Genomic DNA, 517,820 nt, shown 5'->3' with positions numbered 1-517,820 from the left:
ATGAGCAGCACGTGAACCTGAGGAGCCCTGTGCTACAGACACATCTGGCAGACTTGTTGGAAGCCGGCTCTAAGCTGCCATCGAGACTGCAAATGTATACACAGGTGGAAGCGAGACCATCAGCCCCATGGAACCTAGAAGGAGAACACTCACCCCAAGGCAGGGGTAACGCTCCTCTCAGTGAGCGCACGAGAGAGCAGGGCTCCCTGAAGTCCTTCAGCAGACAGCCAGGTTAGAAGCTTTCTTCCTGTTGGCCAGGGATCTCACCGTGTCAGCCTACATCAGAATCACCTGAGGGCTCGCTAAACACAGCTGGCTGGGCCCACCCCCAGAGCTTCTGGTCTAGATCTGGGTGGGATCTGAGAGTTTGCATTTCTGACAAGTTTTCAGGTAATGGTGATGGTGCTGGTCTGGGGACCACACTTTGAGAACCACAGAGCTCCGGCTTGCAGTGCCTAGAATGTTTCCCTCCTTCCGCTCCAGGCCCTGGATTTTTTTACAGAGCGGTATAGGTTATGGCCCTGGGACAGAGTTGGGGAAGGGGCTAGAGGATGGCCCCTCCGCTCTCCCCACCCTGTGGGCTGCCCGTCACCCTGAGGTCAGCAGGCTCCATTCACACGTGCTCTTTCGTGTGGGTGAGTGTGTGTGCTTCAGGGTAGAAGCTGGGAAAGCAGAGATGTGACACTCTCTACCTTCCTGCACCTGTGGTGACACTCCTGATGCCTCACAGTGTTCTTTCCTGTGAGCTTTGGGATCATCACAGCCACATTCTGGGCAGCCCACCAGGTGGCTGGAGCTAGCCTGTGGGACTTAGCCTGTTTGCCATCGGTGAGGGTTGGATCTGTCCTCCGTGATCCAGATCTCTGTGGAGAAGAGGTAGGGCAGGGCCTGTGCTGATCAGGGAAAACTGAAGTCAGAAATCATTGCCTCTCCTTCCCTCTAGACAATCGGCAGTTGTCTTTCTTGACAGCCAACATGCCAGAGATTCAAGGTGCCGTTCCCTTAGATAAGCACCCAGAGCCCTGTCAAGGCTGTGGAGCCCTGCAACCCTCCCATCCCCACCTCTACTGCCACCCCAGACCTTCCCTAGGAGCCCAGCGCCCAAAGACTGAGCACCAGCACAGCTCGAGGGCCCAGGGCCTTAGCTAGCTCAGAATACTTGTAACGTGCCTGAGGCCGGAAGGTGGAAAGGAAGAGCTTTTTGCTACCCTGCTTTCCCTCAGACTCCTCAGTTACAGGCAGGAGGCCCGGGGCGAGTGACGGAAGCCATGAGCCCCAGGGGCCAGGGGTCCCATCTGGCCCCGGTCAGTGCCTCACTGACCCGCTCCTCCAGGTGCCACGGAGCCAACAGCTGCTGGAGTCCTTGGAAATGAATCCCTTCTTCTGGGGGGAAGAGGGTGATTTAACCTCTCTCAACAGAATCCTGAACATGTTGGCCACCCGGGAGAAGTTAGCGAGCTGGGGAGAGGATGGGAGAGAGATGATGCTTCAGAGATGTAGCCAGTTGGGGGGTGGGGAGGCACTTGGTGGGTTGCTGTGTCCCAGAATAGATAGAAACTGAGCAAATGAAAGCGAGCAGCCTCTCCCCCGGGGCCGGGGGCTGGGCTTGGGGCTCAGGTGTGCTCCCACCGGGCGGGAGGACAGTGGGACCAGCCCTGGACGTCTATTAACACCGCCTAAGTGGCATTTGAGTCTTAGCTTTCACACTGGACTGAGCGTGTGGGAAACTAAACATGCTGGGTTTAAAGCAAACAAAACAGCTATTAAGCCTGGTCTCTTCTGTACATATAAGATTGCTTTTTTTAACCCTAAATAGAAAGCAATATTTATTTTTGTTTAAATTTTAAGTTGTTAGATGGGGCCTATCATTTCCATCTATTGAGATGATTTCAAAACCCAGCCCAATGCTGAGCGTATTAGCTTTCCCTCCCTAGTGTGTGCCTCTGCAGGATTCTATGCTGCCTTCTCTGTCCTCATCCACGGCTCAGACCAACTGTGGAGCAGACCGGGGCCAGGACACACGCTGTGGCTCACCACGCAGCCTTCCCACCAGCCGGACACAGGTCTAGCGTCAACATGTCTGGTGTGGCCACTCAGCCAACCACAAACCACTTCAGTGTACAATCTTGCAGCCCACATTTCTGCATTCTCCCGGACTCTGGGAGGCTGTGCCGAAACAAGGAGTGAATGCGTCTATGGCAGTCCTGGGAGCCATCAGTCTAGTCCTCGTGCCACAGAAGTGCATGGGGCTGTCTGATCCAGTGCAGGGTGACCAACTGGCACTGTCCTGGTCTTGCGCTGAAGGCACTTTCTCAGTCCTAGGCAAACTAGGATGGTCAGGGCATGCTAGCGCAGAGACCTCTCAATGAGTATCCCAAACCATCTTCCTTCTTCCCTTTCTCCTCCTTCCCTCCCAATCAACAAATATTTAATGAACATGACTATGTGGTTGGCACAGTTCTAGGAACTGGGGATGCAGATAAACATCTCTGAGCCCATGGACCTTGCATTTTAGTGAGGGGAGAAAGTTGCTGAACAAGACCAATAAGTAGAGAATATGTGGTTTGTGGATAGGAGTGAGTACTCTGGAGAGAAAAACCAGTCAGGGAAGAGAGTGAGTGGGAGTGTGGGGCTCATGTAGGGAGCTCTGGAAAGGCCCCGTTGAGAAGCCAACATTTCAGCGAAGACTTGGAGGAGGAAACCAAGCAGTTGTCTGGGGAAGAGTGGTCTAGGCAGAGAGAAGAGCAAGGGCGAAGGCCGAGAGCAAGGAGGCAGTGTGGCAGAGCAGGAGGGGCCGGGGAGAGGGCCATGAGACCTGAGGGCAGAGAAGTAACCCAGGTCCTGTTGGGCCTTGTAGGCCATGGGAAGGGCTGGGGCTTTTCCATCCAGTAAGAGGGGAGCCACTGGAGGGTCCTGAGCAGACATGGCATGATTTGACTTAAGGGCTCCCTCTCGTTACTGGACTGAGAACCAAGCAGGGGCTGTGGGCGACTGGGGGCAGAGGCGGAGAGGCGGGTTAGGAGGCCACTACAGTGATCATCTGAGTTGAATCACTGCTTCTAGAGCTTTGCTGGGGATGGACACTGGGTGCATCTCTGTATTTTATGTCTGTCTTTCCCCCATTTGTGAAAAACAGTGCCACATCTACTCTTTGGTAGGCTCCTGACCACTCTGCCTTTCCCGGTGATTCCTGGAAGTAGCTCCCGGAGATCAAGGCTCCACCATCACGTCAGCAAGGCCAGTCAGTGCCCTGACTCCTGACAGAGACTGCAACTCACTCGGTGGTGAGAGATGACTGGACTGGCCTTCAAGTCCAGCTGAGCTGTGCTTGTCGTCCATGCACGGCATTCCGAGGGAGCGCGGCAGTGACGGCGGAGTGCCTGTCCTGCCCGTCCTCTGTCGGCCGTTGACAACGTTTCTACCTTCCTTCTCGATGATTTTACCAAGAGATCCCTGGTGTGTTCCTCACAGGTTTCACAAGTGTCGGATGAGCCTGTCTTGAACCTTCCCATTGGCGCTGTCCTCGAGCAATTGCCCTTTGGTTAGGAGCAGCTTCCTGTGTTTGTATGGAATGGTAATGAGGTTAGTTAACACAGGGCATTGAGCGCCTGCTAGCCGCTCTGGAGGGGTTTCACAGGCACCACTTCCTTTCATTCACAGCTACTATTATCCCCATTTTACAGATTTAGATATCAGAGCTCAGAAAGGCTAAATGACTTCTTCAAGGTCACACAGCTAGTAGGTGGCAGAGTTAGGATTCACACACCGTCTGATTCCAAGGGCTCTGTCTTAACCAGCCTGCTCTACTATATTCAAATTCATATACTTTAAAAGTATGTCAGTAGTTTTTCGAGAACACGAGAACTAGAATCTGTGTGCATTAGAGAGCTCCCTGCACAGCCACTTTTATTTTTAGATGCTGACCTCTTTTTTTTTTTTAACACTCATTTAATAATTTGTGACTTTATTGTCAGGACTTCAGTTTTAAAACCTCTTGAACTATACTGTCTTGAGAATCACAGCTTATGATTCTTTTCTCTGAATTTTTGAAACATGCTCTTTGGAAGTCTGGGTGTGTCTGGTTTTCCACCTCATCCTTTCCTTCCCAGATACTATGAACTCTAAAATTCCACAGAGGCTTCTTCTGGAGATTCTGGTCTCTGCCCTCACCAATCAGTTCTTCTCTCTTGGTCAGAATTTTGTCCAGAGCAGCCTTTGCCTATGGGCTTCCTTTGCTTCTGAGCTCAGATGTCAGCTGGGCAAGTCAGGGGCTCATGAGAGGCTCCCCAGTGAGCTGAGTGATGCACCAAGCAAGTGTCTAGGGAGGCGTCCCTGTCACTGCTTCATCTGGCCTCTGTGTCCATTTTATAGCATCGATGAGAAAACACAGTCCCCATGGTCTCCTTCTGGCCAAGTGGCCTGTATTATTCTCATACCACACAATGCCCTCCTTAGCCATTCTCCTTTCATTTTCATCCCAAAGCTGGTTCTGCATCTTGTGACCTTCCGTTGCCCTGCTGCAGTCATGAATCAGTACCCGCCCTCCGCCTCCACCACACACCCGGAATCTTTGTGCCCCTCCAGGTTCCCTTTTCTACAGTCCCCAGCCAAGGAACCCAGAGGTCCTCTCTGCCTTGTTTGTAGAAATTTCCAATCGCCATAGTCCCCACCCCCACCTGCAGCGCCACTGCGCAGAAAGGACCTGGCTGTCTTGCTTGTGGATGTCTTAGAGCCCTGAGAGCCGCTGTGGGAAGTGGCGGCTCCCGTGGCAACAAGAGGACACGAGTAGGTCGAGGGAGTGCTGAGGAGCTGTTCCTCCTCCCTTGCTGCGGCCCTCAGGGATCAGAGAGGGCCGCCTGTCAGCCTGTGAGGAGGGGAGGAGCCCGGCTCCACTGCGCGGTGAGAATCATGTGCTGTGTGTTGTGGCTCGTTATTAAGCTCATCCACATCTTCTTTCTCATTTGCTCTGAGTAATGACTCCATGAGTTAGGCAGCACAACCATGATCATTATTGTCATTTCACAGGTAAGGAGATTGAGGCTGGGAAGAACCAATAAGTGTAGAGCTGGGATGTGAACCCAGGTCTTCTAATTCCCTTGCTCTGTCCACCCCCCACACTCCCTTCTACACAGAAAACGGAAGTCAGCAGAGCACTCCTCTCATGGCTGTGTGATGCTGGCCGGAAGTAACTGGGCACTAACCACCGAGGATGAGGAGGAGATGGTGTCATCCTACCGACGAGGGTTGTAGGAGCTAGGCGTGTGGTGCGCAGGAGCAGGTGGCCACACATGGATCCCAGGACCGGGCAGTGGAGCTGGCCAAGGCAGAGAAGCCACGGCTGAGCAGTGTGAGCTGTGGTGGGTGCGTGGCCCCAGAGGCCCCTGCTTGGTGAAGCCCCAGCTCCCGCAGCTGAACCAGCCTCAAAGGTCGTCTGGTGCAGGCCCGTGCCTCCTAACGGCCTCAATGTCACTATCTCCATCATTTTACCGTGAGGGGTAGAGGGGAACTAGCACCACAGTCTCTTGGCTCCGGGCAGGGCTGGACAGAGACTCACTGGAAGATGGACGGCCATTCTCCTCAGGGCCCTCCACGAGAACCATTGGTTCAGAGATGGACTCGGGGAGTCCATGGATCTCCGTGAATTGCTGGCAAATTTTTCTGCTGATATGCATATGTGAAATTTTCTGAAGAGAGGGCACTTTGAATTTAATAAGATTCTGAAATGGGTCCAAAACCCAGGAAGATCAAGAATTACCACATTAGAGGGTCCAAGAATCACACTTGCAGCTGCAGAACTCGAGACTACAGTTGGGAGTTGCCAAGGGAACAGAGCCACCCACAAGAACCTGAGGGTCTGTCGGGGAGGATGAGAGTGATGAGCATCCATCATCTCTGCACCTAAATGGGATTCAGATTTACATACATAGACATTTCCTTTACAATGAGGAAAATGAAGCGAATTCCCGGTGTTTTCATTTGCAAAGCAAGGGCTCCTCCGTCTGCCCCTAACCTTCAATCAAAGCTTCACGCTTCCAGCTCATCAAAACCTACAAGCTTCCTAGAAGTCCACTGCACACCCCCATGTCAGCTCCATGGGTCCCCCAACCCTGAGGCCCACATTCAAGCTCACTCAGCCAGTCAACAACATCTGTCTGACCACCATGGGCTGGGGGGCCAGAAGTCCCCCAAGTGCCCTGGGAAACCCAGTCTCAAGCCCTTCTCCTCTTGAATCTGGGGTAGATTAGAATCATCCATCCTGTTCTATTTCTTCTTTATGCCCCTTCCCAATTCCTCAGCTTCTCTGACGCCACCCCCACGCACACCCATGAGCTGTGTGCGCACGTGCACCGACAGGTGCTTGCACAAACACACGCTTCATAAATGTTTGCAGCTCTGCTCCAGTCCCCGTCCTACAGGCCATCTGCCAGAAGCTGTTTTAAGCACCTAATAAAACTGTTTTAGAGCAGATCCTGGGGGGTTCTGCCCTTTGCCTCCCCAGGGCAAGAGCAGCTGGGCTCCGGATGGAACTACATATCGGCACCAAGTGAAGAGGAGGAGAAAGAATCCACCCAGGCCCAGCGAGAGCCCCCAGTCACCTCCCCGCCAGCAGTGTGGTGCGTCTCAGCCTTGACCACAGCGACCGTAAGTAAAAAGAGAGGGCGTTCAGGGCTGCAAGAAGCACACACCTGATTCAAATCCCTGCTGTGGTCCTCACTGTCCCTGAGACAGACACCTGTCCGTCTGTGAACGAGGGTTGCTAGTACCCAACTCTGTGGTTCTCAGCCCACAGCACGCACCATCACCTGGAGGGTGGTCAAAACACAGATTGCTGGGCTCTATCCAGAGGTCCCATCCGTGAGTCTGAGTTGAGGCTTGAAAGTCTGCGTTTCTAACACAAGTCCCCAGGTGGTGCTGCTGCTTGGCGACACGCTCCGAGAAAGAGTGCCCTAACTCAGGAGTTGTTGTGAGGATTCCATGAGAACATGTAAAGCATGTGGCACTTAGTGAGGTCGTGGTTTTCAGCTGTGGCTGTGCACTAGAATCACCTGGGGAGATTTACGAACTCCAGATGCCCAGCACCGCAGACCAATTAAACCCGAGTCTCGAGGGCTGAGACGCAGACATTACTACTTTTTTAAAAGTTCCCTGGGTGACTTAAATGTACAGTCAAGGCTGAGAGCCACTGTAGTAAGAGTTTAGTACCTTTGAAACACCCTTTATAAGCTCCCCAGTTGCCCTTCAGAGCTCACTCTCCTCGTCTTTCCCCAGGGCCCCATCTCCCACTCTGGTTCCCCCGGGGGAAGGCCTGTGGGGCAGCTTAACTTTGGCTTTGGCCTCTGGAGTGGCCAGGTGCTGAGGACATGTGGAAGACGAGAGCAGGTTCATTCACTCTGCGGCTCGTCCTCCCCATCAGACCCTCGTGCACTTACGCGTCACCAACCAGGCTGCTATCACTGTACGTGTGAGGTGCTGGGGGCACGCAGGGTTGAGTAAAACCTCGTCCTGTCCTCAGGAGTTTGTCACTCAGCACAACAGACATAGAGTAACAGACTCGGATTTGGAAGTCCTCCAGCCCCATCTCCCACCCACCGTAGAAGTTCTCTCTACAACCACCCCATCCTCTCGCCCCAGCTTTAAGAAGGTGACAGAGAGCTCATTACCTCACAAGGCAGCCCATCCAGTTGAACAGTTCTGCTCGTTAAAGACCTCTTCCTCAGACTGAACTGAAACCACGGCCCCATGACTCCCACTCACTAGCTCCTCCGGGCTTCCCTCCCGCACGACAGGACGGCAACTGTGTAGAGACTCCTTCCCTGGAGGAGGAGGGACAACCTGCAAAGTCGTGATGGCCGCCCACGCGTCGGGAGGGTAGCACAGAGTCCTTGTTATCTGGCTGTTAACTCCCCAGCTCTCCCAGGCTGTGCCGGGACACACGAGTTAACATAGCACAAACACACTCACTAATGAACCCACCACGCTCACCTTCACCCCCACTCAGCGTTCTTTCCTGTTAACCGCAGCCTCAGCCTGACCCAACCCACAGGTCCAAAGTCTTCGTCAGTCTCTGCTGATGGTGGGGGGCACCACCACACAAAACAAACGTAATCCGTACCCACTACAAAATGAAATTGCATGTTTTGCCCCCCAAAATGCAGATTTGCATGAGGCTGAGGATATCAATGTTAGAGAGGTGTTTAAATCACTTTAAATCACCACAAAGCCACTGGAAAAATAAGGCTCCAGGGGAGACCAATGAACAACTGGAGAAGAGAAAATGCACAAGGGTCGTGACACGCAATCACTGAAAAAGTACACGACTGGACATCAAGAATTAAGAGAGGCCCAAGGGACATGGAGGAAGCACTACAATATTTTTGCAAAGCAAAGACCCTCTTTAAAAGACCCTGCTGCAGGGCCAGCCCAGTGGAGTAGTGGTTAAGTTCGCGCACTCCGCTTCTGCAGCCCGGGGTTCACAGGTTTGGGTCCCAGGCACAGACCTACACACCGTTCATCAAGCCATGCTGTCATGGCATCCCATATACAAAATGGAGGAAGACTGGCACAGATGTTAGCTCAGGGACAATCTTCCTCAAGCAAAAAGAGGAAGATTGGCAACGTCTTAGCTCAGGGCCAATCTTCCTCACCAAAAAAAAAGATCTGCTGCAGAAGTCTAACAAGAAATGAAGAGTGTTTCCCTCTAGGAGTCTACCATTTGGTTAAGGAGTCAAGTTCTACCCAATAAGAGAATTTCTATATTATGCCCATAATACAGGAGAGTGATGATCAAGAATTAGAACAAGGGGGATGCAGATTAAGAGTTCAGAAGAGGAAGACTAGAAAGGTTAGTGGAGGCTTTGCCCAGAAGGAGCTTGTTTTTAAGAAGGACATACACACACCATCATTACCACCTGTCTTCTTTCCTGAGTCCTCTCTGACCCACCACATCCTAGTCAAGAGAGGCCCCAAAGCTTAGGAACTGTGGACACCTAACCTACTCAGCACACTGAGGAATTCAACTGCAGCGTTTATGGTCAACATCCCAGGAACATGGACATGAATGGACCCTGCCAAACAGCAGAGGAAGGCCCAGGGTGGGAGGAACCCCTGAGGTGGTGGAGCAGGGCACGTCTGAGAAACCATTCGAGCCCCTGGGAGACTCAGTCCAGCCCATCTGGGTGTGCTGCTAGCTGGCCCATGCCTAGGCCCCCAGTGGGTCTGGCTGCTTTACCAGAGGGGGCATGAGGAAGGGCGACTTCACAGTTGAGCAAAAGGGAAATCAGGGGCAGGCTTCCCCTCCATGCTGACTTTTCCCCATGTGGGCAGAAGAGGCTTCCCACCCACCATCCCAACCATCCCTGCCTCCAGCTGGCCCTCAGCCTCAGTTTCCTGGAGAGACAGAGCACGTAGGAGAAATAGGAAGGCAGAGACACCCCTGGATGAGTGTCAGACCAAAAGCAATATCCTATTTCACACCTCTCAGCCTCCCCGCTATGTGTACAGGGAAGAAACAGGCTGAGATGAATATCAAGGGGAAAGTAAGTTGTAAGTACGTGCTCAGAGGGGAGAGAGGTGTGTGTGGAGGAGGTGCGGTGAGGGGACATGGCAGCTGTGATCTTTGGCCATTTGGGTACCAGCTAAATGCTCAGCTCTCCTCCTCCTTCTGCCCGCCAGCTGTCTCTTGTCCTCACCAGTCCCTGGTGAGGGCAAGGGGTGGCCGGGGGAGCAAATGTCCTCACCTGGGGCAGCTCAGGGGCAGGGAGTGGAGTCTGTGTTGACCTTCTCTCACTTCCTACGGCCTCAGACAGGGGATGCTACCAATACCCACCCCCACCCTGGCCCCAGCTTTGCTTTGTTTTAATCTAAATCATCTGACTTTTTAATTTTTATTTTTAATTATGGTTAAAAACACATAACAGAAAATGTACCATCTTAACCATTTTTAAGCGTGCAGTTCAGTAGTGTTAAGATTCACATTGTTGTGCAACCAATCTCCAGAATTTTTTCATCTTGCAGAACTGAAACTCGATACCCATTAAACAACTCCCCATTTCCCTCTCCCCCAACCCCTGGCAACCACCATTCTACTTTCTGTTTCTATGAATGTGACTGTCTAGATGCCTCAAAAAAGTAGAATCATCCAGTCTTTTTGTGACTGGCTCATTTCACTTAGCATAATGTCCTCAAGGTTCATCCATGTGTAGGAAGTGTCAGAATTTCCTTCCTTTTTAAGGCTGAATAATAAGACTACATTTTGCTTATCCACTCATCTGTCGATGGATGCTTGCGTTGCTTCCACCTCTTGGCTACTGTCAGTAATGCTGCTATGAAAATGGGTGTGTGAACATGGGTCTCTTCAAGACTCTGCTGTCAGTTCTTTTCTATAAATACCCAGAAGTGGACTTACTGGATCATATTGTAATTCTATTTTTAATTTTTCTGAGGAACTTCCATACTGTTTTCCACGGTGGCTGCACCATATTACATACCAGTGTCTCCACCCTGCTTTGCTTTTAAGGAGTCATTGAGAACGAGGGGCTCCCCAGCACCTCTAGACTTGAAATGAGAACCCAGGACTCAGTGCAGCTCAGATGACTGCGGGCTGCCCTTCCCGGCCTTCTCCTCAGCGCCTCTCCCTCTGTCCCTTTCTGGTGGCATCTCATGGCCAGTACTCAGCCCCTGAGAAGCCCTGCCCTCTAGCAGGCCTGGGAGGAACAAAGAAAACAAGGACTTCCAAAGCCATGAGTAAAAGAAACACCCAAGAGCAAGGGTCCTCAGATAACAGCTCCCACTGCAGAACACTCAGCAATGAGACAGACTTGGGGCAAGGAGAACAGTGGCCATCACCCCCTGCGCTGGCTCGTGGGCCAAGCAGGCATAGCACGGGGCGGGGACGACGGGGGAGAGGCTGGCTGGGGAGAACAGGCCATGCCAACTCTCCCCGAACCACCATGACAGCTTCCAGCCTGGCCTTCCTGCTGCTCCCTTTGTGGTGGGGAATGGGCAGCCGAAGGGCTCTTTCTAAAATTCAGAGCAGGTCCCATCACGTCCCTGCATAAAATGCTTCAGGGCCCCACACTGCCCTAGACTAAACTCCACGACACAGAATCACAGCCCTCGCAGCCTGGCCCTGCTGCCTCGCACCTCAGGGTACATCAGCTGTGTTGCTCCCTCCTACTCTGAGATCCAGCCACATAAGTGTGTTTCAATTGCCAGAACATACCACCCTCACTGTCTGTTGGGCCTTTGTACACAATGTTCTCTCAGCTTGGAACATTCTCCCTCACAACACCCTCCTTCCTCTCTTCATCTAACCTGCTGTAGTCTTCCTGTGGGTCTCAGCCTAGATGTGGCTTCCTCTAGGAAGCCTTCTGTGGCCTCCCCAATTCTGAGTTAGGGCCTCTTCCTCAGGATTACCACGGGGATCATCACGAGACTCTCCCACCAGGTGTGTTCCCTGGTGACTCGCCTGTGTTCCTCAGACACTAGGTCTGTGAGCTGAGAGGAGTTTTGTTCACTTTGTATCACCAGCACCTAAACACAGCCCGGCTCAGTGTAAGTGTCCATTACGAGTTTTCTGATGTGTGAATGAGTGTGTAAGTGAATGCATGAAGGCCCGAATCATGACACTGATGAGACATGGGGGGTGTGGGGGCTGGTCCACTTCCACCTTCCTCCCACCCACTTAACCATGAAGTGCTCTAACAGGCAACCACTAACGTCAAGTTAAAAATTAGCCAGACCTTTTGGCTTCTTTCTTGTCTTCTGGCATTCAGTGCCTCCCCAAAGTGATGAGGAATTGAGGGTAGGAAAAAAGGTGGTGAGGACCATGCAAATGAAACACAAACCCTGGAATTCTTTCAGAAGCTGTTCCAAAGCTCTGAATTATTGGCATCTTTGAATTTTCCTGGCTGTCCCCTGCCCTGAGTAATGAAGTTTATGGTTTCTTCCAGCTATCTCTGGCTTCCCAGCTTCCGCCCGTGATCACGTCCTGCCCCTTTGGCCCTCCCCTTCATTACTGGAGACGGCTGTGATCTATGGCCCCTAGCCTGGGGAGCCAGCCTGGACTATGGGCCCAAGGAGCCAGGTGTGACAGTGATGCATCTCTGGGAGCTGGGCTCTAATTGGCCATTTTTTGCGGAGTGTAGAGACTTAGCAAGACAAGAATCTCCCCTACAGCATCCTGAATCATTTTCCCCGCAGCTAACAAACAGCAAGCGCCTGAGCGGGGCCGTGCAGAAGGGAAGAGCCACGATTCGGGGAGAGGGGTGCGGAAAGGGATCCATCCCAAAGAGCCAGGGCTCTCCCAGGGCCCCCAAGCTGCGCATCTGGGAGCGCAAAGTGTAGGGGATTCTGCTCAACACTACCTCATTATCCCTCTAACTAACAACAGCATGCAGAGCCCCAAAGGACCTCCGCATCTGCCAGCGCTTCCCCTCCCAGGCCGTCCCCGAGATGCTGCGTGCGAGGGGAGGGCAGGCTCCCCTCACAGTGATGGCTCCTGTTCTTTATCAAATGACCCTGTGAGGCAAGTGCTTTGTACACGTTCTCTTCAGTTCTCCTGACAGTCGCAGGAGGCGGAGAGTTTTACCTCATTTTATAGACAAAGGTCTGGAAAGTTTAGGTGACTTACCCAGTGTCAGGTCCTGGATTCAAACCAGAGTGTGTCTGAGGCCACAGCACGCCCTCTCTGCTGTCTGGTGCCGTCCCCTCACATGGCAGGTGGTGAAATGGTGTCCTTCCTCACACAGCTTGCCAGGGCAATGCGGGGTGGAAGCCTTAGACACCTGTTCTCCCTCCGCAGCCACGCGGCGGCCGCTGGGGAGCAGAGCCCCACATGGCCCTTCCCAATCCCCTGGGCACATTTGGCTCCCCAGCGCTTACCCACTTCGGAACTTGGGAGGGTCAGATAGAGCGTCCAAGACCTCCTACCCTCCTCCTCTCCTGCCATCAGGAACCACAGTACGTCTGAACCAGGAGGAAGTCCGAGGCTATCAGCATGGGGCCACATGAAGGAGCACATTCATGGAGAGCAACCACCTGACTCGCAGAGGCCCGGGGACCCTGCCAGCTCCGGGGGGCTGCACTTGCAAGTCCTCGCAGCCCTGGCACACACTGGTTGCCAGAACTGGGCCTTCGGACTCCCGGGTTTCCACACAAGTGCAGCCCCCTTAGTTATCTCTTTGCACTGGGGGCTGGAGGGGTGAGAGGTCTGGAGGCCATCTCATGTGCAGCGCTCAGCTCAGCCTAGAAGACGGCTGTTCCAGTGAAATGAGGTTCAGTCACATCCAAAGTGAGAACGGAAAGGCCCAGATAGATGAGGCTGAGACAGTGCTCAAGAGCTGTTCTAGCAGATCACTCTGCCACACCACACACACATACACATTCACGTGCACACGTGTGCACACCCCCCCCCCGCAACATCACCCCACAAGCCAGGAGTGGCACTCCAGCTTATGTGCAACCCCTCCCCCATCTGCCCAGTTCTTAGTCACAGAGACCAGAATCACAGGTGACTCAGGCCAGACCCAGGGGAGCTGGCTGTTCTTGCCCTCTCATATTATTTCCTGCTTTGAGTGAAGTTCCACAGTAATTCAGCCAAGAAGGCCAGAGCAGTGGAAGAATTTCTCTTGCCAAAAAAGCTAATGTGAGGTGAAATGGCATTAATAACAGTATAGTGTCTAGACAGGAGGCAATGGTCCGGAAACTCTCTGCACTGATCAGACCTTGACTCGTTTACCCAGAGCCCCCCCGTGCTAAGAGCAGTGATTAACTGGGCCCTTCAGCAAGGGCACCAGGAGGGAGTCTGGGGAGACCTTCCCACACTTGCAGCCTGTGAGAGCCATCCTCAGACAGCTGGAGGGTGGGCGTGTAGAATCAGGAGGAGGGGGCTCTCAGGAGCTACAGTGGACACCAGAACAGTGCACGCGACTTACAGGGAGGTAAGGTTTCCACGCGACATCAGAAAAGGTTCTAACAGCCAAAGCTGGCTAAGGATAGCATATGAGTTGTCTTGTGAGGTGGCGAGAGCTCCGTCACAGTACAGGTTCAAACAGGGCAGCATGGTGTTTACCAAACTGAACTGTGGGGCAGCTCTGTCAGCTCTGGCTTCAGTGCCTGATTGTCGTTTGCTAACTATGTGACTTTGAGGAAGTTACTTGAAACTGTTTCTTCATTAGTACATAAGTGCAATAACTACCTCTGTGAGGTTAATGCCTATAAAGTCGAGCACCTCACAATGGTGAGCACTTGACAAATTCTAGCTGGAACTCTGATTACAAATAATAACAAGCAGAAGCTGGGCAGCCACCGGTCGGGGGACGCCCACAAAGACAGTCTCCGAATGGCCGGGGGTGGGACTAGATAATCTCAGAAATTCCTTCCAACTCAAAGGATATGCAGATTAATTAATTCATTTTTTTCTTTTCTTTTTTCTCATTCAACACATGAAACTCCTCTGTGACAGGAACTATGCTAGACCCTGAATAAATAGAGATCAGAGCCTACCTCACACTCTTCCCTTCCCTCTGAGACCTCTTTAATCATTACTTGTCTTGAAGCCCACTCCTGCTGATCAGAAAGACACATGCAGCACACACGCGTGCACACACACACTGCCACACGGCCCTGCCCTCATCAACATGACAATCACCGAGCCCTGAGCAAAGCATAGACGTTTCGAGACTTGGCTACTCACTTGTTCCTGGAGCCACTGTACCACCTCACAGGCTGTCTCTGGACCCCCCTGATGATCCATCTATGGCAGCAAGATGTGTCTGCCACAGTGTAGTTCTATTCCAGAAATCTGTCCCTTGGGCAAACCAACAAATAAATGAAGGTCTGCAGACCCCCATCATTACAAAAGTGATCCTAGTCGGAAGGGACCCTCATTCCACTAGGAATAAGTGTCTGTTCCACGAGAACAAATCATAACCTCTCCATGGACGGCATCTGAAACAACCATCCTGGCCTAAAGCAGCTGACTGGTCCCCCAGATTGTGGTATCAAGTCAGGAGCTCAGGGTCGGTTTCTGTTTTTGGAATGTTGGGCAATTAATAATGTCAGTAACCAGGTTAGTCTTGGTGAGACTATGTGGTTGAGCCTATGCCAAGCCCTCAACTTGGCACCATGGCCGCTCTGTTCATAAGCCCACTGAGCAAACCCTGGGGTTGCTGAGCGAAAATTCTAATATCGACAAAGTGGACCATCTTGTCTACCTGATTACCAATTGGAGCTTGGTAAATATCCACATGGAACACAAATATTCTCATATTCTGTGCCCATTCCAAGAGGCCTGACCACATATCTTTTTCCTAAACTTCCTTGTCACCAATTCTTGACTCTTACCCCTTCCAAGTTCTTGACCATCTTGCTTAACAATTAGTGAAGACATGAATTAGTGAGAGCCTTACCTCAGCCATCTCTCCTTCCAAGCAAATAGTCAACATGTTGTAGGACTCAAAGTGCTCCCACTGGAGGATGTCTGTCCTCTGCTCCAGGGGCACTCCTGCACGAGCTGTAATGCTAGAGTAGTTTACCGTGGGTGGGTTCAACATATCATGAAGAGTTTTGCAAAGCAGTCTTGGTTGTTCTCCCCCTCAGTCAGCTCTCCATGAAGCCATAGGTGTAGACAGAGGAAGAGGGGGCAGAGCAGCAGGAGTGGGTACACTCGGAGCTTGAGTGACTTGCTCCTACAACTTACATGAGCCATTGGTATCTGCTAGGCCCAGTCCCACTGGTATCACTTGCACTTGATTATGGAGTGCTGCTGGGCATGCCTGAATTCATGACTTGATCAATCATGATGAGCAGCTTTGGTCGCAAACTCATGTAGTATCTAGTGGTCAGGGGTCTATGAGCACCAGCAACAAGCCAAAACTATTTCTCAAAAGAATAGTGACCTGACAAAGAGAGTGTGTGTTTGCTTCCAAAGCCTCAGGACCTCCACTGGGATCTCCTGTTGGATTGGCCTCATGTTCCACGCAGCATCTCAAAACTGCTCTCCAAAATCCAAAGGGACCAGCTTCCAGCCAAGATAAAGTAACAGAGACAGGATTTATCCTCCCACCTAAAACAACCAAAAACCAGACAAAATATATGAAACAACTATTTATAAGACATGGTATGCCAGGCAATGAAGGGCAGAGATCCCCTTGAAATGGGCAATAAATAAGGTCATCCCTATGATTGCCCCAGCTCACTACCTTAAGAGACTTTCCAGGGCATAGGTAGAGAGGGGGAACCCAGGTGGAGCTAGGTAACCCGGGTGACTCCCTGAGTTAAGGAGACCATGCTGAGAGTGCAGGCAGGCAGAATTCACAGGAAAGAAAACTGGAGAGGAAAGACTTGCACAGAGGAGAACTCTGGAGATCTAAAGCGAATCCCCCTCAAGTAATCAGCTGAGTACTGATCAGCACACACACATGATGAATCTATGTGATGCTGCAGGGAGAATAATCTGGAAGGATTAACAGGATTAGTGCCCAAAAGTCACACAGGCTGGGAATAGGACCTGTTCCTACAGGCCAGACTGCAAACCCCTGGTTCATGGGGCATTGAAGAAAGCACAGAAGAGTCTCGCCTCAGTAGTGGGTAATAATTAGCTCTAGACGATGGTTTCTCAACTTTCTCAATGACATTTGGGGCCGGATAGTTCTTTACTGCATAACAATTCTAAACATTTATATGCCTTATAATGAGCTTCAAAATACATGAAGCAAAAACTGATAGAACTGTAAGGAGAAATTGACAAATCCACAGCTATAGTCAGAGATTTTCATACCCCCCTCAATAACTGATAGAACAAGTAGTCCCAATTAGCAAAGATATAGAAGGTTTGAACAACACTGTCAACCGACTTGACCTAATCAATGTTTACAGAACACTCTACCCAACAACAGCAGAGTGCACATTCTTTTCACATAAACATGAAGCTTTTATCAAGAGAGATCATCTTCTGGGCCATAAATAAAACTCAATACATTTAAAATGATTTAAGTCGTACCAAGTATGTTCTCTGACCACAATGGAAAAAAATTAGAAATCAATGCAGAAAGATAACTTGAAAATCCCTAAATATTTGGAAACTAAACACACTGCTAAACAATCCATGGGCCAAAGAAATAGGAAATTAGGAAGTATTTTGAATTCAATGAAGATAAAAACATGACATATCAAATCATAGATGTGCTGCTAATACAGTACTTAGGGGAGAATGCATAGCACTAAAATGCAGAGCTTAGAAAAGAAGAGAGGGCTCATATCAGCTCTCCACGCTTACCTCTGTGACTGCCCCACTGTGACGATCTGTGTGCATCTCCCCCATAAGAGTGAGGTACGCTGAGGACTGTGTGCATACCTGATCCGTCCTTAGTCCACCGAACCTGGTACAATGCCTGGTCTACCACAGGCCTCCGGAAACACCACTTGGCCAAAATCCCAGTCTCGCTGGTTTCCCCGTTACAGGAGCCAGGAGAATGCCTCTGGACCTGGCCTTCCATTTTGTTCTATCTGGAGTAAACAAAATTCTGGCCCCATAACATGGCCCAGGGAGACTCAGGACTGGAGGTGGGCCCATTCCCAAGCCTAATCTGTGAGGGAAGACAGAGCCAGCTACCCTCACCCTTGACAAGCCCCACCACAGAGCTGTTGCTCTTGCTATCCCTCTTGCCGCAGCTCTTGTCTGGCTCCTTCTCATCGTTTTGGTTTCAGCTCATATCCCCAGAAAGGCCTTCTGTGATACAACGTAGGCCTGCTGTTTCACACCTGCACCTATAACCCCTTCTGCTGGTATCATCACTCAGAGTTGGCTTTGTATAGCTACCCCTCCCCCAATGGATCCCATCCCGGTGAAGCTGTCAGTCAAGGTGTCCTGGTCTCTCCTGGCCAAAGAGTGAGGACCTTCTGTCCCTGGATTATGACTCCTGAGTAGAGTGTCCCCAAAACAGAACACTGTCAGGAGACATTTGTCTGAAAGGCCACCTCCTGAGGAGACTGTCTGCTGGTGCCTGCCATAAAATATCCCTGGTTCCTGTGCCTTCCCTATTTTCTCTTTTATTCTTTCCTTTGATCCTATGAACTCCCTTTATCCTTCCAGAAATTTCCTTTTGCTGAGTCAGTTTCTATTGCTTGCAATAAAGAACGCTGACACTAGTGTCCCATCCTCAGTCATTATCTATTTATTCCTTTTATAGCATTTTTCAAAATTCAAAATGTTTTTTTAAAATGTGTTGATACGTTTATTGTCTGTCTCCACACTAGAATGTCAGCTCCATGTCAGAAGGGACCTGTTCTGTCTTGCTCCTGCTGTCCCCCAGCACCTAGCCCAAGGCCGGCCTGTAGCAGGGGCTCCACAGGGAGGCAGGACCACACTGGCCTGTGTCTCCGTGCGAGGTCTGCATACCGGGAACTCGGCAGTGCAAAGCCGGAAGGAGGGGCTGCGGGAACCGGTGAGGGAGCGGCCTCCTCTCCTGCGGGAGGGTCGACTCCAGCTTTGGATTCCAAGCACAGGCTCCAGGCCCAGAGCTCTCCTCCCCCCTCCATCCCTACCAGCCCTCCGTAAATCTTGAGCAGGGTCTTGTAAATCTTTAATTACAAGACAATTGCAACCCAGCCAGTGAATACGTGAACAGTGTTGATAAATATTTAAAGTTGCTACAGCAGCAGATCTGAAAGGATTAAGAAAAGATATATTGGAGTGACAATTATTAAACGCTAAATCCCCGTAAATGTTACAGGGCAGGCAAACTCCTGACAGTCGCTCTGTTGCTGACAAGACAGGAGAGACATCTGCTCACGGACAGGGCGTCAGGGGACGGAGCGGCCCTCACTGCCTGTGGAGGGTGTCAGGGGAGAGGCCAGCCCTGGACTCAGCTCCCTGCCTCTGGGAGACACACCCTGCCTCACACTCCCTCAGCACCACTGTGTCCACGGAGGGGTGGTGGGTGGTGGCTGAGGGAAGGCAAGAGAAGTCTCTGGAATGGTTGTATTTGGAGGACTCCAGCAGCCGAGCTCTTCCTCAGGGCTGCCCTTAGCCTGCCCAGCCCTGACTCTTCCCAAGGCTTGGGACTCAGCCCTTTGGGCTGCCACCACCACGGCACACTTAGGAAGGAAGGAATCCAGCATTCCTCCACCCGTTCAGTCCTCTATGCATTCATTGATTCACCATTCACCTGTTCCTCCACCTGTGCCCTAATGGACGCATCCATTTACTCACACATTCACTAACATTAGCATTCCTTCACGCCTTTATTCAAGTGCTTATGCTCGTACTAATTTACTGATTAGTTACTCACTCACTGGTGGAACGTTTACTGAGCACTTACTGGGGAGAGCCAAAGCTCAGCCAGACCCAGCCCCCGCCTTCAAGATCTGAGCACCTAGCCGGGGTGGGGACCAGAAAGATAAAAACATTACCATCTGGTAGACTCGTGGCATCTGCAGATTCCATATTTGCAGTTTGACTATTCAATAACCAGCCACAAAGGTCTGTGCCTGTCAGAGATGTGCACTGTTGCTGAGACATAGATTTGAACCACATGTGCACCGAGGCTGATGTGTAGGGATGAAGAAAGCACCTGACTCTCTGGAGAAGGCAAGGAAGGCTTCCTGTAGGAGGTGATGCTTGGACACCATCTATACGCCAGGAAATTTGCTGTGTTGCTCGTTTACTTATCATAACAATCCCCCAGTCCATTTTAAAGATTAGGAAATCAGAGATCAGCTTGTCCAAGGTCACAATAGTAGCAGCAGAATAGAATTAGAACCACAGACTGAATCCAAAGCCAGTGTGCTTCCCACTACACCCTCTGCTCCCCGGGGCCGCCAGCCCCCATCTACAGTGAAGCAGAGTGGGAAAATAAATGCCTACCCCCTCAGAACAGCCAGACAAGGTTATTGTGTTTCTTTATTTGAGATATAATTTACATTCAGTAGATGAACAGATCTTAAGTGTACAGTTCAATAAGCTTAGACAAACATATGTATCGGTGTAACCAACATCTAAATCAAGATGGAGAATATTCCCATCACCCCAGAGGCCACCACTGTTCTAATTTCTATCACCAAGATTGGTTTCTTCAGTTCTTGTACTTCATATAAATGGACTTAAATGTATAAATGGCTTCTTTCCCTTAACATAACAAGAGCAAGTTTTAAAAATGGACTTTTGTAAGAAGTGAAGAGCAGTCCCTCAGAAATATCCAACACAATGAGGTGACATATCACCAAGTCCTGACTGAACCACGGAAAAGGCTAGAATGGTTGGCCCTGCCCGGGCCACCCAAATCCCTAGTTCCATCGGCTTGCCCCAGCCCTCCAGGGGGTGAGTGTAACCACAGAAGCTCAGGGGTCAGGCCTCCAACATGCTGGGTCTGGGGAACCTCACCCTCCGGGGCCTGTCCCCTTACCTCTTCTCAAGGGGTCAGCCCCAGGGCATACTAGGGCTGTGCCAGCCATCTGCTCCCCTCCTGCCCGGGGCCTCAGGAGTTACCCCAGCCTCCTGTGTAAGGAAGCCTCATTCCTATCTGGCTTCCAAATTCCTCCCCTGCAATTCTGCACGTCTTGTACTCGCCTGGCACACCTTCCTCATATCTCCAGGAAGCAGGAATCTAAACTGGCTCAGGGAGGCCCACCCTCTCCCTCAAGGTCCTGGCCGCCTCCTTGGTTCTGGCTTTCCAGGAGCTTGGCAGCCTCTGCAGTGGACGCCATCTTTTCAGGGGAGCCTGGCTTCACGGCAGCTTCTCTGTGGGTCAGCCCTGTCCTGTCCTCTTGTCTCTGTCAAAGCCATGTCCTCTTTCTAGAGGCCCACCAAGTTCTTGCTTCCCACACAAAAAGTGCTTCTTTTCTCCTTTAAGGAGCAGGAGCAACTAAAATGGCTTGACTCATAGAATGAACAGGTTAGCCCAGGGAACCAGCCCTGCCAATTGAGGATGTGACACCCAGGTGTTCCCCAGGGAGGGCACAACATTCCCCAAGGCTGTGCAATTCTATTTTCACCTCCTGGGAAAATTACTTTATGTGACAACTAGATGGCAAAATTTCCTGACACAGGGTGACTGGGGAGGTGGGGGGATTCCCCAAGTGTCCGCAACAACAGAGACCTCCAATGTGGCCAGGGTCTGGGTCACATGCAGCAACGGGGGCAATGACCTTGGAGCCCCCTGGATGCTCCAGTGTCTTCCCCTAGAAAGGGCTGTGGCTGGGCCAGAAATGCTGGGGATGACTGATTGAATCTTTCTGATTGATGTCCTAGACCTCTCAGCAGTAATTATGTGTGGCTCAGGCTGTCTCTACCCCAGGCGGCTCAGTACTAATGTGCCCCGTGGCATCCTTCTAACATGCCCCTCACAGTGGATGCAGGCTTTGTCCTGCCAATTATCTGCCTCCTGCTGCTCATCTCAGAAGGAGGGAGGCGCTGGGGCAGGATATCTCTGTCCTAGAGTCCTTCTGTCCATCATTCAGTCAACAACCATTAAGGAGCCTTCTGAGGCAAATGCCTATTTCATTCACTCTGATCTTTAACCACCTGCTCTCTCATACTGTTTCCCAATTGTCTCCATCTCTTTCTCTCTGACATAGTCACTCATTCAACAAAGATGTTGTAGGGGAGGAAGACAATTCCTCTACCCTCTAGGTCCTTCTGGCTGGTCTGTGAATTAAATTGACATGAGACAGAATAACAGGAGAAAATCAAACAAAGCTTTATAACATGTATACATGGGAGAAACCCAGGAAAACTGAGCAACTCGAAGAATGGCCGAGATTGTCACCTTAAATACCATCTTCAGCTAAAGACAAAGGATGATGTTGGGGGTAGTGGTTTGGGGCTTCAAAGGACAGGAAGACAATTTACCTGGAGATGGAAAAAGAGGTTTGTTAAACAAGGGTTTGCTGGGCCGTCTATAGACAACGTTATCTTCTGGTAGTAACTCCTTCCTGGAACAGGCCTTCTATCTTAAATTCTTTTAGGCAGTTCAGGGGAACACCAAAGTTTCTTTCAGAGTCTTTTGTTCTTAAAAATAATCAAGACAGAAAGACACACTTTGGGGTGGCCAATTCTGATCCCTAACAGTCCTGCCTTTGAAATTTTAAGTTTCATAGTCCAAAAGCTGAGTTGCTAGATTGTTCTATCTCACTGAACATGTTTCTTAGTCTTAATAGGTCAGTCCAGTTAAATTCACTTCAGGAGACAGTGATGCAGGTGGGCTCCCAAAGCTAGGCCTATATTGTGGAAGCAAGCAATCAGGTATTTAATAAAAATTATTTCTATGGAAACAAAAAGAAAAACAAGGTTAATGGTTGGAATAAATTATAAACCAGTTTTTGAGTCCAGGGGACAGCCAGTCAAGAAGATTTCTAGATATCAGGGTCGAAGCATCATTTGCAGTTTGAAATGTCTCTGATGATGTCATTGGGTGTTCAGGTGTCTTTTGAGTGGCTTACAGAGCAACAGGCATGCTATTGTGGTGATCTTTACAAAATTTATATCAAGTTGTCCAGCTTCAGTTTGCAGGGCTTCAGGAAAAAGAGTAGTTTCAGTTCTCAATGATTTCAAATGAAAACAATGGAAAAAATTGAAAATGTTAGTTTGGAGATTTGTAGCCAGATATTTCAGGAGAGTAGAAGAATTCAGGATCCAGGGGCCAGCCTGGTGATGTAGCGGTTAAGTGTGTGCCCTCCACTGTGGCAGCCCAGGGTTCACAGGTTCAGATCCCGGGCACGCACTGACGCACTGCTTGTCAAGCCATGCTGTGGTGGCCTCCCATATAAAGTGGAGGAAGATGGGCACGGATGTTAGCCCAGGGCCAGTCTTCCTCAGCAAAAAAGAGGAGGATTGGCATCGGATATTAGCTCAGGGATGACCTTCCTCACACACACACACACAAAAATAGAATTCAGGATCCAGTCCAGTTTACAGGTAGAAAACAAAAACCTCAAAGATAATTAGCAGAACTAGAATCTAATATCCACAAATGTAAACTATAGTTTCTACTGAAATATAATTTTTCTTTCTAAAATCACCCTCATTTTTACCAAAGATAGCCAAATTAAGGCTAACTGGTTTGTAAAATAAGTCTAGTTTCAATAAATGTGGCCCAATTATTTACATAAGTACAGCAAGAATAGCAATTGATGATATAGGCCCCTTTAAATCTGCTTTGTGGAATTTTTTATAAGGAGTCTCAGATTGAAGTTTAAAGGCTTCTCGAGGCCAGGAAAGCCAAGGACTAGTCAGACTCTACCTGCAATATCTATAGATTTGGGTGAATGCCTCTCTTTTCGAGGTCCCCAAAATATTTTGAGGTTCCAGGCATCTGCCAGAGAAGTGACTTTCTTTACTCACCTGGTAAGGTTACTGGGAACCCTATAAACAAGGAACCAGGCCAATATTTCCAAGTCGCTTTATTACATAAAGTCCAATTTTTGTTCCTCAAAAGCTGTCTGAGTCTATGCATGTTTCTCTCAAATATAGCATTCCAGTCAAAGCTTTAGTAATTATAACCAGTGTTTCCAATTTTGTCCTGTTATAAGGAGAACAGATTTTTATTGAACTTATTCAAATAACTATATTGCCATGAAAATAAGAATACTTAGTCACTAAGAGTTTTCAAATTCTGGAGAGATCAAGTAGAGAGAAAAAGATAAATGTTTCAATTCTCCTTACAAAAGTATAATTTACCAAATTGCTATAAGTCATAGTTAGCTTACGAGAAAAAGTTTTCCCTAAATCTGAAAAAACAAAACATTTTTTAAAAATCAGCAATATTTTAAACAAAAAGTTATAAAAATTAAAATCATCCTCATCAGTTCATTCAGCCCCGTGTAATCAACTTGTTATCTTGATCTTTTGTTAGCAGTTTCATGAAGTCATCAGTTTCTCCATTAGACTTCTGTAATTTCTTACCCAGTTCAATTTTATGATCTGAAAGTTTATCAGAAACCTTTATTTTAGAGTAAGTGTCAGAGTTCTTTCAATGAATCTCTCTGAAGTTGAAACATATTTGCAAAAGCATCAGAGTAAGACAATAACTGCCTGTAAATGACAAAAGACTTAAAAATGATAATTGACAAAGAAACTCGTATTTCTGTAATGTAGAACACTTTAAGATAATAACTAGAATTATGACTGATAACCAGGACAGATCAGAATTTTAGGAATGTTATATAATTTTTAAAACACTTATTACATCAATAATATTTACCCACATAATATCATAAGTCCCTATGTAAAAATGCTTAGTTATCCATTTAACTATAGTGACAGTTAAAGATTTTTAGGTGAATGCAGAAGATTAACAGCTGTAAGAAAAACCTTAGCACCTGTGATTCAAGACCTGATAAAAACAATACAGGAAATTTATTTTGATAAAACATAAAATCCCTACCCTTCAGGTAGACTACTCAAAAAAAAAAAAAAAAAACTTTCATAATGGCTTTACCAAAAGCAGACTAAAAGTTTAAGAAAATTATCCTTCTAAGAGAGGAAAAAACCCAAATTCTAACCTTGCACCAACTTAGTTTTGATATTAAAACTCATTTACTGGGCCGGCCCCGTGGCTTAGTGGTTAAGTGAGCATGCTCCACTGCTGGCAACCCGGGTTCGGATCCCGGGCCCGCACTGATGCACTGCTTCTCCGGCCATGCTGAGGCCGCGTCCCACATACAGCAACTAGAAGGATGTGCAGCTATGACATACAACTATCTACTAGGGCTTTGGGGGGAAAAAATAAATAAATAAAATCTTTAAAAAAAAAATTAAAAAATAAAAAAATAAATAAAACTCATTTACTTAATTAGATTTACTTTAATCTTAGCCAACTTGACCATGCATAAAACTTTTTCCCTAGGGTTCCTCTTCCACAAACCTTCTATAGCTTTCTTTTTACATTCAGAATTTGTCCCATGTCTTCTTTTTTTCCCCTTAGTTCTTTAGGACAAATTTATCTTTCTTAACAAAACAAAAATATTTTCATTGTTTATACCTTCTTTACTGAAAACATACATTTTACTTTCCTTGAATACAAAGATGTTTCCCTTATTAATTTTTAGTAGCTTTAATCACATATTAGAATTTTTAACCCTCAGAAACCTTAATTTTTAAGTAAAAACTAAGTAAGCAATTATAAACTGTCTTACATTAGCATTCTGTGGCTTGGAAAATTTATAAATACTTTTTATAATTTCTAGAAACATGCTACTTCATAGTATAATCTTTTAATAAAATACAAGACATGTTTTCTAATAGATCCAAACACTTTTTAGTTTCTCTGTAATAAGAAGCCAAAAGTAGAGAAACTTATATTTAATAATTAATGTGTAATATTTTATCTTATTTAGAAATGATCTAGATATTCAATGAATTTTTTTATCATTTAATTTAACCTAGCAAACCTTCAAAGTTTCCAGTTATCAAAGAGATTTTGGAAGTTATTTTAAATATTCATGCCATAAACTATAATTAGAGAGCTAAAGGTTTATCTATAAACACTTATCTCACTTACATCTAAATTATTTGCTCCCAACAATTATGTTTAGATTACCCACAAAAAACTTCATGAGACATTAGACAAAATTGGATGTCATTCTAAGTTATTATTTTGCTGACAAATTTGTAACAGGGATAATATGAACTTATTTGACTAGTAAGCCCAGACTGCTTGTCTGCATCATATCTAATGCTGATAATTCTGAGGACACGCCTAATTTTTTTTTTTTTGCTGAGGAAGATGGGCCCTGGGCTAACATCCGTGCCCATCTTCTTCTACTTTTTTATATGTGGGACGCCTGCCACAGCATCACTTGATAAGCAGTGCATAGGTCCGCACCCCAAAGTCCAAAACTGCAAACCCCAGGCTGCCGAAGCAGAGTGTGTGAACTTAACCACTATGCCCCAGGGCCGGCCCCAAGGACACAACTATTCTAATCAAACCAACAAACTTAAACAAGCTTGCATTCACCAAAGATTATTTTATATCACATTAACTTGAAAGACATTTGGGTTAGTTTCTTTTACATTTAGAAATAATTTATGTGGGCCGGCCCCATGGCTTAGTGGTTAAGTGCGTGCGCTCTGCTGCTGGCGGCCCGTGTTCGGATCCCGGGCGTGCACCGATGCACCGCTTCTCTGGCCACGCTGAGGCCGTGTCCCACATGCAGCAACTGGAGGGATGTGCAGCTATGACATACAACTATCTACTGGGGCTTTGGGGGAAAAAAATAAATAAAAATTATAAAAAATAATAATAATAATAATAATTTATGTGAGCGCTTACTTTAAGCCAATTAAATAGAGCTCTAATTTTGGCCATACCATCCAGAGGTAAAAAATATCTCACATTTACAATATATACATATAGATATACACGAACACACACGTAGACACAGACAGAGACCTTATAGCTTCTGTTAAATTTTTGTTATGAATTAGGTGCCAAACTCATAGTTCGCACCTAATTCAAACTAGTGACTCAAAACTCACTAGTTTATGAGAAATATTTGCATTTCAGGGAAATATTTGCATTTCTTTTCAGGTCCTAGAGAAGATGGGAGCAGAAAATTTACATAGCATTTTGAGAGGAGCAGGGGAGGCTTTAGAATAGGCAAAAGGCCACGTGAACTTTGAATTGCTTTCTAGAGCCACATCTCCGGCCCTGCAGAGATTTGCAAGACAAAGATGATTGCTTCCAGGTCCCCCGAAGAACTGGATTACAGGATAAATGACAAAAGAGGTTGATCCACCCTTCTAGCTACATTTTTCCAATTGTTTCTTTATATCAGGGAAATTTTTAACTTAAGAGGTGGATCAAAATATTTTTATGTTTTAAAACTTCAGGGGCCCGGCCCCGTGGCTTAGCGGTTAAGTGCGCGCGCTCTGCTGCTGGTGGCCTGGGTTCGGCCCGGGTGCGCACCGACGCACCGCTTCTCCGGCCATGCTGAGGCCAAGTCCCATATACAGCAACTAGAAGGATGTGCAACTATGACATACAACTATCTACTGGGGCTTTGGGGGGAAAATAAATAAATAAATAAAATTATAAAAAATAAATAAATAAATAAAACTTCAGGACAATGTACCACATCTTTAAAAAGTCTGCACAAACTATTTAATAACACAGGCCCTTTTTTTTCCTAAGTGTACAATTTAACCCTAGACCAGTTTACCTTGGTGAAGGAGGAGTTTTTATCATCTTTTTTATTAGCACCTGATATTAGCCTCTAGCTTTAATCTCATACTGTGTGGGCTAAGGCAACCCTATTGACTTCCCTTTAGTATGTTTAATTACCATTGTCTGAAGGGCAGATTTATATGCTGTCTTACAATCAGGCAGGGGAAATGTTCCCCCCTGCCTGATAGATAATGTCTATCCCCACAATACAATCTGTAACACAATCAGGCAAAAAGAGATGCAATCACTTCACATAAAGCCCATAAATATATCAGTTTTTCTACAAAATTTCGTCTGAATTCCATCAACTCTTATACCTCTAATCATAGTTTTCATTAGGATGTTATCAGTGGGTCTTGGTTTTATAATTTTGGATAGGGGAAGCATTCCCAGCCAGACATAATGTCCATTTTTAAAACACATTCAGGCAAAGTGGATATAACCTCTTTATATAAAATTACCTTGAACATTCCAACTTTTATAATCTTATCAACACTTATACTTTTATATCTTCTCAATTTAATTGTAATTTGAGTCAGGGTCTTAAGCTAGTCATTATTATTTTTTTTTGTATTTCTTTAATTTAATTTTTCATAGGTACCAATAAAACAATTATGATAAGAGCTCTCAAAAAAAAAATTTTCCCCAATTTAGAAGTTTTTCCAATTTAAATGATCCATCTTATGGCCACATTGATGAGTAGGATCTTAATAGCAACTCAAACCAATAAGTTTAACCATGGATGCAAGAGGCGTCTCCATGAGAGATCCAGAAATTTCACTCCCAAAAGTAGTCTAAGAAAGCAACAACAAGCAATGAAGGTTGAGACAACAAAGGCCCCTTATGAAAGTAACTGGAACCTCTTATGACAAACTCCCCTGATTGCTGACACAGCCAGACAAAGAGAGTGCATCCCGGAACCCCAGTCTATTCCACTGATCGCCAAGATGTATGCCAGTACGTGCATCCTCCAGATGGTGGAGACAAGAAAGGTCACAAAGCCAAGCTCTCAAGACATAGAATAAGACAAAAGAAAAACCTCATCTGATGTGCACAAAACAGCTTTAGCTAAGCCTTGAGTCTCTTGGAGCCAGATTAATACCTAGGAGGGTGGTGCCACGGGGTTTGGGGAATGTGCATGGTTTTACCTCATCATTGTACAGACATTTTATGGAAGTTGGCGGGGGACCTGTGTCATCTACCCCATTCTGTGACCCAACTTATCCTTCCATGGGAGACTTCTTGAGGTGGCGAGTGCCCTAATGGCTCTTACCTGCTCAACCCATACCCACCAAATCTGCCATATTTTTGGCTTCCGAGATGCCGTTAGCAACAGCTTTAACCTCGTGTGCATATTCCCAGACAACAGGCTTATTTGCCCTATGGTTTTTCCTTTTTATGACAAGCAACAAAGAGAAATAGTGACTATCTCTGGGAGGAAAAGGATCTTAACCAATGAGTACTCAAACCAAATTCCTAGAGTCGCTGAGTCCAAGAAGCTGACTTCACCAATATTTTCTCCTGCTAATCTAAATTTAGACAAGGAAACAAAACTCACCACTCTTGCTTCCACTGGACTCTGCAGGCAGAGATCCAGGAGACTGATGTGGTGAGAACTCTTACCTCCTGCTGGCTCTTGTCAGGGGTCCAGGATCTCTCAGCCGCCGTGGTCCAGGAGCGAGCAGCATCCAGCCAGTGAAGTTTTATCCCATCCAAGTCTCCAAATTGTAGGCGAGGAAGACAAATCCTCTACCTTCTGGGCCCTTCTGGCTAGGCTACGAATTAAATCGACATGAGACAAAGACATGGCAGAGACAGGAGAAAATCAAAGCTTTATAACATGTATACATGGGAGAAACCCAGGAAAACTGAGCAACTCGCAGAATAGCAGATGCTGCCCCCTTAAATACCATCTTCAGCCAAAGACAAAGGGTAGGAAGGCAATTTACATGGAGATGAAAATGCAAATGTTTGTTAAACAAGTGTTTGCTGGGCCACTTGTAGACAGTGTTATCTTATGGTATTAGCTCCTTCCTGGAACAGGCCTTCTTTCTTAAATTCTTTTAGGCAGTTAAGGGGAAGGTCAAAGTTTCTTTCAGAGTCTTTTATCCTTAAAAATAATCAAGGCAAAGAGACACATTTTGGGGTGGCATTCTTATCCCCACAATGTAATGAACTTGAGAAGCCATCCAGTATAATAAGGAATACCAACTCTGGAGCCGAGTTTTCTGGGTTTGAACCCCGGTTCCTCCACTTACTAGCTCTGTGATCCTGGGCAAACTGCACCCAGATACCTTGTCTGTGAACTGGAAATAATCAAATACTCACTCAGGGCCAGCCCCATGGCTCAGCGGTTAAGTGCACGTGCTCCGCTACTGGCGGCCCAGGTTCGGATCCCAGACACGCACTGACGCACCGCTTCTCCGGCCATGCTGAGGCCACGTCCCACATATGGCAACTAGAAGGATGTGCAACTATGACATACAACTATCTACTGGGGCTTTGGGGAAAAAAAGGAGGAGGATTGGCAATAGGTGTTAGCTCAGAGCCAGTCTTCCTCAGCAAAAAGAGAAGGATTAGCATGGATGTTAGCTCAGGGCTGATCTTCCTCACAAAAAAAAAAAAAAGATTGATATAATTAAAAAAAAAATACTCATATTTGTAACAGCAGAGAGCAGATGAGTTAAATATATACCTACTGTTGACACAAATAATCCATAACCAATCTATAAATCAAAATTGGGGTGAGTTTATTATGAGCCATACCTGAACACCATATAGTCCAGGAGAGTCCTTTCACAAAGGAAGGGAGCACTTCAAAGAAGTCGGGGTTTCCAGAGTGGTCATATACCATCAAAGAGCGTGTATCACATATGATTGGAATGTCCCTTTTACAATCGTCATGAGATTGCTTTGCTGGCACAGCAATACGATGAACACAGCAGGTTGGTGGTCTCCAGGTGGGTGGTCACAGGGTGAGCGCAGCAGATCAGCAATCAATCCTTAGTTTAGGGAGAGATGCTTATCCTGAAGGAAATGCTGATGGGGGGGAAGTTACATCCTTATCTTCAAGGGCATTGTTCTTGTCTTTGGGACATAGTAAATACTTAAAGCAGATGTATAATGCATGCTCAGTGGCCACATCAGGCCCCTTTGGAAAAAACAAGTTCAGGCCAAATTAGTTTTACACCAAATGGCTTCTTTATATACTCCAATATCCTATTGCTGGTCATTTATTAATCACTACTTTGGAGAGTTTCTGGCACATAGCACTGTCAATGTATTTGCTATTAAAATAAAAATTATTACTATGTGCAAAGCACAGTGCTAGACTCTGGAGGTAAATAGTGACCAACAAAGAAATTCCACCACTGTCCTGGACTTTACATCTTAGCAGGGAGCAGCATCTCACTGTTGTGACAATTGTGACGAGTGGAAGGAATTAGAAGTACAGGGCTGGGAGAGATATGATGGGGGGAGAGGGACACCTGAGCTGCACTGAGATGCCAGGGAAGGTGCCCCTGAGGAAGCAGTGTTGACTTGAGCTCCAGAGGACAGGTGGGAGTTGGCTGGGCAAACATTTAGGGGGGATGGGAACAGCAGAGGAGGCCGGAGGTGAGGAGGAGCACAGCATCTTAGGCAGTGAAAGGCCTGTGTTAACGGAGTTCACAGGGATCCTCAAAGTGAGGGCAGGAAGGGCAGGAGATAAAGGACCTGAGGGAGTCAGGAGTTGGGAGACCACCGGTGTAGATGCAACACCAAAGGCACGATCCACGAAAAAAACAATTGAGAAGCTGGACTTAATTAAAATCAAAAACTTCTGCTCTGTGAAAGACACTGTCAAGAGGATGAGAAGACAACACACAGACTGGAAGGAACTATTTGCCAAAGACATATCTGATAAAGGACTGTTATCCAAAATATACAAAGAACTCTTAAAACTCAACAATAAGAAAACAAACAACTTGATTTAAAAATGGGCAAAGGACCTTAACAGACAGCTCACTAAAAAAGATATACAGATGGTGAATAAGCATATGGAAAGATGCTCCACATCATATGTCATCAGGGAAATGAAAATTAAAACAAGAGATACCACACCTATCAGAATGGCCAAAATCCAGAAAGCTGACAACACCAAATGCTGGTGAGGCTGTGGGGCAACAGGAACTCTCATACATTGCTGCTGGGAATGCAAAATGGTACAGCCACTTTGGAAGATAGTTTGGCAGTTTCTTACAAAACTAAACGTACTCTGACCATACCATCCAGCAATCGCACTCCTTGGTCTTTGCCCAAAGGAGCTGGAAACTTACAGTCCACACAAAAACCTGCACACGGATGTTTGCAGCATCTTATTCATAATTGCCAAAACTTGGAAGCAACCAAGATGTCCTTCAGTAGGTGAATGGATAAATAAACTGTGGTACATCCAGACAATGGAATATTATTCAGTGCTATAGAGAAATGAGCTATCAAGCCATGAAAAGACATGGAGGAACCTTAAATGCATATTACTGAGTGAAAGAAGCCAATCTGAGAAGGCTACATACTGTATGATTCCAACTATATGACATTCTGTAAAAGGCAAAACTGTGAAGACAATAAAAAGATCGGTAGTTGCTAGAGGTAGGGGGTGAATAGACAGAGCACAGAGGATGTTTAGGGCAGTGAAACTACTCTGTATGATACTACAGTGATGGGTACATGTCATTATACATTTATCTAAACCCATAGAATGTACACCACCAAGAATGAACTCTAATGTAAATGAAGGATTTGGGGTGATTATGAAGTGTGAACGTAGTTTCATCAGTTGTAGCAAATGTACCTTCTGGTGGGGATGCTGATAATGGGAGAGGCTGTGCATGTGTGGAGGTAGGGGGATATGGGAACTCTGTACCCTCTGCTCAATATTGCCATGAACCTAAGCTGCTCTAAAAAATAAAGTCTACTAAAACGAAAAACAAGATCGACCAGGGCAGCAACCGTGGGGAAGGGGAGGGAGATAAGTTACATATGTGACAAACGATGAGCTGGGGGTAAGGGAGAGAGGGGGGTTGAGGGTGACTCCCTTGTTTGGCCCCAGGCCCTGAGGTCTGGTGAGGTGACTCACTGAGGGTCAGCAGGAGGAGGAACTGGCCTGGGAGTGTGATGAGATCATTTCTCCCTTAGACACACCGGGTTTGGGGAGCGTGTGCAGACGGGGTGTCCAGCAGGCATTCACATCTAAAGTTCAGAGATGAAGTGTAGGTCTGGGAGGCACACATGCAGAAGATGGTTTAAGCCAGGAGAGTGGAGACACTGCCTGGGACAACACGAAAAGACAGAAACACAGTCGGCTGGGTCTCTGTGAGGGTTACGAATGCCCTCCTGTGGGCCCCAGCCACCCCCTCCACCCACCATCTGAAACCTGAAGTTGTGCCCTCTACCCAATTCCCATCAAAACGCAGGCAGTAGGGCTGGCCCCGTGGCTTAGCGGTTAAGTGTGCGTGCTCCGCTGCTGGCGGCCCGGGTTTGGATCCCGGGCGCGCACTGACCCACAGCTTGCTGGGCCATGCTGAGGCCACGTCCCACATACAGCAACTAGCAGGATGTGCAACTATAACATACAACTACCTACTGGGGCGTTGGGGAGAAAAAGGGAAAAAAAAAAAAGGAGGAGGATTGGCAATAGATGTTAGCTCAGGGCCAGTCTTCCTCAGCAAAAAGAGGAGGATTAGCACGGATGTTAGCTCAGGGCTGATCTGCCTCACACACACACACACACAAAAAAAAGGCAGGCAGTGAGGGCTCCGCCTCTCAGGGAAAGAAATCTTGGTCAGACTTCAGGGCCCAAAGTTTAGGTGGCAGTGGGTTTGGCAGACGGAGAGTGGGACAGAGAGAGGGGAGTAGCTTGAGGGACAAGGGATACAGAGGAGCTGTGAGGTGAGGGGAGGACAGAAGGGAGGGAAAGAGAAGGTGAGGGAAGGGAGAAGAGAGGGGAGGGCAGGAGGGAGGAGAGACGAGGCCCAGCATGAATACTGCTGACTTCATTAACTCCTGGAAGCTAGCATTTACCTGGGGCAGGAAGGGAGCTTGTCAACCAGTCCATAAATACAGGTGTGAGTGTAAGTGGAGGGATGAAATGGACAGCGACAGGGGCATGGAAGTGGGTGTGGATGTGGTGGAGATGGAGATGGAGACGTGCAAATGGAGTACACATCTTGATACGGAAAGAGAAATGGGGAAAAGATCTGAAAATAAGCAGACGCCCTTCCACCGCCCCAGCAAGCCCGTGTCCACTTCCTGTGCGCCCTCCCTGTCCGCATCCACGTGCATGTGGTTTTACTCACTGTAATCTTGGTGAAGACGGAATTCTATATTCTGCTCCCACGAACACTTGAGAGGCAAGGCCCCGTACTCAGCTGCCTCAGCAAGAAGAGGGAGAACGAATATTTCAGACTCTAACTCATTAGGGTCCATTACCAGCTGAGGGAGGCGAAGCTGTGCCTCACCCGGAATAGTCCTGGACCAAAGACAGCCAATTCCTCCCCATATTCCCCTCCCCCTTCTCCCCCTCCCCGCCCCCAGCCTGGGCCCAGCGCTGCCTCTGTCCTCTCCTCTGCTTCGAGTTGCCACCCCTTCGTGCCTCGCCGTGCCTCCTGCTCCAGTCCCCCACTCCCCCTGGCACTGCAGCGTCTCTGCCTTCCCTAAGAAGAGGCCCCCACCCCAGGGTCCTCGGTCCCAGGTGGTGGCAGGTTTTCACACAGCTAAGAGTTCCTGAGCAATCCCTGCCAGTCCCTCTTGATCCAAGGGGCTGGCGGAGCAGGGGCCACAGCTCTACAACGCCCCACATAAGTGCTTTCCCACGTCACGTGCGCTCTGTGTGGTGTCAGTTTTACTGACTGCATTATCCCATCTACAAGATGTCCTCTACATGGCCATTGCCTGGGGTCAAAACGTGGGGCAATTACTTTTCTTAAAAAAAGGGAGGACTTTTTCCCCCTGAAAGTGTTCCCTGTGAGTCTGAGAGATGAGGAGGAGTGCATTCCTGTCCGTCCTGGGGACAGTTAAGTCCTAGAACCGTCTGCTCTGTGGAGAGCCTGAGATAACGGCGTTTGCCTGCCTTACCAGACCCATCTCCCTGAAGCCCCAGGGGAAGCATCAGAGGGGTCCCAATCCCAGGGGCAGACAGATGACTGTCCTTGGACTTCTAACAAAGTCCCCATTTTTGCTTAGTGTTGGTTTCTGTTACTTGCAACCAACAGAGTTAATACAGCGTAACTCAGTGGTTCTCCACCAGGGGTGATTTTGTTCCCCAGGGGACATTCTGCAATATCTGGAGACACTAGGGGGCTGGGAGTGCTACTGGCATTTAGTGGGTAGAGCCCATGAGTGCTGCTATACATCCTACAATTCCCGGGACAGCCACCTCAACAGAGAATTTTCCAGTCCGCATGTCGACAGTGCCTCAGTGGAGACACGCTGGCATGGGCTGCCTGTACCACCCGTGTCTCAGGCAGGAGCGTCAGCACATAAAGCAGGTTCCATGTCTCACTTCTCCATCAGCAAAGACTTTTATATTGGATGCGAATATTCTGGTGGAGAATCCTCATCCCCAGAGAGTGGGAGGACCAGGAATTTGTGCAGCCTCTCTGAGAGTCATTTAACAACATGTATATCAGGGCCCTTAAAACAATCACTCCTAGACCTGGTAACTGACTTTGCAGAATTTATTCTTGGTAGAAAATCTTAATTCAGAGATATACACAAAGATTTATGCAGAAGGATGTTCATTTCAGCTTTATTTATAACAGTGAAAAGTTGAAATAACTTAAATATCCAACCATGGCATATTGGTTACATAAATTATGATATGTTCATATCACAGAATAATATATGTAGCACTTTAAATTATGTTTGTGAAGATTATTTAATAACACAGGGAAATGCTCATTATTTTAACTGAAAAACAAGAATATAAAAATTTTGAAATATATATAAGCACAGAAAAAAGGCTGCAGGGAAATATATCAAAACATTAACCATGGCTGTCTCTAGGGGGTAGGATTACAGCTAGTTTTTATTTCCCTAGTTTTTAAAAATATTTCCCAATTTTTCTACATGAAATATGTATTACTTTTATAATTAAGAAAAATTAGTAGTAAAAATGAATCCTAAAATCAGAATTGAGGACAGGATAGATTTATTCATTCATCCAAAAATAAGTCTTTACATCAAGGGCCTTCCATGTACCAGACGTTGTGAACAATAGACAAGGCCCCGTCCCCATGCGGTTTCCAACCAATTCCAAATTCACTATCATAGAAACCCTTTGAAAAGGCTTCGTTATGAATAGCTAAATAGCTACCGTTTGTTGAAAGCTTGCTGTGTGAGTACTAGATGCCTTACAATTTGGACCTCATGATCTCTGCACAACACCCCAAAGAAATAAAGTCAGGGTCACATGGCTGTCAGCAGTGGCCGGGATTCAAACCAGATCCATGACCCTGAGAACCAGTTACCTGTCTACTCTGCTCCCTGTCTCAGTGGCTGAGGATTGGTGAGTGTGAGGAGCAGGCAGACAGGGGTCATTCCAGAACCACGTAAGGTGGCAAACGGGATCACCAAGGAAGATTTTAGGGTTGAGAGAGCCAGAGAGTAGAAAGGGACGTGCAGGGGCAAGGTAGGCCACAGACCGGGCATCCTGTTGGAGGGCCAGCGTTAGTTCTTTGTAGTGTCAGGGAAGATGGCGGGGCCAGGGGCACTGTCACCGTGGTGCTCCCCATGGGAAGGAAGGAAGGGAGGGAAAAGCAAAAACCAGCTAAGAAACTGGGGATTAGAGAGCAGAGTACTTTGATGCAGGCTGGAACAGCTGCAGCTACGGCCAGGAAGGAGCACATTGCTCCCCAGAGGGAAGTCCATTAGAGAAGGTTCGAAACAGTGAGAGGCAAGTACAGAGGGGACTGTTTGAGCTGCAGACCACAGCCAGGGGACGTGGAGGAGAGCAGGAAGTCAGGGGGGTGCAGGGCTGAGTCGCATCCTGTTCACATCCTGGCCCAAGGAAACCAGCACAAAGTCTCCTGCTTCCTTGGTGACCGAGAAGCCGGGGACAAGAGGGTGTGGAGGGAATGGAAGTCCCAGAAGTGGAACTCTAGTCTCTCAGGATTTGGGATAGCTGGATCAACTTTGCAAACAGAATGAAGGAACAAGACCGGACGCCCAGAGTGGGGCAGTGTGTACCGAGGAGCAAGGGAACGGCTTCTGCACCCCAAACAGCTGGCTGACTGGGTAAAGTGCCGGCTCAGGCCCAGGCCCCCGCTCCTGGTGGGCCGTCCGGCCCCTTCAGTGTGGAGGCAGAAGCTCACTAGTGGAAAAACACCAGGGCAGCTGATTTCCACTCACAGCCTGGTGTTTGCTCTGGTTCAGACATCTTGTCCTGAGGGGCGGAGAAACCTCAGGCGAAGCACCAGGCCGGGAGCCCAGAGGCCTGAGTGCAAGTCCCCAGTCTACCAAATGTCACAGGACCAGACGCACGCCACGTGATGCCCCCAGCCTCCATGTCCTCAGTTGTAGAGTGGAGAGCTACAGAGCCCACTCCTCCCTCCTGGAGAGGTCATTTCTCTCAGTGCCTCAGTATCACTTTCCTTACAGGGGTGGTAACCGTGCCCACTACTCGGGCTGGGGACAGAGGCCAACAAGGTAACACACACAGATGCCCTGAGAAGAAGCCTGGAGCAGAGCAAATGCGCAACATTGCTGCTGCCGCCGCTGCTGCTGTTTGTGGGCTAATCTGAGAGAACAGACGGGGACGTTCAAACCAAAGGTGTTATTGCCCTTCTTCCTGCTTTCCGCCTCGTCCTTCCTCAAAACTCCCCTCCCCACACCAGGCAGCTGCTGTCTGAACTACTGAGCATCCTGCAGTCACCCCAAACGGGCTCCTGGCACCCCCTCCCCACCCCACACTCTCCCAGATGTGAACCCCCTTCCCCTGGCACACTCGCTCCTGCCTGGCCCACAAAGCCGCACCTGCTTCCTCTGCCCTGGAAGCCTTCCCTGACACACACACACACACACACACACACATATGCGCACACACAGACTGGGCTGGGGGCTTCTCCTCTGGGCTCCGCTAGCACCTGTGCTGACCCCTATTAGCTGCAAATACTGCAATTTTCTGCGTTTTCAGTTTTTGTTTCATTCTGTGCTTTTTTTAGTCTCTGACCCTCGTCAACCCCCACCCCACCATGAGCTCCCTGTGCACAGACACGGTGTCTAACGTGTCTTTGTGTCCCTGGAACCTAGTGCCGGCTAGGCACATTATCGTAGACCCAGTAAATGTGGACGGATTTGACAGAATGGGTGAATAAGATAATGTCCCTGAAATCACTTTTGCCAGTCTTAGGAATGATCATTATTAATAGTTCATTCCACAAATATTCACTGATCACCTGCTATTCTTTGCAAGGCCTCTACTAGGTGACTTACGCAATCCATACTGGAGTCCCCGCCCTCAAGGAGTTTGCAGGGGAAGGAGTGAGAAGCCCTAGCATAACTTTACTTCCTACAAACTACAATAACATAAACATATTAACATAAAGATGTGCCATAAGAGGGGCCTGGGCGACACGCTGTGGAAGTGCAACCAGGAAGGCTTCCTGAAGGAGGGGGTGGTTTGAGCGCTGCCTCATTAAGGAGCCTTGGCAAAGCCTGTGGCAGGCCCCAGTCCTCCCCCCAGCCCTGGCCCATTCAGTCTATTCCTTCAGGGAAGAGAGTTCCCAGCCTGCCCTGGCTCCCTGAGGGCAGCAGCCATTCCAGGTCCACAGGGAGCCCTGAGGCCTCTGCAGCGCTTCCCTCTAGCCCCAGCCTCAGGGCCAGGAGAGGCACAGGGTGGTGAAGCTGTGTGCAGCAAGGCTCTCTGGAGCCCACCAAACCCTGTCTGAGTCCTGCTCTGCCACTTACCAGCTGTGTGACTTGCTGTATTTACTTTATCCAAGCCTCAGTTTCCTCTTGCATAAAAGGGGGACAACAGTAGTAACTGGTGAGAGGGTGACACCTAAATAACACATTGGAGAACCTAGAACAAACAAAGAAAAAACCTCTCCATAAATGTGAATTCTTTTTGTAACCACAGGCCCTCCAGGACCAGTTCAACTGACCCCATATCTTATCAACAGAGAAGTAAGAATTGCCTTTTAGGGGCCGGCCCGGTGGTGTAGCAGTTAGGTTCGTGCGTTCCTGCTTCGGGGCCCTGGGTCTGCCGGTTCAGGTCCTGGGCACGGACCTATTCACCACTCATCAAGCCATGTTGAGGCAGCGTCCCACATAGAAGAGCTACAACTCTATAACTATGATACACAACAATGTACTAGGGCTTTGAGTAGAAAAAAGAAAAAGAGAAAGATAGGCAACAGATGTTAGCACAGGGTCAAACTTCCTCAAAAAAAAAAAAAAAAAGAAGTGGCTTTCAGAAAATCTGCAAAATTTGCACATAGCCAGGGCATGTGCAAAAGAAGAAATCATGATCCGAAATGAACAAAGATCCTCCCTCCCACAGAACCCAAGGACTGGGACACGATCGGAATCTGAAAGTCAGAATCTTATCAGAAGCGAGGGGTCCCTCATTCAGGAAGAGCCAGTGTTAAAATTCCTTCCCCACCCCATCATAAATGTTTAGAACCCTGTCATAAATGTTTAAAACCTTACTATAAATGCTTGAAGCCCACCAATCAAAACCTGTCCCGCCAGCATTTCCACATCCCAACCTGTTCTCCCTAACCTCCTAAATTTCACCCCAAATCCTGAATCGGGGAGACAGATCTGAGGGCACATGCCCCCTGTTCTCCCTGCAGATCGATCTCGCAAAATAAAGCTGATCTCTTTTCCCAAGAGCTGATGCCGTCATTAACTAGCTTGTTTATGCACCTGGGGCAGAGAACCCAATTTTGTGTGCTAATATTTTTCCCTCTAGGAGCCATAAAACTGTAGTGCTTCTCTGCCAGGTGGGTGCGCTCAGGGTGCATCACTCAGACCTCTCACAGGCCCCGCGCCTCCGGCTGGTCTTCAGGCCCTTCCCGGGATCCTAGAAAAAGGCTGTGGGTTAGTGAAGCCCAGACCACCTAGATTTTATGGGTATGTTTAGGAATCTCTCCCATCGGGCTGGGTCATGAATTTGTCTGTAATTAAATTGTAGATGTCTGAAAAGAAAGAATGGTCCCATTTTAGCCTCTGACCCTGTAAAGCACAAGAAGGCAGGTGTAATGACACCAGACAAGGAAACCAGGCCCAGAGAAGGGAGATGATTTGGCCAAGGTCACACAGCAAGCGAGCAGCAGAGCCCAGAGCAGGTCCACTCTGGCCTCTACCATGTACAGTTACCTCTAATAGACAAGGGTTGCAGGCGCCAGTGATCAGAAGTCATACCTAGAGCCACCCTCCCTAATTCCGGTATTGGTTAGGTTTGAGGGCGATGCTTCTGGGAGATGATCAGAAACGTCTAAAACCCTTGGGGAGTAGACCTGGTTCTTAGCTCCACAACTGACAAGCTCTGAGACTTTGACCCCCGTCCCTTTCCTGGTCTCCACTGCTCACTTGTGGAATGAAGCAGTTGTCCCTGAGGTCCCCAAAATCCCTTCTCCCCTGACTCTCAGGGGTCCCCAGGCACTCAGCAGGGGTGGGGTAAGGCCAAATCTCCAGCCAGGACCCCGTTTTCTTACACAAAGGCCCCAGGGATACCTGCTGGTAGTAGTGCTCTCTGCCCTGCCCCCCACCACTCTGCCTCCTGCCTTCTAGGCGGATCTGTCTCCTGTCCCTCCACTCCTGGTCGCCAGCACTGCAGCTAGCTGGAGGGGAGGGAAGGAAGAGGCTGTATGCATAGCAGCCTTGCCCATATCTAGCAAGTGTGTTGACCCACAGTCTTCACCGCCACCCACCCCCACTTGCTCTGCCACTGTGTCATCTCCAGTCTCCCCTCTCCTCCCTGCACCCCCTGCTCAGCCGCAGGAGTCTAACAGATTCGAGGTAAACATCTGGAAGCCTCTTGCAGCTGGACCCTTTGCTGGGGGCATGGGAGCGCTCTGACTTGGGCGTCTCAGGGGCAGACGACGTGGGCCTCTGCTTGCTGGGTCTCCTCTCTGTTCCATTTGTCCTTTAGCTGCCCCCTGTGCACAAGGCTGGGAGGAGCAGTCAGCAGTCACCTTGCCCGGCACATTAAGGCTATTGCAGAAGCCCAGGAAGGTTCAATGGCTTACTCAAGTTCACACCAGGAGCAGGAGGCGAAGCCACTCACTCAAGTTCCGATAGGCTCTTGGCCAGGTCACCAGGCCGCCCTGTCCCCCTCCATATCCACATCCAGCAAGGTGGTGGGTAGATGTGGGGGAGGGGCTCCATCTTCTAAGTCAGTTCACTGTGTGCATTCAGAACTCAGACTTCCAGGCTGGCAGGTGGGACGGGGAATGCAAAGGGGACAAAGACACATCAAGGGCCACACCCCTGAGGAAAGGAGGCTGCCACCTCTGCTGCCTCCTGCCTCACCCCTCCCAATGCCTGGCTTAGCAACCCCGCCTACTGAACCTTTAATTGAAGGAACCGAACCGGCCTGGCCTTGCGTGGGGACGGGTGTCAAGTTGCACACTTATCTACAGCACAGACAGCCCCTCTTGGAAAGGGGGACAGATCAGACAGTTCAACGCTCTCTTCAGTTCTCCAGGGGAGCCAGAAGCAAAAGAAGATTTGGAAAACCACAGAAAATAAATGAGGAATGAGAGGAGAGCAGTGACTAGAAGGGCATATGAGGAATGCAGGCCAAGGAGAGCCCTGGGTTCCAGGCCACGCTTGGCTTCCTCATGTCTGTCCTCACCCCCAGTATCAGTGACAAGACAATTGGTGTCCTTAGCTCAGGGTCATTGCAGTGAGCCCCCTGCCTCCGTGCACCTGACCCAACTGAAGATCCGTCCTGTGACTTCCCTCCGCCTCTGTTTCCAGTAACCTACAACCCTCACTGACCACACGCCTTCTCTTCTGCGCCTCCAGCCTTTGCAGATGCTGTGTCCTCGGCCCAGAGTATCCTTGGGCTGGGTTTCTGTCACTTGCAATCCAAAGAGTCTAACAGAAGAGACTGCTCATCTAGCAGGGCAGAATAGATAGTTATTAAGTGTGTGGACTTTGGAGGCAAATTGCCCAGATTCAAGACCCTGTGCCACCATTTGCTAGCTGTGTGACCCTGGGCAAGTCATTACTTATCTGTGCCTCAGTTTACTCATCTGTCAAATTGGGTGGTAACAGTACCTGACCCACAGGGCTGTTGTGATGAGCCAATATCTGTAAACATCTGACGAGAAGAGCTCATGATGTCACTGTCATGACCACAGCCCACTGGGCCGGCCGGCAAGGGCTCCAAAGCAGTGGTGTGAGTCCCTTATCCTGCCAGATGGGCCATGCCTGGTGCTGCTCCCCAGGATCATGCCCTGTGCGTTGTCCTACAAGGCCACATCTGAGAGTGGGGAGGACTGGGCCATCAGTGAGGGAGGGGTTAAGTCAGGGAGGAGCGTGGAGGGAAAGAATGGGGAGACCTGGGCAATGAGGGAGTACGCACCTGGGCATCCTGGGAAGCCTCTGTCCTCCATGTGGAACCAGGAGAGAGATGCCTGCAGGCTCTGCAGAGGGCAGGGCTGAGCTCTGGCCTCAGCGCTCCTTGCAGGAGGGGATCTCTAGCCCTCTGAATGCAGGCTTCCTATCCTCACAGCAGCTGGCTACCTCCTAAAAAGTCTTAAGTCAGATACACCTTGCCACCAGAAGACTAATTTCTTCTCAAAGCTCCCATTTGGTCTACTGGAGGAATTCACATTCCTCCAACCATCACAACTTGACTCTCTCAAGAACTCAGAATCCCGGCCTTATTTTGCAAATAGAACATTTGTTCTACCCTTTACCTTACAAAGCTACAACCCTCACTGACCACACGCCTTCTCTTCTGCACCTCCAGCCTTTGCAGCTGCTGTGTACTCTATTTGTTCCACCCTTTACCTTACAAAGCTTCCTCAGATTGAGCAAAAACTTCTTCATCTGCCCTACACAGCACGGTAGGGAGGCAAGTCGGGGGTTGGGTGGGAGATAATTAAATAAATTCTGCTACAGCATGAAAGAATGAAAGGCATAAAGCATTATTGATGTCATGCTCTTCCCAATGAATTAACACAAACAATTCCTCTCTCCTGTCTGGTACTCAATGAGTGTTTGTTGAATGAATGACTGTTAACAGCACGTGATTTTGTCTTTCCTGCTCTTATAAGTCATAAAGTCCATGCAGCCAAATCAGCATTCAACCTTTTTTATACGCAGCCTTTGTTTTGGGACCCCAGGCCCAGGTAAAGAAAGTATTTATTGAAAATAAGTGAGAATGTTCATTTGGGACCGTCCGCTTCCTATATTTGGTAGGGTGTTGGTGGTGGGGCCTGGAGAGTGGCCTCCCCCTCCTGCAAGTGCGGTTCTCTAGTTCCTGGACGAAGCAGGGTTAGGCTGCCTGTCCCACATGGAATGCATTGGGCCACAGGCAGCCCCAGTCAGGGACCACCATGTGGGAACTCACTGTTCTGCTGAGCCCATAAGTGTGCAGGAAGGAAGGGGCGAGTCCTGCAGGCTGGGCCTGGGCTCAGTCAGGCCCTGCTTCACTCCCTGCAGAGACTTCAGTCTCTCCCTCGTCCTGTGACTCGTCAGTCTGTCCTTGGTCAGAGTTCCACAGAGGAATCACACACAGACCCTGGTCACTACCTCTACACCGAGCATACTGAGAGATTCTAGGGATAATAATTCCCAGGTAAATTACCTAAGTGCAGAGGGGTCCACCACGGGAGCTGGGGGGGCATGGAGCAGGGACAGGAGGTGGGAAGAAGTGACTTGTGCATTAATCACACAGCAATCAGTGGTTGACAAGGGGCACTGGAGCCACTGGGTCCGTGGAGGGAAAGGTCACACTTGCCAGGGAACTCCCATCCATCACCGAGACACCCATTACCTGACTTCCATGTGCCTGGGCCTCCTGCATTCCGGCTCATTGTCCCTGATCCCCAGGCCATCCCAGCATCCATCTGCCCTGCCACACCTGGCCAGGGCCACGAGTCTCCTCGGCCTGGCACAGTGCAGAGGAGGGCGTGGCTATGGCTGGTTAACCTTTAGGAAGCCGTCTGCCTGGTTTGGCCTTCCTCAGTTCCTGAGGCCTGCATGCTCCTCTTCCTATGCCCTGTAGCTTCCCCCTCACCATCCAAGGAAAGAGGCCAAAGTGCTCACTGCTCTCCCACCGACTGACTCCTCTGACCCTCCCCAGCTTCTTCCCTCTCTTGTCAGATCCATTCAAGCCTTCAGTCCCACTGAGAGGAGAGGACCCTGCCGGAGGGAGCACAGGGGGGTGCTGCTGGAGGGAGCTTCCTTCTTACCTTCCACTGCTCCCCTCTGCCTGTGCCCTAATCCTTGGATCAAAACATGTTCCCAGGTTCAGATCAATTTGTTCCTGACATTATTTTCTTGGCAAGTGTATTGTGCCTTCCAGGTCATTTCCACTTTAACGGGGAGAAATGTCTGTGCCCAGGTGTACCACTTGGCAGTGGATTTTAGCAGTGGTGATAGGTTTAGGGGCAGAAGAGTGTTGACTAGAAGGAGTAGTTCATGGCTCAGATCCATAGCTCTGGATTCAGACCCTGGATTTAAGTCCTGGCACAACAACTTCCTAGCTGTATGACTGATAAATAAATGAGAAGCAATGGATATATTGGAGCATATGAGGAAGACATTTAGTGTAAACTAATTCTGCCTGACCTTGTTTTTCCAAAAGGGCCTGATGTGGCCACCCAGCATGCATTGTATATCTGCTTTAAACATTTACGATGTCCCAAAGACAAGAATGATGCCCTTAAAGATAGGGATGTAGGTTCCCCCCACATTGGCATTTCTTTAAGGATAAGCATCTCTTCCTGGGAACTAAGGATTAATTACTGACGTGCTGTGCTCACCTTGTGACCACTGACCTGCTGACCACTGACCTGCCATACCAGCCAAGCATCTCATGACAGTAGTAAAAGAGATATTCCTGTCATATGTGATGTGTGCTCTTTGTTCCAAGACAGTATATAACCACTCTGTACACCCCACTTCTTTGGTGCCCTTCCTTCCTTGGGGAAGGAAGGCCCCGGGCTATAGTCCTCAGACCTGGCTCATAATAAACTCACCCCAATTTTGATTTATAGATTGATTAGGGATTATTTGCATTGACATAACTTTGGGCAGGTCATTTAACCTCTTAGTTCCTTGTCAATAACAGGAATAGACATATCCACCCTTCAGATCTGAGGAGAGGATTTAATAAGTATATATTTTAAGACCCTGGTGCAGGGTTGAAGCTATTCTTGGAAGGGTAAGGCTGGTGCTTCAGCTTTGGGGAGAGGGTGAGGGGAGGGGAATCCAACCGTCCTCTGCAGCTGAATACCAGCAGAACAGATTATTTTACAGGCACATGGCCCCAAACATCTACAGCCCCTGTGTACCGCACCGCTCTGGATCTCCACCATTACAGTCCATCCTCCTTTGAAATGTGAAAATCCTTGGGAAGTCAAAGTCACTACTACTGTAACGTGAAAAGTTTAATCAAAAGACTGTTTATGGGGCCGGCCCGGTGGCGTAGCAGTTAAGTGCGCGCACTCCGCTTCGGTGGCCCGGGGAGCCCTGGGGCTCAGAAACCAAGAGGAAACAAGGATTGTCCCAGCTATGGATGCCAGATCCCAAGCCAGGTGCTCACTGATCCATGACCTCATTCTACCTTCACCACAACCCGCAGAGGTAGTTATTGTAAAAGGATAATTTTTTAAAGGTAAAATAAAGACCCTTGTACAAATATAAAATTAACACGTCACTGATTTAACTTAACTCCTCGATTGCTGAGGGAACCAGTAAGATGTTGTAACTGCTCAGAGGAGAATCCAGAGAGCAGACGTACATAAGCCGTCAGGAATGCAGCAATTAACTTAATAGATGCGAAACTGGCCAATATCCACAGGGCAATAATCAGCTGCATCTCCACTGGACACAATTTGCATTTCTATGGGCAAAATCATTTGCATTATTATCAGCTTTCTACAATTTACAGAGTTGTAAAACAGCTCAAAGACAAGAAAGGCAAAGAAAATTCAAAGAGAAACAAGACAGGGCACCCAATAATAATCTTTTTTGAACTTTCAAAGTCTTTTACAACTTTTCCTAACATTCTGATCATTCTCCTTTCGTGACAAAGCAGGAAAGACAGAGAGGAGCACAGAAAATGGAAAGGGCAAGTCCTCCAGCGCCAACCCCGAGGGCGTCTGCAACAGCGGTGTCACGTCTGGGATGAGACTAGTAAATAAGAATGAGGGAAGCTTCTCTAATGGAGCTACATAATTTCAAAGGGCTGTCTTTCATTGGAGATTATATCCTTCACACATTTGTGGCATTAAAATGTCCTCTCTTTTATGAAAGGATGGTAGTAATACATGGTAGTAGTTTTCTTTTTTTTAATGTATTTATTTGACGAAATAAAGGCTGGCAACCCTATGTAAGTCCCCATCTTAAAAATATATATATACATATATGGTTTTTGCTGTTGTGTTTTGTTATTTTTCATTTTATTCATCTGTGATAGCCAAAAGTCTGGAAACACTGATCCTGTCCACAACTCTGGAATCTTGTGCTGTAAGTCAGCTAAAAGACGAGTCCTGAGCAATACTTCTAGGTAACCAGGACTGTCAGAGTTCCCCTTGTCCTCGTGGAGGATGGGAAGCCGACTGGGACAGGGAGGGCATCCAGATACTAGGGCTGAATAGAGAAGGGAGAAGAAGATGAGGACTTATGGACTGACTCCTGGGGACTCCAGAAGGAGGTGGAGCTGGAGTAGAGATGGCAAACCACCTTCTCTGGTGCTGGCCTCAGATTCCCTGTGCGAATCGTGCTGTATGGCTTGGCGACAGCCTTCACCTACACCATCCTCCTTGTCTGTAGCAGTGAAGTTTCTGAGGCTCAGTAAAACCTGGCCTATGCTAGCACACAGGCCAGAAGACAGGCAGCAGGGCTCGGGACCACCACCCTTCTTGAGATCCTGCCCCAGGGCCTGGGTGTAGGGATGTACGCAGAGCCAGGAAGGAGGGGGTTACAGACTTCAGAAGCCAAAGACTGACTAGATCTGGAGAATTGGAATGGAGATTTCCTAGCATGTTAGATACTCACATTTGCAGCCTGGTTTTCCAAGCCCTCCACACTAGGAGCTTGGTTGGCAAAGCCCTGCTGCCTCCCCCACATCCTACTGTCCCACAGCTACAAGTGGGAACCTCAGCAAACCCTCTGCTTTTAAAGGCACAGTGCTGCCTGACCAGAGAGCAAGAGGCCCCACAGGCCCCTCCCCAGAGAACAGGGAGAGCATGCACACGGGGGCTGGGGTTTCATTCTAAGCAAGTTGCACATCCCGTCACAGCCCCAAAGCGGAAGGCGGGTTGAGGCCAATGAAGGATCTATGGGCTCCAGCGTTCCACATGTTAAGTACTGCCATCCTGACTACCTACTTTCTGCTGGATTGACCAGAGAGAAAGAGCACAGGGGAAGGAGATAGCTCCCAATGGTTTTTAAAGAAAAGTGCATTTAAACTCATAGTGTAGCTGAACAGCTGGGGTGGAAAATTGGTTGTTTAGCTCTGCAGTTGGTGTCCAGGACCCTCTGGCTGAGAGAGAATAAAAGCAGCTTGAGTTTGTAAACTGTAAACTGCTTGTGAACCAAGGCAAAGGGCCTCCAGGGAGCAGGGACTCAAGTGAGTTCTTTTCCCCAGTTCTGCACATCAGTGGGAATGACAGGACTGAGCTAAGAAACCACTGCCAATGGCCTGAGCTGGTAGCACTATAGGCATGGGCCGGGCTCTAGAGTTTTCGTGTTCCTAGCTCTGCCTTTAAGGAATCATAGCCCCAGAATTCCAGAATCTCAGATCCAGAAGGGACAGGAGGTTACACGGGAATCCTGGCTTCAGCTCCCCTGCCAGATGGTCCCCAGGCCTCTGTGGAGCCCAGCGCCCAGGGAATGCTCACTGCTTCTCTGCCCAGCCTGCCCGGCTTTGCTAGCTCAGACAGGGATTGAATTCCTTCCTGTGTGTGCCGAAACCTGCATCCCTCCCATCAACCAGCACGGTGGGCATATGCTGTGGCACCTTAGATGGGAATGGCCCCCCAGAGACACCCTGCCTCACAGGTCACAGACTACCCTAATGCTCCTGCAGGCATTTTTTTCTCGGCCTACCTAACATTTAAAACTATTTTTTTTTATTCAACATTTACAATAGAGAGATTTCCTATAACAATCTGGCCTTGTAGATTCTCTTGAAATATTAGAAAGGCTGGCACCAATGACGCACGTTGCCACCTGAACACATCTGGTTGGAGTGGGCCTGGATCTCCGGCTGACTCTCGCCCCAGCACCCCCCGTTGTCCTCCTGAGCCAGCTGTTCTCCTTGTCTATGAAACCCGACTGGTCTCCAAAGGCGTGAGTTTGTGAGGCCAGACCTTGCCCACGCTCCAGGTTTCAGCAGTGACCATACACGAAGACTCTCCTTGGTCAGTGCTCATTCCCTTCCTTGACCACGTGGCCTCCTTCGTCCCAGAGCAGGGTTCACCCCGGGCACTTCCTTCCTCTTGCCCTACCTACTCCTTTCTCCACCTTGTGACCTTCATTAATATCAAAATAACCAAACCAGCAAAGCAATTTTGTTTAATACTCCTTTTCCTGGGCCCATACATTTAAGTCATTGGTTCCAACCAGCAGCAGGACCAACTCTACCCTAACTTCTGGAGTTTTTGGTGTAATCAAATTTTGGTGTAATCATAACAACTGGGGCAATTAGTGCTTGGGGACCAGAGATGCTAAATACCCTGGTATGCAAGGGACAGTCCCATTTAAAACAAATAAACAAAAAACTTGTCCCATTCAAAATCCCGCTTAACACCTATGGAGAAACACTGATTGAAATGGAACACTGGCTAATTTTGTCTGTGCTTTTATTTAACTTCTCTATGCCTCTGTAAAATGGGCATACCATATTTCATTCATGTAACACTACATTTCTTCCACAGGGTTGTTGTGACGATTACAGGAGATCAAACAAAACAGATAGCTGACACATACTATGCACACAATAAAAGTTAGTGATGATGGCTATTTAGAAAATGGAATGGTGTGACAAGAACTAGTATGTCTGGCCAAAGATCTGAATTCTAGTCCTGCTAAAACAGCTAGTCTGCCGTCAACCAACCATGTGACCTTGACCGTGTCATTTCTCCTCCCCGAACAATGACAGCTTGACAGGCTTCTGGAGTCCTGTCCATCCCAAATATTCTGTGGTTCTGTGTTCCTAACAAGATGTATGACTTACCCTTTTGATTTTCTTTCAGGGTTTTCTTGTCTGGGCTGGCATTCCCAGGTACAGTATTGAAAGCTGAACTAAGGCTGTATTTCCTCCCCCATCAGATTAAAGAACAAAGAAGACAGTAAAGAATAAACAGTATGTACAGGACAGACAGACACTGGACATCATTGCTCCCCTGAAGTCTGTCATGTTTGGAGGGAGCTGTGGTGGCTGGTGCCCTCAACGTTTCCTCAGGTGGGGAATGCTCTTTTTGAGGCCACAGGATATGGCCCCTTGGGATTGGTACCTGTCGATCACCAGACTCTAACTAGAAAGGGATTCAGGGAACAGCTTTGGAGGCTCAGCAATAAGGCAGAGGAGCAGAAATAGATCCCCTCCTCACATCCCCTGCCTGCCGGAAGGAAGGCGAGAGTGGGGAGGCTGTATATCAAAGGGAAAAACAGCAGTTCAGTTCATTTGAATAAACCAGGAAGAAAGGAACTGGAATAGGTTATTGTTGAGAGAATAATTTGTAACTAGGTTACAGATAGTCTGAAGAGATGGAGAATGGATGGTAGAAATGGACAAAATCAGCAACGGAAATCTAATTCTCCCAGTGGCTGTGTGGAGTTAGAGTACCATTTACTCTAATCATCTTCCCCAGATTTCCCTCCTGGATTTCAGAGGATCTTACAAATGATTCCTCCAAGCAGCAGGAGTAAGAACATTTAAACAAAGACTTGAAGCTAGGGGTGTATCCTCCGGCAGACTCAACAATGTTGTTTTAAGGGCAAAGGGACCTTCCTCTGAGATGTTCCAGGTTACTGGTGCCCTCTGGTGGAAGACACAGGCTACTGGTGGTTAGAGGCCAGCAATCGGACTGGTCTCTCCTGTGTGAGGAGGCTGCAGCCCCAGCTCGGAAGCAAGCAGCAGCGGGAGGAAATACCAGGAGCTACGCCCCTCGTGTGCATTACCTCCTTTGTCCCTCACACTCTGTTTTTTGTTTTTCGAATTTGACTTTTTTTTTTTTAATTGCAGTAACATTGGTTTATAGCACTGTATAAATTTCAGGTGTACATCATTATACTTCTATTTCTGCATAGACTACATCATGTTCACCACCCAAATACTAATTACAACCCATCACCACACACATGTGCCCAATTATCCCTTTCCCCCTCCTCCCTCCCCCCTTCCCCTCTGGTGACCACCAATCTACTCTCTGTCCCTATGTGTTTGTGTGTTGCTGTTATCTGTCTGAAAGCTCTACTCTTCAACTCCCCTCCTCCCTCATTTTATGTTTTTGATATCATATCTGACCTCTTTTTTGTGCATTTGTATCCATTACCCTCTTGTCATGGAAATAGATAATTTTTCCTATTTGTGGTCTTCTCTTTTCTCTCTCAGGGGTAATTTTTCCACGAGTAGTTGTAAATTGGCTGTGTCCGCAGGAGGAGGTGAGTTCAGAGTCTGCTTACGCCGCCATCTTGACTCCTCTCCGTCTCACACTCTGTTTTACAGATCAAGGAGCCGAAGCTTAGAGACACTAAGTGAACTGCCTGAAGTCACCCAGAGAGTAGTTAGCTGGCAATCCAAACTCATTGCCAAGGATTCCAGAAATGCTAATGGTCACAGGGTTTTAAACACACACACACACACACACCCAGAAAGGAAAAAAGAAGAAAGCAGATGCAATTATCCCCAAAATGTGCCCCGTATTCAGGTAGCAGCTTTACCCAGTTTTGAGCAGTGTACTTTGCTGGAGTTCGAGTTAAGATTTCCCAATTTAGGGTACCAGAAGTTTCAAGTCTCTTTAACGTGACTCAAATGCATGGCTTATTTCCCACCAGTCATTCTTTTAAAGATTAATGACAAGGGGCTGGCCCAGTGGTACAGCGGTTAAGTGCGCGCACTCCGCTTCGGCGGCCCGGGGTTCGCAGGTTCGGATCCCAGGCACGCACTGATGCACAGCTTGTCAAGCCATGCTGTGGTGGCGTCCCATATAAAGTAGAGGAAGATGAGCACGGATGTTAGCCCAGGGCCAATCTTCCTCGGCAAAAAGAGGAGGATTGGCATCGGATGTTAGCTCAGGGCTGATCTTCCTCACCAAAAAAAAAAAAAAAAAAAAAAAGATCAGTGATGAAGGGGCAAGAGCCCCAGAGTGAGAGGAGGTGAGACCGGGTTACCCAGACCACATGTGTTAATCAGCCAAGCAATGCTTGATACCCCTTCTCCTCTTTGTAAAAGAAAGATGTTGAAAAAAAGGGTCTTTAAGGACATATTAACCTAAAAGATATTTTTTTTGCACTCCTTGCCCTAAACCTGAAATGAGTGCTCACTCCTCAATCCCTTCTTTTCTCCATCCCTGACAGGTTTTCTGCACACGTGTGTAGCAGAAACATTTGAGTATCTGCCTAACAAAGATCTGTGAGTCCAGTAGAACAAACAAAATCCATGCTCAGCTCCATGCTACGTTCCTGATCTTGTCCCTAACCATTCCCCACTGCTCCTCTCCCTCCAGAAACTGTCCCTCGTAGTCTCAGACTACCGACAGCAGTGATTCTGAGTGTGGCTCCTAGACCAGCAACACCAGCATCACCTGGGAATCTGATGGAAATGCAGATGTGTGGGCCCCACCCAGACCTGCTGGATGGACCCCAGAAGCAGGCCCAGCAATCCACCCCCAAAGTCCCCCAGGTGAATGCTAAGGCTTGAGAGCTACTGCTCCAGGACAGGGTTCTTAACCTGCGTCCACACATGGGTTTAGGGGTCTAAAAGTTGCTTGCGTTTGCTTATAAAATTTTACACTTGTCTATACCCTTTCTCTGTAGAGAGGGTCCAGAGCAGCCACCTCTTGACCCCAAACAAGTTATGAACTACTTACTACTCTATAATTCTGTTTCATGATAAACATCCCCCTGCCTGCATCCACAAACACTTCTCTTTCCTCCACTTCTGTGCCTTAATAGATACCTGGCTTTCCCTCAAAGAATCTTGGTGGCCATTTTCCCACAACTCATGTACCCTCACTCAGTACAGAAGATAGGGCTGCCCCTGTACTGCACCCAGGCCATTATCCCTCCACACGTACGTCTCTGCTCTTTTCAGACTTAGACCTAGACTTCTCTTTACTCCTATATCGTGTCATCTGCTGACCTCCCACTTTCACTCACTCACTACAGAGCTTGAGTCCTACAGTCACCCTGGGGGATATTAACATCACATGAATGACCCATCTTACACTGCGGCCTCACTGGACCTTGACCACCTCAACATCAATTTTACCTCCATGACACTTCAACCATTCACTCTATGCCATCCCTGGGTCTTGCCCTCACCTGGGACTGCTCCACCTCTGTACCAGTCAGCTGAGACTAAGCTGCGGTGTAGTACCAAAGCTCCAAATCTCAGTGGCTTCCAATACAATGTCTGTTCTCTGTCCAGTGCTGGACAACTGCAGCTCTGCTCCCTGCTCTCGTCAATCTTGGAGCCAGACTGAAGGAGCAGCCCCATTTTGGGGTGCACTAGCCTCATGCAGAGGGAAAGGAGCACTGAATGATCCCAGCAAAGGTCCTTAAACCTCTGCTTAGAAATAGCACACTTCATTTCCATTCACATTTCACTGACAAGCCTGCTGCCAGTGGGGCAGGAAGCACAACCCTCTCCAGGCCTGGAAGAGAGAAGTGGCAGATGTTTTGACAATACAATCTACCACAATCTTCGAAGACTTTTATAAGCACATCAGTCTCTCTCAGAACATAGAGACCTGTCCTTTCTGCTCTTAGTCCACTCCTATTATACGATTCTTTTCATTTCCTGGAGGCTCTCCGCTCCCTACCAGCTCCTCCCCGAAACAACAATAGATAACATTTACTGACCACTTTAGTAGGTGCTGACTTAACATTCCATTACCCTGTGAGGTATTTGAGGGTTAAAGAAGTTAAACGACCTGTCTTCACTTTCTTCTTCTTCTTGTCCTCTAGGTTAGAACCATCACTTCAACTATTAGGGAAAGAGCAGAACCAGGTAGGTCTGAGAGCCCAGGCTGGGGACATGACTGTAGTAACAACAACCAGCCAAGTTGGGTAATTCTTCTTCTCCTGGAGCACTCAGTGCTGGGCATAGCGCCTCTCAATCAGAGCGATTCTCTCCTTAAGTGACATTTGCCAATGTCTGGAGACATTTTGTCATAATTGGACAGGTTTGGGGAGGGGGTCCTACTGATATCTAGTGAGTAGAGGCCAGGGATGCTGTTAAGTGTCCTACGATGCACAGGATGCCCCTCCCCCCAACAAAGAATTTCCCAACCCAAAATGTCAATAGTGCTGAGGTTGAGAAACCCTGGTCTAGAGATGGGGTAGTCTCAGGCAATCGTCTTGCCAAAGTTGCCCTAGTCTGCTCTCTCTTCAGTTCTGCAGAGAACCCGTTTCAGACTTTCTCCCCTCTCTTCCAACTCATCCCAACCTCCTCTATTGTACTCAACTCTTCTTCCATGCTTTCAGCTACACGGACCCTCTCAGTCTTCCCAGATGCCTCTGTCTCCTCACCTAAAGCCTCTGCATGTCTCCTCTTCTCTGTGGCACCTGCCCCTCCTCTTCTAACTCCTATCCTTCGAGTTCGGGCTCTCTTCTCGACAGTTTAGGCTGTCCCTAAACTCTTGACTGAATTAAGCCCTCTCTGTAATTCTCATAGCAGCATGTATTCTCCCAACATCACATTTACTACACTAATATCATATGTTTAACTAGTTAGTTTCACTAAGCCATGAGAGTGGGGGCCATGTTCATCATCTTCACACTGTATCTCCAGCACCTAGAAAGTACAAGATACATAACGGGTACTTAATATTCACAGCCCAGTTCTCTCCTGAGCTCCATTTCCATTTGGATCTTCTCATACGCATAAATTCAACATATCCAAAACTAAACTCACCATTTTTCCCTCCCTCACCACCACCAAAATCTATACTTTCACCTACATTCTTTTTTTTTTTTTTTGTGAGGAAGATCAGCCCTGCGCTAACATCCATGCTAATCCTCCTCTTTTTGCTGAGGAAGACCAACTCTGAGCTAACATCTATTGCCAATCCTCCTCCTTTTTTTTTTTTTCCCCAAAGCCCCAGTAGATAGTTGTATGTCACAGTTGCACATCCTTCTAGTTGCTGTATGTGGGACGCGGCCTCAGCATGGCCAGAGAAGCGGTGTGTCGGTGCGCGCCCGGGATCCGAACCCGGGCCGCCAGTAGCGGAGTGCGCGCACTTTACCGCTAAGCCACGGGGCCGGCCCTCACCTACATTCTTTATCTCAATGAATGGCACCACCATCCATCAAGGAATGGTGCCCAAGCCATCCTTGACTCCTCCTTTTCCCTCACCCACATTCATTCATTCATGAAGTCTGTCACTTCACCTTGGTTTCTCTAAAATCCATGCACGTCTTTTGGACTTTTGTCTTAGACACGATCATTTTAACCACTGACTGACTCTGCAATTCTTAGTTACCTTGGACAGGCTGTTTAATTTCTCTAAGCCTTAAATACCTCATGGGATAATAGATGCCAGTCAGCATCTACTAGTGTTAGTAAATGTTATCTATTATTCTTCTTTCCAGGCCCACTGCCATTACCTTAGGAGTACCATCATTTCCAGCCCAGACTGCTGCCACAGCCTAATTGTTCTCCATGCTTCTGATCTACCCAGCACTCCACTCTATTGTCAACAATGCAGCCAAAATGTCTTTCAAAAATGCAAATGAGATCATGTCACACTCCTGCCTAAAAGCCTTCAATGGCTCTCCACTGCCTTCAGGATGAGGTCGTTATTAGCTTAGCCCATCACACCTCCCTCATCAGCCCCCTTCAGCGCTCAGCCCCATCTCTTGTCACTTCTCCAGTCACATCCCTGGCTCCAGTTACTCCCCAGACAAGCCATTCTCTCCCCTTCAGATCTTTCATTTGCTGATTCCTCATGTAGAGACTGTCTTATGTCCCTAACTCCATTGCTAGACCATAGGCAACTTGAGGGAGCTTCCTTGTTCACTATGGAATGCCCAGCACTAAGCAGGCTCTGGCTCATATTAACAATTGGTAAGTATTTATTGAACGAATTTAACTTCTATCCTTTATTTTGAAGAGGAAAGAAAGCAAAAGGAAAACATTAATCAAATGAGTTCATGTACATAGCAAGAGTATCGCTGTATTCCCCAACCTGTATTGACCTGAAATCTTTCTAATGGCACTAATTCTTTTTATACCTTTAGCGACAGGATTTGTGCAAATTCAAGCAACAAGCACTGGCGAGGCTTCTGCTACCGACAGTTCAGCTCAGCTAATAGTTGCAGCTTGCCTTCCTCTAGCCTCAAGAACACGTTCAACACAGATGATCAATCTCCAGCACCAGGATTCAAGATGAGTAGGATGCAAAAACCCAGAAAACAAAACACGTTATGCAGTTGGCATCATTGAAAAGTACCTTCAAGAGCTCACAAAATGTGGAAAAGGTTGTGTGGACACAGAAGCTGGCCTCATTCTTGTCTCTAACGCTCCTCTTGCTTTTTTTGGTTTTCATTTTTAAAATGCTATCCCCGGGCCGGCCCTGTGGCTTGGTGGTTAAGTGCGTGCGCTGCGATGCTGGTGGCCCGGGTTCGGATCCCGGGCGCGCATCGAGGCACCACTTCTCCGATCATCCTGAGGCCGAGTCCCGCATACAGCAACTAGAAGGATGTGCAGCTACGACATACAACTATCCACTGGGGCTTGGGGGGAAAAAATAAAATAAATAAAATCTTTAAAAAAATAAAAATAAAATAAAATGCTATCCCTGGGATTTCCAGTATCATCCCCACCCCACCCCCAGGCCTCTACACAGAGGTGGACACTACATGTGTCTAGGGGATATCATTTATATGGCAGCCTATGAAGGGTGCCCCCAAAAGCTGTGCAGTATGCACCAATCTGCGCCAACTATGTGGTGGCCCTAAGCTCAGGACAACTGACCGGACATTTCCCTCACCTCAATGGACTTAGCTACGAGGGAAGGACCTCTTGAAAAGCATGTGGGCTAGCAGCTTTTTGTGAGCAGGTTCACTTTTCTTTGATATCCCTCCAAGGAACAGAACCTGAGGGCCATGGGCCAGTGGCTTCAACGAAGCTCCTGAAAGTGAACGTAAAATGTTGTGCTTTTTCATAAGAAGAGGTTTCGTAAGTTTCACTAGCTTTTCAGGGAGAGCGATAATCCCCAAAAGTTTAAGCATCACTGCTAGAGACCATAGCAGATGCTTGGCATATAGGTGAAGAACATGTACTTTGTGACAAACCCTTAGTACCTCTGGCGCTAGAACCCTGCACCGGGCACGGCTATATAAACTCAGTGAAGAGGCACATCTGTCATCTTGCCATATGAAATCTCTTTCATAGCAATGAGGGTGGGCAAGCTGATACAGTCATGGGCTCAGAAGAGTTAAGCACAGACTTGTGCCTAGAGAGAGGGCTTGCCTTAACTCACTCTAGACATGCAGGTCATATACGTTCTCTCACTCTCAAGGGCTCTAGTAGGGGAAACTCCACAACTCACTGCCTAACTAGCTCATGTTGAAAAATACTCTGTAAAATTTTGAGCATTCTTTCAGGATTGGGAACCTAAAAGTTAAATACAACAATTACTCTAATAGGTAATGGGGAAAACATCAAGTGTTGCTGTTGATTTTAAGTCCAATAACTTCTATTGCAAAAGCTATTCTCTTTGTCCCTAAATCAGACCAAAGATAGTATCTAAAAATAGAAAATGAGATTTTGCTGTATACAAAGAAAATTACTTATTTCCCCAATAATGACACCACAAAATGGCAAAATGAAAATATTTAATACACAAAAAAGCACAACAGAATCAACAGGTATTAAAAGCATTACATAGTGCAAATACCAAAAAGATACAGAGCTGTTAACTTAGCGGTGCTTATCAAGACTAGGCAAGAACACACGAAAATGTCTCCTTTCCTTATTAAGTGAGCTGGCCACTATTCAAAAAGTTATTTTAAATTGCCTTTTTCTTCCCACCTTATGAAACCATATTTGCTGCTCCCGATCAGATACGTTACGTTTTCTGTATACTGACAGTACATTTTACGCCATCTACTCAAGTGCACGTAGAAAGAGAATTTTTGTATGTCAAGACCATAGCAAGGCAGTTATATCTGCTGTCCAAATTGACACATACTTCTCTCAGAACCTAGAGACAGAACTCTTCTCTCGTCGAGGGCCTCATACCAAGGAAAGGCTATCTGAACTAGAGGCATGGGTAAAAGGAAGCAACGCAGGCTCTGCTAGGCAGGCATCAAGAGAGCTTGTGCCCAGCTTCCAGGACTTGAGGTATTCTGAACATATACCCCAGAGCTTGGTCTACCAAAAGTATAATAACTTCTAATATCTTGTTCAGGGAATTATAGGTTTTTAACTTGCTCCCCCATACTTAATCCCCACAACAAACTATGAGGTAGAAAGGGTAAAATGTGTACTCATTTTACAGGTGAGAAAAATTGAGGCTTAACCCAGTCAAGACTGGGTTCAAGGTGGTGGAATAATCTTCCTCCTCCTCTCTATCCAAGAGGAACTTAACAGTGCCTAGCTATAAACTAAAGAGAGAGTCCTATTCAGAGGCTGCTTAAGACTTCTACCTTGCCAAGTGCTGAGGAGGCCAGAAACATTTCATTCCCCTTTTAAATTTTTTTATTCCCCTTTTACATTTTCTATTACCTTTAAAAGGAGGAAAGAAAAAACCAAAGGAAAATTTTGATTCTTATTAAAAAGCAAGTGAAAAAACGAGGCAAACGATAGGAAAAAAGAATAATCCTCCTGTAGGAAGAGGGATGGCTGCTTTCAATTTCTTAGTGCTGAGACAACAGGGGAGCTAATCTCCCTGTTCCTCCATCATACACACAAAGGAAGCCTCAACTACAAGTTGTTTGATTAGACAGTAGCTCTGATGTCACAGCTTCCCTTCCTTATGCTAGAATCCACCACCTAACTCTGCAACAGAAACATTCCCCGGGACTGACTGGAAAAGAGAAATCTTCTCTGAAGATACTGTAGTTACAACCATCCAAGAGTGATACAGAATACCTCTGGTATGAAAGCAATATCCAGAAGTAGATAAAACTTTGAACTCCTAGGCAAAAAGAACAACAGTAAGACAGGGAGGAAGGGGAAATGTTTGCCACTAAAGTACTTACTGTTAAAAAATCAACACCTTGGGATGAGAAATTAGACACTCTGATAAACTCTCAGTGTTATAATGATAATGTCAATTTTCAATAAAGCATTTGCCAAATTACAGCAACTGTTCTGAGGAAAGGAATTGCTCTGATAGCACTATTTGGCCCTTCTTAGGATCCTTGACCCATTCTACCCCAAGAAATGAGGGATTCAACTAGCTGTGCTCCCAGAAGACATTAAACAAGGATCCTGGATGAAGGAAAACAATCTGCAGGAGAAGCAGTATCCTGGATCTTAGAGAAACTACCAAGAAATAGTAACTACCTCTTTCTGCAGATACACTTCTTTCTCTGTAACATTTCAGTCATTCAAAAGGCTCTTGACAGAGGTACAGTAAGCCTAAGTGTAGGTTTATTATAATATTGCTTTAACAATGCCACATTCACCAATAACGGCATTACTTGGGATTGCACGTTCATTGCATCGAAAGATCTCAAATGCTTATGGGACATCCTCCCACAGGAGAAAAGAGATCTGGTGGCTCCATAAAGGAAGAATGTAGCAATGACAAACAAGGAAATCTCTGTCAACAGAAAGGACGTCTCAAAGCAATCTGGAAAAACTGTCCCCAAATTATGTCTGGGGACACTTGAACCTCGGATACTCCTCATTTCCAGTTTAGCTTTAGAGTCCTCAGTATTTCTCCTCATACGCTAAACCGCAACTCTGCTAATCACAAATCTGGGAAATTCCAGCAAAGTAACCTCGGCATACCCTATGGCAGTGCAAAATTCCAGACATTTGTAAACATTGTACATTTTACTTTTGGCAAACGGGAAAGTTTGCAGGTTCCTTTATGTTTGAAGTGCAGATTCCAAACAGAGCTAGTTCCTAATCTGTAGCCATTTTCAGCAAAGGCATTAACAGTCTATCAAGTGTGCGTGCACACGTGTACACCCATGAATGCGTGAACCATCAAAATGAATTCTTCTTTAGGACATGAGTTTGAACAATTTAAGCAGATACCTGGCTAAACGGAAAACAACAGATTCACAGTATCTAAAACCATATACTTTCAGAATTTCACATAACTCTCTGTGGATAAAACCCAAATATCTGGTTAACAAGTTTCCTCCTTTCTAAAGAGAACCAAGAGGTAACACTACAATAGCTTTCTAGAACCCAAGAACTAATATTCGCCAATTTCTCCATAATGACTTCTCAAAGGAGCTAATATTGCATTGAATTGACGTTAAAAAAAAAGTTACAAATGAGCCTGACCTTTAAAATAAATTCTTACAAACAAAATAACGTCCCACAAAGCATTATATACATCTAAATATACACAAATTATTATTAAACACAACTGCATATCTCAAATACTTGACAGTGATTCAATCTTATATTAGAAGAGCTCACAGCAGTTTGGAGGCTGGCCTGGCTTGATACCGATCCATTGTTCAAGCTTAGGATTGGGAAACTATGACATTCCATAGATGGACTGTGGAGAAATGGTAATATCAGTTTAAAAGCTTGGTCTAAATGTATATGGCTGATGGACAAACAAAAATGTACAACCAAAAATTTCACAATGTTATAAACTATTAAAACATCAATAAAAAAAAAAAGCTTGGTCTAAGATTTTTGTAGTCTAAGTATTAAAATATGTATTTACGTACTGCGCAAGTAGAGTGAGTTAATAAGAGACAGGAGACATTTTTAGCTGTAATCTAGAAATTCACTGTTTTTCTAAGGATTTGTCATTTCTGCTCTGAACTTTCTGTCCAGGATAACATGATCATAAATATTAATTTAAACAACTAAAATAAGAAATTTGATGCTAAAGTGGGATTATTTCATTAGTCACAAGTCTATGGCATGATACAACAGAAACAATAAACTCCACTGACAGCTACTTTAACAGATCCTTTCCTCACAATCAATGTTTCATACAATAGCCAAGATATGCAAACCACCGAAGTTTTATCAAAGGATGAATGGATAAAGAAAATATGGTATATATATACAATGATACTGTATTGTATACAATCTTGCCATTTGTGACAACATGAATAGACCTTGAGGGCATTATGCTGAGTATGTCAGACAGAGAAAGACAAATACCGTGTGATCTAACTTGTATGTGTAATCTAAAAACAAAAAACAAACAACACCAAGCTCACAGATACAGAGAGCAGATAGGTGGCTGCCAGAGGCAGAGGGTTGGAGGAGGTGAAATGGGTGAAGGGGATCAAAAGATACAAACTTCCAGTTATAAAATAAATAAGTCCTGGGGATGTAACCTACAGAGTGACGACTATAGTTAATAACACTGTATTGTATATTTGCAAGTTGCTAAGAGAGTAAATCTTAAAAGTTCTCATCACAAGAAAAAAAAATTCTGGAGCTATGTATGGAGACAGATGTTAACCTGACTTACTGAGATCATTTCTCAAGGTACACAAATACTGACTCATTATGTTGTACACCTGGAACTAATACAATGTTGTGTGTCAGTTATACCTCAAAAACAAAAAAGATTTCAAGTGAAGCACGGCTTACCTATGACTAGGAAGACCACATAATTTAACATACAGATGAAGACATTTGAGGGTGAAAGGGGAGAGACAAGGCAAACAGGACAGGATGCTGAAAAATAAGAGTAAACCAGCACTGTCCCCAGAAAAACAGAGCATATGGTCACCCTAAGTACAACTAAAGAGCAATGGTAGTGTTTGGAAGTCCAGAGTTTCTTTATCTTAGAGCAGTACACCATGAAGACTTCACATACAAATCATGTCTTGTTTTAGTGGCAGTGAGTAAAATATATCCGTACCACAGTAGCATTGAAAAAAGAGTAAAACTGAAAACAGATTTGAGAAGATGGTTTAAAGTTTCCTGAAGGTAAAGATAAGATTCAGCTCAAACGCACAGCTTTTTTCTAAGCAATGTGCTTAGTGCTAATGGGGACAGCGAAAAACCCAGGTGAGCAAATGGGAAAAAGAGGAAAGCTGAGTAGCATAAGAGAATTCTGTGCTAGGCAAGGATGTGCCAAAACTAGCATTAAATATCTATAAACACAAATAAAATTTAAAAACTTTTTCTTACTTAATTTTCTAAAAAACTGCACCTTTACATAAGGGGAATCACAGGGTACAAGTGCAGATCTCCAAGTTTCCCTGCCCTCCCCGTCTTAAGTTATCACCTGCAAAAGCACTGGACTGGCAAAAATAAAACAAAATTGAGGGCTATCGAGCTATTATGAAGAGAGTAGTAACTGAGGGGAAATAGGGAAGAAAGTAATTTAACTTTCTGAAGTTTTAGAGCATTTATCATGGTCTAACAAAACACTGAACTCAAAAAACTGGTTCTACTTACTGAGTGAAAAGAACCCTTGCCCCTGATGCCTGGAGAGAGCCAGAGATGTGAGCCTCATTCTCCAAGAAGGAACAATGCTGGAGAAAATGGTTCTGGTTCCTCTGCCCTGTTACCTGCCCTCCCAGTGGTAGAAGTAAGTTACCTGGTTATACAGGAAAGCCTGATATTTACTGGGCCTTTTCTCTTTGGGGTGAAAGAAAGTGTCAAAGTCACTGTTCTCTCTAAAGTCCTGTTTTGGCTGCAAGTCATACACTGCAATATTTTAAGGTTATTAGTTGTCCCAGATTCAACAAGCACCACCATTTAAGTATTTACAAATAATGAGAAGGAAGCAAGTATGGTTTAAAGATTGACTTACAAGAGACTGGGATTCTAGTACTAGCTCTATCACTAACTGTGACTCAGTGGTCATTTAACCTCACGTGCAAAATAAAAGAGGTTGAGTACATGAGTCCATTCTAATTTTAAAGTACCTGGAAAAACTCTTCCTTCTAGGGCAGGGCTTCTGAAGGTGTGGTCAGCCCTGGCCAAACCTTGGGGATGAGAGTGAGGGAGTGAGGGAGGGAAGGAGGGAAGGAGACAAGGAGAGAAGGAGAGAAGGAGAGAAGGAGAGAAGGGAGAGGGGGAGGGGGAGGGGGCAGGGGGGAGGGGAAGGAGGGAGGGGGAGGGAGAGAGGGAGAGACAGAGAGAGAGAGAGGAAGGGAGGGAGGAAGGGAGTCGTGGGGGGTGAATTGAGCTTTTTAACAAGCAATCCAAGTAATTCTTATGATCCTTAAATTTGATAATTCTAGGGCCTTGGTCTTCAAAATGACATATTCATACCCCTGGATATACATCAAGATTTTTTCCATGGGGAAAGCAGACAGGGATATCTATAAGGAAATCGATTTAAAGATCCTCAATTTCTATACATAATGTCCTAAGATTTATGTGCTCAGATAAGCTCTCTTCAGATCTACCATTTCTCTTTAATTTCTTTCCTTTTCATAACTGCCATACTCCCTATTTTCAAAAGAAAGGCTGCCTCTCACCCATCTAGAATCTTTCTATGGGGCATTGCCTCAGAATGTAAGAAACCTCTAGAGGCATCAAACGAAAAGACAAAAACCCTGCGGACTCTCAAGAGTGAGGACAAAGTAAAGAGAGCTTTGGTTAAAAATTCTGTGCCGTATCTATCTTAGAACCGTAACTGAGAAGGCTGTGCCAGAGACGTATGTTAATGCATTTATTTGAACCAAAAATAAAGTCAAACATTTTCTGACTGAAAGTGAAGTCTGATTTGGCTGATTAATTTTATAATGAGAATAGGCTTTGCCAATTTATATGACAGGACTTTTTTCTAGAAATTTAATCAGTTAAATCCATAGCTCCCAAACTTTGTTAAAAATATCTTTAAAGCACATAGAGAATACACTGGACAGTATATCCTTTGTAAGTACTTAAAATTGTTTTAAAAATTTAGGCATTAAATTAAACATGTGCAAAAAGAAAACTAATCTAGGTGACAGCCATGAGGTAGTGGGGGGGGGGGGCGGCGCACAAGGGAATATTCTGCAGTAACAGAGACATTCTATAGCTTATTTTGGGTGGTTACTCAGATGTCTACAATTCAGCAGAAGGGAAGATTTCATTGTTTGCTAATTATACCTCAATTTTTTACATGTGCAAAAAGTTATTACACTCTTTCAAAATTCTTTTAGGGGTATGTTAGGAAAAATGTTAGATATAATTGTTCTAGCCATACATGAAAGAAATCTTGCTTTTCAAGACTTTTCTTTTGGCTTCTCTGAAGCATGCAGCCTGATGGCAACATAAAGTGATCTACAGCACTACATAGCTTGACTAATCAAATTAAGTTTTTTCATTGGTACCTTTAATATTTTTCTAACAGCAACCTTGGATTTTGACACGTAACAACATTCCCTAATAGAAAAGAAGCAAAGAGTAGGGAATAAAATTAACTAAAGAAATGATTAAGTAACTTGCTAAGTGGAAGAATGAATTTTTGTTTGTACTGGTAGTTCTCAATCCTAGATCCTCATCTTTGAAGGAGAATGAAGTGATTAACCTATCTTTTCATGTTAATGCAGTCCCAAATTGATAATCTAGTTCTAAAGAACTCATTTTCAAATTCTATGTAAGTCAGAAGCAAAAATTCCTGGCACACAGATGTTTACATGAATAAATCAACAGATGCAACAGGTGACACTAAGTAGAGATGCTCGAGACTGGAGTTTTGAAATACGGCCTGGCCCTGTTAATATTTCTCTGCAATTCACTGATTCAGCTATGCTATAAAAACCTTAATAACCAACTGAATCTCTTTCTTGCAAATAGGGCATGAAGCCCCAGCCTTCTTTAATCTTCTGGCGCAATGAAAACAAGTGACAAGATGACCAGTCCTCCCGTGAATGATGTTCCCGTCTCGTGGCCTTTTCTCACATAGGCTACATGGCTTCAAGAGATTCTGGCAATCCTCCATGTTTTCTGTATCTGTTCTCTGTTCAAAAAGGTTATCTGATTGTTCTCCCACGCTTGATATAGTCTCTTGGCTTTCAGAACTGTGAGCCAAATCCAAGAACTCCACCGAGTTGCAGGGATCAAAAAGTTTAGGGTTTTCTTCCTTTATACACACATCTTTAGGTCTAACAACTGGAGCTGAAATGGTTCTTCGGCAATCAGGGACATCAATTCCTTCATTTTCCTTCTTTTCAGGTATGGCAGTGATATCAGATGTGGAGAGAGAATGGGTTAACTTAGAACAATCTGAATACCAATCCTTCCTCAAGGCCCAGCAACGAAAACAGTACCTCTTGCTTGGAGAGTTAAATTTCTTGCACTCAGTACACTGCCACTCATCCTAAAAAGACAAGTGCAGCCAATTAACACTCACTCAGTGGTTCACACGATGCTGAGAAAAAGGGAGGGTAGGCCTAATTCTCACCATCTCACTAAGCTAGTGAGAATCCAGACATTCCACACCAGTGTTCTAACCTAGAATTTGAACAAATTCTACAGGTACATGTAAGAAACTCTTGAGAAGTTTTACACTGATAGTGACACAACTGCCATTTCAAGCCAAAATTTGATATAGCTTTCTTTGAGAAAGTTGAATTAATTATTTTGGCTTTATCTACTCTGGGGGAAATTTACATTGTTTGTTTTTCCCCACTGCCCTCTTTTTAGGTCATTTCTCTTTGTACACCTTACTCTTTTATTGAGCAAGAGGCTAAAGAATGAAGAAGAGATAACACTCTGTCATTCTTTCCTACTAATTAACAAATGTTATAAAATTTAGCAAAAAGGAAGCTAAAATTAAAATGAGATTTGAAAACTACTAAATTGACTTATGCTCTCTCACTGCTCCCAGGATCACAGGTAGCTAACTGTATGCCTAAATCATAGCCTCTGAGAAGTGAATGCTCTTGTCCTTTGAATGCCAAGTACTTTTTTTCCTACTTCTCCATATTTAAATTAGGAGATACTAGAGCTCACTGAATTTTAAATGCCTTGCTTAATTCAAAGGTAGCTACCTGGAACAAGTCAAGAGTATTTAACGTGGATAACTGCCTGGCTTTGACAGGATCAATGATTTGACACAGGCTGACTTGATTAATTTCAGAACGAAGGCCAAGTACTTCAAGTTTAGAAGTCATAACTCAACTGCCTAGACCAAGAGGCAGGGACACAACCATCTGTTAAACTGGAATGTTCTCCAGAGAGCCTCAAAACATTCTTGCCAGTTTAAGATCCTCAGATCTCATCTGAAATGCTATACATATACTCAAAGGAACTTCATAAAGATTTAGAATTCATAATTGATGATGTGTCATAGTCTAATTGGCATCACTTTTTCTTTTTTAGTAGTACATAAAATAACTGGGCTTATAAATTCAATGGCATCTTTGATTTGATGAAATATAGTCTATTTGCCTAACAGATTTTCTGGGCCAAAGTAGCCACAGAAGTCTGATTAAGATGGAAACACTTATCTCTGCTATTTGTATTGTGGTCAAGAACAGTTAATGGACCAATATATTCCACTTGATAACTTAGCTATGCACAGACCGATCATTTGCAATGAATTACTGTAACGGCCAACAGTGTTGGGGGGGGGGGTCAACACCAGAGATAACCTAAAATTTTTCTATCCCCAAGCAGCAAAATGTAAAATTCCCGCTTTATCCTTCCCCCATCACCCTTCTTCCCATAGTGAGTTAGCTGAGGGAAGCAGTAAAAGGAAAATTGGAAACTAACATGAAAAGAGAAAAGCAAAGTATACAGTTGAGTCTAGACTTGAGTCGTCAACCGGTGACAAATCCATACCTATTACCTAATAGCTTAAGATGAAATCTTCATTTATTAGCCCTACAGTAAAATAAACCTGTCTGGAAATTAAGGCATTTTCCATTTGTTTCTTTTTAAGAAATCAGTGAAAATATTACTTTTGTACCTGACAAAGAATAGATAGTTTGTAGGTCCGTCTTTGGAATTCTAAAGGTGTTTCGTGGGAAACGTAGTGCAAGACTATTCTGAATAACTCTGTGTATCCACTGCATCATGTCCAAAGAGTTTTGATAGCAGGGAGAAAGGAACACAGAAAGGCATTTACATCATCCCTTTTCAAAACAGGGAGAGGATGAGATCAACTCACCCCCTTCTCTTCTCAAATTCCAATAAAAATCTCTAACAAGAAGTAAAGAAACCAACATCTCTTTACATCTAGGAAAGGTAGGTAGAAATGAGGAGAAAATGGCATTCTTCAACACAAGTGAACTGCTGGAATATTAACATCTGAAGATATGGGTAGTAGAAAACAGCTCTTCTACTCGAGAGTCATACCTCAGAGGTAACTTCTACATCAGTGTCATCACTTAAGGACTTAGAGTCCTCAAGGTCATCATTTTTTCCCACTTCAATCACCTGTGAAGGCAAAAACATCTCATTAATAAGGTTCACTTATTTTAGATGAGGTTATTACCCGAAAGCAAAAGACAGAAGAGCTTCAATTTAAAACTCACACTCTGCCTCCATCATTAGCACTTAAAAAGGAGATAGCTTAAATGTGAGAGCAAAACATGATTCCGTACACACCTAGCCAGCATTTCAGCAGAATGACTGAAAAGCACCCAGAAGAATTACCAAATATCTTCAGCATTCAGAAGAGAGAGGGTGCCCAAATTTATGACTTTAAAGAAAATAATATCAAAGCAGAAAAGCTAAAAATTACTCAATGTGGAAATTTTTTTCTTGGGAATCTAGGTAGGTATTCAAAAGAATAAATAAGGGTTACATGAGAAAGTGAAAAGTACTGTATGCAATAAGGAACTGAGATGTGAAAAATAAAAACAAAGTATTTCAAAATTTTACTTTTCATATTCAAGAGTAAAACTAGTTATGTGATATTCTGGCTGTCATATAAAAATATGCTCATGGACTAGGAAACAAAAAGTGGGAACTATCGCCTAAATTTTAAAATTCAGAACTTAAAATTCTAAAACTTAAAACACCCTAGTTTTGTAATCTAGTAAATGGAATAAAATTATGATACAATTATGAACCTCTGTATAGAAACTTTCTCACATAAGCTCAAGTATTTTATGTCCCATCTCTCTCTACAGAAGTTTCCAAATGTCACCTCTGACTTCATTCTGGCCACTTGCATTCCCTTCTAATGCTACCCACATAATTAGTCCAACAGAACCCAAGCATCTATCTGCCTACCAGAAACACATCACGATAACCTTCAGGAACCCAAATTACTAAGAAAATCCCTAAAATTAAAGGGATGAACCAATTTTGGTCTGTTTTTTGCTATATTCATTCAATGGCTGTTTACTGAGAATCTTCTTTGTTTTGGGCACTGGATCTGCTGCCCAATTTCTTCTGAGACTTGAGCATGTGCATGTATGACTCTTCATCTTGCTGTGCTCACACCATATTTACTCTGAGTTCTAACTCCCTTCTTTCCCCCTATTTAAACTCTAAAATACATAGGAAGAACTCATCTATCTATTTCCATTTAAATAAAAAATGGTTATGGAAGCTATTGAGATGTCTAAGAAATAAGGATTTTTTTCCTACAGGCTGTTGTGGCCATTTAGAACTTCGTCTTGTTAGCAAAGCACGGTCTCCAGAAGAAAAAACTCCATAACGGGAGACTATACAAGCAGAAAAAGGGTAGCTTCTTGCTTCTAACGAAGTAGGAGCTTTACTCATGAAGTCTTATCCTACTTTTAAGGCAGCTTTGGTTAACTTACTGCACATCTTAAAATTGAATATAGGAAAATATTAAAAAGTAAAAAGGGGGGATTATATGAGTCATTTGTTGTACAAAGAGGTATAGGTCAGGTCATCAGATCTGAATAGACTATACTATGTGCACATAAATACAGTCAATGTGAAATTTTTCCATAACATACCTTTTTGTCTCTCACTTTCCCTACTTCTTCATTTGCTTGTTCAGTATCAGCAGCTTCAACTTTTATTCCAACACCAAACTGCTCTGATACTGACTCATTCAAAAACCACAAGTCATCTGTGGTGTCTGAAACAATGGCAGTACCTATATCCTAAAAGAAAAAAACAAACATGAGTTTCTGTAGTCAGAGGCTTATCACAGATGTTGAACCAACATAAATGAACCCAAAACTCAAACGTCCTCACCCATCTCCAAAGAACACCTAGCCTTTCTTCAACGGACATCTATTCATTCAGCTTGGCACCTATGTATAAGCTAATGGATGGATATAAGGGCGCCTGGCAAGGAATTTTCTATTTTAACAGCAAATCAGGTATGACACCTGAGAAACAATACTGAAGAGCTTAAAAGCTAAAGAGGCATAGTTGCTCAACTAAATAGAATCCATTCCCTACATTCCTTTCCACAGGTGGCATTTTAAGGAGCCAGAAAACATTCTATTAATTGTGACATATTCTTTCCATTAATGATCAATGATGTTAATTAAAGAAATATAGTCATGTGCCACATAACAATGTTTTGGTCAACAATGGACTGCATATGCGACAGAGGTCCCGTAAGATGAATACCATATAGCCTAGATGTGTAGTACGCTACATCATTTAAATTTGTGTAAGTACACTCTATGATATTTGCATGATGAAACTGCCTAAAGACACATTTCTCAGGATGTATTCCCATCGTTAAGCAATGCACAACTGTACTGATGGTAACTCAAATCTCTTGTCCAGATCCTTTCTGAATTTTTAAACAACTTTAAACGTTCCTTCTGCATTCATCTATGGAGAATTTATGACATGCTTTTCTACAATATTCATAAGAGACAACTTATTATTTTGTGACTACTATATGTCCATTCACTTACTGAACAAATACTCACGGTATGCCTAATAGGTGTCACATACTGTCCTACGTTTTAGGCGATAGAGTAGAGTGGTGAATAATACAAAAGCCTGGACTTATATTTCAGTGGGGGTAAACAGACAACAGACACATAAAAAAAATATAATAATAGTTTTACAAAGTGAGAAGTAGAATGGAGAATATAAAAATAAGATAAAGGAACAGACTGATAATGGTTTGAATTAGGTCATGACAGTGCAAGTAGTAAAAAGTGGTTGGTTAGATTTCAGATACGTTTGGATAGAGATGATAACCTGAATGTGGCATATGACAGAGAAAATCAATGATATCTCGTGATATTTGGCTGGAATAACTGGGTAGAAAGTAGACTGATGAGAAAGGAAAAGTTGGAAAGAAGTGTTTGGTAAAAAAAAACATATATATATATATATATATATATATATATATATATATTAAGAGTTCTGTTTTGAACACGCTAAGCATCAAATCACCTAAACGGAGGTGTTGAATAGGCAGCCGGATACAGAAGCTGGGCATTTAGGGGAGAGGTCAGGGCCACAGATATAGATTTGGGCATCACATGCATACATATTGTACTTCAAGTCATAGCACTGAATGAGAATTCTTAGAGAAGGCAATGTTTGGTCAAGAGTAACCAAGAATGTTATTCTCTCAAAAGAAAAAAAAAAAGTTCCCCTTCAAATGTGAAATTTACCTGATTTGTCTGTAAATCAGTTGAGCCATTACTTCTGGGTGTATAGTTGTTTCTCAAGTTTCCTAAAAACCACCAAGGCAGGCCAGCTACATCCCACTCCTCAAACCCAAGGTCCAGCCTAGATGTCTCATCTTGAGTTAAATTTTCTATCAAGTCTTCATCTACAGAAGTCAAATGAAAAAGATGATAACTATGTACACAACACTTAAGAATCAAGACTCTACAATACTTACAATCTCTTTATAAGACAGGTAAAAAGAAATTCCTAATCCCAGTAAGAAAGAATCAGAAATCAAATATCTGCATCAGTTGCAGAGCCCAAATCTCCTCCCATGTTTAGGCTTCATTAGCAAATAATGACACTAGAGATAGACGATCATTTATCAAGAAATTTAAACTCTGAAAGCATCCAAACAATGACATTGTTCTAAAGGGATTTCTAAATGGTCATTTTATTGGCATTTATTGGCATTTTAAACATTCCTACCACTGTAGTAACTAAAGAATGACTTGGTCCTTGATAATGGCTTGATCCATTGGATGGCAAATAGTGATGGCACAATGGCCCAACCCTTGATAGCAAGGCAGTATGTAATGGCCATAACTGGCAATCACTAGGTTGTCAAGGCAGTCTCACTAGTACCACATATTTTGGGACGTTTCTCAATAATTCATAGGTTTTGATAGGTAACAACCATTATAAAACACTGAACTCTAGGTTGTCAAAATAATATGTCCTTTCTCAATCAATGGGCTGTTTTGAAGTTAAGATACCTAAAATCTAGAAATGCCACCAATCCAAAACATATTAAGGGCCCACATACTCCAAGTAAAAGATCTTGTGTTGTACATCTAAATGACATTCAAAGCAGTTAAAACATAAGTCTGTTGCTACCGCATGAAATTCTTTTCTTCTTTCCCATCGTCCAATCTTTTTTATTGTGCTTTACTCTTTCCCTACTCTCTCACTCTCCACTCACTTTTCCCAATGCACTAAGGCATGCCAGTGGCAACCATGGGTGTTTAAATATGCTGAGGTACATATGGTTGAAAAAATTTCCGCAGTAAATGGATCCCTGCCAGAACAAAAGGTCACCCTATTTACTTACAAATTAAGTTGATCCTGCCTATTAAAAGGACTACCTGTGCCCAGGGAAACTTCAACTACCTTTTTACTGACTCATTGCTGAAATTATCAGAAACCAAATTCCTGAGATGGTGCCATATTAAAGTTATCTTCATCTATTCAAGCTCTATAACTTCCCGTGAAAGGGATGGAAATAGGCCATTCTTGTCATATACAAAAATTCTGTCCTTTCTACCTATATACCTACTAAGCTATTTATTCTCAAAATTTACATCACAAACTGCATACAGTCTCTTGAATTGGCTGTTCTTATATTTTATAACAGTCTTCTCAGTAGAAAATAAGAAACAAAATTACACATTTAAAAATACCATACAGACTAGAATAAGATCCAAGGTAACTAGGTAGACCAAAATTCAGTTTATATTCAAATGCAATTTGAAGAAACAATCCATCATGATAAACTGATTCAACTTTAATTCAAACATTTAAAGCAATTTCAGCAGAATAGCTTTCTGGGATGTTGCTAGAGGTCTAATCTGCCATTGCTGCAAGTGTGAGCCAGGTACCTAGACTAGAAACTATCATGCCATAAAACACCTTTGAGGAATTCATGTTTTTATACATCTTTGCAGAAAAAAATTTAGGAGTTATTTTATAAAGTAAGGTTTGAGGGAAACTTCCAAAATAGCAATTAAGTCATTTAACCTGCCCATACCATATCTAGTATGGATGACAAAGATCTGATGACTACCATCCAAGGGCAAAAGAACTACTAGACTTCTTATATCTCATTCTTGGCTCTGAGATACCACGTATATTTTATCATCTTTGCAAACTTCAAAAATCTATGAAAATTAGGCTTTGCCTCAAGCAGACAAATAAAATAAAAATTCTAACCAAATTGAATATATACAGAGATGCCAAGATTTAAAAGGCTAAGGCAGCTGAGTTACCAGGCGGCAAACTGATAAATGTGTAGCTATCTTCTATTAGCAAGCTAGCTAAAGGGAGGGTCTTGCTCCATCCCAGTAGTCATGGGTTGCTAAAAGAGCACTACCATCATCTTCAAAGTTAACAATGATGACTAGGGTGAAAAAAAAGTTTTCAGAAAAGAATAAAAAATAAGGATGATGGGGCCAGTCCAGTGGCGTAGCCATTAAGTTCACACACTCCACTTTGGCAGCCCAGGGTTCACTGGTTCAGATGCTGGGTGTGGACCTACTCACAGCTCGTCAAGCCATGCTGAGGCGGAGTCCCACATAGAAGAACTAGAAGGACCTATAACTAGGACATACAACTATGTACTGGGGCTTTGGGGAGGGAAAAAAAGAAAGAAAAAGAGGAAGACTGGCAACAGATGTTAGCTCAGGGCCAATCTTCTTCAAAAAAAAAAAAAAAACGGGGCCGGCCCTGTGGCTTGGTGGTTAAGTGCGCGCGCTGCGATGCTGGTGGCCCGGGTTCGGATCCCGGGTGCGCATCGAGGCACCACTTCTCCGTTCATCCTGAGGCCGAGTCCCACATACAGCAACTAGAAGGATGTGCAGCTACGACACACAACTATCCACTGGGGCTTTGGGGGGAAAAAATAAAATAAATAAAATCTTAAAAAAAAAAAATAAAAAAAAAAAATTTAAAAAAAAAAAAAAAAAAAAAAAAAAAAAACGAAAAAGAAAGAAGGATGACATATGCCCCTCCTACTTCACATGTGAAATGATAGCATTATTATTTTTTGAGTTCTCTACATAATGGTCTTAATTACAGCTAGTGCTTAATACGGACAGACATCATTTCTAGACGTCATCAACAAAAAAAAAAAAGAGAGAAAGAAAGAAGGAAAAGTCTACATAGCCTAATCCAAAACTTACCTTCTCTAGAATTTCTGCATTTATGCTGTGAGGTAGGCAGCATAGGAACATTCCCTTCTTCAGTTCTTTTCCTGGAATTGGAACTTTCCTCGGCACTTTGCTGAAAAAAAGGGAAAGGAGTCTATCAGCGCAGTAGAAATGACTGAGACCAGGGGATGTAGCAGTTCCACTCTGGCTCACCAGTTAGTGTGCAACACAATGGGTTACGCACAAGAAAGAGACCTCTAGAGTTCACAACAGTCATCAAATAAAGGAACATCTCTCCTCAACCCACCGTGAGCAGAGCTAGGAAAATCGCAAACCTGGGGGAAAAAAATCTCTGCACAAAAGGCCAAAATCTACTGTTAGAAACAGGCCATCAATGTAAAGCCTCTAGCCTACTACAAAATTAGGCATAACTCAGAAAACATGTGACACCCTCACCATACACCAAGATGATCATCAAGTTTTCCCAGGTTTGGGGAAGCTTTAAGAAATGGCCCAACATGAACTTAACTGCAACAAGCCTGTTAAAATCTAATAAAGCAGTTTCCTCAAACACCTATGTACACACACCATCACACACATGGGCACACACAAACCCCAAAGAAAATGTAACTGGAAGAACTGAAGATCAGAAGTGCTACATCCCAAAGAAAGATTCAGAGACTGGAACTCTGTTATGGGCAGAACAGAGAAGGTTCACTCTGTCCCTGGTCTGTGAACTCCCAAGAACCTTTCTTATTAAATTCTTACCACATTCAGGGAAAGGTCTTGGGAGTCCAAGATCCATAGGTACAGAGAAGGGGCCACTCTGTACAACAAAAGAAGTCACCAGGTGGTGATTTTACCTTCAGTTGGTCTTGACTTGGAATATCCATACTGTGATCCTGTGCGAGAGCGAGAGTCTGAGCGGCATCTGGATAGCAAGTAAAACAAAAGGAAAACCTTCCCTGGTAATAACCATTCTTTCCACACAAAAAGGACCTCAGCAAACAACTCTGCAGACAGGTTTGGTCCCTAGAGATGTACTTCTCCATGTTGGCTGGATAAGGCTCTCATCCAAAAGGAAAGGATATAATCAAAACTGATAAAAATGGCAAAGACCAAGACCGGCTATATTCAAATTATTTTTACCAAAATATAATCTAGGGGAAACAAAAAATGACTAAAAAGATGTTCTTCCATAGCAAGTTTTCAAATTTTAATATAAACAGTGATTCCAGGGGCCGGCCCCATGGCGTAGCAGTTAAGTATGTGCGTTCTGCTGCTGGCGGTCCGGGTTCAGATCCCGGGCGTGCACCGATGCATCGCTTGTTAGGCCATGCTGTGGCAGCGCCCCATATAAAGTAGAGGAAGATGGGCACAGATGTTAGCCCAGGGCCAGTCTTCCTCAGCAAAAAGAGGAGGATTGGCGTGGATGTTAGCTCAGGGCTGATCTTCCTCACAAAGGAAAAAAAGTGATTCCAAGCAGGGAATAATGGAGAGTATTTTTATCATCTCTTCCAATAGGTGGTTATTACCAAATTTGCCTAACTTGTAAACGACAACAAAAAAATGTTCGGCTTTTTAATTTAATTTTTATTTTCAAGTTATACAGGGTTATGAGATCTGAAAATCTGAAATTTTCCCCACTTGCTTCATAACACAATAGCATCTTCATGTGAACTTACATTCTAAGTGTCAATGATGATTTCACGGTTTAAATTCCCATCACCTGAACATAGATTAGTTTTTTTAATCAACAAGTCTTATTTTTCCCAGTTAGTATAAACATTTCCTAAGAAGGAAGAGGAAGCGAATAAAGTTTTTCTCAACGGCCAATAAAAAGAAGCAAAGAAAACAACAACCTAAGAGAAATTCTTAGATAGTCTGAGAGAAATGTATTTCAAGGACATGGAAATTTTTAAAGCAGAACAGAAGATGAAAATCCAGCTAAGGGAAAAGAACAAGTTGCAGAGAATTTAATAACCTGGACCAGTCATTACATGAGGCTATAAGTAACTGAGATGTCCCCAAAAAAGTCTATCATGGATTGGGTTCATCAGTTACTATCGAGTCCAGAGATAAGACACAGAAAACGTCATCCTCATCTAAGAAAGACTGCCAGGGAAAGAATACAGATCTTACAACTGATCTGACAATCAGTTGTTTTGCACAAAGGGAACATTTTCAAAACTGTAATTGTAAAGAGCGTTATTTCCAGAAGCATTTTTATAGATAAATGGAGGTACTGAAAAGTTTAAGAGAAAGCACTGTTTGACCACAGCGGTCTTGAAAGATCGATTAACATACACTGCAGATGAAGCATTTCTTTAATAAAGCAATTTGATTACTGTCATTTATAGTTCTAAAGCCTTACTGCCTTACTTAGGTTAAAACAATTAGAAGCAAAAAGAAATTATCTGGGAAAACTACAATGTACAAAGGAATTTTAAAATCAATACAAAGTTTGTCATATATATTTCATTTTATTAGTATACATGTGGAAATGTGGAGAAATGATTTATCAAGAACCACCTTCACTTTAACTAATGGCATTTTCTTCAATCATCAAAATAAAAGGTTTAACTCATTTGCAAAGGTATAAATAGGTGATATGGGAAACACTTTTCTCATCTGTCCATTCAAATAAAACACCTGCCACCAAATTTGCGAAGATCAACAGAGATGGCAACCACAACCACAGTGCAAGTCAGAGCAGACCATCAATCAAAATTACTTTAGGGCAATTTCCTGGTTTTGATCATTGTACTATGGTTCTATAAGATGTTACTATTTGGGGAATCTGGGTAAAGAGTATATGCAACTCTTTTTTTTTTTTTTAGTGAGGAAGAGTGGCCCTGAGCTAACATCTGTTGCCAATCTTCCTCTTTTTGGCTTGAAGAAGATTGTCCCTGAGCTGACATCTGTGCCAATCTTCCTCTATTTTTTATGCGGGACACCACCACAGCATGGCTTGATCAGCGGTGTGTAGGTCTGCGCCCAGATCTGAACCTGCAAACCCCAGGCCGCCAAAGTGGAGCACAGGAACTTAACCACTACACCACCAGGCCAGCCCCATATATGGCACTCTTTTTAATATTTGTGCAACTTTTTCCTAAGTGAAATTACTTCAAAGTGACAAGTTAAAGAACAAACAAAATGCTTTAAAGATTTAATGTTCAGAAAAAAAAATATGTTAAAGAAATTAATTTGTGGGCCGGCCCCGTGGCTTAGCGGTTAAGTGCGCACGCTCCACTGCTGGCAGCCCGGGTTCGGATCCCAGGCGCGCACCGACGCACTGCTTCTCCGGCCTTGCTGAGGCCGCGTCCCACATACAGCAACTAGAAGGATGTGCAGCTATGACATACAACTATCTACTGGGGCTTTGGGGGAAAATAAATAAATAAATAAAAATTATTAAAAAAAAAATTAATTTGTAAATTCTGTTACAAACAAGGGTCAAGGAGATAGCAAGTGTGGCACAATGAAAAGAGCAAGGACTGGCTGGTCAGAAATATCTGCTCTGCCACTTATCAGTGGCATGTAATCTTGGACAAATCACTCATTCTATTAAAAACACCTCAGTTTCTTCACCTCCAGACCTTCCTCACAAGGTTGTTGTGAGGATCAATTGAAATGTTTGTCACGGAAATGTTTATTTTAATATATGACATGTTAAATTCTACAGAGGAAGTGCAAGGATGAAAATGAGAGCAAGAAAAAATGAGAATTATACCTACTCTAGATATTCAGAGAACAGACCAATCAGAAAACAAATTTTACTGGAAGAGTAGATCAGCAAATATAAAATCCTCCATATATCTCAAGCCTTTAGTGACCATCCCAGGAAAGCCATACTATTTCACAAGTGACTGAATTTCAATAAAGCACTGTATCATTTGCAAGGCCTTCTCTCTCAAACAGAAATGTACAACTGAGTGAAGTGGGCAAATGGCTCAATGAAACCAACAGACTTCAAAATTCAATCTAAATACAAAATCACATTTCAGTATGAAAGCAAAGTCTTTGCTGTTACTGTAAAGCATAAATTTTTATTAGGAATGGATTTTTTCCAAGCTATTTGTTTCAGTAAACTAATGAAAGTTACCCAATCTAAAGATATTACAAACTTGGGTTTTCTTTAAGGGACAGTGTTACCAAAAATCTAATTTGAAGCTCACAAAAGGGCTTCATGTAGGAATGGACAAAGAACAAAGTTTCATTATTTGGAAACGAGTGAGAGATAGGGTTACATTTCACTTGTATCCAGTTTATTCACTTATCTCTAACACACCACACTTCACGCCGCAAATCAGCCAGTTTCCTGTACAGATCTAATAAACTCAAAAGGCAGTATTTAAAAGGTATGGAATCAAGCAAAGGCTTAGACAAATTGGCATTCAAATAACAGAAAGCTAAAACCATTAGGTGAAAGGTTCTTGGGGGACCTTTCTAACAGATGGATCAAGGTGACACCACCTGAACCCACAGAATCTTAACATCATTAAATAGGCACGGGCAGATCTTACATGACTCTGATGTGATGCAACAGATGTACAAAGCACCACCTAAGAAACCTTCTTGGCAAAAAATTTAAACTTGAATTTATTTAAGCACTATTAGTTTCCCCAAAATAGAAGAGGTAGAGAAACACATTAAACAACATCACAAGGATACAATGTACAAACTCTAGAATGTGGGAAATTCTACAGGACAAATGATCCATTTCTTCAACAAATAAATGACATAAAAACAAAAGGAGGGTTAAGTTTTATGGATTAAAGATACTTAAGAGACATATCAAGTAAATGCAATGTGTGGACTTTGGATCTTGATTTGAACAAGCCAAATGTAAAAGATATTTCTGAGATAACTGGGGATAACTATACATAAACTGGCTATTGGACAGTATTATGGAGTTATTATTTATTTTATTATTATTAACTTTGTTGAGTGTAAATTATTGTAGTTATGTTTAAAGGAAAAAAGTCCTTATCTGTTACATTTTAAAAGTATGTCTAGATGAAGCAAATATGGCAAAATGTTAACAATTACTACGCCTAAGAAGTGGGCATTAATTACACCAACCTCTCTATTTTCAGTATATTTGAAATTTTCACAATGAAAAGTTAAATAACATAGTAATAAAATTCTGTGTGACAGGTATCCCTCTAAGTCATGCCAAGATAGCATTCCATTTCCATCTTGATCCTCCTTGTTTTCCCATCATTTGCCCCCTTGAACTCAAAGCTGTGATACAGACTGAAGAAATATGACGTTACATACCTGTAGAAGCAGTGGCTAAAGTGACAAGATTCTTTCTTAGCATATCATAGAGAGGGCTGTCAAAGATATAAAATAAAAAGTTAACCCCACAATTCTCCATTAAAATGTTAAGTGTATTTCTGATATGCTATCTCCCAACTTTATAACATATGGAGAGGCAGAATTCTTTCCCCAAAATAGATTTTTTTTAAATTATTTAAATATCAAGACGTTAATACCCAAGCCCTTGTGTTACTCTGCCCCCATCAAAAAACTAAGTTCATTAGTTAACAGTAACCTAAGAGGGGAGATTTCCTTTGGAGACTATTCCTCCCTTTTAGGAGTGAAGTTTTACACTTTAATTGGGGAGTGGGGGGGTGGAAATAAGACAAAATGAGCTCAGAAGAAATAGTCATCATAAAGCTATAGAGAGAAAAAGAACACTGGCTTCTCAATTACTAACTGGCCTTTGACTATATAATAACCATACAACCCATGCACCTGGAGAAAGTCACACAACAGGTCAGAGTAGCTCTACTGTGATTCTTATGAAGCTCTTCATCCACCTCAAACTGCCCAGCAATTCTACATTTCTCTCATCAGCTCACTTTGTCTGTCTCTATAACAACTGTTTCACAAAATTCTAACCTAGCCACATCAAGCTCCCTCCTACCAGGCCTTTACACATGAGGTTCAATCTGCCAGAAGCTCTCCTTTAAACAGCCCCCTCTAATTGACTCTTTCATTATCCTTCAGCTCTCAGCTCAAATATCACTTCCTCAAGGAACCTTTCCTTGACTCCTAAGACCCTAAATCCCAGCCCCCAACACAGCTTCTTGTACCTCTTTTCTGTCATGTTTACTGTAGTATAATTTTACCATGTAGTGGTTTGATAATCTGAATGAGATGGGGAAGAGCATCTACTACTCTTTAAGCTCCATACAATCAGAGACTGTGTTGCTCACTACTATGTTCTCAGTGCCTCACAGGCCACTTGACACATCAAGGCCCTTAAATATCTGTTGCTAACGGAATAAATAACCATTAATAACCTACGGAGATCAAGTGGTGAGGTGTAAGCACCCTAAAAGATAAACAAACCCTCACTCTTTTTACCTTGGATCTTTCACAGAGAAGCTCTGACGTCCTAGTAGTTCTCCTAAAAGATCTCCACCACAATATACCATATGCTGCTCCTGCTGATCATAAAGCTGCTTCACCATTATATACTGGCCTAGATAGTGCATGACCTGCATGGGAATAAAATACCATGAAGAGATCTGTCCAGCTGCTGCCAAAAACACAGAAATTAATTAGGAGATAAAGTAAGTTAGTTTGTTGGAATAAGAGATAACATATTCATGAACACAACTGTCCATGTCTGTGTAAGGGGTTCTACAACACAACAGTTGCCCCCAACTAGGGTCATCCACTCAGTGTCATTCTGGACATTAACAGACTCTTACTTTTCAGAACAGAAGTGTACCAGTCTGACAGTGAGAAAAAGTGGTGAATCTACCTAGTATCCCCTTAAAAGTTTTCTCACCAATCTAAATAAAGGGGTCTATTCTATTACTAGAAGTAACAAACTTTAAATTTGCCTGGGTCATGGGGCCGGCCCTGTGGCGTAGCAGTTAAGTGCTCACACTCCGCTGCTGGTGGCCTGGGTTTGGATCCTGGGCGCGCACCGAGGCACCGCGTGTTAAGCCATGCTGTGGTGGCGTCCCACATAAAGCGGAGGAAGATGGGCACAGATGTTAGCTCAGGGCCAGTCTTCCTCAGCAAAAAAGGAGGTGGATTGGTTGATGTTAGCTCAGGGCTGATCTTCCTCACAAAAAAAAAAAAAAAAATTTGCCTGGGTCATAAAGGTATTTTCCAAGTCCAGGGTGCATAACTACTATAAGCTTTTGATGTGTGTTCACTTAATTCGACAAATGAAGTACAATGTCTAATAAGCCATCATCATTATCAGTGCATGCAACTCAGAATCTAAGTATTTATCAAATAAAAATTTAGTCTATCTGGCTTCTTTCACAGAGTTCACAAAATGGAGGGGAACATGAACAAGTTCATGATTCACAAACTTAAGCAGATCAAAGCAGCTATCTTTATCTTCAGGCCCCAACTTCTCAGGAATTATTAGATATTTGCACAGAAGATTTTTCTAACACTGTTCCCATTATATTGGAGTAATGATGCTCCTAGGCTTCCCTCCATCTCAGGCAACATGCGCCAGTATTAACAAAGCTCTCATATCTAATCAAATATCTAGCGGAAAATAAGATGAGGAAGAGCATCTACTGGAAGAAAAAAAAGGAAGTTTTATATTTATGTCTGTCCAACTTTTTCAGAAACAATAAATCCACTCTAAGTATACAAAATAAGATCTTCTAAAACACTACTCTTAACTTGTATATAATACTTCTATTCTCATTATACCATACTGCCTCAATACATATACTAGAACCAATATTTAAAAATAAAAAATTAGAAAATTCCTCTTTATGCACCAGGTAGGGTCACAATTCATAATAGAGAGCTTATCATGTAAACTCTGTCCAACTTCTTCCCCAGTAAAACATTCTCCCTGAACAATATGTACTTAAATTCCTCTTAACCCAAGCAAACTCTGCCATGCTACTGAAGGAGATAGGATAATTCATTATAACAACTTTACAGATATAAAAATCCACACTTTAATGACAGTTTGGAAAAAAGTCTTATTTAGAGATATAGTCCAAAATTACACACTGGATTTAAAATGATAAAGGAAATATGAGTATTCTAGAAAATCCAAAATGCCTCCAGATTTGTTTCCTTGAGAGGGATAACGGCTCAGGAGTACAGTGCTGCTGATAGGTGTTAAGCTTTTAAGAAAAGTCAAAAAAAGTTTAATAATTTTGTTTCCTCTGTTTAGAAAGGGTTAGATCTTTACCATACTAAATGCAAGCAGTTCGAAGAGATTAACATTTTAATATTGAGTCTTTTCCACTTAAAGAATTCAATTTGTTTTTGTTAAAAAAAAAAAGAAAAAAAAAAAACTTAAGAAGCTAAATAAGTTATTTAAATGCATAAGTGTTTAAAATGACTCACAGGGCTCAGAAGACTATCTGACACATTATAATGAAAAACTACTGCATTTAATTCCTGCCTGGCAGCATATCCTGTAAATCACAGAGAGTGTCATTTTTTTAATCTTGTACATGTTTTGCATTTTAACTCTGAGGTCAATGAATTCATGGTTAATCTTATGTTTAGCTGACAACACACTTCAAAAGGAAATTTAAAGGAAATATGAAGTTCAACCTGGCTCTTTAAAATAGAGCAAAAGTTGCCTCTGCAGTACCTCAGGAGTAGAACTTCCTTTCTTAGGTCTGATTTCAGGATTACACATTCACCAGCTTCTACTTCTCAGCTGTTCTTAACACTGAGAATTTTCTTTGATGGCTTACCTCTTTAACAGTGAACATTTCACCTTGTGCACCTGCTGCCTGCAAAATCTTCAGAAGTGGCAGTTTTGGTCGTACCTGACATAAACATAAAGTAAACCTGCTATTTATATTTCAATTAGATTGGTTTTCTGAAACCCTAGGGAACGAGAACCTCTTTAAACATTTTTTTTAACAAACCCTGGCAAATACTTATCATCTAATAACATACAGTCTTCCAATGCATAAAATAACTACAGATGATCAGACTACTACTTGTTACCTTCCTGAAAAACTGCATTTTCACAAGATAGCACATTGACACCAACTAAGATGGCTATAATAAAAGGAAAAAAGAAAATAACAAGTGTTGGTGAGGATATGGAGAAATCGGAACCCTTGCGCACTGCTGATAGGAATACAAAATGGTGCAGCTGCTGTGGAAAACAGTTTGGCAGTTCCTCAAAAAGTTAAACATAGAATTACTATGTGACCCAGCAGTTCCACTCCTAGGTATAAATCCAAAAGAACTGAAAGCAGGGACTCAAACAAGTATTTGCACACCAGTGTTCATACCAGCATTATTCACTATAGCCAAAGACGGAAACAACCCAAATTCCACTGACAGATAAAAGGATAAACAAGATGTGGTATATACATATAAGGGACAGAGATTTTGTTTGCCATCTCTTGACTATGGTTGTAGAGTCTTTCTTTAGCCACACTATTTTATTTTTAAAATTTTATATGGTCAAATTTGTTTCTCTCTTCCTCCTACAGCCTTCTCGGTTTTGTCTTCTTTAAGGCCCCCCTCATTCTAAAGTTTCACAAATATTCCCTAAATTTTCTTCAAATATTTATCATTTCACCTTTTACATTTAAATCTTTACCCAGAATTTGTTTTTGTACAACGTTTGAAGTCTTCATTTGTTTCTGTTCAGAGATGGTCAATTATGTCAAAACCATTTATTATATAAGCCACATTTCCCCCTATCAAATCCAAATTCAACCCTTTATCAGATATTAAGGCACATAATACTATATATTGTGCAATGTTTATGAAAACACAAAATTATGTACTTTTATATGTTAGAGGAAAAAGGTCTGAAACAAGACACACCAAATTGCTAATAGTGGTACCTTAGGGGGAAGGGACTTTGGGGGAAGAAGGGAGCAGATGATCAAAGGAGTCTATCTATAGATAAAGTTTGAATTTTTTATAAGAATACATTTGCTATATTTACAATTTAAAATTAATTTTTAAAGAAAAACTAGTTACAATGAAGTGAGAGACAGAAAACAAATATATAACATGGCCCCAAATTCTCCACTAGCCCTAAAACATACTTATTTTCAAAATGTACTACTTTGAGCAATCTGTAACCTCCATATACTTATTAATCAACGATCAATTCAATTTATGAGTATTGCTACTATTGACTAGTTTCCTTAATACGACTTTTTTAAAAATAATCCTTTCTGCTGTGTATAAAATCCTATAGTCAGTGAAGTCAGCTACATGCCCCAATTCAATTGTTTAGAAACCCAAAAGAAAAATAGGAATGGCCAAAGATAATTTACCTGATTGATTTGCTCTGAAGAGATCCTACAAGCACTGTTAGATGTTGAACACTGGGCAGAGGTGGAAAATGATGTCATTTTGGCAGTGAAGAAGCTGCAGTCTGTTGATAAATCTAAAAGGAAAAAAATTATAAAATCTCCTCTAAAATAGAGAATTCTCTCTTGAGGATTTACAAAAAAGCAGCCAGCAGAAGTAAAAAGGACACATATATCAGACCACCCTACATAAATGCAATATACCCATGCTGAGGTTCTTGAAACCCTCCTAATCACTTTCTAGTTCAGATCCGGCAAAAAACTGAAGAGAATTTAGAGTAAGAACCATCTATGCTTCCTTCAGGTAAAGACTGAAACAGAAACAGGTTCAGGCATGCTCCAACCTCTACACTGATGATAACAAGTAAATTGTTTTAGCTGAAAGTCAAATTTACAATCATTATCTCCCCAATGGAGAGCAGATAGTTCTTCAGTATCTCCTCCTCTCTTGGATAGTGCTCAAGAACACCACTCTGGAAGACAAATGCAGGGCTGGGGGAATTACCAAGATTAAGTAATAGATTTAAGATTCCAAGAGCACGTCAAGGAAAACCTCTGCAACATGTTGGAACATGTCTTGGCAAGGGACCAGAGGAAAGGGAGAGTCCAAATATTCAGTATCAGTTAAAGCAGCTTTTAAAATGTGCCAAACCCGGGCAGTGACTGTCACCGGCAACGTGATGCAGTTCCGCTGCTCTGGGGAACCCAAAGATTAGAACCTGGGGAGTCATGGCAGTGGGTGGCGCTGCGCCAGTGCCTATGATTATACAGTACCACCTATGGAGAAAGCCCTTGTGAACACTGACACTCAGATAGCTCTTCCCTCTGGGCGTTATGGAAGAATAGCCCCACGTTCTGGCTTGGCTGCAAAACACTTCATAGATGTAGGAGCTGGTGTCACAGATGAAGATTACAGAGGAAATGTTGGTGTTGTACTGTTTAATTTCGGCAAAGAAAAGTTTGAAGTCAAAAAGGGTGATCGAATTGCACAGCTCATTTGTGAATGGATTTTTTATCCAGAAATAGAGGAAGATCAAGTTTTGGATATCACTGAAAGGGGTTCAGGAGGATTTGGTTCTACTGGAAAAAATTAAAATTCCAAGAACAGAAAATGAGAAAACCTATTTTTTTCCTAGAGTTTTTGCTTAAAGCATTTTTGGTGTTTTGTAGTTCTGTAAACTTAATAGCTTTAACTTCTAAAAATATTTGGTTCTCTTATGATCAGGAAAAGGGCACCTCTGTTGGGATCACAGAGAAACATACTTTTTTGTTTTTCTCTACATTTGGTCGTTGTAGAAATCTTTATGGTGACCTAATGCAAACAGTTTTTTTAATCAAATGTACACCATTTACAGATCCAAAAACGACTGTATTATTTAATTCACTAAATGCTACCCCTTCAGTGAGTTATTTTAATTGCTTTGTAAATCATAAGCAATGCCTCTCATTCAATAAATCTGAATTCTTTCAAAAATAAAATAAAATAAAATGTGCCAAACCCAAAAAGTTGCATATAAAAGCTTCATTTATATGCAACTAAATACCTACAAAATAGGTTAAACCAAGGTGGACATATATCATCAAGGAAAGACAGAGCATGAATTAAAATAAAGACTAAAGTTGACTGAAAATTTTTCACCTTCTCCTTTTTCTCCTTTAAAAAAAAACTATAGAGAAGAAAAATAAAATTTTAAATGAACTTGCTTGAGTTTACCTTCAGGCTTTTTTCTAGTAAAAAGGTGATGAACAATCAGTGAAATTTATGAATAACCAGCCACATCAGGGGAAGGATAAAAGGAGCCTAGAAAAACCAACAAATAATCCGGCTAAAGCTAACAAGATTCCTCACTCTTCTGAGAAGACTTATTATAACTATAACAAAGTATAAATTTCTCCCTCCCCCTATCAGCTTCCCTTGCTACAAAACGGGGAAGTCAAACAGGATACAAGCATAACTTAGAATTTTAAAGCAGCTAGCTTTTAATTGGCATTTCAAACCTCATAAATAAAAAACCAATCCTGATCTTCCCAAACCTGCTTGTCCTGTAGTCTTCCCCATCTCAGTAAAGAGCAACTCTATCCTTCCAGTTGCTCAGATCAATGACCTTGAAGCCATCCTTGATTCCTTTTTCTCTCACCCTTCACACCCACTCCATAAATAAATTCTGAAGCTACATCATCAAAATATATCCAAAATCTAACCACCTCTCACTACTTCTGTTGTTCCTACACTAATCCAGGCTGCCCATCTCATCACTGTTTAGCCTCCTAAAGGTTTCCTTGCTTCCACCTTTGCCCCTCCAGCTCCTAACCTCCTTTTGTCTTTGCTCAAATGTCTGTTTATCGATGAGGCCTTCCATGACCACCCTTTTTTTTTTTTCTTGGTGAGGAATATTGGCCCTGAGCTAACATCTGTGCCCATTTTCCTCTATTTTGTATGTGGGACGCCACCACAGGATGGCCTGATGAGCAGTGTGTAGGTCTGGCCCAGGATCTGAACTGCAAACCCCAGGCTGCTGAAGTGGAGCTCGGGAACTTAACCGCTATGCCACTGGGCCGGACCCATGACCACTCATTTTTAAAACTGCAACTCCCAGCCCCCAGTATTCCCTATCTCCTTCCCTGCTTCATTTTTCTTCACTTACCTTGTTACCAATCAACACACTATACAGTTTATTTAGTTATCATGTAAAACGTAAGCTGCAAGCAGGCAGGGATTTGTATTTATTTGTTCATTAATATATCCCGAGAGCCTAAGCTGATGAAGTATATGGTAGAACAACATGACGGGTACAAATATTAATAATAGTGTGGATGGTTTCCAAAAACAGTCCTCAATGAACCACATCTCCCAACTGGCTCTGTGACATAAGTTTATCAGTAGAATACAGTGGAACTGATAATGTGCCAATTCCAGGCCCAGAAGCTTCATATTTTGTGCTATTGGAGGCCCCTGAAATCTGGCTACTCTACTGGAGACTACACAGAAAGGCCATGTGGAAAGGCTCAGTTGTCCAGCTGAGCCCAGCCTTCTAGTCATACCCTCCAAAGCACCACACATCTTGCTTGGGACATTCCATCCCCAGCTGACACTTCACTACAAATGCATGACAGACAAGTGAGACCACCAGAAGAACCACCCAACTCAGCCCATAGAATCATAAAAAATAAATAAAATGGCTGTTGTTTTAACTAAGTTGTTGGGTGGTTTATTACATAGCATTAGATAAGCAAAACAGATGGCAAAAACTTACACAGAGCTTACTGCATACCAGGCATATATATTAACCCATTTAATACTTAATCCTATGATGTAGGTAATATTTTTATCTTTATTTTACAGATGAGGCAAGAGAAACATAGGGATGTTATTTGCCCAAGATCACACATTTAGTAAATTGCTAGAATCGAGATTTCAAACTCCAAAGAGCTCTGAAGTCCCCACTTTGCAATATTTTTTTCCCATCAGACCTCAAGTGCACAGAACTAGATTAATCATAATCCTTTCCTTCAAGACATACTCTCATTGTTCATTCATACGTGGCCCGCTTTCAATTCTTTTTCATAAAGCAATATTCACCCACGAACTACAACTCTGACAACCTGTATTTAACCATAATATCCCCCATCCCACTGCCCTGCCTCCTCCCAACAATCATGCTGAAATCCTATGTTTTGATTTTCTTCCCCTCCTTTTTATGTATTTTATTGCATTAAAATGGAATCCTAAAAAGTACGTATTTTTAGTTTAGCTGCTTTTAACTTTTTAAAAAAGCAGGTATGTTATATGTAATTTTAGGGATTTTTGTTTCATTAAAACAAATTAATTCCTACTGTCGTGTCATTTTAGTTCTTTTTTAAAAAAATTGTATTGTGGTAAACTATATATAACATACAATTTACCATTTTTAAGTGTACAATTCAGTGACATTAAGTACATACACAATGTTGTACACCATCACCACTATCCATCTCCAGGACTTTTTCATCATCCCTAACTGAAACTCTGTACCCATTAAACAATAACTCGCCATTGTCCCCTCCCCAGGCCCTAGTAACCACTATTATACTCTCTGTCTCTATGAATATGCCTATTCTAGGTACCTCACGTAAGTGAAATCATACAATATTTGTCATTTCGTGTCCAGTTTATTCCACTTAGCAATATTTTCAAGGTTCACCCATGTCATAGCATACTTTATTGTTCATTTATTTTGACTGCTATATATTTCAGTGTGTGATGGACATTTGAGTTGTTTCTAGGTTTTCACTATTATGAATAGTGCTACTATTAACATTTTTGCACATGTGTAAAAAAAGTATCTCCTGGGCATATCTACAAGAGAAATTGCTGGGTCACAGCATATATGAATGTTCAACTTTAGGATCTGACACCAAACTGTTTTCCAAGGGTTTGCAGCCATTTAAAAATCCTATCAGCAATGCATAAGATATCTTGTATATCTACCTCCTCTCCAACATTTGATGTCATAAGACTTTTTAATTTTTGCCAATCAAATAGATATGGGCTTGATTTGTATTTCCTTGATCACTAATGACGCTGAGTATCTCTTTCTATGCTTACTGGCCATGTTTCCTCTTCTGTGAAATATGTTTGTAGCCTTTGCACATTTTTCTAATTGATTTTGTTATACTTATTGATTTATAATAGTTCTTTATATATTTTTAATATTAACGCTGTCAATTGAGAGTCTTGCAGATATCTTCTCCCAATTTGTAATGTCTTTTCCATTTTATAGAAGGTGCTTTTATGAGCAAAAACTTAATTTTAATAAAGTCACATTTACATTTATCAATCTTCTCTTTTTTTAGTCAATGACCTCTGTCTGGCTTAAGCAATCTTTTACTCCCCAGGTCTCATATCCTCCTATACTTTCTACTAAGATTTGTGTGTGTTGTGTCGGGGGGGTGTCTACTAAAATTTTTAAATTTGTGTTTATGACATTTAAATCCTTAATCCATCTGATATTTTTCTTCTTAGAGATCAATTTTATTCTTTCTCCACACAGATGGCCACGTCTTCCAGCTCAATTTAGGCCTTTCTTTCTTGACCGACATACACCTCTGTTGTGTATCAAATTTTCCTTACCTGTATGGGTGTTTACAAGTTCTCTATTCTATTCCACTGGTCAATCTTTCTGTTTATACAATTCAACACTGTCTCAATTTCTCTACCTTATAATGAGTCTTGCTATCCACTAGGGCAAGTCTTCCCCTCCCCGTTCCTTTTAAAGATTTTATTTATTTTTATTTTTTCCCCCCAAAGCCCCAGTGGATAGTTGTATGTCGTAGCTGCACATCCTTCTAGTTGCTGTATGTGGGACTCGGCCTCAGGATGAACGGAGAAGTGGTGCCTCGATGCGCACCCGGGATCCGAACCCGGGCCACCAGCATCGCAGCGTGCGCACTTAACCACCAAGCCACAGGGCCGGCCCTCCCCGTTCCTTTTAGAAGTGACTAGCTATTCTTGGCCCCTTAACTCTTCCATACAAACTTTAGTATCATCTTACCCAAGTTCCAGGAAAATCCCTGTTGGGATTTTGAATAAAATTACATTTAATATATGTCAAATTGTTTTCTAATTATTAACACGATACATTCCTCTATTTATTAAGGACTTATTTAATATCTCCTAGTAAAGTCTTATAATTTTCCCTTTAGAGGTCTAGCACATTTGTGTTAAACCAATTTCTAAAGCTGATATTCTGATCCTATTGTGATGCCTTCTGTTTCATTATGTTTTTTAGTGGTTTTTGCATATGTACAGAAATACAAATGACTTTCATTAATCTCATATCCAGTCACCTTGCTAAACTTACATAATTATTTCTTTTTTTTTTTTTTTAAAGATTTTATTTATTTATTTTTCCCCCAAAGCCCCAGTAGATAGTTGTCTGTCATAGCTGCACATCTTTCTAGTTGCTGTATGTGGGACGTGGCCTCAGCATGGCTGGAGAAACGGTGCGTCTGTGCGCACCGGGGATCCGAACCCCGGCCGCCAGCAGCGGAGCGCGAGCACTTAACCGCTAAGCCACAGGGCTGGCCCTACATAATTATTTCTAATAATTCGTCTGTGAATCCGTTTTCTATGTAAATGAGCATATCATCTGCAGATAATAAAATTTTATTCCCTCCTTTCTAATTCTCGTGCCTCTAATTTCTTCTACTTGTTTTGCTTTACTGCTTAGGACTGTCAATACAATGTTGAATACACATAATGATATCAGGCATCTTTGTCTGATTTTAAAGATAGCGCTTATAATGTTTCCCTTTACATAATGTTTGCTCTTTTTTTAAAATAGGTACTCTATCAGCTTAGAAGGATTCCTTTTCTTCCTCATTAACTAAGAATATATCATGGAAGAATGATTTATAAAATGCTTTTTCTGTAACTACTGAGAGATGATTTTTTTTCTTTTAACTAATGTGGTGATTTTTAATTTCATTTATGGATTTTCTAATATTAAATCCTTGCACACCTGAGATAAACCCAACCTGACAATGGGGGTATTATCCTTTCTTTGTACACTGTTGGTTTTGATTTGCTAACATTTTGTTTAGATTCTAAAGGCTATACTAGTGAGTGAAATGGGTCTGTAATTTTCCACTGTCAAATTTTTGTCTCAGTTGGATGTCAGGGTGAGCACGCCTAACAGAATAAACAAACGGTCCTTTTTTTCCATCATCTGGAAAAACATTCTACAAAATTGAGATGTTCTGGTCCTTGACAGATTGATAGAACTTACCTGTGAAACCTATAAAACCCAGTGTTTTCTTTGTATGAAGACTTTTAATCACTGTTTTAATTTAATAAACATTATAAATTATTTCTTCTTCCATTTTTTCTACATTTACAGACTTGCTGGCACATAGTTGATAGAATTCTCTTTTAATCTCTACTTTCTGTACAGATGCATCCTCCTTTCCATTCATGATATTGTTTGTTATATCTTCTCTTTTACTATCTCTTCTACTTTTAAAAAATTTATTGTTGATCCTTTTCTGATGTCTTAAGCTAGGCATTTAGCTTACTCCTTCTTTTATAATTTGAATATTTAAGGCTACAAATTCCTCCTTGCTTCCACCCCAGGACTATTTTTTTACTCAGCCCACAGGTTTTGATATATAGTTTTCATTATCATTCAGCTATAGGTATTTTTAAATTTCCATAATTTTTTAAATCCATGAGTTATATAACTCTGCTTATGTATACTGTATTTTTCAAATTATGTTTTTGTGATTAACTTCTAATTTAGTGGCACTATAGGGAGAGAGCTTCATCTGCATAACACTTGATCTTTGAAATTGTTAAGGCTTTCACCATGGTCTAGTTCATGATCAATTCTGTAATGTATACTTGCAAAACTCTATGTTCATTAGGTTAAGCTTGTTGGTTTTTTACAATTTTATATATCTGCTAATTTGTCAGCTTGATCTACAAATAATTAAGAGAGATGTAATGAAATCTCTCACTATGATGGTGGAATTTGTCCATTTATCCCAGTGTAGTTTACCAATTTTGCTTCATCTACCTTAAGGATTTTTAATCAGAGGCATACATACTTTAAATTGCTATAGCTTCTCGGTGAATTGTCATTATATAGTGATTATCATTATGTAGTGATTCTTGCCATCCCAATTAAGACATTCTGTCTTAAAGTATATTTTAATTTATATTAGTAATGGTTATACCAGCTTTTAGTATTTCTAGATATGTACTTTCCAAATCTTTCACTTTCAATTGTGGCATGTCCTTAAACTTTTGGAGTGACCCTTGTAAAAATCATATGTCTTGACTTCAGGTTTTTAAATACAATTTGTCAATTTTTATCTTTGGTGAATTTAGTCCATTTATTGTAACTGATATATATGGATCTGTTTCTACCATCTTCATTTAGCATTCCAGTTTGTCCTATTCTTCTTATGCTTTTTAATGTGGTATTATCTTTCTTAAAAATTGTATCTCTGTCTCCCTGCTAATAAGAACTTTAGTACAAGAGCATCTAGACTTTAAATTCTGGGGCAGATATTCTCTCTTGTTCTTTCCTTTTCTCTCTCTTTTTTTTTCTTTTGCCTTAGCCTTTACAACAATAAACGATACCAAGGAATCTGATCATCTTTACTTCCCGTATCTCTTGTAACATTTCCCAGATTTGAATCTCTCAGTACTTCATCCAGAACTGTCTTCAATGCAGATTGCAAGACTTCCAAGACCTCATATGCCTGAGAATATTTTTATCATCCTCTCCCATTTAAATGAATGGAGGTGGGTATAAAATTCTAAGTTTCTCTTCAAAACTCTGAAAACATTCTTTTGTCTCCTTGCATTTAGTGACACCATTCAAAACTCTGATGTCAATTCAATTTTTGCTCCTTTGTATGAGATCTGTTCTTTCTCTCTGAGGCTCCTATAATTTTCTTTTGCTTTGATATTCTTAAATTTCACTATAATGTGCTAGAAGTAAGTTTTTCCTGATCGCTCATCTTCAGCACTCTAAGGAACCTTTCACTCTGAGGACTTTCATCTTTTTTTTTTTAATTCTGAAAGAGGACTATATTTCCATTATTTCTTCAAGCACTTCTTCATTTTCATTTTTATTTCTCTAAGTCTCCTATTATTCAGACGTGAGTACCTCTACATCTGTTCTCCTTATCTCTTAACTTTTCCTTTATATTTTCTTTTTCTCATCCTTTTCTTCTTTGTTCTGAGAGACTTGCTCGATCTAGAGTTCTAACTCATTCTTCAGTCGTACTCATTCTGTCATTTCTCCCAGCTGGGATGTTCTTTATTTCAATCATTGTATTTTTTTTTTTTTAATTTTTTTTTTTTTTATTTATTTCTTTTCCCTCCAAAGCCCCAGAGGATAGTTGTGTGTCATAGTTGCACATCCTTCCAGTTGCTGCATGTGGGACTCGGCCTCAGCATGGCCAGAGAAGCGGTGCGTCAGTGTGCGCCAGGGATCCGAACCCGGGCCGCCAGCAGCTGAGCGCTCGCCCTTAACCACTAAGCCACAGGGCCGGCCCCTCAACCATTGTATTTTTCAAGCCTACTATTTCTGCTTGGTTCTCTCAGCTCTGCTTATTCTTGTTTCAAGTTGCTAGTGTTTTCCCTTTTTCCTTCAGGATGATTATCAGTCTACTTATAAACTCTTGGTCCATTTGTTCTATTATTTCTGTTCCAATGAAGCCTATATATTGTTCTTCTCTTGAAATACCTGTGCTCTTCAAATGTCTTTGTTATTTTTCCCTGGAGGATAGCAGCTACTGTGACAGGCAAAGCACATGGGGAAAGAGCAGATTCCAGTCCATAAGAGCTGCAGTAAGCTAGAGTATGGTAAGAAATGAGCACTAAAATAGAAAGCGCCAAGCACCAGAAACCATAATCACTCCCCCACCCCATACAATGCCTCAAGTCAAGCATTCACCCTCTGTTCTCCAGGGAGAAGCAACATTATGATAGGGATTTGGGGAGATAAGGATTAAGAAGGTAAGCGACAGAGAAGTGACTGCCTGAAGTCAGTCATCACCTGTTTTTCCTCAACTCCTCACAAGTATGGGGTTCTGTAATACCCTGATTTCCTCTTGAAGAGAGCTGGATTAGGGCTCTGAGTTACAGCAAGTACAGAAAAAAGTTAATTCCAAGATAATGAGGCAGGGTAGAAACTAGAGCAGTATTCTAACCCTTTCCCCAGGTTTTATTCTCCTACAGTCAGGCCTAGCTGACTCCTATCCCAGGCCAACATTCCCCTCTCCCCCGCCCCCCGGCCCCCCACACACACCAGTTCAAAACAGTCCACATCACCCACTTGTTTCTCACAGTATTTTCCTTTTATAGGTCCTCTAGGGATAATTTTGGGGAAGGGAGCCAGCAGTCATGTTAGTTCAGCATATTAGTAGGAACAGGAATAGACCACTTGGCAGCTCTGAAGAATTTAAACCTCAAAAAAGGTTTCTTACTTTGCTTTAACTCCTGGTAGAAAATGTCACACCGTTATAAAGATACTGATTTAAGGGCCATGGAAGTTCAGAGCAGGACAAATTACTTTTGATTAAAAGGCAGAGGAGGAATGAGAGAGAAGAGAGATAGGAGTGGGAGGGTTTTAAAATGGGAGAATAGTGGAAAGAATGGGAAGGAAAACACCAGGAGCAAAGGCATTATTCAAGAATGTACGTGACAAATGAAATCAGTGGACAGGCTTTGAATCCAAAGCAAGATCTTGTCCCTTTTCCACTTGGAATCTCTTCTGAGCAGCAAGGTTAGGTATTGTTACTGCTCCTTAAAGGAGAAAACTGAGGCTTAAAGAAGTCAAATTAACTTGCCCAAGTCTAAAGCTTATCCTTTTCCACTACACCATGCTGCCAGTTAGTAGTTACATTCAGTTGCTCAAACCAGAAAGTTAGGAGTCATCTTGATCTCTCCTTCTTCCCCCATTATCACATCATCAAACCTTGTAGATTTTAACTCCTAAATCTTTCAGAACCACCCTTTCTCTTCATCTTCATGACCACTTCCCCAAACCAAAAAGCGTTACTTCTTGCCTGCATCACTGCAATAGTCTTAACTGTCTCTCTAACCCCACTTCAATCCAAACTCCACACTACAGTCAGAAGGATTAAAAAAAACAAAATAAAACAAAAAAACAATCCTACAGTGCCAGGCCCTGCTCCATAGCTTGCTACTGCTCTAAAGATAAACAGAGTCTAGTCCCTCAGCAATTTGCCATCGTTTCCACTTGCACTACTCTTCCCCATGTTCCCTGCACCTCACCACACTCATCTTTTAGTTTCTCAAAGAAGGCCTTTGCTTCCTGCTTCCGAGTCTTTGCACATATTGATCCTTCATTTGGGTCAATGAGTTCTGTACAAGACTGAGTCATCCTAAACCTTCCAGTTTCAAGTTAAATGTCACCTCCTCAATAATCATTAATAGATGCTAAACCATTAAGTGAAAGGTTGGGGGAGGTGGGGCTTTAAAACAAATGGAGCAGGCTCACAGCACTAGACCTAGTGACCAAACTTATCTCTAAAACAGGGTCATTCGCACATCATGTACTTCCTGATGTGAAGCAACAGGAAGCACCAGTACCTCCTATGAAGTATTCCTGACCAAAAAAAAAAAAAAAAAATCCAAATCTAATCAAGCTTCTAGACCTAACTACCAACTACCTATTTTTAGGGAAAATGGAGGTTAGAAGAATAAGTAAACAATACTAAAAGCAGGCAATTAGCCAAATCCAGAATATAGGAAATTCTATAGGACCTCGGGTGGGGGATAGGATTGAAGTGGGTAGACCGTCATAGAGACTCAAAAAACATAAACCTGATACAATGTGTGGACCTTGTTCAAGTCCTGATTCAAACAAGCCATAAATGTCATTTTTTTCCTAAACAATAAGGGGATTTTAAATTATGTACTAGGTATTAGATACTATTAAGAAACTATTCATTGTAGTAGAAAGGCACTGTGGTAAAAATTTTTTAAAAAATCTTGACAAGAGATACCTCCTGACATATTTAAAGGTAAAATGACACATCTGTGATACACTTCAAAATATTTCATTAAAAAAGTGGGAAAAATAAAAAAAAATTGAATTAAAACAATAGGTTTTAACTACCTTACTGAATGGTACACACCAAATGTGGAAGCAATCACAAAAATTCTGTGTGTTTAGTGACTGTATCTTGAAAAAACCTGCACTCTTGAAAATACTTACATTAAAAGAATCAGTATCACTAACCTGTGCTGCTTTGGCTCTCTGGAGGTGTGTTTATTTCTAGCTAATAATAAACCCTAGGGATGAGTATAGAGAGCTGAAAAGAATTTGCCTGCTTTTAAATGAATGAGGGAAGAAAGTCTTTTGTGCAGTTTTCTTTGCTTGCTTTCAAAAGGACCCTCCCTCAAGGGAGATGTGTTTATTGAAAGAGAAGCCAATTCCACCACTTCATTCCAAAATACAGCAGAACCAGGAATATCCCAGGGCAGGCCAAAATACCCTGGGTATTTCAGGGCATTTGAAGAATGAAGGACTATCCTAGATAGGCCTGTAAAGCTGATTCACTAGCACTTCCATTTCCAGAAACTCACCCCCTTCACTGGGTATGTGTACTTAAGCTTTTATCATCTGTCTCCAGCCTACTCTCCCTTCCATCTTGGCACTCTTCTCCACATCTCCACTTCCACCACTCAACACCCCCCAGGAGGAATGATGAACTCAGTTTCTTGAATTTGTCCAGCACTTTACCACTCACCTCTCAAGTGTTCTTAGTACTAAGATTTTCAAACTACAAGTTGTACTCCAGTTGTCTCAACTCCTCCCCTCCATTAACGAAACAGAACAGAATAGAAAATAAAAGTGAATAACAAAAGTAAATTTTATTCTGTGGAACCCGTTTCTGTTATTGAAAATAGCCAACACTTAACAGTTAAGCACCTTTGTCTCAGGTACTCTTTAAAGCACTTTAAGGCCACCCTGTGGCTTAGCTGTTAAGTGTGTGCGGGTTCGGATCCCAGGCCAGCACCGACTCACCGCTTCTCCGGCCATGCTGAGGCCGCGTCCCACATACAGCAACTAGAAGGATGTGCAACTGTGACATACAACTATCTACTGGGGCTTCGGGGGCAAAAAAGAGGAGGAGGATTGGCAATAGATGTTAGCTCAGAGCCAGTCTTCCTCAGCAAAAAGAGGAGGATTAGCACGGATGTTAGCTCAGGGCTGATTTTCCTCACAAAAAAATAAATAAAAAAAAAAAAAATAAAGCACTTTATATACCATAACTCTTTTAATCCTTACAGAGATCCTATGAGGTAGATATATTACTGAACTCATTTTCCCAAGAGGGAACTAAGGTAGAGAGGAAGATAACTTGCCCAAAATCACAGTCTTAGAGTCCAAGCCCTCTATTAAAACACTTACCCAATTATATTTATGTTTTTATGTGTCCCCTACTGGTCTGAAATCACAGAGAGCAGGGACAGTCTTATTCATCTCTCAGTGAGGATGAGAGAGCGCTCTTATCCTACACTCAGTCCAAGAGACTCCTACACCTCATCTTCAAATCTTTACCTTTGAAGACAACTGTGATTTTAAGACTAATTAAAATAAAAACTTCCTGTCAGAAGCTAGAACTAATTATTCTTATCAAATCTTTAAAGCCCTAAGGACCTCCATCAAACACTATTGTCTGATTCTCTTTCAACTAGACACATGAGAGTAATATAAACAACTTTTTCCTTTTAGAAAAGAAACTACTATTCAGATGTGTTTTAGTTCTTGCCAGGTCTGCTACCCACTTAGAAAGGTTAAGTGTGTAGCAACAAGATACTCCAGCACAGTCTGCAAAACAAACGACATGCCAGGAAACAACCTAAAAATCCATCAATGGGGAACTGGTTGAAGAAGTTGTTGTACCACCCAAAAATGCCATACTGTGCAAATCTTAAAAGTATTCTATGTTTACTTCATGGAAAGCTGCCCCTGATACTGTTTGCAAAACTTAAGGTGCAGAACAATACATACAAAATGACCCCCATGTTCTTTGAAAATGTGACTAGGTGCAGAAAAAGTCAGGAAGGATACAACATCCAGCAGTTGACAGTAGCGAGCCTGAGGCGGGATCGGTGAGGGATGATGCACAGTTAACTTCACACACTTTTGTACTGTGTGCACTTTTATTAACAACAGGCACACATTATTTTGGTTTTTTTAAAGACTATAAAAAGTTGTGATCCTGACCAGTACCGTGAAACAAAATAATGTAAAATAAATACTTTTAAACTAAATTTCCTTTTCACATCAGGACTGCATGAGGAGGGAGGGGACTAAACCTAAACCGAGATGTAGTCACACTTCACACGAAAAGGTCCAGAGCCTCTCTGACAGACGCCCCCTCCCCCCGCCGACACCCCCGGCAGGGGGAGCTCCTAACGGACACGGAGCTTTCTCGACCAAGGGAAAGGGGGCAGCGCTTTCTCCGGGCGTCTGGGGTGTACCAGAACCAGCCGCGAGCCGTGCTGATTAAAACAGCCATTCCCAGCCCCATCTCCTGACTTCCGCGTGGGTCCGCGTGCGCCCGAGCCCAGCGTCTGCAGACGAGCCCGCAGCGCCTGCGGACAGAAGGCCCGCCCCTGGGAATCACCACCTGCAAACCGTGAGACAGGGTCCTTCTCCCGCCCCCGCCCTTCAGTCCGGGTCAGGCTGCACCTCCTCAGCCCGAGAGGCCGGCGGCAGGTCCGCGAGCGCAGGCCGACACCGCCCTCTGTCTCCCGAGCCCCAGCTGACAACCCTTCCGCCCGCGGCCGCCCCGACGCCGCCGGCCTCGCCTGGCCCCGCCCGCCGCTGCCCCGCTCCGGCCCACCGCCCCGCGCCGCCGCCGCTCGCCCACTCCTCCCCGCCCCGGCCTCCCGCCCCGCCGACGAAACCCAAGAGCCACACCTCACGACAGTCCGTCAGGCGCTCCCCCGCCGGGCGCGGGGGGAGGGGGCGTCAGGCAGAGGCCCTACAGCCTCGGCAGCATTTTGAAACGGCGAGTAATGAGGGCGCAACTTCCGGCCTCCCAACCCACCTCACACGGAGCTTCCGGCGAGGCCTCCGGAAACCATAGACGGCCCGCTGGAGGGCTAGAGGGCCAGGAAGGCGAGCGCTCCCTACCATAGAGTGGAGCCTAGTGCGGGGAGAGAGAGTCGCAGGGCCTGGGCGGCTCAGAGTCTTGAGGTCTCGAGAGAAAACTTGGGGAGCTCGCGGGGTCTTGTGATATTTACAGACGTGTCCTGGGAGATCAGAAAAGAGGGTGGGGAGAACCTAAGAGCGTAATCAGAGGCAGCCCTCAGCTTCTCAGAAAAACGCCACTCCCTCTGTTGCTCAGTGTTGACTGGCTCATTCTTACCCCGAAGAGGTGGCTGGAGAGGGGAGACAGCATCCTAGTGTTGTCGCTGATTAGGGGAGATAAGACTAGTGTATACGCGAGTCACTGCAAGATGCGTGGTAAAGGGTAAAAGAGAGGTGCAAAGAACCATGAGATGAGCTTGTTAGAATCACACCACTAGGTCGTCTAGTCTAATCTTTCCCCATGTAAAAGTGACTTTAAGAAACCTCTCGGGCAAGTTGTCTTCAACCTCTGCCGGTGCCAAATGGCATTATCTCCCCCAAATAACCTATTTCATTTATTTCAGGATGATTCTAAATTTTAGAGGATTTTCTGAGCTGGAATATGTTACTTTGCAATTTCTATTGGTTTCCCTTCTGCACTTTGGAGAAGAGTAAGGCTTACATTCTTTCCAATGTGAATACTATTCAGTTATTTGAAGACAGCTATCATGTCCCATCCCTAACCCTCTCCTTTGTTTTTCTGCGGGCTAAAAATCTCCTCACAGCCTTCAACCATTGCTTGTTTGACGTGGCTTCAAGCTCACCCTGGTTGCCATCATCTGAACAAATACGTGTTTGTCCTGTTTAAAATGTGGCTCCCAGAACTAGATATAGACTCATGCAAAATAAAACGAGGCTGTGACTTCCCTTAATTTGCACACTGCACCTTGTTCTATTTCTGGCATAACCTCCCGCATAGCTGGGAGATCCAGAGTTCCCTAAATGAACTGAAGAAGTAAATCCTTTTTCACAGTTGCTCTCAGAGAGCTTGAAGTCAGCAACCACTCCTCTCAAAAAAAAATAGGGACAAGAGGCTTTTTTAGGTGAAGTACTGTCAACTATTTCTCCTCTCTTTTTGTGCAATTAATTTTTTTTTATTTCCCAAACAAATTTTGTTTGTATCTTTTAAGTAGTATCTAGTTAGTTTAGATTCCTTCCTGCTGTCTCCTGGACTCTGGACTACTGTCATGCAATTCAGTTTGTTTGAGATCAACATATATTTGTTGAATACCTACTGTGTGCCAAGCACCAACCTAGAGAATTCCAAAACAAAACCTGTCATCTGTCTAGAGGAGGAGTCACATTGTCCAGGTAAAGAGAATGTGAGAAGTGCAATGACTGGTGAGCTGCAGTTAGCCTTGCCTGGAGGGTCAAGAGGGATTAGCTCTTTCCCTTTCGTATTTTGCAAAATTTTGATCAACATATTTAATTTGTCTTCATTTAATGCCTTGATAAATATGTTGAATAGGACATGGTTAAGAATAGAGCTTTCTTCTCTTGGTTGACACTGATTCATGATTAATCATTCATCTTCTAGTGTTGTTCTTAAATCACCATGATCCCACCTAATAGTGGTCAACATCCGGCAGTATTTCTCTATCCTTCCCCGAGTTCATAAAACTTCATCAAATGGCTTGCTATAGTGAAAATAAACCATAATTATAGTATTTCTTCTACCAGTCAAGTAGTCTTACCAAAAAAGAAAACGAAATTGGCTTAACAAGCTCATAACTGACTCAGTAATCACCACTTCCTTCTCTAAGATCTATACTCACAATTTATTTAATAAAGAGACAGGAAATCTGGGTGTAGTCTAGCTATTTCTAGAAACCAGAAAGCTACACAGTTCTTTAGTTTCCCAATCTGTAAAATAAAATGGCTGAATCAGATTATTTTTTTCTAAGGTCCCTTGTAGCTCTAAAGGAATTAGAAGTCAACGTTAGTGGTCTATAGCCTTTATTAAAAATTACAATGAACTACTTCAGACATACAAAAAGGTATAAAGAAGAATATAGTCTCCTTTTCCCCACCACTCTTCCTATAGAACAATACTTATACAGAACACTTCCTTGTAGTCCCTTCTCCTGTGGCATCTCCTGCCTTCAACTCCAGAGGGAACCACTCTCCTGAGTTTGGTATTTACCCCTGCCGTGCATTTCTTCACACATTTGGGATTTATATGTATATATACTCCTTAAAAATATTTTATGCTTTTAAAATTTTTATAAGTGGCATCAAACTGTATTCTACTGCAGTTTGCAATTTTGTTCATCATTGTGAAATTCAGCGACATTAAATCATGTAGTTATAGGTAATTTTCATTGTTGTATAATAATGTAATATATTGAATTGTATACTTATATGATAAATTGTTCCATGGTAAATGTATTAGCTTCTAAGGCTGCCATAACAAAATACCACAGACAGGGTGACTTAAACACAGAAATTTATTTCTCACAGTCCTGGAGGCTTGAAGTCCAAGATCATGGTGTCGGCAGGTTTGGTTTCTTCTGACACCTCTCTCCTTGGCTTGCAGATGGCTGCCTTCTTGCTGTTACCTCACATGTTTGCCCCGGGTCTGTGTGATTGTCTGTGTCTTAATCTCCTCTTCTTATAAGGACACCAGTCACACTGGATGAGGGCCCACCACTCTGACCTCATCTTACCTTAATTGCCTCTGTAAAGGGCCTATCTCCAAATAGAGTCACATTCTGAGGTACTGGAGGTTAGAACTTCAACATATAAATTTGGGGGGGACACGATTCAGCCTATAACAGTAATGAATGCACCACAATTTTTTATTCATCCTTTGATAAATATTTAGATGTTTCCAATTGTTTGCTGTTACAAAACATTCTTGGGGCTGGCCCTGTGGCTTAGCCGTTAAGTGCGCGTGCTCTACTACTGGTGGCCCGGGTTCGGATCCCGGGCGTGCACCGACGCACCGCTTCTCCGGCCATGCTGAGGCCGCGTCCCACATACAGCAACTAGAAGGATGTGCAGCTGTGACATACAACTATCTACTGGGGCTTTGGGGAGAAAAAGGAGGAAGATTGGCAATAAATGTTAGCTCAGAGCCGGTCTTCCTCAGCAAAAAGAGGAGGATTGGCATGGATGTTAGCTCAGGGCTGATCTTCCTCACACACACACACAAAAAAACATTCTTGTACTTGTCTTGGTGTGCACTTTATGGGGTAGAATTATTGGGTCACATACACGTTGTCAACTCTATTAGACCATGACAAAGTACTCTCCTAAGTGATTGTAGAAGCATACACTCCTGATAGGTGTGTGTAAGAATTCTATTGCTCACCATCTTTGCCAATCCTTGCTATTGTCATATTATTAAAAAAAGAATCTGATAGATGTGAAATGGTTTGTCATGGTGATTTGCTTTATATGTCCATGATTATTAGTAAGATTGAGCATTTTTTCGTATTTATTGACTATGGTTACTCATCTATGAATTGCTTGCTCATATCTTTTGCCCATTTTTCTATCTGTTTGTCTTTCTCTTATTGATTTGTAGGCGTTCTCTATGTAATCTGGATATTAATCCTTCTTGATTATATGTATTACAAATAACATCGTCAAATCGATACCTTGTTTTTACTCTTTGAATGTTGTCTTCTGATGAACAGAAGTTTTTTTAATGAAGTCACATTTATTAATTATTTTCTTTTATGATTCACTTCTTTGTTAATATATATTATTTAAGAGATTCTTTCCTGTCTTTGGGTCATAAAGATACTTTCATATATTTTCTCCTAAAAGTTCTAAAGATTTGCTTTTCACATTTAGGCCTTTAGCTCATTTGGAATTGATTTTTGTGCATGTTGTAACATAGAGATCCAATTTCATTTTTTCAATTTGAATAATAAATATATGGCTCTATTACTGAATCTGTAAACTGAGTCTATAGTCTCTTGAATTAATCTTTCCTTCCCCTTTAACATAATCATTGAAGATTTTGTAGAAGAGGTATCATTTGAGTTGGGCCTTAAAAAAAGGATAGGGAGTGGGCCAGCCCAGCACAAGCGGTTAAGGGTGTACGCTCCGCTGTGGCGGCCCGGGGTTCGCTGGTTCGGATCCCGGCGCCCACCGACGCACCACTTGGAAAGCCATGCTGTGGCGGCGTCCCATATAAAGTGGAGGAGGATGGGCATGGATGTTAGCCCAGAGCCAATCTTCCTCAGCAAAAAGGAGGAGGATGGGCAGATGTTAGCTCAGGGCCGATCTTCCTCACCAAAAAAAAAAAAAAAAAAAGAACAGGGAGGTCAGCCCTGTGGCCTAGTGGTTAAAGTTTGGTGCACTCTGCTTCGGTGGCCAGGGTTCTTGGGCCCGGATCCTGGGTGCAGATGTACACCACTCATCGGGCATGATGTGGCAGCGACCCACATACAAAATAGAGGAAGATTGCCACAGATGTTAGCTCAGGGCTAATTTTCCTCAAGCAAAAAAAGAGGAAGATTGGCAACAGATGTTAGCTCAGGGCGAATATTCCTCAGCAAAAAAAAAAAATGAATAGGATTTCAAGAGGCAGAGTTGGGAGAAGTCATTTGAGGAAACATGGCATCAATAATGAAGAGAAGAGAGGGATGAAGAATTAGAAGACAGTCTGAAAATTAAGAAGAATCCACTTTGATTGAAGTGTTGGTTACTGTGTAAAAGATTGGCATTGTGTTGAATCATACTGTCCAATATAACAGCCACAAGCCACATGTGATTTGAAATGTGGCTAGTCCAAATTGAGATGTGCTGTAAATGTAAAATACACATCAGATTTCAAAGACTTGGTAGGAAAATAATAATGTAAAATATCTTATTAATAATGTTTTATATTGACTATATATCAAAATGATAATATTTTGAATATATTGGGTTGAAAACAGTATATTATTAAAATTAATTTCACCTGTTTGTTTTTACTTTTTTTAATGTGGCTACTAGAAAAATTTAAATTACATTTGTGGTTTGCATTATATTTCTATTAAATGTCCCTGATATGGAATGCTAACAAAGTAGGTTGGGGCCAGATTGTGGAGGATTTTGAATGCTGCTATAAAAAGTTCCATGTGTTATTCAATAAGTAGTATGGAAGAATCAAAGGGTTTTGAGCAAAGAAAAGGCAGTCTAATATTCCTAATTTGATGACAGCATCCCATCTGCACACAGCCCATTTTAGAAGCCATTCCACCATTAGCTATGGGAAGATGATTAGCTCTGGTGATGTAATTCTTACAAAGAATACTTAACACAGTAATCCTTGTTGTTGTTTTTAATGTAACATGAATGGAACAAATCTGATGTGTGCTCTTTTGAGTGGGCAATTGGAACATTAATGAGCCTAAGTTTTAATAGTTCTCCATTGTTTAAGGGATAAAACTACTCTTTTTGCCTGGAATTAACCCAATGTTGTCAGCTTTCAAAATTCTCTACATCTCCATCCACTCCAGTCAAATACGTTAAGCCTTATAGACAGCTTGGCGACTATGGTTAATAATACTGTGTTGCATCTTTGAAAGCTGCTGAGAGAGTAAATCTTGAAAGTTCTCATGGCAAGAAAAAAAATTTTTTTTAACTATATGTGATGATGGATGTTAACTAGACTTATTGTAGTGATCATTTTGCAATATATACAAATATTGAATCGCCATGTTGTGTACCTGAAACTAATATAATGTTATATGTCAATTATATCTCAAATTTTAAAAATTAATTTAAAAAATATGTTAAGCATTTGCTGAAGGGTGGATAGGCAGAGAATGATAGAAAGAGCAGAATCCACAGTCTGTTCTTGTGACATATTTGCCAGTAAGTCTTTATGTGACTTCATGAATGCTCATTAGTGTCAGACACTGTTCTAAACAATTTATACAAACTATCTTATTTGATTCTCACAATCGTCCTGTTGTCCTGAGACAGAGAGAAGTAGCTTGCTCAAGATCACACTGTGGTAGAAAGGATTCAGACAAGGGCCCCTAACTTCAGAACCCAGGCTTTATGTAGAAGCATTTATCCCTTCAGGATTTCAATGTACATATATGCATTCTTTAAAAAAATTGATTTGAAATATTTCCTAACTTAATATTTTATGATTTTTCCCAAGTTGTATTCTTCTATAACAGGGTTATTAATGGCTGCATAACATTCCATAATAAGGCTGGACCATAGCCTTTTATACCCATTTATGTCATTTCTAATTTTTTCCAATTAAAATGCCACGACAATCTCTCCTGTAATCAGGTCCTTTTGTACAAACCTGATTATTTCTTTAGGACAAGTTCCTAAAAGTGGAATTGCTGGACCAGAGCAATCACTCCTAAAGCAGTTGGAATTAAGCAGATGGAATTAAGGAAGGCAACATCAGCTAACAAAAATGTCGCACTCAAAGCCCCGCTGTGGGTAATTCTCAACGCCAGTCCTATGGCAGAGGGCAGTGCTCAGATTATTGACGGCTGTGGAAGAGAAGAGCCTCTAGTTACCACGATCAATGACATCTCTCGGCGGGCATGTTCCGCTTCCCGGTCTCTGCCTTAGAGGGCCTCTGTCCCCGAGGTCACAGCTGGTGACCTCCTCCAGGGTTTGCATCACTTAAAATTATTTGGACGCCTTCAAGGGACCTGTAGGACAATCTCACTATGTCTCCGCAGGGTCCTTTCTCCTACACAATTCAACCCAACAGCTTCAGAACGGCGTATTTGTATTCTTTCTTAGAAAGACTCCTGTTTTTTTCTGTTGTCAGGTAGGTTTTAGAAGTGATATCCACCCTCTTATCCATAGTATAATAGACCTGATGTCACTACAGAGCTTCAAAAGTGATATACCCTCCCGTTCTCTTAATCTTGGAACAGTTAGATTACGAATCAAAGAAGCCTACCTCATAATGGTTATTGAGCACGTAAACATCTCGCAATTCCGAATTAGCTAGTGATGCTGTTGAAAGGTGCAGGATTTAGGTCTTCTGTGTTTCTTTGGCGCATGAATCCCAGACTTTCTTGGGTTTAAGACAATTTCACAAAATGCAAACGAAAGGAAACGATCGTACAAGGTTCCTCATTCTTATGTAAGGGATTGTAGCAGAAGCTCTCTCTTGTGAGAGCCCGGATAGCTCAGTCGGCAGAGCATCAGACTTTTAATCTGAGGGTCCAGGGTTCAAGTCCCTGTTCGGGCGGTCTGTTTTTTCAGGCTTTCGCCTTCTTTTTCTTCCTGCATTATGAGCAATTTGAAAAATCAAATTCCTTCCCTCTGGGAAACCACCATGCAAAACCTCCATACCTGCCAAGAAATTCAGTGAGTTTGCATAGTCACTTTTTTTCCTTCTCTGAGAACATGGTTAAACATGGTTATCTAGCATATTCTGAAATCGATGAAAAATGAAATGGACTCAATCTCTTACCAAAGTACACTCACGCGCTGGGATTGTCATCTGACAACATTTGGTAACCTAAGTAAGGGGCAAAAGCCACACTCGCCCGAACAGGGACTTGAACCCTGGACCCTCAGATTAAAAGTCTGATGCTCTACCGACTGAGCTATCCGGGCGCTCTTGCAAAATAGTTCTCTTCTCATTACTTGATATGATTCTAATAAATTGCTTCTCTAGCAACTCTAATCTCAATTTTAATTATATTTTTTTCTGTAAGATAAAGAAAATCCAACATTCATTTTCCTATTTTTTCCTCCATTTACTTGACATGTGTTCAAGTTTTCATGTTTGATAAATTGCCAATGGATATTGGCTAAACTCTCTAAAACTAGTTGGTAGTAAATTAAAGAAAAACGGGCAACCAAGATGAATATTAAAAATTCATGCATAGAGTTGCAGCCTCTTTTTATTACAATTCTTCTGTCTTCCATCTATTGCTTCCCTGATAGAACCTCTAAACTTTAATTATTCTACTGAACCAGATTACATTATCTTTCTCTTTAATGAAAAATACATTTCCATTCACTAGATGATGTAGCTGTTGGATAAGCATTCCTTAGCACAAAAGAAGACACATTTGATTCATGAATAGAGGAGCTAATAGAGAAAAATAGAAGTGACTGTGGAAAAATGGGTCCAAATTTACATCGAAAGGGAGCTTAGAACTTTACCTAAGATGAAAAATGGGTCCAAATTTACATTGAAAGGGAGCTTAGAACTTTACCTAAGATTTTGATTGAATTTTTGCTTTTCCCCCTCTTCCAGGCAAGTTGCGGTTTTCAAGTCAGACACAAGATGAATCCTTCTAAAGCAGTATTAGTGTGCACCAGTGGGGGCAACATGGAGGACTAAGGATAAAAATCTCCAGATCAGCCTAGTTTTTCCTAAAATCAGTTTCATCAACCCTGAGGCATAGGGTGTGGAACACAGAATTACGAAATTTCAAAGACTGATAAGGGAATTCATTTCTGTTTCTGGGAACTTGAGGCTTCTGAACACAATGAACAACAAAATAGCTCAGCCTCAGTTGGAGGCATTTCTTTCCTACAATTGTCTGATTCTTTTAGAACAAAGACGAACAAATTGTGTGATCCTGAACAGGCCTGGGTTTCCACATCTACAAAATGAGGGAAATTGATCAGATGACCTGTAAGATGCCTTCAAAGTCTCAAATTTTACTACTCTGTTACTTTTCCCACTGTGAATAAGATTAGAAGGAACAGACTCAAAATGCAACGGGAAGGACTGATTTAGTTGAACAAACATTTATTGGTCATCTCTTATGGCTTAGGTTCTGTGCTAGCTCTAGTCAGAGATATGGAAGATATGGATCCTGCTCACAGTCCAGGAAAGAAGGTAGACAGGTAAGCAAACAACTTTAACAAAGTAATACATGCAGGAATAAGAATTCAAGTACACGAGTGGCAGGAGATGAGAATGGACAGAAAGGCAGGGGTTATAACATGAGGGTGATGGCCCTTGAATTTTCATCAAAGAAAACACAAGATCAGAGTTGAGTTTAAACAAGTAACAGTCCGAAGTGTATAGAGGAAATTGTGATGAGCCAGCCGACAATTCTCTTATTTATTCAGACATTTCTTGAGCACTCACTGTGTTAGATAAGAAAAACTTCTTGCTCTGATTTTATGAATGAGATGTGAAAATGTATTCTACTTAACTTTTTTCTTTTTTAAGGACGATGTCTGCCCAGGCTCTCTAAAGGGGCAAGAATAAAGGGGTCTTCCAGTTTTTTCCCTGCCCAATGGCTTTGTTACGTTGTACATTTGTATTCCCTTTCCCTCAGGATAATAAACCAGCTGCTTAACATTAAATGGACTGAATGGGATTAACCCATCCAATTGCTTACAGAGTACCTACTATTTCCATGGCGGTGAGCTAGGCACAGTGGGAAGGAAGCTGGTAAGTCTGGACGGAAAGGGGGTGCGGTGGGTGCGTTGTGTTTGGGGGATGATGAATAAATTAATCTGACTGGAATGGAGGGAGGGAGAGAGAGGAGGTGCCAGATTAGAGACAGCCGACCGGGTTTATTCCCAACTGGGGAGAATAATTGTATCGTATAGGCAATGGCAAAGTTTGAAAGTTGAATTGCAAGTTTGCCTTGTTAACATTGCACAGTTCCACCTGAGGCAGCATGAACTGGATCTGCTTTTTCTATGCTGCATTACAAACACCATCAGATGTGCTATCTTGTGCCTTGTTGAGCGTGAAAATTTTCCTAGAGCTTCTTGAGGCCTATCACTTCACATAGACTGTTGAACTTAATTCTCCCACTAGAGGGCAGTCTAAATTCACAGATTCTATATTTGGGGCCCACGCCTCCTAGTTCTTAATTTCCCCCACTAATTTTTAACGGGATGCTTTGTACCCTGCTACTCGTCAGACTCACCTGTCTTTGAAAATCACAATCAACCCGGTATCAGAGCTGGGAAAAGTTGTGGAACAACAAAGTTCTCTTTGCAGTTCTCTCACCTTCTTGCCCTCTCAGTGGCCCCGTTTGTTGCCGGGACCCTGACACAGTATTCTTTTTCCAGCTGGCAAGCGTTAATCTTAAGTGTTTGCACCTTGGAGCGGTAACTGTGTTTTAACAGGGACTGGGGGGAACCTTCTTAGATGGTGAGGTCTTGTCTTCCTCATCCTGAGTGTCCTTATGGTGCATGGCTGGGTATCTAGCACAGGGATAGTTGTGAGTTGAATATAATTGCATTGAAGAGCCAGAAAACACATCTCCAATGGTGGAATTTTAGGCCACTGGAAAAGGTTTAATTTCGAGAGGCTTTTCCCAGGCCTCCCCAAACCAACACCAAGCGTAGCTGTCTACTCAGAGACCCAGGAGTCCATCATCACTGTATAGTCTTTGTGGAGTTGAGACTTTACAAGGTACTGGGAAGATGGTACAGAGAAATTGTTTTGAGAAGTCTCCTTTGGTATTTTGGGCCTAATAACTCCAAACTGAGAGCAGTCTGGGCTTCTGGTGAGCCCTCCAACCTCTTTCCCACCGCCCTCCTCTCTGAGAACACAGGGAGCCCAAGAATCTTGCATAGCATCAAGAGCTCCGACACTGGGGTAAATGCTCCCTGAACAAGGCAGCCCTCAGATGCCCTGGGTTATTGCAAAGGTATAGAGAAGCAGGACTGAGTTCACAGCCTGTAAGAGGCAATGGGGTGAAGAAGTCAATCAACTACCAAATACTGACAGAGCATCCCCACCCCATCTCTAATTGCCTTCATCTTTCAAAGATATTTGAATCTTTCTAAAGGAAGTCTACAAACGGATCTTTATTTATTTATTTATTTATTTATTTATTTATTTATTTATTTATTTATTTTCCCCCAAAGCCCCAGTAGATAGCTGTATGTCATAGCTGCACATCCTTCTAGTTGCTGTATGTGGGACGCGGCTTCAGCGTGGCCAGAGAAGCGGCGCATCGGTGCACACCCGGGATCTGAAACCAGGCTGCCAGCAGCGGAGCGCACGCACCTAACCGCTAAGCCACGGGGCCGGGCCCTGAAAGGATCTTTAAATGAAAATGGTACAAACATTGCCTTTTTCAATTTTAGTTTGGATTTTTCTTACAGATTAGCCCGAGCCCCGAGCGAGCCCTGAGAGAACGCAGCACAGGTAAACAGATTTCAATCCCCTTCTCCTCGCGTCCATTTCAACCACTTGCTCCCTGACTAGTAACTAGTTCTTGCTATTACCATCGAAATCTGAAATTCTCAAGCCCCGCATTGTCTAGCCTGGTCACTGTCTCTCTTCCTGTAAAATAAACCCAGGTCTTCATTCACGCACTCATTCACTAAATATTTCATTGGAGTTTCATCGGAATGCAGAGGGAGTTATTCATTTGACCCACATTTATTGAATGCCTACCCATGGCAGGTGCTCTTCTGAGGACACAAGGAGGGCAAGACAAAGTCCCTGTCCTCTGAGGCTAGAGTGGAAAGCAAGGGCCAGACTGAGAGAGGCCTTGTAGACTTTCTTAAGGAGTTTGAACTTGAAGAGCTGTGTGGAGCCATCCATTCATTCATTTGACACATTTTATTGAGCGCATGCCATGTGCCAGGCACTGTTCTAGGCTCTGGGAATACAGAAGTTTAAAAGCCAAAGCAAAAAATCCCTGCCCTCATGGAGCTTACATGCTAGCTGATTCTAAGCAAGGGAAGCAGATGTTTGCTTTGGAAAGATCACTCTGGCTGGGGGGTGGGGTAAAGACTGAGGGCAGCAAGGGGAGAGGTAGCCTGGTGCCTTGACTGCCGTCTTCCAGAGTCACAGCCTTGCCTTGGCTCCACGGCCCTCCTTGGGCACCTTCTCTTGTCAGGAGCCCTCTTCCCCCTTTATCCTTCAACTGTACCGATCCTGCACCCCCAACCCTGATGTAACATTCTACCCCTGGGCTTCCCAGGGCTGCAGGAGACAATGATGAAAATATTCAGATTGTAGCCACTATATGTGAGAATCTCCGATCCCAGTTGTATCCTGGACTCTGCTGGTAATTCCATTTCTCTAAGAAGCCACCACTCTCATTCCTTCCAGCAGCTACTTTAACCTTAACCACTTTTCTTAAGTCCTCAACCCCATCTTGACCCCTTCTCTCTCAGGAGATTGCTTAGAGACTGTCAGGTAGCAACCAGTTCTCTCCACTTCTAACTCTGGGTCTGCCAATCTACAAACGCATCTGCTGTGTGCCCTTCTTCTCAAAGATACCCAAGGAACTCCACCCTGGATGTCTGGATCGCTGTCCTCGAGGACATTTTCATTAACCATCTCTGTCCCTCCTTGGTCTTTCCCCTCCGCATATGAGTATGTTTGAGCCTTGCCATCTGAAAAAGAAAAAACATAACAGAAATCTTCCCCTTGATCCTGCCTTCCCGCATTCACTTCTTATATTTCTCTTTCCCATTCATTGCCAAGCTTCTAGAAAGAGTGGTCTACAGTCGTGTGTCTCTTTTACTCTTTAGTCCACCGGAGCCTGGTTTAACCATGAATGTTCTCACACCATGGGTACCAGTGACTTTCTTGTCAATCCAAAGGGCATTTTCAGCCCTGCCCTCCTGGACGTCCTTGTTGCACTTGTGTGTTATCCCAACACCCTTTCCTGACACTCTCTCCCAGCCTCCTTTTGGACACTCTGTGGTTTCAGTTTTTCTCCTATCAATTTGGTTGTTTCTTCTGGATTTCTTTGGCAGTTCTCTTCCTTCCTCTATATGCCCACCTGGGGGATCTCAGATGCCCATAATTTCATTGACCACCTCTAACCCGAAGGATTCAAAATTGATATCATTCGTCCACACCTCTACTTTGAGTTAGTTTCATGAATCCACTGTCCACTAGACATCCCCACCTAGACATTCCACAGACACCTCAAACCCAGCATGTCCAAAATGAAACTCATGCTTTCTCCCCCAACACCTGAGGCCTGTCTTACTGTTGTCCCTCATTTAGTGAATGGCACCACCTGCCACCAATTCCTAAGGCATCAAGTGGGGAGTAATTCTAGATTCCTCCCCCTTCCCAATTCTTTACATTCAATATCTTAAAAAATGGTATCCATCTGACTTCCTAACAGTCTCTTGTATCTGTCCTTTCCTTTTCATGCCCACTACCCAGCCCTGGTACAGTGAGGAAATTCCCTACCTTGCACTCCGGATGTATCCTTGGTGCTTGTTGAGTTCCCAGCCTGTACTCCCAAGCTGTATCAGGTCCTGGCAGGAAGCAAATGGCACAGTCCAATTTGAGGAGTCATTTGAGGAAAGTTTAAAAGAAAAAAGAGTCAATTTACAAAGGGTCGTCAGGTATAGGAAAACCAGAAGGAATAGTGTGCAGTATACTGGGGCCAGCAGGAAAGCAAGTTGCCACCCCTAGGCCTGAAAAGTCAAAGGAAGAGAGTGATTATCTGAATTAGAAGGAGGGAAAGTGAGAGAGAGGGAGAAGGAACCACCTGGAGGGAGCTGTCATCTCTGGTTGAGGGTGGCAGCCAGCCCACAGTGACCCCAAAGAGAGGGATCCTGGGGAATAATATCCTAACCTCCCTGACCTCCCTCCTCTGAATCTCCTGCCCTGGCTCCCCGTTGGCCAACCCCTGCTAGGAAGCCAGAGGGCCACAAGTGGATCTGGAGGGGCAAGTGGAGGACATGCAGTGCACCTTCCATACCCTCCGGGGTAATCTGCCAGACTGCGTTTTCTGATGATGCCACTCTCGGCTCCTCTCATCTACACCCAGGGTGCTCTCTCACCTATAGGACAAAATCTAAACGTTTTTGGCATGCCCTGGCTTCTCTTATAACACAAATTTTTCTCCCTACCAAGATGCATTATAAAGCCTTTGATATGATCCTCAATCCAGGGACCCGGGCCTGTTCCTGTTAGCTCTCCTCTTCAGACTTGTCACTCCAGCAACACTGAACCACTGGTGGCCCTCTGCTCATCTGTTCTCTGGCTCCTGAGCTTAGTCTGAGGACAGGCACAGAGTGAGCTGTCATAGATGTTTGTATTGTGAACAAGTGGGGAATGAGTGAGTGAATGAATGCATGTTTTCATCCCCGTGGCTCTTGAGGATCAGGAATAGGATCATCCTCACATTATGGTATGTGATATATATTGTGATATATGAGCAAGCTGTCTATAGTTATCACAATGGTTCACGCACATTCTCTCATTTGATCCTCACAGCTCTGAGTGGTAAGTGAAGCTGCTGTTATTACCAATGCCCAGAGGGTGAGGTGGATTACCCAAGGTCACATCTCCGGCAGAGAGAAGAAACACAAATCTGTCTCCCCACTCACCAGCTTGTCCTCCCACTGTCTCTCCACCGTTGCCTGCAATGAAGGGTCCTTTGCATTTGCCCAGATTTCATCTTATATGAGAACAAAACAATATGCCAAGAAATCCTACTGAACAGTGAACTCACTTTTTATATTTCTTTCTCCCTTATGTAGGATTTCCTCTGGTTATTCAAGTTGCCTTCCCCATAATAAATAGTTATCATCTCATTGAGCTCTGGAGTCTCTTCCAATTCTATAATTCTGTGAAACTAAGAACTCTGTTCGGGGTTGTTGCAGAGTTTCATAGTAATGAGGAAATTTTAAAAGGCCCCATATCATTTAAAAAGTCCTTTCTGACACTTCTGTCTTTTTAAAAAAACGCTAGTGAACAGAGTGGAATAGTCGCATTTTTACAAATATTTCCTTGAGACCAGGAAAGGAGACGGTTGGCAGATGTTTCCACAGGAACCCTGACTGGGGGTCCTGGGCACCTGAGGGCCCCTGGGAGTCTTGAGACCCTGGATACCTGAAGGGGACTGTGGAGAAGGGAGGCTGAGAACCAGGTGCTGATCTCCACAGTCTGGCAAGAAAAACAGACGGAGGGCCCTGGGGGAGGACAAGGTTCACGGATCAGAGATCATAGTTATTATGTAAACCAAATGCAAATGAGGGGCTGGCCAACTATTGGTTTCTTTTGGGTGGAGCCTAGGAAAATTCTCCTGGAGACCACTGCTCAAAGAAAGATACTTAGAGTCAAAATTTTAAATACACTGTTTGAAAGAGGGTTTTTTTTTTTCTTGCAGTAGTTGGGTTGGAGGATCCTCTACCTCCCCTCCCCCCTCGGGTTGTTGATTGCTATTCTCTGGGGCTCAGGTCGGACGAAAAACGAATGAGGCTGAGCGTGCAAAGGGCCACGACAGCTTCGCCACCTCCGCCCTCGAGGTAGGGGCTCTTTCCAGCACCGTTATCGTAATGATGGGGGAAATTCCTCAAACCGATACTGGACCTCAAAACTGTCATTTCCAGCAGGATGATTTAGCATTCATCTGACAGAGCAGGGGTTCCAGCAGGGAAAAGTAACGACCATCTGCAAACCCCCTCACCCAACTGGGAAGTGGAAACCTTGGCTCTTGGGTTGCCAAAGCACAACTCGCCGCCAGCGCGTTTCTCTTCCCCCGCGCGCTGGCAGGAGGGTGGGGAGGGAGGGAAGGGAGGAGGGGCGGGGAGGGCAGGGCGGCCCGGGTTCCAGCGCCCGCCCCGCCCTCCGCTCGCGGCCGAGTCGGCGTGCGGCTGGAGCGGCCGGCGCTGCCTGTCCGGGCGGGTCTGCGGGCGTCGGCTCCGTGCAGTGCGCGGGGTGTCCGGGAGATGGCTTCTCCGCGCTCGCCCGCGGCTCCCGCTATTGTCTCGCCCGGGGTTGCCTGATTGCGGGCTCGCGCACGCTCCTGGCCGAGAGGACTTTCCCCTCCGAGCTGGTCCTTGCGCCCTTCCTGCAACCGGCTGCCCTGGGACCCCAGGCCGGCGCTCGCCGCGTGCAGCCAGAGAGGGAGCGGCGCGGAAGAAGGCGTGCGCGGCGACTCACGCGGGTGCCGGTGCCGCCTGGAGCCGCGGAGCGAGCAGCCCACGTCGCCGAGCACACGACACGTCGGGTCCTGCAGGGAAGCCTGCCGGGAGCACAGGTAGGACGCGCGCCCAGCCGAGAGCGCACGCCCGGGGTCTGCCGATTGCCCTCCGAGTGGAGGGGCGCAGGGCCGGAGCTGTCCCTCCAACATGGCAACAGCGGAGGTGCAACAATGGAAGGAGGCGAGGGTCCTCAGCGGGCCGAGCCACGGACGCCGTGGATGGGGAGCTCCGGCCCGCGGCGCCGAGCAGGTTGCCCACCCACACCGCCACCCTGCTCGAGCCGTCTCGGGCCGCCGGCACCCCTTGCCCACCCCTTTCCCTCCAAACGCACTTCCTGGCTCCCAACTGCAAGGCGATCTGAACCAACCAATGGTTTGAGGGTTTGTTTGTTTAAGATGAGAAATAAAAAGCAAAATCTGCCCTGGAGTGGGGGGTGGGGGGTGGGGGTGCTGCTTTCTCTTGCAGTGGGTGAAAAGTCAGCCTTGGGAATATATAGGTTTTTTAGCCGGACGGGTGGTAGACTTGGCTTCTCCCTTATAAGGATACTGCAGCAGAAGGAGAAAGCTTGGGAGAGGGACCCTCAGGCCCGGGCCCTCGGTGGAGGCGCTGCTCTCCTGGCCTGTACTTGTCTCTCATTTTCAGCTCCCGACAGCGGTAGCTTTGATGTTGGGGAGCAATCGTGGCAGCAGGAAGCCCCAGGGAGGCTGCCAAGCTGGGGTGGGGTGGGGTGGGGAGCCCAGGGGCTTGGCAGGCTCCTGGATTGTGCAAAAAGGTTACCAAATGTATGAGGTTAGTTAGTGCACACACCCTAGTTGGCTGGTATTGTGTGTGTGTGTGAAAAATATGCTCTTGCTGCTTCAGGCCAACCTTCTCTCCTTCCGTCTCCACCCCCTTTTGGGGTCTTTGTGACTTCCCTGCTCCAGTCCCACCAGCCATGCCTCGGATGGAATCTATTGTCTCTGGCTGCCGGTATGTTTTTCTCAATTCTGTTGGAGAATTTTGTGCCATGGGCTGGCTGGTCCCAGTGTGACACCAGATTCTTCAGCACACAGCTACCCAGGCTTCCAGAAGTGGGCCAACACTGCCCCTCCTTCTCTCTCTAAACTAAACTACCTGACTGTCTGGGACGTGGCCAAGCAGATGTAAGCAATTTGCACTGAATTCCAACCCAGTATCAGCGGCACAGTGAACACTTACTCTGTTGCTGCACTAGGCCTTGGAAAGGTATTGGAAGAGAGGTGGCCCAGGGGTGGCAAACCTGACCCCCAAATACTCCTCCTTCCCAGCTCCAGCTGTGGATCCAGAGCAGAGAGGTGATGAGGCCTCGGAACTGCAGCTCCTCCAGAGCCTGGCAGTCCCATCTGGGATTGTGTCCATGGAAAAATTAAGTCGAGGCACATTTTATAGCTCTGCCTGGCAGCTAGTGTCTGAGGAGATGGTGGCTCTGAGCCGGAGCCCTGGACTGAGGCTGTGCCTGCCTCTCCTTTGGCCTGTGGGTGAGCCGAGGTTTGATTTTCGTGGTCTGAATTGACTGTTGAGTGTGCATGGGCGTGCGTGTCCGAATCTGATGAGCTCTCAGCCCTGGCCAGAGGGGAGCCTGTCCACTTCCCTCTCCCTGGAAGCATGTGAAGGAGGCCCAGGAGTGTGCAGGGGTGAGGAAGGCTCCAGCTTTTCCCTGGGGTGCTCCTTTGGGCCTCCCCCATGGCCTGGAATGCCTGCGGTCTTTGCCGTGACCTAGTGGCGCTCTGGCAGATACTCCACACCCTTGTGGGCCTGTGGTTCCCTCACCCCACCCGGGCCTGGCTCTTTGCAGGTGTCTCATGTCTGTGGCCCTTCAGCCTGGACAGCCCTGCTGGGGCTGGCAGGGAGAAAAATGAGGGGTCTCTGTTCCCTTTGGGGGTTTGTAACTGGCCATAAACTTCAGGCTCCTCGTGCTCCCAAGATGTGAACTTGGACGTGGTAAGGTGGTGTAGTAGAGAAAACGATGGGTGGATTCAGTGTCAGGAGGCCTGGCTTTAGTCCTGGTGTGACTTTCTTCCTAGCTGCATGAACCTGTCTAAGACTTAGTTTGCGTATCTGTAAAATGGAGGAAAAAATAATATCCTTGGCTCACAGGATTGTTTTAAGGAAGACATATACTGCTTACCCTGAACTGAATAAAATCATTTATGCAAAAGCACTCTGAAAACTGCAGAGTACTATACAAGTGTTGGTTATTCATCCTGAGTTTAGCCTCTAGTGACAAGAGAGGGAGAGCTGGCAGGGATGGGGGTGGGTGGGAGGAAAGGGATATGGAATAGAGAATGTTCCAGAACTTTTCCTTTGTGGCAAAGGGAAGAGTGACGTGAAAATACCAAGGTAACTATTCCTTGAGTATTTCTCTTTAAAAAGGGTTGAAAGGATGGGAAATGGGAGAGAAGGAAAGGCTGCTTAATGGTATTTGTAGGGAATCGAGGAGGGACATACTCCCCCCAAAGTCTGACTACTGTCTGTAGACAGGATAGTGCTGAGCTGGCAAATAATATAATAGCCAACACTTACTGATGTCACCCAGCTGGTAAATGACAGAGGAGGGGTCTCACTCCAGACCCTGTGCTTATAACCTTGATGCCACTGTCAGGGACGTACTGGGTCTTGGGAGAAGAGAAAGGGACAGCAGAGTCGCACAATTCATTCATACTGGATTCCTTGACTTGAATGCCCATGAGATGTCACCAGACTAGGGTATACCTTAGATAATACACTTATTAAGGACAGGGGCCCAGGAGGACAGATTTCCTCCAGCCAGCCCCAGTCCAGCATAGCACCTCCTTAACTCCCAGTTGTTTGAGGGTCCAGGCACATGTGTGTGATTTCCTTGGGCTCCTGCCTCACTGGCCTTTCTCTGCTTCCTCATTCATATCCCTACCTTCAGGGTAAGGAGAAGACTAGGAATAATCAAATCAAGTAATTTTGCCACCTTCTCAGCAACTCTAATAAGAGGTTTGGGACTTGGGGGGTCCAGGGAAAATTGAGGCAAATCTTTTGCTTTGCTTTATTTTGTGTCTGTTTTATAAAATGAAAGGAGACTATTCTTGCATTTCCTGTGATCACATAAAGTGTTAGAACTGGAAAGGACCTTGGAGATCATTTCCCTGAGAAGAAGTGACTCTCCCTAGGTCACCCGGTGACTAGCAATGCTGGAACTTTACACTGTGGGGTATGACCAGTGAAAGGACCTATCCTTCGAGTGTCGACCCTATCAGGGGCTTCATTGTTGGGAAATTCTCTTCTCTCAGAACATTGATGATGTAATTCACTCACCCCAAATCTCCTCCCGGTTAAAAAGATTTAGGATACAGAAGACACCATTTGTGCTTTGGGGCAGAGGCCCTCAAGGTGTAGAGAAGGAAGAGGAGAGAGGTTCTCAGTGGTCCTGAGGCAGAATGCAGAGCCTGTGGCTGAAGGGATCTTTAGCAATTCACTCCTTACCCTCTGTGAAACTTCCCGTAGAAAGTCTCACCCTGCAGAGGCTCCCGGATATTTCGAAGAGAAGCCACAGATCATTTGCCTCTTTGGAAACTGTTGTCCTTCCACCTTAACTTGATCATTCCTGCCACTTTCCTTCTTGAAAACATTGTTCAACTCCCTACTTCCTGGACCTTTCTCTCTTAACCCTAGCCAAACCTAGTCATCGTGAGACTAATCTCCTGGCAGTAGTTTCTTTTCTTCTCAGCAGTTCTTCCTACTATGCTTTGTGCCTCCTTCTAAGTCTCTGTCCCCGTGGGTCCTGTCCTGGAGGTTAGGTTCTGCTTCGTCTCCTCTCCCTATATCCTCCCCACAGTGGAGGTGGGTAGCAGGCGTGAGAGCTGCTCCACACACGGGGCTGGTTCCCCGTGCCTGGGGCCTGGCTAAGCCAGGCTCACCAGGAATAAGCTTGTGTGGGGGCATCCTCTCCAGCCAAGTCTTTCTCTCTTTCTATCTTAGTCTAGTTGGTACCCTTGGCAGCAAACCAGAAGGCATAAGGGTGAGGGAAAAATAGAGAACCAAGGAAATTCCATTTTGAGGAAGTACTGCAGTTTGCCTTGCTAGATAGAAGAAATAGATATGAGCTCTTCTTGTCTCAAGTCTCAGACTAATCTAGAACCCAGAGAAGAGTAATGATGAAGACCTTCCTCTATTGAGACATTTCTCAGAGCCCTGCTTTCTGAAGCAGAGTGTCTGTCACATCCTGACTTGCCATGCTGTTATGTCTTCTAAGGGTTAAAGGAAGTTAAAGTGACCAGTAGCATCAGTAGAGGGCATTTAATTCTGACCAAGAAAGGAGAGATCGTTTGGAAATTGGATGTTATGGGAAGCTAGGAGAATGCAACTATATTTTCCCAAAAACTTTATAGCCATGGATGTCAGATTTCTACTCTAGACTCAGGAAGACAGATTTCCTTTTTTTTTTTTTTTTTTTTTTTTTGAGGAACACTGGCCCTGAGCTAACATCTGCCAATCCTCCTCTTTTTGCTGAGGAAGACTGGCCCTGGGCTAACATCCGTGCCCATCTTCCTCTACTTTATATGGGACACCGCCACAGCATGGCTTGACAAGCAGTGCGTCGGTGCGCGCCCGGGATCTGAACCGGTGAACCCCGGGCGGCCGCAGCGGAGCGCGCGCACTTAACCGCTTGTGTCATTAGGTCGGCCCCTCCTTTTTTTTACTTAAAAGAAAAGATGGATACAGTTCCCTGACAGGAGACTTGGTTAAAGATAGAGTGGTTCCAAAGAGTTGGCAAATTCTCTGAAGTGCAATTTTGACCCTGCTGTTGCAGGTGGTCCCAACAATGAAGGCACAAAGGAGCCATGAGCAACAGTTCAGGTACTGAGAAAGGCAAGAACACGTGATGAGTAAGGATAGCCACGGGCGTGGAGTGTCTGTCTACTTGTAGTTTTTCAGACGTCATGATTTCCCCTCTCCCCAACTCTGGAGGACATGGGTGATGATGAAATCGTCTCTTTCCCCTTTACATTTGGGAGAGCTGAGGTTTATTTTTTTATTTTTATTTTTTTGTGAGGAAGATCGGCCCTGAGCCAACATCTGCCAATCCTCCTCTTTTTGCTGAGCAAGAGTGGCCCTGGGCTAACATCTGTGCCCATCTTCCTCCACTTTATATGGGATGCCGCCACAGCATGGCTTGCCAAGCAGTGTGTTGGTGTGCGCCCGGGATCCGAACCGGCGAACCCCGGGCCACTGCAGCAGAGCGTGCGCACTTAACCACTTGCACCACCAGGCCGGCCCCGGGAGAGCTGAGGTTTAGATTCAAACTGAGATTAAGAAACGTGCCTAAGGTTGTGCAGCTCATTAGAGAAGAGCCAAAGCTTGCACCCAAGAAGGGTGCCTCCAGAACTGGTGCTCCTGCGCTGTGCTGAGAAAACAGTATCAGCCAGGCCCAAGTTCTGAATGAGGGGGGGCCTCCCCAAGAGCCAGGCGACAGCAGAAAGGGTTCTTAAAGCCATCTGTGGAAAGATATGATCTCAAAGGAATACGAGTCTGTCAGATGATGTTTGAAAATAAGTTATTCAGGGCCGGTCTGGTGGTGTAGTGGTTAAGTTCGTGTGCTCTGCTTTGGCAGCCTGGGGTTCGCAGGTTTGGATCCCAGGCGTGGACCTACACACTGCTCATCAGGCCATGCTGTGGCAGCAACCCACATACAAAATAGAGGAGGATTGGCACAAATGGTAGCTCAGGGCCAATCTTCCTCACCAAAAAGAAGAAGAAGAAGAAGAAGAAGAAGAAGAAGAAAATAACTCATTCATTCATTTATTCATTCATTCAGCAAATGTGTTTTCAGTGTTTCCTAATGACTTTAGGTACTTTCATTGACTAGGACAGAGAGCCTCCCAAAACTCATTGTTGAGTAGAGGATACAGACCAGTAAGTAGGCTGTGGTGGGGGACGTTATGGCATACTTTGAGAACTCCTAAGTGGGGCATTGGGGGTGGTCCGACTTCTTGAAGAAATTAAATGTTAGCTGAGATTTGAACAATGAGCAGGAACTGAGGGGGGATGGGGGATAGGGTGGGTGGTGAAAGACGTGAACTGAAAGTGATCTGATCTGGCCAGAGCCATTGAAGGAGTTTGTGTTTTCTCTTTATTTTTTTTTTTTTAATTTATTATTTATTTATTTATTTTTATTTTATTATTTTTTCCCCCAAAGCCCCAGTAGATAGTTGTATGTCAGAGTTGCACAGCCTTCTAGTTGCTGTATGTGGGACGCGGCCTCATCGTGGCCGGAGAAGCAGTGCGTTGGTGCGTGCCCGGGATCCGAACCCGGGCCGCCAGCAGCGGAGCGCGTGCACTTAACTGCTAAGCCATGGGGCCGGCCCTGTGTTTTCTCTTTTATTCATCCGTTTATTCACTCGTTCTGCACCCAGTGTTCACCAGGTGCCTGACGCCCTCCTCAGAGTACGGCGGTGAAGAAGACACAAAATCCTGTCCTTCTGGAGTTTGTGTTCTGGGAGAACTTAGTTCACTAAGTATACATTAAACCAAGCTTCTTGGTTTAGAGTAGGGGGTGTACCTGAATAATCACCAGTATCAGCTTGAACATTTGGTAAAATGCTGTGTGCCTCGGTCTCCAGGGCAGGATGGGGAAAAGGCTGAATTTTGGCCTCAAATGAGTTTCAGTTTAACTCTTGATTCTATCGCTTACTAGTTGTGTGACCTTGGGCAAATTACTGATTCCCTTTCCTATTTTCTAGTTTCCTCATTCATAAAATAAGGATAATAACATCCACACTTAAGGACTGTTGTGAGGATTAAACAAGACAGTACTTGGCACAAAATACTGGGCGGGGTGGGGGGCGAGAAAGGCCTGTTTCCTTCCTTCTATTTCTGTGATGCTCATGTTCACTTAGCCTCCCTCTCTGCTCCCCCTCCGTCTCCCTTCTCCTCTTTCCCTTCCACCAAAACAAAGTGTGATACCCTGACTCCAGTCGCGACAGTGGACATATCCCTGGAGGTACTGCCTCAACAGACCCTACAGTGGTGTTTGCATGCGTTGCTATGGAATTGCAGCAAGGTGCCTATGGAACGTTAGCTCTGAGATGCCTGCACGGATGGTCACACCCTGGCTGCACTCATCCAGCTGCAAGCATGTTGGCTGATCCCCGCTGATCAGAATGGCCTGACTCTGCTACCCTGGTGGACGTGAGTGAGGGTCACATGGGCAAGGGCCCCAGGAGGATGGGGCTGGTGGGATGAGAGCGTGCCACACTGCGCCTGTGGGCAGCTCCTCCGTCCCTCTGCTGAGTGTCCCCCTTGCCGGGCACGGACTTGGGCTATGTCTTAGAGAGACCACTGTCTCCCTTGGGACCTTCCTGTGCAAAGTAGGGCATAAGTGATGGGAGAATGGCATCAGGGCGTGTACGGGGCAACGCCAAAGCCAGCTAACACGATTCCTTGCTCTACTGCCCCACCCCAGGTCACTTCCTACTTAGAAAGTAAGTCTGCTTACCCACTCCATACACAGAGATGCAAAATGGTTGTTTTAACGCCATCTAAGGCAGATGTGTTGTTCTTGTGCCCCAGATACCAGGGCCACCACTTTAATCCCTTGTGTCACACACACAGCATCAGAGTGTTAGGAGACACTGAAGAGAAAAGAAGTAAGGAAGTTTGAAGGTGTTGACCAGGGAAGGCTTCTGAGGCTCTTGAGTTGGGGTGGAAAGAGAAGAGAGAGAAAGCAGGAGGAAGAGAAGGGTGCCTCCAGCTGCACCCATGGCTTTGAGGCCCTAAGAGCCAGGTGGGGCAGGGAAATAGGGCATGGGGAGTCTACACCAGGCTGTGTGTGCAGAGGAGCGGGGACAAGTCTAGGGGTGACCAGGCTGAGGCGGGGGTCCTGGCTGGGATCCCCTGTGCTCTGGCACCATCAGGACCACTGCCCGCTGCCTGCTTCCCAGTCTAGGTATCCCCTTCCCTGTGGTTTGGGGATTCTGGACACTGAGAGGCCATCTCAGGGGGATCTCATTTCTCAGTTCCCCCTTAAGGCCCTGCATCCCAAATGGGGTTTCTCCTTTGACCTGGGCAAAATGGAATCCTTGGTCTCCTCCTGGGTCAATGTCCTTGGCTGACCCTGGAGCAGGATGTCCTTCCAGTCTGCTACCAGGAAGAGTGTAGAGGAACTGCATGGCTACTGGGGAAGGCCTGGTGGCCACCTGCGTCAGGCTGGGCAAACGATAGCCAAGACCAGGGTTTGGAGGGGTCAGTGACCTAAAGGGACAAGCTGCCTGATGGACAGCACTGGGGGACTTGTGTTCTGGAGAGGGGCAGGAGATTCTCCGGCTCAGGAGCTGAGACCAGGGGAGGCCATGGAGAGGCAAGGCCTGCACCAGAGCGCCACCTGCCCCCTCTTCGTGGACCGTTCCTTCCTCACCACTTCCAGAATAGGTTGGGTTGTGCTCTCCTCTCCTCAGACTCTGCTTTTTAAATGCAAATGTCCCTAGGATGGACTGACACCTGGGCCTCTGACGCCCCTGTATAAATGAGTAGCCCCTCTGTAAATGAGTAGCCCCTGTGTAAATGAGTATCGGTTGTTTGGTGGTGGTTTGAGTGTTTTTTTCTGGGCTGAAAGATGAGAGCGGGTGCCCATTTCTTTTCCCACCCTGGTCTGTGGGGACCCCAGGGCTTCTCCACTCTGCCCTGACTTGGGAAATGACCAGCCGCCCCTGAGGCCTGCCAGATGGGCTCTTCTGTCCGGAGTCTCCTTCCCTGAATTCTCACCCCCTGGGTCTCTGGCCCGCCCCCAGCATGCTGGAATGTAGACAGAATGAGGGCCTGCTGGGGAACGCTCAGAGCTGGTCCCTGGAGCTGAGAGGTCTCATTTTCCTGTTTCTTCGAGGGTCAACCTTCTGTCTACTTTTCACAGACTTCTTTGCCAGAGACACTAAGGTCGTGACCTCATGGCATCTAGGCCGGCGTCCTCTCCTGTCCTCTCCTCAGGGAGCTGATGAGGAGTGAGTGAGCTGGAGGGTGTGCGTGGGGGGTGCAGGTGTGTGGGGAAGAGGATATGGGTGCTTGTGTCGGGTGTGGGAGTTGTGGGACGTATGTGGGGTATGGAGGTGTGTGCATGGGGGGAGGGTATGGGGTATGCGTGGAGTATGTGGGTTACGTGTGGGGGTGTGTGGGGAGAGGGAAGGTGAAGGGGTCTAGCGGGTGAGGGGGTATGTGCACAAGGAAGGGAGTAAGGGGGGTGAGGTAAACATGGACTGTGTGTGGGGTGCCTGGGGGAAGGTGTGGGGGTGTATGTAGTTTGTGTGATTACCATGGCTTTGAGTCCCTGAGAATGACTACAGTCTCTCAGGGATTTTCTTGATTTGAGGAGTTGGCACTAATTGAAGATATTCTCTATTACCAGACCACGTCTGGCTTGCTGGCTTAGGAACTGTGGTGGCAGAGGGACAGTGGGCAGGACGGTGGACAGTGGTGCAGATCCTCCCTACCTGGAGGGAGGGAAGGAGCCTGCCCTGGGCATGGTGTGGGGGCTGGTTTTCAGCTCCTCGGCATTCCCATGGATGGCTGGCTCGGCCTTTTTCTGCTTGACTTCCTTTTGCCCACCTCTGGGCCAAGCAGGTGGCTGTCAGCTGCCGGCAGCCCACTGCCCACACAGCCTGTCTCCGCCCACTGGCTCCTACGCCCAGGCTTACAGGCAGTTGCCCCACCCTTCCCACAGACAGCACCACCACATGGGGGCTGCTGGCCCCACTTTCTCTACTCTGTGTGTGTAGGATCATTCTGGGGACCAGTTCCCCAGTCCTTCTCCAGGGGCTCAGGCATCTCTGTGCCGAGTGTGTACCTGTTGGGAGAGAGCACAGGGCTGGGGCCAAGACTGCTTCTGCGTATCAGCACAATGCAGCCTCACTGTGTTGGGTCTGTGGACCCTTCCCAACTCTGCCACGGCTCCAGGGTGAGACCCAGGGCAAAGTCGCTGACCCTTAATGGGACTCACGCTACTCATCCCTAACGGACAGAGACGTGGAGAAGAGAGAAAGAACCTTTCAGGTGACTGAAAGAGGTGCTATCGGAGAACAACCAAAGAATTGTTAGAATTGAATGAACTGGAGACGCTCCCCAAACATCAAAGCATTGATCCCCGGCAAAGATGTCCTTCTTCTGGAGGATGGTCCCACTGGCATCATTCGGTGTACTCTGGAGAGTCTGATCCCTCTGCAATTGCCCTGAGATCCATTCCTGTCCCCTTGCCATGGAGTTGGGCCATAATTTGAGGGTTCCTCCTTGCTCCTTGCAGACTCTGATGGGTTAGCCCCCCACAGCGTGTGAGGACTTGGGGAGTCAGGATCAGAGCAGTGGGGTGGCTTGATGCTGCCTCTCTTCTCTTCCCTTCAGCGAGTCCTCCAGGCAGAGCAGAGCCTTGCTGGTGCGTTCTCTCCTCACTTTGGTGCCATGGCTGGCTGGGAACAGCTGTGAACTCCTTTCTGTATTCTGCCTAATGGGCTGGCCTCCTCCAGGGCGTTTTCCTAGCCCACACAGGAATCCTGGAGAACTGGATTCCAAAGGGCATGAACTGGGGAAGCTGGACTGGAGGTGACAGTCTGGGCCTTGCAGGAGCCCTGGGTTTGAAGGAAGCAAATGGCGCAGTGAAGCTAAGCTGAGGAGGGGCGGGCGGGTGTGGGAGGAGGGACTGAAGAGGGCTGCTGTGTCCTCATCTCCCACGGCACCCATTTTCTTACGGCCTCCTCCCACAGGGGCTCCTTTAGACTTCATGGGTCTGAGGCACCTTCAGAGACTCGGTTTCCAAGAGGTTGCTGTTTGGAAACGTTGGAGTTGTTCTCCTGATGTTTCTAGGCTGGTGTCAGAGTTGTGTGTAGAGACGTTTCTTCCGGAGCCCCCTTGGCTGGAGGCCAAGGTTGGTGAGGGAAGGCCCTCCCGGGAGCTCCTCTCCCCCCCACCCTCCTGTCCCACCAGAGGAAGCTGGAAGAGTAATTCTTAACACCATGCTGCTCAGAACTGGCTTGTCTGGACTGGAAGGGGTGGTTCTTGGGGCTGCAGTGGCTGAGGGCGGAGGGGGAGGAAGCAGGAAGTGTGGACCAGACAGAGGAGATGTGGCTGCTCTGGCTCCTGCGATGGTTTCTGGGTTAGAGATCCCCACACTGCCAAGGCCTATCTTCCTTCTTTGCCAGAGGTTCCATTCAGCTGACTGCCAGCTCCTGGTCCCTGGTCCTGCCATATAACTTGCTGGCTCTAGGAAGGAAAGTTTTGAGAGGAGCTACGAGCTGCATCACGTCTTGTCTTCCATCCCTGACTTTCCTCCTACTCAGATTCCCGATCTGCAGGGGCTGTGATAGGAGCTGATCTCCAGGGATGCTGTGTGTGCATGTGTGAACAGAACCAACCAACTGCACAAGTGCTTTCTGAGTGGGATCAGGGACTCCAGGGCTCTGAATGCAGCTCAACCTAACCGTGTCACCCAGCCTCCTAGCACCTGTCCCTCTGCTCTCCTGGGCCCCGGAGAACCCTCTACTAACTCTCGTGTGACCACTTTGGCCTCACATTAGTGGAAAGTCCAGGGTAGGCCCGGCGAAGACAGAGAGGGAAGGTAAGTTCCAGCAGGAGAGACAGAAGCACGTGGGCCACTTTGGTTTGGCTAAGAGGACACTAGAGAGTGGCCGTGTGAGTGGGGAGAAGACACAAGCAGGTATTTCTGTCTCCCCACGTTTGGAACTCACTGAGAGCCACCCTGAGAGAGGCAACGTACGACAGATAAGGAAAAGACGTGCATGTGATTCAGTGATGGGCCTGACATCAAAGAAGCCTGTAGATCTGTATAGAACCTGTAGGCTTTAAATAAGGAAGCAGGGGTCAGGTGCACGTCTATTTGAGGCAGGGAGCTGGCCCGTTTGACCTTCTTCTTTTGTTTTTGTGAGGAACATCAGCCCTGAGCTAACATCTGCCAATCCTCCTCTTTTTGCTGAGGAAGACCGGCCCTGAGCTACCATCCATGCCCATCTTCCTCTACATTTATATGGGACTCTGCCACAGCATGGCTTGACAAGCAGTGTGTTGGTGTGCGCCCGGGATCCAAACCGGCGAACCCCAGGCCACCGCAGCGGAGCGCGCGCACTTAACCGCTTGCGCCACCGGGCCGGCCCCCCGCTTGACCTTCTTGATGCACTTTCCTGCTGGAGGAGTGGGATTCTGGCACAGGGCCTGCTGATCTTCCTTGTCAGAGCGGGGGCTGTGGAGGGGGAAGTGGAGCAGGGCAGCAGGTGTGGAGGTGAGGTGTGGGGATGGGTCCCTGACTGCAAAGCCAGTGGGGTTTTGGGTATGGATGGCTGTGGGTGTTGGGAGTGGATAGGGCAGGGCTCGTCTCTGAAGAGAAAACTCTGGAAGCCAAAGGGATTAAGTCGTCCCTATGGCCTCTAACCCCTTGACCCTGTCTGTCCTGAGGGAAGGTGCTAAAGGTTCCTTCCTAGAGCAGTCCTAGAACTGAGTTTTCTTACCTTGGAAAAAACTGCTGGAAGGTGGGATGCCCAAGGGTGGGGGCTTGAGACTCTCCCTATTTTTCACCACCTTGCTTGATAGCTCTCCATTTTCCCTGCCCAGTGAAGATGGGCCAAGACATGCAGCACTTCCCTGCTTTGTGCCCCAAGGCGGGAATTGAATTATTTATGAGTGTGTCTATCGCCTTTGCTCCCTGGAATTGTGCCACAGTCATCTGAATTCTTCTAGGTCTAGCGTGGCGCCTGGCACGGAGCTGGTAGTCACCGCCCACTGGGACCCAATTCTGTGGCTCAGAATGTGGGGAGAAGATGACCCAGGCTCATTAGGCTGTCCCAAGCAGAGCAGCCCCGAAACAGTGCCCTTCAGTAAGAGAGCAGGGAGCCCTCTCCACCCGCAGCTAGTATCAGGGATGGCCCCTGGGGCTCTTCCCTCTCTGGCACGGGGACTAACCTCCAGCTCCCTTGGGGGAGTGCCCTCTCCTTTCTCTCCACCCTTTGACTCTGAACCACTGTGTGGCTCTGCCCTGACCCATGTCTTCCCCCGCCAGCCTCCAGCCATCTGTTGGCATCTGCGTGGACTGAGTTTGGTGCCTGGTGCTGCCTAGACCCTGGCACTGACCTGATTGGCCATAAGTGTGTCCTCTTTCTTCACCAGCTGACCGACTGGTGCTTTTTGGGGTCCCTTTCCCCAGTTCCCTGTTGTCCTCCTGGGACTTCTGAAACCCTAGTCTGTGGGGTCAAACCTGGCTGCACATCTGAATTGCCTAAGGGGCTTTGAAACAGTCCAGGGACTCACCCTACTGAATCAGACCTTCCAGGAGAGGGGCCAGGAATTTGTATACTTGAAAAACTTCGCAGATGCCAGTTGCTAACATTCGAATGTGGACTCATCTGATACATATTATGTATTAGGTAATATTATTATATTATATTAATTACTATTATCTACAAATGTACTATATAATACATATTAGATAATAGTATTGTCCCAACATTAAATTTCGTGGGTGTGCTAATGGCATTGTGTTTATGTAGGAGAATGTCCTAGTTCTTGAGAGATTCAGGCTGAAGTATTTAGAGGTGAAGTGTTTGTATCTTACTTTCAGATGGTTAAGTAGAGAAAGAGAGAGTGCAAATGTGGGAAAATGTTAACACTTAGTGCATGCAAGTGGTGTAAGGAAACTGGCTGAAACGACCTTTCAGACGACTTCCATCTGCTCTCTGAGAGATGGATGCTAGAAGAGAACACAGCCAGGGCCACCGAGGGGCACTATTCCAGGGGGCACTATTCACATGGTTTTCTTTGTTGTGGTCAGGGGTTGTCATTCACATAGGGAACAATGTGTGGGTCCTCCCTGGCACCCTGGAGTTGTATGAGACAGTGATACTGGGCTCAGCCATCTCTTCCTGGATGGGCTGCACAGACCCAGGCCCTCATCCACCCCACCTCTTTCCTGGGACCTGGATGGCTATTTGCTTTTTTACAGAATCCCTAGTAGCTCTTGAGGACTCAGGGAATAAAGCAATTTCTAATTTGTCAACCCAGCAGAGGCTGGCAGAAAAGGAACTGAATTGGGGAAGGGGGGAGGCAGGAAACATGAGACTCTGATTCCTGAAATACTTTGTGTACCACCCCCCACTGCTCCCAGAAAATGAAATATGGGGCTTGAGTTCTTAGAAGGAAGCCAGCTCGCTCTGGCTGCAGGTTATTGAGCCTGGTTGCTCCTGCCTACCCTTCTTTCCCTCTCTGGATTTCCTCTGTGCCTGGCTGCTGCTCTGAACCTTCGCTTCACCTTAGGAAGTGGCTCTCCTGGTCCTGTGGGGCATGTTGCTTGTCCTGCCTCCTCACCACGGATCCCTCAGCATCAAGATGAGTGAGTGCTGAGTCTTTTGGAAGGAGCAGCTGCGATGTGGCCCCAGGCGCGAGATCTGTCACAAGATCTGTCAGCAGGCTGGGCCTCCTTCCTTGCTTGGCTGACAGACAGTCTGGTGGCCTCCTGGCCAGGAGCCCTGGGGATGGTGGTTAGAGAAGGGTAGCTCGATTTTGCTAGTCTGAGTTCCAGTCTGGGAAGAGCCTGAGGAGCCAGGCCTGCTGGATCACCCACGGGCCTGTCTTCCCTTTCCTCTCAGAGCTGGGAAGCAGCCTTGGCCCTGGGATTTGACTTTGGAATCCTCTGAGAAATTTGACTGAAGGGAATCAATAAGTCGGAATCAAAGAATCCGAGAGCCGAAGGCACTTTGTGTGGTAGTCTTGTCCATCCGCCCCCTCCCTCACAGATGCCAAACCTGGCCCCATTAGTTGAAACCCGGTCCTGTGTTTGAAGAACCCAAGGAAGGACACCACCTGCATCCTGATCACCCATCTCCATGTCTAAAACTTCTAACCACCGGAAAGCTCTGCCCTTGAGTCCCAGTTCAAGTACATTTTTCTCAGTGGAAATGAGGTGAATTTGGACCTTGAAGAACTTAGTAGGGGTGACTGATCCATACACATTTAATTTTGAATAAAATATTCTGAGACTATGTTTTGTTTTTTGGTGAGGAAGATCCGTCCTGAGCTAACATCTGTTGCCAGTCTTCCTCCTTTTGCTGAGGAAGGTTGTCCCTGAGCTAACATCTGTGCCCATCTTCCTCTATTTTGTATATGGGACGGTGCCACAGCATAGCTTGATAAGCGCTGCGTAGGTCTGCACCCGGGATCCAAACCTGTGTACCCAAGGCCACTGAAGCAGAGCATGTGAACTTAACCACTACATCAGCGGGCTGGCCCCTGAGACTATGTTTGAGATATGTACAGGTTGCTATTGGGAGCATAAGGAAGGGGCCCTTAGTTCAATCTGGGGGTTCAGAGAGGCTTCCTGAAGAACACAGAGTCTGAGCAAAGTCTGAGAAGGGTAAGTTGGAGTCACACAGGCAAGAGCGTTGGGAAGGGCATGCCCAGCAGAAGGAAGCCGTTGAACGAAGTCACAGAGGTATCAAATACATGGTAATTAATGGTTGGAGATGAGCCTTGATAAAGAAGGCCTTGTAAAGGAATCAAATAGGGAGACTTTGAAGGGGTTTAAGCAGCAAGTGAGAAGATCAGATTTACACTTCAGCAAGAGCCCTCTAGCTGCTCTGTGGAGAAAGCCTTAAAGAGGGAGAGGTTTGTAGGAGGAGGACCTGTCAGAAGGCTATTGTAATCACCCAAGTGAGCAAAGATAAGGGTTTAATTAGGGCAGCAGCAGTTAGGATAGAAGGAAGGACTAGATTTGAGGAGCATTAAAGAGGAAAAGTTGTCAGGCCTTGGTGGTTGGCTATAGGGGTGAATGGAAGGAGGAATCCAGGATGACTGTAGGGTTTCTAGCTTGGGGGACTGGGTGGTGTCATTCACTGCAGTGGGGAGCTGTGGGGGCAGTGCGAGGAGAAGGTTGTGGGAAGGAAAGAAGGTGATAGTTCAGTTTTGGACGTTTGGGGTTTGACGTATGGGTGGGCCTAGAAACTTGAGAGGAGAGAGACACATTTGACCTCATCAACACATGAGTGTTATGGAAAGGAAACAGGAACAGATGAGATTGCCCAACAGAGGGTGTCGTGTTCACAGTGGGCTGAGAGTGGGATCCTGAGTCAACCCCAACGTTTCAGGGGTGGACAAAGGAAGAGGAGGACAGAGGAGGTAGAGAACAAGAAAAAATAGTGTCACGGAAGCCAGGGGGTAGAGAGTTTTATGGAAGGAGGGAATGGTCTGTAGAGCCCAATGCAGCAGCAATGTCCAGGCAGGTAGAAACGCCTGGAATTAGGTGGCCTTGTACTGGGGCAGTTTGAGGGGGATGTAGGGGCCAGAAGCCACATTACAGTGAGTTGAAGAGTAAATGGAAGGGAATTGGGAAGCATGTCCACTACTCTTGTGAAGTTCGGCTGGGAAGAGAGGAAGAACAGAGGGGTGTTACCTGGAGGACAAAAGTCAGGGAGAGGTGCTTAGGGCGTAGGTCTTTCTTTTGAAGGCTGGAAGAAGCTTGAACATGGGTATGTGCTGAAGAGAGAGACTCAGTTAAGGAGAAGAGGTGGAGATACAGGCAGGGGAGGGGAAATTTGTGGAGCATTGTCGTGGAGGAGATCCAGTGGAAGGGGCCAGAGCACAGAGGCGTGTGCCTCAGCCTTCCCTTGAGACCACAACAGGAAAGGAGGCTGCATACAAGTGTGGATAAGGCAGTGGGGAAGAGAGGCAGGAAGTTGAGACAGATTATTTCCAATGGCCTCAGTTTCCTCTTCACAATGGTGCCTGGCTAAGGTAAATCTTACTGCTCTGCTTATCGCCGCTCAGGGCTGGAAATACACAGTCATTCTCTGTATTAAAAGGCTCAAGCTCAGTCCAACTTTGAGCATCTGTCTAGTGTCTTCTATCTAAAGGACCTCCTTTTCCTAGGACCAATTTCTCAGCTCCAGGCATCTAAATTCTGAGTATCTCCATCTGCTCACCCAATTCCTTTGAATTTCAAATAGCAAGACTCTCTGTTACCGTCTGTGATAAAAACTAATCTATAAGAAGCTGTTGAAGGGTGGGGAAACTCAACCGGCAGAGAAATCAGCAGACAGCAGCTTCGTATGCCCTGAGGCTGGGCTTGGGCTATTCCATCTTTGGGAAGTACTTCCTAAGATTCACTTAGCCTTCAGGCCAGGGTTCTGCACCTGTGTCTGAGAGATGCCCCAGGTTCCTGGGAGGGCATGTCAGGTTAAGGGATACCCTTGTCTTAACTCCTTTTGGATATGATCAAATTTGCCACCCAAGAATCTATCTGAACCTTTTTCTTATTGATGTTTTCATCCTTCTAATCAGGAGGATTTAGATGCTTCATATGTTTGTTGAGTAGAGCAGTACAAGTGAATGAACAATTTTTTTTTTTTTTTTGGTGAGGAGATTAGCCCTGAGCTAACATCCGTTGCCAATCCTCCTCTTTTTGCTGAGGAAGATTGGCTCTGGGCTAACATCTGTGCCAATCTTCCTCTATTTTGTGTATGGGATGCCGCCTCAGCATGGCTTGATGAGCGGTGTGTACGTTGGCGCCTGGGATCCAAACCCATGAACACCAAGCTGCCGAAGCAGAGTGCATGAACTTAACCACTACACCACCAGGCTGGCCCTGTGAATGAACAATTTTTGATAATTTTATGAAATTGTGACATTCTCAGCTGCTGGTGCTAAGGGTCAGACTATTTCACACTCACCTCCTCCATCCTAACCTGAAACACACACACAGACACAGACGCAGACACACACACGTCATGGTTCTCAGCTTTGGCTACACACTAGAATCTCCTGGGGAGTTTTAAAAATACCACTACCCTACCGCAGACCAATTAAATCAGAATCTCTTGAGAGTACTTCGGCGTCAGTCCTTTTAAAAAGTTCCCCGGTGTTTCTTTTTTTTTTTGAAAGATTTTATTTATTTATTTATTTTCCCCCCAAAGCCCCAGTAGACATACATCTACTGGATGTATGTCATAGCTGCACATCCTTCTAGTTGCTGTATGTGGGACGCAGCCTCAGCATGGCCGGAGAAGCAGTGTGTTGGTGCGCGCCCAGGATCCGAACCCCGGGCCACCAGCAGCGGAGCATGCGCACTTAACTGCTAAGCCATGGGGCCAGCCCACCCCGGTGTTTCTGATGTCAGCCAGGGTGAGAACCGCTGGGCCAGGCTAACCTTGTCATCACAGCCGTTTGTTCAGTGGCTTTTTCATGTCATGGCTTCTAAAGAAAAGGACACCGACGCTGGCATGAATGAAGGGGGCTGCCTGCAGCCACAGGCAGCTGGCCTGGGGGTCCTCCTTGCCTGCCTGGCTTCCTGAGGGCCAAGGGGAAAAAAAATTCAGTATTTTGGCACACCTGTCATCCGTCAGGCACCCAGGTCTCACCTGGTGACAGGCTTTGTTTTATTGCTCATATTGCTGTCTTTTGGGAGGATCTTAGTGCAATCTGAGTAATTATAAGATCTGTTTCATAAGGCTCTGTTGTAGTTTTCATTTATAGCTTTATTGAGCTATAATTGACATACAATAAACTGTACATATTTAAAGTGTACAGTTTGATAAGTTTTGACATATGTACCCTTGAAACCATTACCAGAATCAGGATAATGAACATATGCATCATCCCCAAAAGTTCCCTTATGCTCCTTTGTGATCCATCCCTCTTTCCACTCCTTCCCAGATAACCACTGATCTGCTTTCTGTCACTCTAGATTAGTTTTCATTTTCCAGAATTTTATGTAAATGGAGTCCTACATACTCATACTCTTTTGTCTGGCTTCTTTTAGTCAGCATAGGTATTTTGAGATTCATCCATGTTATTGCATGTGTCAGTAATTCATTCATTTTTGTTGCTGAGTAGTGTTCAATTGTGTGAACATAACACATTTTTTAAATCTATTCACCTGTTGATGGACATTAGGGTTCTTTCCAGTTTTGGGGTATTACAAATAAGGCTGCTATGAATATTCCTGTACAAGTCTTTGTGTGGACATATCTTTCATTTTTCTTAGGTGAGTAACCAGGAGTGAGATAGTTGAGTCACATGGTAGGTGGATGTTTACCTTTACAATAAGCTGCCTAACTGTTTTCCAAAGCAGCTGTACCGTTTTACCCTCCCCACCAGCAGTGTATGAGAGCTGTCCTCTTTAAACTGGCTGAGGAGCCCTTGTTTCTGTCTTTTTCTCTTGGCTGGTGCAAGGTGCCTCCTTCTGTCCTCGGGGTGTGTGTGGGAGAGGTGATGATGGGAATTAGGGACCAGAGACATGTATAGATGAATGGATGGGTTGATGGATGTAATAGATAGATAGATAAAGTTGTCTTGGTATCTCTTTTTTCCTCCACTTTTCTGTTTTTTGCCATCTGTTTTAGGCACTGAAGAAACAGGCAGTGGCCCAGATTATGTCGCCTAAGTCAGATTATTAATACGTCTCTTTTTGTGACTGATTGATATTTTTACCCCTTACCTGCAGGTGCCCAGCCACCATGCCCCAAACCCTGCAGACCTGACATTGGCAGGAAGTAAAAGACTTCCTCATCTCCTCCATCCCCCATCCTCACCATGTCTTCGACTCAGGGCAATGGAGAACACTGGAAGTCCCTGGAGTCGGTGGGCATCAGCCGCAAAGAGCTGGCGATGGCCGAAGCCCTGCAGATGGAGTATGATGCTCTGTCCCGGCTCCGGCAAGACAAGGAGGAAAGCAGAGCCAAGCAGCACACAGACCCCTCTCTCATCAGCTGGGATGAGCCTGTCCTAGACTTCTACAGGAAACCGGCAGGAAGGCGGAAGGACCTCAAGCTCTTACGTGGTCTTTCTGGCTCCGATCCTACCCTCAACTACAACTCGATCTCCCCACAAGAAGGCCCGCCCAACCACTCTACCTCCCAGGGTTCCCAGCCTGGCCCAGATCCCTGGCCTAAAGGCTCCCTGGCTGGAGACTATCTCTACATTTTTGATGGTTCGAATGGGGAGCTCTCTTTGTCCTCAGGACCCGGAGACATAGAGGGCTCTTCCAAGAAACTGTCCCCACCTCCTCTGCCTCCCCGAGTCTCTATCCGGGACACCCCTCCTCTGCCTCCCAGAAAGGGGTCCCCCTCATCCTCCAAGATCTCCCAGCCCAATGACATTAACACTTTTTCTTTGGTTGAACAACCTCCAGGCAAGTTGCTAGGGCATCGGATCCTAGAAGAGGAAGAAGAGCAGAGGGGTGGGAGTCCGGGGCACCTTCTCGGGTGTGTGGACTATGATGGTATCAACGATGCGATTACACGGCTTAACTTGAAGTCAACCTATGATGCAGAGATGTTGCGGGACACCAGCAGGGGCTGGAAGGAGGGCCGGGGGCCCCTGGACTTTGGCAAGGACACTCCTGGAAAACCCGTGGCCCGGAGCAAGACCATGCCCCCTCAGGTGCCCCCCCGCACCTATGCCTCTCGCTACGCCAACCGAAAAAATGCGACACCGGGCAAGAACCGCCGGATTTCTGCTGCTCCGGTGAGGACCTGGTGTTTCTCCTGTCCCCCTTGCCTTGTGTCCTTCAGAAACAGAATAGTCCTTCTTTCTTCTTTGCTGTTCCAGACCCAGATCTCCTCCCCTCTGCTTCTGTCATCAGGCCCCCGGGCCCTGGTCAGGGAGAGGAAGAAGGGTAGCAGTGGAGTCGGGGCTTCTTTTCAGGGCTGGGTTTTGTGTATCTTGGCCACTACAGCCCTTCTGGGGGCAGTGTTTGGAACCCCAGTTGCTAGTGTATGCCTACTTCGTGATGTAAGGACTGAACTGGGGTTGGGGGCTTGTTGTTGACTCTGTGGCCACACGGCCTTGTGGGCTGGAGCAAGTGGCTTCTGCTTTCTGACACTCTGCTCTGCCCAAAATGCTGCGTGGTGATGAGGCTCAGTCATAATATTAGCCTTTGTTTAGTCGCCGCTGAATACCAGACCTTGGTCCAGACCCCTCAACAACCCTGCGCAATGGTCTAAGGCATACCACTCTGTGTCTCTTATCCTGAAGCTTGCTTGTTCTCTCTCTGTCTCTCCCTCTGTGTTTCTCTCTCACTGTCTCCTTCTCTCTTTCTGTCTCTCTCCCTCTGTCTCTCTTTCTCTATCTCTTTCCCCCTGTCTCTGTCTTTCTCCCCCTCTGTCTCTCTCTCTCCCCCCTTGTGTGTGTGTGTCTTTCTCTCTGTTTCGCTCTCTCTCACTGTCTCTCTCTGCCTGTCTCTTTCTCTCCCCCTCTGTCTCTCTTACTCTCTCTCTTTCTGTCTCTCTCTCTCTCCCTGTCTCCCTCTCTGTCTCTCTCTCTTTTGTTGTGGTAAAATATATATAACATAAAATTTACCATCTTAACCAATTTTAAGTGTACAGTTCAGTGGCATTCAGTACATTCACATTCTTGTGCAACCATCACCACCAGCCATCTCTTTTCACAGTGAAAATATTTAGAAAATGTATGCAGTATGATGATAATAATTTTTCTTTTATCAGTTCATAGTATAAAATAGCAAAGTATCTACACAGAAGCACAGGGTGTGTTCCAGGGCAGCTTTGATCTTTTTTCTGGTTTAAAAAAGCATCAGCAGCACCTCCATGGGTGGGACCTGAAGGCCACTTTGTGTTACCCTTGGGCCCTGGGAACCTGGGCCCCAGAAGGAGTCAAGAGGCACCCCCATGGCTGATGACTGCTGTAGTCACAGCGTTCCACCTCCGTCCATTCCTGCTTCCTTCTTACTCATTGTCGAAGGGACACTGGGGCTTTCCCACCTTATGTCCCAGCGATTGGGATCCTTCACAACTCTGGAAAAGCCACGTGGTCCTTCCTTCCTGTGCTTCTGCTAAGAGAGTCCCCCAGAGCAGAATCAGCTCCTGGGATAAGTTACAACACTAGAGCTCAGGGCTTTTTAAAGGCCCTGCTCTGAGAGGTGGGGCTGCTCCCGCTATTTATAGGGACAGGGAGATTCCTGTTCCCAGCCCCGAGTTCCCTGCAGAGAGCTGGGCCTGCTCACGCCGAGTCAGGCCACCGTGGTAGGTGGTCACCTCTGTGGCTCCCTCTCTCTCCTGCTTCCCCCTACTCCCTCACCCTTCCCCCATCCCCTGTGTGTCATCAGAGTTCTGAGAGGGAGCTCGCTCTAGAGTCTGCTTGAAGAAGCTGGGGCGAAGCAGAAAGCTGTTGCCAGTTCTTAGCGGGGAAATGAGGCCTTGGTCTTCTCCACCTCAGCTCGGTGCAGGGACTCATCCCCCCGGGAGGGGGGACCCCTCAGGCCCGCGGCCTATACCGCCGCCCCGGCTTCGCCGGGCTTCCAGCCGGAGGGACCCTCCTTATCCTAGGCCTGTGGAGCCAGCTCTGGAAATGGTTGGCTCCAAGTGTCAGCCTGGTACCCCCGCTGCCAGCCTCTGCCCAGCAGACTCCCCCAGCCAGCATCGGGTGATGCCACCAGGGCCTGCCAGCAGGTCACACGTAAGTGGCTTTTGTTTTCTTTCGGAGCCAGTGAGTGGTACTGAAAGGGCACGAAAATGGCCTCAGTAGCCACCCTGTTCTCTGCCCCCCTTGCCTTCCCTCCTCTCTCTCTCTCTCTCTCTCTCTGTCTCTCCCCCTCCCTTCCCCCCCTCCCTCCCCCCCCATCATGCTCTCACCCTCACTTTTGTGGGTTAATTGCTGACAGTGGTACTATTGTTTTGACTGAGACACAAGCACGAGCTTGGCAGAGCTAGGGCCTCACATGCCAGCTGCCCCCACTGCGGCCCTCCCCTCTCTGCACCTCATCCATGCTCACCCAGGGGAGCAAGGCTCACGAGGGAGGATCACTCAGAGAAAACAATCTGGATATTTCAACGAGGAGCTCAGTTGCTGCCGTCCGCCCTGAGAGACCGGGAGGACGTGAGAACAGCCAGTGGGAGGATGAGAGATGAGGTGTTGTTGTGTGCACAGACCCGAGCTTGGCTCCCCGGAAGCAGCTGCTGGTACAGGCTGTTTTTACCGGATGCAGGCCAGTGCTCCAGTCGAGCTGCAGCTTCATTCCCTTGGGGTGGCCTCCCTGTGGCTCTGGGCAGGCCTGTCAGGCAGAAACCTGTCATGCACTAGCTCCCCGCTACTTCCTCCTTCCTAGGTTGGGCTGCAGGCCTTGTGTGAGGGCTTCTTTAGAACTCCTCATGGGTGACGGAAAGCAGCTCTGTGATGGGAGACGGTTTGAGGTCTTGTCTGAGAGAATGCCCACCACCACACACATGTTCCCAGATAGGAGGTGGGGCCCAGGCAGGCTCCCTGGTGTTCCAGCTGTTCAAAACCAGAAGACTCGTGATCCGGGAGGAGCTAAGCCTTCCACCAGGTTCTCTCCTGCCAGAAAGCTACTTCGACACTTTCTTCCTCATCTAGCTTTGACTGAGGAGGCACGCGTGTCTGAGCCATTGCCTCCATCTAAGGGCCCTCAGGCTCTCTGCTTTGGGTCCCTGGGGCTTGCTGTGGGTGTTAAAGCATTTGCTCAGGGCCCAGCTTCCCTGGGGACTGTTTGGGCAGCCCACTTGCCCTGGCCTCAGTGCGGGGTGGGATGGGGGTGAGGAAGAGCTGCCTGCCCAGCTCCATGCCAGGCCTCTGGGAGCACCCACCAGAAAGCCGGCCCGGCGGCCCAGCACCGCTGTGCACTGCCCAGCCTGCCGCACTAGCTTGTTAGGTGACACTCCCCCTCGGAGGGAGATGTGGCCACACTCCTGTCCGTCCCACCCGGGCTTCCAGGCTCAGCCAAGGCTCCAAGCCCTCCTTTTCCACTTGGGTCTCCGTCTCCTAGGACAGCAGATAAATATATTCCTGTATTTTCCATAGTTTCTTATGGCCCTTTCACTGAATGTTGAATGCCTAGAAAGTCTTTCCTCGCAGAACTTGAGAGTTTAGGTCTGGGAGCAGCCTGTGGGAAGGGGATGCCACGAGAGAAGAGGCACTGAGTCAGCTGCTCTTCTCTTAAAGGTGGGCTCCCGGCCCCACGCCGTCGCCAATGGCCATGAGTTGTTTGAGGTCTCAGAGGAGAGAGATGAGGAAGTTGCTGCATTTTGCCACATGCTGGATATGTAAGAGTTAAAGAATGATAGGGGGTGGGAGCATTGTGGGGGCTGGGGAGGAGGGTCACCCCTTCCAGAACTTTCTCTGGAAAGGAAGAAGAGCCATATTTAATAAATCTGAATTCATAGCTATGGGATGCTTCCTACAACAGGTGTTTGCTGGCTTTTTGAAATCTTAGAAGTTTCACATTTTTGACAAAATTTATGAAACCTCCATCTAACAAATTATCCCAATCACTTCAGGCTCAGTTGCCCTCAGGAACAAATGCACCCTAGATGGAGATAAGAGTGTTATCTGGAGCTAAAAGAGAAAGGAAATGGATTCAGAAACATTTCCTGTTGAACTTAGCCTGAAAAGCTTCATCCTTTTAGAACGATCTCTGCTGTCCAGCTCAACTGGGAAACATTTTGCAGCTGTAGCAAGTGTGTCAAGACACGGTTTTCCCAAGCTGCTTCCCCATGCCCCATCCTGGCCTGCAGACTTGGAGGGCTGGGCTGAGTGGGGACAGAGGGGCCCTGGGGCTTCAGGGCGGGGGAGGGTCCTAGCAGGCCTCTTCTCACTGCTCTCTTCTGAAGGCACAGCGAGGGCCCTTCTCCCTCTCTTCCTGCACAGCCTCCGATCTGGCTCTGACGTCCGAGACTACTCCCTCACTGGATATGTCTGGAGTGCTGTCACTCCAAGCCCAGAGCATCTTGGGGATGAGGTCAACCTGAAGGTGACCGTGTTGTGTGACAGCCTGCGGGAGCCACTCACTTTTACCTGCAACTGTAAGTCAGTGGGGGGTGAGCATCCCTCGAGGTCCGGGCCGGGATGCTGTATCTTGGATTGTAGGATCTTTTGGTCTTGATTCCCACCCCACCTCGCGGGCCAGATGAGGAGCAGTGGTGAAGCCCCTTTGGGGGACTGGCTCTGGGGCCAGCTTTTTAGGTCCACAGTCACTTTCCCTAACCCCACAACTGTGTGTGTGCCTGCTTTATCTGGTTGGTGATGGGGCTAGAGGATGCTTAGCTGGGAATGGGGGATCAAGGTGGGCATGCTGAGCCTCGCCTGCCCCAGCACCCCCCATCATTGCTTCCCCTGCCCACCCCTTACAGGTTCCTCCACTGTTGACTTGCTCATCTACCAGACCCTGTGCTACACCCATGACGAGCTGAAGGATGTGGACGTGGGTGACTTTGTGCTAAAGCCCTGTGGGCTGGAGGAGTTCCTGCAGAAGTGAGTGAACCGGTGGTGGAGACAGCGGGGTAGGAGGTAGCACCTGCCTTCTGGGTAGTAGGAATTTGAGGGGGCTTCCTAGGGGTGCTGCTGCGGCCCAGGCTGAAGCTAGCAGTTCCACCCCAATCCCACAGTCCTGCTTTCTGGGCACACTCGCAGCCACGTCGCACTTTCCCCAGGAGCTCCATCTTCCAGCGGGGTTGGCCCGCTTTCTGAGCCAAACCTGCTGTGGAAAGAGCTTGGAGATGGGATTAGGCAAAGAATAGGTCCTGTCTGCTTGCAGACTTCTGCATGTGGAGAGATGTGTGTAAGGGGGTGAGGGGACTGTGTGGGGTGGTTTCTCCTGCGCTAGATTATGTGTGGTATCGTTATGGCCAGGGGCAGGAGGACTGGGCAGAAGTGCCCTTGTGAACCTGGGGGAGAAATCACGGTTGCTCTCTCCTCCCCCTTCCCCTGCCAACAAGCCTTTCCCTGCTGGCATGAGCAGCTGGTTAACTTCCTCTCCATCCAGCGCCCTCTGCAGTACGCAGCCTCAGCAGAAAGTCTGATGTGGACCAGCTGCTGCAATCTCCTTCCACTGCCCTGAGGCTCTGGGGTGCTGAGGGGAGGGAGGATCGCACCCCTCGGGTGGTACAGCTGGGTGCAGGCTGTGGAATCAGCCAGAGGGCAGCAGATAGGGAAATAAAGAGATCTGCTTCTTCCCCCAAGCTTCCTGTTGCCTATGCCCACTACCCTGGCTACTTGGAGAAAGCAGGCTGCCAAGAGGGGACGGCGAGGCCTACATCTCGGTTCGTAGGAGTGCCTGACAAGTGCAGCCACGTGCTTTTTCTCTTACATCCAGGTCCAGATGCAAGGACGGTTGATCTATGGCTAGAGCAGTTCTTGGCTGGTTTCTTTAACCTTCAGGACATTGTGGGCCCTTCCTAGCCTCTGTGCCCTCAACTCTAGGAGCGCTACTCAGATGTGTTCCGTGCATCTCGCTTTCCCCTGGAGGAATGAGAAGGGGTCTTAGACTCAGGGTCTCGCGGCAGAGAGCGCCCTGGGCAGCCTGCCACTGTCGTGAGGGAGCAAGGGCATAGTGGGTCACAGCAATATGGCTGGTTTGGGTTGTGTCTTGCCACCTACTACTTGTGAAACCCTGACCCTCAGTTTCTTCTGTAAAATGTAGTGAGGATTAAATGTGAGAATGACCCAATGAGCAATCAATCCATATTAGTAGGGTAGGACCGGTCCAAAGAGAGGAACGCATGGGGATCCAGCTCAGATGGATACTGCCGTTTCCCTCGCAGCTACCCTAAGTCACTGGGCCCCGAATCCAGAGGTGATAGACAAGCTGTCAGGTCCCCACTTCCTGCCCAGACCAGGTGGAGTGTTCAGGGTGCAGGGGACAGGATCAATGGTCCTGGGGCATGCCTCTCCCACTCTTCCTTGCACACACATAGGCAGGCCTTCCACAGAGGAGGTCAGGCAAGTCCCCAAGGAGCTGTGTCCCTGACTCAGTCTAGGAGCCCCCATCTCGTGCCCCCCCTGAGGCTCTTCTCTTCCCACCCACCCAACAGAAAAGCCTAGATCCCTGAGCACAAGGCTGCTGCCTTGGAGTGAGGGTGGAAAGGACCCTCTGGGGGTTCCAGAAAGCTGCTCGCTCCCAAGGAAGCCCTGTGGTTTCCTCCCCTAGCCCAGCAGGAGGGGCCGATGCTGAGGGGGCGTGGTGGGTCCAGGATGCAGGCTGCTCTCGATAAGGACCTTGAGACAGTCCCAGGGGAGGGCTGGGTTTCCTGCCACCTCCCCCAACCCTCCACACTCTTCCTTCCTCCCAGGCACTCCCACCAGGCCCACCCCATATTCTAGCCTCTCCACCCCCCAGGTTTTGGCTGCAGCTCAGTCTTAGCAGATGGGGGCCTAGATCAGAGGCTTGGCATCTCAGGATGTGGAGAACCCCCTTAAAGCCTACCGGGACCTGGACTGGCCTGGGACCTGGGTACCTCTGTTGGCTTCTGCACATACCCCTTCCCTTCCCTTCACTCCTCTCCTCTCCCCTCCATTTCTAGCCTAGATTCCCAGCTCTGCTGAGGAAGGAAGTCCCTTTCCGGCTTCTGTTACCCAGCTGCTGGGACCCAGCCCAGGCCTGCAAGGCTGGCCTGGAGGAGGGGCTCACTCTGCCCTTCTCCTGTGTTTCCTCTCTGACTAAGGTGCTATTTGGGAGGGAGGAAGAGGCTGGATCACAGAGGGACTCCCTAGGTCTCCTTCTCCAAAACTGGGGTGGGGGGACCTCATGTGTTGGCGCTGAACAGCGGGAATAGCATGCAGGTGGGTGTTGTCAGGAGTCTGTGGAGGGTTTATATGGTCATCCACAGTCAGGGAGAGGAGAAGAGAACTGGGATGGGCTTGGGGATAACAGAGCTGGAATCTTGTGGGTTTAGGGCTTTGACGCTTTGCTTGACCTCAGCACCCAGTTGGTAACGGTGAAGGTGGAAGACGTAGGACCCCAGTGGGAGAGTGTCACTCCTGAGCCCCACGCCCGAGCTTGAGTGAAGGCTGACTTCCAACGTGTCCCATACACCACAGCCAAGAATGGACTTTAAACACTGCCCCGGAGAAGTCCCTCTGTTCCCCACACCCTCCAGAAATTCCCTCCCCTGGGGTGAACCAGTGATAATGACACAGGTAATAGATACCTAGGAAAGTCGATGTTTGGACAGACCAACAGTGAAATGTACTAGGTGGCTTTTGTTTTTTTTTTGTGAGGAAGATAAGCCCTGAGCTAACATCCATGCCAATTCTCCTCTTTTTGCTGAGGAAGAATGGCCCTGGGCTAACATCTGTGCCTATCTTCCTCTACTTTATGTGGGACACCGCCACAGCATGGCCTGACAAGCGGTGCATCGGTGCGCGCCCGGGATCCGAACCTGGGCCGCCAGCAGTGGAGCGGGCACACTTAACTGCTACGCCACGGGGCCGGCCCCTAGGTGGCTTTTCTTTAGACAGATCTCTGTTCTTCCCTTATGCTCTACCATGACATTTTCCAGAAGCCAAGGTGGGGGAGCTCAGTGCAGGTACCCTGTGTCACCCCCTCGCCCCGTCCTCCTGTCTCTCTCCGCCCAAGCTCAGGTATGCAGCCCCTTCCCACATTAGTCCCAAGGATGCTAATGCTGTTGTCCTTCCACCCCACCAGCAAGCATGCCCTCGGCAGCCATGAGTACATTCAGTACTGCCGCAAGTTTGACATCGACATTCGGCTACAGCTGATGGAGCAGAAAGCTGTCCGCAGTGACCTGGCCCGGACGGTTCGTGTCGGGGGAGGTTAATGGCTGCACGGGGATGGGAGTGTGGAGTGGGCAGAGGGTGATGTAGAATACTTATTCAATGGGATAGGGTAGGAGTGCTGGGCTGAGACAAAGGCACACCTCTCTCTAAATAGGGTACTTCTTACACAGGTGAATGATGACCAGAGCCCCTCTACCTTGAACTACCTCATCCATCTGCAAGAGAGGCCAGTCAAACAGACCATCAGCAGGTGAGAGTGGGTGCCATCTTGGATATAGGCCAAGCAGGAACTGTATGCAGACCCCACAGATACCCTGGCTGGCCTTTGTGCCAGGGCCCCAGGAGTCTTACAGGTGTTGGGGGTGGGGGTCCACGAGTCTTACGGGGAAGATCCCCACTCCCGGGCATGTTCTCTCTCTTCCCTCTAGTACTTTGCCATCCTTCTCCAAGTGAGAGGTGGTGAAGTAGAAAGGACTCACCCCCTTCATGGGACATATGGAAAGAGTGGGACCCCCTTTAAACCAGAGCCTGATTCCTGAGCTGTGGAGAGGGAGTGAGAGAATGGGTCTCCCAGTACACTGGGTCTGTCCTGACTTCTCCTATGACTTTTCCCTGTCCCCACCTCCCCAGGCAGGCCCTAAGTCTCCTGTTCGACACTTACCACAATGAGGTGGATGCCTTCCTGCTGGCAGATGTGAGTACAAATCCCTGGGCTGGCCCAGCTGCCCTGAGCTCTGCCCGCCCTCTCCCCCAGTCCTCCTGGGATCAGCCAGCCCTAAAGGGATTGGAGTAAAGACACTGAAAATCTATCAGCAGAGCACTTATTTTCATTCCCCTAGCTCATGGGTGAACCAAGACTGCTGACTGTTGGGCAGCTGGCAAGTGTGTAGAGAGGGGTTCTGCTCCTCTGTAGAAGTAGGGTAGGAACTGTGCCCTGATCTTTGTCTCTGGAGTAGAGTGTCTCCAAAGCTAGGGGATGTAGCGTTGTCGCCCCAGCTGCTGTACTTGAGAGTGCATTGGGGTGTGCACCCTGTGAGAGATGCCCAGGAACTGCTGGTTTGAGAGGTTCTGATGTGCTCGGGTCACAGGTGGAAAACCGTCAGAAAGTGGCGAGTCTCGAATGTGGAAAGGGGCCAGGATTCATGTGGACTTTAAAGGCTTAAAATCATGAGAATAAACATTTGCCCCAAATGTCATCAAGCTAAGGAAAATCAGACAGTGATCTTTAGGAGGAATCCCTGTCTCATTGATCCAGTTCATAGTGGTCATGGACTCTTCCCTTTGGGGAGTTCTGCATTAAATTTCAAGTTCAACCCTCTACCACTGCCAGAATCCCCTCGAGTGGCCTCCGCTCAAACATTTACAGTGACAAGGGGCACTTCTGAACACCTCTTCTGCACTAGTCTGGCCCTATGTCAGTGGCTGCTGTGGGTAGAGCGGCATGAGGATTGTCTTAGCCTCAGGGAGCTTGTGTTCCTGCTAGAAAAATGGCTTCATAAAGCTATTAGTAGGCAGAACAGGGTGGTAATGAGTTAATCGAGCGCTCTGGGAGAGGGAGAGGGACAGATGGCCGGGAAGGCTGTGGGAAGGATGTTGGATTTTAGCTGGTCCATGATTTGAATTTATAGAGGTAATCAGGGCAGGGCAGGTGAGGGAATTCCAAATGGGAAGACTCCAGGGACCAGTGTGCGGAGGAGAGCGGATGGTGCGGCCGTGCCTGGAACTGAGATAAGCTTCGTCTGGAAACTGGGTGGAAGCAGGAGAAGTAAGCCTGCGAGGGCAAGTGGAGTCCCAGGGTGGTCTCTGGCCTCCTTGTTGTTCCCTGTGGATTGATTTTCCTAACACCGCCTGTCTCTAGGGAGACCTGTGTCTGTGTAGTAGGAGCAGACTGGCTGGGAAGGGAGGCTGAGGATAAGGGGCAGGTCAGGGAGGATGGCTGGAGCTGGAAGAATTGGGGAATGTGGGCAGGGCCCGCTTAATTCAATAGGAGCGATTGTTTGCTGGGGCTGGATGTTGAAAATCAAGCATGGATTCCACTAGTTACTCCTGAGGGTCACGAGCCCCTACTCCTCCCAACCAGTTCTTTCAACACTGTGGGCACTGGGAGCCGAGAGCGCTAGCCTGCCGGCCTCACTGTGCTGCCTCCCGCAGGGGGACTTCCCGCTGAAGGCTGACAGGGTGGTCCAGTCTGTCAAGGCCATCTGCAACGCCCTAGCCGCCGTGGAAACTCCCGAGATCACCAGTGCTCTCAACCAGCTGCCCCCCTGCCCTTCCCGCATGCAGCCTAAGATTCAGAAGGTAACGGGCAGGGCCGAGGACTAGCCTGGGGAAGGAGGAGACGAATATTCACAGGTGACCGAATGAGTTACCTCTGACTAGATGTCCACTCACTAAAAGGCTCTTCTCTCGGCCTCCATCTTTTATGTGTGAAGAGTTTAACCACAAGAGTTCTTGGGAAATGGGTGCCAAGTGTGGCCCCTCTTCCTGAGAATGAGGATGGGCTGGGGTCTGCCCCTTGGGACTAATTGCTGGGAGCTCAGGCCAGCAAGGCTTTATTGACAGTCGCTGAGGCAATGCCTGGCAGTTTGCATGTCCAGCAGAGGGCAAAACCAAAATCTCCCCCGAGCCAGGGGCTCCGGGACTCCACAGTGGGGGCTGTGTGCTGTGCAGACAGGGCCAGCACGATGGGCGCTGTGGTCTGTAGTGGAGAGGCCTGAGGCTTGGCGTGTCTCATTTGGGTGGACACGATGATTTTATCCTCGGTCTGCCTCACTCTGTCCGCCACACGGATCTGGTAAAAACCATTCCTCTATCCTCCCTGGGGGATCTCTGCTCCTCAAATTTCAGCCCTTTCTGGACCAGATGAGCACAGCTGTGAAAAGCCCTTCTTCCAGCTCTGACAGAAAAGGCCGTGGCCCTGATGCTCCCCTCCCTCTCCTTTTTCCCCACAGGATCCCACTGTCTTGGCTGTGAGGGAAAACCGAGGTAAGGGAACTGCTCTCCATCTTTATCTAGTAGGGGCAGCTGAGGACTGTGGGCTCTGCCCCCATTCCTTTTTCTCCCTGGCCTCCTTGATTTATGGGTGCATGTCTGCCTGTGTGTGTGTGTGTGTGTTTTCCTATAGGAGGCGTGGACACAGCTGGAGAGCACATTTCTTTCCACAAAATGTTTTCTCGTTATTTTTACTGGTTATTCCTGTGGTGCCCCTGGGAGATGGTGATGTGGTGGTAGAAGGGGGCGGGGGCGTGGGTAGTGAGGCAAAGTGAGCCCTGGGTTCCAGATGGGAAAACTCTCACTTGGGGAGGCTATGATTATTCTCCAGATGGCTCATAACCCCTGTGTTTCCAATTTAGGATGGGTCTGGGGAGAAGCTGATAAAGAATTTTTCACTAGGATTCCCCCTTGAGGCTTTCAAGCAGAACTTGGCCCTACAAAGCCCATATTTCTGGGATTCTTGGTCATTGAGTCCCAGTCTTTTGGATTTCATGGACCAAGAAAATGTCCCCAAAAGTATTATTTTGGGGACCAACATAGAAATTGTCAGCTTTTATTTTGCCAAGCAATGATTTTTTTAAAGTGACAATTATTATTCCCACTATTTCCAAAAAGAAAAGACATTTAAATGTCTTTATTTAGTGTTAACACTAAATAAGAAGCAATACATAAAAATAAGGACAACGTTTAAAATTGACAATCTACCATTTTATGAGAAGCTCATGACACGCTCCTGCTTTTTTCTCATTTTACCACTTTACATTTACATTTAATGGTGAACTCTGCTCCAGCTATGAGAAACCGACTGGCATTTGGGGACTGCTGTCCTAGGTGTCCCATCCTGGTCAGTGCCATGGCAACAAGACGGCGCTTGTTGAGGCCTCACAACTTTTCCTCCTGACCACTTCCTTTCACAGAGAAGGTCGTGGAAGCCCTGACGGCTGCCATCTTGGACTTGGTGGAGCTGTACTGCAACACGTTCAACGCAGACTTCCAGACAGCGGTGCATGGGAGCCGCAAGCATGATCTCATCCAGGAGGCCTGCCATTTCTCCAGGCCCCTGGCCTTCACTGTCTGTGCCGCCCACCGCATCCCCATCACCTGGGCTACCAGGTGAGCCCAGGGCTGAATGGCCTCTAGGGAGTGAGCTGCGTTTGACTTCCAGATGGCTTTGCCTGTGCGCATGTGACCTCACTGTCCTAAGTTTAGGATCTGTGGCATTGTGGTGCACAGAGGCTGAGGGGGTGAGCCAAGTGCTTGAGGGGAACGTGGGCTGAGACATCCCAGAGAGAGAGGGTCCTCTAGGAGGTGAGAAGAGGCAGCAGCGGTCAGTCCTGCCTTCCCTCTCAGTGCTGGCTCCATCGGCATCCCTGCCCCCTCCCATCCAAGGCCAGCTGATGGAGACATGGCGACAGATGGTGGCTTCCCAGATCGAGTGCCTGCCCCACGGCCAGTGACTGCACTCCCCTGCAGACGCACAACAGGAGGGGGCGGGGAGGTGGGAGATGACCCTTTGTCTGGAGTCCTGAAGCATGCAGGGGTGGGCGGAGGGGGACGTTCATTTGGTAATCCCCGGCTCCTCTGCAGGGTTCTGCAGGGTCCCGGCATGCGGCATCTAAGGCCTGCGGGAGCAGGCATGCGGCTCCACCCCCTCGCCTTCCGGACCCCCTCCCCCTCCCTTCCTCTCCCTCTTTGTTCCTCACTTAATGTATTCCTCTGGGCAATTGGCAGAGAACAAAGGAGGCAGCCTGGGAAACCAGGGCCTTCTCTGACCTCTCTGTCAGGCACCTGTCACGAGCCACAGGGACCCCAATGTGTTGGCATTCGTGTCGGCATATGTCGTTTTCCTCCCCCACCCGTCTCACCTGCGCATGCGCTTGCGCGTCCGGCGCCCGATGGGCTGGAGCTGACTGCGAGGAGGCGGCTGCGTGGCTGGTTTCCGATAAGGAAGGAGGAAGAGCTGTGGGCCCAGCATGGAGCCTGAAACTGGGCAGAGGGATCCAGATTGAATTGCTTCCCCCGGAGCACACTTATGCAAATCCAATTTGGCTGTCCTGTCCGGTGACCCCATATTACGGTGCCCGGAGACCAGAGGAGTTTTTCCAGGGGAAATGGAGTTTGGCATAGGTTGGGTGACTGGGATGAGGTTTGGGAGCTGAGTGTCCTGACCTGCCCCCTTTCTCTTGTAGCTATGAAGATTTCTACCTCTCCTGCTCCCTCAGCCATGGCGGCAAGGAGCTCTGCAGCCCGCAGCAGACCGGAAGGGCTCACTTCTCCAAGTACCTCTTCCACCTCATCATCTGGGACCAGCAGTAAGCCCTCCCCCAGGCTCCAGTGCCTGGCCGCTGCAGATCCCCCCACACTCCGACTAGGGGCACAGCCGGGCTTAAACCAGCCTCCCTCACTAACCCTAACCAGATAAGTCATTCAGCCTCTCCAGTCTCCACTTCCCTAACTCGTAAATGGGGACAAGTATGATTTCTACCTCTCAAGTTGTTCTGAGGCTCCAATGAGATGTATTCGTAAAGGCTCATTGTAAACCGTAAGGGCCACATAAATGTTAGTTGTTAGTTTTAATAATAATTCGTTGTTTTGATCTTGTCTCCCTTAAAAGGTTTAACTAGTGTGAGGGATTCTCATCCTCTCCCTTCTTACCAGAGTTTCTATAGAATAGGGAGAGAGGGCTGTGTTTTCTTCTGTGCAGATGGAGGAGGGAAGGGTGTCCAGAGGAAAGGCAATGGGCTTGGAGCCACAGGAGAGGGGTTTCTCAGGCAGGGAGGAGGTTCAGGGCTGCAGCCAATGTTCTGGTTATCCTGACAGACCCTGGCTGAAGGTCCATGGGGGAGGTTTTGGAATGCCAGATATACTCGAGGACTGGGGAGAAGCGGGCCTTGGCTGGTTCTAAGGGTTATGGTTGCAGTTAGAAAGTACTCGCCTTTTCCTCCAGATGTGAAGCTAGAAGCCCCTTCTTGGGTGAAAAGAAAGAGGTCAGGACCAGCTCCATCTCCTGTCTGCTCCAGGGTCAGCTGATTCTCGCTCACTGCAGCAGTGCAGGGATCAGCTAACTCTCAAAATAGGCCCAGCAGCCGCACTCTGCCACCTCTAGCCAAGCCTCGGCCAGCCGGCATGTCTGCTGGCTGCTGGCGGGGCCCTAATTATAGCTGCAGGCCCCCCAGGGTAGCGGCAGCTGGGATAGAGGCAGGCTCTGCCAGTCTGTGGCAGGAGGGAGGAAGTGCCTCACTTAGGTGGCGATTTCCCTGGAGGAGTGAGGGGCAGCTGCTTTATCATGAAACTGCTAACCTTGGGGGTGGCCGCCCTCCCTCTGTGCCCTCTGGCATAGAAGCTGCTGGCCCTGGGCTGGGCAGGAGGGTGTGACAGTGTGGACTTTGGCCCAGGGACAGCTTCCCTGAAAGGTAATGTGGGTCCTCCCTCTCTTTCCACAGCTCCCCTCCCCTCTCTACCTCACCGCACCCCAGCTCCTTATCCTGAACTTGGAGGGAGTGGCTTGGTGTGGTTCACACAGAGGAGAGAACATCTGGGCTTGGGTAGCGGCAAGACTTACGGGTCTCAGTGCTTTTGGCCCTGCTGGTCTGCTTTCTCTCCCCCCTCCCCTGGGGACTTTAGAAAGCCCCTTCTTTTTATCCCTTTGGCTTTGAGAATATTTCAGGGTGAGAACCAACCATCTTGTGCCCCAGGGGTTAGGACAAGGGGCCGGGAGAGGACAGACAGGTGGGAGGACCGTGGGGCGGTGTCCACCGACCATGCCGGGGGTTCCTGGCAGAGAACGTGCCACTGCTGCTTCCTGGTTGCTTTCAGCGGCAGGAAGTTGGGGAGGGGTGGGGATTGTTCCATGGAAAAGGATTGTCAAAAAGAGCAGCTTCAGGGCCGGCCCCGTGGCTTGGTGGTTAAGTGAGCGCGCTCCACTGCTGGCGACCCGGGTTCGGATCCCGGGCTCGCACCGACGCGCTGCTTCTCCGGCCATGCTGAGGCCGCGTCCCACATACAGCAACTAGAAGGATGTGCAGCTATGACACACAACTATCTACTGGGGCTTTGGGGGGGAAAAATAAATAAATAAAATCTTAAAAAAAAAAAAAAAAAAAAGAGCAGCTTCTTGGTAACCTTCTGCAGAAATCCTAAAACAAGGGAAGGCACATGGCTTACAGTATGGGGCACGTAGTCACCCAAACGCCAGGACGGCTCTGGCAGCGAGTTCTGCCAGGTCACCACGGGTAGCCTCAGAATCGGAGTGTTTGCCTCACTCGACTGAGAGGCTGCAAAAACACCATCCTGTGCTTCTGGGAGCACCCAGTGGAGTTTGCCTACAGTTTGGGACCTGTCTTGGTTCTGCAGGAAGGCTTCCACAGGGAGCACGTCTGATATCCTGAGGGGGAGGTCAAGTTCTCAGCCTCCAGTTGACTTCTTGGGCTACCTGTCCCTTGAAGCCACAAGGGCCACACCTCCTGATTTGATTTCCTGTCCTCCCTAGGATCTGCTTCCCTGTGCAGGTGAACTGGCTGCCTCGGGAGACCCTGCTGTGTGCCACTCTCTGTGCAGTGCCTGTCCCCCCACCTGGCAGCTCCTCGGAGACCAATAAGCAGCGGCGGGTGCCTGAAGCCCTGGGCTGGGTCACTACCCCACTCTTCAACTTCAGGCAGTACGTGGGCCCCAGGGCGGCAGCTTCTTGGCCCTGGAAGGGAAGGAGGGGGCTAGAGGGGCTTGGCTGCTGTACTGGTTAGTGTCCCTCCGGAGGGTTGGCCATGTGGGGCTCATCAACAGAGTCCAGAGGGTGCCAGCCCTGGTAGAGGGGACCAAGGCACGGGACGAGAGACCAGGATGATTGATGTAACCAGCAACTACTGGGCAGGACTGGTGGCACAGGCTTGTTGGCGAGGAGCATGGGAATGCAATGCGTGGGTAACATGCCCTCTGCTCTTGTCATTGGGAGGACCTTGAGGTCACCTGGTCCAGCTCTCTACCTCATGAAGGCATCCCTGCTACCAGGTCATCCAGACCAGAGTGTGGTTAGCTCAGAAAGTCTTCCTGGAGGGGGCGGGCTTTTACAGGACTTGGAAGAAGGAACAGGCCATGGTCTAAGGGGAGAATGAGAGAGAGAGGAGCTAGGGGCTGGCTTCGAACAGAAAAGGCAGATTTTTGGACGGGGGAGCAGGAGGAAAGCCATCTCCTTAGCCATTGGGTTTGTTGGCTCATTCCACCTTCCATGCTTCTTAGAGTCCTGACCTGTGGCCGGAAGCTTCTGGGCTTATGGCCAGCAACACAGGAAAACCCCAGTGCCCGTTGGAGTGCGCCTAACTTCCACCAGCCGGATAGCGTCATCCTGCAGGTAAGACCCCAACCCACCCATCAAGACCACTCTGGAGTCAGCTCCAAGTCTCCCCTGAGGTTTGGGCTGGGACTTTGGGCATGGAATGATGATGTGACTGAAGCAACAGGTTGAATATGGTTACACCTGGAGTGGGAGGGCGAATTCTGTGGAATCTACGTCCCATCTGCTGGAGGCGAACTTGGATTTCAGGGAGCCTGAAGCAATGTCTGAGACCTTCCGCATCCAGGGCCCAGCTCCTCGGAGTCCCTTGTATTGAACTCTCATTACTAAGGCTGATAAAATCTGAGCCGTGCCCTCTAGGGGCCAAGGGGAAGCCTTCCTGTAGCCAGTCACTCCGTGCTGTAGCGGGCTGGACCCATTCTCTGGGGAGAGGAGGAGGAGCTGCTCAGTCCAAGGTCTAGTTACAGGTTTCTGGCTCCTGTTTCTTGTGGCTATGAAATGCTTTGGTGTGGAATATGGAATGTCAAAGTGGATACAGAATGAAATGGAATGATATAGAATGAAAGCTCCGAGAGGCAGACATTTTTATGGGTCTTATTTACTCCACTATGCCCAGGCCTAGAACAGTGCTTCGTACACATTAGGGTTCAGTAAACATTTGCCGAATGAGGGAACATGGAACTCCTTTTGAGGACTGGCTTACTCAGCTCTGATACCCATTTTAGGAGGGTGCCCACCTGGCAGCCTAGAGCTAGGGGACCGAGTATCGCAGGCTTCAGAGTTGGTAGGCCCTCCCTGGCGTGTGGCCCCACCTCCCTTCAGGCAGCAGTGCCCCCCAGGACCGCACTGGAGGCTCCCAGTGGCTCCGCCTGGTGACACTTCTGTTGAGTCCTGGCCTGCGGCCATCTGCTCACCCGGGCACGTCTTCACCCAACTCCTCCTCTCTTGCCCACTTTTTTCTCTCTCTCTTTTTTCCCTTCTCATCTTTTGCTCGAAGTTACAGCTGGAAGGGACTTTAGCGATCACTGAGTCCAACTGGGTTATTTTACAGACAAAGAACCCAGTGAGGGGGAGGGAGGGGAGCAGGGAAAAAGGCAGGAACGCTGGCATGTGACAGAGAAGCTGGAGGCCCAGTTGGTGGCAGCCATCACTCACCTGCCTGTTCTCTCTCCTGGCTTCTCTGACACCGTCCCCCAGATTGACTTCCCCACCTCGGCCTTCGACATCAAGTTCACCAGCCCCGCTGGAGACAAATTCAGCCCCCGCTATGAGTTTGGCAGCCTCCGGGAGGAAGACCAGCGCGTGCTTAAAAACATCATGCGGAAGGAGTCCCTGTACTGGTGAGGCCCGGGGCATCCCCTAGGTGTGGCTTAGACCCCCACTAAGTCTGTCGCATTCTATCTGACCTTCTCTTACCTGCCAGGTCCAGGTCCCTGGCCTCCTGCTTTGGGAGTAGAGGTGGGATGGGGTGGGCATTGCCACCTAGGCAGGACGTGGTGGAGAGAGGGCTCTGCTGAGGATAGCCCCCAGGCCTTTTTTCTTGAGCTGACACTAGGCCAAGTGGAGAGGTCAGGCTCGGGATTAGATCTGGGAATGCCTCTCCCCTCACTGGGGACTTGGCCCAGACTTGGCTTGCCAGGAGGACCAGAGCTTTGCCCCACACCCCAGACAAGCTGTCTACTACTTACTGTCCACTGGGGCAGCTGGCTGCCATCCTCACCACCCTGCCCCCACCTCTTGCCCCTTCCACACCCACAGCTTTTGCATTTCTTTGGCCCTGTCACTTTCCAAAAGGGGTCAGGCAAGCTGGCAGCTCTCAGGGGTAAGCAAGTCCAAGCTGATCTCACCCTTGGCTGCTTCCTCACCAGGACTGGAGAAGGGTGGGTGAGGAACTGGGAGCTGGCGGAGCTGGTGGGCTCTGGGCTCCTCCCTGCCTGCTCTCTTTGTGTACCTCTCTGGCTCCTGCAGGGCCCTGCGCATGTGGTAGGTGGGGGAAACGAGAGACAGGGCTCATGTCTCCATCATGTCCCACCCAGGGCAGCCAGAGTAGCTGAGTGACTGCAGACCTCCCCTGCCCCGGCTCCTCTGCTGACCGCTTGCTTCATTAGCCTCTCAGCTCCCTTCTCCTATTAGACGCCTGATCTCAGGCAAGACCCAATTAGCTGCAGGTCTTTTAAAACCTCCAGCTGGCCCCAGGAAGCCCCAGGAGGTCTCAGCTGCCCAGACCCTGACCTGTGAGGACCACTGCCCTCTGGTGGCTCTACTTGGGAGTGGTGCCCTAAGGGCATCCTCAGGAAGGGTAGTGAATTTGTGCCCTTGGCCCCAGCATTCTGCCTTGGTCTGCGATGTCCCTGAGTCAGGACTGAAGATGAGGTTTGGGCCCTGGTTTCGAAACTTTGCTTCACACATCGCAGTCGTCTAGGGATCTTTTAAAAATGCCGATGACTGGCTTCCCCAGACACTCTGACTTAATTGGTACTGGATGTGGCCTGGGCAAGGGGATTTTACACAGCTCCTCAGGGGACTGTACTGTGCAGCCGAGTTTGGGAACTATTGGTTTGGAGAGAGAGTAGCCTTCTCTTGGACAGCAGGTACCCTGTTCTCTGGCTGACTACTCTCTCTCACCTCCCCCCACACCGGCAGGCTCACTGATGCTGACAAGAAGCGCCTGTGGGAGAAGCGCTATTATTGCCACTCGGAGGTGAGCTCGCTCCCCCTGGTGCTCGCCAGCGCCCCCAGCTGGGAGTGGGCGTGCCTGCCCGACACCTATGCCCTCCTGAAGCAGTGGACGCACATGAACCACCAGGATGCCCTGGGGCTCCTGCATGCCACGTGAGTTGTGACACCACCGGTCCGGTCCCCCCGGAAGCCGGGCTGGCACTGCCTTCACTGACCTGAGCCCGCCATGGGGAGCCTGGTCAAGGGGGCTTGGAAAGGCAGAGCTTTTCTACTTCTCCTTGTTTGCTCTTGCTTTTTCTCCTTTTCCCCCAACATTATATAGTGAACATCCATGTACCCACCACCTAGATTCTGCCTATTACATTTGCTGTCTTGCTCTGTCACGTGTCCACCTACCACCCAGCTTCCTTGTATGCATTTTGAAGTAAATTGCAGACAGCATAACTCCCTCCTAAACGCTTTCGCATGCACATCTTTAACTAGAGCTCAATGTTTGTTTACGTTTTTTTCTTTTGGGGCAAAACTTGCATAGCAGGGAATGCCAAGCCTTCTCGTACTGTGTTGACTGTTGACAGGTGCACACACCCGTGTGACCCAGACCTCATCACCGAGTTCTGCGTGAACAGTCCTCTCCTCCCTCTTTCCTCTGAAGGGCTCTGTGGGGACATAGGCTCCCAGTCTAGAGCCCTGGGCTGCCTTTACTAGATGGTACCCACGATTCCTGGCTTCTTTCTCACCACTCTCAGTATTAAAATGGACCCAATCCATGTGTCTTGCCTTCAGGACTTTTTGAGGCAACGGTTTTGCTAATCTCTGCTAAACTAATGCTGCCAAGGTATACCGGCTGATATAAAATCCCGTGACTCTCTGTTACTTGCCTGGCAAGCTTTGCATTAAAGGATAGTACCAAGACACAATAATGCTTTAACCCTCACGAGGGCTCTTTGGTGATGGGAATTTCTGGCACAACACCCACTCTGACCATGGGCCAGGGCCATTCTCAAGGGTTGCTGTCTGGTTGCTTAGGATTATTCTAGTGGCTTTGGCAGATTCTGGGAGTCGTTGCCTTTCCTCCATCTGTGCCTCTGAAGCCCGGTGTGGGGTGCGTGCTCACTCCTGTGCTCAGAGCCTGTGGCTGGGCCGTTAGTCCTGGGCCCTGTCTTGCAGCTTCCCGGACCAGGAGGTGCGCCGCATGGCTGTGCAGTGGATCGGCTCGCTCTCAGATGCCGAGCTGCTTGACTACTTGCCCCAGCTCGTACAGGTGGGTGGACTGGCCTTCCCTCCAGTTTTCAGGGTCCCACCCCAAGCCCACAAGTCAGTCTGCATTCCGCCCTTAGAACCCAGGGTCCCCAGGGGCTAGTAGTCGGTGTAGGTTACAGGCAGGCAGTAGAGCCTCACATCTGCTCTCTCCTAAACAGGCCCTGAAGTATGAGTGCTACCTGGACAGCCCCTTGGTGCGCTTCCTCCTGAAACGAGCTGTCTCTGACTTGAGGGTGACTCACTACTTTTTCTGGTAACACTCTGTGCCACAAGATGGGAGGTTCCCCGGGAGTGTTTGACTCTGCGGCTTGTGAGGGTGGGGAGCTGAGCCGCCTGGGCTCCAGCATGTTGCTGACTTGCCACGAGGCCTTGGACTAGCACCTTTTCCTTGGGGGGCTCTCCACGGTGAGCATCATCCCTTGTCCTCCTCCACCTGCGCACAGCAGAAATATGAAGGAAAAACTAGATGCAGAGGAGCTTTGAGCTCTCCTTAAAGACAGAATGGGACAGACTGGAATACGGACGAGTACCTCTGTATAAGCTAAGCACACAGAGTCTATTTTCCCTCCCAAGTTTGGGCTGGATTTTCCAGGGAGCTGGAGCTGGGTCTGATCCCTTCCCCCCCAACACACACCCTTGCCTGGGATCCTCTGAGGTCCTGGCTCCCTGCTCCCTCTGCCTTGCAGGTTGCTGAAGGACGGCCTCAAGGACTCTCAGTTCAGCATCCGCTACCAGTATCTGCTGGCAGCCTTGTTGTGCTGCTGTGGCAAGGGGCTGAGAGAGGAGTTTAACCGCCAGTGCTGGCTTGTCAACGTCCTGGCCAAGCTGGCCCAGCAGGTCCGGGAGGCTGCCCCGTCTGCACGGCAGGTGAGCGGGGCGAGGCTGCTTCGATCCATTTCTGCTCCTGGCTTCTGCAGCTAGTCTTTTATTTATTTATTTTTTTTGTGAGGAAGATCAGCCCTGAGCTAACATCCGTGCTAATCCTTCTCTTTTTGCTGAGGAAGACCGGCTCTGAGCTAACATCTATTGCCAATCCTCCTCTTTTTTTTTTTTCCCCCCAAAGCCCCAGTAGATAGTTGTATGTCATACTTGCACATCCTGCTAGTTGCTGTATGTGGGACATGGCCTCAGCATGGCCAGAGAAGCGGTGCGTCGGTGCGCGCCCGGGATCCGAACCCGGGCCGCCAGTAGCGGAGCACGCGCACTTAACCGCTAAGCCACGGGGCCGGCCCTGCAGCTAGTCTTTAACTCCTGGGCATCCTGACCAGCAGGAGGGCGCTTGACCATCTCTGGTTTAAGGGCTGGAAGGAGGTGACTCTGTCACTAACCTGGAATTGACAGTCTCCTGGCTGGATACAGACCATGGGTGTGTTTTGTTTGACCGGCAAAATGTTAAAATTTTCACTGAACTATTTGCCTTAAAGGCTAGGCACAGTCATGTAAGTTGTTCACTGCACTAGAGCAACAGCCAGAAGGGGCAAGTATGGACTGAAATCCTGTTGCACTTTGTTCACTTGCTGTGAGCCGTGGTCAGCGCTGCGGCCCACTGGAGGGCACCTTCATCTGTTTGCACAAAGGGGCTGCATCAGGCCAGCAGTGCTCCTTGTTGCTATATTTAAAAATTGGGAGATCTTAAAGTCCAGATTGTTGACTTTTCTTGACAGCAGCCTGAGCAGCATCTCCCCCTGGAGACACAGCCTGCCCTCTCAGTTCACTAGGGCCTGCTTCACGCTGTTCTGTCATCCACCTAGCCTCTCTGGGTCTGGGCTTGCTGCCCAGGTGCTGTCCCAGGCTAGTGTCTGGGGGGAGTGGTTGTCCTTCGTTGCGGGCTCCTTCTCAAGTGGTTGTCTTCATACTGGGCGGCCACCTCTGGGAGAGGCTGGTTCTGAGTGGAGCTTATGGGTGTCCCACCTTACCCCACTCCCCTTCTCCGCTCCCTCTCAGGGGATCCTCCGCACGGGCCTGGAGGAGGTGAGGCAGTTCTTTGCCCTCAATGGCTCCTGCCGCCTGCCGCTCAGCCCCAGCTTGCTGGTGAAGGGCATCGTGCCCAGGGTGAGTGACTGGGGGGTTTGGGGCTCTGGGAGTGGGAGGTCTCAGTGGAGGCAAGGTCCTCACTGCCCTGGTTATTGAGAGAAATGAGGAAGAAAGGCGTATCTGGGGCCTCTTCCCAACCCTGACGCATAGGGACTTTGGCCTGACAGCTGTGCAGGCTGGAGCAGTTGGGCTGGGGGCTGGGTAGGTTGGGGCTGAAGTCCGGGCTGGTGATGATGATCGCAGCTCTCGCCTGTCACCTGCCGAGCAGCCTCTCTGCGTCCCGGCACTGGCTAAGTGCTTTACGCTGTTATCACGTGTCATCCTCACAACTCTTATGAAGTCGGTATTGTTGTTAGACCCATTTACAGCAGCGTCAGCTGAGGTAGCGATAACTTATCAGAAGTCACACAACTAGTGAGCTGTGTGCAGAATGAACTGAAGGGCTGAGGGATCAGGTACCGGAGCTGAGGTCGTGACCAGCTGGACAGGATGACGGCAGTGGGGAGGGGAGGAAAGAATATGGGCTCTTGAGAAGCCCGGGAGAGACAGTGAGCAGCTGGGCCGGCAGCAGCTTGACGCAGGTGGAGAGGCCATGCCTTCCAGGCCGTGGGCCGGCCTGACCCTGGTACCACCCTCTCCACCGTGGCAGGACTGTTCCTACTTCAGCTCCAACGCTGTCCCCCTCAAGCTCTCCTTCCAAAATGTGGACCCGCTGGGTGAGAACATCCGTGTCATCTTCAAGGTGAGGACACTTCACTCAAGCCTGGTGGGATGAAGGTGGTAGAGAGAAGGGGAGGAGGGAGCCTGAGGGTGGCAGACGCAGCCCCGGGCAGTTCTCTTCCCGCTATTCCACAACGCCATTTTACTGTGTGAAAGACAACAGGTCGAAAAGGAAATAGACTAACTCTGCATGGCCCCAGAGGGCTAGGAACAGAGTGTGGTAGGTGTAGGGAGGCAAAGGACAGCTCAGTACATGGAAGCACTTTCTAGGAAGCAGACCTACCCCAACAATGGCATGGATAAGGTGGTGATCTGCTTGTCCCTGGGGGTATTCAAGCAGAGGCTAAATGACTACATGACAGCCACGTTGAAGAGGAAATTAAGATATCAGGTGTGGGTTGGGCTAGATGAACCCTGAGGTCCTTTCTAACTGATACATCCATGATTCCGAGAAGTAAATGATAGTCTCAGAGCATATAATCTAGTGGGGGGAGTGAAATGCTTGTACGTGACTTAGTAACTTAGACGTTTGCTGTGCGTACGCTCCAAATCCAAGGTATAAGTGCTCATGTTTGAAACAGGCTTGATGGTCATGAGGGCTGCATGAAGAAGGGAAAGCTGAATTCAATTCAGATGGGGCTGTGGTGTGGGCTCTTCTCTTGAGAGAAGAGCCAGAACACCACATGTGCACAATGTGGTTACTGGCCCACCTCTGCCTGTTTGATGTGGTGTGAGCTGAGTAAGCAGTCAGAGGTGCCAGGTGGGAGAACTGGGCCATCCCCTGTCACTGGAGTTTGGGCCCAGGTTGCCCTCCTAGGAGATGTGGGAGCTGGGGGAGGCGGTGGAGGTGGGTTCTGGTCACTGTCTTCCTCCATGCAGTGCGGGGACGACCTTCGCCAGGACATGCTAACCCTGCAGATGATTCGCATCATGAGCAAGATCTGGGTCCAGGAGGGGCTGGACATGCGCATGGTCATTTTCCGCTGCTTCTCCACTGGCCGGGGGAGAGGTAAGTCGGCAGTGGGCGGGGGCTGCGAATAGGCAGCTGGTATGGAGGGCACCCTTGCTTACTGCCCTCTGCCCATTCCCTGACATGAGCTGTATACTTCTCCAAAAAAGTGAAAACCGCAAGAGTATTTCATTAGAAGCTGTAGCATGGCATTAAAAGAAGGCAGGCAAGGGAGACTGTTATAAAATAAAACAGACTTGGAGACATAACAACAAACATACTGTGTAGACTTGGGATCCTGATTCAGACAAACCAACTGTAAAAAGATATTTTTTGAGACAATGGGGGAAATTTAAGTATAGACTGGGTTAGATTAGATCAGATCAAAGAATGACTGTTAATTTTTCAGATGTGATAATGGCATGATGGGTATGTCCTTGTTAGTTGTCCTTGAAATAATCAGAGTGAAATGACATGTCTGGGATTTGCTTTAAAATATCCTAGCCAGGGGGGAAAGCAAGGTTGACTGAATGAAATAGAGGAAACAAGATTAGCAAAATGTTGATAATTTTTGAAATTAGGTGATGGTTATGTGTGAATTCATGATACCGTTCTCTTTATTCTTACGTGTATTTGAAAATTCCCATAGTAAAAGTTAAAAACTAAAAAGGAGCAGCAGTTGTGAATGCGGGAGACCAAGCACCCCCATTGTGGGATAGGAGGCCTGGGCAGTGGCCTTCCTTTCTCCCCTTGTCCTTTTCCCTTATTATTGGGCTATGTCCACATGTCCTAGAGCTGGATTTGGACGGAGGCATCCATCAAAGCTCTTGTAGTCGTCTCCCGACAGTCCCCTCTCTCTGCTCTGGAGTGACCCCATTGCCTCCTCTCCCAGGGATGGTGGAGATGATCCCCAACGCCGAGACCCTGCGCAAGATCCAGGTGGAGCATGGGGTGACCGGCTCCTTCAAGGACCGGCCCCTCGCCGACTGGCTGCAGAAACACAACCCTGGGGAGGAGGAGTACGAGAAGGTAGGATGGGGGCGAGGCTGGGCTGGGCCAGGCCTGATGCTGCACATTGCTGCGTTTCCACAGGCCTGCATGTACGCGGAGAAGACAACTCAGCCGTGTTGGGAGGAAAGAAACACTCCTCCTTGGTTGACTAGTGCCTCCAAATGCATAGGGGTGGGTCAAATGTGTTGTCAGCAGACTGAGAAAATCCCTTGGTATCTGACAACAGGAGACCTTCATTGAGTTCCCCTGGCAGGTTGAGTTTTGGAGGAGGGGGACCAATGTTTGAGAACCTGCCTGGTATCCCTTCTAATTGTGGATCCTGTTCAGTTTCTTCTGTGCCCTCAGAGGGGTTCAGGGGTCTTTTGAAGAACAAGAGTTGGTTGGAACAGACTTTAGAGATCATTTTAATTTAACTCCTCTTTTCATAGTGAATGAAGAATCACTCATTTGTGCCTAGTTATGGAGCTGGTTTGTGGCAAGGCTGTAACTGGAAGCCAGGATTGGAGCTAGATAAGAGCTGGAGATGACAGAGAAGGGGGCTGACCTGGTCCTCGGGTGGAGCTGTACTGAGTGGTAGGACCTTGGTGGCCTGCTGTGGTCCATGGCTGGCCTAGTCTCTGGGTTAATTAAGTTTAGGGGAGAGAACAATTCACAATATCCAAACTCATAAGAGACTGAGTATAAGCCAGAATGCTAATTTATATAATTTAACTTCCAAGGAGATCCAAATACTAATTTATATTGATCAATGCATTTTATCCCTGAGGGAAAACCTACGTGGACAGCTAAATCATAATCAGAATGTGGTTTAGTGAACATCTAATTAGATGATCTTAAATGGCCTCAAATGTTTGCGTTCCCCAGGGTTTAGTACCCAGCCTGCTGTGCTCTCTTTGCATTCTTCTTGTGCCAGCTCCTCATCTCTTATTACTTTAACTACCACCCATTTGCTGATGCCTTCCACAGCCATTCTTCTAGCCCCCTCCACTCCCTCGAGCTGTGTACTCTACAGCCACCTGCTTGCCGGCTGTCTCTTGTGCTTCACCTGTACTCACACTCAGTACAGTCGTGTGCCACTGAACGATGGGGAGATGTTCAGAAAAATGCGTCGGTAGGTGATTTCGTTGTTGTGTGAACATCGTAGAGTGCACTTACACAAACCTAGATGGTGTAGCCTTCTACACACCTAGGCTACACGGCACTAATCTTACGGGACCTCCATCATCTGTGCAGTCCGTCGTTGACAGAAACGTCGTTACGCAGCGCATGACTGTATAGGCAAAACTAAGCTTTCTGTCTCTCCTTCTCTTTTTTTAAAGATTTTATTTATTTTATTTTTTGCCCCCAAAGCCCCAGTAGATAGTTGTATGTCATAGCTGCACACCCTTCTAGTTGCTGTATGTGGGACTCGGCCCCAGGATGGACAGAGAAGTGGTGCCTCAACGCGCACCCGGGATCCGAACCCGGGCCGCCAGCATCGCAGCGCACGCACTTAACCACCAAGCTACGGGGCCGGCCTTCTCCTTCTCTTCAAACGTGCTTTTTGTGTGTTTCCTATCAGTAAATGGTAAGACTCTGTGCAGTCACTCAAGACAGAGCCGTGCTTCCTTCGGCCTTACCTCTGCTGTACCCAGCCCTGTTGATTCTTCTTCCCAAATCTCTCAAATCTGTCCTCTTCTTCCCATTTCTTTCAGCTATTTCCTGTCTGTCCCCTGAACCACTGTAATGCTTCTTCTCCTTCCACTGCCATCCTCTGCTTGATTTCAAAGTTTTTTAATAAAGTACAGACCACTCATGTCACTGCTTTTCTCTGAGTTCTTCAAAGGCTCCCTATGTCCTAAAAGATAAGTCCACCATCCGTAGCACTGCATGCAAGGGCTTTTGTAACCCAGCCCTGCCTCCCCTGTAGTCTCATCACTGCACCTTCCATCTCATGATAACTTAACGCTTCAGCCTAGCGGGCTACTTGCATTTCCTTGATAACTTTAGATGATAGTATTCCTTTTGCCTGGAAAGCCATTTCTTCCATTTCCCATCCCTCAAAACCCACCCCCTCCACGTTGCAAACTTCAAGTCCTCTACCCCTGGAGAGGAGTAGTATGGATTCTTTCCTCCCTCCCGCCCACCCCGAATGCTATTTATACTAACATGTATTTTTCAGGTGTTAAACAGCCACCATGCAGAGGCACCGTGCTTGGTGCTGGAATTATGGTTACTTCCTGCCAGTGTAATAAAGGGTCAAAATATATCTGATAGAAGTATGTACAGGGCCGGCTCTGTGGCTTAGCGGTTAAGTGCGCGCGCTCTGATGCTGGCGACCCGGGTTCGGATCCCGGGAGCGCCCCGAGGCACCACTTCTCCGTCCAACGCGAGGCCGAGTCCCACGTACAGCAACTAGAAGGATGTGAACCTATGACATACAACTATCTACTGGGGCTTTGGGGGGAAAAAACTGAATAAATAAAATCTTTAAAAAAAAAAAAAAAAGTAAAGGAAGATAGGCACGGATGTTAGCTCAGGGCCAGTCTTCCTCAGCAAAGAGAGGATGATTGGCATCGGATGTTAGCTCAGGGCTGATCTTCCTCACAAAAGACAATAAACAAAACTTTGAAAGTCTTTTAAAAAAAAAAAAAGAAGTATGTACAGCAAGAGTACACACATACACAGAAACTAGCTCTGCTCCTTTGTGTTTAATATCAACCATTCAAAGATAGCTTCTCAGTTCTAGCCTTTCTGCTGGAATAACGCTGGTAGTTTCTTATGATAATTTCCAGTAGGAAAGAACTAGAGATATTTATCTCTTGGTAAAGAGAGAATCCCACATCCTACCAGTGAAACCCCTTAAATCAGGGGGCTCCTTTGTACGGTGAGACCTCCTGTCGGAGAGCAGCTAACGTTCTGCGTAACTTAGGTGACGAGGCTTCAGTCAGTTACATGGGCACACAGCTGTTCTGTGAGTCAAAATAGGATGCATTTCAGGTGGAAAGAATATCTGTAACAGGAAGACAGGTTGATGGAAATGAAGGTGAAGACTGGAGTTGATGGGTTATACTCCTTAGTGTGTGGCTTCTTTTCATTCATTTATTTGCCTTCCAGAGAAATCGTCTTTCTCTTCCAGGAGGTGCATTCTCTGATTTCTTCACAAACTTTCTATTCTTGGTTTCCTATGGATTAGTCATCTGGTTTAATTTGACAAGTAACTGGGGGCATTCTGTGTGTAGCTAGTTTTGAAATAGGCCTTGTGGACAGCCAAGAAGCTTCTGGGAGAGAAGATCCTAGACCCGGGGGGAGTGAAAAGACTAAGCAGTGAGTGAATGGTGGTGGCGCTGGGGCTGTAGGGCTCAATGAGGGAGGAGTCACTGTGAACTGGGAAGGTCTAGGACTCAGGAAGGTCCATGGAGGATGGGTGGAAATGTGCAGAGGGGGCGGTGAGGGCATTCACTCTGCATCTGGGAAGCTTTCTGTCATTCCCAGCTTTGTACATTCCTAGTTGGCTGTGACAGTTGTTGCCCTCTGCTGACGAGTCTTTCTTGAGTTCTTGGGAAGTCCATAAAGCTCACAAAGAGGATTTAGAGGGTGAAAGGTGTCCACTTACTAATTCCATTTGTTTTTACTTCCTGGAAAGACAGATAAGGGGACAGATGTTGACCAGATAAAACAAGGTAGATGTATCCCCTCACCTGTCCCCTCCTGCTGTAAACTCAGAAATATCTCTAACACATCTTACCAACTAGACATGTCTGATTTTCAAGTGTACAACACTCCCTAGAAGAGGTAAGCTGCCTCAGCTCTTCTTTGGAGTGAAGTGACTTTAGTTAGATTAGCATTTCGCTGTTACCAAGAACACTGGGCGTGGGAGTTGTCTTTGGGGCAGGGAGCAGAAAGGAAGAATTCTGAGCTGGGTCAGGAAGGGACCCTAACTCGGCTGCCTGAGTGCTGTGCTTGCGTTAAGACAGTCACAACCAGTTGGGAAGGTTGAAGACGTGAGTCTTCCCATCTGTTAAGGTCTCTTCAGTTTGGGCTGGTCAAGTCTCGGCTCCGAGATGAGTTCACTGTCTTTTCCAACCAATCTTCCAGGGAGAAAGAAAGGCACAGAGGAAGGCGAGTTGCAGATAAAGTGGTGGAGGTGCACATAGAAGCCTTCCATCTCCTTATACCCCATAAGATACAAGAGGCGTTTCTGTGCATCAGTGTGTATGTTAGTACGTGATGGAGGCTCAACAGGCAGACGTGAGGTGCTGCTGGGGCTCACGAGAGAGAGGCCAGAGCTGGCTGCATTCTATCTGGCTGTGGCCCCTGGAGTCCCTCCAAGCCAGCTTTATGTCCTCTCCTCCCATCTGCCTTCCTCCTCCCAGGCTGTGGAGAACTTCATCTATTCCTGTGCTGGCTGCTGCGTGGCCACATACGTCTTGGGCATCTGTGACCGACACAATGACAATATCATGCTGAAGACCACCGGCCATATGTTCCACATAGATTTTGGCCGCTTCCTGGGTCATGCCCAGATGTTTGGCAACATCAAGCGGTAAGTGGTCTCCTGAAGCCAGGATGTCTGTCGGGCAGGGAGGCCAGCAGAAACGGTCCAGAGCTGGAACACAAGCCTGAGATGGAAGGGGCTGCACTTCAGCATGTGGTCCCTGGGCTGAGCTCTTTGGAGAAGAGAAGACTGATGAAGAGGTCAAGTCCTTGCAGAGCCATGCAGAAGAAGGTGGGGACCAGCTGTCCCCCTCCCTGCTGAGGACTGAGCTAAGGAAATGAGCCCAAACCACAGTAAAGGGAATACAGTTAGGTACCCGGGAAAAATATTGCTAGCTCATAGGCATAGGCAAGGAACCAATGAAGGATGTGGATTATCTTGTCTCTGCGGATCTTTTAAGACTATGGTAGGAAAAGAAGGAAAAAGTTAGAGGAGCCCCATTTCTTCAGGTTCGCACAGGTGATGAGGGATGAGGGGAACCATCCCCTGATGCAGCCCAAAGGATGGGCTTCCTCCTCCATGTTGACCTTCTTCCTGTTTGTTCTCCTTGGCCCAGGGACCGTGCCCCCTTTGTCTTCACCTCGGACATGGCATATGTCATCAACGGGGGTGACAAGCCTTCCAGCCGCTTCCATGATTTTGTTGACCTTTGCTGCCAAGCCTACAACCTCATTCGCAAGCACACCCACCTCTTCCTCAACCTTCTGGGTCTGGTGAGGAGCTCCATCCCTTTCTGAACCCCTCTTTTTCATCTGGCCCCATTTTTAAGACTCCCCTGTCTTGCTTCAAAGGATTTCTGGGGATCTACTTCTCTGAGCCCTTGGTAAAGGCAGGGCCCAGACCACCTGGAAATAGTGGTGTCTATACAGGCGTCTGACTTCCTGCTCCAGCCCCTCCACTCCCATGGCCCTCCAGCCGCTGTCTACAGCATCTGTCTGCCACCCTCTAGGGAGCCTAGCTAGAGAAAATCTTGCCTATGGCAGGGAAGAAGCAAGAATTCTTGGCTGGTACAAGCGTCGTCTCTCCTTTGCTCTCCTTCTAGATGTTGTCCTGTGGGATCCCTGAGCTCTCAGACCTGGAGGACCTCAAGTATGTGTATGACGCCTTGAGGCCTCAGGACACAGAGGCCAATGCCACTACTTACTTCACTAGGTAACACCCTGTGCACAGAACAGTGCTGCCCGCCCTGAGTACTTAATTTCCAGGCTGCCTGATTGGGAGGAGCAGGGCTAGGGAAACGAGAAAGGCTTAGCTCAGATGGCAGAGCCTAGAACTGACAACATGGATCTGTTGTCCCAGCTTTGCCTCTGACTTAAAGTAAATCACTTTACTTCTCTGAGACTCAGTTTCTCGTCTGCACTCTGGTGCTAACCTTTGTAATGGAGGTATTACAGTCCGACTCTTACTTGCATTCTCCCCAGGTCTCGGTCAAAGACTTTGTTTACAGGGCAATGTATAATATGGATTTTTAATAGGTTCTAGCTGTCTGGATCAGAACCTTCCCCCTTGTCAAAACATGGAAGTCCATGGCTCCATTTTCCCATATTTGGCAACGTTTTTAGGCACGTTGTGTATGAAAGCAGGGAGGTGTCTGTGCACTAATGGCTGCAGTTTTGATCGTGTAGATGATGTCTCCTTTTTATTACACTCTTTTTGGAACTTAGCCAACTAAATTTTCTCTGTTGGGTCTAACACTGAACTTTCCTTTTGAACCCAAATCTCTAGATTGAGCAGGGCTTGGTGAGGTTCCATTGTACTGAACCTTGAAATTCACTTTGACAACAATATTTAGACATTTACATGGTGACCCTACAGTGGAATCCCTAATTCTTTCCTCCCCTGGTTTGACTGTCTTTGGCTCAGGTGGGCAGTGAGGGAGGTAAGACCCCAGGATGCATAGGAATAAACGCATATAGGTAATCGTGTGCCATCATGCTCTCTGTGAGGATATTGCACAGGGAAGATGATTTGATCTGAGCTGAGTGTTCGTCTCAGGTGTCAGAGGCTATTCCTTGAGATAGCTCTGTCCCAGCAGTGGGGACTTGGGTCTCTGGTTACATCCTTTTCTTCCCATCCTCCTGCACCAACAGGTTGATTGAGTCTAGCCTGGGCAGTGTAGCCACAAAGCTCAATTTTTTCATCCATAACCTGGCTCAGATGAAATTCACGGGCTCAGACGACCGGCTGACCCTTTCCTTTGCCCCCCGAACACACACTCTCAAGAGCTCTGGCCGCATCAGTGATGTTTTTCTCTGCCGCCATGAGAAGATCTTCTACCCCAACAAGGGCTACGTAAGTGTTTTCTCCAATCTGACCCTCTCTTGCTCCCCACTGCCCCCAGCTTATTGGGGTTCTGACTGTTTCTTCACATCGACACTGTGGGTACTGGAATTGACTGAGCATCCTGTGCTGGGACCAGTCACAGACCACTTCCCTCTCCCTTGCCCAAGTGGCCTGCCTAGAACCAGGGCTGAATTGGATGTTATGCCCTCTGAGTCAAGGGACCTGTGACACATGTGCAGGAGATCTTTGCTTTCAGATTCCTGCATATGTTCTATCTGTGCTGTGCATTTCCTTTGGAGACACTTTGTCCTCTTCCTTCTGGAAATTGCACCCCCCAGCACACACACACACATACACTTCTGTTCCCTTGCCTGTCCCCTTCATTGGGTGCAGAGGGTTTGGCAGGTATTCTCTGAGACCTGGACCTTTGCAGATTTACGTGGTAAAGGTGATGCGAGAGAATGCTCACGAGGCCACTTACATCCAGCGGACGTTCGAGGAGTTCCAGGAATTACACAACAAGCTGCGGCTGCTCTTCCCTTCTTCCTTCTTGCCCAGGTAGCTGCCCCTTTCCTCTCGGCACAGAGGGATACTGGGCGGGGGGACGGCATGGGGGTAGGAGCGAGAAACTACCCTTTTAGAGTCAACATCTACCTACTTTTCTTGAGCTGGTAATGTGTGATAACAAGTGCTCCCCCTGCTGGCCAAGCTCTCCTGCACTCTGGCGAGGGAGAGGTCTTCCTCCAGCCTTGAAAATAAGCTTGGGCCCACCTGCCAGGAGAGCAGACTGGGTCTCAGGCAGGGGATTGACTGAATCAAGCTGTTTCAAAGTTTCTAATTTTTTAAAGAGTAAAAGTGTTGTTCAAATAGATAAACAAAATGTGGCCTATACATACATTGGAATATTATTAAGCCCTAAAAAGAAGGAAGTTCTGTCACATGCTACAACATGGATGAACCTTGAGGATATTATGCTGAGTGAAATAAACCAGGCATGAAAAAGACAAATACTGTATGATCCCACTTATATGAGGTCCCTAGAGTAGTCAGAATCATAGAAACAGAAGGTAGAATGGTGGGTGCCAGGGGCTGAGAGGGAGCAGGGAATGGGGAGTTAAGTGTTTAATGGGGACAGTGTTTAATGGGGACAGAGTTTCAGTTTTGCAAGATGAAGAGAGCTCTGGAGATAGATGGTGGTGGTGCTTGCACAACAATGTGAATGTACTTAATGCCACTGAACTGTACACCTAAAAATGGTTAAGACTGGGCTGGCCCCGTGGCTTAGCGGTTAAGTGCGTGCGCTCCGCTACTGGCGGCCAGGGTTCGGAAGCGGGGCGCGCACTGACTGACGCACCGCTTCTCTGGCCATGCTGAGGCCGCGTCCCACATGCAGCAACTAGAAGGATGTGCAGCTATGATATACAACTATCTACTGGGGCTTTGGGATACAAAAAGGAGGAGGATTGGCAATAGATGTTAGCTCAGAGCTGGTCTTCCTCAGCAAAAAGAGGAGGATTGGCATGGATGTTAGCTCAGGGCTGATCTTCCTCACACACACACACACAAAAAATGGTTAAGATGGTAAATTTTATGTTATACGTATTTCACCACAATTTTTTTAAAAAGCCATTTTTCTAATGAGTTTTTACCTTGATGGGGAAAACTGGGGGCACCAAAGCCCCCCAGGTACTTCTGGGATCCACAGGACTCTGCCCAACAGTTTGGTTTTCTTGTCTGGGGTCCTTGGAACTGTGGGGTGTGAGATGCGCGTGCGTGTGTCCTTGGCACAGGCCTGGGGGCTGCGGGGGAACGGAGCGGGATGAGGATCCCTGGGAAGGCTGGTGGTGAGAAGTGGGGGGGGTCAGGTGACTGAAAATGCAAAGGAAATATGACCAGAGCCTGTTGCCGCTCAAGTTGCTTTCCCGTCTTCCCCTCCTCCCCAGCTTCCCCAGCCGCTTCGTGATTGGGCGCGCGCGCGGAGAGGCGGTGGCCGAGCGGCGGAAGGAGGAGTTAAACGGCTATATCTGGCACCTGATCCACGCCGCCCCCGAGGTGGCCGAGGTGGGTGGGCCCTCTCTGCTCCTGGCTGCTGCGGGTGGTCGCTGCTTCGGGTGGGGATGCGGGCGGCGGGTCCGGAGCCGCTGGAATCGCGGAGGCACCTGGCTCTTCTGGGCCTGATTCTGCGGAGGAGGTGGGTGGTCGTGGCCCCAGCCCCCCGGGGCTAGGCGCGTGAACGGGCACGTGAACGCCGTGAAACAAAGGCGTGCGGCGGGCACTCAGTGAGACGCGAGCTCTCGCGTGCCATCCCAGGCGGCTTGCGGTGGTCAGATCCTGAGGGAGGAAGGGGTGCTGGAGGAAGAGGAGTTTTTTGAGCAGGTTGAGTGTGTGTATCCACTCAGATATCTTTTTTTTAAACAAATAGTATTATAATTTGGTATTATAATGGGCGTGAAAACAAATATAGCCGCCAGGAGTCTTATCACCCTGAGAGATCATCTAAGCCCGTTTCCATATTTCCTTCCTATTTGTCCATATGCAAATATGTTACCTTTTACAGTTTCGTAGTGGTCATAGCTTAAATGTAATTCTGTATTCTGTTTTTTTAACTTAGAGTATATAGTAAGCATATCTTTAAATATCTGTACCAGATTAATACGTTGGCTTGCAATACCATAGTCGCTGTAACCCTTTGCTTCTTGAAAGACGTATGTCCATTTTTTTCACTATTAATGCTAGAGTGGGTATTTTTACACATTTTAGTTTTTGTTTTCCCTAATTACTTAGGAAATATTCTGAAGAGGAGGACTTGTGGCCTTTGTTCAAGGCTGGCTCAAGCATTTCTGTGTGCTTGCGGGGATGGTGTGTCTGTACAGGAGGGAGTAGTAGAACAGAACAGACTGATTTGACCTAGTTTGGTTTTTTCTTTTTTTAAAACTTTTTATTATGAGAACTTTCAAACATACGTAAAAGTAGAGAAACAGTATAATGAGTGCCTATATATTCATCACCTGAAGAGTTAATATTTTGCCATATTTGCATCATCTATTTTTGTATGAAATATTTTAAAATCAATCACAGACATCATGATATTCTACTCCTGATACTCACTTCGCATCTCTAAAAAATAAGGATGTGTTCTTACATAACTACAGTGTCATTATATCATCCAGTACATTAGAGTTGGCTCGTTTGAGCCATGATCCAAACAAGAACTGCACATTACATTTGGTTGTTGCATTTTGTAAGTCTCTTTTAATCTGAACAGTCACTTTCCCAATAAAAAAAAGTTGAGCCATTGTCTTATTGAAGAACGACCCTGTTTTCTGATTCCATTCCAGTGTGATTTGGTGTACACCTTCTTCCACCCCCTGGCCCGGGATGAGAAGGCTATGGGCACCAGCCCAGCTCCCAAGTGCTCAGGTACAGTGCCTTCTCTGTGACACTTCTGCCAACCCCTCTGAACCATTCCCAAGGGCAATTTCTCTTGCCCTCACCTCTGCCCAATTCTCTTTCCTTGACTCGTCTCTGTTGTTTTAATTACTTACTATAGAATCTGGTTTCCCACTCAGGCTGCAGAGCCCATCGCTCCTTGAGCAAGTTCCCAGGGCCTAGATATTCAGTTGGTGATTACACACTCAAATTGGATAGACCCATCCCAACCCAGCTCTAAATCATGTTCACAGACCCCACTTGGCAGATCCCCATGGGGTATCAGGAACCTGACATGGAGATACTGAGGGAGGTCAGAGAAAAACACACACACCTACCTGGCACCAGATGGGGACAGGGAGCTTCATGACCTTTCTCAGTTTCCTTCATCCCTACAGATGGCTCATGGGCCCGGCCTGTCGGGAAGGTAGGAGGGGAGGTGAAGCTGTCAATCTCCTACAAAAACAACAAACTTTTCATCATGGTGATGCATATTCGGGGCTTGGTAAGTGCATGCACGGTCCTCGTTTTTTGTTCTTTATCTTCTGGTACTTTACTGACTAGTCAGACCTTCTCTTTCCCCCTCTCATGAGAGTAACCACTGTTGGAGAGGGGGAAAACCCCCCCCACACTTATGTTCTTCTGAATGGACTAATAAAGCTGGTATGAGACCAGATTAACAGGAGAAAAAACAATTTAATAGGTGCACACGGGAGATCATAGAAAAACGATGCTCAGAGAATGAACAAAGCAGGCAGTTTATGGATCTTTTTATGCAAAAAGACAATAAATTTGTGAGGATTTGACAGGACAAAGAAACTTAGGAATGGGGTATGTGATTAGTGAGGAATTTAAGCAGAGCTTAGGCTTGAGATAGTAAATTAGTGAAAGTAACAAAGTTTGTTTATACAGGCTTCTCAGCTGTGAATTTCCTAGCTGTGGTGATAAGGATGTGTCTGTCTTTCCCCTTTCACCTGGGAGATTTATTTCCTGCCTTCAGGAGGAACAGAGAGAGGAGGGTGAAAACTTTAAGTCAGGGCCAGCCCAGTGGCATAGTGGTTAAGTTCAGTGCACTCCACTTCAGCAGCCTGGGTTCACGGGTTCTGATCCCCAGCATGGACCTATACCACTCATCAAGCCATGCTATGGTGGCAACCCACGTATAAAATAGAGGAAGATTGGCACAGATGGTCAGGTCAGGGCCAGTCTTCCAACGGATGTTAGCTTAGGGCCAATCTCCTTCACCAAAAAACAAACAAACAAACCCCCCCCCCCCCCCAAAAAAAAGCAGCTTTCAGTCAAAACAAGTAACTTTAATTCGAAATAGTCAGTATGCCATTGTAGGATATTTTGGTGTGGCCTGCTGTGGGCCCCAACACGACAAAAGTTACTGAGTACCCACCAATGGGCCTGCTACCACACCAGGCCTGTGGTATGACCAAGCAATACTAGACACAGCTTCTTACTAACTGTGGTCTTTAGCAAGTAGCCTAATTACTCTGAGCCTCATTGAAATGAGGATAACCTTAATACCTACCTCTCAGGGTTGTTCTGGGCTTTAAATGTTGTTAAGGAGAAAACCACAAGCCCAAAATGGCATCACTCGTGCTGAAGCCCCATGATACCAAACCTAGGTTAACACCTAGCCTAGTTGCAGTTTCAGCCTCTTGCAGGAATGTAATCTTCATCAACCAGTCTGGAACTTCCCAGTCAGCACCAGTGAGGTAATCTGACACATAGGCCATCTACAGCCCCCAGAGGAAGAAGAGGCAATCTACCTGATAAAACCCTTGCTGTTCCCTTCCCCCTAAAAAGGAAAATGTCCTGGCCTAAAAATCCTTTATTTTCTTTTCCTAATAGCTCCCTTGCCCCACCTTCCTTGCTGTAAAAACCTTCCATTTTGTATAACTCCTCAGAGTATCTCTGTGCTTGCTAGATGAGATGCTGCCCGATTCATGTATTGCCTAATAAAGCCAATTAGATCTTCAAATTTACTCTTGAATTTTGTTTTATAACACTGTGTTAAAAAGAAACAGCAGGCCCAAAATGGAGTCGCTTATGCTCGGCCCCACCAAGATTTAATACCTCACCTAATTGCAGTTTCAGCCTCTCTCAGGAGGGGAATTTTAAATCAATCAGTCTGGAATTTCCTGATCAACACTAGTGAGGTCATCTGCCTGATAAGACTCCCTCCCTTCCCCTAAGGGAAGGTGACCTTGTCTGAAATAATTTTCTCTTTTACCTTCTTTGTCCCACCCTCTTTCTGCCTATAAAAACCTTACATTTTGTACAACTCCTTGGAGCTTCTGTCTGTTTGCTGGATGGGATTATACCTATTTCATGAATTGCTGAATAAGGCCATAGATCTTTGAATTTACTCAGTTGAGCTTTTGTTCTTTAACAAATGAGATAATGCATGTAGAGCACTTAATATAGTGCCTGGTATTATTATTATGGTAATTATGGTGATTATTATGAGGGAGAGGCCCAAGAGACTTACTACCTGGTTATAGAGATAAGGCAGTCCCATGACCTCCGTGGAGCATAATCAAGACAGGGTCTAGTTACTAAACTTTTGGTATGATTCTAAGAACATTGTGAGTAGAAGGGGAAGGGAACTTTTACTGAATACCTGCAGTGTGCTGGACTTTTGTCGTTGGGGGCATTGGTGGGAGCATGTGGCAGAAGGAGCGTGAGCTTTGGAATCAGAGAAACCTGGATTTCACTCTGACAACAGTATTCATTTATTCATTCAACACGTTTGTCAAGTGTCTGCTGCATGTCAGGCGCTGATACATTAGCTCTGGATACAAGGGTAAACAATCCCTGCCCTCAGGGGGCTTCCATTCTAGAGGAAGAGGCAGACAGACAGACAGATAAGTAAACTGTATGGCAAGTCAGATAGTGATAAGTGCTCTGGTAAGAAATAAAGCAGAGAAGGAGTACTGGAGTGGAATGAGGGTAGTGGCAGTTTTGCATAGAGTGGTCAGGGAAGCCCTCATTGATGAGGAGGTATTTGAGCAGAGATGGAAGGAGGTGAGAGAGGGAGCCATGCATATACACCCAAGGGAGGTTGTTCCAGGCAGAGGGAGCACTTAAATCCAAAAGCCCTGAGTCAGAGCGTGCCCCTGGTGCGCTGGGAACTGCGAGGAGTCGTTGTGGCTGAAGCCCTTGGAGCAAACAGGAGAACAGAGGGTGCTGAGGTTGGAGAGGGCACAGCGGACCAGAGCCTGGGTCCCCCAGTTGGGACCATGGCTTTACCCTGAGGGAGATGGGAGCCATTGGAGGGTTTTGAGCAGAGGCATGGCAAGATCTAATTTAAGATTTAAAAGGACCAGGCTGAGTGAATCACTAATTGGCTGACCTTGAGCAAGCAACAATGTCTCTGATTCATTTCTTTACCTCTTCAGGGTTACTTGGATCAAATGAGAAAACAGACAGACATTGGGCATGGCAGGAAGATGCCTGGGAACACAATGGTTCATTCACAACATACCCCATTACGGCATGCCCTGGGCAGTTGTATAGAGTACAGACTGGATGTAACAGGCAGTCTGGCTGATGTTTTAGTAGGACATCTAGCATGATTATAGTAGACATTTCCATCAGAATGGAGTGAGCTGGGAAGCAGACAAATAAATTACTGTGCATTGCAGGAAGACAGGTATGGGTGAGGAGGGTGTAATCACAGAAATGGTGATAAAGAAGCAGATAGAAGAATCTTCAGCTTTTTTTATTGCTGTTTTTATTCACCTTGTAGCAACTGCTCCAGGATGGGAATGACCCTGACCCCTATGTAAAGATTTACCTCCTTCCTGATCCTCAGAAAACCACTAAGAAGAAAACCAAAGTGGCCCGGAAAACCTGCAACCCCACCTACAATGAGATGGTGTGTGGGGGCGGGCTGGGGGTGGCAGACCAGGCCTGCTTTTGTAAACAGAGTTGTATTTGAACGAGGCCACACCTGTTCATTTAAGTATTGTCTGGGGCTGCTTGCTTGTGGCAGCAGCAGTGTTGAGTAGTTGGGACATAGACCAGGCTGTATGGCCTTTAAAGCCTAAAATATTTCCTATCTGGCCCTTTACATAAAAAAGTTTGCCAATCTTTGGGTGGGGATTCCACAGCTGGGGTGTGGCCTGGGCCCTGTCCTGCGGGGAGGAGGAGCCTGTTGGTCGTTTACTGATGTGAGCAGTGGCCCCACTAAAAAGCCCTCACCTGTTTGAACTCTGAGCAAAGAACAAAGTTCTTTAAAGCTTCCCTTGGGTTCTGTGTGCCTTCTCTATTCCCCTGGACTCTGTCTGGTTGGGGAGATGAAGTGGTCCTAGCCTCAACCAGATCAAACCACCACAGACTCAAGCATCTCCCTCTTCCCTGTTCTCTCTCTCACCGCTCGCCTCCCATCCCCACCTCTGTGTTTGCAGCTGGTGTATGATGGGGTCCCCAGGGGAGACCTGCAGCAGCGGGAGCTCCAGCTGAGTGTGCTGAGCGAGCAGGGGTTCTGGGAGAACATCCTCCTCGGGGAGGTGCACATCCGCCTGCGAGAGCTGGACCTGGCCCAGGAGAAGACTGGCTGGTTCGCACTGGGCTCTCGAAGTCAGGAGACCTTGTGAGCCCAGCAGATCCCTAGCCGGGGACCCTGGTGGTGGAGCACTAGGGAGAAGACTCTCCTCTGATTGACTCTTCCTTTCCTTGCCAGGGGGCGGGGCCCTGGGGAGGCCTCCCTGTGGTCCAGGTGGATTGAGCCTTCCTGCTAGGAGTCAGGGAGAGTAACTGCTCTCTGCTGTCCCCTCCTCTGCAGACTGAATTGGGGTTGGTGGTGATGAGCAGCCCTTGGAGGCTGCGAGGTTGCAGCAAAGTTTTAAGTTTACCTTGTGTCAAGGGAGCAATGCCTGGTTTGGGGTGTGTGGGGTGGGCTGTATGAAGTAGCATTTTAGTGGGGAGGGTGGGTGGATATCTTTATTTTTATTTTTAAAAAATGCAATAGTAATGTTGTCCTAACTGGACAGGAAGCCTTGTGAGAAGGGACTTACATATGCCTCAGAAAGCAAAAGAGGAAGACTATTTGGAATTTTTGTATGATTAAGGTTCTTATTGGACTTTTCACTAGATTGTTTTTGTTTTTCTGTCTATAAGAATTATTTGAGGAGGGCCCAGTGGGTCCTCGGTTAGAGCCCTCCCTCTCAGGGCAGGTCGGGGAGGGACGGGGAGGGCTGTGTGTGCTGGTCGAGGCCTGCGCTGCCGGGCCTTTCTGATTTTGCCTCCAAAGGAGAGCGATGTGATACCTGGTGTGTAAGGAAGGGCCTTCTGTTGGGGGTTCTGCAGAGAACCAGGATTCAGGGACTCAAGCTCTCTCAGGGGAGTTGACTCGCATCTTCCCCTACTTTGCTAGGACTCGCCCTGAATACTCTCTTCTACCCTCCATTCTCTCCGCCCTTCTGGGGACCATCTAGTCCCTGTGAATACGCTGGGGGCGCTTCCCCCATAGGCCTCTCCCTTCATTTTTCTCTGGTGGGATAAAATGCTGCCTCAGCCCTTAGATTTCGATTCGCCCAAGGGCGTCTTGGTCCTGGGAGGGGCCTGGAGGCTTCAGATGCCAGTGTGGCCCCATCACCCCTATACCACTCCCCTCTTTTGTGCTGCTTCTCTCCCAAACGCCATTTCTGTCACATTTTTTATAAGAATTTCCCTCATTCTGTGGGGCCATAAACCTATTTAGTTTGGACCCAAAGGGATGCCCTAACTGAAGGAAGGGTGCATGTGATGGAGGGGGTCCGTCAAAACAATTGTTTTGTCCTGGGATTCTCTTTGGTCTCAAGGGACCTGGATTAGAGGGTGCGGATCCCCTGGAGCTGGGCTGGAGGAGAGGCTGGGTCTCTTATCTCTTGTGCTCTTCATTCCCTCTCGTGCTTTACTTCAAAGGGTTGTCTTCCTTGAAAAAAGAGGGTGAGACTTTGAATTTGATGTTAACTTTTTAAACCAGAATTGGCTGATGTGCCCCATGATTGGAGAACAGAGTGAAACGGGGATGCCCTATCAGTTGTCCCTCACTAGCTTCCTCCTCAGCTCCGGGGATCAGAAATTCCCGCTTTTGCTGACTCATTCCATAACTGGAGAAGGAAGCTCCGGGTTCATTGAAGCCACAGGGCAGCAAGGAAGTGTAAACGTTTCAGTGAAAAGTGCCAAGGAGATAGCTGGCTGCTGTGGGGCGGGGCTCGGGGGATGGGGAAAGGGGTGGAACTTCTCCAGATGAATGGACCATACCTGTGTTACTGGCTTGTTGCGTGTAGCTCATTTTGTTGTGACCCTCGGTGCCCTGAGTAAAGAGATCTGTGTACTGTACCCACTTGCCAGACGTCCTTGTATCTCCCACTTTCTATGGAATTGTATTTTCTAATAAATGACATTTGAGAAAAAAGTATCATTCTCAGGATTGGTTGGTGTTTAAATGTTTTGATTAAAACATCTGGTGTCCAAGAGGAAAATAGTAATAGTAGTGGTTTTACAAAAATGATACCTGTGGCATGCACTGGTGTGCTGAACTGGGTGTTTAGGTTGGTCAGCTAGCTCTACCCCCAAGGACCTGCTCAGGTGATAGTGTTATCTGCATTTTACAGATGACTGAACGGGAGCTCAGAGAGATTGAGGGATTTGCTTAAGGACATAGCCAGTCAGCCTTTGATCTAGAATTTGAGCCCACGTTTGTTTGACTCCAAACCTTGTGCTACTCCCCCCAGGCAAGGCTGAATACAGTCTCTTAAATTGGTATAATATTTGTTAGTTTTCAGAGTGTTTTAATATAAATGATGTCATTTTTCATTACAACTACTCTGGAAAGTAGATTTGGTTCATTCATTCATCCTGTCAACAAACATTTACTGTCCTCACCAGTGCTCCCTGATGGCATGCCTCCACTCACAGAGAACATGGCCCTTGGAGGTGTGCCTGGGCCCTGTACCATCCTGGCTGGGGATTATGAAAATAGATTAAGGCAATCCTCTGCACTTAAGAAGCTGACTGCCTAGTGATACTTTACCCCATTTTACGAGAGGAAACTGAACCCCTGAGATGCCCCACAACTCCTAAGTTGCTAAAGCAGAGCCTAGGCTGAGAAACTGAAACCCCAAATGGAAGATGGAGGTCATGTGACCCTGTTCAAGCATTTTATGTAGAAGTTTTCAAAACTCTCCAGTGGTGAGTCATATTTCATGCTGGGAAATTTTATGGGGCCTCCAAGGGACTTTCATTTGTAAACAGTAGGAAGTGTTACCTACCTGCTGTGTTTCTAAGTGGTTTTGAGGTGTCACTGCAGTTCTGGACAAGTCCTAATGGACCTTTTAAAAGTTAGAACTTGAATCTGGCAAGAGTGTTTGTTAAGGAAATTTCTTGGCCAAATGGGGTAGAAATCGGAACCACCCTGAGGGAGTAGGAATGAGAGAGCTGGGGAGTCGGGGAAGAGAGGTTGCCCAGGGAGAAAAGAAACAAAAGAAGCCCAGGAGGCTGGGTTTTCTGAGTTCAAAGACAGGTGGCAAAAATGAAGTAACCTGACTTGCTGAGATTTGGGGACAAAGATTAGGTTGGACTTGAAAGGTCAAAAGTGAGGCAGCATTTTAAGTTGGGAGGTAATTCTGGTGGCTGGGACTTGCCTAAGAGAGATTTTTTTTTTTTTTTTGCTGGGAAGATTGTCCCTGAGCTAACGTTTGTGCCAGTCTTCCTCGATTTTGTATGTGGGACACCACCATAGCATGGCTACCAGTGAGTGGTGTATGTCTGTGCCCGGGAACTGAACCCAGGCCGCTGACGCGGAGTGTGCCAAACTTACCCACTGGGCCACAAGGCCAGTCCCTGGGACTTGTCTGAGATGTCTGATCAACAAACAACACTAGTGGCCTTCGCTGGGTCAGGCGAGGCACCAAGGCGCTGTGGCTACTGAGATGACAAAGGTGTGGATTGTGTCCTCAAGGACTTTACAGTCCAGCTAGGGAGGCAGACACGGAAACAAGTAATGACTGTGCACATGCAGTGTCTCAGGGACAGATGGAAAAGGGGAGGGGCAGGGCAGGCAGGGTGGGCTTCTCAAGGGGATATTTGAACTGAGTTTTCTTTTCTTTCTTTTTTCTTTTTTTTTTTTTGCTGAGGAAGATTTGCCCTGAGCTAACATCTGTTGCCAGTCCTCTTTTTTTTTTTTTTGCTTGAGGACACTTAGCCCTGAGCTAACATCTGTGCCAGTCTTCCTCTATTTTGTATGTGGGTTGCTGCCACAGCATGGCTGACAAGTGGTGTAGGTCCCCGTTGGGGATCTGAACCCGTGAACCCGAGCCACCAAAGCAGAGTGCACCGAACTTAACTACTAGGCCACGGGGCTGGCCCCTGAACTGAGTTTTAAGGTCAACCAGGACTCTGAGTTTTATTCTTAGTGCGATGGAGACGGGAAGGTTTTGAGAAATGGATTGCAGTGCTCCAGTTTGTGTTTTCAAAATCCTACTGGCTGCTGTCTGAAGCAAGAATGGAAGCAGAAGAGAAGGCTGTTGCTGTAGTCTAGAAGGGAAATGATAGTGCCTGGGGATGGTGAAAAGTGGTCCAATTCTGGATATCTTTTGAAGGTAGCTGACAGGATTTGCTGATGGAGTGGATGTGTTGTTGAGGGAAAAAGGAGTCAAGGCTGACTCCTAAGTTTGGGGCCTTGGCAACTGGGTGAAGAGGACTGTGGGGTGCTGCAGGGATGGGAAGACGGGCTTGGTGAGGCTGAATTAAGAGTTTTGTTGTGATCATGATAACTTTGAGATGTCTGGTAAACATCCAAGTGGAGAAATAGAATGGAATCTGAAGCCCAAGAGAGGGTCAGTGTGGAGTTCAGACGTGGAAGTCATCAGCATTTAGGGGCCGTTTAATGCCATGGAACGGGATGAGAAAACCTAGATTGGAGAGACTAGTAAAAAAGACATGGGCCCTGGCCGGCCAGTGGCATAGTGGTTAGGTTCGTGTGCTCTGCTTCGGTAGCCCAGGGTTCGCGGGTTCAGATCCCAGGTGCAGACCTACACACCACTCATCAAGCCATGCTGTGGCAGCATCCCACATACAAAATAGAGGAAGATTGGCAGAGATGTTAGCTCAGGTCTAATCTTCCTCACCAAAAAAAAGGATAAAAAAAAAGACATGGTGGACTGAGCTCTGATGCAGGCCAACATTTAGAGGAGGAAGAGCCACTGAGATTGTAGGTAAACCAAGAGAATGGTGCCTAGTGCCATGGGAGCCTAAAGAAAAGAAATATTGTTAATATCCTAGATCCACTCTAACAAAGCACCACAGACGGGGTGGCTTAAACAACAGAAATTTATTTTCTCACAGTTCTGGAGGCTAGAAGTCCAAGACCAAGGTGTCGGAAGGGTTGGTTCCTTCTGAGAGTTGAGAAGGAGGATCTGTCCCATGCCTCTCTCCTAGCTTCTGGTGGTCTGCTGGCAGTCTTTGGCGGTCCTTGGCTAGAAGACACATCACCCGGATCTCTGCCTTCGTGTTCACATATGTTCTCTCTGTGTACATGCATGTATGTCTGTGTCCAAATTTCCTCTTTGTATAAGGACACAGTCATACTGGATTAGGGCCCATCCTTAATGACCTCATCTTAACTTGCAAAGTATATCCAAATAAGGTCACATTATAACATGTACTGGGAGGCTAGGACTTTAACATCTTTTAGGGGAGCACAATTCAACCCACAACAACCAGAGAACTGGATTTGGTGACCTTGGTAAGAGCTGTTTGAATGAGTGGTGGGGATAAAAGCTACATGGAAGTAACTTAAAGAGAGAACAGGTGATGAGAAAGTGGAGACCACAGGCATAGACAACTCATGAGAAATTTTGTTGCAGTGGTGTAGAAACTTGGAGGGGCACCTATCTAGGGAGTTTTTTAACGTAGGTGGTATTAACCTATGTTAATGTGAGTGCTCTAGGAGCTTGAGAGAGAACATTGTATGTTACAGGAAAGAGGAGACGAGGGAGGCCAGAATTCCTTGAGTAGACATGAAGGGATAGGAGCCAGGAGGCTTCTTTGCTGGTAGTGGGATTGAAAGCAGAGTGTGTGGGTCCAGATGCAGGTAGTTTGGTGGGTTTGCTGGTGGAAAGATGAAGTTGTTTATGTTCAACTGTATCTATTTTCTCAGGGAAGTATGAGGTGTGATCATAAGCTGAGAATGTGTGCTTATGGGAGTGCTGGAAATTTGAATAAAGAAACATTGTGAAACAGTCTCAGACTGTAGAAGAAGCAGAGCTACTGGGGAACCAGGAGCGGGGCCTGGCATTGATGAGATTCGTGATCAGAAATATGAAGTCAGTCAGTCAGCATGGTTTTTCTCCTGCAGTGATTAGCTGCAAGGGTGTAGGCTCAGAATAAGTGGGTAGTTGGGCTTAACTAGGGCTGGAATTTGCCAGAGAACAATGCTGGTGTAGGAGAAGGGCAAGAGAATGAAGGGTCTTTGCAAGGGGGGTAGTTTTCTTTCTTTTTTTGCTGAGGAAGAGTTGCCCTGAGCTAACATCTGTTGCCAATCTTCCTATTTTTGTATGTGAGCTGATGCCACAGCATGGCCACTGACAGATGAGTGGTGTAGGCCTGCACCCAGGAACTGAACCCGGCCCCCAAAGCAGAGTGTGCCAAGCTTAACCACTAGGCCACCAGGGCTGGCCCACAAGGGGGGTAGTTTTAATACTAGATCATGGGATTCGTGCTAGGTAAGGAGGGTGAAGAATCACCAAAAAAGTGGAAATAGCAATGGTTTGAGGTGTCTGCGGGTTAAGTTGCTGACTGGGGATACCAGGGCAGGGCGTTGGAAGGATAGGAGGTGGTAGCCAGAGGGTGGGACACATAGAAATAAGATTTTGGAGGTGGTACTGACTCTGAAAAATGAAGTCAAAAGCTATGCACCCTTTACCTCAGGCCTGGCAAAGTCTTTTACAGTAAATGTAATTTACTGAGGTTTAAATTTTCTTCTGCCAAAATGCCAGTCAGCTTGCCGGTCCAAGGACTTATCTCCACCAGCATGTGTAGCCATGGCAACACGTGGTTATCTCTGTAAACAGAGCTGCTCTTCCTCTGCCCTCCAGTTGATAGCAGGCTGGAGGAGGGTGGTGTGCACCTTGTTTTCCTGTTGAGACTGACAAGGCAGTCACATATTCTTACAGCTTTCCCATACTTTATGACTGCATTTTTCCCCTTTAGAAGGTAAGAAAAATAAAAATTATGTATCCAATGACTAGAAAGGGAAGGGGAGGCTCATTCAGGAAAAGTTCTAAGAAATTTTTTAGGGGCATATGGTGTTAGTGACAAAGTTGGGAGTGGCATTCAAGACGCTTGGCCATAAAGAAGATGCTATTGTTTTATTTTATTTATTTATTTTTTTGTGAGGAAGATCAGCCCTGAGCTAACATCCATGCTAATCCTCCTCTTTTTGCTGAGGAAGACCGGCTCTCAGCTAACATCCATTGCCAATCCTCCTCCTTTTTTTCCCCCAAAGCCCCAGTAGATAGTTGTATGTCATAGTTGCACATCCTTCTAGTTGCTGTATGTGGGACACGGCCTCAGCATGGCTAGAGAAGCGGTGCGTTGGTGCACACCCGGGATCCGAACCCAGGCTGCCAGTAGCGGAGCGCACACACTTAACTGCTAAGCGACGGGTCCGGCCCCGAGATGCTATTGTTTTAAAGTATTATTATTCTTCTATTCATTCACCATGTACTGGTCACCTATTATGTGCCAGTCAACATGCTAGGTACATGGTCCCTAAACTTTTTGGTCTCAGGACCCCTTTACACACTTAAAAAGTATGGAGGACCCCAAAGAATTTATGTGGATTATATCTATTGATAGTTACTGTTTAGGAACTCAAAACAGGAATTTAAAAATATTTATTCATTTAAAAATAATAATCCCATTACATGTTAACATAAAAACATTTTTAATTAAAACTTATTTTTTAAAACAAAAATGTTTAGCAAGATAAGTGGCATTGTTTTACATTTTTCCCAAATGTCTTTTTTTTTTTTTTTTTTAAAGATCTTATTTATTCATTTTTTTCCCCCCAAAGCCCCAGCAGATAGTTGTATGTCATAGGTTCACATCCTTCTAGTTGCTGTACGTGGGACTCGGCCTCGCGCTGGACGGAGAAGTGGTGCCTCGGGGCGCGCCCAGGATCCGAACCCGGGCCGCCAGCATCAGAGCGCGCGTACTTGACCGCTAAGCCACAGAGCCGGCCCTCCAAATGTCTTTACTATCTGGCTTAACAGAAGTCAGCTGGCATCTCATGTCTGCTTCTGCATTCACTCTGTAGCCAGACCACATGTCATGTATCCTCTAGCAGACACATGTCTGTTGTACCCTCATGAGAGAAGAGGAGAGTGAAAAAGGAAAAGAACAGCTTAGTAGTAGTATAAAAATATTTTTGACCTTGAGGACTTTCTGAAAGGGCCTTAAAATGGGAGCCCTGGTGGTGCCCAGACCACACTTTGAGAAGCACTGTGCTAGGTATTGGGATACAGCCCTCAAGGAGCTGAGACCTGCAGGAGAGAAGATTTACAGGAATATAAAGTGTCATGTGTCAAGTGCTCTAATAGAGTATAATGGGAAGGTCAGCAAGGACTTCAAGAAGGAGTGGACATTTGAGTTGGACCTTGAAGCACGAGTAGATATGTAAGGGGAGGTGAGGGTTTCTTGGCTGAGGAACAGCATGAGTAAAGGCATGAAACAAGTCCAGTGTTCCTGGAACATAACACGCATGAATGGAAATTACTAAAGAGAAGGCTGGAAAAGGATGGTGGGAGGACAGGCTGTATGGAGCCTTTATTCTGCAGGCAATGGGAAAGAACTGTTAGCTGATAAATAAATACTAGCTGCCGTTTGTGCCCCTACTCTGTCTAGGTGAGGCACTATATTAGCAATTTCATTCTCTCACCAACCCATTGAAAGAGGAATTATTAGCCTCACTTTACAACCAAAGAAACTGAGGATTCAAGTAGGTAACTTGCATACTTGGATCTCTCTTCTATTATCAAACTGACTCCTATTATTAATCCTTTTGTTGGGGAGGAGGAGGAAGACCAGCTCTGAGCTAACATCCAATGCCAATCCTCCTCTTTTTGCTGAGGAAGACTGGCCCTGGGCTAATATCCATGCATATCTTCCTCTACTTTATATGGGACGCCACCACAGCATGGCTTGACAAGCGGTGGTGGCAAGCGGTGCCTTGGTGCGCACCCGGGATCCGAACCTGCGAACCCTGGACTGCTGCAGCAGATCATGTACACTTAACCGCTGCACCACCAGGCCGGCCCCTGTTATTAATCCATTTTTCTGAAGTTCTTAGGATTGAAAATGAGATATTTCCAGAAATATGGATAATAATATAAGAGATAAGCCTTACAAATTGAGGCCCCCTTAGTTTCCTAGAAGGAAGTTGGTTGTTCCTTGAACAGTCACGTGAAGCAGGAGGAGCTGCTGGCCTCCTCCTGGCTCCCAGAAGACCTTGCTGCTGTCCCCAGTGCTCCTGACGGCTACCCTCCCTCTATAACAGATGTCTGACTTCAGGGATGTCATTAGAAAGTTTAGCAGACATAAGGACATGCACTAAGACCAAACTCATAAGAGAATCAAATATAGCAGCTACAATTATCAGGCAAAATTTTTTCAAAGGATAATGGTCCGTGCTTCCTTCTTTAGGCGTTGTACCCTGTGGTTCTGGGGGCTGGGGATATAAATATGATTTGAATGTACTGCCTGCTGGGAGGCATTGAAGAGTGACCAGTTCTGGGGACTACGTTTCTTTCCTCCTCTGTAACTTCAGCGTGCCCCTCTGAAAGCGGATAGTCTGATGGGGACACCACCTGAGAAACACGAGCGCACGTTTTCGTGGGGGATGTGTGTGGGTTGGACGCTGCAAGACCTCAAAGCTAGATCCCAGGCACAGCTAAATAGCAATTTAGAAACCCTAAAACCGAGGGGGCAAGAACGCCTAAGTATGGGTCATTTTTCACTCCCATTATTACGCACTCCACACTTTTCGTGTCTCAATGCCAGACATGTATTTCTACAGCATTGTCCAACTCTTATTATACCAAGATCTCAGGTTGACGACCTTCTTAGCACTCAGCAATACTGGAACCCCGACGCATGCAAGTCTACGATAAGTGTAGACGCCTGGGTGCGTGTAAGGCCATTAAAATGGCTCGGGGGAATTCTCCGGTCACCTGGGAACGCCCCCGCCTCCTCCGGCCACTCCGGCGGGGGTGGGGGGGCGTCTCCTAGGAGCCCGCGGGGCGTGAGTGCGCACGCGCGGAGCCTGGGCCTGGCTGATGCAACGGCCCGCGCCGCCGACCGCAGAGAAAGGAAGCGGCCGGGCGCTGGGCGGGGCGGGAGGCGGCCACGCGGAAGAAGGACGCGCCCGCCCTGCGAGTGACGTTCGGCGCGGGCTGGTGGCGTCGGCGGCCGCCGTCTTCGCCTCGTCCCTGCGGCCATCTTGGGCTTCGCCTCTCCCCGCGCCCGCCCGCCCGCCCGCCGGCCGTCCGGGCGCTCAGGGGCGGTTCGCGCTCGGTGTCGTGGAAAGGTGCCGCCGCGGAGGCCGTCCATGGTGGCGAGGCCGGGCGCCGACTAGGACACCTTCCCGCAGCATGGACGTCGCCTCCGCCGCCGCGCCCCGCGCCCGCCGTGCCGGACCGGGACCCGCCCGCCGCCGCCGCCGCGGCCCTCTGCGGCTCCGCTGCTGGCCCGGGGAGCGGCCCGGGGCGCCCACGCCGCCGCTGGGCACGGCCCGCGCCGTCTAGGCCCTCGGAGCCGCGCCGCCGCTGAGCCCGCGTCCCCGGCAGACCGCGCGACGGCGATGGAGCCGGGCCGCCGCCTCCCGCCGCCCCTCGCCCTCCCTCGGCGCTCCCCGCGCGCGTCCGGGGACCCCGGCCCCGCGCACTCGCCGCCGCCCGAGGCTCGGGCCGGCTCCTGGAGGAAGGGGCTCGCCCAGCTTCTCGCGCCGCTGCCCGGCCTGCTGCACAAGCTGCTGGAGTGGAGCCGGCTCCTCGGCGGGATGCTTCCGGCCCGGTGGCTGGACTTGGCCGGGGGCCTCCGCGCCCTGAGAGCCCTGCGGGCGCGGGAGGAACCGGCTGCCCCCCCGACGCAGAAGTCCCTGAGCCCGCTGCGGCTCGGCACCCCCGACGGCGCGGCCGCCGGCCCCCTCGGCTGGCTGGAGGAGGGGCTGCCCTGGCCGAGCGCGGCCGCGGCCCTGGAACTGGAACTTCAAGCGCAGGGAAGAGCGTTGGACCCCGCCGCGCACGCCTTTCTCCTGCAGCCGCCGCTGTGGGGAGTGGAGCTGCTGCCAGGCAGCCTTCCGGCCCGTCTGCTCGCTGACCGCGATCTTGGCCCTCCGCCCTCCGGGCCTCCGAACCTCCAGCGCTTAAGCAATTTGGACGTCGTCTCCTGTTTGCTGAAGCTCTCCTATCTGGACGGCCTTCCCCGGGCAGAGCTCGGCTGTCAGAACATCGTCGGAGGTGGCGAGCCGGTGGGTTTCCAGACAGCGACCCCTGAGAGCGGCTACCTGTCTGAGAACCTTTCTCGTCCCCGGCCCCTGAATGCAGACGTCACTCAGGCCTCGTGGCAGCGGTGTCCCCCACTTTCTAGAGAAGGCCTGCCGGAAATCCACCATCTTCGTATGAAACGGCTGGAATTCCTTCAGCAGGCTAACAGGGGGCAAGAGTTACCCACCCCCGAACAAGATCATGGCTACCACAGCCTGGAGGAGGAACACGGCCTGCTCCGGATGGACCTGAAACCCTGCGAAGATGGGCCCACGCGCTGTGTCCACCCTGCTGGAGCCGTTCCCGGAGCCGCCCCGGAGCCCACTGAGGAAGAAGTAGAATTGTTGACTAAAGGGGTTCCACTTGCCTTGGAAAGACAGTGCCCTTCGGAAAGCTGTCCATCTGGTGAGGAACCTATGGAACAAGAGCCTTCAGAGGACCAAAGAAGTGTGGTTGACTCCTCAGACATAGAAGATGACCTTCCCGCTTCCGCCAGACCAGCGTGTAGTAACAGATTGATAGATTACATTTTGGGAGGTGGATCCAGTGAGGTGGAAACAGGTTCTGATTCCGAAGGTGAGGATTGGGAGGAGGAGGCTGAGGATGATGGTTTCGATAGTGATAGCTCGCTCTCAGAATCAGACCTTGAACTAGACTCCGAAGGGCTTCACCTTTGGAACTCCTTCTACAGTGTAGATCCTTATAATCCCCAGAACTTCACAGCAGCAATTCAGACTGCTGCCAGAATTGTTCCTGGAGACCCTCCTGACTCAGAGAAGGATTTGTCTGACAAGTCCTCTGTAGAGACTTCTCCCCAGACTGGAAGCCTTCCTGAGTCTCCTGGCGATAATTCTGGGGAGGAAGATGACTGGGAATCTAGTGCAGATGAAGCAGAAAGTCTCAAACTCTGGAACTCTTTCTGTAATTCCGATGACCCCTACAACCTTTTAAATTTTAAGGCTCCTTTTCAGACATCAGGGAAAAATTGGAAAGGCTGTCATGACTCAGAGAGGCCATCTGAGTCCACTGTGGCCATTTCTGAGTGTCACGCCTTACTTTCCTGTAAGGTGCAGCTGTTAGGGAGCAGAGAATGTGACTGTCCAGACTTGTTACAGGGTGGGGTTCTTTCTGGAGCAAGACACACGCATATCAAGAGAAAAAAGGTTTGTTTGTTTCTTTTAACCTGCCTAATAATTTGTACTGACTGTTTTGATATGGTTGAATATAGCAACATGACTTATATATAGCAAATATGCAGCAATGCATATTTTTGAAGAAGGCCTCCAAGCTTTTTAAAGCCATATACTTGGATTGAGTAATGACCCTCTTGTTTTCCCTCATGTAAGGTGTTCCTTTCTAAATCGAAGATGCCAGTGTGTAGATGTTAGCAGGAAAGTGCCATTTTCATTTGGGTTGTCAGCTTTGAGCTATTTGCCTAGAAGCTTCAACTTTTCACTTTTTTAAGGAACAGAAAAATTAAACCTTGTGTATACACGACTTAATTTTTCTAGAGATTGGGAATGGCTTATTATAGCCATAGAGTTTTACAGTGGTGTTAAATGTGTTATGTCGTTTGCAGACACTTAGTATTTTATTTACATGGTAAGTGTCTTTGTTCCTGTCCATTAGAGCCCAAAAGGATGATGGTACCAAATAGCAAGTCAGATTTATCTGGTTTTTGCCATGAAAGGAAATATTAATTTCAGTATTGAAAACTTTTGGACATGTACATGATTGTGCTTCATAGTCAAAAACAATACAGGAAACAGTGTTGCCTTTTCTTATGAATGCAGTACTAGTTATCGTTGGCCAACTGCAGGTTAATAATGGTATGTAAACAGTGATGGTCGCTTACTTGGTTTATCTTGAGTAGTTGCTTCCTGTTCCCAGGCTAGTCTTAAAACTTCATGGAGTGTTTTACTCTTAACACATTGTCAGTCTTACTTTGGGAGTCTTTTGAATTGCTTTATTTTTTTCCTCTATTGTTTATTCAGCTAAAGTTATTAATTGGAGAGAAGTCCTTCCAAACTCATAGGGTATCTTTTGTTGCGGAGGGGCCTTTCTTTACTTACTTGTACTGTTTTTTGGAAAGAGAAAGGAGTGAGTGAATTATTATTGATCTCAAATTCTGCACCATCAGGGAGTTTCAAGTAGTCGGTACTGTAATCCATTGGTCCCTAAGGGCCAGCTTAATACTTTGAAACTATTCCTGGGGTATTAAATGTCTCTAAGTGGTGGTAATCTTACGTCTTACCGGTAGAAGCAGAATAAGTCATGTTAAAAATTAAATTTTAGTTCATACTTCTGTAAGTGCCATCATAAAAGAGCTTTTCTCTATCTTTTTAAGGGCCCCCTGACAAAATGACCTGTTTAGTGACTAGGTAAGGAACCAAGTGGGGCGATGGAATGAGCACTTGGCATCTGGAGACCTGTGTTCCCTACTCCTGACTGGTTAGGGCCAAGAGACTTGGGAAGACAGCCAGGCGTGGGAAGTACTTGACCTCTCATGGCCTTGATTCACTCCCTTATCTGATGGGAATAGTAATAATATCTGTTGTATGAGTTAGTTGCATGATTTAAATGAGATGAATAAATAAAACTTAATAATTCGTTGTTTTGCCTTTAAATGGTAGCTCTTATTGCTCAGGGACCTCAGGCCAGTCTCTTGTCTCATTTGAGCTTGCTCATTGAGTAAAAATGAGATGAGTCAAGTAGATGTGAGTACTACTATGAACTAGAAGCAACATTTATAAAAGATTATGTCTAAAATATGGTAAAGTTATTTGGCAGCCTCTAACTACGTGCCATTCTTTTAGGTCTATGGGAATAGTGGGTAGTGCCTAATTCTTAGAATGAGGTCTTCAGATATGGGAGTCTAAAATGCCTTGTGTCCTGGCATAACAGCGCAGCTTGTGGAGCCAGACTCGGTTTGGATCCTGGTTACACCACGCAGGAGCTGTGTGATTTGAACAAGTCAGTTCACCTCTCTACCTTTGTTTTTGCTTATCTGTACAATGGAGATGGTAATAGTACATACCCAATAGGGTTGATACGAGGATTAAATGAGATAAAAATTGTAAAGTACTTTGAAAAGAGCCTGGCGTATGGTAAACACTGTATATATGTTTGTTATTATTATTTATCTTAGTGACACGATGAATGAGGAACACTAGAATGCAATATCTAGTAAGGTGTTACTACCTACTAATTGTTCTCAGGGGATTTCTTTGCCTGATGTAAAGGGAATAAAAGTAGTAGGCCACGGTGGGATTAGCTGATGTAACTACTGAACATACTTTAAAGCAAGTATTTACTTTTGGAGTTGGATATCTTAGAAAGAAACTTATATATTAGAAATTAATTAGGGATTAAAAGGGACTGTCACTCATTACATGTGATCATGTATATTATAATATTCACAATTTCATGTATATGTAGTGATAGCATATTGAGGAGGAATACAAAGAGGGTTTTTATCTTAACTACAGAGTCGCTTATAGTAACATAGCCTTGAAGATATGGTAATTTTGCTGCACCTTAGTGTTTACTAAGTAACTTTCTCTTCTATATTCTGATTACAAAAGTAATAATATAAGAATAATACTGGGGCCAGCCCGGTTGTGTAGTGGTTAAGTCCGGTACACTCTGCTTTGGTGGCCCAGGTTTGCGGGTTCAGATCCCGGGCGCTGACCTACACTACTTGTCAAGCCATGCTGTGGCGGCGACCCACATACAAAATAGAGGAAAGATTGGCACAGATGTTAGCTCAGGGCCAGTCTCCCTCACACACACACACACACACACACACACACACACACACACACACAAAAGAATACTACGTGTTCATGGTTCAAAAGTTGGAAAGCACTGAAAAGTGAAAATTTTTTAAAAGGAAGAATAGAAATAAGTGGAGATCTTATTAAAGGTCTTAAAGGTTTTGTGTTGAAATGAAAGCATTATGTTCCAGGGATATATTTTTGTAATACTTTGTTTGGAAACATTTGTCATTTTGGAAGAAGAGTATCACAAAACTGTATTTCCCTATGGATTAAAAAAAAGTAAGGATTAATATCAGGAAAATTTCAGTTGACCATGTGGATTTATTTTATTAACACCAAAAGCCAACGGGAGGGGGCTAGGATGACAGATTTGGGACAGGACTGTGTGTGTGTGTGTGTGTGTGTGTGTGTGTAAGCAAGAAATTAAGAAGGCATTTGCCCATTTTATTCAGATGCCATCTAGTCAGTCAGAACTTATTCTTTCTTTTTTTACTTCTGTTATACTTGAGACCAGATATTCCTGTAAGATATGTGATATTCTTAAAGAATTAGTAGCATAAAGGGTTAATTACTCAATGATGATTGTAAGATCCTAGAGCTTGATTAAAATTAGTCTTTGTTTTTATAGGTAACCTTCTTTGAAGAAGTTACTGAGTATTATATAAGTGGTGATGAGGATCGCAAAGGCCCATGGGAAGAATTTGCGCGGGATGGATGCAGGTTCCAGAAACGAATTCAAGAAACAGAAGATGCTATTGGATATTGCTTGACATTTGAGCACAGAGAAAGAATGTTTAATAGACTCCAGGAAACATGCTTCAAAGGACTTAATATTTTTGAGCAATGTTAAGATGGTTTGACAGCCTCTAGCCCTAGCATACACTACCTCTTACTTGAGAGGTTTCTTTTAAAAACAAAAATTGGCAGCTGTCCTTTGACTTGTTTTTAGAGGGTATGCACCTTGGATCCAATAACCTAGTTTAATATTTTTTGGCAACATGTCCTGCTCAGAAATATCCAGGTTTAAAGCAAGCCCTGATAATGAAGGGTGAGATGGTGTCATTTCTAATCCTCCTGTTTTTGATTTAGATGGATGTGTTTTTGAATGCCATTTGCTTGCTTGGGTGAAAAGGGGACCTTTTGAAGTGTAATTTTGCACTTTCAAAACTTATTTTCTTGGGCAACAATATTTATAGGGTTCAGAGCCCATTTTCGATTCTAATTTAAATTGTGTACCCATCTAAAAATTTTGGGCTCTTCCCCCACCCCAACATTCTGAAATTAGTGGGCTTTTTTGTTTTCTCTATATATTTTTTTCAGTGATGTGGCCCTTCTACCTTAAGGCTAAGAAAATAATCTTGTATATGCTACCAACTTAAAGTATATTATCTTGTGCCACTTTTTTTTTTCCTTCTAAATGACTTTGGTTGAAAATATGTGGTGGGTTTTTATTTCTAGTTTAATTTCTACCTATTTCCAAGGACTGCCACAAAACCTGCATGTGCAGTACTCTGCTACTTTGGGAAAGCTGCATCTTTCTGCCAAATTTTGACGTCTAATATATTTAACTTCTGTGCAGACTTTTTTGGAGAGGGTTCTGTATATGTTATTGTAGTTCCTAGTTGAATGGTTCTTTGTATCTTGCAACAGGTAGAAATTGTTGTAAAAGACTCCAGAAAGTAATAATTGCATCATAGGCATTTGTTTTTTAAACTTAAAAGCCTAGAATTTTCCTAGAAAGAAGATAGGAGACATCTCAGAGCAATTTGGTTTTGTTGTATATGCTCTCAGCAGAAAACCAGTGTTATTAATACCATGCCTCAGCACTGTCACTTTTAAAACCTGTCAGGGTGACACTAAACTTGGAGATGGGCAGTTCTGAATTTTCCAGTTTGAAATGTAAGATACAGACTTCAGTCAGTATCCAAGTTTATTGTGTTCTACTATTGTAATAATGAGAGAAGTAATGGCAAGTCTGTACTTTGAGGAAGGGATAGAACTATAGATTTAACAACTAGAAAGTCTTAATATCTTTAGCCCAAAGTTTACTTTTGAATCGAAGTTTCTGCAGTGACTGGTTGTGCTTGGTTTATTTGGTTAGTTCTCCATGTGTGCATCTGTGAGGTTGAGGGAATGTTAACCAGCATCTAGTGGTCTGTTTCTGTTCCACGCACCTCCTGTCACAGGTAATGGACAGCCTGAGTAGAAAGATGACTGATTTTGACCTTGTCTCTGTGGGAACCAAGTTTTCATGAGAGGTGCTTGAAGGGCTACTACCTCAGTTTATAATCTACCTGGTCGTTGTTTTCTTTCTTTCTGGTTTGCTCTAAGAACTGCCTCCAGTGTTAATGTGTATATTCCATATGTAAACACACTGAGAGTGCTCAACATGAAGGCTGGTCAGATTTTCACAGAGCCCATATTCAGCATGTTCTGGGCACCTCCACGTTAGGTAGTCACAGGGGATGAGCCTGTGGAGGGTGGTGTAACACTGTGGAAACGGGCTAGTTTCAAGCACTAGCTGTGTCAGTGAGAAGGCAGGCGTCTTTCGCCTTGAAAAAAGCTTTCTGAAAATGTGTAGGCATTCTTTTAAAACCAGGCTAAAGTATACTTTTATTTCAGAGACTTAGGTTGTGTTTTGTGTTTCTGAAATCTGGGACCTCTGCATATTTGAAAATAGTGGGATATCTTTACATTTATAGGAATTTGGGAAATTGTTCCCTGGGATTCCAGCCTCACTACCAAATGAGTAAAAGCTTGATTAAAAGTTCTCCTATTTACTACCCTCTTTTTTTTTTTTTTTTCTTGTGAGGAAGATCAGCCCTGAGCTAACATCCATGCCAATCCTCCTCTTTTTTAGCTGAGGAAGACTGGCCCTGGGCTAACATCCGTGCCCATCTTCCTCCACTTTATATGGGAGGCCGCCACAGCATGGCCTGACAAGCAGTGCATTGGTGCACGCCCGGGATCCGAACTCGGGCTGCCAGCAGCGGAGCATGCGCACTTAACCGCTACACCACGGGGCTTGCCCCTACTACCCTCCTTTAAAGGAAGTGATCAGACGATGAGAAGGACAGAAAGGACCATTTTACATTGGACTGAGGAGAAAAACAAAATTCTTGTCATTTTCATCAAATCTTAGTTGTTAGAACAAAGTTAAACCCCCACAATCTTAGAAAATCCTTGGAAGTTTTAATTGAACATTTTACACACTTAAAGTCTTGCAATGGTGCTTTAAGTATCAATGTAGCATGTGAAAGGCTTTGTACAGACAGGTAAAATTACCTTTTCTGATTGTTGAAATGTGATAACAGCACCTCTTCATCTTTAACTTGAAATCAAAACTATCAGATTTTATTTTTTTATAATTTAAGGAAGGTGGTTAGCAGAAGAGAAGACTTCTAAATTGGCTTCTACAGATCCAATGATTTAAAAGTAACCAGTTTGTTGGGATTTTATAGCTAAAATTATATTTGTGTATATAACTTAACTAATCTGTAAATTGTAATAAATATATTTGCAATTATTAAATGTTACATGATATCTTGGTTCAACTTTATATTGTATGTTTCATAGTATTTTACATGGATTTTGGAATTACTGAGCAGGATTTTCAGGATTAAATCAGGTATTTTTATAGAAGCACTATAAATTTAGAGATACTGGACAAATTTCTGTGGTTTAAAGGGTTATGTGACATGTGAATTGCACCTCAGCTAATTGGAGGGGAATGGTAAAGGGGTAAATATTGTAATTACCAACCACAGTTTAGTAATAGAAAGGAGAATTTGGTTCTTAGAAAATGAAATGCCCTTTTTAGAGACGGGATTTGATTCTACGATTGGCCCCAGCCACCCACTTCTGCTGCAAAAAAGACAGTAAAGTAAACAGAGTCTTCACAGAAGCAGTCAAATTCAGATGCTGGGGTTAGTGTAGTGTTGCCCCTAAGGAGCAGGGAAATCCTCTGCTTCTCTGTTTTGTGCATTATTATTAATGATGGCCATGATATTGTAAGTCATGATGTTCTCCCATTTATAATATTGAATGAATATGATGGTGATATCAGAAAAAACAAACTTTTTACCCTGAAAAAAAAGACAAACATTTGGGTTATGGCAAGCCTATTAATGGGTTAAGGCATAGCAGCATTTTTCATTTAGGCATTTGGATCTTCCTAGCTAATGAAGAAAAATTGCCAAAGGTACATTGTTGCACTGGAAGGAAAGAAACTAACGTTTAGTTGTAGATAATCAATGTTTAGTACAAATTGAGTTGACAGCCCCAAGGTTATACTTTTCTTACCATCTTGGGTTTAATTGAAGCATTTTTGGCTGTTTATCCCCAGAAAGGTATATGAAAATAGCCATATTCACATCAAGCCAGATTTGTTGCTATCACTATCCTGATATCCTATAGAAATTGTGCTTTTTCCCCTACTTTAGTTCAAAGTTTAAAGCAAATATTTGCTGATCTCAGGAATTTTGATAGTTACCTGTGGAATTTGGTGGTCTCATTTGGAGACTTCCTTTGGACTCTGTACTTTTAAAAAAACAAAAGTGGAAATGTCTTCATTTTTTCTCTTAAAAATACATATTTATAAAATGAGCTAATATAGAGATATACGAAGGCATTCTTGGTACATTCTAAAAGATAAGTATGCTGCCCAGGGTGGCTTTTTGAGGTGAGAGACAATTTCTTTTTATGTATATAAAGAGGTTTTGGTATTTCTTCATTTAACTGCTTATGGCACAAATGTTAGCTATTTGGAATCTTTCTACATGGGTAATTAGGATTCTTTCCTTATAGGCTTAGTTGAATGCTTTGTGATCAATAGAAAACACTTGTCTTTTTCTTCCTGGGTTTGCTCCAGCAAGACTGTTCATGTCGGTGAGTTATGGCTTCAGAAGACAAAGGCAGCATGATATCAAGATCTATAATAATAGGTGTAATAAATAGGATAAATCTCTTCTTTTTTTTTTTTTTTGTGAGGAGATCAGCCCTGTGCTAACATCTGCCTATCCTCCTCTCTTTTTGCCGAGGAAGACTGGCCCTGGGCTAAGGTCTGTGCCCATCTTCCTCCACCTTATATGGGACGCCGCCACAGCATGGCTTAGCCAAGCAGTGTGTCGGGGCGTGCCCGGGATCGGAACCCGCGAACCCCGGGCTGCCACAGCAGAGCATGCACACTTAACCGCTTGCGCCACCAGGCCAGCCTGGGAGAAGTCTCTTCTAATCCTGTTCACTTTGAGGATTCATCCAGCAAGATCCATAATGCTTTCAATTAATACACTTTAGTGACAGGTTTGACCTCAGGGAATTGAAAGAGAAATCATTATACATGTGGCGTGTAGAACATGTATGGCTGTAGCAATTTGAGTCACATCACTGTTTTACCATTGGCAGACTCCTTAATCTCATCAGGGAAAGATAGAGGAAAGTAGGTTCATGGAAAGTGGGTTGCTTGACCCATGGGGAGGGTACCCTAGAGATCTACTGAGACGTAAAGTCTAGAAAGCTGAACTGCAAAGGAAGCAGCTTTGGAGCCATTTCTCATGTTTTGTTCTTTTAATCTTTTACCCTTCCCTTTGTCTCAGTACTATCATTTTCTTCCAGTGTCCTCCTGCCTCTGCTGAATGTTTTATTTTCACTACTGTTTTATAGATCCTGCCCTAGAGGAAGAAGGATGAGGACCTTCATAGCGAAAGAACAGCACAGTTGCCAGAGGTGTGTGCTCATTAGAGATACCATCTGTCAAGAAGAAGGGACCTCACAGAGCTCTTAACTCTCCAGAGCTCAGTGCACGTTTCTCCACCAAAACGTCTGGTTAACATATACACTTTGAGACTGGATTAACTTGCAGAAGCATCCCAGAGATGTTCAGGTCAAAGGAGGAGGTGATAGTAAGGCTGGATTATACTGCTTTGAGTTGAGCCTGTTTTTCTTAAAGGAGTTCGTACTTAGGCTCTGAAGGGAAAAACCAGAGGGGAGTCCCAAAAGAATTGTGAAAAAGGCTTATCTGGATATATGATGTGGAAAGGTTGTTTTTAAAAACAGGTTTCACCATGAGTAGACTAGCTCCTCTTTGGATCTCAAACACTCCCTCCAAGAGATCCCTCAGCACCCTATCCCCACCCCTCCTTGCCCTTTCATGTCACCTTTTAAAATTACGTTCACTCTAACTTCATCTTAACATTTTTACTTGTTTCTTGTCTGCTGCCACCCTCACTAGTCTGTAAACTCTGACAGCAGAGATCTTGTGTGTCTTGTTTATCCTATATGGAGCCTAGAACTGTGCCTGACAACATTATGAAGAGTCAACAGATATTTGTTGAATAAGTTAATAACTTAAAATCACCTCTCATATACCTTTACTGAGATTTCATCAGTACAGCCAAGATGAGAACCAAATGTGCCACAGTCATAGATGATGTAGAATCACAGAACTGGAAGGTCCTTAGAGAGAAGTTGCAGTAAGCTTGTAGAGTTTGTAGGATGTAAGTACAAATTTCAATTTGGTTAGGGATACCACATCAATTAATTTGAGTGTCATTAATAAAGTGCATGTTAATTTGTGAATTTCATATGTGAGCAAATCAGCTGGGACCTTTCTTTTCCAGAATTAATATTCCGTATTGGAGTACCCACCACACCAGAGGTTTCAGTTCTTTTTGGCAAAAGAGTGGCTTTGGGTTTCTAGAGATGCTCTGTTGATTCCACCAGATGGCGTTACTTACCATCTCGGAGTGCCTGATGGATCCCTGTTATTACTAATCTGATGGCTGTTGCTGGCTTGGAGGTCGTTTTGTAACATGCTGGAAAATGGCCCTGCCCTGCCCACTCCAGGGCTACCTGGCCCATTGTGACTCCACCTTTTTGTGGTAACTACCCAGAAGTGGGGGCAGTGCCTCATGGGAGAGCCAAGATTTGTATTTGAACCAAACAGTTCTTCCTGATCTAGACGGAGGGAGAATAAAGTGAATATGGTGATTTAGGAGATTGGAGGTGAGATCTAAGAAGCTGCTGTATGGACATGTGCTGGCTTTTCTGTATTAGGGTTTTTCCAGTTAGGGTTTTAGCTCACTTAACTATTTGCTTAGCATTCAGCTTTCTATTGCATTCCTGTGCATCAGGGCAGTCACTCAGTAACAGGAGAGAGAGGGTGCTACATTGCTCGGGACGTGGGGCATCACTGTCTGATTACCGAGTTGTACATTTGGCTGGCCTGGAAGGAAGAAAAGAGCCTCAAGAACTATTGGGCTGGGCTGGGTTTTCGTGCTGGTGTTGCCTGCTTCCCTCTTAGGGCCAAGGCCAGGTGGCTATCCAGGACTGCTCTTTGGTAGGTTGGGACTGGCTCCAAGGGGCTGCCCCCAATCCCCTTCCAGGTGTGCAGAATGGATGGCCATTGTGTGTTTGCATACAATTTTCCTGTGCCTGCAGTGACTGTGCACCTTTCTTTCTTTTGTTTCTGCTTGATTTGACTGAGTAGGGAGGGTAGGAGGTTTTTTTTTTTTTGGTACCTTCAGGAATTTATAGAGGATTTTTTTTTTCTTTCTTTTTTTTTTTTTTTACTGCCAATTGCCACTTTTCTAGACATTCACCTCTGAACACATTCCCTTCCCCAGGACAACCTGCTGAAAGTCACAGCTTGATTGGCCCAGGGGGAGTAACCCTGTACTGCCTGAGAGAAGGCAAGTTTTTTAGAGGAATATTGAATTACAGAAGAAAAGTCTGTTGGGAAGTCAAAGGGTTGAAGCAGGTGCATTTTCTTGCAGTAATTTCCCTGGTTGTTTCATAGTTACTTTAAGCCAATGTCCCTTCTTATCCCTCCCATTCGGCATAGACCCCTCAGGGTCCTTTGGGAATATTTACCTTCCTTGATCAAGTTCCATCTCCCCTCTAAAGGCTTCCCTGATGATGACTCCATCTCTATATCCTCAGAATTCATATCTTGTTTTCAGTGTTACAGCACCCAGTACACCTTTTTATCATTGTTTGTATCACATGGAATTGTAATTGTGGTTTGCACTTCCATTTCACTTCCTGTAGACTATCACCTCTTGGGGGAAGCATCCTCAGCACAGGAACCGGAATGTCTTAGGTGCACAATGTACTTTTCTTTAACTGAAGTGACAATTTCCATAGCCTTCTCCCAATGGATAGGCCCCCTTGCCACACCAGTAAGGTAATTTATTAATTCATGTGTTTCAAAGAAGCAATTAAATGTGTGAAGTCTGTCTTCAATGTATACATTATGTTTATTTATAGTACTTGAGGTATTTTTGAGAAGCTAGTACAGTTGTCCCTCCTTATTCGTGGAGGGCTTGGTTCTAGGACCCCTCCCCCCCAGGATACCAAAATCTGCGGATGCTCAATCCCTTATATAAAATGGTGTAGTATTTGCATATAACCTATCTGCATCCTTCCATGTACTTTAAATCATCTCTAGATTACTTATAATACCTAATACAATGTAAATGCTATGTAAATAGTTGTTATACTGTATTGTTTAGGGAATAATGACAAGAAAAAACAGTATGTACATGTTCAGTATAGACATAACCATCATAGGCCTTTCTATGTGCAGTTGGCTGAATCAGCAGATGGGGAACACTTATATAGAGGGCTGGCTGTGTTCCTGATGATGACTTTAAACCTAAGGTTCTAAATCAGTTGTTATGTCTTCATTACTGATCTGATCTTTCAAGTGATAGCATGAGGTTCATTGGAACCTTATCAGTGTTATGAAAGGCCCTTCTTCATTAGGCAGGGTATCATTCATATCCAATTTTTCTAGTTAGTTAAGGACTTTTTTTTTTTGCTTGAGGAAGATTAGCCGTGAGCTAACATCTTTGCCAGTCTTCCTCTACTTTGTATGTGGGACGCCGCCTCAGCATGGCTGATGAGTGGTAGGTCTGTGCCCGGGATCCAAATCTGCAAACCTGGGCCACAGAAGCAGAACATAAGGAACTTAACCACTACGCCATGGGGCTGGCCCAAGGACATTTTTAAAATCAGCTGTTGAGGTATAATTTACATACAATAAAATTCATCACTTTTAAGTGTAAAATTCAATGAGTTTTGATAAACATGTAGAATCATGTAAACACTACCACCATCAGAATATAGAGCATTCCCATCACCCCAAAAAGTTCTCTCATGCTCTTTTGTATTCAACAAACCTCCAGCTTTTGGCGGCCATCAATCTGCTTTTTACCTTTTCTATTGTAGTACTTTTGAAATTCATCCGTGCTCTTGAGTATATCAGTAGTCCATTCCTTTTTATTGCTGAGTAGTATTCCATTGTATAGATATACCACAATTTGTTTATTCATTCACTAGTTGATGGATAGCTGGTTTGTTTACAATTTGTAGCTATTATGAATAAAGCTGCTGTGAACATTTGCATACAAGTGTTCCTGTGGACATCCATTTTCATTCCTTTTGGATAAATTTAGGAGTGAGATTGCTGGATCATATGGTAAGCATATGTTTAACTTTACAAGGAAACTCCCAGTTTTCCAAAGTGGCTGTACTACTTGGCAGCAATGTATGAGAGATCCAGTTCCACATCCTTACCAACACTTGATATTGTAAGTCTTTTTAAGTTTAGCTATTCTAGTGGATTTGTAGTCTCATCTTATTTTGGTGTAAATTTACGTTTCCTTAATGTTTAATGATGTGGAGCATCTTTTCATACGTTTATTTGCAATGGCAGATATCTTCTTTGGTAAAAGTATGTGTTCAGATGTTTTGTCTATTTTTTTAACCAAGTTGTTTGTATGTTTTTATATATATAATATATGTATATCTATCCGTGTATCAATCTATATATATCTGTATGTGCATGGTTTTATAATATATTCTAGATAGAAGTCCCTTATCATATTTATGTTTTGCAAATATTCTTTCCCAGTCCATGGCTTGCCTTTTCATTTTGTTAATAATGTCATTTGAAGAGCAAAATTTTAAAATTTTGCAGAAGTCCAATTTATCAATTTTTCCCCCCCACAGTTTATGCTTTTTGTGCTCTATCTCAGAAATCTTTCCCCAATGCAAGGTTACAAATATTTTTGCTTATGTTTTCTTCTGGAAGTTTTACAGTTTTAACCGTGACATTTAAGTCTATGATCCATTTTGAGTTAAATTTTGTATGTGGTATGAAGTAAGAGTTGAGATTCATGTTTTTGCACATAGATATTCAGTTGTTGAGAAGACTATCGTTTCTCCATTGAATAACCTTGGCATCTTTGTTAAAAATCAATTGATGATATATTTGGGTCTATTTCTGGACCCTCCAGTTTATTTCATTGATCTGTATCTCTGTCCTTACATAAATTCCACACTGTCTTAATTACTCTAAGTTTACAGTAAGTCTTGAAATCACTTTGTTCTTTTTCAGAATTGTTTGGGCTATTCTAGGTCCTTTGCCTCTATATTAGAATTTTATTTATTTATTTATTTATTTTTTATAATTTTATTTATTTATTTTTTCCCCCAAAGCCCCAGTAGATAGTTGTATGTCATAGCTGCACATCCTTCTAGTTGCTGTATGTGGGACGCGGCCTCAGCATGGCTGGAGAAGCCGTGCGTCGGTGTGCGCCCGGGATCCGAACCCAGGCCGCCAACAGCGGAGCACGCGCACTTAACCGCTAAGCCACGGGGCCGGCCCTAGAATTTTATTTTTTTAATATTTATTTATTTATTTGTTTGTGAGGACGATTAGCCCTGAGCTAACATCTGTTGCCAATCCTCCTCTTTTGCTGAGAAAGATTGACCATGGGCTAACATCCATGCCCATCTTCCTCTACTTTATATGTGGGACACCTCCCACAGCGTGGCTTGATAAACGGTGCATAAGTCCATGCCCAGGATCCGACCCTGTGAACCCCGGGCCGCCGAAATGAAGCTTGCGAACTTAACCACTATACCATGGGGCTGGCCTGTATTTATTTATTTCTTTTCTTTTCTTTTCTTTCTTTCTTTCTTTCTTTCTTTCTTTCTTTCTTTCTTTCTTTCTTTCTCTCTCTCTCTCTCTCTCTCGCTCGCTCTCGCTCTCTCGCTCTCTCGCTCGCTCTCGCTCTCTCTCTCTCTCTCGCTCTCTCTCGCTCTCTCGCTCTCTCTCTCTCTTTCTTTTCTTTCTTTCTTTCTTTCTTTTCTTTTCTTTCTTTTCTTTCTTTTCTTTCTTTTCTTTCTTTTCTTTCTTTTCTTCCTTCCTTCCTTCCTTCCTTCCTTCCTTCCTTCCTTCCTTCCTTCCTTCCATCAGCCCTGTGCTAACATCTGCCAGTCCTCCTTTTTTTTTTTGCTGAGGAAGACTGGCCCTGGGCTAACATCTGTGCCCATCTTCCTCCACTTTATATGGGACACTGCCACAGCATGGCTTGCCAAGCAGTGCGTTGGTGTGCACCCGGGCTCTGAACCGGTGGTGGAGCGCGCGCACTTAACCGCTTGCGCCACCAGGCCGTTCCCTTTATTTATTTTTTAAAGCTTCAGTGCATGGTTGTATATCCTAGTTGTTAGTTTTTAGTTCTCTATGTGAACCACCACCACAGTATGACAACTGAAAGACGGGTGGTGTGGTTCCACGACTGGGAAACAAACTTGGGTCATGGCGGTGAGAGCACCAAATCTTAACCACTAGACCACCAGGGCTGGCTCTGTATTAGAATTTTAGAGCCAGCTCATTCTACCAAAAAAAAAAAAACAAAAAAACAAACCTGCTGAGGTATTGAATAAGATTATATTGACTTTATAGATTGATTTAGGAGGCGTTGACATCTTAACAATACTGAGTCTTCTGATCCATAAACATAGTATATCCCTCCATTTATTTGAGTCTTAAAATTTTTCTCAGCAGTGTTTTATAGTTTTCAATATACTGATCTTGCACATATTTTGTTACCTTTATCCCTAAATATTTCCTATTTTTTATGCTATTGTAAATTGTGCTTTTTTTCAATTCAATTTCCTATTCTTTGCTGCTAATATATGGAGATACAATTTATTTTTGTATATTGATCTTGTATCCTGTGATCTTAGGATTTTTTACATTGATGGTCACATCCTAGAATAAAAACAGTTTTGCTTCTTTCTTTCCAATCTGTATGCCTTTTTTTTTCTTTTTTCTTGCCTTATTTTACTGGCTAGGATATTTAGTACGTTGTTGAATAGAAGTGGTGAAAGCAAACATCCTTGTCTTGTCAATAGGAATCAGTGATGTCTTCTCTTTTATTCCTGATGTTGGCAATTCATGTCTTCTCTCTTTTTTTTCTTATTAGTCTGGCTACAGGTTTACCTATTTTGTTGATCTTTTCAAAGAATCAGCTTTTGGTTTCATTGCTTTTTCTCTGTTGTTTTTGTTCTGTTTTGCTGTATATTGTGTTCTAGTCCATGGGTTTCTGATTTTAGTCCATTCCCTTCTTTCTACATTCTTTGGGTTTAATTTGATTTTCTAATTTCTTAGGGTGGAACTTAGACCACTGGTTCAAAACCCTTCTTTTCTTCTAATAAAAGTACCTAATGCTATAACTTTCTGTATTTGCACTGCTTTAGCTGCTTCTCAAATGTGTTTATATGTTGTGTTTTAATTTTCATTCATTTCAAGTTATTTTCTAATTTCCCTTGTGCTTTCTTTTTTGATCCATGAGATTTTAGAAGTATGTTGTTTAATTTCCAAATATTTGGGGATTTCCCAAATTTCTTGTTGATTTCTAGTTTAATTGTGAATAGCGAGCATATTTTGTTTGGTTTTTATTCCTTTTAAATTTACTGAGACTTGTTTTATGCCCTCACATATGTCTATCCTGTAGAATGTTCCATATACGTTTGACCAAAAAAAGTATATTCTGCTGTTACTGGGTGACATGTTTTCTGTGTCAGTTAGGTCAAGTTGGTTGATAGTGCTGTTCAAGTCCTTTATATACTTACTGATGTTCTGTCTAGGTTTTTTTTTTTTGTTTTGTTTTTGTTTTTTTTTTACCAATTATTGAGAGATGAGTGTCAGAATTGCCAACTATAATCATTGAACTGAATTGTTTATTTCTGCCTTCACTACTGTCAGTTTTTGCTTCAGGTGTTTTGGAACTCTTTGCTAGGTGCATGTAAATTTATAATTGTTTATCTTCCTGATTTTGCCCCCTAGGGGACATTTGGAAATATCTGGAGACATTATTGGTTGTTGCAGCTGGGAGGATGCTGCTGGCATCTAGTGGGGAGAAGCCAGGGATGCTGCTCAACATCCTACAATGCCTGGGACAGCCCCCACAATAAAGCATTATTCAGCCCCAAATGTCATATGCTGAGGTTGAGAAATCCAATGTCTTTAATATTTCATACCAAAAGCTCTAGCAGTTTTTCAAGAATAAACAGTTCTCATTATTTTGTCTGTCTTTGGTTCATTTCCAGAGCCCTGAAATGTTTCTTTTTGGCAATTTTGTCCAAAAAGATAAAAATATTTTTTATATTTGCTTTTGGTGAAGGGGGTTTGCTGATCTCTTCACGCCACCATATCTGGAAGTCTGACTATCCTTTTATTTTTAACCTGTTTTTATATTTAGAGTAGGTTTTTTGTAGACAGCATACAAGAATTTTTTTAATCCAATATGACAATGTCTGCCTTTTAATTGGGAGTATTTAGACCGTTTACATTAATGTAATTATTGATAGGTTGAGCTTAAATCTACTATCTTGGTTTTTATTTTCTGTATGTCCCATCTGATTTCATTCCTTTTTCTCCTCTTTTCCTGCCTTCTTTTGCATTGAGTATTCTTTTTTTGTGATTCTATTTTGTCTTCACTATTGGCTTATTAGCTATACCTCTCTATTTGATTTGACTTTAGTGGCTGTTGTAATGTTTAAATATATAGCTTTAACCCATCACAGTGTATGTTTAAATAATATTATACCACTTCATTTACAGCACTATATATACACATACACACACACACACACACCTTACAACAATATGCTTCTATCTCTCCCCTCCTGTCCCTTGTGCTACTGTTGATACCTTTTTCTTATACAAAAATTATAAACCTACTTTCTGTTGTTAGTGCCATTGAGTCAATTCCAACTCCTAGTGACCCTGTGCCCAGCGGAGTGGAACCCTGCCTGGTCTTTTTGCGCCATCCTCTCCCCTTCTGGCGCTGTATCAGGCAATGCTCTGCTGCTATTCATAGGGTTTTCATGGCCAGTTTTTTTGGAATTGAGTGGCCAGGTCCTTCTTCCTAGTCTGTCTTATTCTAGAAGCTCTGCTGAAACCTGTCCACCATGGGTGACCCTGCTGGTATTTGAAATACTGGTGACATAGCTTTCAGCATCACAGCAATACACAGCTGCCATAGTATGACATCTGACAGATGGGTGGTTTGGTTCCCTGACTGGAAATGAACCCAAACTGCAGCAGTGAGAGCGCTGAATCTTAACCACTGGACCACCAGGGCTTGCTAAATCTACATTACATTGGTATTATTTTTGCTTTAAGGGGTCAGTCATATTTTAAAGAGATTGAAAATTAGAAAAAAATGTCTTTTTATTTACCACATATTTACCATTTTCTGTCCTTTGTGTAGATAAAAATTTCTATCAAATATTTTCCTTCTGCATGAAGAACATCTTTAACATTTCTTGTCACGCAAGTTTACTGATGATGATTTCTCTCAGATCTTGTTTGTCTGAAATGAAGTCTTTACTTCCCTTCATTTTTGAAAGATATTTTCACTAGCTATAGAATTCTAAGTTAATTGTTTTTTTTTTTTCTTTTAGTACTTTAAAGATGTCACTCCATTGTCTTATCCAGCTCTTAAACTCTTTGAGTTTCTAATTTTGTGCTAGGTTCCTTGGTGTTAAGATGTTAGATGTAATACTTGTCTCTTCAAGTTAACAGTTTCAGAAACACATTTACCTTTTCCCAGTAACAAATTCTGATATTGCTATTGGGATCATACCCGTGTGTAATGTTTCCAGTCATTTCTTTTTCCATGATGGGTTACACACTGGCCTATTGTCTGCCTTTGACTCTGACCCTAATATTATTGCCTCATGATTCTGTTTCCCTGTATTCTTGCCTGGAGTACATATTCTCCTTTGCCTACTCCATCTCAGAAACGTTTGAGAGATCAGGCCTCTCCGGTTTCCTTCCCAGGGCTCTTTCCAGTGCTATGAAGAGAACCTATGCAATGGTCCAGACAGATTTGGGCTTGAATTCCAGCTTTCCATTTCCACTAGCTGTGTGCTCTTCAGTAAATTACTTGAATCCTAGGAGGTCACATGTAAAAATTGAATAATAATATCTCTCAGAGCAGTTAGGAAGACTAAATTAGATATTGTATGGAAAGTTCTTAATACCATATTTGGCATGTAATAATAATATCAAACACATAGTGTGTATTATGTAAAATAGGTATATATCTCCCAATTTACAGTAAAGGGACTTGAAGTGCAGTAAACTACTCAAGCTTACCCAAGTAAGGAATGGCAGAGAAGTGGGAGTTAAACCCAGTCTGGCTCCAGAGTCCATGCCTTTAACTACAATGCTTCATTCATTATGAATACTTCCTTCTCTCAGTAAACATTAATGGATAAGATGAAAATAGTGTGGGACTTTTTTAAAGATGAGTACTCTTAATCGGGTGGATGATGGGGAAAGGGGGCAGATAAAGGGGAGGGAGGCAAAGGACATTTCAAATAGGAAAAATAGTTTCAGGAAAAGGTAGAAATGGGAGAATATAAGAAGCATCTTGGGGAAAAGTCTAATAGGCTGGTCAAACTGGGTATAGGTTCTGTGGGGTGGAGAAGTGTACTGGAGGATAAGGTTTGTCATGTAGAGTCTAAATGAGAGTACTTTGAGGGTCATGCTAAGAAATTTGTTCTGTTTCATTCTGCATAAAGTGACAAGCCATCAAGTGAGTGACATGGTCAGACTGGTTCTTTTGGGATAGCTCTTAGGTCATTTGGTGGATGGACTGAACTGAGGAGAAACTAGAATAGAGAGATCAAGTAGAATGTTCTTGCACAAGTATAGGCATAAAGAATGAGCTCAACCAGAGGGATGGTTAGACTGGAAAGGGGGAGTCACGGAGGGATAAGAGTTGGCTGATTAGGTGAAGGAGAAGGACAGGTTACAAATGAGTCAGCTTTGCTATCATTGATGACAAGGAGGAAGGTGAGCTCAATTATTAATTGAGCTAGGGAATTCTGAAAGAGGAGCAGTTTGGTGGAGGGAGGTGTAAGAAGTCTGCTTTACATTGACAACTGACCATTTCTAGTGTCTTCTCCATCTGCAGGAAGCAGCAAGGTGGGCCACCTAAGGGAGATTTTGTAGGATAGTTCCAAGTGGGGAGGGAAAGTAGGGGTTGGATGAAGAGAGGTGGAATTCACGGACCAGAAGCAGGTTTGGAACAATTTCCCTGAGCTGAAAATGGCAGGGGGTTTGAAGAGGTCCTATGAGTAGCTTGGGGCAGCACTTTGCTCCCTCAAAACCCCCACCTCAACCTCTCTTACCTGTCCTTTCCCCTCAAGTCCAAGCTTGACCAAGCAGCAGCTGACCCTTCAAGGAACTATGAAGACTTGAGCCAGCACCATATGGGAGGTGGCCAGGGTAGCCTGAAGATTAAAGGGCTCTTTCTGAATCTTTTGGACCCCTGGGTGCTCTGTATGATTCTAGAGGTTGGGGGAGGGGCTCAATGATGATTGAGATTGAATCTCCTGCCACCGCAGTGGGATGGGGACCCAGAGCAGATCACATTTTACTTAAGAAAATAAAAGACTATGATATTTCTTACTCTCTAGCATATTTATAACTGTAATGATTATTTAGTTTATGCCTCTGTTTCTTAGTAGACCATAAGCTCCTAAGGAACCATATCTTAGTTATTAAGGTGGGCCCAGTGCCTAGCACAGAGCTTGGCTGACTCTCATTAATGTGCTCATTCAGTGTCATTCATGAGTGCAGTGAGAGGCCTTGTACTGGGTGCTGAATGCTCATTTACTCAGCAAATGTTTACTGAGCACGCACTGTGTGCCAGGCTAAGGGCCAGGAATACCTATGTGAACAGGACCCGCAGGGCCTCTGCTCTCAGGGAGCTTACATCTTAGATGGGGGAGTCAATAAACAAAAACAAAAAAATTAACAAGATAGCTTCAGGTGGTGACACATGCCGTGAAGACATCAGAGAGTGATATGATGGGGGAACCTGGGGAGGACTCCAGATGCAGTGACTGCGGAAGGCGTCTCTGAGGAGGGGCCTCCGGCCTCATCCCTGAGTGGTAGGAGGAGTGGGTCATGAGGTGATCCGGGAAGCAGGGACAGGAAGGGGGAGCAAACCATGAGATGACAGTGGGTAGGAAAGCAGGGGCCAGATCATGTGGAGGCTGCAGGAAGGAAACTTGGATTTATTCTAAGTATCATTGGAGGGCTTTAACTGGTCGGGGTGTGGGGTGCTACACGGAGATTTTCTCTTTGAAAAGATCCTCTGGCTATTGTGTGAAAAATGTAGTGGGCCCAGCAAAGAAGGAAGAGACCAGATGAAGAGGCTCCTGGGATGGCGTAGGTGGGACGTGATGGGGGCTTGGACCAGGAGACAGTGGAAGTGGAAAGAGTGCAAATGTGTGGTATATCTGGAGGGAGAGCCAGTTGATTGGCTGAGGAGGCCATAGGCACAAAGGTACGGTCAGGTGTAGGGCTCTTGATGGCTGGGGCACAGAGTGGTGAAACAAATAGGGGCACCCAGTGCAGGGAGGTCGGGGGGGCCAGAGCTGGCAAATGCGTCAGAAAGGTCACCTGAGAACTGAAAAGTTTCTGTTGGATTTAGCAACCTGGAAGTAAGTGCTTATCTTTGCCAGAATCCTCTTAGCCATTTTCAAAGAGCTGTGGGGACAGAAACCAGCTTGTGAGTAACTGGGAGACAAGGAATTAGACACACCAAGCGCACAGCTCACTCCTTTCAGAAACTTGAAGTGAGAGGAAATAGAGAATGGTGATAAGGTAGTTGGGGTCGGGGTGGGCAGGGGGGTGGGATTTGCTGTGTGTTTGGCTTCTTTTTATGGTTGAAATCCTGAGCTTAGTTATAGGCTCGAGAGAAAGAACTAGAAGAGAAGGGAAAGCTTGAAAATATAGGAGAGAGGAGATAATTGGTGGAGTAAGATTTCCGAGGAGCTGGTAAGAATGGGCATTTGTAAGGATGGGAACATGTAGAAAGGTTAGCTTTGGGTAGGAGGAAAGAGAAACAGATGGGCAGAAACGTAGATAAGATTGTAACGGGGCAGAGGGAGCCTGAGCGAAGCTGTTCTAGGGTAAGGCTGTGCCTTTCCAATTGCCTTTATTTTTTCTTCGAATAATGATGGGCCTGCTGCTGAGAGTGACTGTAGACCCAGCAAGAAATATGTGGGGGGCTGGAGAGTGAGAATGATAGGGGCATTGATTGGTTTAATTTTTCCAATAGCTTGGTATGATATTTTTCTGGGCATAGGCTCAGAAAATGTGGACAGATTAGTCCAGAGTGGGGTTTTGCAGTGTGGATACCGCTGAGGACAAGTGGACAAGAATATTGGCTGGGGAGGGGATAATGTGACAGGCCGTGAGTTTGGGGTGAATAGTGCAGGAAATGAAACAAGGCTTTCATTTATAGATTAGGAGCAAATTTGAGAGGCTAAAGGTACTGTAGGAAGACAAGGAACTGGTGTAAAGAGAAGAAAGGAATGAGGGTATTAGAAGGACCAAAACTGTGGCCAGAAAGTGAGATATTAGAGTTTATGGTTCCAAGTCAGAGTAAATCTGTGCAGTAAGAAAGTCTAAGTTATGGCCTTGGGTGTGAGTAACTTATTGCAGTGGAGGAGTTGAGGATATTAAGGTACTGTGAGGTTAGGAAATTGGATAGTTAATTCACATTAGCACTGAAATCACCCAGAATGAGAGGGAGAAAAGGGATGGAGAGGAAGATGCTGAGGCAGGAGCCAAGGTCTTTGATGAGTGTAGAGGACGGACCAGCAGGTTGGTGGGTGGCAGAGACAAGAAGGGAAGAAACTGGTTGGCTGAAGGCTGGAACAGTTTTAGAGACAGAGGCATAATGGTGCCTTTTAAGTTTATTGAACCAAACTGAACCCAAGTGCTGTGTTAGTTCCAGGAAATGCCCAAGTCAGCACTAGCTGCTATTTTCTAGAAAAAGCTCAGATCAGACATTAAAGTCAGCACAGAAAGAGCGTTGCCTAAGCTGAAGATTCAAGAAGAGACCCAGAGAAGAAACATCAGCAGGTTGACTACCAGGCCATTCCTCCAGGCTCCACCCGGCCCACATCTCTTGCTCTGAGCTGATGACTGACAATTTCATTCCATACCCCTTGCTCCCCCCGTACCGCCCACAGTCCCCGGGAGCTGCCAGTGCCAGTTCTTTGCTCCATGACACAGTCTTGGCAGGAAAAATCAGCTAGCCATCTTGGGCTGGCGTCATTCTCAGGAGAAGCCAGAGCAGAGGCTGAGAGATGGAGCTGGAGGAAGCACGTTACAGGCGCAGTTCGCCACAGTGAGCAAGGGCTTATTAGCCAAACCATCATCTTCCCAGGCCATTCTCAGCCCAACTTAAAGATAACCTGAGCTGTCTCTCCACCCTTTCACACAGGAAGACAAGTTGTTTCCTGCTCAGACAGAACCCACCCTAACCTCAGCCCTTCCAGAACGCAAGCACCATTCGCACATTCCTTCTCCTAGTAAGTGATGGGAATACAACCCCAGGCTCACTTCCAGGAGACTACTCTCTCTTGTTCTCCTCCTACTTCACTTGCCACTTGTTATTCAGTCTCCTGTGCAGGCTCCTTCTCATTAACTTGACTTCTAAAAGTTGGAGTGTGCCGGTTCTCAGCCCTTGATGTCCGCCTCCTCCGAACCTACACTCATTTCCTTTGTGATCTCAACCAGCCTCATGGTGTTAATACCATCTAATCACTGAAAAATACCAACTGTATGTCTCTACTCTTGAGACAGACTCTAGCCTATGTATCCAGTCACCTCCTTGCCATCTCTACTTGGGTATTTCATAGGCATCTCCTATTTAACACGCTCAAAATTGAACTTCCGTTCCCCACTCGCTGTCAGTGGCAACTCTATCCTTCCAATTGCTCAGGCCAAATACCATGAAGTCAACCTGCCTCCTCTCTTCTTCTCACAGCCCAATTACAATCTATCAGCAAATCCTGTCGTTCTATCGTCAGAAATTACCCAGAATCTGACCGTTTCTGACTGCCTCTATCCCCCAACACCAGGAACCAAGCCATCAACATGTCTTGCTTGGATTATTGCAGTAGCCTCCTAGCTAGAATCTGCTTCTACCCTATTCCAAACAGCAGCCAGAATGATCCTCTAAAAGAGTCATGAAGTTATGACGATCACGTCACTCCCACACTCAACCCTTCAACAGTTTCCCATCTCATTCCGAATAACAGCAAATCTCTTTATGGCCTGGAATGATCTGCCCTCCCCCAACCCCTCTGTCCTCAGCTCCCACTATTCTCTCCCTCATTCACTGTGCTTCAGCCACAGTGGCCTCCTGGTTGTTTCTCAAACACTCCAGGGATGTTCCTGCCTCAGAGCCTTTGCACTAGTTATTTCCTCCGCCTGGAATGTCTCCCCAGTGTCCACAGGGTTGGCTCTCTTGTTTCCTTTGAGTCTTTGTTCAAATGTCGTTCTTCTCAGTGAGGCCTTTCCTGCCCACCCTGTAGGAAACGTGGAATATAAGATAGGGCATCTGCTGCTCTCCGGTCCCCTTCACTCTTCCAGTTTTGCTCCACAGACTCCTCAGCCTCTGAGACTGTGTATTTATCAACTGTAAACTCTGTCAGAGCAGGGGCTCTCTGTTTTATTTCCCCCGTATCTCCTGTACCTAGAACAGTACTGGTCTCATCTGTGGAACCGATGTAATTCAGGTCAACTGGCTGTAGGGAAACTTCAGGATTCCACACTCTTCTGGTTTCCAGCACTAGTACAGCAGTCTTTATAACAAAAACTTGCCCTCTGAAGCCCTGTTAGAAACACGGCTAGTTTGTCTAGGCTCTTGCATATTTACACAGTCATCTATCTAATCCAGCAGAGAGGCCTTGCCTTCTTTTCCTTTGCTTCCTAGTTCCTGTAAGAAGATCAGCAGTGGCTGGTGACCTACCTTGCAGGTGAACATAACTATTAAACACCAACACTCAGTAAAAATTTCTGTTGTGGTTACAGTCAGCCTCCATATCTGCAATTCCACATCTGTGGATTCAACCAACAGTGGATCAAAACGCCTACGAAGGCTGCTTCTGTACTGAACATGTACAGACTTTTTTCTTGTCATTACTCCCTAAACACTACAGTATAACAACTATTTACATAGCACTTACATTGTAGTAGGTAGTATAACTAATCTAGAGATGATTGAAAGTACACAGGAGGATGTGTGTAGGTTATATGCAAACACTACGCCATTTTATACTAGGGACTTGAGCATCCGCAGGATGTCCTGGAACCAATCCCCGGCAGATACCGACAGATGACTGTATTCTTTCACAGAGTAGAGGAATCTGTTATAATCTTCTTGTAACTATGTGAGTCTCTGCACCAACTGTTTAAATGATAAAGCAAACGTCTTGAAATACAGCTTTCTACCGATCAGGTTTCTAGGAGACCTGGGTCATGGTCCCAACTCTGCCATGGAATTGCCACAACTCTGGGTGCTTTTCCTGAGTTCTCCAGTACCCTCTGGGGGAAAATGTGGGCTTTGACTAGATGATCACTAAGACCCGTTCTTGATCTAAAATTGTAGGTTTCTTGAAAGAGAACAGTTCCCATTCTTGAGTCACTAGAAATGCAGGTGGTTATCTCTTTGGCTTTCCCAAAGAAACATTGGTTACTCCAAAGAAACAGGGACATGAGACCTGGTGACTTCTGTACTGGTCAGGAGTTTTTCAGTTGTTAGGGGCAGAAGGCCAACTCAAACTGGCTGAAGCAAATAAGGGTGGTTATTGACACTGACAAGTTGAAATTCCAAGGGTAGAGCCTTTTCTGGGTCTCAGGGCTCAAGGGATGTAAGGAGGACCAGTCTCTCTTCATCTTCTAGCTCCACTTTCTCCTGTATTGGGCTTCACTTTCCGCAGACTCGCCCCACATGAAGACCCCAGCAGCACCAAAATGACACCTGCCAGCTCCAAATCCAAGAGAAAAAGGGCTTCTTCCAAGAATTCTGGGATCTTTTTAAAACTGAATCTCATTGGTCTGGTCTGAGTCTTGTGTTCTTTCCTGAACCAATCACTAGGGCCAGGGGAATAGAGTCAGATTAGCCACATCTGTATCACAGCTGGGGTGGGGATGGGGCCAGCCCAACCAACCCACGTGGTCTGACAGTGGCAGAAGGGTGGATGTCAAGTGGAAACTCAGGGGGCTATCAACAGAAGAAGGGAGATTGGATATTGGACAAGTAAAAATAATAGACATTTATTTCAGTCCTCATTAAGTTATGATTTTCTTATAGGTACTGTATTAATTTTCCAGCCAGCCCTGGTGGCCTAGTGGTTAAGATTCAGTGCTCTCCCCACTGTGGCCCGGGTTCATTTCCTGGTCAGGGAACCAAACCACCCATCTGTTGGTTGTCATACTGTGGCGGCTGAGTGTTACTGTGATGCTGAAAGCCATGCCACCGGGATTTCAAATACCAGCAGGGTCACCCATGGTGGACAGGTTTCAGCAGAGCTTCCAGACTAAGACAGACTAGGAAGAAGGACTTGGCCACCCACTGCTGAAAAAATTGGCCATGAAATCCCTATGAATAGCAGCAAAGCATTGTCTGATATGGCACTGGAAGGTGAGAGGGTGGTGCATAAAGACCAGGCAGGTTGCTAGGAGTAGGAATTGACTCAACAGCACTAACAACAACAACAAAATTAATTTCCCATGGCTGCTGTAACGAATTACCAAGAAACTGGGTGGCTTAAAACAACAAAAATTTCTCTCACTCCAGAAGTCTGAAATCAAGGTGTTGACAGGGTCACACTCCCTCTAGAGACTCTAGGGGAGAAGTCCTTCTTTGCCTCTCCCAGCCTCTGGGTGGCCATAGACATTCCTTCACTTGTGGCCACATCTCCGCTCTCTGCCTCTGCCGGCGCACTGCCTCTCCTCTTCTGACCATCTCAAATTCCGCCCCCCGCTTCTCTTACAAGGACTTGTCGCTGAATTTAGGGCCCAGCTGAATAATCCAGAATAATCTTCTCATCTCAAGATCCTTAACTTAATTACATCTGCAAAGACCTTTTTCCAAATAAGTCACATTCCTAGGTTCCAGGGATTTGACATGGACACCTTTGGGGGGCTGTTTTCCAGCCTACCACAGGTACCCAGCCAGAAGCATACTATTCTTGACTAATCTATGGTCTCAAAAGGTATGAGAGAATCAGAATAACTTCTAAATATCACTGGTATATTTTATCCACATGCTTTTTTGCCTTTTAAAGAGGTAAAATAAAATGTGCTGGAGGGGTAAAGCAAACAACTAAATTTCTGTCTTTATTGCAGAGCATGTGAGGTTTTCATTTCAACATATCAACCCTCCTGCCCGCTCCCAGGTCACTGTTGAGCAAGTAGCTGTTTTACTTGAATTTTCTACTCCTTTTCTGCATTGTCTTTAGATCCTTTGTTAAAATGACTTTATTAGCAGTATTAATACCGATCGTATTTGATAAACAAGAAGTGGAATGTAAAAAGTCACTAGTGAGAATTTACCACAGAAAAATATTTTCAAACCTGATTTTTCTGATTTCGAATGAGTAAAAAACATTCAAAATCTCAACCACTGGCCTTTCCTTGTCTAGGTAAATGTCCCAAGGAACCCCACGCCAGATTAGAGATAAGACAAAAATTTTGTGAAGAAATCCACAGGAGTCCCTATTCCTCAAAGAAGGCAGTGGCGGAATACATGTTTTCAAATACATGTCATCTTGTCCCCTATTTCCACCCACATTCAGCCCAAGCAGCCGCCCTTACTGGTTGCTCAGGTTGGACTGGAAGCGCGCTGGGTGCTGGTATTTTCCTTGGAGGCATCTTGGCAGCAATTCTGGCAGTTCAGATCCTCGGCTAGCGCAGGGGCTGGGCAGGTGGCTTCGTGCTCTATCAGCGGGATGAGTCTTAACAGTCTCACAGGGCTGGAGCCTGGGGCCTAGAGATGAGTTGGCTCCCTTGACCCTCCCACCTCCCCAATTCAGGAACTAAGGAGCGTAGAGCCTCATCGCTTCTCAGCTGAGGCTCTGCTTTACTGTCGAACGCAGCTTTCTCTACTAGAAACCTGTAGGATCTGAGAAGGGAGAAAAGGGTTGGTATTTTGGGTTTCTGCTCCTCTTCTACATGGGGAGAATGGACTCAGCTTAGACCTGGCATCCAGGAATCAACCTGCATATGTTGGCAAAGTGAATTTCCAGTGTTGGAGGCAGAATGATGTAATGGAAGGAGCCCTAGCCTGGGACATTGGTGGGCAGATCCTTCTCTGCCACCACCTTGCTCAGTGACCTTAACTGATGTCTTCCCTTCTTTGCTCCTCACTTTTCCATCCTAAAAACAAGAGGATTGGACCAAGATGTTCTCTGAGATATCTTCTAGCTTACTATCTGTCAGATGTATATACTTGCACCCTCCAGTTTGAGCATTTGGGATACCTGGGAAGGCTCACTGGTGGTTTATTTTTCCAGAAAGCTCTCCCCACACACACCCTAATGTTGCTGATGGTTATATTCAGCAGGCCCCTAAATAAGGTCCTAAAGTACAGGATTGTGGTTAGAGTTGAGAGCCGTTCCTAGTTATGACAGTATCAGTCATTCATCAGACATTAATTGGGTGCCCCGGGTAGGTGCTGGGGCTACAAGGTGAATAAGATGGACCCCTGCCCCGAGGAGCACAGTGAAGCCCAGTGAAGGAGACAGATGAATAAATCGAGGATTGCATTACAGTGTGATAAGTTTCACTATAGGGTTATTAATAAGGTACCATGACACATAGAGGATGGACATATAAATCTGTCTGGGGTGGAGTCAAGAATGGCTTCCTGGAGGAGATGACACACGGGCGGGCACTGAAGGGGTGAGTAGGAATTATCTAGGCGAAATAGGGATCAAATCCCTTAAGACTGCTTACAAGTAGTATGCTCACTCAGCAGATGCTTGCCAACTGCCACGTGACACGTTGCTTCCTCTAAAGACAGGTGTCTCTCCCGTTGTCTAACCATTCCCTCAGTCTGACACACGGTTTGGAGCAGTGTGCACCTAGTCCCAGCCCCAGGGGCAGGCCCTGAGTAAACCAGGAAAGCTGCCTGGAGCCCAGCTTTGATACACAGTCAGAGACAGCAGAAACTGTGCGCTCCAACAATACTATTTTTGGTGTGCCAGTATTGAATGTTTACAACCCTATTCTGTGCACAGAACACATCCCCTCCTCTGCTTGTTTTTCCCCCCCCCTTTTTCTTTTTTGGTGCAAGTTAGGGGAAAGGGACATAAAAGCTGTTGGTTTCTGAGTGTGTTTCTAGGTCTCCCTCTGATTCTACTTTGTCATGGCAGGCTTCTTGGAGGAGGTGCTGGGAAAGAAAGGTAAGACCAGCTTGACTAATTCAGCTGACATGTTGGGAAGAAGAGACACCGAGGGCCCCTTGCTGCTCACAGCCTGCCACCCTTCCCTGCTCTGACCTTTGTTCCTCTACTGACCTCCCGCCGAGTAGAGCCAGCTTTGACCACTTCCCCTTTCCGTTCGGTGGCTGGACTTGTCCCTCCGTTGGTGACTCAAGGCTCTGTCAGCCCTGCGCCTGCACTGGCCGGGCGGCGGTGGATCACCTGGGGCGGCCCCGCCTCCCCCGCCGCCTTCGCTCCAGTGCGGGCCGGGCCGGAGCCGAGCCGGAGCCGAGCCGGCACACGCCGCTCCGCCCGCGCCCCGCAGCCTGGTCCCGGGGGGCTCCGCTCGCTGGGGTGGGCGTCCGGCCGAGGGGCGTCCGCGCGCTCCCCGCGCCCCTCCCGGCGCGCTGAGCTCGGAGGCGGCCGCGAGCGCTCGGACCGGGAGGCGTGTCCGCGCCCCGAGCCGGCCCCGCGGGCTAAGTCCCGCCCGCCGCTTCGGGAGAGGCCGTCCGCGGCCGGGAGGTGCGCCGTGCCGGCCCGGCCTCCGAGGAGCGGGCAGCGGGCCGCCGGGTGGGCGAAGGGCTGCGGGCCCGCGATGGCCGAGGAGATCGACTGGCTGGACCTGCCCGGCCGCTGGACCTACGGAGTGGACCGCGGCGGGAGAGTCTTCTTCGTCAAGTACGTGGGTCCCTCCTGTGTTTTCATGTTTTCTCTGAAGTTGGCCAACTGGAAGGGTGGTGGGGCCGGGGGCGGCTGGAGGGTGGGGAGCGGTGGCTGGAGGGGCAGCGTGACTAATAAGTTTATCGGCGTGCCGGTTTGAATGTGTCTCCCGCCTTTCCCTCGATGGGTCAAAGTCCTGCGAAGGCTCAGCGCTGACCTGGGTCTGGGAAGGCAGGGCAGGGCCCGGCAGGTGCTGGGCTTTCTCCTCTCCCCCAGCCACGGGGGTGGGGCCCTGAGGACAGCGGCTAGACCCCGCGCCAGCCTGCAGTTCTTCCCTTTCAGCTGGGTCCACCGAAAGGGCGGGGGGCGAGTACTTTCTTTTTTGGCCCGCCCCACCCCCCGACCCCCACTTCCTACGGGAAGACTTGGACTCAGCGACAAGATGCCGAGGGACCCTGCCTCTGCCACCCAGTTCCGGGCAATCCCACACCCTAGGACTCAGGGGTCCCCAGAGGGCAGTCCCTCTCCCTTCCTGCTTCTTTTTGAGGCTGTGGTCCAGGGGAAGGAGAAGATGCCCACAATGCGTTTGGCGCTCTTTAGAGGGAGGGAGCCTTTGCTGCTCCTAGTCATATATTAGCACTGTTATATTAATTTCATAAACCAAAATGGCTCTGGCATAATCTCATTATACCGGCGTGGCCCCGCTGGCGCTGTTTTGGCCCACTCCTACTGTAGTCATCTTTTGCCAGGAGAAAAATCTCCCGATAATCTAGCAAGTCTAGAACCACAGCATTCTGAACTGTTACCCACACATGATGAGGCTTCCCCTCCTCAAGACAGTCACTTACAGAGCATTAGAGCTGAGAGGAGCCTTGGATGCAACCCCTTCATTTTTCAGGTCAGGAGCGAGGTCCCCAGAGACTGAGAGTACTTGTCCAGAGATAAAACCACTGGTTAGTTAGAGCTCGGACGAAGCCCAGTGCCGGTGGATCTGGGTGCACTGCTTCTCCCCTGGTACCAGGCGGCCTTTGCAGGAGCTCAAGCAGCCAGCAGTTTCTCTCTGGAGTTTCTGAGTTTCCACATTTGCTGTAGGCCTTTCTTCTGTAATTATCGCACCGTGATCATAATTGATGTTGTAATTATATTATCTTAGAAATTAACTCTACTAAAGTTCTTGACCCTAGGTCAGATTCTTAAATAACAGAACTTCCCCGGTATTAAAACTGGAGTCCCTTCAGTCAGTAGTTTGAGACTTTACAGTCCATAAAAATCACCCAAGGAACTTATTAAAAAGGCTGATTCCGGAGCGCTACATCCCAAGATTCCAATTCAGAAGATCTGGTGTGGTGCCCGAGAATCTGAATTTCCACAAACTCCTCAGATATTCTGAGGCAGTGGTTAATGTGGCTCTTCTCTTCTTTCCTCTCAATCTCTTGTTTGCCTTCTGACTTCTTTTCATCTTTCATTCCAGAAATATTTATTGAGTATCCACTATTTGTCTGCCACAGTGCTAGGCATTGGAGGTAAAAAAAAAAAAAAAAAGCAATAAGATACAGATACCTTCCTTGAAGGTAGTAGGGAGAAAAAGGCAAAAAAAATCCTTAAGAAATAATAGCATACATTCTAGAGGTATTTGCATGATGTTATAGGAACACACGGAAGAAAGAGCTAATGCTCTCTGGGGAGTTGAGGGAGGGCCTCCTGGAGGAGGAAATATTTGAGCTGATTCTGGAGGACAGAGACTACAGTGAAAGGGGCCTTGAAGCAGAGGCCTGTGGGAAGGAGGGTACTGATAGGTGCCAGGGCACGAGTTATGTAGAACACTCTGAGGGGTTCAGTAGAGATGGAGTGGAGGCTGCCGGCACGCTGCAGAAGATGAGGCAGAACAAGTAGGAAGGGGACTGCTTTGGAGAAAGGCCTTGTGTGTTCGGCTAAGGGGTTTGAACTTGATCCTGGAGGTGATGGGGCACCAAAGGAGATTGTAAACAGAGCACTGGCATAGTTAGATTTGCGTTTTAGCAGGATCTCTCTTGGGCAGCTGCATGGATGATGATTTGAGGGCTGAATGGGGGGCAGGGCGAGAAATTTGAGGTATGGAGAGCAGTTAGGAGGCGATTGTAAAAAGTTTGGGAGACAGCTGACGGGGACCTGAATTAAAGCGGTGAGACTAGAACGAAGGGGAGGGAGAGATGGGAGCAATCTTTAGTAGGAGAATCGCGAGTGTTCATTTAGTACCTGGGTAGTGGGGAATGGGGGGTGGAAAGGAAGAACTGAAGGTAAATCTCAGAATTTTGAATTTGAGTTTGACAGAGATCAGGAGTATGAGAAGAGGAACAGATTTTAGGGAGAGTACAGGTTCAATAGGGAGATACTGAATTCGAGGTCCCCGTAGGACATTCAGGCAGCTGGATGTACAGGATGGAGGTTGAAGAGAGAGGCCAGGGCTGGAGAGAGAATCCTGGGAGTCATCGCTGGAGGTGGAACCACCCAGAAGTGTGTGAGGGAGAAGACAGGAGGGTACCCAGGCAGGAGGGCACCAGCATTGAAGGAAAGGATAGAGGAAGAGAGGCCAGGTGGAGAAGAAGACCCAGGGGTTGCAGAGGTGGGTAGCACAAGGGCAGGGTAGGGTGCTGCCCTAGAAGGCGAGGAAGAGGGGTGTTGAGAAGGAAGGAACGGTCCACAGAGGAAAAGCCAAACGAGCTCAAGGCTGAAAGATATCTGCTGGGTTTCAGAGCCAGGGAGGTTTTCAGTGCCCTTGAGGAAAGTGGTCTCAGGGGAGGGCGGGGACAGAAACCAGACTGCAGACGACTGGTGAGTGGGAGACCAGGAAGTGGGGACAGCTAGAAGGGACTAGTTTCCCAGAGGGATGTCTGGTCAGTAAGAAGAAGAGAAGGAGAAGGGAAGCTGGGAGAGGAGGAGGCATTGAGAGGGAGGCCGAGAGCTCAGACTGGAAGATGTGAAGGAGTGGAGTCTAAAGGGATGGACCCAAGAGGGAGAGAGAAGTTGAAAGTACAAGTCTGTGATGCTCAATAGAATAAGGTTCTAGAAAAGATGGGAGAGGTTGGGGACTACAACCCAGGCAGAGGGTTTAGCCTTAAATGGAGGAAGCCACCTCTTCTCCAGTGTAGAGACAAGTGTTAAAGGATGATGGGAACATGGGTCAGTTTGGAGGTGGGGCGGTTGGGTGTGTTGGGGAAGCACCTGCATAATGGTTTCTATTTTTTCTTTTTTTTAAATGAGGTTTTTTTTTTTTTTTGAGGAAGATTGGCCCTGAGCTAACATCTGTTGCCAGTCTTCCTCTTTTTTTCTTTTTCTCCCCAAAGCCCCCGGTACATAGTTGTATATCAGTTGTTATTTTTTCTTGAGTTAAGAGATAAGATTATCCACTGAGAATGGGGAAGAGGGGGGGAGGCAGGCCTGGGCCTTGAGGTTGGTGGGGAAGCCTTAGAACACTCTGCAAGTGGCAACTGACTAGGGACCCTGGAGAAGATTCTAGGTGGCGCTTAGGGCCCAGCCAAGCCTGGGGACTGTGGATTTGCAGTGACACCAGTCCTCCCAGTTCCAGTTTCCCCATCAGCCCAAAGCGGGAGTGGAGACAGCCTGTGAATGCATTGCTCTGGGCTAGGGCTGACGAGGGGAGGCTAGCAGGACAAGGGGAAGAGGGAGTCAAGGGTGTGGGGGTGTTGTGCCCACCCCTGTGATATCCGTGAGATCCAGGCGAGGTGGAGATAGAGTGAGGTCTGTGGGAGCCGACAGTGTGAGAGGAGGGGAGGGATGGGGGCTGAAGAGAAGGTGTAAGAATCAGTTTCACCTCCCACTTAAAGTTCAGTGCTGGCTGATCTCTCCTTCCCGGCTTCCTCTCCCACTGCCTCCCAGGACCGAAGCCCAGACCACAGGTCATCTCTGAAGGCGCACAATGGCTCCCGGGCCCCAGGGGCACCAGGACAGTGACTTTGTTCCTTCTCTCCTCATCAGAGGGGTGGGTCAGCTGGGAAATCTCTTCCTACAGCAGGTGTCCAGACTTAGAGAAACATTAGTAGAGTTAAGAGAAAAGAAAACATATGTCCACACAAAGACTTGGAGACGAATGTTCATAGCAGCTTTATTTGTGGTGGCCAGAACTGAAAACAACCCAAATGTCCATCAACGGGTGAGTGGATGAACACACGTGGTATATCCTACAATGGAATACTACTCAGTAATGAAACGGAATGAACTGTTAACACATGCTACCATTTGGAAGAAAGAAACAAGGAACGAAAGAAGGAAAAGTCTAGTTTGTATGATTCCATTTATCTAAAATTCTAGAAACTGTAGAAAATGCAGACTTATCTATAGTAACAGAAAGCAGATCAGTTGCTCTGGGGGGAGGGTGAGGATAGCAGGAGTTGGAGAGAGGGAGAGGAATTACAAAGGGGCACAAAGAAAGTTTGGGAGTTCACATCTTGATTTGGTGGTAGTTTCGCAGGTGTATACATATGTGAAAACTTATTAAATTGTACCCTTTAAATATGTGCAGTTTAGGGCCGGCTCCGTGGCTTAGCGGTTAAGTGCGTGCGCTCTGATGCTGGCGGCCCGGGTTCGGATCCCGGGCACGCCCCAAGGCACCACTTCTCCGTCCAACGTGAGGCCGAGACCCACGTACAGCAACTAGAAGGATGTGAACCTATGACATACAACTATCTACTGGGGCTTTGGGGGGAAAAAAAAAATGAATAAATAAATATGTGCAGTTTATTCTGTATCTTACTTTAGTAAAAATTTAGTGGAGCCCTTCCTAGTGGAGTTTATTATATTAAGGTATTAATTATGCTTTAAAAGCATTGAGTGAAGTCCTGTCCTGGCACTGAGGCCCCACCCTACAGCCTGGATGACCCAGGTGATCTGAGAGGTCTCTCCTCCACACGCCTGGATCCGTCCTGCTAGGTTACATCGGGCTCGGGGAAAATTGGTGTCGCTTGGTTGGTGGGGGATTGAGAAATGTTGATGGGCTCATCTGCCATCAGACCTAGAGCCCAGAGGGTCTGCATTGTTGGGGAGCCCACCTTGCTGGGAGTGAGACATTAGCAAGAGCTTAGGTTTTAGAGGGGACAGATCTATGTCTGAATCCTGGCTTCATCACTTATTGATTGTGTGACTTGGGGACAAATTACTTAACTTCTCTGAAGCCCAGATTCATAATTCTATAAACTTCCTAATGGGAGGGAGTGTTGGGAATGAAACTACATAGCATTGTAGACATTCAGGGACCGTGGGTTCACTCAGCCTCCTCCTTTCTTCTTTTCTTTTCTTTTCTTTTTTTTTTTTGTGAGGAGATCAGCCCTGAGCTAACATCTGCCAATCCTCCTCTTTTTTTGCTGAGGAAGACCGACCCTGGGCCAACATCCATGCCCATCTTCTTCCACTTTATATGGGACACTGCCACAGCATGGCTTAACAAGCAGTGCATCGGTGCGCGCCTGGGATCCGAACCTGCGAACCCCGGGCGCCGCAGCAGAGCGCACGCACTTAACCGCCTGCGCCACTGGGCCGGCCCTCCCTCCTTTCTTATCCATCGACAAGCTGTCAGTTAAAGACCTTCCCTGTTCTTCCCATGCGACGTCGCCAGTCCCCTCAAATGTCCCCTCTTCAGTGAAGCCTTCGTGCTGTTCCCCTTCCTCAACTTCATCCCGGTCAGCACTCCCTCCTCGGCCATGGTGTAACACTCTCTATGCAGAGCTCTCATACGGATTATAGTTCCCATTGCTTCATATTGCAACTCTCTTTTTATATACCTGTTTGCCCAGTGGGTTATAAGTCCTTTGAGGTCAGGGATCAGAGATGAGTATTTGTCTCTGAGTCCTCAGAGTCTGCTCAGTAAGTGCTCTGTGAATGTGAGTGAACGAATGGCAGTGCGGATGCCCCATCTCAGGTGTTTGGGATGGGACAGTCAGTGTTGATGTGAATTTAGAGATGAGTGTCCTGCTCAGGGAAGCCTCTCTTGTATGTGACACTTTCTTATTGGTTTTCACAGTGATGAGGAAAAGTCAACCAGCTGGGTGCACCCTGGGACAGAGTCACCCATCCAGAGTGGACACTCCTCCAGCCCAGGTAAGGAGTGCATCTGTCTTTGCCTTTGCAGTCGAGGAGGAAGCAGTGGCTCCCAATGGCAGTAGGAACACCCTGCTCTGACTTTGCTTCTGACTTTCCTTTCTTTGTGGATGGACCAAGCTTAGCATTTGGACCGCCATCTGGGAGATGTTGCAGGAGGGTTAATGCTCACCTCAAGGTCTTTCCAAGCTTCCAGCTCTATGATTAGTATCTGGGACAGACCTTTGAGGACAAGTATTATACTCCTCTCTCATCCCTCGGCCCAGTCAGAAAATCCCGTCTGTCCTGAGATCTCTTGAGCTGGGCAGAGCCGCAGCCCCAGTGCTGTATCATAGCACTTCATGCCACGATGGAAATATTCTCTCTCTGCGCTGCCCAGTACAGTCGCCACTAGTCACGTGTACCTGCTGTGCAATTGAAATGAAAGTGTGACTGAGGAACTGAATTTTAGATTTTAATTAATTTTAAATTTAAATATCCCCACATGGGGGCCAGCCTGGTGGTGCAAGTGGTTAAGTGCGCGTGCTCTGCTCTGGCGGCCCAGGGCTCGCTGGTTCGGATCCCGGGCTCGCACCGGTGCATCACTTGTCAAGCCATGCTGTCCCATATAAAGTGGAGGAAAATGGGCATGGATGTCAGCCCAGGGCCAGTCTTCCTCAGCAAAAAAAAGAGGAGGATTGGCAGATGTAGGCTCAGGGCCGATCTTCCTTACACACACACACACACAATATATCCCCACATGGCTAGTAGGAACTCCTTCTCATCAAGGGGAACATGAAAGAAAAGTGGACAGGGCCAACACTGACTGCTCACTCTGGAGAAGACCCTGTTGCTAGCTCTCAGGGACCTCGCAGGCTGGTGCAGAGGAGGGACACGGAGGGCCAAGGAAGATTCCCATCTAATTGAAGAGGTGGAGACCCCGAGAGTCAGAAGGCCGGGGTCACTTCAAGTGAACAGCACCGTCCTTGTCAGGAGGCTGCCACAGGCCACTAAAGGGCAGGGATGCGAGCTGCTACGTGGGAAACCCCCGCCCCCACTGGCCTTCCAGCCCTTCACCTGACCGCACTGCAGTCATGTGGTTCCAGGAGCCAGTTGCTCATGGAACATGCCGGCACTGCGGACCCGTTGGGTTAAGGTGTTGACTTGCCCAGGCCTACTTTCTTTTAGATTCTGGGCTGGAATCATTGTGTTTTCAGAGCTGGAAGGGACTTCAGGGATCCTGGAGTCCAACTCCTTCATGTTGAAGGAAGGGAAATTGAAGAGCCCAGAGGAAGTGCCTGGCTCAAGGCCACTCAGCGAGTAAGCAAAGCAGTATCGGGCTCAAACGTAGACGTTCTAGAGGCAGACACACCTGAGCTCAGACCTGGGCGCTACTTTCTGTTGCCATGGTCTTGAGCGAGTGGTCTGATCCTTCCCGGACTTGGCTTCTTCGTCTGTGAAATGGGGTAGGATTATAAACCTCAAAAGGCTGGAGTGAAGATTACAGGAGAGAGTCACTATTGATGGAGGTGACTGCTGTCGTTATTGTCACTGTTGTATTTCCGACCTGAAGCGAGGCCTCCTGACCCCATGGCCAAGCTGTTTCCCTCTTGCTGTTGGTGTGATTGCCGCCTCCAGTGCCCCAGCTGTTCACAATTTAGTCCATCCCTCCCATCTTGACCCTCAGTAGGACTGGAGGGTGAATAAAAGCCTGTGAGCCAGTTCTTTCATTTTTGGCTGCAGCCAGCTGGTTGTGCAAGGCTGGGAAGGGGTTAAAGTGCCGCCGAAGCTTGCTGAGAGGGCAGCTGCCTCGGCGGGCACTCCGCCTGGACAGGAGTATAAGCGGTCGTGGTGTTGCCCGGGCAGAGAGGGCAGTGTGGAGGGGAGTTGCTGGAAAAGGCAGGGGACATAATCCATGCTGGCCTCTTTCCCAGGCACATCACAGTGGCAGGATTATTTATGATTCTGACCCAATGGGGATCCCTTCACTTGGGGAGGCTGCCAACCTGGCCCTGCTGAATGGGGACGTCCTCCCACAGGGACAGAGGGGAACAAGTAGCATTTATGGAGCAGCTCAGAGGAAAGAATGTGAGCTTTGGAGGCCGTAAACCAGACTCACATCCCGGCCCAGACACTCTCTGTGTGACCTTAAGCAAGTTGATTAACCTCTCTGGGTCTCAGTTTCCTCATTTGTAAAAGTGTTTGGGCTGGTGCCTGTTAACATGTTGCTGTGCAGATTAAATGTGCTGGCAGTGGCACCATGTGTAGCTTAGAGGAAGGAAGCACTCGCTAAGTGGTAGCTGGTGTTATTATTTCTATGGACCAAGCCCTGCCAGGGGAGTGGGTCCGCTGGCTGCCCTGCTGCGTTGAAGCAGCAGCATCACCATCAGCAGCAACTGTGGAAATCTAAACCCTTGATAAATAGGGGTGAGTAAATGGATGAATGAAAACGGGGCTGACCCCTCTACAGAACCCAGCTCTGCAGAGAACCATAGGCAGCAGAGAATATCGCTGGAGAGGTTCAGACCCCCGGCAAATAGCTATGCTTTATAAACCTCACACACAAGGCGGGTGTCTGGACCGATAAGAGAGGTGGCAGTGGTTGTCAGGAGAAGCTGGACCTGTTTTCCAGGAGGTCAATGCCGGGGCTCTCGCGCTCCCAAAACGAATGCTCCCCACCTGGGCCCTGCCTGTCCCCACCTCTGACAGCGGATTCTCTTGGGTTTCTCAAAAGACTCCTCCTCCTCTGCCTTGTGGTGGAGGAATCTCATTTGCTGGGAGGCAGTACACTGCCAGGGTGGCTGTTTGGGAGAGTGGACAGGATGAGGGCGCTCCAGGAGGCACCATGCTCCCCGGAGCCTCCAGTCAGGGCAGCGCCCACCTGCAGGGGCTGCCCAGGCACTTTTGGGAGGGTCAGCTGCCTCAGCTATGCTGTCCTGGCTCACTGATTCTCCACTCTGAGCATTTCCATGGTTAGTTTTTTTGAGAGGTGCTATCAAAAAAATTTTAAAGTCTCTCCATTTTTCTGGGACTGATTTCCAAAGTCCTCAGCAGCTCATCCAAAAGCAGCAGAATCTGGAGGTAATAACACTGGTCTGGGATTGAGAGACTTGAGTCCTGGTCTGATCTTGCGTGCTAATTATCTGTGACGCCTGGGGCATGTGACCACCCTTGGCTCTAGCTTCTGCTTCTGTGACACCAGGGTGCTTGTGGGATGATCCTGAGGACCCTTCCAGGGCCACCATCTGTGCATTCACTGCTGTATCCCCCGGGGGCTGGTGCAGGGCCTGGCACGGAGCAGATGCTCAGGAAAAGTTTGTTGAATGAATGAGTGGATCTTTGAGGCAACAATTCATTTGGTCACTTCACCGCTCATTGACAGGGGACGTCCCTTCCACTGCCATCTCTCTTATTTGCTGGAAACATAGATTGATAGGAATAATGGACAGAAAAGGGTGAAATGGTTGGTTTGAACACTGTTGGCTCATCTAGGAATCTTCCTGGTTCTCCCAGCCCCAGCCCTCCTGACGCAGATCGGGCTTGTGGGGCTGAGAAGGAAGAGAGGGTGATCTTGTGACTTTGCTTCCTCACAGGTTTGCCCAGGGGATGGGAGGTGGATTCCACCCGGGAAGGAGCCGTGTACTTCATCAAGTGAGTAAGGTGGAGTTTCTGGTCTCACTGTTGGTGCCGCTTTTGTGCTTGTCACTGACGCCACCTCCTCGGGAGAAGAGGTGGTTAAAGGGTCTGGTTTTTCGCTGAAGGCCTTGCCGGGGTCTGAATGGCCAGGAGGCGTCAAGGCTTCTGGGAGAGCGCTGCAGATAAAGGCAGGAGTGTGTGTGTCTGTGTGCATGTTTACGTTGGCCCCGGGAGCGCCAGTGTCAATCACGGGAAGTTTTCTGGGTTGGGGTGGGTGGGTGGAGCGTTGGGCTGGGCTGTATGGGTGGGAGGGAGACGGCTCAACAAAGTAGAGGAAAGAGCTCTTCTGGAAACACACGGGACAAAGGTTCAGAGGCAGGAGATGGAGCTCTGGATGCCATGAGCGGGAGGAAGTGGGGCCAGTGTGGGGAGGGTGTGAATAGGGTGCACAGACAGGCAGGTTGGGTGGTGGCACAGCCGACTGTGACCCTTGTTCTCCTGGGTGGGGGCGTTTGCAATCCTGGAGGTGGCAGGTGTGTGGGGTGCTGTGCTTTCCTCTAGGGGGTTGGTCAGGCCCTGGTAGCTCACGCTCTCAGCAACTGAAGGTGCACTGGCGAACGGCCTGGACGTAGCCTCGGGAGCAGAAGACAGCTCTTTGGGCTGGAGTGGTCCGCACCTACCTGAGTGGACTCACTGCCCTCTGCCGTGGTCTGGTCTCTCCATCTCCCGGCCGGGTGGGGTCCTGGCCTCTTTCCCATGGGTGAGGCTCAGCGTGCTCAGGCCTGTGGGTCGCCCCGCCTGGGCTGGCCTCAGACTCTGCAGGGCTGGTGGAGAGCGGCTGCCCCAGGGAGCCCCCGCCCAGGCGGTGGAGGGAGTGCCCTCTTCCTGTCTCCTTCCTCTCCCTCTCTTCTTCGAAGTCTTCATCGTCTACACCATGAGCTGTCATCTTTCCATCCCCTGCCTTAGATCAGTCAGCACTTATATCATCTTGGCTGTGAACTGTATTCTTAAAACAACAACAAAAAGGACAAAGTATCTGTTTTGGAAATTGTTCTGATATGACAGGGCTCTTACAGCCTGAGCTTTCCCTGAAATTGAACCAAAATCCTTCTTGGTTCAGTTAAGACTTATTTCTTCTTTTCCCCTTGAAGATACCCTCATAGAATTCCTTTATGTGCATTGGGTTCTTGAGACCATTTACTAAGCACTTTCACATGTATTACCTCATCTCTTCAGTCTCTAAAAACTCGCCACCTACTGTGGTCTGGCCCTGTCTACTTCTCTGACCTCAACTGCCACGCTGGCCAGCTATGCTGATTTTCATCTTTCTTGTCCTCTATCAGGCCAAGTTCATTCTGACCTCAGGGCCTTTGCATCTGCTGCTTCCTCTGCCTGGGAGCACTTTCCTCCTATTTTTGCACATCTAGCTCCTACTTCTCGTTTAGCTCAAATGTCGTCTTCTCAGAGGGACCTTTCTTGACTGTCCCAGCTGAAGTCCCCCCCTCCTCCTAGTCCCTCTTACTTTCTTCATAGCACCTACCATGACTGGAATGTTTTTGGTTTATGTATTTGTTCACTTATTTATTGTTGGTATTCCTCCACTGGCTTGTCAGCCCTGAGAACAAATTCTGGCTATTTTGTTTTCCACTCTATCCTAGAACCTTTCTGGCACACGATAGGAACCCAGTATTTGCTGAAATAAATAAATGAGTGAAAAATGTTGGGAGATAAACAACAGAGGCATAATTAATTCCTGCTTCAGCCACAGCCCAGCGTGCTCTCCTGAGGTCTCCCAATTCAGCGTGTCCGGTCCTGACTCATCACCTTCCCTCATGGACGGACGCTGGTTCCATCTTCCTCAGCAGCAGCTCCAAGGCAGGACCCTCAGTCCTCCTCAGGCCCCTCCCATAGGTCCTGCCAATTCTCCTCCTAAATATCTGTCAACCCACCCACTTCTCATCATCCCCATGGCCACCGCCTGAGTTCATGCCTACGTGACCTCTCTGCTGGAACATTCTAGCAGCTTTTCGACTGATCTTCCTGCCTCTAGGCCATCTTGCTGCAACAGTGCTTTTTTCTACAATGCAAATTTGCTCATATCTTTTTCCATTAAAAACCTTTCATGCTTCCCATCAGGTGTAGGATAGAATCTAAATTCCGAACACCGACACTGAGAGGGCCTCCTAATCTGGCCCCTGCCTTCCTCCCCCAGGCTGGCCTCCCACACTCCCCAGGTGGCCAGACCAAATCACCTGTGGTTCCCTCCGCACACGCCTCCCTTCCAGGCCTCCCAGCCTTTGCAAGTGCTAATCCCTCCTCAAACACATCTTGTGTCCACCTGTGAACACTTGCTGTTTCTTCAGGACTCTGCCTGTTGCATCGCTTCTTCAGGGAAGCCCGCTTGTATTGTAATTGTTTGTTTACACGTGTCATTTTCCCTAGATTGGTGGTCACAAATGTGAGTGTGCATCACAGTCCCCTGGAGGGCTTGTGAAAACAAACCGCTAGCCCCCCACCCCGAGATTTTGGTCAGAGGGGCTGAGGATTTCTATTTCATAGCAGGTCCCGGGTGATGCTGATGCTGCTGGTCCAGGGACCACACTTTGAGAACCACCCGTCTAGACTGAAAACTCATCAAGGGCAGGGGCGAACACAGAGTGGCCGTAAAGTCTGGAAACAGAGACAATATTATTTCATTATGTATTGTAATGAAATGTCAACCAGCCATCTGTTATGCATTTGTGCCTGTTCCTGGACGTGCTGGCCGCTCCATACAGCAGGAGTAGCCGTGGCTACTCTGAGAGCTGAGCGCTTTCCTCCATGATCTCATTCAATCCTGACAACAACGTTATGCGGGAGATGCTGTCCTCCCCAGCTGTTTGAACAAGTAAGGAGAAAACCGAGACTTAGTAAATGACTTGTTCAATGTCATGATGCTTGTGGAAAGCAGAGCTGGATGCAGCCCCATGTCTGCCTGATTTCACAGGCGGTGCTCTGAGTATCACGCCATGGCTACCTCCATCCTCGGACAAGGAAGGTGCTCGATAAACCCTGACTGAATGAGTGAGTGAGTGAATGAGTGAATGACTCCGGCCCACTCTCCTTGTTTTCACAGCTCCCTGCACAATCAATTCCCTGCAAAGGTTTATGACATTTGGTTGGTGGGTGAGTTAGAAACTCTGGGACCCCAGACATGGATCCCAAGAGGTCATAATAAGAGGCAGATATACAGACAACTTGGGAAGCTATTTTTTCCTTCTAGTGTGGATGAGTCAAATTTCACTGAGCAAATATTGACATTTGCCCAGGATCAGATGAATATAATTGTGTCAGTAAAGCCCTGGCTTTCATGTTGCCTGGAAGGTGCTTCTCACAGTGCCACCCTGATGCCATTGCTCCATGTGCCTGCAGTTTGAAGGTGTCGTGTACCAGAAAGGCTGTGCGAGGAGAGGAGAAAAAGCAAAGGGTTAAAACATGGGTTGAAACCCCTTGCATGCCTGTATGCATGTGCCACATCAGTCCACAAGAGGGCACCAAAGCACACATGATCGGCCCCACTGAGACCAGGAAGGGGTTTGCTAAGTGGTGACCCACAGCTTCACTCCAGGACCTGATAGAACCATCTTGACCATCCTCTGCCATGTCTCAACCACCACGGCTATGGGAGACTTCTTTCCAATGCTTAAAGATCTGTCTGTGTGACACCCATTCCTGATTTTCCCTGGCCCCGACTCCTTCCCCTGAAGCAGCCAGCCGTGGAGCTTGCCAATTCTGTCTCCGAGGGTGCCTATCTCTTTCTCCACAGTTGGCAGGGAGGGAAACGTGGCAGGGGCACTTTCTGCAGAACTACACCCCTGATAACCCTTGTTCCCAACCTGGGCCCTGCTGCTCCCCCCACGCCAACTTGGCCTAGCACCTCTTCACTCCTGGGGAGCCCCACCCAGCGTTATCACTTCTTCCAGTTTCTGGTTTGAATGCTTCCGCCAAGAAGGTGCCAGAACGGGCAGTCACTCCCTCTGGTGCCTCCAGCTCGTCCGTGAGCTGCTCGGTGCTGTGCAGGGGCTGCGGGAGGCAGGGACGCAGAAGCCCAGGGCTCTGCCCCTGATGTTCGTGGGATGGGTCCCTGAGAGTCATCAATGTAGACCCCAACCTGTGGGATCCCAGAGAGGTGGTGCGCCGGAGTGCAGCGGAGCCACTAAGAGTTGTTCTGTTGTCTCCAGAGGGAGAGAGTCACAGGGTGGCAGATCTGGTAATTAGTGACCCGACTAGCTCTGCCCATAGAAAGGCACATAACACCCCAGAGCAGCAAAGAGTGAGACAGACGAGAAGAAAAGTAGTGAATGGTGTGGGGCTTGGGGGAGAGAAACCCCATTTGCAGATGAGGAAAACTGAGGTCTAGCAGTCAAGTAGCATGTTCAAGTCCCTCAGCTGGTCAGGGGTGGAGCTGGGTTCAAACTCATGTAGGTCCTGAGAGAGAAATCCTCAGGTGGGCTCCTTGCTCTGCTCCCCAGTTGGTGCATTCTGGGAGGGAGAGAGCCACGTGGACACGGCCTGGGTGAGGAATGGGTAAGGCACCTTTGAGGGGCAAGTCAGTCAATTTCGTGGCCACCAAGACTGTGGCGGGATTGGTGATGTCACTCGAAAGGCAGGGAGGACCTGAGTGTTTAGAGACTGTGACTGTGTGACCAGGAGTTTTGGTGAGCACAGGGGCCGTGGATTCTAGAGCACAGAATGGGCAGAATCACAGAGGCGCTTTCCACAGAATCCTCTCTCCCTCAGGCCGCAGCTTACCCCCCTCCCATCCTGTCTCAGATGAGTCTCGCTTCTCCTCTGCTGGGCTAACAGAAAGAGAAGTTAGATTTGGTGAAGGGAGTTTGTTTCTCTGCTCCACCTCACCCATCCTTGTCGGAACTCTAAGGCCCTCCTGCTGCGATGTTTCCGCACCTTGCTCCCCAAAACGAAGGCACTGCCCCCACAGCAATCCTCCTTTTGGCCTCTCCTGCCTCCAGGGCCACCCAAGTCTCCAGAAGCATCACCATGTCTGGCTCAGGCTTCTCAGAGGATCTGTGTGAGACTCGTCTGCAGCCCTTGCCCTGTGTCTGCCAGAGAGGAAGCCCTCCCAGCAGGCCCATCTGTCTGTCTCCTGCCTTTTCCAGCTGCCTGAGGATTGTGTGGGATGGGGGCTGGGCTCCTTGTCCTCTTCTCCCCTCTCCCTGTCCCCTCGTGGATGCTGTAACCTCTGGCCCCAATGCTGCTTTGCTCCTTCAGCTCCTCAAGGCCAGAGACCCCCCAAGATCCCCTCAACTTGGTCTGGCTGGAAGCCGGCCCTCCTCTGCCTGTACTTGGCCTTGCCAAGTCCTGGAGAGCCAGGGCAGGTGGGTTGGGCTTCATCGGTGCTGCCTGGCACTGGGCCTGCACCCAGGACTTCTCTGCCCTTCAGCTGAATGGCTTTCCCATAGCCGATGACCTCAGCATCTCAGCCAGGCCGAGGGATAAGAGAGGGCTGACCCAGGGAGCCCTCTCCCCACCACTGCTTCAGGTGAGTGCCTGCTGCTCTAACCTGAGATTCCCGGCTCTGGCCTGGCCTGCTCAGGGTTGGGAAGGACGGTCCTTCCAGTAGCTCTCTCTGGGGTGTGTAGGAGTGGGGTGTGGATTAGATCCCCTTAACAACACCCCCTCCACCAACTGGGCTCCTCCTGGACCCTGGGAGGGAAGTCGGTCCTCCTTCTTCTTCCATGGTAGATTCTTTTTAAAGATAAAGACTTCAGTTGATAAAAACGATGCTTAGGGCCGGCCCCATGGCTTAGCGGTTAAGTGCACGCGCTCCGCTACTGGCGGCCTGGGTTCGGATCCCAGGCGTGCACTGACGCACCGCTTGTCCGGCCGTGCTGAGGCTGTGTCCCACAGACAGCAGCTAGAAGGATGTGCAACTATGACATACAACTATCTACTGGGGCTTTGGGGAGAAAAAGGGAAAAAAAGGAGGAGGATGGGCAATAGATGTCAGGTCAGAGCTGGTCTTCCTCAACAAAAAGAGGAGGATTAGCATGGATGTTAGCTCAGGGCTAATCTTCCTCACCAAAAAAAAAAAAAATGATGCTTATACTCAGATCACATTAAAAGAGACCTTTAGAGAAGGGTAAATAATTGTATTTGAGTGAAGAGAGGCTTAATTTTTAAAATCAAGTTGTTCTAATGATAAACATTCAAGCGAGATGTGATAATCGTGTGGGTGGGTCCTTGCAGATGCCCCTCCTCCAGCCCCTGCTTCTTGAAATAGTTCTGTATTCAGAAGTGACCCCACGAGCTCATCTAGTTCAGTCTCCAGCTTCTGGGTCTCAGGGGCAGGTGGGGTTGAGACCCCGTGAACCTGCCTGGAAGTTCAAGAATACTCCATTTTCTTTCTTTCTGATCCCGGTTATGAAACTCAGTGTTTCTATTGCATTTACCCATTGTCACAGAGAATCTATTATTTTTCCAGCATCCACAGAAATGTGAAGAGAAGGAGACTGAGGCAGAGAGAGAGAGAGAGACAGATTGAGATTGAGAAAGAGATCTCTTAATGGCATGGGCTTGTCTGCAGCAGAAACAGGGCTGCAATTCTATTGTCTGAAGCCCTCCCTTCTGCCTCTGACCCTCAATAATGCAAAACGCAGGTGCTCCCAGGCTCAGCTAGCATCCTTGCCTAAGGTCATTGGAGACCAATTTGGGCTGAGGACCTAGGAGGTCCTGGCATTTTGTAATGGGCTCCAACCAGCTCCAAATGTTATTTCTTTAAATTCATTGTGCTGGATTTGGGGGATGTGAAGGCACTAGGGCCCCGGCCAAGCCTACCTGATACCTAGACATGTGCCCATCTCTTGGGTGGGCAGCCACAGAGACAAAAGGCAACAGGCCTGGTGAGGCCTCAGGATGCCAGACCCCTGGGCAGCTTCTGGCTCCTTGCACTCTGATGGGAAAACTGCAAAATGCAGCTCACACAGCCGCTGGCCCAGATCTCCTTTGGGGGCAGCTTCGTCCCCGTGGTAGAAGGCCAGGAAGGCTGTGCTGAAGTCCTCTGTCCTCTCCCAGGCAGTCAGCTTGTCACTGGTGTGGATGGAGTTAAACCTTTCCGGGGACTATTTACTCCTGATCCTAAGTGACAGCTTGGGGAGAGAGAGTCACGTGGCCCTGAAATCCCCACGGGAGCCGATGGAGCATGCCCAGCTGCTTCTGCCTGGGAAAGATGCTGGATCCTGCAGTCACCACAACAGCATCCTCTCCCTGCGCCAGGGACCTGCCAGCCGGAGAGATGACTGATTAGACCAGATCAGATCCAGAGCCCCGCTCTTCAGAAGGGGCCCTGAGGGGCAGGGGAGGAAGACCCCAGCTGGCCTGAGCTGGGGGAGGGGTGCCGTGGGGCTTGGAGAGTTGTCGCTTTGCAGCACGGGGCTCACACCTCAGCAGCCGGTGAGTGTTTTGATGCATCATATAGATGAGGTGGGGGAAGGTTGGGCTCTGGTCAGGGCTGGCAGCCGCCTGCCGTGTGATGCTGGGCTGCTGGCACTGCGCTGCCACTGCTTTCCCCATCCCTCATTCTTGGCAGCATTACTAGAGGATCATGGATGCTGAGAATGCTAATTATAGCCTTTTCTGTGCCCCCACCCCCACCTCCAGAATCCCAGTGAGGGCTGATGTTGTTTGAATTGATTATGTTTGAATGGCATCTCCTGGGTGAGGCCAGCTTTGGGGCTGCCAGCTTCCTAGGGTCCAGCTGGGCCCACCAGCCTTGATGGAGCCAAGAGGCCAGCCCCACCCTGCCTCTAATCTTGCGAGAAGGACTGAGTCGAAGGCCAGCAGGAAGGAGAGATGGAGAGGGCCCACGGCCCAGGCTCAGGTCAGCCCCAGAGCCTCACCTCCCTCACTGTGGGGAGGGGTCAGGGTGTGTGTCTTTTATGGGCCGGAGATTGGGGCCCATGGCTGCCGAGGCTCTTGGATTCCTAGGGGGCCTCTCATCGCTGGGGTCTCAGATTTAGTGGGGAGCACCTGAAGGAGCCTGATGCATGGGCGTGGGGGCCATGCAGGGATGGGTTTATAATGGTGGGACCAGGAGGCAGCTAGCAGAGCCTCGGGCTTATTGTGTGAGTTTCTGGGCAAAGGAGCAAGGTTGGGGAGCTGGCAGAGAGAGGTGATGAGAGGTAGGGTGGGGGGCACGGAAGGGGCATTAGGCAGGAAAGGTAGAGGGAAAAGAAGGGAGAAAGGGCTACAGGAGATGCTCTTTGCTACCACAGGCCAGCCAGGGAAGGGAAGAAAGAGAGGGCTGGAGCCTGGGCCGTGGGCCTTGGCAGAGCCAGGATGCAGGGAGCCAGCCCTCGGGCGCAGGGGTGGGGAGGCTGAGCTGCAGGGGGGAAGGTGGTGGGAGGAAGATGGGCTCAGAGTCAGAGTCAGAGGGGGTCTGGGCCTTCAGGGCTTCGTGGTCCTTCCCCAATCCCTGTAGACCCCTCACCCTCAATCTGGTGGTTTGGGCCGTGTGGGCCACCAAGGGTTTCCTGCACGTGGGGTGGGAGCCCTGGCCGGCCTGTCTCTGCCTAAGCCTGCTGTCCAGATGGCTGCAGGGCATGGCAAGCCCTACCCTACACAGCCCCTGAGTCCTGGCTTCCAGCCACTTGGAGGAGCATGGAGCTGGGGAGGGTTCTGAGGGCTCCCACCTCAGAGCATTTCCACTTGGGCTTGTGCAGGAGATGAGCAGGACCTCCTGGTGGAGAGGGGGTAGGGGCCCACAGAGACAACCAGCCCCTCTCTTCTGCAGCCCGGCTGGCTCCTTGAGGGACCCAGACTGTGGCCGGGGGCTTGGAGCTGTCTCCAGGTGGGGTGGCAGGGGGATGCTGAGGGCGGCTGCCTGGCACTGCCACTGTGCTTTCCTTGGAGAAAACAAGTGGCTCTCTGTGTCTCCTCACAAGGGCGCAGAGTGCTGGGCCGCAGATAGGAATTATTACAAGTCCTTGGTTTTCCAATCAGCAGCGAGGTGATAAATGTGTTAGCGCAGGTGTGTAATTAATCCTGGCGGCGGCTGCACAGGCTCGAGACAATGGGGGCTTTTTTTTCTTTCTTTGCCGGGTTCGGCTTTTTTTCCTCCTTCACAGGAAGGTGACGGTGCAGGACACATTACACAGATAATTACTTTTTTTTTTTTTTTTTTTGATATTTGAAGATTTTATTTTTTCCCCCCAAAGCCCCAGTGGATAGTTGTGTGTCGTAGCTGCACATCCTTCTAGTTGCTGTATGTGGGACTCGGCCTCAGGATGAACGGAGAAGTGGTGCCTCGATGCGCACCCGGGATCCGAACCCGGGCCGCCAGCATCGCAGCGTGCGCACTTAACCACCAAGCCACAGGGCCGGCCCTGATAATTACTTTTAAAGTGTCTGCCTGGATTATTGAGTTGGATTCTTCCTGCTAGTTGTAAATGAAGTAATTACAGAGAAAGTCAGTGAGCGAGGTGGCCAGCCCCGGCTCCCGCTGCCATCACTGCCTGCCAGCCTGAGACGCCCCTACCCAGCCCGGGCCTGCCTGCGGCCTGGCGTGGGGCTCAGAAGAGGGAGCCCGCGGGCCCAGGGCGCTGGACGAGGAGAAGCTGAGCTGAGAGTGGGCCTAGCCCGGAGTGGAGAAGCCTGGTGTCGGCCAGTCCTGGTCAGCCTCGGTCTCTCTGAGCCCGCGTACTCTGTCTTCCTCACTGGCCTGAGGCCACGGGCACCGAGTGTGTGGACGCCCCAGAGGAAGGTCAGGAGGAAGAAGATTGAAGCTGGGCGTTGGGAGAGCTTGCTGACCGGCAGGGGCTGCAGGTGCAGGAGTGGGCCCTGGTTTTTGGAGGTTTTGCCAGGTCTGAGCTCTGGGCTGAGGCGGTCTGGAAGCCAGTGTATTAGTGAGAGGACTTTGGCAAGCCAGTCTCCACCCAGTTAAAAAAATGTGTAGAGAGGAAAGAACACACTTTGTTTGGGAGACATTTGGAATAGATGGTGAGCAGACAGGAAGAGGAGTTGAGGGTCAGCTGAGCAGGACCCTTTCCTTGGCTGTCACTCAGTCCAAGTGGGCTCTTGCCCAGCACCCACACCTCCAGATTCCCCAGAGACTGTCCAGTCCAGCCTCCCTCCAAGCCCAGAGAGCACTCCACAGCCTCCCTGCGGGGAGCACTAGCCTTGCCTGGATAACTCCAGTGATGGAGCGCTCATGACCTCACCAGGCAGCCTGCTCCGTGGGTAGAACATTCTTCTATATTGAATCAAGATCTGCCCACTTCTAAGTTCCGCCTTTTGGTTCTGATTCTTTGAAGCAGCACAGAGCAAGTCAGCTCTCTCTTTTCCATGGTGATAAAGATGGTTTCTTCACATTGAAATAGTATATAATAGTCACTGTGTGGACATAATATATTTTATGTAGCCATATTTGTGTTGGACATTTAGGTTGTTACTCTTATGTTCCTTTTACAAATAATACAACATAGACATTTTTGTGCATAACACTTTTCCTGTATTTTGGATTATTTCCTTAGGATAAATCCCAAGACATAGAATTAATGTGATGAAGGGTATACATGTAAAAAATTACTATTCTGTGAGTATGAAAGTAATACATAGTCATTCAAAAATGTAGAAAAACATATAAATAAAAGATTAAAATTACCCATAATTCTCTCAGAAATTTGGTATATAATTTTAACATTTTGGTATATATATATGTTTTTATGAATTCATGCACAGACATATGACTAAATTTATTATCGAAATATACATGTATACTGTTAAAATTTTGGACCAAATATATATTTTTGCCACTTTAATAGAAAGCACTTTTCTATGTCATTAAATATTCTTTTACAACATCATTTTTAAGTGACTGCCTAGTGTTTCACTATATATCTATTTTACTTGTTTAATTGATCCCTATGTTAAACTAGGTATTTCCAGTTTTTCACTTTTATAAACAATACTACAATGAATATATAAATATCTGAATCTTTACACATATCAATGATTTTTTTCCTTAGGTTACATTTCTTTTTTTCTTTTTTTTTTTTTTGTGAGGAAGATCAGCCCTGAGCTAACATCCATGCTAATCCTCCTCTTTTTGCTGCGGAAGACTGGCTCTGAGCTAACATCTATTGCCAATCCTCCTCCTTTTTTTTCCCCCAAAGCCCCAGTAGATAGTTGTATGTCATAGTTGCACATCCTTCTAGTTGCTCTATGTGGGACGCGGCCTCAGCATGGCCGGAGAAGCGGTGCGTTGGTGCACACCCGGGATCCAAACCCAGGCTGCCAGTAGTGGAGCGCGCACTTAACTGCTAAGCCATGGGGCCGGCCCAGGTTACATTTCTAGAAGTGGAATTGCTACGTTTTTAAATATTTTGACATATTTTGGCAAATTCCTTGTTAGAAAGTACTAATTTACATTCCCAGCAGCTGTGTATGAGGATGCATTTTGTTGCATGAAGATCAGCATTGAATATTATAACTTTTTCTTTGCTTTTTTTAAAAAATTTTTTTTTTTGTTAAAGATTTTATTTATTTATTTATTTTCCCCCTAAAGCCCCAGTAGATAGTTGTATGTCATAGCTGCACATCCTTCTACTTGCTGTACGTGGGACGCGGCCTCAGCATGGCAGGAGAAGCGGTGCGTCGGTGCGGGCCCGGGATCGGAACCTGGGCCGCCAGCAGTGGAGCACGCGCACTTAACCGCTAAGCCACGGGGCCGGCCCTCTTTGCTTTAATTCACTATTTCTTCATTGTTTTACTCCATTTATTTGATTAGTAGTGAGATTTAATTTTTTTTGTGTGTGAGGAAGATCAGCCCTGTGCTAACATCTGCCAGTCCTCCTCTTTTTGCTGAGGAAGACTGGCCCTGGGCTAACATCCGTGCCCATCGTCCTCCACTTTATACGGGACACCACCACAGCATGGCTTGCCAAGCGGTGCGTCGGTGTGCGCCCAGGATCCGAACTGGTGAACCCGGGTTAACTGCTTGCGCCACTGGGCTGGCCCGAGATTTAAATTTTTAAAGAGGTTCATTAAGTGTGAATAGTTCTCTGTTGTCATTTGTTGGAGTCTTTGGCTTTGCTTAACAGGCTGTTGAGTGCAGCGTCAAGATCACCTTATGGGGTCAAACACTGGGTGAATCTGGGTTTGGCCACTTACCAGCAATATGACCTTGACAAGTGACTTAATCCCTTTGTACCTTAATTTCTCCATCTGTAAAATGAAAATAATAATGTGACCTATCTCATAGACTTCTTGTGAAGATAAATGAAGTCATATATGTAAGGCATGTAGAATCGTGCTGAGCAGAGTAAGTGACAATGTGTTATTATGTTACTGTTGTTGATTTGCATGAGAAATGTAGATATCTGAAGACTGTATCATGATCTCCCTCCCTCCAGACCCCCCAGGTCTCCTTGTTTGGGGCTAAATGCCTCTGTTCCTCCAGTGACCCCCTGCTCTCTTTCTCAGGCTTTCCTGGTACCTCACACCAGGCGTGGTCCCACCAGCATAGAGCATGGTGAGGTGGACACACCCATTCCCAGGATGATCCCCTGGAACGTCACACTTCTGGGGGCTTCTCCTGGCAGCTGCCTGGATCAAGAGAGTTCAGCTCCTCTGGTGTCTTCTGGCTAACAGGACACCCCACTGGAGCCCCCTCCTGCAGTCGCCCAGCCCCCCTGCCCGCCCCCCCTCACACACTACCACGTGCATATCCTTTCTCGATCCCTCCTTGTCAGATCTATCCACAGTGTTCCCCATTCCCTTGAGCCCTGTTTGCACTTTCCGAAGTAGCACTAGTGATTTGATAGACTAATTCTGGTTCATGGGTTAATAAGAGAGAGTTGGTCTACTGCCTGCCAGGGTTATGGACAGAATGCCCATCTGAAATTTGAGGACGTAGATTGAAATCCCGGTCCAAGTTAGCCACTGTATGATTTGTAGCACGTCACTTAATCTCTCTGAGCTTTTGTTTCCTAGTCTGAAAAATGGGGTTAGTATCACTACCCACTTACCTAGTTGATAGCTAGATGAGTACTATAGATAGAAGTGCTTTGTAAACTGCAAATAATGTCGGTTATTATTAGACATGGGTGTTTGAGCAGTGTATCTCAGAAAGCAATGCTTTAACTCAGAGGTCAGACAGGTGCTGAGGGGGTTAGTAGGAGGTGTGTGAAGGGCAGGTGGTGTACAGGGTGCCCATCAAGTCCTCCCAGGCGGCTTACAGAGCTCCCTAGCACTCTGTCAAGGGTCCATCCTTACTGTTTGAGTCAGGAGACAGGGCTGGGCACATGGGTGCTGATCTGTAAACATGTGTGGGTGCTGAGGCTTTACTCCTTCCTGCAGGGCCTTGGATCCCCCTCCGTGGGGAGGTGAGGTCCCTCCTTAGCTCTGATGTCACCACGTCCACCCAGTCTGGCTCAGCATTGCCTGAGAACCTGAGTCTATAATTGCAGGTGCCAATTTGCTTTTAATTAACCTAATGCTTGCGATTAGCCTGTTAAATTCAACCTGGCCTTTGGTTGAATTGAGGTGGTTTTTCTGTTTTTGCTTTGCTCCTGGGTCCTTCTTAGCATCAATGGCTATCCAGAAACTGCAGGCAAGCCTGTTTGCCTCGCCTGAAACTGTGGCTGCCTCGCTGGGGAATTGTAGGTCATAGTGGGGAAGGAAAAATGGCTTTTGGTGAGGTAGGATGGTGGGGTGGGGCTGTGCTGATGGAGGCATAGTGCTAAGAGACTTGTTAGAACCACAAGTGAGGTCAAGAACCCAGGTTCCCTCCTTCTAATCCAATGCCTTCCCCCTTCTGAGCCTTAGTTTCCTCTTTTGAGCCTCAGTTTCCTCATCTCTACAATGGGACTAACAATTCCTGCCCTGCCTGAGGGTCAAGTGAGTTAGTGTAGGAAGTGGGTGTGAATGTAAAGCAATGCAACGTGAAATCGCTTTATCATGTCAGATGTGAAGCCCTTCAGAGTTACACAGATGGTCCCAGTGTCCCTGGCCGCTAGCTCCCGGACCCCTGTCTGTTATCAGTCACTCCTGGTGCTGTCTGGAAATTCTTGATTCCGTTGTCTTCTCCTCCTGCCCTCTGTCTCCCAAACCTTGGGTGATTTGAGAGCATCCGCACACAGTAGGTGCTCAGTAAATGTTGGTTGGATCGATGAAGCTTTGGATAGGAGGGAGTTTGGCCCAAGAAAAAGGCCTGAGGAAACATACATGAGAAGCCTTTGATAGCGGAGGGGGGCATTTACTTCCTGTCCTCCTCAGCCTCGCCCCTCACTCCATTAGAGTGAGCTGCTCCAAGGCAAGAGGTGGTCTTGTCTGTCTTTGTCTTTGTGATGTTTTGCACAGAGCCAGGCACATAGCAGTTGTTCGATAACTGCTTTTTGAATGAATGAATGAATGAGTCAGAGTAATGTGGTAGAGAGAACATGGAATTAAGAGTCAGATGAATAGGCCTTGGGATCCTGGCCCCACCACTTTCTTTTGGCAAATATCGACTGTATGCTCATTATGTACCAGGCAGGTACTGGGTTGCAAAAATGAATTTTTAAACTCATGGTCTAGTGAGGGAGCAGACATGTGGGCAAATGATTGTCCTGTGTAGGATAGGGGCTTATGCTATATCTATTGGTGGCCAAGAAAGAGAGTGGTAGACTCTCCCGGGAGAGTCAGGAAAGGATTCCCCAAGGAATGGGCCTTAAGCCATCTCATCAGCTCTGGAAAGTCGCTTAATTTCTTTGGGTCTCGGTTTCCTAAGCTAGCATGTTTGCTAAGCCTCCTTCAGGGAAGTGAGGACAAAATGAAATAAAGTAATATGAATAAAACATCTGGCACTGAATAACCCTTTAATAAATGTTAAAATGTTTTCTTGAAGCCAGGCTGGGTGATTGCTTGGTGGGGGAGGGACAGAAGCCAGGAGCTGAAGGAATTCCAGAAGCTGATCCATACAACTTCCTCTTAGCTCTGCTAGTTCGTACCTGTGCGACCTTGAACGAGTTCCTTAACTTCTCCAAGTCTCAGTTGCTATATCTGCAGAGTGGGAATGATAAGTTTGCTGTATGGATCCATGGAGAGACTACACACAAGGTACCTAGAACATACCTGGCACATAGTAAGTACTAGAAAATAGTAGCTCTTCTTTGTTGTTACCAACATATTTCATGGAGAGAATGCATCTGCATGCACACACGCACATGTTGCATGCATGTTGACTCCCAGATATGCTCAGAAAGGGAGGAGAGAGAGGGAGGCCCAGAATTAGGCTGAGTAACAGGCAGTTGCTGCTTAGTCTGAGAAACCTTCCATGAATCCAGGTGACTGGAACTCTGTTGAAAAGATTGGAGGGACCTGGCTTGGGTGATGGAGCTGCGGAGGTCGGCTTGTGAGCCTCCCTCATGGGAAACTAAGAAGTGGCCCCCTGACAGCTGGAACTTAATTCCTTCAGGCATGTACGCCCCCAGCCCGGGCCAGTCTTGCCAGCAACATCCTAGCAGCTCTGTCGCCTGGCTGGTCCCCTGACCTTCCAAAGCAAGGCAGCCTGGCGGCCATGCTGGGTTGCCGTGGTAACTGGCAGCCTCCCAGCTGGGTTGCCCGGGTAACCAGTTAGCTGGTATTGGAGGAGGGGGTGGTGAGCTGGGGGGAATCAGCCTCAAAAGAGGCAGAGAGGGACAAGGGCGGGACCAAGAGGAAGACAAATCCTAGATGCCCCCAGCACCCACTCCTCTCTCCCTCACGGGATTGGGAAAGCCAGAGAAAGGCAGGTAGGAATGGATATTGTGTTGTTTCGTGCCCTGTGTGTGTGTGTGTTTTGTGGTGTGAGTCGTCTTGGCCAATGCAGGACGTCTGGAAGATTTGATAGGGCGGTGCAGGATCTCCCGGGCAGTGCTAAAGGCAGTGAGGTCCAAGGGGGAAGCTGTGGACCATCCAAACCCAGATCTCAGAATTGGTCCCCCTGCCTCCAGACAACTTAACCTCTTTGGGTTCTAGTTTCCTTGTCCTTAAGATGGAGGTGCTAACATGGACCTCTAGGGGCATTGTTTGGGACAGCCTGGCACTATCAGTGGCGGTTCCCTCCTCTCCTTCCATGCTGATTTTCTATTCGGTGGATACTTTCCAGCCTGTGAGCCGCTTGTACTGGAAGCCCCGCTGGTCTGAGCCCAGCCCTGTGGCAGGAGTCGGAATTCTTGAGAACCAAGAGATGGGGCTCTCACTCGAGAGGAGGTTACTGTCCCAATCTGCAGGGGCAGGAAGCAAGTTTATACAGGTGGAAACGTCTGCAAGAAAGTTTTCTAAGACCTAACGGAAATTTTTTACTGCAACCAGTAGAAATACATTTTTTATCACAACCCAGTGAACACAAGTGTGTTACTCTTACTGTGTATGGTGCATGCTAGCTTCCTGTTATATTCTAGTCTAGTCTGGCCTATTTTGTTTTAAAAAAAAAAGGATATCGGGGGCCGGTCCCATGGCTTAGTGGTTAAGTGCGAGCGCTCCGCTGCTGACGGCCCGGGTTCGGATCCCGGGCGCACACCGACACACTGCTTGTCCGGCCGTGCTGAGGCGGCGTCCCACATACAGCAACTAGAAGGATGTGCAACTAAGACATACAACTATCTACTGGGGCTTTGGGGAAAAAAAGGAGGATTGACAATAGATGTTAGCTCAGGGCTGATCTTTCTCACACACAGACACACAAAACGATATCTTGACCTTTCAGCTTGATTTCACACCCACCAGTGGGTCAGAGCCTTTAGTTTGAGCAAGACTGAGAGAGAACACAAACTAAAGCTCCTCAGGTGTGTAGAGGGCTCAGGCTTCTCTCCCCTTCCACGTGTGGTGTTATCTGGTTTGATCCTCACAGCTGCAGTCTGTGAGGTGACTGAGGCTCAGAGGTCACACGACTTGCCCAGGGTCACAGATCAGAGGTCACACGGTTTGCCCAGGGTCTTAGAACCCAGGCTTAAATGGGGGCTCTCCGTTGCTCAGGTTCATGGTGCACCCCATGTGTGCTGAATCTCTTGCCCAGTTTTATTCTTGCTGAGAGAGGAACTGAGAGGATTCTCCTTACAGAGAGAGAGGCTGGAATCTAAAGATCCAAATGGATCTGTCCCAGCCACCTTGAAATCGAGGGCCTGGAGCTGAGCCTAGAACTCAGTGCCTCTTGTCTGTTGTCGCAGGGCTTGGAGAGGCTGGGTGCTGAGGAGGGCTGTTGAGAGATGGTGTGAGCCCGGAGCAGTCTGGCTGTCCCCTCAGAGTTTGTGAGGGAGTAAGTGGGGAAGGGAAGGGTGGGCCTGGCCACGCTTCAACACCCCTCCCAGTGAGCATTTCTGGTGGCTGAGCAGGGCTGGGTCTAACTGTGAGGAAGATTCCGTGTCAGAGTCCTGGGGCCGGGCCTAAAGACCTCAGGCTTCTGGGAGATTTTCTGACAGAAAGCCTTAAGGCAGTCCCCAGAGAAGCCAGTTTTAATTGTCTATCTCCTGTAAGACAACGGAAACAACAGTCAGCAGGAGGCCTGCCACGTGTGGACTTGACCACAGGGTAGGTTCGGCCGGGGGAGAGCTTGGTACCAGGTGGCTGAGGTGAAGTGGCGCTGAGGGGGAGGGCACGAGCGGCTCTGGAATGCCCAGGCACAGTGCGGACCCTATACATATTTATTGTGATAAATTAAGATAAGGCCTGGAAAAGCATCAGGAGCACAAGGAGGAATTCATACTGCTTGGTTCCATTTTCAGCTGTGCTGGGAGAATTTAGGCTGTTTCTCAATCTCTCAGGAGCTGGTTTCCTGTTCGTGGGGTGCTCGGGAGATGGTGCCGTTCCCTCCCTCCCCTCTGTGGACTTTGCCCTTGGCAAACAGAAGAACAGCAAGGCAAGGCATTTACAGCTGAGAGGCATTTCCTTTCCGTTTGGGTATGTTCCCTTTTCAGCTTCTGCACGGCCCCTACTGCACAGAAAGCTGCCCCAGCTGCCCAGTGTTGAGGGGGGCGCTGGGGGTAGCGTGGTGGGCTTGTGGCATAGGCCTGTGCTCTGGAAACAGATGGGGGTGCTCCACACCCTGCTGTGTTCTTGTCTCTCAGGCTTCTTGTTAAATTAGCACCCACTGATCTGAGCATCAACAGTTCCAGCCATAAAAGTGAGAGCAGTCAGAGGTATCTTGTCCAGGCTCCTGATTTCAGGCTTTTGGTGCCTTTTTAACATGTCAGGCCAGGGCGGTGGGTATGTAACTAGCAATTCTGCTGGGACTCCAGTAGGGTGTATGTTTCGGTCTGAGGCTGAGGCGATGGTGGGTTTTCAGTAAAGAGAATCGGTACCTTAGGATCATACCAGGAGGTTGTGCTTGTGATTGAGGATGAACAGATTCACACTGAGGGAAGCTGAGTATCTTTCTTGTAGAGACCTGCTATCTCTGCGTTCGTATGTTCTGCATGTACCCAGGATACTATATTCTACATTCCCTCCAGCTTGTCCAGGGTGACTTTGGTTATCCCTGTTTACCTATGAAGAATCTATATTTCTGAGATGATGGTCCTCTTACTCAAGACCACATTGAGAGGGAGGAATCAGAATTAGAATTTAGGGATGTTTCCATGTTTCCTGCTCAAGCATTTCCTTGCCCCTCGTGTGACCCAGGTTTGAATGCAGGCGTGTTAGCCAGTGAGATGATGGAGATGGGGGCACAGAGGCGGGAGGATGTGATTATTTATTTGGCTCCACTTTGTCATGACACCCCAACAGTCACAGCTCATTTGTGGCTGCTCAGTGCTGCCCGGCTGGCCTCTTCTCTCCAGATGCCCAGCCCCTGTGTCCTGGAAGAGGCAGGTGGTGGATGCTGGCCCCTCTGGAGGAGTGGGAGTGTGTGCATGTGTTACTTGCATGTTCATATGCATATAGGAGATGGCCCGCCAGCTGCTCTGGGTCTGATGAAGGAGGCCCTTCAGACCGAGCCCAAAGAAAGACACAGAGATGCCGAGGCAAAGGCTTGGAGGCAGAGCTGGGCTGGAGGGAGAATCAGAGACCATAGCCCGTGCTGGCCCTACAGCTCCCTCCTGCCCACAGACTAGTGGAGGAAGGAATGATCTAAAGGGCAGCATCTCCTCTAGGAGCCCTAGCCTCCTCTTGCAGCACAGGTCTTCTCTGAATCCAGAAACCAGTGTCCTCGTTTAAACCCAACGTAACCTTCTGGTGGCAGGCAGCGGGGCAGGCTTAACTCATTCTCTTCTTCGCCCTGCACTCCACTCCTGTGTGTCTCTGCTCTTCCCTGTCGCCCTATCATTGTGGTCACTGTGTGTGTAGATGTGAGGGTGGAGAGCCAGTGGGGATGTGGGTGAGCTGATGGTCCCCCGTGCCTCTGGTTCCTCACTATTAAGGTCAAGTGACTAGGCAGAGAAAGGAGGGTTTGTTCCAGTGGCTTTTGTGGGGGGACCTGCTGCAGGGGGAGGGAGCAGAGCATGGTGTGGGAGAAGAGGGAACAGGAGGACTCATGGTTGATCCAGCTGGGGTCCTTGTCCTATTTGGGCCGATGCTAGAGTGCCCGAACCATCTAGCTCCACAGTTCTCTAGGACCTGTGCTATGGGTGAGGTTGTACCCAATGCACAGCACACCTGGGTTCTGAGGGGGAATAAAGATGGAGATCCTGCACACTGCCTCGTGGTGGCAGATCTCAGATGAGAAGAAAGCAGGGTTCTTAGTGGAGGGAAACCTTGAAGGGAGTAGGGCCTAGGGTCTGAGAAAGGAAGCCTGTGTTGGCAGGGACAGGGCCAAGCTCCGATACCTTTTGATGCACTGCCTCTGGTCTAGACCCCAGAAAGGACTTTCTTGAATCTAAATGGAAAGCGTCCCAGTCTGGCCCAGCATCTTCCAAATCTGGTGTTGTCAGAACCAAGGCCAAGTCATCAACACTTATACTTATTAAGCTATATTTTTAAAAGTGTCCTTTTATTGGCTGAAACAGCCAGTTGGAAATAGAAGTTGTTCTAAAATATTTTTATTCACATATGTCCTTCTCTCTGATAAATTTGTATCTCTCCACAGTCATTAGCATAATGCCTTGAAATAGTTGGTGCTTATAGATGCCTCCCCACCTTCCCTGGGCATCATGCTCGGGGATGGGGCAACATGCAGGAGAGCTAGATATGAAGCTGCTCTCAGCCGAGATCCTTGCGTGGGCTGAGATTTCGGATTAGTTCTCCACCTTGTGGCTCAGAGCCAGGATGACTGTCTTCCGCTTCACTGGCTGAAGGATTGGCAGGGTGGAGTTTGATCATATAGTGTCCATCCTTCTCTGCCTTCCTCCTCCTCGGAGACATGGCTTTGTCACTCACTTCTAGGGTACTCGGATAAGGTGCTGGTCCGCAGTCTAATTTGGGTAAGGAAACACTGAACATCTTTCATACTTTGTATGATGACTCTCCAAATTTTTAATTTTGAGAAAGAGGGAGCTATTTTTAGCCAGCTTAGAGGACTTGATCGCTCCCGCAAGAACCTCGTGAGATAACAGGTCAGGAGAAGGTGGAGGCGGAGGCGGCGGCAGAAGCTCATTTGCATATTTCCCACAATCCTTCCTTCCGCTCAATTCACAGCCGTCCTGGCGGCTTGTAGTCAGGGCATTGCTGTCACTTTCTCTCCATCACACCATCAAAATTGGTGGGCCAGTCCGGGCTCAGTGTAGCTCCTTATAAACACTGTGTTTCGGTGTCCAGATGGAGAGACCAGTTCAGGGGAGGGACCTAGAGCCTCAATCTTGGAAGCGACCTTTCGTTTGGTCCACCCCTCCTCCCAGACAGCTGTCGCGTTTCCAGTGTCCCCCACACGCGACCAGCCAGCACCACTTACGTATCGCCAGTAACAGGGACACTGCTCTGTGAAGCAGTTTTTCCATTTTTGGACAGCTTCCACGCCTCTCCTTGCTTAATGTTGAACTTAACTTTTCTTCTTCTGCCATCCCCACTTTGGTTCCAGTTTGACGTCCTGGCCATCGTTTCCTGGGCTCATTTGTTTGTTTGTCCTTCCAAGAGTCAGACACGTGTCGTGAGAGAATACGACACAGCAGGAAAAATATAGGCTCTGGGGTCTGTCTGCTGGGGTTTGCACCTGGCTTCACACTTGCCAGCTGTGTGACCCTGGTTATAATCCTTAACCTCTCTGAGCCTCAATGTACCTATCTGTAAAATGTGGGTAATGATGGCACTTACCTCCTAGAGTTGTTGAGAGAGTTAAACAAAGTAACACATGTAAAAAGCTTAGAACAGTGTCTGGCAACTATAAGCCACTCAGCACATGGCACCTTTCCATCTTCTCTTAAAATAAGCTGTCTAGGGCCGGCCCCATGGCTTAGCGGTTAAGTGCGCGCGCTCCACTGATGGCGGCCCGGGTTTGGATCCCGATCCTGGGCGCGCACCGACGCACCGCTTCTCCGGCCATGCTGAGGCTGCGTCCCACATACAGCAACTAGAAGGATGTGCAGCTATGACATACAACTATCTACTGGGACTTTGGGAGAAAAAATAAATAAATAAAATTATATATATAAAAAAATAAGCTGTCTAGAATTGGACACAATATTCCAGATGTGGTCTGTTCAGCGGGATTCCGATACCCTCCACTTGACAATCTATTTCTATTACGTCAGACTAAGTTTGCAAATCACTGGTGTTTAAATGGAGCTCATTGTACTGAAATCCTCAGGTTATCCTCCCATGGACAGCTGTTAGTTGTAGATCTCCTGTCTCCTACATAAAAGATGTGATCTGCTTTGGAGGGAAGGTCAGTGTCAAGGGGAGCCTGGAGCGTCCCTTCACATTGGTCCACACGCACACTCCTTAGTGATGCAGTCCGGTCCTTTTACCGTGCCATTCAGCATCTGGTGTTCTATTTGGAAAATCACTTGACTCACACCTAGAATAAAATTCCCCTCCTCGTGGGTCTCTTTCTGTGGGTCTCTCTCACTCTTCTCTGCTCATTTGCTACACCTGCTTATCAGGTGAGCTGAGCAGTACTGTTGGGACCTTCCAGCCTCCAAACCCGCTCCTCCACTTCTCTCGGTTCCCAGGATCTAGGGAAAGGGACACAGGTGCCTCGAGCATGTTCAGAGTGCCCGCTCTCACAGGTGAACCCTCGAGAATGTTTAAATCCGTGCTCTTCATGGGCCAGCAGCATCTAAATCACCTGAGAGCTGTTAGAAATGCAGAAATGCAGAATCACAAATGCAAAAATCACTTGTTAGAAATGCAGAATCTCAGGCCTCACTCCCAGACTACCAAATCAGAATCTGGGTTTTAACAAGATCCCCAGGTGACTCATATGTGCATTAACATTTAAGAAGTATTGCTCTACATATATTCAGCTTGAGGTAGGAATGAAGTTGAGGGGAGAGGATCCTATCTTCCAAGATCTTGACATCAGTCCTACTGACCAGGCCCCTGGGGACAAACATAAAACTGTTTCCAGGATATTTGATCACTAGTTCTCCACATGCCCCCATTTGCTTCTTGGAATGCCAATAATAAGGTTTTTATAAAACATACATTAGGGGCCAGCCCGGTGGCATAGTGGTTAAGTTCGTGGGCTCCGCTTCGGCGGCCAGTGTTCGCAGGTTCGGATCCTGGGCACGGAGCTACACACAGCTCATCAAGCCATACTGAGGCGGCGTCCCACATAGAGTATCTAGAAGGATATACAACTATGACACAACTATCTACTGGGGCTTTGGGGAGACAAAAGGAAAAAAGGAGGAAGATTGGCTACAGATGTTAGCCCAGGGTCAATCTTTCTCAAAAAAAGTACATTAAAAAAATATAGATTGTCCTTGTGTTTTCCCCATTTTATTAGTAACATGCTCTTGAATGTATCTCAAAGCTTTGGATTATATGTACAATTGGAATCGTTTTTTAAATGTTCAATGTAGGGTTTACATTTATGATATATTTCATTTTGTTACTGTCAGGCCAGTGTTTCAGTATATGGAATCCCAATTCTGCCGTACGTTAGCCATCCCTCCTGGCTTTGTCAGTAGCAAACACAGGAGGCTTGCCTTCTGAGTCTTGATGCAGTTCATGGAGGATGAAAACATAGAACACAGCAGGGTCACGAATAGAGCCCTGTGGTGCACCATTGGAGGCTCCTTCATTCATTCAGCCAGTGTTCCTGAGTGCGGGAGCCGCATGCCTGCAATCAGATGAGCTGGTTGGAGCTCCGGCTCTGCTCCTTGCTGCCTTTGTCACTTTTGGACAAGGTACTACTGCCCCAGATGCCTGTTTCTTCATCTGTAATTGAGGAAATTGGAGTAGTCATCAGCATCCCCTAGGGTGCATTAAAGAAATGCATGTGCCTGGGCCTCCCCAGCCCTGCCCAGAGATTCTGATTCAGTTGGTCTGTGGTGGTACCTGAGCATTAGTGTGTGGTTTTTTTTTTTTTTTTTGTGAGGAAGATTAGCCCCGAGCTAACATTCGTTGCCAATCCTCCTCTTTTTGCTGAGGAAGATTGGCCCTGGGCTAACATCTGTGCCCATCTTCCTCTACTTTATATGTGGGTCGCTGCCACAGCATGGCTTGATAAGTGGTGCGTTGGTCCGCGCCCAGGATCCAAACCTGCTAACCCCAGGCCACTGAAGTGGAGTGCATGAACTTAACCACTACACCACTGGGCCAGCCCCACATTAGTGTTTTTAAAAAGCTTTCTGTTAATCTAGTGTAAAGCCAGGATTGAGAACCATTGGACCAGATCATCTCTAACATGCATGGTCGGGCTCCCTGGCAGTCTAGTCCCAAAGCCTGAGCTCTGCTGGCTGCAGTCTGTGGTAGGAGAGAGGGCCTGGCTGGCTGGTGTAGCATGGTGGCAGGCTCTGGGCATGCCATGCAGGACTGCAGGGCACCCCTGTCTTCCCCAAATCCCTGGGAGAGGACTGGGGATGCCTCCTATCAGCCGCTTGCTCTCCTGCCTTTCTCCTCTGGACAAAAGAATCATCTTTGACTTCTCTGACACTAGCTCCTTTTCTGTGTTTCTAAGCTTGCTGCTTAAGAAAAATAGCCAAAGGCCGGTTTAAGTCAGTTTCAGCGTAAGTCAGTCAAGATGACTTCCTGTCTGATTCCTCTCTTTGCCCTCTGTTTCTGTCCTCCTGTAACTCAGGAGGTGACAGCACCTCGGAGGCCTCCTCTTGCATCTGTTTGCCTTCACAGACTCCCACAGGCCAAGGGCTGCCCCACACCAGAGCTGCAGCGGCTCCCTGGAACCTTGCTGACCGATACAAGAATGCATACAGACCCCTCTGACTTGGCATTGGGCGTCAGAGCACCTGCGTGCCCAGCTTGGCTCATTTGGGGCAAGACTAGCTTCTACCCTGGGGCTCAGGATGTCGCTCTGAGCATCCCTTCCCTGCTTCTGGGGTAGGAGTGTGCCCCAGGTCTGTGTTATCTCGTCTTGTCCCCTCCCTCCCCCAGTTGCTGCTGGGTGCCGGGAGAGACTCTGCAGTGGGCTTGTTAATTGGCGCTTCAGCTGGCTGATTGACTCTAATGCGGGTGAACGTTTATTTACCCGGCAGCCGCCTCTCAGACAGCCGTTAATTGCAGGCACGAGAGACAATAATTATGGGATAATGGGTGGCTTTTGTGTGAGTCCTCCTTGCACTGTGTCAGCAAACACGGAGGGTTTGTTTCCTAACATTCAGTCCCCCTGCTGAGGGTGCCACAGCCCCTCCCGCTTGCTCCATCCCTGTCGTCCAGCCCCCCACCCCCCACCCAGGGGCTTTCACCCACATTCCCTGGATGACAGAAACCATGTTTCCATCTTCTAAAATATCATCTCCTAATTCCCATGCAGCCATGACCCCATTTTGAGGATTTGTGTGGTTGAATTGCTGCTTTTTAGAAAGTAGTTCTTAACTTTGCCTAAAAAAAGGGGAACTAAATCCTAAACTCTGTGCCTTATTCCATGGCCTTCTGATCTTTAATATTTTTACATGGTTGTAATTAGTGTGTAGCTATTGTCCTGTGCCATGCATTTTTTTGTTTAACATTATTTTATACAAACACCTCCAGGTGTGACAATGGTCCATAAATTTGTCATGTTAAATAGCGATAAATAATTCTGTCATGTTCCTCCATTAGTGTATTGCTCTTCTCTTAGTCCTGGGGATTTGGGATGTTTCCAGTTTGTTGCTATTATTAATGGCTCCACTATAAACATCTTTATATATTACTGATTTTTCCCCCAGTTATTTCCCCGGGGGTAAACTGAATTATGAGTTATATTGATCTGGCATGATGTTGGGAGGAGTTGAGGGGAGAGGGGAGCTGGAGGCTATGGGCGAGTTTAACTGATTCCCTCCCCACCCTCTCCCAATACACAATTCCTTCTTTTCTCACCTCTTTTCCCATCCATTTCTAGAATGATCCTTGCTCCAACTTTCCAAGTAACAACCCACGTTAGTGAAGGAGAGATTTGGTGCTCTGGTTATCTATTGCTGCATAATAGATCACCCCACAATGTGGTGGCTGAGGACTGCAGTTTATTGTTGCCTCTTGGGGTTCTCCAGGGTACCTGGGCTCCGCTGGGGGCTTGCTTGGTTTGTCTTCTGCCCTTGCGGTCATCTGGATGCTGGACGGGGCCCGACAGCCAAGGTGGCTCCTCGCATGGCTGTCATCTGGGAGCTCAGCTGGGCTGTCAACCCGAGCACCTACATGTGGCCTCTCCATGTGGCCGGGGCTTCCCTCAGCGTGGCAGTTGGTCCTGAGAGGGAGTGTCTCAAGAGAGAGCATTCCAAGAGACCCAAGTGGAAACCTGAGGGCTTCTAATGCTCTAGCCTCAGGAGTCACACAGCGTCACTTCTGTTCCATTCTGTGGGTCCAGATGAAGGCGAGAGGGACTAGACTCCACCTCTCATGGTGGAGGTAGCAGAATTTGCAGCCATCTTTGATCCTCCACACTTGAAGACGGAAAGCACATATTGATTAGTATCCTGTGAATCCTGTCAGCTGCCTCACGAGAGCCCAGATGAGACCCACCCCTTCATTTCCACTCCAAATCCTGCCCATTCCCTACACCAGTCATCTCTCTCTTCCTGTGTGCGTCCCTCCTCCCTCCCCTTTCTTAACTCCAAGGCTCTGTATCTTTGTCTGCCCTGTCTTAAATGGCTCTTATCACATAGCAGGGGCCTTCAGTTATTTGTGGGCTGGCTCCCTAGGCTGTAAACTCCTGCTTGAAGGCAGGGACTCTGCCCTGTTCTTCTTGTTAATCTCCACACCCTACCCTAAAGACCAGTAAAGTGCCAGGCATGTAAAAGGGCTTCCATAAATTCCATTCCCTTCCCCTTTTTTCATACACTGGACACTCCAATGTCTGTTGAATGAATGAATAAATTATCCTAATGAAATTGGGGACGGGGAGAGGACAAACTTTTACTGAACACTTAATATGAGCACTTCCCAGCACAAGCCAGGAGCATCATATAAATTATCTTATTATATTTTTACAACAACCTGGGAAGTACTAGTAGTATCCCTATTTTACAGATGATGAACCCGAGGTTCAGAGATGTTAAATAGCGTGTCCAAAGTGACTCTGTTGGGTCACATAGAAAGTCATGGAGCTATGATTCAAACCTAGGACTTTGGGAACTTAAGGCAAATGTTCTCTCCTGTACACTTAACCTTGGAACCTCAGTTTCTTCATCTGTAAAATGGGGAGGATAGTACTTCCCTCCTAGGGTTATTTGGATGAAAAGAAATAAGACATGCAAAACATCTAGTGCTCGGCGTAGAGTGGGCATTCACTCCGTCTTGCCTATCATGATATTCCTTCTTGTTCTCAAGGGTTTGACAAGCTCTCTACACATTTGGGATGGCTTTATGGCTAGCGATGTGGTTGCTGGAACTGCCCTGTTGACATCTTTGGGTGTGTGCATTGTTCACCGACACACACGTAATTACTCTGGTACGTGCTTCCCGGTTACTCCTCTCCTCCCCCTGGAGCACACGGCAGTCCTTGCCCCCGGATTCCCCTCCAGTGAGCAGCCTCCCACCTTCTTTGTAATCACAGAGCAGACAGCCAGGTCTCCAGTCACCCAGGCGGCTTTCCTAGAGCAGCTGAGCCTGGGGATTCCACCCTCCCACATTAATTGCTTTTGTTTGCTCTTTGAAAATTAATTCCAACAAGAGCTCATTAGTTCTTTCCTTTTTCTCATCCTCGTGCTCACTTGCTCTCCTCACCTCTCAGCTCTGATTCCGTTTTTTGGTCTCTCTGTCTCGTCACATACAAGGATCCCATTCAGGACGATTGTGCCGTGGGGATGTTCTGCTGGGTGAGTTATGATATGGACTTGACAGGAGAGTGCAGCACTGTGGAGGGGGTTCCGATAATTTATAGGGCAGCAATAATTTATGTCTTTCCTTCCGTGACGCCCTTCGCTCTTGTTGCTTTGGCTCTGGCCTCATCATTCTCTGGCTCAAGATGCTGCTTGGGAAGGGAGGAGCTGGCTAGGTTAGGCGTCCACTAGTCTGGTCTGGTCTTCTGTCCCTTCATTCCAAGCTTGGTTCCATCTCCCACTCCCCTGCCTGGCCACTGATACGTGCACTGAGTTGCCAGAAGCACAGAAGGCAGAGGAGGTTGGATTTTTTTCTTAACTCTTCTCACACCCTTCCCTCCAAAGGTCCAAACTGAAAAGTCTGGGAGTCCAGAAAGAGGTGAGTTTCTTAAAATTCTTCCCTCTCGGCCTCCAGGCTCTTCTTTCCTTCAGGTGCTAGTCTTTTGGTGGAGCAGCAGGGCTCAGGGGAGGTGAAATGGAAGCAGTCCCAGCAAACTGCCCTGTCAGGAGCCGTGGAGGAGGCCTCTCCAGACCCCTCTCTCTAGCACTCTGGCCAGCACTAGCAGGGGGCTTGTCACAGGCAGTTGCTAGCTTTTGTGATTCTGTTCCAGTCTGATTCTGTTCCTGAATGCCTGGAATTTGACAAATCTTCAAGTGCAGAAAAGCATTTCCTGCATCCACATGGATTTGCAAATATATGTCCTTTATGCTTACAAGCCGGTGGTGGGGTGAGGTGGAGAGGAGGACGGCAGAACTGTAGCAAGCTGGTCCAGCGCATGATTCTGAATGATCCCTCCCACCACACGCACATACACACACACACACACACACACACACACACACACACACACACACCTTCCATGGATTCTGGCCTGATGGCCTCAGCCAGAAGTGACCTCTCCTTCCGCTGAATTCTTCTGGCACCAATGACTTGTAAAATTTACAGGAGATCTATACTTTTAGTTTTAGGGTGGTAGTAGAAGATCGTATTGGATAAATAAATTGGGGCTGGCTTATAAAAGGCCTTGCATTTGGAGCTAAGAAGTTTCACCTCTATCCTGTAGGCAGTAGAGATACAGGGAAGGTTGTGAGACAGGGTGTGACCGAATTGTCATGTGGAGAGAGCAGGGAGACCAGAGTCAGAGGCAGACTTTCATCTGCTGGGCAGTGGGACTGGGGATGACATCGTTCAGGGGTTGCTGGGTCATCTTTACTCTATAGTCTGAAGGCTACATCACAGACAGGGAGGATTGGTTGGTAATGGGGGTGTGACATGCTGAGAGCTATTTCAGGGGCTTAGGGGGCCAGGTCGGGAATCCAAGTCTCAGGGTAAAGTTGAGTTGGTGGCTGGAGGCAGCAGGGTTGGGGTTAGGGCATAGGGGACCAGGTGGGAGGGTTAGGTCCACGACCCATTAGAAAGCCCCTTTTGACACTAGAGAGATTTACACTGGCCCACCCCCATATGAAGAGGCTTTTGTCCTGGAACCCTTTAGAGGCACCGGTTAAAGTGACCTGACAGAATTGTTTGCTGGCCGTCAAAGTAGTTGAGGGGAGGTGACAGGGGACCGTGGCACAGCAGTGGCTATGGGAGGGGGGATTGAAAAGGTACAGATATGCCCGTGTCACATATGCACCATCATGCGCGTTGCCTGGCTCAGAGCAGCTGGCCCTTCCATTCCCCCTGGGAGCTCGGCCCTTCCTGCCCAGAGAAGGGAAGTGGGGAATGACATGACTTCTTGTCTGTCCGCTTTCTCCCAAGGTCACTTTTGTCTCTGCTCATCAAAACTGGCACCGTCTTCCTGGTCTTGCTATCCCTGGAGCTGGGGGCTGCCAGTGTTTCCGGAATTTCTTCTTGCCTTAATCCAGTTGCTCCGGGCAGAGAACAGAGAAGGGTGTAGCTGCCTATTGCAGCTTCAAAGATGCATTGAGAGATGGGATCCTCCTTCAGACTGTTCTCTAGCTCTCCTCCCCCCAGAGAGGCCTTCTCTAGAGCCTTTCTCTGGTGGAGAAGCAAGGGAGGGACTTGGTCCAAGGGGCCCAGTCTGGGTGTCTATACGTTGAGTGGAGTTATCTGCAGTGCTGGGCTGAGGCCAAGCTAAACACCCCCACCAGCTGCCCCAGCCATCCTGCTTTCCTGGCCTGGCTGGGAATGGAAGGGAGGGGTCATCTGTAGGTTAACCCTTGGGAGGCCAAGGGGAAGGAAAAAGTCCAGTGGAAAAGTGTCTCTGTCCGTTTCCTAGACAGGTGGTCTCATCAAGACCAAGTCCAGAGTGGCAGGCCCAGGGCCCTCCTCCGATGGCGACCTTACTGGGAGCGCAAATGTATTTCATGGATAATTAGAGAGGTTGGATGGTCAGGATCTTTGAGTCACTCCCTCTCTTAGCACAAAGATTTCAAATTTCACTGAACGGGATGAGAGCCACCCCACACCACACCCCTTGGGGGTGGAATTAGCTGTGTAGTGGTCTTGTTCCCTTCCCAGAAGCAGGTTTGCCTCGGAGCAGTTTTCCAAGGCCCCTGGACTGCAGCACGTCTAGTCCACACTGCCTGCTCTACCCCCGTCCTAGGCTGCTCCAGGGGAGGTCTGTAGACAGGGGATTCCCTTCCTCCCCCATCCCTGCCATGGTCAGCATCATACTACTCTTGGCCATTTGTATTCAAGACCTGGGGAGAAATGGCCGAAGGCGGGATCTGTCAGAACTCACAAGCTCAGAGGGACCTTACAGTTTTGAATAGGCTGATTAAGAAGTCGTTGTTGATCAGGAGCAAGATGAGTGGGCATTTCTTAAGTTTTTAAGGGAATTTATTGCCAGTGAAACCCTGGATTTGCCATAGAACACTCTGCCTTTAGCCCCTGAGGCCCTGAACTTGCCCAGGCCAGAAGGAGGTCACTAACTCTTGCTTGCCATAACCCTGAGAGGAGCTCTCCCAGAGTGGCTGCAGAGCCGAGGAGGTTCCTCCGAGAGCGGGCTCAGGCCTGGTGTAGTGTTTACCCCTTGAGGGCCAAGCCCTGGGCTGCTCAGGGTCTGAGGCGGCTCTGAGCATCCCCCACCACGGTTCTGGTCCTGGCTTTGGCACTTCCCTAAGATTCCCTAAGATGTCTTCAGCTCGTTCCTTATCTCCTCCCAGCCCCAACTGTTTAATCAGTTGAGGACTGGGAATGAGCATAAGGCGTCCCTCAGTAAGGTTATGTGAAGCTGCAATGAAAAATAGTCAATGTGTGTAAAAAGCTATGCAAATGTGAGAAAATATTATTAATATTATGACACTTAGGAGAGGGAGAACTCTTGGAGTCCTGGGTTTGAGCCCTAATTCCTGGTGGAAGTTCCTGCAGCCCACAGCTTCCTCCCTGGGGATGTGCAGGAGAAGCATCCATGGGGGCAGTGCCTGCTCCTCCAGGCTGGCCCACTGTGGGCCAGGTGGCCAGGCCGACAGTGAGAGAAACCCAGTCAGCCCACAGATACCAGTCCTCCGGCCAGACCACACCTCCCTGGCCGCCCCTTCCTTCCCCTCTTCCTTCCTCTTCCTTGCCAGCAGTTTTCACTTCCCTCTGATGGAGCTGGGGGGCCCTCTGGCTCTCCTGGGCAGGGTGCCTGGGGCCTGGGGGCCTCGGTGTTCTCTGGCTTGGTTTGTCATTTTTCTTGTCCTTATTCAGGATGGCCTTGCAGAGCCTGACAGAAACGTGCACCCCCCTCCCTAGGTGTGGCAGGAACTTTCATTTGTGGTAATGATGCCTCAGTTTATAGAGCGCCATCTCTTGGGCGCCCAGAGCACTTCTCCCGCGGCTCCGGAGGCACTGGAGGCGCGGGCCAAGGGGAGGCCCCTGCGCTCCGGGGGCGCAGGAGGCGCGGGCTGGGGGAAGGACCTCCGTGACTTGGTAACTGAGGCTCGGAGGCAGTCCTGGCTTGCCTTTGGTTGTGCACACAGCAAGCGATGGAGCCAGGATTTGAGTTTCAGAGTTGGTGTCGAGGTCCCTCCGCTGTCAGCGAGGGACCTGTTGGCCCACTTCCTCGGTGCCTGCTGCCTGCCTGCCCTGGCTTTGGTGTGGGTTGACTCTGAGGTAACCTTGGGCCCTGTGGTCCCTGAAGGTCAGTGAGTGTGCTGAGGTGGAAGGCGGTCATCTTGTGACGGCCCAGCATGGGCATGAATATGGAACAGGCACGGTGGATGAAAACCAAGTTAACCCTGTGTCCCCTTCAGCAGTGTGCCCCAAAAGGGTGGGCTCAGGGCAGGCTCCTTTTGGCTACCTTGATTGGCCACTTGTTCTGAGGAGGAGCCTCCCTCCTGGCACTCCGCCTCTCGGGAGGCAGGTGGATCAGTCCACTCGTCTCTCGTCCAGGAGCAGCTGCCAGGAGGTAGGAAGGGGACGGCTGGGCTGTGAGGTGTGTCTGTGAGCTGGCCCACACACCCCTCCTGGGCCCGGAGTGGCTGCCCGGCCCTGGCGGCCGGGGCTGCGGGAGCAGCGAGGGCCGTGCGCTGACCGGGGCTCTGGCTGTGTGTTCCTGGGGCTCTTGAACCCTCCTTGCTCCCTCTTTCTCCCCTCGCTCCTTACTGTTGTTTTCTTTCTCCCTTGCTCTCTCCTTTTCTCTTCTCTTTCTTTTACTTATTTCCTCAGCAAATTGGAGGTCTGGAATGTGCCAGGTCTGGTACTCTCCCTCTCTGATCCCTCCCTTCCCCAAGACTTCTCCAGACACCCATACCTCCTCTCCCTTTCCCTTCTGAATTTTCCGTCCCTTTCTCCTCCAGTCTTCTCTCCTCTCCCGTGAGCTCTGTGACCAGCAGCACCAGGAAGTGCCAAGAGAAGGACCAGCCTGGGAGGGGCCTGCTGTTTGCCCAAGGTGGGTCCCTGCGCTGCGCTGGAGCTGGGCTGCAGCGTGGGCTTGCTTGGGTGCTTTGCTCTTCTGTGGCCTGCCCTTTCCAAACCTTCCTCCTTCTCCCCTCCTCCTCTTCCCCACTCTGATGCCTAATGGAGGCGGACAGGCAGCAGGCATTTGATCTAGCCACTGCAGATGCTGCTTTGTGGAGATACTAGTTCTTTTCCAGACCCCAGGCTAGGAAGAGGCTGAATTCAACATGGGGCTGGAAAAGCTCTTAGTTTTCAGCCCTGAGCTGGGGGTCAGGGGCGGAGGGGGAGTGTGAGATTTCGCCTCAGAAGACTGAATGTGGCTCCGCTGCTGTCTGGTGGTGGGACCTTGGGAGGGTTGCTTTCTGTATGGACCCCTAGCCCCACCTCTGTCAAAGGCCTCCAGGGATCCGGCTGTAGAAAGTGAGGTGAGGCTTGCTGCAGTGGAACTGCTGGAAGGGAAGAGCAGCCTGAGGGGCCTCTCCCATCACGTTCTCCAAGGGGGCCCCCAGAGACCAGAGCCAGTGGCCTGCTAGCCAGGAGTTTATTGCACTGTGCTGGGGTCACCACAATGGTGATCATGGAGGGTCTGATTTTTATTAAAAAAAAAAAAAATTTTATTGTAGAAAATTGCAAGCATATACAAAAGTAGGGAGAATAATGTAATAAGCTGTGTACCCAAGCTTCATCATTCTGAAGGCATCTCACGGCCAATCTTGTTTTAAGTCTACTTCTAGTCCTCTCTTCCCCCTGATTATTTTGAAGTAAATCCTAGTCGCTTTATCATTTCCTCTATAAAGTTAGGGATTCTTAAGAAAGAAACAACAGGCTGGCCCTGTGGCATAGTGGTTAAGTTCACACGCTCCGCTTCGGCGGCCTGGAGTTCACAGGTTCAGATCCTGGGTGCAGACCTGCACACCGCTCATCAAGTCATGCTGTGGCGGCATCCCACATACAAAATAGAGAAAGGTGGGCACAGATGTTAGCTCAGGGCTAATCTTCCTCAGCAAAAAGAGGAGGATTGGCCATGGAGGTTAGCTCAGAGCCAGTCTTCCTCACACACACAAAAAAAGAAACAACAAAATATCATTATCACACCTAAACAAAATTAACAATTCCTTAATATAATCAAATATCCATTAGTATTCATATTTCTCTGATTTTTGTAAACATTTTTTCCTATTTTTCTCTTTAATTTGGATCCAAGTAAGTCCAAACATTGTGATTGGTTGTTATAGTTCTTAAGTCACTTGATCTATAGATATTCTTTTTTTTTAAAGAGATAAATTTTATGTCAAATGAATTTTATTAGATAAAATATAGTAAACCATTGAGTATATGTAAGATAAAAACAAAAATTTTGTAAAAATGCCATCATAGGGGCCAGCCTGGTGGTGTAGTGGTTGAGTTCACGTGCTCCATTTTGGTGGCCCGGGGTTCACCCGTTCAGATCATGGGCGTGGACCTACACCACTCATCAAGCCATGCTGTGGAGGCATCCCACATACAAAACAAAGGAAGATTGGCACAGATGTTAGCTCAGGGCCACTCTTCCTCACCAAAAAAATAAATAAGTTACTTACAAAAAAAATGCCATCGTAGGTGAGGGAAAGGAATCTGGTGCTGCTGATGGTGGCAGCTCTGGAATTGGCCTGAAGGCCGTGCAGGGATTGGCACTAGTTGAGGTATATTCTTTTTCTCTTTCTGTCTCTCTTGCAATGTTTTGCTGAAGAAACTGGGTTGTTTATCTTTTAGAGTTTTTCACATTCTGGGTTTGGCTGATTGCATCCTCATCCTGTCATTTCACATGTCCCACTGTCCCTGTATTATCCATACGTGTAGTTAGATTTAGGGCTTAATCATTTCAGTTTTCTTTAATTTATTTGTAGGAGGGGCAAGGATCCCTTGGTTGTGGTGTGTACATCCATCAGGAGACACAATGTCTGCTTGTCTCTCCTCCTGTGATGCTAGCAGCCTGGACAATCATCACCTAGATCCATTCATTCATTACAGGCTAATTGCCTATTAATGACTCTCTCTAATTAGACGTTGCTTCTTTCATGCCACAGCAAGCGATCTCTCACTTTGAGCGAGGCCTCCTTCTGTGGGACGTGTTGCTGTGGAGGCTGAGACCACATGGCAGTGGGGTGGCCCACTCCTACCCATCCTGGCCTCTCTGTGGGTTGGTGAGGCAGGCATCCCATAAATGCCAGGTTGGGAGTCCTGGGAACAGTCCTTTGCCTCTCTCTTCAGTCAAATTTCAAGTCTTTGTGCTGATGGAGGGAGTCAGAGCCTGAGACACTCCAAATAACTTTTCCAATTAGCTCTGAAATACAGGTTAATGCTCAGACTCAAATCTTCTCTAACTATCCCCTATCCCCACCCCTGGGTCTTGTGACTATCAGTGACCTAATAATAAATCTTCATATTTGTATAATAGTTTGCAAGCGCACGCGCGCGCGCACACACACACACACACACACACACACGAGAGGTTAAGAGGGAAGCACTGAGGTCAGCTTGCTTGAGTGTGGACTTTGATCCACCACTTTCTAGTTGGTTGGCCCTGAGTGAGTCAGCTAACTTCTCTCTGCATCAGCGTCTCCACCTGCCTTGCGGGGTTGTTCTGAATATTACATGAGGTGATGTAAACAAAGGGCCTAGCACAGTGCCTGCACATAGTAGGTGCTCAGGAAGTGTTAGCTGTTGTCACAGTGAAACATCTGCTCAGAGCAATCCAGTATCTACCTACAGACACTGTACAAGGATTGAGCAGCAGCAGACGATGGAAAGTTGATCCTGCATCACAGCTGCAGAATAGATGCTGCTTGTCCAGGGTCCATCAGTTGGGAGGTCCAAGCCCATTTCACAGCAGTGTCTTTCCGTTTCACCCCAGCCAGCGTCATCATAAAGGAGCCAGGGCTCCAGTCCGATTTTAAGGATGATGAAGTTGTATCCGGAGAAGTCAGAGAACATGCTCTCAGAAACACAGTGAGTCAGAAGAGATGCCTCAAATGGAAGGAGAACCCGGCCACCCTGGCTCTTTGATCCCTGCTCTGTCCCTCCTTAGGAGTGGGAGCCCATGGGAGGGGGTGGGAGGACTGGGGTTTGTCTTAGACTTGCTCTTGTGTTTTTCCCTCTTGGAGGCCTGGGCTGTCTCTTGTCCTTGAGGAGGCCCCTTGAGGCCTCAGGTCTAGAGGTCCAGGTAGACACGCCTCCTCCCTGGGAGCTTGTGGCCCCCTGGGGCCTGGCACAGCTGCTTGCCCATCTGCCCATGCAGATCAGAGATGGAAATCTGCAGTTAGACAATTAGACACAACAACCTACCTGGGCAGAGGAGGAAGCCTACTTACGAGGTGCCAATCAGCCATGGGGCTCCCAGCGCTCTCCTTGGCCTAAGAGAGCCGGAGATTCCAGGTCAGGAAGGGCTCCTGAGGAGGGGCTTGTAGAGAGGGAGACACTGGTGGGCACCAAGCTCGTCTGCTCGGTATTGGCTCCTTATCACTGGCTAGTTCCTGTACCTCTCCGCGTGCTGGGCAGTACAGACAATAAGACACCGTTCGTGGGCCTTGAGAGTGATACATAAGGGAATGCCGCTGAGGATAAATGGGGACTGAGGCCTCAATTCCAGGTGGACAGGAGAGGCGGGAGGGCTGGGGGAACAATAAGTGTTGGTACTGCTTTCTTAGGTATCAGAAAAGGTGACTGGTACAGAATGAACAAAATAAAAGATTCTGTTTCTGTTTCACTGAACTCCTACCTGGCGTATCTTTGAGCTACTTCTTTTGCTGGGAGCTCAGCCTTGTGACTCAAGCATGTGAGCAGAGAGTGGCAGAGTTTCCATCCCAGCAGAGAAGAAAGTGGGGAGGGGAGAGACTGGGGAGAGGCAGACACCCAGGTATCTGCCTTGTCCATAATTTCACACTACAGAGGCTGCTAGGCGGAGCTGGCTTCTGCCTGGACCGTCCTGGCCTCTGCACGGGGCCCAGGGTTTGGGCAATGAGCAGAGTTCAAGTGAGCGCACCCCCATGACCCATTTGGGTCATAGAGGCAGAATAGGGATGATGGGGCAGTGGATGCTGAGTAAGGTCAGACTGAACTTTCCCCTGAGTCCCGATACCTGGCTCTGTGCTGGCACACAGGGGCTTTCATAAAATATGAATTGAATGAATGAATGAATGAATGAACCAGTCAAGGAGAAGGAAAAGGGTTTGACTACATTTCTCCTTAAAACCTTTAAATTCTTCTGCTTGATCCTAGGGGTTGGACTTGGGGCTCAGGCAGCAAAAGTTATTTGTTAGAAATGTGTTGTAAGTTGAAGTGTAGCTTGCTTATCTGTCCCACAGAGCACTACTTTGTGAATTAACCACGATATTGGCTTCTCTTCTTTTCTTTTTATCTCCATGTCTCTGCATGTGCTGACACTGGTGGGGTGTGAGGAGACACAGAGTAGGCAGCCATGCATAGAATCCTCAAGTGAGAGTTGGGCAGTATCTACAGGTTTCAGCTCTCTGTGCCCTCCTGTCTCTCCTTGGGTTCTGAGTCTGGTCTCAGCTGTGTCTGTTTCTCCTCCAGTGCTTTGCACAGGGTGGGCACTGACGGAACATTTGCTAAATTGAGAAATGACTGTAGGTCAGCAGAGGCAGGAGGGAGAAACTTTCTCCATCCTGCCTTCTTGGGCCCTGTTCCTCTCCCTGGCCCTAGAATGGGGCAGACTGCCTTTAAGAGACAGAGGAGCTGAGTATCCGCTTAAGCCCTCTGGTCTCCGTGAACTCAGGGTCCAGTTTGAGCCCAAGCTCTGTTTCAGCTGGCGGAAGGGGCATGGGACTGGAGCTTGCCCTTGGCCGCAGAGAAAGTCGGCTACTGCAGGACTGGACACGTCAGGTACTCAGCAGCCTGCCCCACAAAGCAGCTTAGGAGAAAGTTAAGTGGATTCAAGCCAGGGGAAGCTAAGCCCACTGTGCTGAACTCGTTAGGGAAGGGGCTGGGCAGGGTGACAAACTGGGGGCACTGCCCCCTTTTGTGCTCTGTCCAGTCTATGAGTTAACCGCAGCTCAGCTGTACTTGGCATTGGCAGCCTGGAAATGGCTGTCATTGCTTCTCCCCATGCCCATCCTTTGACCCTTTTTTCGCCCCGGCCGCTGAGATCTTTGCAGTGACCTCTGGGTACAGCTAGGAAGCAGAGTCCTGCTCTATGGCTCCTCCTGGGTTTGCTCACTGGCTACTGTAAGAAATCACCAAGAAGGACTTTCTCAGGCCTTACGGGCCCGAGCAGCTTCAGTCAGTTTCTAACAGTATTGTCCTCCAGCTGGGAAGGTAAACTTATCCAGATCTCCTGGAGGAACCAAGTGAGGCCAGATGTGCCCAGAGTACCATCGGTGCCAAGGGCTCATCGGGACAGGCATCTGGGCACTCGGCCTCCCAATGTGGGACCTGAGCTCTCAACATTTCTGAGCATGAAGATTTCATGTGGTGCCCGTGGGTTCTTTGCCAAACCAGAGGGGTATTTAATGTGTGAGTCCTTCGGTAGGGTGACCAATTTGTCCCAGTTTGCCTGGGACTTTCTCCCTTTAGCACTGAAAGTCCTGCATTCTGGGAACCCCCTCAGTGCTGGGCAAACTGGGACAGTTGGCAGATGCTCCCTCCGCCAGCCCTCTAGACCCGGTTTGCGTTTCTCTGTGTTGCTTAAATCACGGGGAACATTTCTTCCGGCCATTCAGCTTCTGTGGGCTGACCCTAGAGATCTGAACCCACAGATAGCTGGGCAGAGATGTGGCTGACCCAGGGTGCATGAGGCACGTCTCCCCTCTCTCTCAGGAGCTCCAAGACAATGAAAATAGTTGCTTCTCTCTGCCTGCAGTTGGGGTGGCTAAAACAGCCTAGAGAGGGCCCCTGCCTGTCTACCACTGCGAGCTCTGACCAGATCTTGCATTTCTGCATGTCCTCCCCTCGGTAACTCCTAGCATCATCTGCTCTCTGTGATTCTTTACCCTAATGTGGTCCCTGTGCCAAAGGGTGACGACACATACAGGTGACACAATATGCTTTTCATAAGTGGAGAAAACGAAGTCTATGGAGAGTTTAGTAAGCTGCTGGCTCAAGATCATCAAGAAGTGCTAAGATCAGAATCCATTTCCAGGGCCGGCCCCGTGGCTTAGCGGTTAAGTGCACACGCTCCACTGCTGGCGGCCCGGGTTCGGATCCCAGGCGTGCACCGACGCACTGCTTCTCCGGTCATGCTGAGGCCGTGTCCCACATACAGCAACTAGAAGGATGTGCAGCTATGACATACAACTATCTACTGGAGCTTTGGGGGGAAAAAAAAAAAGAATCCATTTCCAATTCAGCATCTTTAGGCACAAAACCTTCAGCTTTTCTGATTTCTGGGATAGTCTCTCCTGCTCCAAATCACTTCTTCTGAATCTTTTCCCTTCCAGTTCAGATTTTGTCAGAGAAACCCAGCCTCAGAGATTATTCCTACGTTTTCTTTGGCCCTTGTCCCTGTCTTTTGGAGGTGAGACTTTTCTGTCTAAGAGTCAGCCTCTTTTCTGACGGGGCCCAAAAATAACCAGAGCTGGGGTTGCCCAGCCGCATCCTTCCCATTCCAGGCCCTCTCTTCATGCTATTTATAAATCTTTTTGGCATGTCTTTGTCCCAGTGACAAACACTACTCTACCCTCCTTAACCCTGCCCTTTTCTTCAGCCTTGGTTGAGATACTAGAAATTTCCTTCCATCCTCTGCCCTTCACAACGCATAGCCCTGGCTCTTACCAGGTCTGTTTGGCAATCACAGTCAGAGAGAGGAGCTGCTCTTTGGGGGACAAGCCCGTGGGTGGCGGCAGGACTCTGGGATGTGGACAGTGGCGAGGACTCATGAAGTCCTCATGCAGCTGAAACACAGCCCCCGGCTGGATTTTCATTACACCTCCTTACAGCGAGGGGCGACTCACGAGAACCTTGGGGCCCAGGGCGGCAGTGTGCCTTCAGTCTTCACTCAGCACTCATCGGAACACTCATTCAGTACACTTCTCATGAGAATTGAGTGGTACCGTGGGTGGCGGGAGCACAGGACCTGTGCTTGGCTAAAGTGGTCAGGAGCACAGCTGTAGAGTCCGTCTGCCCAGGTTCCATCCGGGTCCCACCACTCCAGGTATTGAATTTCATCTTGTCTCGTCTGTAAAAGGGAGATGGGAACAGCCATCTCAAAAGGTTGTGAGGATGAAATGAGCTGCATTTAGAATCATGCCTGACACAATAACTATTATTATTAGCTGGCTCATCCCTCTGCCATTTGCCTCTCTAGGAAGTTGTTCCTTCGTTTGACGAATATGTCCTGAGTGCCTATGATATGCCAGGAATACACAGATGAAGTTGTTCAAAGTTTCCTGCTAGACAGCATTTTATAATGCCCTCTATTTTGGCTTCAGCCTTCTTTCTTCCTCAGCATCCATTGGCAGTGATAGAGGGTGAGAAATGGGTTATCACTTAGGTCCCATCTAGCTATTGATGACTTTAGTATGCACAGTGTGGAACATGGTGTGTGCAAAGGCCACTTGCCTTGGGAGTCAGGGGACCTGAATTCTATCGATAACCTGGCTGGTAACCAGCTGGGGGGCCTTGAACAGGTCACTTAGTCTTTCTGGGTCTCGGTGTCCCCATCTTTCAAATGGAATGATAACCTCTTCCATCCTACCTTGTAGGGATGCTGTGCAGGTAAAATGAGATACCGGATGCAGAAGCACCATGCAAAAGTAAAAGTCCTATGTAAATATCAGGTGCTAGGATGGAACAAAGAAGAGATGGTCCCCGAGGGAACTCCCAATCTAGGTGCAGAGGTGGACCTGCCCCAGGAAGGACCTGAAAGTAATTAACAAGAGTGCAAGCCCCTTGAAGGCATTGAATGGCCAGGGCAGAGCACAGTGCTTGGCACCCAGGAGACGCACAATGAATGCCTGGCACATTCGGTTGTTGTAGACCCTTAGTAAATGTTTGTCAAATGAACGAATATAATAGATGGCTCCAACCAACAGAAATGCCGAGAGGATATTAAGTTCTGAGGAAATGCCAAGCAAAGGCAAGATCAGGGTTGGGTATGGTCTATCAGGGAGGGCATCCTGGAAGAGATGATTTTAGATTTAGGATGGGAAGAAGGAGAAGAACTTGCATGGGTAAAACGATACTCCATGGGACAGGAAGGGCATTTGCAAAATCCCCGGGGCCAGTTAGCTTGGTTGCAGAAGAAAGGAGTGAAGGACTCAGGGATGCTGGGAAAGAGCCCAGGCAGAGGAGTTTGCAACTGAGTCTTGAGAGAGCCAGCGACTTGGCAGGGGAATGTGGAGGAGCACGTCTGAGAAGTACGATTGTGGTTGGTAGAGGAGTCGACCACGGGAGGCCCATCATCCGCTGTCTCCCCATCAAGGCAGAATCCCAGTGATTGACAGCTCTGGATAATAGGGACAGTGTTTGAGGCTGCAGGGGCCTGGGACCACCTGCCAAGCAGCCACTGATGACACTTTGAAAGTGGCAAAGCTGGCTGGCAGCACTGGACGTGCAGTCCCACTGGCTTCACCAGGCAGAGGGGGCGGGGAGGCTGGCCTGGCTCGTTAGAGTTCCAGGAACTGCTGTTGCAATGGGAAAGGAAGAGGATGGAGAATTTCCAGAAGACTGCCTGGGCAGCTAGGACTGAAGTCATATAGTTTAGAGCCTTGAGGTTAATAGATCGTTATTTCCTCCTTTTTAAAAAAGAAGTCTAGGCACAGACAGGTGCTCATTTCTTAGTGTATTTAAACTGGGCAGCATGAGACCAAGGGCAGGCGGTGGTCATGCAGACCTGAGGTCCTATCCAAGCTCTGCCACCTGCTATGTGACCTTGAGCAAGTTTCTCAACCTCTCTGGGCATGACTTTTCTCATCTACAAAGGCCTTTGTCAGAGAGTTAATTTGAGGATTAAGAAAAATCGTGCGTCTAAATTACTGACAACAGTGCCTACGAAGTTTGTAGTAAAGTGCTCAGGAAGTGGTCATGGTTTGTGTTTTTAGTTTCTCCTTCCTGATATCCTTTAGTCTCCTGCTAAAGGGGGAGGAGGCAGAGTATGCACAGCAGAGCCCCTGGTGTGGCTCCCAGCGCCTGCCTCTTCTGACTCTGCAGCAGGCTGGGCTCCGCTGGCCCACACTGTCCTAAGCACTGGGGACACCAGACTGTGACACTGCCTATCTCTGCTTTGTGTCTGGCACCTAACAGTGCCTGGGACAGAGCAGACATTTGCTCAATGTTTGTTGAGTGAAGGGTGAATTTGACATGGTCCTCTAAAATTCACAGTCTAGCAGGGGACACAGACTTGAAATGAGGAATTAAAAATAAGATTAGGTGCACAGAGTGCTTTGCAGGCACAGAGGGAGGAAGACCATCTGGGTGGAAGTCGGGAATTGCTGCAGGGGGCAGGTGTGGGCTGAACCTTCAGGTGTGGGTGAGGGGTGGGAGGGTGCAGTTCACGCAGAAGGAGCAGTGCGCCCTGAGGCTGAAATGCACGAGGCAGTGTGGGAACTGGAAATTCGTCAGCACGGTCAGGGGCTGAAGCACAGAGAATGCTCCAGGAGTCTCAGGGGAGGTGGCTGAAGATGGGCTGGCTGGCAAAGAGCCTTGACAGTCCTACGCAGGAGATTGGATTTAATCCTTTAAGGGTTCAAGCACGCATAGGGCTCAGTTTGCTTCCTCTCTTTGCCCTCATCCTTATGGCTCTGTGCAGACGAGTTACCTGAGGATCAGAGAGGCTTGTGGCCAGCCTGAGGGCACACAGTGCATTAGCTGTAGGGTCAGAATGAGAGCTCAGCGCCCTTGGCTTGCACTCAGTGGTGCTTTATATAGTGAACTGTCCTGTCAGTATCGCTTGACTCCTTGTGCTGTCCTTTGTGGATGCTCCCAGGGGTCATCAGGGCAGCTGAGGCCTCTGGCTAACACTATCCCACATTCTGTCTTGCCACAACAGTCTTGTCCATTCCGAGAGCCCGGTGTGACTGAGCCTAGACCCCCCCCCCCGCCCCCAGTTCTTTGGCACAAAGGAGAAGCCACAAGATCCCCTGGAATTGCTTCCTGCTTCATCTCCAGGTGCCTGGCTGCCTGGCATGTACCAGATTTGGCTCGAGGACTCGTTTTTCAAAAGAGATTGGGCAGGATTTGCAGAGCGTAATGGCATTATTCTGGATTTTTTGGAGAAGGCCAAGAACCCCCTCTGCACCCCATCCTACTCCCATCTACGCTAGACATCTAGTTCCAAGAGTTTGCCCCCACGGCCAGCATGCCTTGCATATAGTAGGTCTCCACAAACATGCGTCGGGCGACTGATGTATGAACAATGGACCATATGGGGAGAGGTAGGGGTCCCGGTACTTTCCAGAAAAGAGGAGCAGCCGGGACCTCAGAGGGGTTCAGTCTGATCAGAGAGTCTCCCTGTCTCCTCACCCCAGGGAAATTCTAGAGAGAAGCCAACTAGTTATGTTATGGTTTCCAGTTGTTTCCCTGAGTCCTGCGGGGATCAAGCCTGCTCGGGCCCCTTCCTGTAGAAGCCACTCCTCCCTCCCTCCTCACAGCCTGCCCAGGAGGCAGAGCTTGTGTTTGTCATGAATCCAGATGGAGGAACTTGGCTTCTTCCTCAGGTTCCTGCTGGCACCAGCTCCTCACCCGAGAAGCACCCCGAAAGCTCTGGGGTTGGGGGTCCAGTGGAGGGGTCTCCCCAGCCTATATTGCAGTCCCCCATTCTCCTAAATCCTTTCCCATCATCAAGGCCGGCAATGAGCTTCCATTTAACAGTGGGAACACCAGGCATGAGGGGCTGTGGAACATACCTGAGAAGAGGCAGCTGGCTCCACTCACTTTCTGGAGGGGGAAAGGAGAGGAGGAGGGACGATGGAGCAGCCGTGTCTAGAGTCCTGGGAAGCTGCCTGGCCTCTTGGGCAGCTGAAGGCCACCCCCTGACAAGTGTTCCTTGTTGATGTCCTTGATGGGCTCCGGAGGGCAGCCTGTTTCCACACGTCCCAGGTAGACTTAGAGCAGCGGAGGGCCATGTGCCTCCAATTCCATGGCTTGAGGTGACCATTATCTCCCGGTACCCTCTCACCTTCCCTCCTTCCCACCTGCCTTCCTGCTCACCCCTCCTCCCTCCCTCCCCCTTCCACTTCTCTCCTCTCTCTCCTCCCTCTTTATCCATCCACTTTTCCTCCCTTCCAGCCCTTTCTTCCCCAAACGTTTATTGAGAAATCACTATATGCCAGAAACCAGGAATGCAAAGACGGATAAGACCTGGGCACTGCCTGAGGGACTCAGAGTGAGGTGGGGGAGACAGACATGTAAACAGATCACTGCAGTACCGACGATAGCATGGCTTGGAAATACCCCTGTAAGACGTACAGGGAAGGAACAAGTGAAGGAGGGGGCCCCACTTTTGTGGGGCTGGGGAATGATGGGATTTATGGGGGAGTGGATGTTCCTACCAGCTCCAAAAGGAGCCTGGCCTTACTGGGACCCACACTCACTCACTTATATTCACAAAGTTTGTGACCAGGAGCAAGTCCCTTACCTCTCTGGATCTCAGTTTCCCCATTTGTTTTTTGTTTTTTTTTTAAAGTGAGGCTTACCACAGAATGAAAAGGTATAAACAAAAGGCCTGGGTTTTGCCTAGTATGAGGGGATGTGACCCAACTCTCATTGGAGAGGACAGTAAACAGGGATGCTGGGAATTTCGGAGGAAATGGTCCATAAAGCTGATGGGCTAGAAACACCTGCTTCTGCTCTGCCCCAAGTGTTAGGAATTTTCTGTAGCAAGGTGGAGGACTGGGGAAGCTCTGGGGGAACGAAGATTTCATCCACAACTACTGTTCTGGTTGTCTTCTTCTCTCCTTTTTCTTCCCATCAGAAGTACCAGCTGGGTTTGATGAAATGGGTGGTTGGTTCCAGAGATAAACCAAGTGCCTTGTGTTGGGGGGAACTTGCATTGATGTCAAGGCGGGAAGAAAACAGGGTGGACTGGGAGAGCCAGGTGCCACTAGGAACTTTGAGATGGAGGCACCCTCCCCATTTTCCCATCCATCAGAAAGCTTCCCACTTGTCACGGAGCACTTACAGAGTGACCTCTGGCAGGTAATGGGCACCCCAGGACTGTAAGATGGGAGAATCTTGCCCCTTCTGGCATCTCTGGACCGTGAGCAATCAGAAAGAACCTGAGTCTTCCAGAATAAAGGGTGTGGGAGAATTTAATCTCGTCCAGTCACATTTATACTGCTCAAGTTATTCTAGTACTTGATGCATCATATGGCTATGAGCTCTATTAACCAAGTTTATACCTCCAGCTGCTGCAGCAGAACTCTGCATTTGATCATGGGACGTGGAGGTGCTGTTTCCTGAATTTAAGCCGTTAGAAAATTAAGTTGCTTGGTTTTGAGGGTGAGTGCATATGAAGCCATCCCTGTCACAAACGGGACCACCTCCTCAGTGGTAGAACTTTCTGAGGTCTGGCTTCCTCATCCCACGCCAGAAGGTGGCATCAAAGTGAACAGACAGTGTAGTGTAATGGTTAAAGGTCTAGAATTGGGAGGCAGAGCTCAACTCCTGCTCCGCTACTCATTAGCTGTGTGCCAACGTCACCCTCTGTGTCAAGTGGGAGTAATAACACCTGCCCTCAGGGTTGTGTGTGTCTTAAATGAGTTAATTTGGAAAGCGCTCAGCATAGTGCTCTCGGACACTCCAACCCACTCTGTCCAGCCCCGTGCTCCTCAAATCCCCTAGGCCTCTTTCCCTAACGGCAGGAGTACAGACACCTGTGAAACCTCTGAGACTGGGCGTTTGACTCTGAGCGTGTATTGTTCTTGGGGAGACACTTCTTAGCTTCTCCCACAGCAGCTGCTTTCAGGTTTTTTCCACACTACAGAAAGATATTTACCTTGTAAGCAAGGATACACACATGTGCTTGCACACGTACACACACACATGAACTTATGTGTATATAAATATATGAAATTACACTTTCATGTAGCACTTGTGTCTACGGTTTTTCCAAATGCTTAATGTATATTAACTAATCTTCACAACAGCCTTATGAGGTGGACACTGTCAGTGTACCCATTTTAAAGAAGAAACTGAAGCAGAGAAAGATTAAGTGGCTGAGTCAAGATTCTAAGACTGTGTGTGTATGTGTTTTAAAAGTATCACAAAATAACACTCTTACCAAGTACAGTGCACACTGATATTTTCTGTTCCGTTAAATTTAAAAAATGCAATCTTGCTTTACTAAATTGATTTCCCAACCCACTGAAACATTCAGTGTGAAAGTCACTGTCTTCCATAATCGACTCAGAAAGCGAGGAGGGTAGCCAGGAGAAGACTCTTGAGGGGAAGGAGGGAGAAGATGCGGTGGGCTTCTGTCGGCCTTTTTTCCAAAACATGTGGAGCTCTGGCTGGGCGTGCCAGGGCTGAGATGGTGAGGAGGTACCTGGTGCTCCCCAGAGGTGGGCTCCGAAGACCCTCAGAGACGGCTGCAGCCGAGCTCCGGCGTTTGTTCCTAGAGCCCTGGCTGTGGGGATCTTGCTGATCGTTACCCTGACCCTTCCCAGACCCAAATCAGGGAAGGCATGCCCAGCTGGAGCCCCCGCCTGGTGCGCAGCACATGAGGCTGGTTGCCGAGGGCGTGAGTGTCCTGTCAAGAGTACCCTAGGTTTTGCTGTTGGGTTTAACTTTTGAGACGTTGTTATATTTATCAGTTATTTTACACTCAGGAGAGCTGCATTAAGTGAGCACAGGCTCCCTTCCATTCCACAGGCGAAGGAAGAGGGACACAGAGATGCCCAGTGATTTGGCCAGGGCTCAGAGTGGACTGGATGCAGGTCTCTGGGCTTCCTGTCCTGGGGCTTCAGCTGCAAGTTACGCGATCGGTTGTGTGATTCCGTATTAACCTTGGAGATGGCTAAGGCAGGGGTACAAAGAGGCCACTTCACCTCTCAGGGGCTTGTCATTTGGCTCTTCTGTCCTTCAGCCCCAGCTGCCCCTGGTGAAATACAGTAGAGTCGTCCCCACCCTGGGCTGTCCTGACGCACAGGCCAGAGGGATGCGGGATGCGCTGCAGCTTCCGTCTGCCTTGTGGTATCATTCTTGTCTGAGTAAGTTTGTTATCTGTATCGACTTCCTCAGCAGGGAATGGGTTTAAATTTCAGCCAGGAAAAGGTTAGCCCCAAGACTGGGAGGCTAGAGAAAGTGGAAACCAAGGGAGGTTATGACCTTTTAGAAGAACCTCCATCTCTCTGGAATGGGTCAGCGGAGGTGCTGCACCCCTGGAGCAGGAGGAAGGAAAGGTCAGCCAGGAGGCTCTCCCAGTTGTGGGGCGTGCTGAGGGAACCCTGCCCCTACAGGTCCTGCACCGGCATTTGGTACAAGGGACTGCTGGGGAGGTTGTGTACCACTAGGCTGGCCCATTGAGAACATTCTCCTGTGTCCCTATTCTGAGGCACCTGCAGCTGTCTTTCAGGGCAGCTGTCTCCCCAGACCTCACTTTGGTTTCTTATGGGAACAGTGAGTACTCTACTGCCCACTCCTACATCCTGTATCAGGAAAGCCAGGCTCTCACCCAGCTAGCACCTCTCCTCCCCTCGGCAGTCCTGGCGTTGCTTTTAATAGTTTAAAAAGTTAGGAAAATATTTTTCAGAGCCGTAGTTACTCCTGAAGGATCTCGGCTTCCTCCCGCTGGAGTGAGCCTTCAAGGTCATTTTATCTATGGATCAGTGAGAAAATATTTATTGAGCAGGAGCCACTTTGTGCATGGTGGGACTCCACAGCCTGGCCCCCAAGTACCCTTCCAGCTTCAGGGAGTTACAAGGGATGAACAAGATCACAGAGAGCAGTTCCAGCAGTAGGCACACAGTACGTGTTAGTTCCCATTAGTATTCTCATTTCCCAGCATGACCCCTGACCTAGTCAAGGGGCCCCAATATTCCCTCACCTCTTTGCTGTGGCTCCCTTTCTGGAATGCCCACTCTCCTCTGCTGAGAAGCTGCTGCCTCCCCTGATCATCCCCCGACTCTCCATTCATTCCAGCCATATCACGGGCTGCCTTTGAGGGGAGGGTGGATTTGGTTTTGTCTGTGTCCAGCCAGGAGACTGGGGTTCCTCAACTTCAAGGACCACTTATCTCAGTCTCTGGACTGTGGATGGTTAGGACATGTCTATGGAAGGCAGGACTAAGACATGCCCATACCTTCTCGGGGGAGGGGCTTTCTATGGGGAGGGGTTCACAGAGGCTTTCTGGAAGAGGTGGTATTTGAGCTCAGCCTATAAGCAGTGTCCACCTGCCTCCCCCCGGGAGATCTGGATTCAACAGGCATCTAGGATGGAATCTGGGAATCTGTTTTTAGAGAAGTTCCTTTGGTTATCAGATAGTTTGGCTGAGATCTGCTGTCTTGAAGGTTGGCTTCTCTGGTGGCTGGAAAGGAGGGGGACATCCTGGGGGAGAGAGAAGGGGGATGGCATGGCCAAACGCAGGGAAACCTAATGTTGGCACATATTGAGATGCTCAGTCTGGCTGAACTAGAAGATTTTACACATGGAGCAGTGGAATATGACGATTGGAAGATGAATGGGGATGCACTGCTGTGGGTCTTGGATGCGAAGACGAGGAGTTAAGCCTTTATGCAGCAGGCAGGGGTGGGGCAACCACTGAAATTTTCTGAGCAGGAGAGTAACGTGATGAAAACAGGCGTTAAACTACACACTACAGAGGGGAAATTAGCTGTATTTTCAAAGCCCAAAGGCAGAGTCCTAAACTTTCTCTTATCACCCATTCAAAGTGCTTCTTGGTGTCTAACTTGTTTCCTGCTGTAATTAAAGTTCAGTTTGTCACACAGGAGTTGGAAGACAGCTGGACAGGCCCTAGTGACAGGAAAGCGAAGTCATTCTCCCATTCCTGTCAGAGAGAACCCACATATCTTGGTGGAACAAGCGTGTGTGCCAGGGTTCTGGGTCGAGCTGGCAGAGCACTGGGGCATATGAGGGCAACGAGCCTGCATTGATACAGGTGCCGACGTCCAGGTAATCAGAGCCCCGGTGGAATTAGAAGCCCTGGATTTGTTCCTGAGGGGCTCTTCCCCCTCTCCACCCCCCAATACTGGCGTTCGTTCTGTTCTTTTGAAAAGCTTATGGGCATCAATACAGGCATCTCTGCCCTCCTGCTCCATTGTGAAGGTAAAAGAGAGGAAGCTGATAAAGGTCTCTGAGCCAGGAGATAAAGGCCTGGAAGAAGAAAGACAGATGTGATCCAGGGAGGGCACAGGAGAAGAGGTTAAGGGGGCCTCACTGTTTCTCCCTCCAGCTTGTTGGGGTGCCAGTGACACCTGAGAGTGGGATCTGCCAGAAGCAAGGGAGGCAGCAGGTGTCTGTCCCCTTCTAGTCTCCTGCTTCGACCATCCCCAGGCTAGGGGGAGTGGGCGCGAGTTCCAGTCTGTCTTGTCCTCCAAGGCCCTCTCTGCTGTGGCCCTGTCCCATTTCCTCCACCTGTCATCTGCAGGAGTATCTGAGAGAATCCCAGACTCCAGTCTCTGAAAAAGAAAGCTTTTCTTGAATAGGGAATTTCTTCCCCCCGGGCTCGCAGGGCAAGTGGAACATTCCATTGAAAGGCGGGGAAACAGGAATAGGTGAGTGCACAGTGCAGCAAAGAGAGCGGACTCAGAGACACAGGTGGGAGGAGTGTGGCTGAGCCACTCACGCTGCCCACCTGCGCCTCTGCCACTTGCCTACCAACTGCTCGGGGGCACCTTGCTTCCTGCGCCCTGACCCCAAAATGCCAGCATGGCAGGATATGGCTCTGGGCCACCTAAAGAGGCCAGGTAGGCGGACATCCCCTCAGAAGACCCTGTCGCTCCCGTCTGGGGACCTGCACTTTCCCACTTACCTGGGGCTGCTGTGTCCCACAATTCTGGGGGCACCATCCATACTGTGTCTATGTGAATGGCACCCTGTGGGGTTTTGCAGAGGCCAGGGAGTCAGTGCCAGCAGGTAAGTAGGAGGGAAGAATTGGACACTTTTCTGTGTTCTAGACAAACAATAGGGACCTTTCCAGGAAGCTGGAGGGAAGGAGTTACCTGTAAGAGGATCCCCGGATGGATGCTCTGTGGGGTGGGTGGAACAGGGTTTTGCATTTGCTGCTGATTGCTTAATTAGACACCTACGTAGTGCTCTCTGGTAATGACCACATCTCCCAGGGCAGATAAAAGGGCAGGTAGCTTCAGAGCGCCAGGGGAAGGTCTCAAGGACAGCACCCTGAGTGGGGGTAGTGGGTAGAGGGTCATGGGCTGTCCTTGGCCAGTACAGACTGTAGACAATCAAAGGGGGCACGTGTTTTCTCTCCAGGGACTGAGTGGAGAGGCAGCAGGCTCAGGCCTGTTTCTGTCTCCAGTATTACAATCCTGTGTGGGCTTCCAATTTCTGGTGTGGTTGGTCCTCTTGAGAAATGGGAGGGCCATCCCCTGTGTCGAGGTAGTGACCAAGGCCAGATGAGCCTAGGAATGTAGTACCCTGATGTGGAGAGCCACCAGGTGCTCTGCCAGGCACCTGTAGTTCGGTTGGAAAGAGCCAGGCAGGAGCTCCCGCCAGACGATCAAGAACCACCGTGGGATGTGAGGCTGAGTTTTGATACTGGGCTGAGAGCCCCACTACAAATATTTCAGAGCTGCTCAGAGAGTGTGCTAGAGGCAAACTGACGCTAGCGATTTTCTCTGATGCCTGGGGGAGTGGCTGTGTTTAAGTGTGTGTGATTCTTCTGTGCCTGTCCCCAGCACTCTTCAGCTCACCTTCTTAGGACTGGGGTTGTTGGGGCAGAGGCCCCAGCTCTCTCTTGGGTGAGCCAGCTAAATATTTACCAAAAGCAAGGCTGCAGAGGAAAGGTGCCAGGCCAGGTAAATGTAGTGTTTGTGCCATCCAAACAATGCCATGCTTCATGGGCTCCCAACACCGCAGCTCTGTTGGGAGGCCTGAGCCCGGCCCCTGCGAAGGCTGGCTGCAGGAAAGCCCAGGGCCATGCACCATGCATGAGCCAGGGAGATGCCACTCTGCTGCTTGGGTGTCTCTGGGACGCTGGCATCTTGGCTTTGGATCGTCTTTGGTCTCGTTTCCTCCATCCCAGGAAGGGCTGAATGCCTCAAGAGGATGGAATCTGGTGAGGGCCTGTAGGACTGCTGCCTGCTGTTGATCTCTTCCATGCTTCTGATGCAAATGATGGAAATAATTATTTCTGCCCATTTCAGAGACAGAGTGAGGTTGGCAGAGATGACCTACTGTCATGGAAACTTTGGACTATAGGAAAAAGACTGTGAATTTTGAAGCTGGGCAGACCTAGCTTTATCACTTACTAGCTGTGTGACTTTGGGCAAGTTAGCTGACTCCTCTAATCATGAGTTCCCTGTGGTATAAAATGGGTTTTTAGGACCCACATTGCCATTGGTGATTGCGAAGTTTCCTCCTAGAAAGAAACAAAACAATTCCCTTTACAGCATAACCTGAGTGCTTTCATGTTGAGAAGCAGGAAACGGGACTATGTTCAATTTCATTCAATAAACATTTTTGAGCAAAGGTATTTCCAGTTCCAAAGACTCAATGATTTTGTATCTTTAGAAACCCTTTGAACATCTTAGAAGGAAGAAATATTTGAAAACTCTTATATTTGGCAGTTATCATTAGTTTTTTGTTACTCAGGAAGTCTTGATCTGTTTAGTTCTAGAACTAGAAACAATGGGGGAAGCAGAAAAACTGTCTAACAGCACTCTTCAACAGTGCAACAGGCTGCCTTCAAAAGTAGTGAGCACCCTGTGCCTGCAGGAGTTCAAGTGCGTGTCCGTCTTTCCTCCGTGGTAGAGAGGGCGTATCCTGCACTGGGTGGGAGCACAGACTGCTTAGTGCTGAGACCCCTCCTTGCTGTGGGAGGCCTGATTCTGGGATCTCCAAAATTCCCAGCTGAGAGTCAGGAGTTTCCCTACCCTACGAGGCTGATGCAGCTGAGACAGAACTGCAAGGGAAATTCCCCCCCGGGCTTCCTGACTTCTCCAAAGCACAGCCCTTCTGTTTGGACCAGGTCTCGACTCACACATCTTTCCTCTCCCTAAATGTTCTTCCACCATCAGAGACTTGGAGCTTGTGTGACTCTCGCCCTGCTGCATGTCTCAGAACCAGCTTCTATTCTGGGTGGATCTTTTCCCTGTATTTCAAACCATCTCTAGCAGGACATGAGATTAACCATCAAGCAACTACTTATGGCATTCCTACTAGGTGTAAGGCACAGGTGTAGGAATTGAGGGGGAATGCAAGGAATTGTAGTAAATAGTCCCAGTCCTTAAAAAGCTTCAGTTTCTCTTTTGGAGATAAGTTTTATACAGGTGAAAAATCAGTTGAAGTCCAAGGCTGTGTGTAAATGACAGGTCAGTGGTGAAGACCACAGTTGGAGTGTGTGGGAGAGTGATAGATAGCTATTTGTGGGCTGAGGCACTTTGATGGACTGGGCCAGTGGATTTGGACACTGATTACCATTGGGTAGAGACTGGGGTGGGAGAGGGAGAGTCAAAGTTGACCTGGTGGTTATAAGCCTGTTTGACTGGGACGGCTAATGTCGACATTGATAGATGTGAGAGAACTTAAATTGAGAGCCCATTATAACTGCCTGTTTTTAACATGTGTGGGTTACAGTACTCAAATGGTACAGAGAAGTGTTCTGGGAGTAGTTTCCCTCCTGCCCGTCTCTGGTCTACACCCAGTTCCCTCCTTGGAGGTGATTGCTGTTACCAGTGTCTGGTGGACCCTCCCCGAGAAGCTCTAAGCCAGTCTAGGCCATGATCTGGGGGCCCAGTCTGGCCCACCACCTAATTTTTTATAACCCAGGAGCCAAGAACAATGTTTATATTTTAATTGGCTGAAAAAAATCAAAAGGAGAATGATGTTTTGTGACGCATTAAACTTATATGAATTTCACATTTTAGTGTTCACTAGCAGAGTTTTATTGAAACCCAGCCATGCTCATTCGATTGTGCTCATTCATTCATGCTCATTTGTTTACGTCTTGTCTGTGGCTGCCTTTGAACTAAAAGGGCAGATTGGAGTAGTTGCAAGAGAGACTGTATGGCCCACGAAGCTGAAGATGTTTACTGTCTGAATCTTTACATGAAAAGTTTGCTGACCCCTGCTCTAGGCAGATATCATCGTATAAGTAGTTTCTTAACCCAAATGGTAGCATGCTAAGTTAATTGTTCTGCCCCTCACTATTTTCACTTACTCTATCTTGGAGACTGTTCCGTATCAATACTATAATATAATTAGTCTGTGGGTGGTGAATCTTAATTTGATTTTAGAGAAAGACTAGTTACCCTGAGGAAAAGCTCAGTGGGTGGTTGGGCTCCTGGGACTGAAGCGTGGAGCCTGGAGGTGGAGATGTGAGAGACATCTGCAGGAGGTCTTCAGTCCAGTCTGTCTGTGACCTTGGCCCGTGGATCAAAGATTTCCCTTTATAGAAATGAAGGCTTGCATTCTGAGCACTGTCTGAAGTAAACTGTGAATGTTAATAGATTGATGTAAAGACGATGAATGAGAAACGTTAAACCAGCACCTGAAGGAAAGTAAATACTAACGTCACTTGAGAGTTACCTTCTGGAGTCAGAAGTGAGCTAGTAAAGGTGGTGTGGAGTAGCAAGGGGGCGTGGGTCTTGACTGATGCCGACTGTGTGCCTACTGCTTTTACTTGTTACCTTATTCAGTTGTTTCTCTCTAGGTGGTATCATGTGCCTCATTTTACAAACAAGGAAATTGGGGCCCAGAGAGGTTAAGTGATTTTTCTCACAATCAGTGATTCAAGTGGCTTGACTACAACTACCTAGTTGTAGTCAAGTGTGATTCCATCTGACTTTTAAAGACTTCTCTTTCCGTTCTATCACCCAAGATGCCAAATCAGGCTGGGAGTCACTGGCCAGCTCTGAGGTGCCCTTTCATCTTTCTGGCCTCAGCTCCCTCATCTACAAAATGAGGCACTGCCACCAGGATTTCCCTTCCCGCTTTTCCCTGGCTTGATTCTGTTATGGGTGAAACATAGAGGAAAAGGGTGGCTCTGTACAAGTCAGATGCAGAAAACTGGCAGAGAAGAGGCGAGGAAGGGGAGTTTAGCAATTAGTACGTGCCAGACCAGTTATCTGGAATCCAATCCTTAGAAGAATATTATTGCTTGATGTGGAGGAAGAGTCTAGACAGCTCTGCTCATAAACTGGGGACCTGCACGTCAGCCTTACCGCCAGGCCCCTGAGTGCCACTTCGGCACCAGGGCTTGCGCTGCTGAGGGGGTGGGGCCGGAGGGACGGGTGGGGGTGGGGGGGGCAGCGCCTGACAGGTCTCTGGCTGTACCTGCCGGCTCTGCTGCTCTCTGGGTTTCTGGAGAGCTGCCGCTAGAGGGCTGTCTGACGTCACCAAGCAGCTGGCGGGGTGGGGAGTGAGAGGAGCGCGAGGGCGGGTGAGCCATCAGACCCGAGGCGCGGAGAGAGGAGCAGGGGTGTGTGTGTTTATATAGGACTCGCCAACCTGCAGTTTCGGATTTCAGACCCCGGTTTATCAGGAGACTTTCCTCTGGTTTTCAGTCAATGCTGGAGCAGGGAGAGAGCTGACACCAGAGCTTTCCTGGAAGGCTGGGGAAATTCTGGATCCCCGGGCTCCCTGTCTCCTTCCTTCTCATGGGAGCTGCAGCAGCCACCCTTGGCAATTTTCTTGGATCTGGAGTATTGCTTCATTCCTTCCCAATCAGCAGTCTGCGTCTTCCAGCTGGGTCCTGACTTCCAGCATGGAAGGTAAAATCTGGGGTTCTGGGGATCTGGGCTGGGAAGAACTGGGGCTATCCAGACTTACAATGGAGAGGACTGGTAGAAGGACGCATGCACATGTTGGGCAAAGAGGAATAATTCACAACAAGAGGGATTTGAGCGACAGAGAGGGAGGGAGAGGGTGTGTGTGTGTGTGTGTGTGTGTGTTGGGGGCACTTCTATTACATTTGGAAAGCAAATCTTCTTCCACTTCCTCTTCCTTTCGTTGATCCCCTCTTTCTCTCATAACAAATAAGAATGTCCATCTTCCTTGGGGGTTGCCCATTAAAAAGTTAAAGAAGGTTTCTGACTTCTAGAATGTGAACATTTCCTCACTTGGAGGTGGGGCTGCAGAGGGAACTTGGGGACATGTGTCTGTACTAGAGATATGTGTCCAGAGCACTGATGCCCCTAGAGCCAGCCCTGCTTTTGAAGGCACTTGGAAACATTCCTGATAAAGCTAACTGTAAATCCTGTAGCTGTTTGCATGGTGGGAAGGTATAACCAGTATGGATTCCAGCATGGTCTCCATGTGGAATTAGCTTGAACCAGCATAAAGGGATCAAAGCTGTGAGAGATAAGTGCCAGGAGCACTTTCTTCTCAGTGCCTCAGAATTGAGCAGGATGGAGGCCAATGCCTGGGCGTGGGGCTGGGACTTGGCACTCTGTCTGAAAGCAGAAATATGGGTGGGGAGGTGATTGGTGGGTGGTGAGTAAGGCTGGCTGAATGTGGCTCCATCTTTCCAGGGTTTGCGTAGTGTTTCTTAGTGGCTAGGAGCAGAGCTCAGAGAACTACCTCATACAGGGACTGGTGGGCTGGCAGCCTGGCCTAGCGGCCAAGACCTGTTTGCACAGCATGCCCAGTGGGCAGCACATGCTGTGAGGCTGCGTCCTGCAGGAATGGTGGTTGGGCCAGGCCAATGGGGCTCTGCAAGAGGCTGGAGGTGGCTTTTGGAAAGCAGATTTGGGGTGGTGAGATGAGCATTGGAAAAGGAGTCTGGTGGAGTGAGCTGGAGGCAGAACCTGGAGTGGATGGAAGGAAATCATGAGAGGGGACCCGGGAGTCTTAAGCTCTGATACATTCCAAAGCTGCAGCCAGCTAAGGGATCTCAGCTCTCAATATAGATGTAACCTGGAATAGAGAGAGAGCCAGGGTTTGCCTACTGACTTCTGAATATAACAAGATAGATGGATGAGAGGTGATGTGGGCTGGGCAAAGTAAAGTAAAAACACATTTTCAGCACAAGAAATTGTATAGTGCAGTTGAATCTGGGAGGCAATCACACCAGTATTTGTTAGGCAATATAATTAACAGGTTGTTCAGTCTGGTTATTTTTGAAACTATGTGCATTTAAAAAAATTATTTTTTATTTGTATCACCAGCTACTTCCAATAGAATTCCAGTGTCTTTGTATATTTGATGGATGGTGCAATGGATAATTTTGGCCAACAGATAATAACCCCTTCCTTTTCTTCAGTCGTGCAGTACTTTCCGGCTCAGAGTACATGTTCATAGACATGCTCTCAGTCTAGCTCAATTCAGCAGATGTTTACCAATCTCTGTTCTCTCATAGGCACTGTGTTAGATATTGAGTACATAGACATGGATGAGCCTGGTTCTGCCCTCAAGGCCCTCATGGTCTAACTGCAGTCCTATAAGGAAGACAGAGAGAATATTATTCCTACAATGTAGATGAGGAAACTGGAGCCAAAAGATGCTAACGGACTTGTGGTTAGTCAGCAGAAGGGCAGGGATTGGGATCAAGATCCAGCTCCTAGCCCAGTGCTTTTTTTGTGTTTCTTTCCCTTTACACTACAGTACTGTATCTACCTCCCTCTACCCATGCATCCCCCATACTTTCTCCATCAGAATAATGAGCAAGAAGCAGTCATCTGTGGAAGGAGATGGAAAAACTACTCCCTGGAATGGAGTCAGTCCTCTCTGGGCACCTGAAATGGCATCTGTGGGTCTGTGTCTATGTTTTGTTCATGCTCTCCACCACTGACCAGAGGCCGCCTTTATCTCTCGGATAATTCTTGACTTGGGACAGATGGTCTTCCTCCCCTTTCCCTGGATTATCTGAACAGGCAAGGGGACTGTAAAATTTGGGGCTCACAGAAACTTGGGAGGCTCCACATGGAGGTAGAGACTCACTGAACACTTGATTTATAAAATAACAACTGACATTTGTTCAGTTCTTTGTATCTTACAGAGTGCATTCACCTAAGCAAAGAATAGTATGCTTGTTGATTTCCCTCTCCCTTCCACATTTGTCCAGCTCAGATTTTCTGGAAAAGTCCAAATCCCCAAAGCTTAGGGTTTTTCTCTTAATTTTTAGGCTTAAGCTAAAAGGGACATAGGAGGTCATCTGGCCCAGTGATGCTCAAAGTTTGGTCTGTGACACAGCTTTCATCAGTCTTAGGTACAATGAGAAAAATAGGGAAAACATATTGAACTTTTTCAGAAAGCAAAATGTATTCAGTTTAAAGAATTTCTTTTGGGGGCAGGAAATGTGCTAAAATATTTATTCTGAGATTATGGCTTTCTTATTCTTTTCATGAGCTGATGGTGAGAGTAGATGGTAGTTGGGCTTTTAAAATGTCCTTATTTGGCAGAATAAAAAGTTGGCAACCTTAGAGTGGTTCCTTAAATTCCATTTTTTGAAATTTAACTGGTCCATGAAATCCAAAAATCTTGCCTCCAGGCAGGACCTTCTCCAAACAGATGAGAATCTTCCTGATAAGGGCTCTTTTGGGCAGATTCCTGAAAACTTGGATTCTGATCTTCGTGCCACTGTTCTTTCCCTGTGGGTCCTCGACCGTGATAAACTCACGTTGAGTCTTGGTTTCCTCATTTTTAAGTTGTGAGAGGTTCCTACCTCCAGGACAAGGCCATGGGCAAATGAATGTGCCCTCATTTCCTCTGCTCCTTTGTCAGAGAATCAGAGACTCTGTTCTCTGAGGGGCTCTGGGATTAGGCCTTGCCAGTTCCCATTCCTATAGTCATCTTTTGGAAATGATGGAAATCATCTTCTATCCTTAGAAAAGACAGAGGGAATTTGTAGATGGGATTATGGGAGCAGCATAAGGTATGTTTTACATTTGGGGTCTTGATGTCCAGTGTTAATCATTCAGAAACACCTTTTTAGCTAGATGGTCAAGAGTCAAGGGCATTTAAAAATCCTGCTATCAGTTTTTCAAATGGTGGATCTTCTTGAGCTCTCAAGAATATCAGCTGGGGCTTTTCTAAATCTGGAGTCTCCTGGAGGCATTAGAGTGTCTGAGTCTTCTACCTTCTGAGGAGTCAGGCCTGGAATAGCAACAAATATGTGGGAATCCCCAGGCAGCCCCAGCTGCCAGACTGAGACACGTGATTTGGTGTGCACATGTGTGCAGACTTGTAGGAGAGAATGTGTTTAGGGGAAAATCAGTTTGAAATCACCCTGGAAATGGAACTAGATGCTCTTTTTGAGTTTCATTCTAGGACCCCTTTTCTGAAAGTTGATTCCCAGGAGCTTCTTTGTAGGAGAGAATTTTCTGATTTTTCACCCCATTTTCATGTTCTGAAACAAGAGCCCTCCTAGCCTAGGAAAGCAGTTGAGGTTCGGCTTAGGTTGTTAAATTTGGGGGAGTGGGTAGCAGACCCTCAAGCTTTCCTGGGGAAGAGAGAGAAGCAGAACAAACTACTAAAGAAAACAGGGGACCCTGAGGCTCTGACTTGGAAGACCAAGCCCAGTGCATGAGTGTCTCCTCCCCAAAAGGTTTCTGGAGAGTGATGGTTAGTTTAGCAGCACAGCCTGCAAGAAGGGTGCTATGGAAAAGCCTACACCTGTGACTGATGACAGACACCATGGGCCTGTTCAAACTAGCTGAGGGGGAAAGACAAAATGAAAAAGGATCCAAGAAGTGCAAGTTAAGGATCTCTGCCACCTGAGGAACTTCTGCATGGTAGACCCCTCCACAGTCCATCTGATGGCTCCACCTAGGTTTGGGGCAGGTGAATGATGGTGACAAAGAAGTGGTTCTCTTAGCCTATCTCTGGTTACCTCTGATGGTGGCTTTTCCCAAGGAGACTTTAATGAGGATTTTGTCCTAACTTTGGATAGGTTTGGGACAGGGTCAGGGAGAAGAGCTGAAATCTTGGAAATGAGGATCTCTTCTGAGATGTTCAAGCCAAAGGGCAGAAGGTGTTCACCATTCAGCATGGCCTTTTCTGATTGTAAAGGTCAACAAGGACATGACTGGGACCTTAAAGATGTCCCCATCCTTGTCATGGTGAGAGTATGGAAAGCAGTACCTGGACTCCAGGACCACCTTTGTCTTCAACTGACTATGTGGTCTTGGGCAACTCAGTCTCACCTGGGCCTCAGATTTCTCATCTGTAAAATGAACAAGATGAATGTGAGGGCCACCATCCTATTTGTTTAACTCTACTTGCCACAGTTCTCCATTTGACAGACAGTAGGGCCTTTCCTAGAACTTCAGGTAGACCTTACCACTCCCAGAGAAGGAGAGTCTATACTTCTTTCAGAATTGCAGGTCTACTGTACAACAATTGCATGTGTTGGAAAAGTGGCTCAAGGTGGCAGGATGAGAGAGGTATTCCCAAGACAGCAGATCCAGGGTCAGAACTGAGAGCCCACTTGGGTGACTGCGTGTTGGTAGGAGTCGAGTCTCAAACAATCATCAGTATGTCCCTAAAATGTACTGCAAGAGCTGAGAGATCTGAGAATAGCGATTGCCCAGTATTGCTCACAGTTATTGGCCAGGGCTGGTTTCCCATTTTAAAAGCCTCCTGGGGCGATGAAACAGTGTCAGGAGAAACACAGCAAACCTGTCCCAGCGTGTGTTGTGTGTATTTGCTTCTCACCCCGGAGCACCCATCTTCGTTATCTCCCTCACACTCAGCATCTTTTCCTTCCTTCAGTCCAATTTCCCACAGACTTTGGCTTCCTCCACCCCTTAGTTTTCCCTGAAGTTCAGTCATTTATTCCCCCTGTAAATGCCTCTAGGGAGTAGGTAGCACAGATGAAGCTGTGGGGTGGTGGTAGTGGGGAGAGAGGGCTGGAAGCCCAAGAGGTGGGGAGTTGGGAGGCACGTTGGAATCTTCAGGCGTGTCTATACCTGAAGTCCAACCAAATAACACCACACTGCCTCTGCCAGCTCCGTTCAGGTGGGAAAGCAGCAGATTCTTATGGGCCCATGGGCTGGTGTTTGAATCCTCTCCTCTGCCCCAGGCCAACTTGCATTCCAGGGAAACGGCTCCAGGCTGCAGGAACCCAGGGACCCAGGAGAGATCCAGATCGTGATGAGACAAGTGCTTGGAAGGGCTGTCGACATCATTAGCTTAAATAACTCTGGTGGCTTTCCTGAAAGCCCTGTCTTCAGGGTCTGGTGGAGCGGCGTATGCAGCTCCACAACTTGTCATCTGAAACCCTCGTGGCCTGTGGATTTTAGAACAGTGACATGGGCACATAATGTGTATTACATACAACCTTCAGCAGGGTCGGGAGCAGCTCCAGAATCAACTGTGTTAATATTTCTGCAGCGAGACTTATCTAAGGAGTCACATAAGTGGGATAAATAAAGGCTACAAAGAGTCTCATGCCAGTCAGGTCATGCTTTGCTGCTAACTGGAGTCAAGTCAGGTTGGAATTCGGCCACCAGTTGAGTTAAGGAAAAACTTCAACTTTCAGATGTCTATGGATTTGGGAATGCTGTTAAGGCATTGCGGTTCTGTGCCGCCTCCTACAAGCCTGTCAGGTGGGAATTAGCACTCCCGCTATACAGATGTTGAAGCTTGGGCTCAGAGACCATCAGCAACTTGCCTGGTGCCAGGCAGCCGAAGAGCGGCTGAGCTCTGATCCCAATCCAGGTCTGTCTGCCTCTGGAGCCAGGCGTTTTCCTCCAAGGTACCCTACAGGACGCTTTACTTCTCCAGCAGTGAGTGAAGGAGCTGTGAGAGTGGGGGTGGGCAGCTCTGACTTTGCCATTTTTCCAGGTTAGGGAGGCTCTCTCTGCACATCTGATAGGGATCATTTATTGACTTGTTCTTATTTATACATTGACTTCTGGGATCCCGGGAGGCTAAAGGCTCAGAAGAGAGGAAGCTAAAGTTCAGTCAACTTTGTGGCTTACAAGAAGAATCCAGCTGGCTTTGTGGGGGCTGTGAGAGCCAAGAACAAATGGGGTCAAGTTGGGTTTAGTGAGAGAAGCATCATCTGCAGTCAAAACAACCCCCATGCAGAACCGATGGAATGCACAGTGCTTCCTGCTTCCCCACCCATCGCCTGGCTGTAGAAGTCTTGCCTTGAGTAGGGACCAGTCTTGAGAGAAGGACTATCTGGAAGGATCACAAACCCCAGATAAGGAGGAGAGTGATGTTCAGCTTGAAATAAGAATTCAATTAGGGGGTCTCACTGGTCTTCATTAGTGACATGAAAAAAGGTCAAAGGAAGTGCTAATTCAATCTGCTGAGGATACACCATGTGCTTTTAACACTTCATTGGAAGGATGGACGTTGGTCTGTTGTCTGGGCAATGGCATAGATAACCTCCTTCCCCTGCCTTCTACGTGCTATCAGATGACAACTGCCATTCCAGAGTCATCTCTAGGTCAGGAAGATTTGAACTCTTACTGTCCAGACACGCAGGTGTCCATGGTGTGGTGAGGAGCCTGCTGTCAGTGATCTCAGAGCAGTGTAAGGGCCAGCTGCTCCGCAGGTGAGTGGCCTGCGCTGTGTCCTTTGCTAGGAAGAGACCCGTTAGGAAAGGTGGTAGATTAGTTGCCATAGGAACAAGGAACATCTGCTCCAGCCAACTGTGGAACAGATGCAGGAAAAAAATTCTTAAAGGGACCATTAGCTCATGGAATTGGTACCAAGGCCGTAGGTTTTTCTAAAGGAGACATGAGGGGCAGAGAAGACCCTTAGCCTGAGAGAACTGTGGGGCTCTAAAGCAGCAAAGGACCCACATTTGTTTTGGAAAGTGCAAGAGAGAGAAGACAAGATTTTTTCTCCCCTGAATAATGGCTGTCCTCTGGGAACATGTCTCCGAGCTGTGTCAGAGCTCCCAAGCCCCTCTGTCAGCTGCGCCTGCCACCTTCCATAGGGATCCTAGCTCGCCTGTACGGCCCCCACTTCTGTGGCCGGCTCCCTCCTACACATCCTAGGAGCTTTTCTAACCTGGGGAGTAGTAAATGAATCTGCTATCTCTGACCCTTACGTCCGTCCTGTCCTCAGACGGCCTGATCTCCAGGCCAGCCGAGGTCGCCCCCACCCTTTCCTTGGGCGCGCCTCCAGTCCTTCTCCTTCTTCCTCTTCTTCCCTTCTTTTTTTCCCTCTTGCCAACCATGTATGCAGAGTCGATGAGACATTGGGTCCTCCAGAAGTAGTAGTTAGGACTTCTGAGTATGTATTACTGACAGTACTCAAAGCAGCTTAAGCCCTAAAGGAGATTTTATTATAAGGATCAAGAAATGGCTGGAGCACGGGAACAAGCTAAGACCAAGAAGCCAGATGCCACAAGTATGGTCTTGTGTTGCTCCTCTCCTTGTGCTGGCTTCAGTCTTTCCTCTCACTGCAGAGAGGGCTCTTGGTTTGGTGGTCAGTCTACAGGGTAGAAAGGTGGCCTCGAGCGGCTTCCTCATGTCCATGTCACCTGGAGGAGGACTGATCTCTTTCTCTCTCAATCCAAGTTCCCATCCCTGCGGAGGGGTTTTGGCTGAGCTGGGATCAGGTAGCTGCCCTGTAACCAAGAGAGTGGTGCCAGGTTTAGGAACATGGCTAGTACCACTGTACTGTGCAGGTATCAGGGTGGGTGCTGTCTGTCATGTTAGCCCTTCTTGGACCTCCAAGCCTAGAGGAGTTTGGCTTGGAGAGTTTCTGCACCCCTGACCTCTCTCGCAGCTCTTTTCCTGCCTGACCAAGGGGCCTGGCAGGGCCTAGAGGTGGCACGGCAGTGTGACTGAAGGAGCCGGGATGGCCGTGGTGTCATTGCCTCCCGCGTGGGTGGAGAAGGCGTGGAACCTGAAGCCTGATGGCCAGTCAGGCCCTCACCTTACCCACAGGTAAAACTTTATCATAAGAGATTTTATTGTTTGTCAGACATGAGGGAGTCAACATCCAAAGCTTCAAATCTAAAAGCGCATCACTGTTTCCACTTTCAGTTGTTTACAATGTCCCTCATTCCATCCTGGGCTCATGAGGAGGACTGGTGCCCACCATCTTGTTTAGGTTGGGATTGATCAGTGACTATGAAATCACCCCTGCATGAGAAGACAGGGATTGGGCCAGGGTATATGGGAATTGGAACCATTTCTGGCTGGTTGCTGCCTTTCATCCAAATGACCCCAGAGAAGAGAAGAGACAAACTGAGAGGTCAAATTGTATAGTCTTTTCATGTGCTGTACCCCTTTTTCTGTATGCCCTCCTTCACGCCTTACTCCTCCAGACTCCTCCCTCCACCCACTGTGATGGCAGACGTGGAGCAGAGTGCTGGGCTGGAAGGGGGAAGAAGGAGGCAGGCCTCACTGGGCTCTGCTCTGTGAGGGGGTGGGAGGGGATGGAGAGCGGAGCCCTTCCCTCTGGTCTTGCCTGGTTCCCCTGGAGCCTGGGAGGTGGAGTTCCTGAATGGAGGGGAGGGAGGGCCTGCAGGGCCCAGGAGCCGGGCTATTTCTGGAACACAGGACACATGGGCAGCCGCAGAGAAGGTCAGACTCTGGGCACAGGCTGGAATGCAAGGGGTCAGGCAGCGGGGGAGCTGCAGTCTCACCCCTTCTGGCAGCTTGGGGGACCCTGCAGTGCCCTTTGGGGAAGGTGGGGCCCTCAGCAGAGTAGGTGGGGGCGGGGGGCTGGGCCCTGGTGGTGATGGTGTGGTGCCTTGGAGGGGTGGGTGTGGCACAGAATCCAAGTGCCCACTGCACTGAGGTGGGGAGGGGCTCTGATTCGTGCTCTCTGCCATGAAAAAAATTTAGGTCAGACAAAGCCCCGTGTGAAGCGACGGAGAAACAGTGCTGAGGTGGGGCAAGGAGGCCCAGTGCACACAGATGTGTGAGTGTGCACCAGTGTTCGGGGACACGCACAGGCGTCGGGGCGAGTTTACCGTGAAGCCACGCAGCTTAGCTTCAGGCTCCCTCGCGCACTGGCCCTTCCAGGCACTACGGAATTTGTGTTTGTAGGCTTTCTCTTCATGAGGACCCCCAAACTGTGTAAGCCTCAGGCCCCACAAAACCTGGCTCTGCCCTGCATCCATATGCACAGCATGCACTCAGGCCTCCCTCCCTGCGTCCTCTTCACAGAGCCCTGTCCACACACACTCCCCGTGTCTTCTGTGCTTCACCCTCATCCTCACACTTGCCTGCATGTGGTTTGGGGCTTCTTGAGTTTCTGTTTATAGTTAGAAAATTGCCCTGCTCCAGCTCTGCATTTGTCACAGATGGACCATCTTGGCTACGTCTGACTGCTGCTTGACCCTCGGGCACCCTGCTCTGGGCCGGCTCCCGTCAGTACCCTGGATGCATAGTCTGTGGGTTTGTTTTCCTTCTCGTGCTCTGGGTCTTCCCAGTTGAACCCAAACCTCTAAAATGGAGAGAGGGCTCTAGATGGGAAATTAGCCTTAGAGAGGGGCTTTCCAGAAGAACCTGAAGCGCCCAGGACTCAATGGCCTCTTCTGTCCTCGCGTTGGCCCTAGGAGCATGGTGATTCCCTGTCTGTCTGGGGCGGTGCGACCGGCCTTTGCCCACATCCTACAGGTGGATGGGTGCAGTGTAAGCACTGGCACTTGGGTCTTCTCAGTCAGCTCCTTCTGCCCAGTGACGTAGCCCTGGGAATTGACTTGCTTTTTAACTTCCAAGTGTGAAAAGGACACAGGAAAAAACTCCACCTCCCAATTCAAAGTATGCCAGGGCAGACCTCCCTCCCATTTGAGATTCTTAGGTGTTGACTATTCTGGCTTCTAAGGATAGGGGGACAGGGACTGCCTCAGAGAGTCTCTTGATCTGAGGTGGGTGGTATCTTAAAGGCCTACAAGCTGGGTGTAGGAATCTCTAGGTGCCATCTTGATGGGTAACTTCTTTAGGAGCAATTATTAAGCATCCATCCTTATGTGTCGAAGTGCTGAGGGGTTTTATCGTCAAAATGGGGACCATGAGTGAACAGTCCCAGGGAGAGGCATACAGATAATAGTGATCACTGGCTTTTATTGAACATTCACTAGGGGCCAAGACCTCTCTTACATTGTCTACTTATATAATCTCATTTAATCCTATGACAAATCAATGAGGTAGGTGCTTATATTACCCTTTTTACAGATGGGAGAATGAAAGCACAGAGAGGTTAAGTCACTCATCAAAGTCTTTAGGTAGTAACAGTGGAGCCAGGATTGGAACTGGGGCAGTCTGACTCCAGAGCCAAAAATCTCAAGGCCAATGCAGATTCAACTCAGTAAAAATAAACTAAAGGATTAGCTTGTAGGATGATGCATGAGAAGGGAATTTCAAGTTGCACAACTAACATGAAGTGGGAAGAGAGCTGGCTTTGGACTGTGTCCTGGGCTCTGATCCCAGCTCTCCCACTTCCTAACTGTGTAGCCCTGGGCTACTTACCTGACCTCTCAGGTTCCTCCTCTGTAAGTGCAGGACAGCAATACCTATCTCGGGAGGTTAAGCAGAGAATTTGCTAGTGTTCTGTTTTGGGTAGGTGTTCATTTCCTTTTCTTTTCTGTGCCAATTGTCACATCTTCCTGGGGAGGGTGAAGAGTGATTTGGGAATTCAAGGTTAATCCTTGTTTCAAGAGGAAGATGTCTAACCAGCTCTCCAATAGTTGGTCTCCTGGACCAGACTGCCTGCCATCACCATTTCTTACTGTCCCCTCTTGAGACTGCCTGGAATTGGAGGAGAGACGGGCTGGAGAGAGAGGGTGGTGGCTTAATGCAGCTCTCAGGCAGCTGTCACCTTCTGCCCCTCTTGCTTCATCATCTTTTTTTTTCCTTTTAAAAATAAGGATAGTCTCTTGCATAGCTGCACTACAATTAGCAAATTCAATTAACATTGATACAATGCTATTATCTAACATACAATCCATATTCAAATCTCACCAGTTGCCCTAATAATGTCATTAGACTCTAATCCAGGACCATGTCTCTACTCCCCTTTAATCTGGAAGAATTCCTCGCCTTTCTTTGTTATTCATGCATTTTTGAAGAGTGCAGGACCCACCCTGGCCCTTTCTGGGCGTTGGTTGTCCAGCCTTCCCATCTCCCTCCCACTCCCCCAGCCTCATGCCTGAGCAGGGCTGACAAGGGTGAGGCAGTTGAGGAACAAAATTTAAGAGGGCACCAAAACACTCAGTAATCAAGATAAATAACATTTTAATGCAACATTTTTAAAAATCAAAATCAGTGCAAAAATTTCATGGAAAACAGAATATCACCATTTTCGATCAAGACGGGCTCAGTAACAGGCCGCTCCAAGCCTCAGGCGAAGGGGATTCAGTAATACTGACCCGGTCTTTATGGAAAATGATATTTCATTCATCATGGATTTTTTGCATCCATTTTCATTTCAAAAAATATTGCATTAAAATGTTATTCCTCTTGATTGCTGAGTGTTGGGACGCCCCTTACATTTATGCCCCCATGCCCGGCAGGGGGGCCGTTTCCCTCTTCCTGTCACCCTGTCCTCAGAACAAGGGAGAGGGCGAGGTGGGGCTCCCAGCCAGACACTGTCCCTGTGCCCTGGCCAGAGTGGAGGAGGAGGGAGGGTGGGGGACAGAGAAGAGGCTGGGGAGGAGGGTGCAGAGGCCTGGAGCCCTCTAACAGCTTCCAGCTGTTTCCACACCCACCAGACTTCCTGCCTTGGGAGTGGTGTTCAGTAGGATTTCCCCCTTTTCTCATCAATTATGTGATCTAATCAGATCCTTGGGCCCCCTCCTCTTTACCAGTCTCCCTGTCTTAACACTGCCTGTTTCCACTTAGTTGATCCTATTCTGACCCTAGATCTGCCCCTGCTTTCATCTGTCCTGGGAGACCCTTCCAGGTCTCTCACTGGCCGCTGGCCTGAGCATCTACCCAGTGCAGGGTGAGCACCATGATGCTGGGCCACGTGCCCACGGCTCTGGGAGTGGAGCCAGGGCTGAGAGGCCAGGGCCGAGCACACAGGCTGGTGTCAGCCAGGCTGGGGGCAGGTCGTGTAGTAACAGGAGAGAGCTCCGACTGAGGTTGAGAGACTCCAGGTTAGCCTTGCCGTGAAAGAGGTGGGTTATCTTAGCCAAGGCTCTTTACAAAGCTCTTTGAGCTTCAGGTTTTTTTGGTAAAATGAGAGTGTTAATATATTTCTGCCTACCTCATAGGACCATAAAAGAATCAAATGAAAAAAAAAAACAATCAAATGAGATACTGTGAATTGTAAAGGGTTTTACTTGATATTTTCCCTTCTATCATAAGACAAATAATCCTTTATTTTTGTAAAGATCATATTCAGGTCTGCCACATTGTTTGACCTTAATGCGTGACAGGAGAACAGGCCGACTCAGGGCCCGGGTCCATCCCTGTCTTTAACCAGCATTTCTGTCAGACTGACGCAGGTGGCTAGGAAAAGCTAGAATCCCTGTCTGTCCCTCACCCACTCGCCCACATTCCATCGCAGTGTAAAACATGGTGGGGCCAGGAGTGGGTGGGGCCAGGAGTACTTGTTGGGTTTGTTTTTTTTTAATGTCTTAACTGAAGGCTTTTGTTTTCTTTTTTATAGCTTAATAAACTACATATATTTAAAGGGTAAAATTTGATGAGTTTTGTGACACTAGAACCACAGTTAAGATAATGCACATATATCTGTCACTCCCCAAAGTTTCTTCCTGCCTTTTTGAAATCCCTGCATTTACCCCATCCCCACGCAGCTTCTGGTCTGCTTTCTGCTATTATGGATTAGTTTGCATTGTTTAGAATTTTATATAAGGGAATCATACAGTATACATTTTTTATTTGGGGGGGTCTGGGTTTTTTCACTCAGCGTAATTTGAGATGCATCGTGCTGTTGTATGCATCAATAATTCATCTCTTTTTACTGCTGAGTCGTATTCTGTTGTATGGTGTCACGTGTGTATTGTACTCACCTGTTCCTGGACATTTGGGCCTTGTACAAACAAGCTGCTGTGGACATTTGTGTGCAAGTCTTTGTGTGGACAAATGCTTTCATTTCTTTCAGGTAAATACCTAGGAATCAATGGGGTTGTATGGTAACTGTATGTTTCACTTTTTAAGAAACTGACAAACTTTTCCAAAGTGGCTGTGCCACTTACATTCTCATCAGCAGTGTGTGAGTTCCAGTTCATCAACATTCTTGACAACACTTGGTATGATTAGCCTTAATTTTAGCTATTCTAGTGGGTGCATGTAGTGTTATCTTACTGTGGAGTCAATTTGCATTTCCCTCATGACTAATGATGTTGAGCATCTTGTCATGTACTTGGACATGGGATATCTTCTTTGGCGGAGTTCTGTTTAAATCTTTTGCCCGTGTTTTCTTTTCTTTTTTTTATTTTTTTAAAGATTTTATTTATTTATTTATTTTTCCCCCAAAGCCCCAGTAGATAGTTGTATGTCATAGCTGTTGGACCCTATTCTGTTCCATGTATCTATATGCTGATACCACATTGTCTTGATTACTGGAGCTTCATGCCAAGTCTTCAAGTCAGGTGTTCTATCTTCCAACATTATTCTTTCTCAAAGTTTTTTGGTTATTCTAGGTTCTTTGAATTTCCATAGGAATTTCAGAATCAACTTGTCAATTTTTACAAAGAATCTATCTGGATTTTAATTGGGATTGTGTTAAATCAATAGAAAAAGATGGGAGAACTGGTATCTTAACAATATTGAGTTTTCTGATCCATGCAAACAATATATCTCTCTTTTTATTTAGATTTTATTTCACTTCTCTCGACAATGTTTTCTTGTTTTCAGTGTATATGTCTTGCACATCTTTTGTCAAATTTATTCCTAAATATTTTATGTTTTTTACGTTATTATAAGTAGTGTTTTTATTTTTTATTTATTTATTTATTTTTCCTGAGGAAGATCAGCCCTGAGCTAACATCTGTCGCCAATCCTCCTCTTTTTGCTGAGGAAGACTGGCCCTGGGCTAACATCCATGCCCATCTTCCTCTACTTTATGTAGGACACCTGCCACAGCATGGCTTGACAAGTGGTGCATCTGTGCGTGCCCGGGATCCAAACCTGCAAACCCCGGGCCGCCACAGTGGAGCACGGGCACTTAACCACTACGCCATGGGCCGGCTCCATAAGTAGTGTTTTTAAATTTCAATTTTTTTATTGTTTGCTGCTGGTGTGTAGAGATACAACTGATTTTTAATTATTGACTTTGTATCCTGAACCCCTCCTTGCCTTTTTTAAAACTCAATTTAACAGAGCAGGAACCTGGAAATACTGAGGTTTTGCATGATATGATAAGCATTTAAAATGGCATGTAAAAACATCAGCATCTTTCTCTGTTTTAAGTCAATAAGTCATTCTACTAGCAGCCCTGCAGCCAGCTGTGGCTGTAAAGAGTGCAAGAGGAGGCGTGGTATGGTGAATCTGAACCTCCACAGGCAGTGCTCCCATAGATTTCTGGGGTATCCTTGAGGGTGAATGGAGCAGGTGGGAATGCAGTGCAGCCCCTTTAAGAGACCAGGGCCAACCAGCCATCAGGCCACTGGGAAGGCAGCCGGGAGAGAAGATAAGGCCCCCCTGGCTGGTTTAAGCCAGGGTCCTGAGCCACAGTGGCTGGACTACTGATAGACAAACAGGAACCAGGGTGATAAGGAGGAGGTGCCAGTGGCCAGACCCAGGTTGGCAAGATGTGGAGCAGCCAGCTCACCCCCTGGAGCTAAAGGAGAAGGGGTATTCGCTGTGGGTGTGTAGAGAGAAGACGTTTGCAAGCTCCTGTGTATCCTATCCTATTTACAAACCCTTCTAGACTACTTAAAGGCTTTGTTTGTGGTAAACGTTCAATACAGGTGTTTACTGAGTTCCTTCTGCTCTCTCTACTGATCCTTTTATGCTCCAGGGAGGTGCTCTGATACAGGGTTTGGAGACTACCTGATTTCTTGCTCAAACTAGAAAAATGCTGGCAAAGACTGACTCTGAAAAGCCAGGAGCTGCTCATTTGCACGTATCTGCTTAGATTTGCATGTGTCTACTCATAGATACTTTTATGCTGGATTTAGATTTCCCCAAATCAGTTGCCTATTTTTAAAGGAATAAAGAGGGGATTTCTCTCTACTTATTCCTGCCCACCTTCATCTGCATCCTCCAAAGATGCAAGAGTGATTTCTGCAACTTTGAAATACAAAGCTGACCGCCTGTGGCCCCTAGTTGATGCAGATAAAGCACTCCCTTGCTAGTCAAGGTGTTTCCCTTCACTTCTATTATAATTCCCGGGTCCACTCTCCAAACTCCTGAGTGAGGCAAGAAGTTATTAAGGCAAAGAAACCCTCTAGCTAAACAGCCAGGAGCTGAAATTGCTTAGAAGCCTTCAAGGACGAGTGCACTGTACCTGGACAGAGGAGCTGGAGGCTCTTACATCGACCTACAGACCGCCTTCCCTCCGCTTTCTGTCCCAGGGCTGGGGATGCTATGACTACCTTTGTCTGTTCTCCCTCCTCCAGGAATAAACAAAAATATCATCCCTCCCCCAGATCCCGGCTCCTCTATTGGCCCGCTAGGCAGATATTTCATAATGTGGGCTCATCCAATTGGGCATCGTGCCAGAGCCCAGCGCTCAGGTTGGGAGTGTGCTCCAATCAGGCGGGCCGCCTGGGTGGGACCAGAGGCCTTCGCTCTCCACATGGGAGGCTGCAGCGGTACTCAGGTGGATGGCATCAAGGTGGGAGTTGCCACTTCTCAGCGCTGGGAAGAGGGGACAGGGCTGTCCACTGGCCAGCTTGAGGCAACTGGCGCCGAAGGGGTTAAGGCCAGTCCGCATGTGTGGCTGTTAATGATTGCTCCCCACCAGTGACCTGGTGAGTGTTAACGGGAAACCTTTCCCTATTCCTGAGTGTGAAAGGAGCCGGGTGAGCCGGCAGAGGGGACTGCAGAGAAGCGCCGGTGAGCGAGGGGTTTCTGTTGGGTGTGTGTTCATCTAGGTGGCTCTGGGACAGGCGAGGGGGCACTAGATATACCCTTCCATCAGCTAGAGCTTTTGTTACAACCGATACAAATTCTCAGCTTGGGGGGCCAGGGTTTGGTATCAATCCTATTTATTAGAAGGAGATCTTCAGGGATTGTTTTAGTCCAAGGGAGTGAGCTACTTGGCGCAGAAGCCGAGATAGAGACCGTTGTCTGTCCGGCTGTGGAGACAATGGTTTTGTGTGGCCACCCTGCACACAAAGCTGGAGCTGCTGTCTTCCTGCCTCTCTAAGCCATTGTCTCCAGAGAGAAGTGCCATCAGCCCCTCTGGGGTGATTCCTGGGACTGGCCAGGGAAGCGAGGTGGGGAGGGCACAGCCACAGGAGCCTGGGGTAGCTGGGCCTTGCTTCTTCTTTTACTTCGAGTCAGGTGTGGGGAGGCAGAGGCCAGGACAGAACGGGGTGAGGGGGGCCGTGCACAGAGTTGGGGGAGAGCTCTTAGCTCGTTAAGAAGACAAAGTTGTCATTTGGGAGCAAAACTGATATCCAGAGAGAAAGAACCAATCTTTTGAGTTCAGACGTCTGTTGTCCCCGTTCCCTCAACTTCCCATTCAGGTCCCTCATTCCATCGGCCTCCAGAACATTTGTGTTCTTTGACCCAGGCACCATCTCATGACAAGTCAGACTTATGCCCGTAACGTGGACAAGACTTCCTTGGCTTTGCTGGAGGAGCTGGAGCAGACGGACTTTTCTCAGCTGATGAGTGTGTGTGTGTGTGTGTGTATGTGTGTGTGTGTGTGTGTGTGTGTGTGTGTGTGTAAGCGCGAGCGCGCGCATGCACATGTGACGCAAAATGAGAGCCTGATTTGTCTCCAGAGCAGAAAGGTTGCCCTTACCCACTCTCAGCCAGGAACCCTTTTGTCCCCTACCTCTTTCTTGGGAGGAAAAAGGTTCCATGACATAATGGTGCTGGTAGGCGGCCCTGCAGGGGTCTGTTGGGCAGGAACAGAGTGCTCCCTGTGCCATTCTTGAAGGCAGATTTGAGAGATAAGGCAAACCCCACCCCTCTGGTAGCTTTGGCTGTGGCGCTTCCTCTGGCTGGGCTGCCACAGGCTAACAGAAACCAGGCACAATAAGGGGGAGGTGCCAGCCCCTGGACCCAGCAGGACAAGAACAAAAGCAGCCAAGTTTCTGGGCATATGAGCCAAGAAAGGAGGAAGAGTCAAGCCTGGGAGAGGAGTGAGGCTGCTCGCATGCTGTGCCTTGTATTCAGAGTTAGCCACAAAGGTGACTGGCCACGCTGTGTGTGTCCTTACACTCCCAGAAGAGGCAGCACAGAGGAGTTGCTGCTCCCAGGCAGGGCAGGCTTGGTGGGCATGCAACGTGTACCGTCCCCGCAGGCTCGGAAGAACTGGGTTTAATGCTCTGTTGTTGCCATCCTGAAACTCTTTAACTTTTGAACAAAGGGCCCCCTGCATTTTTATTTTGCGCTGGGCCCTGCAAATTGTGTAACCAGTGCTATTCCCAGGCCCAGCCAGAAGCTGCAAGCAGCAGGATAGTAGTTCATAGGCTCCAACAGGTGTAAGCAGACTTGCCTGTTACTCAGGCGTTGCTCACCAAGACTGGCTTCTGTTCTGGCTGGGACCAGCACAGCATCTTTCCCTTTCGTCCTCTCTATTCCCCTCCCAAAGCATCTGTTCCTCCTTGTTTCAGTTTCCCTGCCCAGTCTACCTTCAAGGCCACTCCATGGCAAGGGGACAGGGGAGGTGGCAGCAATGTCCTTTACCTGATTCCCTTTGCCCCTCCTCCCTCTATCCTTCCTTACCTGGGCTCCAGGCTGGGGGCTGGGCCTGGGCATGCTTCTTCTATTCCTCTGAGATCTTTTTTTTTTCCAACTATTTTATTGAGGTCATATTCGCTTATAACATTAGTGTAAATTTCAGGTGTACATTATTATATTTCAGTTTCTGTGTAGACTGCATCGTGTTCACCACCAACAGTCCAGTTTTTATCCGTCACCATACATATGTGCCACTTTACCCCTTTCACCCACCCCCACCCCCTTCCCCTCTGGTAACCACTAATCTGTTCTCTTTATTCATGTGTTTGTTTTATCTTCCACATGTAAGTAAAATCGTATAGTGTTTGTCTTTCTCTGTCTGGCTTATTTTGCATAGCATAATACCCTCAAGGTCCATCCATGTTGTTGCAAATGGCACGATTTTGTCTTTTTTTTTTTTTTTTTTTTACAGCTGAGTAGTATTCCGTTGTGTGTGTGTGTATATATGTGTGTGTGTGTGTGTATATATATATATATATATATATATATATATATATACACATACACCACATCTTCTTTATCCATTTATCCGTTGTTGGGCACTTGGGTTGCTTCCAAGTCTTGGCTATTGTGAATAACGCTGCAATGAACATAGGGGTGCATATATCTTTTCAAAGTAGTGTTTTAATGTTCTTTGGGTAAATACCCAGTAGTGGGATAGCTGGGTCGTATGGTATTTCTATTTTTAATTTTTTGAGAAATCTCCGTACTGTTTTCCATAGTGGCTGCACCAGTTTGCATTCCCACCAGCAGTGTATGAGGGGTCCCTTTTCTCTACATCCTCTCTGACACTTGTTATTTCTTGTCTTGTTAATTATAGCCATTCTGACTGGTATAAGGTGCTATCACATTGTGTTTTGATTTACATTTCCCTAAAATTAGTGATGTTGGACATCTTCTCATGTGCCTGTTGGCCATTTGTATATTTTCTTTGGAAAGACATCTATTCATATCCTCTGCCCATTTTTTGATCAGGTTGTTAGGTTTTTGTTGTTGAGCTGTGTGAGTTCTTCTTCCATGCCCTCTCTTCTTCCAAGCCACAGTTATGCATGGACACACTCTGGCACCTGGTTCATGTACTATTTGTTTAGGAACAGACTGTGTCTTGTGACTACCACGGGCTCCAGGTCTGGGTGGTGCTGGGGTGGGGACAGGGGAGGGGCAAGGGAAGAAAGGAAGACTCCTAAACCTGCTGGCCTTGGGGACAGCTCCTCTCTCCCTCCCCCGCTCCAGCTTTTCCTGCTCTGGACCAAAGGACCCTGCAGAAGACCTCTTTCCTATTCTTCCTTGCAGCCTCGGCCAGAGGTTGGCCAGTCCACGGAGGAAAGGAAGGCAGGAGGGAGGAACAGGTCCCTGTGTCTCTAGACTTCTTCTCCTGAATTCTTGTCCCTTTCCCAGCTCTCTTCTCCCCACTGCCTCGAGCAGTACCGTCCCCTTTCCCAGGTTCCTCCCTGGGCCTGCCCCGATAAGGCTGTTCAAATCCTGGAGGGGAGTCTTAAGGCATATATTTAAAAACAATGGATTATCTAAATTAATTTTGATTGGACTTTGGAACGTATCTTTTTTTTTTTTTTATAATTTTATTTATTTATTTATTTTTCCCCCAAAGCCCCAGTAGATAGTTGTATGTCATAGTTGCACATCCTTCTAGTTGCTGTATGTGGGACGTGGCCTCAGCATGGCCCGACAAGCGGTGCGTCGGTGCGTGCCTGGGATCCGAACCCGGGCCGCCAGCATCGGAGTGCGATCACTTAACCGATAAGCCACGGGGCCGACCCAAGGGAACGTATCTTTTGATTTTAGATTTTTGACATTTTCGTTATTGTTGTGGGCAGCAGATTTCCATTTCTTTTAGTTTAGCTGAGGACTCTAAGAGAATGTACATTCCCTGAGGACACTGAGCACATATCAGCTGGTGGAAGGACAGGCTGTTTTAGAATTAAGTGTTTCATAGAATCCAAAAATATTAGAGCTGGAAGGTGGCTTAAAGGATATCTAGCCCAGCGCTCTCCAATAGAGTGTTCCACAATGTGGGGTGTGCTACGACTGTTCTGTCCAGCATGGTAGCCACTAGCCACTGGGGCCAGCACGACTGAGGAACTAAAATTTTAATTTTATTTAATTTTAATTAATTAAAATGTAAATTGCTGCGTATTACTAGTGGCTACTAAATTGGATGGCACAGCCCTGGGATATGGCTACTTATTCTGTTCTATTCCTTTATTTTATTAATGATGATAACATCAGCCACTTACTAAGCAGCTGTTACGTGCCAGGCATTCTCCTAGATGCTTTAAATGAATGATCATGTTTAATCCTCCCAGCAAGTCTGGCATCGCTCCATGTTATAGGTGGGGAGACTGAGGCCTGGACAGGTTGAGTTCAATGCTGCTCAGCCAGAGACTCCTGACTCTGAGACCACTGCTCTCCCCCTTTTCCCTAAGGATCGTCCATACATGTCCATTCTTTGTCTTCATGTGACAGCTGTCTCCAGAAGTCCTCCAAGTCCTTTCCCTTCCAACTCTCACTTTTCCACTCTGGGATGTCCGAGGAGCTCACAGTGATTGTCCTCACTCCACAGAGGGGGAAGACACTGACGACTCTCCCCAGGCACAACTGTCTTCTGGCTGGTTCTACTGGTGGTCCTCGTGTGCAACTTCTTTTGGATCCCTTACAGCAGACAGCAATCCAGGGAGATCCCTCTGCCCTCAGAGCCGTTGACAAGCCCCCCAAGGACACGAGAAATTCCAGACTCCTCACTCCTGGCAAAGGAGGTGCTCAAAATTTCCAGCAATCCATGTGTGTCCCCACTGGCCCGATACTCCCCATCTAGGAGAGACGAGTAGCCGAGCCCTCCCTGGGGGCCAGGGGCAGACTTGGTCTCCTGGGCAGGTGAGGAGAACGCTAACACTAGAGCTTTGCTGCCATCCCACCTGCCTTTGCACCCCCACCCCATGCCGCCCCTGAGTTGGGGGGCTACTCCCTCCAGAAGCAGTCACGCAGGCTCCTGCTCCCACTGAGTTATTGCTCTCCTCTTCCCCAGATAAAGCCTCTGCTTTGCAGACTCTTATCAGAGTCCAGGCTGTAGAGGGAGTGGCGAGAGGAGGAGCCCCAGAGCAGATGGAACCTGCCCATCGGATCCCCCAAGAGAGATTTGAGACTGAGCTCTCCTGTCTCTCTCACTCACAGTTCAGCATCCCAGAACAGGATGACACATGTCCCCTCCTCCACTGCCGTGAGACCACTGGCCTGCCTCTACAGCTGCTCCATCAGACAGCCACTCAGTTCCTGCTGTGTGAGGCGTGGGTCAGGGCACAGCAGGACAGAGGCCCAGGCTGTAAGCAGTCCGTGTGCAGCTGCCCTTCCACACCCCTGCACCCGGGCAGGTGTTGTTGGGCAGACATTTGTGGGTACCCCCACCCCACATCACACACAGCCCAGACCTCACAGGGGTTCCCAGTGAGAGGATTTGTGGCTTTCACCCCGTGTTCTTACTGCAGGCCTTGTGGAGCTCGAGTTTCCCCTCTGAGTCATGAAGCTCTCCCTCTCCTTCCTTGGAGACAAGGAGCTCAAGTTGGACAGATAGCTGGGACTGGGGACAGCCAAGGAGATGGGGACTTTGTCTTCTCTGTCCTGTCACTATAGCTAGGGCCATAGACCTCAGCTCCCCTGACTCTGAAAAGGGCCTTGCCTTCCTTCCAATGTGAGGACCAGAGACCATGTGAGTTCAGCTTTTCCCTTTTTTCATTCCCCTTCGAACTATCATCACCTTCCTTCCTCTGCTCTCTGGTCTGGTGGGAAATTTGTGTTGTCTACTGAACAGGGCATCATTTATTACGATTGCTTCATTCTTAAAATGAGGAAACTAAGGCATGAAACAGCTTGACCCTGGCAAATTGCTGGATTGGGAACCAAGAAGGCATTTGTAGCTTTTGAGGGTGTAGAAGGATGGCCATCAGCCCAGCTGCATTACTCTCCAAACATGTACTTCATAAGATTCCTTCTAGGGGTGAAGTGGGGTCGCTGCTCTCTGTGGGACACCAGAACTAAATCTGCTGAGCTAGGAAGAAAGAGAGCTGGTTCCAGTGACATTCATAGGCCAGGAATTAGACAGCTGGGCTGCCTCAGCCTCTGAAGGGTAGGGGTTTAGGATTTGGCTCAGAGCTGGGGGGAGGGGAGTTAATTATTGCCCGTCCCGGTACCTCTTGGGACTCTCCCATTGCTGACTGCAGGAGAGGCAACTTGAAGGCAAGGGGAGGGGACGGAGCCCTTTTCCCTCTGCTTCTATCTGGCTTAGCCAGGGCCACTCAGGGGAAGGTTGGGAGAAGGAAAATGTGGAGCTGGAGCCATGGGCAGCTCCTTTTCCTCCTCTCTTCATGTCCTTTTCCCCTTAGCAGGGAACAAAACGAAAGTACGGGACAAGAGTGTGAGAAGCCCCAGGGAGCTGGGCTGCCCCAGCTCTCCAAGTAGGGTCAGGGTGTGAGGGGGAAAATGCCTCCCATCCTGACTGTGAGGACCTCCAGGCCCCAGAAGCACAGTCTGAACATTTGGAAAGGCTGTTGGTGTTGAGACAGTTAAGGAATGGCTGCCTCAGGAATGACATTCAATAATTCATCAGCCAGAAAGGACACTGGTCTGGAGTCCTGGAGGGCCTTGTGGTGTCTCTGGATCTCCCAGTGGTAGGGAGGGCCCAGGCACTGGGCAGGGAGGCAGGGGGGTGGGGGCACTGGGGAGGCCAGCAGAGCAGCCCTTTACCAACCAGCAAGGAAGAATTTCAACATTTTTTTTGTGTGTGTGTGTGAGGAAGATCATCCCTGAGCTAACATCCATGCCAATCCTCCTCTTTTTGCTGAGGAAGACTGGCCCTGGGCTAACATCTGTGCCCATCTTCCTCCACTTTATGTAGGACGCTGTCACAGCACGGCCTGACAAGCAGTGCGTCGGTGCACGCCCAGGATCCGAACCTGGGCCACCAGCAGCGGAGCGCGCGCTCTTAACCCCTACGCCACGGGGCTGGCCCCGAATTTCAACATTTTAATAACTGGCTTGGTTATGCTGAATATCCACCCTGGTTATCTTCATTTTTCAGAAGACAAATGGAATTCCATGACGTAAAATAATCAGTTTGAAAGATAATCCAAGTTAGGGTAGAAAATCAGCATGAAGATTCCCCATGAAGTTCCCCTGAGTGATGTTCATGTTCTCTCCCCGCCCATACACACACACACAAACGCACACACACACACACACACTACATACATATGCACACACATACACATATACACACATGCATATTACATACATACGCACGTGTACACACTATGAACCATCACCCTGACTGAAGAGTACACTAGGCCCTCCTGCCCGTACCCTGCTGTCTTAGGCTTTCCTGTCTCCTATTATAGGAATAAAAGGACTGTCCAGACCCATGGCGGGGCTAGGAGCTAACACGTGAGAGAGTAGGGAAGGAGCCCTGCATAGGATGGAAGGGAGGAAATCGGGATCTGGCTGCTGATTTGTGATTTCCATCCCTTGGCTACTGAGCCAGCTCTTCTGCTTCTGTCTGAGGTAGGGGCCGAGCTCAGGCTGAAATTCCCCCAGCATTCCCAAACTGGCTGTGGTAGATAGGAACATGTGTTTTGACCCTTTGGGGTGGGGATGGGGGATTGTGAGCATAGGCAGGGTTAAGCAGGAAAGAGGGCAGCACTGTCTTATCTCCTAGACACTCAGCCCGGTAGCCTAGCATTTTCGGATGTTCCAGGCTTGCTTGGAGGAGGACACCCTATTCTTGCCTTTTTGGAAATTACTGTGGCCTAGGAGGAGGGGTGGGGCCCCAGGGTGGAGAGGAGAGGAGGGAGCAAGGGCAAATACAAGCCTGGTAGCTGGGTCCCCTGAGCCTGCAGAACTGGGCTTTTGCTCTGTAGGCAGCACATGGAAGAGACAGTGTTTTTAGAGGGGCTCCTTCTCACTGGCAAATACCTAGAGGTACCCCCGGGGCCTGAGCCCCTGGGTCTCTGTGTGTGGCAGGGATAGGCAGGTGAGCAGAGGGACTTGGAGGGGAGATGTTGGCTGGGAAGTGTATTTTTTCGTAGGAATGCCTGGGGGAGCTTCGGGAATTAGGTACATCAGGATTGTTGGCAATGTAAACTGAGCTGTTTTTTAATTGGGATGGAACGCTGGAGTAGATAAACCTCCTTGAAAATAATGAAGAGACCCAGAGGGGAAGGGGGAGAGCAGGAGCAAACCTCTGCCCACCTTCCCTTCCTCTGTCAGCAGCAGAAATCCTCCCTGGAGTGTGGACAGTCTTGCTTGGAATTTGCTAGCTGAGGGAAAGAAGGAAGTGGGAGGGATGGGCCACAGGCAGACCTCCTTCCCACTCACCTCGTGGTCTTCTCCCCGTCTAATGAGCTGTAATGCCAAAAACCAAAGCGTTCCCAGGATGGGGAAGCCTGGCCAGGACTAAGCCTCTGTCAGCAGATTCTAAGGAGCTATGGAAATGAAGCAGCTTGGTGTACGGCAGATAACCAAGAGGGGCCCAGGGGTGGAAGGGGGTGAGTGTATTTCTCTAGTTGTTCAGTATTTATCACAGTGGGAGCTCCGGGTGTCCAGCCCGGGTGTGTGGGTGTGCACGTGCGTGTGCACATGTACAAACATGCATGCCTGCAAAGGGGCATGAAGACCTGGGTTGATTTGCTGCTTCTGACTGCGTAGTGCCAGGTATCATTCCAGATAGATGCTGATTCTTGGGAAGGATGTTCGGAGATCAATCAGTAGAATTATCTCTGTGGTGAGGCCGTCACTAGGACTTAGAGGCTGGCAGTGTCTCTTGAACTGTGAAAAAGCCCCAACTAGATGGAGAGACAAATGCCCGGAAAGTGGAGAGGAGCTACCTCTTTTCTTTGTGATTTATTGGTTTTGGCACTTCTGGAATGCCAGCCCCTGCATGCCCAGCCCCTACCCCATACACAGCCTTCTTAAGTCTGAGACTGTGTGTTTTTCATTTTCTAGCTCCAGCACCTGGCATATTTCTTGATTTGTTTTTAAGCAAAATGATCATAGCCATTATCTCTTATGCATAAGACGTTTTGTAAGTTTACAGCTAATATTTCATAGAATTAGAAGATACTTCATTTGCACATGAGAAAACTAAGGGCCAAACATGTCAAGTTGGGTCTTGGACCGAAATTCATGTTAGGTCTTGGACTGAAGCCTCGTCCTGCCAGATTCTCCTTCCACTGATGGCACTGCCATTGGGGCCACCTTCGAAGGAACAGTGGATAAGGTGACCACCTAGTGGGCAGCTCGGGGGTTTAGGGATGCTCCTGCCTCCATCACAAAATCTCCTTTACTGCTTGAGATTCTCCCTTTCTTTGGGTGCAATTCAAGAGGTCCGTTTGGAGATATATTCATAATTGTCCTTGAGAAATGGAGGCCTTTTAACATCCCAAAAGAAAGGGAAGAGGAGAGAGAAAATATCTTTGTTTCCCTTCTTTAATGTTCTACAGCTGGTAAGTTCTTCCTGGCGTCTAACCTAAAATGAAAACCTGTCATTCTGTGCAGTTTAGTGGCAAAGGGAAAGAACCCCAGCTAGGCATCTGTGTGCTGACTTAACCCTGAGGATGTCAGAGCTGTCAACAAGCAGGGGAAAACTTAAGCCTTTGTTCCTACTCCCTCGTGCTGTCTTCACTGGGCATGGGAGGAGTAATTTAACTTGCAACTTAAGCAAAGGCTGTGGGAGGCCCCTGAGCTCAGCTTGGAGGGAAAGAGGATATTTTTGCTTCTAGAGGAAGAAAACTCATTTTCCCAGTGCACCTCCACCCACTCCTCCTGTGCAGATGAGCTTAATTTTCTTCCCCTCCTAATGAAGATGGATCAAAGCCAAGCTATCTATTCAAGGGGGAGCCAGGCAGGGGAGCTGAGTGAGGGGCTGAGGGGGCAGAAACAGAGCTGCTCTCATGGAGAGGAAGTAATTAATTTTAAGAGAGAGCAAAGATGGGGGAGCCCTTGGTAATAGAATGTCAAACTCCAAATGCAGGCAGTTAAAGATGAAATCAGAGCATGGAGAGTTTCTCTTGTTCCTTCATTTATTCACTCATTCGTTCAGCAAATGTCTGTTGGGCACTCAATGTGCAGAGGCAGAGACCTCAGGCGGACCTCAGGGAGGGCCCACCTCTCCATGACCATCGCAGGGCTCAAGTGACTGGATTAGGGACACTGAGCGGTGGGGTCTGGAAACAGGAGCCTCTTGTCACCAGGGTAAAGCATTTGCAAAAGTACCACTAAATGGCTGAGTCTATTGGCCTTTTGGATTTATGGTGAGTTGCCTAAATGTCAGCAGCTGTTGAACCCTGCTGTAGCTGGCCAGCTTGTCTCATCATGGTTCAATAATAATGTCATCCATTTGCTTTTCCATCCACTGATTGCATTGTTCTCTGATGGAGTTCTGTCCTCAATCCAAAATTAGATTAGCCCTCCCGTTCAGTGTGTGTTGTGACATCACAGAATTGCCATAACAATAGACTATGATGTCAACAAAATGCCTGGTGCTGCTAAAAAGAACCGCGTTGGTCAGAAAGGATTCTGTCATCTGAAGACAAAAATGGAATAATATTGAAAGCCAGAGGAACTGGAATTTGATATGAGAAAAGAACATCTCAGCAGTGTAAGGTAACAGGGGGTCTGGAGCCTCCTTTGCTAGAACTCTTTACAAACCACCCAGGCAATTAATGAGACTGATCCGAAAGCGGGTTTGCCTGGAGGCGGGGGATGGAAGAAATGACCTTCAGAAGGCCCTTGCGGTCCAAGGGCCCTCAGACATGGAAGACTCAAGGAAAAGGGGAGATTTGACTATCTTCGGCCTCTGGAGAATTCAGGGGAATTAACGACGATGCAAACCTCCTTGCCCCTGAGCAGATCTGACAGTTGCCAGCTGGAATTGATCATATCGCATCTGGGAATATTTTCAGAACTAAACACACGGTGGCTCCCTCTGAGTCCCCTTTGCTGCCCTCTCCCTCACAAGCTCTGGGAGGAAGCTTTCCTTCAACTTCACCAGAGTGAAGAAGCGAGTCCTTGCCACCACCTTTGGCTCCACAGCACCCACGCCCATGTGCTCCACCTGCTCCTCCTCGGCTGGACTACCCCAAGCTGAGGGCGAGCAAGCTGGGGCTGCGTCCGAAGGAGCATGCAGGGGGACGCGGCAGAGGAGGCTCCTTCGTGACGCTCCTGTCTGGACAGAAGAAGGCTGGGCAGGCGGAGAGAGGAGACTGAATCAGTCACAGCAGCAGCAACAACAGCAGGTGAATCTGGAGCTGCATTTAACCCTTGTGCCCATAGGAGTGGAAGGGTCTCTGAGAAGAAGGTTGATTGCAGCCCAAGGGCCTGTGTTCTGGCTGGGAGTTGAGGAGGCAAGGAGGACTGTCTTCCTGCAGGTGGGGCTGGCGTGAGTTTCTGCCGTGCAGATGGGAGCGCAGCCCCAGACTCCTTGCCACCCAGCTACTCCGTGTCCTTGGCTCAGCGAGGTCAGACTACCTTCAAGTTGTACACCTGCTCTGTGCACGCCTATCTCTCCCTTTCAGCATTTTCTCCTTCGGGACCTGAGCTGAGAGGATCTCATCCCCTGCTCGCTTATTCTGCTTCTAGCACTCTAACGGGTGGCATTCCGCTGAATGCTGGGAAGCCACAGACCCCCTAGGGCACCTGGGTACCCCCTACTACCACCCAGGGAGTGCCCCTCCCCCTTCCCTGGTGCCGGAGCCAGGAGGAGGGGGAAGCAGCAGTGCCAGCCCCGCTCACCCTGGAGCTCGGCCCCGGCACCGCGAGCAGGACCGGAGGACTTACTTCTCAGAGGGATGGTAGGAGCAGGGTGGCTGGCGGGTCCTCTGAGGCTGCCAAACGAGGGACAGAGCTGCCAAAAAGATGTTGAAGTTTCGGGCTGATCGACGGGTCAGGTAGGAATTTCTTCAATGGACAGTGGACCAAGTTAAGTGAGAGCAGGCTGAGTTAGCAGCTCATTGGATCCCAGGCTTCAGAGTGCGGGGCCTGCCTGACGTGACCTGGAGAAGGAAGAGTAGTTAGGTCAATGGTTGCTGCATTGCAGTGCTTGTGAAGGGGAGGCTATTTTGAAATTGGTAGCGCCAGGATGGAGAGAGGACGTCATTTGTAGGAGAGTCTGGGGCAGGGAGAAATTCACTGTACCCTGAAAGACCTGCGCCTGCTGACAGCAGACTGTGTGTATGCTTCTGTGTGTGTGTGTGTCTATACCAGTGCCTGCAGAGTTAGCTCAGGGAACATGTAGAGTAGAAGAGGACTGGAGGGTGGGGGGCAGGTGCTCTGTGCCACTGGGAAAAGCAGAGACCTTGGCACCTCAGGAACCTTGGTTGTCACTGCCTGCCTGCCCCCCAGACCCCTAGGTGGGGCAGAGCCAGGGATGAGGGTGAGTAAAAACAGCCACTCTTCCTTGTAAAGATCCCCTGCAGTTAAGTTGAGGAGAGCATCCTTGTTGGACCTGGGAGGGAGAAGGGAATAAAGTTTGAGAAGTGGGGAGTGGGTTATCAGTGTGCTAAGAGTTAGAACCCAGGCCTGGTGGACGCTGGCCAGATTTAGGGTCCTGGTCGGCAAGCCCAGGCTCCAAAACCCAGATTTCCATGTAGGCTGTAGCCACCTCTTGCTGTGCTGCTATCCTACGTGTCTTTGGGTTCGATCTGAACATAACTGGTTTGGAAAATGGAAAAACACCCTTTGACGGGCCGGCCCCTTGGCTTAGCGGTTAAGTGCACGCGCTCCACTACTGGGGGCCCGGGTTCAGATCCCGGGCGCACACCGACGCACCGCTTGTCCGGCCATGCTGAGACCGCGTCCCACATACAGCAACTAGAAGGATGTGCAACTATGACATACAACTACCTACTGGGGCTTTGGGGAGAAAAAGGGGGAAAAAAAGGAGGAGGATTGGCAATAGATGTTAGCTCAGGGCCGGTCTTCCTCAGCAAAAAGAGGAGGATTGGCATGGATATTAGCTCAGGGCTGATCTTCCTCACACACAAAAAAAACAAAAACACCCTTTGATATTATCTTTAGCTTCAGCAGACAGCCCAAGGGCTGGGATGTGTCCTGGGCTATTGAAAGGGGCTCTCCAAAAAGTTATTTTACTTCTCTCATGCAGCTGAAGGGACAGAGCTAAGATCTCTTTCCTCTGGTGCTAGCTGATCTGCTGCTTGCCAAGCAGACCACCAGCTCTTTGCTATGGGAGTGCACCTGTGGCCCAGTGTTAGGACCCCCAAGCTCAGTGCAGACTCAGCAGGCTCTGTCCAAGTGCCTGCTTATTGGGGTCGACTGAGCCTGCTCTGGGCTCTCGCAGTCTCTCTCAAGAAGGATGGGTAAAGAGGACCTTAAAACTATTCCAGCCCCCCACTGCCTGGATGCTTGAATCTCCTACAACATTCTTGCCAGGTGGTCCCCTGCTTGCAGAATCTATCTCAAATGGCTGCCGTTTGTGGCTGAAACCCACTGCACCAGCTCTATCTGCTGCCCTTCCTCCCCACCTTGCCAGAGAGCCACCAGGGAACTATCTGACATTCGGTCAGCCAGAAGAGCCACGGCAGGACTTCCCAAAGGAGCATCCACAAGACTGCTCCCCATCTGCCTCTGCATAGACCTTACCCCTGGCCCATGCTCCCCACTGCTTCCCGCAGGCTGTCCTCACAACACCCCACCCCACTCCTGGCCCACAGCATCCCTTGATTAGATCTGACTGTTGTGCCAGCGCTAACCTCAATGCCTGACAGCTCCTGAGGTCTTGGCTACATCACGTAGCCCTTAGACGGGAGACCCCGGACTCAGAGTGTGGATGGGTCCCAGCCCAAGCTCAAGAACGGAGTTTCTGTATCTCTCATTCCGTTTAAAAAAAGAGATGGAACATAAAGCGGGAGAGGAAGGAGTCCAAGGTCACCAGAGAATTCTTTCAGCAAATAATGAGTGAGCAGTTTTTATGTGGAGCACTGGTAGTTGTCCCTGGGAGAGAACCTCCCACACGTGAAATCTTGACTATGGAGTCCCCTCCCCACCCTAGCCACATACACGCCCAGGATGACCACTGAGAGGGTTAAGTCGGGCTGTTTCCAGCCTCAGGGATCTCTAGGAAGTAGTTAACACTAACTAGTGACAGGTGTCTTCCCCACCCCCCCCACCCCCCCGCTGCCTGGAGCTGCTGCTTCTACAGCCCAGTCCTCCCTCTTGCCTCTCCTAGATCCCGCTGGGGGACAGACGGGTAAGCTCCCCTGTGGTCACCCGTCCCTGTCAGTGCCCAGGGCCCGTCTACCCTTTGGTTTATGTCTCTGCCTTCATCTTGACCACACTTCTCTCTCTCTTGCCTCTACAGCCACAATGAAAGACGGAACACGTTTGTACACCCAGTGACTGGCCAGGTCCCAGAGGAAAACAAAAAATTTGACTTGAAAACGTATGTCTGCCACCACTTGCTGCTTGGCCTTTCCAACCTTCACCACCATCCCACTGCCACTTTGCAGCTGGGAAAGGGAAGGAATGGGGTGGGGGAGGGGCAGAGCAGAAGGGATTTAGGCTCACTCACCTCAGCTATGAGGACTGGAAGCTTCTGATACCCATCTGGCTTGACACCTCATCCACTTTTCCCGGACTCTAGCAGATCTCAGGTTGGTCCTTCCCATAGGTTGAGCTAAAGGACTGAGACAGGTCTGAGGTTGGCATATCAGGGGCCTTGGCAAGAGTGGTGAGGGAATCTGATGTAACCATGAAAGCCAATGCTAACTCCTCTATTAATCTTGGCTCAGTGAATGAAGAAAAAAAAATAATTAAATGAATCTTGTAGTCAGCTGGGCCATTGTATCTTTTAAATTAGAAGGGAAAGAAGTCCCTGAGTTCTAGGGTCTAGATTTTTTAAATAAATTTGCAGGAAAGAAAGGAGAAAATGTCCAGGATTACTGGTATATAGTCTCAGAAGAGCTGAGGGAGCCACTGAGATGACCTCTTCATGCATTAGGGGATCTGATTGTGGCTGCTGCTGGAACAATGGGCCGTGGCATGCAGAAAAGGGATGAGTAGTCTCCATTGTTTCTTGGTTCTGACTAGTCTCTTTCTCCCTTCTGGTCAACTTGAAATCAGATCGGCCTTGGACATGTCCAATAAAGCGGGTGGGAAACGCCCAGCTACCACCAACAGTGACGGATCCAACCACAACATGGTGTCTGAGGTCCCTCCAGAGCCTCCTAGCATCCGCGTGAGTCCAGCCCCCAAGGCCAGCTGTTGGGCAGGAATCAGAGGAAATGTATATTAGCCTGCATGGCTGTTTCTGCAGGCTTCAAAGAGCAGGGGAGGTGATGCAGGAGGAGTGAAGAGGGGGAAGGGAAGAGGGCTCAGACAAGAAGCTTGTAGAAGACCCACATCTAGGCCAGGGGTTCTCAACCTTGGCACTGTTAGTGTTTGGGGCTGGATAATTCTTTGTGGTGTGGGACTATCTTTTCATTGTAGAATGTTGAGCAGCATCCCTGGCCTCTGCCCACTAGATGCCAGTAGCACCCACCCTCTGACAACCAAAAATGTGTCCAGACATCGTCAATGTCCCCTGTGGGACAAATTTGCCCTGCCCTCATTGAGAAGCACTGATTTAGGGAGACAGCCAAAGAAAAATAACTCATGAAGGACATGGCAGTTGAGAGCTCAGAAAGGGAGGAGGAAGGAAGAGATCCTCAGGAGGAAGAGGTATTCCAGAGAAGAATGCTGCACAGAGGTCGAGTAAGATAAGTGCTGAAAGTGTCTATGGGGTTTAGCAACGCTGTGGTGACTGGAGACCCAACAGGGGCAGTTCCAGTGGTGCGATGAGGGAGAAGACAAGCTGGAGGGGGTGAAAGAGGAGATGGGAGAGGTAGAAACAATAAAGAGCAGAAACTTTCTTCTGAGAAACTAGACAATGAATGGTGGTATAGCCATACAATGGAGGACTCTCCAAAAATTAAAATGGACCGGAGCTATATGATTAGCAAGGGTAAATCTTAAAAACATAATGTTGAGTAAAAAGCAAGTTGCAGAATATGAAAAATGTATCATTTGTGTAAAATGTACAAACATGAAAAGCAACATCACACTTTTATAGATAAATTTGCAGTACGAGCATATAACCACGGACAGGCTGACTAATTTTGGGTCAGTGGGTTGCCTCTAGGGAGGAAGAAAAGGTAATGAGGTTGGGGAGGGCCTCAAGGGGTGTTTCAGCTCTATTTGTCATGTTTTATTAGGGAAACATACCAACACGTAGTGGTGATTTATTCCCTACTTTTCTGAAATGTTTCAAAAAAATATTTTTAAAGAAATTTGACTGTTAGGGAAAATGAGGGATGGGGGTGGGGGTGGAAGATAGAAGATATGCAAGATGGAGGGAGGTTTTCTTTGTGCTTTTTGTTTTGTTGGAGGCAGGAGAGGAATAACCCAGTAGCTAGAGAGGTTCAGGAGACAGAGGGTAGCCAGTGAGCCACCTTCTGTGCAGACAGGAGCAGTCAGGGGCCAGGTAGGGAGGGGGTGCTCTTCCTGAGACTGCATAGGAAAGGTATGTGGGGCTGGGGTGGGGTCTAGGAAGTTAAAGACATCCCCACCTGATGTCCTCAACTTTTGTAGGGAAGTAGGAGGTAGGGTTTTCTGCTGAGAGGAGTGGGGTGGATGGAGAGGCATTGGGAGGCTTAGAGAACAGGAACAGCAGTCAACTAGTGACGTAGGAAATGCTGCCCGATAATTATCGCAGGGTCATCTGAGGTCATAGACTGAATCTGTGTGGCTCCAGTCCCCAGGCGTGTGTGGTTTTCCTCCAGCAATGCTCATAGCCTGGCTGTGAAAGCAGGGGCAGCAGGTGGGGGCATTGACCTAAGCGGGAGGTTGCTGGGAAGCTGTGGCGGAAAGATAAAGAGGCTGGAGTATTGAAGGGTTGGAGGAGAATGGCTGAAGGAGTGAACTACTGGGAGGAAGGGAAACTCTGACAGATGATGGACTGAGAGGAGAGGAAAAGATTTAGGGATTTGCATATTCTTAGGGTGGTGGATGACTTCTTCAGATGACGCATCTCAGCCATTATATGCGGATTTTTACTAGCAAAGTTCAGAAAATTTATTTCCCAGTTTGGTGGGTACTTTATAATAAACTCCAATTTCTTTTTTCCTTCCTTCTACAAGTATTTACTGAGTGCTTATTATAGCTGTATACCTGGCTAGGCTCTGGTGATAAAGAGATGAATAAAACAAAAGTTCCCCCCTGAAAAGAGCTCCCAGTCTAGTGAAGGAGATGGAAGGCCAACATTTTATCACAGTATGACAAGTTTTAGACTATAAAAATGTCCAGAGAGGAAGGAGGAGCTAACTGCTCTAGGGGATTAGGGAGGTTTCATGGAGTAGGGGGGCCCTGCACTAGGCTTTAAAGGATGAGTTGGGATTTGTTGGTGGACAAGGGAGATCAGGCTCCCCCACCCCCATGGGAGAGCAAGGTGGGCAGAGGCCTAGGGGGTAGGAGAGAACTGCCAGGAGTCTGGCATGACCAGGCAGGGCACGGCCTGTCTGATAGAGGGCCAGGAGGTGGGTTATGGGCCCAGCCAGATCTTACAGACCCGTTCTTGTGTGTGCTGAAGAATTTGAATTCTCTTCTAAGTGATGAGAGGCGGTAAGAAATTTTAAGCAAGAGAGTGATGTGATTATGTTGTGTTTTAGAAAGATAACCTTAGTTCATTGCAGAGGGTGAACAGCAGGAAGAGATGACAACCTGGGAGGCAACAACAGTAGAATTTGAGAGGAAAGAACAGATTTAAGAGCTATTAGGAAGATAGAGAGGTCAGCCCTGCCTAAATGATTGTATAAAGGAATAGAGGAAGGAAGGAACAGTGTGAGGCAGTTCAGAGTGCTGGTTTGGGCAACTAGGTGGATTATAGTACCATTCACTAAAATGAGAAATACTGAAGAACAGGTTTGGTTAGAAAGAGGATGAGTTTGGCTTTGTACTTATTTAATCCTGGTTGGACAACCAGTTACAGAATGGACTGGGCCTAGGAGAGAGACAGAGATTAGGGAATTTTCAGCATATTGCTGGTAGTTGAGGCAGTGGGTATAGATGAGATACGTGGGCACAATGTATAATGAGAAAAACGAATAAAAAAAGTTTGGTAGAGGTCCATCAACACTTAGAGTAGAGGTGGAGATTGAGAAGGTGGGGCCACAGAAGGGGTGTTGAAAAGGAAGAGTACTGTCACAGAAACCACAAGATGAGTTTCAGGAAGGACAGAAAGGTTAATACAGTCCAGTGCTTTAGAATGGTCAAGGACTGAGCAGCCTTAATTCAATGACGTTGCAAGACCCATTTCAGAAAAGTGGTGGAGGAGGTCTAGGAGTAAATGGGAGGAGAGGAAGTCGGGACTGTTCCCAGTAGCCTGTCCCTGAAGAGAGAGAGAGGGAAGGGAGGGAAGATATTACCTGACAGTGGGCAGTAGATGTATGGTTAAAGGGGCATTCAGGTGTGTCGGGAGTGTGCGTGAGAGACAGGGAGAGACAGAGAGAGACAGAGACAGATGCTTTAAGAGAGACCTGCACCACATGTTTGCTGAGGAGAAGCCAGTGGAGAAGGAAAAGTTGAAGACAGACTAAAGAGGAGATTATCTATTGATGGAGCAAAGTCTCAGAGATGGCGGGTCAGACGTGTTAGCCTTGGAGAGGAGGGCAGCTCCTCTTCTTTTGAAATTGGAGGGAAAGAGACAAAGATAAGGGTACAGGCAGTAATTTTCTAGGTGAAAGGGTGTAAAATTGAGGAAGTGTGTGTCTGAAAACCTCAGTTTTCTCTGTGGAGGAGGGACCAGGTCCACTGTGGGGAGGGCAGAGGGCAAGGTTGCAGGGCTTGGGAGAACTGGGAGGGTGTGCAGTGGAGTTGCCATCTGGGGCCGAGCCCAGCTGGGGTTGGGGACCGTGGGTCTGCGGTGGCCTCGTCTGTCCTGCAGTGTGATTTTTCTCCAGCAGCACCATGATCTGGCTGTGAGTGCAGGGAAGGTGGATAGTTGGACTAATCTGGGATTTTGAGTTTTAGAGAAGATGAAGCAGAAAGATGATGGGGTGTTTGAGAGTCAGTTGATCTACTCCACCAGGGAACTAGGCTTTGTAGGGAAATAACTAAAACCAGGAGGTAGCTGATGGATCCAGGAAAAAAGGGAAGGATCGAGGAGCTGGGGATCCCAGTGGAGTAGAAAAGCTGGTGTAGTTGAGTAACAGAATGACAAAGACCAAAGGATGGAATGTTGTGATCATAAAATGGGAATATTAGAATTGAAGATGTTAGCAGTGAAGGGGCTTGGGTGCTGACCAGGTCTGAGGTGTAGCCATGGAAGTGAGTTGCTGGGGTGAAGGGGAGGATTTTGGAGTTGAGGACATCAAGGTAGTATAAAATTACGGCACTGGATGCATCATCCTGAAGAACAATGCCACAGTGATGGCAAGACTTAGAATGAAGAGGGTGACTGATATTAAAATCCTTCGACTGTGAAAGAATGATCTAGAAGCTGATAGTGATGAGAAGGGCTGAGCAGTGGAAGATCAGTGGTGCTTCAAGAGAGATTGTTGCCAGAATGTGGAAGACTGACAGTGTCCATGTGGCATTAGGAGCTAGGAGAACATCCATGTGTCCTCCCTGCTCTGTGGTGTGTTGGACATTCAGGAATGAACAGGACTCTGAGATGATGATGATGTCAGAATTTACTTGCAGTTGAAGGGTTCCAGAAAGCATTATAAAAGAAGTAGGGAGTGAGGGCAGTAAAAAAAATGATAGGCCAGGAATGAAATGAAAAATCTTACTTTTCCCTCAAAAAACACAAAAAAACCCACACTGCTGTGAGACAGGTAGGACTATTATCTTGAGCCCCATTTTAGAGATAAGAAAAAGAGCCAAAGAATTGAAAGGCCATGCCCTCGAGTTAGTAGCAGATCCAAGATTCACACCTGGGCCTCTGGGCGTGAGGACACCCCAGGGGTAACCCTGGAGAGATATAGCTCCCACCAAAGGTAGCTCCCCTTGCAGATTGGGCAGAAAGGAGGAGAGGGAGCGAGTTAGGCCAGCTTCTCTCTCTGTCTGCCTAGGCAACCCGAACATCCCGCAAGGCCATCGCTTTTGGCAAGCGCTCACACTCCATGAAGCGGAACCCCAATGCCCCTGTCACCAAGGCGGGCTGGCTCTTCAAACAGGTGAAGCCTCCTCTGCCATTCTGCCCACCATAACCACTACTTTCTCCTTATAGCACTGTAATTCCTCTGTATTTATACGAGCCCGTGTGTATTTTGGTAAGTCCTTCCATGCCCTTTTTTGGTATATCTCTGTGAATGAATCTCCTAATTTTATAAAGCCTCAGAGAAGTTGAGTATCTTCCCAAAATCACACAGAAAAATTAGTGTCAAATGTGGGAACCCAGCCAGATCTCTTGATGGGCAGATGCAACGACTTTGAAATATGCTGGGTCACCAACCCAATGGGAGCAACTCACTGGCTCATTCTCAGCAGGTCTCTCTTGCTACGGGAGGGGTGGGTTCTAGGGCTCCACCAGTTCTCCCCAGATTGACCTTGCCACTATCCCTGCCTGTCTTCTGCTCACATTCTGGCTCTTCTTTTTTCCCTTTTATCTTCCTGGGGGAGGCACTGAGACACAAGAATGACAGAACAGGAAGGTCACAGGCAATAATCTAATGTCAGTTCCCTGCATCTGAGGTCTCAAGGGGGTTGCTGCCACTTGTTAGGAGGTCCTTATAATTAGTGCAGCACCTTTCCACTGCATCCACCCCCCCTTCCCACCGCCCAGCTCACAGCCCCTCCTGTCTTTCTGTCCATGTGCCCTGCAGGCCAGCTCTGGGGTCAAGCAGTGGAACAAGCGCTGGTTCGTCCTGGTGGATCGCTGCCTCTTCTACTATAAAGGTGAGCTCGTCCCTGGGCCCACATTCTTTCTTGTTCTGCCAGATCACTGGGCATTGCTTTGGATGGACATTGTGGGGGTGCAGATTTCCCCACTGTGGTCTCCAGCACCAGTGGGCATGACAGTGAGATAAAGACAAAGCTCATGTGCTCACATACTCACACACTCAGTCACTCACACACACTTGGTTACACACTTAGTCACTCACACAGTCTCTCACTCATTCACACACACACACATACACACACTCACTATCTCACTTCACATTCTACTGTATCACTGAGGGCCTGCCAGGTTTCAGGCAGAGTTCTGGGCCCTGGTTCATGATACCCTGGGAGAAGGAGACAGTCAATGACAGATGCCAAAGTCCTAGGGGAGGAGGGAGAAAAAGGAAGAGGGAGAAGAAGGGCCCCAGTCACTCCCAGCAGGTCACCTACCGACTGGAGCTTGTGTGTTCGTCTTCTGGCTGCACACCGGTGTGTACGGTCCCATCCGTGCTGCAGCAGTTTTGTCAGTTGTGTGCACTGCTGTGTCCGCAGCCCCTAAAGCAGTGCATGGCACACAGTAGGTGCTCTGTCAACGAGGAAGAACACACATCCCCAGCTTCTACCCCCTCTGCCCACTCCACACTCCCTCCCTACCCACTCAAACAAAACAAAGGAGGGCAAAGATCTGATAACTTTGGTACAGCAGCCTCTAGGAAGTTATTTTTAAAGTACAGTCATCCCTAGGGGCCGGCCCCGTGGCTTAGCGGTTAAGTGTGCGCTCTGCTACTGGCGGCCCGGGTTCGGATCCTGGGCGCACACCGATGCACCGCTTCTCCGGCCATGCTGAGGCCGCGTCCCACATATAGCAACTAGAAGGATGTGCAACTATGACATACAACTATCTGCTGGGGCTTTGGGGAAAAAAAGGAGGAGGATTAGCAATAGATGTTAGCTCAGAGCCGGTCTTCCTCAGCAGAAAGAGGAGGATTGGCATGGATGTTAGCTCAGGGCTGATCTACCTCGAAATGAAAAAAAAAGGAAAATACAGTCATCCCTCAGTATCCAGGGGATTGGTTCCAGGATTCCCACACATACCAACATCCGCAATGCTCAATCCCTTATATAAAATGGCGTAGTGTTTGCATATAACCTACGCACGTCCTCCTGTGTACTTTCAATCCTCTCTAGATTACTTATACTACCTAATTCAATGTAAATGCTAAGTAAATAGTTGTTATACTGTATTGTTTAGGGAATAATGACAAGAAAAAACAGTCTGTACATGTTCAGTACAGACGCAACCATGTCGGCCTTTTGGTCGGCTCTTGGTTGAATCCGCGGATGCAGAGCCCTCGGATACGGAGGGCCAACTGTATATACAGCGACATTGTGTCAAGGAGGGCACAAAGGGAACTAGTGAGGACTGATGACAGTGATGGTCCTGTCACACTGATGCAGTGCAAGGAAATAGGCATGGGTGCGAAGAAGAGAGAGGGTAAAATGATTTTAGCAGGAGAGGCTGTTTCCTTTTCCTCCATGCCCTGGGAATGGCAGACTCCTGATTTCTCTGGGCCTCTTGGGAGCAATTCAGTGAATCATTAACTTTGGCAAACAAAGGTTGTACCCAGTGACCCTCCAGAACGCTGCTGTCCTTGTGCCCTGAGTGGCTGCCACCTGAACCCAGAGGAGAGAAATCAGGAAGGTGCTGCAGTTGCAGGGGCCAGTCACAGAGGAGACCCAAAGATTGGGGAAGAAGCGTCTGCCTAGGCTGGGCCCTGGGATACAGGGCTGCACTGGGCCAGAGTGTGAGAAACGGGAGGAAAGCCAGGATCTCTGCAGAGGAGAGACTTGGGGACTGGTGTGAGGGTAGAACCTGAAAAAGCTGTAAAATCAAGGGGCACTGTGATGGGGCTCACTATCCACCGAGAGATGGTCTCAGAAGACCCTCTAAACACTGGCCTGGCTTTTACCAGGCAGGGGCCCATCTCCTCCAGGGGATGACAGCCTCTGCTTTTCTGAAGAAGCCCTGGGTCCCAGCCCCAGGTCCCTCCTGCTCCTTCGACTTAGCCGTATCTCTGGGCACCATGCTGAAGTCTGCACAGGAGCTGGACCTTGGGCCAAGTATCTTCTGCAGGTGATGATGAGGAGGAGAAGGGGAGCCAGTGGAGTTTGTAACCCCTAAGGGATTTCTCCTGAACCCCAACTGAGGGTTTTACACAGTCCCCAGCCCAGGGAATAAAGAGCTATCCCTGGGAAGTAAGGAGGGTCTTGCCGTAGCCTCATAGTGGCCCCCATCTGTCCCACAGAGTACCCCTGCCCTTTCCGGCCTCTTGCTGACAGCTGGGGACTTGACTCGTTAATCCATCAGGCTCTTTTGGAGATGCAGGATGAATTATAACAGCCTGATTGTTAGCCTGATCCAGGGAGCAGAGGGCCAGCAGGCCGTACAGGGGCATGTCTTCCTGTGTAGACACGGACCGTGAAGGGGAGGGTCTACATCAGGTGAGGACAAAGCCAGCTGCCGGGTGCCTGGGAGAACCTTAGAAACGGTTACCTGGAGGAGCCATCCACTCTGCCACGCCCTGTCCATTATTACTCCATTCCATGTGTCCCTGCTGGACTTGTCTTGCTTGGAGAGGCTCTGTAGATAGGAGAGCAGTTGCAAGTGCAAGCTTCTTGGGTTCAGACTACGAATGTGTGTGTTTGCTGTGTACTGAATGTAGGCTCCCTGAGGTGGGGCTGCTGCTCCCTCGTTCACCTCTGTAGACCCAGTGTCTAGAACAGGGTCTGCAGGGCCGCCACGTTCGCCAGCGCCCCACACCAGGGGACCGTGCCTCTCGGCATCATGCAGAGCACACCTGTGTGGTTGTGTGCGGTTGCCCTGAGTGCCTGACAAACAGTAGATGAGCAACAAATATTTGTCATAATAGGGCTGACACCCTCCCCTCCCCTCCCCCTGCACATGCACACACGTGCACACACATCTCACCTGTGCCTCTGTTTTCCTGGCAGATGAGAAGGAGGAGAGCATCCTGGGCAGCATACCCCTCCTGAGCTTTCGAGTGGCTGCCGTGCAGCCATCAGACAACATCAGCCGAAAACACACCTTTAAGGTCAGTTGGCCTTCCTGTTCCAGGTGGGAGGGGGCGGCGGCCTGCTCTTCTGGAGCAGACGGGAGTGGAGAAGGATCCAGGGCCACTGCCCTGAGGAACCCCAAGTGTGATGCTGGAAGGAGCAGGCTGTTGTAAGGCTAAGGTGAGGCTATGCCGGGAACCCCTCCTCTTTTCTCGGGCATCGGGTGGGTCATTCTTTCCAGGCTGGGCCAGCAGAGATGTGCTTTAGTGGTAAATTCTGGGGGAGAAATACTTACGTCCTGAGCCAGTGGACCCTCTGCCTGGCACCTGGCGCTTGGGAAATCCCTCGCAACAGAGGCAGAGCTGCGGGCTGGTAGGGTTCTGAGATCCCTTCTGGAAAGGCTTCCTCCCCACCTTGGGCCTGGGAAACTGGACCCCCAGTTTGAAATTGAAGCTTACTCAAATTTCAATCTCTAGAGAAAATTAGGAGTTGAGTTTCACGACAGTCAAGAGAGGCAAACCTCACATAGATGCCAGTTTGAAAGAACAAGTTGCAAGAAGATGGGCCTCACCTGCCTGCTGGGCTCCATGTCCTCGGAGCCCCTGGGGGATTCACCCATCAGACGTGCCTGCAGCTGGCTCATCCTAGGCCAGGGTTTTTCCACATTTAAAAATTCATGACCCATTAAAAATGATAAAAATCTCATACCCTTTTTGTACTTTATGATGCAAAGACCATAGGTTCCCTTCTATTTTCCAAATATAAAATTATGATATCGACCATGCATCTTCTTAGAACAAAGCCCCGTCTCCCCCAGTTGAGAATTGCCGTCCAAGACCCTGAAAACCTAAGGCTATAGTGTTAAACAGTAGGACCTGCAGGTCCCACCAGGCCAGGGTCCGAGCTCACAGGGCCTCAGAGACTCTGCCCCTTGGTGTCCTTCAACCTCTGGTCACCGGGCCACAGAAAAGAGGTGGGCAGTATACACAGGTGGTGCTCCGAGTAACAAGGAGGGACTTCTGTGGCACATAATTAGTTTCTAGCCTCCAAGGGACCTGTCTGAGAGAGATGTGAATGAACAATAATAAAACTCTGGCTCCAGGGAGCCGGGTTCTAGCTGGGGAAATAGGAACAGGCTGTTTAACCAACAGCAGACAGTCCTGCTGTACACAATGCACACGTACACTCACACAGTTCAACACCCTGGCTCACCCTCTCCTTCAGACCTGTGCAGAGACACATGCACACTCCGGTTCGGAGCTGTGCTGCCATCAGGCGACAGATCACCTTCCCGAGGGACTGACACCCACCCGCTGTAAGCCCCAGCTCTCCTTTTGTGCCCTGAAGCGCACTCCTCCTTCCCCTCCACCGGGGAGCACACTGGCTCTTGAAAACCCAACTATGAGGGCTGTGCTCAGAGGCCCGCCAAGGTTACCACTGTGGCCATTCAGTGGCCCTTCCCCGGGGAAGGGAGGAGAGCTGAGACAGATGGGAGGCTTGTCCCGCGATGGCCACCAGGCCAAATGCTTGGATGGCTAATAATGAGCGGGTGCTGTCCCTGCCCAGCCTCCTGCTGAAGCCTTAACCTCTTCCTAACCCGCCCTCTGGGGCTCCTCCCTCAGTTCTCTGGCCCCCTTTCATGTGCCAGCTGATGACTCCTCTGCTCGCCCTCAAGTGCCCTGTCTTCCCAGGCCCTCTGCCTTCCCTGTCACAGGCAGTTGTGCCTGTGCCTTTGCTCTCTCCCGTGTCCCATGAGCTCCTCAAGTGCAGAGAGCATGGCTTTGCTTTCCTTGTGACTGGTGCCTACAGAGGAGCTTTGCACACACAGGATGCTCATAGGTGCTTAGCAAATTCATTCATTTGCTGCCCGTGCCCACCTGCCCCCGGACACTCCCATGAGTCCTGCCTGTGCCTCCCTCCTCTACGCTAACCTTGTGTTCTCCACCCGAGGGCTTGCCTGGGCCCCTGGTCTCCATGTCACTGTGCAGTTGCCTTCTTACAGCGTCACTGGCTTTTCGTCAGCACCTCCATGCCTCCGTCCACATGCTGGGCCCCTGCTGGAGTGGGGACTGGCAGGATCCAGAGGAAGGAGGCCCATGCCCGCCCCTAGAGAAGTAGGACGCATGCTCACTGGGTAATGGCTCCTGTCAGAGAGAAGTCACGTGCTGGGGAGAGGTGCTGCAGTGGGGTGAAGGTCTCCTGGGAAAGCACTTGGAGGCTGTGGATTTGATGCTGCTTAGGAGAGCCCTGGGGTGTGGTCAGAGGGGCCCTGTCTTCTATCCTTCCAACCCCCAGAGACCCAGGTTTTAGCACCTAGGGGTCAGAGGCCAAGGTGAGGTTCTTAATCACTTGTGGATCTCTCATGTTGAGTGGGATAAACAAGGCTGCCTGCTATTCTGGGAGATTGAAGATCTCACCTGGGGTGTATGCTGAGGTCCCAGAAAGAGTCTACTCTGGAGCATCTTTTCCTTGTGGCTTAAGAACCTTGAGTTTCCCCCATTAAACAGACGTGTCAATGAAGGAGAGAGGAAAATCACAAGCTGTTTGCAGTTGCAGAACTGGTCAGAACAGAGCTGGAAGTAGCACTGGGAGGCCCTGACTTCTCTCCACCACCAGCCCAAATTCAGTTGGTGCAAGCTCTTTTCTCCCCATCTTATGGGCTGAACTGGGCATTGCTGGGTGCTGTCGTCCTATTGGTGACACCGAGGGGGACAGTCTCAATAGCTCCCCACTTCCTTCTGCTCCTCAACATTCCTGCCATGTCGTCTTCTATCTCTCCCTCTGGTGTTTGGTTGACCTGTTCTCTGCTTCTCCTCCTTCTGACCGTGTGAGGACCCCTCCTCTGGACAGGAGCTCTCTTCTGGGTTCCCGCCTGCCGTGCCTGTTTGCGGCCGCCAACTAGGTAGTGTGCTCTGACTTTCTGCATGCCCCTTGCATGCCCACGGAGATAGAGGCCTGGCTGTCTCTGTGCATGGAAGAGACAGTGCCAGCTTCTTAGAAGCCAAGCTGGGGTCAAGATTGGCATGTGCCCGGGGGGCGGGGGGGGGGGGCATCCCGCCCAGACATTGTGTAATTGCCCTTCAAATCAAAGATGGAATTTGATAGGAGAGCGGGTGTGGTAATTGTCCTCCCTGCTTATAATCACCTCCGATGGGTCAGGTAAGCTTCCTGGCTCTTGGGGTGCCTACTGGTGTCTGCAGAGCAAGCTGAGGCAGATACCTGGGTACTAGCTGGAGCACTTGAGAGCTGTGGCCCATCCTCTTCACCTTGTTCCTGAGCTCCATGTGGGGAGAAGAGCTGCAGGTCAAGGAACAGCCTGCCTGACCACTCGTTCTGTGGGTGTGGGTGTCTTCTCCCTGCAGGTGACTGTGTGCTGGGTGGACGAGGCCAGGGCCAGTTCCACGCAATGCCTCTCCCCACAGGCTGAGCACGCCGGCGTCCGCACCTACTTCTTCAGTGCCGAGAGCCCCGAGGAACAGGAAGCCTGGATTCAGGCCATGGGGGAGGCTGCCCGAGTACAGATCCCCCCAGCCCAGAAGTCGGTGCCCCAAGCTGTGCGTCACAAGTGAGTGCCTGGGTACTGGGCTTGGACTGGGAAGCACTAGAGAAAGAGGAGGTGCGAGGAAGTACCCAACCCTGTGCCGTCTGAACCTCTGAGAACATGAAGGGTGCCTGGCTGTGATTTCCGAGCCTTTCTTCTCTCCTCCCCTGACCACCACCTCCTCTTCTCTCTGAGTTGGTAGAGGCCAAGAGAGAAGCCAGGTTCCATCGGGGCCTGGCCAGAAGCCCAAAACCAGGGTCATTGGCTTGTTTTTCTCAGCTGTGCATGTTAAGCACACAGCCTTTGGAGGAAGGTAGACTCAGGTTCAAATCCCAACTTGGCCACTTGCCCACAATGTGACCTCAGTGTGAGTTGTTTAACCTCTCTGAACCCGAGTTTCCTCTCCTCAAAGACAGCAATTATACTGCTACCTCACAGGGTTGTGTGAGGACTGAGTAGTATATGTAGGATGCTGGGTGTGTGGTAACACTCAGTATGTGGCAGTCATCCAGTCTCAGCACCCGTCTCTACTTGAACTGGGTATTGAATCCAAGTTGGATGTTCACGGGGATCTAGAACATAGACTCCAAGTCTAGTCACGAGTCGTAGACATGTTTACAACAGTGTTCCGACAAGGATGCTTGAATATGTTGTATTTGGGAAGCTATCAGGAGAACACTGTCACAAGATTCCAAATCTGCTTCAACCAAGAGGCATACTTCCCGAAGTTCAGGCCTTCATCTCATAAGTATTTACCGTATACATAAGCATGTCAGGCACTGTGCCGGGTGCTGGGGACACAGAGGAGGAAAGTCTGACAGGCTCCTGCTCAGGGAGCTTCTGTTCTAGCAGAAGTCAGTCCTGGAGAAGCTTGCTTTGGAGAAGGGAATGAGCATGTTTCTCTGCCTCTGAAGTCTGAGGCCACAGCCTCTGTTGTGTTTGGTCTCACGGCAGTCCTGTCCTGTGAGGGGTTGTATTGTCATACCCTCCTGCCGTTGAGGAGCCAAGACTCATGGAATTGAGTAACTTTCCATAGGAGAGAGGGTGACCTGTAGCTGGGGCATCAAAGACGGTTGCTATTAACTTGGGAGAGTACACACCCTGGACAGACTACAGAGGAGCCCAGGTCTGGTGAGATTATTCTTGGTCACAGCTTAAAGGCTGGGCTGAAGGCAGGTCCACAGAGGGGAGCGGAGAGTGACCCATGAAGACCTGGAGGGCAGAGTGAGCACGTGGTGTGTAGGCAGGATTGGGTTATGTTTTATGATAATTGCTCAAGCTGGAAGATAAAACAGTGGGATTGAGGAAACGGAATTGTCATTTGTTGAGTCCTATTTCCATCGCTACCTTCCTGCCCATCCTTCTCCACTCCATTCCTCCTTCCCAGTCTACCACCCCTGCCCAACTCCATGCTGGGCTGGAGTCACTTACAGCGTCTCCCTTGGCATCCTGCAGCCATGAGAAGCCAGACTCAGAGAACATCCCACCCAGCAAACACCACCACCAGCCACCCCCCAACAGCCTCCCCAAGCCTGAACCAGAGGCCAAGACTCGAGGGGAGGGTGATGGCCGAGGCTGCGAGAAGGCAGAGAGGAGGCCGGAGAGGCCCGATGTCAAGAGTGAGCCTTTGGTGAAAGCCAATGGCCTCCAGCCTGGACCAGGGCCAGCCTCAGAGCCGGGCAGCCCATATCCCGAGGGCTCAAGGGTCCCAGGGCGTGGGGAGCGGCCTGCCCAGCCCAATGGCTGGCAGTATAGCTCCCCAAGCCGGCCAGGGAGCACAGCTTTCCCGCCTCAGGACTCAGAGAGTGGGGGACATCGGCGGAGCTTCCCTCAACGCGCCAACCCCGACAAAATCGCCCAGCGCAAGAGCTCCATGAACCAGCTTCAGCAGTGGGTGAACCTGCGCCGAGGGGTGCCCCCACCTGAAGACCTTCGGAGGTGAGGCAGTGGGGGGCAGGGGTGGGGCCAGGATGGTATTCCGGCTAGGGGCTGGGGCTGGGGTAGTAACATTTGAGGCACCCCTGTTAGAAACCTTCCAGAAGCCAGGCTGAGTTGGGAAACCAAGAAAAGCCCAGCATTCCCAGCTTGCCCAAATCCTTTCCTGCTTCAGGGCTCCATCTGTAGAGTTTGACCCCTGTTCCTGATTCTTGCTCTCTCTGTCGTCCTCCTTCAGAGGAAGGGACGGAACACCCAGCGCCTCTCCAAAGGGACGCTGAGAAATGGGCGGGTGGTCATAGGGAGGGGCCTTAGTGTTGTTCCAGTCAGACCTCCCAAAGCTTCGGACCCTCTTACAACATCCTCTGTTCCAGTGTTTCTACCAACACAAGACTCACTAACCACCAAGCCAACACACTCTGTTTTTGAGTGGCTCTGATTGTTTGAAAGCCATTATTTTATACAGTTTTAAAAAAAGGAAAGAAACAAAATGTTGCTGCTCACTGATCCTAGTTCTGCCCTCTAGACCAATTGACTCCTTTACCTAGTGACTGGCTTTCAATATTTGAAGACATTGGGCCTGATAGCGTTCATCAGTGGGGCAAGTGGGGCTGCGGCTCCTTCCCAGGCCTGGGCAGCTCCCAGGATGCAGGTAACAGCCTCAGGAGGGCTGTTTGAGGCTGGTCTGATGCCTGGGGCACCTGCCTGAGCTTCATTCAGGAGGAGTCTCAGGAACCTACTGCCTCCGTCCTTGACAAGATCCTAAGATCACATCACGGAAGCCGCCCTTTGTCCCTCCTCCAGGTGCCTGGTACACTCGACTCTTTCTGCTGTTGTTCTCTCTGGAGAGGACCTGATAAATTGGTTCATGCTGAGATAGAGTTGGCTAATAAGGCTTAAAGTTCTTCCCCAGGGGTATTTCATTTTAAAAAGACAAAGATGGAAGCTCTGAATGATGGAATTTCTGGCCGGCCTTGGAGCTGGTTGAGGGAGGGAGCTTTGAGGACAGGTCTTTCCCTGCACCTCTGGAAACATGCCTCAGCACCTGGGCAGTGGCCAATCTGTGTGCTCCCAAGGCCAGCCTGGGCACCTTCACTTAGTCAAACCCACTCTAGGCTGGAGGATGTGGAGGTGGGGCTGGGGCACCAGCCATGTGGGGACGCGCCCATTTTGTCTGGCTTCCTTACAGCATCCTCTCTCTCTCAGTCCCTCTAGGTTCTACCCCATGACCCGCAGGGTCCCCGAGTATTACGGCCCCTATTCCTCCCAGTACTCTGACGATTACCAGTACTACCCACCAGGGGTGCGGCCAGACAGCATCTGCTCAATGCCGGCCTACGATCGAATCAGCCCTCCCTGGGCCCTGGAGGACAAGCGCCAGTCCTTCCGCAACGGAGGCGGCCCCACCTTCCAGCTGCACGAGTGGAAGGAGCCTGCTGGCTATGGGCGGCAGGAGGGCACCATCTGGATCCCCAGCCCCTCCCGGCAGCCCGCCTATTATGACGAGCTGGATGCCGCCTCCAGCTCCCTGCGCCACCTGTCCTTGCAGCCCCGTTCCCACTCCGTGCCCCGCTCGCCCAGCCAGGGCTCCTACAGCCACGCCCGCATTTACTCCCCAGTCCGCTCACCCAGTGCCCGTTTTGAGCGGCTGCCACCTCGCAGTGAGGACATCTATGCTGACCCCACTGCCTATGTGATGAGGCGATCCATCAGCTCCCCCAAGGTGAGCCACTAGCCTGCCCCTCCTCCCTCATCCCCTGAGGTCTCCCAGAAGCCTGAGATACCTGCTGAGAAGAGGTGGAGGTGTGGGGCATCTGGGACACAAGGTCACCGCGCTGTGTGTGGGCAGGACCAGCGATGCTGCCTGGGGAGCCAGTGGCCCTGTGATCCGTCCACAGGAGAGCTGCCTTGAGGGGTTTGCTTTGCCCACTGAGTGGGAACATGGCTCTCTGCGCCCGTCCCCAGGTTGTGCCAGGAACCCTAGTTCTATATAAGAGGGCAGACAGGGTTCTGTCTTTTCAAGTCTTGAGGACCTGGACAGATCATTGCAAGGATATTGCAGTGGACAAATGCTGTTCATTTTAGTTTGGAATCTGGTCTGGGACAGGATACAAACATCCCTAACCTTGAACTTCAGTTGGTGGGGAAGTCTGTGTCCCATTTGGACCCCCTCACCTCTCCAATCCCCTTTCTCTTCCAGTATGATTACCTGGGAGACAGGCGGCCAGTCCCTGCAGGACTGTTCCCCTACAACTACCCGCCATCCCCTACGGTCCACGATAAGATGGTACGTCCTCTCTCCACTCCACTCCCCCACCTCTTCTCCCAGGGTGCGGGCAAACTAGGGCAGACCAGGGATGCTCTGTGCTCAATGCCTGGCCCATCTGGCTTTTAGCAGCCTCTGGATACCTCCTCCCTCCTGACCAGGCCTCTAGCCCCAATATAGAATTTGGTGCCAGCTACCCCTGTTCCTCTCTGACACAGGGCAGAGGAGCAGGGACGAGATCTGGCAGCATGTAACTTCCCAGTCCTCTTGACCTCAGAACAACCCTCTCCAGTGTGCGGAGGGGCCTGGATGGGGCTTAGGTAGTGGGCTGGGAAGAAAAGTCAGGCTGAAGCTCCCACGACAGGCATGATCTTCTAGCCTCCCCCTGTCACCCCAGAGCATTTTGCTCCAAGTTTGTCCTTGCCTGATAGGCTACTTTTGGAGAAAGAGACAAGTGGCAGGATTAAGAAAAGATTTTCCATGTTGTGTCTCTCCTTCTTTTCTCTCCCCTTTCTACTTGTATCTCCTCCTGGAATTTGTTCTTCTGAGAATTTTCCCCTCAACCTGGAGAACTAGATGCAGATACTCCAGGGAGCAGGGGGTGGGGGTAGGGGGTGGGGACACTATTGGAACCAACAGACGGAATCCTTGTCCCCCAGGCCTGTTGCTGACCCCTCTGCCTCCATAGCCCTAAGAGGCCAGGGTGGGCAGGGCTTGACAGGCCGGGGAGAAGGGGAAGGGGGAGGGCCGGGGGGGTAGGGGAACTGCTGCTCCTCCTTCCCCGTCTCTCATTCTGCTCTGCCAGTGTCCAAACTCTGTAGCCTCGGCACACAGCAAATACACCCATCCAGAAACAATGGGTGTTTCCAGAAAACTAAGAAAGAGCTGCTAGGAAGTGCTGACTAGATTGCTGCTGTGGGTGCTTCCCTCTCCCGGGGGAGGGCCAGGCAGACCTAGGAGCCTCAGCTGGGGCCCAGTGCTTGCCTCCTCTCGCTGGGCTGGGCGTGTCCAGTGGGCGACCTCTGGGCCTGCCCGTCGTCCTCACCCCTCCCTCCCCAGAACTCCTCCAGGGCAGAGAGAGGCCTCTCTTGGTCCTGCCCAGCTAACTCTTAACTGCTTTGCTTCCTTTTTATTGTTTTCTTTTGTCCTGTTCCTGTTTGTTTGTGTTGCCGTTGGGCCTCGGGCTCCGGGTAGGATGAACTTTTAGACCTTCAGTTGCAAAGAAACCTAGAGTATTTGGATCAGCAGGTAGGCAGAGCTGGTGCCCCTTGCCACCCCCTCCCTCCCTGCGCCTCCTACTCCTCCCACCTCCTCATCTTCATCCATTTGACAACCTTTGTTGCCACAACCAGGACACAACAAAGGGGCTTATATTTTGCTTTGCGCCTTCACACCCCTTCTCTTCAAAGCCCTTTAGGGCAGCTGGGGATTTCCTAGGGAAAGCAGAATAATAAATGACCACATGAATAATTAATGCATCTCCTGTTTGTTCAGCAGATGGAACTGCCCCAGGCCGGCACAAGCGGGAATTTGCATTTTTGCTGGAGAGAGTAGCAGAGACTGTAGGAGAAGCTCTGTGCTTGGCCTAAAGTGCTAGGGACTCAGTTCAGCCTGTATCTGGGAAATTATCCAGTTGTATTCCACAGGTCATTGGTAAACTTCGTAATTTGTAAACTGAGGACTACAGACCTGCCCTAGGATGATTTAAAAAGTTATATTAATTCAGTATATTTGTTACTTCCTCCACAACTTTCTTTTGCATACTTTCTTTTGCTCGTGTTTTCCTGAGAATGCGGTATAGTAAACAGAAGCAGTGGTATCAACCTGGTTTTACAGATAAGCATCCTGAAGAGGCAGTGAGTGTTCCTATGAGATGGAAGCGACTGGCTGCCTGGGCTCCTGGCTCCTGCTTCTAACTGTTGGCTGCCTTGCCTTTTGAGGTCGCTGGGTTTAGACAGGCGGGGGATCAATATGCTGGGCATTGATATGAGCACAGACTCTTGTGTTCAGATCTGTGCTACATGTCATAGGGGACTGGGCATACACAACATTGTCTTGTGAAGGCAGCTGGGGGGGTGGAAATAATGATGGCAATAATAATAATAATAATAATAATGGTGGCAGATACCATAACCGGGTGCTTCCTCTGTGCCCCCTACTATTTTAAGCACCTTACAGATCCTAACTCGTTTAATCTTTATAACAACACTGCAAGGTGGGTATTGTTATTATCCCCATTTTATAGCTGATGAACTGAAAACCCAGAGAAGTTAAATGATGTGCCAAGTACACACAGCCAGTAAGCGGCAGAGCTTGGAATGTGACTCCGAGCTTTTGACCCCGTTTACAGCTGAGGAAACATCTAATATGTGAAGAAGCTGGGATCAAACCTCATTGGGATGATTTTATGCTCTTAAAGTTGCAGAAAGAACGGAAAACCTGAAATCAGAGGCTATACCTGTGATTGGTGGTGGTTGTAGTCATAATCCGTGTGCCATGTCACCTGTCATCTCACAGGGCCTCGGTATCTCAGTGAGATCGTCCTCATAGAAGACCCTGGGCACTGGGAAGCACTGATAGCTGTATTTTTATCAGCAGGGGCAGCTGCCGGCCTTCAAGGACATTGTATTTTCATTCCAGAAGCAGCACGTCGTGTCCACGCCATGAGCATTCCGGTCCATGTGGGGACGAGTCCTGGGATGTCATGCAGACCAGGGCTGGGAAGCAGGGTCTGCAGCGCTGGGAGTAGTGAGGGGCCGGGCTCGGTTCCCTCCGGCCCACTGGGCAGGGCGTCCTCCCTGTGGCCCTTCCGCAGTGCCAAGCATTCCTTCCTGGGGGCTTCTGGCTTCACAGAGGGGCTAAGCCTTTAGGCTGGGGGCTTCAGAAGTAACCTTTCAGCGGACATCCTCCTAGATGAAGGATAATATTCTTTTTTTTTTTTTTGTGAGGAAGATCAGCCCTGAGCTAACATCCATGCCAATCCTCTTCTTTTTGTTGAGGAAAACTGGCCCTGAGCTAACATCTATTGCCAATTCTCCTCCATTTTTTTTTTTTTTTCCTTTTTCTCCCCAAAGCCTCAGTAGATTGTTGTATTCACAGTTGCACATCCTTCTAGTTGCTGTATGTGGGACGCGGCCTCAGCATGGCCGGACAAGCGGTGCGTATCTGAACCCGGGCTGGCATCCAAACCCGGGCCGCCGCTAGCGGAGCACGCACACTTAACCGCTAAGCCACGGGGCCGGCCCCCAGGGATAATATTCTTAAAAGGCACTTTTGTATGATGAGTAGAGTTCAGAACACAGTCAGACCTTGTACTCTAGTTCCAGCTCTGCCATTTACAAGGATTTTTTTTTAACCTTGGAAACATCACTCAGCCTCTCTGGGTCTTTGTTTTCTCAATCATAAAATGGACATTGTAGCACCTGCCCTTTCTGCCTCACAGAGTTACTGGGCGAAGCAGCGAGAGTGTATACGAGAGCACTTTGGCAGGCATGGTGAGGGGTGGTGACTGCTGCTACACTTATTTTATTATTCTTCTAAAACTCAATTAAAAATGTTAATTGAGGACCACTTACTATGTATAAGGCACTGGGCTAAGTGCTTTCTCACCAAATTCCTCTAACAGTTTGTAGAGACAGAAGGTGGCAAATGGGAATCCTCCTAGAGGCAAGGCCTACTTGGGCTCAAAGATCCCCAAAGCCACAGCACTGGTGGGAGCAGGCGAGGGCAAGAACATTCCTGCTTCCTTCCTTATTGCATTAGACCCACGGGTTGCGGAAGGAATAAGATCAGTGGGTGTCCAGGAAGAGCCTGGGCCTCCCTGACCCTCTCAAAGCCTGATGTGTGGTAGATCAGCCTTGTCCTCCATGTGCACACACCCCATACACACACACACCGCACACAGGACACAGGCGTGACATACAGGCAGCAGACATAAACATACACACCCTGTATATGATCACACACACACCACACATGCACACCCCGTACACAGTCAACACAGTGTCATCCACACACGCAAGCTTCAGGAAGACAGGGATCAACTTGAGTTCAGATCCTTACAGAAACTGGGGTTGATGTCCTGTTGACTTTTAACTGCTTTACAAAGACTCAACCTCATATTACAACTGCTCTTTTGAAAGCCTTTTAAATGACACTTTATGCCATAGAAAAAATTTCCAACCGGGCTAAAGAGAAAAATCAGATCCTAGGAAAGCCTTTTAAAATGCTGTAGACCCTTGCGAACGGGGGTGGCCGGGTGCCCCTCACCCCGTCCGCAGCACACGGAGCAGGGCAGCGTTATGTGGCCGCCTAAATGGGGCAAGAGGAAAATATATGTGGGTCCCACAGAGATCGGGAAGACAAGGGCAAAAACATGGGGCCCTGAACTGTGACCCCAGAAGATCTGCCCTAAGGTGGCTCTGTCCCTTCCCTCACTCACTTCCTCTCCCCAAAACCGTTTTCCCACACAGTTTCCTTCTGTCTTCTGCCTCCTTTTCCTGTGGATCAATTGAGTTAAAGGGACATAGCCAAGGACACTCCCTAATATGTTCACTTTTTGATGCTGTCACACTGGAACCAGTGGGGGAAATGATGGCATTTCTGGTTGATTTGGTTGGCTTGTCCTCCCTCCCTCCCTCTCTCTGTCTCCTTCTCTCATCCTTCCTTCTCTCTTTCTCTCTCTCTTTTTCATTTGGCAAATAGTCTTTCCCCTTCCACGTTCCTAATGGTTCTTGAAACATAAGATAACATGTTGGGGAGCAGTGTTCCATTATCTGGTGTCCCTTTAACATGACTCACTTGTTTGGCCTCCTTATTTGCTCCCTAGTGTCATCCAAGATGAGCATGGATGCTACCAGCCCAGCTCTGGAAACCATGTTTAGCAATCTTTTCTACTCTAGAGCCAGGGGTAGGCGGGGGTTGGGAGAGAGACCCCTACTTTTGAAGCCCATCCAAAGAGCAGGTCTCAGTTTTCTCCAGTTGTTTCATTTAGTTCAAATTTTGGGAGATCGGCCTTTCCAACTGCCTGTGTGTTCTTTGACCAGAGCAGTGTGAAAAATGAGAGCTGGGGCAAGGAAATGACCACCTTGGCCAAAGTGGATGAGGCCACAACACTCAGGGACCTTGGGAGTGTCATTGGTCAGTGGCCTCTTCAGAGCTGCAGTCAGGGCACAGCAAGTCTCAGCTCCCTTCTGTGGCCTCTCCTCAAGGGCAGTTTCAGCGCTGGCCCTGAGGTGGACTTCACAAGGGGTGAGCGATGTAAGGCCAAACAGTGGGTGCTGGAGGCCCCAAGAGGAGCTGCCCTTTCCTGTTCCTGGAAGACAAGCACAGGCTGGTATGGGGGAGATACCTCCATGGGGGTCTGAGTTTGAACTGTCCATTCCTTCCTCTGCTGCAGATGAGTGAGAGCGAGACTCTCATCAGTATGGTGAACCGCATGGTGGAAAACTCTTCCCCCAGGGCCCAACTCTTCATGCAAGTAAGACCTCTGCCTGGCAGCACAGTCCCTGTCAACACCATTTCAGCTGCTTGTGCATGGTCGAGTCAACCCATCTGGGATGGGGCTTCCTCAGCCCAACCCGCTCATCTGCCAGGCTTCATCTCCCAGGCTCAGCCTGGGCTTCCTCCTTTAATTCCACCATGTCTCCTCCATTCTTCACGTTCTTGGGTGAACCCAAGGCCCATTTCCCAAACCATCAAAATAGCCAGCACCAACATTTCATGCCATGCCAGGGATCACACATCTGCTTTTTAATGTCCAGGACTTCTATTTCATATCTGGTATCTTCTTAACGGGCATCATGGGGTTAAGGTCCTGAGACGTGTGATATGGAACCATCCAATGCCAAGGGTGTGTAGAATGTGCTGTGGTTACCGGATGCATCACCAAGGGTAGGCAGCATTTGTTGGACCTGAGACTCTTCTGGGTTAGGCACAAGCACTGTGACTGGTGTTCAGTCTATTGGGGCAATAGTTCTCAGATGTTTCCAATGCTCATTCCATTCTCGATGCCTTATCCTCAAAAACAGCCAACGGTTAACTGTTGTCCTCATGGTTGTTACCAGTAAGCCATCCAGGAGCTACACACCCCTGGAGTCCCTCTTGGCAGTAGATCCTAGAGCGTGGGGGAGAGGAGAACCAGAGCAGGCACAGAGCAGCCTCTCTGTCTCCAGAATCAGCCTGGGACAATTGGAACGGAACCTAGACCAGAGAGAATTAGCTCAGCTCAGATCCCTAGAATGGAAGCTACCAGAGGTGATGATCTGCGGGTCTCTGGCAAGAATGGAGCAAGAGTTGTCAGCTTTCCCGCCCACGGGCCCTGTCTGTTCCCTGCTGCAGTAACCGGCCTCATGTTCCTGCAGGTCCCTCCGTACCCAGAAGTGTTCCGGGACAGCCTCCACACCTACAAGTTAAACGAGCAAGACACAGATGTAAGAGCAGCTCTCCTGCTCCCGCTGTCCGCTCCAGCCCCTCCCGCTGTCATCCTCAGCCTAGAGCTCCTCCTCAGGGGCTGTTCCTCCATCCATCTCTCTCCTTCTGGTGGCTCTTCATACATTTAATTCATGTCCTCTCTCACCACAAAGACAACATTCTGCCCGTCCCTCCTCATCCCCCTCTTTCTTGTTCTTAGCACTTACCCCACCTCCATGCTGGCTGTGTATGTTTCTCCACTGAGCTCTGGGCCCTCTTGTCTGCAGCAGTGGGATCTGCTTATTACAGGAACACAGACTTTGTTAGGAGGTAAATCAGTCTACTTTGTGCCCAGCATGGCCAGAGTCCTTAGGTGGCTGGAAAGGTTACGGCCCCGCCCCGCCCTCTGGGTGGTAGGAGAGCTGGGTAGCGGCAGGTGGCAACATCTGATTCATACACTGCACGGGACTCATGATAGGTTCTACAGGAATGCGGGGCTATGAGACCATGTGGGCTGCTGGGTCAGGGGCAAAACAGGTAGCGTGTGAGCTGGGCCTTGAAGTAAAAGGCCCGGAGGACAAGATTTGGCTCAGTAGAAAAGAGCCAAGGGGGTATTTGAGGGATGGTGTGAATAAGGTGTGGATGCAGGAAAGTGCAGGTATTTCCACAAGAGAAGTTTGGCCTAAACTGCCTCCTCCCCATCACCTCTGGCCTGGCCTGGCTAGCGGATCTGCCCAGCAGGCCTGGGAGAGGTTCCATCCAGGAAAGGACCAGATCTTGGAGGGACCCCAGCATCAGCCATCCTGAGACCCTGGAGGGAGGAGGGGAGAACAGGGCCCTGTGGGTCCGGGGAACTAGTTTACAATGTTTGCTGGTTCTTCTAAGACTTGTTCAGACACTCCGCCTACCTCACTAATCCATACTGTCCCGGGAGGCGGGGGCACATGGTCTCCTCAACTCCTTGTAAGTTAGAGCCCCAGGAGGATGGGAGCACAGGAGCCTTCTTCCTTGTCAACCTGACTCACTTCCTCAGAGAATAAACACATCTCCCTTCCCAGTGGGTCCCTGGGGAGTCTCCCAAGGTGAAGACCATCTTCGTGTTCCCAGGAGCCTCCAAGGTGAAGGCGAAGGCCCAGGGTTCCTCAGCAGGGGAAAGGAGGTGGTATCCAGAGGCCAGGCCCTGCCAATCCAGTTCCCGGGTCCCCATCAAACCGTGTCCTTCATCTCCTCTCTCCTTCCCTTTCCCCAACTCCCTTGGGACCCCAGAAGCTGCTGGGCAAATTGTGTGAGCAGAACAAGGTGGTGAGGGAGCAGGACCGGCTGGTGCAGCAACTCCGAGCCGAGAAGGTGAGAGCCCAGGGTGGTCCTGAGTGGGGGCACTTGGGCAGCTGGCTGGGGGAAGGGGTGAGTCGCTATCTCCATCCTAACTAAGCTGACAGAGCCTAGTCCTTCCTTAAACTTCTGTCCTGCCTTTGACGGGAACTGCTGAGGCTCTCTTGGGGACCTCAGGCAGTGTGAGGACGACCTCCGCTAAGTTGCCTGGTTGAACCTCTAGGGCTCAGGCTTCTGCTGCTCAAAGTCCCAGAGAGGAGATATCAGGGCTGCTCATAGCCATTCCTGCCTTTCTTCAGGAGAGCCTGGAAAGTGCCTTGATGGGGACCCACCAGGAACTGGAGATGTTTGGAAGCCAGCCTGCCTACCCAGAGAAGCTGCTACACAAGAAGGAATCGCTGCAGAACCAGCTCATCAACATCCGGGTGGAGCTGTCTCAGGCAACCACGGTAACCCGGAGAGCAGGGTCTGTGCCCAACCTCCCCCCTGCCCAACTGTCAGCACCGGGATAGGAGAGCCACCCCTCCCGGCTGGTGCTCCCCGATCCAGGTTCTCCTCTGAGCGTAAGAGCAGGGTGCCCTTGTCCGGGAGGGGCATACACAAAGACCCTAGCGCTGCCTTGCAAATACACAGCAAATGTGCCAGCCCACTCATTCCATTTAGTCTGCAAGGAAGATGGCTTATTTCCCACTAACTGTCCCTGCACTGGGATTCGCTCAGGACATCCTGGAGTTGAAGGCCACTTCTTCCCTCGGCTGCTCTGACACCACTGCTGCCCACCTCTGTCCTCTGCCCTGGAGAACCAGGACACCAGTAGAAACAGTGCTGCCCTGGTCATTTCCCAGTGAGCAGGGGGCAGACCCACCAAGCCAGATGGCCTGGGCAATAGCTCTAGGGACAGCAGCAAGAGCCAGGGAAAGGTGGCCCAGGAAGGAGGAAGGTCTCCTGCTCCAGAGGGCAGACACCTTCCCCTCACCTCTTTCCTTTTGCCCTTCACTTTGTATCGTGCAGTCTGGGGAGAAGAGGAGGGTGTGGGGTGATGATACTCGCTTTGGCCTAGGCACGTGTCTGGAGAGGATTCTGTTTCCCCTTATTTTGGTTTGCAGCAGGATGGGCTGGTGCACCTCTTGCTGGGCCAGTGTTTCGCTGTCATTAGAATGTCTCAGCCCTGTGCCCTCCTCCCCTGACCGCAGACCTCAGGTTCTCTGGCCCCAGGCCCTGAGGCAGGACCACGAGGAATGCTGTCTCAGTAAACCTCCCCCTTGCAGGCCCTGACGAACAGCACCGTCGAGTACGAGAGCCTCGAGTCGGAGGTCTCTGCCCTGCACGATGACCTCTGGGAGCAGCTCAGTCTGGATGCCCAGGTGAAGAGAGCCCGGGCAGGCGGGTCACTGTGTGCTTTGGGCTTCCCTTGTCCTTTTGGCCAAAAGAGACCAGAGTGGCTTCCTTTCTTCTTTAGAGATCTCAGCGACTGGAGGGAGGACTTGGTCCTACAAAGGCCAGGTTCAGGGCCGCTTGAAACATGCTCTAAGTTTTAGGATGAAGATAGCGTGGGTTCCTCTTTATTCCATCAAATTGTGCGGAAGGAGGAAAACTGAAGCATGGGAGCCTTAGGTTAGACGTAAGGTGTTTTATGACTGAAAAGTTTTAACAGACTTATAGACATAAGCATAATATAAATATAAATTTCTCTCACGGCATCAGAGGGTCGATGGCACAGCCCGGCCCCTCGGGAATGTTAAGATAAGAGAGAGGCTCTCCTTTGTGGGGGGTTAGAGCACTCTGCCTAGAGGTGGGGTAGCATCGTGCTCAAGAGTACCAGCCTTTGCGACAAACAGACCCAGACTTAGATGGTGGGCACACTCCTTACACGTCTCTTAAGATGGTCTTAGGCGTGAGTCCCTTCATCGGTGAAGTCAGGACAACTGTTACCCTGGGCTCTAGAGCTGCTATGCAGCCACTATGAGCTGGTGTGTGCACAGCACATAGCCCAGCCCTGCTCTGGGGGCGCTAGACAAATGGTAGTTATCACTTTTCAGAGTGTGAACTCTAACCGAATATAATTCATGAGGATTTAGGCACGTTGGGTGTGGGTGTTAAGAAAGGGTTGTTTGGGTGTAAAGAAAAACAGTACCCTGGAAGTTGTCGCCCATGGGAAACAAGCTACAGAAAGTATCCGCCCGAGGGGCACATGGTCCCAGACCTCCTGACCTCCCGGGGGCCTGAGCGGGTCCTCATTCCCCTGGTTCCAAGGCCGCGTGTTCACCTAGAGGGGCTCTCTACTGTGGTGATGGGGCCCCTCCTCTGGCAGTTGCGGAACTCTGTTTCATAGAAGCTAAAGAGGCAGAGGCCGCCCGTGAGAAAGATGAATGTGCTGGAGGGATGTGTGTGTGTGCACACATGCGCACACACACAGAAGGCTCCTGCCTGCTGCTCGTCCAAAGGGCTGTGGGGAGAGGGCTGGGACCCTCTCGGCAGCCGCTTCCTTTGACCTGCTCTGGGACTGTTTCAGAATGAGGTGCTCAACCGGCAAATCCAGAAGGAGATCTGGAGGATCCAAGATGTGCTGGAGGGGCTGAGGAAGAATAACCCATCCCGGGGCACAGACACAGCCAAGCACAGAGGTGAGTGCCTCATCCACCAGCCTCCAGGGCTTCTGGCCTCACCAGAAACGCTGTCCCACACCTGCCAACTCACAGCTCTCCAGGCCCTCACACTGTGCTCAGAGCCAGTCAGGGCCTTCTCAGGGCTCCAGAATCTTCCCCTTCCTCTGAGATACTAGGTGGGCCTCCTTTATCCCTCCCTCTCCCCCCTAGAATAGACCATACATACTACTCAGAGACACTGTTGACCGTGACACTCTAGATTCCTTCCCAGAAAAGGTCAAAGAGCATGTGGGCCTCCCCAGCCCCTAACCCCATGGGCCCATGGGTGATCTGAGACCACGACCTTAGTGTCTTCCTCAAGCCCCGGGACCTCGGGCTGGCTTTCCTTGACACCTCGGAGGCAACAGTGTTATTTCCGTCCGTCATCTTCCCCTGCCCAGCATGCCTCTCAACAGCCGGCCTGTGACCCAGCCCTGTAATAAGTCCCTTCAGCAGGCCCTGGTGGCCCTGAGATAATGAATCCTCCCTCCCACATCCCTGGTCCTCCCTGGCCTCCTCTACCTATGGATCGCGTCCACACCCCTGGCTCACTCTACCCCTCCCTCATCTCTCTCCCCTTCTGTTTCCCACAAGGAGGCCTCGGCCCCTCTGCCACCTGCAGCTCCAACAGCCCTGCCAGCCCCCTCAGCTCCGCCAGCCTCACCAGCCCCCTGAGCCCCTTCTCACTGGTGTCTGGCTCTCAGGGGTCTCCCACCAAGCCTGCGTCCAATGAGGTAAGTGGAGAAAATGGAGCAGCAGGTATGTGGGGGAGGGAGGAGCAGGTCCTCATTTGCCTGAAACTACACAACTTCTGAGCCCGTCTCTTCCCCAGAGGCCTCAGTCCTAGTGCTCTGGCTCTGTCTGAGGTGTCATTCTCACAGCTGGCTTGGTGACCTTCCTCCAGATTTCTCCTTCACCTGTTTTTGTCTCTGTCTGTCATCTTAGCTCCCTTTAGAGAAGTCTCGTCCTGAGCACCAGGATGGTTAGCAAAGATACAAAACCCTTAATAGGAATTTAAATCCAGGATTGTTCCGGGGGTGAGAGGGTTGAGGGCCGGTGTGGGGTGCTGTTTCCTCGTCAGTCAATCAGCAGGTGTTTACTGAAGCTCTGCTGTGGGCAGGGGTGCTGTGAGGCCCTCTCAGAAAGAGCCACATGCACGCCCAAGCCCCTCTGCTCAGGGATCCCAGCGTCCAGTGGGGACAAGACCAACTCGTAGTGAATGACCTGCCTCTGGAACGTGGCCATGTGTGTCTCTGTATTGAGCCACATGGTCCAGACCGTAGTGCTCTGAGGTTGCAAAGACAAGGTGGGACTTAAACTGGGCCATTAGGCTTTGGGATAGATAGGGGAACGGGGAAGGTCTTACAGGCAGGAGAGATGGCAGGAGCAGAGGGCTGGGTGGGAACGCACCGTGGGATGTGAGCAGTGTGGAGAGAGCCCTGGGGAGGGGTGCACAGGCAGGGCTCAGTCCAGGAGGGCCTTGCAGGCCAGGCAGAGAGTTCGCTCCAGAGCTGGAGCTCCATCCAGGCCACGGGTGGGAGTTTGGTGGTCCAGCCACCCCAGGGCTCCAGTGATGTTGTCGTCTGCCTCCTGCTAACTATCTTTTCTCCTGCTCTCACAGCGGCCGCTCTTGTTCCTCTAACGCTCTGGCTTCTCTCTGCCTTAGGAAGCTGGCCCCCCACGGCCTCCCCTCCCCAAAGCCTACGTCCCCCTGGAGTCTCCTCCCACCGTGCCTCCACTCCCTAGTGAGAGCCGCTTCTGGCCCTACCCCAACTCCCCTTCCTGGCACCACAGTGGCGAGACAGCCAGGGGTCAGGTACCCAGCACCCTTGGGTCCTGGAGGGCAGGGGTGGAGGGAACGGGGCAAGGCCAGACCCTGAGTCATTTTCCCTATCCCAATCTTAATTTTCCCACAGCTCAATTTCTACTGGGCCCTCTGCCCAGTGGGACTCCGGGATAAGGAAAGGGATGTGGAGATGCTCATACAGGCCCTCTTTCCTCTTTTTGCTTTCTTTGGATGATGGGAAAATGAGTTGCTGCCCTACCCCTGCCCAGGCTCCTTGGCGGCCCATGGCTGTGGGTAGTGGGTTATGCCCCACTCCTTACCAGCACCAGCAGACGATGGAAATCAAGTGACACCCCCACACACACTAGTACCATTCCAATCCCTGCTCTCATCCACTGCAGACTCCAATCCACCATGCTCTCTGTCTGTCTCTGCCTTGCCTGTGTCCTCTTTGGGTCTCAGCAGCCCCTGCAGGGTAAGGATACAGGCCCTTTTCTCCCCTGTTCTGGCTCCTTCTCTGACCTGGATCCCTAGCCAAGATCCAGGAGAGATATGCAGTTAGGCTTGGAAGAGGTTGCGTGGTGAGTAGAAAGAGTCCTGTGTCTAAAATTGGGAAACCCATATTCTCATCTAGGCTCAGCTACCGGCATTTGCATAACCCTTGAGGGTCTGCCCAGAGGTGGGCAGAGCAGGGAACATTCCCTCTGTTTTACAGATGAAGAAAGGTGGTAGGACTCACCCATGCTCTCTGGTTGGACTAGCACTGGTTCTGACCTCTGGCCTAGTCTTCCTTCTGTATTCCCCTCACTGAGGCTTAGATTCTTCGACTACACAGTGGAGGGGGATGGCACAGATGATGTCTGAGGACCTTTCTGGTCTCATGATTCTGCAAGCTCACAAGTAAAAAGTGCCCTTTCACTTCGCCCAGAATCCTGGTTCCAAAGCTCACCTGGTTCTTTTGCTTAAGTCTTGGGTGGGATCCCAACAGAATCTTCAGAGATCCTTGGCCTTTAGCCCCTCCTCTCTGGCTCACAGCAAATCTGTGCTTCTTGGTGCTTGCCAAGACGACTGGTCTGGTTGAGGGGCTTGTCTGATTGGCCTCAACCGAGGGCCTTCTGGAGGCCCTGAGCCCTCACTCCCCAGGATGGCCCCGCCCTGGCTAGCCTTAAGGTGGCTTGGCTGGGAGGCCCCGATGCATCCCTGCCCACTTCCCAGCTGGGACATGTAAAGTTTCCCTGACCCGTGTTTTCAAGGGTTTGTGCTTCAACCATTGCAAAACAAAGAAACACCACTGGGAGCCAAATTTCTGGCAGTCACTCTAGCATCAATCGTCTTCTCATCCTTTCTCCCAGCCCAAGGCAAGCTATGAGCAAAGCAAGAAAGACCTCCACCAGACATCACCCCTGGACACCTCTAGAGACATCAGCCTTGTGCCCACCAGGCAAGAGGTGGAGGCAGAGAAGCAGGCAGCTCTCAACAAAGGTACTTCCTGTCCCATCCTCCCCTAGAAGTAAGGCTAAGGGTCAGAGTGGGGCCCACTCATGCCCAAAGAGAGTGCTCACCTACCCCCGTGGCGCAGGGCCGAACCTCTCTGAGGAGCTGGTCCACTTGTCTCTCCACCTCTTGCTCTCCATGAGGCCCACCGGCTGCCCTGTCTCCCTGCAGTTGGCATTGTGCCCCCGCGGACAAAGTCACCCACTGATGAGGAGGTGACCCCATCAAGGGTGGTGAGGAGGAGTGCCAATGGGCTCACCAATGGACTCTCCTCCCGAGTGAGTACACACCTGCAGGCTCGAGAGCTCATGTGGGCCCAGGGACCTTGTGTGTCCACCCATCTGTCACCACTGTTCAGGCAACCTGGGGCTGGAGGAGGAAGGCAGAACAAGTGAGAAAGGCACAGCCCCACTGGAGGAGGAGTCTATTTCGGGGAGATATGTCAAGGGGCAAGGAAGAGATGCATGATAAAGATACAAGAAATTTAACAAAATTGTTATAATGTGCCAGCGATGAAATACAAATGTAGCAAAGTCAGTGGTCAGTGTCAAATGTGCTGACCCAAGGCAGTGTGTTAGTTTCCTCAGGCTGCTAGGAAATTAACAATATACCACCAACTTGGTGGCTTAAAACAACAGAAGTTTATTCTCTCACAGTTGTGGAGGTCGGAAGTCCGAAATCAAGGTGTCACAGGGTTGCTTCCCTCTGGAGGCTCTGAGGGAGCATCCATTCCGTGCCTCTCTCCTAGCTTATGGCCACAGCTAGCAATCCTTGGTGTTCCTTGGCTTGTAGACACATCACTCCAATCTCTGCCTCCACCTTCATATCACCTTCTACTCTACATGTCTTCATTTTTCGTGTTTCTTATAAGGCCACCCTTTATTGGATTTAGGGCTCACCCTAATTCACAATGATCTCATCTCGAGATCCTTAACTTAATTACATCTGTAAAGACCCAATTTCCAAATAAGGTCACATTCACAAGTACTAGGGGTTAGGACTTGGATATAGCTTTTGGGGATCACTGTTCAACCCACTAGAGGCAGGCTTCACAGAGAAGGGAAATTTTAAGTGATATGGGCAGATGAAAAGGCTGGGTGAGGGACGAGGCACCGGTCAGAGCCCTATTCTCTCACTGCAGCAGGAGCGCCCCAAGAGTGCTGTGTTCCCTGGTGAGGGCAAGGTCAAGATGAGTGTGGAGGAGCAGATTGACCGCATGCGGCGGCACCAGAGTGGCTCTATGAAGGAGAAGCGCAGGAGCCTGCAGCTCCCAGCCAGCCCGGCCCCTGACCCCACTGCCCGGCCTGCCTACAAAGTGGTAACGTCCTCTCAGCCACCCTTAGGCATGGCCTGGCATCTGCCGACACTGCCCACTCGCAGAGTGTGGCCAGCCTTAGGGGGTGGTAGTGAGGGAGGGGCTGGGATGGACCCAAGTGGGGCACCTGGGAGAACTGGGGAGGCCTCTCCCCACTGGGCAGAAGAGATACAGCAGCAAGTGCTTCCTTTTCTGTTTAAAGAAAAGTAACTCACAAAGAAGAATGCCTTGTTTATTTTGGTTGAAATGAATTACACAAAATTCAGTTAATAAAAGAGAGTACAAAATCCAACACCCAGAAAGAGCCATCACTTATACCTGTTTCTAGAGCATTTTCTGTGTGGGCGACATTGGGCTGGGTATCCTGAAAGTGATCACGATAACCTGTGTTGCACAGCCCAAGACAGTTCACAGATCCCTTTCATGTCATCTCGCTTAGTCCTTTCAACAACGCTGGGTTAGGAATTATTGTCCCTATATTAGAGATAGGGAAACAAAGTCTTGAGAAATTAAGGGATTCCTGGGCCACACAGCTATTAAGTGCAGAGCTGAGAGTAACACAAGGCACCTGCCTAATTTTTCTTTCCACTAAATTTCAGACATATGGGAAAATTATGACTCACAGATCCTGCGCTCAAACAGTTTACATTCTAGTTGGTGGATTGGAACTTCTGTCGTATGACATGATTAGAGATCAGTGTAAGACACACTGATTCAGCCGCCTGAAGTATACGCACAGAATGTGAACACAGGGCACAACGGGATGGGGAGTGACGAGTATTGGCGAGAGAGATTGATGAGATTTTACCTCTGGGCCCTGGCAGGGGGGCCGGGCTTTGGATGAGCAGCGTGGAAGGAGGATAGCTCTGCAGTGGGGGCGGTGGGAGCGGTGGGTGGAGGCAAGATCATGTGGGCTGGTCAGGGACAGTGAGGACACAGGCGTGGTTAGGGCCGCATGGAGGCAGGGGTAGCAGTGGAGATGCTGCTGGCATTGTGACAAAGGCCCCATGTGGTCATGACGGTGCTGTCCCCTAGGTGCGCCGTCACCGCAGCATCCATGAGGTGGACATCTCCAACCTGGAGGCAGCCCTGCGGGCAGAGGAGCCTGGAGGGCAGGCCTATGAGACGCCGCGGGAGGAAATTGCCCGGCTTCGCAAAATGGAGCTGGAGCCCCAGCACTATGATGTGGACATCAATAAGGAGGTGAGCGGAGCCCAGAAGGGGTGGAGGGGGAACCCTGGGAGGCGACAGAGGCAGTGACCTCTGTCCCTCCGCAGCTCTCCACCCCAGACAAAGTCCTCATCCCCGAACGGTACATTGACCTGGAGCCTGACACCCCCCTGAGCCCCGAGGAGCTGAAGGAGAAGCAGAAGAAGGTGGAGAGGATCAAGACACTCATTGCCAAGTCCAGGTAACAGACCTGGGTGAACCTCCACATCCTCTGCCCACCCTGGCACCTAGGACACCTGGGGCACCAGTGTCACTGGATCCAGTGCCCTGACCTATGTCGTTGGGGGCCCCGAGCCTCTCCAGCAGAGAGCAAATGGAGACAGTGGCTCAAGGCAGCGGACTGGGCCTAGGCACGCGGCAGGGGCAAGGATGCTGCCATTGGGGGCCAAAGAGACCTGCTGAGCTCAGGCATTTGGTATCGTCAAGACAAAGTGATGGGTTGCCCTCTGGTGACTTCTTTTCCCCTGCAAGACTGCCCTAAATGTTCACTTGAACCTTCTAATTCATTTTGAACTGTTGCAGGTAGGGGTCCCAACACATGTTTTGCCAGGGTCCCACTCACCCCTGGGGACAGCCTTGGTGGGAACCAGCGCCTGCACATTCACAGGCTTCTGGCCCCCCAACTAACCTCAGTCCGCAGGCCCCACCCCCCAGCCGATTGGACCATCCTGTCCCCCCACCCCATGTCTGTGTGTCTGTGCCTCTTCAGTATGCAGAACGTGGTGCCTATCGGCGAGGGGGACCTTGTGGACGTGCCCCAGGACTCAGAGAGCCAGCTGCAGGAGCAGGAAAAGCGGATTGAAATCTCCTGTGCCCTGGCGACCGAGGCCTCCCGCAGGGGCCGCATGCTGTCTGGTGAGAGGGGCTGGGCCTCGCTCCACCAGGGATACCGGCTGACCAGGTGTCGGGGAGAAGTCACAGAGCTGCAAGAGGGCCAGGGACAGAGAGGTCCAGGGCCGGGGAGAGGTTCCTCAAGGTTGGGATGAGCATTTACTGAGCACCAGCTACTTCGCTAGCCCCGAGGGTGCAGAGGGCAGAGGTGCTGACCTCCAGGAGTCAGAGCCATGATGACCCTCCTAGCCACTGTATGGAGGAATGGCCAGAGGCATGGGGAGCACAGGGAGCCATTCTTCCCAGGAAGGTCAGGAAAGGCCCAGAGACAAAGTGGTAACCGAGCCTGACTGGGGAAAATCAAAGCATTGAGCAGCTGTGGAGTGAGGGCCAGGTATTCCAGGATATTCTCCCCATTCTTGCTGCATGCAAATAAGAAGACTAAAAAGAGAAGCTGGTGCAGGCAGCCAAGGAGCTGAGAGTGACAGTCGCCACCTTGGCTACTGACCCAAAGCCACTTTTCTGCTGAGAAAAGATGAGTATGAGGAACTGCCTTCACCCTGATACAAAGGCTAGCAAGTCCCGAGTAGACACTACAAGACGTTATCTGGAACAGATGAGGATGTAACCGGGAAGAATGCAGGAGCTTCTGTATGCATGGGTGGGTGAAAGGTAGGGGAAAGGCAGTGGGTAAGTCAAGAAGCCTGCCAGAATGAGTATTTCCTCCTCCTCAACACAGAAGGTGGTGAGGCTGCAGAAGGAGCGGGAGAGCGAGGGCACTGAAGGCCAGGCGAGAGGGGTGCCCAGGAGGAAGCCAGGGCTGCGATGGCTTTGGTAGAGGAGGCAGAGACGGGTTGTGGTAGCCTGGGCGAGAGTCAGGCAGCAAGCAGTAAGCGTTGTGGCTGGGAGCACAGTGGAAGGGATGGTGTCTTGTGTTGGTGAGTCAGGGCTCGAAGTCGGCTCTCTGAGGCTCCATTTTCTCATCTGTAAAATTCAGATCAGAATTCCTGTCTGCTGGTGTGAGGATCGGAAGCAATCAGGTGTGCTGAGCACCTAGCACAGCGCCTGGCGCTTAGTCAGTGCCCATAAACGCTGGCCAGCTGTGTGCTGCTGGGGATGAGGGAGTGCTGTGGTGTTGGGGTGGTGGCAGTACTTGCTGAAATAGCAATAGCTGAAGTAGAAGTAGGAACCGTTTGTGGTTTTCCTCTTTATTTTAAATATGGATATTTGCAGAAAGCGGAGGGTTTTAGGCTACACCAAATGGGGTTTAAGTAAGCCTTAAGGAAGAAGCTCCTGGCAGTTAGGGTTTAAAGGACGTTAGATGGGTAGTTAGATGTGGTAGGGAGAGACCCTGGAGGTATTTCAGAGAGAGGCTGTCAGTTGGGCTGGAGTTGAGGGCCAGAGAAGGGATGGGCTTCTGAGAGCCCCATGCTGCAGCCTAAAGGCAGCAGAGCCAGTTTGGCTGCAAGGAGGCCTCTGCTGAAGCTCCCTGTAGTTTAGCTGCAGAATGAACTCGAACCTTCCAAAGATCAAATTCCACGTGCTCCGGGCAAAAGGCAACTTCCTGTTTCAAGGGTTAGAATGTACAACACTGTTTTAAAAACTTCCCTCTGCTCCTCCCCAGCCAAAGGTTCCATGAAAATGTGCCTAGGCGGGCCTATCCGATTTCCCCCTAGATACACACTGGCTTGCATTTCAGGGTCTGTACGCCGACAGCAACAGTCACCTTGCTTTTGCCAAAATCCCAACTATTTAAAAAATAGCTGTGGCAGGGCCAGACCTCAGACTTAGCCCACTGTCCCCACCGCCCCTGGCCTGAGGCCCAGATTCCCAGAGCTGCAGCTCTGTCAGGCACAGCAAGGACTGTTCCCCGGGCACGCGCAGTGTGCGATGGCCCAGGCCCGGTCCTGTGTGTATGGGAGTGCTGGGTACAGGGCGTGAGGATAGCGCAGCCGGCACAGAATGCAGAGTTGGTGCCTGAGTGTGGGCGTGTGCATGGATGGTGCGGTCAGGGACGAGGGTTGCAGTGTCTGTCAGTACACCGATGTGTGCAGACTTAAGGATGTAGTATATAGGAAGATGTGGCAGTCGTAGGTTTGTGTGTGTGGCATGATGTCATGTGCGTGTCTGTATCAGGGAATGTTTTTAGATACACGTGTGTATACAAATGTGTGTATTCACCTGTGGGGCGTGTGGGTGGAAGGAATGTCTGTGTACAAATATAGGAGTTTGAATGTGTGCAAAATGTCTGGCAATTGTGTGGAGGCCATTATTAGTACAGTGGCGTTTGGTAAGCTGTTGGAGTGTAGAATGTGCGCGTACAGGACATGGATGGAGGTAGTGTTTATGAATGCACGTAATTATGTGTGATGGACTTTTTTGCAGTATGGGGAATGATAACATTTGTGTGTATGTTGTACACAGTGTATATATTGCAGTATTTGTGAACATATACCTGTGTGTGCAGAATGGGGAAGACAGCAGCCTCATGAATGTGAGTGCGTGTGACTGATTATGTGTGCAGATGTGGTAGGACTTGTGAACACACAGCTATAATATCACACCTGTCCAATACATATCTGCTACCTATGTGAATTTATTTTCATGGATATGTTCCTGATGTCTATGTACTATTTCTCTGCCTTCTTAAAGACGTTATAATTAACATAATTAATCTTTCTTGCTCTTGCTCGTTTCGTGTGGTTATCGATATCCTTATTTTGCTGACCTGCTTTGAAGGGGTGCCCTGAGGGGCTGTGGGCAGTACAAATCTGTTTGTAGCTGTGCTAAATGCTGCCAAACCGTTACACTTTCCAACTTACGATGTCTACTTTTTACAAAAGATTTTCTCTCTTCACTTGTGCCTCTTATGGATGTCAGGGGGCCTCGCCATTCCTCTCTCTCTTCTAATTTTCCTGTTTCTAATCTCCCACGGGCTAGAAACCCAGCACATCACCCCCTATTAGAATGTGTGTGAATGAGAGTAACTGGACTCCAAGGAGCTCCTCTGCGTGTTGGTTGTAACATCTATTTGGCTTCCTTGAGACATTTCTTGCTTAGTTTTTGGTTTTCTGACTGTATTAGAAGTTGAAGTTGCCAGATAACTAACCATTGGGTCTGTGACATGGATATGCACACAAATGTGTGTTTTGAAAGCATCTGTGAATGTATTTGTATGTGAAGTTACCAGTGTGTTGGGTCATGTGGCCGGCCGAGGTTTGGAAGCGCACAAGCACACACATATCTGAGTTGTGTGCAATGTGTAAATGTGTAAAGAGAAGGTGTTGCCAGATCCCATGCAGAAGTTATGTATTGTGTGTGGGCAGACACAACTTGCTGTTCATGAGAGCACCCTGAGTGTTAGGTACGTATGTGGGTGTATATATATGTGCGATGGGAGCTGCGCTGGCCCTTCTCTTGCACAGAGGGCAGGGAACATGGTGAGGTCCAGGGCAGGGGAGCAGGGCATTGGAAGTTCAGGGTCAGGATCCCTTTCTTGGAGGAAACACAGAGTGACCTGGCTGAGGTCTGGTTCTTCCCTGAGCCCAAGTGAGGACATGCTCTCTGCCCCTCTCCTGCCTCGCAGCTACACTGAGGGTGCACGAGGGTCTGGAGCCCGTGTGGAGCTTGTCCCTAACGTTAACTCTCCCGCCCGTTTTCCTTCCACTTGGCTGTTCTCATCATGGAATAAGAATAATAATAGAGTAAAATCTCAGTAATTCAAATGTCACCACTTTGAGGCTTATAATGATTTGTTCAGGGGTGGATTGAAGTTCACCTTTCCTGGATTGATGAAAAGGGGGTTTCCTGTGATGGTGGGGAGCCCTTGAGCCTGTCCAAGTGAACAGCTCACTTTAAGCCTGTCAGAAGCCTCCATTTTCGTGGAATGAATTAATGTGGGGATCACTTCACCTGGATCTAGTCATTAAAGGGGGGCCTGAAGATGTGGATTAGTGTGATTTTACTGCACTATTAATCATTAGCGATATCACCATATATAAGGTGCCATCCGCACTTACATTCTCTCCGCACGATAGTGGAGAGGTGTGTGCCTCTCCTGTTGTACAGATGGGAGGGAGCCTTGGGCCCAGAGAGGCTGGCCCCGCCCACAGTCACACTGGTTCCCAGCAGAGCCTGGATTCAGCCAGGTCTCCTCTGGGGCCCCATGCTCTCCTCCACGGTGCGCGGAACGAGGCAGCTCTGCCTCAGCTTGAGCAAGTTCCCAGGCTCAGCTCTCCTCTCTGCTTGCCTCCTGCCTTGCTCCCATCTGCCCGGAGGAGGTCCTCGCTTGCTCTGGGTGCCCAACCTCCTGGCTCCTCCCACCCCCACCCACCCTATTCACTTCCCTGTTCATTTCTGTTTCCAGTGCAATGTGCCTCCCCAAGCCCTCCCACCTCCCCTGCTTCCCCGACTCCGTCAGCCAACCCCTCATCGTCTGAATCCCCACGGGGCGCCGACAGCAGCCATGCCATGCGGGTCTGAGCTCTGACGTAAGCACTTTTCTACTGTATTGCGTCCACCCAGGAGTGGGGCCCTTTCTCCCACGTTGAGCCATCCACACCCTCTCATCCTGGCATCGCTTCTCCCCCACCCCCGCCCTTGCTGCTCTTAGCCCCCGCCCATCTGCTTGAGCCCGCCAGCTTCCCCATGCAGTGCTGGGCTAGCCGGCTGGCGGCGCGCTTCGTGGGTGCTGCGGTGCCCACCGGCTTTGCTTCTCCAGAAGCAGACAGGGAACAGAGCTGAGGCCTCCCTGTCTGCTGTCAGGGAAGGGACTTCCTGACGGCCCGCCCCTGTACCTCCCGTTGGCCAACAATCCTTCCGTCTGTTGAGATACACAGCAGTCCTGCCTCAGAAGCCCCCAGAAGCTGCTTCTTCCAGACCTTATTGTAAATTAAAATAACGTTGGAGAACTATAGCCAAAGGCTGGGTCCCTTCCTCCCCCAGCACCCAGCTGCTCAGTGTCAGGCACGTGGGAAAGCATATTGCCTTTTGTCCCTTTGCTCCCTCTCTCAGGGATGAGGGAGGGCAGGTTTCCACAGGGTTTATACAGGAGGAGACCCTACTCTCCGGGGAAAGTTGGCTGAAGCCATTGCTCCTGTGTGCTGTGCTGTTCTCACCCCATTTCTCTTTTCTTTAGTGCAAGCCCTGGCTGAGGCTAATGCTGTGAAGCTCCACAGAGCCACATTCTGAAGCCCTCTTCTGCCCGCCTGAGGTCCTGGCTCCCACCCTGGCCCCCTGCCCCTGTGCTCCCATGGGAATGCCGCAGGGAGCTAGGCTAGGGGCCAGTGGTTGCTGCTGAGAGGAGCACGGATCCCTCAGCATCCACATACCTGCCACACCCGGCCTGAAGCCCTCACTACTCAGACGGTGGTCCCTGGCTAGCACCTGAGATGGCGAGGTGGGGAGCACATCCTGTCTAGTACCCAAGTCACAAGGAGCCTGGGCCTGGCTCTGGCTGGGGTTGTGGTGGCCCCAGTGGAACATTCCCTGATGGAGAAGATGCCATGGTGGGGAACACGCCCTGGGCCATCTTAGGTTAGGACTAGAGGTGAAGAGAAGATGGACACTCTGCCTCTTCCCGCCCTTCTTGACACCGAGGACAGCACCTGCCATCATCCCCTTCCCCCATCAGCCCCACCCCACTACCCTAGCTGTACCCAGGGCTTTGACGCGTCTCTGTTATGGGTGCTCTTTTGGGGTCCGGTGGAGACTGACCACCCTGCTTGAGCCAAAGACAAGATGAGGAGAGATGGGGAGAGGCTCCTCGGCTCCCAGAGGGGCAGTGCTGGCTGTGGATAGAGAGCAGCAGGTCTGTGCAGTGTCTGAGGGGAGGTCGAGAAGGGGTAGCAGAGAGGAGGAGAGGTCTGAGGAAAGTGGGAGGGAAGGGAAGCAGCAGGACTCATTCGCAGGTCAAAGGAGGGAGATGGGAAGGGGCTATGGGATTGGTTTCCCCAGATGGAGCCTTAGCTTAGCGCCAAGTGCAGTGCCAGACTGTCAGCTCTGTGCCTCCCACCTTGTCCCCTGCATCAGCGGGGCCCCAGGAGGACCCACCAGCAAGCACATGGTGGCCTTCAGCTGAGGCACTTGGCATGGGGATGGAGGTGTGGGAGGAAGGGCTTGGGTAGGACAGCCTGGAAGAGAGATGGCTCTTTGTAGGTCGGGGCCTGGTGTCTGCCTCCCCCTCCTGGGGTCAAGGGCAGAGAGAAGGACCTGTCTTATGTAGGGTGTGGTCAGCCTTGGGGCCTTTCCTAACCCATTTTTGTGACATTTTCCTGTCCCCCTTCCCCCTCGATGTGCCATGGACCAACTGAGACTGTGCCCCAGGGAGAGGGAATGTGGCCTTAATCCGGAGGCCAGATTCTGGGACCCTACCCAGCATCCGGGGCCTCCCAGATGAGGACTGGTGAGGCTGTACCGGGGGACTCCCTTCTAGCTTGGCTCTCTCATAGTCCACCTACCCAGGGAGGCCGATGGGGGAGACACAGAAGCAAAGCTCGTTCTTCCTCCGCTCCACCCACCTTGAGACAAATGTAGCCAGAGAGGATGGAGGAGAGAGAGAGAAGCTGAAAAACCCTTGGCCCCCAAGCCGTCTCTGCCAGAGCTGCTGCCCGGATACTTCAGCCTGACCTCCCACAGCTCCCAGAACAACTAGTTTATCTTCCACCAGTTCTTCTCCACTCCGTCATGGCTGGGACAGTTGTGGGTTCATATGCAAGTAAAGATGACTGTTCATTCAACAAATATTTATCGAGCACCTTTTATGTACCAGGCACTGTTCTAGGTGCTTAGGACATTCTCATGCTTCCAAGGGGTTACAGGCTGGGGCTTCCACTTATCATCACTTCTAGCAGACTTTTTGAACATGACCCTTGGCTACATTTCCCATCTTTAGCACAGCTCAAGCCCCCCACACCTATCCTTTCTCCCCCACAGACTGGCAGGTAGGATTGGCTCCCAGGTAACCCTCTCCTCCTCTTTCCCCACACCTTTCTCCATCCACAAGAAATGAATTTTGGGGGTCCTTCCATGCCTTCCCCTTTCTTTGTCTGTTCTTTTTTTTAAGTGGTGTTTTTAGAAATAGATGTAAAATACCAAGGATTAATGTCTGCCCCTCTGCCACCTCTCTCACCTCCTCTCTCATAAAGCTGGCTCTTTATGTTGCTTTACATGCCTTAATATATGTTGTATGGAGAGTACACAGATTACAGGTATGTGTGTCATATATATATTTGTTTGGCTGTCTGATTCGTTCTGAGAACTCCTGCCCAGGCCTGTTTTCTCTCCTTGACTTTCCAGCCATTCCTAGCATGTTGTGGCCATACCCCATGCCTTTGATCCAAAGAAGGGGAGAGGAAAGACTTATTTTAAGACAGATCTATTTTACGCTTTTGTTATAAAAGCAAATCTATTTTCAAAATGTGCAATGTCTGAATGGAATTGGCAAACAATACGAGGAGACTGGGGTGGCTGCCTCTAGGTCCAGCCCTATGCCCTTCCCTCTGTAGCTTCCTTCCTCTCATTCCTTGTCTGCAAAGGGCTGGTCCCCAGAAGCTCACCCGGAGAGCATCTTGCTAGGGCAGGACATTCTCTTGGAAGTGCCAGTCTATGGATTTGATTACACTGTTAACCCTTGATAACCCTCTAGGGTGATGAGATGTGAGTCCTTTTGAAGGAAATGTTTGCAGTTGTGTGCACAAAAGTACACCCATGCAGGCACCCCCCCACCCCCCGTCCAGCTGTGCTCCTGGGCCACCTCCCCTCATCACCCTGCTGGAAAGGGTGTACAGTTTAATGGCAGCCTATGCTAAACAGCACCAAGTATTCTACTCCTGATGGACCCGGGGTACGGTGCAAAGGACAATGGAAGCGGTTTGGGATCACGGGTCCTTCAGCGCAGACACGTTCGAGTTCCAGGACTTCTCACCCTCTTTTCCACTTGATCCCTCTCTGGTCTGGGTCACATCTATGGCATGTGTCTCCCTCTGTGACCTTTCCTCTGGGGGCTGTTATCATGGGGACGGTACCTCAGTCTGGCATCCAGATTGCGAAGTCAGCTTGTGGGCTAAGGAGGGTCCTGTGGACAATGTAGCATCTCAGCCTTGCCCAAGAAACCCCCAGGATTTTCCTCTGGCAGGCTGCCTGCTGCTGGGGCGCTGAACTAAGCCAGCTCAGCCTTTTAAACTGCCTGTCGACAGTCAATGCGGGCAAGGGGCTCTTGCCTTGCAAGGATTTGGGCAGAATGGAAGTCTTTTGTCCAGATCTGGACTCAAGGGTTTTGGAATCTAGCCCAGAGCTCCTAGCCAGCATTTGAAGGCTGATCTCCCAATTTTGTCATTTACTGGTACCCTATTCCCAGCCTAGAGCATCTTACTATGAATGGGGCCCAGATGGAGGCCCAGGGCTGAGTAACCCACCTGGGGACAGCTGTGGTTACTAATCTAGGGCCTTCCCAATTAGCACATTACCTCCCTGACCAATAACCAAGAGGCTGTAATCAAATGCTGGTACTGTCACTTTAAAGATTTTGTGAGGTCATGAGCTGAGCTCACGTGCTCTCCTGCCTGAGTGAGAGGCATGTTCTTGGGCAGGGCTGACTATAGCAAGATGGAATCAGTTCCTTTCCCCATTAGGCACCCCCCCACCAGGCAGCTCTTAAAATAAGGAAAAATATGAAATATACGTATATATACATATATCTATTTATGCACATATTGGGGCCAATTTGATTTGCTAGTATTAGACAATAAACCATACAAGGAAATGTATGATCTCAGTGTCTTTATTTAGTATAAAAGTGACCTTAGGAGAAGAGTTAAGGTTAGGTAAACAGAGGGCATCTGTGTCAGGGGACCAAACAACTGTAGCAGCCCCTTCGCATCCTTCTAGAAAATGAGCCCCCTCCCCGGGGAGGGGGTGTCCCGACTGACAGGTGAGAGCTTGCTTCCCTTCTCAGCAGCATTCTTTTTAGACATAGGACCTGAAGAATCCCAGTGAGCTCTGCATTTGTATCTTGCAAGTTTGTATAAACCCCATACAGGAAATAAAATGGTTTGTACAAGTGGTGTGCCCCTCGCGCAGTGTCCCTGTCTGTCTGTGGCTGGCCTCAGGGTCCGTGGCAATTTACTGGCTTGGCAGAAAAGGGGAGGGGTGTCTGGGGCCGGTCTGCCTCACTAAGAGCAAAGCTGGGTTCAAGGCATATGTACCACCCCTTCCCCCATGCCTCGGGCTGCTCTGCTCGCCTCCCTCCCCGGCAGGAAACCCAGAGTTCTCAGAAGAGTGCTCCACCCCATGAGCCGGGGGTGATGGTGTGCTGCCAACACCACGGTCGTCTTTTCAGTCCAGGTCACCCCAGATCAAGGCTTGTCCAAGGTCCCATGTGATGGGAGCATTAGATGTTTCAGGCCCTGGAAACTTTCCCTTGATTTGTCCCTGAGACTGAGGGTAGGACTATAGGGGAAGAAAAATAATTCCCAGCCTCTCTCTGCTGCTACACCATGCCCTGTATTTCTGCTTTAGGGTACAAGAAGGTGCATGATTGAGGGAGGTTATCAAAAAGGCCACCCAAATTCTTCTCATCCAGCCTCAATGCCTTGGGTTTATTTCTCTTGGCAGGTACTCAGTGGTTATCAGTTATTGACACTCAGTGTGAAGGACTTTACCAGAGCTTCTTCATTTGAAATCTTTGTTTTTTTTTCATTTGTTTTGTGTGTGTGTGTGTGAGGATGATCAGCCCTGAGCTAACATCCATGCCAATCCTCCTCTTTTTGCTGAGGAAGATTGGCCCTGGGCTAACATCCGTGCCCGTCTTCTTCCACTTTATATGGGACGCCTCCACAGCATGGGCTGACAAGCGGTGCATCAATGTGCGCCCGGGATCCGAACCCAGGCCGCCAGCAGCTGAGCGCGCGCACTTAACCACTACGCCACGGGGCCGACCCCTGAAATCTTTCTGTGAAGAATAAAAGTAAGAAGCCCTGTAAATTCTACAGGATGGGGAGTAGAGACAGAAAGTGAGGCAGGATAGTGGCAGGCCCCAGCTGGGCTTCCGTAGGATGTCTGGGGAGAAATGGAGGCATTAGTGGTTCGGGGAAGAGAAGAAAATTGCGCAAGAGGAGATGGGGTGGCCAGCTGCTTCTAATTCCTGATTTGCCTCAGTCTGGCTCTAATGGTGATTTTGAATTCTAAACACCTATTCTCACCCCTAAAGGGCTAGGATAGTGTGTGCTCATTTTTTTTTTTTTTTTTTTTTTTACAAATAAGGTGACTATATTTTGGATTTTATGACCCCTGGGAGAGCTATATACCCTGATGTCCTTTGTGAATGAGGGAGGGATGGGACCAGATGCAGGCTCAAGACAGAGGCCTTTGGGGCTGGAGGAGGTGGGTGGGAGAACTTGTCGACGTCCGGGGCCTGCCGCTCCATCTGCAGCCCCTGTGGGCCAGAGCCAGCGGCTTGGAGAGGAGGTGGATGTGAGAGCACAGAGCACCGCTGGGCGTCACTGTCCCCAGGAACAAAGGCTGGCTCCTCTCCAAGGAAGACACTGCAGGTCCCTGCCTGCTCCACCTCCGGGCCCAGAGCAGCCCCCTGATCAAGCCAGGCTAGGGCTATACAAGGGGCAGTAGTCAGGAAACGTAAACGGAAGAGCAGAGTGAGCAGAATGCCCTGTAAGCAGTGGTGCTGTAATTGCAGGATCATTCATGTACTGTTGAAGAGAGGCACGACAGGGCCAGGTGGGCAGCCAGGCTTCAGACCCTGCTGCGGCCAGGGACCTGGGGCCACACCACCCGCCTTGTCCCCGAGTCCCCACTGCAGAACTGGGTCCCCTCAGCGCTGAGACTGAGGGGAGAGAAGGTGATGTGTCATGCTCAGCTCCTGGCCCTGCTCCTTGCAGCTGCATGAAGACTCACTAAAATCCTTGTGTCTCAGTTTCCTCATCTGTGAAATGGGGATGTCAACGGCCATCTTATGGAGCTCGCAAGAAAGTCAAATGAGAAAACGGATGAAAAACACCGGGTCAGAGCCAGCAGCTCGGAGAGGAGGTGGATGTGAGAGCACAGCACCACTGGGCGTAGATTTGAAAACTCAAATTCATTTACAAGTGTGAGGAGGTGGTGAGTGACATCAGGTAGGCCCCTCAGCCACCTTCAGGGGCATGATGAGGGAAGTGGGAAAGTATTTCCCAAGGTCCCCCACTTTGCTGGCTGCACGGCCTTTGCTGGGAGATGTCGCCAGGGCCCCAGCCATTCTGCCCTCTGAGGCGTCCTTCCCTTGCCCACGTCTATTCCTCCAGTGCTAGGGAGTAATGCACTGCCCCAGCGCTTCCCCACCGTGGACAGGCCATGGGCTGCCACAGGCTGAGGCCCAGCCCCAGCCCTCCAGGGCCTACATCCTCCTCCCTGGGGTGGCCCCCACAAAGGGGCTCCTCTCCAGGGAGGTGGGCTGTGGACAAGCCCCTCTGAGCCCAACTCCAGAACCCAGCACTGCCATCAGAGAACCAGGCCAGGAGGGCCCAGTTTCAGGAGAGTTCAGTTCTCCTGAGCTCACAGGTAGGCTCCATGGCTGGGGGAGGTATTCTTAGCTGCTATAGGTGTATGAGACCTGTGGAAGCACAATTTAAGATGAGAGCAGAAGTCTTTCATATAACAGCATACTAATAATAGTGATATTAATAACAATAGTACTTGTCATAACTATCCTAGAATAGTAATAACAAAGGCTCATCAAGCGTTTACCATGTGCCAGGGACTCAGTTCTATGCACTTCACATGTATTTACTCACTACTGCTCAATATATCTCTGTGTCATAGATGCTGTTATTACCCAAGGAACTGAGGAACAGAGAGGGTAAATGAATGTCTAAGGTTTCACATGGCTGGGATGAATGAAGCCCAGGGCTCTGACAAGCTCTTAACCCACAGGTGGGCTTCAGTGGGGTGACACCGGCCCCTAGGGGGATTTTGGAAATTTGTGGGGGATCTTGGGTTATCTCAGTGATGAGGGGGCAAAACTCTTCCTGGTGTTTAGTTGCTGCAGTGCACAGGGAAGATTTCCAAAATAACTGTCCTCTATCCTGCACGACCTTAAAATGTACTACTGGACTAAACCCACTACCAGTATTACTAAGTCGGTCATACTGCAATTCATAATAGTACTAAAAAGTTTTTATAAGCTTCTAAGTATTTTTTTAATGTTTCATGAATAACTCAGTAAGTTAGGAGATGGTTATTATGGAGAAGAAATTTAAATGGAATAAAGACAATGTCTCAAAATTGTTGAATGATCTACTCCAGGCATTGTCTACACAATGGATTATACCATTTCAACTACTGTGGATTTGGTTGCAAGTGGTTCCAATGGAGTCTTAGGGAATAAGCAAAGAGACTGACTGCAGATATTTACCTGAGGAGATCTGAGAGCCCCAGACACCATCAAAGCAAAGATGCTTAAAACGCAGGCCTCTCACTGGATCTCCTCAACAAGTGCTTTTAGCAAGGACTTCACATCATCGCCATCCTTATCTTTTCCATCCTTTACATTTGCAGCCCAAGGTTGAGCACGATGTTGTAACGATTCCATGTGGAAACGTTTGGGGCGTTGCCTGTTGTTTGTCTATCTTCCTCCAATACTGCCCCGGGGTCCACACGCCATTGCCCTAAACCGCTTATGTGACCATTGCTCTTTCCAGCCCCTCCTCTAGTCCCCAGTGCCTGTTGGAAATGTACGGTCCCCAAGGCCTCGGAAGATCCATCCCACCGCTGAATTTTACCTCACCACACGATGGCGTCAAGATGGAGACCACTGGGTCTGTGATGCGTGCCCCCTCTCCCAAGCCCTGACACCCGGCACTACTTCAGCAGTGGCGCCTCTGCACCACGTGGCGCCTGCTCGCTGGCTCCCTGTCGCCATGGCTAATTTGCCTTGCTTGTTATCCCTACTTCAACTAAGGTGTTCTCCCCCTGTCTCTTTTTATGCACAAGTACGGCTAATCTGTCATGACTTACCTAACAGTTTTTATTCTAGTGTTTACTCTCTACTGCTCTTTCATTCTCGGGGGTGGGGGGTTGGTGGTGGTATTTTTTGTTTGTTTGTTTGTTTTGTATATAATGCTCTGGTCTATTATTTCTCTTAAATTCAAATAGGTGCAAGCAATCTGCCTATTTCATCCACGTGTTCTTGGATGCTATTGCCTGAGCATTTATATATTGAGAGACATCGTGTTTTATTATAAATTATTCTTTTTTTTTCTTCTTTATTATAATTAGCTTTATTTGCCTTTTTCAAAATGATGTATGTAGAATGGCCATAGCATCTGTGAACTGCATTTCAAGGTAGAGGGGACATTACAAAGGGGACGCTGGCTGTAAGGGGGCTGAGAACCACACTCCACAGTGGGAGAAAGGGTGTGAGGAACTTGTCTGCCTCTTTGTTCGGGCCCACAGAGGGAGAAAGGATGCGCCCACGGCTCCGTAGCTACCGAGTGGACGCGGACCAGGCTTCCTGAATCGTCCGGCCCTCCCCTAAGCCCAAGTTCATCTTTCGTCTCCCGGAGCTCAACCTCGCAGTTCAAAGCTGACATTGCTGGGAAAGGAGTTGAAGCCCTCATGTCTAACTCCCCTGGGGCACTCCTGCCCCTGATTTAAGGAATCTGGCTCTCCCAGGGGATTGTTAGCAACAAGTTTTCTCAGTTACTTGTCACCCCCTAGCGTCCAGCATGGGTAAGAGCACAAAGTAAGCCAACTTGACTTACAGGGTGAATTTAGTACTTTTTCAAAGAGAAACATGAGTCCAACTCTTCCCACGCCCTCCACCAAACCAAGTGAGGAGCCCGGGTTCGTTGCCTCCCCGTTCTTCCACACACAGTCCACACTTTGCAGAGCAGATGGAAGTCCCAGATGCCTGGGACTCAGCCTCCAGGCATGGAGGGTGGGCGATAAGAGAGGCAGGTGGGCCTTGCCGTCTCCAGGGGGGCAGAGCAGGAGGGGGCAGTGCCCTCCGGGGAGAACCAGGAGAAGAGTGCCTGCGACTTTCAGCAGCCATTTGTGTCAGGGGAGTTAATGATTTACCACACGCTCGTTTCACAACTTACCAAGGGTCAGCTTCCCTTGACATGCGTGAGTTCGGTCCTTTCTGCTCCTCACCCCTTGCCAGCTCCCACCCAGAAGGCGCCCCAGGCAGCCTACAGCATGATCTCCATCACCGAATGGCAGAGTGAGTGCGCAGCCTGTGCTCAAGGGGGCTGGGCTGGAAGGGGGTATCCAGGCTGGGGTGGGGTGGAGATGACCCCTCCCAGCTGGGATCTCTCTCTGGGGAACCCACAAGGCAACCTCTGGAGCCAATGTCAGGGAGCTGCTGTGTTGTGAGCCAGCAGGGTCAGGGCTGGGGCCAGGGCTGGGTGTGGCTCCCCTGCCTTCCAGTGGGTGGGGGGTTGCTCAGGACCCCTAGGTGGCAGAGGCTGGTGCCTGGGGAGGACTGGCAAGTTCAGCACTCAAGCTAGTCCCTTTTCCATTCAGGGTCTTAGACCTGGGATGCTGCAAAGGTGGACTCAGGAGGCCTCTGCCCATTCAGACATCTGTCCTCCTCAAAAATTCAGGATCTCCTGTAGTTATAGGTCCCTTCTCATCAGAAACTAAACCCCACTCCCCTCCCCAAACCACCATATCCTCGCTCCTGAACTTCCTTCCCCTTCCTTTGGGGGAGGAAGCAGGCGGTAGTCCACAGGTCTGGGGGAGGGGAGAACCATGGCTCTGTGAGCTTCACATGCGTGAGTTACTCAAAGCCTCTGAGCCCCAGTGTTTCATCTGTAAAGTGGAGGTAATATTCATTCATTCTCTGAACAAATTTGTCTCCTCTCTGTGCCAAGCACTGTGTTGGGCCTAGGGTATATGACAGTGGCACAGATGTATTCTCTGCTTACATTCTAGGTCACTAACAGATAAAGAAGCCAGTGTGTAGTATGTCAGATGGTGATGCGTCCTGGGGACAAAAACAGAATAGGATAAGAAGGCTAGGGAGTGCATATAGGGTGGTCAGGAAAGGCTTCACTGGGAAGGTGCCTTTTATACAGAGACCCACAGGAAGTGACCAAGCAAAGCTGTGCAGCTATCTGAAGGGTAAATGTTCTAGCAGGACAGAACAGCCAGTGCAAAGGCCCTGAGGTATTAGGATACTTGGTGTGTCTGAAGAACAAAGAGGCTAGTGTGGATGGAGCAAAGTGAGTAAAAGGGAGAGTAGTAGGAGTTTAGTCAGGAAGGTCACTGAAGGGCCAGAATGTGTAAGAACTTTGGTTTTATCTCCAAAATATGGGAAATGATTGGAGGGTTTGGGGTATAGGAGTGATATGGTCTATTTACATTTTTAAGAAATCAATTCGGATGCTGAGTTGAGAATAGAGCGTAGAGGGCTGAGGTCAGCAACAGTGAGACCAGTTCTGGGGTGAGACAAAGTGCAGGAGACCAGTTCTGAGGTGAAAGGAAGTGCAGGAGACGAGTCTGAGGTGACACATGGTGCAGGAGACCAGTTCTGAGGGGACACGAAGAGCAGGAGACGAGTCCGAGGTGACACATGGTGCAGGAGACCAGTCCGAGGTGAGACATGGTGCAAGAGACATGGTGCCGGAGATGAGTCTGAGGTGAGATATGGTGTAGGACACCAGTCTGAGGTGAGACGTGGTGCAGGAGACAAATCAGAGGTGAGACGAGGTGCAGGAGAGCAATCCGAGGTGAGACATGGTGCAGGAGACGAGTCTGAGGTGAGACAAGGTGCAGGAGACCAGTCCAAGGTGAGACATGCTGAACAAGACCCGTTCTGAGGTGAAACAAGGTTCAGGAGAGCATTCCGAGGTGAGACAAGGTGCAGGAGACGAGTCTGAGGTGAGACGAAGTGCAGGAGACCAGTCCGAGGTGAGACGAGGTGCAGGAGATGACTCTGAGGTCAGAAATGGTGCAGGAGAACTGTCCAAGTGAGACATTGTGCAGGAGACCATTCCGAGGTGAGAAGAGGTGCAGGAGACCAGTCTCAGTTGAGACATGGTGCAGGAGACCAGTCTGACTGAGAGATCGTGTAGGAGACCCGTTTGAGGTTAGAGATGGTGCAGGAGACCTTGGTGGTAGCAGTGAACTGGTGGGAGGTGGTCAATTCTGGGTCTGCATTCAGTAAATTGCTGAAAGGACTTATGGATGCATTGGATGGGGACTATGAGAGAAAGAAGTCAAGAATGCCTCCAGTATTTTAGCCTGAGCATTTAGAAGGTCGAGTAGCAGGGAAAGGAGGAGTTGGGTTTTAGACATGTTGAGTTTGATGTGCTATGAGACATCCAGGTGAGATGTCAAGTAGGCAGTCAGGATGAGTCTGGGATAGAGAGAGAAATTTGGCAGTTGCCAGCACATAGATGGTATTTAAAACCATGAGGGACCATGAGATGCTCTGGGGCACAGTTTCTCAGCCTCCCCACTACTGACATTTTCAGGCAGGGTAATTCTTTGTTGCGGAGGCTGTCCTGTGCCTTATAGGATTTTAGCAGCATCCATGGCCTCTACCCACTAGATGCCAGTAGCACACTCCCACTCCTAGTTGTGACAACCAAAAATGTCTCCAGACATTACCAAATGTCCCCTAGGGAACAAAATCATCCCCTGCCCCACCCCCCAACTCCCCAGTTGAGAACCACTGACCTAGGGAATAAAAATATAGAGAGAAGAGAGCTGAGGCCAGAGCCCAATGGCAACCCAACATGTTATTAAACCAACATGTGATCAGCCCTATGAGACAGAGAAAGGAGGGAACCAGATTTATGTCAGGGAGGGGAGAGTGGACCAGTTTTACCTGGGGTCCTACAATTGCATTGAGATTTGAAGGATGATTATGCAGTTAAGCAGATAAACAAGTGGGAGTAAACCACATACTCAAAGGCCCTGAGGCAGGAAGTTTCATCAGGGAAACAATTATGTGATTGGAGCATGGCAGGCAAGGGCGATAGCGGCAGGAGATAAAGTTGGATCAGCAGGCCTAGGTCCCATCATGCTGGGCCTATAAGCCAAGGTGTGGATGGGAGGACTCTGTTTCATTCTAAGCCCGCTGTGAAGCCACCAAGGATTCTCCGCAGTGCACGAATGTGATTGGATTGTGTGTTTCCAAGATCCCTGACTGCTGTGTGGAGAAGGGATAAGAGGGTGGCAGGAAGGAAGCAGGAGACTAAGTGGAGAATGTTGCAGGAGTGCAGGAAAGAGGTGATGGTGGCTTGCAACGCAGCGGAAGAGTGAAGCAAAATGGACAGCCTTCAAGACATGTGCAGGAAGACGAAGCAATGAAGTGTAGCTGTGGGTTGAATGGCGGAGGGTGGCAGGAGCAGTGAGGAGACTCAGTGATGGCTCTCTGGCTTCTGCCACAAGCTGCTGGCTGGGTAGTGATGACATTTTTACTCATTTGGGGTAAACGAAGGGAGGTGCGGGTTTAAGGAAGGAAGATTAATAGCTCAGTTTGGACCTGTTGAGTTCACAATGCCTTGGAGAGAGAAAACCAAGCAGATATGCCAAGTAGGCAGCTGGATATGAGTTTGGAAGCTCAAAGACAGGCATGGCTAGAAAGATAAATATGGATGTTGTCAGCACACGAGTGATACTCAAAGACATGGGATACACGTGAAAATAGAATGAGAGGAGAAGCGAGCTCGAGCCAAAGCCCTGAGCAATTCAAATCCCAAGAGGAAGAGAGAGAAGTAGGAGCTGGCAAGAGAGACTGGGAAAGAGTGGTCAGAGCAGCAGGAGGAAAGCAACCATCCCGTGTCGTGGAAACCGAGAGAAGATCCTTCCAAAAGGGAGTGGCCAACCGCTGACAGATGAGGACTGGCGCCTGTCCATTGGATTTGGGAACATGGACGTCACAGGGAGCCAAAGCAAGAGCAATTTCTGTGGACGGGTGTAGGGGGCGGAAGTGGACTGGACAGGGTTGGTTAAAGGCACTTTTTCTAGAGCCAGACTTTAAATCCTGGTTCTGCCAGCTTCTGGCTGTGTACCCCTGGCGGTGTTTTAGTTCTGCTTCTGAAATGGGGCTAATGGCATATGTATCTCATAGGTAGTTATGAAAAGTAAATGAGTTAGTACTTAAAGTGCTCAGACTGTGCCTGGCACCGTGTGTTCAGTAGTGTTCGCAGTTATTACTTTTAATCACTATTGTTAACTTCGAAAAGTGAAGGGAAGCTCTTTCTCTTTCCATTTCCCTCCTTCCTCTTCCTGAACTTCAGTCCTAAAGCCATTAGGTGGAAGGGGAGTGCCCAGAGTGGGTGTCAGAGCTCTAGCTGGTGGAGGGGTGTCCACTCTGGGTTGGCCTGGAGCCAAGGCAGGGTGCCGAGCGTATCCGGGAGGGTCGGGGTAGGAGTGGAGAATGACTTCACAGTGGAGGGGCCTGGCAGACGCTGCCTTGATCAAGTGATTAGAGAAACCTCCTCAGCGATGGGTCAAATTGAAATCGTGTGTCACCTCACAGAGGCAGTGAGAAAAAAAAGCACTACCTCTTGTTGATATTTCCGCATATCCTGCATCTAGTCCCGACGAAACATCGGACAAACCCAAACAGAGGGACAGCTGCAAAATAACAGGCGCGAACCTTCAAAAGTGCCCAGGTCACGTCAAGGAGAGACCGAGGAGCTCTTCCAGACATAAGAGACTAAAGAGACGTGGCAACCAAATGCCACCGGGGATTCTGAACTGGGTCGTTTTGCTGTAAAGGATATTCCTGGGACAACCGGGCCCCCGCCGGTCTCTGCGCCGCGGCCCGACAGCGCCGCCGGCCTCCAGCAGGGGGCGCGCCGCCCCAGCTGTGGATCCAGGACCGCGGTGGGCTCGGTGCTTCATCCCTCCTGGGGACACGCCCGTCCCCCCCCCCCCCCCCCGCCATGCTTGGGGCGCCGCGAAGAACTTCTGGAGCAGGTGCTGCTGGTCACTTGACTGAACCGCTACGCTACTCCGGAAGCGACAGGCCGAGGAAGGTCTGAGGCTTGCCGGGGAGACGGACAGTTTCTGACCCTTTTCTTTGGGTTTTGTGTCCACGGCGCAGTGTCTCCACCGAACACTGGAAGACTAAGTGGGACCCGTAAAGAAGGCTGCCCCAGCACGGGAAAATTCTGGAATTGCACCAGCCCTCCAAGAAGGGTGTGGAACAAGTTGGAAAAGTAATAACCATGCAAACCAGCAAATCATTGTTGCAGAAGAAAGTATAATATAGAACAGAAGACATGAAGTGTGGATTTGAGAAACTTACGCCGTTTTCACAAAATGAGTAAAAGGCTGTTCTTAAGTGTTCACAGGGTGGGCATATGGATACTTAACAAAATACAATAAAATGTTGACATTGTGTTTCCACATAAAAACATCTACTGAGGAGATAGAGGGGCAGGGTGTATCATCAGAGCTAGGATCAATGACATATTTTTATGGCAGGTATAAGCTAATAAATTTATCTTGTAATTCAATTTATTTAAACTAAAAAAAAAACCAACAATTTACTCTTTTCTCCCCGCCCCGGCAACCACCAATCTGTTCTCTGTTTCTATGAACTTGGTTTTTGTTTTTAGGTTCCGCATGTAAGTGAAATCATACAGTATTTGTCTTCCTCTGTCTGACTTAGTTCGCTTTGCATAATGCCCTCAAGGTCCATCTATGTTGTGCAAATGGCAGGATTTCATTCTGTTTTTATGGCTGAATAATATTCCATGGTGTATATATATATATCACAATATTTTTATAACAGGCATAAAAACTTAAAATATCTTTGTCATTCAGATTGAAGAAATATGATTGTGGTCTTCCTCCACAATATCCTGGCCTACATAAAATTATCACGACCAAGTAGATGTACTTCTGGATCCTCAGCTTATTATTTCTGAGGACAGAAAAGTCACACAATATAAACAGACAGAGCACAACCTTCGTAATGACCCAAGGGGGTTGTACTCTGCCCAGGGTCCTAGGTTCTAAGAGATTTAATTCAGGCAGGCATGACTGGGAGGAGACATAGGAAACAAGCTCGACTAGATCCTGGAGATTTGTGAGAAACAGGAGGAATCAGCCATTAGTAGAAGACAGATTCTGGGCAGCTGGGCGATATGTTGAGAGAAATGATATTGTGTTGGGTCCTAACAAAATCTAGCTCTGCCAAAAGGGAGATCCAATAAGACAGGCATTTTTCTGGACTGTAAATTGAGTGATGTTTCAGTCTATAATTTTTTTTTTTTTCTGGTGAGGAAGATTGTCCCTGAGCTGACATCTGTGCCCATCTTCCTCTGTTTTGTATATGGGATGTTGCCACAGCATGCCTTAATGAGCGATGCATAGGTCTGCGCCTGAGATCCGAACCCACGGGCCGCCGAGGCGGAGCGCACAAACTTAACCACTACACCACCAGGCCGGCCCCTCAGTCTATAATTTGAATGATAAATCTCATGTCTATATTTTTAATGATTCTTTTAAAGAAGCCCTTTGGCCTTATTTCTATACTGGAACTGATCCTAATCCTCTTAAAATCTGTAAAGTAACAGATTATGAAAGTAACTACACGGAAGACGGTTGTGTTGTTTCATTTTCTTTCAGTTGTAAATATAACTTAGCCAATAAATCTAGTCTCAATAATTTTGTTTTTATTTTGTTTTTATAGTTCTGCCTCTTAACAACCAGACTTTTAACAACTTTTTACAACTATCTATAAATGCATGGCAATAATACCAATTTCACAGAGATTTTGAGGATCAATTCTAAGATGTTAGTTAACAAGTCCAGTAAGATTTTTCTCTTTAAAAATTACCTATATGTTTTCTTTAAGGAAATTAAGCCAACTTCAATTTTAAAAAATTAAGCCATTTTTAATAAAGTTATGCATGTTGTAGTTTAAAAAGATACTCTTGCCATGTCCCTATCTACCATAAAATTTACAATAAAAAGAAAATAAGGCATTCTAGTTATATTAAGTATCTAAAGCAAGTTCAAAACCGTATGTAGAATATAAACTTGAAGTCATACAACCCAATCAGTAATTTTTTAAAAGGAAGCAACAAAATTCCATTTATAATAGCATCAGAAAGAATAAAATACTTAGGAATAAACTTAACCAAGGCAGCAAAAGATTTTTACATTGAAAACTACAATATGTTGCTGAAAGAAATTTTAAAAGACACAAATAAATAGAAAGATCCTGTGTTCATGGATTGTAAGACTTAATATTGTTAAGATGTCACTACTACCCAAAGAAATCTACAGATTCAATGCAATCTCTATCAAAATCCCAATGGTGTTTTTTGCAGAAATAGAAAAATCCATCCTAAAATTGATATGGAATCTCAAGAGATCTCAAATAGCTAAAGCAATCTTGAAAAAGGAGAGCAAATTGGAAGTTTCACACTTCCTGATTTCAAAACTTATTACAAAGCTACAGTAATCAAAACAGTGTGAGACTGGTATAAAGAGAGACACATAGACTGATGAAATATAATGGAGAGCCCAGAAATACACGCTGGCATATATGGCCAAATGATTTTCAACAAAGGTTCCAAGACCATTCAATGGGGAAAGGACAGGCTTTTCAACAAATGATATTGGAAAAACTGGATATCCACAGGCAAAAGACTGAAATTGGACCCTTACCTTATGCCATAAGGTTTATACATATATACCAAATTAACAGAAAGTTCATTTTAGATCAAAGTAAGAGCTAAAACTATAACTCTTAGAAGAAAACATAGGAGAAAAGCTTCCTAACATTGGATTTGACAGTGATTTCTGGGATATAATACCAAAAGCACAGGCAACTAAAGAAAAAATAGATAAATTGAACTATCAAAATTAAAAACTTTTATGCATCAAAGGACACAATCAACAGAGTGAAAAGGCAACCTATGTAGTGGGAGAAAATATTTGCAAGTCATACATCTGATAAGGGGTTAATATCCAGAATATATAAAGAACTCCTACAACTCAACAACAAAAAACCCAAACAACCTGTTTAAAAAATGGGCAAAGGACTTGAATAGACATTTCTTCAGAGAAGATATACAAATGACCAACAAGCACATGAAAAGATGCTCAACATCACTAACCAGTAGGGAAATGCAAATCAAACCTCATACCTATTAGGATGGATGCTATCAAAAACAAAACAAAACAAAAAACAGAATACAACAAGTGTTGGTGAGGATGTGAAGAAATGGGAACCCTTGTTCACATGTAAATGGTGCAGCCACAATGGGAAACAGTATGGCGGTTCCTCAAAAAATTAAAACTAGGGGCCGGGGCCAGCCCCGTGGCTTAGCGGTTAAGTGTGCGCGCTCCGCTACCGGCGGCCGGGGTTCGGATCCCAGGCGCGCACCGACGCACCTCTTCTCCGGCCATGCTGAGACCGCGTCCCACATACAGCAACTAGAAGGATGTGCAACTATGACATACAACTATCTTCTGGGGCTTTGGGGGAAAAAAAAAGAGGAGGATTGGCAATAGATGTTAGCTCAGAGCCAGTCTTCCTCAGCAAAAAGAGGAGAATTAGCACGGATGTTAGCTCAGGGCTGATCTTCCTCACAAAAAAAAAAAAGAAAAAAAATAGGGGCCGGCCTGGTGGCACAGTGGTTAAGTGCGTGTGCTTCGCTGCAGCAGCCCTGGGTTTGCAGGTTTGCAGGTTTGGATCCCAGGCACGCACTGACCCATTGCTTGTCGAGCCATGCTGTGGCAGCGTCCCATGTAAAGTAGAGGAAAATGGGCATGGATGTTAGCCCAGGGCCAATCATCCTCAGCAAAAAAGAGGAGGATTGGCATCGGATGTTAGCTCAGGGCTGATCTTCCTCAAAAAAAAAAAAAAAATTAAAAATAGAACTACCATATGATCTAGCAATTCCACTTCTGGGTATATATCCAAAAGAAGTGAGCAGGGTCTCGAAGAGATATTTGCACACCCATGCTCATAGCAGCATTACTTACAATAGCCACAAGGCAAAAGCAACCCAAGTGTCTATGGATGATGAATAGATAAACGAAATGTGGTCTATCCATACAATGGAATATTATTCAGCCTTAAAAAGGAAGGAAATCCTGTCACATGCTACAACATGGATGAACCTTGAGGATATTATGCTGAGTGAAATAAGCCAGGCACAAAAAAGACAAATACTGTATGACTCTACTCACATGAGGTTCCTAGAGTAGTCAGAATCATAGAGACGAAAAGTAGAATTGTGGGTGCCAGGGTCTGATGGAGTGGGGAAGGGGAGTTAGTGTTTAATGGGGATGGAGTTTCAGTTTTGCAAGATGAAAAGAGCTCTGGAGATGGATGGTGGTGATGCACAACAATGTGAATGATGTACTTAATGCCACTGGACTGTATACTTAAAAATGGTTAACATGGTAAATTTTATGTGTATTTTATCATAATTTAAAATAAAAAATTCAATCAATTCAATTTAAAAATGAAGCAACACAATGACTTGTCATTTGTTGACTATCAGAGTGGCAAAGATAAGATAAATTAACAATTCTGCCTGATGAAGAGGGTTTAAGAAAAAAGGAACTTCATAACCTGTTATTACAACTCTTCTTGAGCAGAGTAATCTGAAAAGTGTATCAAACTGTCAAAAATGTAGCCCTTGACCAAACAAGAGAGCCTTAATACCCTGCACTTCTGTGCTGTGCTCAGTGGCTCTGAGCACACTCCTGCAGCTTCAAAGAAGACCCTGAGACACCAAGCTGGAAGCCACCCGCAGACTGGGCGGGGCTCAGTCAGCACGGGTCCAACCCTGCACAGACCTGCCCAGCACTGACATTGGGAGGCTCAGGGGTGTGTGGCAGGGCCCCCAAGGTGGCTGCTGCAGGAGGGGGGAGGAGAATGGAGCAGGTGCAGGCTAGGGTGTAGGCTCCCAGGTGGGAATGACGAGCACATTCCTGATTGACGACTTCCATTTCTCCAGTCAAGTGTGAGAACTCATCACTCGAAAGCTGGGGCAGTTTAGAGGAGGAAGGAGATGGTGTGAAGAGTTGTTCAAGCCTCTTGAGAAGTAGAGCAGGACAGCCGGGTGGTTCTGAGACCCTCTGGGGCTGGCAGTCGTGAGTTCTCAGTGGTACCCTCCTGCCCGGGCGCGGGTTGGGCATCAGCGGCTCCCAAGGGGAAGAGGACAGGAACAGAGTAGGCAGGCGGTTGTCTTAGGCCAGGAGCCAACCCTGATAATGATCTGGGTGATGTAGCATTTGAAGACAAGGGGAAGCTGAAAATAGAAAGCAGTGAGGGTAGCACCAGCCGCCTCGTGGGGCTGTTGTGAGGACAGAATGCCATAACATGTAGAACCGACCAGCAGTTCCGGGTGCTAAACAGAGATTCGTGCCCATCCTTCCTTTCCCCTCCTGTCTCATCATTCCCTGAGAGCAGTGAAGTGAGATTCCTGGATGGAAATGGAGCCACCCCTTCCCCCAGCCCGAGAGGGTTCCTGTCCAGCACCAATGGGGGAAAGTTCCAGCATCCCAGCCCGCTCCCCAAAGCCCATCCCACCACCACCTCCTTGCCAATCGCAGAGATTGGTTGGGCACCACTGGCTTCGGCATCTTCTTCATCCTCTTTGGAATACTCCTGTACTTTGATTCGGTGCTCCTGGCCTTCGGAAACGTGAGTGCCCAGCCCTGTGTACCTCCCCCACCAACCTACCTGAGGTCTCTATTGCTGGGGGGGTCAGCCCAAGTTCATGCAGATCATGCCCATCCAGGCGTCAGACACCATCAAGCCTGGGCAGGCGAGTGTCGCTGGGGGTGGACAGTGAGGCCTGCTGGGCATGGAGAGTCTGAGGACCTGGATTCTCATGCCAAGCTCTGAGTGAGGCCCTGGGGGTGCCAAGATGAATCAGACACTGTTCCTGCCATCGGAATCCCACCGTCCAGGGACAGGGATGTAACATGAACATACACGACTAGGAAGGAGGGCAGGGGCAGCAGTAAAGTCACAGTAAGATAAACACATTTAATACGAAACAAGGTGCTTGGAGGAAAAGCACACCCAGTGGGAGGAAGGATGAAAAGGAACGTGGAAAGGAAATGGGCGTGGAGGAGGACAAAGCACTGCCAGGTGGGTGGAACGTGCTGGAAGAAAGCCAGACTTAAATTTGGTGGGGGCCTAGGCACTCTGAAGGGATCAGCAGCAGCCAAGCTGAAGACGGTGACAGGGTCTTAGAGCGGAGGGCCTGAGTGCAACTCCACAGGCAGTGGAGCCTCAACGATTCCCTGTGACTTTGGGTGGGGCCGCCTAACCTATTTAGGCCTCATTTGTGAGACAAAGAGGCTTTCACTATCTATCCCATCTTCCATGGGAGGTTTGATGAGAAATAAAGTCCTATATGAAGAAGCACTTAGGATCCAAGAAATTGGGTCCAATTGGGTGAGAAGCCGGGGACCTTTCAAGTTCTCTTGTCCATCCCCGTGCCTCTGGGCCGTTCCATTCCTAACAAGCCCAAATCACTCAAGGCTCCGGGAATTTGCCATGTTGCTGGGTCGCCCTCTCTCATGTCGTCCCTCCTTGAAGAGTTAGCAAGCCCTGCCCCGTGCCTCACGGCAGAACACCTGGCCCCTGACTCCCGAGGGGCTGGTGTGCGGGTGCTCACGCTCCTCTCCCTGACCCCCAGCTCCTGTTCCTGGCCGGCCTCTCCATCATCATGGGCCTGAGGAAGACACTTGCCTTTTTCTTCCAGAGGCACAAGCTCAAGGGGACCAGCCTCTTCCTGCGGGGTGTGGTCATTGTGCTCCTGCGCTGGCCCCTCCTGGGCATATGCCTGGAAACCTACGGATTCTTTAGCCTCTTCAAGTGAGCGCCGGTCCCCTTCCCCTGGACGGGTCCACAGGGCCTCTGAGTAGCTGAGATCACCACCCCCGGGTGGGCAGCACCATCAGCAGAGTGTGTAGAGGCTGAACTTTATCCTGCAAGAGATGGGAGCCACTGAAGGATTGAAAACAGGAGGAGTGTCAGGCAGACACTCGGAAAGGCCCCTCCTCCAGTAGGTGGAAGGGTAAATTGGAGGGATCAGCCCATCCATCAGCAAACACTGAGCACCTGCAGTATGCCCAGCACTGTGCCCATCGCCAGGGAGGGGCCACGGGGCCTGCCCTCAAGTCCAATGATCCAGATGAGGAGGAAGGGCAATGAGCCAGCATTTGCCAGGCCCCTAACATGCACCAAGCACGGTCACAATCATTATCTCATTTTGTCGTCTCCACAACCCACTGTAGGATTGTCCTCTACAGATCAGGAAACCAACGCTCAGAGAGGCTGCCCCCTGCCCGAGGCCTCACAAGTCGTGTGCAGAGGATCTGAACTTGATCCAGGTGTCTCTGGCTCCTGGCCCCACACCCCTCAGCCTGGCCCCTGTCAGCCTGGGCCTGGGGAAAGGCAGAGTGGAACTCAGGAAGGATGTGTGGCCACATTCAGGGCCAGGGAGGTGTCCTAGAGGAAGCGGGACCTTGAGGGGTGGGGAGGGTCTCAGAGAAGACTGGAGGGTGCTTAACGAGAAGAAAGGAAAGGCTATCAGGGAAGATGGGGGTGTGAGGGGAGACTCAAGTGTCTTGGGGCCCTGTGGAGAGAATGGGGTAGGGTGGGGGATGATGGGGGATGGAGAATCATGGCTATGGACTCATGGGAAGGAGCTGGGGGCAGGAGCCCCTGGGTCCTCATGTGGCCTCCATTCGCTCAGTGCAGCCCTGAAAACACCTTGATTCGCCTGAACACCCTAGACCTCATAGACATCAGAGAGTGTGGCTTCAAGAAACTGAATTTCCTCACCATGTTCTGCCATCTATTTATTCAATATTCACATACGACATTACTCAGTCATTTATTCAGTCAAGTACATAAAAAGCATCTACTGCATGCCAAATGCAGGGCTGGTGTGGGGATACGGCACGAAACGAGGAGAAACTTCCTGTGGAACTTGCAATTTAGTAGGGGACAAGTAAATTCTGACAATAGCTCCCATTTATGGAGGGCTTAGAGGTGTGAGGGGGGCCACCGCAGGTGCAGTAGTTCCAACCAGAAGTAACCCTTGACAAAGGCACCTTGCAGCAGCATTGTAAGAGATAAAAAATAATAATAATCAGAGCTATCAGGACCTCAGAGATGCAGGTGAACCTCAGGGAGTTGAGGCCCAAGGAAAGGAGACAGCTCAGCCAGAATTCAAATTTCTAACCCCTCACCTCTCCACTAGACACAGGGCTCTCTTCCCATGCCAACCGGCCCTTCCAAGCCCTTTGAAGGATCACACATCTTTCCCCAGCCAGGCTTGCCAGAGGGGCTTTGATAAGAGTGGGGGTGCCAGGGTGTGTGGGGGAATGAACACATTCCCTGGAGCCCAGGAGACCTGCAGCAGGTGGTGCACACCCAACCAAGGGAGGAGAAGACAGCAACAATCATAAAAACAAACTCTCCAGAGCATTTCTTGTGTAAGGTCCTCTGATGTAGATACTATTATTATTAACCCCATTTTACAGTTGGAAACTGAGATTCAGAGAAGTGAAGGACTTTGCCCAAGTTTCTGCAGTGCCAGTAAGTGGCAGAGCCAAGATCTGAACCCAAGGAGTCTGACCCCAGGGCCTTCATTCTTAGCCACTCCACTTGGCTGCCCAAGAAACAGAGGTGCAGAACAAAGCCCGTCCCCAGTGCCCAGGAGTCCATTCTCCTGGGAGCCAAAGCTGGAGCCTTTTGGTGGACCTCAGCCTCATTATTCTCTGTGCTCCCCTCCCGAGCCATGACTGACCCCTCCTCTACTCCTGTGCTCCTAGGGGCTTTTTCCCTGTGGCCTTTGGCTTCCTGGGCAATGCCTCCAACATCCCCTTCCTGAGTGCGGTTAGTGGCTTATGCATGTGGCGTGATGGGGGTGCCTTGGGGTAGGGGAGCACAGGGAGTTGGTAAAACTGCTGCCCCAGGTGCAGAGGACCTCTCCCATCTCCCCTGAGACCCCCTTCCCCAGGTTGGCCAGCCCCAGCTCCTCTTCCCCCCGCTGCGCCATCTCCATTTGACAGGAGCAGACGAGGTGAGGGGACTCGTGAGCAGCTGTGCCTAAGGTGTGAGTAGACAGGAAGGTGGCTATTAATAGCTCCTTATTAGAGCCCAAGAAACAAAGACTCAGATGGTCTAGGTGACTCAGCCAGAAAGTGCCAGAGATTTCTGGGGAGCTGGCTGAGTCTGGGCCCCAGGCATGAAGAGGATGTGTGACAGCCAATGACAGCAGGAAAAGCAGATGGCAGATTCTGTCCTCTCCTTGGGGCAGGCAGGGGGCAGTGGTCCCCAGCCCCCCCCCTTTTTCTGAAGCACCTGACAGGATATGAGCTCTCTGAGAAGCCCAGGGAGGGCCTACGGCCAGCACCTTGACACGCCCGCCAGCTGGGCACACCCTGAGGCCCCTCTCCATATCTGCACTTGGAACTGCCCCTGCTCTCAAGGCCGGCTCCGTTCCATAATAACCTAGATATTGAGTCTGCTCCACACTCTTTGTCTGGAGTAATGATTCTTGGCTCCCACAGCTGTTCCGGAGGCTTCAAGGCACAAGCTCAATGGTCTGAACAGCAGAGATGAGCTCCTTGAAGTTGGATCATTGGTTGACGGGCTGGAAAAGAAATGGGGCCCAACCCCTCATGCCCCAACCCTGCACTTAGTCATCTCCCGTCATACCCGGACCTCTCCAAGGCCAGAAGGAAGGATGGAGCCAAGTGACTGACCTCAGATTCCCAAGTCAACTCAAGAGGCTGTCAGGACGATGGGAGCAGAGATCCAGGGCCCCCTGGAGATGGGACTGGGGCTGCTATCACATCCCGCCCTGTATTTATGGGAGGAAAAGCAAAGATTAAATCCCCCAGCTGTGAGTGTGTCCGAGACTCAGAGTCAGTGTCTCTAGCCCATTAGGTCCACTCTCTGACTCAGGGCACGCGACACACGCATCATTCCACAGGGCAAGGGGCAGGCTTGCTCTCACAGGCTGTCATTTCTGTCCTGGTGTTTAATAGTCCTAACGAGTGAGACAATACGTTTGCAAGCCCCTGTTAGCAGTAGGCATTAGATAAGTGATGGGTATTCAACCATTAATTCTCAACCATTAATTAGGGGGGTGTCGGCACAGCACACCCCCCAGGTAGAGCCTGTGCTGGGAGAGCTTCCTGTCTGAGGGTAGAGACGTAGCCGCTGCCTTTGGAGAGCCCCAGTCTGACCAAGGGAAGAGCCTCTGTCCTGGAGAGCCCCTTGTCCAAGGGTAAGGAGCCTTCTTGCAGGCCAAAGAAAGAGACAAGGGTCGTCGTTGCAATGCACACATTTAGTAACTATGAGAGCCTTTACGTCTGGACGAGGGAATGGAGTGGATGCTGAGGGTGCCAAAGGACGATACCTGGTACTTCAAAGTGAAGTACCCAGCAACGACAAAGCGCTGTGATCACGGCCACGACACGCGGAGGTGGGGCCTCAGGAGCAGGACCTCCCAAGACACTGCACCTGGAGGTCACTTTTCTGCGTTCCCTGAGCACTTCCTGCACGTAGGTGCACCTGCGGCCATTTTATTCCTCTCTCTTTGCCAAGGGCTGACATACCTGCCTCACCCATCTGCCCACGTCATATTCATCTCAAAACCCTGTGCTGAGCAAGTGCTCAGCAATTGTTTGGGAAAAGAAGGGAAGAAGGAAGGAAAAAAAAAAAGAGAGCATTTCCCCCGAGTTGCAGATCACAGCCCAGGAGCCGCCTTCTGGTCTGAGCCCCAAGCTGAGCTGGCCAGAGCTGGAAGCATCGGGAGCAAGGAGCCCCTTGGTCAGACTGCGCCCCTGTCCTCTCCCTGCCTCCTCCTTTACCACACTCACCTCACACTGCGTGTGCTTGTCGTTCTTGTCCGCAGGGGGAATAAGACATTTCACAAATAGTCCATTTCCACGTTGTTTGGGGCAGAATGGGTCTCCAGCTGAGTGGGTCTGGAGGAAGGGGGTGAGGAGGATGGAAGGAACTCGTGACAACCAGAAAGCCAGCCTAGGAGGACTTCTGGGGGTAGGAAGAGGCTGATTTCAGTCATGAGAGCCAGGAGGCCGGAGACAGAAGTCTGGGCTGTGCTCTCTGAGGGGTCTGAGGAGGAGGGAGAGAGGCAGAGGTGGGCCTGTGCCTGGAGACGTCACCCAGGGCTTTATAAAACGGACATGATCAGGGGGGCTGGCAGAGGGAGCCCAGGAGCACAGCTCCCCTCCCTCTGGGCGTTCATCCACCTCAGTAGTCACCACCTCACAGACGCTGCGGGGCTCCCACCATCCCAGAACGGAGCCAAGGTAGGTGCACCTGAGAGGGGTCATCCACACCTGGGAGGGGTCTGCCCAGCTGGGAGGCTCTGGAGGTGGGGGCAGGAATTCAGTTCCTGGACTGACAGATGTGTCCCAGGCAGGCAAAGGAGTTGGTGGTGATCCTTCCTGACGACCAGGTTGGCCAGATTATTCTGGGATGTTGGGGTGAATACGCTGACTTTTGCACTTGATTTGTGAAGCCAGGACCCTCCCAAGGACTCCCCTTACTGTGGTAAGAGTGAAGGCAATGAATGAACTCTCTGTGGCTGGAATTAGAGGGAGCAGGGGAACCCCTCGGGGCTCATGGGCTCATTGGGGCTCCTCTGAGCAGTTCCCCCAACTTATGGATAGCAAATCCAAACCTACCAGAGCCCCATCCCACCCTGTGAGCCCCCTGCACAGAGAACTGGGGTCCCCCCAGGAAGGAGGCCACCCCACCTCAAAAGCTTTCCAACTATGCCTGGAATTGCTCTGTTACTCACTAGGTACAAAAGCCCCAGGGGCAGGGGAACCACATTGTGGCCCCTTGGAAGCTGACAGTTCTTTTCCAAACAATTCAATTCTACCACATGTTCAGAGTTGAGGGAATCTGTGTGCGTGTGCGTGTGCGTGTGTGTGTGTGTGTGTGTGTGCGCGTGCTGGGGTCAGGCAGTGGGGGGAAACCAGAATTCTCACGTGGTGCCCATGGTAAGTGCTCTCTACGATGGGGAGGAGGCAACACGGGGTGAGAGGAGCACTACCTTCTACCCACACAGCCTGCCCTCTCCCCGCTTCCTCATTCACCATCCTGCTCCTGCAGGGCCGCTAGAAGGCTCCATCTGAAATGCATATCTACATACATTCCTCTCTGGCTCAGCCTGTTCCAGGACAAAGCCCCTGCTTGGCCCCTTCCCCAGCCTCCTTACTCTCTCCGGCAGAGCCCCAACCTCCTGGCGGGCTGCGGGGCCCGCAGTTCCCTCCACACCCAGCCCAGCCGGCCCACTCCAGCTCCCCCTGCTGGAATTGCCTTCTGTAAACCGTTCTTCATCTGGCAGACTTGTGCTCAGAAACTCAGCTCAGGTGCCAGCCCTGCTGAAAGCCTGCCTGGACCCTCCAGACCCCCCAGTCCCTGTGTACCAACTCATCTGGCCTACCAGTACAGTGTTATTTTGAAATGGCCTGCTGACGACTCAATTTCTTGTGCTAGACTCGAGATCTGGGGGGAGGGGCTGCCGGCCGCAACCCTGTGCCTTGACACACTTGTGCACACACAGTACCTAGGCGGTGCTGTGATCAGGAACGATTTCTGAACTAACCTGGACCCTATGCATCCAGGGTCTGGAGCCACAAAAGGAATGGTTTCGCACTGTTCTCTCTTATGTATTGATACTGCCTCTACTCCACGCCCCACCCCAGGCCTTAAGGCAAGTGCAGAGAGCGGAGGTCTGGTTTCGGGTGTCACAGAATCAAAGTCTGCAAGGATAAACGACCATCTGAGGGGACAGTCGGTGGCCAGTCTGATCCAATGCTCGTATTTACAGACGGAGCAATAAGGCCCAGAGATGGGCGTGATTTGCTCACGTCCCACAGGGAGGGGTGGGCAGAGCTGGGGCCAGATTCCGGTATTCCTGATCCCGGTTCAGGATTCCTACCCTCTACCCCTCGCCTGGGGCCTGGAGGGAGCTGGAAGGGGAATGGGGAGTGGGGGCGAGGACGGAAGGACGGATGGGGCTGAGCAACCGTTAGGAGCTGATGGTCCCGCCCCTCCCTCCCTCTTGCCCCCTCGCTCACCAAGAAGGCTCCAGCCCTTAGATTTAGCGCTGATGCCCTTTTCCTGAGCCTGCAGCGCCACCTCCTCCCCATCAGTTTGTCATTAATCATGCCTGTCGCACAATCTCAAAGTGCCTGATGACTTTTTCAAAGAGAAATTAAACTTGGGAGCTGGAAGCGCAACGCGGCGGGGGTGGAGGGCGTGAGAGGGTAAAGGGAAAGGGGGTGAAGGGAGGTCACGGTACACAGCTCCCATCTCAATAGCCTAAATCCTGAGGTCAATTCCATTCATATCCTCCCAGCCCGCAGAGAATAGAATATGGGGACAATTGCCCTGAGAAACCAGGGAAAGGTTTTTCTCTTCTCTGAATTATAGGCAATAAGACAATTTAATGACGGTCTTCAAGGCTGTGAAAGGCTATAAGAGAGAGAGAGTGCAAGATGATTGCCTCTTTCTTCCTTTTTTCTTGAAAAAGGAAAAGAATTAAGTTTCTATTACAGCAGGAGGGAACTGGGCCAGGTTCGAGAAAGCACATTCTAATGAGAAGAGCAGAGCACATTTATGCAGAGCCCAGCTGGAGGGAAGAAGCGCCTGCTCGCAGGCTCCAGAGAGAACATTTGATCCCAACGTCCTACCACTCCGTGACATGCCTTGCACCACGTCCCTTCACCCCTCCCTGCTCACTCCGACACATTGCATCTCACCCCTCCTTTCTACAATGTTCCTCTCAAGCAAACCTGAGATTCAGAATCCCGGCCATTCTCCAACCTGAGCAGTCTTGCCCTTTCCATCAATATGGACCCTTCCTTCCTTCCTTCCTAACTTGACTGGCCTCACCTCCTGCAGGAAGCCCTCCCTGACAATCCTCACTTAGCATGAGTTCAGCTTTAACTAGACTGTGTAAGTGGTCTCAGTCCCATTTCCATGATGCATCTGTTCAGACTCATCCCTCTCCTGGGGCCTCCAAGGACAGGGTCTGTTTCCTCCCTTCCAGGGCTCTCTCCTTCACCCAGGGCTCTGCCCCAGCACCCAAGCCAGACCCTGCGCCTCCCCTAGTCCTTCTTCCCTCTCTCTGTCTTGGCCTCAGGGCACTTCCAGGACCTGCATCTTCCCACCACAATGAACTCACTGGTTTTTTGGCAGCTGATGCTTTTCCTCTGTGCCACCTCCTTCAGGGAGACATTAGAAAAGGTGGCGCCCGCGGAGAATCCTAGATCCACAGGTATGCGCCGTCTGGGAAGAAGGGTGGGAGGGAGGAAGTGAATTGTTGCAAAGTGCGAGTTACCATATTTTTCAGATGATGGCTAGTCTATTGAAGTGAGTTTAACACTGCATCTAATGGAAGCCGGAGACTGGCCCATGCAACTCATTTAGGGGTCCCATTCACCTTGCATGTTAGGGCTGGCTTGCCGCTGTTATGGGCGTCAGGAGGCTCCCCTGGGTTCAGGCGCTTGTTAACGGCAGGGCTTCTGCACGGTTTTCTCTGCTTCACGCCAACTGCCTCTCTGTGCAGATCTATTGAGAAGGAATTTACGACGTAGGTTTCTTTTATTAGTGACCTCACACCCTTTGTGGGGAATTTAGAAAAAAAAAAAGAACCTAAACAGAAGGACAGATCCTAATTCCTGTCAACCGTATGAGTTCACTGTGGAGCTGATGAGCAGGAGAAACTGAGGCCCAAAGAGGAAAACAAACGTCCCCCAAGTCACTGATCAAACGCTCAGAAGCCCAGCAGGCGCAGAGCTCCCCAAGAGTGTGTCTCTAAGGGACACGAGCTAGAATGGAGTCAGGGGTTAACACTGCCCAGTGGTCAGCTCTCTGGGCAAACGAACCATGGCTTAGCCTCTCAGGACCTCAGCTCCTCCAGCCGTGGGACGTGGAGCAGATTCTCTCCACATTTGATTTCATTGTTACATAAGATATCCCAGATCAAAAGAACACGGCCGGATGTCCTTTGCCCAGAGCGTCTTTCCTGGGATCAGGTGTCCTTTCTGGGTAAGGGAGGCCCCCGGAGAACAACCTCACCACTGTCCTGAGACACTGAACTCTTGGCTTTTTTTGGCAAAAGGCTTTCAGCAGCCTGAGCAGTGATCCTACTGCAGGATATGGGTGTAACTGGGAAGGAAGCCCTCCCCATCTCAGCCAGGCCCTAGGTAAGGCGGGAGGGGCCTCCTAGGAAGATTATTATTAACTCTGGACCATGCCCACACTCCTCCAAAGTAAGCCAGGGAATGGAAGGGCAGGGCTCAAAGCTAACTACCCCGCCAACACACACCCACTCACACACCAGGCCTCATTTCCACTGATCTCTTGCCACAATTGGCTGGGGTTATTGTCTACTCAGAGCTAGTTGCACTATTTTACTGCCCAAAATTAGAGTGAACTCAATGAGCCTTGCATGTGCAGTGCCTTCCAAATTAGCCTCGTTAACCCTCAGTTTGAAGGGGACAGATTGATTACGCCCGGAGTGGAGGAGGTGAGCCGCCTAAGATGACCTAGATAATTCCCCACTGTTCTTCCAGGCCTTGTATTGCTTATTATGGGGTCGCAATTATTGAAGGGATGTGCGGGCACAATGAATGGTCTCAGCTCCACTTTCTTGATTTCTGTAACTACAAGCTTCTCATTAGCTTTCATATATTTAACAAGCGCTTACTGAGGCCCTACTATGTGTGTGCAAGGCACTGTCCCAAGCACTCTGAGTGAGACAGAGAGGAACGGACGCGGCTGCCGGCCCCAGGGCTCACAGTCCAGCGGAGGAGCCTGAGGCAGAGAGGGACAGAGGCCAGCAGTGAGCCAGGAAGAGGAGCAAAGCCCAGTGTTCAGCAAATACTGTCGTTTTCTATTTCCAAGCTGCACCCTGTTTGCTTCCTAAAAGGAAGTAATGTAATATAAAAGCTATTTAGGATAATTCTGGAAAACATTTGAAATCAAAGCTATGTTGAAGAAGGGAGGAGCAAATGGCTTCACCAGCCAGGCTGAGATGCTGATGCTGATGGTGCCCGGCACTGAGCGCTGGGCTTCCTCGAGGTCAAGGCGCAAGAAGGAAGCACAGGATGGGCACGTGCGTAGGTAGGTATTCTAAAGCCGCCTCTCGTGAGCCAGCCTCACCACAGCCTCTCCCTGTGGCTCTGTCCTAGGCCGGCGGCTCGGACCCCTGGCGCTCCTGGCCCCCTGGGCGCAGAGCCCGCGCCGCGCGGAGGGGAAGCCCGCCCTGGCCGGGCCGCGCCCTCGGGGGGCCTGGCTGTGCCCGCCTCCGGGGAGCTCCGCGGGGCCCCAGCGCCCGGGCCCGTGCACCCCCCGCAGCCGCCGGATCCCCGCGCCCCGGGGTGCCGCGCCGGTACAGCGGGAGAAGGCGCTGCCCGCCTACAACTGGAACTCCTTCGGGCTGCGCTACGGCCGGCGGCGGGCGGCGCCCGGGACGCCGCGCGGAGGTGCCGCGCGGGGCTGAGCGCGCGGTGGTGGCTCTGGACGACCCCGCACGGACGAGGGTCCGAGCGCGCGGGGCCGGGGCTGGGGGCAGGGCAGAGGGAGGATGACTGGAGTTTCTGTCCTGAAGCGATAAAGGAAATGCTGCCGACTCACCCACGTGTGATTTGTGGCTCATTTTTGCAAGCAGCCTGGATGAGGTTGTTTGCCTTCTCTCCCCGATCGGGTCTTTAGCTGGTTTTACGTTGGCTTTACTGTTACCGAGGTCAGGGCTTTTCAGACTAGAGGTGGTGAAGGACCAGGTGTTTTTTTCCCCCAACCCGGGGTAGACCAATACTTTTAAACACACACACACACTAAAAATGAATCACTAAAAAAACTGAGAAATTTTAAAAAAAGCTAATGAGAAGCTCAAATCGGATGCTGCTTGGGTGTTTCAGCAATATCAAGTTTCCATAAAAATTTCTGAAGATGTCTTCTTAATTCCTACACTTGTCTCGCTGCGAAGGGGTAACAGACACTTTGCACAGAGGCATGGGCCACGGCCCACACTTTGAGTAGCACTGATCTAGGCCAGGGGAAGGCGGCCGCCTTAGGTACCTTCTCCTTTCCCTGGGAAGTTTTCAGCCAGTTGGACAGCTTGATCTGGAAGATCGTGCCAACCACTGCCCTCTCCACTGAGGGTTAAGTATCACCCCAACCCCACAATCAGACCTCTGCACGTGCTTAGCCCAAGGCACTGAGCCCCACTCCACATTCAAGGGGTGTCAACAGTGGACTGGGCCATCCATCCCTTGCCCCCTGGGAAGCCCTTGGTGAGTCCACCACTTTACGTGTATCACTTCTCCGCACCCTCGTAACCACCCAGGGAGCTGGGCATGCATTAGCCCTGTTCCACATGTGAGAGCCCTGAGGTTCAGAAAGATAAATGACTTGCTCAAGTCCCACAGCCAATGAGAGGCAAGCCTAACCCAGCTCCTGACACCAGAGCCTGGCTCCCCCACTGCACTGTCACTCCTCTCTGAAATGGCAGAGTTTCCATCTGAGTCAGCCGTGGTGGACATCAGGAAAGGGCAGTCTGCCTTGTGGGGACATTCCTGGAGGCCCGATAACAGGGGAGTTGGAATTGCTGTGGGAAGGAGCAGAGCTTGCAGTAGGGAAACCCCAGGAAAGCCCCTTTTTTGCACACAAGAAAACCCAGCCCTATCTGACGGATGCAGGCCACCCCTACCCTGCTTGGTCTAGGAGGAAAATGTTCTCTCCCAGAAGGATTGTGGGACCCACCACCACCCTGTGAAAGGCCACAGTGTTCCACCCATTACAGAAACCAGGACTCTACCCGCTGTTGCTATGGCAACGAGATAGGCTGCCATGGGAACATGACAACCCACCCACCCCCATCTCTACCCTGAAACAGTCCTCCAGGATCTCTCACATTATCAATGCTGCTGTGAGCTCATGTCATACATGGCATGACAGGGGATGCTGTGGCTATTTGGAAAGGCATTTCATCCCCCAAACCTCCTGGGATGTGTCCTTGTACCTCTGGGAGAGGGATCACAAACTCAGCCTCAATTCTGAGTCAGCTGTTCTCCTCCTCCCTGGACAGTCCTTTCCCTGATGAAGACTGTGGGGCGAGAGGCTGCTGGGTCTCTGAAATCTGCTCTTAGCCAGCCTGATTTTACAAAATTCCCTGTGATCCCCTCTAGCCCTTCCTCAAAGGCTTAAGTTTAGGCAGATAGGAGGCAGGAGTGTGTGTGTAGTTTCAGGGGCAGGAGAGTGACGCATGATCTCTAGTGTAGGAAGTAGGCCTGTCTGTGTGAGAGGGATAAATATGAGAAACTGTGTGCATGTTCACATCCAGGATTCTGTGTGACCCTGTGTGTGGCGTGGGCTCTCTCGACATTTCAGGCCCCATCAGTTGCCCCTGCTCCGCGGTGTCCCGCAGGATCTCTGTGCTCGCTGACTCAGAGGCCCTGCTTCAGCAGGAAGCGGGAGGAGAGCTGTGTCTGCCTGCCCCATGCCTCTTGTGCCAGGACTGCTGTGTGTGAGACCCTGGGCTTTGCGGTTCTTTGCCCTATGTCTTGGGGAGAGATAGGGGTCTCCATGGGACAAAGGGGTCTTTGTTTCAGAGCAGGCTTCCAGCTTGACTCTGAACCTGCTCCACAGATTGGAGGGAGGGTGTAGGGCAGGTTGGAGGCCGTGAGGGGCTATAAACATTATAAGCCCCAGGGACTCCTGTCCGTGTGTCCAAATTTTCTGGGTGAGCTCGGAGAGCTAGGGGACCAGAGCCCAAAGACTTGGAAACAGTGGGGCTGCCTAGGAGTGCTCAAATCCTAGGATCCTCCCTGGGATCTCTGGACAGTCCCTAAAGGGCAAGAAACCAGGAGGGCCTGGGCATCCCTCGCTGGAAGAAGGTGCAGTGGGAGAGTCTTCTTTCCAGGTTCCACCCCTTTTGGAGAGTCTGTTATGCTAGTAGGGAGCTGGTCTCACACCCCTATGGAAAGGAATTGGGGGGCGGGGGTGGGAGGGGTACAGAGAGAGTTCTGCCTCTAGTATCACTCTTAATACATTAACAAGCAATTTTTGAGTCCTCTCAGTGCGCCAAGCACAGGGCTACCCCATTTCATCCTCACAACTGCCTGAGCGGGCAGTACATCCCCATTGTATAGAAGAGGAAACTGAGGCTCCGAGAGGTTAAGTGGTGTGCCCAAGGTCAGATAGCTGGAAAGTTACAGAGCCAAGAACAGACTCGCACATTCTAACTCCAAATGCCATAATCTTCCTACACACTAGTCTTCCTTTTTTCTCTGGTCCTGCTGCGTGGCAGAGCCAACCCTTTTCCTGAATGATTTGTCTTCGGAAGCAGGTCCAGCAGCCAATGTAACTCTCTCCCAGTCCCTCTCTAGACTTCTTTGATGATAACACAGGTGAAGTCACCAATCCCCAGAGCAGGCCTCCTCCTCTCAAACCTCCTGCCAGGGCCCAACCATCTGGGTTTTGCCCCGTCTGTCTCCTTCTCTCTCTGGAAGCAGCTTCCCCAAGTCCAGACTTGGTCACAGGGAGGTGAAGGACGTCAAGTTGAGGAGAGCTAGCATGCCCTTCCTCACCTTCAGTGCCTTCTTCCATTTGGCAGACATCAGAGCCCCACACATTTCAGTGCTTGGCCAAGAGCAGGGAGCTGGGGACAGGACTTGGTTTTTGTTTTGGGGAGAGCCAGGACACAAGAAACAGCCCCCACCTTCACCACCTTCTCAGATTTGACTTTCCTACAGTTTCTCTATTATCTGTCCAATATAGTCTTTTTATTTTTAAGTTTCAGCGCGTAGTTGTGTAGCCTAGTTGTTAGCTTAATTCTCTATGTGAGCCGCCTGGCTCCACTACTGGGAAACGAACCCGGGCCATGGCGGTAAGAGCGCCAAATCTTAACCACTAGAAGGGCTGGCTCAATCTGTCCAATATAGTCTTAACAACTGTCCCTTCAACATATCACCTCCATGAAATGTTACAAAGTACCACTTTGACACATTTATGAGTCACGCACTCCCTAAGCCTCTGAAGACAACGTGAATAAGAGCGGTATCAACTCTGAAGGACAAAGAGAAGGGAGAGGAAACCACAGCAGACAAGAAATGATTTTCAAGAAACCAGATTTTCAAGATGAAAATTAGATGGAGGGCTTGGGCGAATGAAGGAAGCCACAACCTCAAAGCCAGCAAAGGAGGTTACTAAAGGGACATGGTGGGTTCACCGCAGGACCAGGTCTCGGTGCTTGGAGGTGTCTGGGATGAATCTGGACTGAAAACAGTAGGACTGACAGCAAATCTGTACATGGAGAAGTTAGACTTCCTGGTCTGCTCTCCCCAGCCAACACAGCCAGGCTATCCTGCTTCCACACCAGGAAGAGGCTGGAGGGTTCTTCTTTTGAGGACTCAGTAGAGACCTCCAGTCATGGAGACACAAGCACATGAGGATGGAGATAGAGAGTGGCTGACAAGAGAGGGACTGTGTGCAAGTCTGTCTGGGTGAGCCCCCAGCCCCATCCTAAGCCCTTCCCACTACACAGGCAGCAAGGTTGCCTCCCCAGACCCCAGGGGGGAGATGGAGGCCCCAAAGAAAAGACCATCAGATAGTGACATGGAGGGTGCCTGTCTTAGTCCATTCGGGCTGCTGTAACAAAATACCACACACTGGGTGGCTTATAAACAACAGAAATTTATTTCTCACTGTTCTGGAGGCTGGAAGTCCAAGATCAAGGGGCCCCAGGTTTAGTGCTTGGTGACAGCCTGCTTCCTGGTTCATAGTCATTTTGCTGTGTCCTCATGTGGCAGAAAGGAAGAGGGAGTTCTGTGGGGCCTCTTTTACACTAATCCCATTCATGAGGCTCCACCCTCATGATGTCATCACCTACCGAAGGTCCCACCTCCAAATACCATCACATTGGGGGTTAGGTTTCAACTTGATTTTGGGGGGACATGGACATTCAGTCTATGGCAGTGCCCCAGGGAAAAGCCAGCTCAGAGGCCCCCCTAGCGTGAGGTGCACCAGCCCTGCCCCCGCACACTGAGTTTCAAGGCCCCTCCACCCGTCTCTCTCTTCACTGTGAGTCGAGAGCCAAGGAGTCCCAGGAGTTTGAGGGAAACCTCCGGTTGGGAAGAGACCAAAGCTAACAAACACAGAGAAGAGAAACACCGTTTAAAGAAAACTAGTCTGTAATGAAGATTCTCAGGGGCATCAGAAAATTTTGCATCCATGAAACAAGTAGTGGATGCAATAAATATAAGAGTAGTCAAAGAATCAGAAAGGGCCCTTGGAAGTTAAAAATATAGGAGAAAAAAATTTTTAAAGAAATAAAAGAGTTGGAAAATAAAGGTCAGAAAATCTCCTGGAAGGTAGAAGAGAAAGAAATCAGGAGATAAAATATAAGAATCTTAGAAAACAAACAAAAGTTGCAATAGCCTAGTAATATGAGTTCCAGAAGAGAGAAAACAGAAAATGGAAGGAAAGAAATGACCAAAGAACTGATGTGGGCTGATTTCCCAGAATGGAAGGACATGAGTTTCCAGATTGAGGGCATCCACGGAGTGCTCAGCACACGAATGGAAAAAGACCCAAAGACAGGGAGGAGGAGAGGGGGTGAAAGGCCCTTCAGATAAACCCACGGGAGTCGCGGTCAGAACTGCACCAGACTCAGGAAAATCAGAAGATATTGGAAAAACAACTGCCAATTTCAGAGAGAAAATAAATTTCAACCTAGAATTCTATTCACAACTAAACTATTTGGAGTACAGGTCGAATGGAAACATTTTTAGACGTGCCAGGACTGGAAACGTTTGCTTCTCAGCAAGCTTCCAGAGTACATGCTCCGCTTAAACAACAGTGCAAACCAAGGGAGAGGAGCCCTCGCAGCCTGAGACAGAAAGCCACAGAGGACACAGCACAGATGCCCCAGACAGTGAGACAGCAGCGTGCCGCCCACCCGGGGCACGGAGCTCTGGGAGAAAGTCCCACTGTACATACCTGGGCGTTCACCAGGTGGAAAGGGGGTGTGAGCATCTGGATAGAATTCATAGGATCAAAGGAAAACAAGGAGTGGAAAAGGGGGAAGGGGCAATGATGAACTTAACGAAAAGCAAAAAATTACACATGAAAGGAAATGTAATGATAATACACAATGAACAATAGTTTAATTAAAATAATGTGAATACTGACTTTTGATTTTGCCAAAATTGGAGGGGCAGAGTATAAGAGAGAGAAATCCTCATCTGCCATAAAGGAAGATCAATAAATAATGTATAAAATAGAAAAATTAAGAAATGGCAGAATAAGCATGACCTTCAGGAGTATGGGCTACCGACAACAGCAAAATAGCCAAGAGAGTTGAAAGGTGTTGCCTCTGTGGAGCAGGGCTGGCGGCTGGGGGCTGAGGCCTGGGGGGCTGGGGGCTGGGGTGCTGGGGGGCTGGGGGCTGGGAGATGGAGTGCTGGTGTGCTGGAGGCTGGAGTGCTAGAGGCTGGGGGACTGGGGGGTGAGGGCTGGGAGGCTGGGTGCTGGGGGCTGGGGATTGGGGTGCTGGGGGCTGGGTGCTGAGTGCTGGGGGCTGGGGCTGGGGTGCTGGGGGCTGGAGGCTGGGGACTGGGGGCTGGGGTGCTGGGGGCTGGAGGACTGGGGCTGGGACACTGGGGACTGGGTGCTGGGAGCTGGGTGCTGGGGGCCTGGGGCCTGGGGGCTAGGTTCTGGGGGTGGGAGGGGCTGGAGGCTGGGGTGTGGTGGGCTGGAGGCTGGGGGATTGGAGGGCTAGGGGCTGGGTGCTAGGGGCTGGGGTGCTGGGGGACTGGGGGCTGGGGGCAGGTAGAGGGGCTGGGGGCTGGGGTGCTGGAGGGCTGGAGGCTGGGGGATTGGGGGCTAGGGGCTGGGGACTGGGGCTGAGTGCTGAGGGGCTGGGGTGCTGAGGGACTGGGGGTCACAAGGCTGGGGGACTAGGGGGCTGGGGCCTGGGGGGCTGGAGACTGGGGGCTGGGGCCTGGGGGCTGGGAGGCTGGGGGACTGGAGGCTGGGATGCTGGGGGCAGGGGTGCTGGGTGGCTAGGGGCTTGGGAACTGGGGGCTGGGTGCTAGGGGCTGGGTGCTGGGGGGCTGGGGGCAGGTTGGGGGGCTGGGGGGACTGGGGACGGAACTGATGACTGCTGGTTTTCATGATAAGCCTTTTAGTTCTATTGGTTTTTGAAACTAGAGTGTTTATTTTTCTGATAAAAAATAATAGGAAAGCGGGAAAGAAGAAAGGGAGGGAGGGAGGAAGAGGCTCATTTTCTGGGAAAGGCATTCTTGGGATACAATCTCTTTCCCTAACAGCCCTCCCCCATCCCAGCTGCACTTCTGCTGGGGACACTCTTAGCACACAAAACCTCCCATCAGAACACTGTCGCTGCATCAAGCCCCCAACCCCACACACACTCCACTGAGCTGCTCCGCTGTCACGCCCTCCTCTGGATGAAGAGACTCTAGTTTACGCTTTTTGATAATAAAACAGACCTTTGGCGCCATCTGGGAAAAAGCAATTTATGATGTGTCTAGCTTTCATGCCACAGAATATGGTGTCTGTTCCCACTACGTTGGGTGCATCTTATTTCAGGAAGACCCCTTTGACCAGGCTCTCCTACCAAGTACCCCCTTGCCAATCCTCCCCTGGCCCCTGCAGCTCCCGAGACCCACGTGACCCTGCCTTCAATTTTCTTGGCTCACCACTTGAGCAGCCCTCAGGTTGGGATCACCCCAGCCCTCTAGCTGAATTTCTGTTCCTCCAAGGTCCCCTGAACAAACAGCTAAGGATGCCTGGTTCTCTCCACCCCCGCCCAAGGTTCTCCTGCTCCCCAATGCCTTCCCCACAGCTCTCCAAGTAATTACGCCTCCCAGAGGGTCCACCCACACAAGGCAGCCCTGGCTGTTATTAAACTCTTTCTTTCCCTCTCAAGGCCCCAGCTGCTCATCTCTGCTGAGTGCTCATCTCTGATGAGCTTAGTGCCCCATGTGATTGAAAATTCCTCTGAGGAGCCAGCTGGGGCCCTCCAGGGATGGGAGTGAAGCGTGATGTAGGGGGAAGACAGGTGGAAGACAGACATGTCCATTTTTTACCTTTACTGCTGCTTCTCTGTTCACTTTGTATGAACAGAAGCAGGACCAGCCCAAAGACGTTTAGCTCCTCAACACTAAACTTCAATAAGTCCAATTTCCACCTTTTCACCACCTTCTCCAGGGCAGTGGTCATGGTAAGAGTTTTCCACGAAACTAATAATGGCCAGGAATAAATCCATGCCCGTTTCAAAGCAGCATAAAACGGGTTCTTTTACTACCAGCCTTCTCTCCCTCTACCCTTGACCTCTGCTGGCCACTCCCAGCCTTGGTCACAATACCCAAATTTCTTTGGGATCTTTATCATGGAGCAAAGTGGGATTTGGGGCCATTTTTAGAGAAACCCTGAGCACCACCTGTCTCCTGAGAGACCCCCAGACCACCCCCCAGCCCTGCCCCCACTCTCTACACTGAGCTGTGGGATCCGAAGAGAGGAGAGGGCCAGGCTCTGAGGGATTTACGCTTCCCCGACCAGTTCTCACGTCCTGGGTCTGCCCCACTGGGAAAAGGCAGGTGCACGCAAACCTTCCCTCTGCCTCCGCCAGCTCCGCTTCCCGCGACCTCAAGCTGATGCAGCCTGGGGCCCAGACGTGGGATCCTGGGGAGTCTCTGTGAGAAAAACTGGAGCCCTGGGCTGCCGGGGCTTGGGGGATAACTGATATGGGTCCCTGCCCACTCTGCTTTCCACCCCACAGCCCAGGGCACTGGAAGGCCCAAGTTCAGACAGGAGAGACTCTAGTGGCGGTTCCACATCCCTTCTGCACTATCTCCACCAACAGTGGAAATGGAAGAGCCATAGGTCAGGCAACCTGGCCGAGAGTCAGGCCACACAGACTCCTCAAAGACCAGAGCTGGCTGTCCCAGGGTCGGAGCTGACCACCTTGCAGGGCGCTCACTCCTACTGGGCAGGCCGACTGCTAGACAGCTCTTCCTCAGAACGGAACTCACACAGGACCCCTTCTCTCTGCCACTCTTCACGGGCCTCAGTTCTGTACTGTAGGGCTGCACAGATAGGTCTGGCTCTGCTTCCCTTGGAAAATCCTTCAAGGGCTTTATGACCCCCTGGGGCATCTCTCTCCTGGCTAAGCTGCTGCAGAGCCCTTGACAGACCTTAAGGACTGGGTTTCAGGATCTTTGCTCATTCTGATTCCAGACCATGAGGAGTTGTGCTTGGATGTGGTACCTGGTCTCTGGTCTCAGGATCTCGGGCCCACAAAAGTTGAGAAGGTGGACTGAGGGGAGCCATGAAAAGAGCAAGGAACAGCTGCCAGTCTCCCAGCTTCTGAGCTGGAGTGATCAGGAGAAACAAGAAACTGTTATTTCTGGATCCTGTTAGCCTCTTAGAAGTTATTTCCTTGCCTCTCCTCTGGTCCCCTGCAACTCTTGTCCACAGTTTGACAGCAGCCTCGTACTGTCGTGAGTCTCTCTCCTGGTGAGGCTGTTCACACTTCTGATTCACACTTGTGTTCCACTGCTGGTCTCCGGGTAGCATGTGGGTGTGTTGCACACACTGGCAGGAGACAGGGATGTGAGGAGGGAAGGCATTTTTCGTTGGAGAGTGCCTGGGGCCACAGGGGGCCTAGACTTTTTGGCTGGACCCTCTGGCCCTGCCTTTGCCATAGAAGAGTCTTGAATGTTAAGCTAAAATATATGTCACGGTCCTGCTACAGTATACTGGATATCCAACCTCAGCTAGGGGTGGGGCTTGCTGGGGCGGGGGAAAATCCCTTTTCTTTCCTTCTTGTGTTCTTATGGCTGGACTAATAATAAAATTGACACAAAACCAGATTAACAGGAGAAAAACTCAGTTTAATACATACGTACTAGAGATCATAAAGAAATGATGCTCAGAGAGTGAACAAAGCAGGCAGTATAACTTTTACAAAACGAAACAATAAATTTGTGAAGAATTGACAGAACAAAGAAACTTAGGTTTAGGGTACATAAATAGTGAGGAATTTAAGCAGAGTTTAGGCTGGAGGTAATAAATTAGCAAGGTCTGTTTATACAGGATTCTCAGCCCTGAATTCCTAGCTCTGGTGACGAGGATTCAGGGGAGCACCTTTCACAGGGGAGATTGATTTCCTGCTTTCAGGAGGAACAGAGAGAGGAGGGTCAGAAAGCCCTTTGTGCTTCTCAAGTAACTTTAATTCAAAATACTCAACATGCTATTGCCAGATATTTGGGGGTGGCCTGCCCTGGGCCCCAACCGGCTTTAAAAAGCTCCTTCCTGCGGCAAGCTCTGAGGGGCTGGCAGCACTCTCTACAGCCGAGCCACAGCTCAGCACCTCTCTCTTTTGAACCCTGTTGGCTCTGCCAGTCATCTCTGACACCCCCAGTCACACAGAGGGGCCAGGAGTCACAAGGTGGAGTGCTCAGCTCGTCCCTCCCTGAGCTCTCTGCAGCCTCAGCCTCCTTATCTGAACAGTGGAAATGAGAGAGAACGCCCCCTTCCCAGGGCTGCTGAGAGGATGAAACACATTCATATGCAAAGTACTTCACGGTACATTGTAGGTGCCCAATAAATGGGGTTGGTTACTCTGTTCTGAAAGCAGCCTCCAGGCTGACCCCTTCTCCCCACTTGCTTTCTCCCTGCTCCTTGCTCCTTCTGCTCTAGGGCTGGGGAGAGGGGAGGGAGAGGAAGGGTGGGTGGTCAGTCACACGCGCTGGCCATGATAGGTCACAGGCTTGTCACGGTCTGTTGGTGGGAAAGGAAAGAACATCACTGTTAAGCCAGTCTCCTGAGATTCCTGACCGACTCTCCATCAGCAGAGGGCCTCAAGGTGGGGAGAAGTGAGGTTCTGGGGCAGGGCACCCCGCCACCTTGGCAGCTGGACCCACGTGTAACACAGGATATGGTACAGGGGAGATGCAAGGCCCCACTCTGCCACTTACCAGCTGTGAATTAGGACACATTACTTTTCTCCAGGTCTTGGTTTCCTCCTGTGTTAGGGGGATACCAGTTCACTCGCCTCCCAGGACTGATGTAGACACGGGGAGAAGAATGTCCTCCTCTCAGGCCCTTGCTTTCTGCCCTGGACCTTCCCTCACTCACTCAATGTCATTACTGGACTTGCAGGTCCCGCCTCATCATTTATCAAGGACTTGGGCTTCTGGCTTACAGCTTTCCTCCACCCCGTGTCCTCTGCATCCTCCTGGATGACATCACCATCCACGCAGATGGTGACCCAGCCAGCACCCTGACCTCTTGGCTCCTTGAGTGCCCTCCTTCCAATGGCCTCACCCCCACTCCACTTCAGCCATCCACCCTCACATCCTGCTCTGGATTTGCCATCACTTGTAACTGCTCCACCTCCAAAGAGATTATCTCGAAGTCCCACTCTTGACCAGCTCTTTGCCCTCCAACTTTATGCTTCAACTATTCCCACCACTGCTGCTCTTTCTTCTCACCCATCTGTGGTCCTCTGCTTCCTTCCAGTTCATCCATCCCTCCTGTGTTGACTTCTCTCCACATCTACCTTCTGGTCCACAGTCTATCATTCAAGAACATTTTTGCTAGACCCTGAATCTTTTTGTCCCTCATCTTTGATCACCACATCTGGCATCATCCCGGCCCTGGATGAAGTCACCCATGTACTTTCTCCGCATCTGTACCCAAGCAGCCAAGCACTGTAGTGGTGGAAGGAGAGTCAGAGAACAGGGCAGACTGGCTTCCTGTATAAAGTCATCATCTCCAGCCATTAAATGTCTTAATTCCTTTCAGAAATCCTCCTAGTTTCCCTGGCCATCTTCTTCCCACTTTCCATCATTATTTCAGACCTTCTCCATTTTCCTCATACTTCCAAACCCCCTCCTATCCCCAACTCCCAGCAGAGGTCCTTACTCCCTTCTTGTCCGAGAAGATAATAGTCACCAGACAGAAAGTCCCTCAGCTTCCAATACCAAGCAAATGAACCACAAGAGGGCACATGCCCTACCTTCCTGTCTTCCTTTCCTAGCAGTGGTCCACCTGTGCACTCCTGCCCTCTCAGGAATTCTACTGTCTTGAGTATCCCTTCCTGTCAATGGAGTCCTTTCTAGGCCTTTAAATATATTCAACTCGTTCCTGTCTTTGGAAAGGTAGGGGGAGGTGGGGGAGGGGGAGGAGAAGGAGAGAGGGAGGAGGAAGAGGGCTGGGGATGGGAGGGGGGAGGGGGAGAGGAGAGGAAAGAGAGAGGTGGAGAGGAGAGAGGAGAGGAGAAGAGAAGGGAAAAGAAGAGAAGAGAAGAGAAGGGAAGAGAAGAGAAAGAAGAATGAAAGGAAGAGAGGGAAGGAGGGAGGAGACAAGAGAGAGACCTCCTTGTCGGTCCTCATTTCCCTCCAGCTATAACCCTCTTCCCCCTTCCTTACAGCCCAGCGTCTCAAAATTGCTGCCTATACTGTATTGCCTTCATCTCCCTACTACCCATCACTCTTCCACCAATCCCTGTCTGGATTCCTGTCCCTCTGCATCACCAAAAAAGCTCTCACTAACAGCACCAATGACTGCATGTCTATCTTTTAACTCACATCTTGCCTGACGTTTTAGCAGCATCCACCATTGCTCACTATCCCCCATTAATGGCTCTCCTCCTTCGACTTCAGGGACACTTCCTGGTTTCCTCCTGCCTCTCTGCCCTCTCCATTTGGTTCTCCTCTGCAGACCCTTCCTCCACTGCTGGTCCATGAAAGCTTGGAGTCCTGGGCCTTCTTTCTCTCTACCCTCTCCCTGACTACTTTCATTCATAACTGTGGCATTAATTCCAATTGCAAATGACACATAAATCTTTCTCCTGGGTCCATATATACACCTGCTATTTAATGTCACCCCTGGGATATCTCAAAGGAACCCCACACTCAACATGTCCTCAAACTCCTATCTCCCCAACCCTCTTATCCTTCTGGAATCCTGATTCTCTTCCACAGCACCCTATGTATCACCAGGCATCTAGAAACCTCAATCTCCCTCACTCTCATAGCCAACCCATCACCAAATCCTATGGATTTTATTTCCCACACTTCTCTCGAATCCATCCAATCTTCTCCATCTCCACCTGGCCACCTCCCCCAGTACAAGCTAGCTCTAGTGTCATGGCTTCCTTCCTGGTATGTGCTACATGATTCTGGACCATTCCCAAGTCCTTGCTATGCACACTGTAACTAGAGTGTCTTTGTAAAGCACATCCAGTTACACCATTATTCCCTTCATAGCCTGTTTACCCATTGCTCTTAGGGTAAACAAAGCATGGAGTTCAAGAACCTTTATGGTTTGATACTCAAGTCAGCTATGGAATGAGTTATGGCTAAATTTACAGCCAGACTCCATCACTATTGTCAGTGTGACCCTGGGCAAGTTACCTTCTGAATCCGCCTGTATCTCAGTTTCCTGTTTTGTGAGATGGAGTAATAATGGTACTACCTCACATGGTTGTTGTGAGAATTAAATGCATTAAGCACTTAGAATGGTGCCTGACCCATAATAAGCATTTGATAAGTGTTAGCTCTTATCATCCTCTGCCTCCCCAGTCTCATCTCCCGCCCCACCCCTCTCGTCTCTGTCTGGCCACATCGGCTTTCTTTTGGGCCCTTATTCTCCCATGTTCCTTCTCTCTACGGGGCCTTTGCACATGCTGTCTCCATTGGCACTCTCTTTCTTTCCTCTTCAGCTATTCACTTCCTGACTATGCAGCTTCAGATCACAACTCGGGTGTAATTCCCTTGGGGGAAACTCTCCTGGAGTTCCCTGATGGGGGCTGCTCATCGTTATCATTTTACATTTATGTTGTGATGGTAACAATTCATCTCTCCTACAGACCGTGGACTCCATAAGAGCAGAAACTGTGTTCATTTTTGTCACTTTTGTAACTCGGCATCTAGCAAAGTGTCTGACAAGTAATAAATGCTCAATGAATATTTGCTAATGAGTGAAAGAGGAGCAAAAGAGTATGGAGGCCAACAGGAACACTTAGTAAATATCCACTCACAAGACAGATCTCCCACTTTGAGAAGTTCTCAAGTTTGCCCTGCCCTCAGATACTTCCCCCACTGCCAACCACAGGGACTGAACGTTCTCCAGTAAGAGTTTACACCAAATCCTGCCATCATTTGGTGAGGAGGTCATAATCTCAGGGGTGCGAATACATAATTAGCCAGCACATCAGCAGCACAGGGAGCTCCTCTGACTGAGTCCTAACGGCGCACAGCTGGCACAGAGAGCGGCACCTGAAGGCGCAGAACCTAGAAGACGAGGTGTCTGAGCAGGAAGCACCCTGGGGGCCACCTGCCATCTGCTTCATTATACAGAGGGCGGAAGGGAGGGGCCCAACGCCACACAGCAAGCTCGTGGTGGAGTCAGAACTAGAACCCAGGTCCTGACAACTCGCTCAGAGCTGTTCGCACCACCCGTCGCAGGTCACGAGTTCACTCGTTTGATAAGGGTTACGCACCACTTTGGGCAAGAGGCAGATGCCTGCATGCAGAAATAACTCGGACAGAGGACAGTTGGTCCCTGCTCTTGCAGAAGGGCTCCTATCCGCGCCGTGGAAGCCTGCAGCAGAAAGCAGTCAAAACCAGGCTGCATCAAGGGCCTGCTTCGTGGGGAAGGAGGGGATAGCTGAAGTGGGCCCTGAAGAAGGAGCAGGGAGAAGCCAGGAGAGGGCATCGGAGGCTGAATGAACAGCACCCGTCCTGGGGTTTAGGGGCAGATGTGTGTTTGGGGAGCTGCCCCAGACTGCTTGTAAACTACAAGGAAAAGGGCAGGAGGCAGAGGCAGGGCCCAGAAGGAGTTAGGGCCAAGCAGAAAGAGGAGGAGGAGGTGGAAGACCAGCTGCCCTGCCTCACTCTTCTTCAAAAGCCTCCCCGAGCCCCTGAGGGCTGCCCTTCCCTCTCACCGATACTAGGTCAGCTGAGGATGGACACACACCTGGCCCCAGCTTCCTGCTTCCTGAGGGCTACACAAGGAGCGTCTTCTCCTGCCAAGCTGTGCTGCACTTTCCCGTAAACAGCTGCTGCTGACAGAGGCTTGGAGGGAGGCAGCATGGAGGCCCCTGGATCTGGCTCTGTCAGGGAACAAGCCAGGAGGAGTTACCCATGTACCAGATGGGAACACTGAGATGCAGCCTGGGAGAAGCCGGTCAGGGCCACAGCCAAGGTTAACAGAGAGGGCGGATCTTTAAGGGCATTGGGGCTGGAGTCTGGCCAGGGGGTTGGAAACCTAGGTTCTATGCCAGTCCCAGCCCTGACCTTGTTCCTGAGCAGTGCTGTTTTTCATCAGCCCCTGCCCTCTTCAGGGGTCAGAGGGCCAGGCTGAGACGAGCCTGCTGGCGTCATTGGACGCAGCATTGCTTTCCCACAGCCCTCCTTCCTCCAGCTCCCCTGCTCCATGCGGAAACCTGGTCACCCTTCACCCACCTAGCACTGCCCCATGGGGGGATTTATTACTGGCTGTCCTGCCGTCTGCCCCAGGGTGATAAATCAGGGCAGAGCAGAATCGCAAGCATCCTAAGTGTGGTGGGTATAAAAGGAGGAGGGTCTGGGAGCCACAAGGCTTCAGTGGATCCCAGAGAGCCCAGGACCCAGGAGCAGCATGAACCAGTGGAGCAGAATGCCCCGCTGGGGACTCCTGCTGGTGCTCTGGGGCTCCTGCTCCTTTGGCCCACCTGCAGACGCCGGCGCCTTCAGACGGTAACTGGGGCCCAGAGAGGGTGGCAGGGCACAGGACTTCCCACCTTCCTAACTCCCCTGGCTTTCAGATATGTGATGTCATCCAGTCCTCACCACTAGCTGGGCAGGGAGGTATGGTCCCATTCAGAGAGGTCAGGTGACTCCCCCAGTGTCACACAGCCAATAGTGGCACTAGTCAGGCCTGGAAGCCATGTCTTTGATCCCTGCCCAGAGCTCTTGCCTTCTGCACAGATCACCATGCTAGGCACCGTGGGGAAGGCAGACGTGATTTAGACAGGCCCCTTGCCCTCCAGGAGCTCTCGGCCTGACTGTTAAGAGGAGCGTGGTATGGTTAAGTCTAGCAGGAGGAAGCATGGCATATGGTAAGTGCAAAGCTGCTAGAGTTGAATTGTCAGGGTCTAAACGCTGCTCCACTAGCAGAGCTCACTAGCTCTGGAACCACGGGCAAGTTACTTAACCTCTCCATGTCTCCACTTACAGTTTTTTAAAACAGGGATAATAGGCACCGACTTCCCTAGAGCGGCTTTGAAGATTTAATGAGGTAACACATGTAAAGGCCTCAGCGTGATGCCTCAGGCTGTGAGAGCCCAGCTGTCAGCACGGTAGGGCAGATTACCAGAAAGGTTAAAGAAAGGCTTCAGGCAGCCCAAAGGAGAGAGACTGGACTAACATCCACACTCGGTGCCAGGCCCTGTGGGGACCAGCGATTCATCAAGCCTGCAGAAGGGGAGAGGCAGGATGGGAAAGGGCCACGCGGAAAAGGGGCTTCAGTCTGGGGAGTGCAGACAGGACCAGAAGAGCTGAAGGTAAGAGGGCAGGTTTTAATAACAGTAATAGTTGCTAAGCCTGTAAAACACTTAGGATTCCACAGGATCTTTTCATGTATCTCATCTCAAATCCCCCTCCCAACAACCCAACCGTCCCATTTTACAGATGAGGACATTGAGGCTCAGGGAGGCCACCTGTAAGAGGCTGATCCTCGACACACACCAGGCCTTTTGTTCCCAAAGCCTCTTTCGCCTGCTCCAAGGCTCCCAGAGAGTAGTTGCTGGGTTGGGGGTGTGGGGTGAGAGGACGAGAGCTTCTCAGCTGCACTTGCCCGAGGGAGCCCCCACGCCTGGGGGAAAGGCAGAGCAAGGTGGAATCATTCTCCCTTGTTATCTTCAAACAGAAAAGAAGAAGGGAGTTGGGCCAGGGGTGGAGAGGGAGTCAGGCTTCTGAAGCACAATCATAGGAATTGCGCCACTTGCTGCGTGCAGAGCATCACGCAAGGCACACTACCGTGTGTCTGGGAGATCTTAACGCAGGACCCCATCCTCATGGAGCGCTCATTGCCTTTTACACACACAATTTATATTCATCGGGCAGCAGGCACTTTGTTTAATCTGTACAGTGATTCTCTGGGTAGGTACTACCTTTAAGTCCATTTTTATAGAGGAGTTTATGAGGCCTCAGAAAAGGCTCAGAATCTCACCCCCAGACAGCACCACCTCCATGAGCATTAGCCGTGCAGTGCTGGCTGTGAGCACCAAGGAGCCCAAGTGAAGGTGAGGCCAGTGTGAACGGGAGTTCATGGGCAAGCTTCCTGGAGGAGGTGGTGCGGGCTGCGCTTTGAAGGATGAAAGACTGGGAGGAAGGGAAGGGGAGAAGGAAGGGACTTTCTGAAAGGAGAATGGTAAAGGTAAAGGTCCAGAGTGGGGGCTGCTCTGAGTAACTAGTAGAAAATGCACCCTCTTCGGGGTCGAGCCTTCTCTGCCCCTTAATTTTCCCATCTGTAAAATGAGAATAATAAAATTACCCACCTCATGGGGTGGCTGAGAATCAGATAAGATTATAATTGTGACAATAATTTGTCAACAGCAAACTGTGATATGAATCTGCAAGTCATTTCCATTAAAATATTACACTGACAGGCATGAAAGTTGCCTTTGTGTTCCTGGGTGTCTTGGGGACGTAGACGTGGGGGAGTGACAAGGAAAGGACTGCGCAGTGACAGGGGCACTAGAGCTGAGAAGACGGCGCATTCTCCACAAAGTGGGCTGCAATCCTGGGACAGCCCCCAGCCAACAGTTAGGGACATCTTCCTCCAGCCTTCCGCAAACAGCCTTCATGGAGCCCAGGGGACCCCATATGCGGAATAGGGCCAGACACGCAGCTTTGAATCCCTGCTCCATCACGTCTGAGGCACCTCGTCCCTGTGAGCCTCCGTTTCCTCATCATAAAGCGAGGGCAACAGCTGGTTGCAGGGTTGTGAGGGTTACATGGGGTGTGAACAGTCTTTGGCACCCAGTATGCTGTGGTGCCAGGTCTCTTTAATTGCGCCTCCCAAAGGTGTCAGGACGAGAAGCCGAGGGACTGGGACTTAGGCTCAAGAAGGCACATCTTTCCAAGGACAGGGTGCACAGGCACTCTGGAGACGCGGGCCTCTTTCTCCCTGCCCCACCCAGTTCGGTCAGTCTGCTCCACGCTGCAGCCCTGGCTGGGCACCTGCCCTCGGGCATCCCGGAGCCCCGGGCAGGCTGCTGCAGGCCTCTGCTGCCACCTACAGCCCCCACATGGCACTGCCTCCTCCTGTCCAGCCTTGAGGGGGCACTCCCAGCCTTCATCTCTGTCAGGGGGATGCCAATGCGGGAGCTCCGTGAAGGCAGCAGCGATGTTTATATCTCTAGTATCCAGTGCAGTGCGGGCACGGAGTGTGTGTTCACAATGTGCTTATGAAATGAATGAAGGAATGAGTGAAGGCACACACGGCCTTGCAGCGGTAGGGATCAAAATTAGACAACAGTAGGAAGTTGAGGGTTATTGAATAGCAGCACAGGTGACTTGAGGAGGCTTGGAAATTCTCCTTCAGAGGCCTGAGGGCACAAGAGTGATTCTTAGCTGCCTGGGCTGCGATAGGGAGAGTTGTACTAGAAGTTTCAAGGACTCTGCTATTATTATAGGGGAGTATGGAGCTCTTCTATTTTTTCTTCCTCTGTCCTGGGCCAGGATCTTCCTCAAGAAGATACCCTCAGTCCGGGAGACCCTGAGGGAGCGAGGCGTGGACGTGAGCAGGCTCGGCGCTGAGTGGAGCCAGTTCACCAAAAGACGCTCCTGTGACAACGGCACCTCCCCGGTGGTCCTCACCAACTACCTGGACGTGAGTCCCCGCCCAGTCACTTGCTCTTCCTTGGCTCCTTCTCTCTTGGGCAGAAAGCTTTCTTTGCTCTTTCCATGCTGTCTTTGACTGAGGACCACTAAGCACCCTACAAAATTCCCGTTTCACAGCTGGAAGCCTGAGGCACAGAGGGCAGGAGGGAGTCCAGAGGCAGAGTTAGGCTTGGAACTCAGGAATCTGGCTCTGGTGTCGCCAGTGGGCAGGAGGGGTGTGTGACCTCAGATGCAGGTTTCTGTGACCAGGCTGAGCACAGCCTGACTGCTTACTGCGTCAGTGGTTCCTTCGGGGGATGCGGGGGGTGGGAGGCGGGGGGAGCACCCTCTTGCTTCATATTTTTATTTTGCCCTCTTATCTCATTTCCTGGGAAGTCACAAGACAGTGCCAAGCCTCCCACCCAGGTCTTGCTGGAAAATGGAATCCCAGAGAGGCTGTATGATCTACTTAATCTCATCCCAAGAGCCAACAGGGGTATCAGGCAAGACCCCAAGGCTCCTCAAGCCCCTCCTGCCACCTCTTTCCTTTCACCCCTACAGACCCAGTACTACGGTGAGATCGGGATTGGCACCCCACCCCAGACCTTCAAAGTCATCTTTGACACGGGCTCGGCCAACCTCTGGGTGCCCTCCAGCAAGTGCAGCCCTCTCTACACAGCCTGTGGTGAGCCCCAAGACCTGTGGTGCCCCCCCAAGCCCCCTGCCCTGCCGCGCTTGGGCAGTCCTGCCTCACACCCCGCTACATCCCTCCTGCTACCATTTGAGCTGTTTCCTCTCTCCCTCTACTCCCACTGCCCCTGAGCGGAGAGAGGAAAATGTCCCCCATTTTCCTGATATGGCCACCAAGGTCAAAAAGCAAGCTCCAGGAGCCCCCAGCCCACACCGAAGGCCATTTGCCAGCCTTCCTGAGACTGAGCGAGGACTGAATTCCCAGACCCAGCCAGGCACGTCTGCTCTCCCACCCCATCCTTAGTCAACAGCCTTTTGTTGAGTGCTTACTGCGACCAGAATCTTCTCCTTCTGCCAGTGTTGGAAATTGCTTTAAAATGCTTCATTTGAGACAAAATTCTCAGAGATATGGGCACATGACAGGGGCCCAAAGAACACAGTCCTTGACTGATGAAACACATTTTCCAAGCCTCCACCCTCAGGGCCACCCCCTCCCTGCACCTAAGTCCTCAGCCACCCGAGCCTACCCACAACGCGCCTGCCTCTGAACCCCCGTGCTGGGCCGCTCTTGGACAGACCTGAGCCTATGTCCCTCTGCCAGAGATTCACAGCCTCTATGACTCCTCGGAATCCTCCAGCTACATGGAGAATGGAACGGAATTCACCATCCACTATGGATCTGGGAAAGTCAAAGGTTTCCTGAGCCAGGACGTGGTGACTGTAAGTGGGACTGCCCCAGGTCATCTGACTCCTTGCCTTTTGTGTCCCCAGCTCTCTCTTGCCACTCTAGGGCCCGTACTTGGGGAAGGCTCAGTCCAGCCCACCTTGGGGCCTGGGGAGTTGAGGAATACCCTACTCTGCCACCTCTCGCTAGAGCCACAACACAGCAGCACCTGCGACAGAGCAAGCCTGAGCTCTCTGCTGGATGCTGGGTGATTTATGGAGGCTTTTGCATCTAACTCACATGTAGGGCTTGTCCTGAGCCCCACAGGTTCCAGTCAAGTAATCAACTGAGGTCACCCAGCTCTGACTGGCTCCTAACCAGACCCTAGACTGAAATCAAAGTCAGAGTCAGGGGAATTTTTGACATCATAGTCAGGGTTGGTTTTAGGGTCAGGCATAGGTTTGTTAAAAAACAAAATTCAACTGAGTAAATCTGAAAATCTAACCGGCTTTATTAAACGATTCATGCATCAGGCAGCATCTCATCTGGCATAGAGACAGATACTTGAAGGGGGTACACAACATGGAAGGCTTTTATAGTAAAGCAGATGGGTCAAGGAAATGAAGTCATCAGCAAGGAAAAAATGAAAATTCATTGGAGAAAGGTAAAAGTTCAGGTGACGACAGCTTCTCGTTGGCTGAGCTGCAGCATTTTCCATTGGCTCAGCTTATTGCTGGGCAAGAAGGAAGTCTTCCTCCGCTCTGCTGGAGTAGTATAGCAGTTGTACTTCCTGTTTGGGAGTACAAGGTACTCTCATCCTGTTGGGGTCAGTAACTGACCCTTCCTGTTTGGAGTAATTGAGGAGGAGTGGTAGGGCATGAGAGCTCCCTCTACAGGCCTCCCCAACTCCAATTTTAGTTGAGGTATCCTTGATTAGTTTTCACAGGTTTTAAGGTCATGGCTGAGGTTAGAGTTTGGGATCAGGGTCAGGGCCTGGTTTTCTTTTTCATTGGCCTGTGTCTGACTCCTCCCCATTCTGGGGTTTCTCTAGCCCTGAGCTATGAGAGTTAGGAGAGGGCTGCACGTGGAACCTGGAGGAAATCAGTATGAACTTACTTCTCCCCTTGTCTGTGAAATAAGGGAAAAAGGAACATCAAGGGCAGGCCTGGCTGTGCTGAAGAAATCCTTAGCCCATATGGAGGTGGGGGACTCAGACCCAGTCCTGCCGCTGTGAAAGCTGGGCCACTGGGGAAGGGGAATGGGAGTTCCTGGCATCTTTTCTGCTCCTGCTTGGTAGTACTGCCTTTTCAGCTTCTGCCCCTTTCAGTCACTGGGCAACCCCAGTTCTCTCTGGACTCCACAGCCTGGATGTATACAAGGAGAGAGAGGGTTGATGAAATGGTCTTACCCCAAATTGCTATACCCTGGAGCATATGCATCCCTGGGGCCCCCAGTGTGGAAGCCCAGACCAGATTCTGGCCAGGGGATGGGCAGTGAGCTTGGTCTCCTCCAGTTCTTCCTCCCACAGGTGGCCGGAATCACAGTGACACAGACATTTGGAGAGGTCACGGAGCTGCCTTTGATGCCCTTCATGCTGGCCAAGTTTGATGGGGTTCTGGGCATGGGCTTCCCTGCACAGGCCGTCGGCGGGGTCACCCCCCTCTTCGACCACATCCTCTCCCAGAGGGTGCTAAAGGAGGACGTCTTCTCCGTCTACTACAGCAGGTGGGCCTGGGACTCCAGGGGCTGAGGCAGAGACAGGGAGAGAGGCAGAAGAGCTGGAGAGAAGGAGGAGAGTGTGGGCCAGATGTGTTCATGATGACGTGATATTCCGTCCGTATCTAGAGCTTCACTATCCAATATGGAAGCTACTACTTGCATTTAAATGAACTAAAGTCAAACGAAATTAGGCATTCAGTTCCTTAGCCTCACTAGCCACATTTCAAATGCTCCACAGTGGCTACCATATTAGATAGTACAGATACAGAACATTTGCCTGATTGCAGAAAGCTCTATTAGACAGCGCTGCTCTAGAACAAGAGGAGAATGCAGGGTGGGGGGCTGGGAAGCAGGCATTGCTGTGACCTAGGGACCCTCCCCGTGAGAGCCCACGGCTCCTCTCACACAGCAACAGCCGACTTCATTCATTCATTAATTTATGAATTTGTTTGCTCATTGATTCGACAAATATTGGGTGCTTATGTGCCAAGTGCTGTGCGAGGCTCTGGGGGTACAGCCATGAACACAGTGTATGAGACAGAGTCCCTGCCCTCACAGAGCCTATAGTCTGCAGGGAAAACAAGAAACATTACAACCTGTGAGCAACAGCAGGGAGCACAGGGCTGAAACCCGTAGGTGCTTTTCCATTCTAGGCTGAGCTCACATGCAGCTCCGCCAGCCTGGGGAAGCCGTCGGCAGCTGTTGAGCAGGGCTGTGATCTGCTCCGAGCTGCTGGGTTTAGAAAGGTGGTCTGAGCTGGAGACAAGGGATGATAAGGGTAAGAACATGAGGCCAGTGGCAGGATGGAGGCGAGGGTTGGAGTCCAGAGAAATCGCAGAGGTAAAACAGAGAGGAGCGTCTGGTTTGGTGAGAAAAAAGGAGGCGTTGAGAAAAGGCCCCCAGTCGGCTCTGCCATCAGGAGCAGTCTTGGGAAGAGCCATTTTAGAGGGGAGCAAGGCCAGATGGTAAGTAGTGAAGGTGCGGGTGTCAGGAAGTGAAGGGCAGATGTAGGCTGCCCTGAGAGATTGAACAGGGAAGGGAGTTTCAGGTGGGGGTGCAGGCAGAGATGCAGAGAAGCAGAGAGAAGAAGGTAGGTGTTTTAAATGCTGGAACACACCTGAGCATGCTTGCAGGTGGAGAAGGAAGCCAATGGAAAGTGAGAGATTGAAAATGTCGGGAAAAAGCGGAGATAATTGAGGGCCCAGGAGCCTGGAGGCCATGGAAGGGAGGAGGACCCAGCAAACAGGAAGAAGGCGGGCCTTGTTGAGGAGAGGGCCTGCCTCTTCCTTTACCCTGGGAGGGGAAGGAGGGAACATCCCTAGAGATCTTGAAGTGTCAGGAGGGGCGGAAGGAGCTTGTGCTGGCATGTGCACATACATACTGGATTTGTAAAAATGCAATTAACTGCACTTGCACGAATAACATGTGCATACCTACACACCCATGCACACATGTGCATATACTCATGCCTCCTATTATGAGCTCTGGAAAACCCCATCACACACACACACACACACACACACACACACACACACACACACACGTGTGCGCGCACACTCTGGAAACCAGCCCTAAAGTAGGCCCTGAGCTGTGGGAGGCATTGTGCAGCCTGGAGGAGAAAGCAAGGGGGATCCGCTTCAGACTGGGCACCAGGAGCCCTGGCTCCAGTCCTCCATCACCCCGCTCCCCGCCTGGGTGACTTTAGGCAAGTGACTTCACCTCTTGGTGACTCCAAACCACAGGCTGGTGAGGCTCACCAGAAACAAAAGCTTCCTTTCTGCTGTGTCTCTTTCTCTGCAGAAATTCCAAGTAAGGAGACGAAATCCCCCACATGGCCCTGACCCTCCAGAGCACCTGGCCCAGAATCACACATGCCACTCGCCCAAAACTTACCTCAGCAGGCCCAGGCTCTGCCTAGGAGCCAAAGTTCTCCACGCCCCACTCCTGCCCACCTCATGCCCCTGCCCACCCCTGCCCAGCAGCTCCCCAGAGTCCCCTCCCGTGCACTTGCTCAACCCACAGCGGCCCAGAGCCAAGGGAAGGTGGGGGCAATTTGCGTCTTGTTTGCATTCTACTCTCTGTCCCTGTGCCTGTTCCTTTTCTGTGACCTCTCTGGGGATGCTTTATTGGATGCGGTTGGACTATCCCCGAGCCACCTCTGGCTGGGCTTGGGGAGGGGCCAGAAAGGTGGAGAAGCGGTGTGCTCCACAGCTTCCCAGCCTTGCCCTCCCGCCTTCCTCTGCCCCACCCTGCACCCTGCCCAACCACCCCCATCCTGTGGCTGGGGTCGCTGGGTCTCGGAGGTTATGGGTCTCCAAGAGCCTCTGATCTTCCTTTTAGGAATTCCCACTTGTTGGGGGGAGAGATTGTGCTGGGAGGCAGTGACCCCCAGTATTACCAAGGGAATTTCCACTACGTGAGCATCAGCAAGACTGACTCCTGGCAGATCAAAATGAAAGGGTCAGGAATCTTCCACTCTCCCAGCTCTCCAAAAATGCTGCTGCCGTGGGGGTGGGGGGGGGATGGAGGGGCAGGGTCTCTCCTGATGCAACCACTTCTTAAGGTACAGCCAACATTTGCTCTCTGCCTGCTCTGTCCAGGGATGGGGAACAGAGATATGAGGAACAGGGGAGGGGGCCTCCTGAGAGGAAGTGGAGGGTCACTAAGTCACGTGCTGAGGGAGAGGGACAGCACCTTTTCTCCTCCAGCTCACGCCTTACCCATCCCCCAATGCATCACTGGACCCCAGCATGGCCTCCCATCACCTGCCTGCCCTCAGGAAAGCTATGTAGCCTGGTGGTGCCCCATCAGCCTTCTGCCTGTCTGACTGTGGTCTCCCCCAGGGTGTCTGTGAGGTCGGCCACCTTGCTCTGTGAGGAGGGCTGCATGGTAGTGGTGGATACCGGCGCATCCTATGTCTCGGGTCCCACCAGCTCCCTGAGGCTGCTTATGGAGACACTGGGGGCCAAGGAGCTGAGCTCGGATGAAGTAAGAAGCTGGAGGGGTGGGTGCCAAGGGTGGGGGGAGCACCACCTGATCGAGGCCCTGAAATTACCCCAGGCAGCATTAGGTCCCAAATGAGGCCATTTGGGGCCTTCCCCTCCTCACCTCTCACACTCTTTCCCCAGGGGAGGGGAGCATGCACCCAGCCCTCTCCAGCAGAGGGCCCAGGCCAAAAGCACAGGGCTGTGTCTGCGGGGGGACTTCCCACACTCAAAGGGGCTCCCTCTACCCTCGGCCCAGTATGTCGTGAACTGTAACCAGGTGCCCACACTCCCCGACATCTCCTTCCACCTCGGAGGCAGAGCCTACACACTTACCAGTGAGGACTACGTGTTACAGGTGAGGCCTGAGTCTGCCCTCAGCGATAGGGAGGAAGGGTGGGCAGGGGCCCCCAAAAAGGGACAAGTTATTATGCACAGATTAGATGCTAGATCAGTGGTTCTCAAACTTGGCTGCATGTTAGAGTCAGCTAGGAGCTTTTAAAAATCCCAGTAACAAGCCACTTCCCATATCTATTAACTCAGAAGCTCTGGGCGTGGCACCTGGGCATCAGAGTTTTCAAAATTCCCCTGGGCGATTGCAACGTGCAGCCAAGTTCAGGAATCGCTGTGCTCATCCTCTTGTCTCCAGGTTCTCATCAAACGCCCCCAGGAATGCTGTAGTCCTGTATCTCATCTCCTTTCATATTCAGTTGACTTAGCGCAGTGAAGTGACTGGCCTAGGGTCAGAAGCTCTGCCAGACTGTAAGCTCTTGAAGGTAGCACTGTGCCTGACGCATTGTCTGCCCGGTGTCCAGCTCAGTGCCTGCATCCAGGAGGCGTGCGATCCATGAGGGGTTGTAAGGGCCAGGATGCGATGGAGGCCCAGTGTGGATGGGGGAGGGGTGGGAGATGTTGCTGAGGACAGCTGCTGGGGTCAGGCAAGGTGGAGGGAGAATGGTTATGTGCTGGGCAGTGGAGAAACCCTCTTGTTTCCTGCCAGGATCCCTACAGTAATGATGATCTGTGCACACTGGCGCTCCACGGTCTGGATGTCCCACCGCCCACTGGGCCTGTCTGGGTCCTGGGCGCCAGCTTCATTCGCAAATTCTACACAGAGTTTGATCGGCACAACAATCGCATTGGCTTTGCCTTGGCCCGCTGAGGCCCTCTGCTGCCCAGGCGGGCTTTGTCCTCAGCCCTAGCCCAGAGCCAGAGCACTCTCTGGGGCCCCCGCTGCCTAGCTTGTGCCCTTGCGCAGGAGCCTGGGGCGTGGAGCTCCTCCTGGACGCTTGCCCTGCTCCCAGCACCAGCTCTTCCCAGCTTTGAGGACAAACAGAATAAAGACTTCATGTTCATAACCCTGTTGCACCTGGGTTCACTTGGGTTTGAAACAGAGAGGCACGGCCGTGTGATCATGTGTGGATAGGAACGTGACACAGAATGACAAACTACACATTCACCTGCATGCACAGGTTCCTGTGTGCAGGGATGATGCCATCCATCCCTTTAGGTGGGGTTGTTTACACAACCTTGGGTGGGAAGTTTGCAGAGAGCCAGCCCTGTGCCCCTTCTAGCCTCTCGAGGACCAGGGCTAATGCTGTGACAGTCACTGTGGGTCAGAAAGATGCTCCCAGCTTGTGGAAGCCAGCCCCAAGCTTAGGCTCTGCACTGCTGAGCTAGCCAGCCCTGTCTCTGTGCACTGCAGCCCTCCCCGTCCACCCCCCCCGCCCCCATGTAGCCATTTACACCTGCAGTCTAGGGCACTATCACCTAGAAATCACAAGAGATCCGACATGTGGTGAAATCGAGGCTCAGAAGATGGAAGGCATTTGGCCAAGATCACTCAGTGAAGTGTGAAAAATCAAGACTAGAACCAGCCTGTCTGACTCAGGTCCTGGGGGACCACGTGCAGGTGTATCTTCTCAGGAACAGAGCTTCCCACACCCTGGTATGGGGCCGTGTGCATAAGCACACAGACGCATACTGCTCCCCTCCATCTCATGGACTTGGGAACAACAGGCTGAAGTCTTCTCCCACTCTTACCCCTTGGGCCGTCTGCAGGAGATGCACAGCTTGGGGAATGAGAGGCAGCACCCACCTGAAGCCATTGACACTGTCCCTCCTCATGGTAGCTGCTCACTCCTCTTTTGACCAAAATGGGTGAGGCAGTGCATGGCCTAACCAGGCCCTGGCAAACCTCATAGTTCTAGAATTGCAGGCTCTTGGGATTGTGTGGAACCCCATCACTCCTCTAGGACAGCATGCCTGCAGGCAGGAGCTGTCTGCAGCATCCCTGCGCAGAGCCTCGAGTGTGAGCCTGTGTTCAAGACTCTGGACATCTGCCGTCTCCCCCTGTGGCTCGCTTGCCTGCCTGGCTTTATTTTCTCACTGCAGAAAGGAAGGGCTGGAGTCGGTGTCCTTTCCAGCTCCGACATCCTGGGGCTCCACGACCTTAAGTGGGCAGCTCCCCCCCATCTCCTACACTGTCCAATATGGTAGTCACGTAATGGCTGTTTACATTTAAATTAAAATTAAATAAAATTTAATAAAATGTCACACCAGCCATATTTCAAGTGCCGGATAGTCACATGTGGCTAGTGGCCCCTGCACTGGACAGCACAGATATACAACATTTCCATCATTGCAGAAGTTCCACTGGGCAGAGCTGGATTCTGGACAGCAATAATGATAGGGGCCTTGTGGTTGAGAGGTTCCTGAACAGGCCAAAGGGACCACCCGGGGAAACAGAAAAGGGCCCCTTCTCTGTAGGCACTTTTCTGGGTGGGGCAGTGAGAGCTCTCCCACCCAGCTTCGTGACTAGTGAGGTCCCCGTTGGCACACCGACGCCCAACATGCAGCACCCCACGTCCTCTCTTCATCGAGTGTGTGTGTTTTGGGGGGTGGGGAATTTGCCTTGAGGGCTCCCTGCAGTGAAGGGCCTTTGAGATGCAGCAGGGGCCGCTCCCCAGAGCTTTCTCCAGGAATCCAGGGACTTGGGGCAGGGAGGTGGGGAACAGGAGGGTGAGCCCACACGGACCTCTTGGAAGCAGCCAGATATCCGTACTCCGGGATGGAGTGGAGGCTCAGGAGGAGCCCTCCCCCGGCACTGGCCCAGGCTGCCCAGGGAGAGCGGCCCCAGCCGAGGTGGGAGGGAGGAGGCCACCTCGCCACCTCTGAAACAGGGAAGCTAGCCGGGTCAGCCGGGCCTGGCACCCAGGTCGGGGCGGTCCCGGCCCCTGCCCCGCCCCCGGCCGACCCGCCCAGGCCCCGCCCCGCCCTCCGCCCGGCCCCTGGCGTCACGGCCTCCCGGGGGTGACGCCCCGCCTGGCACTCCAGGTAGCTGTGGGTCAGCGGTCCCCCGCGGCCCGCGGGCGGGGGAGGGGGCGTTCCCACGGCCCCCGCCCCACGGCCCTCCGCCCGTGATGTCACAGGCGCGGCGGGCCCGGCGTTCCCGGGTCGGCCTCGGGCGCCGGGCCGCGGGCCCCTGAGTCACGGACTGCCCGCGGCCCCTCCTCCAGTACTCCCACTCGCGCCGGCCCCCCGCAGGGGCTGGCGTTGGCGCGCGGCTCCGAGGGCGCGGGTGCCGGGGATGGCTGTGCCCCCTTCAGCTCCTCCGCCGCGCTCGCCCGTGCACCTGGGGAGGCGGGCGCCGAGCGCGCGCTGCTCATGGGGCATGGAGGAGAAGGCGGCGGCCAGCGCCGGCTGCCGTGCGCCGCCGGGCCCCCCGAGGGCCGCCGCCGTCCCGTGCTTCGGCATATCGGTGGACCAGGACGACATCCTCCCCGGCGCCCTGCGCCTCATCCAGGAGCTGCGGCCGCGCTGGAAGCCCGAGCAAGTTCGGACCAAGGTAGCCGAGCGGGCGCGGGGTCCGGGCTGGGGCCCTGCCGGGGCCGGAACGGGGTGCGGGGACGTCTGTCCGTGCATCCGCCCGGGTGTCGGTGCAGGCGTGCGCGGCTGCTGCGCAGGAAAGGGTTGGATTGGCAGTTTGTGTATGTATCTTTCTCCATCTATTTTGGTCCCTAAGCAAAGCTAGGCTCCCGCCCCCGTCGGCCCTGCACACATCCCCCTCCTCTTGGGGTCTCCTGCCCACTGTCAGCATGCTGCGCGTGCAGGGCCCACCCCCTGTCACTGCGTGTTGGTGCCCCTGGCTGCCCAGAAGCGCGTACCCAGCCGGCTCTGAAACCTGAGGCGGCGGGAACTTTTAAAGGAACCCCCCAAACTCACACACACGTTGCTGCTCCCTCTCCACCCCGTGTGGAAGCAGAGCCTCCAGACTCTGAGTGGCCCTGCGGGTCCCAGGAGCTCCCCTGTGGAATTGCGGTTAGCCCCGAGCCCCTGCCCTTGGTGCAAGCCTCGCCATGGCGCCAGGCTCTAGCTCAGCAGCCCCCACAAAGGGCGCCTCCCCACGCCCAGCTGGGCACATTCTCAGGGACAGGGATGCAGCCAGAGCCTCCCGCTGAGGAGCCTCCCACTGACTCCCCAGCTGACCTGCATCCTCTGAAAAGAGTCTTCACCTGCCCCCCCTCCCCCAGACTCTCTGGGAGCTGCCTGGAGAGGAAGGTGCCCTGAGCGGGGCCCCTGCAGCTTGTGCTGGAGCGGTAGGAGCTCCGCGCTGGTGGGCCTTGGGGTGGGGAAAGGCAGGGTCAGGACCAAGTGGGGAGGCTGACAGGCCCCTCTTGGGGGAGCCATAGGTGGGTAGCATTTCCAAAATAAAAAGCCCCCTCTGGGGTAAAACTGTCCCAGCATCAAGCAAGGCTGAGGTTAATTCTAGCACTGACTTAACATGCTATCTGCCAGTCCCTCCTCTCTCTGGGCCTCAGTTTCCCCACCTAGAATTGGTTCAGATGTTCTCTAAGGCCCCTTCCAGCTCTGTCACACTGTTCCCCATAAATTCCATGGTTCATCCCTCCTTGTCACCCTACCCAGAGTCCGCTCCCCCAGCCCAGGATCCACTGTCTCTTCTGGTGGGAATGCAGAGGCCCTAAGGAGCTCTGACCACAAAGCTGTGGGGTCCTGCACCTCTGCCACTGGATAGGGCAAGAGGGACAGCAAAGAGCCCCCTGCCTGGCAGGCGGTGAGAGGCAGTGGGTTGGACGCACACTCGTCCTGGGCAACTTTCGGCCCTCCTCTGTCACATTCTGGTCCGTGGAGGTTTCTTTCAGGGCCAGGGTGGAAGAGTAAGGAGGGAGAGAGGGCTTCTACCTGCCCAGTGATATGGAAGTTTCTCCACTGCCAGCTCCCACCCACTAGAGGCACACCCAGGGGGAGTGAGTGCCGGGGCTGAGCCTAGCCTACTGTTTTCTTTTTGAACTCCGTGGGCTGCTGCAGGCATGGGGACAGAGCAGAGCAGTGGGAACAGTGCTGAGCTCTTTGTTAAGGGAGGTGGCTGAAGGCCTGGGGTCCTGCATGGTGTGCTCAGCATTCAGGTGAGCACCCTGTCCTGGAGCTGGGGAGTCCAAGGCAGCAGCGGAGGCCCTGCCCACACACCTGCGCTGCCCTGTCCCCATGCTAGCGCTTCACTGATGGCATTACCAACAAGCTGGTGGCCTGCTACGTGGAGGAGGACATGCGGGACTGTGTGCTGGTCCGGGTGTACGGGGAGCGAACGGAGCTGCTGGTGGACCGGGAGAATGAGGTCAGGAACTTCCAGCTGCTGCGAGCACATGGCTGCGCCCCTAAACTCTACTGCACCTTCCAGAATGGGCTGTGCTATGAGTACATGCGGGGCATGGCCCTGGGGCCTGAGCACATCCGTGAGCCCCGGCTTTTCAGGTGAGCGGGTGCCCAGGTACCGTGCGTCTCTACTGTTCCTCAGGCCTTGGGCTTTGAAATCCTTGACCAGCTTCTTGGTGTAGAGTGGTGTCCCTGAATGAGGGTCTTAAGATCTGTGAACTCCCTGAAATTGCATGGAAAATGTGTGTGCGTTTATGTGCATTGCTCTGCAGAGAGGGGTTATAGCTTTGTATAGATTTTCAGTGGGGTCTGCTAGAAGGATGAGTTCTTGAGGAGGCAAGTGAGAAGTTTGGTCAACATTAGACCAAAGGACCTGGTTCCCTAAATGCAGCAGGGATCTGCTTCCCGGCCCATGCCTCAGCCTTCTGCCCACCCCAAGTCTGACCTGGAAACATCTCGGAGCCTTGGAAATGAAATCTGAGTCAAATCCCCAGAGCGCTTGGGGTTTCCTGCCCCTCTCCTCCTGCCAAGAGCTCAGGTATGCTAGGAGAGTGGCCCCATCCACGGTGAGCATGCTTTTACCAGCCCAGAGAGACGCCGTCCCTCCCCCAGTCTGAGCTCCTTCCAGGTTCCCTGACAGGTGGGAGCTCAGGTTTGGGGAGTTGCCAAGGCTTCCTTCCAGAAGCTCACAAGAACCAATGGCCCCCAGGGAGCCCCTCCCATTAAATGCCTGGATGTGTAGGACCCGGGAATTGGACTTAACCTTCAAGCCCTGTGGATGCCTCTGTGTGGTCTGGAATGGGGAGAACCAAAGAGGAGCCCGGAGTACATTCCCTTTCTCTGACCATGCTGGGCAGGGGTGTCCAGCAGTACCACCTTCCTCCCTCCAATGCCACGCCCATGTGCAGGGCTCTCAGCCTCTAGTGAGGCCCTAGGTAGGTGAGGTTTATGCCTGACACTGGGGCCAGCAGTGCAGGGGTCTGCCTGGGATCCTGGGCATCTGTCCTGTCTCACCCAAGGGAAGTAGCCTTCCAAATTCCAAGGGGAAGCAGTCAAGCCCACCCAGGGAGTCGACCAGGAAACTCCTTTGCTCCCTCACCTGCTACCCAGTGAACCCCAAGTTAGTGCATGTGGGCCCATTTGCAGAGACCCCCTGGCAGGCCCTCTCAGGACCTAGAAGAAGGGAATCTGAGTCCACCACCCCCCGCCCCCCAGTGCTCCTGAGCACTGCCTCTGAGGTTGGTCAGGCTCCAGGATATTCATTCACGTAGAGTTGTGTGTTCAGCTGTATGTGCGTGTCTGTGGGTGGGGGACATACAAACCTGTGCAAGGGTCTTCTCAGGCTCCGGCTGAGCGGCTCCAGTGCGTCCACCGGAGATGTGAGGTCAGAGCAGGGCAGTGCGGGACCCTGTCCTGGCTTCTTCCACTGGACTCCTCCCAGCTCTCCCTCAGTCTGATGCAAACAAGCTCAAATATCAGCAGGTCCTCACCACTCCTGGTTTCCCTCCACCTCTGTGAATCTGATGCTGCCACTCATTCTCTCATGGAAACAATTACCATTGTCAGGAAGATTGAAGGGGGATTTAGCTTCGATAAGAAGAACTTTACATTTGGCGAGAGCCAGAAATTGGGATAGGTGTAGGAGGTAGGCCGTTCCTTGGTGATTTCCCAGGATGGACCATTATCTTTCTGGGGTGAAGGTGGATCTCTGAGGGAAAGGCAGGGAGGAGAAGGCCTTGGGGAGCTACCTCCCCATGTTCCCCTGAACCCCATTTCCCAACCTCTGCCAGCTGAGGCTTTGCAGCATAAAAGTGCTGAGTGTTGAGGTTACTTTCATTGCTATTCCAGACAACAGCCCTATTGATATTCAAGGAAATGCTCTGTTCGTGCTCTATTCGGAATCTTCCTTTGGGAAGGGAAAGCCTGGGTCTCAGGTCTGTTTCTCTGCCTTGCCCAGACCCTGGCGGGCTCCCTCCTGCCCCAGGGCCTCTAGGCTCTGAAAGCACAGCCTTCATCTCTCACGCAGTCAGTTGCTGCCACACCCCCTGCTCCTTCCACCCTTTAGGAGGTGGGAGCCTCGAGGGCTTCCGGAGGAGCCCCTAGTCTGCCCTGTTATCCTGTTGGGTGATGGCCTGTCCCTTCCCAGGACCTGGCAAGGGGAGGGGTGTCCCTGGAACAGCTCGGTAACAAGGTTTCAAACAGCCAGTGCCTTTGTTGTCTTTCCCAGTGATTATTATTCCAGCAACAGGCAGAGGCGAAGGAAGCTTGAATGTTGGAGGCTTGTCAGCTGGGTGGGGGCTGGGACTCCAGAAGGGAGGGCTGGCAGAGGCCTGGGGGAGCCCAGCTGGCACATAGGGCCTCAGATGCTGAGGTCCTTATCAAGGCCCTCCCTCTCTGACTGGTCAGTCCTCCATCTACCCCAGCCCTCGCCCAGTACCCTTCCCCAGTGCTGCTTTCTCCTCTCCCCTCCGCCCCTCCTTCTCTCCCGGGACCTTGGATAATGTCCACAGGAGAACTTGAAAATAGAACGCTGGTTTGTTTTGCGTCCTTGGCACCCAGCCGCCAGCATCAACTCCCTGCCGCAGAGGAAGGGGCTGCCCTGGGCCAGCTTGCTTCCCTCCCTACCTTGGCCAGGCTGATAAGAGGCGGGCATTTCTTCCCTGCCTGGCAGCACCACCCCCTGACCCCTTGGTGCCCTGCCCTCACCTCCCCCTGAGGGCATGGGTCAGAGTCGAAGGAGGGCATGGGGGCACTGCCTCCATCCCCAGGTGACCCCTCTGTCGTCAGGGGTTGCTGTGGGTACAGCCTTGGGGTGGGACAGGGTCATTGACCTGTGGCCAGCAGCCCACTGCTTTGCCCTTCTGCTGCCTGAAGCTGCCCAGCTCTGGAGAGGGAGAGGGAGCTGCTGCCGGGCTAAAGGCTTTCTCTCATTTTCACACCGTCTGCTGAGACCATCCTCCTGTAGGACTGCGAGTTTCTGAAAGATTTGTAATAGCCCCACACTCACCATCTGGCTAGCCCCCCAGTGGACCCTGTAGGGCCCCTTTCTGGTCAGGAGGGGCTGAGCTGAGGAGGGCCTGCCCCACACTGATACTCTGCCCTTCCTGTTTTCTGCTGTAGGCTAATCGCCTTAGAAATGGCAAAGATTCACACCATCCACGCCAACGGCAGCCTGCCCAGGCCCACTCTCTGGCACAGGATGCACAATTATTTCACCCTTGTGAAGAGCGAGATCAGCCCCAGGTACAAAGATCTGGGAGGGTTCCAGGCTGCTACCATCTCCACTGCCTTAATGTGATGCCCCCATTCTTTTGGCTCCCTCCCATGCCAACAGGAGGTTTAGGGGCTTCAGTCCTGATTGCTGAGTCTCTGTCTCCAAGCAGAGTTGGGCCGATTGACTACATCTCAGGAACTTAGATCCACAGTTTTATACCTTTGCGCTTATCTCTCCTTGAGTCTTCTGGTTGTGGCAGGGACTAGGGTTGGGGGCAGTGTCTCCCATTTTACTTGAAGGGTATTGAGGCTCAGAGACTAAGCTTTGCCCAATGTCAGGGCTGAGTCAGAGGCAGGCCCAGAGCCCTTTCTATCTGCGCTGCCTTCTGAGCAATGAGAAGGGAGGGCCGGCCCTCAGAATGGGGTGAGGCCGAGTTCAGAGTCAGGCAGAAGAACTGAGCTCGTCAGCCGACAAGGCCTCGGAACATCAAGATTCCTGCTACTTGCCTGGACACCTCTCGTCGCCACATGCCCCTAGGGATGCTGCTCCCCACCTTGTTCAGACTGACAGCCAGCTGCTTCCTCGCCGTTCTTTCCAGGAAGGGAGTACTCCACCCATCCTGACATTGCCTTTCCCCGGGGAAGATGGGGTTCCTACACAGTTAAGCTCTCTGGCTGGCAACCTGAGAGTCCTTCTAGCCTTCAGATACGCGACTCCCCGACATACCCTTGAGTGCTGAGGAAAGGATGGTGGCGTGGAGAAGAGTGCTGTCACTCCTACCGCCCTCCACAAGAAAGGCAGTAGTGAGTCTCTGATCCCTCATGCTCCCTGCTGGGGTTGAACACCATCCTTGTTCCAGAAGTTCACGGGAGTGGGGTACAGAAGGGGATTGGGGGAAGGATTTCTCCTTCCACCCTTTCAGATGACAAGACGGTAATTAACTCTGTCCCCTTCATGTGTCTCTGTCACACACACACGTGCGTGACTTTATCTGGATCCTTCCACTTAATGAACATCAAGCACTGCTTTGGGACTGTTTGTCCAGGATGGCCCATGTTCAGACCTTCTATGTCAAATGTCATCTCTAGGACAAGGACTGCCTTCCCCCACAGGAGTTGAACTGCAGTGGGAGAGCAGGATCCTGTGCTGTCTGAGCCAAGAGGACCCTCTGATCATCCAGCCCACTGCCTCCATTTGACAGGTGGAAGGACTGAGGCCCAGAGAGGAGAGGGGACTTGCCCAAAGTCAAGTCGATCAGCGGCAGCTCAAGGACTAGAGTCCAGGCCTGATGCTCAGGCACGATCCTTGCTACTTCAGCTCCCTTTGACTGTACTGTCACTGTGTGACCTTGGGGGTGACCTTGTTGGGAGGGGAGTGGTTCCTGGAGAAGAGCCAGCCAACCCCTTTGCTCTTGTCACACCATTGACCTTGGGCAAATCAAGTTGCGTAACCTCTTTGAGCCTCACTAGGGGCTGATGTCAGCCCTAAACTGCCTCGTGCCCATAGCAGGGCAGTGGGGAGCAGTCACTTGGACAAGGTGAAGCACTTGCACTCCAGTTGCTGCCTAACAATCCTGACACAGTCAGTCCTTCGTTGCACAGTGATTGGGATTAAAACAAAAACAGGAACTTGACATTGGCCCTGTCCTCAAGGAGCTTAGTAACTATCTGGGTAAATAGGACCTGCCCATGCCTAGCTGCAAAAGAAGGCAGGGTGTATAATGTATGCTGAGGGTGGGGAAGCCAGGGAGAGTCTTCTTGGCAGAGGCGGCAGGACAGAGATGAGAGGGAGGCCACTCCAACTGGAGGAGGTGGGATGAGTGCGGTTTGCTCCTAGATGATGGGTCGATGAGGTTGGCTGGAGCAGACTTTCAGGAGGGAGTGGGAGGGGTCATGGGAGATGGGACTGCAGAGGTGAATTGGAGCTGGATTGTGAGGGGTCTTAAATGCCAGGCCAAGGAGCCAAGATTTAACTCAGCAGGCAGTGGAAAGCCATTGTGAAGGTGTTTGAGCCAGGGACTCAGGTCAGTAACTTGGCCACGACTGTGGTTTAGCAAGAAAGCTTTCCAACATTGTAAAGGAAGATTTGGGTGGGAGTTGGGGAAGGAGGTAGGGATTTGAGGTAGGGAGACCGACTGAGGGAGTGTTGTACGGAATGAGCAAGATCTGGGACTCGGGTTCTCAGCATCTGAGCCTGCAATTCCCTAGAGTGCTCACTAAGCGCAGATTCCCGCCCAACCTGGAGACTGGGCAGGAGGTCTTGCATTAGACCCTAGGATTCTGCATTTTGGCAGGCTCCCCAGGTGATTCTGAGGCAGGGGATCAAGGAACCACATTTTGAGGAGCCTTGCCCTAGGGCAGCTTCATCGGGGGTTGGAGAGTAGGAGGATGAGGCAGAGACCTTGTGGACATACATAGATTTGGTAGCCTTGGTGCTTGGGTGGGCGTGGAGGTGTCTGGGGTGGCTGGGAGAATGTGGGGTTGATGACTGCTTCGGGGGCATTAAGAGGAGATTCGAATGGGTTGAGTGGTGTGAGGGCAAAGGTGATGAGCCAGGAAGCTTGAACACGTAGGAAGTCCATCATGAGAGAAGGTACGTTCCCCCACCCGGATCCTGAGAGCTGAGTGGACGCTGGCCAGGCAGCAGTCCCTTCATCAAGAGGAACCCCCAGGCTTCCCCGAGGAGGGCCCCCTACCCCTTCATCCCCCTCCTGCTGCCTCTGAGGGACAGAGTGGGAGGATCCGTTCTGCCTGCGGTGTGAACGTTTCTGTGATGTGGTGGTAGTTACTGTTCTGCCAACTCTGCAGCCTTAAGAGAGTCTAGTGGTGTCAGGGCTGGTAGCAAAGCTGGTGATGTTTCAAGTGCTCAGGGGAGGGAAGCAGGGCAGCCGATGGAGGCTGCCCAGGGAGATAGAGGCCTGGGTTGTTCCCACAGTAAGCATCTGCATGGCCTTGGGGTAGGTAGGGTGGAGTCAGACAGAGGTCAGGGCCTGGGCAGCCGCTATCTGGGATGTCAAAGACATGTTTTTCAGGCTGAGACCTGAGCAAACCAAAGGAAGCCTCCTGATTCTTATCTTTGGATGGTCTCAGCCCAAGGAAAAAGAAGAGAATCTTAAAAGGAAAGGTAGCTTCTTAAGGAGAGCCAAGATTGAAATGCATCTTATGCAGACCCATTGACACAGATAAACTCCAGTGGGGATGAGGGGTGGCCTCCCCCAGATCATCCCACTCAGACTCCTGGACTTGGGGCTGCCTGTGCAGAGCCTCCGAGGGGCACCAAGCCCTTCCAGTTAGGAGGCTCAGCTCGATTCTGAATCCCAGGACTGCTTTCCTGAGATGAGGTAGTAGAGAGTCCAGCTATGCCAGAGACATCTAGAAGCTGGAAGGACACCTCTGCCCCTCCTTGAACCTCAGTTTCCTTATGGGGTTGGACTGGAGACTTAAGATCCTTTTTAGTTTTGACCTTCTCAGATCAAAGGGGGGAGGGAACCTGCCACTCATCCTTTTCCTGGGGGAACTGGGGATGCCTTAGTTGCTGAATACTCTTCGCTGAATACTTTTTGCTGTGTTCTGGCCTCTGGGCTGGGTGAGGGGACAATGAGCCATCTTGTGGGAGAGTCAGAGAGGACAAATCTCAGTCTCATCCTCCTGCATGTTCTCTCCCTGCCCTGGACGAGAAAGCAAACAGGGGACATGTGACTGGAGATTAAAACCCAGCCTCCTCCCCTCCACCCATTGGTGGTTCTGGGGTTTTAAGGGCCTTGCTAGCTATTTGGCTTTTCAGTGTAAATAGACCTGTGTGCTTCCTGGGGACCAAAGTTCAGAGCATCTGGGCACAGCATGCCATCGCCAGCTTCCCCATGCCCCTGAGGATGTCATTGCCTGACCCATGCACTCCGCAGAAATGTCTGCATGTGCCATGGGACAGGGTGGGGCCGCAGTAGGGGTGGCCTCCGTGCATGCTTGTTCCTGCCCTCAAGCTGCCCCTGCACAGCCTGGCAGGGTTCTGGGACCAGGAAGCACACACTCGTAGTTCAGAGTGGGAGGGGCCCGTTCCTGGGAGCTACAGAGCAAGTGCTTTTCCACTGAGAGGCCCTGACATTCCCTCAGCATGGAGGAGCGAGCCCGGAAGGAACTTGCTCGCTCTCTTGTATGGGCCTGAGTGGTCTCTCTGTGAGCTGAGAGGTTAGACTACGTGATCTCTCTGGTCCTTTCCACCTGTGACACCAGGCGCTAGAGCATGAGTGAGACATACCGGGACGTGCCTCTGCCTCCTTGAGAGAGCACGGTGCTCCCGCCCTCCCCAGGTGCTGCAGTTCCTCTGCCTGGGGAACTTGGCTGGGAGAATCTTGTAGAGAGCGACACCTGCCCCTAGGAATGTTTCCTGTGTCCTAAGAGCAGGTCTGTCTGCATCTCTTCCCTCTGCCCTTGTTCTCTTAGTCTGGGATAACTGAGTTTGGACGCTCATTCCCACCTCCCCTGTCCTCTCTTGTGCCTCCTTCCTTGCCTTCCTGTCCCTTTCACAAAGTAGCAGGGATGCTGTTCGGTCAGGGACTTTTATGCTTTGCAAAATGCTTTTACACCCGTGTTTTCTCAGCTTCTTAGAGAAACCACAGGAAGTCAGAAGGACAGGAGGCCTTAGTGCCATTTTACAGGTGACACAAGGGAGGGTCTGGAAGGCCAGCCGTCTGTACAGGGCCCCTCTGCAGTAAGAGGCAGTGATGGAGCCAGAGCTCAGGGCTCTTGAGGCCAAGCACCTACCTGTCTACCGTCAGCCCTCCCCCACCAGCACTTTCTCGCACTGTCCAGCCTTTCTGCAGATGTCCCTAAGGTAGAGGTGTTGGAACAGGAGCTGGCCTGGCTGAAGGAGCACCTGTCCCAGTTGGACTCCCCTGTGGTGTTTTGTCACAATGACCTGCTCTGCAAGAATATCATCTATGACAGCACCAAAGGTACGGCTTCCCTGACCCTGGCCGGGCCGCAGCAGGCCTCAGGCTGGTGCATCAGCTGGCTTCAGGCTTCTGTCTCTCAGGCTGGTACTTGGACAAGTACTTGGACAAAAACCTTCTGGTTTAGGTCTTTAGGTAATTTGTAGGAGACAAATGGAAAAGGAAGCAAATTCCCACTTAGAATAATCTATGCCAAGAAAGAAGTTGGATTGTGGTTTGTGGAAGTCCTCAATATTAGGGCACCTGAACCATTGCCCCTGGCGACATTTTGGGCTTCCTAGGACGTGTTGGCTGCCCCAAGCCTTCGTGGAGAGAGAGCCTCCCCCCAGGGGGTCCTGAGCTTGATTTCTAGTCCTCAGCCATGCTGAGGACAGGTGTCTTTAGATGGAGAGAGCCTGAGGGTCCAGCCGTGGGAGAGGGACAGGGCAGGGACAGAGCAGGTGGACAAATGGACAGATGGAAGGAAGCAACTGAGAAGATTGCTGCTGAGCAGGTTGGGTTAGGCCAGGTTGCTGCAGAGGGTCAGGGGTGCATTCCAGAAGTCTGTGCAAGCTTGACAGCCCCTATTTCCAGATCTCCTGGGACCGACCCTCATTGCCTCTCTTCTACCTCATAGGTCATGTACGGTTCATTGACTATGAATATGCCGGCTACAACTACCAAGCTTTTGACATTGGCAACCATTTCAATGAGTTTGCAGGTGAGAGGGGCATTGCTATTTTGCCAGTGTCCAAGATACCCTCCTTATGTTGGAGGGGCAGGTCCAGGGGGAGGATAAGAGGGGTTTGATACTTGGGGGGTGGAGGCGAGACAACCACTGTCCTCCAAAATATCACAGCTCGAGGGGGAAAGGCACAGCCTGCCTGAGAGAGTTCCAAGTCTCATGGGGGAGGCAGGACCCACATACACAGAGGAGACCCCTGCTAGCCCATACGGTAGTTTGGTACAAATTAGGAAAACGTGCCCTCTGAGGATACTTGGCTTGGCATGTGAGTTAGAAAAAGACCCCTTCCTCTGGGCAGACACTGCCCACGCCAGCTGGGCCAGCACAGGACAGCCCCAGCCTCCACTCGCCCCCTTGTCCAAGCTCCTTTATGCCCAGTACAGCCTGCACAATTAGAAATAAGGGCCCTGCATGCAGATAAGGAGAAGAGCAACCTGTGAGTAGCTGTTTGGTGGCCTGATGAGAATAATCTAGGTGGAACTAGTTAAATGTATGTATTCTGTAACTTGACACCCCAAGTTCAGGTTTTGGCTTTGTTGCCTGCTAGCTGTGTGACCTTGGGCAGGTTCCTTACCTTCTCTGTGCCTCTGTAAAATGGAGATATTAATAGTACCTGCTTCATAGTATTGATATGAGTTACACACCCAAGTATGGCACATACTAAGCATCCTGTTGGTATTTGCTGCTGACAGTAGGCAGCTGAGGGAGCCTGGAGCAGGCATGGCAGAGGCTGGGTGAGGGCGTGTTTCCTAGGGGCGGGCAATGTTCTCTAAAGGACCCTGTGTACAATAGAATCATTTGTGTAAAGGAAACAGGGCAGGTTTTTCCAGCTTGAGGGCTTCATTGTTAAAAAACAATTTGATGGGACTGAAGAGGCAACTCCGGGATGGAGCTGGACGCTCAGGCTGGAGGGATGTCCGGGCTGGCAGTGGGGGTGCTCAGCATTAGGTGGCCAGCCCCTGTGGCCTAGCATGGGTGCAGCACGCCCAGACCAACTGTAAAGCCACCACCTGGCCCAGCCTCAGCCACTCCCCAGCCCAGTCAGGTCCCCTGTGGAAGCCCAGGTGACCAGGTCTGTCAAGCACGGACTGTACCTGAGGGGATGACTCCTCGGGGTGGCCGCCAGCTGCGCTGAGGACCCCAGGGGATGACAGGGCCTCACCTGGGCAGAGCAGCTGAGCTGTGGGCTGTGGCATGGTGCAGAGGCTGGCACTGCCAGGGCACTGGACCCTGGGTGTCAGCTGCCAGACCCACCGGCCTTTCCAGAAGGGGTAATTCTTAAGCATTTTAAGTCCTTTTCACCCACTGCCCAGAGCAAAGTCCAGCTGGAATTTCTCCAAAGGGGCAGATTGCATCCTGCTCCCAAGTTGAGAATGAAGGAGATGGAACCTGGCATGGGGGAGGAGGAGGGCAACAGAGGAGATTGAGAGCTAGGGGAGGGCCCTCCTGCGTTCTCGGGGGCTGGGAGGAAGGACTCCAACCCTGAACTCACCTCTAACTGGCTGTGTGACCTTGAGCACATTGCTTCTCTCTGGGCCTTAGTGTCTACATCTGCGTGAGGAAATTCTTCTCCAGCTCTACTCTTGGGGCCCCAGGAGAGTGAGTGTGTTTCTCTAGGAATGTAAGGGAGGCTTGTGAAGGATAGGAAGGAAAGAAGAGGTTAGGAAGAGACTGTGGGGAACGTGGCCCAGTCCTGGTCCCATCTTAAATAAATTACTGCTTTCTGTACCAGCTGTGAAGCCAGGGTCTCTGCTGCCATGCCCAGGATGTGACTGGTGCATAGTGGGCTGGCAGCTTGAGGACTCAAGGAAGGGCAGGGCTGGAAGGAATCAAGGCCGTCTAGTCCAGGGGTTCCAGCCTGGCTGCATTTCCAAATCCTCTGGAGAATTGGACACAGGGGAGGGGTACTGGGAATCTGTTTTCACCAAGCTCTCCAGGTGATGTTTTTAAGTAGCTAGCTCAACAATGGTCCAGGAAGCAATGTTTGAGCCACACGCGTTAAGTCCAGCTCCCTCCCTTAAAAATGAGGAGATTTAGGCTGATGAGAGGAAAGGGCTTGCCCACGGCTAACTGGAGATTAGCATTAGACCTAAGATGACTAGGCTCCTGATGCCATGCTTTGACTGAGCTCCTTCTCCGTGCCCTAGTTTCATAGAGGGCATAGGGATGCAGTAGTTCTGTCTTAGGGGGTCCCCGTCACTCCCAGGACCGTGCCTTGCCTCTCAACCAGTCTGCCTGTCTCTGCTTCCTCCAGCCCACTGAAAGCAGCGTCCCTGGCTGGGGTGGGGCTCGGCCCTCCACACATTCAATGAATTTGGTGGTCAAAGGAGTTTGGCTGCATTCCCAGGCCTGCCTCCTGGGGCACAGCCCTGCAGGGCAAAGTCGATGGAGGTTTTGAGGGGAGCAGGGAACACCTACTGAGCTGGAAGAGACCCCCAGGTGGGCCCATCTCCTAGCAACTTCTGTGCGCCCCACCTCCCCGTCAGGTGTGAATGAAGTCGATTACTGCCAGTACCCAGCGCGGGAGACCCAGCTGCAGTGGCTGCGCTACTACCTGCAGGCACAAAAGGGGACAGCCGTGACCCCCAGGGAGGTGGAGAGGCTCTACGTGCAAGTCAACAAGTTTGCCCTGGTGAGTGCTTGTGACTGGGAGGGGGCAGGGGAGGGAGGGACACAGATCCACCCCCAGCTCCTACCCTCTCACAGCCTTGTGGTGGAGGAGGAAGCATAGCCCAGGGTCAGATGTGAGGTCCTGGGGACCCCCATCATATGCTCCTGAACCCCAGCCTAGAGGTCTGGTCTGGGAAGAGCCATCTCTGGCATCCTCTTAATACTAAGATGCCCTATTCCCTGTTTCCCCCACCCCATCAGGTCTAGGTTCTCTTCTTCCTAGAGAACTACTTCCAAGAAAGATCCCTGCTTCCTTTGTTAGCAATTCCCTCATTTGGACAAGTAGTTCTTTCTGGTATCTAACCTTAGCCTTTCATGCTACAGTTAAAAGCATCCCTTCATTTTTTTTTTTTTTTAGCCTTTGGAGGACATAGAGTATGTCAGTTCTTTTTTTTTTTTAATAAATTTATTTATTTATTGCAGTAACATTGGTTTATAACATATAAATTTCAGGTGTACATCATTATACTTCTATTTCTGCATAGATTACATCATGTTCACCACCCAAATACTAATTACAACCCATCACCACACACGTGTGCCTAATCACCCCTTTCCCCCGCCTTCCCCCTTCCCCTGTGGTAACCGCCAATCCAATCTCTGTCTCTATGTGTGTGTGTGTTGTTGTTTTTATCTTCTACTTGTGAGTGAGATCATATGGTATTTGACCTTCTCCCTCTGACTTATTTTGCTTAGCATAATACCCTCAATGTCCATCCATGTTGTCACAAATGGCTGGATTTCATCGTTTCTTATGGCTGAGTAGTATTCCATTGTGTATGTATACCACATCTTTATCCATTCTTCCTTTGATGGGCATTTAGGTTGCTTCCATGTCTTGGCTATTGTGAATAACGCTGCAATGAACACAGGGGTGCATGTATCTTTACGTATTGGTGTTTTCAAGTTCTTTGGATAAATACCCAGCAGTGGAATAGCTGGATCATATGGTAGTTCTATCCTTAATTTTTTGAGGAATCTCCATACTGTTTTCCATAGTGGCTGCACCAGTTTGCACTCCCACCAGCAGTGAGAGTTCCCTTCTCTCCACATCCTCTCCAACACTTGTTGTTTCCTGTGTTGTTAATTATAGCTATTCTGACGGGCGTGAGGTGATATCTCATTGTAGTTTGGATTTGCATTTCCCTGACAGTTAATGATGTGGAACATCTTTTCATGTGTTTGTTGGCCATCTGTATATATTCTTTGGAGAAGTGTTTGTTTAGGTCTTTTGCCCATTTTTTTAATTGGGTTGTTAGTTTTTTTGTTGTTGAGATGTCTGAGTTTTTTTATATATTTTGGAGATTAACCCCTTATCAGATGTATGGTTTGCAAATATCTTCTCCCAATTGTTAGATTGTCTTTTCGTTTTGTTGATGGTTTCCTTTGCTGTGCAGAAGCTTTTTAGTTTGATGTAGTCCCATTTGTTTATTTTTTCTATTGTTTCCCTTGACCAGTCAGACATGGTACTTGAGAATATGCTGCTAAGACCGATGTCGAAGAGCGTACTGCCTGTTTTCTTCTAGATGTTTCATGGTTTCAGGTCTTATAGAGAATGTCAGTTCTAATCCTCCTTGTTAACTACCTCTGCTGACTCAGAACTCTATGTAAGCCTTTCCCATCAGGCTCTTCCTGCTCCAATTACCATGCTGTCAGTTCTCAATTTTGAGTACCACTTATCCAAGGTACATGGTTCGTGCCAGGTCTCCACTGCTGTGTGCTCAGGGGATGCTAACTGGTCTTGTTAATGTCAGCGGCCTTGAATTTCACAGCACAGTGTAGAGCTCAAGGAAATCTTTCCTTACCTGTGGTTTTGGACTGCCTCTTCTATTTTCCTCCCTGGCACAAAACTGATTCTCCATCAGGTTCTTCTTCTTAACTGTTCCACCCATGCCTTTCTCTTGCTAAATTTTTAGTAATCATTCATACTTGCTAATTGATCTAGGCCCCCTTTAAGTCCTGAGAAGGGAGGCAAGTGGAAGGAGGTGCTTATAGCCAACCCCAGAGCGAGCAGGACTAGGGTGGGGGCCCCGGCCTGGGAGAGTGGTGATGTCACTGCAGTTTGTCCAGGGCAGCAGGAAGCACGGCTCTCTGGCTTCTTGAGCTTGGGGTGGCCTCTGGCTCCGGGGAGGGCAGGTCAGTGCTCAGTCGGCGCCCAGACTCGGGGCTCTGCTTCCCACACCTGCACTCGTTCTCCCACACAACCCACCTCCTGAGAGGAGAGAGGGAAAGGGGTGGAGGAGGGCAGTTTTAGGGGTCTTCCAGCAGTCAGGACCCCCGATGACCATGTGGCCAGGGATCTGCTGAGGGGCCCCAGCCCCTCCCCTGGGCCTGAGCTCTGGCTTAGAGGTTCATCTTGTCCTGGATACCTTGGCCTGGAAGACTTGAGAAGATTGCCCAGGCAGGGGAGAGGCCAGGGGTGGAGTTCGGGTCCTGCTTAGGCTGGGGAACAAGCTGAAAGCCCTAGAAGCACCATCCTGCTGACCCTCTCCCGGGACGGGTGGAGCCGACTCTGCTTGCCTTTTTCTAGAGGGAGTGGAGCCCCCATGTGCTGTCCAGTGACTTGATCTCTGCAATTTCCCTCACCTCTGCTGGGGAGACCCCACTGTGTCTCTGCCAGTGTCCTAGTTCTGTGTCTTCCAGAGTGACTATGTCCCTCTAGCCATGTGGGGTTCGTGACAGGCATGAGGGGATTGCCACGCTGACCCTCTCTGGTCTTTCCAGGCGTCCCACTTCTTCTGGGCACTCTGGGCCCTCATCCAGGCCCAGTTCTCCACCATCAACTTTGATTTCCTCAGGTGAGTGCAGGGGACGAGCTGGGGGCAGGGGCGGAGGAAAGGAAGAGCCTGCAGCTGAGGGTGTAGGGGCAAAGGACAGCCTGAATAGAACGTCCAGAGGCCATGCCTCTGCTCTAACTCATGCCCATTTCGGCCAGCCTGTGTCCAGTGGGGTCACGGCTCCGGGGAGCCTGGGGAGCATGTGACCAGGAGCAGCACTCAGAAAGCAGTCAGAAGCTCTCGAACTCCCCTCCCTGGCTTCCCCTGTCCCTGCCCCATCCTGCCCCCTGCTCATGGTCTGCTCTGCTAGCCACGCTCCTAGCCACGGAGCCAGGCAGCAAAGGGAAGGGAAGTGTTGAAAATTGGTCTGAAAGATTGTGAGTCAAGCCTCACTCTATAGCAGAGGAGACAGAGTTCTGGAGAGTGGAAGTGACTGCTGAGGCCCCGGGGCTGGCTCAGGCTTCCTGTGTGGGTGTCAGACCCAGCTCCTCCTTCAGTGGCCTCAGTGATACATTCGGGGCTATATGGAGATGGGAGACTGTACTTGAATTCTGATTGCTCCAGGGCCCGTCCTGCCAGGTACAGGTGTCCCTGAGGGCCAGCAATCACTTTGTCCTCCTTGCCCTTTTCCTCCTGACCCACCCTCAGCTGGAAAGGAGTCACTACCTTGGCTTCACAGTTCGTGACCATTAGGGAGATGCAGCCCAAAGCTCAATGAGACAGCACCTCACACCCAGGAGGATGGCTGCTATCAAATAAACAGAATGATGAGCACTGGCGAGGATGTGGGGAAACTGGAAGCCTGTGCACTGCTGGTGGGAATGTAAAATGGTGCAGCTGCTATGGAAAGCAATACTGTGCTTCCTCAAAAAATTACAAATAAAATGACCATATGATCCAGCAAATCTTACTGCTGGGTATATATCTAAAAGGATTGAAAGCAGGGCCTCAAAGAGATATTTGCACACCCATGCTCATAGCAGCATTACTTACAATAGCCACGAGGCAGAAGCAACCCCACTGGCTAGGGATGATGAATAGATAAACGAAATGTGGTCTAGTCATACAATGGAATATTATTCAGCCTTAAAAAGGAAGGAAATCCTGTCACATGCTACAACATGAATGCATCTTGACGTTATGCCGAGTGAAATAAGCCAGTCATGAAAGGACAAACACTGTTTGATCCCACCTATATGAAGTACCTAGAGTAGTCAATCGTAGAAACAGAAAGTAGACTGGTGGGTGCCAGGGGTTAGGGGGAGGGGAATGGAGGGTTGCTGATTAACAGGGACAGAGTTTCAGTTTTGCAAAATGAGAAAACCCTGGAGATCTGTAGCACAACAATATGAATGTTACTAATGCTACTAGGCTGTAAAAAATCAGAAAGCAAGCAAACATATTTGGGGAAGGGTGGCTCCAGTTTGATCTAAGAAGAAAAAATTATAGTTGAAATAAAAAAAAGTAAAAATCAGCCTGGGCTGGGGTTGACCTGCCCAGACCTAGGTGGGCTGAGCTGGTGAGAAACTTTCCTCGTGGCGTGAGTGCCCCAGCACGGCCTCCCTGGCCTCCCGTCTCACTCCCAGCACCCTGCCCTGTGTTCCGGCAGGTACGCAGTGATCCGATTCAACCAGTACTTGGAGGTGAAGCCTCAAGTGTCAGCCTTGGAGATGCCAAAGTGACCAGCTTCCTCGTCCCTCCCCCCACCTGCCTGGTCAGACCTGTTCTCCAGGGCTCGGCTCTGCTCTGGGTCCAACGCTTGGACAAGGTGGGAGAGGGGACAGGTGGGTGTCTAGGGAAAAGGTTCTGCCCCTGCCACCAGCCCCCAGTGGATGCTGCTGGAGACCACATTCTCTTGTTTGGATGGGCTGACAGGGCCCAGCCCTCTGGGGGTCCTCTTCACCTTGCCAGACTTGGGGGAAGTACCTGTAGCCAGTCGCAACCTGGACCACACCCACCCCTGGGAAGCCCAGCATTGCCAGTCCCGGGCCAGGCGGGAACCTGGGCTGCCTCAGATGTGTTTTTGACCTTCCTGGCTTGGGGAAGGGGGGAGGGCTCCTTTCTACCTCCAGTGCCCTGAGCCTCCAGCCCATCCCCTCACATGCCCCACGTGGGAGGTGCTGAGCCCAGACCAGCATGGTGCCAACAGACAGACGGATGTACCTATCTTGTGGGGGGTGGTCTGGAATTGGGTTTGATGGCTCCCCCAGCAGCTGCCTCATCTGAGACCCTTCCCTTTCTCCAAGCCAGATCAATCCAATAGCCCCTTCCCCAAACCTCAACCCGAGAACTCGCGCCTCCCCCCCACCCCCCCCCAGCCGCCATGCCCTTTTTGCTCTGAGCTTGTGTTCTGTCCTTCTGCTGGCTGCTGGGAGGGAGGGCAAGGGAGTGGTGGTGTCCTGGGCCTCCAGAGCCTGGCTCTGCTTCATGCTGTGTTTTGGCTGGAGGGGACAGAGCCAGAGTGGAGTGGCTGGACAGCAGCCTTGTTGGCTCCCCTGCCCTCCAGGCCCTCACTTCCAAGGATCTGTCTCTCTATGTCCACCTTCTGCCCTGAAACAGACCCAAGGGGTCACTTGGGAATGACTAGCAGGAGTCAAGGGGCAGGGACCAGGGACCTCCAGGGCCGACCGGCATGCGAGAGCCTGGGTAGGCTGGGTCGTGAAGGTGCTGACTGAGCTTGTGGCCCCTCAACAGCCTCCACCTCCTCTCTGCCCTCATAGCCCCTCAGGCCGTGCTGGCTCTGGCCCATAAAAGTGATTCATTTGTAAATTATGGTGGTTTTCTGCATTAAAATGGCCATGTCTGGACCACTCTGTGTCTGAGTGCCAATGGGGAGGTTCTGACTTGGAGGGAGTGGTTAGTTCTCCTGCAGTGGGGGTGGAGGGCTGCTCCAGCCCCTTCTCTGGGGTACCCTTGGGCTGCACACTTGCTGCCGTGCTCTCCATGCACCTGGCTCCCAGGGCCTGGGCCCCTGGTTTGGGTTAGCCCTGGGCAGGGCTACAGTTGCACAGGTCCTCTGCCTTTGAGCATCTTGCGAGACTAAGTTGACCCTGGGAGGGTGTGGCTTAGCAGGAACTAGGCTGCAGATTCCAAGAACTTGGCCTACCCGGGTGATGAGCCAGTGAGAGCCTGCCTGGGGCGCTCAGGACTTCTTCCTCCGTCCTCGCTGGCTCCTAGCCATCGGCGCTGCTCTGCCGGACAGCAGGCAATGGTGATTTCTAGAACCAATCTGTCCCCTTCTCAGAAGGCCAGAGGGAGGGGAGAGCAGAAGCTCAAAGGTGAGCAGGGAAGCACCTCTTGGCAGCCCACGTTGCTGTGGCTGCACTCCCCAGGCTGGGCAGCTGGGCAGCAGGGCAGCAGCTGCCTCCAGGGCCCCCAGAATGTGCCCGGTGCCCTTAGGGGCAGTAACTGCAGCGGCTGCCTGCCAGTGGACTCTGGCTGGCTTCTGCCTGCAACGGTACCAGGTGCCACGGCAACCATTGGAGCTGAGCTGGCACTGGCAGCTGGGGTCTTCTTCAAGGTCACAGTGATCCAGTGTAGTGGGCCCCCAGGAGGGGTGCTAGTGGAGGACGTGGGGGAAAGGTGTGCCTGACATAGGGATGGTGCCAGGCTGGGCAGATCGGGCCCTGGGGTCATCTGTGGGGTCAGGTGGTCATGGGTGCGGCCTTCCTGTGGATGGACTACATGGCAGTGCTCATCCTCCTTGTCCCTCTCAGATCCGCCTCTGGAGCTGAGAGCAGGAATCACCACTGGGAAGGCAGCTTCGTTTCCAGCCTCCTGGGGCCTTGATGTCACAGCGTTGGAGACAGTGTTGCGTTGCAGTGGTGAGCAGGGAATGGCTGGAACAGGGACCCCCCCAGGTATTGTCCTGTGCCCGAGGCCCCTGGCCACCACCTGCACCGCAGGAGTTAACCTGCAGGCACCATCCCACTGCCTTCTTTGAGAAAGCGTCCTCCTTCCTCCAGTTCTCCGGGGGAGTGGGCAGGTGGGGGTAGGGGTGCTGGGGAGGGGGGTAGTTTAGCCACACCCCTCCCCCAGAAAGCCTGCAGCCCCACCGTGTCTCTGGCTGCCACCCTAGAATAACCAGCACCCTGGCCCTCCCTGCTCAGCACCAGGCCTTGGAGACTCCCGAGGGTGGCCTGGGCTCCACTCCCCCAGGCCCCTTCCTAGACCCTCAGAAGGAGCTCTGGGCACAGCAGGCCTGGGCAGAGGTCTGGTCTCTGACCCTCGGCCTCCACAGGAGAGGCATGGGGAGGCCAGAGACCCAGCTTGTGCCCCAGCCTTCCTGGTAATGACCAGGACACTGTTCCTGGGCTCACAGCCCACCTGACCGCATCCTGCCTCTCCTGGGGCAGGAGTGGGGCTCCAGGACACCAACCCCAGGTCCCCGTGGAGGGCTTTCCCAATCCTAAGAGGACGCAGGGCACGTGACTGTCTCGGCAGCTGGAGTGAGGAGGGTGGGACAAGGCTTCCTGGAGTGGGAGGTGGGCAGTACTGGCCTCAGGCCCCCCTGAGGCCAGAGGACCTGGGCCTAGGGAAGCGAGAGGAACTCAGGACTGGCAGGTGGTGAGGGTGCGTCTTTCTGGGAGTGTCCCGACTAGACTCCCGGATTTGGTTTGGGACACAGTAGAGGGCAGTGGTGGGGACTGGAGGGTGGGGGAGATGGGCAGCAGAAGTTGAGATGAGCAATCTCCCACGTGACCACTAGAGGGCAGGGCTGCAGCCAGCCATGCTGCTCTTCCCAAGGACGGCCGGCATCTTGTCCTCAAGAGGCCTCCACGGCCAGCCTCGGCTGCTTGCCCCTGCGGAGACCTGGGTGGGGAGGGCAAAGGAGAGGAGGCCCAAAGCTCTGGGAGGCTGGGCTGGGAAAAAACCAGCAAAGGCCAGCAGCCAGGATGCTCCCTAGACAAAAGGCTGGGACCCTAATTCCTGGGGAGTCTTCACTCCCGTGTTTGTGGCCCTGGAATCAACCACCCTCTCACCACCTTCTCTCACCTCTCCCCTACCTTTTCTCACCACCACCCTCTCTGATTTAGAAATCTCTCTTCCAGCATTTAAGAGCCTCTGCTTGAATACTTCCTGTGTTGGGAAGTTCATTACCACTTTTAAACATCTTTGTCAAAAAGTTGCCAAAAATATTGACCCTGGAGACTTGCATTGAGGCCAAGTTCTACCCCACGAGCTAGAGCTTCTACTTAGAAGAGCTATATGTTGGTCACCTAACAGCTTTGAAGAAAGGATCTTGTCCTCCCTGCCCTACCCTGGTCTCTTTTCTGGACTAAACATCCCTAGCCCTTTTGACCATTCCTCTAAGGACATGTCCACTAGGGTCCCTCCAGTCCTTTTCTGTGCAGGGTGCCTGCCTCTGGGCCCCTCCATTGTGACAGTGGCCTTTTCTAATAAGGGCTAGGACTGGCATGATGCACCTGGGACCAGGCCTGTGTGGAGTACACTGGCCCGTCACCTCCCTTGTTGTGAACAAGCCTCTATTAATCCAACCCAATTCTAACTCTTTTACAAGAACTGCCATTCAGCTTTGCTGCCCTCATTCCATATTAATGGGATTAAGTTTTTAGCCACAAGGGTTAGTCTTTTTATCAATCCTTGTTACTATGCATTTTGGGAGTTTCAGTATGACATTTCAGGTCTAATTTTTCCTAGTATGATATGTAGGTTTTTGAAATCCTCATTCAAAGCATAAGGTCACAGATAGAGCCCAGAAGCACATCATTAGAGACCCGGCTTATTAATCGGTATCCTGGGGGCTCATAAATGGGCTCAGGGTGTCCATGTGAGCCCTTTTCTGGATGAGGATTCACAGCTTTCATTAGATTCCCAAAGGGCTCCCTCTCCAAAAGAGGGTAAGAACCACGGATAAGGCTAACCTCCTTGTTTTCAGATGAGGTCAGTGAGGTCAAAGGGGAGATGTGACACCTCCCCCTAGGACATGTGGCTAGTTCTGGGGGGAGCCCAGGCTTCTGACTCGTTACAGAGCGCTTACCACAGCCCTCTTTCTTAGGACCCAGTGGGCACTCTGTGGTGAGGTCTGGCTCACCTCTGCGACGCAGGGCACTGTCTTCCTCATTCAGAGTGTGGGCTCTGGGGTTGGCATCTGGCCTGGGCCTCCTTTCGCAAGATGTTTCCTCCCAGGCCCCGCCTGACGCTCCCTCGAACTGCCACCAGGGGGCAGTGGTGCCTGAGCTGGGGAGGCATTTAGGAATCCTGGACTTGGGCCAGCCTCCCCTCTCCCCAACACTAGGGCCAGATTCTGAAATGGTCTGTCTACTATGCCAACAGAAAACAAAAAATTCCCTGAGTGTAAACAGGAGAAATGTACTGGTTAAGTTACTCATCATTATCTTATTATTAACAAAATAAAGCACTATCTATGTTTACAGTCATAAAAAAGAAACCGCCTGGAGAGAAGTTGGGCTCTGGGGAGGGGGAGGGAAGGAGGGAAGATGGGGCGGGTACAGGCTCCACATCTGCCCCTGTGGGGTTTGGGGCTCCCTTCTCACTCTGACCCGAGGGCTGTTCGGGATCTTTGGAGTCGGGTGCCAATGGGATTTGATCTTCTTAGGGAAATAACTTGTGAAAGTGATCTGGAACTGAGGCAAGTTCCCCAGGGCAGAGTTGGGGAGGGGAGGGGAGCGGGCAGGAGGGGAGAGTGGAGCCTGAGTTCCCCTCACCAACACCTTCCAAGAATGGGGAGCCTTCCCACCCCCTGCTCAGGAGGGAGGGATAGAGACCAGTGGCCATGGGAGCCCTGCTCTCCAGGGCTCTGTCACTGGCCATCGGTCCTGCTGCCCCCACTCTTGGCACTCAGGGTGGGACCAGGGGCTGGGGCACCGGGACAGAGCCCCTTGGAGGCTGAGCACGTTCCCATGCTGCTCGGAACTAAAAATGGCTCCATGGGAACCGACAGGCAGAGTCAGGGAGGGAGTGAAGGGGCGGGTAGGAGAGGTCAGGGTGCTGTGGGCCCAGGGGCAGACCAAGGGCCTACAGAGACCCAGAGTAGAGTGACCAGCAGGCGTCAGGGGGGCAGGGCACACACTGAGGAAGGAGAGAGACACAAAAAGGGCCCTGCAGAGAGACAAGGCCAGAGAGAAACGCACTCAAGGACGCACAGAACCTGAGACACCCAGACTAAGAGGTAGCAATTTGGGGACAAAGAAGCAGAGAAAGAGGCCCCCAGAGAAGCAAGAGTGGCATCAAGACACACCCACAGGAACTCAGCAACAGTGCCTGCACGCGGCGGCACTCAATAAATATCTCCTGCAAGGAATGAACAGACAAAAACATGCACACGTGTGTACACACACACACACACACACACGCACACACAGCAGCCAGAGGCACGGTGGGCTTGGCAGAAGATCAAGACAGCGAGGGACAGCCAGACCTTTTTGCACAAAGTACAAAGTGATCCTGGTGCTAGAGGAGGGATCTGGGGGTCGTGTGTTGGGGGGTGTTGGTCCCACGGTGGCTGGTCCAGCCAGGACAAGAATGGGAACAAAGCATGTGGCCCCAGGGAGACAGGTCTCAGCTCCTCAGGTGTGCGCACAGGGGTGCTGGGGAGGGACCTCTTCCGTCAGGAAAGTATCCACAAGTGCACAGCTGTGCCCATGTCCTGGGTAGGCCCAAGTCCAAGTACCAACATAGTCCAGGTGGGGTGGCTGTGCCCATCACCTTGGGGCCAGGTCTTTCCCCAGGGAGGAGGGCCGGGTGCCCCCGGCAGGGATCAGTCTGTAAGCACCACCAGCTCCCCGTCGCTCTTCTCCTCGCCCTCCGAGTCCTCCTCCTCGCTGTACCGGTACACCTCCCCATCGGCCCCTGAGGGCCTGTCCTCTGCGCCCTCGCCCTCCTCCCTGAGGCTGCAGGTGTTGATGATGACAGGCATGTTGGGGTCCAGGCTCCGGGGCACATAGTGCTCCACCAGGGGCTGTGCCAGGGGCATGCCCGCCACACGAGGGTACAGGACATCTGAGGAGCTCATGTGCACCTGGCTGGCCTGCGGGCTGCGGGGCAGAGAAGAGGCACGGTTACAGAGGCACCCTCACTTCCGCCCCAACCCAGCCCCTCCAGGACCCTCAGGGTGTGCCCTCCCACTCACACCCTTTTCGCTCCCAGACACACACTCTGCCCCCGTCTGCTTTCTGATGCAAATTCCCTGCTTTCTGATGCAAATTCCCTGTCGGCTACAATTCCCCACACACGTGCAGGCCCAGGGCCATGGTGTGTTCAACAGCTACTCCTGGAGGATCGTGTGTGAATCCAGGTTTTGGAAATTGTCTATTTTAAATGCCCAGGGAGTTTCCTGTTTAAAGGAAGCCCCCCAGGTGCTTGCTTTGCTCAATCAGCAATCCGCTGGATGGTAAGTACCTGGATTTTTAGTACCCTGAATTTTTGTTGAATTTGTCAGAAATGCAACCCACAGGCACGTTTCTCCAGGTACACGCCAGTCCCTCACAGTCTCTCAGTCACAAATCTGCATCCTGAGCCACCAGGTACTCAGCACAGTCATAGGCGCCCCTGCAGTCATGCATGCAGGCCCCGCCACACACAGATAATGCCCACACACACCTGTGCACATACACACTCACACACAGGCCACACGCTAACACCCAGCCACTCACAAGAGCTGCACACGCACATGCATGTGCACTCTCGCGCGCACACAGGCTCAGCTGCTTGGGGCGGGCCTGCTCACGGGGTCGTGTAGCTGTGGCGGGCGTCCTGGCGCCGGGTCCGCATCAAGGCCTTGTACTCGCCCACCCGCAGCCTCTTGCCCTCCACGATGCAGGTGCGCTTGGGCCGCGGCTTGTACTTGTAGTCGGGGTACTTCTCCAGGTGCTGCCGGCTCAGCCGTGCCTGCTCCTCGTAGTAGGGCTGCTTCTCCTGGTTGGTCATGGACTTCCAGCGGGAGCCTGGCCCAGCCCCCGGGGGCAGGCGGTCAGTGCTGGGCCCTGCCAACCACCCCCCGCCCCCTGCAGGCCTTGGCCCACTGTGGGTGCTCCTTGGATGTTGAACAGATGAATGAAGGTAGCATGGATATGGGTATTCAGTTGACAGCTGAAGACACAGCACCCAGTCACATCCCAAACTACCCAGCAACTCCTGGGAGGTCTCTGGGCTGCATTATTTGCATAAACAAAAGAGCAGCCACCCCAGGCCCCCAGCGTGTTGTGCAGGCTCCCTGCTCAGGACAAAGCCCTGGCGTCTCAGTTGACAAGGGGCCCACAGGACTCTGGAGGAGCCTCGTCCTGGAGACAGCTGCCCTCTGCTACCCCACCTGCCCTGCCTACAGCTCGCCTTGGCCTCCAATCAAGACGTGTAATTTAAGAAACCTTTCTACTGATGGCCCAAGAACACCAGTCTCTCCTGTTTCCTGCTGGAGCCAGCTCCAAGGGTCTGGGCAACAGCGGAACAGGTTAGGGAGAGATTGGGGTGGGGGTGGGGGTTAAAGAATGCATATGTTTGCACGTGCACGCACACACACACACACACACACACACACACACTCTCTCGCTCTCTCCTCAAATTCTGGGGCGCAGGTGCCAGCAGAAGAGCCCTGCAATGGTACAAGACCCAGGCCCAGCTGCCCCACATCCTGCCTGACTCCCACACCCCACCAGATTCCACTGGAGTTCAGCATGGTGTGGACCATCACCCAGCAAGGCCCGAGCGGACCCAGCTGGCCCCTGCAACCAGGTCCTGCGGGACTATGGCTCTGGGAGCCCCTAGAGCCCCCAGCCCCCCCCTGCAATGGCCCTCACCGAGGATCTTGCTGATGCTGGAGTTGTGCATGTCTGGGAAGGCTTGGAGGATCTTCCTCCGCTCGTCCTTGGCCCACACCATGAAGGCGTTCATGGGCCTCTTGATGTGGCTGCTGTTCCGGGACTCAGGGAAGTGGCGGGAGCCTGCGTGCAGGGGTGGTAAGGAGAGTCCTCCAGGGCCAGCAGAAAGAAACGTCCCCTGCTTGACCACTAGGGGGCGCTGGGAGGCTCCCACGGGGCCAGCAGCAAGATACCAGCAGAAGCCCAGCCAGGGACCCAGGACAGACAGGGTACAGACACATAAGGGGACTCAACACACAAAGGGAGAGAAGGGGTCGGAGAGAGACAGGACCGGACCACCCTGGCCCTGGGGGAAGCGAAAGTGGGCCCTCCTGCCCCTCAGCCCAGTACCCGGAGCCCTCACCATCCACGTCGCAGCTCAGCATGGTTTCTTCCAGGGGGTGCACACAGCTCTCCTCCAGCCGCTCCTTGGCTGGGGACGTGTCCAGGTTGATGAGGTCCTGGAGTTAACAGGGGGAACCTGCACACCGGCCCCTTCTGTGTCACCCCACTGCCCTCCTCTACCCTTCCCGGTGGTGGCCTCAGACTGTGTCTTCCACCTCTGGCCACTATCTGTTCCCTGCTCCCAGGTGCAGCAGAGTGGGGGGCCCGTACCTTGCGGAAAGGGGTGCTAGGGGAGCTCTCTAAGGCCCCACTGTGGCCATGCAGCAGCTGCCGAGCATCCTGGATGGCTTTGGTGACAGCATCCCCTTCGCCAAGGAAGCCTGTGGAGAGGGAGGAGGAAGAGAAGGGGAGGGCGGGGGTCATGCCCAGCTCCACTCCCGTGAGTTACTTGGGTTGATGCTCCCTCTTGCCCCTCCCAGGGCTGTTGCACTGCACATCCCCAAGGGGGCGCCGCTGACATCAGCTGTGATGCAGTGCCGACAGACTAGAAATGAGAATAGTGTCCTCTGAAATTGTGCAATCCAGTGGCCTGAATCCCTGCGGCTAGGGAGCCCAGACAGACACAGCGGGGAGAGGAGGAACGGGATCTTCTGTGGCTGAATGCTGAAACTGGAAGGGGCCGAAGAGAGCAAGTCCAAACCCTTGTTAGACTGTACCCCCAGAGGGGAGGGACGCGCACAATGTCCTCTCATTGGCCCCCAGAGAAGACGGCTGATGGAAAAGGTTCGGGACGTAGAAAACTTACCCAGAGGCAGGCCGGGGGGGCTGGACTGCAGATCTCGGGTGGGGGCCCCGTGGCTGGGGGGGCGGGGCCCACAGTTGCTCATTTTCAGGCTGGGGGAGCTGGAGGTGTTGGGCAGCTCCGGGGCCTTGGGCTTGGCTGTGAGGTTCAGGGGCTGGGAGGGCTCCTGAGCGAGACCCAGAGATCAGAGGGTGAGAGACGCCCAAGAGACCCTCGCAGAGGGACAGAAGGGACATATGGTCACAGACAAGAACACCCAGAACAGACAAGGAGACAGGAAAAGAAGAGACAGAAGGAGCAGGTGAACAAGAACAAAGGACCCCACAGCCCCCTGGGTGGGCAGCCAGCCCTCACATGTGAGGGAGGGAGCCCCAGGCCAATGGGTGGGCAGTACCTGCAGGGGGTGGTGAGCAGCCATGGCCCCAGGCCTCTTCACCACCGGGGCGGGGGGGCTGTGCAGCAGCTGCAGCGGATACTCCACTATGGAAAAGGCGGCAAGGAGAAAAGTCCTGGATGAGCACAGAACAGCAGACACCTTGCTTGACGAGGGCCCAGCAGCACCAAATGGACAGAGGCTCCGAGCTGGCCCAGCTTGCTTCCACCACTGCCTTCCCCAGCCCCAGAGCACTGCAGAGGGCCTCCTGCACCCTCACCTCCACTGCCCTGCACACTGCCCTGCACACTCCTGCCAATCCAATCCCCAGACCCTGGAGTTCCAGCCAACGGGGAGATAAGAGCAAGTGCACTACTCAGTCTACAGAGACTTATACTTTGTACCTACTCTGTGCAGGGTACAAAAGCAGCTGTCTGTTGTGTAGCCCGTCTGATGTGCATTATCTCAAAAGAATCCCTTGTGTGTGGCATATAATAGGTAATCAATACATCAACCCATTTTACAGATAAAGAAACTGAGACCTGGAGGTGTTAAATGGGTTGCCCACACAGTTAATAAATGGGAGCACTGAAATTTGAACCCAGGTCCTCTAGACTCCACAGCCCATCCTCTCCCCTCTACACGGCCTTCTCTCTATTCTACCTAGCCGCCCTTGACCTCACTCTCCCTCGACCAGGCCAGCACTGAGGAGTTGACAGTGCAAGTGGAGAGATAAGCCACAGATGCAAATCCCTAACCCCGTGGCTGTGGTGATGCGGGCTGAGTGGGTGGCATGCCAGAGAACTCTGTTCCAGCTGGGGTGACTGGAGCAGGCTTCCCGGGGGAGGTGAGACGTGAGCTAGTGCCTGCAGGTGGACAGGGGGAGATGAAGCAGCGGGGTGTCTGGGAGCGCGGCCAGGTGGGCACATAGGGGCCAGGTGGGCTCCGAGGCCTGAGAAGGCCGAGCTCAGGAGTCAGGACTCCGTGCTGTAGACCATCTAAGGCTTGTGAGCTGGGGGAGGCGCTGTTCACTCAGCTTTGGGAAGGGGGAGGCTGCACGCGGCCCACCCCCCCCCACACACACTAGCATTCTGTTGCCACCCCCGGCCCTGCCCTCCTCACCACTGTAGCTCTGTTCTAGGGTCACCTGGAGTTGCAATGGTTTGGTGCTGGTACCCTGTCCTCCCCCTTCAGCCCTCCCCCTCTCCCCCATTCCCAGTCTCTCAGTCTAGTCCCGTGTCATGCCCCCCCACCTGGAAACTTCTTTTGCGTTTCCCCTTCCCCCTAGAGTCAGTGGGGCTGACCCATGAACTGTGTCCACGGGCCTCAGTGGACACAAGAACTCAGCCGGGGGATCTCCCCTGCCTTCTTGTGCGTGGAACAGGGAGAGTGGACCCGAGGAGTTTGATTTAAAAGCTGTTCCCCCTCCTGGGGCAATTATGGGGAGCATGTCTGCCCTGCTCTGCCCTCTCACAAGGAATCCATGACCATGGCCTAGTAATTCCATCTCTGCCTCTGTCCCATCACTGGCCTAGTGCAGGCCGTCACCCCTGTCACTAGAAGCAGCTCAGCAGCCCCACCTGGGCCTGCCTCTGGTTGGCCCCTCTCCATCCCATCACCCACGCCAGTGTGACGACACATCCTCCATTGAAACATTCAAAGTGTCCCACATTCTACAAAATAAATCCCCAACTCCACGCCCAGTCCCAACTGCCCCCCAGCCACGGCCCACCACCCTGTCGCGCACACCCCGCACTCCAGCGCCCCCTTGCAGCTCCCTGCCTCGGGCTGCAGGTCCTCTGCCTGGAGCCCTTTCCCGTGCCTTCCACCGGCAGCGCCCAGCTTCACCCTCACAAGGCCACTCTCCCAGGCCCCAATCAAACGCCACCTCCTCAAGAAGCCTTCCCAGATTCCTCGGTCTCTGGTATCCTTCTTTCTCCCACCCCACACTGTAAATTTCTTGAGCTCAAAGTCCACATTTTATCACCCCCATGACCGCTCTGACGAGTGGCTGGTACTCAGTCTGTGTCCACTGAATTTCAGTGATGGGGCAGATGGCAGGAGTGACACGGTCAGGGCGAGAACAACAGTGTCACCTTGGGAGATGTATAAAGCTCTATTAATATTCTGGTACAGTAAATGTACCAGAGCTGGGGAGATTAGACTTAGATTGGCTACCTCCGCTTGTATCTGGAAAGCACTTCATGGCTTTCAGTGTGCTATTTCTTTTCATTCTCCCAGTCAAGTTCAGAAAGAAGGGATTATTCCTCCACTGGACAGATCCAAAACTGAGGCCCAGAAAGGCCACACTGCAATTTAATGGGTGAGAGCAGTTGCGGGGCTCCTTCAGGACAGCTTCAGCGGTGGGACCTCCCTGCCACACTCACCTGGTTTGCAGGGGATGGGCTGAAGGGGCAAAGCCAGCTGGGAGTCGGGGGTGACAGGCAGAGGTTGGTGGCTTGAGGGGAAGGCCGGGATCATGACATAAGGCATGTTGACCTGCTGAGGGCAGAGAAACCCTGTGTGAGTCCCTGGGGGCCCAAACAGCTACCCAGCTGTGGTCAGCCCTGGACACAGAGATGAGAGGCACAGGGCCTGGGGCAGGGACAGTCTTGAAAAGGATCCATCTGCCCCTACGCCACCTCCCTAGGCCCCTGTCTGCCTGCCCTCAAGCCCCAGCTGGGCAGGAGGATATTCCGGGCCCCTCCCTTGAAACAGGGAAAGACAACAGGGGTAGGGACTGGAGCAGAAATGAGGGTCACACCTGAGTGATTCTGCTCAGTCCACATCCCCTGTCCCTCCCTGTCCCCAGCACCTGTCCAGGCCGGTGGCAACCCCTCAGCCTCCTGCTCTCCCTTCGCCCAGCCCTCCCCTCTCTTTACCTGGATCTGCTGCTGCAGGAGGTTGATCTTATGCTGCTGCTGAATTAGCTGTTGCTGCTGCTTCGCGATCTGGCAGGGGGAAAGAGTTGGCAAAGGGGCCACGGGCATTAGGCTCTGGGACTCCCACCTCCCACAGAGCCTTCACAGCCCCAACCACACCCTGCCTTCCACGGTAGGGCAACCCGGCAGGAGAGCTGAGTGGGGCACGCAGCAGAACAGCCAACCCTCAGAATTTACTCTCTTTTTGCGGGGAGCTCACCCTTCCCTCAGAGGCCAGGGATAGTGGTTCGGTAGGAAGCAGCCAGCTGCTCCTTCTCAGAGCCCCTCAGCACCCCTCCACCCCGTCCCCCTGCAAGGACTTATGAAGAGCCAGTGGTGGGAATCCCACAGCCCCTCCCACATCAGCCCCAGGCTCAGCCTGTTCCCAAGGCGCCCCTCTCCAAGCCCTGACAGACCCCTGCCCTGCAGGGAACGCCAGCTGCCAGGCCAGGCCCACCTGCTCCTGCTGCTGCCGGGCCAGCTCCATCTGCTGCTGCTGCTTCTCGAAGAGCATGGCGGCCATGTTCTTCTGCTCTGAGTGGGCTGTCAGGAGCTGGTCCCGCAGGGTGGACAGTTGGTGGATCATGACCAGAAGCTGCAGTTCCTTCTCTGCCAGGCTCTCTTGGGTCCCTGCTCCACAGTGAAACAGCACCATTGAGAACTTGTTCATCTTTCCATCCATCCAACTGCTGTGCCCCGGCCCGTTAGGGGCGGAGCGACAGATGACTGGGACTCGAGCCTTGCCCTGCAGGGGGCTCCTCACCTTGCTCTCCGACAGCTGGGCCCTGGAGGTTCCCCACCATTAGCCACCAATTCCAGCCCCTGGGCATGCTGAGGGTGGGGGCCTCTCAGCCCCAGCCCCCCCTCTTGGACGTCCTTGCATGCCCAGTGCCACAGGGTCAGGGTGGACGGCCATCCCACAGGAAGGGCCTAGCGGGACATGCTCAGGCTTTGGAGCAAGACAGATCTGGGTTCAAATTCCCCTTTCAGCCCACCCCACCTGGGAGCTGGTGGGCAAGTTACCAACTTCTCTGTACTTTAGTTTTTTAATCTCTAAATGAGCACGATAATCGTCACTTCACAGGGTTGCTGTGAGGGTTCGAGAGAATGAACGTGAGCTTAGTCCAGATCTGGCACGTGGTCCTCAACCAGCAAGTGTCAGTGCTTCCCTGCCCTCCAGCACGGCCGACGGCGGATGCAGGGGTTAACTTCTATGTGCCAGGCCACAGACCATTGCATCAGAACCACTCAGGGAGCCTTTGAAAAACACAGATGCCCAGGCCCCCATCTTTATAGGTAGTGTTTTTAAACACTTCACTACATGCATTAAAGAATGGGTATCATTTCCATTCCCTGAAGTAACACTGTGTTGAACGTATCGTGCAAGTAGCTTGTTAGAAACATCTTTATTAAATGTGTTCTTAATCACTTTGCTATGTGCAGTCCTCTGGGGTTCTCATTCAGTAGGTGGGGGTGGGGCCTGGGCATCTGCATTGTTTTAAAGTCCCCTCTGTGGTGTGGGCAACCACACTGGGAAGATGACCACTCTAAAGGACCCAAGCAGGAGCCCTCACCACCCCTCATTCACCGAGTGAGGTCCCAGGGGCCCAGCATTAATTCTCGGCAGTGAGAGGAGCATTCTGCTCCCTTCGTCCTTAGACCTGGGAAGTGCCAGTGATGCCCCAGGTCACAAGCGTCCCTGATAAGAGCCCAAGCTCACACCCACACCCACAGGATCTGATTCCCACTAGGCCTCTCCTGCAGGGGAAGGAGCCAGACCTAATGTGTGCCCCAGTGAGGGAGGGTGCGGACCCCTAGGGCCAGGCAGGAGCCAGTGTGGCACAGGCCAGGTGTGAGGGCACCAAGAGCCCCCAGAACTGCCCCACAGGCCCAGACTGTGTGGCCGGGCCAGAAAAGGAGAAGGGTTCACACATCCTGCCCTGCCCACCCCACAGGCCTGCACCTTTGACATCTTTGGTTTCCACAGAGCTCCTTCCCAGAAACTTCTCCTTCCAGTCACTGGACAGCAGCTTCTCGATGGCCGGCACGACTGGAAGAGGAGCAGGGATGAGGAGCAGCCGTCCTCACGCCTCCCGCCGGGCCCCGCCTCTAACTAGGGCAGACATCCTACCTTCCTTTAAATTTCGGTTGAAGTCCAGCTTCTCCTGCCTTCCAGAAGCAGCCTCGGAGCCTCCTGGCCTCTTGGGTTCTGGGGACCCATTGCTCTCCGGGGAGCTGCAGTCCTACAAGACATGCTGAATGTCACTATCACCCCCCAGAGAAGGGGGGTAGGCTGCAGGGGGCGCTGAGCACCCAGAGCTGTGCTCCTGAGGGCATCTCCGAGTTCACCCAGCCCCCAGCAGGGCCCTCCCTCCCCCTTCCCTACCTTCGCTTGACACAGTGGAAAGAAGCAAAGGTTTGAAGACGAGAGAGCTGGGCTTCAGTCCAGGCGCACTGACTCACAAGGTGCTGGATCCACGTGAGTCCCTAGACTTCTCTGAACCTGACTCCCTCTTCTGAAAATGGGCATCCTAATACCTCCCTCCTCCCCGTCATAGGATTGTTGCTGGGATCAAGGGAGTTAATGTGAATGAGGTTTGCCACCACAGATTCTGGGGCCAAAAGCCAGCGATTAATTATTACTCCTCTGCGTACACCCCCCGCTCTAGCTGGGCGGTTACTCCCAGGGCCCCCACCACACCCCTCCTTAAGACACCATCCCCTCTCCTCTTCTCAGCTGAGTCCTCTCCATTCTTTAAGACCCAGCTTAGGCCCTACTCCTCCAGGAAGTCTTACTTGATCACCACTCAGCCCCCTAACCTTTTCCTACACACTCCTCCAGGATGTATCCCTTCTCAGAGCCCTAAAACTCCTCTCATTTTCACTCATCTGGCTTTTAATTACACAGTCCCTTTTTACATCTCTTGCATGGAATCACAGAGCTTTTAAGAGCTGCAAGAACCCTTACTGCTCAAGTAGCTCAGCTCCCTCATTTTAAGGATGAGGAACTGTTTTGCCTTTAACAGCGATTTAACTCTGGCTTTGGTAATAAGGCTGATTTTCTTAAAGTAAATGAACAAGCTGGTATTTACCTTCATGCCAAAATTTGAGCCTGTCTCTCTTGTGTCTCCAGCTAATCCTCGGGGTAAGGAGTGGGACACACAGGGCTGAGCAGTTACTGTCAGCTGAGTGAGTCCAGGTTCTGCTCCGACAGCTGGCCTGGCTCCCAGTGCCAGACTGAACTTGGCAGCCCCTCCCCACTCACCTAAGTCTTGTCCCAGAGATGCACGTCTCTCCTGCCCCTCTGCCCAGCTTGGGGGTGGGTGCTGGCCCGGCCTAGTGCACAGGCCGGGGATGTCACATGGGTGTGGGTCACAGAGGCCGGGTGGGGACACTGACCCAGGAGCCCCGGGGAAAGTGTTGGGCACCTGGGCTGGAGCTTGGGGGTCAGCACCATCCTGGGGGGCCCGGGCTGGGTCTCCGGGCTGGGGTTCAGCGGTGGTGGCCAAGCCCTGAGAGGCCTCGTGGCAGGGCTCCTTCCTCCCCTCTGACTTGACGGTGCAGTTCACCATGGTGCCAACGCCATCCGGGGCCAGCTGGGCAGGGCCAGGGCTCCGCATGGACATCCTGAGGGGAGAGGGGCCTAGTGAGCGAGGCCAGCCCTGAGCCCCAGAGGCAGCGACTCCACCATCCATGCCCCCAGCCCCAAAAAGGCATATTTGTGCAAAATGGAAGCTTCCATTTAGAACTCACTGTGAAGAATTAGAAATGATTCTCCTGTCCCTCAGTTTTTTTTTTTTTCTTAAATAGGAAAGTCCAGAGAAGACTGGGCCCAACCTTTGGCACTCCTGCCTGTCGCAGGGTTGGGACTAGTGAGTTGATGGACTCACCTAAGGAGGCCAGAGATTGTTAACTGGCTGTTTCTGAGCCCAATAAAGCCAAGATTATATATACATGTATGTGTCCGTGTATGTTTGTTTATGTACATATTTGTAATTAGTTACCAAAATTTAAAAATCAAGAGGTATCACATAAAAATCTGGATTTGGACTTCTCTTGAAGTTGGTCTGTGGAATCCATTGGCTGGAACTGAGTTGCAGTTACTCCTTATGGACAGGCCAGTCTGCCTTACTCTCCTCCACTCCCTACTACTCCCCAAAAGGGAAACCAAGTACCCTATATAACACATTTATTCTTTATCTTTCTTATAGTAAAGACAAGATAAAAGTGAACTATTTCTTCTATCCATGTATTCTTGTATCCATCTTACATCTACCAAAAGTGGGAAAATAAGTAACAAGTTGAGAGATGAGTGGCTTTAAAAAAGATATCCTCTCATATCCAGCTAGTCTCTGGTTTAGAATCTGGCCCTGTAGGCATCTGCAGTCCCTGGTGTAAGCAGACACTCTGCATCCACTGCTCCCGTCGCCACCTCCCCACCTGCCGCACCACTGCCTGGCCCATCTCGAGGAGCTGCGCAGGCCCAGGAGCCAGGGGAGCATTCCAGGGGCCACGCCAGGCTCAGGGCCAGGCCAACACATGCCCATAGCTCACCTGCTCCCCCTCCAAAGTCACTGAGACAAGACCATGGGGACACACAGCAGGTTCCAAGTGTGCATGGTTCCTGCCTCGGCTACTCAACAGCTGCCTAGTGACCCTGGGCAAGTTACTCAACCTCTCCACACCTCAGTTTTCCCATCTGTAAAATGGGCCGTCTCGAAGGCTGAGAAATGGTCTCCACACGGTGTTTAGAACCCTGCAGGGCAGTAGTAAGCACCGCTGTGGCACTGGTTCAGCCACCACTAGGTGTGATGCAGCACGAGGACCATAGCCTCACCAAGGCCTGGGAGCTTGTTTAAGGGGTGAAGGCCTGGGTCCTCCACAAATCAGAATCTCTGTGGGTGGGGCCAAGGATCTGGTCTAACAAGGCCTGCAGGTGATTCTGATACACACTAGTTTGAAAGGCATTGTTAAGTAAAATTTTTAAAAAATTTGTTTTTTGCATGGGCACTAAATTTTTAGGAGAGGGGTGTAAGGCAAAAATCAGATACAACAAAACATCCCTTAAATTAAATTGCAGGTGCAATATAATGTTTGTGTGTGCCATACACAATAGGGTCCCTGGACATGTCTGCACAGTCATCCCGGAGAGAGCCTTGTAGCCGAATCAGACGGTTCTGATTTGATTCCTCCCTACAGCAGACCAGACTCCACGCTCCTGCCACTCTGAAAGGGCAAGTGCCCTGGGGCCGGCGTGGGGCCCAGGACAGGCACTGCAGGGCGAGGAGAGCCCAGGGGAAAGAGGCGACCCGGCCCAGCTCGCCGGGACCCCTCCCACCACCCGGGGTCCTGGAGGGCGTCCAGGAAGCGGGCGGCTCAGCCCATCCGGGCACAGGGCGGGGCGCGGGGCCCCGCCGGGCAGGGGGGCGGGCGGGGGAGGGGCGCGGGGAGGGGTATTATCCTGAAGCTGAGGGCAGCAATTACATAACAAACAAACCCCGGGCTCAAGCTGTGAATTAATCAAACCGCTGAAAATAAAACCTTCCTCTCAGGAACTTCAGACAAAAGAAATGAAAACAACCAGGCTGGCTGGAAAATAAAAGGCAGCAGCGCTGAAAGGGGAACAAAAGGAAACCAGACAATAGGGTGTTGGACAAAGGCAATAAAGCCAAAGGAAGTGTGACAGGCGGACAATGCGGCCTGTGGGCTCCTGATCCCGCGGCCGCCACCGCGTCGCACGCCCCCCGCGCCGCCGGGCGGGCCACCGCGTGCCTCCTCGCCGCGGACGCGGGCCCGAGGCGTTTTCCTCCTCCGCTGCGGGCCCCGTCTCAAAGCCTTCCTTGCCACGGCCGCCCGAGAGCCCGCGCTGGCAGCGGGGCGCCGGCCTCGAGGCCGGGCCCGGGGGCTGTATCCGCCGTGCGGGAGGCTGACCGCCCGCGCCCGAGGTGAGGCTGGGGGTGATCCTCTGTCCTGCTTAACGCTAGGCCGGCCCTGCTCGCCACACGTGGCTGCTTGTAACAGGGCCAGTCCCAGTGGAGCTGTGCCCGGTGTGCAACACACCCGGGCTTCGAAGGCGTGGTACGAAGAACTGAATGTCAGACAGCTCATTAATAATTGGTTACTGGGGGGAGGGGGGGCGGGGGTAGGAGGCTGAAAGGGGTGATTAGGCACGTGTGTGGCGATGGATTGTAATTAGTCCTGGGGTGGCGAACATGATGTAATCTACATAGAAATCGAAATATGATGTACACGCAAAAAAATTGGTTATTGAGGAAATTATAATATTTTAGATATGTTGGGTTAAATAAAATACATTGTTAAAATTAATTTCACCTGTTTCTTTTTACACTTTTTTTTTTTTGGTGAGGAAGATTGGCCCTGAGCTAACATCTGTGCCAATCTTCCTCTATTTTGTACGTGGATCACCGCCACAGCATGGCTGATGAGCAGTGTGTTGGTCTGCCCTGGGATCCGGGCCTGTGAACCCCAGGCTGCTGAAGCAGAGCGCACAAACTTAACCACTACGCCACCAGCCTGGCCCACTTTTTACACTTCTTAACCTAAGTACCAGAGAATGTTAAATTACACGTGTGGCTCGCATTCTATTTCTGTTGGACGGCCCTGCACGAGGACATCTCCTCCCTGTAAGCTTCGATGGCCTTTTCTACCCACACTTTACCCCCAGAGTACCTCCAGCTGGGCACTGGGGATTATCTTTATATTGGGGAGCCTGCCGCCTGGGGCTGCCCATGGCTCCTCCTAGCCTCTGGCACAGCGCCTGGAAACAAAGAAAATAGCTCCTGGTGACCAGCCAAGCTGGCTTGGAGGTGTCAGTCTGTTCACTAGGGCGTGGTGCCCACGAGATAACCCTGCCAGACCCGCTGCCCAGACAAGGGCCCTTCCACTCCCACAGCTCCGGGCACTGGGCACTGGCTCTCGCTTGGTCCCTGCTAGACCCGTTTGTTGAGAGAGAAGCAAAAGCGCAGGCCGGATGGTCTCCCGCCTGGGTCTCACCCTTGGGAGAGGGTCCTTGGGCACCTCTTTTCCTCCCTCTGGCCTGCCCTGAGCCCAGGCCCGCTGGAGAAGAGCAGCTCCTCTCCCTGCCTTTCCACAGTCTCGAGGCCCACAGAGAGGAAGTCTCTCTGAAGAGCTTCAGTGCCGGGTCCCGACCCTAACCATCCCAGCTCTCTTTACCCAGGGTGCAGCGCAAAAGCCACATGTGAACAACTGAACGAGGAGAGAAAGGAGAACGAGATGGAGGCTACGCAGTCGACATGCAGTCCCTGCCCCTGTCACTCGGCAGCTGAAGGTCCCTGCACAGGTGGCTTCCCCTTTGCAGCCTTTGTCTGTAAAATGAGGATACCTGGGAGGGGAAGGGGAGGGTCAATGGAACAGAGTTTGGAAAACACAGGCTTTTGAGTCCACCAACCTGGGTTCAAATTCCTGCCCTGCCACCAGCTGACTTGGGTGGCCTTAGGCAAGTTAATTAACTCTGAGCCTCTGTCTTCTCCTCCACATAATCAGTATAATAACCTATATCTCACAGGTGCCCATGAAGATTAAATAATACAGGGTGACCATCCATTAAGTTGTCATATAGCCCAGGATGATCCTAGAGAGCCAGGTGGCTGAAAGAAAAGTACTTGGGGTCAGACAGACCTGGTACATTTGAATTCTAACTCTGCCCAATTAATTGCTGTGCAATCCTGAGCAAGTGACTTAACCTCTCTGAATCCATTTCCTCCTTAGTAAAATGGAAATAAGAAAATCCAATATGAAGGGGTGAGCCTTCCCTTAAGACTCCAGATCCTACAAGATGTGCCTGTGTCTGTTTTACATTCTCATGGCACCCCGAACTTGGCCTTCAAAGTACTTATCACTGTTGGTAATGATACTTTACATGCCTTATTTATTTCTGACTCGCCTGAGAACCCACCCAACCCCACCCAACCCCACCCAGGGCACTGTGGAGATATACACAGCGTAGCCCGGGGGTCTAGCACAGTGCCTGGAGCACCGGATGTGCCCCATAAATACTCATGCAGGTCAGAGTGGATCACGCAGTTCGGCGGCAGAGCACGAGGCAGACCTGGGTGCGTGAGAAGTGACAGCTACGATTGCCGTCTTTATCAGACAGCCGCTGCCCTCTGCGTTCACCTCCCACAACCCCACCTCCACACCCACTTATTCTCAGCGGTCTCTTCCTCAAAGCGAAGCCTTCCAGGAGTGACCTAAATCCCCCAGCAGCAAAGCAAGCCCGCTTCCTTCGGTTTGTACCTTGGGACAGGTAAGAACGAGTTTCCATACTTTTCAGATGGAAAGACCCTGTTGGAGAAGTCTTCCCTTAAGTCTCTTCTTTTCGGGAGACTAAAAAACCCCTCAAATTCCTTTCCCCCTTCCTCAAAAAGCACGCTGCACGCTTCAGTTATCCATGTGGTCTCTTGGGAGATGTGTGTGTGTGTGTGGAAGATCGGCCCTGAGCTAACATGTGCCAATCCTCCTCTTTTTTTGCTGAGGAAGACTGGCCCTGGGCTAACATCCATGCCCATCTTCCTCCACTTTATATGGGACGCCGCCACAGCATGGCTTGACAAGCAGCGCGGCGGTATGCGCCCGGGATCCGAACCGCCGAACCCTGGGCGGCCACAGTGGAGCGCGCGCACTTAACCGCTTGCGCCACCGGGCCGACCCCCTCTTGGGAGATTTTAAGGTCAGCAGCCACAACCTCCCCTCTCCCCAGAGGCCCAGGAGCCAAAGACCCTTGGTGCCCAGGAGATATGAATTATTGGGCTCCCCTGGTTCCCACCTAGGTCATGGTCAAAGGCCACAAGCTCACAGGACACTCCATGGGGACACATGGCCTCCCACTCAGGGGGAAGTGCTCCTGTGTACCCGATCTCCCTCTTGCCCAGCCTTACTCATGTTTTGTAAATGGAGAAACTGAGACCCAGAGAGGTCAAGTTCACATGGCTTGTTTGGGAAGCACTGCTTCAGGACTACAGAGTCAGAGGAACTTCAACCAGCTGGGACACGGAGCAGCAGCTCTGCGCTGCCCTGCTGCCCTCCTTCCCTTCTCGGGCACCCACCCCACAGGCCCTCTGCAGCCTTCCCTCTCCCCGGCCTCATCTCACCTGAGCATCCTAAGAGGCGAAGGCCCCTAGGGGGCCAGGGCTCCGGCCAGCCTCACCCTTGATGCTGCAGAGCCTGGAGTCTCTGAGCTGGTGCCTGTGAGGCCCTGGGGCCCCGGAACCCAGTGCCTAGGACGAGACCTAGAGAGGCGCCTGCCCTCCACAGAGGGCCAGGGGCTCAGAGCACAGCTCTCAGGAGACACAGCAGACTGCAGGTGCAATCCTCTCCCTTTTCTCCTCCCCACAACCAACCCTCTCCTGGCCCCTCAGACTCCCACCCACCCACCCACAGGCGCACACACGAGCCCCTTTCTGCCCAAAACAAATCACCAGCCACTTCCTCTCCCAATCAGCCAACGACCAGCCCAGCTGGATCAGAATCAAAGGAGTGTTCACTCACAGCCCTTCCTCCTCCACAAGACAGCCCCCCGGCCAAAATGTCTAGATGCAGATAAAGACGGAGATAAATTCCAGTCATCAGAGCGTGACGGGTGACTCAGACCCAGGGGTACAGGAAGACAGCCTCGAGGAGGGCCAATGACCACCCTTCCCCGCTGGGCACACACCAAACCCCTCTACTGCAGGCTCCCACCCCTAAGCTGGCCCTGAGTGGGTGGTGCCAAGCGGCATCGCCAGGGAGAGATCCACGCAACAGGGGTGGGGCAGGGCCTGAGTCCCAGGGGAATGTCACTTCCTCTCAAAGCCCCAGAGGGTTGAGAGCCTCAGGCAGCCCTAAACAATAGCCTGAGGCGTGGGTGCCCAGGACGGTGCCCCGGTGCCACATCCTGCCATTCTTCTCCCAGGCCGCACCCTGCCACCCTTCCTGGCTACGCCCGATCCTATCTCTGATGTTTACTTAGAGCTGGGAGCTGGGCCGGCTGCAGGCTTGGGACAAAGCTTTCCTGAGAGGCCCCCTCACCCTTTCCAGCCTCTGTGGGCCTTGGTGGGTATCAGGCCCTGGGTATGGCCCGGTCTGGTCTAGCCAAGCTCACGAAGAGGCCACAGCCAAGCTCCCGCCTCGTCCCTGGGCTCTTCCCAGGCTGGCCACAGTGGTGTTCACCTGATAGAGTGGCCAACACCAGCCAGATGAAGGCTCTGCGAATTCCCGAGCTCCCGTCCTCCAGCCTGCAAGAGGAGGCAGCTTCCCCCCACCCCACCCCACCTCTGGCACAGCTGACCCTCAGCTCAAGGGCATGCTGGACTGAAGGAGCCAGGGAGAGACTGTAGCCTGATGTTCCCATCCACAGCCCCATCTGGTTGTCAGGCCTCTGAGACACCTGAGTCTTCTCCTAGCCCAGGGGCAGAGCCCAGAAAGAGACAGAGAGGACAGCTTGGAAGTGTTTGAGGTTCCCAGGCGGATGTGTGCCTGCCCCACCAGCCTGGGTAAAACTGGGAAGAGGTAAACGGTCTCCAGGAGTCCCTTCTCTGGGGGCCTTCCTGCCTTCAGGACCTGATGCTGTCTCCAGCCCCTCCCACGCAGCCCACCCACAGTGCTAGGAGGCAGCTGCAGGCCCTGCCCTTGTCTCCCAGCAGCCGGTCCAAGCCTCTGTCCTGGACAGGGGAGTGTGTCTGGTCTTCTGCACAAGCAGGGCACAGCCCAGGGCCAGCACACAGCAGAAATGGTGCAGCCAGAGCTGACTGGCCTTGTGAAAGGCCTCCCTTTTGGGATAGCCCCGAATATTAACCAGAGGACGGGGAGGCAGAACGAGCATGCACGACAGAGCACTCACTTGGCCACAAGCACTGAGTGAGGGGCTCACACTCAGTTCCCCATCCTGCCCAGGCCCCACGGAGGTGGCATCTGAACCCAGGCCTCACTGATGCCCACAGCCACGTCTTTCCTTCTGTCGGCTGCCACCCTGGCCACTCTCCCTCCGCCCCAGACAAGAGGATCCAGTCCAGCAAAGACAGACCCACCACTGTCTTCACCACTTAGAGGATTCTAGTTGATCTCAACTTGAGTCACGGCCAAGGAAGAATTAGTCCAGAGAAACCAAGGCCACCTTGGGAACTTGGGGGACGACGCGACCTCTCAAAACCTTAGCTTCCTCATGTGTAAAATGGAGATTCCAGTGCCTACTCTGTGATTAGAAGGTAACGTATGCTTAAAGCATCTGGTATAGAATATATGTTCAGAGGAGGAGAGAGGCCTAAAGCAGGAAGGATGCCTCTCCCTCCCCACCCAGAGCGCCGGGGAGCAGGACACCCACCCTGCCTTCCTCCCCAGCAGGCCCGGCATGACGGGCTCTCTGGGAGGTGGGCAGATGGGTGTGAGCCTCCAGCATTGTGGGGAGGCATCCTGGCATGGCTACAAGAAAACGGGCCTTGTCGTCACCAGATGTGTATGAAGCCCGCCTCTACCATACACTACTGTGTGACCATGGGGAAGTTTCAGTTTCTCCATCTCTAAAATGGAACAAATAATCACTATCTCATAGAATTATTGAAACGACTGAATGCGATGTTTGTAAAAAGCAAAAAAATGTTTGCTTCCTGGGCCTTCACCTCCCACCTCTGTATGGCCACACCCACAGGAGACCCACACCGAAGGACACAGGCATGTCACCTCCTCCCTCTCCATCTGTTCCCTGTAGGCCTCCCTCTCTTTGGCGCTGTCTCACAACCTGCTCAGCTTGTCTGCATGTTCTGTCGATGTCCCCCAGCCTGGAATCTCCCCTGGCCAGTGTCTTCCCTGAGTCGGGCACTCAGGCTCCACATGGCTCGACAGGCTGAAAGGATCCAAATTTGCCAAGGAAACCCCACACACTCAGCGCCACTGCTTATCTGGCCAAGCCGCTGCACCTTCCCTTCCCGGGCCGATGACACAAAAGCTCTGCAGAGCTCACACACTCAAGAGCCCAGCAAGGTAAAGTGTTGTTCTGTTAACCCCTGCAGTCCCCTGCCAACCCAGAGGGGACGGGAAGCAGGAGACTAGAGGGATGACCACAGAGAAAAGGACAGTGGGAACAGCCTGAAAATAGCCTTACCCAGCAGCTGGATGAAATCTCATTGGTGCCAGATAGTCCTCCAACCGGTGCTGGGGTGGGCTGGGCAGCATTTGGCTTCTGCTTGGTGACAAGTCTAAGCCATGTGGACTAAGCTTTCACAGTCCATGGTGACATGGAGGCTCTGGAGACATGTATAGTTGGCTCACACCCCAGCACCCCTGTCGCGAGCAGCATGGATAGGCCCACCTATTCACCTCTCTCAGCCTATGACTTGCTTGATCTATAAAATGGGACTAGTAACAAATACCCAATAGTGCGGTTGCAAGGAGTAAAAGAGGCAATATAGGCAAAGCCCAGTGCCTGGCACATAGCGTGAGGAGCAGCTGCGACGGGCGTTTTCATCATGATGTAGAGCTGGAGGGTGAGGAGGGGGTCACCAGACCCCACGCTGCTCCAAGCAGGCACCAACCAAAGGCTTGAGACCAACCTCTTCACACCTCAGATTCTTCATCTGTAAAGGAGGCTAACGATGCCTACCTTTCATGGTTGTTGGAGAATTAGTAAGTATTGTATATAATACACACAATGCCCGGCAGAAAGCAGACGGGCACTCAGTATTGTTGTGGTTGAATGAGTGAATGAATATGCTTCCAGGGAACCACCTGCCAGAGCACTCAGCCCCAAACCCAGGATATGTTTCCAAGGCCCTTCTTAAAGGCATTCCAAATATCAGCATCCACACATCGGTGAGCCCACAGGCCCCTCTCAAAGTGGGCACCTCCACACTACATCCTGGGGGCCCCGAGGGCCCAGGAAAGGTATCTGATTCTTTCCCCAGTTCCTCTCCCTCTTCCTGCCTCAGCTACCCACTGCAGGGGCAGGGGAAATGGGTCTGCGATCGACAATGGGTAGGTGATACAAGAAAGAAAGAGCAGTCAGTAAGTGCCAGTCACCCAGAAGGCCACCAGGCAGTGTTGGCAGGAGCACAGCCTTGGACCCAGAAGGTTAGCATGCAAATGATCAGCAAATACACTTGGCCTCATCCTCTCCTCCCTGGGATGTACCTCCCTAAGGCTCCACAAAAGATACACCTCGAGAGGAGGTCTGAGGGCTTCCAGAGGGCTTCAAGCATCTAGCTCCCAGCCTCAGCAGACAATGGAGAAATGAGGTGCCGGGCAGCCCTGCTGTCATGGTGGGCCGGGCCGCTGGGCGGGACCTGGGTACAGGGCCTCACCTTTGGGCACCCGCTCAGGTCTGCTGCCTCCCCTTCCCCACTCCAGGGGTTCTGGGTGGGACGCTACCCATGCCTTGTGTGAGTCTAATCACCACCATCTCCCCCAAGACACGTCCGCTCGTCGGAAACCCCAGTTTAGCAGCTCTTGCTCAGGCAGCACTCATTCTTCCAGCGAACAAAATGTTCCGTTCCTTTTCTCTGCAGAGGCCTTTTCCTCTCCCATTATCTACCCCATCGGCGGCTGAGCCTGCCGCAAAAGCAAGATTTTTCCTTTCTTTTTGTTATTTTCATGGTCCCATTTATTTATGGGAGGCTGTTTTTTCTTGGCTTTGGCTCCTTTTCAAAGGGCAGGGAAGCAAGGGGAGGAGAGCAGCACCGTAGTTAGTCTCTGATCTCATCAAACATCCCCAAAGCAGCCAGCCTGCACCTCAGTCTGCCAGGGACTCCACCTTTCAGCAGCAGCACCCTTTGGAAATGGAGGCAGGGCCACCTCAACCAAGAAAAGAGCCAGACCCGCCAAAGGGTAGGATGAGGTATGTTTCTGGGAGGGATCTTGACATCTGGAGCCACAACACTAACAATAATAAAACAATCACGAGGACATTCAGAGTATTTAACAAGTCAGTGATGGGCACTAACCAATTAGATGGGACTCTTGGGACAGTCACATGAGTTGGCAGATGCCAGCCACAAACAACTGGTTGTCACTCTGGTGTGTATCAGCTAAAGACCCCTCTGAGCACGGCTAACATCTACTGAGCATTCACTGTGTGCCAGGCACTGTTGGAATCACTTTTACTTATTCTGATTTATTTAATCTTCACAATAATCATCTGAGGTAGATGGTATTATTATCTCCACTTTACAGATGGCAAAACCAAGGCAGAGGTGATTTGAGCCTGGGCAGTCTAGCGTCAGAATCCACATCTCAACCAGACAACAGGAATGGAACACCCAGCGTGCTAAGTCTCATCTGTAGGGATTAGCCCTTTTAATTCTTTCAACAGCCCTGGGAAATAGTCACTACTATCATCTCTGTTTTACCAATGAGGATGCAGAGGCTTAAGGAGGCTAAGGAGTTGTGAGTGGTGAGCAAGACACTGAACCCAGAGCCTGGCTCTTGAGGCCCTTCTTTTAAGCATTGGATTACACTGGCTCATCTTCCACTTGCCTGAGGTCCTGAGAGCCATGGAAGTTGTCTCGGGGAGTCTGAATCGCCTGCCCCCACCCCCAACCTCTGCTGAGCCACTGCTGCTCCCATGATGGGCTCAAGGGACTCAGGCAGGTCCTAGTGCCACTGATGTGAGAGAAGTCCAAGGCAAACTTGGGGCCGAAAAAAATCTTGAGTTCACAGGTTGCAGGCCTCACTCACTCCTGCCAGCCACACTGGGAGACCAGGTCAAAGCCAGTGGGGTCTCAGTGTGGCCGACCCATACCACCTACAGAGATGAGATGACTCAAAGCCAGGGTCCCACTCACAGCGTCTTCCGAGTGCATGAGGGGCAGCATCCGGAGGGCACAGGGCTGCCTCAGCCCCTGACCTCCCTCACAGCTGTCCCTTCTACTTTGTTTCCCGGCCATCCTCATGCCATCCGTCTATCCCACACCTCCACTCCTGCTCCCTTAGCTTCCCATTCCTGCCCAACTCTCCACAGCATCGAGCAGAGCTGTGTGCTTGCAACACATATGCCTAATGAAGGACTGCGTCATGCTTATTTTCTTATCATTTTCTTTCTGAATATCAAAGGAATGTGTGCTCATTGTAGAAAATCGGCAAAATTTAGAATAACATAAAGAAAACAGAAAAATTAAAAAGTCACTGAAAAATTAAAAAGTCACCGATTTCCCATCAATCCAGAGGTGGCCACTGCTAACAACTTGGCATATTTCTAAATCTTTTTTCTATGTATAATTTTCTTTTTCATCACTGAGCTCATAAGCAAGTTTGTATACTACTTTTTCCCCCCACTTAATAGTATACCAGGGGGAGTTTTCATGTTACTAAAAATTGGAAATTATTAAAAATTTTTATAATGCCATTTGTAATGGTTGCACATCTTCCCCTCTACGGGGAATGCCCATGGTTGAAATGGTTCAACTCTTTAAATCTCATTTTACTAAAACCTCCTCACCCCCAAGGTCATCCACCCTCTGGACAACTCTGGTGGGTCAGAGCCACTCAGCTCCTGCGAAAAACAGGGAAGGAAAGGGCCCTGACAATCAGCGGACAGAGCAAGGCAGCAGAAGAACCCCTGCCTCCTCTCGATGGGTGGGGACACAGTAGCAAAGGGGGCACAGAACGGAGGACGGAGGATGGAATCCGGAAGATGGAGGATGGAGGCTACGGCAGGCCCGGGAGCTCGGGCCCAGGGCCTGCCTGCTTCTGCAATGGGGAGGGCATGTCTCAGCATTTCTCAGGGCCTTGACTTCCCCTTAAAAAGATGAAGAACCACAATGAGATATCACTTCACACCCATTACGATGGCTACTATAAAAAAAAAGAAGTGTGGGCGAGGATGTGGACAATTGCCGGTGAGAATGTAAAATGGTGCAGCTGCTGTGCAAAACAATATGGCGGTTCCTCAAAAAGTTAAACGTAGAACTACCATGTGACCCAGCAATTCCACTTCGGGGTGTTTACCCAGAAGAACTGAAAGCAGAGTCTTGGAGAAATATTGTACATCCTGTTCATACAGCATTCTTGGCAACATCCAAAAGGTGGAAACAACCCAACTGTGTCTGTGGAGGGATGAATGGACAACCGAAATGTGATTTTATATAGACACACACACACAAATACACACACACACACACACACAGGAATATTATCAGCCTTAAAAAGGAAGGAAGTTCTGATACACGCTACAAGACAGACGAACCTTGAAAACATTATGCTAAGTGAAATAAGCCAGACACAAAAAGACTAATATTTTATAATTCTGCTTATATGAAGTACTTGGAATAGTTAAATTTATAGAGACAGAAAGTAGAATAGAGGTTACAGGGCTGCGGAGCAGGGCAAAGGGGGAGCCACTATTTCATGGCAACAGTTTCACTTTAGGATTATACAAAGATCTGGAGATGGACGGGGTGATGATTGCACAATGTGAATGCACTTAATGCCCCTGAACTGTACAATTAAAAATGGTTAAAATGGTAAATTTGGTTATTGCACATTTTACCACAATCAAAAAAAAGATGGAGGACATGAAACTGCTCAAAATGTACACTTAACGGTACCTTTAATCTTGCAGATGGGCAGAGGTGGGAGCACAAACACAGCCTCACAGCCCGGGGATGATGCGAGACTGGCTGTCTTTGGAGAACCCACGCTCTCAAAGCCATAATTAATATCACTAATTGAAATGTCTAGAAAAGGCCAGAGCCAGACAGTGCCAGACCTGCGCACCAGCTAGAAGGCCTTCCCCTCGATGCCTCCTTCGCCTCTAGGAACAATTAAAGGTTTCCACCTGCCATGCAGAAACAGGTGTGTTTAGGATTCCTCCACAGGGAGTGAAAGGGGTCTGGGGTCAGGAAGATGCGGACAGAGGAAGACATCTAGCTTTGCTTAAAGTCAGTTCCTCAGCTTTCCCGGAAATCCTTTCCTGAAACATCCGTCTGAGGGTGGCAGTTTCAAGGAAAGCACTGGGCTCACACCTCATTTCCAGACGTGTCTGCCCCAACCTGCTGTACAAACCTGGGTATGCTACCGCTCAGGTCCTCTCTCGCGGTCCATCTGGAGAGGACACAGTGACAATGGTCCACACAGAAGCTCTAAACCAGAAGCTCTGTGCCAACGGAGGGGGGTGCCTGGGGTGGGGGCCATCAGGGGAGAGAGGAAGGAACGGAGCAGCCTTCCTGGTTTGCAGGGACCCATCCACTTACTCCACAGACACGGCCTCCGGGGGCCACTTGACTCATCCTTTTCCTCCTCAATGAAGAGCAGGCTGGGACCAAAGTCCCTTCCAGCGCTAAGGTCCGTTTGATATTTCCATTTTCTATTACTGGTAAAAATGATCTCAGTTCCCACTTAACCAAGAACACATTACAGGGTTTCCAGTGTCTCTAAGAGCTGCCTGTGCTCCATGGCCTGATTAAGAGTATGGGCCACGCTGACGGCAGGCCACCACCAGGGACCCTTAGGGATTTCCTACGGAAACCGAAAAAAGCTACCAGCGTCTTTGTCCAAAGAGGAGAGATGAGCGTCCCCTCCCCTGCCCCTGCCACCCCAGGCCCTCCCTCTGCTGCGCGGGGCCATTAGAGCTGCCCTGCTTCCCTCCCCCACAGCCTGCTGCCCTGACCCAGGGGGTGGGGGTCAATGATGGGGTCACTGGAAATGCCCAGCTCAAAACCAGCTCTGTTGCTTAGGAAGAATTTAACCCTCTCCCTCCTGGCTCATGACTTTCCACCCTAACAGACCTCCCTGTATGGAGGAAAAAAGTAATTGCAGAGAGGGTCTAGACACGCCCAGGTGAGAATTCTGAGTGCACAGAGGAAATGAGCACTGGATTTGGAGTCTGAAGGTCTGAGTTTGAGCCCTAGCTTTGCCACAAACTCAGTGTGCAGTCCTGGGCAAGTCTTGATTCTCTGAACCTCAGTTTTCCTATCTGTAAATTGGGAGTCAACATACACACCAGCAGATTGCTACAAGCCTGAGCACAGTGATTTTCTAAATGTGAAAGCACTTCGTACACTCGATGGTTTATACAGCTCCACACAAGGCTAAGAGTCTGGGACACCTTTAACTCACTGGAGGCCTGGGACACGCCGCCCAACCTGCCGAGTGCTCAGCTTTTCCATTTGCACATGGAGTCAATTACTACTTCTTCTCCCAGAGATAATACTATAATTGGGGAGGGCTCCGAGGTCTTTGATGCTGTGGAGACACAAGTGCTGCTAAGCCCCAGCCTTCCACCTTCGGGCTGCCGCCCAAACCAGCAGGAAGATGATGACACAGCTGCCATGGACTGAGTGACCCCACCAAGCCGCACTCGTCACATGGATTTTCGGCAGCAACAAAACATAGCTGAGGCCCCCAAAGCTAAGGGGCAGAGGCCAAATCCCACTTAGGGTCTGCCTGACTCCACATGCAGACTCACAGCACGAAGATCTTGCAGAAGAGGCTGCTTCCCCCAGGCGCTCCAAACCCAATGAACGCCCTCTGCCGCAGGCTAGGTGCTGCGGGGACAGCCTTCTCTGCCTGCCAGGTGCCTGCAGGCAGCTCCTGAGCGCCCAGAGTCCAAAGGTGAAAGGCTGTTTATTACTATGAATTATTAAAATTCACCAGCAGTGGGTTTTGTGAATGTGGTGGCTTCATGCCTCAGAGCGATTCCAACTACATGTGAATTTCATAGGTTTTACAAAAATCCATCCCACTTGGTGTAGAACTGTCCCCCTTAGTGACAGGTTTAAGGGACAACACTGGGCAAAAGACAAAAGACAGTGCACTCAGAGCTAGACTGTCATTCCTGAGACACCTGCCACACCCAGCCTGCAGCTAGTGTGTGAGAAACGGTGCATGCGCTTTGCTGGGCTGCTCCCGGGCACCAGCCTGGCAGGGTCCATGCGTGGGGGTCCACGCCCCAGCCCACCTCCACCCCACGCACCGCCCCTGCTCCTGGAACACGTGAGGCAGCAGCTCTCACCCTTTTCTTTGAGTAAATGGTCACTCTGGTAACAGAATAACCACAGCAACAAACACCTGAATAAGATTCCCATGTGCCAGACACTGTTCTGAACACTTTCCATGGAATCCGTTTTATTTATCCCCCCAATATGCAGGCACGATTGTCAGTGGCATTTTAGAGTTGAGGGAGCTGAAGCACAGAGAGGCTAAGTAACTTGGCCAGAGCCGCACAGCGCATCTGCATGTCGCATCTGAAAGAAGGATACTGTGGGAGGCTAAGGGAGGTGTCATCGCAGACCATCCATCCCCACCACACTCTGGAGAGGCACTCCTCCTCCTTCCCCAGATCCCACAGAGCCCACGCTCATGACCCAAGGCAGGGGCTGCCCCCACATCCAGGCAGGCCCGGAGAGCCGCCCCATCTCCACCCCAGCACCAGCCCCAACAGCCACCGCCACCATGGCCACGATATCAACACTGGCCCTCACGCCCTGGAGCCCCCACACTCCAGGCCCCGTAGTGAGCACTGTAATATATACACCACTTCCTTGAATCCTTTTAACTTTGTGAGGTAGGTACTATTTTTCTCCCACTTTGTAGGTGAGAAAACTAGGCTCTAAGAAAGTTCTAGTCACACAGCTCAGAAGAAGCAGAGCCAGCCCTCCAGCCTGGGTCTGTCTGACTCCACCTCGCACCCAGCCTCCTAACCCAAGGCTACGGAGTGGGAACGTCTCCACCAGTCCTGGCGCCCTGGCCACAGTGCAGCCCCGTTTCCTCTGATTCTCCCTCCTCCTCTCCCCCGCCTCGCCCAGTGCCTTCACATGACGAGGCCTTGGCAAAGCTTAGCCATGCCCTGAGTATCATATTTATTCAAAAATATAGCAGATCATTGCCTTTTAAAAGGCTATCTTGAGATTAATACTCCTCAATCTTAAACAACAAGTTTGCTCCTTCATTGAGAAATGGCACATGCTGGATTTCCCAGGAAAGTTGGCCACACTCACTCACTTGGGCCCTGGTGGGACTAAAGCCAAGGGCAGTGGGGGTCAGGGCAGACAGGGAAAAGGAGCGCCCCCGAGGGCTGCCAGGCTGGGCCCCACACCCTGGGAGCCCACTAGCCTAGCAGGGAAGGGAAAGTTATCTCCGTTGCCAGACAGTTCAGCACGATTTGAAGGCAGCAAAAATGTTTTTGAATGGAAAGAAAAGAATAGGGTTCTGTGGGAATTTTTCACAGAACAATAGGAGAGAAGTTTCAGTCTGAATGAATGAGCCTCCCATTCTGAAAGTTCTCTGAAACGTTCTCTGGTTCCTCCTTGTCAACAAAGTCCTAGCCTGTCAGCCTGCTCTGCCCTCAGCAATCTTGGCCTAGCTTCAATCCAAGCTAACACCCCCTCCACCCCAGCAAGCCTTGGGGCTGCAGCTCGGTCACAGCTGTTCCTCACAGCGCCTGGCGCAGAGGGGCCCCATGAACATCTGTCTTCATGGAACATGGGATTGCTAATGGAGCCCCAAGTCTGGTGCTGGGCCCAGAGTTCGCGCTCCATACACACTTACTGAACTTATCCGTGCCGAATCGAATCTCGGAGCTCATCCTTTCATGAACCCTGGCAAGAGCCTTGAGCTAGCCAGGGAGGAGGATGTCAACGCAGAGAACAGAGGACAAGCAACCAGCCTCAGGACTGAGTGGCCATCAGCTGTGTGTGGATAATAATAAGACAATAGCCCAGACCTCACAGCTGGAAACCAGGTCCATTCTCTCACTGCCTAACATCCCTATCCCGCCGCCCCCATCACACACATTCTCTGCCCGGCTCCTTCCAGAGTCTCACAAAGGCTTCTTCTTATCTTTCCAGCGAGTCTGCCCTCCAACAACCAGCCAATGGAACCCAGCTTGGAGACATGGCTGGGATGCAAGCAACTGCCACTTGAGTGGTTCGCTACCCCCAAGAGCAGCCTGGCTCCTCCCAGCCATGAGGCTGAGGACGGAGGATCGGGCACTGCCATCTCCGACCCTGAGAAGCCCCCCACCGCAAAGTTCCCTCCCACTTGGCACCACGGCCCCTGGGGGATGCGAACCCCTTAAAGAATGGCTAATGCAGCTACTTCTAGTCAAAGCCAAACAGCTGGGAGGAGAATGAGGGGAAACAAGGGAAGAATGAGACCAACTTACGTGAGGGCGGGATGGAGGACAGGGACATGCTCCCAGGAACGGGGACCGGTGATGAGTCCAGGGAAGCGTAGAGGCCAGCCTGGTGGAGGGGGCGCCCCGGGCGCTGCTCCTGCACTCCCCATTGTCTCCCGGGACCCCCACAACAACCTGCACACACAGCCCAGGCGCCCACAGAGCTCTATCTGCTGCCCTGATCTCGCAGCTGCGAGCTGAATTCCACCTGCTCAGCACTTTTGCAGAAAGGGGTTGTTTTGCTTGTGCACCATTCTTTCCACGGGGTGGTCATCCCGCCCGCTCCCCCTCTTCCGGGGTCCCGTCACACACCGCTGCTCTCCTTTCCTCTAGGGGTCTTCCCAGGCCCTGCCATCTGAAAAACTCTACGGTGACTCTGTTCTCAGCGTCACTGCCCTGACCCCATTTCACAGAGAGGAATCTGCAGCCCAGGCCCAGGGGGCACAATGTGGGAGGGGAGCCCAGTTGCCCTGCTTCAGAGGGTTCCTGCGGGGAGGCCATGCCATCCAGAAGGGGATTCTCACACAGGGCCGGGCTCAAGCTGCCCCGTGCTGAAACTGTCCCCAAGCACAGGCCAAGACAGCACACAGTCAGCCATAAACTGTTGACCCATTCCTCTTTCCTGTCCAGCCTCTCACTGTGGCTCCTGAGAGCCTTCCTCCAACTGGAGAACAGAATGTGCTTGGCTGGAGACCTGGATGTCATAAATTGCTAATAACAGATTCTCAATCTGAAAAACAAAATAATAGAAGGCCTGGCCCTTCCTTTCTGCTCCTCTTGTCCTTGACACCATTTCCTGCAAAGCCAAGACGAGACAGAAATGCCTTCTTTGGCTACAGTCAGAGATAGAAATCGATTCTTCCCACCCCAGGACCCAGGAGGCTCAATTCTCCCCACCAGCCTCACCCCTCATGGGCACCAAAAGCAGGCCCCAAGGAGTTTGTACAGGATGTCTTGGCTTTCCAACGCTCCCACTGGTCTCTAATTTCGCTTCATCCTCAGATTTATCAAGCACCTGCTAAGTGCCAAGCACTGTGTACCTGCATGTGAAGGTGCCCTTTCCCCACTTACAGGTGAGCGGTGGCTGCAGGCAGCAGGGGGGAGGCCGGCCTGTGTGTTCCCGCTAAAGAGCAGCAGTTGGGGCTGGCCCAGCCCCTGTGCTCACCCCAGGGAGGGTGGATCGATGGCAAAGATGACCCAAAGCTGACTCTCTGTTCCCAGCCGCCTGCCCTCTGTGAAAGGAGTCGGGGCAGATGCGACAGGAGTAGAGGGAACAGACAAGAGCCGAAAGCCAGAAGCATTCGTCTTTGAAAAGAACAATAATAAAAGGCAAATGGGAATGAGCCTGGGTGTAGATTATGAAATTGTGTTCAGTGTATTAGTCATATGCAAATTGTATGTAAACATGCACATGGCCCCTGGAAAAATCCAAGTGTCACCACTGCTCGTTCTGCCTCTCTCTTACCCGGGCCGTTTCCTAGGAAGCTATCCGACCACCTGGCCAGGGGATCCCAGAGTACTGTCCCTGGCCCCATCTCCCAGCATCCCCTTTGTGCCAGCTTCTCTTCATGGCCTCACCTCGCCTCACAGCCACCTGAGAAACATGAGTGCAGAGGAGGAAGAGAAAATGGGGCTATGCCCACGCCGGGCACGGCCAAGGTGGCAAGTGAGGGAGGAGAATGGTGGTTCCTGCCAAGGCAAACATCCTTCCAGATCTGAAACTCGGGATGGGTTCCCTGTGACTATCAGGAGACCCCATGGGCTCCAGACATTCCCCGATGCCCCTACCCATTCCCATCACCAATTCCTCAAAACCAATGGCAGGAGGCCAGGAGACCCTGCAGCAAGATCCCAGAGTGGGTTTCCACTTGTTCTGCACAAGGTCAGACATGCCACGTGGACCAGCCTCATCCGGGCAGACCCACAGCCAGTGTGAGACTAGGAAGCCCCACCACCCGGGCAAGTCCCTGTCTCCAAATCTCCATTTTCTCATCCACAAAATGAGGAGTAGGTACTCTCTTCCCTTCCTAACTCACAAGGTTCCATGAGGCACCCCTGAGATAAGGCAGAAGCAGGCACACTGTGGAGGGCACCACCAAGTGCAGACGTGGGATTGTGACAAAGTGTCTGACTCCACACCTGGATTTTGAAATTGCAACAAAAATTCCCAGGGTGGCTGTCATTGTCCTCATCTGACTCTACTGCGAAAGCAGCACAGCAATCTTGTTTCATCCCAGGAGAGGTCAAAATGGTCCTTCCCAAGTCTCGGATGGGACAAGTGAGGTCCCAAGAGGTGAAGTGACAGGCCTGAGGGCACACAGGCTAGGCCAGGGCCTTGGTCCCCTCTAGTGCCCACTGGCCCAGCTGCCCGTCAGCCTTCAAACACCAGCACAGCAGTCAGAGGAAGACGCCAGAGGGCGCCACCCCGGGGGGAAGGGCGAGATGGGGGGCCACTGCCTGATGCACGGGGAGCAGCACCGGCTGCAACCACTGGTGTAGCCACTGGGGAGTCAGCCCCTCCACTGCAGCCTGTAGCCCAGCCGGATCCCTCTGGCCCTGGGCCTCCCAGCTTTACTGAGATCTACCCAGGAAATGGGCAGCCAGGCCCATCACCAGTCCGAAAACCATGGAAGGAAGGAGACAGACGACTGGTTCCATGTTAGGGATTAGAGACCGAGGCCCAGAAAGGTTCCTGACGTGGGTGAGACCAGAGAGTAACCTGAACAGCTCGCGCCTGCTGTGTCTACCGTGCAGCTGCATCCATCAGTATGCGCACACCTCTTCTCTAGAGCCCTGTCACAGGGGAGGCACCCTTATCCCATTTTATGGATAAAGACAATATGGCTCAAAGAATGAGGTAAAAGGCCCAATATCGAGATTCAAAATCCAAAAGTTCAAATCCAGAACTTCCTGATTCGCAAACTCCATGGCGTTTTCACTAAACTATTCTGCTCCTCTACAAATTGAAGAACATTCCCGAGTGAGAGTTACTCATAATGTATTGGTGTGGGGAGGAGGAGCAAAAAGACACTGAGTGATGACCAAAATTGGCACTGAACCCCGGGGCAGGCTGGGGACGGCCCTGGACGCCTTCGCCTGCCGTGCAGGCCCTCCTCAGCCTGGCCCAGACCACCCCTCCGGCTGTCGTCCCCACAGATCTGGAGTACAGGCGCAAAAAGTCACGTCCACCCCTCGGGGCTCTGGCTCCCTGGCCCCTGCCCAGAAGGCCCTTCCTACATTCTTGACCACAAAATCCCTACACCTCACTCAAAGCCCAGCTCAAATGTTGCCCCTTCTTTATAAATCACTCCCTGAAAATTCTAGAAGAGTGGATTCTTCCTCCAGGGCATTCCAGAGCCCTTGGACATCCCTGGTCTCAACTACTTGACTGGACTGCAATTATCTGCCTACTTGTCCACCTCCCAGACTCTGGCTCTCTCTCAGGGAAAGGGACAATAATGACCTTCTCTTACATAGCCCTATGACACAACCGCAGCTGAGCAGGCACCTCTTCACACATCTGACAATCACAACAGCCCCACGAGGCAGTGACTCTTATCACCCCCATGTTACAGGCGAGGAAACGGAGACTCAGAGAGGTTAAGTTACTTAGCCAAGACCACACAGGCAGTGTGGCTCCAGAGTCGGCCTGTCCCTGCTGGTACTGCACTATTCTTCGCTGCCTCCCCCAACCCCAGTGCAGCGCCTGGCACACAGTAGGTGTTCAGTAAAGTTTGTTCCATAAAGAGGTACAGAGGGAGGGGGATGTTGCTGCACCCAGCCACCTCCACCCCAAATCCCACCTGGAATCTCTTGGCCCAGGGATCCCTACTTCTCGCCCCACCTTCCATCACTCCTGACATGTAACCCTTCTTCCTTCTAGAAAGCTCCAGGTTCTTTTCCCTGGTCCCATCCATTTCTTCCTCCGGTGCCCCAGCAGGGGTGAGGGTCTTGCTGTCTTTCCAGCGGGAAACTGAGACCCACAGAGGCCTCACGGCTGGTGGATCTGTTCGGAGGCAGGCCTCCTGGCCCTGGGGCAGTGCCGCATATGGACTGGTTTTACCTCTGCCTCAAGCAAGAAAAAACCAGCCCCAAGGGGCCGGCCCCGTGGCCTAGCGGTTAAGTGCGCGCGCTCTGCTGCTGGCCGTCCGGGTTTGGATCCCGGGCGCGCACCAAGGCATCGCTTGTCAGGCCATGCTGTGGCGGCGTCCCATATAAAGTGGAGGAAGATGGGCACAGATGTTAGCCCAGGGCCAGTCTTCCTCAGCAAAAAGAGAAGGATTGGCATGGATGTTAGCTCAGGGCTGATCTTCCTCACAAAAAAAAAAAGAAAAAAAAAACCAGCCCCGAGATTCAGGGAGTCTGGAGGTGAGCACCCCCATCCCTCACGCCCACACCCCCTGGCTGACCCGGCCACTGGTCTCTGGTCTGGGCCTGAGAGAGGCAGGAGGGTCTGCTCCCGGGGGCCAGGGTGGAGGAGACAAGCAGCCCTTTGTGTCTGCAGCGCTCCTGAGACACCTGTCCTCCCGCCTGCCCGCCTGTGCGCGGGCTTGTTTACCCTGCAGCCTGGCGGCCAGGCCCAGCCTGCCTCGGCGTGGGGCTCCGGCAGCCCTGCCAGCACCTGCCCCGTCCTGGCAGCCCCGGAGGGGCCGATTCTCGGGAGGGAAGGGAGGGGAAGGGAGGGGAGGGGAGAAGCAGCGGAGGCATTTAATGGCAGCCTGGCCGGTGTGCCGCCGACCCTGCAGTCCTGCACCCCCGTGGCTGCCGGGGAAAGGCTTGGGCTCCCCATCCCGCACACCACAGTGTGCCCAAGTCCCGTTTGAACCCCCAGCACCACACCACAGGCAGCCCGCACACACCCCATCAGTGTACCCCAAAACCCATGCTCCCCGTGCTGGCACACACAATTCATAGCTGAACAAGGCCTCTGGGTGTCAGGAGCCCCTAGCCACCCTGTCTTCGAATGCCCGCCACTCCCCTGCCCCCAAAGTCACGACACCCCCAGGGTCCTTGGTGAGGGACAGGACCATCTGACATGCCCTTGGTGACCCAGGTGGGGCCCCTGGGAGATGTGCGGGGATCTGCCCTCACAACCCTCTCTTCTCTCTGACTTGTTCGGGGTTTTTTTTTTTTTTTTGAGGAAGATTGGCCCTGAGCTAACATCTGTTGCCAATCTTTCTCCTCTTTTCCTTTTTTCTCCCCAAAGCCCCAGCAGATAGTTGTATGTCATAGCTGAACATCCTTCTAGTTCCTCTATGTGGGATGCCGCCTCAGCACGGCCTGATGAGCGGTGAGTAGGTCCACGCCCAGGATCGGAACTTCTGAACTCCGGGCCGCCGAAGCGAAGCGCATGAACTTAACCGCTAGGCCACCAGGCCGGCCCCTCTCTGACTTGTTCTTGCTGAGCCATATCCTCCTCACCCTCCAGGTCTTTCTGTTTCCTCTTACAGGGAGCCTTCCCCGACTGCCCAGATCTGGTGGTGGTACCCTCCTCGGTGCTCCGGAAGCGCTCCACCCTGTGCCTCCCACCCCCACTCTGTCAGTCAGTGTCGCATCGATTATTTACTTCTCTTTATCTTCCTCCGAACTGTGTAAGGCTGCAGCCTAGCAGGGCACAGCCCGAGGCAGGCGCTCCTCACGTGTCTGCGGGGTGCACGGGTGCACGGGGCAGGCCCCCACAGGCACACACAGCCACGCCACCTCCACCCCAAGTTCCACCTGGACAGTCACCTCTTGGATTCAAGAGGCCCAGCAGCGGGCTAACAGGCTCAGGGAGGGGTGAGTTTTGATGACATGAGAGGGAGAGAGGAAGGAAGGACATAAAGAAGACCCTGTGGGGTTTAAGCCAGCAAAAGGGCGTGGGGGAGGGCTGCTCCAGGTGAGACAGGAACCTCCCTCCTCCCCGATGGCCGGCAGCTTCCCTGTCCCATCCGAGAGCCCCGAAACCCAACCAGCCTGGACTCAGCAAGCAGGAGGTCCCTGGTACCTGCGGCCAATTATCCAAAGAGGACTCTGACTCCACAAGGAGGGTGAAGACATCCAAGTCCACAGACCCTCTCTAAACTGCCCAGCACACCACCATAGCCACGCTCACACACAAGCCCTCCACTCAATTCTGGTTCCTCAAACTCCAAGTCAACTAATGCCCAGAAAGGGTTAACAAATTGCCAAAAATCACCTCCAAATTTGGGGTGCCATGTTGAGGAGTATGAATCTAAGACCAGGCAGAGCTGGCAGAAGAGAAGAGAACTTACCTTATGAAAACCATAGCGCCCTGATGCTCTGAGACAGATCCAACAGGGCCATCATGTACAGCTGTGCAGACTGTGCACTGCACGACTCTGAGTCCCATTCACTCAGACTTGTATACTTAGTACAACTTGACAGCAGTCAAGTTCATCCTTTGACTTCCTCAGATACCAAAGAAAAAGCTCTCCTGCTACCTACCTCTACCCTAGGCAAGATGTGACATAGATCCCCTTCCTTTGTTCTCTGACTCTGTTTCCTGGCTAGGGTACCTGTGAGTGAAGGCCCCCCACTGCACCACCAGCCCCAGCTAGGGGACCCCATTGACTCCACCACTAGCTCTTTCCTATTCACTCCTCTCTTTCTGCGGCCCCCCCACCCTGGCCAGCCTCCCCTCCATCATCTACTCCTGGTGAGAGGGGGTGGTGGTGGTTCCATGCACACAATGACATAGTAGGAGGAAACTGAGTTTACACAGAGCAAAGGGAGCCCCTCACCAGGTAGACTGGGATGGAAACCCCAATCTACGTGGGGCCTCAGAGGCTCTGGAGCAGGGAGGAGAGGAGAGCCTCCCTCTGGCTCTTTCTTGGCCTCCCAGTCCACCGTCCCCTTTCCTTCTTGACATTGGTCTAGCGTCCCCAACGTCTCCCTGCGACTCTTAGAAGCACTGCCTGGTCCCCAGGGGTCAGAAGGAGCTGACCAAGGTCTCCAGAGTGCAGGCCCCTGCCTGCCCGCGTACACCCATGCACACATGCACGCACACCCCCTCTCCACCAGCCAAGAAAACGGGAGCCAGGCAGGCCAGAGAGATGGCAGGGGCTAGCAGGGCCACTCCCTTCTGCTCTCAATGGCTCCCTCCTTCATCCCCCACTCCATTCGCCCCACCTGCCTCTGGGAGCCCTGGGTGGTACCTGCACATGGGCTTCCTGCCAGCCCTTCCTTCCCCACCCCACCCACCCCACCAGGGACAGGCCCAGAACCAAAGCCTCCCAGGGTTGGGTGAACGACTTTAGGCTCCTTCAACAGGGCTGGGGGTCAAGTGTTCCAGAGCTTCGCACCCCACACTGAGACAGGACACTCCTCACCCTCCACTCTGAGAAGCGCAGGGGGCCTGCCTTGTGTGGCCAGGCAAGAGTTAATTCTTTTGAGTCAGCATGAGGGCAGCTTAAGGCAAGCCTTCACTCCCCTTCCTGCCTCCTCCCAAGTGCCTCTGGGCTGCCCACACAACACAGCCCGCCAGGGGAGTCCTGGGCCCCCCAAGGGTCATCCTGGAAGGGTATCAGTCCAGTCTTGCAGGCTTCTTCTCATATTTCTACTATTACCCTCCTGCCAGGGACCTGTCTTTCTGCAGAATAGTCATGTTGGTCAAGCTTCAACTCCTCTTGGTGGTCCAGAGAAAAAACTCTAACGACTTTTTCTGTTTCACTGTCTGGCAATTCTAGATATATTTTAAATCTTTTACAAAAGTAATACACATTGTTGTACGACTTTCGGAAACTACAGAAATAAGAAATATGAGCCACAATTTTTAAACAAAAAGTCAACAGAAGATGTTGGTCTAGGGTCGGCCATCCCAGCTCCTGGCGTTGGGGACTGGCCTGTGTGGCCCGCTCTACCCCTGGTCTCCGACTGGCCACCCACCCTCATCCTGGACTTCCAAGGAAATCCCACCACTCTGGCTGCTCCTTCAAATGGCTGGACCTGGACACCCGGGCACCCACCTCTGCCCCAACTCAGCACAGGGCCTGGGATTGGCAGCGGGCCTCTCCCGCAGGGCCAAGGAGCGGGAACCACCCAAGGTTACCACCCCTTTGTGGGACCAAGGCCCTCTGGGAACTATTCTCACCCCAGCCTGTTCCACAGGCTGCACATTCCATCTGAGTCAAGCAGGGGCGGGGCCGGGGGAGGTAAGGCTGAGGGGAGAACAGTCTGGCCTCCTCTGGGAGGGATCCCCATCCTTGGGGAGCTCCAGGCCTGGTGGGATTACAGACTAAACACCCAGGAGAAGGGAGCCCACCTGTTCCTGCCTAGTCCTAGCCTCTCCCAGTTCTCCCCTGCTCCAGCCAAAACAGTGAAACCCTACCTTGGACATGTCCCCAGAAGACACAGGGGGACCATGTGCAGAGTAACACTAAACCCCTCCCCCCAACCACCCACAATCCCCAGGGCTGCTCCCAGGGCTTCCTGCCAAGGCCATTTAAATGCTAAGGCCACTGCTGGGGGAGGGGAGTCTGAATGCCCAGTGTATCAAGAGAACTGAATTCAGATTTGATGGCATGTGTCAGGCTTCCCAGTGACCTAAAGGGCCTGAGTAGAGGATGCCACTTAGGAAAAAAGGTGGCAGCTGGAGATACTGACCCCACTTCTTCCTTCCTCTCTTCTAGGACCCCATACATACTCTTTTCCTCAAAATACACTCCTGGCTGGAACCCTCATCCTTTGGGTACAAATCTCAGCCCCAGCTGCTCTCCCAGCTTGTCCCCACGTGCACACTTGTGCTCTGAGGTGCAGCACATCCTGGGAGGTGCTGAGATTTGCCCACGGATGACGTTGGGAGGAGGCAGGGGACACCCCAGCCACTCGCTCTCACCTCCCGCCTCTCAGGTCTGACCACTGTCGCTGTTTCATCCCTGGTTCCACCCAGACCCTCCCTGACAGCACCTAGGAGTCAGCAGGGCCACAGCAGGGCCTCTGGCTCCTCCCAAAAGAGGCAGGTCACAGGAGCAGAGGGGTCTTCCTAAAGCAGCGGGAGGAGAGCCCAGAACACGCCTGGAGTCGCAGGTGGTCACTGGGAGGGTCTATGCTGTGGACCAGGCAGGGTACATGGAAATCTGTTCCCAGGGGAGGCCCAAGGGCCTTCACCACCATGAGGCTTCAGCAGGGACGGTCTCATGGGTCTCTGGCGAGGTCCATGGCATATAACAGGCACTCAGGCTGAAGTGGAGGCCCCACCCCCTCTTAGGAGGGAACGTCCATACCCCTGTTGCTCAGAGAAAGTATTTTTTTCTTTGAATTTTTCAAAGAAACAGAGTCATCCCTGATCAGAGAAGCTGGTGGAGGCTGAAGGTGGCCCTGTTGAGCTGGCCTGTAACAAATCTCCTAATCAAGTCCTCCCAAGGAGTTGGAAGGAGGACCAAGGAAGGGGCAGGCAAAATGGGTGTCGCAGGGCAAAAGCCTCCCATCCAGGGCGTGCCTTCCTGCTTGGGAGCAGGGAGATAGGGAGGGAGGTGTGCGTGGTCCTCTGTGGGGCCTGGTGACAGGCACTGTGACAGCCTTCCTGGCTAACACATGCGGGTTCCAGGAAGGGGACTAGCAAAGGCTGAGGATCCCAGCGAGTTCAGGCAGGAGCGAGCCCTCTTAAGCAAACACTGAGGACAAGAATCATTCCCATTCAAAGCAGGACTCCCTGGCAGGCTGGCCGGGCCTTCCAGCACAGAGCCCTTTTCAAACATCCAGCTTCGCCCCTGAAGACGGCTGGGGAGGGGCACATGCGGGCACAGCTGCACTTGAATTCCACTTTTCAGTGGCTCCACTTCCTGGCGACCTACTCAGGGAGCTGCCCAATAAGGGCCCACCTCAAAGCAGCCCAGGAGGAGAAAACCTGTGTAGAATGAGTGTCAGCCCCTGGGGGGGCAGGGGGGCCTGGTCTCTGGCAACAGCAAACCCAGACCCTAGCCATTCACGGAGTGCTGCTGCGGACGCTCTCAGATGCCAGCCTCCCAAGTCCTAACAGGTAAGTATGGTCACTGTTGTTGCCCCATTTCACAGATGGAAAAATGGAGGCTAGAGATGTCATGTGGCGAGCACCTCTCCTGGCTCTAAATTCTTCTTACTGTATACATCATGTTGCTCTGAATCTGCTAATTGTCAAACTAGCAAAATGTTCAGGAGGGGCTCTCCCCACTAGGAGGAGTGAGGGGGATAAGGATGTAGCTGGGACCTGAGACACGTCCACAGCCAGGGCAGCACTGGGAATCACCCCTCACCATCCCTGACGCCACCACTCCTGACTACGGCATCTGGGCTGGGGTGCAGCACTGTCTCCAGGCAAGAGCAGAGCGGCAGGTTAGGCAACGGTGCCTCAGTGAGACCTATTGGTCCTGCCTCCAGAACAGCCTCCCGTTGGCCCACTGCATCCAAGGCGTCAGTTTGGAATCAGCCTCTGAGCCGGCCCCTCTGCTTCCATTCCTGTTTCCCTTTCAAGCTACTCTCTACTTAGTAGCCGAAGCAATATATCTTTTTTACATTTTTTTCCACTTATAAGCAATTCATGACCATTGTAGAAGGCTGGAAAAATCAACAGCAGATAAAGAAGGAAATAAAAATCACCCCTACATCCAGTATCCAGAATTAACCTCAGCAAACATTTCAAGGCAGCCTTCTAGTCTTCTCTCTACGTATGTGTGCATGATGGGCGTGTGTACACATACAGTGATCTTTACAAAATTGCTACTACTCTATGTAGTTTTATATCAGTTTTTTTCTCTTATTATATACATTTTCCAAGTTATAAGCTATTCTTTTTTGTGTGTGTGTGAGGAAGATCAGCCCTGAGCTAACATCCATGCCAATCCTTCTCTTTTTTTTTTGCTGAGGAGGACTGGTCCTGGGCTAACATCCATGCCCATCTTCCTCCACTTTATATGGGACGCCGCTACAGCATGGCCTGACAAGCGGTGTGTCAGTGCACGCCCGGGATCCGAACCCAGGCCGCCGCAGCGGAGCGCGTACACTTAACCGCTCACCACAGGGCCGGCCCTATAAGCTATTCTTTTTAAACTACACTTTTTGGTTTTGGGGTTTTTGGGCATAGCTGATATACCTATGGTACAACATGGTACTACATTCAGAAAGGACAAAAGGATGTACAGAGAAAACACCATCTTTCCTTCATCCTATTCCTCAGCCCCCATTTCCCTCCCCTGGGGCCATTCTGATGACCATTTCTTGGGTACCACATAATCTTTCAAAATTATAAATCAGATCATGTCACTCCTCTACTTAAAACTCTCCAATGGCTTCCCATTGCCCTGGGTATAAAATCCAGGCTCCTAACCAGTCCTACCAGGCGCTGTGTGACCACCCTCCTCCCACTGCTCCATCTCCCCCTCCAGCCACACTGCTGTGGCAAACCCGCCTCTGGCCGCAGGGATTTTTCATTTGCTGCTCCCTCTGCCTGCAATCCTGTCTGCAGGTCTTCGTGCAGCTAGCTCCGTCTCATCCTTCTAGCTTTGGCTGAGCTGTCCTCTCCCCAGGTCAGCTTTCACTGGCTTCTCAACCTAGGGCCACCCCTGCCTGCCCCCCACACATACATTCTCCATCACATCACCCTGTTGGATCTCTTTCACATCACACAAGATCTAATATTGTCTTGGTCACTTATTGTAAAGTTATTTATTGCCTGTCTCCTCCCACTAGAAAGAAGGCTCCCTGAAGGCAGGCACACGACCTCTCTGGTTCACCCCTGAAGCCCTGCTCCTAGTACAAGGCCCCGCACACAACTGGCGGTCAACAGATTCCTGTTACAGAGAGGAATGCGGCGACTGCAGTGCTGCTCCTCATCACTGACAGCGGCCCAGCCGTGGGTCTCCTAGCACCAAGACCCAACCTTCTGGCCATCCCCCATGTCTGGGGTGGGGTTAGAGGTCAGAGAAAGGAGAGAGGAGCCATTCTCCAAGGCAGCAGGACTGGGGGGCAGCAGCCTGCTCTTCCTCCCTGTCACCTTGTTGCTCAGCTCACCCCATACTTATGCTGTGCATTGCAGAGTCCAGAATCAGACCAGGAGCTTGTGACAAATCCAAATTCCTAGAAAATACTCCATCTGCAAGTGAAAAGTTGAAGGTGACACTTTTGTCCCTCACTTACCCCAAATCCCACATCCAATCTGCCCAGGCAGCTGGGGTCTTCCAGGTTCCCAAGTGAGCCCCCACGGGGGGTGACAGAGATGCCACCCAGGGAGCAGTGCCCCCCGGGGAACAGCCCCAGCCATCCCACCTGACTCTCCCCTGGGGCCCTGGGCACCTGGGCTCCTCTCTCCGGAAACTCACTCAGCCCCAGAGACACAGATGCGCATCCAGTCCTGAGCCAGTGGCCCAGGGCGAGGACACTCGGGGGCACCCTGGTGGAGACACTTCCTTCCTGGGGCCTGCTTTCCACTGAGAACACTGCAGTCGGGCCAAGATTGATTTTTAAGAATGAGGAAAAGCAGGGAATGAAGCGCCTTTCACAAACATTGTGAAGAAGGGAGGGAGAAAGGGAAAAAAGAAAAAAGACTTAGCAAGATGGAACTTGACAAGGAGTAGGGAGAGTCGGAGGAGTCCAAATCAGGAAATGGTGGGAAGAAGTCTGAGGTTTCTTCCTTCCCAGATGTGGACAGTCACTATCATTGATGAAATGAGCACAACCCCAAAGTGCTCTCCTGGTCTCCACACAAGGTCACTTAGGTCACAATGACAATAACAGCCACAGTTCCTCCAGCACTTTCTTTATGCCAGGCACTGCTCTATGAGCTTCGCTTTATTAAGACTTTTAATCCTCAAGACAACCCCATGAGGTAGGTACTGTTCATATTAAACCCATTTTACAGGTGAGCAAACCGAGGCACAGAGTAGTAGTTTAAATGTCTACAGTGGCAGTGTCTGGGATCTAACTCCGACCCCGGCTCTTAACCTCTAAGCTACATTTGGCTTCAGTGGCCCAACCAGGGGGTCCCCACACTCCTGAGTTCATGCCTCCCAACCAGTATCCCTGAACTCATCATCAGAGGCCAGTTTCAAAGATGCAGGCATAACTCGGCCCATCTTGCATGGGGGAAAATCTGGAGAAGGTAAGGAGCTCGCGCGAGCTCACGCTGCCCACAGGTGGGCAATCAGGCCCAAATGTGCTGAATCCCAGCATCAGGAGCTCCACTTCCTACGGGAGCTCGGTGGAAAACAGGATCTCTGGAAACTCGGCCCCGAGCAGCATCTTCTCCGTCTTTCGCCAGGCCCTTCCCAGAGCCAGCGCCCAGGCGCCCTGCCCGGAAATTCCCACAGAGTCAAAGCAAACTTCCCAGGAAAACTCCTCGGCTAGGGGCTTCCTCCTAGCCCCCGTCACAGAGGCGCTGCCAAGAGCGCCGTTGGAGTCCTTGCAGCTGCCGTCGGCCCTCCAGGGCGGGAGCCGCCGCTCGTGTGCTCGGGGTCCTCTAGGAGAGGTCCAGGGCTGAAGTTCAAAATCCACTTCCCGCCCAGACCAGCTCGCGGCCCCGCCCGGGACTCCCCGGCAACCCCCACGCCTCGTGCCCTCCCCAGTCCCGGCTAGGGAATGGAGCACCTCCAGCCTGCAAGACCCAGGCGGCAGCTGGAGAATCCCGCGGACGATCCCTGCGCGTGTGGGGACTCCAAGCAGCCGGCGCGCACGTGTGTGTGTGTGCGCGTGTGTGTGTGTGTGTGTGTGTTTACGTACGGAACGCGCGGGGTGGGAAAACAATGGCGAGCCGCTGGGAACACAGCAACTAGCCCCCCTCCCCACCTCCCTACCCCTAGGCACGATTTGCTTTTGCAGTGAAATAGGGATGAAAAGATTCACCTCCGACATCCAAAGGCGGGAGGTGGGGGCGGTCAGAAGAAGACTAGGGTGGGAGGTGGGCGGGGGGTGAAGCTGGAGCAGCCGGAGCAGAAAACAAACAGGATGCAGCGCCCGGCTGGGCCGCCGGGGAGAGAACCTGGAAGGGTGGGGAAGGTTGCGTGGCTGGACCCCGCACCTCACACAACCAGGGCGGGGGGGAGGGGTGGTCTGCGATTCAGCGCGGGCACCCGAGCCACACGCGGGGCGCGCACAGGTCGTCTCGGCTCCCCGCAGGGAAATCCTTGAACTAAGCGCACAGACAGGCTGGTGAGCAAGACCTAGTGCCCCCGGCCGGTCGGCGAGGAGCGGGCGCGGGCTGGGGGGAGACACACCAAGCTCTGCTCGCATGGAGCGCACACAGACCCAGAGCCACCCACCGCCCTACCGGGCTGCCACCCCTCTCCACAAGCACCCGGGTCTGGACGGCGTTGTTGGGGGTGGGTGGGGTCCGTTCCTTCCCGAAAAACTTTGCGAAGGATGGAAACTCGCAGAGATGAGAGCCGGCGTGTGCCCAGAAACGTGGGGACGCGAGCGTCAAACTTCGGAGGGCTGGGGCGAGGGGCGCGGCGGCGCGCTGGGGCGCGGAGGGGGCGCACTTACTACTCAGCCGGGCGCTGGGCTCGGGCTCCGCGCTCCTGCTCCTCCTCCGTCCGGTCCCCGCGGCTGGCAGCCCGGGCTTCCCGCTCACATGCCCGGCGGCGCTGCGCTTGGGCGGCGGGGCTGCGGCGCCGGGGCTGGGAGGGGGCACGCCCCCCGCCGTGGGCCCGGGAGTCGCTCCGCACTTGTGGCCACCGTGGGTCCCCGCCCCACGACGGGCCGCCGTCCCGGGCGGAGAGCGCGGTTCCGGGAGGGCGGCGTCCTCCGCGAGCCAGGCCGCTCTCTGCTCTCTGCCCTCTGCCCTCTGCCCGCCGCCGGCTCCCTGCCTTCCGCGGTCCTCTGCCCGGCTCGCCGGACGCTGAGCCGGCTCCCCGCTCCGCGTGCCGCGCCTCGGCTCGGTCCGGATCGGCCTCCGCGGCTGACCGCTGCGCCCGGGCTCAGAGCTGGGCTCGCCGCTCCGGCCGGGGCTCCAGGAGCCGTGCTCCCACAGTTCAGTTCCAAGCCTGGACCGGGAGCAGGGCGCTCGCGGCTCGCTGCTGCGAGGCGACTCCGCAGCCTCAGAGGAGAAAGAGGGAGGCAGAGCGGGCAGGGGGAGGAGGAGGGAGGAAGGGTGGGGAGATGGAGAAGGAGGGAGGGGAAGGAGGGAGGGACAGAGAGTTCTCTCCTCCTCCCCACAGCCAGGTCCAGCCAGGCTTCAACAGCTGGAAACCTCTGTTGGAAAGGGGGAGCTAAGGTTCCTGGGCGGCGGGGGTGGGAGGAGGTGAAGTGAGGGCGTGGAGAGAAAAGAAGAAAGAGGTGGGTTCTGCCCGCTCCCACTGCCCAGGTATGACGGTCGCTACAGAGAATCTTCGCTCCTTAGAGCAAGAACCAAGAAGTCGATCCAACTCCCAGCCTCCCAACCCCTCCAGACAGACAGCCTCGATTTAGGCTTTTTACAAACTCCGTTTCAGAAGCTCCCTTAGGAACGTGATCCCACCTGCAGCTAGACAGCTTCCTGATGTCTCAGACCACTCCCTAGTCCTGTCGTTTTGCACTCTCTCCAACAAATCTTTTATTTTTTTTCCTTCCCTGTTCTACATAAGGAGGTGGATTTCTTTAGTTAAACGTATTTATTAAATGCCTACAATCTGCTGCACCCGACTGGGTGCTGGGGACATCAGGGTAAACGTGATAGTGCCCTGCCCTTTCTGGATTCCGTTTTGTGAAGGAGACAGATGAGTGAACAAATAATTACAGGGCAGTGGAAAATTGCTGAGATCCGGCAAGCACATGGGGCCTGGGGGCCACCAAGGGCATTCGGGTGTGGGGACTGAATCTGTCTTCTTGTGGGAGGTGTCATCTGAACCGGATCTTGGGAGGACGTTGGGAGTGGAGCAGGCGATCACGGGACTGCAAGCAACATGGCCCACGGTGTGGGGGCCCGCATCTCAGCAGGTGATGGCTTGTCCCTCACAGACCTTCCAAGACCTCTGGATTTCATCATTCCCCACCGCAGTCCTTGGCTAGCTCCTTTCATTCATCTTTTAGGTCTCAGCCCAATACTAATTCTAGGAGCCTTTCTTAATGGCCAAATCTGGGTCAGGAGCCCCATCTATGTATGGCTCTGGAAGCCCCCAGTGGTGGATGGTATGGTAACCATTCGTCTGTCTCCCCCACTGGACTGTATGCTGCATGAGGGCAGGGAGGTGTCTCTGTGGTTCACTGTTACATCCCTTGCTTGGCAAAGAGCGGGCCCTTGATAAATACTTTGATATTTGATCAACTGGTTGATTGAAGGTAGTGGGGAGTCACTGAGGGATTCTAAGCAGGGCTTCTGATGAGAGCAGTCCAGTTGGACAAAGGGAGGCCAGTGACCACACAATGGCACTAACCAGGGTACAAATGATGCAGGCCTGAGCTAAGCTAGGGGTGGGGAGGATGGAAAGGAGGAAACAGGTGCGGGTTAGGAAGTGGGAGAAGTCAATATTAACTCTTCAGGGTCTGGCTTTTGGATGAGTGTGGACGAAGCCATTTCAGAAACCATGAAGGAGTTGCCCAGATGCCACCAAGCCTTTCCTCCTCCCGGCCAGCATGCCTGTGTTTTCCATTTATTGGTGGTTTTTCTCTGGCCCCTGATCATTTTCATTGGGTACCTTCACTGTTTATCCCTTCCTGTAGCTGTCCTTAGCCATGGCAAATTGAGAGAGAAAGCGCAGAGAGGTGGGAGGTGGGCTCTCCTCTCTCCAACACCCCCATCCACTGTATCTCCACCAGAAGCCTAGAGGAGGGTGCTTGCTGGTTGGTTCAGGTCAGGTCAGGTCAGGCCCAGCCTAGCGGAGCTTGTCTTGGTGGCAAGTCTTCATCCTGCTGACTGAGGCAGTGCTTTTCTAGATACCTGTAGCCAGACTTACGAGTCAGAAGTGCTCAGCTGAGCCGGGTCTTGCACTGGGGTGAACGCCACAGGAGCGACTTTTCAGAGGCAGGCCATCTCTTCCATCTACACTCCACTCAGTTCTACCCGAGCTTTCCCGAGTCACACTCGGGTGTGGAAGCTAATCAAGAAGATAACAGGTTGATTCAGAGAATGTTTCATTTGCCTCTCAGAATTTGAGAGTAAAAGATCTGGAAGGAATCAGCATTCCAGAAGCATCTCTTCTCTGTGCACAGGAAGGAGAGAGATCTTACCCAAGGCTGGTACTTCACACATGTGATCTCCTTTATCTGTCAACAGCTCTGTGAGGATGGGACAGTTCCATTTTGCAGGTGAGGAAAATGACACTCAGAGAGGGGAAGAAAAGTTTGCAAGACCACGTAGTGAAGAGGCAAGAGCTGACATTTGAACCCAGGTTTTCTGGCCTTCAAATCCATGTGTTTCCTGCTCTACCATCCTGCTTCTCTTCTTATAGGGTTTGATGGTCCTTAGAATCTGAACCACATAAACTAACACTCGAGTATTATTCAACAGCCTAGATTCTGGCTTAGACCCTAGAAGTGAAAACAGCTCTCTGCCTCTTATGTGACAGTTGGCCTCCTGTCCCCTAACTGGAGGACTTTCTCCCAAGGACAGAGGACTCAACTCATATCATCACCCCCCAGCACACACACAAGGACCCTACTCAGTGCATGTGCTCAGCTAATGCTGGTGGCTTGAGTCCTTTTTACACACACACACACACTTCCAAAACTTTTCTGCTCCATTTTTCATGTGTTTAGCTACCATGGGGACTTGAGCATGGGGAGAGGGCTGGAGTAGTGACTCTCACTGCTGGAGTTAGCGCACATTCTCTCTGTGTAAATTTAATTATTAGTAGTAGTCCTAAACGCTGGGGGTAAAAATCAGGCCGCATGTCCTACTGATCAACTTGGAATGGGTGCAGGGCAAAGACAGGGCCACCTCCCTCTGAGAGGGCGCCCGCACACACATGCACAGACACACAATGGTTGTTTTTCTCTTTTCTTTTTCCATTCTCTCCCATTCCTTCCCACAGAGGGGGGCCAATGGGCCCCACCTGAAAAGGCAGCTGATGGAGGGAGGGAGGGAGAGTGAAGAGGGTGTTCCCTTCCAGAAGCCTGGGCAATTTAGAAAATCCTGACATTGCCTCCTCAGTCCTCTTCCCCTCCACCCCCTACCAGCTACCTGGCTTACAGTGCCCCTCCCCCACCCCCTAACTTTTTTTTTACCCCTATTTCCTGTCTTGAGGAGACCTAGATCCTCATCCTGGGAGGGACTGGCAACAATTAACAAAGGCACCATGGAGGAAAGACAATTAACAATCCAGAAAAGAAGGGAGAGAGAGGCTTTGTTCTGGTCTCCATGGCAACGGGGGTGGGGGTTGGGGAGAAGGGGCCATCCGGAGAGGCTGATACTTTCACTTTCCTTTCATCCCTCCCTCCTGTCCCCTCGGGTTTCTGCCAGGAAGACTGAGGGCGGCTGGAAGAGGACAGGCCTGGGACAGGCCAAGTCTGCAGGCTAGAGATTCAAAGTGGGTGACTCTAGGTTCATGGCCTAGCTAAGAACTCACTGGGAATGAGGGCCAGAGAGAAAGCCTTAGGGCCTGAATCAAAGGCATCCTCCCTTCCTTCTCCTTTTCTAAAGGGCTCATCCTGTGCTAGGAACTGTACCCAACCTCTCTGCTCTGGACCACTTGTGGTCAAAAGGGGCTTGGTGGCTTGTGCTTCCTTCCGCATCAGAACATGGTGGGAAGTGAAGGCGGGGGTAGGACTGGCCACCACAACTTGCAGGGCCTACTGCAAAATGACACGCAGCACCCCTTGTTCCGAAACTGTTCAGAATTCAAGATGGCACTGGCAAAGTGTGAAATCAAGCACAGGCCCTCTGAGCACAGGGCCCTCTGCAGCTGCATGGGGCGAACGCCCAGGGAGCTGGCCCTGGCAGAAAGCACCTGGGGCCTGGGCTCTGTCTGCCTGCTCAGTGTGTGTGTACTGGGCAAGTCTTTCCTGCTTGGATTTCTGTTTCCTCAACTGTTAACGAGGAGATTGAACTAGGCGATCTTTGGCCTGTGCTTCCTCTTCTACAGGATGAGAGGAGAAGGATTTGCAGGACTTCAGTTCTGAGCTCCACTTTGGAGTAAGAGAGAAACCAAGTACAGAGAACTCATTCCCAAGAGTGGGGTGTTCTGGCCCAACTCCCCCAGGCTTCCCTGTTTGGAAAAGGCAGAAGATGATGAAGTATAAGCTCCAGACCCTGCTAGAGATCATGCTGTCCATTTGGGGGGAATTAGAAGGCACCTTCGATCTCACAAGGTGTCTCCAGCAGAGCAGAAGCTTCTTGGCCTGAGAAGCCAAGCACTGCAGCCCAGCTACCTGGTGGGCCTCTGATTAGCCACCAGAGTGTGGGGGCCAGGACGTTTCTTGTTCCCTACAACCCTACCATCGTGAGAGAAATGGGTTAGGGACTCCTTCTCAGGCTCAGCCTGACTGCCCTGTGGGTCTAAGTGAAATGAAGACTATTAATCAGAAACCCAAATCAAGGAGAAAAAAAATCAGTTCCGTTACAGGCCCCAAACCAGGCAAGAGGTCAAAGGTCTTGCTCTCTGCCTAGAGGGCATCCTCCCAGGGACTCCCTGGAGGGATGCTGTTATCGGCTGAACTGTGTCCCAGCTTCCCCAAATTCATGTCAGAACCCCTAATACCTCAGAATGTGTCTATATTTGGAGACAGGGTCCTCACAGAGGCAATGAAGTTAAAATGAAGTCATTAGAGTGGGCCCTAATCCAATGTGATTGGTGTCCATTTGCATACAGATACCACAGAGGGAAGACACAAGGAGAAGACGGCCGTCTACAAGCCAAGGAGAGAGGCCTGACACAGCTTCTTCCTTCGTGGCCCTCAAGAAGGAGCCAGCCCTGCCGACACCTTGGTCATGGACTTCTAGCCTCCAGAACTGTGAGGAAATACATTTCTGCTGTTGAAGCCACCCATCTGTGGTACTCTGTTAGAGCAGCTCTAGGATATTAATACAGATGCTTAGAGGTTGGGAGATCTCACAACCCGGGCTCAGAGCTGTCTGCACCAGGGGGCTTTGGGGCAGCATTGCAGCGTTACTTAACTTGGAACAAATTGATCTATCCCTCTCTTCCCCCACAGCCCAGGCTTTTAAATTTTTATTTCTTTTGGTTCTGGTTTAACACATTTTATTGTTTTAATCCCTTTAGTCTTTTATTTTTCTGGTTTTAATGATTTTACTTATCTCAGTCGTTTTTAATCTCTGTTTTGTCTTCTAGCTATTTTATACTATTTTCTTTTATCTCATCTTATCTTCTAGATTTATTCTTATTGTATTATCTTTTTATTCTCCTTTATTTCTAACCTTTGCCTTATCGTGTCTTTGTTCTAGCTTTTAATTTCTTTTTAATTTTTTTGGTTTATTTTTAGTTCATATTATCACTTTGCCTGCTGCCCTTTTTTTTTTTTTTTACTATTTTTACCATCTTTTTATTTCTTCTTAGTTTACTTTATCTTTTTATTGACTATTGTATTATCTCCCTTATTTTACTGTTTTCAATTCTCTCAGCTTATTAAATGTGGAGGCTAGAAACATAGCCCTCAGGGGAGAGCCTTGAGGCTAACCCAGGCCCCATGCTGAGGAGGTTGGAGGCTCTGCCTTGCAAACTGGCCCTCCCAGCAGCTCCCAACAGATGCCCCGTCTGCTCCAAAGCTGGCCCCTCCTATCTATAAGAATAAATCTGTGTACTCTAGGAGACTTTGGCGTAAAATTCTCTCAGGAGGACACCAGGTGTGCTCACGGTAATGACACATTAGAACTGCTGGCAGAGCCCAGCCTCCTCACATCACATGCCATTACACTGCTCTACGTGCACCACATCACCTAAAGTTGATCCTCACCAGCCCTCAGTCCCAGACTGTACAGAAGCCACACCACTTGTCACTTCGGGAAGAACTCTCAACATACCTCCTCAGGTTTAATTTTAACAAGAAACCAGTGGTCTTGATCCTTGGAAGAGGCACAATGGAGGATCTCTCATTCATTCATTCGATAAATACATATTGAGAACCTACTGTGTGCCATGAACTGTGCTAGAGAATGACGATAAAGTGAAGAGAAAAAGAGCAAGGGTCTTTGCTGTCATCAAGTTTGTAGTCTAATAAAAGGATATTTACCTGACTATGACTGATCTGATTTGCCTCCCTTCCAGGCAAGATTACAGGAGGTCGTTATGTTGGAGACTGCTAGTTATCCCCCAGTATCTGGTTTTCCCTTCCAAAGTAATAGAAGTTTTAGCTGAGAAAATGACTGCCAATCAAAAGATTGCATTTCCCAGCCTCCCTTGCAGCTAAATATGGTCACATGACTAGGTTTGGCCCTGTAGGACCTAAGCAGAGTGATATATGCAACTTCCTGGTCACATCTTTAACAAGAAAGAGTGTATTCTGCCTGTTCTTTCTCCCTTCTGCTGGCTGGAGTGTGGGCATGGTGGCAGAAGCTGTAGCAGCCATCCCAGGCCAGAGATGAAAGAGGGGCATTGAAAAAGGAGTCTGGGTCTCTGATACCAAGGAGCCCCCGGAAAGCTCAGTACGGCTTGTTCTTGGACAATTACAAGAGAGACTAATAAACTGCTGTCTTGTATAAGCCACTGTGACACTGGCCTTTGTTAAAGCAGCTAAATCAGTTCTCTTTAGCATGTAGGTCTCCCCCAAAACTTTCCCTTATTTTGAGGCGAGCCTGGAATCATATCTTTCTGAGAACTTTTAGAGAAGAACTAGATATATCCCTGCCGGATTACTCTCATAGGCAAGAAAGAGAGCCCTTCCCTGTCATGAGGGTGGGAGATCTGCCGCGTGTACAAGTCTGCTCGCTGTGCCCTGTTCTCTTGAGTCCCGGAAAAGTAAGCTAGGTCTTAGCACTTGTTTCCACCTTAAATGTCTTTTTCATGACAAACTATTTATGCAAACTGAAGAACCTATTCTGTTAAAAACAATCTTTCATCAGTGGAATCTACACCAATAACCATACTGACCGCTCCCTCTCCACATTTTCTACTGTTGGCTTAGAACTCCAAGTTGACCCTTAAAATGTTTACTTCCATGCTCCCCAGTCACATTTTCAGTAACTTCTTCAGCTGTTGGAGCTCCCTTCCATCAGCCCTGCTCTTCTGCAGACAGAGGCTCTTGTGAAAGCCTGCAGACTCCTCCACCACTGAAAACTCTGTAGAATCCTAACACTGTGAATTTAGTCTTGCTTCTACTCAATCAGGTGACAGTGATCCCTAGACAGCAGACACTAGTCTGCTCCAGCTGTTATAACAAGATGCCATGGACTGGGTGCTTAAACAACAGGCATTCATTTCTCACAGTTCTGGAGGCTGAAAGTCCAACATGAAGGTGCTGGCAGATTGGGTTCCAGGAAGAGAGCTCTCTTCCTGGCTTGTAGATGGCTGCCTTCTCCCTGTATCCTCACTTGGTGAAGAGAGGGAGCTCTCATCTCTCTTCTTCTTCTTATAAGAACACTTAATTCCCTTCATGGGGGCCCCATCCTCATAACCTCCTCTAAACCTAATTATTTCCCAAAGGTCCCACCTCCAAATACCATCACACTGGGGGTTAGGGCTTCAAACATGGATTTGGGGGTGACACAAACATTCAGTCCATAACACCTCTCATCCCCACTCCCCTCTGTCTTGTTCATTGCTGCATCCTCAGTCCCTAAAATAAATAAATTGAGTCATAATCCTGCATAATTCTAAACTGCCAAAGGATAATGGTTATATCCTTGAAGTTGCCTCCTAATATTTAAGGTATTTCTCCCAGCATGGGACTGGATACAGTTCTCAGCAAAAACTCCTATTACTTTTTCTTTTAGGATGTAATACTATAATGTCTACAAAGAGGAGTAGAATCTATGAAATAATTTTATATCTAAGAATTAGGCCCTTTTCTTTACAGTTCTCTGTGGCAAATGAGGCAAAGGTGAATTGGCCATTTCAATCTCAATGTCACTAAACTTCCAGATTCTTAAAATTGTAGTCAGTCTATGAGGATATCTACGGTAGTAAGTCTCTAAGATGGCCCCCAGGGATCCTCACCTCTTGGTGTGCACGCCCTTGCCTGATGTAATCCCTTCCCATTGAGTGTGGGCTGACTCACTTCTAATGGACAGAATAAGGCAGAAGTGACAAGGTGTGATGTGGAGACCAGATCACAAAAGGCAGAGTGGCATTTGGATCATCGGTTCTGAGGGAAGCCGCCTGCCCTGTCAAGCAGCCTTTGGAGAGGCCCGTGTGGTAAGGATCTGAGGCCTCCTGCCCGCAGCCATGTGAGTAAGCTTACGAGCAGACCCTCCAGCCCCAGTCAAGTCTTCAGACTGCAGCCCCAGCAGTTAACTTCATGAGAGACCTCCTGAGAGACCCTAAGTCAGAAACACTCAGCTAAGCCACTCCTGGATTCCTGACTCTCTGAAACTGTGAGTGAGACAACACATGCTTATTGTTTTAAGTTGCTAAGTTTTAGGATAATTTGTTATACAGCAATAGGTAAGGAGATAATATCAATCAGATAACTCCACAGCTTCTAAATATATTTACCGTCTGTGGATGGGATCAGCCACCTGAGAAAAAGAAAATCAGTAAATGGGAATCTGAGAGAGTATTTATTCTCTGGAAAGCATGATTGAATCATCTGCATAATCTGTATTCTCCCAAACCTCTTAGCATGATGCTGGACACAAAATTAGCTAATTGATTAATTGATGGCTGCTTATTGAGACTTGCATTGCTTTCCATTTGCCTTATTTAGACAAATATTTCGTAGATTCACAAAGCTCTTTCTGAAATGAAGGAAAGCTATTTTGCTTGGTGAATCGATTTTAAATGTCTTCTCTGAAGTCTTCCCTGACCACCTCCCTCCACCCTCATCTTCACCCCAGCCATCACAGGTCAGCATTCTTTCCGTGCCCCTGAGAACACCTCTGTTTCGGCACTTGGCACTGCATTGTAATTGCCTGATTGTTGGCTGTCTCCCTCAGTAGGCTGGGAGATTTTCCAAGGCAGAGACTGTGACTTATTTAACTTTGTTCTTAGAACAGAACAGTCTCTAGCTCATAGTATAAGCTCAACAAATATGTCTTGCATGAATGAATAAGAATATATTAATAAAGGAAGGGGGAAATCAATGAATAAATGAGTTGGCCTTGAAAGAAAACTAAGTGGCCTGAAAAAATTCTTTCTTCCTCGGACTTCTGTTCAGCTATAAAATGAAGGAGTTGGATGAGATCGTCCCTTTCCATTCAGACTTTCTGTGATTTATGATTGAAGATGGGCGTGGAAATCTATGCCCTTCTATGACCGCCAAAAAGCAGTGTTAGGAAGAAAATAAAGATAAGAGTGGAAATCAGTGAAATAGGAAACAGACCAACGATGAAGAAAATCAATGAAAGCAAAGGCTGGTTCTTCGAAAAGATCGATAAAATTGATAAACCTCTAGCTAGATTAATCAACAACGAAAGAGGAAAGACACAAATTACCAATATCAGGAATGGAAGAGAGGGAGCATCACTTCAGATCCTACAGACATTAAAAGGATAAGAAGGGAGTATGATTAACAACTTTTTAGAATAAATTTGTCAACTTACATGAAATGGACAAATTACTTGAAACACACATATTAGAAAAACTGGCCTGAGAAGAAATAGAAAATCTGAATAGCCCATTATCTATTTAAGATTTGAATTCATAATTTAAAAAAACTGGCAAAATTCTGTCAGCCATTTAAGGTTGAAATAACACTAATCATACATTAATTGTTTCAGAAAACAGAGGAGGAAGGAACATTTGTCAACTCATTTTATGAGTCCAGCATTACGGTGATGCCACAACCAAAGATATCACAAAGGAAGAAAATTACAGACTAATATCCTGCATGAACATAGACACAAACCTTAACAAAATTTTTGCAGATAGAACCCAGCAATATACTAAAAGGATAATACATCAGGACCAAGTAGGTGTAGTCCAGGAACACAGGGCACACACGTAGTAAGAAAAGAAATAACACTTTATTCACAGCTAAAATTATAGGTATATAGAAAACTCTAAGCAATTTACAAAAAATTTACTAGAACTAATAAATCAATTGAGGAAGGTTGCAGAATACAAGTTCAATATATAAAAATCAGTCATATTTCTATATACTTGTAACAAACTATTAGGAAATGAAAGGTGCCATTTACAGTAGCATCAACAAACATGAAATGCTTAGAGATAAATTTAATGAAAGTTGTGTAAGACATTTACATGGAAAACTACAAAACATTGCTGAGAGAAATTAAAGATCTGGGGCCGGCCCTGTGGCGCAGCGGTTAAGTGCGTGCGCTCTGCTCAGGCTGTCCGGGATTCCCATCCCGGCACGCGTGGATGCCATGTCAAGCCATGCTGTGATGGCGTCCCATATAAAGTAGAGGAAGATGGTCACGGATATTAGCCCAGGGCCAGTCTTCCTCAGCAAAAAGAAGACGATTGGCGACAGATGTTAGCTCAGGGCTGATCCTCCTCACAAAGAAAAAAAAAAAAGAAAGAAATTAAAGAAGATCTAAATGAATGAAGAGATGTGCCATGTTCATGGATGGGAAGACTCAATATTGTTAAAATGTTAATTCTCCCAAAATTGACCTATAGATTCAATGCGATCCCAATCATAATCACTCCTATAGACTGAATGTTTGTGTCCCCTCCAAAATTCATATGTTGAAACCCTAATCCCAACGTAATTATATTAGGAGGCGGGGCCTTTGGGAGGTAATTAGGTCATGAGGGCAGAGCCCTCATGAATGGGATTAGTGCCTTATAAAATAGTCCTCAGAGAGATCCCTTGTCCCTTCTGCCATGTAAGGACACAGCAAAAACATGGCCATGTATGAACCAGGAAGTGGGCTCTCGCCGGACACTGAGTCTGCTGGTCCCTTCATCTTAGATTTCCCAGCCTCCAGAACTGTGAGAAATAAATTTCTGTTGTTTAAGCGTATAGTAAGTCGATGGTATTCTGTTATAGCAGCCCAAATGGACTAAGACAATCACCTAGTAATTTTTGCAGAAATTGACAAGCTTATTCTAAAATTTACATGGAAATTCAAAGGACCTAGAGTATCCAAAACTATCTTGAAAAAGAAGAGCAAAGTAGGATATATTACTTGACTTCTAGACCTACTATAAAGCTATAATAATCAAGTTAATGTGGTATTGGTGTAAGGATGGTGGTATAGATCAGTTAAACAGAATAGAGAGTCCAGAAATAAACTTACACATGGTTTGTAAATTGATTTTTGACAAGGGTGCCACAGCACAGTCATGCATCGCTTAACAACAGGGATATGTTCTGAGACGTGTGTCGTGCGGCAATTTTGTCATCGTGCAAACATCACAGAGTGCACTCACACAGACTTAGATGGTGTAGCCCACCACACACCTGGGCCCCATGGCACTGATCTTGCGGGAGCACAGTTGTATACGCGGTCTGTCATTGACCAAAGCGCCGTTTCGCGGCACATGACTGTAATTTAAAGAGGAAAGGATATTTTTTCAATAAATGATGCTAAAACAACTGTATGGTCTTATAGAAAAAAAATACCTTGACTCTAACCTCATAATACGTACAAAAATAAACTAGAAATGGATCATATGGATCATAGACCTAAACATAAAAGCTAAAATGATAAAATTCTAAAAGAAAACATAAGAGAAAATCTTTGTGACCTTGGGATAAGAAAAGATTTCTAAGGATACCAGAAAAAGAAACAATAAATTTGACTCCATTGAAATTAGAAACTTCTGCTCTTCAAAGGACACTTTTGGAAAATGAAAAAGGAAGTCACAGGTCACAGCTTGGGAGAAAGTATTTATAATACATATATGTGACAAAGGACTTGTATTCAGAACATATAAAGAAATCTTACATTTCAATAATAAGAAGACAAACGACCCAATTATTTATTTATTTATTTATTTATTTATTTATTTATTTATTTTTGGTGAGGAAGATTAGCCCTGGGCTAACATCCATTGCCAATCTTCCTCTATGTTATATGTGGGACGCTGCCACAGCACGCCCTGATGAGCGGTGCGTAGGTCCGCACCCAGGACCCAAACCTGCGAATCCCGAGCCACCAAAGTGGAGCATGGGAACTCAAACACTACGCCATCGGGCCAGCCCCTCCAATTGTTTTTTAAATGGACAAAGGATTTGAACAATCACTACAGAAGTAAAGAAAATATATGAATGGCCAATGGGCACATTCAATATCATTAGTTATCTAGGAAATACAAATTAAACCGCAATGAGATTTTATTCCACTCCTGTTGGAATGGCTAAAAGAAAAAACGGACAATACCAAGTGTGAGCAAGGATGCCGAGCAATCGGAACTCTCATGTATTGCTGTTGGGTGCATAAAACGCTACAACCACTTTGGAAAATAGCTTGGCAATTTCTTATAAAGTCTACATACACTGACCATATGACCCAAAAAGTCCCCTACTAGATACATACCCAAGAGAAATGAAAATATATATCCACGAAGACTTTTACACTAAGGCTGAAGGAAATTTTATTCATAACAACCCTACACCGGAAACAATCCAAATATCCATTAACAAGTATGGATCAAGAAACTGTGGGAAAGCCACACGATGGAACACTACTCAACAACTGGGGGAAGCCACACACAGAAGGGTCCATACCGTATCATTCATTTATATGAAAATCTTGAATTTGCAAAAGTATTCTATAGTGACAAACCAGATCAGGGGTTGCCTGGGGCCAGTGGTTGGGGGAGGCTGGCTGCAAAGGGGCACAAGGGGACTTTTCAGGGGTGATGGAAATGTTTGATATCTTGATTGTGGTGGTGGTTACACGTGTATACATTTGTCAAAACTCATTAAACTTCACCCTTAAAAATGGTGTATTTTATTTTAAGTAAATTGTATCTCAATAAAGTTAATTTAAAAAGAAAAAAAAGGCAATGTAGCTGTGTCCTACGTTGAAGGAATGTGGTTTGATGCCTGTCTTATCCCCCGTCAGCATATTTCCAGCATCTTCACCCCAAAGCCATCCCACTGCAGGGCTCCTATTCTCTGTGAAAGGTCTCCTTCCCAGCATGTGCTCCCCACCTGCCACCCCCAGCCAGGACCTTTCTTCATCACCCTCCACCATCGAGAGCCTCCTGACCCCTCTACCAGCTGCCTTTAAGGATGAGCTGTCTTTGCTTCCCCAGGTAAGGGCCTGGGGACAAAACTGGGCAGCCTTAGCAAATTGTGTTCAGCAGATGCAGAGTTGGCCCTCAACTAAACACATCAGCCTCACCAGCTCTCGCTGGGTCTTGGCAAGGGTGAGAGACTGCACACACAGTCTCTGGCACCTTTGCCTTCAGACCTCCACACTTCTTATCCTGCGGACCACCAGAGCCAGGTTCTCTGGCTGCACGTGAAGTTCCACAGACCTGGCCTAGGCTTCTTGGTCTTGTCCCCACCCCGAGTCTCATCCTCTTTTCAGATCCTAGCTCCCTCTGTCCCAGATCCTCGCTTGCTCCTAAGACATCATTCCACCTAAGAAATCCTAAATAGAACTGTTTAAAAGCAAGAAATTCAGGTTGGCAGAGTGTGGCATTGGCCCCACTGATGAGCTGTTAGAATCCCTTGCGAAAGAACACCCTGGGCTGGCAGTAGTCCTCCCCACCAGGCGAATGACTCTCTGCAAGGCTGGATGACCTGTTGCTCACATTACTGATGGACCCCGCCACCACTCACCCCCTCCCTGTGGTTAGATACATGAATCATTTGGGGACATAGGGAGAAATCCTAGCCAAATAGAAAGAGAAAAGCGGTGCCAGGAGGGGCTGAAAGGCTTCGTGAGGGCTCCAGCCCTGCATTTGTTTCTAGAGTCTTCTTTGCACTTCTGTTCCAGGGAGAGGCTAGAGCATGGAATCCAGATAGGCAGCTGTAGCCACAGGCCTCCTGGCCAGGGACTGTAGGGACTGGGGCAACAGCATCCTAAGGGAGCTACGGCTCTTTGCCCCCGGCCCCTTGTCCTCCTACTTTTGGACAGCAAAGAGGATGCAATTACCCTGGTCATGGGAATGGCTGGACCCCTCTGACTTGGAGACAATGGCTTGGCTAGAGCACGTGGGCCAGCCCAGGAGACTGGCTTGGGTCTGCGGCTTCCTGGGAGGAAGTGAGACATTGTTTCGGGGGCTATGTGGGCCTGCTGGAACTCTGCACAATGCAGGGAGCGGTGGGTGCCAGGTCCAGCCCACCGACATTGGGAACTTGTTTATTGCTTTAATGACCCCACGGTGGATCCACCTGGAAACAGACCTGCTAATGAGCGGAGACAGAGCTGGCACAGCCCCAAGGGAAGCCTGTCGGGCCAGCTGCCCTGCAGGCGCTAAGGGTGTGTGGTCTGAGACTAGAGAGCTGGAAGTAGAGGCCTGGATTCTGTCTGGGGAAACCACAGGGAGATCTCCTGCTTCTCCATCCCCATCTGCCTCCTGTGTGGGGTCATGAGAAGGCAGAGTGGGGGAAGGGGCCGTGAGGTTGAGAATGGGAGGCATAATTGGGCTTCCCATTCCAGCCTCTGCTCCAAACTGCTGGCCTTAACCAAGCTATCTAAGCTTCCTGGGCCTAAGTGTCCCCATCTTTTGGGAAGGGATACCAGAATCATTCCTGCTGTCTCCCTGCTTCCCCAGGGTGTTGGAAGGATAGGGTAAGATCAGACACAGCAACTGCTTTGAACTCCTTGGAAGAAAAAACCTTTTAGACATCAAGGCTTTACACTGTTTGCTTCTTTTCCCCGTGGCTGGAACCTGGGAGCTCGGGGAGATGTACTGTCTGGGACTTGGTTTTCCTAGACTGTTTGTCAGACACCTGCCAGGGACTGAGACAAAATTAAAAACCGCTCCTATGTCAAGGACACAGTGGAGCCAAGGGTGGCAGTACAGGAGGGGGCAATGGTGTGCTGGGCCAACCCCTGCTGGCTCGTGAGAGCCAAGTATTAAACGTTCAGGAATGTTAAATCCATTGGTAGCTTGCAATCAGCCGTTGTAGGAGTTTTTACACCATAGAAATCAGCAATCTCTACAAATCAGGGCTTTTTTTTTGAAAACTAGACCAACGGGTCTGTGGGAGGCTTACTAAGTGCTGCTCTGACCCCACGGCTCTCCCCAGCTGGGTCTCACCAACCCAGCTGTGGCTTGTTTCCCCTCTGGACACAGACCCCAGAGATTGGAGGCCTGAGCAGTTAAGAAAATGGCCGCAGGCCGGGCAGGAGTGGGGCAGGAGTGGCCGGTGAGGTGGAGGTTCCGGGACTCAGTGCTGGAGCTGGGAAAGGGGTGTGTCTTCTGTACCATGCTGAGTTCTGAGGGTCTGGGAGCCAACCCAGAGCTCCAGGTGGTGCTGAGGACACTGCTGCTCTGGGCGTTTCTTTGCCCTGGTTCAAACACAACAGAGGTTGGGGATGGGGATGGGTGACCACATGAGTCAAACATATCAAGCATCTAAAAGAACATTCTTACAGGAACATAACTCAGAGATCTCATTAATTATTTGAGGAATTGTTTGCTTGCTTGTGTTTTGGGAGTTGTTTTTAATCCAAGAACTTTCTTTATAGGCTAAAAGTGGTGATGATCACAGATTCTGGTGGAGGCCTCTGACATGGCATGCAGTGGCGGATAAAACTGTGAAGCTGAAGGAGGAAGCTGCCAGTGACCTGGGATGGGTGAAGGGACAGCTCTGGGCCTGGAAGCCAGGATACCCAGCTTCTAGTCTGGTTCTGCCATCTGATCCAGGACAAATCACTGCCTGTCCATGGGCCTCCATGTTCTCATCTGTGCCCTTTGGTCATCGGTGGGTGATCTCTAGGGGCCCTGGCTACATGTACTTTCTCTGACAGAGAATTCGTCTTACTGCCCATTGCTTTCTCTTACCAATGTCCCTACTCTAATGGGGTGGCACATGAGCTTGAGGTGTGCTCCCCAGGAATATCCATTTGTGGCCTAGTATGTCTTCCATAGTTACAGGCATGTGCTCTGAGTCCAGCAGGGTCTTGGCTTACTTCATGGCTCTTTGTTTGTTTGTTTGTTTGTTTGTTTGCTGTTGCTTGTCCCTGAGCTAACATCTGTGCCTGTTTTCCTCCATTTTGTATGTGGGTCACCACCACAGCATGGCTTGATGAGCCGTGCATTAAGTCCACACCCGGGATCCAAACCTGCAAACCCTGGGCCACTGAAGCAGAGCTCATGAACTTAACGCTATGCCACCAGGCCAACCTCCATGGCTCTAGCCTCTTAACTAGCTGTGTGACCTGTGCTGACTTCTCTGATCCTATCACCTCATCTGAGAAATAAGGGCAATCTGAGGGCCCTCTCCCCAGGATTATTGGGAGAATTAGTGGGATCATTCATGTAAATCCTTGGCATAGACCCTGGCACACAGTGGATGTGCAGTACTGGTAGCCGTGGTCAGTGCTTCATCTGAGGAGTCCTGCTCTCTGGAGCAAGATGACACAGGCAGGCCCAGAAGCGACCTGCCACTTAGGAGAAGCAGGCAACCTCGAGTCCCCTGTTTGGGGAGATATGCATCTCAGGGGGTCTTTCCAGGGGATTTCAACCCAGCAAGTGAAAGTCACAACCTCCCAGGAGAGACCACCATATTGTCAGGAGGAAACTGCGGAACTGATCTGAGGCAGAGAGGCAGGGCACTCGGGTCCTAGTTTTGTTTTTTTTTTTGAGTCATCTTTTTTTTCCCTCCCCAAAGCCCTAGTACATAGTTGTGTATCATAGTTGTAGAGTTGTAGCTCTTCTACATGGGATGCTGCCTCAGCATGGCTTGATGAGCAGTGAGTAGGTCTGGCCCCAGGATCCAAACTGGCGAACCCTGGGCGCCGAAGCAGAGCACGTGAACTTAACCAGGCCGGCCCCTCAGGTCCTAGTTTTGATTTGGGCAAGTCACTTAGCTGCTCTGTTCCCAGTTCTCTTGTTTATGACGTGGAGCTCATCTCTGCCCTGCCTCCTTGCCCCGGACAAATGAGGTCATGCTGAGGAGCAAAATGAAATCAGTAAACATGTTTTAGAACACTCTATAAAATGTAATATTATCACAAATAATAATATAATCAATCTCCACGGCCCAGGACAGCCCTTGGAGATTTATTTGTGGATACAAGAATCTTTTCTCTTTTCCAGGGAGTTTTTTTCCAGCAGGAGCCTCTGCACCTCAGGGAAAAAGTGGAGCTGAATGTCCAGTGTAGTTCACAGTCCTGTCTCCACCCTCCCACTCGTCCCTCCACTGGGAAATCTCAATGTATTTTTAGGGAACCTTATTGCTCCCACCCGGTTTCCTTTCTAGGCCATGCCTGGGAAAGTCTCAGAACTGGGAGCCCAGGCTGCTGAGGGATGGGCGGGAGCGGTTCTCGCTGACCCTGGGCTTTGGTCCCCAGAAGTGCTGATCAGGGTAGGAGGCCCAGGTGCTGAGATGGCCAGAAAGACAAAAGCTGTGGCAGTGACAAGGAGCTGAGAAATGCGTGTAAAGTCTGGGGGGTAGGAGCTGGTGGAGGAACACCACTGCTAAGGCCCCAAGCAGAGAAGATGAGTCAACAGCTCAGCCACGGCCCGGGCCCACCTCGGTGCAGGCTGAGGGCAGGGCTCCAGGCCCGGGCAGGTCAGCCTCAGCTTCAGAAAGCTGGGGTGGGGCAGGCGGGTGACACCCGTTCCTCTGGGAGTGGGATGAATAATCTTCAGCTGCAACAATAAAGATCGATTATGACCTAATCGCCCAGCCCGATTCCAAAGGCCCAGGGGGTGGGTCTCTTCCTCCCTGTGCCTCCAGGTTTAATTATCTGAAGAGTCTTTGGACTTGGGGAGACTCAAAAGAGAAAGAAGATCTGCAAATAATTAAGCCAGGGAATGGCCTTCACGAAAGAAGTGTCCGTGGGCGTGGGGCGGGGGGCAGAGGGCATGGCAGGCCCCCCTCGGTGCGTCTGTGTGGGCTGGGCTGGGTTCGGAGAACCGAGCAGAGGCGCCGCGGGCTCCCGGCGGAGGACGAGCGGAGCGAGCCCTCAGTCCCCATCCTCTGGCCGGGGGCAGGCGCAGGAGGAACGCGGCGCCCTCCCGCCGGCGTTCTCGTCAGTGCTCACGGCACGTTTTCAAATACTGCAGTTGTTGGCAGTATCCCTGAAGGGACTGAAAGAACTCAAAAGAGCACTAAACAAGTCGGCATAATTCTGGCACTCACTGCGACGGCGCACGGATGCCCAGAGTCCAGGAAGGCACCCGCTGTTGTGCCCTGCCCATCCCGACCTGTCACGGTGGGGTAAAGCCACGGCCCGGCGCAGTGCTCGCGCCTTCGGCGACGCCGCCTGCCTCGTCGTGGCGGCGGGTTGCACCTGCTTGGTTCCATCTCACACAACTCGCCCAGGTCCCCGTTCTGTGTGACACACCTCACCAGAATGTACGTGTATCCACAGTGGGGGCAAAGATCAAGGTCACACGTGGCGGAGCCTGGGAAGGATTCGCGCGCAGCACGCGGGTTCCGGACTCCCGCTCGCACCCGGGCCGGGCCCTGGCCTCCTGAGAGGAGCTCTGGGACGCCCACTCATGCGGCCGGTCCTTCGCGTCTAGCAGAGCTACCTACAAGGCTCTCATGGGATTTTGGTATCTCGTCCACCACGTCTGCCCCTGGATCCCTGAGTCGCCGCTGTCGAATCACAGCCTATTGGTGCCTGAAGGAGCAGTAAGTCATGCGAGCGGATCTACAGAGGAGGAAGCCGGCGTTCTTGCCTTACCCAAAGCTGGCTCTCTGGACTCCCATCGGCTCTCTCCGTGATTTTCCACGCGGGTGGTTCTGGTTGGGTGCACCTTTATTGAAATAGTGTTGCATGTGCCCCCACATCACGGGTCTGTTAACGTGGCGATGGAGGCTCACCCGCTGGGGAGCACGCGGCCCACCCCCACCCCTGCTCCGCGGCGCCTCTGCTTTCAAATCACTTTGGTGTACTTATATGTTAGTGTTCGCTTCTATTTTAAAAATGCTTTCCCATTGTGCTTGGGTGTACTGGGGCAATGCTGTTCTCCTGGTTGTGCCAATAGGCTTTTCAATCAAAAACAAGAAAAAAAATCCACGTTTCTCTCCCTTTATATATCTCTGCTTTTTCAGGAAAATAAATATTTGTTGAATTGGAAAAATTTTTGAGAAAAATGTTTTTGTATCTTGTGTGTTTTGCTGTTATTGTTGTTAAATAAGTGCTTTCAGTGACAGGTCTTTTGTTCTGAGAAAGGGCTTTTTATTTAGGGGGGTGTTGTGCATCCAGGGGGCAATGTTAGGAGAGTGGGACAGTCTTAAATCCTACAAGACGGCAGTAGCCCCTCTTCTTCTCCCCGACTTTGTTTCCGCCTCCTCATTTATACATTCCCTCCTAGGACCATGCCATCACCCCTCACTTGGCCTTCCAACCATTGTGTGGGGGGAGAGTAGGCTGACAGGGACGCAGTTTGTTGGTCCGCCAAGGGAGAGCAGAGGCCCCAGGACCACTGGAAGCTCCACAGACCCCACTGATCCAGAGTGTGGAGGGTGAGGCAGCCACATCCCACCTTGAAAGGAAGAGAAAGCTGCTCTGGGGTTCAACTGCCTGGCCACTGAGGTCACTCCTTTGTGCCCCCCACCCCCGGGGCTATTTCAGTGCCCACAATTTACCCGGCTCTCTCAAGGATCGTTTCACACAGTGAGTTAACTCAGGTGGAGACATTAATATAGAAGGAGGTGCAGAATGAATCCCACCCCTTCCTCAGCCAGCAGGGAGCAAAGCCCGAGGGGCGAGGACGTAATATGGGACAGGCCAGTCCCAGCCACCTCTCTCCTGACTCACCTCCCCGCATACCAAACACTCCCTGAGGACTGTCGCAGGCCCAGCACTCTGCCAGGTCCCTGGGGAGGCAGCGGAGAAGGAGATGCAGCCCAGGCTCTCCAGGGTCCGACATCTGGAGGGCACACACACTCAGACAATCGGTCACACCAGCGGATGGTCAGTGTCATGGCAAGGGACACTCTGGATGCTCTGGGAGCACTAAGGGGCACCTGATTCAGGCGGCTGAACTTTCTTAAAAGATGTGTAGGTTTTCATCAATTGAGAAAGAAGAGGAAAAGGCATTCTAGGAGAAAGAAGAGTATGTGGAACAGAATGACTGGAAGGAAACTTCAAGTCATTGGTAAGACAGGAGGGGCGGCTGTGGGAAGTGAGGACAGAAATGGGAGCTGCGGGGCTCAGTTATTTCTGAGTGAGAGACAAGCTCCCTGCTCTCATGTAACTTCCATTCCGGTGGCGGAAACAGTCAAAGCAAAACTAGCAGAGCTGGGGTGATCAATGCTAAGCAGAGAATGACTGCAGGGAGGCAAGAGAGCGAGTGGCCGACGCACGGCTTCGGGATGAGCAGTCGGAAGAACCTTCCTGGAGAGAGCTGAAGAAGAAAGCCAGCTGTGCGAAAACCGGGCATCCAGGCAGAGGACACAGCCACGAAAGAGGCTCCGGTCGGCCCAGCTGTTTAAGGTCATTTCCACAGCAGAGCTGCTGTAAGAGAGCCGCTCGCTCACATCTCTCTGGCGCCTTGCAATAGTTCCTGCTGCAGAACAAATAACCCCAAAATTCAGTAACATAAAACAAGGAACACATTCTCACACAGGTTCTGAGGATCGGGATTCTGGAAGCAGCTCAGCTGGGTGTTTCTGGCTCAGGGTCTCTCTTCTTTGCCATGTGGCCTCTCCACAGGTCTACTCACAACACGGCAGCTTCCTTCCCCCAGAGGGAGTCATCCGAGAGAGAGAGAGAGAGAGAGAGAGAGAGAGACAGAGACAGAGAGAGAGAGAGAGAGAGAGACAGAGAGACAGAGACAGAGACGGGGAGAGAGAGCACACCAAAACGGTGCCGCAGTCTTGGACACGCTATCTCAGAAGTGGCATGCCATGACTTCTGTTGTATGCTGTGGGTGCAGTGAGCCAGGGACTGCATGAAGGTGTGACCACGGGGGGCCATCTTGAAGGCTGGCTACCTCTGTCCTCTGGTCCCTAATGTTCACATCCCTCTCAAAGACCCAGAAGTCGGGCTCCATTATAGCATAAGCTGTATTGCATCATGGAAATCAAGTCCAGTGCAGCCAAGGCTCCTCAGGGGTAGTTCACTCCCATGAAGTTCCTCTCGACCAGTTAAACAAAGCAGGGAGTTATGGGGCCCCCCCTACACACCCAGTATACGATGTGGGAGAGGCATAAGATAGCTGCTATACACATTCCTGTTCAAAAGGGGAGACAATGGTTCATAGCAATTCTGAAATCCATCTAGGCAGATGGATTAATTCTCCACAACTCTTAGCTTTCCCCTCTGAGCTTTTGGTTCTGACCTCTGTGTCGTCCCTCCTTTTTCATGGAAGCTAGCACGTGTTTGCAGCTGAGCGGTTTTCTCAGCTTGCTTCCTGCCAGTAGAATCTGGGGAGTCCACAGGCCTCTTTTCATTTTGTATTATCTCTATAGTGTATGAAAATAGGTAGGAAAAAAAAGATAGCCCAGAGCCTAAACTACAAAAAATGTTCTATAAGTGGTGGCAATTATTAAAAGAGAGAGTCTCAGTGGGTATGGTGGGCAGAATTACGGCCCCTAAACCCTGGAAACTATGAATATGTTACCTAAGTGGCACTAGGGACTTGCAGATGTGATTAAATTAAGGATCTTGAGATGGGGGGGGGTAATCTTGGATTGTCCAGGTGGGCCCAATGGAATCACAAGAATTCTTACAAGTGAAAAAGGGAGGCAAGACACTTGGAGAAGGCGATCTGATGACGGTTGCAGAGCTCGGAGTGATGCAGTTGCTGGCGTTGAAGATGGAAGGGGCCACAAACCAAGGAATGCAGGTGGCCTCTAGCAGCCAAAAAAGGTGAGAAAATGGATTTCCCCCTAGAGCTTCCAGAAGGAACACAGCCCTGCTGACACCTTGATTTTAGCCTAGTGAGAGCCATTTTGGATTTCTGATCACCAGAACTGTAAGATAATAATTTATGATGTTATAAGCCACTAAGTTAGTGGTAATTTGTTACAGCAGCAACAGGAAACTAATATGGGGGCTAATGCTGCCATTAAGGTATGAAGGGGTAGGAACAGATTAGAGGAAGAGAAAGATTTATGTTTTGAACATGTTAAGTTTATGGAGCCTGGGTGCAGATGTGCAAGAAATAGCTGGGTATTTGAGGCTGGAGCTCAGGAAGGAAGTCTGGGCTGGGGAAAGAGAGCCGGGGTTTCAGGTGATATGGAAGCCCTAACTGAAGGATGAGAGTGAGAAGACACGGGAGACGGAAGATGCTGAGAAGGCAGGCTGAGGAGAAGCAGAGCCCTTGAAGGAGAGAGAGAAGGAGCAATCAGCGAGGACTAGCTAGGGGATTAACACCTCCTCACACAGGCATCAAATGATAACATAGTGAAGACTCTGGTTGCTTTCTGCTCAGTCCCTGAGGTCTGCCCTTTATTTTTCCAGGTTGCCTGAATCCCCAGAGTTTGTCTGGAAAGCCTCATGAGATGGGTCTCATTGCTCCCGGGATCCCAGGGAGGAGGGACGGGGGAAGAGCAGACAAAAGCACGCCTCTGCTCAGCTGTGCCGTTGTCCCGGGAGCTAGGCCCTTCTCAGGCGCACACTCTGGGATCCTCGGGGAGGAGGGCCGGGGGCCATCCGTGGGAAGCTGCCTGTTTTACTTCTTTCGTCTCAGCCCAGGGGCCTAGATTTATCCTGCACTGAGTGAGCTATTGTTCACTTTGGAGGCCAGAGGAGGCCAGTGCGGGGCACCTGAGCAGAGCTAGGTCTGGGTCATGGGGAGAGAAAGATCCTTCCAGATACTTCCTTTCCTAGATGGAGGCCTTGATGACTCATCTCCTCTCTTCCACTGCAAAGGCTGAGGGGCTCTTGTAAGCCTCCTTTCTTTGAAAACATCCATAAGCAAGTTTATCACTTAGGAATGCTTTTCAATGACAGGAAACAGAAAAGCCAACTGACAAGGGCTTAAAGAAATTGGGATTTATTTTCCTTACATAACAAGAAGTCTGGAGGTTGTCAATAGCTGGCATTGGTTTAGGGCACCATAATATTAAGAATAGCATCTTGTATTTTTCTTGGCCTTCGCTCAGAGTCACAATATGGATGCCATAGCTCCAGGTATCACATCCCCATTCAAGGTGGGCAACAGGAGGAAGGGATGGTGCCAGATACATCTGTCCCATTTATTAAAAAGCAAGTGTTTCCCAAAACCCAGAGTTTTGCTTGTGTCTAATTGGCCAGAACATTGTCAAAAGTCACCTACAGCTACAGAAGACAAAAAAGGTGGTTTTGGTTTTTCCAGCCTCTCGAGTGGAGACTGGTAAGGGAAAGGAGGTTTGGAATGGGTGTGGGGTAAGCCAGTCTATAACTAAAGGGATGCTTATTGACTCAAATCGCTTCTCCTTAGAGAACACATTTTGCCCCATTTGAGGGCAGCTGGAGTATAAGGGACCTCTCACCCTGTCAGGGGCCCTCCCCCACCACAACCAGGTCTCCCACCGCAGACCCCAGATGACCCATCCAGGCATCGAGCACCATGGCTATAGCCCACTAACACCCCCCTCTGGGAGTTCCTGTCTTTCAGAGCCACACCACTGAAGGAAAAGAAGATGACGTCTGTCTCAACCTCCAAGAGACAAAACGTAAGGCTCTTTTTTGAGGTCAAAAATAACTGTTCAGTTAGCTCAGAGAGGAAGAAGTCAAACCAGTTGTCTGGGATGGTGACTAGTTCTCGTCTTTCAACCAGCTGCTAGGCCTTGGCGAGACAGCTGGTACCTAGGTCTGGGGGTCCAGGGGGGCTTCCTTCCAGCCAGCTCTGCTCCTTCCCTCTCCCCTCATCTCTGGCTCTTCTTCACCTGGTTCCATCTGACAGCCACACCTGCTTACCCTTAGTTGGGCCATCCTCCCACTTGTCTCTCTCACCTGCAGACAGAGTAGCTCTGACGCTGACTACGTTGATGCCCACCCACATTCTGCCCACTCCACTGCAGCCAGCTGGCCGGAGACCCACCTTCCTAACTGCAGCCCCATGCCGGGCACACACGCTCCTGGGAGATTCCCCAGAGCGATGCGATGCTATTAGATGTGGTGGGAGGGTGTGGAGGGGAAGGCTCTGCCCACTCCCTCTGAGAGAGGATCAGGATTTGGGAAAAATCCAGACGGACCTTCAGGCATGACTCACTTGGTGCTCAGTGGGTGTCTGCCCACATGAACAAGAAGACAGGTGCCCACCCATTCTCAAGCATGCCTGGGGGTCTCCTGCTTCAGTGGGGAAGTTTCTGCTTCTGCTGGGCTGAAGGGAACCCCTTGGCATGTGCTTTAGGACCTGGACCTTCATGGTCTGGAGCCAGAGCAGGAGCCTAGCCCAGCAAGGACGTTGCATCTCCTAGTGATTAATGGACAGGGTCACTCACATGGACCCCATTTCCTGGATCCAAACAGCCTGGGAATGCGGGAGGGGTGCAGGGCAGGGGCAGGCTGATACAGAAAGAATTTGAAAGGTCTAGTTTAGACCCTCTGTGCTGGTGGGTGTGGGCAAAGGGGGAAAGGGGCCCTCTTATAAGCTGTTGGTAGGAATATAGATGGGCTTAGCATTTTTGGAAGACAATTTGGCCTTACATACCAAATTTTAAACGGGCACGTGTATACCTATGCTACAGATACATTTCCACAGGTGTCCTGTGTGAACAAGGTTACTCTGAGTCTGGAGCAGGAGCTGGGGGAGTGGGGGACATACACTTTTTACTTCATACACTTTTGTGTTTTCATTTCTTGGTGATGAGCATGCGTTACCTCTCTGATTATAAAAATAGTGTTACCATCATCTCCCTAGTTCAATTGTGTTACCAGCGCAGGTAAATATATTATCACCCTAGGGGAGAATTCTGGCCTGGGGCCTCCAGAATTCCACAGATAGAAGTTTGTAAGAATCAGGAGGGGGTCACCAGGGACAAGACGCACCTGGTGAGGGGATTTGGCATCCAATCAGAGAGGGCACAGTGTCCAGCCTTCTGTGCGTGGGCTGCCTCACAGCTCTCCCCTGAGGCCTGGGCCCCCAGCATCCAGTTTATTAAGATGAAGAAATAGAAAACAGGAAGAGAAAAAAATAATAGTATAGCAGTCTATAAAAAAAGATAAAGTGAATTAAAAGAAATAAAAAGATTATTAAAACGATATAAAAAGCAGTATGCAACTAAATGATGAACTAAAAATAACCCCCAATTCAGCCCACAGCTCTCCAGCGGCCAGTCAGCCCTGGGGTTGCCGAGCACAACCACTGGTCCCCATGATGCCCCCGTTGACCTGTGAGGATGGGCCGGGAAGGCAGGTCTCCTCTCCACTCCTCTGTCCTACGTGAGGACACAGGCTGCTCCCCAACTGCTTGCAGCTGAGCTGGAATCTGGGGGGACTGTTCACAAAAACCCTGCATGAAGGCTTGGGACACTGGGAGGGGCACTGGGACAGGGAGAAACACAGGACTGTAAACGAGTTATGACCAGATATGTTCTCTGAGGCTCCCAGACCCATTCCTGGCCTGCTCCCCTGCTTCCCAGAGTTGGGGGGATCCTCAGAGACCCAAAGCACTCTTAGGCCCACTTCTCCCAGGTCACCCTTCCCTCTTGGGGTCTGCCCCCTCCGATGGCAGTTGACAAAGTGTGCGCCCCTTTGGGACAAAAGGGATAGTCTAGGACTTGGCCTAGCCCTTGAGTAGAGGGTTTGACCAACCTTTCTCCCCATTCAAGACATTTCCCAAAGTCGGGGTTCTTCAGTCTGGCGTAATCCCATGAGGAGACTTCAACATTCCTCCAGGTGGGTCTAAGGTTGTCTCAGTCTGGCTGTTAAAAGGCATTTCTGCCAGGTGGGGGAAAATATACACCCTTCCAACAGCTTCCTCTCTGTGTCCGTGTAGCAAGAGTTAGAACAGGGCCACATCCTCATTCATCTCTGTGATTCACAGGAATAGCACATTCTCATCCCTACAGAAAAGAAATGTCTGTCACTAAGGGAAGATTAAACACATTGCTGTATCCTCGCCATGGCGTGTTCTTGAGCACATCAAAGGACCATGACTCCTGTATGAGGGGGCAGGGAAGGGTGACTGTGCCAGGTTATTGAAGCCTAGGGTCTGGTCTCCCACAACAAAGAAATATTTGCCCAGAAGTAAATCCACACCACTTATGACCAGCTTCCTGCTTTGAGACCAGGTGTTTTCCTAGGCTTCAACAGTCCCAGGACCAGGTCTTGGATAAGGCTTGAGCTTAAATTTTGAGGGCTCCTCACCACCCAGAAATCTTGGGGAAAGAAGCTTTCCCAAGCACAGAGCAATCTGGCTCCAAGGGAGGGGAGGCTGCTTGCTCCTCCAAACCCAGGGGTCTTTTCCCAGTCACTAAAAGAATAGCACAATAGGGGCTGGCCTGGTGGCGCAAGCAGTTAAGTGTGCGCGCTCTGCTGTGGCGGCCCGGGGTTTGCCGGTTCGGATCCCCGGCGCGCACCGATGCACCGCTTGGCAAGCCATGGGCGGCGTCCCATATAAAGTGGAGGAAGATGGGCACAGATGTTAACCCAGGGCCAGTCTTCCTCAGCGAAAAAAGAGGAGGATTGGCAGATGTTAGCACAGGGCTGATCTCCTCACAAGATAAATAAATAAATAAATAGCACAATAACAATAAAAAGGAGAAGATAAAATGAGATAAAGGAATGTAATATAGGGGCCAGCCTGGTGGCGTAGTGGTTAAGTTAGCATGCTCTGCTTCAGCAGCCTGGGGTCCACAGGTTTGGATCCTGGGCACGGACCTACACACCGCTTATCAAGCCATGCTGTGGCAGTATCCCAAATAAAGTAGAGGAAGATGGGCACGGATGTTAGCCCAGGGCCAATCTTCCTCAGCAAAAAGAGGAGGATTGGCAACAGATGTTAGCTCAAGGCTAATCTTCCTCACCAAAAAAAAAAAAAAAAAAGAATGTAATATAAAATTATAAAGGACACAATAGAGATAAGGAATGATCAAGATAAGTAAAACAGAACTAGAGGACTAACAGAGTAAAAGTATAAAAAAATGAGCTTTAAAATTATACAAAAAATATAATCAACAATTTATGAGATTAGGAGCCGAGGTTATGAAAACAAGGAAGGTTTACAATGTTGAGATGGACCAGGGCAGCCAGGGCCCTGGCCACCAGCAGCAGCAGGAGTCTTCCTCGTCTCTCACAGTCAGGGCTTGAATTCCAAGTTAGCCGGCTCCCACACCCCTTCCAGGCTCCATCTCACTGCGTACGCATCGTCAGACCTCTGTTTCTGATTTTTGCTGATATCTGTAAGGTGGTATCCTTTCTGCCAGGATTTCTCAAAGCAGATTTTATTGGGAACTAGTAAAGCACAGGTCCACAATGCCCAAGTCTCAATTCTGAAATCCAAAAAGCCCTGAAAACCAAAACATTGTCATCTCTTACTTGGAGGCATAACCCGATCTGGCCTGAACTCATCTGGTGGCAAAACCTGACTGAACTGAAGTGAAGCTACTTACAGAATGAATATCCATGCATTTCCTTGCAGAAATGTTGATGTGTTTGATTACAAGCACTCCTGCAGACCCTGCATGGGGAGTTGTGAAATACAAAGCATATGCACCTGACCATCTTTCCAAAATTCTGAAACACATCGGGCCCCAAGTTTTCGGATAAGAAATTATGGACCTGAATTAAAATTCTCCACCAGATAGAAAAATGGATATATAAACTGCGGCATCTTTACACAGTGGAATACTATACAGCAATGACAATGACTTACGTACACCACGTGCAGCATAATGTTGAGAAAAAGAAGCCAGACACAAAAGCATACATGAGGAATGCTCAAGACCGTGTTGTTTTGTTTGTTTATCTTTTTTGTGTGTGTGTGAGGAAGATCAGCCCTGAGCTAACATCCATGCTAATCTTCCTCTTTTTGCTGAGGAAGACCGGCTCTGAGCGAACATCTATTGCCAATCCTCCTCCTTTTTTTTTCCCCCAAAGCCCCAGTAGATAGTTGTATGTCATAGTTGCACATCCTTCTAGTTGCTGTATGTGGGACACGGCCTCAGCATGGCCGTAGAAGTGGTGCGTCGGTGTGCGCCCGGGATCAGAACCCGGGCCACCAGTAGCGGAGCCCGCACACTAACCGCTAAGCCACAGGGCCGGCCCTATTTGTTCATCTTTTAAATTCTCTGTATGTAAAGTTCAAACACATAAAACCTAATCAGGTAGGAATTCTTTCATCAAATTTAGGCCAGGAGGCTGGTTCCCCCTTGGAGCCCCAGCTGACGCCCTCGGGGAACACACTGCTGACTCCCCACACTTCAGCCCTGTCTCTGGTGCAGGGCCAGTTTGCATGCTCCCTCCCTTTCCGCCTTCCTCTCTCTGCCTTTGTGTCCAGCTCCTCTCTGCTTTCCCTGAGTGGAGTGGCTCATGGGACATGGGACAGTGGCAATCTTGTCTTTTCATGCTTTTGTCCCAACTCCATTCAGGGTCCTTCTCCACCCTCTTCCCTGGCCATTCACGCGGGCGATTCATCTTCCTTCGTTCCCTCTCCTCCTTGGCTGACAGGGCTGCTGATCTCCATGCAGCCTGCCCCTTCCTGTCCTCGTGTCTCCACCATCTGATCCTTGGGATCTGCTGGTTTCAGGCTTTTGTTTGGGCCGCAGGGCTTTCTCTCTGCCTCTGCCTCCCTCGCCCACCACCCTCCCTTCCTTCCCCCTCATCTCGATGTCCTTTGTGGGATATGCACTTTTATCTCCCTTTGATTTTCTCTCTCCTCTTTGTAGAGGGAGAATGAAAGGCTCGGCTAATTGTAGCAGGAGGTCAGTGCCGCCCAGTTCCCCTTCCCAGCGTCTTTCCCACCAGGCTGAGCAGGAAGGGAAATGAGGGCAATTCCGACTCCCACCTGCTCCCCAGTGGGCTCCAGATCTCTCTCCCCCAGGGGCGTTTCTTCCCCAGTTTTCTTGAGGGGAGATGAGATAGTCCTGAGGAGGACTATGAGATAGTCCTGAGGAGGAGTCCCACCTCCTCCCCTGAGTCTCCCTGGACCCACCACTCACCCACCTACTTATCTGCTGCAGCCGGTGCGTGCAGCTGTCATGCAAGGTGCTGGACGTGGAGTACTGAACCAGACAGACGTGCGGTCTCTGAGTTCACAAGTCGCAGCAATAAAGGGGCCAGGGGATGCGAGAGGGGAATGATGGCGATGTCTCCAACAGAGGGACTGAACACAGAATGGGGGCAGGAAGTGATGTTGACCTGGGAACTGACTTGAGGAGTGGGTCAGGAGAGAGAGGGGAGGAAAACAAGTCCTAAACTGAGGAGAGAACGTGATGTGAAATTCATCATATGAACTTGTGGGGCATAAACTGCTGGGGGCCCAGTGACAGAGTCTTATAAGGAGCTTGGAATTTAACTTAAGGATGCAGGGAAATCGTGGAAGTGTTTTGAATGGGGATGTGACGGATCATATTTGTGTTTGGGGTGGTGTGGAGAACAGGCTGGAGTAAGTGAGACTGGAGGGAGGGTTTGGAGGTGCATTCATTTCCTACTGCTACTGTAACAAATTACCTCAAATGTGGTGCCTTAAAACAACACATTTATATTATCTTTCAGTTCTGGAGTTCAGAAGTCCAAAGTCAGACTCACTGGGCTGAAGCTAAGATGTTGGTAGGGCTGGTTCCTTCCGGAGGTTCAAGTGGAAAATCCATTTCCTTTCTTTTCCAGCTTCAAGGGGCCCCCCTGCAATCTTTGGGTCATGGCCCCTTTTTCCATCTTCAAAGGGCATCACACCAATCTCTGCTTCCATCATCACATCCCCTATGTCTCACTTTCCTGCTTCTCTCTTATAAGGACCCTTGTGATTACATTGGGCCCACTAGGATAATCTCCCCATCTCAAGATCCTTAATTTAGTCACATCTGCAAAATTGGTTTTGCCATGTAAGATGACATATTTACAGGTTCTGGGGTTAAGACATGGATATCTTTGGGGGCTGTCGTTCTGCCTGCCGCAGGAGCTGGCTGTGGTATTTCAGGCAGGACATAACGGTAGCTGAAACTGAGTGCTAGCAGTGGAGATGGAGCCAAGGGAGAGACTTTAGGAAGAAGACGAGCTGCGGATGGATTGGATGTGGGAGGTGAGGGAGAGGGATGAGCAGGAATCATTTCTAGCTTCCAGGCTCCAGTGACTGACCAGATGGGGATGTCACTTACAAGACAGAGAACACGAGAGAGAAACCCGGCGTGGGGAGGACAATACAGGGGGAGATGAGTCTGAGCCACCTCTGAGACATCCAAGAAGAAACATCCAGAGGGCAGGCGTCTGGAGTCCAGGAGAAGGGTCTGAGAGGGTGATATAAGTTAGAGTAGGGGTCAGCAAATTACGGCCACAGGCTGGCAGCCTGTTGTGCAGATAAAGTACGATCGGAACACAGTCAGGCCCATTCATTCCTGCGTCATCTATGGCTGCTTCCGCACTCCAGCAGCAGAACTGAATATCTCCAATAGAGACCAGTTGGCCCAAGAAGCCAAAGGCCTGTCCAGAAAACGTTTTCCAACCCCTGGACTAGAGAACCATTGGCCCAAAGGTGGTACATGGGAGTGTAGGGTGGCCCTGAGCAGACACGGGGAGTGAGCAGAGCAGAGGCCCCAGAAACCTGGTGTTCAAGGAACAGGAATAATACAAGGAACTGTAGACAGACACTGAGAATGAGTGGCCAGACAGGAAGACAACCAGGAGAGCTGTCTTGCTGCAGAAGGCAAGTGTGGCCATTTTTAAATATGTCCACAAATTCTTTGATACTCTAGGGGATCAGAATATGCCACCCCCAAATATGCTGCTTTGGCATAAGGATTATTTTGAGCTGAAGACAACTGAGACACAGCAAACACCAAAAGAAGCTCTCTGCCCTCCCCCACTATTTGCCTAAAAGCAGGCTTAGGCTTTCAGTCACCAGAGACTCTCATCAGCCCAGAGACTGCACTGAGAGATCTACATGACAAAGCTCACTGAAATCACCCTCATCTTCCATTAGTTTTTCCCATGTATTTACCTTCCCACAGTTTGCCACCCTTGGAAACCTAAAACTCTTTTCGTTTGTCTTGCCACTTCTCTACAAATGTCTTATTCTTTGTTGAGATGCTGGAAGCCCAAGTTCCAACCCCCCCTTTGAGTTATTCATCACTGAGTTTCTCCGGCTTGTGTGAGACTCTGCATGGTTAATAAACTATGTGTTTTTCTCTTGTTAATCTGTCTTTTTTTTTCAGTCTAATTTGCAAGGCCTCAGGTAATGAACCTACGAGGGTAGAGGAAAAAGGTTATTTTCCTCCCCTACAACACTCCTTCCTTTAAGAGGTCAAGTCGAATTCTCCTCCCTTTGAGTGTGGGCTAGACTTACTGACTCACTTCTAAGAAACAGAACAAAGTAGAAGAGACAGTGTGTGAACTTGGAGACTAGGTCATAAAAGGCACTGCAAAGTCCTCCTCTTTCTTTCTGGGGGAAGTTATGCCATGTTGTGAAGACACACAGATATCCACGTGATGAGGAGCTGAGGCCTCCTACCAAAAGCTGTGTGAACGAGCCATCTTGTAGGTCCCCAGCCCTAGTCAAGTCTTCACATGACGTCAGCCTCTGACAATATCCTGGCTGCAACTACTGAGAGACTTTGAACCAGAACCACCAGCTAAGCTGCTCTGGAACTCCTGACCCACAGAAACTGTGAGATAATAAATATTTGTTGTTTTAGGCAACTGAAGCTTTGGAGTAATTTGTTACACAACAGCAGACACCCGACACAATGAGGAAGTGAGCGTTTCAAGGGAAGAGAGATCAGGCATGTCCGTGCTGCAGAGTCCAGCAGGCTGTGCCCATGGTTACACTCTGGTGGGACTGAGTCTGGTTGGATGTCCCCGAGGTGAGGGAGTCTAAGTTTCTGTGGGAGTGCAAGGCCAGGATGAGTACAGTTGTGTGCAAGGAGCAGGCATTCCTTTTCTCACTTGTGTGATGCTGGAGGGGAAGAAAAGAAAGCAGCGCCTGGGGCTGGCCTCCATCAGTCCTCACCTACAAGACAGCCGTGGCCCGTGGCAAAGGGAATTTGGAAAAGCCTTAGTTTTAAAAAAGGCACCAACTCACAAGCCCTCCCTGTGCCTTTGGCCAGGAGGCTTATGGAGTAAAATCAAATAAGTGAACGTCCTCTGCTTCTTCTCGGAACTCCTCTGTGTGAAGTCAAGATGTCTGTTGATGCTTCATAATTTTCAGTAAAGGACCCAAAGTGACTTGTGCATTGGTCAGTCATCACCTGACTGAGCAGCTCTTGGGGAAGTTGTCCCAGGAATCTGACTTCACCGTCCACCTCTCCCCTAGAGCTGTCTCTGACAGGCATCACAGCACACTGCCGGACAGCCGAGCCTTTCTCACCTGCATACTTGTTGACAGAGATCAGCCAGTTTGGTAAGAGAATTAAGCCCTAATGCTCTAGGCATCCACCCTGTGCAATAAATTACCTTTTCTCTTTTGCATTTAAATGGTACTAGTTATGTACTATCCTAGTTGAGAAAATAGTCACTCAAATAATTGTCTGTATTCTGTGGTTCAACTGAGGAACCCAGTTGGGAAAGCCACTCATGTAGGAATGTTGGATTTTATGGTCATTTCAGCGTGAAGAACTCTGGTTAACCTGGCATGAGATTGCTAACCTTTGGAATTTGTTGTTGCTGCATATTTAAACACATTTACTATGATTCTTACTTCTTAGTTTCTTACATTTTATTTACTTTTATTATTTCAGCTTTTAAAAGTTATTTGGTCCCTTTAATCACTCAATCTTTAACTTGGACTGATTTGGCACAGTTTAATTGTTCTTAACGTGCTTTGTCTTTTCTTACTGTCTTATGCCTCTTTCTTGTATCTCACTTAAACTTTTTGTTCTCAATTATATTTTTTGTTTCTCTTTATCACTTTAACTTTCTGGTTGTCCTCTTTTTATCTTGTTTTTTATTAGAGTTTTAATTTTCCACTTACTTCAATCTTTTTTTCTTTAATCTCATTAACTGCTTTTTGAAAAATAACTTTTCTCTGAGTTGATTAAGTGGGAGTCATCAGCACGGTTCTAAGGTGAGCGGCGCTGTGTGTGACCCACACTGCAAACTAGGGAGGCTGGAGGAGCTTCCCCTCGACCTTGCCCTCCCAGCTTCCTGTAGTGGGCACCACGTTCCCGTCCCGATTCAAAAAGTGTAACCTGATTGATACCAGAGACCCAACAGCCAGAAGGTCCCCCAGGATCAAGTGTGGTAGGTGGAATTCTAAGACAGCCCCTGAGCTTCCTATCCCCTGGAGTGCATGTCCTGTATTATCCCCTGCCCGTGAGTGTGGGGCGACCTGTGAGTGGGATGGATTTCCCTCCCAAGATCAGGTTATGTTGTATGACAGAGGTGAAGGAATTCCGTAAATGTATTTAAGGTTCCAGATTAGTTGACTTTGAACTCATCAAACTAATCAAAAGGGATATTATCCTGGATGGGCCTGGCTTAATTAGGTGAGTTCTTGAAAGAGACAGAGATTTAAAGCATGAAAAGATTCTGTTGCTGGCCTTAAAGATGTAGGCTGCCATGTTGTAAAGGGCCTGTGGAGAAGGCTACATGGCAAGAACCTGAGAGCAGTCCCCAGCTAACAGCTAGTAAGAAAATGAGGACCTCAGTCATACGACAAGGAAATGAACTCTACCCACAACCTGAGGGAGCTTGGAAATAGACCTTTCCATAGTTGACCCCCCAGATAAGGACAAACCCAGCTAACACTTTGATTTCAGCCTCACGACACTGTGAGAAGAGGACCCAGCTCAAACACGCCATACTCCTGACCCACCAAGACTGTGAGATAACAACTATGTGTTGCTTTAAGCTGCTCAACTTGTGGTAATCTGTCACACAGCAATAAAAAACTAACACATCAGTGATATCATACTGATAACTTTTTTGAACAACTGAAAAGGAGCTGTTTGTTCACATCATTCCGTCAAGTTTCTGAGGATGTACAACTGTAGCCTCCATCCTCTAAGCCCTTTGGACATCGGCAAGCACACATCAGCACAGATAAGGAAGGGGAGCTAGGTAAGAAGTTCCATTCCAGGAAGGATCCTCAACATAAACATGATTAAAGTTAACAAATAAACAAAAACGTGGTCTTAAGCCTTCTAACAAGACTTTTTGGAAGGAATTAAGGGAAAAGAACCTAAACTTGGTGTCACAATTATATTTTCCCAAAATGGGCAAAACAGTATTGCCCATTCCACATGATCTTCTTATAAACTGACTTTGACACTCCTCCCATTGAGAGGTGAGCTTCACGTCCTCTTCCCTTGACACGGCAGACTTGTAACAGAAGTAACACCATATGACTTCCAAGGCTAAGTCACCAGCACATTCATCCTTGAAGCCTTCAGCTACCGGCTAGGCAGCCTGATTATCCTGAGGCCACCATGCTAGGAGCAACCTACAGTCAGCCCGAGCAGAGAGAGGCCCTGTGACTACAAAAAGCGAGTGAGACGCCTAAGCCAGCCCCAGACTGTCCGGATGCCCCACTGTTCCAGCTCCCGCCAGTTGCCTGCAACTGTATAAGAGATCCCAGGCCACAGCTGCCCAGCCCACCCTACTCAAATTCCTGACCCACAGACACAGTGAGTGAGAAAAACAATTGCTGCTGTTTTAAGTCATTAAATTTTGGGGTGATTTGTTCCACAGCAACAGATAGCCAGAATATCTGAGTTTGGAATCCTCCCTTAGGTGGGCCTGCCCCTGCCTGGTTCTCAATCTTGACTGGCCTCCCTCTGCTCTTACCTACTCAAGACTTTGCCCCTACAATCCTCTGAGCAGGATTATGAGAGGTTGTTTTGGTGTGTAAATTTTCTTGATCCCCTTCCTTTGTTTTGAGATTTAGGAGTGTTTGGCTAGGATTGGGATCATCCTCAATGGCTTTCTTAGTCCAGAGTCACCTGTGTTTTTGCTGGGTTAACTGAGAGACAAGAAGAGTATATGTAAAAGTTATGCTAGATACGGGGGAAAAAATATGAAACATGATACTGACCTAAGGAATTTACAATCTATTTAGTGTTTTTTAAAAAGTCAAACAATGATGAATGCTCTATTCAGAAAACTTCAGGGCCGGCCCTGTGGCTTAGCGGTTAAGTGCACGTGCTCCGCTGCTGGCGGCCCGGGTTCGGATCCCGGGCACGCACTGACACACCACTTCTCCGGCCATGCTGAGGCTGCGTCCCACATACAACAACTAGAAGGATGTGCAGCTATGACATACAACTATCCACTGGGGCTTTGGGGGGAAAAAATTTAATAAAATCTTAAAGAAAAGAAAACTTCAGTGACGCCATGTTAGTTCTAGGTAGAAGGATCATTTCATTTATTACTCAAATCAAAACAGTTTTGAAAGTGAAAGGGCACTATTACTAATCACCTTGGAAAACCAGGCATAAACTAGAGCATACATAAGGAGAGCCATAACACCTCTCACTCACTGTCATACCCATTTAGCCAAACCACAAGCTTTGTTTAAACCCAGCTCTCCTACCACTCTGCACCTACTTGCGTGCAGCTGAACATAGCTGGGAAGAGTACACAGCTATGCTGACTGGTCTGCTTTACATTCCTGACCGTTTATCTTGTAGGAACCATTAATGCTGCACAGCAATCAGGCCGTATCTTCCACTCTGCGGACAACACGTTCATACGTGCTTCTCTTTCCTTCCAAACTCCACCTCTGCCTTCATCTTCACTCCGAGTTGGTGACCTTGCCCCATCTACTCACCTCCCTGCGCCTGAGCCCAGGCATTCTGCCGCCCCCCTGCTACTGCAGAGGCACTGCCTGTGCCCCCCAGTGAGGGCAGCCCCTCCGCTCCCACACTGGGTCCTATCCACTCTCACCCACTCAAGATTTACCCCAGCAACTCTGCCTCCCTGCTTCACAAATGTTTCCCTCCCACCGTCCCTCAGCGCACAAATGTGCTATTATATCTCCCATCTTTAAAAAATCCTCTCTTGACTCCATTTTCCTTTCAGTTATAACCCAATTCCCTTTCACCCTTCACACAGAATTATTTGAAAGAATATTCAGTCTCCAATTTCCCTCCTTTCATTCTATCTGCAATCCACTCCAGTGGGGACTTTGCTTCCACCCCTCCACCAAAACTGCTCCGGTCGTGGTAGCCAGTAAACTCCATACACCGCATCCAGTGGACATTCCTCATCCTCTCAGCAGCATTTGATGAAGCATACCTCTCCAAGTCTTCCTTTTCTTTTTGTGAGGAACATCAGCCCCGAGCCAACATCCATGCCAATCCTTCCTCTTTTTGCTGAGGAAGACTGGTCCTGGCTAACATCTGTGCCCATCTTCCTCCCCTTTATATGGGACACTGCCACAGCATAGCCTGACAAATGGTGCCTCGCTGGGCGCCCGGGATCCGAACCCGGGCCGCCAGCAGCAGAGCGCACACACTTAACCACTATGCCAGGGGGCCAGGGGGCCGGCCCCTCCAAGTCTTCCTTGAAAGACATCCTTACATGGCTTATTGGACACTTCACTCACCTGGCCTGATTCCTGCCTCTCTGTCCACTCTTCCACAGTCCTCTTTGCTGCACCCCCGTCCTAAATGTTGGAGTGCCTGGGGCTCAGTCCTTGGGCCTCAAGTGTTCCTACCTGCACTTACTCCTTAGCAGATGTTATCCAACTTTAGAGCTTTAAATACCATCTCCATCTGACAGTTCCCCCACTTGTATCTCTGACTTGAGCCTCTCTCTGTAACTCCAGCCTTGAATATCTAATTGTTTACTCAACGTCTCCACCTGGAGGTCTCACAGGCCTTTCAAACTCAACATGTCCCAAATTGAACGCCTGCTGTTTACTCTAACATTGCTCCTTCTTCAGTCTTACCAAACAGAAATGGCAATGCCCTTCTTTCAGTTACTTGGACAAAAAACCTTGGTGTTATCTTTGACTCCTCTTCCTCTGACATCCCACAGCCAACTCATCAGCAAATCCTGTCTATTCTACCTTCAAAATGTTTCCAGAATTAGACCACCATCATCTTGCCTCCTAACCATCACCTCTTATCACCGTCCCTCGCCTCCTAACTGGTCTTCCTGCTCCTGCCCTTGCTTCCCTTTGGTCTATTCTCAACACAGCAAACAGATACATTCTGTCAAATCCTAAGTAAGACACTTCTCTGCTCAAAATTCGTCATTCACTCAGGGTAAAGACGAAAGCATCCTTCATCCCATCACCTCTTTGATATCTTCTCTTCCTCACTCTGCACCGCCCATTGTACCCTGCTGTCCTTCAAAAACACCAGGCATGCATATTTGGTCATGCTGTTCCCCCAGGTAACCTAATGGTTCCCTCCCTCACTTCTTTCAAGGATTAATCCAAAGGTCACTTTCTTAAGGAGGCCTTGCTTGGTCACTGTGGTAGCCAGCCTCCAAAATGAACCCCATGTCCTGATATTTGCACTCCTGTGTTGTCCAGCTGCCCCACCCACATTGTACCAGAGTTGGTTGTGTGACGGTATGCCACTTCCAAGGTTAGGTCATAAAAGCCTGCAGCTTCCCTCTGGAGCATGTGATCTCTCTCTGAATTGTTCTCTCTGGGAAAGCAAGCTGCTGTGTCATGAGCAGCCCTATGTGGAGGCAAAGAACTGAGGCCTCTCGCCAACAGCCCTGAGAGTTAAGCGTGGAAGCTCACAGCCAATATCTTGACTGCGATTTCAGGAAAGATCCTGTGGCAGAACCACTCCGGCTAAGCCACTCTTGTCTTCCTAACCTTTAGAAACTGTGTGAGATAGTAAATGTTGATTGTCTTCAGCTGGTAAGTTTTGGGATCATTTGTTATAGCAATAAATAATACAGACACCACATCCAAACCCATCCCCTGACACATCATATCGACTTTTCTGCTTTATTATTTTCTTCTTAGCATTGACTACTACCTAACAAACTATATATTGTATTTATTTCTCTTGGTTTTGACTCTCTCCTTAATTAGAGTGTAAACCCCTGGAGGGTAGGGAGCTTTGTCTGTTTGGTTCACTGCTGTACCCTGAACCTCAGAATAGAGTCTGGCCTATAGTGGGCACTCAACAGATATTTGTCAAATGAAGGAATCTGATTCCAGCTTCTGTCTGAAAATTCTCCTTCATAAGCTCAGTTACAATCCTATTTTACTCACATATATAGGGGTCAGCTATAACCCCATTTACTCACAGTTCTTCAAGTATTATTTTTATTCCCAAACCTGTACAGTCAGTTCTGCTATAACATAATCTATGTGCTCCTAAAAATCACCACAGTATGGGAAATCCATGCAATAAAAACCACAAGGCTGGGGCTGGCCCTGTGCCATAGTGGTTAAGTTTGGTGCACTCTGCTTCAGCAGCCCAGGGTTTGAGGGTTTGGATCCTGGGCGGGGACCTACAACACTCGTCAGCCATGCTGTGGCAGCTACCTATATACAAAGTAGAGGAAGATTGGCACAGATGTTAGCTCAGGGCCAATTTTCCTCAAGCAAAGAGAGGAAGATTGGCGACGGATGTTAGCTCAGGGTGAATCTTCCTCACCAAAAAAAACCCCACAAAAAACAAAAAAACACAGGGCTTATGGGAAAAATAGGGTTAGAGGTCATAATCCTCAAAAACTTTGTCAGTAACAACAAAAAAAGACAGGAACTTAATAAAATGGTAGCACAGTTTACACATGTTAAATGGTTAAGATATATATAAATACTACAATAAATACGGCACTATACCTTGAAACAGACCTGAATTTTGCGTATGGAAGTGGGTGTTGGAAGGGGTGCAGCTTACAAGTTACTGAGAAGTGGTGGAAGGAGGATCATCTGAACCTGGAAAGAAGGTTAAAATGCCAGATACGGATGGTACAGTTTATCACCCTCTGTGAACGTAGGGAGGGGTAGAAATTTGAGGGGTGTGCTTTGTACATTCTGCGTATTCTTACCCCGCTTCGTTCAGCTGGGTGCATTTTTCTCCGAGTTTTACCTAGTGCTTCTCAGGGCAAAATCAAGCAATTAAGCAAATGCAAAAATTCGCATTACACTCAAATTGCTCCCTAATATATGAATCAGACTGGAACAAATTCATGTTTTCAAAACAAGTTTTATAGCAGAACTGACTGTATCTTTGTTTATATCATTTCCTAAGGCCATAATAGTCTTCTTTCTCCTTTTTGCCTGGCCAATCCCACCTTTCCTTCAAAGTCTATTTTCCGTTGCCTCTTTTATTACCTACATAGACTTTATCTTCTTTAAATATTCTCATGCTTCCTTCTCACTTCTATTTTATTGTCATCTTGAAATCTCTGGTCAGTTCACTCTACATGCCATTGCGTCTCTCTTTCCTACTAGTTGTGAACTACCTGAGGGCAGGGAGCCTCTAGCTCATTGTGTCTCTGCTCATCTCCCAGGACTGATCCTAGGACTATGTCTTGCATACAATGCCTGTTGAAAAGTTATCTGTTGATTTGATTTTGATCCCGAGGCAGGACTAGCTGAAGCCTCTTCATCTCATAGCTCAATGCCTAATGAAAGCAGCAGAGTCACTCATGGAGAAAACTTGGACCGGGAATGAGTACCAGACACTGGAACCTGAGAGCAAAGATGAACGTGGTGCTAAGTAGGGAATGAGTCCCGAGAAAGGGGTGGCACTCAATGCCCATAGCGCAGCTGGTTTAATCCGGGGTTTCATCCTAGAATGCCTGAGTTTGGAACAGAATTTTGAAGAAAAGAAGGATAGTTTTGACTCAGAATCTCAAACTTCCTACCTAGGAGGAAAGTAGCCCTTGGTCTTGCACACCTCGTCCCCTAGCACAGCCTAATTAATACTTCCTGAGAAGTGAAGGGTGGGCTGAAATTACATTTCTTCCCAAAGATAGCAGGCAGAGCTACAAAATGGGCGATGAGCGCCATCTAGGCAGTAAAGGTTAGGGGTCAGGGAAGGAAATGGGGTGACTTTGGTGCCTCACTGATGGGGCATCAATTTGCGATGCAAAAATGAGTCAAGCCTAACCCTGCTCACTCCAGGAGGCATCATTCAGATGCAGTCTCTGTGACCCTTCTGTATGCTAAGTGGGAATGAGCATTTGAAAGGGAGACTGACAACCCTCCTGTGTCCAGGTCGGGGAGGACATGGGGGCAGGAGTGGTAGGAATAGTGCATAAGGCTAGACCTCACTCTAGGGGTCTACTTAGGGTCGATGGCAAAACAAACAAAACCTCGCATTACTAACTCGAAACTAAGAGCTCACGTTTACAGTTGTTTTACACGTGCCTTATGCATTCATTAGCAGAAGCTGAAATCCCTTCTTCACCTTTCACACTCAGCTCTTTTTTTGGGGGGGCGGGGGGGGGTCATCCTCCCCTCAGCCAGCCCTGATGGTCTAGTGGTTAAGATTCCGTGCTCACAGGGGTCGGCCCCGTGGCTTAGCGGTTAAGTGCGCGCGCTCTGCCACTGGCGGCCCCGGTTCGGATTCTGGGCGCACACCGACCCCCACCGCTTCTCGGGCCATGCTGAGGCCACGTCCCACATACAACAACTAGCAGGATGTGCAACTATAACATACAACTATCTACTGGGGCTTTGGGGAGAAAAAGGGAAAAAAAAAAAGGAGGAGGATTGGCAACAGATGTTAGCTCAGGGCTGGTCTTCCTCAGCAAAAAGAGGGGGATTGGCATGGATGTTAGCTCAGGGCTGATCTTCCTCACGAAAAAAAAAAAGATTCCGTGCTCACAGCCATGGTTCATTTCCTGGTCAGGGAACCACACCACCCATCTGGTCGTCATACTGTGGTGGTTGCATGTTCCTGTGATGCTGAAAGCTATGCCACCACTATTTCAAATACCAGCAGGTCACCCATGGTGAACAGGTTTCAGCAGGGCTCCCAGACCAAGACAGACTAGGAACAAGGAGCTGGTCCCCTACTTCCAAAAAATTGGCCATGAAAACCCTATGAACACCAGGGGAGCACAGGGTTCCCCTCTGCTGTCCATAGGGTCGCTAGGAGGCGGGATCCACTCGACAGCACTAACAACAACGCTTCCCTCATCTCCCTAAGGAGCCCAGAGGCCTTTAAATTTCCCTAATGTAGGGGAGGAAAGACTGTTTTCTCTCTACCCATCTTAGGCTCATTGACTGAGGCCCCGTAAATTAGACTGATAAAAGACAAATTAACAAGAGAGAAACAAAGAAATTTGTTAACGTGTGCATCGCACATACACAAGGGAGTACTCGATGATGAGTAACTCAAAGAGGTGGTAAGAATTTGGGCTTATACAGCATCTTAACAATAAATTTTTAGAAAAATGACAAGACAAAGGAAGAGGACTTTGAGTTTCTCAGGCAGCAATTTGTGGGAAGGTAAAATATATGAGGGCCGGCCCTGTGGCTTAGCGGTTAAGTGCGTGCGCTCCGATGCAGGCGGCCCAGGTTCGGATCCCGGGCGCGCACAGACGCACTGCTTCTCCGGCCATGCTGAGGCCGCGTCCCACATGCAGCAACTAGGAGAATGTGCAACTATGACATACAACTATCTACTGGAGCTTTGGGGGAAAAATAAATAAATAAATAAAATTAAAAAAATAAATAAAATAAAATAAAATATATGAGGAACTACGGACAATGGTGGTTATTTCAGTAAAGTTTATTATGTAGATCCCTCTGGTGCCATCTCTGAGCTGATAAGGGTCTAGAGTTGTCTCCAGTGATTAACCACTGATCTTCGCGGTAAAGCAGGGAGTGGGGACACCTTTACAAATGTATGTCCTGCTTTTAGGTATATACGGAAAGGGCAGAGAGCTTTTCTTGTGTCTACTTCTTCTCAATTGCCTTCAGCTCAAAATAATCCTTATGCCAAAGCGGCATATTTCAGGGTAGCATATTCTGCTCCCTTTCATTAACATTCTATGAGTTGGCTCCCCAGCTCCCTATCCTAGGTCATCCCTGCAGTAACTTAATTTCCATTTTGTTGAACTTCCTTGAGAAATCTGAGCAAGTGCCCACACTAGCTGCTTTGATCCTATAGGATTGTTCTCAGACTCTGGACGATGGTGCCATCCTCTGTGCCCACACCCTGTACGTGTTGGCCAGGGGACCTTCCCATAGATCAGAGGTGGCCAGACCAGGATGATTAGGCCATGTCAGAAAACACACGTGGACATGCTGATGGGGTGGGATGGCATAGAGGGCTCTTGTGACCCCAGTCCTAACCAATGGCATTGCTTTGTGAATTAGGAGAGCTAAGAACACGGCTGCTGTCGGGGCTGCTGCTGCTTGCTGAGTGTTGGAAAAAAATGATAATGCCTCTATCCCTGTCCTCTGTTGCTGAGAATTCAGAACTAATTACAAATATGCTCAGTGGTAGTCCATCCAAAACTTTAATATTTTTTCTCTTCTCTGCTCTCTCCAAATCTGGGGAGTAGGGGTAGAGGGTATCAGAGCTAAATGACTGGAAGGAGCCAGGAGGAAACTTCTGAAAAGCCGATTTTCCGGTTTGGCTGGTGAGCCCGGCCACTTCCCTCTCCCCAGACATGACTGACCACAGGTGAGAAACGGCCCGCCCACTCTGCAGTTCACTGAAGGGAACCAACTGGTTTGATCAGGGAAGACAGTCAAATGGACACTCTGCAGTGGTTTGTAAATCCGTTTGGATTGGTCGAGTACATGGAAGTCATGATGATACTTACAGAACATGACAGAATTTAACACATTAGGATTAAAACAACCACGTGAATAATGCTTTTTATAACTAGGCACCAACAAAGGTGTTTTGTTTTTTTCTAACCTATGGGAGAAAAAACTTCTAATTTCTTTCTTTCTTTTCTTTTCTTTTTTTTTTTTTTGGCGAGGAAGATTAGTCCTGAGCTAACATCTGTTGCCAATCCTCCTCTTTTTGCTGAGGAAGACTGGCCCTGGGCTAACATCCATGCCCATCTTCCTCTACTTTATATGGGACGCCGCCACAGCATGGCTTGACAAGCGGTGCATCGGTCTGCGCCTGGGATCCGACCTGCGAACCCTGGGCTGTCGAAGCGGAGTGAGCGAACTTAACTGCTATGCCACCGGGCCGGTCCCCAAAATTTTTAATTTCAATTGTAAAACTTTGATTCTATTCATTTGTAACTTCCCCCCTACAAATTGGGAAGATAGCACCATTGTCTGAACAACAACAGCAAAATCTTTCAGTCTAAGAAGAGTTTTGAATTGGGATAATCACAATGGTCTTGAGAGCCCACCCCTGCCCAGGAATTGCTTTGAGTTTAGGGCACACAGCTCACTCTGCAGTTGTCCTGTTCACATCGAGGACATCTGAGGAAAGGAGGAGATGTTACCATGTCTACTTTGGAAGAATAATGAGATTCCACGTGTCCTCTGCTGTGAGGCGCTTCCCCAGCCCTCAGTCCAGCCGGTGCAGGCCTAGGGGCCTCTCCTTCTCTCCCATCATTAGGGATTGTATTAGTCAGCTCAGGCTGCCATAACAAAATACAATAGACTGGATGGCTTAAACAACAGAAACTTATTTCTCACAGTTCTGGAGGCTGTGAAGTCTCAGATCAAGGTCCAGCAGGGTCAGTTTCTGGTGAGAGCTCTCTTCCTGGCATGTAGGTGGCTGCCTTCTCACTGTGTCCTCACATGGTAGGGAGAGAGAGTGAGCTCTCTGAGATCTCCTCTTGTAGGACAGTGAACCTACCAGGGCCCCACACTTATGATTTCATTTAACCTTAGTTTCTTCCTTTCTCCAAAAACAGTCACAATGGCAGTTAACTCTTCAACATATGAATTTTGGGGGGATACAATTTGGTCCATAAGATTCCATCCTTGGTCCCCCAAAATTCATGTCCTATTTGCATGCAAAATACATTAATTCCATCCCAACAGCCCAAGAGTCTTAACTCATTCCAGTGTCAACCGTCAAGTCTAAAGTCCCACCTAAATATCATTTAAATCTGGTAAGTATGACCCTTGAGGTACATTCATTGTGAGGCAAAATTCCTCTCCAGGTGGGAACCTGTGAAACCAGGCAAGTTACGCACTTCCAAAATACAATGGTAGACAGGCATAGGATAGAGATATGGGTGAAATCCAGAGGAAGAAATGGGTGATGGGTCTCAAGCAAGTCCAAACCCTAGCAAGGCAAACTCCATTCTATCTTAAGTCTGGAGAATAATCTTCTTTGGCTCGCTGCCCTGCCTTCTAGACCCACTGGGGTGGCTGTTGTGCCTTCAGGACCCAGTGGGGCAGTGGTCCCACCTCCACAGCTCTGCTAGGTGGGGATCCTGCCCCCAAGACTCTGGACAGCCCCACCTCCAAGGCTTCAGTGAAAGGCATCTGGCCTGTTGAAACCAAGGCAATGGCCCCACCCTTTGAAACCAAGGAGGCAGCCCTGATAATCTCTGAATTACCTGAGGGGTCATTCTCCCCTTTTCTTTCTTTTTTTTTTTTTTGTGAGGAAGATCAGCCCTGAGCTAACATCCAATGCCAATCCTCCTCTTTTTGCCAAGGAACATTGGCCCTGCGCTAACATCCGTGCCCATCTTCCTCTACTCTATATGGGACGCCGCCACAGCATGGCTTGACAAGCAGTGTGTCGGTGCGCACCCAGGATCCGAACCTGCGAACCCTGGGCCACTGAAGCAGAGTGCGTGCGCTTAACCGCTACGCCACTGGGCCAGCCCCTCCCCTTTTCTTGAAGAATAGCACACATTTGAATAGTTCTATGATCCCGTTCTATAGGATCCAGAAAGTTCAACAGCCTTCCTTCATTTTGTCTCCTTCTCTCTGTCCCCTTTA

General features: G+C 49.6%; 9 protein-coding genes and 2 non-coding genes across 38 annotated transcripts; 8 read left to right on the top strand and 3 right to left on the bottom strand.

The window, feature by feature from the left end:
- Positions 1 to 56,382: 56,382 nt before the first annotated feature.
- Positions 56,383 to 96,973, bottom strand: MDM4 (MDM4 regulator of p53). Of its 3 annotated transcripts, none has more exons than XM_004425131.3 (11): positions 96,871 to 96,973; positions 82,382 to 82,494; positions 80,825 to 80,899; positions 78,489 to 78,622; positions 77,394 to 77,449; positions 72,974 to 73,041; positions 72,144 to 72,243; positions 69,189 to 69,349; positions 67,551 to 67,700; positions 65,971 to 66,051; positions 56,383 to 63,988 (listed from the first exon to the last, which is right to left on the bottom strand). In XM_004425131.3, exons 2-11 carry the CDS (start codon positions 82,457 to 82,459, stop codon positions 63,416 to 63,418), a joined length of 1,476 nt encoding a protein of 491 aa, XP_004425188.1. In that variant the 5' UTR covers positions 82,460 to 82,494; positions 96,871 to 96,973; the 3' UTR covers positions 56,383 to 63,415. The 3 variants fall into 3 exon arrangements, with proteins under 3 accessions (XP_004425188.1, XP_087293114.1, XP_087293106.1); XM_087436988.1 differs by lacking the exon at positions 96,871 to 96,973 and adding an exon at positions 82,813 to 83,151; XM_087436980.1 differs by lacking the exon at positions 96,871 to 96,973 and adding an exon at positions 82,622 to 82,798.
- A 7,211-nt stretch (positions 96,974 to 104,184) lies between these two features.
- TRNAK-UUU (transfer RNA lysine (anticodon UUU)) lies at positions 104,185 to 104,257 on the top strand. Its single transcript has one exon. It is a non-coding gene; the product is annotated as a tRNA-Lys (tRNA).
- A 298-nt stretch (positions 104,258 to 104,555) lies between these two features.
- On the bottom strand, positions 104,556 to 104,628 carry TRNAK-UUU (transfer RNA lysine (anticodon UUU)). Its single transcript has one exon. It is a non-coding gene; the product is annotated as a tRNA-Lys (tRNA).
- Positions 104,629 to 112,615: 7,987 nt separating this feature from the next.
- On the top strand, positions 112,616 to 174,971 carry PIK3C2B (phosphatidylinositol-4-phosphate 3-kinase catalytic subunit type 2 beta). 4 transcript variants are annotated; one of them, XM_087436933.1, is made up of 35 exons: positions 112,618 to 112,970; positions 119,858 to 120,090; positions 121,781 to 121,895; positions 132,377 to 133,398; positions 136,849 to 136,949; positions 137,554 to 137,708; positions 138,036 to 138,156; positions 141,329 to 141,440; positions 141,591 to 141,670; positions 142,051 to 142,114; positions 143,572 to 143,718; positions 144,372 to 144,405; positions 145,332 to 145,527; positions 146,604 to 146,726; positions 148,904 to 149,071; positions 149,647 to 149,758; positions 150,899 to 151,041; positions 152,345 to 152,533; positions 153,548 to 153,641; positions 153,799 to 153,893; positions 154,327 to 154,507; positions 155,585 to 155,692; positions 156,324 to 156,416; positions 157,274 to 157,403; positions 158,236 to 158,372; positions 162,710 to 162,879; positions 163,388 to 163,544; positions 163,874 to 163,983; positions 164,922 to 165,123; positions 165,548 to 165,672; positions 167,058 to 167,175; positions 168,453 to 168,534; positions 168,942 to 169,048; positions 172,304 to 172,432; positions 172,965 to 174,971. In XM_087436933.1, exons 4-35 carry the CDS (start codon positions 132,466 to 132,468, stop codon positions 173,151 to 173,153), a joined length of 4,905 nt encoding a protein of 1,634 aa, XP_087293059.1. In that variant the 5' UTR covers positions 112,618 to 112,970; positions 119,858 to 120,090; positions 121,781 to 121,895; positions 132,377 to 132,465; the 3' UTR covers positions 173,154 to 174,971. The 4 variants fall into 4 exon arrangements, with proteins under 4 accessions (XP_087293069.1, XP_087293059.1, XP_004425191.1 ...); XM_087436943.1 differs by lacking the exons at positions 119,858 to 120,090; positions 121,781 to 121,895 and adding an exon at positions 135,109 to 135,348 and having other exon boundaries at positions 112,616 to 112,970; XM_004425134.3 differs by lacking the exons at positions 119,858 to 120,090; positions 121,781 to 121,895.
- An 8,002-nt stretch (positions 174,972 to 182,973) lies between these two features.
- PPP1R15B (protein phosphatase 1 regulatory subunit 15B) lies at positions 182,974 to 194,443 on the top strand. Of its 5 annotated transcripts, XM_087436954.1 has the most exons (3): positions 182,981 to 185,251; positions 186,436 to 186,469; positions 188,496 to 188,621. In XM_087436954.1, the coding sequence occupies exons 1-2, from the start codon at positions 183,404 to 183,406 to the stop codon at positions 186,451 to 186,453; spliced, it is 1,866 nt and encodes a 621-aa protein (XP_087293080.1). In that variant the 5' UTR covers positions 182,981 to 183,403; the 3' UTR covers positions 186,454 to 186,469; positions 188,496 to 188,621. The 5 variants fall into 5 exon arrangements, with proteins under 5 accessions (XP_087293092.1, XP_087293098.1, XP_087293080.1 ...); XM_087436966.1 differs by lacking the exons at positions 186,436 to 186,469; positions 188,496 to 188,621 and adding an exon at positions 193,529 to 194,443 and having other exon boundaries at positions 182,974 to 184,664; XM_087436972.1 differs by lacking the exon at positions 186,436 to 186,469 and having other exon boundaries at positions 182,976 to 184,664; positions 188,496 to 188,665.
- Positions 194,444 to 213,879: 19,436 nt separating this feature from the next.
- Positions 213,880 to 349,788, top strand: PLEKHA6 (pleckstrin homology domain containing A6). 11 transcript variants are annotated; one of them, XM_087436912.1, is made up of 29 exons: positions 213,880 to 214,144; positions 220,140 to 220,216; positions 223,789 to 223,846; positions 308,168 to 308,248; positions 308,929 to 309,043; positions 313,914 to 314,018; positions 314,667 to 314,739; positions 317,737 to 317,837; positions 321,162 to 321,364; positions 322,796 to 323,278; positions 324,482 to 324,998; positions 325,476 to 325,562; positions 326,736 to 326,789; positions 330,940 to 331,020; positions 331,904 to 331,972; positions 333,219 to 333,299; positions 333,584 to 333,733; positions 334,553 to 334,648; positions 335,797 to 335,908; positions 336,524 to 336,663; positions 337,596 to 337,745; positions 339,068 to 339,197; positions 339,381 to 339,487; positions 340,351 to 340,527; positions 341,560 to 341,727; positions 341,802 to 341,935; positions 342,464 to 342,609; positions 346,952 to 347,075; positions 347,723 to 349,788. In XM_087436912.1, the coding sequence occupies exons 1-28, from the start codon at positions 214,062 to 214,064 to the stop codon at positions 347,065 to 347,067; spliced, it is 3,894 nt and encodes a 1,297-aa protein (XP_087293038.1). In that variant the 5' UTR covers positions 213,880 to 214,061; the 3' UTR covers positions 347,068 to 347,075; positions 347,723 to 349,788. The 11 variants fall into 11 exon arrangements, 10 of the variants coding, with proteins under 10 accessions (XP_087293038.1, XP_087292983.1, XP_087292979.1 ...); XM_087436857.1 differs by lacking the exons at positions 330,940 to 331,020; positions 337,596 to 337,745 and having other exon boundaries at positions 213,884 to 214,144; positions 340,354 to 340,527; XM_087436853.1 differs by lacking the exons at positions 330,940 to 331,020; positions 337,596 to 337,745 and having other exon boundaries at positions 213,886 to 214,144.
- Positions 349,789 to 356,603: 6,815 nt separating this feature from the next.
- On the top strand, positions 356,604 to 371,142 carry GOLT1A (golgi transport 1A). Its single transcript, XM_087418192.1, has 6 exons — positions 356,604 to 356,794; positions 357,853 to 357,855; positions 367,122 to 367,210; positions 368,217 to 368,395; positions 370,363 to 370,426; positions 371,104 to 371,142. The coding sequence occupies exons 1-6, from the start codon at positions 356,641 to 356,643 to the stop codon at positions 371,140 to 371,142; spliced, it is 528 nt and encodes a 175-aa protein (XP_087274318.1). The 5' UTR covers positions 356,604 to 356,640.
- Positions 371,143 to 375,706: 4,564 nt separating this feature from the next.
- Positions 375,707 to 378,086, top strand: KISS1 (KiSS-1 metastasis suppressor). The gene is made up of 2 exons (XM_004425136.3): positions 375,707 to 375,857; positions 377,776 to 378,086. Exons 1-2 carry the CDS (start codon positions 375,755 to 375,757, stop codon positions 378,084 to 378,086), a joined length of 414 nt encoding a protein of 137 aa, XP_004425193.3. The 5' UTR covers positions 375,707 to 375,754.
- A 15,170-nt stretch (positions 378,087 to 393,256) lies between these two features.
- Positions 393,257 to 403,884, top strand: REN (renin). 2 transcript variants are annotated; one of them, XM_004425137.3, is made up of 10 exons: positions 393,257 to 393,354; positions 396,343 to 396,493; positions 397,045 to 397,168; positions 397,775 to 397,893; positions 399,366 to 399,562; positions 401,357 to 401,365; positions 401,897 to 402,016; positions 402,400 to 402,544; positions 402,800 to 402,898; positions 403,541 to 403,884. In XM_004425137.3, the coding sequence occupies exons 1-10, from the start codon at positions 393,257 to 393,259 to the stop codon at positions 403,700 to 403,702; spliced, it is 1,224 nt and encodes a 407-aa protein (XP_004425194.1). In that variant the 3' UTR covers positions 403,703 to 403,884. The 2 variants fall into 2 exon arrangements, with proteins under 2 accessions (XP_004425194.1, XP_087274307.1); XM_087418181.1 differs by lacking the exon at positions 401,357 to 401,365.
- A 1,957-nt stretch (positions 403,885 to 405,841) lies between these two features.
- ETNK2 (ethanolamine kinase 2) lies at positions 405,842 to 425,353 on the top strand. 5 transcript variants are annotated; one of them, XM_004425139.3, is made up of 8 exons: positions 405,842 to 406,387; positions 408,053 to 408,312; positions 411,334 to 411,456; positions 416,236 to 416,378; positions 416,992 to 417,075; positions 419,586 to 419,731; positions 422,494 to 422,567; positions 424,156 to 424,381. In XM_004425139.3, exons 1-8 carry the CDS (start codon positions 406,130 to 406,132, stop codon positions 424,226 to 424,228), a joined length of 1,161 nt encoding a protein of 386 aa, XP_004425196.1. In that variant the 5' UTR covers positions 405,842 to 406,129; the 3' UTR covers positions 424,229 to 424,381. The 5 variants fall into 5 exon arrangements, with proteins under 5 accessions (XP_004425196.1, XP_087292953.1, XP_087292966.1 ...); XM_087436827.1 differs by lacking the exon at positions 422,494 to 422,567 and having other exon boundaries at positions 424,156 to 425,353; XM_087436840.1 differs by lacking the exon at positions 411,334 to 411,456.
- A 3,533-nt stretch (positions 425,354 to 428,886) lies between these two features.
- Positions 428,887 to 473,038, bottom strand: SOX13 (SRY-box transcription factor 13). 4 transcript variants are annotated; one of them, XM_004425142.3, is made up of 14 exons: positions 472,393 to 473,038; positions 440,252 to 440,450; positions 438,955 to 439,066; positions 438,787 to 438,873; positions 437,281 to 437,453; positions 436,785 to 436,853; positions 436,290 to 436,404; positions 433,924 to 434,009; positions 433,533 to 433,695; positions 432,998 to 433,107; positions 432,747 to 432,843; positions 432,323 to 432,466; positions 431,257 to 431,473; positions 428,887 to 430,564 (listed from the first exon to the last, which is right to left on the bottom strand). In XM_004425142.3, the coding sequence occupies exons 2-14, from the start codon at positions 440,447 to 440,449 to the stop codon at positions 430,288 to 430,290; spliced, it is 1,848 nt and encodes a 615-aa protein (XP_004425199.2). In that variant the 5' UTR covers position 440,450; positions 472,393 to 473,038; the 3' UTR covers positions 428,887 to 430,287. The 4 variants fall into 4 exon arrangements, with proteins under 4 accessions (XP_004425199.2, XP_087292934.1, XP_087292936.1 ...); XM_087436808.1 differs by lacking the exon at positions 472,393 to 473,038 and adding an exon at positions 469,927 to 470,008; XM_087436810.1 differs by lacking the exon at positions 472,393 to 473,038 and adding an exon at positions 469,927 to 470,008 and having other exon boundaries at positions 436,290 to 436,401.
- Positions 473,039 to 517,820: the final 44,782 nt, after the last annotated feature.

The sequence above is a fragment of the Ceratotherium simum genome, chromosome 2 (genome assembly GCF_057802395.1).
Source record: "Ceratotherium simum simum isolate JZ-2026a chromosome 2, ASM5780239v1, whole genome shotgun sequence".
Taxonomy (NCBI): domain Eukaryota; kingdom Metazoa; phylum Chordata; class Mammalia; order Perissodactyla; family Rhinocerotidae; genus Ceratotherium; species Ceratotherium simum.
This window is presented reverse-complemented; position numbering and strand designations above follow the sequence as displayed.

Bases quoted from the DNA above. Each gene is read 5' to 3' on its own strand.
- PLEKHA6 (XM_087436912.1), top strand. From the start codon at position 214,062: ATGGCCGAGGAGATCGACTGGCTGGACCTGCCCGGCCGCTGGACCTAC. The intron at 339,488-340,350 runs GTGAGTACACAC...CTCTCACTGCAG, and splicing joins CCAATGGACTCTCCTCCCGA to CAGGAGCGCCCCAAGAGTGC. The intron at 340,528-341,559 runs GTAACGTCCTCT...GCTGTCCCCTAG, and splicing joins CCCGGCCTGCCTACAAAGTG to GTGCGCCGTCACCGCAGCAT.
- GOLT1A (XM_087418192.1), top strand. From the start codon at position 356,641: ATGATTTACCACACGCTCGTTTCACAACTTACCAAGGGTCAGCTTCCC. The intron at 367,211-368,216 runs GTGAGTGCCCAG...CCTGACCCCCAG, and splicing joins TGCTCCTGGCCTTCGGAAAC to CTCCTGTTCCTGGCCGGCCT. The intron at 370,427-371,103 runs GTTAGTGGCTTA...TGGCTCCCACAG, and splicing joins ACATCCCCTTCCTGAGTGCG to CTGTTCCGGAGGCTTCAAGG.
- KISS1 (XM_004425136.3), top strand. From the start codon at position 375,755: ATGAACTCACTGGTTTTTTGGCAGCTGATGCTTTTCCTCTGTGCCACC. The intron at 375,858-377,775 runs GTATGCGCCGTC...GCTCTGTCCTAG, and splicing joins GGAGAATCCTAGATCCACAG to GCCGGCGGCTCGGACCCCTG.
- MDM4 (XM_087436980.1), bottom strand. The intron at 73,042-77,393 runs GTATGTAACGTC...CTTGCTATCCAG, and splicing joins TTTAGCCACTGCTTCTACAG to ATGCCGCTCAGACTCTCGCT. The intron at 63,989-65,970 runs GTATGACTCTCG...TTGTCTTTTTAG, and splicing joins ATGTAGAAGTTACCTCTGAG to GATGAGTGGCAGTGTACTGA.
- SOX13 (XM_087436808.1), bottom strand. From the start codon at position 469,946: ATGCACAGCATAAGTATGGG. The intron at 440,451-469,926 runs GTGAGCTGAGCA...CTCTCCCCTCAG, and splicing joins ATGCACAGCATAAGTATGGG to GATGTCCATGCGGAGCCCTG. The intron at 430,565-431,256 runs GTGAGCAGGCCC...TCTGCCCCGCAG, and splicing joins CGCCACAGCTACACGACCCC to CCCGCAGGCCAGCCAGGTGC.
- PPP1R15B (XM_087436948.1), top strand. From the start codon at position 183,404: ATGGAGCCGGGCCGCCGCCTCCCGCCGCCCCTCGCCCTCCCTCGGCGC. The intron at 185,252-188,495 runs GTTTGTTTGTTT...TTGTTTTTATAG, and splicing joins CGCATATCAAGAGAAAAAAG to GTAACCTTCTTTGAAGAAGT.
- REN (XM_004425137.3), top strand. From the start codon at position 393,257: ATGAACCAGTGGAGCAGAATGCCCCGCTGGGGACTCCTGCTGGTGCTC. The intron at 396,494-397,044 runs GTGAGTCCCCGC...TCACCCCTACAG, and splicing joins TCCTCACCAACTACCTGGAC to ACCCAGTACTACGGTGAGAT. The intron at 397,169-397,774 runs GTGAGCCCCAAG...TCCCTCTGCCAG, and splicing joins CCCTCTCTACACAGCCTGTG to AGATTCACAGCCTCTATGAC.
- ETNK2 (XM_087436827.1), top strand. From the start codon at position 406,130: ATGGCTGTGCCCCCTTCAGCTCCTCCGCCGCGCTCGCCCGTGCACCTG. The intron at 417,076-419,585 runs GTGAGAGGGGCA...CCTCCCCGTCAG, and splicing joins CCATTTCAATGAGTTTGCAG to GTGTGAATGAAGTCGATTAC. The intron at 419,732-424,155 runs GTGAGTGCTTGT...GTGTTCCGGCAG, and splicing joins AAGTCAACAAGTTTGCCCTG to GTACGCAGTGATCCGATTCA.
- PIK3C2B (XM_087436943.1), top strand. From the start codon at position 132,466: ATGTCTTCGACTCAGGGCAATGGAGAACACTGGAAGTCCCTGGAGTCG. The intron at 141,671-142,050 runs GTGAGAGTGGGT...CCACCTCCCCAG, and splicing joins GTCAAACAGACCATCAGCAG to GCAGGCCCTAAGTCTCCTGT. The intron at 168,535-168,941 runs GTACAGTGCCTT...TCATCCCTACAG, and splicing joins CCCAGCTCCCAAGTGCTCAG to ATGGCTCATGGGCCCGGCCT.